The sequence below is a fragment of the Tursiops truncatus genome, chromosome 6 (assembly GCF_011762595.2).
Source record: "Tursiops truncatus isolate mTurTru1 chromosome 6, mTurTru1.mat.Y, whole genome shotgun sequence".
Lineage (NCBI taxonomy): Eukaryota > Metazoa > Chordata > Mammalia > Artiodactyla > Delphinidae > Tursiops > Tursiops truncatus.
The window spans coordinates 32,561,960-33,123,754 of record NC_047039.1 but is presented as its reverse complement, the minus strand read 5'-3'; the positions used below and the strand labels follow the sequence as shown (position 1 = coordinate 33,123,754).

Here is a 561,795-nt window from a genome sequence, read left to right as displayed (position 1 = left end):
AAAAACTGACCTAGCTAGTCAAATTATTTGTTCACTAATTAATCCATATTTGCTTTGGAAATGTTTAGTATTTTTAGTGGGGAGAGAAAAACCAAGACATTATACTTGTTGGGTGAAACTGAAGTCCAGCTCCATAAGAACCACAAGCTGTCTTCCTGGTAGCAGTGCTTAATTCTTGGACTGTCCATCAGTGGCCTTATCAGCTTTGTCATGAATGCCACCTTTATCTAAGATCTGAATAAGTTTTCTTCTTTGATCAAAGCCTTGGGAAGGGCTTCTCTGGTGGCACAGTGGTTGAGAGTCCACCTGCCGATGCAGGGGACACGGGTTCGTGCCCCAATCCGGGAAGATCCCACATGCTGCGGAGCGGCTGGGTCCGTGAGCCATGGCCTCTGAGCCTGCGCGTCCGGAGCCTGCGCTCCGCAACGGGAGAGGCCACAACAGTGAGAGGCCCGCGTACCGCAAAAAAAAAAAAAAAAAAAAAAAAGCCTTGGGAATATCATGCTCCATCTAACAAGTAAATCGACAAGTTCTTGGCACCAGTGAAAAAATGAAGGGAGCAGAAAAGCTTTCTTCTGAAAGAAAGCAGCAACCAAACAAATAACTGGCCCAACACAAGTTGAAAAGCCTTCTAGGAGCGACAGCCAATGTGAGGATTAGAGTGATGGGAGCGTCTCTGTGTCACATCACTGCACCCACCTCATTAACTGACGTGGCCGCTAGGTGGGTGGATCTCAGCTTGCCTCACAGCCTGTACTAAGTTCAGGACATCTGGAAACATCAAACATGGAAGGAGATCACACAAACCCCTGCCTGATGTGATGGAGTGGTAGCCCTTTTTGTCAGGAAACTCTCTCTTATATCTAGCTGACTTAGGCTCTTTGAATTTAGTTGGGTTCCCTCTGAAAACTGGTGCCCACGGCTTGCTTTTCTCTGCATCGTGAGCTGTAAGCTATCAGACGTTGTCCTCCAAGCTTCTCTTCTTTCACAAGCAAAGCCGTTTTTTATTTGGATGAAGTGACCTCATGATCTGAACCAATTAGAAAAATGAACATGAGAGGGAAAAACAGGATACAGCATCAGATTTTCCAGAGGTCCTGACAAAAATCTTTTCTTTCTTTTCAAATCGGAGGATAATTAAAAACATAGAATGTGCCATATTTTTTCTTGTCTCTGTTTAAAAGAGGACCTTGTTGATTAATTAAATTTTATTCTAAATTCCACTTGCAAAAGAATGTGTATTTATCTCTACTTGGTATTTATTTATGCAGCTATTAATTCAATCCATTTTTATTGAACACATACTATGTGAAAGGACTAAAACTAGTATTTGAGTTTCTGCCAGGTACTGTGCTAGGTGATTTTAAGATACTTCCTCATTTAAGCTGCACAAGAATTTTGTGAGAGAGGTATTATTATACCCATATGACATGTGCAGAAACCAAGGCCCAGAGAGGTTGTGCCTTATTTCAAGGACAGTCAGCAGGCACGTGTTGAACCTGGGATTAAATGCACATCTCTCTGGGTTCTTGGTCCATTTGTTCTTCCTATTCTAGAAGTGTTTCTTCTCCTTTTGAAAAGGATCTTTTTATTTCTCTCTAATTTATTTGCTTTACTGTTGGAGAACATGGCCTACGTGATACTTATTCTTTGGATTTGTTGAGGCCTCCTTTGTGGCCTAGCACATGGTCTGTTTCTATAAATATTCCATGTTTACTTGAAGAGATTGTATATTCTCTGCTGGTGCTGGGTTACATATATTAATTAGATCAAGCTTGTTAACTTGGCCGTTTAAATCTTCTATATCTTTACTAAACTTTGGTCCGCTTGGTCTATCAGTTTCTGTTAGAAGATGTTCAAATCACCCACAGTGATGATATATTTGCCAAATTCTTTTTGCCATTCTCTTAGTTTTGGCTCTGCTGTTAGTTGTATAGAAACTCATGACTTTTGTATTTTCCTGATAGATTGTTCTAGTCACTATTATATGGGGTTCCAAATGATCTCTCTTAATGATTTTTCCTTTAGCTTCTATTTATCTAATCCAAATACTGATATACCAGCTTTGTTTTGGCTAGATATTTGCCTGATTATCTATCTATCACTTAACTGTCATTATAGATAGATATAAAAAGAGGTGATAGAAAGAAAAAACATATACCTATATTATAAAATATATGTTTAGGTATTACATTTATATTATACGATATATATTTTTTTCTATCACCTCATTTTATGCCTTTCTGTGTAATTTTGTTTCAGGTATGCTTTTCGTAACCAGCACAGAAGTGTTTTTAATGCATTCAGACAAATGTTGTCTTTTAATAGTGAGTTGCATTGTGAGCACTGCTGAACTGGAGTTACTTTTTGCTGCCTTATTTCACGTCCTTTCACATTCTCTTACTTTGTTCCTTCCCTTTGTCTGACAGACTGATAAACGTTCCTGTATTCCCTTTTCATTCATCTGCTGGTTTGGAAGCTGAAGATTGTACTTCCCTCCTTTCAGTGGTTACCCTTAACATTTTAACATACATATTTAACAATATAGCTTCTCACATTATGGCAAGTCTTGTGATGTTTCTACCCTCTGCCAGAGATCATAGAACCTCCATGTGCTGGGCCAACTCGGTGACTGTTGGCCCATCTTGTTATTTTCTCTAGAGTTTTGGTTTTACCTTTTGCACCATCTCCATCCCCACATCCATCCAGATGTCCAACCCTCGGTTCACCTCTCTCTCCGTTAATCTTTTGACTTCTCTCTCCCCATCTTGCCTACTGTTTTGCCAAGGCTCCATCTCTGCTCATCAGTTTGTACTTGTCTTCTGTTTCTTGTCCACAGACACGTTTGTCTTGTGTTGGAGTCTGGCGGTGACTTCTTTGTCCTACTTAAAAAACAAATCTATCGCTGTTATATACTTGGAGTAGCAGGGGTGGGTCAGAACTTGAAGTTGCAGAGTTGTCCTGGCTGGAATACTCTAGCATAATTTTTAAAGTATCCTAAATAGGCCCTGGTCTTAGGAGGAGCCCTCTGATTGAAAAGTGCAAATCTCGTTGTTTGTTTTTCTTGTCTTTGAAAGACTCCCAATTCTCCAGTTCTTTATTTTTACCTATGACCAATGGTTATTTACTGTCAGTGTAGTCCTTAGCACATACTACACCTTTGTAAAAATTACAAGGTGCCCAGGTGGCTGCAGCCCCGCAGCAGCCTGAGGGTGGAGGGCAGACTGCACTTCAGACCCTGCTCAACCCTACAAAGATTCCTTTGTGCAGTGTAGAACCCAAAACTCCCCATACAATGGCTCTGTTTACAGTAAACTTGCTAAGTGAATTATTAAGGGTTACTAATAGCTGGTGCTTATAAACTACAATTAGCACGTTGAAAGAACTTACTGATGGTACTTTCAGAATTCTTACCAAGAAGCCTGGTTGCTATACATTAATGCAGAGTTTTTCCTGTTCCTGTGTGAGTACTGATAGAATTCCCCTGGCATTTGGGCTCTGGTCAGATTAGTTTGGTATTTCTTGCAGTAGATTATACTCTGTGTTTTAGGCAAGACTCTGGAGGGAGCCCAGATCTTTTTTTTTTTTTTTTGAATTTTATTTTATTTTATTTATTTATTTTTATACAGCAGATTCTTATTAGTTATCTATTTTATACATGTTAGAGTATATATTGCCAATCCCAATCTCCCAGTTCATACCGCCTCCCCACGCTTTCCCTCCTTGGTGTCCATATGTTTATTCTCTATCTCAGTGTCTCTATTTCTGCCTTGCAAACCGGTTGGGGGGGAGCCCAGATCGTTTATCATAACTTTTTCCCCACTTTTTATACCCTAAATGTGAATCTAGGTAAAAGCATCAGAACAGCCTCATCTTTTAATGAAGGCTAATAGTAACAATCAATAATCAAGAGAACTGCAGAACACTAATAGGCATTAACAGAGGTGTACTGGCAAGTGTCAAACCATTGGCTTTCTGAAAAGAAAAAGCCATGATATGTAGTATTTGCGAATGTCTATAGTGTCGATACTTCCACTACAGCAGGTTTCAAGCTATCGCTGTATTGATATCACTGAACATGAAGTTGGGAAGAAAGACATATAAAATTGTCTCCAGCACACCACTGGGTCACAAAGTATGCATAGCACATAAAATAGGACATCAATATTCGTATTCCAATTATTAGTGACAATTTTGAAACTGGATTTTCAAAGTTCAAAGAATAATCAGTCCAAAAAAGTTTCCAGCAGGCAACGGCCACAAACTTGGAAGTCCTGTGCTGAGCATTGCCTTGTCCCAGACAGCCAACAGCTGCAGCAGAGGGCAGATCTGAGGGGCAGAAGACAAAGCCTGACTGCAAATTCTTTTATCTGCAGCCTAAAACCATAAGTGGTTCCTATTCTATCTAGGGATATTATCTTGAAGAGGATATCTAACTTGAATTTAGAAAATTGTAAGTGCTTTTCAAAGATCTTACCGTGGGTATTTGCGTATTTTCCGTCTTTCCTATGTGCGGCACTCCTTTTCCATGGGAATTTTGCTTATCTTACCTTCACCTGGTATTCATCTGCCTTTCCAGAACTGCTCTGTCAACCACGTATGTGCCATTCTTATGGTTCATGTCTTTGGTGTCACAGTCTTGTAATTTGGTGTAATGCTTTGTTGTCAACAGTATTTTGTGTTACTTAAAGTGGCAGACTTGGAATACATCATTTACTTCATTGAATTTTACATTTCTAGCAAAAACTTGGAGAAAGGTAAATGTGAAATCCTTTTTCCCACCCGTGCTTTCCTTTAGAATGTTTCGCTTTTACTTGAAAGAGGTGGGTAACTGGTAGACACGCATTTAACTGAATACATTTGTGAACTCACGTTTTACAATTTTATCTTGGATATTTTAATAATTCTTTTGCACAATCTCTCTCCTTCTCCCTCCTCCCACTTTTTAAAAAAACAGGTTTCCATAGTGACTATACTGGGGCTGGGTGATTGCAATGTTCCAGATTGAATTATGCTAAAATATAGCATATTTCCCTATGTTGCAATGTTCCAGATTGAATTATGCTAAAAATATAAATATGGAATTTGCCTTCAAGCAAAGGTAAACCACTTCCCCAGTAGCAATGTTTTTGTTTAGTTTTCAGTGTTGACAGATGACTCTCATTTTCATTGATTCCATATATCACACTTCATAGGACACACATATTGGAACAAACATTAGAACCCAAGTCAACATTTTCCCAAATAATCGGTCTCAAAATGTTCATCTAGTGACTTCAATAGCTCAAGAAAGAAAAATGTGCTCCATGATCAAAAAAGTTTTGGAAAATGCAGCATACTCTATTTTCTCTTGACAATTTATAATACTTATTACCCATTAAGGTCAGTAGGATGGTAGTTAAAAGCAACAACTAACAAAGTCACACACACACACACACACACACACACACACACACACACACACACACACACACACACACACACACACACACACAGCATTTGCTTAACCCAATGTTACCAAATATTTTGAGAAGAGTCATTTTTCATCCCATATCTTTAAATACCCTTTGAAAGGATATTCTGTGGAATTCCAGTTTGGAAAATTTGCCCTAAATTCATCAACAAATTGTGACCATATACAGACCCTTCTAGGTTTTTTATTGTACTCATGATGGGAATGTGCAGCATTTTTACACTGTTTAAGCAACAGGCCTTCCTTAAATGGAAAACACACAAGGAAATTCATTCTAAGATTGAATAAAATTATTCTTGGATTTATCCATGAACACTTCGGCAAATGTAGTTTAACATGAATATGACTATGTTTCACTAAATAAAAATTGAGAGCACTTTTGCCTCTTATAAAACGTTTTGCTTATATGCCAGAGGAGAAAGTTTTGCCTACATGTTTGTTTCATAATCTGTAAGAATTATGGCTATCTGCCAGCTAAGTCTTTCCTTTGTTATCAATGAAGTTGTTAGCATTGCAACTTTATATATGCATCTACATAGTGTTTTAAAGAAGATTTGGTTGAGAAGTTATAACTTGTGAATAAACAATTCACAAGCCTAGAAACATCAAAGGGCTGGATAGAAAGTTAATCAAAAGATTGCAGCCTGTAGAACAGTTAAAGCCAGAGGAAATATCACTTAAACTAATATAATGCTAAAGCAAAAGAAGGTTATTTAAAGAAAATTTTGATAGTACAGAAAAGTAGATAGAAAAAAATAAAATCTACCCGTAGTTATGACACCTAAACACATTGTCAATATTTTCAGGGTATTTCCTTTCAGTCTTTTTCTATGCATTTGTTTCTTTTTGTTTTGTTTTTAAACAGAATACAGAGGTATATTTACCATGAAGGTAATAAAGCTTTAAGTTCAGAGTCCCTCATTTGAAAAAAAAACGAATAAAAAACCTTCCAAGACCTGAAGGGCACTAGACCATTGATGTTTAAAGTGATTATTGATATATATATGGATTGATATCTTCAAGTTTTATAACTTTTGATTTATTGTATATGTTCTTTCTTTCTAAATATTTTACTCTTTTTCTGCCTTCCCTGATATTAATTGAACATTTTATATGATTCCAGTTTCTCTCCTCTCTAGCATATGAATTATACTTAAAAATTTTTTTATTGGTTTTTCAAGAATTTTACTATACATTTTCAACTAATCTTAGTCTACTTTCAAAGAGCACTATATCACTTTATGGGTGGTATAGATATAACAGAGTATTTCCAATTATCCTCTTTCATCCCTTATAACATTTCTGTCATTCATTTCACTTACCCATAAGCTATAATCAACCAATACACTATTGCTATTATTATTTTGAACAAATTGTCATCTATTAGATCAATTAAGAGTATGAAAAATATAACGTTTTATTATTTTCATTTATTTTTTTTTGACACTTCTCCTTTCTTTATGTAGAACTGAGTTTCTGACCTATATAATTTTCCTTTTCCCTTAAGAACTTTGAACTTTTCTTGTAGACCAGGTTTGCTGGTGATGGAGTCCCTGTTTTTGTTTGACTGAAAAACTCTTTATTTTCTTTTACTTTTGAAGGATACTTTCACTGTATATAGAATTCATGTTGGTGGGATTTTTTTCAACACTAAATATTTTATTCCATTATTTTCTTGCTTGCATGGTTTTTGAAGAGAAGTCTGATATAATTTTTATTCTTGTTCCTCTATAGGTACAGTGTGTTTTTTTCTGGTTTGCTTTCAAGATTTTCTCTTTGATTTTCTGAAGTTCGAATATAATATACCCAGGAGTAGATTTTTTTTTTGGTATTTATCTTGTTTGGTGTTTTTTTGAGTTTCTCTTATCTATGGTTTTGTGTCTCATTAATTTTGGAAAATTCTCAGCCATTATTATTTCAAATATTTTTTTCTGTTCTGTCACCTCTTTTTTCTCCTTCTGATGTTTCACCATCACATATGTTTCTCCTTTTGAAATTGTCCCACAGTTCTTGGATAGTTTGTTCTATTTTTTTGCTCTCCTTTTTCTTTGCATTTCAGTTTGGGAATTTTCTATTGACATGTCTTCAGACTCACTGATTCTGTCCTTGGGCTGTGTCCTGTCTACAAATGAGCCCATCGAAGACTTCCTTCATTTCTGTTTCAGTGCTTTGATTTCTAGCATTTCTTTAAAATTATTTCTTAGAGTTTTCATCTCTCTGCTTACATTACCTGTTTTTGCATATTGTCAACTTTTTCCATTAGAGCCCTTAACATATTAAACATAGGTTAAAAAAATTCCTAGTTTGATAATTCCAAAATCTCTGCCATATCTAAATCTCGTTCTGATGTTTTATTTGCTTCTTCAGGCTGTGTTTTTTCTTGCCTTTTAGCATTCCTTGTAAATTTTGGTTGAAAGCTGGATATCATGAACTGAGTAATAGAAACAGAGGTAAATAGGCCTTTAGTGTGAGGTTTTATGTAAATCTGGCTAGAAGTTGTCCTGGATTTAATATTTGCTGTAGCTGTAGGTTTTAGGAGCCTTCAATTTCCCTTGGTGTCTTTGTTTTTATCTCCTCTGTTGGCTTTGGGTTTCCTTGAAAGTTCCTTCTTAAATAGAGCTTGTATCTTGCTGCTCTTTCAGCTGTAACCCACTGTTATTATACTGGAGCCCTGTTGATGTGGTGGTCAGATGTGGGATGAAGGGAAGGGTTCTACAGTCTTATGACTATATCTCAGTGTTTTAGTGGGCCTGTGTCCCTGTGTTAAGACCTTCACAAGTGTTTCTCAACATTTTTTTTTTTTTTCCTTTTTAGGAGAGACAGGAAGACTAGAAGAGGTAGAGTTGAATAATTTCCCTTCTATCACATCTGATTAGGCTCTTTGTATTTATTGAATAAGGCCTTTGTAATGGAGAATGCTTTGAGCATATTTCAAAATGCTGTCCTCTGTACTCTCCCCCTGCCAGAAAGGAGGGTTTTTCTTGTCTGTTCACTATGAAACCCTGGTAGGGTTTCTGGAGGTAAAACCCATGCAGGCGTGGTACCCTCTCTGGCTGCAGCCCCTGGGAGTTTCTCATTCTCACGCTATTCTGTACTGTGCCTCCAGCAATTTGTCAAAGTTACTGTTTCAGTGTCCCTATCAATTTAGGGCTCTAGCTGCTTCTGCTTCGGGTAAACTAATCTCAGTTGTGATGTTCTGTGTTCATCAGCCGCTCCTGATTTCAGGTGGTGGTTTTACCTGTGATCTCAATTCTTTAATGGCTCCAAGAAAAGTTGTTGATTTTCACTTTGTTCAGCTTTTTTCTTGTTGTAAGGATACGAATGGTGGCTTTTAAGCTCTTGACACATCAGAGCTGAAATCAAAGTCCTTTACTAACTTTTAAAAGTTTGAAAATTTTGCTTTTCACATTTACTCATCGGGGATTGATAGTTGGAAATTATGTGAGGTAGGCCTCCATTTTTAACTTTTTTCATATGAATAAAAAGTTGTCCCCAAACCATTTATTGAATAGTCTCTGCTCTCCCATTGATATGGCTTACCCATTTGTCATATATCGAGTTTCTATATATACTTGATTTGTTTATGGCTTCTTTTTTCTGCTTCATTAGCTATTTTTCTATCTCAGTGTCAATAATATACTTAAAAAAATTACTATATCTAGCAAGGCCAACACCCCAGATTAATTTTTCTTTAATAGTGTCTTGGCTATTCTTGCCCTTTTGCTGTAAGGACTACTTTATGTTTATTTATCCTCTTTGAGGTTCAGAGGGCCTTTCAATTTTGGGAGAATGTTTTTCTTTAATCCTGGAAAATTTTCTACCATTATTTCTTTGAATACTTCCTTTTGCCATTTTTTTAACTTTTCTCCCTGTTTTGTTAATTAGATTATTATTTCTACATTGTCATTCTTGTTAATTTATTATGTTAAATATTGTGAAATGTAACAATAATTTTCAAGTATATTTAGACTTACTTTTATATTTAAATTGATTCAGTAGTCCCCACCATTCCTAATGATATTCTTTGTTCTTTTTTTTTTTTTTTTTTTTGTGGTACGTGGGCCTCTCACTGTTGTGGCCTCTCCCGTTGCGGAGCAACAGGCTCCGGATGCGCAGGCTCAGCGGCCACGGCTCACGGGCGCAGCCGCTCCGCAGCATGTGGGATCTTCCCAGACCAGGACACGAACCCGTGTCCCCTGCATCAGCAGGCGGACTCTCAATCACTGCGCCACCACGGAAGCCCTCTTTGTTCTTTTTTTAGAAGGTTGAAGTTATATACTTTTTTTCTAGAAAGGTTTATCAGAACTGATTTGTATCAAATCATTTTCCTGGGACTTAGTATGGTCCTTCATTCTGTTTAATTAATTTAAATTATAGGAGTCTTCTATTTTATGTTTGAATTTTTTTCTGCTAGTTTTTGGTTATCTTCTTCAAGATACAGAGGCTGCTCTCCTTTAACTGTCTTACATAATTAACGTTTACCCTTAAGTCATTTTTTAAAAAAACGATTTATTTTCCTTTTCAATATGCTCAAATTTTCTAAAGCATTTCCTATATGTTTCTAACTTCTTTCCAGTAATTTCTGTTTCTAATAGGACTTTCACTATGTTTACATTTTCTTTCATTTCATGTCCTTTAAAAAGCAAATCACTTTCTCTTATGTTTTTCTCTTATGAGCCCTGATTTTTTTTCCTTTCTGTTTTTTTCTCCCTCTGAAGTCATATCACATTTGCTTTCTTTAATTTTCATGAAGATGTTTGATCATAATCTCAAACTGATTTGTGTATAATTTTCTGATGTGTATTCTTCACTTGTTTTGTTTCTTTCTTCCTTGTTTCTTGCAGTATGTGTATAAATTCCATGTTGGTGTCCATCATTGAATGGTGGAAGTTTTCCTGGACTAGCTGTTTGGAGAACAAAAGTGTAGGGATAAGCAGAGATAAACTGGGATAACAGAAACAATTGCTATGTTGCCTCTGACTACTTTGTCACAGCACTCTGCCTGGTTGGTATGATTCTGCCTTCAGATGGGGGAAATCACTCTGGCTCCTTGGACACAGGTCCTTCTTTGGCAATTTAAATTTTACTTATCTTCATGTAACCAAAGCTGTACCCAGGTTTATTCGAGCTCCAGTCTCACTGACAGACTATTTCTTGCAAAAGTAAGTCCTCTGCCTCTCTGTGGGAAGCTCGCCTGGCTAGCCCACACACCCTGACCTTGCTGCTCCAGTCAAAGCAGCTGGGTTGACCCCTCTGGTGGGCCATATGGTCTGGAGAACATGTTATCTCAAGGTCTGCAGAGCTCAGACTTTTTCTTTTGGAGTCTTCCTTTCCTTGGGCACAGTTTCCAGTACATTCAGTAACCCTTCGTCATAAATTTTGGTTCAGGGTTATGGTGTTTCCTATTTTTCCTTGTTTTTTGTTTTTGTTTTTTGGGTTTTTTTGTTAGTAGGGGTCAAAGGGGAATAGGGACTTCTTTTCCGTAATATCTCAAATAAGAAATTAACATAATACTATGGATACTATTGTTGATGAAAAAAGATAGTCAAGTTTGCCAACCATCATGTCAACATTACTACAGAGGTTAACTGATCGTAGTACTTAGGTAACTAGATGCACCTTTCTCTCTCTTTTTTTAAAACATTTTAGAGCTTAGATTCTTTTTCTCTTCTAATTAATCTAGCAAGCCAAAAACTAATATTAAAGGTGATTGGCAAAGCTAATGCTTTAAGGCATGTCTAATGCCTAAATCAGAGCCCCCAGACAGTAGACGTAAATGTTTCTTTGCCATCTTATCCATTCCCTTGCTTTTTTTTCCCTTTTTTTCAGGATTTTTTTTTTTACTCCAAAAATTAACTGTAAATATTTAAAAATATTTTTTTCTTGGATTTACCCATATAGAAATAAATTGTTAGACTAAGACCTGAGTTTTGTTTAAACAATAAAAGCTACTTGATATGGAGCAGTTGCCTTTGATACTACTTACCAGTCTATTTAAACCATTGACATGAAAATAAGTGACTCTAAATGTATATCTCTTTACCAATCATCTGAACCATCCAGGCTCTAGGGAATTAAATAATCTAAAAGTGGCACATTATGTAATAGTTACAGGGATTTTTATTGACACTCTAACATGATCAATTCATAGTTGTCACCTTGCATAAGTTGATCAACCTACTATGTACGTGTAATATTGTAATTACATTTCTTTTTGACAAGGATGCATTAAGTGTTTCTGTAATATGGGAACCCCTTTCAGCTTTCATTAATTCAATATAAATCCAAAGCTTGCAGATTCAGCAGGATTGTCTATAGTGGTCTAATTGGAATTGCTGGTCAAGTGCATTGATTCTGCTTCACTTAGGTAAAGATGAAAGTTACTGCAACAATAGATATTGCATTTGAAGGTCATTGAGTTGTAGTCAGGCAAGGGGAGCAAGACAGTAAGACACACATGCAAAGCAATGGAATTTTTATTTGGTATCTGGGAAGCCTTGAGTGACACAGTATCAACTGACCTTGAAATTGCATACTTTTGTGACTCATAGCATGTTGCTTTTGTGTTCCAGAGAAATATAATGATGCTTTAAAGAAAGATTAATACAGTCAATTTTAATCTCTGGGAAGCTTAAACCTGACATAATCTATTTATAGACTTTATGATAATATGTAAAATTAAGAGCCTAGTTAATTTTGGTTGATTCTGACATAGAGAGTAAAATCATTCTTTCATTAGCTTTCTCTTGATCTCAGGGTTATACCTAAAGGACTGTTAACTGCAAATTCTTCATTTCCAAGCACTGCCCTGAGTTGTCCTCCCCTGCACAGCCTCAGGAAATGGCTCATCTTGCACCCAATCCTGCTGTTCCCCCCCGCCCACCCAACCATTCAATTCCTACCCCTTTGCACAGTTCAAGTATGCCCATTTGAGCACACTCTTGGTAGAACACCAAGGTAAACTACCAAATCTGTGTTTTAGTTATTTAAGGAAGAGAATATCAGCTGTTTCAAATTTTAGATTCCAGCCCGGGCAAAGAAAGAATTGTCATTTCATGTCTACCGTGTATTTATTCTTCTGCAAAAATAGCATTGGTCTGGGAGGAACATAGTGAGTGTCCAGCAATCTAAAATCAGTCTGTAAATGAGAAGATTAAGACCAAAAGCATCGGATTACAAACATTTCACCAAAACCCTTAGCTGGCAGAGAGCTCTCTATGGAATGAATCTTTTCTCTCCTTTCTGCCGCATACATTAATGCAGATCTCAGAAACTCATTGTTGCGGCAGACAACTGTGTAACCAGAGGGTTCCTATTGCTACAGCATTGGAAAAGACCAGAAGAAATTAGCTTTAGCATATTGAACTAATTTCTGCCCCTCCTTCTGACCTCAAGGGCAACATGAGCAGTCCATGATTCATCCTCTAGGGGTTGGCTCATGCTTGCTCCCTTCTCTTTGGCAGTGACTTTAAATAACCAAGTTCTTATTACAATCTTTAGATTTAAAATTAAGTTCTGATCGTTTCTTCTCAGGGCACACTTAGGAGGCACTGTTTATCCCCAGCTAAATCAACTGCTTCCCCAAGTGACCCATTCCTGGAAATGTTATCGTTCCTAATAACCAGCTCAAATATGTATTTTCATTTACTTTTTCCTTTTACCTCCATTTCACATGTGTTGCTGTGTGTCACACAGTTTCCACAAGGATCTGCCATTACATCATTGTGTGAAATATGAAATTGGGTTTGTTTAATTAAAAAGTGACTCTTACTCAGATGGTGGTTGGGCTTGGAAACGTACTCTATTGCCCTGGGAGTTTTAGGGCAAGGCTAGGGCAAGGCTAAACGTACTCTATTGCCCTGGGAGTTTTAGGGCAAGGCTAGAGTATGTGTGTGTGTGTGTGTGTGTGTGAGTGTGTGTGTGTGCTGGAAGGGTCTCCTATTTTGTTTAAGAATTCATTGCCTGTTTCTCTTCATGGAACACAAACTGGTTTAGGCAAGTAGAGTCAGAATGGGAAGAAGAAATTTCCAAAGATGTTCTCTGTGTGCAAAGGTAAACACAGGCTATCCATCTGGGTTGAAAGGGAAAGATGCTGCAAAGTGACCTCTCCTTGTCCCTCTGATTAACATGCAAGAGTTTAGGAGCTGCATCTGGAGTCAAAAAAACACAAAGGGCAAAACTACAGCTTCCACTGGGGAGCTTCTATAAACTCTAAGAACCAACAGGGGTATTTTGTAGTATTTTATAACAATGGGTCCTTTGGTGCTGAACACAGCTTTTATTACTCCTGTTTTATGTCCTACAAATAGTAGCAGACATTTTCCTTTTCTGTCTGACATAGTAAGCCACTGACCAGACAAGAAGCAACTCTGCCCTGCTTTTCAGACATCATCTGTCTCTCAACTACAGGAACTCTTTGGTTTCTATTATATTTCTGGCCTTTCATATTCCTGATGGTGCATCTGATGAAACCCAGTAGCCAGGTGTGTGAACGTGGTTGAAAAGTCCCACGTAGGACTAGCAACACCTCCCAACAGCATGGGATGGTTCCCTCCCGAGATGCCCCGCTGTCAGTGGGACTGTTAGTGAATTGTTTTCCCAACCAAGAGAATGGGTCATATGACCCTTTAGTACTTTTTGTCCTGGTCCCTTTTGAACTAACCACACACATTTCATGCTCTCTGGCCAGGGTCCATGACTGAGGACAGAGTTCTCCTGTGTAGACTTTTCCACAGTCGACATTTGCACTCAGCTGTAGAAATAGACCAAGCATGGCCACCATTTTTCCTATTACAGTGGGATTATCCAGGGATGAACTTCAGAAAACATGTGTGGGATTCTTGAGTAGGCTGAGCAGCCTCATAACACATTCTCTGTCCTGTACCAGATGCCAAACACTACATCCTGTCTGCTCCCATAACAGCCTTTTCACTATTTTTTTTTAACATCTTTATTGGAGTATAATTGCTTTACAATGGTGTGTCAGTTTCTGCTTTACAACAAAATGAATCAGTTATATATATACATATGTTCCCATTTCTCTTCCCTCTTACGTCTACCTCCCTCCCACCCTCCCTATCCCACCCCACAAGCGGTCACAAAGTACCTAGCTGATCTCCCTGTGCTATGCGGCTGCTTCCCACTAGCTATCTACCTTACGTTTGGTAGTGTATATATGTCCATGCCTCTCTCTCGCTTTGTCACAGCTTACCCTTCCCCCTCCGCATAGCCTCAAGTCCATTCTCTAGTAGGTCTGTGTCTTTATTCCTGTCTTACCCCTAGATTCTTCATGACATTTTTTTTCTTAAATTCCATATATATGTGTTAGCATACGGTATTTGTCTTTCTCTTTCTGACTTACTTCACTCTGTATGACAGACTCTAGGTCTATCCACCTCATTAAAAATAGCTCAATTTCGTTTCCTTTTATGGCTGAGAAATATTCCATTGTATATATGTGCCACATCTTCTTTATCCATTCATCCGATGATGGACACTTAGGTTGTTTCCATCTCTGGGCTATTGTAAATAGAACTGCAATGAACATTTTGGTACGTGACTCTTTTTGAATTATGGTTTTCTCAGGGTATATGCCCAGTAGTGGGATTGCTGGGTCATATGGTAGTTCTATTTGTAGTTTTTTAAGGAACCTCCATACTGTTCTCCACAGTGGCTGTATCAGTTTACATTCCCACCAACAGTGCAAGAGGGTTCCCCTTTCTCCACATCCTCTCCAGCATTTATGGTTTCTAGAGTTTTTGATGATGGCCATTCTGACTGGTGTGAGATGATATCTCATTGTAGTTTTGATTTGCATTTCTCTAATGATTAGTGATGTTGAGCATTCTTTCATGTGTTTCTTGGCAGTCTGTATATCTTTGGAGAAATGTCTATTTAGGTCTTCTGCCCATTTTTGGATTGGGTTGTTGGTTTTTTTGTTATTGAGCTGCATGAACTGCTTGTAAATTTTGGAGATTGATCCTTTGTCAGTTGCTTCATTTGCAAATATTTTCTCCCATTCTGAGGGTTTTCTTTTGGTCTTGTTTATGGTTTCCTTTGCTGTGCAAAAGGTTTGAAGTTTCATTAGGTCCCATTTGTTTATTTTTGTTTCTATTTCCATTTCTCTAGGAGGTGGGTCAAAAAGGATATTGCTGTGATTTATGTCGTAGAGTGTCCTGCCTATGTTTTCCTCTAAGAGTTTGATAGTTTCTGGCCTTACATTTAGGTCTTTAATCCATTTTGAGCTTATTTTTGTGTATGGTGTTAGGGAGTGATCTAATTTCATACTTCTACATGTACCTGTCTGGTTTTCCCAGCACCACTTATTGAAGAGGCTGTCCTTTCTCCACTGTACATTCCTGCCTCCTTTATCAAAGATAAGGTGACCATATGTGCGTGGGTTTATCTCTGTGCTTTCTATCCTGTTCCATTGATCTATCTTTCTGTTTTTGTGCCAGTACCATACTGTCTTGATTACTGTAGCTTTGTAGTATAGTCTGAAGTCAGGGAGCCTGATTCCTCCAGCTCCGTTTTTCATTCTCAAGATTGCTTTGGCTATTCAGGGGTCTTTTGTGTTTCCATACAAATTGTGAGATTTTTTGTTCTAGTTCTGTGAAAAATGCCAGTGGTAGTTTGATAGGAATTGCATTGAATCTATAGATTGCTTTGGGTAGTAGAGTCATTTTCACAATGTTGATTCTTCCAATCCAAGAACATGGTATATGTCTCCATCTATTTGTATCATCTTTAATTTCTTTCATCAGTGTCTTATAATTTTCTGCATACAGGTCTTTTGTCTCCTTAGGTAGGTTTATTCCTAGATATTTTATTCTTTTTGTTGCAGTGGTAAATGGGAGTGTTTTCTTGATTTCACTTTCAGATGTTTTTTCATTAGTGTATAGGAATGCCAGAGATTTCTGTGCATTAATTTTGTATCCTGCTACTTTACCAAATTCACTGATTAGCTCTAGCAGTTTTCTGGTAGCATCTTTAGGATTCTCTATGTATAGTATCATGTCATCTGCAAACAGTGACAGCTTTACTTCTTCTTTTCCGATTTGGATTCCTTTTATTTCCTTTTCTTCTCTGATTGCTGTGGCTAAAACTTCCAAAACTATGTTGAATAAGAGTGGTGAGAGTGGGCAACCTTGTCTTGTTTCTGATCTTAGTGGAAATGGTTTCAGTTTTTCACCATTGAGGACGATATTGGCTGTGGGTTTGTCATATATGGCCTTTATTATGTTGAGGGAAGTTCCCTCTATGCTTACTTTCTGCAGGTTTTTTATCATAAATGCGTGTTGAATTTTGTCGAAAGCTTTCTCTGCATCTATTGAGATGATCGTATGGTTTTTCTCCTTCCATTTGTAAATATGGTGTATCACGATGATTGATTTGTGTATACTGAAGAATCCTTGCATTCCTGGAATAAACCCCACTTGATCATGGTGTATGATCCGTTTAATGTGCTGTTGGATTCTGTTTGCTAGTATTTTGTTGAGGATTTTTGCATCTATGTTCATCAGTGATATTGGCCTATAGTTTTCTTTCTTTGTGACATCCTTGTCTGGTTTTGGTATCAGGGTGATGGTGGCCTCGTAGAATGAGTTTGGGAGTGTTCCTCCCTCTGCTATATTTTGGAAGAGTTTGAGAAGGATAGGTGTTAGCTCTTCTCTAAATGTTTGATAGAATTCGCCTGTGAAGCCATCTGGTCCTGGGCTTTTGTTTGTTGGAAGATTTTTAATCACAGTTTCAGTTTCAGTGCTTGTGATTGGTCTGTTCATATTTTCTATTTCTTCCTGATTCAATCTTGGCAGGTGGTGCATTTCTAAGAATTTGTCCATTTCTTCCAGGTTGTCCATTTTATTGGCATAGAGTTGCTTGTGGTAATCCCTCATGATCTTTTGTATTTCTGCAGTGTCAGTTGTTATTTCTCCTTTTTCATTTCTAATTCTATTGATTTGAGTCTTCTCCCTTTTTTTCTTGATGAGTCTGGCTAATGGTTTATCAATTTTGTTTATCTTCTCAAAGAACCAGCTTTTAGTTTTATTGATCTTTGCTATCGTTTCCTTCATTTCTTTTTCATTTCTTTCTGATCTGGTTTTTATGATTTCTTTCCTTCTGCTAACTTTGGGTTTTTTTTGTTCTTCTTTCTCTAATTTCTTTAGGTGCAAGGATAGGTTGTTTATTCGAGATGTTTCCTGTTTCTTAAGGTAGGATTATATTGCTATAAACTTCCCTCTTAGAACTGCTTTTGCTGCATCCAATAGATTTTGGGTCATCGTGTCTCCATTGTCATTTGTTTCTAAGTATTTTTTAATTTCCTCTTTGATTTCTTCAGTGATCATTTCGTTATTAAGTAGTGTATTATTTAGCCTCCATGTGTTTGTATTTTTTACAGATCTTTTCCTGTAATTGATATCTAGTCTCATAGCATTGTGGTCGGAAAAGATACTTGATAGAATTTTGATTTTCTTAAATTTACTAAGGCTTGATTTGTGCCCCAGGATATGACCTATCCTGGAGAATGTTCCTTGAGCACTTGAGAAGAATGTGTATTCTGTTGTTTTTGGATGGAATGTCCTATAAATATCAATTAAGTCCATCTTGTTTAATGTATCCTTGAAAGCTTGTGTTTCCTTATTTATTTTCATTTTGGATGTTGTGTCCATTGGTGAAAGTGGAATGTTAAAGTCCCCTACTATGAATGTGTTACTGTCGATTTCCGCTTTTATGGCTGTTAATATTTGCCTTATGTATTGAGGTGCTCCTATGTTGGGTGCATAAATATTTCCAATTGTTATATCTTCTTCTTGGATCGATCCCTTGATCATTATGTAGTGTCCTTCTTTGACTCTTCTAATAGTCTTTATTTTAAAGTCTATTTTGTCTGATATGAGAATTGCTACTCCAGCTTTCTTTTGGTTTCCATTTGCATGAAATATCTGTTTCCATCCCCTTACTTTCAGTCTGTATGTGTCTCTAGGTCTGAAGTGGGTCTCTTGTAGACAGCAAATATATGGGTCTTGTTTTTGTATCCATTCAGCCAATCTGTGTCTTTTGGTGGGAGCATTTAGTCCATTTACATTTAAGGTAATTATTGATATGTATGTTCCTATTCCCATTTTCTTAATTGTTTTGGGTTCGTTATTGTAGGTCTTTTCCTCCTCTTGTGTTTGTTCCCTAGAGAAGTTCCTTTAGCAATTGTTGTAGAGCTGGTTTGGTAGTGCTGGATTCTCTCAGCTTTTGCTTGTCTGTAAAGGCTTTAATTTCTCCATCAAATCTGAATGAGATCCTTGCTGGGTAGAGTAATGTTGGTTGCAGGTTTTTCTCCTTCATCACTTTAAATATGTCCTGTCAGTCCCTTCTGGCTAGCAGAGTTTCTGCTGAAAGATCAGCTGTTAACCTTATGGGCATTCCCTTGTGTGTTATTTGTTGTTTTTCCCTTGCTGCTTTTAATATGTTTTCTTTGTATTTAATTTTTGACAGTTTGATTAATATGTGTCTTGGTGTATTTCTCCTTGGATTTATCCTGTATGGGACTCTCTGTGATTCCTGGAATTGATTAACTATTTCGTTTCCCATATTAGGGAAGTTTTCAACTACAATCTCTTCAAACATTTTCTTAGTTCCTTTCTTTTTCTCTTCTTCGTCTTGAACCCCTATAATTCGAATGTTGGTGTGTTTAATGTTGTCCCAGAGGTCTCTGAGACTGTCCTCAGTTGTTTTCATTCTTTTTTCTTTATTCTGCTCTTCAGTAGTTATTTCTATTATTTTATCTTCCAGGTCACTTATCCGTTCTTCTGCCTCAGTTATTCTGCTATTGATCCCATCTAGAGTATTTTTCATTTTATTTATTGTGTTGTTCATCAGTGTTTGTTTCATGTTTAGTTCTTCTAGGTCCTTGTTAAATGTTTCTTGCATTTTGTCTATTCTATTTCCAAGATTTTCGATCATCTTTACTATCACTATTCTGAATTCTTTTTCAGGTAGACTGCTCATTTCCTCTTCATTAATGTCTGGTGGGTTTTTATCTTGCTCCTTCATCTGCTGTGTGTTTTTCTGTCTTCTCATTTTGCTTATCTTACTGTGTTTGGGGTCTCCTTTTTGCTGGCTGCAGGTTCGTAGTTTCCGTTGTTTTTGGTGTCTGTCCCCAGTGGCTAAGGTTGGTTCAGTGGGTTGTGTAGGCTTCCTGGTGGATGGGACTAGTGGCTGTGTTCTGGTGGATGAGGCTGGATCTTGTCTTTCTGGTGGGCAGGTCCACGTCTGGTGTTGTGTTTTGGGGTGTCTGTGGACTTATTATGATCTTAGGCAGCCTCTCTGCTAATGGGTGGGGTTGTGTTCCTGTCTTGCTAGTTGTTTGGCATAGGATGTCCAGCACTGTAGCTTGCTGGTCGTTGAGTGAAGCTGGGTGCTGGTGTTGAGATGGAGATCTCTGGGAGATTTTCGCCGTTTGATATTTTGTGGAGCTGGGAGGTCTTCTTTGGTAGTTGGCTCTCCCACCTCAGAGGCACAGCACTGACTCCTGGCTGTAGCACCAAGAGTCTTTCATCCACATGGCTGCTAGTGTTGGAGGATCTCCTGCAGAGTTTGGGGGTGGCTGTGGCTCACCGCGGGGACAAGGACACTGGCAGCACAAGTTCTGAGAAGTACTCCTTGGTGTGAGCCGTCCCGGAGACCCTTTTCACTGTTTTCTCAGGTATCCCACTGTACCTGTGGATTGCCTTGTCTGAGAAGCAGCCCTGAGAAGCTGAGGATGGTGGCATCCTCAGAGAAACATGTAAGTCAGTGTAGAGGCAGATGACTGTGAGACCTTTTAGTTTGCTTAAAAAGCAAAGAAACATCAAACTGCAATGATCGGGATTCAGCTGTAAAAAAGAAACCCAAACTTGTTACAAGTTCAAAGTACTGTATAAACTATACCCATGTATCTGTTCTTTTAGGGGCAGTAGAGTTTTAACTGAATCTGCTTGGAAAAACGTATATTTGGTGAAGAAAAAGATAATCTGAGTTTTAGGAGCAGTGATATTCATTCACATAAGACATGGAAAGTCAAGAATATTGATCTGGACGTGTATCATGCTCTTGGTCGAGACCAGAGACATGTTATCTCAGGGTCTTCACAGCTCTCTGATCTATGCAAAAATGAATATGATTTTTAGATCAAGTGAGGCACCAGATCGAGATGAACACGTTCAAAGCAGGGAGCTGAGAACCATTTCAAATGCCCCCTCTCCCACCTGGAGTGGTGATGAAGGAGGAATATTTGGGGGGAGTGCTACAAGTCCTAGTCCCACCCCCACCCAAGACAAGGGGTAAAGATGGCTCTCCTTCACCCTAAAGCAAGTGGAGGGCCTTTGAGTCCACTCAGTGAGCTTGACGTCAGTCCCAGCAGCTGGGTGGACAAGGGGATAATCCACACCTGAAGAAACATAAAGCTTGCTTTCTGATCTGGCGGTGGGAGTGAAGGAGGGGCTGCTATGGCCGTGGGCACGTCCTCCCTGAATTTGTGGAGGCAAAGGGTGCATGAGCATCCCCAGGACCTGATGCAGCCACACCACAGAAAGGGTTGACCTTGTCTACAGGAGCCATTAGAAAAGTGAAGACTGTCGATTCAGGTGATGGTCACACACATTTGCTCACCAAGAGACATTTCACATGGTCCACTTATACATACATTGTACTCGATAAAAACTAAAAGAAAAGAGTAAAGAAGCCTCATCAGAGAGAATTGCAAAGCATTGCTGGAGTCCTCCAGGCTGTGGAAACAGTAAGCAAAATGTTGGAGAACACATCCACCACACCAAGGGAATTTCGAGTGAGTGGTCCTCAGCAACGAGAGAGGTTTCAAAAGACCTCATGGAATCTGAGAGGAAGAGCCAGTTTGGAACAGCAGCAGGGCCTGGAAAGCCCACAGCCTGCTCTCAGCAGAACCACACCTCCCTGCCTGCCTGCTCTCCACCGCTGGAGGAATCGGAAGCCTGGTTTAGCAAGCTGGGGGAGAGTGACTGGGAGAGAAAGAGGAATATGACAGCCCTGCCTCTTTCACTGACTGCAGCTTTTTTTTTCCCCACAGCAGATGTAGCTAAGGAAGGGTGAGTCCTCCAAACTTTAAATGAAGCTGGATGCTAGTAGTGAGTTTAGAATTCTAAGTATGAATTGAATGTGTTTCGTGACTCAAATGACTCTGAGATTTTCTAATACTTAAGAGTGATCAGAAGTCAGATTTTCATGGAGGGGCAGGGGAAAACCAGCCTAGCCCTCCTGAGAGAGTTAAAAGACAATGGAAGAAGAAAATAAGCCACTTTATTCTTACACCCAAAATGTCCATTTGTTCCATTTACTGATTGCAGTCCAGTAGTTTACAAGGAAGGCTCTGTGTTATTACTCCAGAGTAGTAAGCAGTAGAAGCTGATCATTGTACATGCAGCACTAACTAGCCAATAGAAATATAATGCAAATCGTTCATGTGACTTAAAATCTTCTGGTAGCCGTATTAAAGAAGTCAAATAAACAGGTGAAATTAATTTTCTTAATATATTTTTACCTAACCTAATATATCTAAAATGTTATCAGTTCAATGTGTAATCAATATAAAAAAGTTTTTAATTCCTTTTTTATTTTTGCACTCACTCTTCAAAATCTGGGGATATTTTAAACTTTCAGCACATCTTAATTTGGAGTAGCCACACTTCAAATGCTCAATAGTCATGTGTGCAGTTATAGGGTCTCTGATGAGGTGAAAAACCATCTCAAACAATGATAGGACTCCAAGCTTGAGGGAGGAAGAAGTTGAGATAGTGTCTCCAAAGTGAGCAAGAGGATGATTTAAGATTCTGTTTTCTCTTATGTTGGATCTGATGCGAAAACATCTGGATGGATATTGGACAGAGAAGTAATGGGAGATGGAGGAGAGTTGAAAAGAGTCGTGCATGGGCTATGATTCCACTATCCACGTTGCTGCTGGAAACTGATCTGAACCAGCCAGGAAGAGAGGAAATTGAGAGGAGGCCCGATCCAAGGAAGTAAAAATAAATTCAGCACACTTTTCTGAAGTAATAACTACCAAGTGTAAGTATACACTAAAATGAGCATAATACGCTCCCCAACGGGCTGTTACCGGTCTTTGCACAAACAAGCATGCTCGTCTGAAATAATAAGTATCCAGCACTGTGCTTCACAGAGGAGGAATCTGTGCTGCCAGGAGGAGAAGCAGGTTGCTCAGAGGCACAAGCATAACCAGCGAGAGGCCTTTGGGTTCTAAATCCAGTGCTTCTTCAGTATATCACATCATGACATCATGGCATCAGACTCACCATGATGGTTGCCCTGTCTCTTCAAAGAACCTGCTGTAGAGCAGAAATAATGATGAGGTGTTTTGTTTTAAAATGTATAGCCTTAAAAAAAGGCTTGGGAACATATGTATATGTATAACTGATTCACTTTGTTATAAAGCAGAAACTAACACACCATTGTAAAGCAATTATACGCCAATAAAGATGTTAAAAAAAAAAGGTGGGGGTGGGTAAAATGGGTGAAGTGGGTTAAAAGTACAAACTTCAGCTGTAAGAGCCCTGGGGATGTATCTACAGTTAATAATACTGTATTGTACATTTGCAAGTTGCTAAGAGAGTATATCTTCAAAGCTTTCATCACAAGAAAAAAATGTGGTGATGGATGTTAACTCGACTTATAGTAGTGATCATTTCACAACATATATAAATATCGAATTGTTGCATCATACACCTGAAACGAATATAATGTTATATGTCAATTATATACATAAAAAGAGATGTAAAGCCTTTTAGTTTTAGGAGATAGGAAGGTCTTCTTGCAATGGTGATGTGGCTGTGATGATCAGTCACATGTAAGCCAAAGCTAAGGGATGTCTTGGATGAGAGGATGGGGTGAGGGTGGGGAGGGAGGACCCAAGTGTAGGAATGAAGGGCCGGTGTGGGTAGGAGAAAGAAGGGGAGGTTAAAGGAACTGGAGGATGACAGCACTGACTGACCACTTGTCGGGGCGTGGAGAAACTGGCACAATGCTCATTTTGGTTGGTGGGTGGAAGACCTGCAGGAGAGAAAGGCAAGGGGTGCGGGAGGAGCTTTGTACTGTAAGGAGTTAGACTAAGAAGCAGTCAAAAAGAAAACAAAGCAACAACAACAACAACAAAATGAGTGGCTTGGGATAGATGTCCAGTAGGCACCAAAAACTGTTTAGAACTGTTGTTTTGTGGGAATTTTGAATGTCAGGAATTCAGAGAGCTTGTAGACCAGTGCCATCCAATAGAAATCTAATGCAAGTCACGTGTGTAATTTAAAGTTTTCTGGTAGCTACATTTAAAAAATAAAGAGAAACAAGTAAACTTAATTTTGATAATATATTTTATTTAAAACAAGGTGTTGGAAATACTAACATTTCAATAAGTAATCAATATAAAAGTATTAATGAGATATTTCACATTCCTTTTCTCATACTAAAGTATGTCTTCAAAATCTGGTGTGCATTTGTCACTTGCTGTTCATATCAATTTGGACTGGTCTCATTTCAAGTACTCAACAGTCACATGTGGTTGGTAGCTATTATATTGGATAGTATAGTTCTAGACAGCTTCCTTCTGCATCATCACATTTTTGTCCTTTATTGGATAAACTCTTACAAATGTAAAAAATGTAGGATTCTTTTTATATGAAATTTCAGAACAATTGAAACTAAAAGATTTATTACTTAAAGATGTTTGCAGGGGGATGATTATCACAGAAGTAAAGATAATATTCCTTTATTCCATGGGACATACAGGAAAAAATAGGCAAAGGAGAAGAAAATTCAAATCTCCCCAAATCCTACCAATTAGACATGACCACTGCTAATATTTTTGCACCTTTTTAAGAAGGGAAGAATCTGGAATTGAATGATGAACCTTGATGCATCCAGAGCAGAGCAGGGTACCTGCTGCACTGTGGGCCTTGGTCATTGCTCCTGAATGAAATTTTCAAGGTCAGGCTGGAGACTACAGAAAGGAAGAGGGAAAGCTTGGAACATTAGAGGAAGGCAGACCATGTTGGACCCTCAGCCAAGTCTGAAGAAGCCCATTCCCATGGGAAGACACCCTAAGAGAAGAGAGAACAATTAAGGACATTGACCTTTTTTTCTTCTTTAAGACATGAAGTTAACCAATTTACTGGAAGCTTTTTAAAGAATTTACTTGAAAAAAAAAAAACCAATAACCTCACAAACCATTAGGTGCTCAGGCTTTCTGGAAGGGCGGGTCTAAGTGCACACTCTGTGTCCAATTTGCATTGTCATCTTGGAATGGGAAGAACATTGGAATGACAAGTTAGATTGAAAAGCTGTTAAAAGGCAGAAAGAATGAGTATCTAATCCATAAATGGAAAACTGTCAGTCCCATATGTCTTTGTAAGACTTGGTTTGATGGTAAATCAAGCAAAACTTCTGAGTTTTCAACCAGACCTTAATGGTAAAGAAAATAAACCATTCAGAGAAAAGGTTTGGTTCTGCAGAGAGTGCATTTGGGTAATATAGTCTATTTAGAAGGAGAGGAAATCTGAACAGTTGATATGTAGCTGCAGATGTGTAACCCGGCCAGTGACTTTGGAGGTGAAAACACCTTGGTTAATGACAATGATCTTCAGTGACCTTGCTCTGGCCATTGGGCTGGAACGTGTATGGCAGATAACAAAAACTCCGGGGCAGTAGGGACCCGGTCTGCCACCCTGATTCCTCTATCCAGCCTGCCCTGCTCAGTCATCAAGGATTTGTCTCTGGGTCATTGGTCTCTAAAGCTAAGCGAGCTGTCTCAAAGCTGGGGTTTCCAGGGCTATCCTTTCTCGCTGCTGAGAACTGGGACCCCCCATGAAGTCTAAACGGCAGCTGGAGGTTGTTGGCTATATCAGGGAAAGACTCAGAGAAACAGATCATGTGCAAAAGCCACTGCAGCATGGAAACCCGCGGGTCCTCTCTGATTCCGGGCTCCAGCGCTGCAGCAGACCCGCTGTTATGCCATAAAAACAACTGCGGAACAGCAAGCCTGGGGCTGCAGATGCGCATCTCCAGCTCACAGCAGTCCCAGCAGTTCGGGCTTTTGATATCTTGGGAAACGCTTCTTCCTGAGCGGTTTCGAGTGCCCCCCACAAGTAGATCAAAGAGCTGTTTTCTTCTCCATTTGGCTCAGTACAGCCTTGACCGTGTAGCCAGGGATAGTTAGAGCCTCAGAAATTAGCCCTGCTCTGAGGCTTTGCTCGTTTATCCTCCCCCTGCTGGCCGTTCCGGCTTCTATTATTGCTGCCCACGTGGATGAGCTCAAAAGTCACAGACACATTTGCCTGCTGCAAAGATACTGACGGTTCCCAGAAAGCAAGACAAAAGAGCATATAGTGGTGAAGTTGAAAAGAGCATTGGTGAGGGACTCAGAGCCTGGGCTCTGATCTTGACTGTGCCGGGACTACCCCAGATAATTTTGGGGAAGTCCCCTCACTACTCAGGGGTTTAGAGAGACTGAGGTGAACTGGACCTGATTGGTTTAAAACTGGGCTCCGAGGAGTCTGCTCAGGGGCTGTGGAAAATGGAGACAGAGGCAAGGAGAGGAAACTTCTAGCATCTTCCACCCATCCCGACTGGGGCAGGTCCACTTTTACGGGGTTAATTTTTTTTTTTAACATCTTTATTGGAGTATAATTGCTTTACAATGGTGTGTTAGTTTCTGCTTTACAACAAAATGAATCAGTTATATATATATACATATGTTCCCATATCTCTTCCCCTTGCGTCTCCCACCCTCCCACCCTCCCACCCACCCCTCCAGGCGGTCACACAGCACCGAGCTGATCTCTCTGTGCTATGCGGCTGCTTCCCACTAGCTATCTACCTTACGTTTGGTAGTGTCCATGCCTCTCTCTCGCTTTGTCACAGCTCACCCTTCCCCCTCCTCATATCCTCAAGTCCGTTCTCCAGTAGGTCTGTGTCTTTATTCCTGTCTTACTCCTAGGTTCTTCATGACATTTTTTTCCCTTAAATTCCATATATATGTGTTAGCATATGGTATTTGTCTTTCTCTTTCTGACTTACTTCACTCTGTATGACAGTCTCTAGGTCTATCCACCTCATTACAAATAGCTCAATTTCGTTTCTTTTTATGGCTGAGTAATATTCCATTGTATATATGTGCCACATCTTCTTTATCCATTCATCTGATGATGGGCACTTAGGTTGTTTCCATCTCCGGGCTTTGTAAATAGAGCTGCAATGAACATTTTGGTACATGACTCTTTTTGAATTATGGTTTTCTCAGGGTATATGCCCAGTAGTGGGATTGCTGGGTCATATGGTAGTTCTATTTGTAGTTTTTTAAGGCACCTCCATACTCTTCTCCATAGTGGCTGTACCAATTCACATTCCCACCAGCAGTGCAAGAGTGTTCCCTTTTCTCCACACCCTCTCCAGCATTTATTGTTTCTAGAGTTTTTGATGATGGCCATTCTGACTGGTGTGAGATGATATCTCATTGTAGTTTTGATTTGTATTTCTCTAATGATTAATGATGTTGAGCATTCTTTCATGTGTTTCTTGGCAGTCTGTATATCTTCTTTGGAAAAATGTCTATTTAGGTCTTCTGCCCATTTTTGGATTGGGTTGTTTGTATTTTTGTTATTGAGCTGCCTGAGCTGCTTATAAATTTTGGAGATTAATCCTTTGTCAGTTGCTTCATTTGCAAATATTTTCTCCCATTCTGAAGGTTGTCTTTTGGTCTTGTTTATGGTTTCCTTTGCTGTGCAGAAGCTTTGAAGTTTCATTAGGTCCCATTTGTTTATTTTTGTTTCTATTTCCATTTCTCTAGGAGGTGGGTCAAAAAGGATCTTGCTGTGATTTATGTCATAGAGTGTCCTGCCTATGTTTTCCTCTAAGAGTTTGATAGTTTCTGGCCTTACACTTAGGTCTTTAATCCATTTTGAGCTTATTTTTGTGTATGGTGTTAGGGAGTGATCTAATCTCATACTTTTACATGTACCTGTCCAGTTTTCCCAGCACCACTTATTGAAGAGGCTGTCCTTTCTCCACTGTACATTCCTGCCTCCTTTATCAAAGATAAGGTGACCATATGTGCGTGGGTTTATCTCTGTGCTTTCTATCCTGTTCCATTGATCTATCTTTCTGTTTTTGTGCCAGTACCATACTGTCTTGATTACTGTAGCTTTGTAGTATAGTCTGAAGTCAGGGAGCCTGATTCCTCCAGCTCTGTTTTTCGTTCTCAAGATTGTTTGTCTGTTTGGGGTCTTTTGTGTTTCCATAAAAATTGTGAAATTTTTTGTTCTAGTTCTGTGAAAAATGCCAGTGGTAGTTTGATAGGAATTGCATTGAATCTGCTTTGGGTAGTAGAGTCATTTTCACAATGTTGATTCTTCCAATCCAAGAACATGGTATATGTCTCCATCTATTTGTATCATCTTTAATTTCTTTCATCAGTGTCTTATAATTTTCTGCATACAGGCCTTTTGTCTCCTTAGGTAGGTTTATTCCTAGATATCTTATTCTTTTTGTTGCAATGGTAAATGGGAGTGTTTTCTCAATTTCACTTTCAGAGTTTTCCACATTAGTGTATAGGAATGCCAGAGATTTCTGTGCATTAATTTTGTATCCTGCTACTTTACCAAATTCATTGATTAGCTCTAGCAGTTTTCTGGTAGCATCTTTAGGATTCTCTATGTATAGTATCATGTCATCTGCAAACAGTGACAGCTTTACTTCTTCTTTTCCGATTTGGATTCCTTTTATTTCCTTTACTTCTCTGATTGCTGTGGCTAAAACTTCCAAAACTATGTTGAATAAGAGTGGTCAGAGTGGGCAACCTTGTCTTGTTCCTGATCTTAGTGGAAATGCTTTCCGTTTTTCACCATTAAGGACGATGTTGTCTGTGGATTTGTCATATATGGCCTTTATTATGTTGAGGAAAGTTCCCTCTATGCCTACTTTCTGCAGGGTTTTTATCATAAATGGGTGTTGAATTTTGTCGAAAGCTTTCTCTGCATCTATTGAGATGATCATATGGTTTTTCTCCTTCAATTTGTTAATATGGTGTATCACGTTGATTGATTTGCGTATATTGAAGAATTCATGCATTCCTGGAATAAACCCCACATGATCATGGTGTATGATCCTTTTAATGTGCTGTTGGATTCTGTTTGCTAGTATTTTGTTGAGGATTTTTGCATCTATGTTCATCAGTGATATTGGCCTGTAGTTTTCTTTCTTTGTGACATCCTTGTCTGGTTTTGGTATCAGGGTGATGGTGGCCTCGTAGAATGAGTTTGGGAGTGTTCCTCCCTCTGCTGTAGTTTGGAAGAGTTTGAGAAGGATAGGTGTTAGCTCTTCTCTAAATGTTTGATAGAATTCGCCTGTGAAGCCATCTGGTCCTGGGCTTTTGTTTGTTGGAAGAGTTTTAATCACAGTTTCAATTTCAGTGCTTGTTATTGGTCTGTTCACATTTTCTATTTCTTCCAGGTTGTCCATTTTATTGGCATAGAGTTGCTAGTAGTAATCTCTCATGATCTTTTATATTTCTGCAGTGTCATTTGTTACTTCTCCTTTTTCATTTCTAATTCTATTGATTTGAGTCTTCTCCCTTTTTTTCTTGATGAGTCTGCCTAATGGTTTGTCAATTTCATTTATCTTCTCAAAGAACCAGCTTTTCGTTTTATTGATCTTTGCTATCTTTTCTTTCATTTCTTTTTCATTTATTTCTGATCTGATTTTTATGGTTTCTTTCCTTCTGCTAACTTCGGGGTTTTTTTGTGCTTCTTTCTCTAATTGTTTTAGGTGCAAGGTTAGGTTGTTTATTCGAGATGTTTCTTGTTTCTTAAGGTAGGATTATATTGCTATAAACTTCCCTCTTAGAACTGCTTTTGTTGCTTCCCATAGATTTTGGGTCGTCATGTCTCCAATTGTCATTTGTTTCTAGATATTTTTTTTATTTCCTCTTTGATTTCTTCAATGATCACTTCGTTATTAAGTAGTGTATTTTTTAGCTTCCATGTGTTTTTACAGATGTTTTCCTGTAATTGATATCTAGTCTCATAGCACTGTGGTCGGAAAAGATACTTGATACAATTTCGATTTTCTTAAATTTACCAAGGCTTGATTTGTGACCCAGGATACGATCTATCCTGAAGAATGTTCCATGAGCACTAGAGAAAAATGTGTATTCTGTTGTTTTTGGATGGAATGTCCTATAAATATCAATTAAGTCCATCTTGTTTAATGTAGCCTTTAAAGCTTGTGTTTCCTTATTTATTTTCATTTTGGATGATGTGTCCATTGCTGAAAGTGGGGTGTTAAAGTCCCCTACTATGAATGTGTTACTGTCGATTTCCCCATTTATGGCTGTTAGTATTTGCCTTATGTATTGAGGTGCTCCTATGTTGGGTGCATAAATATTTACAATTGTTATATCTTCTTCTTGGATCGATCCCTTGATCATTATGTAGTGTCCTTCTTTGACTCTTCTAATAGTCTTTATTTTAAAGTCTATTTTGTCTGATATGAGAATTGCTACTCCAGCTTTCTTTTGGTTTCCATTTGCATGAAATCTTTTTCCATCCCCTTACTTTCAGTCTGTGTGTGTCTCTAGGTCTGAAGTGGGTCTCTTGTAGACAGCAAATATATGGGTCTTGTTTTTGTATCCATTCAGCCAATCTGTGTCTTTTGGTGGGAGCATTTAGTCCATTTATATTTAAGGTAATTATCGATATGTATGTTCCTATTCCCATTTTCTTAATTGTTTTGGGTTCGTTATTGTAGGTCTTTTCCTTCTCTTGTGTTTCTTGCCTAGAGAAGTTCCTTTAGCATTTGCTGTAGAGCTGGTTTGGTGGTGCCGAACTCTCTCAGCTTTTGCTTGTCTGTAAATGTTTTAATTTCTCCATCAAAACTGAATGAGATCTTTGCTGGGTAGAGTAATCTTGGTTGCAGTTTTTTCTCTTGCATCACTTTAAATATGTCCTGCCAGTCCCTTCTGGCTTGCAGAGTTTCTGCTGAAAGATCAGTTGTTAACCTTATGGGGATCCCCTTGTGTGTTATTTGTTGTTTTTCCCTTGCTACTTTTAATATGTTTTCTTTGTATTTAATTTTTGACTGTTTAATATGTGTCTTGGTGTATTTCTCCTTGGATTTATCCTGTATGGGACTCTCTGTGCTTCTTGGACTTGATTAACTATTTCCTTTCCCATATTAGGGAAGTTTTCAACTGTAATCTCTTCAAATATTTTCTCAATCCCTTTCTTTTTCTCTTCTTCTTCTGGAACCCCCATAATTCAAATGTTGGTGTTTTTAATATTGTCCCAGAGGTCTCTGAGACTGTCCTCAGTTGTTTTCATTCTTTTTTCTTTATTCTGCTCTGCAGTAGTTATTTCCACTATTTTATCTTCCAGGTCACTTATCCGTTCTTCTGCCTCAGTTATTCTGCTATTGATCCCATCTAGAGTATTTTTCATTTCATTTATTGTGTTGTTCATCAGTGTTTGTTTCATCTTTAATTCTTCTAGGTCCTTGTTAAATGTTTCTTGCATTTTGTCTATTGTATTTCCAAGATTTTGGATCATCTTTACTATCATTATTCTGAATTCTTTTTCAGGTAGACTGCCTATTTCCTCTTCATTTGTTAGGTCTGGTGGGTTTTTATCTTGCTCCTTCATCTGCTGTGTGTTTTTCTGTCTTCTCATTTTGCTTATCCTACTGTGTTTGCGGTCTCCTTTTTGCAGGCTGCAGGTTCGTAGTTCCCATTGTTTTTGGTGTCTGTCCCCAGTGGATAAGGTTGGTTCAGTGGGTTGTGTAGGCTTCGTGGTGGAGGGGACTAGTGCCTGTGTTCTGGTGGATGAGGCTGGATCTTGTCTTTCTGGTGGGCAGGTCCATGTCTGGTGTTGTGTTTTGGGGTGTCTGTGGACTTATTATGATCTTAGGCAGCCTCTCTGCTAATGGGTGGGGTTGTGTTCCTGTGTTGCTAGTTGTTTGGCATAGGATGTCCAGCACTGTAGCTTGCTGGTCGTTGAGTGAAGCTGGGTGCTGGTGTTGAGATGGAGATCTCTGGGAGATTTTTACCGTTTGATATTATGTGGAGCTGGGAGGTCTCTTGTAGACCAGTGTCGTGAAGTTGGCTCTCCCACCTCAGAGGCACAGCACTGACTCCTGGCTGCAGCACCAAGAGCCTTTCATCCACACGGCTGGTACTCCCGAGCCCATCCTCAGCCGGGTTGCCGGCGTCCCCAGGTCGGACCCTCTTCCCTGCTCTGCCAAACCCGGTTAATTGTTTTCCATACTGGAATCCCCTAGAAGCTTTGACTTAAAGAAAGGCTTACAAGGTTTAAACAGTTTCAAAACCACTTAACTAGATGATGTCTTACATAGAAATTTCTGATTTCATGATTTTTCCAATGTTTGTTATATTTTGGATGTTTTGTAAAGTGCTTATTGATGGCCGGTGCAGCAGATTCCTTATGGACTTCTGTATTCTTTTACAGAGTATATTAAAGACTATAAAGAGACATACAGTGATTTTTTGTTATTTCTTCTAGAGGGATGGCTGTTGCCTTAATGATTGCAGCAGTGGCTGCCAATTCATTAATGGTTGGAACATATACTTAGAAATTAAGTACCTGGTTCTAGTCTGACTACGCCACTAACCATAGCCTTGAACACATCCTTCACTCTCTTGGGAGGGAGGCAGTCTACTATATGATTAGGAGCTTGAGATGTGCAGCCAGACTGCCTGGGTTCAAACCGCAGCTCCATCACTTGCTAGCTACGTGCTTTTGGATAAATTATTTTACCTCTCTGTGCATCGCTAAAAGGGGAATAACAATACTGCCTAAGTCACTGGGCTGTCATGAGTGTTAAGTAAGTTAATTCAGGCAAAGTGCTTAGATGAAAGCCTTCCACAAATTACATTCCCAATACACATTAGCTGTGATTATTTTGGGGGTCTTTTTTTCCTTGTGTGCAATATGAAGTAGTTGGATTGAGTGACAGATAAAGTCATCAACTAGTTTATTAGGCTGTATACCCTTGGGTTTACTGTTATATTTCCAGGGCCTAGAACCATGCCTGCCACACAGTTCCTTGTTGATTGAATGACAAAAATTCTGTTTCTCCTTATAGGAACTATGTAAGAATCTATTTACAGAAATTTATTCTGCAGAAATGTTGCCTCGTGAAATTAAAAATATCCAATATTAAGATGAATAAATTAAGAACATCAACTATTTGTGGAGAACTAACTCTTTTAGTCAGAGTCCAGTCAGGAAAACGAATGAGTTCAAGCCAGATAGTTCAGTAGAAGTCACTGAACTAATTACAAGAAGATCAGGAGAGCTAGAAAGCCAGCAGGGGATGGTGAGGCAGCCCAGAGATCAGCTATGACCATGCCAAGGTGGGTGGAAGAGAAATCCAGGAGATGGCACTGCTGCCCAGATGCTGAGGAACTGGAAGCCAGGGCTGTGGTGGGACGAGCTGTCTAGTGGGACAGATGCTGCCGGACTCACAGGCCAAATAGAGAGTAACCCGTCTCCAAACTCCCACCCACTCCTCCCATTGGCCAAATCCATCCAGGAGCTAGCTGGCAAAGGAGGATAAGAATTATAGTTTGCAGAGGTCACTCCCCAGAGTGGTCCAAAGAGGTGCACACAAGGATGGCGAATGGATTTGAGAGCAAACAGGCCCAGGAACAGCACCCCAACCAGGCTGTGCACCAGGCACATTCTAGATGAGAGGCTGGCGCACCAGGGTCCACAGGTCAAATCCAGCCCACTTCCCATTTTTATAAATAAAGTTTTACTGGAACACAGTCACAACCTACATTATGTATTGTCTATGCTTGTTTTCACGCTACTTGGGCACAGTTGATTTGCTGGGACAGAGACCATATGGCCTGCAAAGCTGAAAACATTCACTATGTGGCCTTTTCAGGTTATGTCTGACTTTCACAACCAACTGCCAGGTAAGTATTACTATCTTTTTACAAACGGGGAAACAGGTTCAGAAATTGTACCTGACTTGCCTGAGGATGAGCACGCCAGGCCTGAATGAAACCTACACTTGACCTCTATCCAGTCTGTTACCAGAGTCCAAGAGCTTTCATTGTACGCCCTCTGCCTTCCTAACCTAACCAGGTCACCTCCACGGCTGCCCTTCCTGCCCCACTGAGCCACCCCCAGCTCCTGCACCTCTGCTGAAGCAAAAATGTGCCTTGATTTGGCATCTCTCTGTGATATGTCTCTGCCCCCTTTTGCCTCTCCATCAAATTCATGGTAGCTGAGGAACTGGAGGTTGTGGGAGTTGGAACGGGCTTTGGGTCTTTCCACCGGAGAGATTCAGGAATATTCTGCAGCTTGAGGCTCCCTGTTTGTTAGACCATCCTTTCCAGGTAGACAGCTGGCCCTTAAGAAGCTCACTCCTCCCCTCTCTCCTTGTCTGCACAGTCATCACAACTAAGCAGTAAGAGCAAAAGATTTGGGAGAACGTCTCTGACATAATGGAAATCAATGTTAAAATGAGATTTGTTTTACAAAATTTACAGTATAGCCAGTTCTTTAGGAATATTAAAGTACACCTGTCTGATGAAAAAAAAAAATCCCTCAGAGTGGAATCTTACTGCCAACATTTCTCTGCTTGGCTGGGAGAGTCATCTTAGGTGATGGCATTCATGAGTCCAGCTGTGTTGCTTTTGTGCACAACCACTACAGCAGGGAGAAGCTGCTGAAATACACGTAAATTTATCTTTGCTGAGAGCTGATTGTGAGGGAGATGTCACTTGCATTTGCTTTGTTCACACAGATGGTGAGAGATTGCATCTCTGGGAAGAATTTAAAGGGGTAAATGGAATGCATGTGAGATTAATGAAATTAGGATTTACATGTGATGACATACAAAAGGGGCATAGCCATGGCTACGGTGTTATTTGGTATTATTTGACTTAGCATTTAGCCAACACAGGTATTTTTATAATATAATGAGTATGCTCTCTTGCCTCCATAAAAACTATACTCTTGACCAACTCCTCGTAGGATAACTGACACCAGTGGTGTTTTTTAAAACCATGAGAAAACTCTGCTGGCCACGCAAACCCTCCTTCCGCCCTACTTCACTCCCTGACCGTCTGAGGTTTGGAAGGACTTAGCTTGCTTCACAGGAGCTGGCAGAGGGCTGCGGCCACAGGAAGGATTGCAGTGGCACTGTCCCCTTAGTTCAGGCCGCAGACACTTGCTTCTAAGTGGCTCGGGAGCTCAGCGATCTATTTCTGTCTGGGGGATCCAGGGTAAATTTGTAAACTCCTAGATCCAGAAGTTCACAGGTATTCCATGAGAGCAATATGATGGCATGGGGAAAGTTGGGCTTCAGAGGCTAAAAGATCCCGATTTACATCCTTTTCTTTACTAGCCAGTCCTCTCATGAGTCTGATTCTTTCCAGGCCTGAGGAGGAGGTTGGGATGTCCCTGTGGTAGGCTGAGTAAAGCCCCCAAAGATATCCAGATCCTAAGCCTTGGAATCCTGGGGATGTTACCTTATGTGGAAAAAGGGTCTGTGCAGATACGATTAAGTTAAGGATCCTGAGGTGGGGAGCTGATCCTGGATTATCTGGGTGGGCTTCATATAAGAAGGAGGCAGAGGGCTATCTGACACAGAAGAGGAAGTGGGCAGTGTGATAAGGACAGAAGCAGAGGAAGATTTGAGGATGTTACATACTGGCTTTGAAGATGGAGGAAGGGACCACAAGCCAAGGAACACAAGGACTGCCGGCAGCCACCAGAAGTTAGAAAAGGCAGAAAAATGGGTTCTCCCCTAGAGCCTCTGGGGGGAGCATGACCCTGCTGACACCTTGACTCTTGCCCAGTGAAACTGGCTTTGGACTTTTGTCCTCCAGAGCTATGAGAATAAACGTGCTATTTTTTTTTTTTTTTTGCAGTACTCGGGCCTCTCACTGTTGTGGCCTCTCCCGTTGCGGAGCGCAGGCTCCGGACGCGCAGGCTCAGCGGCCATGGCTCACGGGCCCAGCCGCTCCGTGGCATGTGGGATCTTCGCTGACCGGGGCACGAACCCGTGTCCCCTGCATTGGCAGGCGGACTCTCAACCACTGTGCCACCAGGGAAGCCCCCAAACATGTGCTGTTTTAAGCCACCAAGTTCGTGGTATTTTTTATAGCAGCCCCAGGAAACCAATATAGTCTTCCGCTGTGGCAGTGGTGTATAAGAATCGTGACGAGGACAGATGCCAAATAAAGCCAGAAAATCATGTCCAAAGCTAGGGCGCAGGATCTGAGGTGACAATGGGGGCCGAGTCCAGTAACTGTGAGAATAAACCCACCCACTCTCCCAAGCTTAGGCTGGAGTGTAAGAAGTTGCTCCTGGTATTGGCACTTAGTGTCTGGCACAGCTTCTGCCCACCATCCCCTGTTATTCTACCACCATCCTGGTCTCCATCCTGCCCACCTGATTCACAGCCATGGTACTCATGTCAACTGGACCTCAGGTTCTGAGATGGTGGTGAGGGGCACACCTTTCTGGATCCCATGTCCCTGATCAGGAACTGACTTTCACCCAGTTTGCCCCTTCCCTGCTGGGGAGTACAGATCAGAGTGAGTGGGAGATGGTTGGGTAATTTTCAGGGAGGAAGCCCTTCAGGAGAGCCTGAGGACCCAGGGAGAGGAAGAAGCTATGGTGGAGGAAAAGGCTATGTAGTCAACTCATGTGGCCTCAAGCTCAGGCTATTGCCTGTAAGCTAAAGAGATCTACTGCCCACCTCCTCACCCTAAGAGCTCTGAAGTTGTTTCCACAGAACTTGAGGGAGCCTTGTCTAGGACAACAGCTTCTCTGTCTGCAGGAGCAAGCTTGGCAGGTGAGAGGCCTGAAGGGGCTTCAGATCCCCATTTGGGCAGTCTAGACGAACGGTCAATGCTAAGACTGATTCACAGAGTTCTTGGGGCTTTGGAGGAAGGTCACACACAAACATACACTCACACCCCTCAGGGCTGCTTAGTGTATGAACTTCAGTCTCCCCGGGGAACAAAGCCCCAAAGAACCATCAGCACAGTTAAACAGAACAGCCACCAAAGCAGCAATAATCATAACAAAAGGTCCATTTTTCTACCTTCCAAGAAGTGTCAAAGACCTTTGCAAGAAACTTTGGATACTTACTCATATGCTCAAGGCTTCTGGTCATCTCTTTGCATAAGGAGATAAGGAGCATCCCTAGAGAGAAGGCAGCCCCAAGTCAGGGAGAATCAGGCAGACAAGTTAGGCCCAGAACTTTGGGCCTAAGAGCGGCATGGCATCTGCAGCCCAATTGTCTCCTGGCCCAGCCTGGAAGTGGAAGCTGGAGGATGGAAGAGTTAGGATGAGTGGTAAAACCTCCTTCCTACAGCCCACCTGCCCGTTTCATATAGAATCAAAGCCAGTGTTGCTTCACCAGGCTGTCCAAGGGAGATCCAAGACAGCTGAGCCGGGAGATCCAGGACAGCTGGGCTGGTGGTACTAAGTCTGACCTGAGACAGCGAGATGGTCCTCAGCCAAGGACAAAAGGGTCATTCATTCACAAGTAGTCACAGCCCTGTTGTTAGGACAAGGAGCTCTCCTCATACTGGGCTAGATGGTGTTGAATCTGAGAACAATTCTGCTCCCCTTGTTGAGCTGAGTGAGGATATCAGGTACAGCCTTTACTGGTGGGGAGACTGCACTGAAAGTCAGCATCCGCTACTTTTGTCCTCAACCCGTAGCCTGAGGTCACAGATGTCCTCTCCAGATTGAGCGACAGAGCAGAGAAACACCCCATCAACACGCAGTTTGCAAGATGATAGCAAGAAGAAATGAGGAGGGGCAGAGAATCCCAAGGAAGTGGGACCCTCGACTTGGGGGTACTTGGAAAAGGGGACTTCACAGAAGAATGTGGGGCTGGCACAAGTCAGGAAAGAAGGTGCCAGCATTGGGCATGTTCCTTTAGAAGGTCTCAGGCTACCAGACCTTCCCCTGAGGGATCCAAAATAATGGCAAATTCAATAAAGCTTCAGTGTTTGTTTTCCTACACTGAGATCCATTAGACTCCTTAGTAAAGACCCCCACATACTTGCACATGATTGGTCAAGATCAGGCGGGTGAGGCTAAGGCCAGGGACAGCAGTGGCAGCCCAGTTTTCTTTAGAGGGTTCTGGCTGGACAGGTTTAGAAACGGAACATTCTCAGGCCAGGAGGAGCAGAGAAAGACTGAATTCCCCAATTATTACCCTGTCTTGGTAAGGCATATCCTTTGAGACTGCAAAGGAGTGGCCCTGTCATTCTCTAGCTACTACCATTTCACTGAAAATGCTGCAAAACACTGAGCACAATGCCATGCATGGCCAGGAGGCCATGCTGCAAATTGGTTAAGTGCACTGACTCTGAATTAAGATGGCCTTGGTGTGGAGCCTGGTTCTGCTACTCAGTCGCTGTGAGACTGTGGGCAATTAACCCAACTACCCATGACTCAGTTTCCTCACTTACTGAGTGGTACTAATCGTGCTATTTCCTCATCGAGTTCTTGGGAGGATTGAGACAATGCATGCAAAGTACTTGGCCCAGAACTTGGCGGTATTAGATTCCTATGGCTGCTGTAACAAACACCCGCAAACTTAATGGCTTAAAACAACACAAAGTTAGTGTCTTACAATTCTGGAGGTCAGAAGTCTGAACTGGCTCTCACTGATCTAAAATCAAGGTATCAGCAGGGCTGCATTCCTTCTGGAGACAGAGGGAGAATCCGTTCCCCTGCCTTTTCCAGCTTCTTAAAGCAGGCTTCATTCCTTGGTTTGTGGTCCCTCCCTCTATCCTCGGAGCTAGTAATGCAGTATCTTCAGATCTATTTATGATTCTGATGCTCCTGCCTCCATCTTTCACTCTTTTGATTACATTGGGCCCACCCACAGAATCCTGGAGAATCTCTCCATCTCAAGATCTTAATTTAATCAAATCTGCAAAGTCTCTTTTGCTACGTAAGGTAATATGGTCACAGGTTCTGGAGATCATGACTTTTGAGGGACCATTATTGTGTGGCCAGCACATTGGCTTAAGTTGAAAGCGTCATATATATTGGCCACTCCTGTTTTTCTTATACCTCAACTGAATGTAAAAATAATAAATGGAGGTAGGAGTGCTTTCTCCTTTGATCTGAACACCGCTGGGCTCTGGTGCCTTGAGGATGACAACCCCCCACAGGGGCCGTGGAAATGGCAGCAGTGCTGTGTTGTAGGGGCTTGTCTCTAGCAGAGGTGTCCCTGGTGTTCCCAAGGGTTGTGTTACTACCCACGGAGGAGGCAGAAGTAGTTTCTGGTAGAAACTGTGATACCTAGCAGGCATGCGAGAGATGGCAATGCTAGACAGAAGCACTGATTCCCAGCAGGACCAGCCACGGTGTCTGGTGGGAGGCAGCTTGATGACAGACTCCAGAAGCAATGGCCAAGTGTGGTGCCCTTGCTTTCCTGTAGCTTTACAGACTTTTATTGTCTCAGAGTAAGAGAAGAAGGAAATAATTGCTATGTAGTGAATGCCCAGACTTCTTGCCAAGCACAGGATTATCCTCACTGGTCGTGCCAAAAATAATGGGAACGGCTTTGTAGAGGCTGGAACTCCTGCAGTAGCAGGTAGGGGCAAGAGCAGATTAGAAATGCAGATTCTTACTCTTGATATGTGTATTGAGCATATCATTTTATTTTGATGCTTTGACATCTTGGGGCTTGCTGACACTGGAAGAGACTGTCCCTCCTGGGATTATCTAATTCCCAGAGACAGCAAACAACTCACTGGAAAAGTGCCTTTCATATGCAAAGTAGCCAATTTGAAGCCCATCCCCCAAGCACCTCCTTCATCAGGTTCTCACAGGGCTGTCACACTCAGGCAGCTAGCTCCCTGCCCCAATCATTCCTAATCATACCAGACAACTTGGGATGGACTCTCCATACCAGAGCTCACTGAAACTTTTCAGATTAGCTAACCTAAATCTGCTTACCCTGCCTCTCCCTTTCCTTTCCATGGAAAGCGCAATAAGGTCTCTTGCCCACCATCTCCTCTCCCTCCTTCTCCCTCCTGACTGATCCTGGTGCTTCTCCATGTGGCCCTGCATGGCATGGCCTGCTCCCTCCTCTTGGGAACTGTGAGTAGCAAGGTCTCTTTTCAGTGGCAGTTGTCTCCTAATATTTTGGCCTCCTCATACCTGAATAATGATAAAACCTACATTTTGAAACAACATGTGCCCATATCTAATTCTGGACTGGTGTGGCCAAGGAAACCCCAGTTATATAAGTCTAGCTCTTAGCCCGGTGCCGAGCACCTTAGAGGAGCGCTGGAAATGCCTGACCTCATTGCTCCTTTCTCTCCCTTTCCTTGACTGTGACCTCATTGACTTGCTCTAGATGCTCTAATCTTTCCCAGCAGCCTCATTCTTTATACCTTTCGGGTTATGCTGGCTTCGTTCCTCTTCCCAGAGAGCTGTCTAAGCACTCCTCTCCCCTTGCTGTCCCACTTTGAGAGGCTGAGGATGAGGTCACAGTGTGGCTGGTGCATCAGCATTTGCATCGCTTAAGCAGTCAGAGCCTGAGCTAGCGCTCTTTCCATCCACCTATGAGCAGCGACCTGTCAGTACCCCGATCCTGGAAACAGCATGCTCCTCCTCTTGAACTCGGTCCAAACCTTGCACACATGAAACTTTGGAGGCCAGTTTCAGCTCCTTCATTTGGGGCAGCTCTGTAGGTGATCATCCAATTTTCTTATTTTGTTCATCTATTCCTACCCCACCTCCCCATTCTGCTCAGTCTAGAATTTACCTCTTGGGTTTATCACTCCTCATTAGAACCTTCTCCAGAAAAGGTGCAGTGGGTTGTCTGAGTTTCCCCTGAAAGCTGAGCCTGAGAATGGTAGTTAATTTGGGAGTGATTTCTAGAAGCCAAAGTGTGGGAGTGAGGAGTGAGATGGAGAAGGAGGAAAAGCCAACAGAGAATGTGAAATCAACTTGGTCACCACTGTGGGCAACGAGGCTCAGTCCCCTGTGGGCCTCTGGGGAACTGTGTACAATGCACCTTGGAATTGTCCTTCTGAATGTCAGGAGCCTGGGACACTTATCCACCAACTCCTGTGACCCATTGGCAGAGGGTTTCCGAGGGGGGTGTTAACTCCTCCCTACTTCTGGGGTGAGCCTGAGCCTAGGCTTAGTGGTCCTCCAGGGCTTAGGAGAAAGGCTGGAGGCAGAAAAGCAGGGAGGCCCTTGAGATGAGACTCAAGATGCAAAGCTGGCAGCACGCATAGAGCTGTCCACCTTAGGTGTTCTAAAATCAAGAGGGCTTATAAAAGGTGTCCCACAGAGGGTGGAAGTTAAACCAGTCAGCATTAGCTTTAGAAAAGGAAAAAGAAAAAAAAGAAACTGTAGACAGAGACAATGAATATCTTAGCAGCAACCAGGGTGGACAGATGATGGAGACTCCTACCCATAATACTTTGGCACAGGGTAAGATCTTGGATTTTTAGACGACTTTCAGGAAGGGGGAAGGAAAACTAAAGAAGGACTAAGGGTAAGTTTCCTGCCAGCCTGGTGAAGAGCGGGCTTGAGGCTGACAATTTCGCTGACATACAAAACAAGGAGTTTTGGGACTTAGGTGCATACCCACTACACAAACATTTATTGAGTGTTTACTATGTGGCAGGCATCATGCTTGACAGTGAGAATATAAAAATGATGAAGACATGCCCCTTTGCTTCAAAGGTGCACACATCCAGTCAAAGGGGCAGATGTATAAGATGAGGAAGCTTCAAATATACATGTAATATAAATGTGTAATCATAGGTATCTGTGGGTATTACGGAGCCTAAGAACAGGGGTGGAGGGGTGAGTGAAGAGAAGGGTTCTTGAAAGAGAGGATGTTCAAATTGAGCCTGAAAAGATGAGTAGGAATTATCTGTCTGGAGGATGGATGGGAGAGGTGGGAAGCTGTATAGGCAGTGAGAAGAGCATGAGGAGAGAGTCAGAGGGGTGTGTATTAATTTTCTATTGCTGCATAACAAATTGCCACAAATTTAGTAGCTTAAACTGACCCATATATTTATTATCTCACAGTTTCTGTGGGTCAGGACTCCAGGCACCATTTAGCTGGATTCTCTGCTTCAGGTTGTCAGCCACCCTGCTGCGAAAAACAATCACGCAACTTTCATGGTTCAATGGTGAGACTATAGGTAAAAAAAACAAAACAAAACAAAAAACCCCTGTAATATATAATATATAATCTCTGCAGCCCATTTTGATAAAATACTGGTTAATTTACTCCTTTCCTGGCCTCTGCCTCCCACCAGAAACTGTGGTTCAATATCACTTTTTGTGTTTTGGAAGGAGGTAAACTTTAACTGAAATGCATGACTCTGACCTTGGAGACTGCATTCTCATTAATTTCTCCTTTTCATAAGTTTTAAAATGTTTCCATCTGAGAAGTAATCATATGAACATGATGTTGACACTTTCCCAAGAAATGGCCAATACCAACAATAGCTCAGGCATGCAGATTTTGACACAGCTGAATTTGACGATTTGCATGTCTTGAGAAATGGTTGGAATTTTCTGCTGAGGCATTGGAACCAAGAGGGCACAGCTTCATGGATTTGCCTGAAATTTATTTATAGCCTGTCCAACATACTGATTCCAAAGGGACTCAACATCCTCGTAGGTTGTTATCTTCTCAGCATCTTTCATTGAACCTGTCCGCAAGCTAGCTCTGGAATCCAGGGCTCCCAATAAGATTCAATGATGTTGTAATCTTAGGCCCGATTATCCTAATATTGGATTTACACAGTGTTTAGGGGGAGAGTGTTGGGGTCACGACTTTTCTGGAGCTGGCTACTTTGGAATTGCCCAGAAGACTCTGTGCATTCTTCAGCCCTAGAAGTTGCTGTGCTTTCCTGTGTTGAAAGTTGCATTCTGAAAGAAGACCTTTAATCACATGCTCCAGCTCCTCTATTGTAATTGCTCTAAGCAAGTTTTTTATTGGAATTTTGCTAGGAAATTATCCATTTTATCTAACTTTTCAAACTCATTGCCATCAATTTTCACAGAATATTCTCTTATGATTATTTTGGTCTTTTCTGTATCTGTGATTATGTCTCATTTCTCAACCCTAATTTTAAATAATTTTTCTCTTTTTCCCTAATCGGGCTGAGAAAGGTTTACCGTTTTTATTGGTCTTTTCAGAAAATGAGATTTTGTTTTTATTTCTCTTTTCTCTTTACTTTCGTATTTTCTATCTCTTTTTCTTTCTACATCCAGTTAATTGTATTGCTTTTTTAAAAAAATTTATTAAGATGAATGCTAAGTATCTTTAATTTTAGTCTCTGAAACTATTTAAGGCTATAATCTTTTTCTAAGAACAGCTTTTGCTGCATCCCCAAAATCTTTGTTCTAAGGTAGTCTCATTTTAATGGCTTCCTAGATAGCTTTAAATATCAGTTTTAATTCATCTTTGATACAAGGATTGGATATAAGTGTTTCTCAATTTACAATAGTTGAAATTATTATTATTATTATCAAGCTTACAGTTGTGCATGTGACCTCAACAACTTTTACCTTTTAAAATTTATGAAGATTTTCTTTATGGCCAAGTATTTGATTTATTTTGGGCATACAAATAAGCATATTTTTTCTATTCAGGGATGTGAGTTCTTATATATGTGCTAATTACTCTATATACTCACTTATTTTTGCTTTCAAGGTGTGCCCTGAAAAGGTACATTAAAGTACCCTACTATTTGCATTTCTGATAGTTTTTGACATATAATTAGCAACAATTTTGTATTCAGTCTGAAAAACTTCAAACAAATAAATTATATAAGCAAGGCCATGAATTTATTGTAATCCAAGATGCCTGGCAGAAGCAAATGTAAATCTCTGGGCTACCATAGCTTCAAAGCAGGTCTCGAAGAATTCACATATATAAATTCAAGGAACTTGAGTTCAAGGAAACAAAACATCATAAATAAAAGCAGGAACCAAGATTATTAGACACAACAGAAAAAGTAAGTGTATTTAATATTTATTCACAAATACTTATTGTGTCCACTAAGTGTCAGGTACTATTTTAGGTACTGGAGATATAATAATGAAAAAACCAAAATATATCTCTGCTTTTAATCCTATACATTCAAGTTAAATGTCTCAACTATATAGTCTTTGAAGGTAAGAGGTGCTGTAGAGGAAGATAAAGCAGGGAGTGGGTATAAGGAAGATGACATTTAAATAAAAACGCGAAGGAAGTGAGGAGGTAAGGCATGCATATTTCTTGTAGTCAAGTGAAAACATTCTACAGAGAGATCAGTCAGAGCAAAAATTTGGATATGGGGGTATACTTGGAATAGAAGGGAGTTAGGATGGCTGAGGTAGAGTCAAGTGGGAGAAGTAAAATATAAGGTCAGAGCGAATGAAAAGAAATTTAAAAAAGAGAAAGAAATATTATGGAAAAAGAGACTATTAAGATCAGTAAACAGGTATAAAATGAGCCAATTGAAACTTCTAAGACTGGAAAAAAAAATCACAGTTAATATGTAAGAGGCATTGGCTGGTTTAAACATCAGTTAAGACACAGCTGAAGAGAAAATAAGTGAACAGAAATAGAGCTGAAGGAATTCTATAGAATGCAGCAAAAAAAAAGACAAAGGAATGGAAAACATGAAACAGGTCTAAGCTATGTTTAAAGAGAATTCAAGAAGGAGAGAAGAGAGGGAATAAGATAGATTTAACATTCAAAAGCAAAAAGCCATACTCAGTACTTTGAGAATTGAAAGCACCAATTGTCAGTTTCAGGAAGCCCAATAAATCTGAATTCAGTTAAAGAAAGAAAAATCCATATCTAGAACCAACAGAAAGGACACCAGAAACAAGTAAAAAAATCAAAAGAAGACAATGAAAAGAAAAGAAAAATCATCTACAAAAGAATGACAATTCAACTTACAGCTGACTTCCATAAACAGAAGTCATAGACTATAAAATAATATTTGTGAGTGCTGAATCTATATCTAGTATATCTAGTGATATTCTATTCTCTATATTCTATATAGAGAATATTCTATTCTCTGTATTCTATATCTAATGAAACTGTTTTTCAAAGTTAAGGAAAGCTAGTTTCAGATAAACAAAAATTGTGTTTCTACCCACAGATGTCTGTCTGTAAAGAAAATTTGGAAATGTCTATTTTAGGGAAAATGAAAATGATCCCAGGTAGAAGATCTGAGATGCAGGAAGGACGGAAAAACATATAAACTGGTAAATATAAAAGTCAATATAAACACATATTGATTGGGTAACACTCATGATGATTTGTGGATTAAAATAATAGAACATAAACACTGATTAAGAGTGGCATATAAGTCAATTGTAAAGGTGATTAAAGTTAAGATATTCTGGAGTTCTTGGATTCTTTGTGACAAAGGTGAACATAGTGATCAGTTTTGGATTTTTTAGGTTAAATTTTCATGTTAAAATTTTAGGAAAATCACCTCCCCTCAAAAAAGAAAGAAAAAAAAAACTTTTATAATTTTCAAATTACTAGAGGGAAAAATTGAAATGAGATAAAAATGGAGTCAATATAAAAAGGGTCAAGACAGAAAACAGAAAAAAAGAGAAAAATTAGAATAGGCAGTACAAAACCAAATGATAGAAATAAATCCAAATACTAGTAATCCAGTTAATGTCAATGGAAAATCAATCTGATAAAAGACAAAGATTATCAGATTGAATTAAATATCTTTATGCTATTAATAAAAACATAAAATTAGGGACAAAGAATGTTGAAAATAAAAAGATGGAAAAAACATGTACCAATAAAAAGATGGAAAAAACATGTACCAATAAAAAGATGGAAAAAACAAGTAGCAATGAAAAAAGCTGGCATAATTATGTTAATAACAATATTTAGCAGAATAAAATGAGTCACTACATAAATATAAAAGATTCAATGCACAGGAGATTTAAAATTCAAAACTTGTATACTTTTAGTAAAATAACCACAAATCTAAAGCGAAAGCTGTTAAAAGTACAAGGAGTAAAACACAAATTCATCATCATGGTGGGTGATTTTCACTCACCAATGTTAGTAATAAAATGGATCTTTTAAAAGTCAATAAACATATAGAATGTTTGAATATTACAATTAAACTTGATCAGATTTTATAATTAACTCCAAAACACACATTTTTAAATGCATATAAGAATAATCTGTGAAAAACAATCACCTAATAGACCACAAAACACATCTTAACAAATTTCAAAAGACTGACAACATATAGAGCATGCTATCTGACCACAAAATAAATGTTTTTGTTATCTGTTTATACACAAAAAAGATGGGTAGGAAAACTCATAAGTGTGGAATTTTTAAAAAATTACTAATTAACCCATGAGTGAAAAAGGAATCATAATATGAGTAAGAATGTATATGGAACAAAACATTAGTAAAAACACTGAAGCTTATAAGATGAAACTAAACTAGGATATGGAGGTAAATTTAAAGCCATATATTTGCATTTAAGAAAAAATGACTAAAAATTAATGAGGTAAGCATTCAGCTTAAGAAATTAGGACAAGAATAATAGAATAAACCCAAAGACAGTAGAAATATAAATTGAAAACACAGACAGACAGGCAGAATCAAGAAGGACAAAACAGGATTTTTTGTAAATGCTAATAAGATTGACAAAACTTCAGCAAGAGGAACAAGAAAGAAAGGAATAAGCTAAATAAACAAAATATGAAAAAAAAGATATTACAGATGTGTCAGAGATTAAAAAAATAATGAGAAACTATTACGAGCCAATTTTATGACAAAAGAAGTTAAAAAGTTAGGTGAAGTGAACAAATTCTTAAAAATATATGTGTAACATTGCAAAAGTTTCAAGAAGGAATGGAAAATGGGCATAGTCCTATAACTATTAACTGATAGTTTTAAAGTCTTCACTTTAAAGAAAGCAGCATGCCTAGATGATTATACTGGGAAGTTCTCCCTAACACTCAAGGAATGGAAAATTTCTATCTTACGTGAACTTTTCCAAAGAATGTAGAAATGAGAGCGCTCCTCGACTCATTTAAAGAGTCTAGCATAATTTTGATCCCACATCAGAAAAGGAATTAAAAGAAAGGAAAAGCACAGGCTGTTCTCACTCCTGAATAAAGATTCTGAAATTCTTTTGCAAAATACTAGCAAACTGAATTCAACATACATAAAAACACAATATCTCATGACCAAGTGTAGTCTATGATAGGCATGAAAGTTTGATTTAATGTTAAAAATTTATTAATGTAATTCACTACATTAATAGCAGAAAGGGCAAAACTATTTGATCATCTCTGTGGATGTAGAAGAAAACACTTGATAAAATTTAACATCCATTCATGATAGAAACCTTTAGCAAGCTAAAGAATGAAACTTTTCTACCTCATAATAGGTAACTACAAAAAGCTTTTAACAGATCTCACACTCAACAGTGAAGAAGGGAAGAAGAAAGGGTGTAAGCAATTGTTACTTTTTTCTCTAATGTGCTCTGTAACCTAGCCAGAGTATTATGACAATATAAATAAATTAATGTATAATAAATAGAAAGGAAGGAAAAAATTGTAGGATTGCCTATACCTTGCGACCAAAAATAAGCCAAAATTAAGCGTACTCCAAAATCTGTTGGAGTGAGAAATGTAATCTGATTGGTTTTTCTTCTGTGTTTACTTATGACTTTAAACCGTAGAGCAGGGTTTCTTAACCTTGACACCATGGACATTGTAAGCTGGATAATTCTTTGTCGTGCATAATTCTCTGTCTTGTGCGTTGTAGGATGTTTAGTGGCATTCCTGGCTTTTACGCACTAGATGTCTGTAATACCCCCAGCCCCAGTTGTGAGAACCATAAATGTATCCAGACATTGCCAAATGTCCCCCAACAAATTGCCCCCCAATTGGGAACCACTTCCCTGGAGAAACATCCACTATGACATCCAAGTAGACCCTGTCTCTAGACATTTTATTCACGTGATGTCATCGGTTATCACCTGCCTATATCTCTCACACTCAATGAAACACTGTCGTTTAAGCCATCTATCCAAATAAAATTTTCTTGCAGCTATTTTCTGTTTATTTCTCAAGTTTATGCTCTTGAAGGCTGCCACTGAGCCCTCTACCTATGATTGTGAAAATCGAGGCAAATGAGTTTCTGTTATGGGAAAGCTTCTGCCTACAACTTCCGGCTGTGGCTAATTTATTCTTGGCACCCTTCAGCGTGCCTGACTCACAGGAAGGATGCCACAAGAGGAGATTCATGGGTGAGCCTAATCTTTTTAACCCAGAAAGGCTGTGATTTACGACTTCTCCCTTGTCACCAGGAGAAACAGTTAACAATTAGACGCTCAGAACCCTTTGAACAAAGAAGGTGAGTGGAGGCTTCAGATCCTTCAGGTGGCAGGGAGGGGGCATGGTGTGGCAATCTGGGGCCGTTGGAAGCTAGGAAATGCACCTGCAGTGGAGAGGACTGGTGGGATGTGCGCCCTGTGTTGGAGACAGGTTTAGTGCAGGTCATAAATATGGGGAATCCCATGTAAGACGATGTCATGCAGGGAGAGCCAGACCACCGTCACCCCAGTTCCCAGGGAGCTTGGTGTATGATCCTCAATAGCTATATAAGAAAACAACAGCAAGCACCGGTTTATTCGCATCTACCATGTGCCAAACCTTTGAAGAAGCGACTGTTTCCCTATCTCAGTCAGGACTCTTGTTATAAGCAACAGAAGACTCAAATGGTTTAAACCGTAAGAGAATTTGTTGTCTCTCGTCGCTGTAAAGTTCTGAGGCGGGGTAGCTGCCTCGTCCTCAGGCTGGTAGCCAAGTGTCCGACATTGGTTGGTTCCTGGAGCCACATGCGTCCTCATCCATAGCTTTTCTTTCCTCCATTTGCAAAATAAATGTCCACTTAGGACACCAGTTCATTCTGAATCAGTCCCTGTGATGAGGGTGATGCCTTGCTCTGACCTGCTTGGGCCCATCTCTGAACCAGTCGCTGTGATGGAGCTGGGGGTGGAGATAACCCCTCTCAGCCCTCACGTCTACTCCACAGAGTGTGGGCTAGTTGCTGGCGAGTGGACTGGGATGCCCACCACCCCACAGACTGGGTTGAAGGGACTGTTGCACATGGAGGTCTGGTCATTTAAGGTTGATTAAAACAACTACGACACTGCAGGGCAAAGCCCTCCTCAGACTTCTGTAGCTCTCAGTAGGGGTCTGTGGTGGGGTTTGAGGCAGGGGTTGGAAGAGCCCAGCCTGGGGAGGCAGACCTCAAAAACTAATATAGTTGTAACCTCTGCCAGCTCTGGGCCTGTTTGTCCTCCCACTCTTTCCTCATCCTTCTATTGCTCTGCATCGCAAGAGGACAGATGTCCAGAGGCTGCCTTTCCCAGGCTCCGAGGTCACTTGTCTTCTAGCTGGGTTTGCCGATGGGAGGTACCAGCAGGAGATGGGAGGGTAGAAAAAAGGGAGAAGCCAACGTATCTCCCCCCACTGTGTGCCTCAGGCAGCATCCAGCAGCAGTGATGTCTCCTCTGAGTCCGTGGCTCTAAATCCCACTGTGTCGTTCTAGGCCTGCTGTGGGTCCAGAATCCTCTCAACATCCCTGCCCCATGGGTCCTGGTACCACTTCAGCTGGTCCCTCCAGCCAAGGTGTGGCAACATCTCCCTGTGGTTCCCAATCTCTGGGTCGCACCACCATCTCCCTTTGGCTTTTCAGCTCTTCCATTCTCTTCTATCCCCTGTGTCACCAATACACTTTGCTTTGAAAACTTAAGAGAGTTTCCTCTTTTCCTGGTTGTTCCTAACCCAAGCCTTGAATTTTTTGCCAGCCTAGTGTGGTCTGGGGAAGCAAGGATTACCAGATTCAGCTGAGACATCCAGGATGTTACTGACCCAACTTCTACACTTCAGGAAGCAGCTTCCTGTTCGAAATTAAAATACATCTCCTTTATTCTTTCCCTACCCCATCTTTGGAGTCAGGGGTTGAGGGGATGGTGTCCTTGGGGATGAAGTATTGAGATTGTCAGTAGCAATAATGACAACTGATGAAACGTTTAGGTCTGATTTACAGGTAATGCTGGATTTGCATTAGTGTAGTAGGTTTAAAATAACATGCATGCATTAGATGATATTCAGATTTAATGGAAAAATAATGACTGCATTAAATCAGGTTTTATTGTTATGGAGGGTTTTAATTTGGCAGGACCATTTTCCTTTTGTGATCTAGAAAGTGCTCAGTTGAGGAAGCTGGGGCTTTCATTCTGCTTCTTGACCTATATCCATCCTGCGCTCACCCAGAAATGATTGTACCTTTTAAACAAGTTAAACTTTTTCTTTGCTTTAAATTTTTTTTTCCTCAGAAGGTGGTTTTCACTTATTAAACCCTTACAGATTCATTTAAAAGTAATAAAAATTAAACAAGTCATTGTTCTTCCTTGCTTTATGAAATGGAGTTTCCATTGTGGGTTCTTTTCTTTTTAAAGAGGAAATGCATCATTAAAGTCACTGCATTATTTATCAGAGAAGCTAATGAAATCATAACTGCAGTAACTGTAGGCATGCTGCCCAGCGCTGGTTTGAAACACTGCCTATAAAACCCCAGTTAATCACCGTGGGACCAATGCCTTTTATACTTCAGCTCGTGAAACCAAAATCATTGCAGTGTTTGTGTAAAGGCCTCAAAATTCTTAACTCTTATCAAGGTAAGAAAGTCACAGTTATGGGATGATGGTGAGATTGGGTCAGAATTTGCTAGCCAGAGGCAGGAGCAGAGTAGATTTTAATGGGGCTTCACAAGATGTTGAAAAGATTGCCTGCCAGCTTGCTTGTCTCTTGTTGCAATGTTACCTGTTAATTTATTGATCTTTCCCTCTGCCTAGGTCGGCTGTCATCACAGGGATAAAAGCACTAGCTGCGGAGAGAGAAGATACCACGGCAAACACATGGACCAGTCCACAATTTTACAAAGCGGGCAGCTGATGCTAAGGATGGAAGTGACTTGCTGAGAGCCGGGTGAAAAGCCAGGTCCTTCCTGCTTATCTCACTGCCTCCCTCCTGGCGGGGTGGCCTGCCTTGGGACCAGGGCTTCAACATTCCGAGAAGGTCTGAGAGCCACAGGACTAAAAGGAACCCAAAGAGGTGATCTTTCCTGGGCCCGCAGCAAGTTGACCTGAACCTCTCTGTCTTCCATGCCAACACCCCCCCTCCCCGCTGTCCTCCCATCCATGTCCCTGTATCTGTCCTTTCTTCTCTCCTTCACTCCTCATCTCACACTGAGAAGGATGAGGCCTGGCAGATGGATTTTCCAGGCATAAGCACAAACCCAAGCATCTGGGAAGGCCCTTAGGCGAGCACTGGAGGTCCTCCAGCATCCCACACAGGCTGCTGTTGGCTGTGGCTGGGGAGTGGGCTGGGGTCTCAGTACTCCCCATCTAGCATTAGGGCTGGCTTTCTAGAGGGGACAGAGACAAGGTCAGACCATTGACATTTCTTTATTCCATCTGACATGACCGGATATTTAGTCTAGAATGCAGGCAATTCTACACAGTCTTATAGCCTCTGTTTAGTCCATTATTAGCTCTTTGCTTGACCTTTGGGGTTGCACACCCCGGAGCACCCCTGGCCTATTTCCCCACTTCATACTCTCCTGATGATGACATCCTAGGGTCCTGGGGTGGACACCTGACCCTAGCCAGACCAAGGAGGGCCTTCCTAGGTCATTTGGACTTGGGACTCATTTTAGGATCTGTCTCTCTCCAGGCCGTGAGTGAACTGTAGGTGTAACATCTGGGAGCTCTTAGAGACCTTGTTTAGAGAGTCAACAAAAGAAAAAAAAATGTTCTGTGGAGGCAAATAGAGTTGAAAGATGGCCCGAGTGTGCTTGGTTCCCTTGGCTCCCGAGGCCCAGCTGCAAGCACCTGCCCTGAGTGCAGCCTGGGGGTATGACTTTCCCTAGATTCTGAACTGAGACCCAACGCATTTTCTCCTATGCTCTTGATCTAACTGAGTATCTGTCACTGCAACAACAAAGGGCCCTAAGTTTAAACTTCAATCGATCGATTGATTGCTTCATTCATTCTTGGGTGCAAATGCCCATTCAGGCATGTTTATAAGCACCTACTAAGTGGCACCTTTTATGGGCTCTCCCGTCCATATCTTGCTCACCTTACCCACCTTTCCATATTTGCCTCTTTACCATATAGGTTTTTTTCATGTCAGATAGGCAGGGAAAATGATTTTTAACAGCTATTTTAGTTTAGATGAGTTGTAAAGCAGACTTGGTGAGGGGGGTTCTGGAGTACGAGTTTCTGACAGGCCTTAAGAGGACTCGGCTGCAGCTTTGTGATCGAGTGATTAAGTAATCTGTCACCAAGCTCCGTGGTATATTTATAATTTTCCGGAAGCTGCCAAAGAATGAGAAGACCTACTCCTTTTTCTCAAGATGCTTATAGTTAAGGAAGTGGGAAAGGGTCAAGATAAATGTGAGGGACTTGCAAATAAGGAGGAGAGATATATGTAAGGGGAAATGAATCGGACTGCTTGAGGAATGCTGGCCTGCTCTGGCTAAAGAAGATCAGTTTGCACTTTTACAGCACTTCTCATTCAGAGATCTCAAGGTATATGACAAATACTTCTTACCATGGCTCACCATCCCTTGGGTACCAGAGATTTGGAATAAGGAATAACCAGGGGCCAGAAAGGACGGGAAACATACTTAATAGATGTTCCAGGAGGAGTTAGGTAAGAGAGTATAATTACCTGTACTGGAATTGGGCTACAATACCAGAAGTGAATGAGCTATCAGACTTCTGATGCAAGGAGGTGATACGAACACTCTGTCAGCTCAAATATAAAGGAGTATGGAGGTTGGTTTCATTGCCCATTTCACCGCATATATTTCTTATACTATTATGCATGAAAGTTTTATTTTTGAATTTCTCAAAAATCACTATTTCCAAGCTAGATGTCTCCTGCCAAGCCTGCATCCGATCCATCTTTTCGACATCATCTGCAGACATCTTCCCACTTGCCCCAAACTCCTGACCTTTCCCTCTTGCGCTGCCCCGAGCCTGCATAAGTGATGAGTAAGGGAATCTGTCCCCGCCGGGACTTCAGAGAAGACAGACGATGAAGTATTCTTCTTTGCGTCCTTCCCCTTTCCCTCCTTCCCTCATTTCCGACTTGGACTTCTCATAACCTTTCCAGGTGCTGCCTCCTTCCACATCTTTCCCCATCTCCCTTCTCTTCCCAGTTCAACCATCTCTGAAGACTTGGAGAAATTCAGGTTGATCAGAAAGCCCAGTTCCTATTGGATTGCACTCAGACCTGAGTCCTTTAAGCAAATCTAAGTGGACACAAACTTCACAATTCTCAAGTTCGGCAGTATATAATGGAGTCTTTTCTTGGTAATAAAATTTTAATTTCTGTTCTTGAGCTTCCATTTTTTCTGATACAGAAAAATGGATTCTCATTACTTGAAGGTAAACTGTCAACTTTTGTAATTTCTCAATCACTTCAGGTTAAAAAAAATTAGCTACTTTGGGGATTCCCTCCCCCCCCTTTTTAAAAATAAACTTTACTGCTCCTCAGGTTGGTGTCAAGGTTTAGGAAGGGGACTGTTTACTCAAATGTCATTAGGTCACTCCCTGGCCTCTATCTGGTAAAGTTCTCTGCTGCCAGCCCCTGACGTGTACCTTGTGTTACCTGGTCTTTAGAACTGGCCACTTCTGCCCAGTGGCCTGCTGAGCTGTTGCCTTGGGCTTTTCACACCCTTAGTGGTTAGTTGCAAGGGAGAAGACTCCAGTTCTCACTCATACCACATTTTTAGTTCTCTTCTTTTATACCTGAACCCCTAGATTTTGAGCTTTATACTTAAGAATTAGATGCCTCTGATCTATTTTCTTTCTGACCCTCTAAACTCTCCTCCCACGCTCCCTGGGAAAAGGATAGGTATAGGTTTGTAGCCCAAGGGATGGATGATGGGAAAAGGGAAAAACCATCCTAGTTAATGTCTCAATGTATCATCTCTCCAAATAAGCCAAATTCTTTGACTGGATATATTTTGAGTGCAAGGTAAAAAATGAAGAACTTATTAGAAATCATTTGCATTAGTCAAAGCTTTTAAAAAGGCATAGTATAGAACTTCTTATTTTCTTATAAGAACCAGTAGGATGTGTGTGTAGGGGTATAAGTAGAATCAGCTGAAGTTACCAGTGTGTTCCGACGAGAGAGGCTACACTCGGAAATCAAGGTTTTCCCTAGTTACAAGCAGAAAATCCCGTTTCATCAATTATCAGCCCATTATCACAGGTGAAATGCTAGACCAAGGTGACAAAATCGACAATAACATAACATCAGATTTGGTGATGGTGTATTTCAAGCAGAGGTCCCGAGGTCACCCACACTAAGAAGAAATATGTCATATCCACCCTCATGATATGACATTATTAGGTAGAAACATATGAGATTGTTTTTGCCAACCAGGAAAGGAGAAAAAATACCCCTCTGGTGCTAACACTTGTAGCTATCTGCATGCTTATAACCCTCAGCCCCTTGCCAGAGACACTGGAGATGTCAACTCCTATTGCTACTCAGGTGGCCCATTTGCACTTGATTCTTGCTCCTAGAAAACTTTGACATATTTTCTTTTGAATTTCAGCATTTTTAAGATTTAACAGCTTAAAATCTTATGTTGGCTGAAACATCTCTGTCTTGCACAATTATCATTTTTTTTTAGCTTTGCAACCCACATAATCAGAACAAAACTTACACTGCTTACCACCAAGATAGAGGGGGTAGACTATGTTTAAGGACAAAGGGAATGTCAATACCAGATAACTGAGTTGTGGAGGAGGGTCAGGGAGGAGGGGTCATGGTCAAATCAGAGGAAGTTAGGTGGTGCCTATTAAAGACCTCTTAAATTATCTGGGAGTGAGCTCAGACATGAACTCATTTCTGAGACCTTTTTTTTTTTCATAAACTGCATACCTAGTAGTAAATTGCTTTTGGAAGCTGTATTAGTGTGTCTGGTCACCAAAGCAGTAAAGGCCCACTGATTAACTATACTTTCATCTTAGCATCCAACTCACGTATGAATGCAGCATGTTCTAAAGTAGTTCTGCTAAATACTTGCTCTGCCAGATGTTAAAAGACTAGTAATAACAAAATCCTCATTTACAGGTCACAGAAGCTAACCCTGGACGACTTAAATAAGAAAAGAAGGGTGAATTGAAGGACTGCATGAATTCACAGTCATGATGGGAATACTGACGAGCAGGTAGAGAAAACGATCAGGAGCTAAGGGAGGGGTAGGTGGCCAGAATCACAATCAAAATCATGCCACCGGTTCAGCCTGGTGGGGACAACACTGCCGCCACCTGCAGGCGCAACACTTTGCTTGCCTCACCAATGGCTCTGAACTTTGAACCTTGTGCCTCTCAGAGCCACCAGAATGAGTCATTACTGCTCCTGCTTCTCTGTCACTTACTCCGAGTCAGAGTCCCAGGGGAAGCAGCCAGCTGGCCCTGGTTTCCTCGAAGTAAGGCAGGGTGAGAGTGTTTGCCTTTTCACCTTCTGTAGTGAGAGACGGGCCTTGCCTCCCAGTAAGATTCACACAGTTGGGAATTCCCGAAACATAGGAAGGTGCTTCAGATGCCTGGCAGCCAAAAAAAAGATAAATGATAACAGGATGTTACATAGGAAAAGGCTCCATATCCAATTAATTTTGAGAAATGCCAGGTCTAACAGATTTCTTTACTACAGGGCCTTTAATGTGATTGCATGCATGGTGAATCTCCAAGAGAGATTATAGGACACCCTTCCTCTTTATCATCCTATGTGAGTGTTGCAGGGAATACATTTCATGAATCACTACTTTAAAGCAACAGGCAACAAGACTTTTTTTTTTTTTTTCACACTTAACTTTAGCAAACCAGTCTCTTTATCAACACATGTTGTATTGCTAAGCATGCAAATTAGAACTGCAGTTTTGGAAACTTTCAGTCTGTACTGCTGCCTCACAGTTGGTTTGTTTCACAAGGAAAGTAGCATTACTACGTTAGCAGTACCCACCAGAGCTTTCCCCCCTTGAGGGGTGCAGGCTTGAGTTTAGTCTTGGAGGTTTATCACCGCCACAGGCTGTTCCTTAGCGACGCATCTCCATTTGTTCTTGGCGCATTTTCTGACTCGCCTGAAGCAGTTAATGCGGCTTTAGAAAATGTCTAAGAGAGTAGCTTATGTCTGAGAGACCCTGGTCCTGCCTACAGCAGAGGTGGAAGCTGCCAAGATTCGAATTCTCTGATAACTCAAAACAAATGTCCTGCTTGTTTTTATAAATGCAACAATGTAAGAACGCATAATTCAACAACCAAACAATGAATGACCTTTAAGCCATGCTCAGCATAGGAAATTGCTCCTATCTGTATTCATAGATGATGTCTAAACTTTAGGTCAGAGTCATATTTTATTTGAAGATTGGTAAATTGGAGATCATAGCTTCGCATGCAAATCCAGGCCTTAGCTCCCTAGGCAGTATATGTAAATATGCGTTATGTGCTTGACCTAAATCAGCACTGAAAGTCAATTTTTAAAAAAATTCCATCATTTAAGTTTCTCTTTTCAAACCTCTGTACTTACCACTCTCTCCGTATCGTTCAACTTTTGTAAAATACAAAGCTAACACTATGAGTTAGAGCCACTTATTCAAAAAATATGTATTTGGGGTCTGTGATGTGAAAGACCTTATGCTAGGTGTAGGGGATAAAATAGTAAATAAGACATGTTTCATGCCTGTTAGAGCTTACACTTAAACTGTGGATTTGTTTGTTCATTTAGAAGAATTTCTTAAGTTTTACTATAATCCAGGCACTGAGCTAGGAGCTCAGGATAAAAGAGTGAACAAGAAAATAAAAGTTTCTGTTCTTGGGAACATAGATGTAGTCAGGGAGACTGACATGAAGTCACACATTGCATAATTATTTATAGACTCATGCTTGCAGTCAGAGGCACAAAGGATAAGACCACAAGCGATGAGGATATGATGGAACACATTCTCTGAGGAAGGACTTGTGAGCTGTGCTCTGAGCAGGAATAAACGTGATGGAGACATGATGGGGCATGTGCAGGTCAAAATTAGTGTTTTGCAGCAGAAGAGACTTTTGCTGGTATCAGGAGAAGAGTGGCCCAAAGTGGGAGAAGCGGGCAGGGCCTTGGAGACCAGGAGATAATTTTGGTCTTAATGCTAAGTGCAATGGACGGGCACAGAGGAGGTTTCATCAGGGAAGTGACACAATCAAATATGCAGTTTCGAAAGACCACTTTGGCCCTACATGTTGAGTGGTGTGTAGGGGTAATAATGGAGGCCGAAATACCAGTTGGGATTTTATTCCACTAATCGAAGTGGGAAATAATGCTCGGTTGGACTAAAGTAGGGGTGGAAGAGATGATGGTAAGAGATGTATAGATAAAAGAGATATAAAGAAATCTGACACAGTAGGACTTCATGCTTAATTGGATGCAAGAGGTATTTAGGAGAAAGTCAAGTAGATTGCCAAAGGCAATGTGGTGGACCAAATGTTGTAAGAGACTATGGAGGCCCTTGGCTAGTCACTGGGTGTCAGCAAAGTCATATACAAAGAAGCTCATGACCTCAAGTTGTACATGGCTTATTTGAATAGATATAAATACTGAAAAGTTAGCTCACAGTCAAGGCCGTATACACTAGGCATCAAGTGAGTGATGCATGCACTGTGGGTTGCAGGTGTTCACAGGTCACTTGTAGATAGAGCTAGCCAGGGAAAATGTCATCAACAGATGACACCAGCTGGACTTGGGCAAAGAAAGGGAGAAGAGCAATCCCGGTGGAGAGAACACATGGGAGAAGGCGAGGAGGAAGTAAGGATAGATGTCACATGCATAGGGAGTACCAACTAGACCAGTTGTATCAAAATAGGAGATTTGGAGGAAAAGTGGTAAGTTTTGAAGAGTAGGTGGGGGACAGTGATGGGGCTTCAGAATTTCTATAAAAAATTCACAAACATTGTTTTACCTGGATCATCATGAGTAGGCTCTAAATCTGGTGCAATAGGAAAAGCTCAAGTTCTAGGTCTTCTCTGACTTTCTCTACAATGGAATCCTTTTTCTCTCGGCTTTATTGAGATGTAATTGACATATAGCACTGCGTAAGTTTAAGGTGTAGAATGTGTCGATTTGATGCACTTACTTATTGAGAAACGACTACCACCATAGTGTTAGCTGATACCCCCATCTCTTCACATACCGTTTCTTTCTTGTGGTGAGAACATTTAAGATCTATTTTCTTAGCAACTTTCAAATACATAATACAGTATTATTAACTATAGTCACGATGCTGTACATTAGATCTCAGAACTTATTCGTTTTATAACTGTCAGTTTGTACCCTTTGACCAATGTCTCCTCATTTACCCCACCTCCCAACCCTGGCAACCACCGTTCTACTTTCCGTTTCTATATGTTTGGTTTTGTTTTAGATTCCACATGTAAGTGATATCATGCAGCATTTGTCTTTCTCTGACTTATTGCACTTAGCATTATGTCTTCCAGGCCCATCCATGTCACAAATGGCAGGATTTCTCAAGGCTGAATAGTATTTCACTGATGTGTACCACATCTTCTTTATCCATTCATCTGCTGACAGACACTTGGGTTGTTTCCATATCTTGGCTATTATGACTAATGCTGCAATGAACGTGGTGATGCAGATATCTCTTCAAGATCTTGTTTTCATTTCCTTTGGATACATACCAAGAAGTGGGATTGCTGGATCCTCTGGTAGTTCTATTTTTAATTTTTTGAGGAACTTTTATGCTGTTTTCCATAATGGCTGTACAAATTTACATGCACAAGGGTTCCCTTTTCTTCACATCCTCACCAACACTTGTTATTTCTTGTCTTTTTGATCCTAGCCAGCCTAACAAGTGTGAGATGATATCTCAATATGGTTTTGATTTTCATTTCCCTGATGTCCCTGATAATTAGTGATGTTGAATACATTTTCATGTGCCTGTTGGCCATTTGTATATCATCTTTGGAAAAATATCTATTTAGGTTCTTTGCCCATTTTTAAATTAGATTATTTAATGTTTTGCTATTGAGTTGTGATTCCTTATATGTTTTAAAAATTAATCCCTTACCAGGTATATGATTTGCAAATATTTTCTCCCATTCTGTAGGTTGCCTTTTCATTTTGTTGATCACTTCTTTTGCTGTGCAGAAGGTTTTTAGTTTGATGTAGTCCTACTTGTTGATTTTTGCTTTTGTGGCTTGTGCTTTTGGTGTCAAATCCAAAAAAATCATTGCCAAAGTCTATGTCAAGGAGCTTTTTCCCTATGTTTTCTTCTAGGAGTTTTATGGTTTCAGTTCTTATGTTTAAGTTTTTAATCAATTTCCAGGTAACTTTTTGAGTGTTGTAAGATAGGGGTCCAGTTTTATTCTTCTGCATGTGAATCCAGTTTTTCCAACACCATTTATTGAGGAGACTATGATTTTCCCATTGAGTACTCTTGGCTCCCTTGTCAAATATTAGTTGACCACATATGCAAGGGCTTATTTCTGGGCTCTCAGTTCTGTTCCATGGGTCTGTGTGTCTTATTATTATGCCAGTGCCATACTCTTTTGATTACTATAGCTGTGCTGTTGAATTCAATTTGCATATCTTTTGTTGAGAATTTTTGCATCTATATTCATCAGCGATATTAGTCAGTAGTTTTTTTAACCTTATAGTGTCCTTATCTGGTTTTGGTATTGGGGTTATACTGGCCTTGTAAAATGAATTTGGGAGTGTTCCCCTTTTCAGTTTTTTGGAAGAGTTTGAGAAGGATTGCTGTTAATTATTCTTTAAATGTTTGGTAGTATTCACCAGTAAAACAACCGTCTGGTCCTGAGCTTTTTTGTTGTTGAGAGGTTTTTGATTACTGATCCAGTTTCCTTACTTGTTATTGGTCTGTTCAGATTTTCTGTTTCTTCCTGATTCAGTCTTGATTGGTTGTATATTTCTAGGGCTTTATATATTTCTCCTATGTTATCCAATTTAACATATAACTGGTTCATATTAGTTTCTTATGATCCTTTGTATTTCTGTGGTATCAGTTGTAATGCTTCCTCTTTCATTTCTGATTTTATTTATTTAAGTACTCTTTTTTCTTGGTTAGTCTAGCTAAAGTTTTGTCAATTTTGATTATCTTAAAAAAACCCAGGTCTTAGTTTTGTTTGAAATATCACACCCTCAGAGAAGTTGTCCTTGTCATCCATCCTCAAGCAGGCTTTCCTTGTTATTGTTCATCATATGCTCCTGTGTATTTCCCTCACACTGTTAAGCACAACCTGCAAATGTTCCAAATGTTCACTTGTTTAATATCCGCCTTGTCCACTAGAATGCAAACTCCAGGACTGGAGGGTTTTGTGTGATGCCCTTTGTATCCTTGATGCTTAAAGCAGTGCCCACTTGGGGCTCAGTACACACTGGGATGAAAAGGAGATAATGAGTATGATAAAAAAGCAGGAGTAGGGAATTTCCAGAAATGAGGGCAGATCCTGATACATTTACTGAGGGAAAATATGGCTCATTTTGGGTTTGCCAGGCAATTCCTGAGCTCTGCTCAAAAACAAGCACATGGAAAACAATATCCAAGTCTTTTCATAGCCTCTGAAAATTTGAAAACCCTTGTTAAGGCTCCTCTTGGAATAAAGTTATGCAAATATTTGGGACGTTCAAAGTGTAAATATTCACAGTGTTTAAAATACTTTTTTTGGGGGATAAATTTATTTATTAACTTACTTATTTTTGGCTGTGTTGGGTCTTCGTTGTTGCACACAGGCTTTCTCTAGTTGTGGTGAGCAGGGCTTACTCTTCGTTGCGGTGCAGGGCCTTCTCATTCTGCTGGCTTCTCTTGTTGTGGAGCACGGGCTCTAGGCACGCAGGCTTCAGTAGTTGCAGCATGCGGGCTCAGTAGTTGTAGCTTGCGGGCTCTGGAGCACCGAGCTCAGTAGTTGCGACTCATGGGCTTAGTTACTCCGCAAGCATGTGGGATCTTCCTGGACCAGGGCTCGAACCCCTGTCCCCTGCATTGGCAGGCAGATTCTTAACCACTGAACCATCAGGGAAGCCCCTAAAATACTTTTCTAATTAACCATTTTATGAGATGTCTTTACTTTCATGCTCAACTTTTCCACTTATCTTTTAATGCGTTAAATAACTCTTCCATTCAACTTTCCTCTGAAAGCATTGCTAGTTAATACTGACTGTAAAATTGGGTTTTACTAAACATTGTGAGTATGAGGAGATTACATCCTGGTCCACAGGGCCCAAGAGGGAACATGGTGTTCCTTCCACCCATGGTTGCAGCTTCCTATTCTTCCAGGATAGAAACTTCCTTGTGACTCTCTTCCTGGGCACGGCTTGTCTCTTGGGCTCTGGGGTCTACTGTGCTGGAGAGAGGGTGAGTTCTGCTGTCAAGATTGAATGTTACCCCACCTCTAAAGTAATCCTGCTGTGCATGGGAGTATTGTCTGAGCCTCAGAATATCTAGTGAGTTCTGGATACAGACTCTTGCTGGGGAGTAGACCCTAAAGACCCCACCAGCTTGTTTATTACAGCTCACAGACAGTGAAGCCAAACTGTCTGGGTTTGAATCTCAGTTTTTCTACTTGCTTGCAGGGTGACTTAGCAAATTACTCAACCCCTCTGTGCCTTGATTTCCTCACTAAAAAAGGAGGATGATGATTATTGTACCTACTTCAGGGAGATATGCTGTGAGGATGAAATGAGATAATATACATAAATCCCTTAGAAAAGTGTCTGGCACACAGTAAATGCTTAATTAATGTTACCAATTATAGTTGTAGGCTGAGTATACGGGCATCTTTGTTCCTACACAGCTCTTTTAACTAAGCCCGTTTCATCCATTAATACCCATGTTTTTATAAACAGCATTCAGATTATAACCTGTCCCTGTTGGTCTGCCCACTTGTCTCTCATCTGAACAGGTTGTTTACCCTACTTTCATTTGGGTTCCACACCCTGCTATACACTGACAACTTTGCTTGACTCGCTTTCTTGCCCACGACCTTGAAAGGTCTTCCTGGGATACAACTGTTTATATCACAGCTTACCTGCCCTCCACGCTCACTGCCCTTCCACACACTCCCTCATCCTCTGGGGCCACCAGGACATGAGACCTTCCCTGATTAGTGAGGAGTGATGATGTAGGACCCTGGTCCTTTGCCCTACGAGCGAGCTTTTCATCAATTCCTAAATCTTTAGTACTGAGCTGAAATAAAATGAGTGGCACTACGTGTCATGGTGGGAAATGACATGGCCTTACCCTGAAGAGGACACCTAGCCATCCAGGTGGTTATCCAGAGGAGGAAAGGGGACTAGGTTTGTTTTTCAACATGGCCCCTTATGGTCTTAGCTTCCTTCTCTCTCTCCGTATCTCCATCTGCCTCACCTTTGACAGTGTTTTGGGGGGTGGCCTTGTCTGAGGCTGACCCATTGGATTCTACACCAAATTGGAATCAGACACTGGCGTGGATTCTTCGCCCTTGGTTGAGCATATCGCAAATGGCCTCATATTCATGGGAGCGATGTTGCCATAATCCAGAAAATAATCAGGAATTTCCTGGTGCACTGTCGAGGAATGTGTCTGGTCTTCTCCCCGAAAGTTATTCAGTCCTTTGCTGTTGAGATGGTTTTCACTGTTGTTCAATTTTCTGTCAGCATACTCATTCTGCTCTGTGTTTCCATTTAAAACTTCACATTTTTCCGGGAGAATAATGCTCGACCCATCATTTTGGTTGTCAGTGACTGGGAAGCATTGCTGGTGAGTAACACAGCTGAAGCTCCCGCAAAATTTTTCTTGTGGCATTTACTGCACGTTGGGGTTTACAGAACAGTGGGCTGCTCTTTAACAAACGTGATACACTGTGCTGTGGACTCACCATGAATCAAGGATTGCTGAGGCTTCTGAGTTTTCTCCGAAATGTCACTGCTTCATCTATGCTGGTGGTAAGAATGTATGAGGATAAGGAGAGGAGTTTCATCCACCTCAGGCTGCACACAACATATTGAGATGATAAATTCCTGGTTAATTTTCTTACCCTGGCTCTGTGAAAACTCTTAGCTCGAACCTGCTGCAGTTCTTTTAAAAATTCCCTGGCAGTCCTGGAAGCCAGGAAAGATTTATTTTCAAGCAAGAATTTTGGTATCTGAATTGTTGAGTCCCTTATTTAATTATAATAACACATTGTTTAAATTAAATTTCCTTTGAAAATAAAATAAGCATTTAAATGAAGGGGAAAATACTATGTCATAGTAGACAAAGTTTGAGAGACTGAAAACCCTATTTAAGAAAAAATTCTAAAGCCTTTGTGAAACCCTCCTCCCACTGGTCAACCTGCTCACACCATGGCTTTCATCTGAGAGCATTTCTCTACTCTCCACCAGAGCTAAGGCTAGGAGAGATGTATTTTTATAAAGCCAAGCCAGGCCTCATATAAGGGTCCTACAGGACTGTAATGAGGCCATTTAGACATGTTAGAGTTCAGTGTTTAACTTGATAACCAGAGGGTGTCAGTTTCCCTACTTAAAAAATGCCATATTTTGGGGGAAGAAGACCTTTCTCCAAAGAAGACATACGGATGACCAACAGGCACATGAAAAGATGCTCAACATCACTAATTATCAGAGAAATGCAAATCAAAACTACAATGAGGTACCACCTCACGTGACTCTGAATGGCCACCATCAAAAAAAATGTTTACAAATAATAAATGCTGGAGAGGGTGTGGAGAAAATGGAACCCTCCTGCACTGTTGGTGGGAATGTAAATTGGTGCAGCCACTACGGAAAACAGTATGGAGGTTCCTCAAAAAACCAAAAATGGAGTTGCCATACGATCCTGCAATCCCACTCCTGGGCATATATCTGGAGAGAACCATAATTCAAAAAGATACATGCACCCTAATGTTCATTGCAGCAATATTTATAATATCCAAGACATGGAAACAACCTAAGTGTCCATTGACAAATGAATGGATAAAGAAGACGTCATATATGTATATATACATATATATATGTTATATAACATATACACTTACACACAGTGGAATACCACTCAGTCATAAAAAAGAATAAAATAATGCCATTTGCAGCAACATGGATGGACCTAGAGATTATCATACTAAGTGAAGTAAGAAAGGGAAAGGCAAATACCTTATGATATCATTTATCTGTGGAATCTAAAATATGACACAAATGAACCTATCTACAAAACAGAAACAGATTTGCAGACATAAAGAACAGACCTGTGGTTGCTGGAGGGTGGGGTGGTAGGGGACGAGTGAATTGGGAGTTTGGGATTAGCAGATGCAAACTAGTATATATATAGGATGGAAAAACAATAAAATCCTACTGTATAGCACAGGGAACTATATTCAATATACTGTGATAAACCATAATGGAAAAGAATATGAAAAAGAACGTATATATGTGTAGAACTGAATCACAGTAGAAATTAACACAACATTGTAAATCAACTATACTTCAGTAAAATAAATGTTAAAAAATGCCATTTTGGGCTGCATACATTAAGCATATTGCAGTCCAGGTGAGAATCTGTAGCAGTTAGCTGTAGCCCATCAAATGGTGGACAAAACAGATTGCAATTCGAGCAGCGGTGGTTATAAGTACACACTGTTAGCTAAATTCCTTCCTCCCTATTCCCTCTTTTGTTTTTCCCTCCCTGTTACTCTCCCTCCCTCCCTTCCTTTCATCCTTCCATGTTAGACATTTTCCTCAGGATGGGAGGGGTTGGTAACCTTGCAAGTAGATTTGGGGGGTAAAAGATAAAAAAAACACTTTCTATTACTCTCTGAATACTCCTGACACCAAATGTGTGGGTTTTTCTACACCAAGTAACTCTCTGGTTCTCTGTGGATTCTGACTGGGTGTCCTACAGTTTAACTCAATTCTGACACTAACTGCCCAGAGTTAGTGCAGACCCTACAAGACTGCCCCCACTCCAGATGCCAATGGCAAGTCCCAGGTTGTCACTTGTACTTTTGACCAACCAGTTTGAAAGCGGGGGTTCCCACGACCCTCCCCTCAGGTACAATAATTTGCTAGAACTGCTCACAAAACTCAGGGGAACCTTTATTTAACTGTATCATAGTGGATGTTTTGAAGGATACAGGAGAACATCCAGATGAAACAGTACATAGGGCAATTTATGGGGAAGGGACACAGAGCTTCCATACTCTCTCAGCACCTCCATGTGTTCGCCAACCCGGAAGCTCTCTGAACCCTATAGTTTAGAGATTTTTTAATGGAGGCATCATCACATAAGCACGATTGATTATTAACTCAATCTCCAGCCCTTCTCCCCTCCCAAAAGGATGTGAAGGGTGTGGCCAAAAGTTCCAAGCTTCTGATCATGCCCGGTCTCTCTGGTGATCAGCCCCTATCCAGGAGCCACCGAGAGTCACCTCACTAGTACAAAAGATGGTCCTATCACCCAGGAAACTACACGGGCTCTGTGTCAAAAACCAGGGTCAAAGACTAACTATTAGAACAAAAGATGCTCCTAGTACCCTTGTCACTCAGGAAGTTACAAGAGATTTGGGAGCTCTGTTTCTGGAACTGGGGGCAGAGACCAAGTATACATATTTCTTATTATGTCACAGGGAGTCTGAGGGCTAAACTTTATTTTAATGATTCTCTTTGCCCCAAGCAGTCCAAGGCAGGGCAATAGACATGTGTCACAGTCACCCTTGAAGTTTGGGTCAGTCCAAGGCTTGACTGATTCATGCCCTGCAGTGGCCACTTGAGCCTGTGGCTCATGCCAAGCCCAGGAGCTCTGAGACTAGCTTCAGAGAGAGAGGTGAAACTCCCCGACTGAGTCCTCCAGCTGTGTGACTCCCCATGGCTCAGCCTTGTTTCTGTTAGTGAGGCCCTGCTGCCAGGAAGCCTGCACAGCTGAACGGAAGAGTTGCCACAAAATTCGTCTTTATTATCGCTTTCCCTGTAGTGTAGATATTTGGAGTTTACTGAGTGATCACATCAGATTTTACAGTTTACATGCGTGCCAGCTGTCCTGGATGATCTTTCTAGTATAAAACATTCAACAAAATGCCTGTGTGGGAAATGCTGCCCTGGAGCTTTGGATGGCAAAGAGATGAGGTTGGAAATGAAGTGTACCCACAAGAAGCTTCTAATGTAGTGCAGGGGTAAAATATACCTCTAAGACCAAGGGGAAAATGGTGTGTACTTTACGAGAAGCAAAGAGAAAAGGGAGTAAGATATGAAAGTAGAGAGCAAGGCAAAATTGATTTCATTTGGAAGAGCCAGGGGAAACTTCCTTTAAAATGTGGTGATATGGGGAGGGTGGGAAAGAGACGCAAGAGGGAGGAGATATGGGGATATATATATATATATATATATATATATATATATATATATATATATATATCTGATTCACTTTGTTATAAAGCAGAAAATAACACACAATTGTAAAGCAATTATACTCCAATAAAGATGTTAACACCCCCCCCCCCCAAAATGTGGTGATTAAATCTGGTCTAGCAGACTAGGTAGAATTTGAACACATATAAGTGGGTGGTACATGGGATTATAAGTTAAGGGGGGCATTCCCAGGCACACAGAGGAAACAGGGGAGTGAGAGGATGGGAGCAACTGTCTGGCTTGACTGCAGTGGTGGTGCAGAGATGAAAACTTGGTTGGAGAGGTCATTTGGGGAGAGATTGTTACCTAGTAAGTGCTCACTGCCCAATGCGCATAGGAGCTAACACTATGGCACTGGCTTTTGAGAAAAGAAAGAGCTTTATTGCAAGGTCAACTGGTCAACTGGAGAGAGGAAGCAAGGCTCTCAAATCTGTCCCCCTGATCCAGGGTTTCAGGCATAATTTAAGAGGTTAGGGGAATTTCAAACTTGGAAGATGATTGGCTAGTCTTGAATCAGCCCACAGAAGCTACTTGTGCTGCTGGAAACCGGATTCTCCTTATTGAAGGACATCTCGCCTCATAAAGGGCTCTGGTGGCAACATTTCTGTTCTTTGAATTCCATAGACTGAAGATTCTTGGTTCTGGGGTCATGCTAGAGATGTGGGTTCCCGTCTTGCACATGCACAGCTCAGTCTCTGTAAAATGAGTCCAGGTTAAATTAATCAACTACCTGTTTCAGGAAAGCAAAACCAGTTAAGCTGGTCAATGTTTTACACACTGTTTTAAGATGCTGCTGGACTTTGGCTGTAAGTGAAGGAGTTGAAGCAACATGAGTGCCAGGATAATAATTTGGGTAAATTTCAGGCAGGCTGGAAAAGTAGATTCGGCTTGAGTTGGCTGGGTTTGTGTTCTTCAACAAACTTTTCATCTCCATCTTGTGAGGAACCTAAAATGCCCCCTCAGGTAGTGTCTTGCTGTAGCCATCTTCTTCTTATATTCAGCCAGACTCCTTTCCTTGCCCAGGACAAACACTTTGCATCTTGTTCTGTAACTGCCGTGTTCACCATTGTATTTCTGTCACCTGCCAGGCACTTTGAGGAGTAAGAGGTATAAACTATTAGGTATAAAATAAACTATTGTACCAGGATATATTGAACAACATGGGGAATGTAGCCAGAATTTTATAATAACTCTAAATGGAATATAACCTTTAAAAATTGTGAATCACTATATTGTACACCTATAACTTATATAATATTGTACATCAACTATACTTCAATTAAAAAAAACTACTTCACTTTGGGGTTTTAACATTTTCTCCATATCTGTTAAACATGAAATGATTACAAATTTCAGGAAAGCCAGCGATCTTGGATAAACAAAAAGCACTAAGGTATTTTCAAAATGGCAACAATTGTTATTGCTCTTTGGGAGGGCACATGGAGCAAATTTGTTCTGGAGTTTGTCTCACTGAATTTTATTTTGTTTATTTTATTTATTTCTTATTTTGGGTGTGTGTCTGTCTGTACTTTTAGGCAACAGCTCTCCTGTAAGACAAGATAGCAGCAGACTGTTTATTGTAGATCTCAGCTTAAGGTGCAGATGTTTTGGCTCAGTTAATAATAAACCATAACCTATTTTTAATTTTAGTTCACCAAGTAATAGGAAAATATAGCAATTTTTTGAATGTGCTCTTGGGGAGAGAGAGAGACTGAGAGACAGAGAGAGAGAGACTCACTAGATAATGGATGGTTCTGGTTAGGTCCTAGGCCAGCTTTAAGACATTGCCAGGAAAATGTCCTTGTTTCCCTTTCCATCATCACGCCCTGTCAGGACTTTCACCATTTCCTCTCTCATTCCCTTGATTCCTTTCCCTGGTGTGGACCCTGCCTGAGTCTGGGATGTGTTTTTCTGTTGGAGTCAACATCTTTGCCTTGAATGTCAGGCCTCAGGGTGAGCGGTGCCCCACACCTCCTCCTGCCTGGCTAGCCTGCTGGAGCCCTGAGAACTTTGAGTGCAGCATTAGTCCAACCTTCAGGTCAAGAGATTTCTACCTTCCAAAGTGAAAATCACTTGCTCTGATTCCTAGAAATGCACAGTAACAGACACCCTGTGCTAGGAATGGGCCTGTGAGTAGGTGACATGCCACCCGGACCCCGGGCCCAACAAGAGCAGCGCCTCTGCTGGCACATGTGTCTGAGTGGGTAGGAGGGGGGACAGCCCAGGGCAGGGGCTTGGGGGCAGCAGCGTGTTTCTGCCCCCAGTGGGCTAGTGTACCCTTACCTACTGCTGGTGAGCCACGTACAGCCCTTTGAACAAGGTAACCACATGCACTGCCTCAAGTCTGGCTCCTGATTATTATGTATGCTTGCCTAGATGTGATTCAGAGAATGATGATGATGATGATAGAAAAACCCAAATGTTCAGTACTTAAGTGACGGGGATTGTGCTGAACATTTATAAACATCGTCTCTCTTAATTCCTACAACAATTCCATCAGAGAGGGACTTCTGTTATTCTCATTTTATGTTAGAGAACTAAGGTGCAGAGAAGTTAAGTAACTCATCCAACATCATACAGTTAGAAAGAGTTGGGGCTAGGTTTCAAACCAGTTTGGTCTCAGTTTTGAGCCACTCTTAATCAACTCTGCTAAGTTAAGTTAAACCAAAGAAATCTAATGTCCAGGTGCTGAGGGTTGGTAGTATGGGCACGTATTTGTGTTGTGTGTGTACGTGTGCATGCCTGTGTCTTTGTGTTCATGTCTATGTATAGATCTATAAGTGTATTGCTTGTATATGCAAGTGTGTCTTTGCCTATGTGTGCATGTTTGTGTGTGCTGTGTGCCTGCATACATACATGATTTGTGTGCATGTGTTTATTTGTCAACATATGGGTTTTCGTGTGTACATATGTATGAATGTGTACGCATGAGCGCATATGTGTGTGATTTTATAGCCCAGCAAAAATGCAGCTGAGAAAGAACCTTGCTAAAAATGAAAGCTTGTTGTTTAAGTCATGTGCACCCATTTTCTATAGAAAATGGCTGTAGGCCATGCTAAATCATAGTCCGTCTTGATTAAATGGTTTGGGGTCCCGGAGCAGAGCCAGAGGGCGTGAGGTGTGCTGTGTAGGGGCCGTGTCCTCTCCAGCAGCCCATGCATCCCCACTTCTGATAGTTCTGAATCTGGGGTGCTTTGGCTATATTTTTTCTAGGTTGGGCTAATTTTCTTATTTGGGGACATTGAGCATTTCTTGAGTAAATTCAAGCGAGTTATTTGGATTCTTCCCTTTTATCCTTCAATCAAATGCACCCTTTTCCAGGACAGTCCTTATAAACACAGACAGGCCTCGAGAGGTGATTATAAAGCTATGTGAGGCCATCATAGGATGGGGGCCTCATAATTCCACTGTGGGTTTAAGAAATGTCAAGTGGCAGAAACCTGGGAATACTCTTCTTTTCTTAAGCCAGTAGAATGCAATTATAACATGACTCACATATGAACGCATGGGTTCATATGTGTCCTCACGTGCATGTGTACGGATCATGGGTTCTTCAACATTTTGGCAGAATGTTTAAAGTCAAGACACTGTGCTGGGTGCTGGGGCCTGCACACTAGTTAGGAAACACTTGGTGGCAGGTTACAAAATATCAGTTGGGTACCAAGATTGGGGAGCCATGGGAGCAGTGGGCCTGCACAAGGGTGAGTATTTTATCACTGGCGTGGTTTAGAATTGCTGGTGCATAGTGATGCTAAAAAGCAGATGGACTTTTAGTTGGTTTTATTACTGTTTTTAAATTTTCTGTGGACTACACACTCCCCTACAGCCTAAATCTGGGACAGATTGGCCCTACTGCTCCCTCTACTTGGTACACCACTGCAAAACACCACCTAAACAATGAGGGATTCATCTTCTCATGAAATAAAGTCTGGTGTCACATGGTTTCAGGGTTGCTTTGGCAATTAAATAATATCAACAAAAGTTCGGGATCTTTCATTCCTCTCAACATCCTGGCAACATCATCAGTCTTGCTTCTCAGGACGCAAGAGGCCATTAGGTAGAGATAAGACAACGTCTGGCCCGAGAAGAGGTGTGCTTCCTCCCAATTTCTCTTAAAACAAGGAGGACAATTTTCCAGGGGGCCACTCCCTGAGGTCCCATTGGCCAGGGTTGGGTCACACAAACATGAACTAGTTCATGGGTTGACAAACTACTATAGACCATAGGTCGAATCTAGCCAGCCACCTGTTTTGGTTCAGTGTCCATAAATAAAGTGTTATTGGAATACAACCATGCTCAATTAATTATGCATTGACTAAGGCTGCTTTCACTCTACAGTGGCTGATGCCACTGTGTAGAGAATACTTACTATTTACTGAAAATGCTTACTATCTGGCCCTTTATAGAAAGAGTTTGCTGACCTCTGAACTAGCTGAATAGATGGCTGGGGGCACCTGGCACTTTCAGCCTCTCTGATGGGCTGCTTAGAGAGGTTTAGGTGACTTGGCTAAGGCCACTCAACAAGTGTCATAGACTCTGAGGGAAGATCTATTTGTTTTGTCAATTTAATAACATGATAGCCAGGTATTTTACCAGCAAAAGTGAGTTTATTTGGGAATAGCAGAGGAATTGCAATTTGAGATGTGCAAACTATGGTGGATCAGAGGCAAATCCAGAGAACCAGGAAGGAGAACTTGCTTTTATAGGGAAAAGGGAGGAGTTGGGAGGGGCTGTGATAACCAAAGGATCCATTGGAGGAAGCCTGGCCTCCAAAGTATAAAGACTTCTCATTGGTTGGGCTGCTACAGTCTCTGATTGGCTGGGCTGTCCTGAGGCAGAGAGTTTTCTTCTTCCTGTTGGATAGTAAAGTAAGGGCACCTTATTGAGATGTAGGAGATGTAGGCGTTTGTCTCTTCCTGTTTGGAGTAATTGACAGATGCATAGTGGGGTGTGAGAGCCGCCCCTACAGGCCTGGCCTGACTGATTTTAGCTGAAGTTTCTTTAATTTCACAACTTTCTTACTCCTTCCTATGTTGTCCAGTAGCTGAACCTTGAGCAATGAGGCGGAATTGTTCTATGGAACAGCATGAGCAAACCACAGAGTTCGGAAGTTACAGGTGAAGGCAAAGAGTATGAAAATGGTGCAGCTGGAAAAAGATACTGCAGGAGATTAGGCTAGAGCCAGAGTGTGGAGGGCCTTGAATGCTGAACTAAAAAAAACTTTATTCTGTTGAAATGGAAGGCTTTTTTGAAGAAGAGATGAGCTGTTCTGAGATTGTAACTGATGAAGATGTGACATATCAGCTAAATGTCTGATGACACGGTTTCAATAGAGGTTAGCCCATTCATCTAATACCAACATTATAAAGGGATCCCACCAATCTTGGTATAAAGCTCAGAGAGGTACAATGTCATGAAATGGGCTTCAAGGTGTGTTTTGCTTGGCTTCACTGAGTTTTTTTTTAAAGGAAATAGACCATTAAAAATTAGAATATTACATGTAAATAATATGCCTTCTAGCTTCCCTCAAATAGATAGGAATATCTGGCAACAGATTCACATTTCCACATGACAGAAATTGGCTGGGGTTGAGTTGGGGCTGATGTTTGCAGATTCAATAGTTATTACCAATGCTTATCAGTCTCTTGACATGCAGGTCACGAATGAGTTGTGGTAAAAGTTTACAAGTAACTTCTGGGAAGATGGCGGAAGAGTAAGATGCGGAGATCACCTTCCTCCCCACAGATACACCAGAAATACATCTACACGTGGAACAGCTCCTACAGAACACCTACTGAACGCTGGCAGAAGACCTCAGACCTGCCAAAAGGCAAGAAACGCCCCCATGTACCTGGGTAGGGCAAAAGAAAAAAGAATAAACACAGGGCTTCCCTGGTGGCGCAGTGGTTGAGTCCGCCTGCCGATGCAGGGGACACGGGTTCGTGCCCCGGTCGGGGAAGATCCCACGTGCCGCGGAGTGGCTGGGCCCGTGAGCCATGGCTGCTGAGCCTGCGCGTCCGGAGCCTGTGCTCCGCCACGGGAGAGGCCACAGCAGTGAGAGGCCCGCGTACCGGAAAAAAAAAAAAAAAAAAAGAATAAACACAGACAAAAGGATAGGGACGGGACCTGCACCAGTGGAAGGGAGCTGTGAAGGAGGAAAGTTTTCCACACACTAGGAAGCCCCTTCGCAGGCGGAGACTGGGGGTGGCGGAGGGGTAAGCTTCGGAGCCAAGGAGGAGAGCGCAGCCACAGGAGTGCGGGGGGCAAAGCGGGGAGATTCCCGCACAGAGGATCAGTGCCGACCGGCAGTCACCAGCCCGAGAGGCTTGTCTGCTCCCCCGCCGGGGCGGGCGGGGCTGGGAGCTGAGGCTCGGGCTTAGGTCGGAGCGCAGGGAGAGGACTGGGGTTGGCGGCGTGAACACAGCCTGCAGGGGGTTAGTGCGCCACGGCTGACTGGAAGGGAGTCCGGGGGAAAAGTCTGGACCTGCCGAAGAGGCAAGAGACTTTTTCTTCCCTCTTTGTTTCCTGGTGCGTGAGGAGAGGGGATTAAGAGCGCTGCTTAAAGGGGCTGCAGAGACGGGCGGGAGCCGCGGCTAAAATCGCGGACCCCAGAGACAGGCATGAGACGCTAAGGCTGCTGCTGCCGCCACCAAGAAGCCTGTGTGCGAGCACAGGTCACTCTCCACACCCCCCTTCCGGGGAGCCTGTGCAGCCCACCACTGCCAGGGTCCCGTGATCCAGGGACAACTGCCCCGGGAGAATGCACGGCGCGCCTCAGGCTGGTGCAACATCATGCTGGTGTCTGCTGCCACAGGCTTGCCCCGCATTCCGTGCACCTCCCTCCCCCCACCCCGGCCTGAGTGAGCCAGAGCCCCCGAATCAGTGGCTCCTTTAACCCCGTCCTGTCTGAGCGAAGAACAGACGCCCTCCGGCGACCTACACGCAGAGGCGGGGCCAAATCCAAAGCTGAGCCCCTGGGAGCTGTGAGAACAAAGAAGAGAAAGGGAAATCTCTCCCAGCAGCCTCAGGAGCAGCGGATTAAAGCTCCACAATCAACTTGATGTACCCTGCATCTGTGGAATATATGAATAGACAACGAATCATCCCAAATTAAGGAGGTGGACTTTGAGAGCAAGATTATTTGTTCCCCTTTTCCTCTTTTTGTGAGTGTGTATGTGTATGCTTCTGTGTGAGATTTTGTCTGTATAGCTTTGCTTCCACCATTTGTCCTAGGGTTCCATCCGTCCGTTTTTGTTTTTCTCATAATATTTTTTTATTTTAATAACTTTATTATATTTTGTCTTATTTTATTTTACTTTATATTCTTCTTTCTGTTTTTCCTTCCTTCCCTCCTCCCTTTGTTCTTCCTCCCTCCCACCCTCCTTTCTTTCTTTCTACTTCTACTAATTCTTTCTTTCTACTTTTTCTCCCTTTTATTCTGAGCCGTGTGGATGAAAGGCTCTTGGTGCTGCAGCCAGGAGTCAGTGCTATGCCTCTGAGGTGGGAGAGCCAACTTCAGGACACGAGTCCATAAGAGACCTCCCAGCTCCACATAATATCAAATGGCGAAAATCTCCCAGAGATCTCCATATCAACACCAGCACCCAGCTTCACTCAACGACCAGCAAGCTACAGTGCTGGACATCCTATGCCAAACAACTAGCAAGACAGGAACACAACCCCACCCATTAGCAGAGAGGCTGCCCAAAATCATAATAAGTCCAAAGACACCCCAAAACACACCACCACACGTGGAACTGCCCACCAGAAAGACAAGATCCAGCCTCATCCACCAGAACACAGGCACTAGTCCCCTCCACCAGGAAGCCTACACAACCCACTGAACCAACCTTAGCTACTGGGGACAGTCACCAAAAACAACGGGAACTACAAACCTGCAGCCGGCAAAAAGGAGACCCCAAACACAGTAAGATAAGCAAAATGAGAAGACAGAAAAACACACAGCAGATGACGAAGCAAGATAAAAACCCACCAGACCTAACAAATGAAGAGGAAATAGGCAGTCTACCTGAAAAAGAATTCATAATAATGATAGTAAAGATGATCCAAAATCTTGGAAATAGAATAGACAAAATGCAAGAAACATTTAACAAGGACCTAGAAGAACTAAAGATGAAACAAACACTGATGAACAACACAATAAATGAAATGAAAAATACTCTAGATGGGATCAATAACAGAATAACTGAGGCAGAAGAACGGATAAGTGACCTGGAAGATAAAATAGTGGAAATAACTACTGCAGAGCAGAATAAAGAAAAAAGAATGAAAAGAACTGAGGACAGTCTCAGAGACCTCTGGGACAACATTAAACGCACCAACATTCAAATTATAGGGTTTTCAGAAGAAGAAGAGAAAAAGAAAGGGACTGAGAAAATATTTGAAGAGATTATAGTTGAAAACTTCCCTAATATGGGAAAGGAAATAGTTAATCAAGTCCAGGAAGCACAGAGAGTCCCATACGGGAAAAATCCAAGGAGTAACACACCAAGACACATATTAATCAAACTGTCAAAAATTAAATACAAAGAAAACATATTAAAAGCAGCAAGGGAAAAACAACAAATAACACACAAGGGGATCCCCATAAGGTTAACAGCTGATCTTTCGGCAGAATCTCTGCAAGCCAGAAGGGACTGACAGGACATATTTAAGGTGGTGAAGGAGAAAAACCTGCAACCAAGATTACTCTGCCCAGCAAGGATCTCATTCAGATTTGATGGAGAAACTAAAACCTTTACAGACAAGCAAAAGCTGAGAGAGTTCAGCACCACCACACCAGCTCTACAACAACTGCTAAAGGAACTTCTCTAGGGAAGAAAGAGAAGGAAAAGACCTACAATAACGAACCCAAAACAATTAAGAAAATGGGAATAGGAACATACATATCGATAATTACCTTAAATGTAAATGGACTAAATGCTCCCACCAAAAGACACAGATTGGCTGATTGGATACAAAAGCAAGACCCATATATTTGCTGTCTACAAGAGACCCACTTCAGACCTAGAGACACACACAGACTGAAAGTAAGGGGATGGAAAAAGATATTTCATGCAAATGGAAACCAAAAGAAAGCTGGAGTAGCAATTCTCATATCAGACAAAATAGACTTTAAAATAAGGACTATTAGAAGAGACAAAGAAGGACACTACATAATGATCAAGGGATCGATCCAAGAAGAAGATATAACAATTGGAAATATTTATGTACCCAACATAGGAGCACCTCAATACATAAGGCAAATACTAACAGCCATAAAAGGGGAAATCGACAGTAACACATTCATAGTAGGGGACTTTAACACCCCACTTTCACCAATGGACTGATCATCCAAAATGAAAATAAATAAGGAAACACAAGCTTTAAATGATACATTAAACAAGATGGACTTAATTGATATTTATAGGACATTCCATCCAAAAACAACAGAATACACATTTTTCTCTAGTGCTCATGGAACATTCTCCAGGATAGATCATATCTTGGGTCACAAGTCAAGCCTTGCTAAATTTAAGAAAATTGAAATTGTATCAAGTATCTATTCCAACCACAACGCTATGAGACTAGATATCAGTTACAGGAAAAGATCTGTAAAAAATACAAACACATGGAGGCTAAACAATACACTACTTAATAACGAAGTGATCACTGAAGAAATCAAAGAGGAAATTAAAAAATACTTAGAAACAAATGACAATGGAGACACGACAACCCAAAATCTATGGGAGGCAGCAAAAGTAGTTCTAAGAGGGAAGTTTATAGCAATACAATCCTACCTTAAGAAACAGGAAACATCTGGAATAAACAACCTAACCTTGCACCTAAAGCAATTAGAGAAAGAAGAACAAAAACCCCCCAAAGTTAGCAGTAGGAAAGAAATCATAAAGATCAGATCAGAAATAAATGAAAAAGAAATGAAGGAAACGATAGCAAAGATCAATAAAACTAAAAGCTGGTTCATTGAGAAGATAAACAAAATTGATAAACCATTAGGCAGACTCATCAAGAAAAAAAGGGAGAAGACTCAAATCAATAGAACTAAAAATGAAAAAGGGGAAGTAACAACTGACACTGCAGAAATACAAATATGTAGCGATAACTACAGCAACTCTATGCCAATAAAATGGACAACCTGGAAGAGATGGACAAATTCTTAGAAATGCACCACCTGCCAAGACAATCGGGAAGATATAGAAAATATGAACAGACCAATCACAAGCACTGTAATTGAAACTGTGATTAAAAATCTTCCAACAAACAAAAGCCCAGGACCAGATGGCTTCACAGGCGAATTCTATCAAACATTTAGAGAAGAGCTAACACCTATCCTTCTCAAGCTCTTCCGAAATATATCAGAGGGAGGAACACTCCCAAACTCATTTTACGAGGCCACCATCACCCTGATACCAAAACCAGACAAGGATGTCACAAAGAAAGAAAACTATAGGCCAATATTACTGATGAACATAGATACAAAAATCCTCAACAAAATACTAGCAAACAGAATCCAACAGCATATTAAAAGGATCATACACCATGATCAAGTGGGGTTTATTCCAGGAATGCAAGAATTCTTCAATATACGCAAATCAATCAACGTGATACACCATATTAACAAATTGAAGGAGAAAAACCATATGATCATCTCAATAGATGCAGAGAAAGCTTTTGACAAAATTCAACACCCGTTTATGATAAAAACCCTGCAGAAAGTAGGCATAGAGGGAACTTTCCTCAACATAATAAAGGCCATATATGACAAACCCACAGCCAACATCATCCTCAATGATGAAAAACTGAAACCATTTCCACTAAGATCAGGAACAAGACAAGGTTGCCCACTCTCGCCACGCTTATTCAACATAGTTATGGAAGTTTTAGCCACAGCAATCAGAGAAGAAAAGGAAATAAAAGGAATCCAAATCGGAAAAGAAGAAGTAATGCTGTCACTGTTTGCAGATGACATGATACTATACGTAGAGAAACCTAAAGATGCTACCAGAAAACTACTAGAGCTAATTAATGAATTTGGTAAAGTAGCAGGATACAAAATTAATGCCCAAAAATCTCTGGCATTCCTATACACTAGTGATGAAAAATCTGAAAGTGATATCAGGAAAAGACTCCCATTTACCATTGCAACAAAAAGAATAAGATATCTAGGAATAAACCTACCTAAGGAGACAAAAGACCTGTATGCAGAAAATTATAAGACACTGATGAAAGAAATTAAAGATGATACAAATAGATGGAGAGATATACCATGTTCTTGGATTGGAAGAATCAACATTGTGAAAATGACTCTACTACCCAAAGCAATCTACAGATTCAATGCAATCCCTATCAAACTACCACTGGCATTTTTTACAGAACTAGAGCAAAAAATTTCACAATTTGTATGGAAACACAAAAGACCCCGAATAGCCAAAGCAATCTTGAGAACGAAAAACAGAGCTGGAGGAATCAGGCTCCCTGACTTCAGACTGTACTACAAAGCTACAGTAATCAAGACAGTATGGTACTGGCTCAAAAACAGAAAGATAGATCAATGGAACAGGATAGAAAGCCCAGAGATAAACCCACACACATATGGTCACCTTATCTTTGATAAAGGAGGCAGGAATGTACAGTGGAGAAAGGACAGCCTCTTCAGTAAGTGATGCTGGGAAAACTGGACAAGTACATGTATAAGTATGAGATTAGATCACTCCCTAACACCATACACAAAAATAAGCTCAAAATGGATTAAAGACCTAAATGTAAGGCCAGAAACTATCAAACTTTTAGAGGAAAACATAGGCAGAACACTCTATGACATAAATCACAGCAAGATCCTTTTTGACCCACCTCCTAGAGAAATGGAAATAAAAACAAAAATAAACAAATGGGACCTAATGAAACTTCAAAGCTTTTGCACAGCAAAGGAAACCATAAACAAGACCAAAAGAAAACCCTCAGAATGGGAGAAAATATTTGCAAATGAAGCAACTGACAAAGGATTAATCTCCAATATTTACAAGCAGCTCATGCAGCTTAATAACAAAAATCAAACAACCCAAGCCAAAAATGGGCAGAAGACCTAAATAGACATTTCTCCAAAGAAGATATACAGACTGCCAACAAACACATGAAAGAATGCTCAACATCACTAATCATTAGAGAAATGCAAATCAAATCTACAATGAGATATCATCTCACACCAGTCAGAATGGCCATCATCAAAAAATCTAGAAACAATAAATGTTGGAGAGGGTTTGGAGAAAAGGGAACCCTCTTGCACTGTTGGTTGGAATGTAAATTGATACAGCCACTGTGGAGAACAGTATGGAGGTTCCTTAAAAAACTACAAATAAAACTACCATATGACCAAGGAATCCCTCTACTGGGCATATACCCTGAGAAAACCATAATTCAAAAAGAGTCATGTACCAAAATGTTCATTGCAGCTCTATTTACAATAGCCCGGAGATGGAAACAACCTAAGTGTCCATCATCGGATGAATGGTTACAGAAGATGTGGCACATATATACAATGGAATATTACTTAGCTATAAAAAGAAACGAAACTGAGCTGTTTGTAATGAGGTGGATAGACCTAGAGTCTGTCATACAGAGTAAAGTAAGTCAGAAAGAGAGAGATAAATGCTGTATGCTAAGACATATGTATGGAATTTAAGAAAAAAAAATGTCATGAAGAACCTAGGGGTAAAACAGGAATAAAGACACAGACCTACTAGAGAATGGACTTGAGGATATGGGGAGGGGGAAGGGTAAGCTGTGAGAAAGAGAGAGAGAGGCATGGACATATATACACTACCAAACGTAAAGTAGATAGCTAGTGGGAAGCAGCCACGTAGCACAGGGAGATCAGCTCGGTGCTTTGTGATCGCCTCGAGGGGAGGGATAGGGAGGGTGGGAGGGAGGGAGACGCAAGAGGGAAGATATATGGGAACATATGTATATATATAACTGATTCATTTTATTGTAAATCAGAAACTAACACATCATTGTAAAGCAATTTTACTCCAATAAAGATTTAAAAAAAAATGAGTTGCTATTTATCATTACTGTATCAGTTAGGGAAATGCTAGATGCTGTAACAAATGAACCTGACATTCCAGTGCTGCAATGATATATAGAAATATATCAGTTTACCCATGTAACAATCCAATGTGAGTGTCTCTGGGAGTGGATAGCCTTCCTCCACACAATCATTCAGGGATTCAGACTCCACCCATCTCATGGCTCAGCCATCTAAGCCTTGGAATCCTATGTGTGCAACTGGTGGGTGAAAAAAAAAAAGGTGGAGAAGGGTCAGCTTTTTCACTGCCTTAGCTCAGAAGTAACATACGATAATAAGTGCTTGTGCCAATTGGTTTTTTTACCCTTGGCCTGTGGCTAATGCATTGCTTTAGAACAACAATTTAATGAATATAAAGGGCTGGTTTGGGGAGGCTCTTCTGAATTTCTATTTGTATCTGGTCACTCTATCTGTATATTGACCACTTAAGCTTTTCCACCAGCTTCCTCTTGGTTAGATACTGCACTTTATTTTTTGTTGTCTTTGATTGTGCAACAGAATTCTTCGAAGCCTCATGACATAAAAACACCTAATTATTTTATCGATATTATGCTCATGGGTTCTATGGGTCAGGAATTTAGGCAAGCGAAGTAGGGATGACTTGGTTCTGCTTCTCTGTGACTGGGGACTCAGCTGGGAAGGCTTGAACACCTGGGGACCTACTCAGATAGCTGGGAGATGGAATCATCTCATGGTTCCTTCACTCACATATGTGAAGCCTAGGCTATTTGGGACTGTCAACTGAGGTGCTACACAGAGCCTCCATATGTGGTTTTTTTCTTTTTAAGATTTTTTTGATGGGGACCAATTTTTAAAGTCTTTATTGAATTTGTTACAATACTGCTTCTGTTTTAGGTTTTGTGTTTTTGGCCACGAGGCATGTGGGATCTTAGCTCCCTGATCAGGGATCGAACCCACACCCCCTGCGTTGGAAGGCGAAGTCCTAACCACTGGACCACCAGGAAAGTCTCCTCCTTATGTGGTTTGAGCTTCCACACAGCATGGCAGCCTCAGGATATTCAGTCTTCTTACGTGGTGGGTCAAGACTCCAAGAGTGAGTATTTTTAGCAAACAAGGCAGAAGCTCCATAACTTTTTATGATTTAGCCTTGAAAGCCACATGACATCACTTCTATAGTACACTATTGGTCAAAACAGTCACAAGCCAATTCCGATTCAAGGGAAGGGGACATAGAACCCCACTTGATGGTGTTCTTGATGGAAAGAATGTCAGAAAGCATAAGGCCGTGTTTTAAAACTGATATACACTGGCACATTAATTGACATTCCTGTGCACATAACATAAAGCAGGCCATTCAGCTAAAGGAGTAAAGTTTCATTAAAAGCACAAAATATCTCTAACTTGTGATTTCTGTAATTATCTCTTACCAGCCTGCGTAAGTAAAGTGAATGAGGACAATTATATTTGCCCCAAACTGTGAGATATGCTACACATCCCCGGTAATCCATTTAAAAGTCTAGGTTTCTTCTATTGGATTTTAACATATTTGACTGTGAGTCAATGTGGAATTCTCTCTAGACCAACATGTGGATTCTGTTTGCTCTCAAAATGTGTCTAAATCTTCAAGCCTTACTGCAGACCAACCAGTCCATCTTAAACAGGATTCATAATTCTGAGTATGCATGGGTCTAGATCAGGGTCTTCATCTCAGGTCCACAGATGAAATTCAAGGTGATCTTAGATGGGACCAATTACATATTTACTTTCACTAACCTCTAACTGAAGCACAGCATTTTTTCAATTATGAATGTAAACAACCAACCCCATTAATATTAGCAGAACCTATGACTCTGGGACTTTGCCATCAAAAAAATAAACCAATGATACTTCCAAATATTATTATATTTGTTACAGTTATCTTGAAATACTATTTATGCTCATTATTACTTGGTAATTATCGTTGTCATTAATCGTGCTAGATTGCATGTGACTGCAGTCTTCCTGTCTACAGACACATGTTCGACAAAGCTGGAGAGTTATCCATGCAACTCTGGCCCCAGACATGGTTCAGCCCCCACCCCACAAAATCCTGCTTTCTCACCTTGTCACCAGTCACATACATTGCTTTGCATTATTCTCTACCATCCACAGTTGTTGAATGGCCAAAACATGGTAGGAGGTGAGTTATTTTTTGTGACTTTTTGCAAAACTAGACAGTCTAAAGGTGAATTCACAGCCCTCCATAGGGTGGTACACCTTTTCTTCCTGGAATTCTGGAGGTGGCTGTGAGTGAGGATTCAGGTGAGGCTGATGGAGAAGGAGCAGTGAGTATGAGCACAGGAACTTGGGAGAGTGGTACAAGCCTTGGTAATACTTTTATGTGGAAGTTTAGGGTTGGACAGGGCCATGCTGTGGAAAGGCAGAGGCTTTACAATATTATTGTTTTGGGGGTAGGTGATACATGCACATGGCACAAAATTTAAAAGCTACAAAAGGAATTCAGTGAAAGGTACTCATCTTACTCCTGTCCCTCAGCCATCACTTTCCTTCCCTAGTGACAACAACTGCCATCCGATTTTTGGGTATTGCTCTCATCTATTAAATCTCTATGCAATCAACACACATACCATGCCTTCATTATGGAAGAGCCTCCAATTGTTTGAATATCATGAAAACAATGCATTACATTATAAAATTCTAATTGCATGAGAAGACATCAATTTCAAAATAAAAGGCCCTCTGATGCTTCTCCTTGAAGAAAATTCTTAGAACCATTTATTTTTTTTTAGTGCTTCTGATATCTAGCTTCGTACTTTGAATAAAATGCATATACCTCTATTTCTTCACTTACCAACTTTAGATAGGATCTAGTATTCTCTATTTTGAAATACTTTAACTAAATCAACCGAAACTAACAAATGTTAAGTCCTCCCTTTCCAGTTTTTAAAATAAGCTATTCTTACCTTTTTTTTTTTTTTTTTTCTTTGCGGTACGCGGGCCTCTCACTGTTGTGGCCTCTCCCGCTGCGGAGCACAGGCTCCGGACGCGCAGGCTTAGCGGCCATGGCTCACGGGCCCAGCCGCTCCGCGGCATGTGGGATCTTCCCGGACCGGGGCACAAACCCGCGTCCCCTGCATGGGCAGGCGGACTCTGAACTACTGCACCACCAGGGAAGCCCTATTCTTACCTTTTAATTCTTTTTGTTATTTATACAACTTTAAGAGCTATTACTTTCATAGTGTTAATGTTAAAAACATTTGTTTTCTGCTCCACAAATGTGATTCATTGTTCTATGCATTGTCCACATGTTCATTCTTAACATTAAAAATAATCAAAATTTATGATATTTTATTATGTAAATGTTATTTATTGCCTGATTATTGTGATTGGACACTGAAAGAACAAAATATAACCTAACCTGCTGTCACTAGAAGCAATATTAATAATAACACTAGTACATATGGAACACTACCAATCTCACTTTTTAAATTTAATAAATAAATATTATTTTAAATAAATTATTTTAAATAAATTTAAAAATAAATTTTAAAATTTATTTAAATTGAGATAGTGACATATAACACTGTGCAAGTTTAAGATGTATGATGTGTTGATTTGATACATTTATATATTGCAATATGATTTCCATTGTAGCTTTAGCTAACATCTCTATCACATCACACAATTATCATTTCTTTTTTGCAGTGGGAACAATTAAGATCTAGTCTTTTAGCAACTGTGAACTTTATAATACAGTATTGTTGACTATAATCACTATGCTGTGCGTTAGATCTCCAGGACTTATTTATCTACTAGTTGCAAGTTTGTACCTTTAAACAACATCTCCTCAATTCCCCACCCCTACCTAGCCTCTGGTAACCACCATTCTACTCTGTTTTTACAAGTTCAACTTTTTAGATTCCACATAGAAGTGATATCCTACAGTATTTGTGAGATGTCAGACAGAAGGACAAATACTGTATGGTATCACTTCTGTGTGAAATCTACCAATCTCACTTTAAAGATGAGGATGCAGAGGTCCAGGGGATTAAGAACTGTGCCCAAAGTTTACATAGTATTAAGTAGAGCAGGGTGGACAGGATTTGAAACTGGGCAGTAAGATTCTAGAGCCCATGATCTTAACTACTGTACTGCTCTGCCTAAGCAACAAAATCAAATGGATTATCTTGCCTTATACTCCATCAATTTCCTGTCTCCTAAAATTCCTTTGTGATAAAGAATACATGGAAATGGTTGAAGTAAAATGTAAAAGTAACCCCTCCACCTTTCCCATAACCATCACCCGCCCCAAAGGAAACGAACATGAACAGTGTGGTGGATATATTTCCAGTCCTCTTTCCATGTAATTTAATGGACTCATGTGTTCTATACTTTACCAATTGACTTGCTTTTTGATTTGGAGATCTTCCCATATCAGCATATAAAAATCTACTACCTTCTTTTTAAAACAGCAGTATGAAATTTCTTTAAATGGCTATATCATAATATATGCAATTACTCCACTGCTGATGGATGTTTGGATTGTTTCCAGTTTTCAATATTGTAAACAAAGCAGCGAAGAACATCTTAGTTCATGCTCTTTGGCACATGTGCATTTTCTCTAGGATAGGTTGATAGCAATGAATTTGCTAAAAGTGTAGACATATTTAAAATTGTGGTAACCCTTGCCAAATTGCTTCCCATGGCACACAAAAGACTTTAAAATGTATACTTCTACATTGAATGAGAAGCTTGTTTCTTTATAGCATCTTCAACACTTGAAATCATCGATGTTTTCTTTCTTTTTCTTTTTTTTTTGCCAAACTGAATGGCAAAAATTGAAATCTCGTTGTTCATATGCATTTGTTTTATTATTAATGCAGTTCACTATCTTTTTATTGACATTTCACCATCTGTATATTGACATTTGTAATTCTGCAAATTGCCTGTTCATAGCCTTCACTCATTTAACTATTGAGATATGGGCCTTTTGTAGACTTTTTTAGGAAATACATATATTTTGGATAGTATCTTTTATTTAGTACGTGTACATACTTTCCTCCAATGTGTTGCTTGTCTTCCAATTTTATTTGTGGTGGCCTTTGTCATACAGAATTTAAAACTTTTAAGTAGTCAAATCTGTCAGTCTAGCATACATATTTCAATTAGCATCCTAAACCCAACATGTCTAAAACTGCATTTCCCACTGTTCCCACAGTTAACCTTCTCCTCTTGACCATTCACCCACTCATTTATTCAACAAATGTTGCAATGCCTAGGGGACAATTGAGTTTTATTTTGTTTTGTTTTTGTCACAAGGATGACTGGCAAAAATCATGACCCATGGTTTTGTAATTTTTTTGAAAGCAAGAGAGAAGTTCAAAGACATTTTAAAAAATGCAATTATTATGTACTCTGCTTAGAAGTGGAAAACAACAGATTGTTAAGATTGCGTCTTTGCAAGTTCCTGCACTGAAATATCATTGCAAATTACTAAGTGTGTTGCCTCAGGATAGCTTTCTCAACCCTGATGTTGTCAAAGTTTATTTGGTTCTCTTTGGCTCACTAATCTCCAAACCAGACCTCTTTGCAGCCCACAGAGACCATGTTTTTTATTCTAAGCATAACAAGAGTAGAATGAGTGTGGAGAGAATGGTGCAAACTTCTGCACGAACCCTGGGCAGGTGTTCCCTCACTGTGGTGGAGATGGTTCCTTAATCCTTCTCATGCTGGAGTAGGAGTTGGGAAGCAAACTTGGGGGAAGGTATCCGTTTGAAAAATGGGGTTTCTTTCCTTTCTTCTTGAGATTTCCTCTCCATGCTTCCTCCTCCTGCTATCCATCCCACTGGTCCTGTCAAGGAAGGGAGCAGGTTGCTTTATGTTCATTCTTGCCCTCCCCCAGCATCCTTGGCTGTCCTTTGGGAAACTCACAGCAACTTCCCATCACAGAGCCCTTGACAACACTGGAACCTGGATTGACTCACACCCGTGAATTTCCCTTCCTGAAACCTTAGGATGCCATGGGGTCCCCCAGCTGATCTCATAAATGTGGTGTCACATTGTAAATCAAGCAGCTGCAGAGTGGCCAGAACATCTGCTTGGTTCTGCTATTCTCTTTACACTAAAAGGAAACTAGCTCTAAAGAGGTCAGTAAAGTGTGAGCATTGCCAGTTATTACTCTTCCCAGGCATGGACCAGAAATATCAGTATCTTTTGTTTCCTAAAAACAATACCTTAACACACACACACACACACACTCACACACACACACTCACACACACACACACACACACACACACACACACACACACACACACACAGCATAGCTCCATGGAACTCTGCCTAAAGGATTAGATAGTAGGAAAAGAAAATGAACAAGCAGTTTCCTGGAGTTTATTCGGATCTTTATTCATCTTAACAATTTAAAGATGTTGGGAGCAGTGATAGAAAGTAAATAGAAAAACAGAGTGCAAGACAAGAACTGTATCTATAACTACTAGGTTGGGCGTTTCTCATTAGGCTAGACTTTGCTGTGGTAACAAGCACACCCTCCCTTCAATTTCAGCAAACTGAACACCAAAAGGTTTATTTATGTCTCACACAAGCTTGATTGGGTTCAGGCAACCCTCCCTGGGCCGTCGACCTCTACGCTTGTGGGAGAGGAACGGAGCGGCAGAGAGCCGCACACAGCTCTTAATGGTTTATTCTGCACGTGACATACGCCGCTGTTGCTCACTGCCACAAATAGCCACATGGCCACACCCCCTGCAGGGAGGTTTGGAAATGTGGAAGAGCACAGGGATATCTGGCAAGTAGTAAATGTCTCTGACACCCCAGGCTATATTTGAGGCAGACAGAGATAACAATTCCTCCTTGTTATTACTTAAATCTTAGCTTTGGACTTAGCAGCTCTCCCTTCCTCTCTTCTTCCTTCTTCTTCACTTCTACTACCAATATCCGTGACCATATGCTAAAATCCAATCTTAAAAGAAAGGTATAAAGTCAATATGACTTAAAAGATGTGTATGTAGAAGAATATCTATGGACTATATATTGCTCCGTATACATAAAGTTATTCTAATTCAAAATACAGATTTCTTAACTAGAAGTTCTCAACCAAGCTGATTCCCAGCCCCTAAACAGTTTTTACAGTAGACCACTTGGTCAGGAGTTCAAAGCCATCCTCACCGTACCCTGGCAATCACTTGGGACACTAGTTAAATATCCAGATTCCTGGGTCCCATGCTAAGTTCACTTAAACCAGAATTTCACTGGGTAGGGCTCATTTTGGAAGAACTCCACAGATGATTCCAATAAACACTGAAATTTGAGAAAGCTAACTTGTATTAATTTTCCCAGGAGTATTTGCATCTTTTAAAAGGAAGGCTGAAAGAAGAAAATATTTCATATGAAGGAATGATTTACTAAAAGTTGAAATTCAAACGCTAAAGGGGGAGTAGTCCTTGGGTGAGGGGCTTTCTAGATTTGGTCATATTAAATACGTTTGCTTATTCAGCCATGTAAACTTAGCGTGTACAGTTTTGTTTGTATTGTTTTGTCGGTTTTTAAAATCTCTTTCAGATATTTTATTGTATTCTTGTGTTGTGCCTATGGGGTCTCTCTCATGGGAGATAGTTTCCTATTATAAGCTTTTCATTTCTGGTTGTGAGCGCATCTTCAGTGGGGGCTATTTTTTTTCCTACAGGGGTCTCTGATTTCTGGAATGTGGAAGCATCCCTACAGAGTGGATTTTGTTTGTTTCTACCAGGTGTCCGATGGGTTTTACCTGCTTAGGACCATTTATGTGCAGCTGGCATCATGGCACCATGAAGGTGCCCATACAGGAAAGGGTATATACATGGGATCCCTAACCCACACATGGCACAGGCGTGTAATTTTTAGTTCCATTCATCCAAAGCCATGGGTGGAGATAACACTTCCCTGCTACAATTGTAATGGTTTTTTCTAGACCCTTCTTCTCAAAGAAAGTAGCCCTTCCAGGGCTCAAGGCCATATATCTTATCCCCTCAGAACTCCTGGATTTTCCCTAGTGCCCGCAACCCCCTTCTTTGGGCATCCATGGCATCAACTGTAGGATCTAGCTCTGTAGCTTTTGATTTCTCCTTTATTTCCTGGTTCCTGATTTGAAATCAGAATAGAATTTTTTAATGGTTCTATTTTATCCACTATGTGTTTGGAGCCAGACCAAGGAAAGGGAATATACTCTATAGAGCCTCACTCTGCCATTTTCCTGAAGTTTTACAAGACTTTTTAGGAAGCACATTCCTTTGTGGTTAGTTGTATTCATTTGTTTTGTATCATCATTGCTGTTTTGTTTGGTGAACTTCCTTTGCTCTTGAACAGTATTTGATGGTAAAAGGTCCCATTTTAGGCAGAAAACAGACCATTAATCACATTCTCTCATGGGGCTTAGTTCATTTTCCTCATATACCTGTCATCACGTTACATTGTGGTTGGTTCCAGACAGCGTTGCCTTCCATTCTGTAGGCTTCTGGGTCCAGAGAGCAGATCTTTCATCTTTTAATCTCCAGTGCTGGACAGGAAATGTTTGTGTTGGTAATAAGACAGGAAAACTTGATGATGATGATGTTGATGGTTGTGGTGATGATGGTGATGATGGTGGTGTTGATGGTGATGATGATGGTGATGTTGATGGTGATGATGATGGTGATGATGGTGATGGTGATGGTGATGATGATGTGTGCTACCACACAAGAAGAGCCTCACTCAGAATTCTGGTTCTGGTATGAATGGTTAGAACATCCTTCTTGGATTTTTGGATTTTAAAGTGCTATTAATGGCTATTAATTAGTCTGTGTAAATTAACACCTTCTCCCTGCCTGGATGCTCACACAGCCTTTAGTTTCAGAGAATAACCTACCTGAGGGAGTGGGAATACATAGAAATTCGGGAAGAGGCTTGTCTCCTTGTTCTCAGTGATGGTCTCGGTCCCCAAGTACATGCTCAGAGGACTTCTGTTAGATGTTCTGCTTGCCCAACTCCCTCCCTTCTTCTTTCTTCCTCTTTCCTTTCCTCCCTTTCTCTATTCTTCTCTCTCCTTTTTACCACTATAGGTGAAAGTGCTTAACCGAGATAAACTACAGTGTTTTATCAATAAATATTTGATGAGTGAATTCTTTTAATTATCCTTAAAAGGGAAAAGTATTGTCTACCTTACTTTTTAATACAGAGGCAGCCTCTGAAGTGTAAACTAATCATTTACTAAGAGCATCATTATCCATTTGGTACTTGTTGCTAAGCATTTGACACCTATGGAATCATCTCAGAAACCACCTGTGAGGTGGGGGATATGAAACACATGTTGAATCCTACTCACCTGAGGCAGACAGTAATTTATCCCAGATCACACACCCCATAAATTGTAGAGCTGAGCTTGGAGTCCAGGCTGTCTGGCTAGAAAGCCTGTTCTCCTAGTCATTGCACCACACTGCAAACAGTACTCATCTGCTGAAGAGCCACTTCACACTGGAGTGCCCACCAGGCCCAACCACATAGTTGGGATCCTTATATTTTTATTCAAGAGTGATATAGAGAGATAGAAAGTGCTGGACCCCTCATCACCTTCCAGGTTGGCAAATTTAGGAAGGAGACAGGGAACCAAAGCAGTTAGGTTATCTATGGTAAGTCTGAGTCTGAAAGCTTAGGTCTGTGTCATGGATTTATGGTCTAAATATCTTGGACTCTGCTCCTGGTTTCTTGATGATAGTGTTATATTTTAAGAACGTAATGACAGCAATGTTAAAATATTAATATTAGAAAGATAAGGTAATAGTCTCAAAAGAATACTCAAAGTAAGTTTTTTCAATGATCCAAAATCAATTTTGAGGTGAAAGCAAGTCTATTTTACAGTAAAAAGAGATAGAAATAGAGAGAGAGATGGAGATAGAGAGGGAGGGAGGGAGGGAGAGAGGGGAGGGGGGAGAGAGAGAGAAACAGAAAATACTGACCTTAATACAGGCTCTAGAGAAACTGGTGGTCTGTGTGTGAGACGTCTGGCACTGCAGACAGGAAGTCTGGCTAAGGCAGCACTCTCAGTAAGAGATGATGCTCACTGGTTCTACCTGCTCTGGGGACCAGGATGTAGACTGTAATAATGCGTGTGTTTGTGTGTAGGGTCCACTGGACCTGATATCTATTCATTACAGTATCTGGTAACTCTACATTATTAAGGAAGATTAGGTAGAGGATATGCACAGGCTCCAGGAAATTGGTTTGTGAAAATGCTAGCATGCAATCTTTGTCCCTTCTTCTGGCTTATCTCCTTTCAGGTCACTGAAATTTAAATAATGATTAGAAATCCAGGAGCCATCTTGGACCATGAGGTGGACCATGATGGAGCAAAGAAAGTGAGCCTGGATCCTTGACCTCATGGAGAGCAGTACTGGCTCTGGACTGCTTTGGTTTAGACAAGAAAAATGTACTTTTAGCTAATTCAAACTATTGTCAATGTGGGTTTTATATCACTTGCAGCTAACCCTAATTGTAGTTGATCCGTCCCATACCAAATAACTCTCAATGGACTTTACACAGTGTGAGTGGAGAAAAGCAAAGCCTACTTCATGATTCGATCATTTGGGGGCTAGCAGACCAAACCAGAGAAATCCTGTCTGGACAATGGTGGAAGCACTCACCCTGCTTGGATACTTTCCCCAGTGTTCTTTGCCTGGTTGACTCCTTCCCATTGTGATAGATGCAGAGGGGAAGACTTTGCACTTTTCTAAGGTACTTCCACTTCTCACTGTCTGCCTTTTACCAGGTGCCTTTGCTGTTTCCATCAGAGAATAGTAGGTTCCTGCTTATTCCATCCCATGTAGTGTAAATTAAGAGTTTGGCGGGGCCTATCCCTTGCATAACAGCAGAATACTACAAGAGTCTAGGTGATGCTGGCAAGCCTGATTCCATTTCTTTTTCTCTGGAGGGAGAGTGAGTGAAGGTAACGAGATGGTAGGGGCAAGATAGATGCTCTGGGACAAAGCCCACTTTGCTTTTTGAAAACACACAGGTCTCCTCTCTGGACCAGCCAGCTCTGCTAAGTGTATCTAGGATAGAAACTAAGGGGGCTTCTAAGAGTTAATGGAATTGAAGTCCATGAACATGTCGAACAGGAAAACTGCAAAATACAATGAGATGGCAATTACACTGAAGGTTTTGCAATTACTTGTGCTGTTAGTGAGGGATCTTAACTGCTGCTTAACCCCTCTGGACCAGGAAGTGGCTACTTCCTCCTCATGAATGAAATGGTATCTCTTGTGACTTGGCTCTGAAACAACTCCTGCTTAGAAGCTGATATTGCACTTGTAAAAATGTTACTAATTTTTGAATAATGCAATACACTCTGCCAGTCTTTCCTAACTTGGGCCACTTTTTGCTGCTCTGGCCTTGCTGTATTTGCTGTATGAGGGTTTTATTGAAAGACTGTGCTTGGGAAGATATGATTGTCTTTAATATATTTTTTTAGGGAAGCATAAACAGCATAAACAAACAGGAAATAAAAGTAATTTATATTTTTATAATTTGGGATATATGGGTAACCTCACATATAATTATACCCATAGTAATAGCAGCACTGACTATATGCTGGATACTTTGGGCTCAGGACAGGCCACCCCAAAATATGCCAAAGTGGCATATTGATTACTTTGAATTAAAGTTACTTGAGAAATGGCCAGTGGAATAAAAATTATATTAAAAAAAACTCATTCTGGCACCCTCTTCTTTCCCCTGAAAGCAGGAAATAAATCTCCCATGTGAAGGTATCCTCCTTATATCAGGAAGACAGAAAGTATCTTTTTCACCAGAGTTAGGGAATTCAAGGCTAAGAAAGCTGAAGAGACAAATCTAGTTACTTCTTCCTTAGTTTGCTACCCCAAGCACTAACCCTTTTGTTTTGTTAAGTATTCATGAAAAATTGTTTCTTTGTCTAAAAATGATATATAAACAGCCTGCTTTGGTCACTTTGGGGGTTCCACTTCTATGAGACCTCTGTATGTGTGAATTAATTTTTTTCTCCTGTTAATTTCTCTGTGTCAATTTAATGATTACATCAGCCAAAGGAACCCAGAAGGGTGGGGGAAATTTCCTCCTTCCTGACACCTTCTAAGCACTTCTTATATGTTAACTCACCTCATACAACAATCCCATAAGGCAATTGCTATCATTATCCTCATTCCAATTTTCAAATGAGGAAACTGAGGCACAGAGAGATTAATCTGTCCAAGGTCACACAGTTAGTATAGGAAGAGCTGAAATTTGAACTGGGGAGTTTTATCTCCAGAATCCAAGCTCTTAACTGTTGTGCAGACCATCTCTTGACATTGAATAAAAACACATGCTTGCTCGCTAGTGTGCGTGTGCACGCACATGATGTTGAAGAAACCTAAAAGGCAAATTATCTATCCTCAGATTCTCAACAGATTATTCTTTTTAATAGTTATTTTTTTCTTTTTTTTTTTAACATCTTTATTGGAGTATAATTGCTTTACAATGGTGTGTTAGTTTCCGCTGTATAACAAAGTGAATCAGCTATACATATACATATATCCCCATATCTCTTCCCTCTTGCGTCTCCCTCCTTCCCACCCTCCCTATCCCACACCTCTAGGTGGTCACAAAGCACCGAGCTGATCTCCCTGTGCTACGCAGCTGCTTCCCACTGGCTATCTATTTTACATTTGGTAGTATATATAAGTCCATGCCACTCTCTCACTTTGTCCCAGTTTACCCTTCCCCCTCCCCGTGTACCCAAGTCCATTCTCTACGTCTGCGTCTTTATTCCTGTCCTGCCCCTAGGTTCTTCAGAACCTTTTTTTTTTTTTTTTTAGATTCCATATATATGTGTTAGCATATAGTATTTGTTCTTTTCTGACTTACTTCACTACGTATGACAGACTCTAGGTTATGAGTCTGACTTACTTCACTTTCTGGCTTACTTTCTGACTTACTTCACTATGTATGACAGACTCTAGGTTATGACAGCAACTTGTGCATGATTTTAAATAGTCACAGAGATTAAAAATGATCCTCATTCTCCAAAATTACAGTTGACACTCTCTGTGTGTCTTTGGACAAGTAATTCATCTTTCTAAGCCTTTTTTTTTTTTCTTATTTTGAATTCAGGATAATAATTCCTTCTTTACTGAGTTGTTAAGGACATCAAGTAAGAAGAGTATATAAAATGCCTGTACCAGTTGGGACTTTTTCAGTTGTCAGTGACTGCAAACCCAACTTAAATTGGATTTAAGCAAGAGAGCTTTTGTAACTGAAAAGCCACAGGATAAACCACAGGCTGAATTCATAGCTAAAAGGAGTGATCAATATTGTTTGTTTTGTTGTTGCTTCCCCACTTTTCAGTTCCGTTTTGCTCTCTTCTTTTCATTCTCACTTTCATGTGCAGTCAAGATGGTTCCCACCCCAGAACTTTTCAAATTCAAACCCAACTGGAAAGCAATGGCTTTGGGATTAACGGGAATTAGTTATGATTAGCTCTGATTGGCTTGGGCTGAGTCACATGCCCCTGCTCCAACCAATCACCATGGCTGGAGAAATGCTTGCTCTTATTGGCCAGGCATAAGTCGTGTGCTGGAGTCAGGGGTGGAGTCTCCCTGGAAGCAAAATCAGGTTGCTTACCCTTTCGGAGATAATAGTAAGTGGATGCAGAGCGCAAGCAACTACTCTCCACTATAGTGCCTGGCCCACGTGAGGAACTCAACAAATGCTAGGTTCAGGCCTGTTCTTTTGTTTGTTGGTTTGGTTTTGTCTTTTAGCTTTTTGAAGACAGTTTTATTGAGGGATAGTTGACATACAGTAAACTGCACACGTTTAGAGTGTATGATATCAAAAGTTTTCACATATGTATATAGCCAAGGAACCATCACCATGATTAAGATAATAAACATATCCACCACCCGCAAGAGTTTCTCCTGCCTTTCATAATCTTTCTCACTCAACTTTCCCCACACAACACACCCCCAGCCCCTTCCGGTCCCATCTCCAGGTAATCACTGATCTGTATTCTGTTGTTACGGATTAGACACATTTTCTGTAATATTATATAAATGGAATCATACACTATGTACTCTTCTTTTTTGGTCTGGCTTTCTCTTACTCAGAATGATTATTTTGAGATCCATCCTTGTTGTAGTGTATTTTAATAGGTCATTTCATGTATTGCTAAGTAATGTTTCAGTTTATGGATATACCACAACTAGTGTATTCATTCACCTGTTTAGTAGATATTTGGATTACTTCTACTTTTATTGCTATCTTTCTATACATTACTGATATTTCAAATAAAGCTGCTATGGGCCTTGTGCTGGAATCCTGGGGAAGAGAAGCTCTATTTCTGTTGGGCCCGGAGGGGACCTGAAGTCAGCCTGTGGCAGTTGGTGGCCATCTTGCTGTCATAAAGCAGGCCTGTTCTTGTATTCGAACATACACGATGCCATTCTGAAGCATCTTTTTCGGGGTTATATAAACTTGAATAGCATTCGAGAACTTTCTTTTAACAGGGTAATAGATGACATCATTAGAATTGCAAGAAAGTACATTCTTAACTTGATTTTTTTTTTTTTTTTTTTTTTTCAGTACACGGGCCTCTCACTGTTATGGCCTCTCCCGTTGCGGAGCACAGGCTCCGGACGCGCAGGCTCAGCGGCCATGGCTCACGGGCCCAGCCGCTCCGCGGCATGTGGGATCTTCCCGGACCGGAGCCTGTGCTCCGCAACGGGAGAGGCCACAACAGTGAGAGGCTCACGTACCGCAAAAAAAAAAAAAAAGATGGGAAAGAAATGGTTCCATAGATAAAGCTAGGGGCTGGCACCACAAGAAGGAGTTAAACTAGGCAGAAAACAACGGTCATTTACTCTAGGCTCGGTACCTTTATGCCTTTTCTTATAAAATATTAAGACTTTACAAATAAAGGCCATGTTACAACCTAGAAAATAGGTACAAGATCTTTTTAGGCCCAGGAAAAATCTAATGATTAGCCTATTTGCCCTATCAAGCTACACAGTAATAAAAAGAATTAATTGAAGGCAAGTTTTTTACTTCATCAGTGCAATTATTAAGTTCTAGGGATAGAACTTATTTCCATCCCAATAAATTCCTTAACTGGCAATCCTTGAAAAATACCATGAAACTGTGTGTGTTGGCTAGTTTTATGTGTCAGCTTGGCTAGACTGTAGCACTTAATTATATTCAATCAAACTCCAATGTATGTGTAAATAAACATATGTATCTGTATATACATATGCTGTATATACATATACAAATACATGTTACACATATAGGTATATACGAATATGTATACATGTATTTGTATATATAGATCTGGATGCCTCTTCTACTGGTTCTGTTTCTCTGGTAGAACCGTGACTGATACACCATGCAATGTCAAATTATGGTTTGTAGTTGAAAAATGACATCGACCATGATGTTAGTGAGTTTTTAAGTCAAAGTTGAGGCAGAAACCCATTCCCCTTCAGTGTACAAATTATGTAATTTGACTGAACCTGTAGTGTAGTAGTCTTATTAACATATTTTAACAGGAATGGTACCACTTTTTGTAGGTCCCTAAAAAATAAAGTGTCACTGTAATACTAGAAATAAATACTTGATAATACGTGAAATATAGCGCCTTTCTACTGAGGAATTTAAATGACTTCACAGGCATCATCTCATGAATTTACATGTGATGGTAATGAGGTAGGTGGCAAATATGACTAGCCCCACTTCATAGACTGAAATTGGGACCCGATGAATGTGACTTGGTCCAAAGCTATGTTGAAACTCACTAACAGACTATGAATAGAAAAAAAAGTCTTGCAGGCTTTGGGCCAGTGTTCAGCCAGTTCAAAGAGTCGTGTCCCTGTCGCCTGTATGGGAATCACCTGGAGTTATTAAAATGCAGATTCCTGGGCCTCGCTTTCAATATACTGAATCAGAATTCTGGCAAGTGGATCAAAGAGTTTGCCATTTTGGTGAGCTCCTTAGACAGCCCTTAGCACATTAAAGGCTGAGAGCTAATCCTTAGGTGTAGTTTTTCACCTCATCTATACCTTCACTGTTTGGCTTCATGGGTGTATAAATTGAAAAATTTAGGAACTCAATCCTTGTTTTCCTGGTTCAAGTAGGAAAAAGAAACGAAAAGAAAAAAATTCTGGTTTATTTTATTTTTTAAAAGCAGACATTTAAATAATTCTCATTATTTTCAAGGAAATTTAGGCTATCTATGAGTCGCTGACGCGTATGTTCTGTCAACATCCTGATCTCCATTTATTGGCAATTGTATGATGTGTTTTGCCTTTTTAGCCCTTCTTGCTCACCGGGGAGACCTCTTCTGCTGCCTCCAAGAGGTTATATGGGTCCTTTAACCAAACAAATGCACAGACATTTGTAAGCCAAGGACATTTTTGCTAGGGTAGCACTGGCAGAAATTGCAGAGCAGCTCGTAAGCTGTCTCAAAGACGGGGGAATGTCTGATGGGGTGAATTCACTTTGGCACAATCATTTGATCCACCGGCCAAACAGACTCAGCTGGCAGTGGTGCAAACATTGATTGGGCTGATAGCTTTAATGTCCTTATCTTTTGTCATTGTTTTCTTTTTTAACAGTTTGACAAAAAGAGGTTTCTATACAACAGAAATTCTTAAAGGCAAGAAAAGGGTACTTTTCTAGAAAAAGAGTATAGGCTATGTTTGGACCTATTGTACATTTTAGAATGTTACAATAGACACTGTATAGAATGTTACAGTATCTGGAACCTAGATTAGAATCTAGAATGTTACTGCACGCTGGTATTTGTAGGATCTCTTTGTAAGCACAAAGCTCTCAAGATCTAAAAGGGTGGAGCCATGGACATGGCTAATGGCTGGGTCTGTTCTACTAGTTACCACCCCTTGCCCTCCCACCAGCTCTCGTTTTCCTGCTCTTAAGGTCACAAGGCAAGTGAGAGAAATATGACAGTTAGGAGTGAGAACCTCTCATCACTATGGGCAAAATCCCACTTAGTGGAAAATGATTCACAAATCTTTACTACATAAAGGTCCAAAATTATAAATGTGCATTCAGTCCCTCAAATCCCATTTTATACTACCCCCCACCCAAGATTCCAAAATAGATGATAAAAATAAATGAAGATGAAACTCATATATATGCTTTCACAGACATTTCAATATGTAAACTCAAATTAAACAGTGCAAAAGCTCTGTTGCAATCATGAAAAACTGGACACAACACAAATGCCTATTTGTGTTGAAATGCTTAAAAATATAGAATATTCATATAGTGGAATTTCAGGTAGATGGTAATCAAGTGAGGTATCTCTATATGTATAGACATAGATGTATCTAGCATGTATTTTTCAAGCAAACTACAAAAGAGTAGAGTCTGATTCTATTTTGCAATATAATAACAACCAGACATATATGCATGTGCATATGAAGAAAGCCTGGAGGTAAAAATACAGGGTGGTTAAGAGATTTGGGGCTACAGGAGATATTTGCTTTGTACATTATAAATTTCTGTCATATTCAAGTTTCTTATAAAGAACACAATTACTTTCCTAGAGCACATTTTATTTTGTTTTTTAATACAGCAGGTTCTTATTAGTTAGCTATTTCATACAAATCAGAGTATATGTGTCAATCTTAGAGCACATTTTAAATGTCTAAAAAGTGAAACACTAAAAAATTCCTTTGGGGAGATTTTTCTGCATGGCACTAGCTTGGTTGAGGTTCCTATACCATTGGTCTAATGAAGTTTAGAAAAAATACCGTGGGAGTTTGGGTCTCAGGGAAGCAGATGCCAGGACAGAGTTGGGACTGCAGCCGGTCTGTGGGGTGTAACATCTGTGAAAGGAAAAGAGGGGAAGCAGGGTTGGGTGGAAGAAGACATCGGACCCCGATGAAAACACCCTGGGAAGAACTGGATGCCCTTTAGACAAGTCCCTCACTGGGGCCTTGTACTGAGCCCTTGTACCACTGTTCAGCATGGTCATTGTCGGGGGTTGCCCCGGAGGAGGCTGACCTGGGCAGGAAAGCTGAGATGAGCCCTGCGAGAGTTATCACTTGGAGGCTCGGGCTCCTGGAAGCCTCAGGGCCAGTCCTTTCTTGAATGGGGGTCTGAGCTCTGCATTCCTGCACTTACACAGAGCCTCCTTCACTTCGTCATGTGCAAGCTTAGGCATTTATGGTAAAAGTGGTTTGGATGAAATCTTCAACTTTCTCTGGACTACAATACTTTTCCATCTACAATACTTACCTTTTCCATTTAACCATCTTGTCTCTGGTTCAGCTACATTTTGAAAATTTAGTTTAAGAAGCGGCTTATTGTATGTGAAAGTCATAAAGAATAAAGTTTTTTATATTAGAATATATAGATATTGTTAAAAAGCAAAATTCAGCTGAGTAAATTTTTTTTTTTTTTTCTTGAGGTACGTGGGCCTCTCACTGTTGTGGCCTCTCCCGTTGAGGAGCACAGGCTCCAGACGCTCAGGCTCAGCGGCCATGGCTCACGGGCCCAGCCGCTCCGCGGCATGTGGGATCTTCGCGGACCGGGGCACGAACCCGTGTCTCCTGCATCGGCAGGCGGACTCTCAACCACTGTGCCACCAGGGAAGCCCGATTTTAAAGATCTTATTGTCTCTATACAATGATTCATGAATCAGGCAGCATCTGATCTAGCATATGGAATGAGCTCTGAAGGGCTGTACAAGGCAAGAAATTTCATAAGCAGGGGGAGAAGAAGCAAGGAAGTTGTACTAGGCAAAAAAAATCGGATCAGTTACTGCAAGATTACTTCCCTTTTAGGGGATGGCAGGGGTTTATCAGGCATATTTCAACAAACTAATGCTTATCAGGTGATTCCCAATTGACTGGTTTAAGATTCTGTTTCTGGGGGAACTGAAACTGTAGTCAAGTCTTCGTTTGGTGATGTGGGGCTTAGCCTAAGCGACTCCATTTTGGGCCTGCTGACTTATTTTTAACAATATATACACGTTTACTTTTGTGCACTTCTCCAAATGACTTCAGAGAAGGTATTGGGAAATATCAATCGCAAACACTTAAATACATAAACGCTTTACATTCATTCACTTTGCATCCTTACAACAGTCCTCTGAGGATGTTATTATTATTATCCTTGTTTTATAGATAAGAAAACTAAGGCACAGAGTGGCTAAGCCACCTTCCCCATGTCACTCAGTAAGAAGTAGAGTCAGAATTTGAACCCAGGGAGTCTGGTTTCAGAGTCCATATTTGTAAATAGAACAATAAACTGCCTCTTCAGTGAACTAGGTTTGTTTACTGCTGGTTGGAGATGTAACATGTGCACAGGAAAAGAAGTATCTGTGGTATTAGGTAAGAACTACCCACCAAGACAGGGGTCCCAGAGGCTATGCAAGGAAGCCTCAACTGCTGATGAGGACAGGACAGATCAGTGTAGGCGAGGCTGTCACTGGGACCAATGCTTTAGCCTCTATTAGCCTTTGGTGTGTTAGTATGAAGAGAAGCTTGAATTGGCCACCTCCAAATGGAGCAGCCTCACCTTGGACTATAAATGGATGGCATTCACCTTGGAATGTAGTGAGAAACACCTCTTTCTGACTGCTCACGTGTCCTGAGAAGTCCCTTGGACCTACCACGAAATCTGTGAGATCCTATACAGTTTCCACCCCTCTCCCCATTTCCCTTTGCTGTTCTTCCCTGGGCAAATGAGAATTAGGCTGATAAACAAGCTTTTTCAAAGACTTGCCTTTTGTTTCTATCCCTAAGTAGTCTTGGGGCAAAACTTCTATTTCAAAGAAAAAAATTATTGAGAGTAGTAATTACAGGTATTGAAATTCAGACTCCACACAGCACTCTTTGTTGCTCCAATTATGAACAGTGTTAAAGTAGGGTCACTTATCTGGGAAATTATTAAAAAGAATTCAGTGTACATGAAAGCCTCAAAAGTCCTTAAAGGCGGATGTTAGGTAAGGGCTGGTTCCACGATGCTATCTCTTCTTCCTCACTGACCCCTTGCTCCCTGTCTTCTAGCAGATAAATACCTGTTTTGAACAGCAACCTTCTTCTTTAATAATTTCAGCAAAATGTTCAGGAAAATATGTTGCTCATTCTTGACCAGTGATTGGAATTTTCCCCTGAATCCTGATGCTATGCTAACCAGTCTTTTCCTGAGCCAATCAACTACTTTGCCGGAGTAGAAAACATTTTCCTGACTCTACCTTTTCTAGAAGATTTAAAGAGTGAGGGTGTCTTTGCAGCAATGCTTACTTGGTTCAGAGACAGGTAGATTCGCAGTGTCTGACTATGCCCCTAGCAATAAAATATTTTTCCTTCTCGTAGTTTAGTCTATCGACTTACAACCAAGACCATCAATTAAAAGTTAATTCTTGTGGATTTCATTGACTTAGTGAACCTGTTTGTCAACACGATCTGTTGGTTCGCTGGTCAAATCATTAGGGAGTTATAAATTCATGTTTGGAGTTTTATTTATTTATTTTTTATTTTTATTTTTTTTGCGGTACGCGGGCCTCTCACTGCTGTGCCCCTCCCGTTGTGGAGCACAGGCTCCGGACGCCAGCGGCCATGGCTCACGGGCCCAGCTGCTCCTCCGGCATGTGGGATCTTCCCGGACCAGGGCACGAACCCGTGTCCCCTGCATCGGCAGGCGGACTCTCAAGCACTGCGCCATCAGGGAAGCCCTGGAGTTTTATTTTTAATAAGAAAGAGAAGACAGGGAAGAAAGCATGTCATAAGCACAAGTCTGAAAGATTGACTCTGTTAGAAAAGTAATTTCAGCAGTAAGTCTGTATCATCTTTGTGCTTGAATAGCAGCATGTGATTTAACCCCAAACAATTAACACGTGTGGTAATAATAATAGTAATAAAAACATGGAAAGGCAGAAACAAAGATATTCATTTCTCTAAGAAAAATAATTTTATAATCACAGAATTCAAGTTCTATAGTATGAACTCCAGGGAGGAGAATGCCTTGAGGATTGGTTTGATATGCTCTCCAACAGGTATCTCAAATAGGAAGATGTACCCAAAAGAAAAATTTGGAACTCAAACAGTGAAGACTTTCTCTTTAGTCTGGAAAAACCGAAAAATGGCCATTTATACCTTGTGCTGAACTCGGAAAAAACTCTAGGTGCTTCGAGGTTTATTTTTGAAAGAGAGTAAGAAAAAGGAGGGACAGAATAACAGAGAGAAAGAGGAAGAATCTGAGATTTTTTTTTGGCCAAAAAATGTTAAAAAACAACGAATGTTGCTTTAAGATAGGTGGTGATAGTAAGGTAGTTCTTTTGGTAATCTTAGGTTTGAGGTAATAAATCTTGGCTCGTCCTATGGAAGCGGCAGGATACTAACAGCAGAGGTTGCTGGCTCCTTCCACACCCTTTGACAAACATCCTTTCTCTGACAGAGCAGCTATGAATCATTTCAAATAAGGCTGACTCAGCTCGCTACGTTCAGACATCTTTGATATGATCCTGAGGGGAGAGGTGGAGGGAATAATTTAGGGAAAATTTTTTTTTTTTTTTTGCGGTACGCGGGCCTCTCACTGTTGTGGCCTATCCCGTTGAGGAGCACAGGCTCCAGACGCGCAGGCTCAGCGGCCATGGCTCACGGGCACAGCCGCTCCGCGGCACGTGGGATCTTCCCGGACCGGGGCACGAACCCGTGTCCCCTGCATCGGCAGGCGGACTCTCAACCACTGGCCACCAGGGAAGCCCCTAGGGAAAACTTTTATACCAAAACCTGAAATATAAAAATTTAACCTGAAGTACAAAAATTTAAACAAAAAACTATGAAGTATTAGAAATGATAGTTTATAAAGGCTTTAAGAATATACTGTCTTTTTAGATTAAAAAGAAATATGTATTCATTACAGAAGACAAGGAAAAAAGGAAGAGTAGAAGGAGGGGAAAACATTGTGTTACTTATACACAGTTATTTGTATTTTGAGATATTTTATTTTTTTCCTTGAGAATAGCTCATATGTTTGTTTGACGTAATTTTTTGGCATAATATATGTATTTGTATTCTACATTTTAAACTTTGGGTTAACAGTAAAGATTTGCTGACCGACCAACACAACATTAGAATTTTCTGTGTTATTTCAGACTTTCATAAATGTAATTTTAAAAGGCTGTATTCGATGTATCATGTAGTTATGGCATAGTCTGTTTACCCAACCTCAGATTTGGACCTTTCCATTGTTGCCAGTTTTTTACTATGATTCCAGGTGGACCCTATCTGACTATTAGACTACTCGCAGTCAAACCAGGTTAATAGGCCAACTTGCAGCAATCTGTCCTAATACAGCTAAACCTACTACAGCTTCTGGGTATTACATGTCACGCAAGCCCTGTGGTAAGCTTGAAACACATAAAGATCAAAAAGAATGAATAAGACATGGTTGTCCTTACATTCCTGTAGGATAAAACCTATGTAAGCAAAAAATGATAATGTAGGGAATCAGAGTCACAAGTGAGACATGAAAATTGTGCGGGAAGTAACTCTTTGGGGAGTCAAGAAAGGCATCTAGGAGAAGGTGACATTTGAGGTAGGACTTGAAGGCTAAGTGGGCATTTGCTCATCAAGGAAGCGAGTTCCTCCATACTGGGGGAAGGGTTGCGGAGGATCAGAAGACGAATAGGAATTGGAGATTTAAAACTGAGTAGGTTAAAACCTGCAGTGGTTCCTAATGCAGAAACATCACTGAGTTGAATCTTTAAGGAGCAAAGTTTCATAACTGATAGAAGAGGGAGGAGAGGAGATGAAGGAGAAGAAAGGGTACTCCAAATGGTCAGGATTGGCATGAGCAAAGCTGAGGAGGAAGGACCTTGGAGGCTCTTTTTGGGAAATAAGAAAGGTACTTTGGCTGGAGGTACGTGAGGGTGTTCGAAGAGGAAGGGTGGAAACAGCTGTAGAAGGATGCTAGCATCAGATCATGGAGAATCTTGAGGCTAGGTTGAGTTTGGGAATGAGAAGCCAAGAAACGTTTTTAAATAGGTGAGTGACAGATGAGAACAGAGTCAGTAGACGGGTGAGAAGGTGATGATAGTAAGGTAGTTCTTTTGGTAATCTTAGGTTTGAGGTAATAAATACTTGAACTGGAGTAATGACAGTGACCCCAAAGAAAGAGGCAGATCTCAAGGGCTACTTCAAAGAAATAATCAGTAGGAATTGGCAACTATTTAGATGTGGTGGGAGAAGAGAAAAAAGTGTCAAAAATGACTTAAAAGTTTTGAGCTTGGGTGGCTTGAGTGATACAATTGGGCAGAGTGAGTTTTGTGGAGAAGATGAGTTCAGTTTTTTTTTTTTTTGCGGTACGCGGGCCTCTCACTGTTGTGGCCTCTCCCGTTGCGGAGCACAGGCTCCGGACGCGCAGGCTCAACGGCCATGGCTCACGGGCCCAGCCGCCCTGCGGCATGTGGGATCTTCCCAGACCGGGGCACGAACCCGTGTCCCCTGCATCGGCAGGCGGACTCTCAACCACTGCGCCACCAGGGAAGCCCAGGCTGCTTGATTTAAAGAAGTGACTGGCATCTTTTCCCAAGTAGCTTGTTGATCTTCTCATTATGCTAGTGAGAGAGAAAGAGGGATGTAAGAATGACTCAGATTTCTACCTCAGACAGTCAGATTCATGGTGACACCATTAGCAGAAGAGACCACTCCAGAAGCCTGTGCCAGGAGCAGGTGGGAGCAGTATTTGCACTGTGGGTGCGTGCAAAGATTTTGTGGGGCATTCAGAACCAGAGGGGCATTTCCATGGGGTATTTAGTGGGGATGTTGGGTAGAAATAAACCATGTTGGGCTAGAAATGGGTCTTTCATAAATATTTAGAGGGTTTGCTTCACATTCAGAGCATTGTATGATAACTAAGTCTTTTTATAACCCACCTGTACCATTGAGAGGCCAAATTTAGTCCTGTTGAGGGGTGTGGCCAAGGAAGAGATGTGTTACTGGGTCTACTCTCCTCATGATGCAACTGAATTTCTTATTTGTAAGTTCTGGCAGTTTCCTGTACAGCAAAGAAAGATGTCTAGAAAATTGCATTTTCTTGAAGCTATGGGCATTCCGTGCTCTAACTCAGCTTTAGCTTCTTATAAGGGAGGAGTTTAGTGGGAGAGTTTTCCTCTTTTTGTGACTCTATTTGGTGAATTATTTCACCTTTAAGAAATGGGAGGGGAGAATTGAGGTCTGAATAATTTATAATGCATAACTATTACATGCAGTGAATAATTTTTAGCACACTATCAGTGTAAGTAACAAGAAAAATAACTGGCAAAACATATGGAATCACACCACCGCAGCTGTGAGAGCAATTTTCAATCGTGTAGAAATTTCAGGATCCCTCCGAATGCTGACAAGTTATAGTTTTCTGGTAGTTTCTGCAAATAGATCCTCCATATAGAACCTTCTGTGTCCCACACTCCAGCTACTTCAGTCCCATGTTGCCTCCTATATGTCATCTCCTCTTTAGTCCTTCAACAGCTAACTTTCACTTTCAGGAAAAGGACCTCTACAAAGGTTTGTGTAGCAGAGACTTGCTATGTGCTCACCAAACCCATTTCCTCTTCCTGGGCACCCAGCTGAACTGCATCCCCCAGCCCACCTGCTTGTAGATGGAGTCATGTGAGTAGCACTGGAGGAAGTGATGCCTGCTACTCCAGGGTGACACAGAAAGCATCCTGGTCCATTTAGTATATTCCCTCTTCCCTGCTCTCTGCAGTTGGGTGATGCCGGAGCAAGTGGGTATTGAAGATGGTGTAGATGAGCATGAAGGAGCCTGGATCCCCTGAGTCACTGTGGGAGGAGACTCGTCCAATCAGGAATATCTGCTTTGGACTTGGCATAGTGAGAAATAAACTTCCATTGTGTTAGACCACTTGGAATTGGGGGTTGTTTCTTAAAGCATTTAGCTTGTCCTGGCTAATACACTGAGCCACTCACTCCACTGTCTTTGTGAACATTTATTATTCATCAGCTAATCTCTAAGGCAGGTGACTCACAGTTCACTTAACATGAAGGAAAGTCCTGAATCGATGGGATTTTGGGGAATGACAAAGACACTTTTGTTCCTGGGATGTTTGATTTAGTTTCTTCTGAGGCCATTGGATTAGTCAGTAATTGTGAAAGCCACTGTATGAGGTCATTTAAGTGCAATCCATTTTGGAGGGAAGGAGAAGGGCCTGCGTTTTCAGTTCAGGTGCAGTGATGCACAGTGTGCTATGTTCTGTTGCAGAGTGTAGCATAAATGATATATTATTGTTTATAGTTGAAGTGCTAGAATTTGTGAATTTTAAAAACTTTTTATTTTGAAATAATTACAGACTCAGAGGAAATTGAAAAGAAATGTACAAGGAGGTTCCATGAGCCTCCTTACCTCCTCTCGGCCCAGTGTTTATATCTTGTATAACTATAGAACTATATCAAAACCAGGACACTGACATTGGCACAATCTACAGAGCTGATCCAGGTTTCACCAGTTATACCTGTACTCAGTTGTGTGTGTGTGTGTGTTGTTGCATGCATTATATCACACACGTAGCTCTGTGTAACTGCCATTCATAATCAAGATGCAGAACTGTACCATTACCACATGGACCCTTCATGCTCACTCCTATAGTCACACCCACCCTCCAATCCTTAGCATTCTCCCCTCTGCCAATCTTTAACACTTGGCAACCACTAATCTGTTCTCCATCTCTACAATTTTGTTATTTTGAGAATATTATACAAATGGAATCATATAGTATTTGACTTTTTGTCACTCAGCGAAATTCCCTTGAGGTTCTTCCAAGCTGTCGTGTGTATCCATAGTTTATTCTTTTTTATTGCTGAGTAGTATTCCATGGTGTACATACACCACAGTTTGTTCAACAATTAACCCACTGAAGGGATTTTCGACTATTATGAATAAAGCTGCTATTATTGTTCATGTAAAAGTTTTTGTGTGAACATAGGTTTTAATTTCTCTAGGATAAATGCCCAAAAGTGCAATTGCTGGGTCATGTGGTAAGTACACTTTTAGTTTTAGAAGAAGCTGCCAAACTATATTACAGAATGGTTGTACCATTTTATATTCCCACTAAAAATTAATGAGTGAACCTTGTCAGTATTTAATGTTATCGCTATTTTTTATTTTAGCAATTCAGATAGGTGTGTAATGATATTTCCATTGTGGTTTTAATTTGCATTTTCCTAATAGTTAATGATTTTGAACTTTTTCTGAATATTTATTTACTATCTGTATTTCCTCTTTGGTGAAATATCTGTTTATGTCTTGACCCATTTTCTGATTGGATTCTATACTTTTTTCATGCTGAGCTTTGAGAGTTCTTTGTGTAATCTAGATATAAGTCCTTTTGTTAGCTATGTGGTTTGCAAATGTAATCTGTTATCTGTCTTTTCACCCTGTTAACAGGATCTTTGACAGAACAGATAATTTTAATTTTGATGAGGTCCAATTTATCAATTTTTTCTTATGGATTACATTTTTCATGTCAAATCTAAGAACTCTTCACCTAGGCCTAGATCCCAACCATTTTCTCCTATGCTTTTTAAAATAACAGTTTTACAATTTTATGTTTTACATTTAAGTCCATGATCCATTTTGAATAAACTTTTGTATAAGGAATGACGTTAAGGTCAAGGTACTTTTTTTTTTTATAGATGTCTAATTGTGTGAGTATTTTTTGAAAAGAAATGAGGTAAGTCATATCATCAATGATATTACCTTACTTCTGTTTTCACAAACTTTCTTGAATGAGAGACAGGGGGACAGGATGGAGGTACAGCTATCGTATCTATTTATGCACCCATGTTTCAATAAAAATTTTTTGTCAGGCATAGAGGAAGGTCTTAAACTAGCAGCCACAGGTCAATTCTGGCCTCCATACATATTTGTCCCACACAGTGTTTTTTAAAAAAATTTGAGCCAACTTTAAAAAATTGTGAAGATTTCACGTGCAAATGTAGGTTTATGGATTCTCCTTAAACATCAGAAGATTCAGTATTGTAGAGCCATATTACTCCCTGACAACTGTGTCCTTGAGTTGAGTTCTTTGGTTGGGACATGGCCTTTCCATTTTATGACAATCCCTGTGGACTCCCTGGCACTGTGAGCTCTTGTCAGTGTCACCTCCCCTAGTTATTTTTTTCTTGGCATTATTGTTTTAACTGTCCAGTGCTTGTTCCTGTAGGGAGCTCTCTTCGCTTACTTCAGCCCATTGTATGTGTGATCACTTTAGGTTTCTCTTCTTGGCCTGCGGTTCTTTCCTTTCACTCTATTTCCCCTACCTTTCTCCTTTTCTCTGTCTTTCCCAGTTTATTGATTTAAGCCCACTTTCTACTGTGATTGGCACTAAAATGTCACCTGAGAGTGGCCTATCTGGGTGTTCCTAGATCCTGTGGGATCTTGGCCCCGCAGGACCTCCCGCCAGGGTCAAGACATGTAGTACACCGTCTGTGTGTGGTCAGTTTCCAAAGTGGAGATGGTGGTAGGGTATGGAGAATACCCACTAGGTCTTTGGTTTTAAACTACCTGTCATGCCAAGTTATTTAATGCCCCCTGAGCATTTAGTGGCCCATAACTTGAGCCACTGAGCTCAGTCATAAAAGCATAGGTCGTGGCATATCAACTATAATTATTCTAAGGCACACTTGGTGTCATTTGGGAAAAAAAGGCTTTCAACCAAGGGATGACTCATGGCATCCTGGAGAGAGAAAGCCAAGAAAGAGTAATGCCAAAGGATGGGAAATTTCAAAAGCTTCTGGGAAAACTTAGGTCAGAGAACGTCAGACCTGGACTCCAAAGCTTTCTCTCAAATCCCACAAATCACTTTTGATTTCAAAAGAAACAATGATAACTGTCTTGAGCACAAGATGGCAGTCTTAGGTCTGCTTCACTCCTTGCGGCTGTCTGGAGAAAAGTGATAGGAAACAGAGCAGAAACAAAACTGCTCGTGTTGCTGAGAAATACTGAAAAATAAATAGTAATCAGGAAGGATGATGAGGGAAGGAAAGACACGAAAATAAATGCAAGGTTTTTTGTTCTGTGTTTTGCTTTGTTTTAAAATTTGGCTCCATTGCTTGTCTTGGGTCTCTGCTAAATACGTGTGGGCGTGGGTCCCACGTGCATGTTTTGGCCGTTCTAGAGCAAAGGTCTTAAGAAAGTCAAGGGATGTAGGGGAAGCAGAGACCATATGTGCTGGGGAGGTGGCAGGCAAAGAGCCCTAGATCTGGGATGGAGGGGGCCTTGAGCTAGACTATGATGACCTCTTTTCAGTGTTCTTGTGAAAATAAGAAAATGAGAAATATCTTCTTTATACAAAGAGCTATGCCAAACTCTAGCAAGCAAACATTTAGCAAACTCATAGGCAAATAATAAAAAGAAGAGTAAAAGACCCTCTTTTTCTCCTGTAGCCACTGAAATCCAAAATGAAGGAGGAAACTAACTACTCTGGGGCACCCTCTTTTCTGCAAAGAAAATCATATCCCAGGATGAAAAGATGAACAAGGAAGAAAGGCTAACTTAGCAAGAAGCTCTTTGACATTCTCTAATGAGACACCCAAGATAGCCCAGGTGGTATGGTAGCCCAGTCCTTACAGCCAACCCAGAACCGTGTCAAAACCCCCAAAGCAAAGGAAGCTGACAGGCTGCTGCTGCTGGGATGAGGCGAGATCATTCTGTGCCTTGCCACTTCTCATGATGGCCATCTGCAGGGCAGTCCCTCTTAGAGGCACGGAGGTAACTTCTCTGATGACTGTTGTTTCTTCCATCCTGCAAAGGGTGGGCTACCTCGACACTTTCAATCCCTCAGTAACTTTCAATGAAGTGATGTGATGCCTCCATTGTATGACTTTCTTCACTTACAAAATGAGATTAATAAAAGCAATACCATCACTTTTGGAGGTGATATCCATCACATAAAGAAAGTTTCAGAGCTAAAGTTTCAGACACTCAAATACAATATCTAATTACTCATCCAAGAGTCCTGTGAGATAGGAGATGTGCGAAAACATTATCCTTGTTTGTTAAATGTGGAGTTACAGGTGCAGAAAGGCAAGTTGAGAATTTAAAACTGCACATCCTTTTGCTTCATAAATAATCTTGTGATCTTTCTTTGAATATTCTTTTTCAGTTATTTAGAGAACAAAGAATTCAAAGGACACTGTAGAAACAACAAAAGGCAGTGGCCGATAACATCTTTGGGGTTGTAAGATTACTGGGGACGGCTCTCAGGATGTCGCCTCTTAATCTAAAAGTACCAAGTGACAGAATGTTTCAAGTTGAAGTTAAAAAATATTGCTTTTTTGGGTTGTGTTTTATGGATCTGATAACACTATGTGAAGATCATTAGAAATACCCTGGAGTACGGAAAACCCAGAAATAGCTTTATCTACCTTGAGAAATTGAAATAGCCTTTGGGGACAGAATCTTCTCTTCTGCTCAGCTCACTTGTGAGGGTAAGAAGAGCTGGTGGTAGGAGAGCATCTCCCATCTCCAGGACCCTCTCTCTTAATCCACAAGAAACCTTACCCTGTGCACAGGAGAAGTCTTCCAACAGTAGAGAAGGTATACTGAAACTTTAAAAGGGCAATAGAGGAAAGGCAAAAGCTGTGGTTTCTATAAAGGGCCTTGCAGAATCTCCAAGACCTCTGACAGAAAAGAGGTAATTATAAGGCATGGGGTCAGTCAATATGAAAGTCCTTTTACCACATAGGTGAAAAACAGACTCTCAAGAAGAGGTAGATTTTGTTCTACAGATTTTTTTTTTTTCTGGGATGACTTCAGAAGTGCAATTATGATACGGACTTTGTGTCTGTAAGGGTTTCTATTCATCAGACTTAGCATTGAATAGTTCTAAGGTCATATAAAGCCAAGGGCTAGGGTCTTTCCGTAGAAGGAAAGAAGAAGAACAAAAGTTTCAGGGTCTGTCCGATGCAGGTCTTGGCAGGAGCTGCCAGTCACCCTTCAGAGATGCTGCTGCTTTGCTGAAGGTAGACCGGTCATAGGGCAGACTCTGATTAGAGCAAAAGGAAGTGGTAAGAAAGCAGTCACCAAGTTTTCTTAGAGTTTAGTTTTGGGGCAAGAGGCCAGCATAGACAGTTGGTGCTAATTTTGTGAGTAGAGTAGAGGAAAAGTGTAGGCAGTGACCACCACTCAAGTAGTTCCACACACAGGCCATGCTGCTTCTGGCCTCCTTGCACTTACTCACATCATCCTCCTGGTCATTTCTGCTGGAGAATTCAAGTGCATCCTTTAAGACTCAGTTCAAGGGTCATTTTTCCATTGCCTCCTTGAAACCTTAGCTGCATCTCTGATGGAGATCTCTGTTCCTCTTTTGTTTCCTATAGCTCCCAGCACATGCCTTCAGTCTTACATCTTGTAAATTGAAAAGATCTACTTTGTACATCTTCCTATAGGGCTAAAAGTGCTTAGAAGACAGAGATTATGTCTTATTTCTCTTTATATTTCCAGTGCTAAGCAGTGTCTGTCAATTCAGAGAATCGAAGTTCTGATGGCTAAGGAACCACCATTCCCAAATATCTCCCTCGAAGTCAGGGTATGAGAACTGATGTGGGTAGCTCTCCACTGGCTTGTAGATGTTGCTGGTTGTAAGGAAGTCTCAGAGTGCCTTCAAAAGTTCCAGGTTATAGGAAATATCACTTTCACAAGCAAAAACCAAATATTATTATTTGTATCATTACAGAAATTATCTGTTTGCTGGAGACCAGTTACTTTACAGATGGACGGCTAATTAATTAATTATGTAATAGTGGTAAGGATCTGCAAAGAGAAGTATAAGAGACATGGAGAAGATTTAGTGCCCAGTGAAAATAAGGTAGCTATACCTCCATTTCTTTCTCATAAAATCCTAGAGTATCAGTGCAGAAAGGGACTATTGAGGGTATCTACTTCCTTATGATTTCGGCTATCCATTGCTGTGTAGCAAAACTACCCAAAACTTAGTAGTTTAAAACAACAACATTTTACTCTGCTTCACAGTTCTGTGGGGCAGGAATTCAGGCAGGGTCAGCTAATTCTTCTGTTCCTAGTGGCACCAACATAATTCACTCAGTGGTATTCAGTTGGTGGACAGATTGGTCTGGAGGGTCCAAGAGGGTTCATTTTATGATTTTATGAATGGGGTCTGGATGGGGTCTAGGTACGTCTGGAAGGCTGAGTGTAGCTGGGACTGTCGACAGAGATGTTTTCCATCACGGTAGCCTCGGGGTAGTTGGGCTTCTTACATGGTGATTCGGAATTCCAAGAACACGTCTTATATAGCAAGAAGCAGAAGTTGCATCTCCTTTGGTTACCTAGCCTCAGAAATCACATAGTGATTCCTTTCCTACTTTATATTAGTTGAGGCAGTCACAAGCCTGCCCAGATTCAGGGGAGGGGCTATGGAGTCTACTTCTCAGCAGGAGTGGTGTCAAAGAATCCACAGTCCAGCTTCCAAACTGCCATACTCATTTTACAGACAGGTAAACTTGAGGCTTAGGATAGGTAAATTATTTTCCCAAGAGCACCATGCAAACTACTAAGTGGCGTAGTTGAGAAACAAAACTCAAGCCTAATGATTTCTATAGCAAAGATGAGAATATTGTGAGACGCTGTGGATAGACTTCTTCTATGTCAGCTCACTCTTTTTTGTTTTTTTGATAAGGAGAAAAACCTTTAGTTAAAGCTACTGGAAAGAACAGACACAAACAAGTTATTTTCCCTATAGATTTTTTTTTTTTTAGAATAATGGTCAAAATTTAGAGCTATCCTCCGAAATGAAAATTAAGACAGTAGTGCTTGCCACTCACAGTATTATGCTTATATTTATTAAGAAGTCCTGTGTAAAATGCTGACTTTTAGAGCTGACTTGAGGGAGCAATGTGGTAGAAAGATGGTTTTTCTTCAGGGACCAAAAGGGAATGTGTCAAGGTGTCACCTGAAGTTCAAGTTATCCATTTAATTCTGCTTTAAGTTAAAGATTATGTAGTCAGGAAAAATCTAGACAATATCTTACTGAAGTTCTGTTTAGGAAATGAAGGTAAATGCTGTTAATTGGTCTCCAGTGTCCATTCTGCTTTTCTTCTCCTGAGTAATAGAACCCTCTGCTTCAAATTTCTCAGAACATTTGGTCAGATGCAGTTAAATGGCTATATTTCCCAACCTCTTTTGCAGTAAAAGAATGGCCACTGGGCTAAGTTCTTACCAGAGAAATCTAAGTGGAAGTGATGTACAACTTCCACATCATTTCCTCAGAAGGAAGTTATTTGCCCTCCATTTCTTGTCCTCTTTCCTTCTTACAGGCTGGTGAATCAGTATATGAGGACACACCCTGGGAAAATGACCGAGGAACAAGATAGAAGGAGTCTGAGTCTGTGGATAAGCCCATGGAACAGGTACATGAATCCTTCTTGGAATGTGCATTCTTTCTGAACTGTGACATGAGAAAGAAATAAATTTCCTACTTGTTTGAGCTACTGTATTCAGGGATCTCTTTATCAAAGCAGGTTAACTTCCACCCTACCTATTACAGAAATGGAAAACCTTAGGGATATAAGCTTCCAACACAGGTGTTTCCCATCTCTGTTAGTTGAAATTACAACTTTGGAAGAGAAGACATGGGCACAGGAATGAGGGGCCTCTCATTAAGACAAAGCACAGCACAAAGTTTGAGCCTCTCAAAGAGCATCTCTAATTGGAAAGGAGTGTCAGACAACCCTGCTTCAGCCTGATTCTGCCCCGTTGTTCCTCTTTTCTGTTAGGATGCTTCCACTTCAGTCATGGATAATACCATTGTCCTGGTCCTGAGGAAATGTTGCTTGGTTATTATAGGGGTTCCTAGGACTCAGTGGATGGGGAGGGAAGGTCACTCATGACAAGCCCATGGAAACCCACAAGATTGCCCTGGTTGCAGCACTAGAGATCATACTGGCTAAGTATGGGCTGTTGAGAAGACTGTTATGTATCCTAGACTTCAGAGAATACTTTTTTCTTTTCTTTTCTTTTTCTGAGGAAAAAGAGATAAAATTCTTCGACTAGCTGACTCCATAAGAGAATATTAATTTGAGAGAGAAGGGAAGCTCTAAAATATAAAATTCTGACCACATAGGCATGAATGATCCCCATGAGGAAGAAATGAGACCTTAGGTAACTAGGCTGTGGGTTTTGGTGTGAAACAAGTTGGAAGGTGAGGTATATAGCCAATTTTTGAACACAATAGAGCTTCACAAATCTGTGAGAACAGTAGCAGAAGGACTTGAAGCCCAGAATGCATTAAGGTTGTAAAAAAATACAGAGAGCAACAAAATAGAGCTATTGGAACCAGGCTTAGAGTACGAAGAGGAAGAATGAAGAGACAAGCTCAGAGCTGGGGCGGATGGTGAGACAGATCATAGAAACAACACAGTATCATTCACCTCTTATTCTGTGTTCTCTGGTGAGAAAAAGGATCTGTACATTGGAAATGGTAGAGGTAATATGGTTAACAAGAATTTGACGTCTTAGCTAAGTGAGACCTGAAAGAGATATAACATTTTTTAATGTAACATTTTAAACAGCTGCAAAGATGATAAAGGTCATTACTGGGCTTATTTATGTCATCAAGGAACAACAGATGATAATACTTGGGGAGAGATGGTACATTGAAGAAAAGAATAGAAAATGCCTCAGTTATCCAAAAAGGACCAAAAGTGGGTTCCAGAATGTACCTAAATTACTGTTCATTCTGTTTCTCAGACCAATCCTCCCTTGTCTACTCTACTCTTCTTCTCTTGAAGAAATGTGTCTTTCCACATCAGGGGAAGGGGAATGATTGTAAAACTGGCCAGGTGCCGTAGCTGGGTTTCACAAGCCTAAGCTATGAAGGAGGAATTACTATCCAAGACAACCCAGTGCCACAAGGACTGAAAGGGCAGTCAAGACAAATTTATTTGAAGAAGCTGATATTTTAATATTGGAGAAACAGGGTATAAGGATGAAAAGGGACCAAAGGAAGAAATGGGGGTATAGGTCACAAAGCCATATGAGTACTTGTTTGACATCAGGTTAGAATGAGGACAGATCTGGAGTTGGCATGAGAGATGAGTTCAAGGGGATTGAAAAAAAAGAAAAAGAAAAAAACCCCATACCACAAACAAAACAACAACACCCTCTTCCCCCAAACAAAGAACTAGTAGTAGACTAGTGGGCAATACTAGCTTGGTCTTTATGCAGTTGAGTGTGTGGCACATAGGTGGCTCAGGCCAAGGGTCAAGGGAGACATCAGATGGAATTCAGTTTGGTGAATTCTTAGCTGGTTAAATAGACACACTCAATGTAAAGATGAATTAACTAGTTAAGGAATGAATGTCAGCCTAGATAATGTCTCTAGTTGAATGTCTGGACCTGTCATGTTGAATAATTTTTATCAGTGATTTAAATGGATGCATGAGAAGCATATATATTAAAACTGCAGGTGAAAAAATATAGGAAGAACAATGGGGTTGTTGGATGGAAGATTCGAGATTTTGTAAGCCTCAAAAAAACTCAATGATCTGGGTCATTGATTCAAAGATAACAGCAATGGGGTTTTTAGGAAGGATAAATGTTGAGCTGATAACTTAAAAACAAAAGTAAATAAAATTTTCCACACCAAAAGAGTAAAAAGAAACAGATAAAAGATGTATTGATATATTTTATGTAACCTAATAAATTCAAAATATTATTTCAATATAAAATCAATCAATATAAAATTTTTTGAGATATTTTTCCTTCTTTTCTTTCTTTCTTTGTTTTTTTTTTCTTTTTCTTTTTCTTTAACTAAATCTTTACTCTTAAGTGTGTATTTTACACTTACAGCACATTTCATTTTGGACTGGCCACATTTCAAGTACTCAGCCACTCAGGCTACTGGCTACCATATTGGACAGCATGGGTCTAGAATGATATTGGTCATAAACTATGGACGTTGAAGATCACAACCATGATGTTGAAACCTTTGGAAACAGGTAATAATAAATGGATAAAGAACCTGGAGATGTTTAAAAAGGACATGAACACTACATTTGAATACTGAAAGGGGTGTGACATGGAGAAAGGGTTTCATCGTTTTTTCTTTTGCAGCTAAGAGGTTAAAACTAAGGAGCAATGGATGAGAATTATTAGGGATGCAGATACAGACTTCCATAAAAATGGAACTTTCTAGTAATTAGAGGTGTGCAAAATGGGATTAACTTTAATTCGACCAACATATATTGAGCTCCATTCAAGGTATTCTGTTAGATGTCAAGGTTACCATGACAAATAAGAGAATTACTTCCCTCAAAGAGTTGGTGACAATTTAATGACTAACTTTAATATAATCTGTAAAGTTCTTATTACTAACGTGCTGATAAGGGAGGGTTGCTAGAAGTGTTCAGGCCGACTTAGAATTGTATCCCCTTGTAGAGAGGATTTCTGCAAATGACTGAGACATTGTACTTTGCCAGTGGATCTCAAACTTGTTTGTGAATCACAGTAAGAAATGCCTTCATAACACAATCCAGTGCACCGCATAATGAAAGAGAGCTTGTGTGATATACCTGTGTGATATACCTTGATGTTTTGTATTCTAGTATAGCCTAGTCTATTTCATTAGAAATGTCCTCGTCACAGCCCACTAAGTTGACTTATTAATGGGTTGCTACTTCAGTTAGAGGAACTTTTAGTTAAGTATCTGTAGAGGTCTGTTATAATTGAATGCTTGTACCTTTTTACCTTTAAGGGTTTTATGGCTCTAAACACTGTTCTTTGCATGGATTGTAATTGCCAGTTGAATTGGAGCCAGGAACTTGACTGCCCTAATAAATCTAGGCTGGGTGGCACAGAAAAGACATACCATAACTGTTTATTGAGGAATAAGTAAACTCCTTTGTAAAAAACAGAGTTCTTTGATGGTGTGATAAGATAGCTCTTGATCAAATAGGACAACACAGGGGCAGGTATGGGTATTGATACAGGACTATTGACATAGACTAGGAAAACAACTTAGAGTTTACCATGAGACCTAGTCAGACTGATGGTTCAAACTTATATTTCAGGGTCACCCAGTTATCCGTGACTTCAATTTCCTGGAGCTCTGTCAAATATTCTCCATATGCTCTTACCTTTAGGTGTTCATAAAATCTCCATAAGTCTGTTGACTTAGCATGTGTTAAGTGTATGACTAAGAGTTAAAAGTGGAAGGTTTGGACACAGGGAAGGAAGGAAGTGGGATGAGATCATGGGTGTGGCTATGGTTCAGGGTGACAGGGCAGCGTGGAGTTCACCAACTATGTGGGGAGAGATGGGAAAATGTGAGACCCTAACTCAGAGCTGGAGGGTATGAGGTTGAAAACAGTTTGGAAACTTTCTGAACAGCAAAAGAGGGGATTGGGGTGAGAGGGAGAGTGGAGCTAGTCATGAATATCAGCCTCTGGCTCCAGTGTTGAAGGTGCTACATCCCCAAACACTTTCCATTTATGGATGCTGTGGTACCTGAAATTCCTTTGGATTATGTCTTCTCCCCAGTGTCCTCTACTAACATACAGATATTCCCGGGAAAGTGAAACATCCAGTGGTGAACATTATTTAGGCTGTAAACATGCTTTAGATTCAGTTCTTTCCACCAAAGGGAGGGACTCTAGAAATAGGATAACACTGGATCTGAGGGGAAAAGAGGCAGCAAAAAGAGGAAAAGGTGAAAAAAACAAAAGGCATGTGATGGGTAAGGAGGTTACTAATGCCAAAGAAACATTTCACAGGTTTTCTGATCTGTCCTCCTCTTCCTTCAAACAGCCTCTCTGATCTTTCTAGGTTACCAATGTTACATTTGGTGTCAGTAATTCTCTGCCTTTCTCCATATGCACACACCCACAAAACACATCATCGGCTTTCTTTGTAGGGTCAGACTATATATTACCATGTGACTTGCCTTATTCACTTAATATACTATGGACAAGCCTCCAGGTCAATGCATATAGTTTTAACTCATTTTAATTAGGTGTGTAATGTTAAAAAAATGGAAGCATTGTAATTTACTGAGTTTCTCTACTATTAATGGCCATTTGGGCTCTTCTAGGTGTGAGCCACTATCTTTTGAATGATGGTTTCCGCAAACATTTTTCAAAATGTGAAAACTATTACATTGTAGGTCCCTCTAAAATTAGAACATCACTGAATCTGAGTTTATTAAAAAGTTTCCAGACTTTGTAATTGCTTCCTTAAATTGGAGGTGCTAATAGCATTTCAATGGGAACAAGAAGCTGATGATAGGAGGATCTAGGACAGTGTTTCTTTCTTGCTTTTTTTTTTTTTCCAAATTTTTATTAAATATTTTTATGCAGTTTTAAGATCACAGTTAAAGTACTTTAGCATGTTATAGCTTTACAGAGGTATAATTGAAGTATAATAAACTAAACATATTTAAACATACAATTTGATAATATTGAAACCATCACCACAATAAAGATAATGAATACATTCATCATCCTCTAAACTTCCTTGTGTCCCTATTTCATTTCTCCTTCGGGCTCTTCCCTGCCCACTCCTTGCACCTCACTAGCAATCTCTGATTTGTTTTATGTCATGATAGTTTACATTTTCTATAGATTTATAAAAATGGGATCATACTGGGTATACTCATTTTGTCTGGTTTCTTTCACTTAGCATAATTATTCTGAGATTCATCCATATGGTTGCAGGTATCAATAGTTGATTGCTTTTCATTGTTGAGTGGCATTTCATTGTATGGATATGCCACAATTTGTTTATCCATTTACCTATTGATGAATATTCGAATTGTTTCAGTTTTTGGCTATACAAAAAAAGCTGCATGAATACTCATGTTAAGTTGCTGTGTGGACATATCTCCTCGGTAAATTCATAAAAGTGGAATGGCTGGGTCACATGGTAGGTGTATGCTTCAATTTTTAAGAAACTGTTCTACTTTTCCAAAGTGGTTGTGTCATTTTACTCTCCTACCAGCAGTGTATGAGAGTTCCAGTTGCTCCATATTCTCGCCAACACTTGATGTGGTGAGTCTTTTTAATTTTAGCCATTCTAAAATTACAATGAGATGTAGGTATCTCATTGTAATTTTAATTTGCATTTCCCCAATGACTAATGATGTTGAGCATCTTCTCATGTGCTTATTTGCCACCTGTATACCTTCTTTGGTAAAGTGTAGGTTGAAATTATTTGCACACTTTTAAAATTGTTTATTATTATTAAGTTTTGAGAGTTCTTTATAAACTCTCCACAAGCCCTTTATTAGATATATGATTTGCAAATATGTCTCCCAGTTTTGGGCTTTTATTTTCATTCTCTTAAAAGCATGTTTTGAAGAGCAGAAATTATTAATTTTTATAAAATCCAATTTATCCATTTTTCCTTTTATATATTGTGCTTTATTTCTAAGTATTTTATATTTTATACTATTGTAATTAGTATTATTTAAAAAAATTAATTCCTTATTTTTTTGTTGCTAGTATGTGATACAATTAATTTGTAAACATTTAACTTGTATCCTGCCAACTTGATAATTCACTTATTAACATGAATAGCTTTTTTTGTAGATTCTATTGGATTTTCTATGTAGGAGATCATGTTGTTTGTTTATAAAGGTAGTTCTATTCTTCTTTTCCAATATGGATGTTTTTTATTTATATTTCTTGACTTATTGCACCCACTAGAATCTCTAGCAGAATGTTGAATAGAAATGGTGAAAGTGGATATCCTTGTCTCCTTCTTGATATTTGGGAAAGAGCATTCTGTCTTCCACTTTAAGCATTATGTTAGCTGTAGAGTTCTTTTGTAGATTCTATTTATCAATTGAGGATATTACCTTTTATTTCTAGTTTGCCAAGAGTTTTCAGGAATAGATGTTGGACTTGGTCAAATACTTTTTCTGTGTCTTTTGAAATGGTGATATAATTTTAGCTTTTTAGTCTGCAAATATGGTAAATTTCATTGATTGATTTTTAAATATTAAACTAAAATTCATTTGCTTGATCATGATGTTTTTGGATGTATGGTGTTTTGCTGGATTCAATTTGATGAAATTTTGTTTAGAATTTTAGCAGTTATATTCATGAGGGATATTGCTTTGTTGTTTTCTTTTCCTGTAATGTCTTTGTCTGATTTTGGTATCAAGGCAATTCTGGGCTCACGGAATGAGTTGGAAAGTGTTCCTTCCTCTTCATTTTCCTGATATATTTTGGTACTATTCATTTTCTGGTCTTATTTTTCCTTAATTATTTTGTGGAATTCACCAGTGAAGCCATCTGGGCCTGGAGTTTTCTTATAGGAAGATTTTAAATTATAAATTTAACTTCTGAAATAGATACAGGACTATTCAGGTAACCTATTGCTTCTATAGTGAGCTTTGTTAGCTTTTATCTCTCATTTCATTTAAATTGCCAGCTTTATCTGCATAGCGTTGTTCACAATATTTTCTTATTATTCCTTTAATATCCATAGACTCTCCAGTGTTGTCATTTCTTTCATTCCTGTTATTGATAATTTGTGTCTTCTCTCTTTCATTTCTGGTCAGTCTGGCTAGAGGTTTATCAATTTTACCCATCTTCTCAAAGAATCAGCTTTTGGTTTCATAGATTTTCTCTCTTGTTTTTCTGTTTTTTGTTTTTTTGCATTGTTTTCCATTCCTCTCTCCTGTTTACTTTGTGTTTAATTTGTTCTCCTTTTTCTGGTTTCTTAAGGTGGAAATTGAGGTCATTTGTTAGAAACCTTTCTTCTTTTCGGGTATTTAGTGCTATAGAATTCCTCCTAAATACCTGAAGATGCTTTAGTGGCATCCCACAAATTCTTTTTCTAAAAATTTGTTTAACTTCTGCCTTTTTTTCCAGCTTTATTGAGCACAAATTCTGATATGTGGTATTTTCAGTTTCCCTTCTGAATGTTTCTTTGACCCTGTTCCCTTTTATCTTTTCTTCCCCTGCCCTCAGGTAGTTTCATTACCTGCATGTGCTAATCAGTACTTTGCTGAATATTTAGGAGGGACCCTCTGCAGACCTCTGGGGTGCTCTCTCACTACATCACTCTCTTCCATGCTACTCTGTCCTTGTGAACTCTGCCCTCCTTGATTTCCCTGGACTCTCAGCTATATCTCGTTAACTCAGGGAGTTGGACTCTGCCTGGGTTCCCTCACCCTGAGCCACAGCCTTCATTGTCTTGTGTCCACTGTCCTGAAAATTGTTGTTTCAGGTGTTTTGTTCAGTGTGTTGTTGGTTTGACTGGGAGGTTAAATGTTCCCTATTACTCCGTCTTAGTCAGAAGCAGAAACTGGCAGTATTTCTGTTTCTGTTTTAATAACCCAGTATTGAATGTTAAAATCAATTTATTGTGTTATTACAAGCATTAGAAAATGAAATCGTATAAAATAGAAAACAAAATATCATTGTAGTCTATGCATTAAGAGAAAATAAGTTTTGTTTAGTGCATATGTGTATGTGTGCCTTGGATTGATATAAAAGGCATTTCTTTCTGTAGGCCACGGTGAAAATAGTTTGAGAAACATTGTTCTAGGTACATCATGGTCCAGTACAGGCAAGAGTCTGCAATACTTAGTCTCCATCTCTGCCTTGAAGAGTTCATATGATCTAGGGAAAATTATCTCTGTTTTATTTTGTCCACCTGAAAAATGTTCACTATGACCTACAAAGCCATGGTCTGAGAATCCGTGATATCTCTGTGAAATACCTTGTAGGTCTTAAACTGAGATAGATTCATAATTCTATGGGTTGAGAAACAGTTACTGATTGCCCAGTGTGTTTCAGGCACCGTGCATGAAAATGTTGAGGTACCAGCCTTAACCAGAGGGAAGCCTTCCCTGACCTAGCGCCAGAACATACCTGGCCACTAGAGAAGGCAGAAAGTCAGGCTTCAAGAAATGCTGTGAGTTTTCACAGCACAGGGAAGATTGTGGAGACAGGAAGGAAGGTGTCCAGGGATAATCATTCAGGTAGACTTGCAGGGTTAGAGGTTAAGAAAGTGAGAATGTGGGGACTTCCCTAGTGGTCCAGGGGTTAAGAATCTGCCTTCTTAGTTCCCCGACGCGGGCTCCATCCCTGGTCAGGGAACTAAGATCCCACATGTCCTGGGGCAACTAAGCCCACGTGCCACAACCAGAGAGCAGCCCAGCGAGCTGCAAGCAAGAGCTTGCTTCATTGCATGCAGCAATGAAGATCTGGCAGGTGCCAACTAAGACCCGACGCAGACAAATAAACAAATAAATATTTTTTAAAAAAGAAAAGAAAAGAAAAACAAAGAAAGTGAGAATGTGGATGGCCTATTTGAGGAATCTCAACTTCAGTTTATTTCATTAAACACACACATATATTTTAATACCCACTACATCCTTGAGATGTGTTAATGAAAAAATAAAGATCCTTGCTTTCATGCAGTTTACATTCTACTGGGAGAGATACAATAACTAGTAAATATAATAAGTAAATGATCTGTTAAAAGATGGTAAGTACTATAGAAGAAACAGGGCAGGAAGGGAAGGGTGATTAGAAGTGAGGCCGCCAGTTTTAATTTTAAGTGAGAGAAATTCAGTGGGGGCATATTTAGAATCTAAATATAATAGTATTATATATCTATTATAATACAAATTCTAAAGATATCCCAACATAATTAGAATCTTCTGGTCTGCACACCACTCTAAAACTGTCCTTTGGATGTTGCACTGACAGTTTGCAGCCACTAGGGTGCAAATGGGCCATTTCTGGGAAAAATGGGATGAGAGTGGAGGTGTGAGAGAGATGTGGATATTTCTGTATACACTCTTCCCCTAGGTGTTCCGCAGGGGCAGCTCCATTAAGGACATCGGCAAGGCAGGAGGAGGAGTGTTATTGTATGACCTGGACCAAGACATTTTTGCCCTTGGCTTCCCTACTTTGGCACATCCTCACCCAGCAGGGGCCGAGCTAGAAATGAACTTCAGTCTGGCCATTCAGCAACCAATGCGTGTCACAGCCGAGTGATGATGGAGAGAGGAAGGCCTACTGGCCTTGTCCTCCCGCCCTGCAACGAGATTTTTGGATGCTGCGCAAGGATTCCCGCTTACACTCAGCGCCCAGGGTCTGTACGAAAAGCCCCACTGAATGCTCTCAGTTCCCTTGTAATATTTAAGGCGTTGCCGAGATCTGAGCATTCACTTTGACGTTCGGGGTTCTCGATCCTTCCCACCCCAAGCATCTTCGGACAGATTGGTGACCGTTCTTATCTTTTGGATGAGATCCCATCCCGTCGCCCTTTTTCGCGCGGAGGGCAGCCCGCCTTTTCCCGGGGCGGAAGCTAGGCGAGGACTGGATAGCCGAGCTCGAGTCGGGCAGGGGCGCGCACGCGTCGGGCGCCGCCGGTTGCGCATCTGGAGCCAGAGCGCGCCCCCCGCGCAGTGCCCGGCGCGGCCGCGGCAGTGGGTTGGTGCTCCCAAGCGTGCCGGGAGCTCTCTTCCCGCGCGGGGGCACCAGAGCCCTCGAAAGTGTGAGGCACTGCGGTGCATTTTCCCAGTTCCCTTTTAAATGACTGCGGAAAAACAGACTCTCCGAGCCGCAAATGGGAAGACGGATTCTCAGACAAGGCTTGCGAATGCCCCGCAGCCATCATTTAACTGCACCCGCAGAGCAGTTACGGTTTGTCACCCGACCCTCCCGGATCGCCTCATTTGTCCCTAGTGAGATCCCGAGGCTCTGCCCGCGCCGGGCTTCTCAGTAGCTGGATGTATGACGTGCTCCGGGCAGCGCGGGCGCAGGGCACGCGTTCGCGCACACCCGCGCACACACGAAAAGGCGCAAGGTACGGCAGGGGAGCAAGGGCTCTGGGTGCCCCGCGTGGGGGTGGGCATCGCGGGGAATGAAGCTAAGATCTGGGAATGGCTTCATCCTGACAGGTTGAAGGATGAGAAAAAATGACGCGGCGCCACACATCGGACAGGCCAGGGTTGCTGCCGCGCGTTTAGGGAACCCAGTACGCGTCAGGCGCGCGCCCTTTCCCTCACATGTCTCTGTTTCCCGGGCGTGTGATGCCAGAAAACAGCAGGAAAAAGACCCACTTAGAGAGCTAGAGTTGCGTTTGGAGACTCCCCTTCCTCTGCCAAAGCACAAACAGGAAGACCCTCCAAAAACACCGATCCCCAAATAGATGGCCCGGAATGGGGGCGGTTATCCTTGGTTACCAATGCTGGACACGTTTTGGTGTTTACAATATTTATTTATTTTTAGGATAGCTCGTCCTCCCTTTTAGGCAGGATGGGAAAGGAGAATGCAGCCTGGAGGGAGAAGGGAGGGAGGATTCCTATAATAAGAATCAGCGCATTTTTCAGAGCTGAACCGAGACCGGTTTACATTTCAAAAAAGGAGACGGCCTCTTCTGCGTTATTAGAAGAGACCGTGGTGTGTAGGGACTGGGAGGCGTCAGAGCGGAGCAACGGTTCATCTCAGAGGTACCTGGATCTAAATGCACGCACACACAAGCACACACAGGCGCGCGCGTCTATGCGGCCGGGCTGTGTGCGGGTGTGCGCGTGTGTGAACTCCCACATGCTGCTGCTGTCTGCTTCTGGCCAGTGGCACCGATGCTTCCCTCCTCTCTGCTCGCCCCCAGATTCCCCTCCTCTCCCTGTTGCTTTTGTCTGGAGGGTGTTATGGGTTTGTGTGTGTATGAGCGTGTGTGTTTTTGGATTTCAGACTAATTTTCTGGAGTTTCTGCCCCTGCTCTGCGTCAGCCCTCACGTCACTTCACCAGCAGTAGCAGAGGCGGCGGCGGCGGCGGCGGCGGCGGCGGCGGCGGCGGCGGCGGCGGTTCCCGGAATTGGGTTGGAGCAGGAGCCTCGCTCGCTCCTTCGCTCGCGCTCTCCGAGCTCCGTGCCCAGCGGCAGGAGGAGCCTGGACCCAGGCGCCGCCGGCGGGCGGTAGGTGCCAGAGCCCGGGTGAGCAGCGCGGACAGTGCCTTCCGTCGTCTCGGCCCTCACTGTCCCCCGCTGGGGCGGCCGCGGCGGCTCCCCAGGTGGGACGCGCCGCGCCACCTGCCCGCGCCCCCTGCGCCCAGGGGCCGTGGCGGATTCTGCAGCATCATTCGGGAGCCCCGTCGCGGAACCATCGTCCCTGGCAGTCTCCGCGTCTCCCTTTAAAGGGTCCTCCCCCTGGTCCGTGTCATGGAATCCTGTCGCGGGGACCCTTGCCCTATTTCCCCTCCCTCAACCTCAGGCTCAGGGAAAGAGTGAGCACACCGGAGGCCCCGCGGCGTCAGTGCCATCGAGGAGCCAGTTTATTCCTGGGGCCGGAGCTGGGCACTCATGCATCCACAGTCCCCGGCGGGGCTCGGGGTGGGGGTGACGCGAGCGCGGAGGGAGAGTACCCCAATTCGTGGTGTATGGGGTCTTCAGCTCAGTCTTACGCGTGTCTGTTTGTCCTCAGCCCCGAGGTGCGTCCCGGATCTCAGCGCGAGTCTAGCCAGGAGCCTGCGCCCCAGAGCGTCCCGGGAGCGCCGCGGGCCGGTGCTCGGCTCGCTGGGCCATGCAGCGGCGGCCGCGGCGGAGCCCCGAGCGGCGGTAGCGCCCCCTGTGAGGAGGCCCGGGATGCCCCTGCCACTGTGAACGGTGCCGTCCGCCAGGACACGCTCAGCCCCGGACACGCTCGGCTCTGCACCCCTGAGACGAGCACCAAGAGGAGACAGCGGCGAGCGGGGCAAAGGCCACCCAGCACCGGCAGGGGAGACCGACCGGTGCCGCGCAGGGACACGTACTCAGTCTGACTCGGGCTGAAACTGGTGGCTAGGAATGTCGTCCTGGACGAGGTGGCATGGGCCCGCCATGGCGCAGCTCTGGGGCTTCTGCTGGCTGATCGTGGGCTTCTGGAGGGCCGCTCTTGCCTGTCCCACATCCTGCAAATGCAGCGCCTCTCGGATCTGGTGCAGCGACCCTTTTCCTGGCATCGTGGCATTTCCGAGGCTGGAGTCTACCAGTGCAGACCCCGAGAACATCACCGAAATGTGAGTTGCTGGTGCTTTCCCTCCTTCCTCCTCTCCTGGCCTCTAGGGCCGGGGCTGGCCAGGCGGGTCCGTCCTGGGCATGAGTGTTGTTTCAAGTCTGGGGAGAAGTCAGAGGTGAGAGGTGCAGGGCTGGACCATCTGTCAGTTACCTGTTTCACTGCCTTGGGGCTGCTGACACGAGAAGTGTGACAATTTAAAATGTTCCAAATGTCTACTATATTATATTCCTATGCACTTTATATTTCAAAGCCCTGCTGGGTGTACTTTAGGCTTTCCATATGCAATAACTTAGTTTTGGATATTTTTGTTTCATAAGGTGCTCTGTGTATATTGTGTTAGGAGAAGTTCCAGTCATATTTATGAGAAAGGAGGTTAAAATAATTAACTTTAGAAAAATCTGTTGAAGGAAGTTAGAGTCCCCCCACTTAGCTTCGTTCTTTGAGGTTTGGAGTTCACCAATTTCCCTTTTCATTTTATATATCAGATTTTGCTTAGGAGATTGCATCCAGAGATGGCCTTGAAAATGATCTGTAAGAGGAGAAGTTCTGAGAGTTGAAATGCACTGGCTCAAAAGAGAAAATGTGATCGTTGGAAGCCTAAAAGCCTGGTCTGATTTAATTTGGACTTGACTTCCCAGAGATATAATTTTGAGACCATTTGGATTATAAATCTTAATCGCCCATTGAATAGTTCCCCAGGACGAAGTTGAATGATAAAGCAGTGTGTAATAATCTGATGAATGCTACCTTTAGCCTGGGACCCCTAGGTCCCTGGAAATGCTTGAGCTTGTCCTGGTCGAATGGAGAAGCAGAATTATGTATTTCTGTCCTCCTATTCTGATGCCTTGTGACAAATCCATTACCAAGTAGGAATTCACCAGTCCTTTCTCCAGCATGCCCCTGTCCCCTCTATTAGAGATTCCCTGCCCCCCCCACCTCCCAGGGACTTTGCCATTTTATGTGTTTCATTGACATGAGATTTTATTCATCCATATAGAGGCTTATAAGGCCAAGTTTCTCCTGGTTTTCTTGAGGCTGTTTGACACCACGATAGGCAGCCCTGAAAGTAGGGCTTGGGCTGTGGCCTTCCGGTTGGCGAGTGCGCATGCATTTCCTCCCCGCCACGGATAACGCCCACCCTGGTTGTGCCAACGTAGTTGACCGAGACAACCTGTTTTTTAATGTAAGTAAGAGACCTTCCCAGTCTCTGTTGTTTGTTCTGCTGGTGATGCTCCTGTTAGAAGGCTCAGGCAGAAGGCAATGACAACAGAACAGAGCAGAAACGTGCCGGCGCAGCAGTGCTGAGATGTGCCGGGAGCAGCCAACTGTCAGGCTGGCTCTGGGATGCTCGGATGGCAATCGTTTTGGCAAGGAGGGCAGAGGCAGGGCTGGAGAGGAAGGGTGGGTAGGGCCCCGACTGCGCTGGCCCTGGCTTGGGCTGGTGGAAGCGTGCCAGGCTGGTCAAAGTGTCCGTGGCCCTCTGTCAGGATCTGTGTCTTTTTCATGAGATGGGGTGTCAGTAGTCAGATGGAGGAAGCCATATGGAATTCAGAGCTCTTTAGACTATTCTGAGGCCATGGGGAGTGTCTGTATACAGTTCGATGTTGTTTTCTTTTGTGATTGTTTATAAATTCTGTATTAGGTGATAGATACGTAATGAAGGAGGAAAACTAGGGCCTATTTTTTTCATTTTAGTACTTTTTAAGGCCATAATTGGAGGAAAAATAAAACTCTTTAAATTTCAAAAGTATTACTTTACGCCTTAGTGGTCTTAGCTGCCTGATATATATGAAATTAACAGACTTGAGTAGAGCTTTCATGTATTAGTTCTCACAATTGTTGTTGCTTTTTTATCTGATGGCAGGTTCCTATTTTCAGGCTTAATTTTTTTTTTTTTTTACATTTACCAAAGCATTTGTCACAGTTATTCATTTAATAATGGCTAATCATAACTCCTAATTTCTACTCATTTTCTTCTTTTGATTTGAAAATCCACTGAGACTGATAGAACGGAGAGGTGTGTAGGCTAAGTGTTCATGATGGAGAATTAGGTTAGAAACATGAGTCAGGCTGATAGGGGTGAACTCTGAGAAAAAGTACTTTTGTCTGCTCATCCCCTCAGCTTTATTTGAGCCTGGGCAGTTTGTGTCCCAGTGTCTTTGTCTGTAGAATGTATTGAAATCTTTGTTTGGAAAGCACTTTGTATAATTATTTTGAATTTTGCTGCTTTGATATCAAAGTGACATCAGTGGTAGGGCTTGTTTCACTCTCATCCTTATATGACACCATCTGTGCTGTCTTTCTTACATATTAATATTTGCTTAAACAGCTTTTAAATTCTCGGCCAGTGGATACCAGCTGCAGTTGAAACCAAATTACACTTTTTTTTTTAACTTTGTTATTAGACCCAATGGTATTCCTAAAATAACCTGTTTTAAAGTTCTAGTTTAATGGAGTTTAGCTGAAATTATATGTTTCTATCTTTTAAAAATAGGACCAATGTAACTAAATAAACCATGATTAGAACTTGCTGAAACAACAGTTTACCCTATCATTTAAAAATAGTAAATCTTTTAATATCTATATCTTGGGGGGAAAGCACAACCATTGTGCCTTTTAAGGTGCAGAGAGAGCCCCTGGTAGAACATTTTACAAATGTACGTATAGACTAATTAAGGGAGAGGATTTTATTTTTTGATGCTATATGCATATTTTAAGCCACATTGACATTTCGTTTTCAGTCACTGTTTGAACCTATTTTATTAAAAATCTCCCCTTCACAGTATCTGTCTCATACTCTTTACCCACTAACGTGACCCCTGTCTAGATCTACTTCTGTCTATAGATACACATCACAGCTGCCTAACATCACACTGCCAGTATGTGCCAGCTTCTGTTATTTGGAGATGGTTACACCAAAACAGTGCTAAGTTAAATTTACGAACAATACTATTGTCACATATAAATGGGATTCAAGAGTAAAGTCTGTGGTCGGAGTTATGTAACCAGACCTTTAAGTCTCAGAATGTGGCAAAATGCTTTGCAAAGGACAAGTTCTGTCTCACCTAGTGGTAAAAGGTATGGTTGAAATATAAAATAGATCATGGATTTGTAAAAATTGTGGTCAGAAACACATGACATAAAGTCTGCCGTATCAGAAGTGTTAAGTATATTCACATGGTTGTGAAAGGGCATTTTTATATTGCCCATATTTTATGAAGACCAGCACTGACCTTTTATTTCTAATTTTCCTTGGTGACATTTGCTGATTTTGGATTAATATTTGGAGACCAGTCTAATATTTTTCCTCTTAGGACAACATAAATAGAATTTGTAGCTTCTGCTGCCAGAGCCTCTGCATGCAATTTATTGTTGGCTTGGTTAAGCAGCTGTAATGTTATGTCATTAACCCATTGATTTTGGCTCTCTCACCTTAGTAAGCTTTTCCATGGCAATTAATTGTACTAAAAAAAATTCTGGATCCATTATAAGGATTCAGTGAAAGGCATCGGATTTTATTACTCTGATATTACTTCTCAGCCCCTCCATTGGGGCTTCTAGAACCTTGAATTGTGCTTTACATGCATTTAAGAACCACAGACTAAGTTTTGAGTGTGGTTGCATAAGCCACACTGGACTTATTAATAAATAAGGTGGTCTTATTTACATCATTCATTATTCAATACAACTTGCAAGCTGGAGTTGAAAGCATGTTGTCTTCCTGGTGAAGGTATTTACAGAATTCAGCTCAGCACAACCATTTGAAATCTTCTTAGTTTCATATCTTCTATCTCTACATCGAGGAGGTTTTTATTACATTGGGTAAAACAACTGAGAGATCCCCTGACCTTCTGACCCTACTTTCTTCCACCTCCCCCTTTCCATCACCTCTCATTGACTATAAAGGAAAATGTGTTTGATTTTTTTTTCTTCTCCGAAAAGTGATATTTCCTTATGGGAATTCGGAGCACTAGAGTTAAGAGAAGAGCCTGGGTTATATGCTATTAGAAGCAAGTAATGGGAAGTTGAGATGATGTGGTCATAGCTCTCCAGCACTGTGTTTAGTTCTGTTTAAGATCTTTCAGTGTTTCTATCCCATAAACCTCTGTTTGTGTTTTTTCAATATTCCCTTGTAAAGACATTTTCTAAGCCGAAAAGTTGGCTGAGCAGCTGAGAGTTGAGGTCTCTTTCTCCTCAGGAACATTCTGTATGATTTCTTTGACTATCTCTAGGTCATAGGGCTATAAAACCTAGAGTTTTTATTTAGCTGGGGAAAGGGAATTGAATTTCTTTTCTTTTTCTGTTTTAGGTTTCTTTTTCTTCTTTTCTTTCTTTCTCTTTCTCTCTCTCTCTCTCTCTCTTTCTTTCTTTTTTCTCCCTTGCTCCCTTCTTTCCTTTCCTTTTTTTTTTTTTTTTTAACCTTTGGTACCAAGCAAGTGCCTCCTGTTTTAACTCATTGCTCATCTTGCCTGTTAGGAGGAGAAACATTGTCAAGCCATTACTGAATATCATACCCTGACATTATCCCTCCAACTAACTTTACCACTTTTCTAGAGACCTTCTTATAGGTTCAAAAGCTGTGGGGTAGAATGCGACATTGAACCTGCTGTTCCTTAGAGCAATACCAAGTTTTGGTTCTTCTTAGTGTTTACAAATCAATTGGGTGATTTGGGGGAGTGGTTATTTAGACAGGGCGATGTTTTTCTTGTTTGATGTGTGTGAGAGAAAGAAAGGGATAGAAAAAACCTGAGCCTTGCGTTATTAATAGTTGATTGACCATTGTCATAATTTATTTGGTCTAAGTCTTTAAAACACAAATCTCACTACCCAGGTGGCAGAGATCTGAGCTCTGCATTGGCCTGATAATTTTAGCTCCATATTTGATTTCTTTATTTTTATTTTTTAACATCTTTATTGGAGTATAATTGCTTTACAACAGTGTGTTAGTTTCTGCTGTATAACAAAGTGAATCAGCTATACATATACGTATATGCCCATATCTCCTCCCTCTTGCATCTCCCTCCCACCCTCCCTATCCCACCCCTCTAGGTGGTCACAAAGCACCGAGCTGACCTCCCTGTGCTATGTGGCTGCTTCCCACTAGCTACCTATTTTACATTTGGTAGTGTATATATGTCCATGCCACTCTCTCACTTCATCCCAGCTTACCCTTCCCCCTCCCCGTGTCCAGATCCCACATAATCAGGATGCCTTCTCACCACTCACTTTGCTCTCTGGGCTGTCCAAAGGACTGGGAAGTCATAAGTATTCATCTCAGAGATGAAGGAGTGAATGAATGGATGTGTTTGTTCTAAAACTGGGAAGAAAAATAATGCATAGGTACTAAGCTTACATATTTCCAAAGAACCCCATATGTTACAGAAAGCTGGAGTCAGGAGTTACCTGATCTTGAAACAGCTCCTTAATGTCTCTGGGCCTGAGCTTGTCAGATGTAAACCTAGGGCTTTGGATTCCATGCTCTGATTCTGAAGCTCCGCAAAGCTTTCGTTCAGGAGAAAGTGCAGTTTATACATCAGCTATCAAGTAATAGTGGTGCTGTGTGCTCAGAGCCCAGCAGTGAGAGAATCTGAGGACTTTTAGTGTCATCATGTCCTATGTGCATGTTTTCAGTGTCTGCTCTGAATTCTCCAAGCCATCCATGTCTTTTTAAAAATTTTTATTTTTAAAGACGCAGACGTAAAGAATGGACTTGAGGACACGGGGAGGGGGAAGTTGTAAGCTGGGGTGAAGTGAGAGAGTAGCATGGACATATATATACTACCAAATGTAAAATAGATAGCTAGTGGGAAGCAGCCACATAGCACAGGGAGATCAGCTCGGTGCTTTGTGACCACCTAGAGGGGTGGTATAGGGAGGGTGGGAGGGAGACGCAAGAGGGAGGGGATATGGGCATATATGTATACATATAGCTGATTCAGTTTGTTATAAAGCAGAAACTGACACAACATGATAAAGCAATTATACTCCAATAAATATGTTAAAAATTTTATTTTTGATTATTTTTATTAGAATATAGTTGATTTACAATGTTGTGTTAGTTTCAGGTGTACAGAAAAGTGAATCTGTTATACATATACATATATCCACTTTTTTTTTAAGATTCTTTTCCCATATAGGTTATTTCAGAGTACATCCATGTCTCTTTAAATGTGAGCTGCTCAGAAGACTCGTGGCATGTTAGTGCTGGGCTGATGAGACCAAGGCCACAGGGTCACTTAAAATCAGGATCACGGGAAAAAAGGGGCTTTAGAAATGCTTTGCTCCAACCTCCTCTGCATGAACAAGGGGCAGTGAAGAGAGTCGCTTTTAAGGACACGGTGCATTAAAGACATCGTGGGGCCTAGAAGCTTCCTCCTGGCATCCCGAAGTGCCAAGGTCCTCACTTTAGGATGCCTCCCCTCTGTTCTGTGTCCTTGGACTGGTCCTGACTCCAGCTCACCATCTGAGAAGCATCAGAGATGTGCAGACAAGCTTGGTCTGGCTAAGTCCACGTGAACCCGTCTCCACTGGAGACAAAGCAGTTAAAAAGTTCATGAGCTCCTGATCCCAAAGCAATGACTTGATCTTTACATGGGAAGAAATACAGTTTTTTTGTTTACTTTACTGTGAGTGTGTTTGTTTGTTTTAATTTTAAGTCTTCCTCTTCTGTAAGTAATGCATACACAAAAGTCAGACTACAGAGAAAAGCCTTCATGAGTTGGCTGCAGTGAGGGACGCTGACCTTGCACCTGCTGGACCATCTTGGTAGGTTGGGATAGGAGGGAGGGCAGAGCAGACAGAGCAGAATGGAGGCTGCTGCCCTGGAGTCCTTGCCACAGTCAGGGGTGGTTATGTACGTGGAGGAACCCACAGCCCTGTGTACAAAGTCTGTCTTAGCTCCCATGAAAGCCCTGTGGCCAGAGAGTACTATTCTTTCCAGCCTTCTCTTTTCCCCTGACTTCTCACTGCCCCAAGATTGATGGCTGAGCCAGTGAACAAGCTTAAGGGGTATGGACTCACGTTCAGAATTCATTCTGCTACCATTTACGCAGCCTGCACTAAGGCTTTTCCAGTTATGAGCACACTTCTGAGACATACACAATACCTCTGGTTTCACGCAGGGCTTCTCCCCAAGGGGCCTGGAAAGCACTTTACAGACATCTGCTTATTTAGTTCTGAAGTAGGTGGGAAGGTCCTGACAGCCTCGGAGGGACTGTCAGGTTGATTGGCTTGCCCAGGGCTCTCTGGTCAAGCAGAGAATAATTCAGGAGAGAATTTTATCTAGCGTCTGGCTTAGGGCTTTGTCTGCTCAGCCCCACCTGCCCAGATTTCGCCTTGAGAGTACAAGCAATTTTAGGAGGAGTAGATATTCAAATGTTCACAAGTTAAACAGCATGGCAGCGGGAAGGAGGTGGACTGAGGCTTCATCCATGTCTTTTCCCTTCTACCATCATCTCCTCCTTTGTAACCTGTTATACTATTAAAAGATAAATGATTTGTATGTCCTTGGGAATATGGCATCTTCTAGTATAGGGTAAAAATTTTAATAATCACACATCATTTACAGTTCCCTTTTTTACTGCAGAGAATGACCTATTGCTATCTAGTACCCCACCCTTTCCTGTAATCTTCATATCCCAATAATTTCTTGGGCAGACAGACACCCCCCCCACCAGAATTCTATTTATGTGTGTACCATGTGTCTATGAATATATACATATACGTATAAAACTCTACTAGATGTGGTCCTTTCAGACTTAATTATCTTGAATTGTACAATTTTTCTAACAATTTAGGATTTACTTCCTTAAACCATCCAGACTTTAAAAAAAATTGAGATATAATAGACTTACAACACTACATTAGTTTCAGGCATGCAACATAATGATTCAATATTTGCGTATTTTGCAAAATGATCACCACAGTAAATCTAGTTAACATCCATCAGCACACATAGTTAGCACATTGTTTTCGTGTGATGAGAATTTTGAAGATCTACTCTCTTAGCAAGTTTCAAATATATAATACGGTCTTGTTGATTATAATCACCATGCTGTACATTACATCCCCACCCAGACTTTTAAAAAATTTGTTTTAATCATTCTGCATTTCTCTCGATGAGGACCTGACAGGAGGTCTTCTCTGGGTGACATATGTGAGCTTTATAGCAGCGAGTCCGTTAGCCGACCTGGCTACTCAGAAACCCATGTGTCTGTGCTCTTTGATCAGTCCTCCACAGAAACAAAAATTTTATTTCAGTGAAGTATTTTTGAACAGTTCTACAATAGCGTCATTTAAACCAAAAGACATTAAAATTTTGGTTTTTGACCTCTGAAATATGGTGCACTTTAAAAGGTGGGTTCTTCTAAACTCTAATCTTTGTCATAAGAGTTGTTTCTGCTTCATGTGCCCTGGAGTTCCCTGCTGGGAGGTGGTAGAGGGGTCTGGGCCCAAATTCTCTGACTGTGGCGCGCCGTGGGGACAGCTCGCTTCCCTTCTTGAGCCTGGGCTTACTTACCATTCACTCCCGGGGCCGGGGAGTGGTGGGCCAGAGAGCTTGACACGGTGGCCGCTAAGTTCTCTGGCAAGGCATGGTAGAAAAACAAGCACCTCTCTCCAAACAAGCCAACCAACCAACCAACCACCCACATACCCTTTTTGGTCTGCTTTCAGCTTTACTTCACAGCCCCTCTGCTGTCACCCTGAACTCAGAGTGTCACGGGGGATTTTGCTTCTGGCGTGTTGTCCTTGCACTCTAGGTTTGGCCTTCTCCCTCTGTGACCCTTCAGTCTCCTTCCTCTGTTTTCTGGTGATGTTTCTTATCCCCCTCCCCGCTGCCCCCAACGCGCACACACAGACACAGACACACACACACACGCGCTCAGGCAGGTGCTTGGCTGCAAAGCCCCTTTCGTGGATTGTGAAGAAATCTTGGGTTACAGGACCTGTGGGTCATCACCATGGTTCCACCTGAACCTGGCCTGCTAAGGTTAATGTAGTCAGAGAGGCAGCAGCCTAAAGGAACCTGGTGTAACTGAAGGGGACCTGGATGGGGAGATGGGAGTGGGGGTTCATATCCACACTCTCACAGCATCAGAACCTGGGATCCTGTGTGAGCCGTTTAATCTCACCAGCCAGTCCCCCAATCCTGAAACAGAAGGTTGGGATTCAGATGGACTCTAATTTCTGAAAGGTTCTGTGGTTCTGAATCAGTCAGCCATGGGCACCAGTGTTTCCTTTTCTGTCCTGGAATTCGCCCTTGCCTCCTCCCCTGGGCCAGCCCAGAGCTTGCTCTAGTCCTCCTGGTGGCTTAAACAACAGAGTCCTCTCAGTGAGTTTCTCTAAGTCCACCTCTGTAGCTCAGGTCAGATGGCTTTGCAGGTTACCTGCTCCCTGCCAACCTGGGTGGCAGTGCTCCTAAGGTTTCCCACTCATTGAAACAAACATTTTTTTGATCGTTTTCTTAACGTCTACTCTCTACCTGCACTTTTAGGTAATTGCATCAGCTAATCCATATGTTCACATGTGATCGGAACACCCGCCACTCTGGTGTGTCCTGACCTTTTCAGCCCACTCTCGGTGCATTCCTGTGGGTGGTGCTCCGGAGGGATCTCTTACTGGCTTGCCTCTTTGCCAGTCTCCATCTTCTATGACTCCCAAAGCAGGAATGTGCACTGAAATCAAATCTCATCTTCCTGCCCCCATCAACTTTTCCTTTCCTTCTTGCTGGAATATGTTTCCCGATTGTCATTTGGGCTGCCTGCCATCTAATTCAAACTTCATGCAAACATTAGTTCAGTTCAACTAGTGTTTATTGAGGACATTAGTGATGCTACAGACAAATAAAGTACTTTACGGAAGCAAGAAGCCCCTGAGTAGTTTATATCTAGTGGGAGAGACAGATCTAATTTTAATATGATGTGATAAGGACAGTCAATGCACATGAGGCTAAAACCCACATTTATATGGTGATTGTTTCAGCTTCAGCCAGACGTGGGGCCAATCACAAAGGGTGCTCCCTTTCAAATGTGCATACATTACACTGTTAATAGTGGGAGCCGTAGACATGTAGACTGGATGTGAGCAATCCCCATTTCTACTTCCTATGATGGCAGTAACCCAGCTGAGTTTGGTTATTTTTTCTCTGTCAATATTTGTGATGTTCTTGTGGCCTCATCCACTTATATTCCATTTGAACAAACTGCCTGTATCTGAAACGAACCTTTTTCTTCCAGTAGACGGGAAGGGCTGGAACGCCTTTGGCTGAAACTAGTCACTCCACCTCTATTACAGATCCCATCCCCTCAGACTTTTCACTGTTGATGACTATCCTTCTCTCATCTGTATTTTCAGTCTCTTTCTCTTGTCAACATCAGAATTTAAGCAGGACCAGGTCCCTTCCGTCTTAGAAAAGTTTTCCTTTAGCTCTGTCCCCTCTCCTTCCATTTCCCTTTAGTCTCGGCCCTTTCCTCTCTCCCTTCCAATCCCGATCTTAGAAGACTGGGCTGTATTCGTTGTGTCTGTTTCCTCCCCTCCCAAACCAGTCTCAGCCCACTGCTTCATCAAACTTGCTCTGCCTTCCCCAAAGACCTTCACAGGACTAAATCCAAGGTGTATTTCTTTGTCCTTCTCTTATTTGCTTCTTAGCAGAACTTGGCCTCATTTCTCACTCTCCCTGAAGCATCCTTTTTCTTTGGCCTTGGTGTCAATGAACTTTCCTTGTTTTCTTCCTATCCCTCTGGCCAGGGAGAGTCTTCTTACTTAAGGGCTTCCTTTTCCCTGCTTCTCTCCTAAAAGTTGATGCCTCTTTGGCTTCGTTCCTAGGGCTGCTTCTTTTCCTGGGATATGTCATCCTCACCTATGACCTCCGTTGCCTTCTGCATGCTGTTTATGTCCTAATAATCGTCCCCATCAACTATCAGGGATGACCTTTGGGTCGTCTGCCTACTGAACATCGCTCCTGGATATGTCATAGTGCATCACGCTCGACATTTCCAAATTAAATCATCATGGTCACCCCAAACCATCTTCAGTGTTCCCTATGTTAATGGATGGTGCCACTGCCCACTTGGTCAAAAGGTTTTGCATGTCCAGAACCTTGGCTTCTTCCTCTCTTTAACCCCTGTATTCACTCAATTATCAAGTCTTGCCAATTCACTTCTCTAAATATTTCTTAAATTTGTCCAATTCTTTTTATCTCTACTACCCGCATTCATTCTCTCGTTTATTCTTCCTTCCAACAGATATTAACGCATCTGCTCTGTGTCATGCTAAGTACTTGGGATCTGGTCGAAAGAAAGACTGACCTGGTTTCTTCTCCTTACCAAGCTTGCAGTCTGGGAGGGGAAATGAACATCAAACAAGTACTTACATAACCAAAAAGTTAATTCATTCCACCGTCATTTTTGCCTACAATGCTGCAACGGCTTCCTACATGGCATCCTGGTCTCCAGTCTTGCCCCCTCTCTACCCATATACCACACTGCGCTAGAGTGTTCTTTCCAAAATGCTATCTTATGTCACTGCTTCTAATTGCCCCATGGCTCCCCATGTCTCTTAAAATAAAGTCCAAAGGTATTTTTTTTTCAGGTTAAAACAAAACCAAATCAAACCAGATTGTCAGTATATCGCTATATAGCAAAGCATGTAACTATCACATAGATCCGAATAAACAGATCAACGTAACAGTTGCTTTCTACACTAGCAGATCTATAATGGAGAACAAATTATAACTGGAAGCTTGCTTGGTGATCTTGGAATTAGAGCAAGGGCACTTAATTCTGCATTTAAAATGTTAAATGGCATTAAGCTAAGCTTGCCTGAGGCATCTATCTCCATAATGGGAGAGCCTTCACAAAAGGGAATGCAGAACTTGAAGTACTTTGGCCCAGACCTGTGTCCCCTGGATCGACACTCCTTTCTCTCTCCTTCATTCATTGCCAGGCACCAATTCTGATTGACACATTCTTTCTTTAGAAAGGTTAGTGCCTTTAGCCAAGACTTCCTCAAGCCTGGGAGCCTTTCTGAGTCTTTAAAGTGATTTTGCACATTTTTTCTTTGAAATGCATTAACTTTATTGTATGGAATGTTATTAGTAATTAGTTTTTTTTAAAAAGTAATATTTGAATGTGATAAGACATATGATCAGTATAAAGAAGTGTATCATGAGAAGTTAGTCTCCAACCTGCTAATCCCTCAGCCTCTCTCTCCAGTAGAAACTTTGATTTTAGTTTGTGTGTCTGCTTCTAGAAATAGTCTACTCATAACATGAGTATGTGAGTATGTGTGTGTATATATATATATATATATATATATATATATATACACACACAATTTTTATGCAAATGAGGGGCATGCTATAGTGTTCTACATCTTGGTGTTTTTTTTACTTAACAGCATATCTTAAAAATGTTTCTGTATCCGCATATGTACTCAAACCTTTTTTTTTTTCCACAGCCACACATTACCCATTGAATGAATAGTTTTTATTTAACTCACCTCCAGTTGAACAACCTTGTGCTCAAGTTCTTGCACACGTGCATGATTTTCCTAGAATTTGAATTGCAGGGACATTTGCAAGACATTTGTGATTTGATAGATATTGCCAAGTTGTCTGGCAAAAAGATCACACCATTTTATTCTCCCACCCAAACTGGAAGCACCTCTTTTTCTACAGCCAAGCCAATACTGTTTGTCATCAAACCTCTTGACCTTTGTCAATCATATTCTTGGGAAATAGCATCTCATCATTGTTTTATTTCACAGTTCTGTAATTATGATCTAGGTTAAAAATCCTTTTATATACATGTAAGCCATTTGTATTTCTTTTCCTGTGAACTATGTATCCCTTAACCATTTTCTTTTTTTTTTTTTTTTTTGGCGTTACGCGGGCCCCTCACTTCTGTGGCCCCTCCCGTTGCGGAGCACAGGCTCCGGACACACAGGCTCAGCGGCCATGGCTCACGGGCCCAGCCGCTGCGCGGCATATGGGATCTTCCCGGACCGGGGCACGAACCCGTGTCCCCTGCATCGGCAGGCGGACTCTCAACCACTGCGCCACCAGGGAAGCCCCCATTTTCTTTTTCTATTGGTTTGGTGACCTTTTCAAAAAATGGATTCCTAAAATCTGTTTAACAATAAGAAAAATTTATGCTTTGTCTAATGTTTTGCTTGTCTTCTGATGTTGATTATAGTTCTTTTTTTGGTAATGCAGAATTAAATGTTTTTGTAGTAAAATTTATTATTTCCTTATGGCTTCTGTATTGTAACTGTAGCTAAAAAGAGTCTTCCCTTCTATAAGAGATTAAAATAAGTCTCCTATATTTTTTTCTGTTACCTTTACTATTTCATGCTTCTGTATTTAAAGCTTTGCTCTATCTGGAGTTTTAAAATATAAGAAGTGAAGTAGCAAAAAAAATTGTTTTATATTTTTTCAAGAGCTAATCAGCCCATCAGGTCTCTTGACACCATTGATTATATAATTTGAACTTCCCCTCACTAATTTAAAATAACAATTTGATTAAGTATGAAGATCATCTTTGTATTTTGGCCTATTTTGACATCTGTCCTCTTCTGTTAATCAGTTTGTCTGTTTACATGCTAGCACTAAACTTTTTATCTCCTAAAGTTTCGTATACATATATATAAATTTTTCTACCTGAAGTATTAGTCTTACTCATCAATTACCTTCAGAATTTTCAAGAGTATTCTTGCATGATAATTTTTTCCATATGAATTTTAGGAACTGCTTGCCTAGCTCCCCCTGCATGATACTGATGTTCTAAATTAGGGTAACATTATATTTATATATTAAAAACTCACAATTTCTTAACAAGTCTTAAAAGCCTTGCATCCTCAAATTCACACCCATTTCTCTAGCCTCATTTTTTGCCTCTCCCTTTCTTTATTACGATGATGCAGCCTCCTTGAGCTTTAAATTCCCCTATGGAGCTCTAGTCTCCCAGGCTTCACACTGGCTGTTCTCTCTGCCAGGAACACCATTTTCATGGCTTCTGCCTCCGGCTAACTTCCTCTGCCTCTCCACCTCTGGGCTATGTGTCTCTTCTGTGTGTTCTTATAGCCCCCTACCCAGTGTTTCCCAATCCCACCATAGGTCACCTAGTATTGTAAATGTGCACCTGAGTACCTGTCTCTACACCCCCTTAGAATATAAACTGCATGAATTTAGGCAGGGACCATGTGGATCTTGTTTATTGCTGTTCCCCAGCACAATGTTCTAGATCTCCATGTTATACACAGACTCAAGGATATATGCATGTGTATTCCCCTCCCCTACAAATCTATCATTTAGAATTCCAAATTAGAGTATTTATAGGTTGTTCTTTGGGCTGTCAAAGTGTAAATTTCTAGACATGACTTTTATAAAGTCATCAGGTTAAGATGTTTGTTTAAATAAATAACCTTTATGGAATTAAGTAGCGCTATGTTGGTTCATGCACAATAAGAAATCAATTCATCGTAGAGACAGTATAGCTGGAAAGGAAGAAAGGCAAAGCTTTGATGAGGCAGGCTGATTGTGTATCCAACAGGAAGGAGAGACAGGGAAGAGATGGAGGGTGAATGTAAGCAGACGAAGAGAGATGCAGAACAGGCCAGCTCAAAAACAAGGTAAATCCAGGGAAGAAGAATCATTCCAGGAACACCCGATCTCCAACAAACAAATGGGTCTAATGGGGAAGATTTGTGCCTTTTCTGTTGTGTAATAGCTAATAATGCATATCCCAGTGGATCAATTCCAGTTTTCCCTGTGACTGCATTTATGGTGCTTCACTTAAAAAGCGATTCTGGAGGGAGGAGATATGGGGATGTATGTTTATGTATAGCTGATTCATTTTGTTATACAGCAGAAACTAACACATCATTGTAAAGCAATAATACTCTGATAAAGATGTTAAAAAAATAAAAAAATAAAGTGCAGGCGAGCAGGACAGGGTAAAAAAAAAAGCAATTCTGGTGGTGAGATTTCAGATGTGATTTATCCTTCTTGTAGTATGGATGGTAGAGGCTGTTCATTTTTCTTAAAGAACTGCAGACATCAGGAGTATAAACAATGTGTCAAGTCCAATTTAATGAAGCATCTGATGCACATACTGTTGCACCTTTACAATCAAGCTGCGTTGGACTGATCCTATAATGTTTCATGGGACTTCCTTTATATTTATAATAATTGACATTATCAGGCATCCTAGAAATTTCAATAGTTGTTTGTGAAACTGATCATTAAACAACTGATAGACGTATGAGATTGGAAGGCTTTTAAAAATAGAGTGGGGAAGTATATAGGTGAACAGATTGTGTTGAATAATCCAAAAAGATAATTTTCCTTTGAGATAAATAACATCCATTTATTTATGTTTACACGATGCAGTATGTTCATAATATGCATACAAATGAAAATAGTTTAGACTCCATGTGTATTTTGAAATTTAAACTTAAAAAGGAACGGGTATTATGGAACCAGCATATAATGTTTAATTCTTATGAGAAAAGTCTTATTTTTGGTTGAGTTGTTGGCTCTCATGGTAAGCCTAGGTGGCCCTCTGGGGTTTAACTTCTTTGCCATCTCATTTATTTTTTCAGGGAATTGCTCTCTCACCAAAATAAAAAAGTGTTTTCTGGAGCTTAATTGCCTGGAGCCTTGAAGGCACTACTGAGCCTTTTATTTACCCCAGCCTACCCTAGAGTCCACTCTGTCATGACTCTCCTTTCATTGTAGTTTATATCTATACATGTACAGTTCAGAGTGCCATAGACATTCTCTTGACGAAGTCATCTTTTCCCTCAGATAGCTGAAATGGAGGACAGGAATTGACTGTTTATACATGCATGGATTGATTGCTTGATTGATCTATTCATTCATTCATCTAGTCAATTAGTTAACCAACAAATATACTGTGAATATGTCCTCCCACCAGGTGGTTTTCTGGGTCCTGGGTAATAAGACTTAGGCCAGCTTCTCTCATCTATATGGTCTGTTGTAGGGTCTCCAGTCAGATCATTGTCCTGCACATTTGAACTCCATCAACAGCCCTCCAGACAGCAGCCTTGGACCCCCCGACGCCAAACACACCCACCCACACCCCCCCCCCCCCACACACATGCAAAGTTGTGCCTAGGAGCATGTATATCTATAACAGGAGGACATACCCACAGAAAAGGCCTGTGTGGGCCCTGGGAATGGGCTTAGGGTCTTTGGGTAGGAAATTCTGAGATCCTACTAGGTCAAGAAGGGAAAGAGTGATTTCCAGGTGGGGGCATCCCATTGCCTCATGTGGAGGAACTTGGCTGGAGGAATACCAGAGTGAGGGCCTCTGACATGCCTGGGTCCATTGTCCAGAGTTAAGGGCACCAGGGACAATGCTGTCTGGGCCTCTGCCTTGTGGATCTGACCTCTGCATCGTGGTGGTTTTGAGCCATGATGATGCTCTGGAATAGAGGAAGTGCAGGGCTTCTGCACAGGAGCATGCCGGGGGGTGGCCAGGCTACCCAGACTGCTCCTCCCATTGCAGCACCCTCACCTTCTTCAGGGGAATTCTCAAGCATGGGGGTCCGTGTTTCCAAGAAGAGCTGTGCAGGATTCCTTCCCTGACTTGTGTTACAGCGAGCTTTGTGATATCACAGACACAGACCAGCAAAGCATAGATCCGTCCCCAGAAGTTAATGGGGCTTGTTAAACATCAGTAGCTACCTGTTTCTACCTTTCTCTCTTCCCTGTACAGATTCTATCATTGACCCTGAAAGCTCTAGATCTGAATGTACTGTTTTAAGAATTATTCAGCTCATTATGGCTGAATAATTTTTTTACTGGCACCCTAGGAGGATCCTAGGATTGTGGAAACTGTGCCTAAAAAGTTCCTTTTCTCGTTATATACTTTTATCCAAATTGAAAAATCACTGAATATGTCCATTGCCACGCATAGGTGGATCAACAAATTAAGTTTTCATTTTCTTTGGGAGTTCGTGTCTGGGAATCACACAGGTTATGAGGCTGGGTGGCTTGGAGGTTTAAGAGCCCTACTCTGAAGCTGGTCTGCCCCTGCTACTCTGGACTAGTTTATAAAGCCCTCCGTGTCTCCATCTGTAAAAGTGGACAGTAATAGAACCTTTCTCATGGGGTTTCTGTGAGGTTAAAATGAGCCGATGCATGTAAAATAATTGTACCAGTGCATAACGCATAGTTAGAGTTCGACTGTTCATTTTTATTTTTATTGTCTGGTTATCCTCAACTATGTTTTGAAGGAGAGTAGACTCTGTAGGTCTTGGGGAGGACAGAAAAGCAAAAGAATCTGTCTTGAGTGTGGCACTGGACAGGCGCTGGGGTTAAAGAGGATAGATGTAAGAGGGTGTTGGTTCTCCTTAGGTGCCTTTTCCCTGGTTTGCATGTTACTTTCATCTTGGCATGCTCAGCTGATTGGAATATTGACCGGAGCAGTGATGGGTCAGATTTAGCCACGGGGACTCAGGTCATGATCTTTGTTCTGCAACTGTTTTCTTCAACAGTCCTGGTCCATTTCATTTATTAGGTTGTTTACAACAGCTCCCCTGCACTCTGGAGGTTATCAATTTGTATTCCGTTTTCTCTTTTCATCGTCTTTCTCTCTTTTTAATTGCAAGGCCTTTACAAAATATGTATCTTCCTTTTTTCTTTGTCTTAAAACTCTGGTAAAATGTACATAACAGAATTTACCATCTTAACCATTAAAAATGTACAGTTTGTGTCATTAAGTACGTTCACATTATTGTGCAACCAGCACAGCTATCCAAATAATCCACAACTCTTTTCATCTGCAAAACTGAAACTCTGTACCCATTAAATGACAACTCCCCACTCCCCTCCCCCTAGCTGCTAGCAACCACCATTCTACTTTCCATCTCCATGAATTTGACTCCTCTAGGTACCTCCAAAATATACGTCTTTTCTAGCAACGATATATCCCTTGAATTAAAAGTTTTTATAAGAGATTTGTTTAGGACTTTTTGATGCACTCACACTTCCTTTCTGTAAAATAGCTTCCCTTTATTGTGGCCTTACATGACCACTTATGACTGGGATCCCTTTCCACCAATATCTTTGTAGTTTAACTCCAAAGAAAATAATCTCTAACCTTCTATAAAAGCGACTAAAGGTTAACACGTGAAGGGAAACCAGTGAAGATGAACTTGGAATTGTTCCTCACATGCTATCACTCTCCTTAGTCCCACAGCCTATACATGTGGGCCGAGAAATTGTGTCAAAATCAAAACAGACCTTCGAAGAGATCCTAACATTTTACTGCTTGAATCATTCTCTTTTCTTGACATTATGCCTGATGCTCATTTTTCCCTGTGCCATGCTTGATCTATCCTGAAGTTGGAGCAGAAATATTAGTTCCAAAAATTCTCTTGCTATGGAATGATTTGGCCCGATTGGAGGCCAAGAGCTTTCAAAAGTGTGTTCTGCTATGATTTGTGCTGACTTGAATGCTTCTTAGAATTCTTAAGTCCTGGGCTAATCATTGGAAGTTTTTCTTCGCTTTTCATCAACGAAACGTTGACTGACCTGAAATAATGGGAAAAGAGGAAAAAACTTTTTTGGAAAAAAGATAATTTTGTATTCAATTGGAGTTGCAAGATTTCACTTTTTATAAACACTTTGAAACACACAAAAATAGTGGATAATATGGTTTTCCAATTCATTTCTTGAAAACAACTGTAAGATGATGCTATCATACCAGTATATTGATCGTAATGGCCATATAATTTGTATTGGACGAGTATAGAAATGTCGCAGTTCATCAATTTATCATTAGTATTTGAATAACTGCTGATAATTATTTTACACAATAAGGTTAATAAGGTAAAAATGAGAGGGAGGAGTGAGAAAAAAAAAAGAGACAAGAACTCCAACTAACTCTAACGGTTGACATAGTTGCTGTAATTGAGCACACCATTTGTCCTCAACTTCCTGGCAGTGAAAAGAGAAGCTCATTATTAAGGAGGAGAATGCCTACTAATTCCACAGGAACATAGCTTTGTTTGGCACTCTGTTCTGAAAAGAGTTTCTTTTGCAGAGAATATGAGTGATGTAATTCACAGCTTTTATGAAAAATGCAGAAAGTAGATTTCATTTTCTTCTTACTGAGAAAGTCAGTGAAAGTTGGGGGAAGTGACAAGGATGACAATTCTGCAAGGACGCTAACGTGGTCCAAGAATTTCATCTCCCGATGCTGTAATTATAAAACTCATACAATGCAGGATCTTAGTTGCCCATCCCCTCATACCCTTTGCTGAGCCAGGCTTTGCTAGAAGCTGGACTGCAGATGATATGAAGTTGTCCCCTCTGACCAGAGCTGGAATATGTTAATTTCTGTTCCTGGTTAAAGCCAGATCCATTCTCTTTGGAAGCCAGACAAGCAGATGGTGGGGCTGACATCCTTTTACAAAGACCAAGCAGCCTGGCTTGTGTGCCCATCCAGGTGGAAGCCACCCTGTCTGCGGACGAGATGAGATGTGGGGGTACCAGCAGGCTGCAGATCCAGGCTTGCCTGGGGAAGTAGCGCTATGACTGCCTCGGAATGTGGACAGATGCTTGATTGAGACGGCAGAGATCCACCCACAGAGCACAGCAGAGATGGTTTTAGCCTAGAAGCTGTTAGGAGCAGGTGTGACCAGACGGCTTCCCAGCCAGAGGAAAAGCCCTCTCAGGCTCCCGGGGTGCCCCCAGCCTTGAGAGGGATGGCCCCTTGTGGGCCTGCCAGGATAAATTAGCTGCAGAGTGTACCCCGAGGGACCCAGTGAGCTGACTCATATTTCTGGTGGTTTCATATTGACTGACGTTAGAGTACACCTGTCCAAAATAAAATTTTGGCTCAAACATCACTTAAGCCTCTTTCTTGATGGCAGTGCTATATTAGGACCATTTCTATCCTGGGTTCTTCATCTGATACGGCGAAACCATGCCATGGTACACGGTTAGTTAATTGTCTTTCCATTTGCTATGGCAAGTTACTATGATCTATCGAAAGATCTGAAACCTAATGTAAAATATTAAATAAATTAGTGGGAAGGAAAACAATTTTTTGTCAGGAAAAACACATCCCTTGCTCCTCTTGGGGATTCTGTACCATTGTACCAAGTATAAAATTATACTTGGCTATGTCTGTGTCAGTTTTAGTTTGTTTCTAAACAGAGGAAGCTTCTAAAGGTTCTGGAACAGGTAGAAGTAACTGCTTTAAGAAAAGGAGGTATTTTTATTGTGGTCTTTGTGTCATTTTATCTGAGCAAACTCATTTAGGGATCTCTGTTAGGGATCTCTGTGCATGGAGATGACATACCAATGTAGGAGAAGGGTCGGAGCATTGAAGTCTCAGAGGAAATTACAAGCAAGAATTAGATCAGGTGTCATGAAAATCTTTCTATGAGCCAGCGAAATAGCTGAGGTCAGAATGTGACCAACTGGAAATGTGCTGCAGACCCCCAGGAGCAATGTTACTCAGCTCGCCCTGACTATTGCCAGGAAGAAATGCTAGTCCAGTTTGGAGGACCTTCTGGCTTCTTAAGAGAATGTGGAAATTCAGATTTTTAAAACGGGAAATCTTCCCATTTTGAAAAGTTAGCAGCTAAAAAGAAAATTTATTTATTTTAAATATATTGACACCCTGCTCACCCTCCAGTATCAGGTTTACACGTCACATTATTTGTAGGCTGGGGTCAAATCCTAAATTTTCATGGAGGCTATTATTTAGTTAAGTCAAATTAAACTTACATTTTTTCTGCTGGAGACTGATACGTTTTAGGTAGAAAGCCAACTCTAAGGGTTTTTTCATAGTTAGTTTTTCTGGTCACAAATTGCAGTGTTTCTTTTTGGGCACCACCTCATTGAGAGAGGTGGATGAGAAAGATGCTATATAAATACTCAGAGAGAAACTCAGTGTGTAATTTTTTCTTCATAATATGTTGCAGAAATTTTCTTATAATTTGAGTGCTGATGGGAACTGAGACATTCTCCAGGCCAGGTTTCCTGTTCCATGCCTATGGGCCCTGGAGGCAGGCTGAGATTCAGTTCACCAGCTAGTTAGTGACCAAGCCAGTCCCTGAACCCCAGTCTGCTGCTTGCTGTTAATAATCAGCGGTGACTGTGGTCCTCATATGGGCTAGGGCAGTTCTCTTATTGTTCCAGCAACTCCCTGAGGCAGGTACTGTTACTACCCCATTTTAAGACGAGGAAACTGAGGTGTAGGGACTTGCCCAAGGTCACATAACTGGGAAGAGGTGAAGCTAGCGGAGTGTGTTTATCCCTCACTTTACACCACTTATTATTTTCCAGGCACTTGAATTCCTTTTTTTTAATTGAAGTATAGTTGATTTACAATATTTTGTTAGTTTCAGATGTACAGCAAAGTGATTTGGTTATATATATATATATATATATATATATATGTATGTATATACGTGTATTCTTTTTTTCTAATTCTTTTCCATTATAGTTTCTTACAAGATATTGAGTATAGTTCCCTGTGCTATACAGCAAATTCCTGTTGTTTATCTATTTTATATATGGTAGTGTGCATCTGTTAATCCCCTACTCCCAATTTATCCCTCCCCCCATTCCCTTTTGGTAACCATAAGTTTGTCTTCTATGTCTATGAGTCTGTTTCTGTTTTATATGTACAATACATCATTTGTATTATAAAACATCTTCTTTATCCATTCATCTGTCGATGGACACTTAGGTTGTTTCCATGTCTTGGCTGTTGTAAATAGTGCCACTATGAACATTGGGGTGCATGTATCTTTTGGAATTAGATCTTTTGTCTTTTCTGGATGTATGCCCAGAAGTGGGATTGCAGGATCATATGGGAGCTGTATTTTTAGTTTTTTAAGGAACCTCCATACTCTTTTCCATAGTGGCTGCACCAATTTACATTTTCCCCAACAGTGTAGGAGGGTTCCGTTTTGTCCACACCCTCTCCACAGGCACTTGAATTCTTAAGTTCCCAAGGAATTTAGGCTATTCTAGGAAGCTGCGGTTCTCAGAGCTTGGCATTGTGGGGAGCTGCAGTTCTCAGAGCTTGGCATTGTGTAAGGATCTGAGAAGATATTTTATTTATTTCCTGTTACCTCTGTAGGTATAACACATGAGAGCAGCCTGTAAAATGTCCTCATTCCTTTTCATTGACTATTGTTTTCAGGCTGTGATTATTTGTCAAGATGCATTTTGCAGAAATGTTAGAAAGTATTCTTCATTGTAGGTGCAGGACTCCTAAGTCCATGGTCCTGGTGGGGCGGTAGAGTGGGTATGAGCTCAGAATTCAGAGGCAGGTAGATTTGGGTTCAAATCCTGTTTTGGCAGTTATGTAATCCTGGGGATATGACCTAGCAAGGTTGGGCCTCAGTTACCTCTTCCAAAAAGTGGAAGCAATCATAGTGCTCTCCTGGTAGCTTTGTTGGGTTAAGGGAGACACCCCCTGGGTACCTCAGTGCCTGGCACACAGCACTCTCTAAAAGGAAATTACTGGAGCTGCTTCTATTCCCGTGGCCAAAAAGAAGATGGAAGTGCTGCAGCTAATCAGCCTGTGCTCGTAGGCTGGTGCTGGAATTCAGGTTCTGAGCCCACTTATTTGGTGTTCTCTGCATTCACGTCGTCACAGGTGGGGTGGCGGACCCTCTCTTAGGAATGGAGGGACAGATTGAGAGATTCTTCTTTTGAATCCTGCTTCGGCCCATCAGGGACTGCTTTTCAAAACTCTTTCTTAGCATTTTGCTGAGCAGCTGAAGCTACCTGGTTACGGACTCAGGGAACAAGGGCACATTTTAAAAAATGGATTATTCTCTTCCCCGTGATGGAAATCTTATGGCAGAGAGGATCCTGTCGGAGCCGAAATGCCTCACTCCATGGCTGTAAGCCTGAGCACGTATCACAATCTCTTGTGACATTTGAGTTCTATCTACTTTTATTAGCTTAATTATTTATTTATGTGGTGGGGGTGAGGTGAGGGTAGCCAGGGTAGTGGGAAGCAATTCCATTTTGAAGAGCAACCATTAGAAATACTCACAGCTCTTTCCATTTCTTTTTGATATATCGTCAACCTACAGGTCAGGTAATAAAGCCTAAGGTAAAGGGAAATTTTACTTTGGAGCAAGCCTGCTGTTAAGCTAATACACAGGAAGAAAAGATGCATTAGAAACCACTCTTCGTTACTTGGAAAGATTGCCCGGAGGAATTATTTGATAGGTTGTTCAAGCCAATGTGAAATCTTTTCAAATGAGATGAGTATCCTTTCTAGGAACCTGTAATTCAAAAATGTTTCCGTGAATTTTTCCTAAAATTATCTGTTCTTTTTTTTCCCAAAAAAGCCACCTACGGGCTTTTTGGTAAGCCTAAGGAATGGAAATTCTTTACCCCCAAGAAAATGTCATAATGAAGGCCCTGGATGTCATGTTGAGAATGGAAAAGCTTTGGTGACAACACAAAAGAAAATGGCAAATAGTGTGGACTTTGCTTATGTTCACATTTTTTTTTATCTGTTGACTTTCTGGGCACCCTTCAAAGCCTGACCTCATGGAAGCCTTCACTGCCCAGTGATATCTTGTAATTCCTTCCACTGTACCCTCGCAGTGCACGTACTTGACCTCTGCTTGGAAACTTCTCTCTTTTGCTCATCAAATACCGTGGCAGTGAGCACAGACCTTCAGGAGCATCAACCCCTCAAGGTCAAGAAGAGCTGGATCTGAAGATTCTTTCTAGCCTTAACATTTCTGAAACTGAGATGGCAAATGAATGCTCATATTCCGAGGGCGATTAGTTTTCATCATTTACGAAAAATAAATGAGTGTTTGGTTTGACTGTGTTGTATGCTTGTGATCTAAGTTTGCTTTCTAGATTGGACAAATTTTGCTTTCAGAATTGGCTGTCTTCCTCTGTTATGGTCGTTACTTTTTTTCCTTGTTTTCTATGTGACAAATGAAGTTATGTTCTATTACCACAATCTTCATTTAGTGTCTATAGTGTGTATATGTCTGGTCTCTCCAGTGAGACAACAAAAACTCCAGTGGAGGATCTGTGGGTCAAATCGATTGCTTTAAGTCAGCCAGTGTTCTATGAGCATCAGCTCTGTGTTCGGAAACGGACGTGCGGTTTGATGAATAACACTCTTCCATCTGAGGAGTTAACAGTTCAGCAGGAGAGTTAGGTATATTAGTACAAAAATACAATGATGGGTACAAAGAGTACCTCCATCCCCTCTGATTCTTAATTATAAAGTTAAGAAGGAGAATAAATGCTAAAGAAATGCTTGCCAACTGATGGAATAAAAATGTTTTGATTGGAAAAAGGCTTTTTGATGTTGCCTGTGAATCAAGCAGCATCTCAGATATTGTAGGGACCCGGAAGAGTTTTAGGTGAATTCATTGAGAAGTTCCAACTTTAAGGGCAGAAGACAGTAGTCTTGGGATGTAGTAAAAGTAAATAACAACAATAAAAAAAACAACCCTCATAATGTGAGGCCCAAGAAAGAGTACTATAGATGGCTTTTAGAAAGGAAGAAGGCATATTTGGGCAAAACAGGATGGTCGAAGGCCGAGAATGATTCCACACAGATTGCGGATGGAGGGGTGGGCCTGAGGGACCTGGAGGCCAAGGAGGTAAGGGAGAGAAACTCTTAAGGTTGGAAGGGCAGAAGCTCGAAAGTTTGGCTGAACTCGTGTGAGCACTGGGGCATGGGCTCTAGGGGGAGGGCTTGTGCCTTAAAGCCCCTGGGGCCTAAGCTTTCCAGATCGGTGGGCTTGGGTCAGAGGAGTTAGGGGCTGTCATGGAGAGAGAGCTCTGTACCAAAATGCTTGTCCTTTCCACTGCTTCAGTGGGAGTGGGACCCTTCTTGGGGATTCTATTAAGCAAAGCTTGACTTAGTAAAGAGCCCTCAGAGTTGGCCAGCACTTTGACTGGAGTGACAGGGAACAGTTTTCTGGGGGAGAGCCTACCGCATTGCCTGTCCACACATCTTTCAGCTGTCTGTCCTGGCCTGGCCTTTCCTCTCTCCTTCCTAACCCTGGGTTGGTCTCTGCAGCTGCTGCTTTTCTGATTACTGGCAGTGATGAGATGGCAGAGCTCGAAAGACCTGGTGTTGCCAAGGTCCTTCTGGAGGCACGTGGAAGTCACCAGTAGGGGGCGGCCCAGCATGTTTCTTAGTCTTCTTGGTCCCGTGCAGGGGCTCTGGGGCAGGGATCAGAAGGCTTTTAGACTGTTTGCTTTTGGGTGGTCCAAGGAACCAAGGACTTGAGCCCTGGTGTATTTGGTCACCTAGTAACTGAGAAGCCCTGGGGTCCAGCTTCCCTGCGGTCTTTTCCTTTGCGGCTTTTTTTGGCTCTCCCTCTTTCTTTCCCCCCTTCCTCCCTCCCCTCCCTCCTTCCTTCCCTTCCTTCCTTCCTTCTCTCTTTTTTCTTCATACATTTAAAAAATTCATAAAAATGTAATGATATAACAATAACTTCAGGTGCATATATTCAGAACTGACACTTTAACATTTTTGTCTTTTTTGTTACAATGGCTTTTCTCTTTTAAGAAAAGAAATAGTTTAGTAGTTTAATAAAACAGTTTAACAGTTTCAGTTTCTTTATCCCTGATGCAGATCCGTCTCCTTTCCCAAGGTGACTTTCCTTGCAATCTTCCTTTTGTACTTTACAACTATCCTTGACTATGAACACTATGTGGTATTGTTTTCTGTCTTTTTAAAAGTTCACATCAGTTGTTTTATATGATATGTACATATCAGCTTGAAATTTTGCTTATTTTTCTTTCTCACTTAGCATGAGTATTTCTTTCTGCTCAGATATAAAGATCTGGTTCAATCTACCGTAGTTATTTAACACGCCTCATTTTGTTCTCTTTCTTAACTGATGGACACTCTCCGTGCAGCCAGATTTTTATTCTGACTGTGTTACCATGAATGTTCTTGTATATGTCTCCTCGTGTGCAGGAGTGAGCATTTCTCTCAGGTGAAAACCTAGAAATGGAATTGCTGGACTCCGTAAAGCATGTGATGTATAATTTTCCAAGATGCTGGCAAATTACTCTTCAAAGTGCTTGTGCCAATTTAGACTCCCTCCAACAATATAAGAGAAATACCCCACATCCTTAGCAACGCTTTAATATTGTCAGATTTTAAACATTTTGTCCAGCTAGTGGCAGAGGAATGGTAAGTCCATGTGACTTTGGTTTGCATTTCATATTCCTTGAGGGGTGAGCAGATTTTCATATGTTCCTGGGTCGTTGAGGTTTCTCCTTTGTGAATTGTTTGTTATTAACTTTACTGGCTCCCATTCTAACCCTATGATTCCTCACTTAATGGTGTCTAAGGAGCGTTTCTTAAGGGGTAGATTTCATGAGCAATTTATAGCCCACGGCTATGTTGTGGGCCTTTCTGCAGATGGTAACTTATGAAAGGGAATTCTTGGCATCTAGAGGGGCAATTGCTGACCTTTTAATCCAGCTCTTCTGTTGCTTTTTTCCATTTTGAGCAGGAGAAAAATTCATTCTTTATCCAGGGCATCCCTGCCTTCACAGTGGAAGAACATTCTTTAATGACCATTTTTAATACTTTCACATGGTTCTTTTGATGGTTTTCAACAAAATCTTTTGTCTGGTCTTAGATTCAAGAACAGGTACGCTTTGCTTAATATCTGACTTATTTTCACCTCATGAACACTGTGAAGTTACCACTGGCTAAATGTATCCCCCTTTCCTTCTTTTCAGGGGCAGTGGTCACTGGAAAGCTTACAATGATGCTTGTGGCCCTTTCCCAGCATTTTAAACCCAATTCCTAGCTCCACTGATGTCTCTGCCCTGGCTCTTCTTTCTATCATGCCTTTCATTTTTATTTATGTTAGCTTGCTGTATTTTATTGAATACAATAGGAGAGTTTATAAATTAAAAATCTGACAAAAATGAAATACCAATAAAATAAAGGGCATAAATAACTAAATAAAAAGTTAAAAATAAATGCCTTGTGCCACAGACATTGACTAAATACCTCCTGAGTGTCAGGCCCCTGTCATAAGCATGGAGGATGCAGTGATGAGCCAGCAAAGAGAGCTGGAGAATCTCTCAGACAGTTTCAGAACAGTGACAGCCACCATGCTAGCGCAGCTGTAAGCAGTGAACAAGCTTCTCGGGAATTCTGGTTGTGACCCCAGAGGAAACCTTGCCCATGTTATTTGTCCTTTTTTCTGCCAGTTGCATGAAAAAAAGCATTAAAATGTAGGGCCCTCTTGAATGCAGCTCTTATTGGGAGACAATTTAGAAGAGGGAGATCACTGTGGTTTCTACTGAAAATGTTAGTGGATTGAAAATCTTGGAAAAATGTGTGATAATTTTGAAACATTTCGTAAAAACTCTTAACGTTGAAAATTGTTGTTTGAGAACCAAGATCTTTGAGCAGAAGATGCCCTTCTATCTTGGGCGTTTTTTTTTTATGTAACAGGGGCAATGTTTATGTGGGTCCTTTTAAAATTATTTATCTTTGGTGCAATTTTGTTCCCTCAGAGCATTTACTTATTTTGCTTTATTTCTAAAATATAGTTTCTAAAAATGGGTGCCCCAATACTTACCATGTATTTTGACATCTATTTTTTTTCCTTCTTTTGGATTGGGTAGAAGGAATCTGTAGATGCTGTATCTCCTCCCTCATTGGTTACTATTGTTTTCATTTTAATTCATGTTGTTAACAGTAGAGCTACATATTTGTTTTCAGTGTCTTAATTGGAATGTTATGTATCTTAAATTTTTTGAAGAAGAAAGGGGAAAATCCATCCTCATACAACTTCCTCGAGTGCCTTTGGAACTCCAGGTGTTGCCCATCCATCCATCCATCCATCCATCCATCCATCCATCCATCATCCTTGAAGACCTACATTGTGCAGGGTTCTTTGCTAGATGCTGTGGTGCATGTTAAGAATTATAAAGCAGGATCCAGCTGTCTTCAAAAAGAGATCGTGATCAAGAAAAGTGAATAGACAGATACTCAGATAACTGTAGCACAGGGAAATTCCACGGTAGTAGGTTCGATAGCTTTGTGTTTGTGTTACTAGAGATTTTATTGGTTGCAAGTGACAGAAATTCAGATCAAACTTCTGTTAGTGACAGCTAACCTCAGAGATGATTGGATCCAAAAGCTCAAGTAACATTTTCAGGGTTCTGTCTCTCTTTATATCTCTTAGCTCTCTTTCCTCCTGTGTGCTGACTGCATACTTGGACATTCTCTTTCCTTGTGCCGGAAATATTTCTCATAGAAGCCCCAGGCCTATGTAATCTTTCAGCTATAATCCCAGAGAAAGAGAGACTCTGTCATGGCATTCATGTTTTAATTTAAGGGAAGCTTCTCATTAATCTAGTTGAGGTCACAGGCACATTTCTAAGCCAGTCCTCATGATCCAGGGGATAGAACTCTTCACGCAGCCAGAGTTACCAGTTTACTCCTGTATTTGAGGGTTTGGTGAACGGGGAAGAGGAGATTTCTGTAGAGAGCGCACTAGGGCAATGTGGGGTTTGTGAGCTGTGGTTCCTGAAAGGAAAAATTGGTTTTATTACTGACAAAAGCAGAACGAGGGGATCCTGGGCCAGGAAAAGAGAGAGTTGGAAGGAAGGGAGGGAGGGAGAGAGAGAAAGGGGGAGGGGAATCTTCTTCAGTGTTTCAGGAGGTAAAAGGAAGGAGTGACTGCTTCTCTTGGAATGTGAGGAAAGATGTGTTTTGTCCTCTGTGGTGATGCCAGCTTCCCTGTGGCTGTCACCATAAGGGTGAAATGCTTTTGAGAGGTAGTAGATGCATTTCCAAGTTATTTTCACCTCTATACACAGGAGATACCTTGAGTGGAGGGGCAAACTGAACTTGTTAGTTGAAAGAGTAATAAAAGTTTAAGAAAAGAAAATGAAACCTGGTGATCCTGTCATTGACAATGAAACCTGCTCAACCATGGTTTCTCCTCAGTCTCATTTGGTTTTGCTGCCCTTGCTGTATTTAAAATAAATGGTGGGGCTAGGTGGGTGGGGAGGGATTGCCTTGAGCAGCCTGGTGAGGTTGGATGGAAATTACCCATTTTTTTATGGACTGCCTGAATTCTGAGTTACTAGTTTGCACTCTGCTTTTTTTTGCAGTTACATTGCAAATCAGAAAAGATTAGAAATCATCAACGAAGATGATATTGAAGCTTATGTGGGACTGAAAAACCTGTGAGTACTCAGGGCTTGTATACCTTATCTCAGAACTTTTTCTTATGCTCTGTTACCGTCAGAGGGACAGTCGTCTGTTAGCTCTAACATACATGCAATTATGTGTTTTCTTAGGACCATTGTGGATTCCGGATTGAAATTTGTAGCTCATAAAGCATTTCTGAAAAACAGCAACTTACAGCACATGTAAGTAAAGGTTGATTCTTTCGCTTCCCAGGACCCAACTTATTCAATATTTTCCCCCTCTGTTTATTTTTCCTTCTTCTCCAGCTCTAAACCTCCTTTTAAAAGGTTAGTGTAGCTTTGACAATAGCTTAGAAGCATTAGCTTTGATTTCTGAATAGCTTTAGAGGGGTACTTAGAACAGCCTGCTTATTCCCTTTCATGAATTTCTGGGCCATTTCCATCTTGGACAGAGCAATAGGCCAACAGCAAGGAGTCTGATGTGAAAACTATGTCCTGGTACAGCGTCCTCGATTCTTTTCCTTGGAATCATGACATGTTCCCTGGAAGACATCAAACTAGTGGAATTGAAAGAAACTGACTTGGCCTTGGCCTTTTTAGGGAACTAAAAATTGCTAATGCTCTTCCTCCCCCAACAGATCCTTTTTTGAACCTTCTTTTCCCAAAAGCTATGTGTCATGATTGATGGAAGTGGAGAAAACTCAATCATGGAACATGCCAGAGGTTCAGGCAACTGTAACAATAGCAAATCCTTCCACCGAAGTCAGGGTGATATCAACTGAAGTCAAATGGAAATACGGACAGTGGGAGCTCTTAGGTTGTTTGCTGCTAAATCTTCTTAGATCATGGCAGTTGGTCAGTAAGCTGTGGCCTTCCTGAGACGTTTCTTCATGAAACAGAGGATCACCCTTAAGCTCTGATGGGCGCCTTCCACCCCGAGTTTTCAGTAGGAACTTCTGTGGCAGGAAGGTTGCCTGCATTCGTGGGCCCTTTTGTGCTTTGCAGATGCTCTGCAACAATACCTTATGTGTTTCATAGACTACGATCTACATACAGAACTCTCACGTGGTTGATCTCACTTGATTTTTCTGACAGTTGGTAGGGAGGATCTTCTTGATTCTCATTTCATAAGTGCAAAACCAGACTCAGGTCCACAGATGGAAAGTGGCAGACTCAGGGCTCACTCCTGGCTATGTTCTTTTAGTAAGAGGACAGAAAATAAAGTGTGTTTTCCATATAATGAGAGAATCAGCCCTTCTTGTAACATTTGTCCTCTTTCTTTGGGAGAACTGTTCCCTGACTGATTTCCAGACCAGTTTGTAAAAGAAATCGTTCTTTTCGAGCAGATTGCCTGGACACTCTATGGAGATCTGTGGATCTTACGAAAAACCTTAATTTCATCAAGCCAGTACAATGACTTCATATTTCATAGGTGGCATTAATGAGGAAGTCAATTGAAAAATAAAGTCAGTAGAATTAAGATATAAAACTTTTGGCAAAAAGGTGACAAAACTCCAAGGAACTTTATTAACACATTTCATGTAGAGGCTTTTTGGCAACATCTCCGTAGTTGGTTTGCCTGCACAAATTCTGATGTCTCGCGTAGGCCTTGCTAGCATAAACAAGAGAGAAGTTGGACACAAGAAAAAGGCAAAATGCTCTAATGCAATCACTTAAGTGTAATTAATGACCTCAGTGGTTACTTTCTGGTATTTTCATTACTGCTGACTGCAGCCCTGAATTACTCAACGACCACGTTTTACTTGTTGTTTTACTACATCACTTCCCCTAACGTAGTGATCTATATAGTGGGCTATGGTTAATTGTTTTAGAAATAGACCTTTTTATGACTTTGCTATGCCTCTTATATTTTCCCTACTTCCCTTGTTCCAAGTTATTTATATGAAAACCAAAGCCACCTTTTATATTTTTTTCAGGCTGATTTACGGTAGAATAATTTTAATGGTATTCTGTGTGCTGTACATACGTACATAAAGCCAAATATTAGTCCCAGTCTCCCAAAGAGGTGTCATTTGAAAATAGGAAAGCAAGGAGATGGACGTATCTTATACAGCTTCTTTAAAAGCCAATAGTTGGGAAGCCCAGTTACTGATCAGACCGCAAAAATTACTGGTATTTGTAGCCATTGTCAAATGGTAAGGCAGTAGGAAGTCAGGCTAATATTCAGACAGTTAGAAAGAAGTTACAATGTCAGTAAGCTTCAGATATTCACGTGATGAAAGAGGCTCCTAATCGCCAAAATAGAAATTAAATTAAGTAGTTGGCTCTAGGGAATGGCAAGGAGGAGGAAATTAAGTCAGTTGTCTGCCTTTCCAGACCTGGGTCTCAACTTCTGCTTATGACTGAAGGTGCTGGCATGTTCTCCCTGATTTCCGCACGTAGTAAACGGCATCTTTAGTTGAACATCAGCACCATGGCTGCAAGGGAGCTGATAAAGAAATGTGTATGAGAGGCTGTTTCTCTGTACCCTTGGGATATAATGATTATCTCTCTGAGTTTCTCCAATAAAATAAAAATGTACACAAGAGCATCTATTTCACTTTGGGTTTTAGCGGAATTCAGGCTGGACCCTGTCTGTCACTTTCATCATTCCTCCCCTAACCTGTGCATATTTGGCATCCCATGCTGACTGTCCAGAGCCCCTAGGACTGGTCCCTGAGTTTATTTCTTGGTGCCTTTAATTCCTGCCCGGCCCCTGAGAACCCAGAAACTGTGAGAAAAGCCAGTATTTGTGTTTTCCAGGGACTTTGCAGAGGTGCTAATTAGCTCCTTTGCAAAAGTTCTATAATCAAACAGTAAGAGGATTGTTGATTTTTTTTCCTTCCCTCCTCCTCCCATTTGGCTTTTGGACCCAATAATAAGTATGGTTCATACAACTCATCTTGTTCTTTGGCGTGTAACCCTGCTCTGGGCTGTGCTGCTAGCAGCCTGACAGGGCAGCTGCCCCGGTGCCGGCCTTGCTAGCCGACCCGGAACCTTGACAATGAGTGTGTCCTCTTTCTTTGCCTCCTCGCTCCTCTTTCTTCTTGGGAGGAAGAATAGGGTTTTTGTTTCTGTTTTTGTTTTTTTTTTCCTTCAGAAGGATGGGGATTTCTGATGGAGATGAAAACATTTGTGCCTCACAGGCTCTGGTGAAGACAGGCAGAGTGACTTGTCAGTGTATTATACTGCAGTGAAACCCATTCTTAATTCACGTTCCAAAAGAAAAGATTTATGTGGGCACATTTTACAACTTCCCGCTGGATTATTTTTTCACGTGGGTGAGCACTTAACACTCAGTGTGAGGAGAGAAGATGCCAGCGTAGAAGGAAGAGGGCACCCTCTTGTAGATGGGGGTTTGGATGAGAGGAAATCTCAATATAGAATTAAGCTGGGAGTGGCCGTGTGCCTTCTTCATTTATGAGATGCTAAAGTGGCATTTTCTTTATCCATCAGCTGACTAGTCTTAGTTCATGTATTAGCTCCCCCTGGTCTTTAACCCTTCTGTGAAAGAGACTGGCCAGACAGACCAGCAGACTTCAGCCCACGATTTGGTGAGACAGACGCAATAGACTAGCCTCAGTGAGGCCAGGATTGCTGTCGCCGCAGATTTCCCGTATTTACCTGACTCTCAGACCGGTGCTCACCTTCCTGAACAGGAATCAGATACTGAAAGGCTCATGGCAAACTGTTGAGGGCTCAGCTGTTTTGTAAAATTTGATGTTTGTTTTACATTCATGTGACTCATGAAACACACGTCTAGAGGACCAAGCACTGCACACGCTTTAAATAAATTTGACCGGTAAACAAATTCACAGAGCGAGTCAGCTGCCAGGATTAAGGGTCTGAATTTCCCAGCTCAAGGTCTCATGGCACTGATCATTGGAAACCGAAACTCCCATTCCCTTGAATAAAACTACATATTTGGAACACATCAGTAAATTCATTATTATTTTTCAGTCACAAATAGGACATCTTTTCATTGTCTGGTTGGTCCACATCTTAAAATGATATGTTGCTAGAATATTTCCAGATAAAATTTGACATATTTTTATCTGATATTTTGTTGTTATTCTCATCACGAATTTATCTAGTTATTTGGAAGTCATATATAAACAATCTCAGCAGAGTTTATCAATCAATAGGTGTTATCTTTCCTATTAGGATGTGTTCAATTCAGTTAATATTCAGAGTTTTGTGTGTCGTGTAATTTCAAAATATTCATGATGCTTTTTAGTTTTAAAGTATCTTTTCCCCTAGTGAGTTTATGGTTTAAATTTAACTTAGTTTAATTTAATTTCCCTATTAATTGTTCAGTAGATCAGATATCTCTAGGAGGTATATAACTTGGCTCTGAATATGAAAAAGAAAATTTTGGGTAAAAAAGAGATTCAAAATAGCCATTACGAAAATTAGGCCCCCTCAACCCCACTCTCAAGCAAGAATTATAGGAGAGGCAGGGAAAACTAAGGTATTACTCTAGGTGAAAGGAAGAGATTACTGGATCTAAAGTACGGCATGAACCATGATCACATAAAATTACATTTTGAAAAAAACTCTATTTGAATACTTTATTCCTGAAATGTACACTTGTAATTCACATTTAATGTTTTTGATTCCTTTCAGCAATTTTACCAGAAATAAACTGACGGTATTGTCTAGGAAACATTTTCGTCACCTTGACTTGTCTGAGCTGTAAGTAATGATTTTGTATGGCATTTGGGGAAAAAATTTCCAAAGGAAAGTGTAATCACGTATTTTTTAAAATAAGTGATGCTGCAGGTCTATTTTTATATCAAAACTCATGAAAAATGACTTCTTAAATTTTGGTCATTTGTTCTTTTATTCCTCCATGAAAACATGATTCAGCAGTAAAAAAAAAAAAAAAAGAAAGAAAAGAAATCTCAGTAGTAATATATCATTTATAATGAGTTTAAATGTTGTTTTTACATAAAAGACTTGTTTTCTAAAGGAGGGAAAATGAGAAAAAGATGAGGGTTTTGTGTGAAAAAGGCGGCAACATGTCTCATAGCATCTGTTTGGTCCTTGTTCTGTCCAGGCACTAATGGAAAGCAAACTCATTCAAGGAGAAACAGCAATGGGCAAAACTCGTCGGTTTATACCCCGACGACAGTGCCTGCACTCCCTTAGTGAACATTTGGGGAGAGGCAGTCCTCTCCCTACCCGACCATCCTTGTGAGATTTCCTTCTAGGTCTGCCACTGCATTCAGGATTTATCCTTATCCCCAAATCCCCTTTGCTGAAAAATGATAGGGAAGATATTGAAATGTATCGATTACTAATAGCCAGCATTTCCAAGTGTGCTTAATTCTTGTGTTATCACCGTGAAGCAAATATAAACTGTTGACATTCCTATGGGTCAGGTACCCAAAGAACCTTAAAGCACAGGCTCTGTGTGTCAGAGGTGGGCCCAGATGGACAAGGCCTTTGAATACCAGGCAATAGCTTTTGCTAAAACTATCTGTTGCCTGAGTTGTAGGGTCCACCCCTATTCACAAGGAAATCGTGCGGATTAGAAGATGCCACTAGTAGTGCGATAACAAGTTAATAGGTAGTCATGAGAGTTACATGGTGGCAATTCTTTTGGGAGAGACTTAATTCAGGGAGTTGAAGCGCTGGCTTTCTAACCCAGGGATACGCATAAAAAACTTAAGGAAGTTATGTGCAATAAAGTAGGCTACTCAGTGTAAAAATTTTGAGCATCATTGCAGAGAATTTTCTTGATGGGTTAAAAATTAGAGTTCTGATTTCAAATTCACATGTCTCAATACCACCCCTGCAGCATATTTAATTAATTCATTCAACAAATGTTAATTGTGTACCTGTTGCAAATCAAACTAACATGGCACTAGGCCATAGGGATATAAGGAGAACGGTATCTGTACTCCAGGACTCTGCTATCCAGGGGGAGCGGTAGAAGCCTGAACAAATTAAGTACAACACGCTCTAACAGTCGCTGCAAAAGGAGTTTGTACAGTGTGTGCGAGGAAGAAGCCAGCTGTCTGCCCGTGCCGTGTGGTCAGACGAACGTTGCTGTCTTTGTAGCTCAAGATCCCTTTGCTTCTTTATCTCTTCTGTGGATTCAGTCGTACCTGCTTTCAAAAAAGATTTCTTAGTTTTTCATGGACTCAGAACACCAGGAATCCTCTTGGATTAGTTGAGGTTTAAACATTGTGGATATCATCTGCATTATATTCCATACCTAGTAGTCTCAACTCTTATTTTGGTCTTGGAGGGATATTTGGAGGCAATCAAGCAGACACAAATTAAACGAGTCTGCCAGGACCACATTTTCTCCAAGGAAACTCCTGGAAAAGTCTCTAGGGATTCCCTGAGATTGTTAGAACCCAACCAGAAAACCACAGGAGTAAATGATGTTGCAAAGCCCAGGTCCTGTCCTCATGGAAATCTTAAGTATTGTGGTTAATGCCAGGCAGAGCCTATGTAATGATTTTAAATGGCCTCATTTAAAGGCTCATTGCCATAAATGGAAGTCATTTTAAACAGGCCACTGAGTGTTATAAATAAGCATTTAAAGATTTTTTTTTTTCTTGTGGTTTTTATTTTCCTCTTGACTACTTCCTCCTTGACCAATCACAGGCCACAGGAGTCCAGGCAGCATGGCTGAATAGTGACTTTCTCTTTGCAGACCCTCCCACAATGGGCTAAGTAGCTCAGTCTGGACCTTGGTTGCACTTGCTCTCGGAAACCCTGAGCTTGGCGTGCGTGCGTGCGTGCGTGCGTGTGTGTGTGTGTGTGTGTGTGTGTGTGTGTGAAGGAGGTCTAAGAGCTCCCTTCCAGGTTCTGTCTCTCACATTCACTCCAGCTTTCTTGCATCAGTCAAACTGAACTGTGGTTGCATCATTTGGAAAGCTGGGAGTGCACCCTCCTGGCTCTCACACTTTAGTCTTAGCCTTGTATTCACAGTCTCGTTTTCAATTCAGATGAAATTGCTCTGCACTCTACTGAAGTTCGAACTTATTAAGTGATAACACTTGAATCTCTAGCCTGGTTAGACATAAGTATGTTAGTGTTCCCGAAAACTTAACGTTGGCTTCTTCACTTAAGATCTTCATAACTGTATAATATCTGTGATAAATTTGTTACGGTATCTTATTTTCCCCCATCTTTTGAGACATCTTTTTCTATCCTATATTATAGTTATTTCTGTTCCTACCTTGTTTCCCTATGGGTCCGAAAGGTCTCACATCACTTTGCATCCTTTAGCCTCTAAGGGGTGTTTGCACATAGCAGAAGATCAGTAAGTATCAGGTAAATGAATGAATAATAAGTACCGTTATGCTATAAAGATGAGTATGACTTCCAAAGATAGCCGGCTAGAAGAAATTCATAATGCTGTTAGTGCTTCATAAACACTTCTGTAGCTAAAACTGAAAAAGAGAAGGCTGACTGGATTTCATTTTTGTTCCATGTAGGATCCTGGTGGGCAATCCATTTACATGCTCCTGCGACATTATGTGGATTAAGACTCTTCAGGAGACTAAACCCAGTCCAGAAACTCAGGACTTGTACTGCCTCGATGAAAACAGCAAGAATATTTCCCTGGCAAACCTGCAGATATCCCATTGTGGTAATTTACTTTTAAATCAATAAGTTCTACTTGCTATTAATTATTCTAATTCCCTGGGTGTGGTAGAGAGTCTGGGAAGGTTACCACTACCTGGATTTTATATGTATGCTGTTGATATCTCCACTGAGTTGGGCCACTTTCGTGTGCAGTGTAGAGAAATCAGCTGGGAGAAACTTTGCTGAGTGTTCTTTGCCAGTAGAATATTAATTCTGAATGGTTGACTTTAAAGTGCACAGAGAAAAAAATACACTGTTTATTCCTTTGTTTCTTTGTTCGTTTGTTCATCCATCCAACTATTCATCCAAAAAGTACTGGCTGAGAGTGTGGTACTTCACTGGCCACAGATATACTTGGTTGGCACCTAGGCCATGCAGAGGAAGGATCTCAGGGGGATCAAGTGTCCTGGCAGCACAAGAACATGCAGTTCAATCCAGAACATTCCCTTATACTTGTCTTGTTGCCGGATGTCAGTGTATCTTGATGGGGCACCATAAATCCGCCCTTTGACTTGCTTTCCCCCATTTTTGGGTTTACAATCTCCAGAATTTAAAAGGGCATCATATGATAAAATTACAGCTCTGTGAATGCCAGTGTGTTTACAAGAAGGGAAAATCCAAGTGTTCTGGTTAGGATTTTACTGCTAAGGGCTCTTGGGACATGCCTCTGCAGTACCCACATATGCATATTATTCCTGAGTTGAAATTTTAATCAGTTAATCAGTTAACAATTAAATGTGATCTTCTCGCCTAGTGGCTGGTGACACAGCAGAAAGCCACATAGCACCTGGTTCTTGCCCGAGAGGAATCTGTATATTAACCGTAAACTTCCAGGTCTTTGTTTTCAGAGGATCCTGTTGTTTGGAGTCAATTTTTATTTAAGGAAAATATAGCTGCTGCTCTTTTTTTTTTTTTTTTTTTGCGGTACGTGGATCTCTCACTGTTGTGGCCTCTCCCGTTGCGGAGCACAGGCTCCGGACGCGCAGGCTCAACGGCCATGGCTCACGGGCCTAGCCGCTCCGCGGCATGTGGGATCTTCCCGGACCGGGGCACAAACCCGTGTCCCCTGCATCAGCAGGCGGACTCTCAACCACTGCGCCACCAGGGAAGCCCCCCTAGCTGCTGCTCATTTTTAATGAGAGTGTAATAAAGGAGTGATAAGTGTTTGTTTCTTCCCCTGCAGGGTCTTAGAAGACAGCAGTTACTCTTCCCACAGATTTTTGTTGTAACGAGAACCCTTTGGTTTCATAATGGGGGAATTAAGCTTTGTTCCCTTGTCAGCTTCCCTTGACTTTCATTATTAGCCAGTATTAAAAAAATTTTTTTAATATCTATCTTTTCCTGATTGATAAGAGGATAACTGTTCTCTGTTCTGGTATAAATTTGTACTGCTGAGAGAAATTGCCCAGAGGGACAAGAAATTCAATGTTGAGTCACCTGGCTGCTTGGCCAGCTCCCAGATCCCCATGGCTGTGTGGCCACATTGTTTCAGCAACCACTGAGAGGAAAAAAGAGAAAGCATCTGACTCCTGCTCTGATTTCACAAAAGGCCTCTTAATAGACGTCTGCTTTGCCCTTGCCTGAAACCAATTCTCTTTTTTTTTTAATTTTAATTTTTGGCCATATTGTCTTGACAGCATTCCTGTAATGTACCCACCTAATGTGCTGTTGATAGACTGCTGTGACTGGAGCAGGGGAGGGGTAGGAGTGAGCTGGTTCTAACTTTTCCTGACCACTTTGTCAATTTTCAGTGTTTTAAAATTTGTTTCCTACGAATTTGTCAATGAATTGTGTGTATGAGAGTGAGGCTTTGAATCCACTGTCAGAGGGCATGTGTTTGATTGATTAGGATTGAATGATTACATTTATGGTAATTTCAGGGTCAGCAATGCTTTTCAGAAAGCAACATTAGAAAAGGTGAACTGATAGACTTACTTTTTTGTGTTCTTAAACTGTCTTGTTCTTTCTCTGCTAATTTTTATTTTCTTTCCCAGTGTTTTTTACTTATTTATAATTGCACACATACTATTGATACATTTTGTTGCAAAAGTAATTTCTACATTTACACATAAAGCTTATCTTTACTTGTTTGTGACCATTTCAGGTCAGAAGCCATCGATCTATCCTATCTTTTTAATCATTGTGTGTTATTCACGGTAGAATATATCTTGATTATGTTAAATCTTCCATATTGATGGGCATTTCCCATTTTACTACAAAAGTGTTTCAACCAACCTCCTTATACATGATCTTTGTACATGCATACAGATGCAAAGATTTTTCTAGAGTACATAGCGGGAAGCAGAATTTTTGGTTAATATGGTTTGCACATTAAAAAGTGGTTGTACCAATTTATAGCCACCCCAGCAAAGTATACCTTGATATTAGCAAACTTCTTATTTTTTGTATCTCTAAAACACGGTATGTCATTGCTTTTTAGTTTGCACTTTCCTGGTTGCTATTGAGTATCTTCTATGTTTATTAGACATTGTGATTATTCTTCCTTGAATGGCCTATTTATACCTTTTGTCTATTTTTCTACAAGGTTATTCCTTTTCCTTCCTTTTCTTCCACTGACAGTGTTCTTTGTTTTATTTTTTCTTAATTGTTCGAAAGTTATAAATTATGTTTCTTTGTTTGTAAATATACAGTGCCAAAATTTTTTTTTTTAAGAAGATGTTGGGGGTAGGATTTTATTATTTTTATTTTTGCTGTGTTGGGTCTTCGTTTCTGTGCGAGGGCTATCTCTAGTTGTGGCAAGCAGGGGCCACTCTTCATCGCAGTGCACGGGCCTCTCACTATCGCGGCCTCTCGTTGTGGAGCACAGGCTCCAGACGCGCAGGCTCAGTAGTTGTGGCTCACGGGACTAGTTGCTCCGCAGCATGTGGGATCCTCCCAGACCAGGGCTCGAACCCGTGTCCCCTGCATTAGCAGGCAGATTCTCAACCACTGTGCCACCAGGGAAGCCCAGTGCCAAAATATTTACCACACATATTTAAACATATTTTCTGTAAGTATCTAGAAAGAACCCCCAACAAGATTAGAAAAGATACTTTTACTTCCCTTTACTTTCTCCTCCCTTCTCTGATTGTTATCCTCTGAGATTTTATTTTTTATTTATTTACTTTTTAAAATTAATTAATTAAATTTATTTAACACACATAGAGCTAATTCAAGTAATGAGATTTTATTTTTAGACTGTTACTTGATGTTTTTGAGGATTTACTGTTTCTTTTTATATCATTGATTTTTGTATTCCACTACTTCCTCTTGGAGTGGTTTTTCTTTTTGCTGGAGTATATCTTCTAGTATTTCTTTCAGAGAAATTAAAAAAATAAAATTCACGTTCTTGCCCAGTGCAAAAGCAGCCTGTATTTTTTCTTCTCATTGGAATTGGCTGAGTGTAAAATTCTAGACTCCAGATAACTTCCTCTTAGAATTTTGCAGATATTATGCCACGTTCTCTGTGTGTTCATTGTTGCTGATGAGAAGCCCGAGGCCAGTCTGATGCTTATTTCTTGATAGGTAACCTATGCTTTTCTTTTTCTCTAGAAGCTTTTAGGATTTTCTTCTTATCCATGTTATTCTTAAATTTTACTACACTGTAACTAGGCATGTGTGCATGCTTAAAATTTTATTTTGTTTGACATGCAGTGAACCTTTTCAATATGAGTGTTCACATCTTCAGTTCTGGAAGAATTTTCTAATTTATTTAGATGGTTATTTACACTTCAGGCTCCTCTCTCCATACCTCTCACCCTTCCTGTAATACTTTCCATCTGCTTGTCCTTTTGTGCTGCATAATGGGAGAATTGTTTACTCACTACTTTGCCCTTCAGCTATTTCTCCAGCTACTGAATTTTCCCTTCTGCCAGTTGATTTTTAATTTCTGAAATCTCTAGTGACTTTTTTTTTTTAGTGACTGAAATACGCTTTTCCATACTGGGGTTCACCATATCTCTAGGGTACCTAGCATGACTGACTTTCTCCTGTAAACTTCCCGCACTCATTGCTTCTACTTGGGGGCAGCTGCAGCAGTTGTTGGATGCTGTGCCTGAGGTGGGAGGGCAAAGGTAGGATGTGGAAAGTTTATTCCTCTGTGCTTCTACTTGTTTTCTTAACCAGTGACCCGGTGGCTTAGTGGAGGGGAGGCCCCACTCTGCCCTGCCGTCCACCCCTAGTCTCAGGTCAGCCCAGCAGCTTCCCTGTTTTGTGTGGCACATACTCATGTGTCTGTTGGGAACTGTGCTGTTTTTCTTTCATTTAATTTCCCCACTTTCTCTTGTTCAGGAGTTTCTCATTGTTCTTATCCACCAACAGTTATACCTTCTGATTTTCCAACGTGGTTCTGGATTTTTTAAAAAATGAACCTAATTTCTAGAGATTTGAGATGAGAGGGGGAGCCTTCAGTTTGGGTCTTAGTCATGTATTAATTTTCCTCTTGATGGTTTCCCAACTTTTGTTCTTTAAGAGAAGTTAGGCAGATTGAGCAGTAAATTATGCTACATTGTTGAATTTAAATTCTGTCTCTGAAATTCCATGTTGGAGAAGTTGGATAATATCCCCAAGTCTTCAAGTTAGATGTCTTGTTTAAAACATGGATTCACGGTCAGTTGGCTTTTCTTTTAGGTCTCACCCTCAGCAAACTTTTAAAATATACCTGTTGTGTTTAAGTCACAGATTCACGGAGTTCATTGTACTTCCACTTTTTTTTTTTTTTTCTTTATAAAGCTTGTTAGCTAACTCAAAAAGTAACTCATAAGAGTATGGTCTTGTGTATTTCATCACTGTAAACCCAACAATTTGCCAGTAACTACGGCCATTGTATTTGGTTTGCAACTGGTAATATTTTAATTTCCATAAAAAAGAGCTATTGGGATTTCATTCCTTTATGAGGTGGGCTTTCTTTAAAAAATTCCTCTTTTAGTATTTCATCATGTAAGCATTATATGATGAACAAATTCTCTACATTTTATAAGCAAAAATATCTCCTCCATGGTGCCTGATGTATCCCCTGAACATAACAGTCATTTGATTAATGTTTGCTGAATTGATCAATTAATAAATGCATGATCCACATTATATTAATGATCAGATTGAAACAGATTTTTGATATAATGGTGCAGATATTTCAGTTAAGTAAAAATAACTGAAACATTTATATTATTCTAGCCAAATTATTCCGTATTTTAGCACTTCGTAGTTCCCTTTGAAATGTCTGTCATCATTGCATTTTGAAAGAATCTCCTTGCTTCTTTTTCCTCTGCCGTTAGCGATTGAGCGAGCATGGTAGGCAGGGCTGGGAAGTTTAACTGTGCCATTCCCGATCCCATTAACAGCACAGTCAAAATGTCTCACAATATTTTTCTAACAGCCCCTCCTGCTGTGAATTACTGTAAATTTATTCATGCTGTGAAACATGTTGTGGTCTGTTTCTCCACCAGGTCCTTTTTAACCTTAGAAAAACTTTGTTAATTACCAGGCAACAAAACATATTCATGTAAAATTTCCACATTAATCAGAAAAAAAGGGGTGCTATGAGCAGTGGTTCTGAAGACAGAAACTGAATTACACAAGTGTTAGTGAAGAATAGTTATTTTTCCAGATTGTGCTGATTTATCACTCCAGATAAAAGTGTTCCTGCTACTTCTTTTAGTGTTTTTCAATGACATTATTTATAACATTGTATATTCTAAATTCTTGTACTTAATTCCTGTACATTTGGTTGATCTTCAGTAGTTAGGTTTGCAGTACAAACCTTTCAATCTTTTCCCCTGGCTGGATGGCATTATTAAAGAACAGTGTACTTTATACTTTAATTTTTTTGTACTATAATTATGATTTAAATCTCTGGAAGAGAGTTTCTTCAGGAAGTGTTAATAGTGGATGATATGCTCTGTTCTAAGCAGACAACAAATATATTTAAAAGGCAGTATTCTTTTGGGTCAAATCAAAACAATCCCTCAACCCATTTTACTGGTAACTAGCTACCGTAGAACATGCTAGCCCCACAGTGAAGATGAGATGGTAATTCAGTTGAGGGTTGAGTGTAGTTACTATATAAAACACTCTTAATGGTCCCATGGATTGAAATCAGCTTTGCCCTTGGTTTCTTTATTGATAATGGCAATTTCAATTTTCCATTTTTCCAACCTTCAAACTTTTAGTGTAGAGCCTCCTTACAACACATTGACAAAATATTATTTATGTTGGGAAAGGTTGGTTCACAGGTGCCCAGGAGGAGAGGCCTGTTTCCTTGAGGTAAACTGATTTGAATGATTTATTTTTAAGATTTACTTTTGGTTTCCACTATAATTTGTAGTATGCATGTCTGTTTAGCATATTTGTACATACTCCTTCTTTTGTTTTAAACTAGGAAAATAGGATAGTAATTCTATTTTGTTAGCATTCACAGAAGATTAAAATGAAATGCTGTATTAATACTCCATGTATAAATTAGATTGGTAAAAAACATTGTTTTCCTAGCATCTTAGCTGGATTGATTTTTTTTTTTTTTCTGAAAAGCAAATACAAAGTCTAGTTTACTGCTTTGCTTCCTTTTATTAGAGATCAGGTTTTACCCACTAAAACACAACAAGCCACACAGTGGACCAGTGCTTTTCTTTGTCTTTTTAGAAAGGCAAATAAAGCAGGTTTTCTAACCTGTCAGCGGCTATTCAGATTTTTGTGTTTAGAAGTTTTGTGGTTGCTGTCACTGTCATGACATGGCTCACACAAGCCTAGAAGCACAGTTTCCCATTTGAGCTGGGAAAGTCACTTTGCTAATTTTCTGTCATTTTTGCAACCAGGTGTAAGGCAGCCACTTCTAAATAGGTCAGGCTCATTCTGGCTTCATTCCTGGTAGTGAAATATGTATGTTTAGGGGACACAAAAATGGGAAGATATTTCTTCCCAAGAAGAGAGAAAGTGAGTGGAGAGAAGACAGAGAGCTGACAAAAATCATAATTTACTTGAATATTTTTATACCCATGGAGTGATGATCCAATAAGAAATGAACAGAGCTTAGGCTTACTAAAATGAGGTGAAAAAGAACACAACTCAGGCCTACAGGTGGATATTGAAAAATAAAACCCAAACTTGACCCATCTCATTTATTGCAAAGCCAAGTTAATATTTCAAAAAGTTTAGAGGTTAGTTTTCCTCAATTATTAGGAAGTGAGAACGTGCATACTTTGAATTAGTGATCAAAGGGCCTAGTCAATATGGTCAACTTTCAAGAAGTGTGCACCAGTGGATGGAGCAGTGTCAGTGGCTGTTGACCTGAGTATGGTTGGAAAGGACATACCAGCCAGTAGACCTCAGCAGAAAATCATCAATCATTCAGTGAAAAGGCTGACTGTCTTTAGACCAGGGCTTCCCAAACTTTAACATGCATATGAATCACCAGCAGATCTTGTTAAAAAATATTGATTCTTTTCCAGCAGGTCTGGGTTGGGGCCTGAGAGTCCACATTCTAACAACCCCCTTGTTCCATAGATCACACTTTGAGTAGCAAGGGTTTAGACAATGGGTGTTGGACTATTCGTTGGGTTTTTGCTTGCACAACTATTATTCTTATACCTGACAGGAGCCTGAGCAATCATCTAGTCCACCAAACTTTCCCCACTCTATGTTCTGTGCAACTCTAATTCCTTGAGATGCTCTGTGTAGGAAAAAGAAAAACCCAAGGTTAAAGAAAAAAATATAGAAAATTCTATAACTCTGGATGTTCACTGTGCACATTACTATGTTAAAAGCTCTAAGAATTCCTGCTCGAAAAGAACCATTTAACTTCCATTGATCTTATGGTCCTCAAGGTTGTTTGAGTACATACCATTTCTTTGTGATATCATGTTATGGCTTTGCTATTTTTACTTGAAGTCATTTGACAGAATATCAGATATACACATGTATAAATTCAGATGTAAAATATATTTAAAGCTAAATATCCATATTGATATTGGTAATAACATTAATAGCTAACGTTTATTAAGGACTTAATATGCACTAGACCTCATCTGAAATATTTTCCATATTATCTTATTAGGCATCCTAAAAGCTCTAGAAAGTAGATGTCATTAGTATCCTTATTTCCAGTTGAAGAAATGAAAGCTTACCAAGCATCATGAGTAAACATCTAATGAGTAGGGGTTGGCTTTAACCCACATCTGTCTGTCTAGGGCTTTAACCAATACACTGATCAGCTGCATCCTTTACTGGGCTCTTCCATGCCTCAGAGGTGTCTGTCTGTCCGGGCAGCTGGTCTTCTCTGATCTCCAGCGAGGTTTCCCGGCGTGTAAAGGAGGACAGCCCTGACACTTAAGTCAGGATCCCATTACCATAGTGCTAGAAGCTCTTGGAGACATTGCTGAGCTTTGCTGTGTACTTGTGCTGATTTCAAATCTTATTAAGCCAGGAAGTAGTGCCTGGCACATGGTTTATCCTGCCTTGGCTATTCATGCTTCCCAATTCATTTTTATTGTGCTAATTAAACCTCAAGTGGTATTTCAAGTACAGATTGTTTTTTCCATTATTGAATCTTTGGCCAGCCTATTAATGCTGTAGAATTAACGTGAGTCAGATGCTTACTCATTTGTGGAAGACTTTACATTTAAAAGATCTAGACTTGGCCAATTTTGCACAGATTCCTTTGGAAACCGCTATGACAGGGTGATACTATTTCTCTATAAATAAAGGAGACTCACTCTTCTCTCAGAGATAGACACGTAATTATTTTTTTAATGAACCAAATTCCTAGATTATGGATATGTATTGGTATTTATAGTCTGTGCTAAAATGGATATTACAGTCTGGGAAAGGTAGTCTATTGTAGTGGTGAACATCTTGATCTTTGAGTTCAGTTCCTAGGTAGTTGGGCAACTTTGGAAGATGTACTGGACTTTTCCAAAACTCACATTCTTTATTAATTAAATGAAGATAAATACTTAACTTCAAGCTTGGTTGTAAGGATTAAATTAAATGAAACAAAAATGTAAAGTACTAGACAGGAGTTTCTGGTTCAGTGAATGCCCCATAGATGTTATTGCTAGTACTATAATTAAGCAGACGTTTTTAGAGATATTAATCATGTAAATTTAGGCTTGCAGGAAAAAATAAACGACATTAGATTTTACAGGGGAGATGAAGATTACAGCATAGCATTCTCTGCTGAGACTCTCTTTATTTTAACTTCTTTTCTGCTTAGAATTTCCACACTTTTAGATACATTTATAAAAGGTGGACGTTTACACCATCGGTTTATATTCGAGGTGCCAGGAAGGGTGTCACCAAGATCCATTGGTGGAGCCTGCTGGTGGGGGAGCTCATACCTCAAGAGCAAGCACCATGGCAAGCCCTGGCTCCATGGTTTCTCCAGATTCAGCCAGATAAATCTATAAATACAAGAGAACGGGAGAGGAGTCAACACAGCTTTGTGTTTCTGCAGTTGCCATTGGAAAGTAGATGGATGAGTAGTGACTGACTTAAAGGCTGAGAATGCTGGTTACCAAGTGGGCAAGGGGGAAAGCCAAGAGGAAAGCTTGGTGTATATTGCAGAACTACTGCAAGGCTCAGGAAGTGAGAGAACAGGTAACACCAAACACAGGAGAGTGGTTGAAAGATTTTTGTTCCATACATCTCAGGTGTAAAAACTGGAAGTTTGTTCTCTAAAGAGGATAAAACAAAGGCCCAGAGGAATTCCAGGTAGAGCTGAGGCTGTGAGAGCCGTAGAGAGGATGATGGATCTACAGACAACTGAGTTTTGACACAGGTATCCTCCAATTTTTGGAAGTTTTCTTTACACCACTTCGCTTTTCTGAAAGCAATCGGAAGAGGATTTTTGCTTCTCCTAAAAAAGGTGAAAAGCAAAAATAGCGTTCAGCATTTGTTTTACGTGGAGCTCTTTAGAGGCAGCGCACATCCCAAGCAGGGAGGGGGCACCACTAAGCTCCTTCCTGGGAGCTACACTCAGCATCTCATCGTCACGCCACCATAGCTTTGACTGTGTCTGTGAGAATCTGTGCTTTATTTTGATTTATTCTGTGCATCTGTTAGAAGGAGGTGTCCTGAGGTAATTACTTCTTTACTTTATGTCATTTCGTCAAAAAGTTTCATAGGAGCGTTCTGCGTTCTGATAGCCAGGAAAACCTGTGTTTCCAGCCTCTTCCTCTTCCAAACAGTACACTGGAAGAGAATTATCTGAATAATTTGATCAATTCCATCCCCAGAAGGATTTAATGATACTGACACCAGGTGGTACCCATTACAGAGGCCAGTAATACTGCCCTAGTGATGCTGACAGTTAATAAATGTGCAATGCTTCTATTACCCATTCTTAAAGATGAAAGAACAGGGACTTCCCTGGTGGCGGAGTGGTTAACACTCTGCGCTCCCAATGCAGGGAGCCTGGGTTCGATCCCTGGTCAGGGAACTAGATCCCACAGGCATGCCGCAACTAAGAGTTTGCATGCCACAACTAAGGATCCAGCGACCCCCAAATAAGGAGCCCACCTGCTGCAACGAAGACCCAGAGCAACCACATAAATAAATAAATAAAATAAAATCTACATTAAAAAAAAATTAACGAACAGTCAAGGATCACCAACTGTTTGAGAAAAGTTTATAATATGAAAGAAAACCACAAAACAGAGAGAAAGAAAAAAATGCAGATACAAAGTTGATATAGACAGAAGAAAAATTCACAAGAAATTATAATTAATATTTCATAGATATTAGAGATCAGCAGAGATATTGCATCCATGAAACAAACACATGGTGTTAAAAAAATAGAAGACCATTCAGGAACAACAACAAAAAGCCTTGGAAAAACTAAAAGTATGACAGAAATAGAGCAAATAGACAAAAAGATGGAAAATAGGAGAGAAAAGATTGAAAAAGATAGGCCACCCAGAAGGTCCAGCCTCCAAATAATAGGAGAGCTAAGTGATGAGAGAAAGCATTACAGCGTAGTTGAATTGGCATCATTTTTTTTTCCCCTTTCATAGTGGTACATATCACAGTGTTGTGTCCTATAATTAAAGCTGTCTTAAATTTGATAAAATATGATAACTATTACACACAATGGTTCAGCTGTCTGTAGAGTTTATGTATTTATAGTAAACTTTATTGTACATTTAGACAACAAAACTTCATAGCGGGCTTCCCTGGTGGCGCAGTGGTTGAGAGTCTGCCTGCCGATGCAGGGGACACAGGTCCGTGCCCCGGTCCGGAAAGATCACACATGCTGCGGAGCGGCTGGGCCTGTGAGCCATGGCCGCTGAGCCTGCGCGTCCGGAGCCTGTGCTCCGCAACGAGAGAGGCCACAACAGGGAGAGGCCCGCGTACCACAAAAAAAAACAAAAAAACAAAAAACTTCTTAGCAGATGGTAAGCTATGAAGACAGAAAAGTGTGAGTGTGGTATGGGCATGTGGGGAGAGCTGGCTTTCTGTGTGAACATGAGCCTAGTTCTCACCTTCCAGGGTGAGAGGTCAGTAGATAATGTTAAAACAGAAAAAACAAGAAGTAGCAATATAAACATGATATTTAGTGATATAGAGATCAATACCCAAAGAAGTTAAAAGAGGTGAAATGAGTGCTTCTGGGAATAGGAAATAGTGCCACATGGGTACTATTTCTCACATAGTAGTTTGAATATTTTTGTTTCTTTTTTTCCCCTGGGTTTGTAGTTGTTTTTATATTTTCTCAGTTTTATTGATATATAACTGACATACAGCACTGTATAAGTTTAAGGTGTACAGCATAATGATTTGACTTACATACATCATGAAATTATCACAATAGGTTTAGTGAATAGCCATCATCTCATATTGATACAAAATTAAAGAAACGGAAAAAAGTTTTCCCTGTGTCCTACATTATATCTCTAATATTTACTTATAACTGGAAGTCTGAACCTTTTGACTACCTTCATCTAACTTCCTCTCCTTCCACCCACCCCCCAACCTCTGGTAGCAACAAATCTGATCTCTTTTTCTATGAGTTTGCTTGTTTGTTTGTTTGTTTTTGAAGTATAACTGACCTACAACACTCAGTTTCAGGTACACAACATAGTGATTCAGTATTCTGTACATTTCAAAATAATTACCATGCTAAGCCTAGTTATGATATGTCACCGTACAAAGATATTACATAGTTATTGACTGTATTCCTCACTGTACATTTCATACCTGTGTGTATTTTGCAACTGGAAGTTTGTATCTCTTAATCTCCCTCACTCATTTCTTTCCTCCCTCCACCCCTCTCCCCTCTGGCAACTACCTGATTGATCTCTGTACCTGTAACTCTGTTTCTGTTTTGTTATGTTTGTTAATTTGTTTTGGTTTTTAGATTCCACCTATAAGTGAAATATGGTATTTGTCTTTCTCTGTCTGCTTATTTCATTTAGCATAATACTCTCTAGGTCCATCCATGCTGTTGCAAATGGCAAGATTTCATTCTTTTTTATGGCTAATATTCCACTGAATATATACACCACATCTTCTTTATCCATTCATCCACTGATGGGAACTTAGGTTGCTTCCATATCTTGGCTATTGTAAATAAGGCTGAAATGAACATGGGAGTGCAGGTATTTTTTCTGATTAGTGTTTTTGTTTTCTTTGGATAAATACCCAGGAGTGGAGTTGCTGGATAATATGTAGTTCTATTTTTAATTTTTTGAGGAATCTCCATACTGTTTTCCATAATGACTGCACCAATTTACATTCCCACCACCAGTGCATGAGGGTTCCCTTTTCTCCACATCCTTGCCAACACTTGTCATTTGTTGTCTTTTTGATAATAGCCATTTTGAAAGGTGTGAGGTGATATCTCAGGGTGTTTTGGTTTTTACCCTGATGATTAGTGATGTTGAGCCACTTTTCACATGCCTGCTGGCTATCTGTATGTCTTCTTTGGAAAAATGTTTATTTAGATCCTCTGCCCATTTTTTAATTGATTTTTTTTAATGTGGAGTTGAATGAGTTCTTTGTATACTTTGCATACTAACTCCTTATCAGATATATAGTTTGCAAATATTTATCCTGTTCAGTAGGCAGCCTTTTCATTTTGTTGATAGTTTCCTTTGCTGTGCAAAAGTTTTTTAAGTTGGTTGCAGTTACATTTGTTTATTTTTGCTTTTTCCCCACTTTTCTGAGGAGACATATCCAAAAAACCATTACTAAGACCAATGTCAAAGAGTATACTGCCTTTGCTTCCTTCTGGAATTTTTATGGTTTCAGGTCCTACATTTAACTATTTAATCCATTTTGAACTTATTTTTGTTCGTGGTATGAGAAAGTAGTCCAGCTTTGATTCTTTTGCATGTAGCTGTCCAGTTCTCTGAATACCATTTTTTGAAGTGGCTGTCTTTACTGCATTATATATTCTTGCCTCCTTTGTAGTAGATGAACTGCTCATATAAGTGTGGCTTCATTCCTGGGCTCTCTATTCAGTTCCATTGATCTATGTTTCTATTTTGGTGCCAGTACCATACTCTTTTGATTACTGTAACCTTGTAGTATAGTTTGAAATCAGGCGGCATGATACCTCCAGCTTTGTTCTTCTTTCTCAAGATTATTTTGGCTATTTGGAGTCCCTTGTATTTCCATACAGATTTTAAAATTATATGTTCTAGTTCTGTGAAAAAAAATTTGTAATTTGATAGGGATTGCACTGAATCTGTAGATTACCTTGGGTAGTATGTCATTTTAGCAATATTAATTCTTCAAATTCATGAGCACAATATATCTTTCCATCTTTGCTGATGCCTTCAATTTCTTTCACCAGTGTCTTATGGTTTTCCAAGTACAGGTTTTTTACCTCCTTAGTTAGATTTATTTTTAGGTATTTTATTATTTTGATGCAATTGTAAATGGAATCTTATCTTAATTTCTTTTTCTGATAGTTCATTGATAATGTATAGAAATGCAACAGATTTCTGTATAGTAATTTTGTATCCTGCAACTTTATCAGATTCATTGATGAGCTCTAGTAGTTTTTTGGTGGTATCTTTAGGATTTTCTACATATAGTATCATGCATCTTCAAACAGTGACAGTTCTACTTCTTCTTTTTCAATTTGGATATATTTTATTTATTTTCCTTGACGGATTGCTGTGGCTAGGACTTCCAATACTATGTTGAATAAAAGTGGTGAGAGTGGGCGTCATTCTCTTGTTCCTGAACTTAGAGGTAGTTTGAGTGTTTTATATAACACTTTTTGTAGAATTATAGACTTTTTAAACTATGCGACTATGTATTTTGATTAAAAAAATGCATATTTTGAAAAAGTCACCTAGATCATACCACTGGCTTCAAGGAGATTAAAAAAAAAATAAACCCATTTCTTATATCTTGCCATGGCATGCTTCTTACATTGGGAAGCTTAATTGTCATGGAAGTTGTCATCAGATATTAGAGCTAAAAAATTTTCGAGCTAGATCTTCTAATTGAACAGTGTAATTTTACAGAGAAGAAAACACATTGAGAGAGGAGAAATGACTCACCCAAAGTCACACAGTACGTTCCAGATTTAGGGTCTAGGGTTCCTGACTCCTGACCCAGTGTTCATTCCGGTTAACTGCAGTGCCTCTTGATCATTTGTATACACTTCATTGCCCTGTTCAACTCAGAGTATTAGGGGGCTGTTTGAAACCCCGTGAAATATATAACATTGCTCTCTATTGGATGCTGGCAGGAAGGAAGAGCTCTGAAGAAGTCACACCAGCCACTGAAAGCCAGATCTTATTGGGAAGTCCTCTATCAATGGTGGGAATACCATGAGACATATACTGTATAAGTCTTGCTATGGTGTAGTTTCAGTAATAAATAATAATGGCTTTGTCAGTAAGGACTGCATTGTAAGAGAAGGATTTGTGCATAGTATGGTGAAGATGACGGGTCAGCTACCACTAGGTGGGCAGATTAATTGCAGTTTAATGGCCGTTGAAGATCAATTGCCTTTTCTGACCTCTGGGTTCCTCCTGAGGGTCATAGTTCCATGGAACACAGCTGTTGGGGTGAATATAGTCCTAAGCAGAGTTTCTGATACCAAGGGAGGGGCTTGCTTGACTGGCAGGACGTGATGTATTCTGAGACCCACCTTCATGTTAAAAATACTATGATTAAAAGCAGTATAGGGCTTCCCTGGTGGTGCAGTGGTTGGGAGTCCGCCTGCTGATGCAGGGGACACGGGTTTGTGCCCCGGTCCAGGAGGATCCCATGTGCCGCGGAGCGACTGGGCCCGTGAGCCATGGCCACTGAGCCTGCGCGTCCGGAGCCTTGCTCCGCAACGGGAGAGGCCGCAGCAGTGAGAGGCCCGCGTACCGCAAAAACAAACAAACAAAACAGTATAAACCTCCAAATGGTGTAATAGTTTAATGAAGTGATAACATTAATAAAGAAGAGCCAGCTTTTGAAATATCAAAGTATAAAAATGATGCTGTCCTGAAATATTAAATGTTTATAAGCATCAGAATTTCATCCTATAACAAATACTTTCTCAAGGTTTTTCCAAAAAAGAACTTTTCATTGGAATAACGATCCATAAAACTTTTTTCATCATATCATAGATAGGGTGACCAATTTTACCTATAATATTTAACTATGATTTATATAGCTTTGAAACATTCTAATGCTGTTATGGTTCAAGCTTCATGTCTTTGAAAAATGCTTTGAAACTGACTTCCACAGTTGGACTCTTTCAAAATGTAGGTCTGATTTTTAAACTTATATTTCAAAATCATAGTTTGTCTCTTTCAAAATCTAGTTCTGGTAGTAAGTTAGATTTATGAGTTACTTAATGCAAAAAGTGGATTTATGCAAAAATTGTAGATGCCTCCCACACTTTTGTCCTTGACTATAAAGAATGGAAGAGAGGAAACTGAGGGAAAAGTAAGATGATCTACAGATCAAATGACTATTTATGTGCAACAACTGGATTGATAACAGTAAAACAGAACGAGAGCTAGAAGACATAGCTCTATAAACTAGTGGGGTTTTTAAAAATAAAGGGTTACTCTGCAATGATATTTTTAAGAAATGTGCAAAATTTATTTTCAGATCTCATCACATATCTTTTAGTTCACATCAAATCTGTAAAGCTCATCAATCTGGCAACTTTTCAGATCAACATAAATCAGTCTCAGAAAGTAAATAATTATTGAGTTTAAAGCAGAAAGAGTTTTCAGCTTGTTGCTGTTACTTTGATAATGCATCTAACTATCTGTATATGTCTTCCTTTACTTTCCTTGTTGCACAGGTTTGCCATCAGCAAATTTGGCTGCACCTAACCTCACTGTGGAGGAGGGAAAGTCTATCACATTAACTTGTAGTGTTGCAGGCGATCCAGTTCCGAATTTGTACTGGGATGTTGGTAATCTGGTTTCCAAGCATATGGTAAGGCTTGTGTTTGACTGTGCGTTCATAGAGATGAGAGTGTCTCAGAACTTGAGATTGTATTAACCTAGTGAAAATCACTTAATAGAGAGATTTACAATGAGTTTTTGCTGTGCATTTACTTTCTATCTATTCTTATTTAACAAAGACTAATGCAGGTTGCATTTTAGTTATTTATACCCCGTAGATTGGAAAGTCTGTAGGTCTCTAGTAAGCTTTTTATGTCACTGTGAGCAAGGTGAGTGACTCTCCTTGTGGTCTTTTCCCTTGGAGGAAAGTAGGTAGGAATTCAAGGATTAGATCAACTTTCACACATTAAATAATTGAAATCTAGAGAAATAGAAGAGCTTCTGATTAACTCCTTTGCCTAAGCCCGATTAGGCTAGAAACTTTTTCCTAATGTTATAGATGATTTTCTGCAGTTAGGGGAAGAAACCCCAAATCTTGTTACTTTGGGTTCAGTCCTAACCAAGATTATGTTTGTCTGTTAATTCATTTGTAGAATGAAACAAGCCACACACAGGGCTCCTTAAGGATAACTAACATTTCATCTGATGACAGTGGAAAGCAAATCTCTTGTGTGGCAGAAAATCTTGTAGGAGAAGATCAAGATTCTGTCAACCTCACTGTACATTGTACGTAATCAGATCGGCATGTGTTTTTAATAGCAGATGATTGTGGCTACACCTACATTTGTGGTTGGGGCACTCTGGGTGCTGCTTTAGTGCATTAAAAAAGTATATGCAGTGTTTTGTGTATCCTTAATTAAGAAATATTATCAGCCCCTTTCACTTGTCCTATTTCTTCTAATCTCTCTTGTTCACGCGTTATCTTTAAGCTTCTTTTCCGATTTTAAGCGTGTCCTCTTGTGCCTTCCCCGTCTTGTCTTGATAGAACGTATTTTGAGCTGGTTATCCTCTTTTTGTTAATAAGTTATAGTTTAAATTCTGATAAACCAGTTTCTAAATTTTTTTCTCTGTAAAAACAATATGAACCTTTAAAGTTGTGATACCTAAAGTACTGAGCTGGCTGTTCACAAACACCTAATTATACTGTTGATACAAAAAAAAAAAAATTACCCCATTTATTTGACATCAAGCTTCTGTGGGGAATTGGAGGAGTCCTACTTAAATGACTGAAAATTATTATCACCTGCAAAAAAACTTTTATAACTGTTTTAAATTTCTCTCTACTGAAGACATACGATATTAAAGTTTCTTAAGCATATGTGCATTATTTTCCAGTATCATAAGCAACACAACATGTAACTTAACATTCCAGATGTTGCATTCAGTGTGAACGGTGTATGTATTCAGTAAAAAATACATAATCTTCACATGAGTGGAAATTCTGAGCTGCCATGGTATAAAGTAACGAGGTTTTACTCTGTTTGGATTAGGATTTGGATGAGAAAAACACGAGTGTGCATGTGTGTAAGTATGAATATGCATTACACACATGTAGGCACAAGGTTTGATACACTGGTTGACATTCACTTATAACACACATTCCGTATGTGATTGTTGGAGTGAATGATTGAAATCACCAACCTTTTGTCACTGTCAATACTACCCCGACGCCCAGAAGGTCCTGGACTCATAATTTCTCATCATTTTGACCCACATGGAAGCTTGAAGTCAATGTCATCCCCAAACACATACAACCAGTTTCCAACTTTATGTCCTTAAGTCAACACCTCACATAAAGCTAATTTGAGCGTGGTGACAGGAAAAAGTGAGGCCTAGGCATGGGCACCTGGGCTGGTAGGAGGAAGGTAAGTATTGTCCCTGCCCCATCATGGTCCTTGTGTTTGTGACACAGACCTATAAGTAAGGGCACTCCAATTCAAATTTTTCTCAGTTTAGGTTAATATCTATGTAGTCTCCATGGTCTTGAGAATTGGCCTTGTCTATCAAAGTTTAGATAACAAGTAGAAGGAATAAGAATATTAGCAACTGAGACATCCTTTGCAGTGATCCCACTCAGAGTGTATTTGTTAGCAGGCTATGATTTCCCCCGCTTTGTGTGATGAACATATACAACCAGGAAGCAGTGCATGAGGGGAAGGGCTACTGGATTAGGTATTAGGAGATCTGGATTCCTGTTCCAGATTTTCCTCACTCAGTAACCTTGACCAAGTCACTTAACCTTATTGCACTTGGGTTTCTTCATCTGAAAAATGATGCTATTAGGTCTCAAAGGTCTCTTCCAGTCCTTGATTTTATAATTATCAAAGTCAGATCACATAAAAATAAACAATTATGAGGGATTTTAAATAGCTTCACTCAGGATAAGTACTCTGTTTAAAGATGCTACTTGATAATGTTTGTTTCCCCTAAGAATAAAGTGCTTTATACTTCAGGTTAAAATAATCTTTAGTTTGTTTGTTCAGGTTTAGATAGGATCTCAGACATTTAAAGGATCAAAACTTTGGTATCTCCAATTCCAGCAAAAATGGGTGTACTGTAATGAAAAGTAGTGCTTTTAAAGAGAGTTTCCTATTGACCATTGGTGAAAAATACTATCAGTTTATCAGACTTTATAATAGTCAATCAACATCGATAGCAACATTCATTGCATTGACCAGTTTTACTTGTTTTAGAAAAGTTATGCAAGATCAGGGCTTCAGGCAAGATTTGCAAAGTCAGTTTTGTCGTTATTTGTATTATTTAGTGAAGTCCTGTAAAAATAGTAGTCCTCAATGTTTTGGTGATTAATCTCCCTAGTATCAAAGGCATATATATTAGAAACCAAAGTCAACTTCAAATGAACGCTTTCCACTGTCAGAAATCTCAGGGATCTGTTTGGAGTTGGTTCTCACACTGAATAGATGTGAAAATGACTACAATGCATGGGCTTTAAGCAGAGCAGGGAAAGGAGTCTCTCTGAAGCTCTCTGTAGAAGTTAAATCAACCTTGATGATGATACAAAATATTGATGGATTCCAGAGTTGTGGGTCATGTGTTTTCTTAAACCAAACAATGGTTGAATAAAAATCCCCTGTTGATGACACAGAGATCTGGAGATGGGGAGAATTCTGAGCTTTCTGATGCTATTAACTCTCTCTTTTTCAATTTAGTTGCTCCAACTATCACATTTCTCGAATCTCCAACCTCAGACCACCACTGGTGCATTCCATTCACTGTGAAAGGCAACCCCAAACCAGCGCTTCAGTGGTTCTATAATGGGGCAATTTTGAATGAATCCAAATACATCTGTACTAAAATCCATGTTACCAATCACACGGAGTACCACGGCTGCCTCCAGCTGGATAATCCCACTCACATGAATAATGGGGACTACAAGTTAGTAGCCAAGAATGAGTATGGGAAGGATGAGAAACAGATTTCTGCTCACTTCATGGGCTGGCCTGGAATCGATGATGGTGAGTACCTGTTTTTGCATCTGGGGAGAAGATAGGGTATATCACTCAATTACTGACAACATCATGCCAAAGCCAAGTCCAGGGGCAAGGATTCATACTCTTTCCATGGAGGTGATGGGGATGAATAACTTTGAACAATATTCTGATAAACACACATTATTTTTCTCTCGAGTGTTACATGAGATTTTGTATCCACAATGGCAAAACCCAAACAAATCTGTGAGTGGGTGAACTGTATTTGGTTGGCTCATGAACTATTTAAGATATATTTTCTAGTCCCTTATCCATTTGGGACTCAGAATCCTGCTCTGTCATCCATGGATGAGAAACTAGTGTTGTGGAATGTTTTGCTTACCTGGGCTGACTGAGTTGTGGCATCCTTTGATGGGATCCTGAATTGTTTTTCTAGGAGTGGTAAAAGTTCCAATCTGACCAATGGTTTGGGTTGGGAAAAGGATGGCTGGCATCAGGAGTCCGGTACATGGTCAGCAGAAGAATTTCAGTGGGAGCCTCAGTAAAAGCAGGGATGATGTCATGCATTTACCTGCTCCAGTTACTCTTGCTCAGTGAAGTATTCTTACTTGATTGATTGTGTTGCCCAAATACCTGGTACTATTGTAGAGACTGAGCCCTCTGGATACTGGGACCTGTACATGATTAGAATTCCTCACCATAATAGTCCCGAGTTAATCAAAGCCACACAAAAACAGCCTTGCAGAGGGGAAGGGAAAACAGAAACTTGGAGGCCCATGGGGTAGGGGCTGCTTGGGCAGCATGTACTAGTGTGGCTCGCAGGGCAGCCACATGGACAAAGGTGATGGCTGCAAGCCACCTTCACCAAACGAGAATGCAATAATTCTCATTACACAATACATCTTCCTGTTATCCTGGTATTTATTTAACAGCATTTTAATTAATTAATTAATTATTTTGATTTTAAACTCTTTATTTATTTTTTTACATCTCTATTGGAGTATAATTGCTTTACAATGGTGTGTTAGTTTCTGCTTTATAACAAAGTGAATCAGTTATACATATACATATGTTCCCATATCTCTTCCCTCTTGCGTCTCCCTCCCTCCCACCCTCCCTATCCCACCCCTCTAGGTGGTCACAAAGCACCGAGTTGATCTCCCTATGCTATGCGGCTGCTTCCCACTAGCTATCTATTTTACGTTTGGTAGTGTATATATGTCCATGCCACTCTCTCAATTTGTCGCAGCTTACCCTTCCCCCTCCCCATATCCTCAAGTCCATTCTCTAGTAGGTCTGTGTCTTTATTCCTGTCTTACTCCTAGGTTCTTCATGACATTTTTTTTTCTTAGATTCCATATATGTGTTAGCATACGATATTTGTCTTTCTCTTTCTGACTTACTTCACTGTGTATGACAGACTCTAGGTCCTTCCACCTCACTAGCAATAACTCAATTTCATTTGTTTTTATGGCTGAGTAATATTCCATTGTATATATGTGCCACATCTTCTTTATCCATTCATCCAATGAAGGACACTTAGGTTGTTTCCATCTCCTGGCTATTGTAAATAAAGGTGCGATGAACATTTTGGTACATGACTTTCTGAATTATGGTTTTCTCAGGGTATATGCCCTGTAGTGGGATTGCTGGGTCATATGGTAGTTCTTTTTGTAGTTTTTTAAGGCACCTCCATACTGTTCTCCATAGTGGCTGTACCAATTCACATTCCCACCAGCAGTGCAAGAGTGTTCCCTTTTCTCCACACCCTCTCCAGCATTTATTGTTTCTAGATTTTTTGATGATAGCCATTCTGACTGGTGTGAGATGATATCTCATTGTAGTTTTGATTTGCATTTCTCTCATGATTAATGATGTTGAGCATTCTTTCATGTGTTTGTTGGCAATCTGTATATCTTCTTTGGAGAAATGTCTATATAGATCTTCTGCCCATTTTTGGATTGGGTTGTTTGTTTTTATGTTTGAGCTGCATGAGCTGCTTGTAAATTTTGGAGATTAATCCTTTGTCAGTTGCTTCATTTGCAAATATTTTCTCCCATTCTGAGGGTTGTGTTTTGGTCTTGTTTATGGTTTCCTTTGCTGTGCAAAAGCTTTGAAGTTTCATTAGGTCCCATTTGTTTATTTTTGTTTTTATGTCCATTTCTCTAGAAGGTGGGTCAAAAAGGATCTTGCTGTGATTTATGTCATAGAGTGTTCTGCCTATGTTTTCCTCTAAAAGTTTGATAGTTTCTGGCCTTACATTTAGGTCTTTAATCCATTTTGAGCTTATTTTTGTGTATGGTGTTAGGGAGTGTTCTAATCTCATACTTTTACATGTACCTGTCCAGTTTTCCCAGCACCACTTATTGAAGAGGCTGTCCTTTCTCCACTGTACATTCCTGCCTCCTTTATCAAAGATAAGGTGACCATATGTGTGTGGGTTTATCTCTGGGCTTTCTATCCTGTTCCATTGATCTATATTTCTGTTTTTGTGCCAGTACAATACTGTCTTGATTACTGTAGCTTTGTAGTATAGTCTGAAGTCAGGGAGCCTGATTCCTCCAGCTCTGTTTTTCTTTCTCTAGATTGCTTTGGCTATTAGGGGTCTTTTGTGGTTCCATACAAATTGTGAAATTTTTTGTTCTAGTTCTGTGAAAAATGCCAGTGGTAGTTTGATAGGGTTTGCATTGAATCTGTAGATTGCTTCGGGTAGTAGAGTCATTTTCACAATGTTGATTCTTCCAATCCAAGAACATGGTATATCTCTCCATCTATTTGTATCATCTTTAATTTCTTTCATCAGTGTCTTATAATTTTCTGCATACAGGTCTTTTGTCTCCTTAGGTAGGTTTATTCCTAGATATTTTATTCTTTTTGTTGCAATGGTAAATTGGGAGTGTTTTCTTGATTTCACTTTCAGATTTTTCATCATTAGTGTATACGAATGCCAGATTTTCTGTGCATTAATTTTGTATCCTGCTACTTTACCAAATTCATTGATTAGCTCTAGTAGTTTTCTGGTAGCATCTTTAGGATTCTCTATGGTTAGTATCATGTCATCTGCAAACAGTGACAGCTTTATTTCTTCTTTTCTGATTTGGATTCCTTTTATTTCCTTTTCTTCTCTGATTGCTGTGGCTAAAACTTCCAAAACTATGTTGAATAAGAGTGGTGAGAGTGGGCAACCTGGTATTGTTCCTGATCTAAGTGGAAATGCTTTCCGTTTTTCACCATTGAGGACGATGTTGGCTGTGGGTTTGTCATATATGGCCTTTTTATGTTGAGGAAAGTTCCCTCTATGCCTACTTTCTGGAGGGTTTTTTATCATAAATTGGTGTTGAATTTTGTTGAAAGCTTTCTCTGCATCTATTGAGATGACCATGTGGTTTTTCTCCTTCAATTTGTTAATATGGTGTATCACGTTGATTGATTTGCGTATATTGAAGAATCCTTGCATTCCTGGAATAAACCCCACTTGATCATGGTGTATGATCCTCTTAATGTGCTGTTGGATTCTGTTTGCTAGTATTTTGTTGAGGATTTTTGCATCTATGTTCATCAGTGATATTGGCCTGTAGTTTTACTTCTTTGTGACTTCCTTGTTTTGGTATCAGGGTGATGGTGGCCTCGTAGAATGAGTTTGGAAGTGTTCCTCCCTCTGCTATATTTTGGAAGAGTTTGAGAAGGATAGGTGTTAACTCTTCTCTAAATGTTTGTTAGAATTTGCCTGTGAAGCCATCTGGTCCTGGGCTTTTGTTTGTTGGAAGATTTTTAATCACAGTTTCAATTTCAGTGCGTGTGATTGGTCTGTTCATATTTTCAATTTCTTCCTGATTCAGTCTTGGCAGGTTGTGCATTTCTAAGAATTTGTCCATTTCTTCCAGGCTGTCCATTTTATTGGCATGGAGTTGCTTGTAGTAATCGCTCATGATTATTTTTTTCTTTTTTTTTTTTTTTTTGGTATGCGGGCTTCTCACTGTTGTGGCCTCTCCCGTTGTGGAGCACAGGCTCTGGACGTGCAGGCTCAGCAGCCATGGTTTACGGGCCCAGCTGCTCCACGGCACTTGGGATCTTCCCGGACCAGGGCACAAACCCGTGTCCCCTCCATCGGCAGGCGGACTCTCAACCAATGTGCCACCAGGGAAGCCCTCTCATGATCTTTTGTATTTCTACAGTGTCAGTTTTTACTTATCCTTTTTCATTTCTAATCTATTGATTTGAGTCTTCTCCCTTTTTTTCCTGATAAGTCTGGCTAGTGGTTGATCAATTTTGTCTATGTTCTCAAAGAATCAGCTTTTCGTTTTATTGATCTTTGCTATCGTTTCCTTCATTTCTTTTTCATTTATTTCTGATCTGATCTTTATGATTTCTTTCCTTCTGCTTTGAGTTTTATTTGTTCTTCTTGCTCTAATTGCTTCAGGTGCAAGGTTAGGTTGTTTATTCGAGATGTTTCCTGTTTCTTAAGGTAGGATTGTATTGCTATAAACTTCCCTCTAGAACTACTTTTGCTGCATCCCATAGGTTTTGGGTCGTCGTGTCTCCATTGTCATTTGTTTCTAGGTATTTTTTTATTTCCTCTTGGATTTCTTGAGTGATCACTTCGTTATTAAGTAGTGTATTGTTTAGCCTCCATGTGTTTGTATTTTTTACAGAACTTTTCCTGTAATTGATATCTAGTCTCATAGTGTTGTGGTCGGAAAAGATATTTGAAACAATTTCAATTTTCTTAATTTTACCAAGGCTTGACTTGTGACCCAAGATATGATCTATCCTAGAGAATGTTCCATGAGCACTTGAGAAAAATGTGTATTCTGTTGTTTTTGGATGGAATGTTCTATAAATATTAATTAAGTCCATCTTGTTTAATGTATCTTTTAAAGCTTGTGTTTCCTTATTTACTTTCATTTTGGATGATCTGTCCATTGGTGAAAGTAGGGTGTTAAAGTCCCCTACTATGAATGTGTTACTGTCGATTTCCCCTTTTATGGCTGTTAGTATTTGCCTTATGTATTGTTGGGTGAATAAATATTTACAATTGTTATATCTTCTTCTTGGATTGATCCTTTGATCATTATGTAGTATCCTTCTTTGTCTCTTGTAATAGTCTTTATTTTAAAGTCTATTTTGTCTGATATGAGAATTGCTACTCCAGCTTTTTTTTGATTTCCATTTGCATGGAATATCTATTTCCATTCCCTCACTTTCAGTCTGTGTGTGTCTCTGGGTGTGAAGTGGTCTGTTGTAGACAGCATATATATGGGTCTTGTTTTTGTATCCATTCAGCCAGTCTGTGTCTTTTGGTGGGAGTATTTAATCCATTTATATAAGGTAATTATCGATATGTATGTTCCTATTCCCGTTTTCTTAATTGTTTTGGGTTATTGTAGGTCTTTCCCTTCTCTTGTGTTTCTTGCCTAGAGAAGATCCATTAGCATTTGTTGTAAAGCTGGTTTGGTGATGCTGAACTCTCTCAGCTTTTGCTTGTCTGTAAAGGTTTTAATTTCTCCATGAAATCTGAATGAGATCCTTGCTGGGTAGAGTCATCTTGGTTGTAGGTTTTTCTCCTTCATCACTTTAAATATGTCCTTCCAGTCCCTTCTGGCTTGCAGAGTTTCTGCTGAAAGATCAGCTGTTAACCTTATGGGGATTCCCTTGTGTGTTATTTGTTGTTTTTCCCTTGCTGCTTTTAATATGTTTTCTTTTTATTTAATTTTTGACAGCTTGATTAATATGTGTCTTGGAGTATTTCTCCTTGGATTTTTCCTGTATGGGACTCTCTGTGCTTCCTGGAGTTGATTAACTATTTCCTTTCCCATATTAGGGAAGTTTTCAACTATAATCTCTTCAAATATCTTCTCAGTCCCTTTTTTTTTTCTCTTCTTCTTCTGGAACCCCTATAATTCGAATGTTGGTGCGTTTAATGTTGTCCCAGAGGTCTCTGAGACTGTCCTCAGTTGTTTTTATTCTTTTCTCTTTATTCTGCTCTGCAGTAGTTATTTCCACTATTTTGTCTTCCAGGTCACTTATCCATTCTTCTGCCTCAGTTATTCTGCTATTGAACCAGTCTAGAGTATTTTTAATTTCATTTATTGTGTTGTTCATCGTTGCTTGTTTCATCTTTCGTTCTTCTAGGTCCTTGTTAAATGTTTCTTGCATTTTCTCTATGCTATTTCCAAGATTTTGGATCATCTTTACTATCATTTACTATTATTCTGAATTCTTTTTCAGGTAGACTGCCTATTTCCTCCTCATTTGTTAGGTCTGGTGGGTTTTTATCTTGCTCCTTCATCTGCTGTGTGTTTTTCTGTCTCCTCATTTTGCTTATCTTACTGTGTTTGGGGTCTCCGTTTCGCAGGCTGCAGGATCGTAGTTTCCATTGTTTTTGATGTCTGTGCCCAGTGGCTAATGTTGGTTCAGTGGGTTGTGTAGGCTTCCTGGTGGAGGGGACTAGTGCCTGTGTTCTGGTGGATGAGCCTGGATCTTGTCTTTCTGGTGGTTAGGTCCACGTGTGGTGGTGTGTTTTGGGGTGCCTGTGGACTTATCATTTTAGGCAGCCTCTCTGCTAATGGATGGGGTTGTGTTCCTGTCTTGCTAGTGTTTGGCGTAGGGTGTCTAGCAGTGTAGCTTGCTGGTCGTTGAGTCAAGCTGGGTGTTGGTGTAGAGATGGAGATATCTGGGAGATTTTCACCATTTGATATTGCATGGAGCTGGGAGGTCTGTTGTGGACCAGTGTCCTGAAGTTAGCTCTCCCAGCTCAGAGGCACAGCACTGACTCCTGGCTGGAGCACCAAGAGCCTTTCATCCACACGGCTCAGAATAAAAGGGAGAAAAAGTAGAAAGGAAGAAAGAAAGGGGATAAAATAAAATAAAGTAAGATAAAATAAATTTATTAAAATAAAAAATAATTTTTAAGAAAAAATTTTTTAAGTAAAAGAAAAAAACAACAACAAAAAAACGGATGGATATAACCCTAGGATAAATGGTGAAAGCAAAGCTGTACAGACAAAATTTCACACAGGAGCATACACATACACACTCACAAAAAGAGGAAAGGGGGAAAAAATCATAAATCTTGCTCTCAAAGTCCATCTCCTCAATTTGGGATGATTCGTTGTCTATTCAGGTATTCCACAGATGCAGGGTACATCAAGTTGATTGTGGAGATGAAATCCGCTGCTTCTGAGGCTGCTGGGAGAGATTTCCCTTTCTCTTCTTTGTTCGCACAGTTCCCGGGGCTCAGCTTTGGATTTGGCCCCGCCTCTAAGTGTGGGTCGCTGGAGGGCATCTGTTCTTCGCTCAGACAGGACGGGGTTAAAGGAGCCACTGATTCAGGGGCTCTGGCTCACTCAGGCCGGGGGGGGGGGGGGAGGGAGGGGCTCGGAGTGCGGGTGGAGCCTGCGGCGCAGAGGCTGGCGTGACGTTGCACCGGCTCGACGTCGCACCAGACTGAGGCGTGCCGTGCGTTCTCCTGGGGAAGTTGTCCCTGGATCACGGGATCCTGGCAGTGGCGGGCTGCACAGCCTCCCCGGAAGGGAGGTTTGGATAGTGACCTGTGCTCGCACACAGGCTTTTTGGTGTCGGCAGCAGCAGCCTTAGCGTCTCATGCCCGTCTCTGGGGTCCGCGCTGTTAGCCGCGGCTCACTCTCGTCTCTGGAGCTCCTTTAAGCAGCGCTCTTAATCCCCTCTCCTCGCGCACCAGGAAACCAAGAGGGAAGAAAAAGTCTCTTGCCTCTTCGGCAGGTCCAGACTTTTCCCCGGACTCCCTCCTGGCTGGCCGTGGTGCACTAACCCCTTCAAGCTGTGTTCACGCTGCCAGTCCTCTCCCTGCGCTGTGACCAAAGCCCGAGCTTCAGCTCCCAGCCCCGCCTGCCCCGGCGGGTAAGCAGACAAGCCTCTGGGGCTGGTGAGTGCCGGTCGGCCCTGATCCTCTGTGAGGGAATCTCTGCGCTTTGCCCTCTGCACCCCTGTTCCTGTGCTCTCCTCTGCAGCTCCGAAGCTTTCCCCCTCCGCCACCCGCAGTCTCCACCCGCGAAGGGGCTCCTAGTGTGTGGAAACCTGTTCTCCTTCACAGCTCCCTCCCACTGGTGCAGGTCCTGTCCCTATTCTTTTGTCTGTGTTTATTCTTTTTTCTTTTGCCCTACCCAGGTACGTGGGGAGTTTCTTGCCTTTTGGGAGGTCTGAGGTCTTCTGCCAGTGTTCAGTAGGTGTTCTGTAGGAGTTGTTCCACGTGTAGATGTATTTCTGATGTATCTGTGGGGAGGAAGGTGATCTCCACGTCTTACTCTTCTGCCATCTTCCAAAAAGCCCCTCAACAGCTTTTTAAATGCACAGGCTTCCTTAGTGTGCTCAAAATGTGATTTGAATTATATAAGTTTGATTTACAAACAGCGTTTCAGGAGCACATAAAAGAAGCTATGTTTGGATGACTTACCCAGACACCTTGACAGTTGTCTGTTTCATTAAATCTTCCTCTTAACTGAGAGTTTAGTTGTTTGGCTACATTTGCTGTAGTAAATAGCTAGATTGCTATGTTCCTTTTCCTGCATGTTTGGAGGGATAACAGCTTTATAGTTAAATTCAGAGACTGCTTTTGGGACAACTGCTTTTTGTCTGTTTTTAAATAAACTTTTGATTTGTGAATAATTTTAAATATACAGAAAAGTTGCAAAGATGGTATCCAGAGTTCCCAGATACGCCTCACCTTGTTTCCCTGATGCTAACTAACATCTTGCATTACTTACATTTGTCAAAACTAAGAAACTGACATTGGTATGTTACTCTTAACTAAACTTCAGACTTTATGTGAATTTGGCCAACAACTGACTTTTGAAACAGTTGGAGGTGAACTTGATTCCAGGGTGAAGGTCTAGTGTTTAAAAGTTTTAGAAGTGGTCTGTGTGCTTTGATATGAGCACTGTTCTGTCAGTGTAAAGCCAGTAGCTTCTATTTTAGATAGGATTTTGATGTATTTTCTTTTGAACATTTCTGTATGGTACCAATATTTGGTAGAGCTTAACTCCTCTTATCTCTGTGGCCTCATTTTTATCGATCACTTTTGTTAGTTTTAACTTAGCTAGTGATAGGAAAGAATGGTTTTCTGGCATAAGAATATTTTGGAGTCTCTCAAATATTCCCTTAAAAGGAAATATGTATTTATCTAAAACAAAAATTAAGCCACATTTTATAAAGATGTTCTCTTCTCTCCTTTTTTTTCCCATTTTCTTGTTCATTTATTCCTTTTTATCAGATCTTCAATGTAAATACGGCTTTTAGAAAAGTCTGATTTTTTTTTTCTTTTTAAGTATTTACTCAAGGACCAGCTATCAAGGAGTAATAAATGAAAGTGGAAATGAAAGAGACTTGGCCCGGGTTGATAGTGGATATAAATGGCCCTTATGGGCCATAAACCACTTTGACCAATTAGAGTGTGATCTTACTTGGCTTTGTGTGATAGAATCTTTGTGGGTATTTATGAGATTTGTAGCCGTAGCCCACAGATAATGGCTTTTCTTAGAATTGCTTTCTTTCCCTCTTAACCCTCTTTAAAACTAAAGAAAAATAGACAAATAGCATATATGTATGTAATTTCCCTTCTGGTCTAAGTGTACATTTCATGTTAAGGACATCAGGTCACATTTGGATTTATAGCCCTTCAGTATTTCTGCTGTCATCTTATAGTAATTGCGCAAGAAGTTTAGCTCCCACAAATCTTTATGATAAGAAGTTTCAGCTACTTTTTTTTCCTAGTTGTTTTGATGAGATCCCCTTCTTTCACACTGGGAGTTTCTGGACTTACCAGGAAGCAAGCAGCTTGGGATCCCTGTGAAGCTGGTTGCATCACCGTATGAAGCCAGAAGAATTAAAATGGCAGCTCTTTCGTCCTTGCATGTGTATTCCTCATTCAGCTCAGAACCGAGATTTCTGTGAAATGGTCCCTTTGCTTAGGAATTCACCCGCTATTTGGAGATAGAGAGTGAAGCGTGTTGAAAGAAATTAAAACAGAAATAAAAACAAATAAACAAAAAGTCCCTGATAAAAGAAAAATGGGTGAGCATGGAAGATGATGGCTGACTGAACCTAGTGACAGTCCCGATTGCCTCTCGCACAGCATGGTGTGGAAACGCGGGATGTGGTGGCAGACACTCTGCTTTCCACTTGGAGCAAGGATGGGGCAGAGAGACCCCGAGCCAGCATCAGCCAGGCCAGGAGGGTGCCATCGATGGCGTGTGAGGTTGGGAGGAAGGCAGTAAAGATCCCCATATAACGTCTCTCCGGGGTGCTGGGACCTTGCAGAGTCCGACACCAGACACCAGCCCTAGCCAGGGTGCTGTGAGGAGGGACAGATGTTATCAGGTCTTCGGATGTCAGCAGGGCCCGGGTACCAGGCCAGTGCTTTTTCTATCTGATCATCATTGGCAGCCTGGCTAGCAACTGAGAAAGGGAGGAAAGACTTTCCCAAACTTCAAACACTAGATCGATTGTTTTGGATCCCATGCTTAGAACTGAACTCTGCTCTGGTCAGTTTTGAGTTATGTCTAAAGCACGACATGCAGTGCAATCTAGAGAACGGTGGTGTTTATCTTTCTAACACATGGAAGAGCACAACTGGTGACAGTCAAATTAATTTCATTTTGTTTTGGTTTTCCATCGGCCCTTTACAATTTAGTCAGTAAGAGTAATCTTCTTGGGTTCCTAGAACAGTAGCATCGCACTCTATATTGCACGTTAGAATCAACTGTTGAGTTTTAATTGTTGTTTTATCTTATTTCATTGTTTAAGACACATTCCTGGGGCCGATCTCTGGCAATTCTGATTCAGTGGCTCCGGCTTTGGCATTTTTCACTTTTGAGATTCCCAGTGACTCCAATGTACAGCCAAGTGTGAGAGTCACTGGTCTAGATGGGAGCTCTGGCCCAGGTAAGATTTTTCTGCTCATTGTTGAGTAACAGACAATCCTTTGGTCACTTGAGGTTGCAGACAAAATCTCAACTGAGAAACAGGATGTCTCTTCTGAGTTAGAAACCAACTCTGGACTTGCTTTGAGGGTCAGTGTCCTCTCCCCTCCCAGTTCGGGCTGGCAGCATGGGGGCGGGGGCTGGAGCTCGCTAATGAGGCGGAGGGGTTGGGCTTGGGGTACAGAGGGCGGGGAAGTGTGCTGGCTGGTGGCTCTGTGCTCTTGGGACCTGGCGGTGTTCAATGCCAATTCACCGATCTTATTTCCTGGAGACCTTTGTGGAGGTTCCTCTCTCTGCAGCACCCTCTCCTGCAGTTCCCACGACATAAATGCATTTCTGTTCTGGCTGCTGGAAGCACCTCCTTCCTCAGCACCCAGGAATGCAGCTTTGTGCTTTTGAGGTCCCTCTGGCCCTCTGGACTCCCCGTGCAGACTTCCTCCATCTGGTCCACGGGGAACCCTAGTGATCCCTTGTCCTGCCTGACATTTCTGGGTGTACAGGTGGAACCCAAACGTTCCACCACAGGTGGCCTGAGCCTTCTCTGGCAGAGCCAGACACTTGTCCTCTGAGCCTTTCGCCTGCAGAGAACACAGGACACGTCCTCAAGCGCAGCCGGTGGAAGCCCCATGGTGGGGTGGTGACGTTGGCAACACTTCTCCCCAAAGAAACTTCTTTATAAGTCCTTCCTTTTTCTCTTCTCTCTGGGACCTTTTGAAGTCTCAGCGTGAATCAGATGTTTCAAAGGACAGTGGATTCAGTTCTCAGCCATTTCCTTTGTGAATTCCGCCTGTGAGTGTCTCATGTTCACTTTGGTGTCGGTTACTAAGGCAGGAGAGTCTTGCTTAACATCCTGTTGTACTAGAATCCTAGGATTTTGAACAATTTGTCAGATCTGTCTGGAGGTTTAACAAACAGAGGGCGCTGAGCTACCCACCAACAGGCAATAAAACAAAGCCCTTTCTCCCAATAATAGAAAACACTGCAACCACCCATAAAATGATGAAAGATGAAGAAACACTTGGGCTTTCATTTCTGTCCCCTGCTTCTGTTTGTGGTGGTCTTTACCCTGGCTTCTAATTCCCAGGAATGTCCCCGTCCCGCTATTAGGCAGGATCTACTCATGGAAGGCAGGAAGGAAAGCTGTTCAGCTGAAGGTGTGCAGAAATTGCAGGCAATAAAGAATTAAGCACCCCTTCGAATGTTCTCTTTTTGTGGAAGCCGTTGAACAGAAAAACTAAGTGGAATAGGTAGAACATCAAAAATTTTACTTTTAATGAGATAACTCCTGTCTTTTGCTGTGGATCCAAATGACTCATTCATATCTGGTGTTTGAGCTTGGAATTTAAACATAGTTTTCCCCCTTTCCTCATTATTCCAAAGGAAGCTTGGCACAGGGGGAAGGGTTTGGGTTTGGAACTCAGATCTGATTCACATAAGAGTTCTGTCTCTCACGACCTGTGTGGCTTTGAGTGATTTTCTTACCACCTCTAAACCTAGCTTTGCTTCTCTGTAAAATGTAGGGTTCTAGCACCTCCTTAGAAGGTGGTTGTGAAGATGAGCGTCTGGGAGTGCCCTCAGGGTACCTGACCCGGAGCAGGGAGGAGCTCAGTGTGGTCCTCTCCTGAGGGAGGTGTGAGAGCATAATGACACGGTACCCATCCTCACGTCCCTTTGTGCTTATGCTCTGTAGCCTTTAGGAAGAAACTTGCTGACCAGAAACGCTTTTCTCTCAGCTTTGTCCTCCCTCATCTAGAGGCTTGGGCTTGCCCAGAGAAGAGGACCTCCAGACTCTGCCCCCTGACTACCTGAGCTTTCTAGACTAGGCCCTTTCAGGAGAAAACTAAGTCAGCGTTGGGCTCCTAGAGAGGGTGGGTGAATGAGAGCTCTCTCAGGTGTCTAAGCTGTCTCCTCCCCCTCTCCATTTGGAGTGGGGTCCAGACATGTGCCACTGGGGACAAAACACACCTCTTGCCCTTACCCCTAATATTTTCTGCAGTCGCTGCCCTCCCCCCTCAATATTTAGGTATGCTATTTTCAGGTTTGCTCTACGCTTCACTTGGGGCCTTTTGACTTTGGTCAAACTTGCCATGGAGTTGTAAACCAGGGTTTCTCAAACTTTGTTGAGCAATTAGATCTCCTGGGAATCCTGTTAAATGCAGATTCTGATGCTATGAGTCTGGAGAAGGGCTTAGAGTCTGCATTTCTAACAAGCTCCCAGATGGTGCTCAAAATCCATGGACCACACTTTGAGTAGTAAGGATAGTTCGCTTCTGCCCTGCAGAACCTAGCCAGGGTCAGTGGTGGTGGTGGGGGTGTGTGTGAGCACTGAAAGAACTGGTCAGGCATCCATCGAGGTTACCTCACTGACTCTCCAAGGGTATTAACCAGCAATAATGATAAAAATATGGAATAGTTGGTGCACAGAGATGCACTCTAATTGGGCTTGGCAAAAGGTAGGATGGCTTAAGGAGGCTTGGGAGAGTGAATAAGTAGAGACAGCAGTGCAGGCACAAACACAGAAAGCATGGGGTTATCTGAGGATTCTCTAAAGATTCTGCTGTATCCTATTTAGCTTACAGGTCAAAAATAAGACTTGTCTAAGATGAAATTGATCCATTATGTGGATGTCACTGGAATTCAATCCCACCTATAGAGAAGTCCCTTCATGAGCACGAATGGGTGGGTGGAGACTGAGTGGAGATTAGGAGTGGTGAGGGCACCTTTTAAGCACAATTCTAAGCAGAAATTCATGGCAGAGAGATTGCTTGTGAGTGCCATGAGGAAGAAACCTGGAGCCTTTGTTAGCATCTTTTGATTAGATAGCACAAGTTCTAAGAATTTTCAAGGTCAGATATTACTGTAAACGTGAACACGTTGATTGCTTAAGAGTGGCTTCTCCTATTGAAATCATTAATCAAATGATTAATACTTCAGGCTTGGAACAAGCCTAGCCAGAGCACTAGATGATAAAACACCCGGGTTTTAAAGCTTTCCATTCTTTAGGCTGTACATAAAGAGTGCCTTTAAGGCCCACTCATTCAGGAAGAATGTCACAGCTCAAGAATGCTCATTCACATAAGCAGTGGGAGTCAGTGACTTATGCTGCCTAATTTGGGAGCAGTTGCCTCCTATGCAAAATGCGCGTCAGGAGCAAACTATAAATATTGGAAGAGTTTTCCCCGCAGCTTTTCATTTGTGCCGTTTTATCCAAAGACTCATGACGTCTGGATGAACTAGAGCTCTCTACAGCACTTAGAATTGCCCTCGAACTGGCCTGTTTAGGTTTGGTGTACTTAGGCCAAAGAATGTACGGTGGGGAAGTTTCTCCAAATGTTACACATTAAGAAAATATAAAGCCCCCCACTACTTGTTCTTAAGGCCATTTGTCAGGACCCATGTCTTGTTCTGGGAGTGAAAGGACAGAAAGTTTTACTTGCTTTTCTGCCTTAAAAACGGAGAAGGGTATGGTTCAGCTATAGACTCATAATAATCATGATAATTAAGATTTATACTTAAATAGCTCTTTTTGTCTCAAGAGTACTAATGTTAATTAATTATGCCTCCTGAAGCTCCTGAGGAGTTGCCAAGCCAATGCTATTATCCTCTTCTGTCGGATGAAGACTCCTTTGTTACAGAAAATGGGAAGAGGCTCCCAGTGCTTCATGGCACAGTAATGGTTCATCCAGAAAGAAAACCCAGACATCCGAACCCCCGACGTTTTCAGGCCCCGAGTTCAGCCTACCATTTAGACAGGGAAGAGGAGAAGGATCTGGAAATCAAAAGGCAGACTGCCATGAGTTAGAAAACACTGTTGACAAAGCAAGGGCAGTTTATTTGAAAAGAACAAATCTTTTGCTATGCCTTTATCATATGGAATTCTTTGAAATATTTTTTAAGATCACACTAAAAAGAGTCTGCAAAAAGAATTGCAAGAAAAGTCTTAAAAAAATCTTTTTTGAGCATTAGAGACTAAAAGCTTAAAGGAAAGAAACAGATGTGTCTCTTGGCCTCCACTATTATTTTTATCTTTAGAGCAGAATGGAAAGTGAACCCTCTGGTCAGGCTACCTATCTTCCCACAGTTTTTTTTTTAATCCTACAAATGTGCTTTTCCTTTTACTGTAGAGTTTTACAGTTAAAAAGTCATAAAGATTTTCTCATGAAGATTTATATAAAGTCGTAAGATTTACTCACCAGCTATAAATGAGATTAGAAAATGGAAGTAAACAGGTCCTTACATGAAGTCATTTAGCATGGAATTAAGAGGATGGCGGAGTGCTTTGGTTTGATATTGTTGAGGGGAGAAAAATGATTTTATCATCCATGTTTAGAAGCCTAAATGCCCAAAGGGTCTGTGTCTTGGAGGTGCAGACGTTGCACGTTGAATACAAAGCTTTGTCAGGAGTGTGTGTGTGGTTATAATACAGTTTCCATTGCTCTTTTCACTTGGGGTGTTTCAGATTTCAGGCTGCACTCTGGACCTCAGCCCTCTTCCCATAATTCCTGACAACATGCCTTGGGTCAAGAATGAGGTACTGACAGAAATGGAAGAATTTGTTGCACCCATCTTCTCAGACCATAAAGAGATGCAGTCCTTTTTCCCTTCCCTTGAGTTTTGGTTGACCTTTTGACTTTTTTTTGGCCAATAGCAAATGGGAGAAATAACACTGTGTCAGTTCTGAGTCTAGACTTTAGGTTGGCTGGAGATAAACACCAACCTTGGGAAAGAGGTTGTGGAGGATTACAAAGATATGGAGAGAAGCCCAGCCAGCCCCAAGCTGTCCCGGTCATACCAGCCGAGGGGCATGGAGGGAAGGGAAGCCAACTTGGATCTTGCAGTCCCAGCTGGACTGCCCCAGTCAACATCACGTGGAGCCCACTAAGCACTGCCCAAATTGAAGAAGTAGGGCAAATAAATGGTTGTTATTCTTATTGTTTTAATAAAAAAAAAAAAGCACGAGATACTAGTGAGTGTAGCACCTGGAGATGCTCAGCAGACTCTTGGGAAGACAGTACTTGAACATCAGACAAGCAGACATTGGCACTCGTCTGGTTTTGGTTGGTGTAGCTTCTGCTCTTGGGTGAGCTGCGGAGGTAGAGATGGTCTGCTGCTTGTTCAGAATGCCAGTGGGTTAAGGGAGTTCCAGGATGTCCATATTTTATTCTGGAGATTCCCAACATGAAGCGTTAGGTCTTGAGGCCACCTCTGCTACCTCTGTCTAAGATTTCTTACTTAAACAGAGCTACTCGGATAGTCTTCAAGGAAACATAACCCTTCTCAAATCTCCACGACAAGTGCATTACTCAAGTGCATTTATCTTTCATTCATTCTCTTTTCACTGGCTTTTTCCCTTCTAGCTCATGTTTGTCTTTTCTCACTCACCTTTTAATCCTGATTATCTCCCAACAGCGGTTCCTACCTTTAGCATATAACGGTACATAATGAATGAATTTAAACTAAGTAAATTAGACTTTAAAATGGCAGGGTATCTTCAAAATTTGACCATTGCCAAAAGTCTAAAAAGGAAATGGTGATTTTTTTTCCTGTGGCTGCATTTAAAATGATGTTAATAACTACTGTGCTATTGGTGTGTAAACCTCACTGGAGGTTAGCTTGACTGAGAAGTTGCTAGAAGCAAAATAATCTGCTTGATAAGCTGGGGTCAGCTGGAGTAATGTGACCCTGGCTTTTCATAAAGTCCAGGTCTGTGCATCCGTCCACACGGCAGGCCTCCTAAACCTTCGTACAGAAAGAGGCGTTTCTTTCTTTTGATGAGTAGGTCCTCGTCAGAAATAGTACAGTATGGTAGGGAAGGAAAAAAAAACCCATTATTGTTCCTCCTACGTTGTCTTTCTGTGAGTTTCATAATCTTGCACTAAATTTGGCTAATCCTGACAATGAAAGTGAAATGACAATATTTCTCATGCATCTGGGACAATGAAACTAGGAAAATATAGTGCTTCTCAGAAAGTGTAGACATGACCTAATGGTTTTGATGGTGAATTTGGTAGAAAAGGCATGCACTGATATGAATCGGAAGTCTGGAAAAGGACCTGTTTTCCAGATTCTGAGCTAACCTATTTTCTTTTGATCCCACCCCAAACCCCAGTTTTCAGTACCTGACATTTGCTAAATTGAATTGATTCGACATTTTGGATCTTCCTGGGGCTTTGTGTGAGTAATGTGTTTGGGTGTTCCCTGTCTGCGATGAACCTGAATACACCTGTATGTCAGTCATATTCACTGAAGCCCTTTCACGTGTGTGGTGTAGATACATCTGGCTCTGAATCCTGAGTCTTTTTACTTTCTTATGGAATCAGGTGGTGGCTACATGTGGAGTTGCTGAGAGCATGAGAATAAATCAGGGTGACTGACTGGTCCCAATTTTAGCACTACAAGTCCTATGTCCAGGGAAAGTGCTCATCCTGGACAAATTGCAAGGATTTGTTCGGAACTATCCCAGTTTTAAAACTTAAACTCCTTGGCCTCAGGTAATCTTGGTTGGTTGGTTGGTTAATCTAGTACAAATGAGGATCCACATACTTATATCCAAATACTTAAAAAATATACATCCAGTTAAGGAATTGTTAAATAGGTTCTATCCTCCTACCTTGGCAAATGTATGTTCATAATGACCTGAAAGCCTGGGTCTGAAGATCAAATTCTCAGACTCTTGGAGTTCCAAGCCAGAACATAGTGGTTTTGGTAGAGCTGGTCCCGGCCATGTCCCCTGCCCCGTGCCTCCGGCTACATGGTGAGAGGTATAATGAGAGGGGATGGGTGTGCATGTGGACACCTCAACCCACCCGTTCTCGCTCAGTCATCACCCCACCCTTGGGGTCTTGAGTCAGAGGGAGGGAGCTCACACTGATGGTGAGGCCGCCTGGAGCTGACCAATGTAGGGGAGAGGCTGCCTAGTCCCAGCAAGTGTGTGGGGGGCCTGTGTTGAGGTCTAGAAGTGAAGAGTAGACTCTAGTGGGCGGATGCCTTGCAAATTCAGATGGTAGGTTGAGGGCACAGTGAGAAGGGGATCTGAGTGGGTTCTTCTAAAGTAACAGATTACTGAGCAGTTCAAAGAATGACTTGCTCTCTTGGGATTATAGAACCTTTCCTTCAGCAGGGGTGGGAAATCCTCACCTTGAGGGGACACCATTAGGTCCAGGGACTTTGCAAAGAGAAAGGACTTCAGGGGATGAGTGGGTGTCCTGCAAATGATATTCCCAGGGCTGCTCCTGGGATATTCTCCTGCTTTATTCACTGAATTACCCCTCAACCTGCAGGGCAACTTTCAAGATCCTTCTCAGGAATGTCATATCAGCTACAAATAATTCTGACAATGCATATTAGCATTTTGTAACGCAAAGCTACTTTGAAGTGGTGTTTGAGATTATAAAACTCAAAATACAATTGAAAATGACTGGAATCGATAACTTAGCATGAATTCATCAGAAGTGGCTGCACAGGTTGTGCACTGCACAATTCCAGATGGTTCCATTAACATAGATGATAGTCTTAATGGTGCCCCCAGGAGTTGTACAAAGCATGGACTGCATGGCAGTATGTAGCATTCCTGAATCGAAGTGCCCAACAATCTACTTAATTTTTCCCCTGCTAAAATAGATATTCTTCTAAGTTGAACTGGGTTGAAATTCTAATTTAGCATTAGGACTACTTTTATTTGGTTCTTCATTTAGACTAACCTTGATTCTTTACTGGGGAACACATGAACAGAAACTTGGCTCAAGTTTCAGTTATTTTAAGTATTTTTCTGCTAAGAGTTCAGAAATGAAATGAGAACCAAGTAAACTTTATGGTTTACAAATTTTACTTTTTCACATGGTAAGGAAAGACTAAAAGCATAGAAAGTGGCTTTGGAAATTCATTGTGTAATCACTTAAATATTACATCAAAATTTAATTTTAATTCCAAGCAGGCTTTCATATAGACACCCAGTTACTTCTCAGTGCAGAGTAAGTAGCAAATGTTTTTTGGCACCGTTTTTTTTTTACATCGTTTTTGGAGTATAATTGCTTTACAATGGTGTGTTAGTTTCTGCTTCATAACAAAGTGAATCAGTTATACATATACATATGTTCCCATATCTCTTCCCTCTTGCGTCTCCCTCCCTCCCATCCTCCCTATCCCACCCCTCCAGGCGGTCACATAGCATCGAGCTGATCTCCCTGCGCTATGCAGCTGCTTCCCAGTAGCTATCTATTTTATATTTGGTAGTGTATATATGTCCATGCCTTTCTCTCGCTTTGTCAAAGCTTACCCTTCCCCCTCCCCATATCCTCAAGTCCATTCTCTAGTAGGTCTGTGTCTTTATTCCTGTCTTACCCCTAGGTTCTTCATGACATTTTATTTTCTTAAATTCCATGTATATGTGTTAGCATATGGTATTTGTCTTTCTCTTCCTGACTTACTTCACTCTGTATGACACACTCTAGGTCTATCCACCTCATTACAAATAGCTCAATTTCGTTTCCTTTTATGGCTGAGTAATATTCCATTGTATATATGTGCCACATTCTTCTTTATCCATTCATCCGAAGATGGACGCTTAGGTTGTTTCCATCTCTTGGCTATTGTAAATAGAGCTGCAATGAACATTTTGGTACATGACTCTTTCTGAATTATGGTTTTCTCAGGGTATATGCCCAGTAATGGGATTGCTGGGTCATATGGTAGTTCTATTTGTAGTTTTTTAAGGAACCTCCATACTGTTCTCCACAGTGGCTGTATCAATTTATATTCCCAGCCAACAGTGCAAGAGGGTTCCCTTTTCTCCACACCCTCTCCAGCATTTATTGTTTCTAGATTTTTTGATGATGGCCATTCTGACTGGTGTGAGATGATATCTCATTGTAGTTTTGATTTGCATTTCTCTAATGATTAATGAAGTTGAGCATTCTTTCATGTGTTTCTTGGCAGTCTGTATATCTTCTTTGGAAAAATGTCTATTTAGGTCTTCTGCCCATTTTTGGATTGGGTTGTTTGTTTTTTTGTTATTGAGCTGCATGAGCTGCTTATAAATTTTGGAGATTAATCCTTTGTCAGTTGCTTCATTTGCAAATATTTTCTCCCATTCTGAGGGTTGTCTTTTGGTCTTGTTTATGGTTTCCTTTCTGTGCAAAAGCTTTGAAGTTATTAGGTCCCATTTGTTTATTTTTGTTTTTATTTCCATTTCTCTAGGAGGTGGGTCAAAAAGGATCTTGCTGTGATTTATGTCATAGAGTGTTCTGCCTATGTTTTCCTCTAAGAGTTTGATAGTTTCTGCCCTTACATTTAGGTCTTAATCCATTTTGAGCTTATTTTTGTGTATGGTGTTAGGGAGTGATCTAATCTCATACTGTTACATGTACCTGTCCAGTTTTCCCAGCACCACTTATTGAAGAGGCTGTCCTTTCTCCACTGTACATTCCTGCCTCCTTTATCAAAGATGAGGTGACCATATGTTTGTGGGTTTATCTCTGGGCTTTCTATCCTGTTCCATTGATCAATCTTTCTGTTTTTGTGCCAGTACAATACTGTCTTGATTACTGTAGCTTTGTAGTATAGTCTGAAGTCAGGGAGCCTGATTCCTCCAGCTCCGTTTTTCGTTCTCAAGATTGCTTTGGCTATTCGGGGTCTTTTGTGTTTCCATACAAATTGTGAAATTTTTTGTTCTACTTCTTTGAAAACTACCAGTGGTAATTTGATAGGGATTGCATTGAATCTCTGGATTGCTTTGGGTAGTATAGTCATTTTCACAATGTTGATTCTTCCAATCCAAGAACATGGTATATCTCTCCACCTATTTGTATCATCTTTAATTTCTTTCATCAGTGTCTCATAATTTTCTGCATACAGGTCTTTTGTCTCCATAGGTAGGACTATTCCTAGATATTTTATTCTTTTTGTTGTAATGGCAAATGGGAGTGTTCTCTTGATTTCACTTTCAGATGTTTCATCATTAGTGTATAGGAATGCCAGAGATTTCTGTGCATTAGTTTTGTATCCTGCTACTTTACCAAATTCATTGATTAGCTCTAGCAGTTTTCTGGTAGCATCTTTAGGATTCTCTATGTATAGTATCATGTCATCTGCAAACAGTGACAGCTTTACTTCTTCTTTTCTGATTTGGATTCCTTTTATTTCCTTTTCTTCTCTGATTGCTGTGGCTAAAACGTCCAAAACTATGTTGAATAAGAGTGCTGAGAGTGGGCAACCTTGTCTTGTTCCTGATCTTAGTGGAAATGCTTTCCATTTTTCACCATTAAGGACGATGTTGTGTGTGGATCTGTCATATATGGCCTTTATTATGTTGAGGAAAGTTCTCTCTATGCCTACTTTCTGCAGGGTTTTTATCATAAATGGGTGTTGAATTTTGTCGAAAGCTTTCTCTGCATCTATTGAGATGATCATATGGTTTTTCTCCTTCAATTTGTTAATATGGTGTATCACGTTGACTGATTTGCGTATATTGAAGAATTCTTGCATTCCTGGAATAAACCCCACTTGATCATGGTGTATGATCCGCTTAATGTGCCATTGGATTCTGTTTGCTAGTATTTTGTTGAGGATTTTTGCATCTATGTTCATCAGTGATATTGGCCTATAGTTTTCTTTCTTTGTGACATCCTTTTCTGGTTTTGGTATCAGGGTGATGGTGGCCTCGTACAATGAGTTTGGAAGTGTTCCTCCCTCTGCTATATTTTGGAAGAGTTTGAGAAGGATAGGTGTTAGCTCTTCTCTAAATGTTTGATAGAATTTGCCTGTGAAGCCATCTGGTCCTGGGCTTTTGTTTGTTGGAAGATTTTAAATCACAGTTTCGATTTCAGTGCTTGTGATTGGTCTGTTCATATTTTCTGTTTCTTCCTGATTCAGTCTTGGCAGGTTGTGCATTTCTAAGAATTTGTCCATTTCTTCCAAGTTGTCCATGTTATTGGCATAGAGTTGCTTGTAGTAATCTCTCATGATCTTTTGTATTTCTACAGTGTCAGTTGTTACTTCTCCTTTTTCATTTCTAATTCTGTTGATTTGAGTCTTCTCCCTTTTTTTCTTGATGAGTCTGCCTAATGGTTGATCAATTTTGTCTATGTTCTCAAAGAATCAGCTTTTCGTTTTATTGATCTTTGCTATCGTTTCCTTCATTTCTTTTTCATTTATTTCTGATCTGATCTTTATGATTTCTTTCCTTCTGCTTTGAGTTTTATTTGTTCTTCTTGCTCTAATTGCTTCAGGTGCAAGGTTAGGTTGTTTATTCGAGATGTTTCCTGTTTCTTAAGGTAGGATTGTATTGCTATAAACTTCCCTCTAGAACTACTTTTGCTGCATCCCATAGGTTTTGGGTCGTCGTGTCTCCATTGTCATTTGTTTCTAGGTATTTTTTTATTTCCTCTTGGATTTCTTGAGTGATCACTTCGTTATTAAGTAGTGTATTGTTTAGCCTCCATGTGTTTGTATTTTTTACAGAACTTTTCCTGTAATTGATATCTAGTCTCATAGTGTTGTGGTCGGAAAAGATATTTGAAACAATTTCAATTTTCTTAATTTTACCAAGGCTTGACTTGTGACCCAAGATATGATCTATCCTGGAGAATGTTCCATGAGCACTTGAGAAAAATGTGTATTCTGTTGTTTTTGGATGGAATGTTCTATAAATATTAATTAAGTCCATCTTGTTTAATGTATCTTTTAAAGCTTGTGTTTCCTTATTTACTTTCATTTTGGATGATCTGTCCATTGGTGAAAGTAGGGTGTTAAAGTCCCCTACTATGAATGTGTTACTGTCGATTTCCCCTTTTATGGCTGTTAGTATTTGCCTTATGTATTGAGGTGCTCCTATGTTGGGTGCATAAATATTTACAATTGTTATATCTTCTTCTTGGATTGATCCCTTGATCATTATGTAGTATCCTTCTTTGTCTCTTCTAATGGTCTTTATGTTAAAGTCTATTTTTTCTGATATGAGAATTGCTACTCCAGCTTTTTTGGTTTCCATTTACATGAAATACCTTTTCCCATCCCCTTACTTTCAGTCTGTATGTGTCTCTAGGTCTGAAGTGGGTCTCTTGTAGACAGCAAGTATATGGGTCTTGTTTTTGTATCCATTCAGCCAATCTGTGTCTTTTGGTGGGAGCATTTAGTCCATTTACATTTAAGGTAATTATCGATATGTATGTTCCTATTCCCATTTTCTTAATTGTTTTGGGTTCGTTATTGTAGGTCTTTTCCTTCTGTTGTGCTTCTTGCCTAGAGAAGTTCCTTTAGCAGTTGTTGTAGAGCTCGTTTGGTGGTGCTGAACTCTCTCAGCTTTTGCTTGTCTTAAGGGTTTTAATTTCTCCATCAAATCTGAATGAGATCCTTGCTGGGTAGAGTAATCTTGGTTGCAGGTTTTTCTCCTTCATCACTTTAAATATGTCCTGCCAGTCCCTTCTGGCTTGCAGAGTTTCTGCTGAAAGTTCAGCTGTTAACCTTATGGGGATTCCCTTGTGTGTTATTTGTTGGTTTTCCCTTGCTGCTTTTAATGTGTTTTCTTTGTATTTAATTTTTGACAGTTTGATTAATATGTGTCTGGGAGTATTTCTCCCTGGATTTATCCTGTATGGGACTCTCTGTGATTCCTGGACTTGATTAACTATTTTCTTTCCCATATTAGGGAAGTTTTCAACTACAATCTCTTCAAATATCTTCTCAGTCCCTTTTTTTTTTCTCTTCTTCTTCTGGAACCCTTATAATTCGAATGTTGGTGCGTTTAATGTTGTCCCAGAGTTCTCTGAGACTGTCCTCAGTTCTTTTCATCCTTTTTTCTTTATTCTGCTCTGCAGTAGTTATTTCCATTATTTTGTCTTCCAGGTCACTTATCTGTTCTTCTACCTCAGTTATTCTGCTATTGATCACATCTAGAGTATTTTTACTTTCATTTATTGTGTTGTTCATCAGTGTTTGTTTCATCTTTAGTTCTTCTAGGTCCTTGTTAAATGTTTCTTGCATTTTGTCTATTCTATTTCCAAGATTTTGCATCATCTTTACTATCATTATTCTGAATTCTTTTTCAGGTAGACTGCCTATTTCCTCTTCATTTGTTAGGTCTGGTGGGTTTTTATCTTGCTCCTTCATCTGCTGTGTGTTTTTCTGTCTTCTCATTTTGCTTATCTTACTGTGTTTGGCGTCTCCTTTTTGCCGGCTGCAGGTTTGTAGTTCCCATTGTTTTTGGTGTCCGTCCCCAGTGGCTAAGGTTGGTTCAGTGGGTTGTGTAGGCTTCCTGGTGGAGGGGGCTAGTGCCTGTGTTCTGGTGGATGAGCCTGGATCTTGTCTTTCTGGTGGGCAGGTCCACATCTGGTGGTGTGTTTTGGGGTGTCTGTGGACTTATTATGATTTTAGGCAGCCTCTCTGCTAATGGGTGGGGTTGTGTTCCTGTCTTGCTAGTTGTTTGGCATAGGATGTCCAGCACTGTAGCTTGCTGGTCGTTGAGTGTAGCTGGGAGCTGTCGTTGAGATGGAGATCTCTGGGAGATTTTCTCTGTTTGATATTATGTGGAGTTGGGAGGTCTCTTGTGGACCAGTGTCCTGAAGTTGGCTCTCCCACCTCAGAGGCAGAGCACTGACTCCTGGCTGCAGCACCAAGAGCCTTTCATGCACAAGGCTCAGAATAAAAGGGAGAAAAGGTAGAAAGAAAGAATTAGTAGAAGGAGAAAGAAAGAAAGAAGGAAAGGAAGAACGGAGGGAGGGAGGAAGGAGGGAAGGAAAGAAAGAAAGATGATGAAGTAAAATAAAATAAAGTAAGATAAAATATAATAAATTTATTAAAATAAAAAAATAATTAAGAAAAAATAGGAAAAAATAAAAACAAAACAAAACAACAACAACAAAAAAACGGATGGATAGAACCCTAGGACAAATGGTGGAAGCAAAGCTGTACAGCATAAATATTGCTCTCAAAGTCCACCTCCTCAACTTGGGATGATTCATTGTCTATTCATGTATTCCACAGACATCAAGTTGATTGTGGAGCTCTAATCCGCTGCTTCTGAGGCTGCTGGGAGAGATTTCCCTTTCTCTTCTTTGTTCTCACAGCTCCCAGGGGCTCAGCTTTTGATTTGACCCCGCCTCTTCGTGTAGGTCGCCGGAGGGCATCTGTTCTTCTCTCAGACAGGACGGTGTTAAAGGAGCCGCTGATTCGGGGGCTCTGGTTCACTCAGGCCGGGGAGAGGGAGGGGCTCGAAGTGCGGGTCGAGCCTGCGGCGGCAGAGGCCGGCATGACGTTGCACCAGCCTGAGGCGCGCCGTGAGTTCTCCTGGGGAAGTTGTCCCTGGATGCCGGGACCCTGGCAGTGGCGGGCTGCTCAGGCTCCGCGGAAGAGGGGTGTGGAGAGTGACCTGTGCTCGCACACAGGCTTCTTGGTGGCGGCAGCAGCAGCCTTAGCGTCTCATGCCCGTCTCTGGGGTCCGCGCTTTTAGCCGAGACTCGCGCCCGTCTCTGGAGCTCCTTTAAGCAGAGCTCTTAATCCCCTCTCCTCGCGCACCAGGAAACAAAGAGGGAAGAAAAAGTCTCTTGCCTCTTCGGCAGGTCCAGACTTTTTCCCGGACTCCCTCCCGGTTAGCCGTGGCGCACTAACCCCCTGCAGGCTGTGCTCACGCCGTCAACCCCAGTCCTCTTCAGGTGCTCCGACCGAAGCCCGAGCCTCAGCTCCGAGCCCCGCCCGCCCCGGCGGGGGAGCAGACAAGCCTCTCGGCCTGGTGAGTGCCGGTCGGCCCTGATCCTCTGTGCGGGAATCTCTCCGCTTTGCCGGCCGCAGCGCTGTTGCTGTGCTCTCCTCCGCGGCCCCGAAGCTTTCCCCCTCCGCCACCCGCAGTCTCCACCTGCGAAGGGGCTTCCTAGTGTGTGGAAAACTTTCCTCCTTCACAGCTCTCTCCCACTGGTGCAGGTCCCGTCCCTATCCTTTTGTCTGTGTTTATTCTTTTTTCTTTTGCCCTACCCAGGTACGTGGGGAGTTTCTTGCCTTTTGGGAGGTCTGAGGTCTTCTGCCAGTGTTGAGTAGGTGTTCTGTAGCAGTTGTTCCACGTGTAGATGTATTTCTGATGTATCTGTGGGGAGGAAGGTGATCTCCGCGTCTTACTCTTCCGCCATCTTCCCGGAAGCCTTCACCTGCTCTTTTTGACAGTGATTTTAAAAAGTTAAAAAATTTTTCGTTTTTTGCAGATTCTCTTAGTAATATTTTTAAATGAATATTCTGACCATCTTGGAGACTAACGACACATCCAAAATAATTAAATGATATACTCTTGAATTTCTCTGTGATATAACATTTATTTATAATCTCAGTAGAGAAAGTACATTTGTTTTTCTATGCTGTATTAGGGTAAAAAAAAAAGAGTTTATTCTGTCATAGAAATGTCCCTGAAGACCAAGTGGAGAGCAAAATTGTGCTTTAGGTATTATTATCTAGGCTGGTTAATAACGTGTTTGTGAATACAAATGGACCTGCCACAACATAGTTTGAAAGTAACCCCCAAATCATCAGAGAATAACAAAAGTGGTATAGAAATGATCTGTTTCTGGAATAGAAATACCAAAGTTACAGTTAAAATGACCAAGTGTTTAATATAAACAGTTTTAAAAAAAGGAAATGGTCATAATTCATTGATTGTTGAATATTTTCTTGCTAAAGTGATTTGTAAATTCTGTTTATCCTTTTCTTTCCTTTTTTGGAAGAGGGATGGAGGTTGTGGGCTTGGAGAGAGCAACAAGGTTAACATGAAGCAAACCTAGAATTTCAGATTTTATTCCCCTGTCCTATAAAATAGTCTATTCAATTAGAAAACTTTCAATGTATATTTAGCTGATTTTAGTGAGTATAAGTTAGTAATTTTTTAACTTCAAATGCATACTTAACAAGATATCTTTGTTTTGTTTTCTTTTTAGGTGCAAACCCAAATTATCCTGATGTAATTTATGAAGGTAGCTATCCTGTGGTCTGTATTTTGTATTTTTTTCAAAATGTTTGTCTAAAATGAAATAAAACAATTAAAAGAAGAACTAACTTTAAGCTCAGTTAAATATATACTTCAAGCATGACATAGGCCAAAATAATATTTCAAAAATCATTCAGTATTGATGGCTGTTTTCCCTTGATATTTACAATGCCTGTAAATAACGTTTTCTCTCTCCTGCTTGTTCTTGGAAGTAGTAAATCCATTGCGCTGCAACAGACATTTTGTTTCCATAATTGGGAACTAATTACCTGTTTAAAAGCCATGACTACCAAGAAAAGGGAGGTGTATCAGTTTCTGGCCGTGACAGTAAAGCCAATTCAAAATTATGTTTCTTACAAAATGAGGAAGGCTGGCTCATACACAGGAGCCTCAGAGGCAGGGCATGTTTTTTTTTTGTTTTTTGTTTTTAAATTAAATTTATTTATTTATGGCTGTGTTGGGTCTTCGTTTCTGTGCGAGGGCTTGCTCTAGTTGCGGCCAGCAGGGGCCACTCTTCATCGCGGTGCGCAGGCCTCTTACTATCACGGCCTCTCTTGCTGCGGAGCACAGGCTCCAGATGCTCAGGCCCAGTAGCTGCGGCTCATGGGCCTAGTTGGTCCGCGGCGTGTGGGATCTTCCCAGACCAGGGCTCGAACCCGTGTCCCCTACATTGGCAGGCGGATTCTCAACCACTGCGCCACCAGGGAAGCCCCAGGGCACGTTTTAAGGTTGGTGAAACCAGCAGCTCAACCATGTCATCAGGGGTCCAGGTTTTTTTTTTATCTCTGCACTCTCCTGCCCATTGTACTGGCTTCACTGAAGGCTGGTTTCTCTTACGGTTTTAAGATGAGTCATTCACATTGATGAGAGAAAGGGAAGAGCTTTTGAAAGTGTTCCAGAAGAAAGAGAACTTTCCCAGAGACCTCCACCAAGCCCTCCTGTATCTGATTCAAGACTCAGTTGGGTCATGGTCCATTTTTGCCTCCAGTACTGAGAAGAGGGCTGGATTACCCTTGACTAGCTAGACCCACGCCTAGAGTTTCGATCAGCTCCCCAGAGGATGTGCTTGATCCCCTTGAATAAAATGGGGTTCTTCTAGGAATGTGGAAAGGGAGAAACCCAAAGATTCACTATATTAGCTTACCAAATATCTTATATTTACTTTGCTATTTTAATTGAATCCCAGGGCTGTTTTACTAGGTATGAAAATCCATCTTTAACAGTTTTCAAACCACCTTCATCACCAGGAGGCTTCCGTTTGGGGAAGTGGCAGGCTAAATTTCAAGACTTGGCTTGAAATTTAAGATTGATTAAAACTTACATTGATTAAAAAGATACATTTATATATTTATTCTATAAAATCTATTCTTTAATTTTATATACACGCCTTGACAAATGTGTATATTTATATTTTTAATATAAATATAGTTTATAATTTTAATATAAAACAATTCTCTGTATGTTTATTGTACGTGTGTATATTTAACTTGAGCTAATTTTAACTAGGGAATTACATTGTCTTTACCTGCTTTATGCATGTTAAGCCATCTTTCCTCCAAACTGTGGTTTGGATAATTTTGTGCATGTGATTTGTGTATTTTTATTTTTATTTGTTCTGATATGGCTTAAAGAAAGTATGTCAAATTGTGTCACAGAGAAATATGTTTGAATTGTGATTTTCAGTTTTAAAATTATGTTTTGGACTCCTTTCCAATAACTTTTAAGACTCTAAAAATGTCATCTTTCCATTGGTCTCAGGTCACACTTTGGATCTTTGGGCTACAATGTCATGATATTAAACTATAGATATTTTAGTGGTTTAATTTTGCATGAGTAGCTGGATATAATATGAAAAGGGAAAATAAGCAAATAAATGATATCTCCTACTGTTTGATTGAAATATTAATAAGTTCTAATATATTCAAAATGAAAATGGTGAGAATGTAGTTTTGCAGTTAAAAAGAAAACAGCTACAGATAGAAAATACATGCTTTTTCTGTTAATTTTCATTCACATTCAAAGGAACACTCTGCTAGTAAAATTATAATTTAAATTGGTGGCCCTAAGGCCAGCTTGATAATTCTACCAAGGGAAGATTAGCTAGGGCTGCCTTAATGAGTTTGTTTGTTCAGGATGGAAATTGAAGGCACCATACCTATTTAGAATAAAAATACAAAAATTTATAAACAACATGGTCTGCAATAAGCTTACCAAAAACTTTTTATGACTTTTATATGTAATATGTTAATAAAAACTTTGTCTACAAAAAAATCATTTACTTATATCCTGATCCCTGTAGACTAAAATTGATTCAGAAGAGCAACTGCATTTGAGAACTGAGAACATACCCTCACAATTCTAAATGTTGTATCGGTGAAGTTCCCTACACATTAATTCTGAAACTGATATATTGGCAATTCAGAGCTCTTCAAAAAAGTTCAGATGTGGACCCAAGTTCCCTATTGGTGCCGATTCCACATTCTACCTTGAGTGCTTCTGCCTCGGAAATCAGAGCTGCTGATTTCAAGCCTGGTTCATGTCTAGGCTCTGTTGCCTTCTTGCCAGTTGACTTTAGACTAGTCATTTAACATCCCTTAGCTCTCATTCTGCAGCTGTAAAACTTGTGGTTAGACTCGATTTCCAAAGACCCTTCGAGGTCTGTAAATCTGACTCTTACATGATCGATTCTTTTTTGTATTTTCATTAAATACTTTATCAAAAAAGGAATATATTCTTATGTGCAAAGAAAAATCCTAGACCTGGCTTGGAATTTGACCAAACAAAACAATGATGTAAAGATCTGGGCTGAATATAATTTTCGCATCGCACAGTCCTAACGCTGCAATGGATTTAACCCAACGGCGGGTCACGCTTCTCCCCAGCCACGCTGTCAGTGGTTTGGAATCTTGTAATTTGTCTTGCTTCATTCTGGGTTGTACTGTGGCCTCATGTTTGTTGGCAGCCTAATGACAACTTCATACTTCCTTCTTTTTCCCCTTTCTCCAATTTAAGATTATGGGACTGCGGCAAATGACATTGGGGACACCACGAACAGAAGTAATGAAATCCCTTCCACAGATGTTGCTGACAAAACCGGTCGGGAACATCTCTCGGTGAGTGGGATACTTAAGTGTTTCGTGGAATGGTTCTGAGCATTTTGGATGCTTGAATGTTGAAGGAATGGAGCTGCTTCAGTGCGAGTCTTTCAACAAAACATTTTTATTGTGCAGCTATAAATAGAGTGTTGAAGTGTGGAGAAACTAATGGAAGGGTTTAAGAGAGTGATAAAGGTACCATATAGCCTGTGACCTACTGCTGGTGATTCCTGTTTTAAATATCTGTCCTTTAAAAAATTATTGCTAGAAGAGCAAGAAACCAGCTTTCTCATTCAGGGACATGTAGAGTTCTTTCTGTCTCCACACCTGTCTCCTTAAATATTTTAATAAAAATTTCAGTGCCCACCAAATGTAAGGAATCCAGTAGGTTCTGGAAGGGACAGGCCGTGGGGGGATATAAACATACGAATGAAACACGTATCTGTCCCTTTGGAGCTTACACTTAAATTAAGTCAGAGACCTGAGACGTGAATATTAGCACCTAAATTACAAACAGAGGCTGAGCAAGGCAATGCGAGAGAGCGAAGGAGAGGGGCAGGCGCCCTGTTCCTTCCTGCTGGGAGAGCCAGAGGAGTCTTTGCGGGACAGGTGGCCTTTTCCATGGCCTGTGCGGAATGCCTGGGATTTGGACATAGCGGAAACGAACGGCAGGGCATTTTGGGTGTGTGAGCCTGAGCCTGCAGTCTGGAAGCATTCTTGCTTGGAAGGTAAGGCATATGAGGGAGGGTGGTCCGAGGCAGGGCCATGAGGTCTTGAACCACAGTGCCAGGTAGTTAGCTTTATGGCGCAGGGAGGAGCATTGAAGGGAGCGTGAGTGAGCAGCAGGGCTGCATCTCCCTAGGACTGTGTGGCAGGGCTGGTCTGTCAGCTGCTCAGGTCAAAACCCAGCAGATTCCTCCATTCTTTTCTTTTCCTCCCTGTCTTGTGCGCCCAGTCTAACATCCTGTGAGTTCTGCCTCCTTGTAAACCACCAACCCATCCATATCTCCCCACCTCCCCAGCCTCAGCCACAGGCTAACCCAGGGGCTGGCAAACTATGGCCCTCGGGCCAAGTCTGGCTTATGCCTGTTTGGGGGCAGTCTACAGGCTAAGAATAGTTTTTACATTTTTAAGTGGTTTGAAAAAAAATCAAAAGAAGCGTGACATTTTGTGACAAATGAAAATTTTATGAAATTCACATGTCAGTGTCCATAAATAAAGTTTTATTGGAACACAGTCATGCCTATTTACATATCATCTGTGGCTACTTTTGCGCTACAGGGGCATGTGGAGTAGTTGCAGCAAAGTCTGTATGGCCTGCAGTGCTGGAAATATTTATCATCTGGCCCTTTGCCGAGAAAGTTTGCCACAATTGCTTGTTCCTGGATGACTGCCACAGCCTCCTACCCTGTACCCCCTCCCACTCTTGTGATCTTCTGGCCATTCTCCATATAGCAGCCTGAGTGACTTTTTTAAATAAGTTTTTTATTTTATAAGTTTCATCTGTACTACCTTGTGATCCAACATCTGAATACACTAAAAAGTGATCAGCCCCAGAAGTCTAGTTGGTATCCGTCTCCATACAGTTGACCTCATTTACCCATTTTGCCCACCCCCAGCTCCCTTCCTTTCTGGTAACCACTAATCTGATCTCTGTATCTATGAGTCTGTTTCTATTTTGTTTTCTTTGTTTGCTTGTTTTTTTTTTTTTTTTTGATTCTACAAATGAGTGAAATCATATGGTATTTGTCTTTCTCTGTATGACTTATTTCAGTTAACATAATACCTTTAAGGTCCATCCATGTTGTCACAAATGGCAGGATTTCATTGCTTTTAATGGCTGAGTTATATTCCATTGTGTATATATACCACATCTTCTTTATCCATTTGTCTATTGATGAACACTTAGGTTGTTACCACATCTTGGCTATTGTAAATAGTGCTGCATTGAACATACAGGTGCATATATCCTTTTGAATTAGTGTTTTCGTGTTCTTGTATAAATAGCCAGAAGTGGAATAGCTGGGTCATGTGCTGGTTCTATTTTGAAGTTTTTCAGGAATCTCCATACTGTTTTACATAGTGACTGCACTAATTTACAGCCGCACCAACAGTGTATGAGGATTCCCTTTTCTCAGCATCCTTGACAACATTTGTTATTTCTTGCTTTTCAATAATAGCCATACAAACAGGTGTGAGGTGATATCTCACTGCAGTTCTGATTTGCATTTCCCTAATAATTAGTGATGTTGAACATCTTTTCATGTGCTTATTGGCCATCTGTATGTCTTTGGAAAAATGTCTATTCAGATCTCCTGTACATTTTTACAAACAAATTGGTTGTTTGTTTTTCTGTTGTTGAGTTGTATGAGTTCTTTATATATTTTGGATCTTAACCCCTTATCAGATATGTGACTTGCAAATATCTTCTTCCACTCAGGAGGTTGAATTTTTATTTTGATAATGGTTTCCTTCACTGTGCAGAGCTTTTTAGTTTGATGTAGTACCATTTGTTTATTTTTGCTTTTGTTTCCCTTGCCTTTGGATTCAGATCCACAAAAACATTAAAACTAATGTCAGTGAGGTTACTGCCTATGTTTTCCTGTAAGAATTTTATGGTTTCAGGTCTTACATTCAAATCTTTAATCCATTTTGAGTTAATTTTTGTGTGTGGCATGAGATAGTGGTCTAGTTTCATTCTTTTGCTTGTGGCTGTCCAGTTTTCCCTGCACCATTTATTGAAGAGACTATCCTTTTTCCATTGTATGTTCTTTGCTCCTTTGTTGTAAATTAATTGTCCATATACGTATGGGTTTATTTCTGGGTTCTCACTGCTGTTCTCTTGATCTGTGTGTCTGTTTTTGTGCCAGTACTATATTGTTTTGATTACTATAGTTTTGTAGTACAGTTTGAAATCAGGGAGTGAGATACCTCCAGCTTTGTTCTTCTTTCTCATGATAGTTTTGGCTATTCGGGTTCTTTAGTGGTACTATTCAAATTTTAGGATTATTTGTCCTAGGTCTATGAGATATGCCATTGGAATTTTGATAGGGATTACACTGAATCTGTAGGTTACTTTGGGTACTATGGACATTTTACAATATTAATTCTTCCAGTTCTTGAATATGGAATATCTTTCCACTTATTTGTGTCTTTTTCAATTTCTTTCGTCAGGGTCTTATAGTTTTCCGTGTGTTGGTCTTTCACTTTTGGTTAAATTTATTCCTAGTTATTTTATTCTTTTGGTGCAATTGTAAATGGGATTATTTTCTTAATTTCTCTTTCTGATAGATCATTATTAGTGTATAGAAATGCCATACATTTTATCATGTCATCTGAAAATCATGACAGTTTTTACTTCCTCCTTTCTGATTTGGATGCCTTGTATTTCTTTTTCTTGCCTAATTTCTATGACTAGGACTTCCAACCCTGTGTTGAATGAAAGTGGCAAGAGTGGGCATCCTTGTCTTGATCCTGATCTTAGATGAAAAGCTTTCTGCTTTTCACTACTGAGTATGATGTTAGCTGTGGGTTTGTCATATATGGCCTTTATTATGTTGAAGTATGTTCCCTCTGTACCCACTTTGTTGAGTTGTTATCATAAGTGGATGTTGAATTTTGTCAGGTGCTTTTTTCTTCATTTATTGAGATGATCATGTGATTGTTTACCCTTCATTTTGTTAATGTTCTGTATCACATTGATTGATTTGCAGATATTGAACCATCCTTGAATCCCTGGAATAAATTATATTTCATTGTGGTGTATGATCCTTTTAATGCATTATTGGATATGTTTTGCTAATATTCGTTGAGGATTTTTGCATCTGTGTTCATCAGGAATATTGGCTGGTAATTCTCTCTTTTTTTGTGGTGTCCTTGTCTGGTTTTGGTATCAGGAAAATGCTAGCTTTGTAGAATGTGTTTGGAAGGCTTCCTTCCTCTTCAATTTTCTGGAAGAATTTGAGAAGGATAGGTCTTAAATATTCTTGGAATGTTTTGTAGAATTTGCCATTGAAGCCCTTTTGTCCTGGGCTTTTGTTTGTTGAGAGAATTTTGATTGCTGTTTCAATTCCTTTACTAGTAATTTGTCTATTCAGATTTTCTTTTTCTTCATAATTCATTCTTGGAAAATTGTGTTTCTAGGAGTGTATCCATTTGTTCTAGGTTGTCCAATTTTTTGGCAAATAATTGTTTATGATAATCTCTTATGATCCTTTGTTTTTCTATGGTGTCATTGTTATTTCTCCTCTTTCATTTCTGATTTTATATATGAGTCCTCTCTCCTTTTTATTAGTCTAGCTAAAGTTCTATTGATTTTGTTTATTTTTTTAAAGAACCAGTTCTTAGTTTTATTGATCTTTTCTACTTTTCAGTCTTTATTTATTTCTGCTCTGATTTTTATTATTTCCTTCCTTGTACTAATAATGGGCTTCATTTGTTATTCCTTTTCTAGTTCCTTTAGGTGTAAAGTTAGACTGCTTATTTGGGATTTTTCTAGTGTCTTGAAGTTGGCCTGTATTGCTATGAACTTCCCTCTTGTAACCACTTTTGCTGCATTCCAAAGATTTTGGTATGTTGTATTTCTGTTTTTATTCGTTGCTATGTATTTTTTTTTAATTTCTCCTTTTATTTCTTCAAAGACCCATTGGTTGTTTAGTAGCATGTTGCTTAATCTTCACGTTTTTCCCATTTTTTTCTTGTGATTGATTTCCAGTTTCATACAATTGTCAGTGGAGAAGATGCTTGATATGATTTTAATCCTCTTGTATTTATTAAGACTTGTTTAGTGACCTAACATGTGATCTATCTTGGAGAATCTTCCATGTGCACTTGAGAAGAATGTATATCTACTGCTTTTGGGTGGAATGTTCTTTGTATGTCCAGTAAGGTCATCTGGTATGTGTCAAAGTCTGATGTTTCCTTATTAATTTTCTGTTTGGATAATCTATCCATTGGTGTAAGTGGGGTGTTAAAGTCCCCTACTATTATTGCATTACTCTCAATTTCTCCCTTTAAGTACATTAATATTTGCTCTATGTATCTTGGTGCTCCTGTGTTGGGTGCATATACATTTGTAAATGTTGTATCTTCTTGCTGGATTGACCCCTTTATCATTATGTAATGCCCTTTGTCTTTTATTACTGTGTTTGTTTTGTCTGTTATTCCAGCTTTCTTTTTTTTCCATTTGCCTGGAATATCTTTTTCAATCTCTTCATTTTCAGTCTTTGTGTATTCTTTCTTCTGAAGTGAGTATCTTAGAGGCAACATATAGATAGACCATGCTTTTTTATCTGTTCAGTTGCTCTTTTAATTGGTGAATTTAGTCCTTTTACATTTAAAGTAATTATTGACCAGTATGTATTGCTGTCATTTTGGTAGTTGTTTTATGGCTGTCTTTGTAGTTCCTTTCTGTTCTTTTCTTATTCTCTTTCTCTCTTACCTTGTGTTTTGGTGGTTTTCTTTAGTGTTATGTTTAGATTCCCTTATCATTTTTTTCCTGGATTTACTATAAGTTTTTCCCTTGTGGTTACTATGAGGTTCACATATAACATCCTATGTAAGTAGTAGCCTATTTTAAGTTGGTAGCAACTTAAATTTGAACACATTCCAAAGCTTTATCTTTTTTACTCCCCATTCCCCCATTTTATACTTGTGATGGCACAAGTGGAGGCTTTGTTCATCTAGTTTTCAGGTCCCTTTCTGAGGGAATTATTTCATATTTAGTTGAAAGATTTGCTGTGTCCATGGTAGGAGATGAGTTTAGGATCTTCTTACACCACCCTTGAGCCTTCTCCCTTGAGTGATCACTCTTTTATTATCATTCTCAGAGTCTTCCCAATGCATTGTAATAAAACTTTTGTTACAGAAACCAACTCCTCACGGTGGTTAACAGGGCCCTACATATCTTGACCTTGTCTGTCTCTCTGACTTCATCTCCATACTCTCTTCACTGTTTACCAACTATCTTTTTAAAATACTCTCTTGCATGTTCCAGGCTTACTCTTGTCTCACAGCCTTCACATTTGCCGTTCCCTCTAGAAGGTATGCACTTCCCAATAGTCATCACATAGCTTTAGCTAGAGTGACCAGCAGCAGCCATTACCCTGTTTCATTTTCTTCTGAGCAGTTATTATTGTGTGTAATTACCTTGATTATTTGTTTACATGTTCAATATCTTTTTCCCTTCCCTGATTCTTTAGTAAGATTCTTAGTATAGGCAACTCAGTGTTTTTCATGGCTGTATCCCTAGTCCTTAGAATAGTGCCTGGCACCTAGGAGGTGATTAGACTAATGATGAACACTATAGAATGGGTTGCAGAAGAGAGGGATTAGAAGTGGGGTGATGATGATTTAGGTGTCTGGTGCAATGATAAAGAGATGTGATGGATATTTAAAACAGGGCCATGCAGTGGGACCAGGAGGCTCATAAATAGATACAACTTAACTGCAACTCAAAATATGCACATCCAGTATTTGGAGACACACACCACACACACATTTCCACAGGTGACTATATGCATTGCATTGAAATAACAAGGAAAACTGTTGTGTTAAATCAACTGAAGAATGTTTTCTAATTCCTGCCTTACGCATTTATTTCAGTTTTTACTCTCATACCAAACCACTTAATGTTTCTTGGTTTGAGAACGTTGTTTGCATATGTAAGGAATCCAAGGAACATGTGTTAAGCCCACAGATGTGTATGTGTTCCAATTACTAAAAATTATATACCAACTTCAGTTTTCTCTTTTGAACCCAAATGATAAATTTAAGCCCCCAATTGGCATATCTTGATGTTTGAACTATCTATAGTAGTGTCATTGGAAGGCAAGATGAGTGAAAATAATCTTCATTGAAAGTCTGTATGTTTCGACTTCACCTGTGGCTCTTAGAAATCTCATGAGAGACACAAGGCAATGTCTTGTAGAATTTAAAGAAAACTTTTAAATTATGTGTGGATCAAATATTTGATACATAACAGTCCCTGATCACAGGAAAGATCATTAGATTAGAAAAAGAGTTTCAGAGTCAGGGAGCTGATACAAAATTCAAAGGTGTTTTCAGAGCATTTGCAAGACAGCCTTAAGCATTCACCTTTCTGGTCTAGCAGATGCTCCTCATGAACACTGCTGGATTTTCAGAGGAGAGCAGCTCTTTGTTCTGTGCTGAGAGGTAGCCTCAGATAAAAGCCAACTAACCAACCAACCAAACAAACAAACAAACTCACTCCTGCTTTTCTCCCATGTGAAGACCACCCCCACCCCAGCACACATGCACAGAGTACATGAAATTCTGTATTTATCAAATAACTTGTTTTTGAGGAAACGATTCTTCTCATTGTCACAGGAGTTTTTGTTTATTAAAGGATTCTTTACATTTAGAACTGCTTCAATAGGTTTAAATATTTGTTAGCAGATCATCAGCTGCTTTTCTGGAGAAGAACACCTTTCCATTTTCTAAGATGACTTACATATTCTTTAATGAAGTAGATCATGCAGGGCAGGTATTACTATCCCCACGTACAAGTGAGGAAACAGAGGCTGGGAGAAGTGAAGCACCTGTGAGGTCTCACAGCTGGTAAAGGCAAGGTATCCTGGGTTCATTAGGACATAGGTCTCTTGAATGCCAGTTGAGTACTTTCCAAAGTGGGTAAGACTGTGGTTCTGCAGAGTGATCCTGGGACTCAGGGCAAGTCCTCCAAATGTCTCTCTGTCCCAGGTTCCTTATCTATAAAATAGTGTTTGAACTCATTTATTAATGAATTCTTCTTTCATCTGTAGAATTTTGGAATTTAATAATAGGGTAGAGAAACTTATAGCTAAAATATTATGATCTCTTTCCCTTGCAAATGTTAGTTAGAACTAAAGATTGAGAAAGAAACATCCGAAATCATTAGGTAAGTTTGAGGGAAATGATCTTGGTTAGAACAAGTTGATTTATAACTAGCCTTTTAGGAATCACTACCACTCTATTTATATATAGGCCACAGAGACAGAGTTAAGTTTGTACTCAGACATCTGCAGAAGCGTTCTGTGGGACAGCCACTCACAGCTGAAGCACCAGAGGAGAGAATGATTACACCTTTGCTCCATCCTAGCCAACTGTTTGGCATGTGCTCTTTTCTGTGCTTCGTAGCTTATTTAATGCTGTCCCCATCTGACCCCATCTGAAGGTGCTGTGGAGGGATTAGCCATATGTTTTTATTATCCTGCCTTCGCTCTCAGCCACATGCTTTGGAGAGGCAATGTAGTGGGTAAATCACACATAAATCACAGGTTTTATACTTGAGCAGACTTTGATTCCAATCCCAAGTTTGAGAGGTATGATCTTGGGCTGCTTATTTATTTATTTATTTTATAAATCTCAGTTTTATCATCATCATCATAGCCAACATAATTAATTACTTATTATAGTAAGCACTATGTCAAGCCCATTATCTGCATTGACTAATTGAGGATTTATAACAACCTGCAAGGTAGTGTTATTATATTTTCTATTTTATACATGAGGTTTATGAGATGCTGAGAGGTTAAGTAATTTGGAAACCATGTAGTTAGTAAGTGGTAAATCTAAATTTCAAACTCAGGAACAATCCATATTCTTAATCTCCACTTGACACTGCCTCTCACTGTGGGCTGAGTATATCAGTCAGGATAAGCTATGCTGCAGTAACAAAACCCCTCAAATGTCAGTGGCTTAAAACAACGAACGTTTATTTATTGCTTCATTACACGTATTGGCTGGGAGCTCTATCAGCATCATCCTCATTCCAAGATGAGGCTGACAAGGCAGCCGCCTTTTGAAAAGTTAGCATTTATTATGGCACAGAGAAAGAGAGCACTACCCTTGCACTGTTAACGCTGCTATTATTGATGAATAATTTTTTTTGTGCGGGGCTCTCCTGGGCACTGCAGGATCTTTAGCAGCATCCCTGGCCTTGACCCACTAGATGCTAGTAGCACCTTTCTCCCAGTTGTGACAACTCCAAATTGCCAAATGTACCCTGGGTGCAACATTATCCTCGGTTGAGAACCACTGCTTTAGTCTAAGATCTTGCGGTAAGCAGTGAAATCCTCCTCCTGGCAGTGATACAAGTCTCAACTCATTGGCCAGAACTAGTCACCTGAACCCATCTCACCACAAGGAAGCCAGGAAGTGAATCCTACAAAGGGAAACACAGGGGAAAACAGAAATGTTTGGGAAACAGCACTAATGATTACCACAGATGGGGACAATAATAATATGTCATATGGACTGTTATGTGGATTAAATGAAACTTAGACATTTAAGTCAGTATGGACATCTAGGACAGTTTAGGCAAACTATATCCAAATCCAGCTGTCCATCTGTTGTGGTAAATAAAGTTTTATTGGAACACAGACATGCCCATTTGTTTGCATATTGTCTGTGGCTGTTTTCACACTACAGCAGGGGAGTTGTCTAGTTGCAACACAGACTGTAGGTCCCCAGAGCCTAAAATATTTAATATATGACCCTTTACAGGAAAAGTTTGCCAACTCCTGGTTTATAGAAACAAATTTATTTTGGAAGCAGGACTTTGGGGTAAACAGCCAAAATGGAAGATGATGCATAGTCCTGTGTCGATCTTTGTTTCTAAATTGTTAGTGTGTACTTAGCATTATGCACTTGTGCCCTGTGATCCCCAGCTTGGGGCTGTGACAGGATTCACAAAGATCTACATCTACTCTCTCTCCTTGTATGATTCACAACTTGCAGCTACACCTTTAAGTTAAAAAAACAACTTTGTATTGATCTTTCTCATACATACAGAAAAGTTCACATGTCATAAGTCTACAGCCTCATGAGCTTTCACAGGCTGTGCTCACCCACAAGTGCCTTCCTGCTCCCTTGCAGACCTACTCACTGCTCTAGGGCACCCTGACTTCTAAGAGCAACAGTAGTCAACTTAAAAAAAAAAAATTTATCATGGACAGTTTTCAAACATGTACAGTGGTAGAGAAAATCATGAATGAACCCCATTATATCTTTCAGCAGCTTCAAAAATTATTAGTATTTTGTCATTCATGTTTTATATACTCTCTCTCTCACTTCTCTCTCCAGATAGGTAGGTAGGTAGGTACATAGGTAGATAGATGGATGGGGAGAGATAAAATATCTATTATCTATACATTATATAATAATATAGGATGTATTAGTATATGTTAATCTGTATAATATCAATTGGGTCCCCATTTTTATAAGCTTTAACTTATCTTTTCTCATTTGTAGAGATAGGGATAATAATAGGACCTGCATAAATCTTCCTAGGGTTGTTAAAGATTAATTGATATCCATAAAGCTCTTAGAAAAGCAGGTAGTAAGTATTCAATAAATATTAACCATCTCCATCAAAATCAGCATCACCTGGATTTAAGAAACTAATTATCAAGACCATAACTGCCCTCCCTTCCTTTCTCTAGGTCTATGCTGTGGTGGTAATTGCATCTGTAGTAGGATTTTGTCTGCTGGTAATGCTGTTTCTGCTGAAGTTGGCAAGACACTCCAAGTTTGGCATGAAAGGTAAGAAGGGTTGTGTTTATTTTACTTCTTATGTGGAATCATTTTTGGCTTGTGACTAATGCTAATTACCACTAAAGAAGGAAGCAGCTAGATTTACGATGACTAGGGGTGAAGGCTGAAAAAATAGGAAGAAGGCTATGATACTACAAATCAAGACAGAGCAAAATCATGTTGATTATTCAGCACTACTCATTTTCCAATGAGGACAGTTATCCCAGAAGACACAGAACTGGTTTCTTGAGTTTCAAGTGCCTAATAATGATATAAAAAAATAGTACCCGAGTTTTACTTTTGTTTCAGAAAGGCAGGCCAGGCTGGGTGGCAGTAGCCTAGTTATGGACACATGTATTTTGTGTAGAAAGGTCCTTTCTGTTGTACATTTGACTTCTAGAATTTCCATGGTGTGCTTTTTGTGTTGCTGCTGCTTTTTCAGAGTCTCATTTTGAAATTTAAAGTGTTGGGAAGCAAAATAACAGCCTTTGGAGGTACATTGATGCTTTGTGAATGAGTGGCTTTTTATTTTAGTGGAAAAGTTCCTAGTGCTCGATTAAAAATTAGGGTCTCTGTTGCCTCTCAGTAGAACATTGGTCTCTTTTAGAGGATTGAAAATTCATTTTGGGGGACAGGGGAAACGTATTTAAATGTTCTTGTGATATAAGTAGCCAAGAGTTTCAGTGATTAAAAAGCATTTGCTCTGAAATTTAAGCGTATGTATTGACTCATATGTTATCGTTAAATTCTGCGTGGTCTCTTATGAATAGCCACTCGCTTGGGAAATCTGTGAGGAAGGTTTAGTGGTGTCTTTCTTAATTGTGTTGGGGAGACAGTCAGGTGGGCTTTCTTGATCTGTACGGTTCATTACAATTACCATTAATGTCACTTGCTTACTTGAAAGTGATCTTTAAGTAGCAGTAAATTGTCCAATGTACACTGGGCTCTGGGGTGAATCAGATCCATTTCTGATGCTTTTTCCTCTGCCTTTGTTGGTGCCCATGACCAAGATTCCCAAACCTGAAATGAATGAGGAGGAGCCGTGGTAAATTAAGCCTTAAAAAAACACCTAAACCTTCTCCTGACTCCCTGTTTGGCCTGTTGATCCTTGACATTTCTTTTGAAGGAGGGAAGACCTCTCATTCTCCAATTATGAATAAGGCTTGGGAGAGGGACTGTACTGCAGTGATTTTAATTAATCCTATGGTGGTGGTTTGCAAACTTGACTTTGCCTCAGAAACTCATGGAGAGCTTGTGAAAACACAGATTTCTGGGCTACCCTGAGAGTTTCTGATTTAATAGGTCTGCGGTGGGCCTGGAAATGGGCATTTCTGATGGTTTCCAAGGGATGCTGCTTTTTCCCAAGCATTCTCAGAGAATCACCTTTCTGTGGGATACACATGGGTTCCCAGGTCTCTTTCCAAGCATGACAAGATGTGGGAGAGGCATTTCAAACCAAACCCACCCGTGGCTTCAAAGACCTTTCTGGGTCCCCGTGTTCGGCTGGCGCCCAGGTCTGGCCTAGGCTTCTCCTCTCTATATGTAAGCCGCCTCCCATGGGATTTTGTTCTCTTCATCCTGATCAGATGCTTTCTTTCCTTAGAGGCACTTGGGGTGGATGTCCCCAAGCAGAGTGTTTACTGGACAGAGCCAGATTCTAGCTCTGTCACTTTCGTGTCTTGAGGGTTGACTTGGAAACTTTCATCTTGTGGGCTCTTCAGAGAAAGGGTATGTTCAGGTCCTACTGGGAGCTCAGAAAGGCTTTGGGAACCCTAGGAGCAATATTTGGGAGTCACTCCCCACCCCCACTTTGTGTTAAGAAAACAACAGAAGAATGATCTGTAAATGTGAACTCACTCTCTGTAGTGCAGTGCTGGAGGAGAATAAAAGGCAGACGTTTTGTTTCAGAGAAGATTGTATTTCATATAGTGACTCTGTCACTAAGGCTGACAAAGTATTTTATTTAGATAATTTGGGATGACCACTGATGAAGCACCTATATTTTCCGGGTATAACCTAAGGGTACCGTTAATGATTGGCAAGAAAGATTTTACTTAACATTGTCACAGATCCAGTAAATGACTTTCTTCAGACAGTAACTACTAGAGCATATGTTTTACTCCCTTATTTTTAGACATAAATAAAATTATTTTTAAAATTTTGTTGCAGAGACTCAGGTTCTTGTTTAGAATAGCTTTTTTCTCTATTTTTAGCTACACATCTAACTGTGCCATGGTTTGGACAAAATGGGCCTGAGTTGAGGTTCTTGTTTTATTGGTCAAATGCTGAGCTGTAATTTAGGGGACCTAGAAGAGAAGACGAGGCTCATGCAATGAAACTGCCTAAAAAGTGGTGTTTAACAATTAATGTAAGTTAAAAGTACCTCTTGTATAGCATAGGGGACTATATTCAGTATCCTGTAATAACCTATAATGGAAAAGAATCTGAAAAAGATATATATATATATATATATATATATATATCACACACATATATACATATATAGATGTAAAACTGAATCACTTTGCTGTACACTTGAAACATCAACTATTCTTCAATCAACTATACTTCAATCAGCAAATTAATGTAACTTAATGTACTTTAAATGCTATTAGAGCTGTTGAAAAAACATACATTTTTAAAAGGGGAGAATGTGTAAAAACACTATTATACTTCCTGAAATAACCAGAAAACATGTCACTTGTGATTTCTGAGTAACAACGGTATGAAATGTGCATATCCTTGGCCAGAACCAGTGCCTTGGTTCTGTGTAGAGGCCAATGGCTGACGTGCAAATGAGCTATTCCAAATGTAATTCTTGCCCTCCTAAGCACCTTTGGGGAGATTCTACCGCCATGCGTATTCCCTTGTGCTGGGGACAGATTGAGACTGAAGGACGGCAGCCAGCCCACTCATAGGTGTTTCCAGCTTTTTGCATCCCCAGCATTGCGCACTTCAGCCTCCACTGTTTCAATCCATGGTAGCAGCGTTGGGATTATAGATTACGGTTTAATACTATTGATTCAACTGATTCCCAGGGTAACACAAACCAGAAATCTCTTAAAATCACACTGCAGCTGCATGCAGGGCAACTCAAGATTTATGGATCAACCCTAGAATCCAAACATCATTGGTGGCATTGCTTTCCATGGGAAGGTGATCCCTAAATTCCAAATCAGGGAGTTAAACCTAGATCTTAGAATACAGCAGTGAGCTGTGCTGTGTTCTTTGGAGATGGGTCTATGTGACTGTAAGCTTCATAGGATTTTTTTCATCTGTTCTGTCAGTTCACTATAACCAAATCCTGATGGTGCAATCTAGAACATAGAGGCCAGACTGTGAACTCCAGAGTTCATATTGGTCTTGTTCATCATTACTAACCCAGTGCCAAGGCCAAAGTTGGCAGTTGATAAATATTAATTGATGGAATGAATGATCACAGAGAGTTTTCAACTCCATCCACTTTAGGTTGTTAATTGGAAAACAGTTAATGTTTGGAGGGCAGCTTGTATATGAATGGTTAAAGAGAGATATTGGAGCTTTTCTAAGCTTCTAAACTTAAAAGAAATTATTCCAGATAAGTAATGGTCATAGACAGGAGGTCATTTTGTCCAGGTTTTGTCTTAGGATGTGTGGGTTTTCACACACTGTTTTAAACTGTTATTGTTGTTGAAGTTTGGAGGATTCATTTTGACTTTCCATTTTGCACGTGAGCCTCTTCAATTTCTGCCTCTCCCTCCAAATGTGTGGCCTCGTAATATGTGTCTTTGTCCAGCTTTGAGGCTGGCAGAAGTGCCAGATGGTGGCTCTCATCTTGGTGTTAACCTAGAAATTATGTTTCATTATCGTTTGATATGTTTTAAGCCTCTTGTTGCGAGTGTCCAATAGACTACCAGCCCTGTTTCAATAAAGATGTCAAGAGGTAGAATTTATCCTATTCCATTTCTCCATGCTCATTTCTGTGCCTTAACACCATCCTTTTGGCTTTTGGTTGAATATCTAGTTATCATAATTGCAGAGTCCTGAATAAAGCTCCTCTGTTAGCGTTTGGCCATCTGTATAGGGATTATTCATATGCGTGTTTAGTATGGGTGCATGAACTGTATAGCACATCTATCTAAATCTATGCCTGTATCGATACCCTGTAGGTAAATGTATAATTTTATCCCTTTTCTTTGAAGAATGCCTGTGATTTATTTTAATTTTCACTGAAGTAGGGCTCAAGGACCTTTCCAGAGCAGCTCTATTGCCAAAGGAACAGGCAATCAAGCCTTTGAATGCTCTCATTTTTGTTGTAACCAAGTCTTATGTTTAGTTCTCACATTGCTTCCTGGCTCCCTTTCTTCGTTGAAAATGTAGAAGTGCACATAAAGAGGAAATGGAAGCATCTAGGGGCACAGGGGCTGCCAAGTCTTCTGAAAGTGATCCACATTGGGAGCCCCGCCTGATGGCATTGATAATGAACAGGGTTGGAAAAAAAAAATAAGGGAATCAAAAGGGCGGAGGGGGATTGGCAGTCATCACACTGGTGAAGAATAGCTGTGACCATCAGCTTTCTGTTACTTGCGTTTCCTGATGGAAGTCCACATACGATATTTATTCTCTAAGTACCGATGCATCCTTTGTCCTTCTGGAGTAAATATAAAAGTGACCTGAAGAGGTCCCGCAGGAGGAACTGGAATAGGAAGCCTTTTCCCTTATTCAGGTTTGATGGCCTGCAGATTTCCTCTGCAGCCTCCTGTCCTTGACATAAACCGCTCATATGTCTTCATTCCTGCTAATTGAGCAGTAGGCATCTCCAACTCATAATTGACCAAAAAACTACACTGCCTGAGAACACAGAGCCAGGTTTTAACTCCAGATTCAATGTCCCCAGTTTAAGTTTCTCCTCTTATATAAATGATCTTCTAAATGTCTTTCAACAGCAACCAAAAATTTGGTTCTTTAAAAATAGTCATAAACATAGTGGGACCAAAGCTAAAGAGGTTGAAGGTTAAAGCCTTTTATGTGAGCTGAAAATAATTCTGGAAAATTTAGGAGTTTGACTTTAGCAGATATTTGGATCAACTTTTAAAAGAGGGAAAAATGTGACTGAAAGCCAGAAACACAGTTATAGAAACTTCTGTAAGGACAGACTGTTTTCCGTATGATCCTTCCCCCCCAACCATTTTTTTAAAAAGACAAATAACATTTAAGTATTATAACAGTAACACATGAATGCGTTCTCATTTTTCAAAATTTCAAGCACTTTAGAAATACATAGAGCTAAAAGGGAAAGTTCCCCTTCATCTTCCTTTCCCACTACCATTTCCACTCCTAGGGGTAACCTTCTTTAACCATCCCCAGTGCATATATTGTGTCAATAATAAGATATATAGCTCCATTCATTATGTAGATAATCAAATATATTCATTTTTGTTTGCATAAAGACATTATAATACCAATCTTGTTCTGCATCTTTTTAAAGGTAACTGTTTGCCTTGTAAATCTTTCTGAATCAATTCTTTTCTGAATTCTATTCCATAGTATTTCTGAGTACTCTGGTGTCAGGCTACCTCGGTCTGAATCCTGGCTCCGCCCATTACAAGTATGTGACTTTGAGCAAATTTCTCATCCTCTCTTGCCCCAGTATTTCCATCTGTAATGGGGCAGTAACTGTACCCACCTCAGAAGCTTGTTATAAGATAAACAGAGTTCATGTATGTGAAGCACTTTGGAAAGTTACTGGCATTTAGTAAATAAAAATAATACCTTACTTATAAAGACAGACATTTGGAAATGAATTGCTGAGAGAAAAGGTTTGTATATTTTAAATGTTGATTTTAAATGTTGGTAGATTACCTTGCAGGAATGCTTTATCAATTTACACTCCCACCAACAGTAGATGAGGGCATCGTTTTATGCTTTCACCCATGTCAGATATTATCAAACTTTTTTAGTTTTGCCAATTCACTTACAGTGTTATTCTGATTACTAATAAGGTTAAGCATTTTTGTCATGTGAAGAATAGAAAGAAATGTTTATTTTTGACTTACCTTATAAATTATATGTACTAATCTTTTATTGGTTATATACATTGCTCATATTTTCTTCTAATCTTTTGACTTTTTAAAATAGTGTCTTTCGGCAAACAGGAAGATTTACTTTTTTTATAGAAGGAAACCCGTCCATCTTTTCTAAGTTTTGCATTTTGCTGAGGAAGTCTTTCCATCCCTGAGGTTGTAAACATACATTTTAATATTTTTTTCACTAGTTTTACTTTGTTTGTGTTTTTTTTTACATGCTCTTTAATCTCTTTGAAATTCTTTTTTATTTTTAACTTGATGTGAAATACTCTCTCTTTCAGATATATATGTAATAAAGATATTTGCGTGACATTTTCAGAGAGACCAACAGTACTATTTTAACTTTCTGGAATCAGAAAGTCATTAATAAAAAGAAATTTTGAAGAGTTTAGTGATTAACTTTTTTTAAAAGTAAGTAATAGGCTTTTTTGTTCTCTTATTTTATTCTTACAAAAGAGTATCAGAGAATATAGGGTTTTTGTTTTGTTTTTTTAACTGCCCTCCCCGGCTTCAGTATATTTTAGCATTCTCTTAATAGAGAACAAAATTTGTCAATAACAATCAAGTCCTTGGAAATTTCATAAAAGACATTCAGTTGAAAGAGTTATTGAGTAATTTGACAAAGTGGAAATTAATCAAAAGAAGAGTTAACCCAAGTGTGCTTTTCTTGTCCTTTGGAGATGTTATATAAACCTTTACCCTTATATTCGTGAGGTGAAGATCTACTTTCTGAAGTCTCTTCTTGTAGGGTCACCATTTGGGTTATGCCTCTGTAAGGGCAGAACGTGCATATTCTTTGCAGCATATTGAAAATGGGCCCAGAACTTTCAGGAACTGGCTCGATCAGGCAAAACAGGAAGCAGAAGTAGCAGCGTTTTTCCCATTAGCTTTCGGAGTACACTGACCTTGAACTTTTAAAATTCCCTCTCTTACGTGGGTATCCCATAAGCCCAGTGTGATTCATGGGAGAACCCAGGTTTGCCTGTAATGTAGAAAGTGCAGCTGTATTGTTTAGGGACTTCCCACGCTACTAGTTTCACAAAAAGGTAAAGGGTCCCTTAAGAAATTAGATTTTGTATTTAAAAGTCAGAACTTGCTACCCTCTCTTTGGTCCTCCATAAATCCTGTGGTGAACTCACTTTGACCTCCTTACACAGATCATCACGCACTTTAAAAAAGACTTCCCAAGCTGTAAAGTCTGCTACTTTTCTTCTTCTTTTCACCCTTCATTTCTCTTTTTTTACCTTTCACTTTTTTCCCTGCCATTTTGTCTTTCCGCATCTCTGTGCATCCTAATTTTACATTCTTCCCTCCCTATTTTGGTTTTCTTCCTCCTCATTCCTAGCATCTGATTTTGGTGGACCAGCTTTTCAGAATTTGTGAAGACGACAGATAATAACTTGGCTTAAATTGTAACATATGCTCTGACTTTATCCTACTTTATTTTGAGCAAGAATACTGAATGACTCGGGGAATAAATTTAGCTCTAAATCAGTGGAACTGTCACGTGGTAATTCAGAAGACAGCCTGTTTGAACACTGCACATCCTTCATGTTTGTAAGTTGTTAACTCTTAAGTCTTCAAACCTACGAGTGTATAGAAATGTAATATTGGAGACTTATGAATCAGACAAGTTTGGGTTCAAATCTCATGTCTCCCACCTGCTAACTATAATTTTAGGCAAAATTTTAAACTCTGTAAACCGTAGGTTCCTCTCTGGTAGATGCAATAATACCCATCTCTTAAGTGATTATAAGAATTAAATCAGTGCTTAGTTTCATGCCTGGCTCGTTGAACTAATTCTCTGAGGCAGTTATTGTTCAGATTTATGTTTTAGTAATATATCACTAAGGAAAAGAGTATGGGGAGAGTCCTGTCTGAATTTATACTGATTCAGAATTGCAGAAAAATGTCCCAAATGCATACAGTGTATATTTAAGGTTTATTAGTTGAATTTATAGAAAAAAATTGTAATTTTAATGTGTTATATTTTATGGGTATGTATTATGAATATAAAGTTGCTGAATCATATGCTTATTTTAAGCCTTTGAGTCCTTAAAGATACTATGTGCGAATAATTGCAAATTCTTAACTTTACTGTCCTTTGAACAATTCATCTGTTTGAATTGTTTTGGGGTTTATGAAGACTCTGTTTTATCTGTTGATTGATTTGGTATGTAGACTTTTGTAGGGAAGGGGCAGAAAGAGCAGGCAGGGGTGGGATGGGGAAGAGAGCCCCTCCCTCTTCCCTCAATAACATCAGCTTAAGTCTAGAAATATGAGCTCGTGGAGCCTTCTGTTCTGATGTGCTTCCTTTTTTCAAGGGGGGATTGCAAATGCTAAAATAATTTAACAAAAATAGGCTTTAATTTTTGATACACAGTAAGTCCCCTGCATACGAATGAGTTCCTTTCCAAGAGCACGTTCGTAAGTCCATTTTGTTCGTAAGTCCAACAAAGTTAACCTAGGGACCCAACAAACACAATCAGCTATATAGTACTGTACTGTAATAGGTTTATAATACTTTTCACACAAATAATACATACAAAACAAACAAACAAAAAATAAAGAAAACATTTTTAATCGTACAGTAACTGAAAAGTACAGTACAACAGCTGGCATACAGGGACTGGAATCGAGTGAACAGGCAAGAAGGGTTACTGATTGGAGGAGGGAGAGGAGGTGGGAGATGGTAGAGCTGAAGGATCGTCAGCAATAAGAGACGGAGGGCAAGCTGCAGTTTCACTCACGCCTGACGTTGATGGAATGCACGTTTGCATCTTTGAGAGTTTGCAACTTGAAGGTTTGTGTGTAGGGGACTTATTGTATTTACAGCTTCCTTGAATGGGTCATCCAGGACATCCACCTTACACAGAAACAATGTTAGCTCTTTGTATATAAAATAAAAAGTTAAAAACTTCCAAAAGAAAAAGATGAAAAGAGCATTCTGGAGAAAATAAATTCTTCCTTATGCAATTGATTGTCACTTGTGTTATTATAATCACAGACCAAGATGCTGCATTCCCAGAGAAGCCAAGGCTTTTGGCAGGCAAGTGGTGGTGGAAGATCTTTGTTTTTATCAAGACATCAACACAAATAGAATTACATTGGCTTGTTCTGTGATCACCTAGGAGCTTTAGTGGTCTGAGGACAGACAGAATGAGAGAGAGAGAGAGAGAATGAGAGAGATTAATATCCTGAGTTGAAGGCAGAGATGTCATCTCAGCCCTAACTGTATCAGTGGAAGGAAGGAAGGGGACTCAAGTTCAGGGCGGGAGTGGAGTGGGAGGGGAGAATGTTGGGAATGAGGTGGTATTCCTACTTACAATCATGGTTGTCATCTTTAGTAGTTCCGGCAAGACTTGAGTAGAGTAAGCCGTGATTTTCCCGCACTTACTTCCTGGATCATCTGTAAAAGAAAATTGTGTAAAGACCAGAATTAGCAGTATGGGACCAAAAGACATCTGAGGGTCTCCTCGAGCTTTAATATCTACCATCCTGTAACATAGCCATTTTTCAAAACAATGACACACTCGCTAAAAGAGTCTGCCATGCATTTCTGATGATGTCCTTTATTATTATGGCGTGTAATGATAGTCTTTTTTTTCTTCACTGTGAAACCACAATCTATTATTAACATATGAAATATTGTGTCTATATGGTCAATGCTAAATAATCCTGGATATGTTTTCAAATTTATGGTCATCTTAAGAAAATATTGCCTCTCAGTTATAAACAGAAGATATTTCTTATTTAGTTACATTCCCAATAATTCTGTTTACTATTAATTTGCATGTAGCATATGCCCTGGCAGGGGTACCTTTGACATCCCAGCTCCAGAAAAGAGAGGCAGCCCTGCCTAGCTCTCTTTTCCTGGAATGGTGTACGTTTTTCGAGAAGCAGATCAACAGCTGATCTGCTTCCCAACTCTTTTGAGTCAGACTTCACAGCATGGCTTTTTAATTTTATTTGAATAAATTTTTATTTATTCATATTTAAAAGCCACACACATTCCATAGGCTGTAAATAATTTCTGTGTTACATTCCATGTAGCTCTGAGTGTGGACAACTGCAAGGTCATTTCAGATGTATATTTATATGTATAATGTATCCCTCACCCTATATCTTGGTTCTCCTGTGATGCTATGGCAGTGGGTGAAGGAATATTAAAATGTCTAGGATAGGATGGAGAATGGGGCAGGCACTTATCTCAGACACAGACTGTAAGATATGTGACTTTATTTTTCTATATATGAATTAAATGTCTATTTTTTGCCCTTTTTGCACTATGTAGTGGAAATCTAACCTCCTACCATTCTGTGTAATCTTAAAAATTGTGGGCAATCACAGAACGTTTCATGTTTGTCCCATCAGGTCCGGTTCTCTCACTCTCATCTTCATTTCCTCAGGTGGAGTGTGGGCTTAGGGATGCTGAAGTGCCACTGCACGGAAGGGGACATTCTGTGGCCACTGGTGGTCATTTCTCCATGTTGGTAGCTGCTGTGTTGTCCCACTTGTCCTCGGCTATCAGTTGGTGTAGTTCTCAGCTGTACATCCTGTGCTCCTAGCCAGGGTCCGCCACTTTCACACACCTCTCTGTAAGGGTGTCAATGAAGCTTTGGGGACACTGGAAATGCTGGAATACTGGCCCGAGCTCTCTCTGGATAGAGAGACCAGAAATGGTCTCTCATTTCTTCCATTATAGGCTTGAGATTGTCTTCTTGGCCGCCTTTTCAGGTCCACCCCCACCAAAAGGGGTTCCTCTTTCCTTGAATCTCCAAACTTGACTAGAGGTTCTCCGGTTCCCCAGCCCCCATATTTCACTAGGGGGCAGGTTACACACTTCCTCCTTCCTGTCTCTAACTTATTTATCTCCCCTCTGCCTCGTGCTGCTTCCCATGGGGACAGAGGAATATGACAAGCAGTTTTTCTTGATTTCTTCTTCCAAATAATTTTTTCATACATGTGAATCTTGTGTTTTTTGTCCAACTTTTTATTACGAGATTTTCAACATGGAGGAAAATTGAAAGACTATTCCATCTGTATACTCAATACCTGCATTCAACCTCTGATTAACATTTTGCTGTCTGATTATGAGTTGCCCATATCATGTCACTTCACTCCTAAACTCTCTGGCACGTTTCTCCTAAAAGCACAACGCCAACACCATTATCACTGTACTCGAGAAAGTTAAAACAACTCTGTAATAGCAGATAATACTTAGTCCAGCTTCAAATTTCCCCAGTTGTTCAACTTGCCTTTAATAGCTATTTATATTTCAAACCGAGATCTACTCAAAGTTCACCACACTGTATTTGCTCATTGTCTTTCCTTGGCCTTTTTCAGTCTGGATTTCTACCTCCATTTTCTCCCCCACTGGACATTGACTTTTTGAAGTGACCCGTCAGTTGTTCTGTAGAATGTCCTTCATTCTGGTGGTGTTCGATAGTTTCCTTGTGGGATTCTTGAACTTGTCATTTATTCCCATATTTCCTGTGAACTGGAACTTACTTCTAAAGGCTTGATTAGATGCCAGTGAAATGTTTTTGGGAAGAAGACTATAGCAGAGGTGCTGAGCGCTTCACAGTGGACCACAGTTAGAAACACATGTCACCTTGATACACTGTTACTGTAAGTTTGACCACTTTTAAAAAATGGTGGCCACCAAAAATGTCAATAGTGACCTTTCTTTGAAAATACAAGTTTCCCTTTGCAGTTGGTAGGTAATTTGTAGAATGATAATTTGACATCTAGCAGATATCTTCGTTCCCCAAAACTTGAACATAATGGGCTTAGTACCCAGTTCTGATCCTTTCCTGAAAAAATTATTTTATTTCGGAGGATTGCAGAGGGTTGTTTTTCTAATTCAATCATTCCTTCTACATACTAGCTTCTGCTTAAGAAAAAAGGAAAAAACAAAAAAAGAGCATCCTGGTCTTGACCAAGAATTTCCACTTCTTAATTTTAGTTCTGCCTGGATCCTGGATAACCCTTTCTTGAGGCCATGGAGGTTTGGTATCCAGCTGCCTACACTAGGAGGGTCATGGGGTTACAGAAAAGATTTATGGCCACAGTATTACTGTATCCAAAATATTATTTTATTTTATAAAATATTTACTTTGTGCTTCTCAAAGTCATCGAGCTTTGTGGAAATTCTTCTATTTTTCCTTTTCATGATGATTAAACATTAAGTAGGTATAATAAACCTAATTGCTTTAGGATTCTTTCCTGCAACTTTGTGGTTGTTGGTAGAGTCAAAGACAGTGAGAGCTGCCAGTGAGTTTAGGAATCATCCCAAGTCCTTATTACAGAGATGAGGACATTAGGGCCCAGAGAGCTTAAGTGTCTTGCCTAAGGTTACACAGCTGGTATGTGGCAGATATAGGGCTGGGAGCCAGGCCTCATGACTCCAGTTTTACTGTTTTATGCTGTGAGACTAAGAAACATTATAAGAATAAACAAATTTTATTTCCATGTCAAATTCACTGCTTTTTATGTACTGCCATTGGATGTCACTAGTATGTGTTGCCACTGGTATGTGTTGCTGTTGGATGATACTGTATTTCTCAAAGCTGGGGATGTATATCCTTAGTGGTAGCAAGATGATTTGAAAGGATATTTGGGGCTAACACCTTTAATATTGATAGTTCTATATTTAGTATTTATTAGAAAAAATATACCTGGCACATCATACCCTTGGTTTCACGATATTATTGTTTAGGATAAAGCTTAAGCTTAAAAAATATGAAATAAAGAAAAATATTAAATAAATAATTCTGATTTCAATTTTAAAATGATTATTTGAGTAGGACTGTTCTAAGGCACTGGAAATTTAATACTGAACAGAACAAAGTTTCTGCCTCATGGAGCTTAAACTCTAGTTGAGGGGAGAGACAGAAAAACGGAGAAATATATCTAGATGTAATCTATAGGTAATCTCAAATGCTATGAATAAAGTGAAACAAGGTAAGAGGAGGATAGTGAGAGTTTTGTTATTTGTAAATAGTTAAAAATGGCCTTTGGTAGTTTGATAGGGATTGCATTGAATCTGTAGATTGCTTTGGGTAGTAGAGTCATTTCCACACTGTTCATTCTTCCAATCCAAGAACATGGTATATCTCTCCATCTGTTTGTATCATCTTTAATTTCTTTCATCAGTGTCTTATAGTTTTCTGCATACAGGTCTTTTGTTTCCTTAGGTAGGTTTATTCCTCGGTATTTTATTCTTTTTGTTGCAATGGTAAATGGGAGTGTTTCCTTAATTTCTCTTTCAGATTTTTCATCATTAGTGTATAGGAATGCCAGAGATTTCTGTGCATTAATTTTGTATCCTGCTACTTTACCACATTCATTGATTAGCTCTAGTAGTTTTCTGGTAGCATCTTTAGGATCCTCTGTGTATAGTATCATGTCATCTGCAAACAGTGACAGTTTTACTTCTTCTTTTCCGATTTGTATTCCTTTTATTTCTTTTTCTTCTCTGATTGCTGTGGCTAAAACTTCCAAAACTATATTGAATAATAGTGGTGAGAGTGGGCAGCCTTGTCTTGTTCCTGATCTTAGTGGAAATGGTTTCAGTTTTTCACCCTTGAGAATAATGTTGGCTGTATAAAATAGATAGCTAGTGGGAAGCAGCTGCATAGCACAGGGAGATCAGCTCGGTGCTTTGTGACCACCTAGAGGGGTGGGATAGGGAGGGTGGAGGGAGACGCAAGAGGGAGGAGATATGGGAATATATGTATACGTATAGCTGATTCACTTTGTTATACAGCAGAAACTAACACACCTTTATAAAGCAATTATACTCCAATAAACATGTTAAAAAAAAAAAAGACCTGTCTGATCAGATGACATTTGAGCCAAGAGTCCAAGGCAGTGAGGGAGTGAGCACGCTGATACCTGAGGGAACAGCATTCTAGGCAGAGGAAACAGCACAAGCAAGGGGTGGAGGCTGGGGGGAGCTCTGTGTGTTGAAAGAACTGCACAGCCCAGCGTGGCTGGAGCAGAGTGGGGTTGGGGTGGGGGGAGCAGTAATTGGGACCAGAGAGGAGACGGAAATGCACAGGGACTTGCAGGCCTTCAAGAAGACTTTTCCCTGAGTGAGAGCTAATGTACAGAAGGTACTTGGATGAGGCCTAAGTTGTGAAAGTGTTTGTGAAGAATTTAAACGTGGATGACACTGAGGTATTAATGTACTGAGTTAGAGTCTAATAACAAGATGACTGGGGGAAAGGGTATTTCTTGGAGGTAGGAGTGAGAAGTTCATGATACAAGGGTGTGGAGAAAATTCCTTGTCAGGCTCAAGATCACGACCATGATTCCCACCTGTTCCCAATCCCCAACATTCATACACATATACCCACACATACACACATTCAACACACTCTGAAATGATGGTTTGTAGAGTTTTTTGTCATCAGCATTACCCAGCATTATATACGCATAGGGTACTGTGATTGTTAGTTTTCACAAGACCATGGCCACTTGAGAGCAGAAAGGGGTAGGACCCAGGCTTTGAGTTATCTTATAATTTTTCTTATCTTCACTCTGATTCCTTTTATGCAGCCCAGTTCACTCCAAGGGCTGGGTCATTATACTGTAGTTAATTTCATGGCTGATATAATTTGAGTAAATTCTCTCTTTTTGAGATCTCAGTTGCCATTGGGAGAAAAGCACCAACTGTTCGAAAACTCAAATGATGCATTTTCACAGTGAGCAAAGACATTGTGGAGATTCTTCTGTTTTTTCTTATCATGATGATTAAACGTTAAGTAGAACCCATGTTCTCTGCGTGGTGTTTCTTATTTTTGGCTTGAAACCCAGGGCTAGAACTTAAGGTCGGGCTGCATTTTTTGAAGCTGTGCATTTCCAGAGAGGAGGAAGCACTTGATTTTCCTGCTTCTTATCCTCCCAGCAAGTTACTGATAACACTTTGCCATCTTGTGGTGTCGATGTCTTCTTTCTTGAATCACCAAGGGAGGTGGGCTTGGTACAGTGTAATTATTCTATGGCCAGTTCTCCAGATCTCCTTAAATATATTTTTCTATCTCTATGCTTCACCCTCTTCTTATTCTCTTTCTTTGGGAAGTATCTGACCATCACCTTTGGGGACATTCTTTCCTCTTCTTTTCTCCAAACCACTGTCCCTCTCTGGCTGGGGTGGTCTAGAGCAGAATCCTCTGCATCCTTCCCCCATAAGATCTGTGCATTGGGTTCTTCCCAAGTCTTCATAATTATCATGTAGATCTTCCTCCTTATCAAGTGCCTAGTGATATGTATTTATTCTAGTCTATTTTCTCACCCATCACCTAATATGCTAATGGATTAGCAAATTCAAAGAAACAAACTCAGATATTACCAGCAAAAAAGCATATTTGAAAAGACACATCTGCCATGTACAGACTTGCATAATGAGAACCTAAAATGGAAAACAATGGCCACGGTTTTGGATAATCCCATTCTTTGGTACAGATTCTTGGACAGCATTAATTTTGGTTGGACTTCTGAGTTTTCCCACTGTTCAGCATCTTATACTACACATCATATTCTTATCAATTCCAAACCTTTTCCATTACAAAGCAATACATGGGAAAGCAGAGAGCTATAATCAGACTCTGAATTCTCAGAATTCAAATATGCCGCAAGTCTTAGTAGATTCATCCTATTGTTTTAGCACCAACTTTAGCAAATGTTTCACCTTGAAAGGATAGCTCATTGCAGATATTTTGTAACAGTAGTAAAGGTTGACAGTTTTGTTTGAAGAAGACAGTCATTTTTAGGCTCTATCCTTTCCCCTCCTCCCACCCTCCCCACACCCATAGGTGTGTCTGCTGAGCTCCTGAGGTGTTCTGAGAGTCCAGAAGTAGAACACAGCCCCTGCCCTTTGGTGGAAGCCATTGTGGTTACTGGCTATTTATTTATAATTGGAACTTATTAGGTGCAAACACTTGAAGTGCCCATTAATCATCAGCGTTATCTGTCTGTTGGGCTCCTCAGAAATTCTCTATGAATTTTATTTTAATGTATCTGTTGACATAATTGCCTTAAATTATGAATTGCTAAATTATAAAGCCTATTGGAAATTTTTGAAAAGGGGGTGTATGGAACCATTTATGACCCTAAAAAATTAATTACATGTGTTATTTAAAAAATATTGTAATATTTCATGTTTTTGTAGTCATTTATAATAAGGTATTAGTTAATCCTCAGGTGACCTTGTGATCCAGTCTACCTATCCAATTGGCTGTCTCCATTGAGTCCTTATTACCTGAAGTCTTAAAGTCCCCTTACCCTTTCTACAGATAAGGACGTGAAGGTATAAGAAATTATATTTTTACATTATAAGAACTTATTTGAATAAAGCAGTCTTGAATCTGTGTAATATAGATCTTTCTTAACCAGATGCATAGGTTACACAGCTCAATTTAAATAGCATCCCAGGATCTCTAGCTACATGAATGGTTAAATGAGTATGCATGTGTGAAAGAGCCCAGGAGTTGCTGCTGCCAGTTTTTTCTTGGTAGTTGAGGAGTTGCCCACTGCCCTTTCTCAATCGTTTCTGTCTGAACAGCGTCTGTGCCCTCTATTAGTGACTGGCACAACTTTCTTCAGTAGAAATCCATAACCGTATAGGTTGAAGAGCTCATTTTTTGATGCCTCAGGGCAAACCTTCAAAATTGAATTTCATACTCCTAGGAAATATTTACTTCAAACTTAGCTTTGTACATTACCAAAGAAAAATGAATGTATTTGCAGTGAACTGTACATTATTTGGTGATCACCCAACTCCAATGAGCAGAAGGCAGAGTCAGCACAGATGTGGGTCCATGAAATTCTCTTGATTAATGTTGCACACGTTGTCTATGCTCTGTCCAGCTGCCCTCAAACTCCTCTCACCGGTCCTGTGCACTTTCCCTGGTTTCTGTGTACAATTGCTCCTATGGGCTAGCACCTGAGACCTTCTTCAAAGGGCTAGCCTTGAACTAGTGGGCCTCCTACCCCAGCCCAGGGCACACACATGCACGCGCGCGCGCACACACACACACACACACGCACAGCTGGAAGTGGCTGGGAGTTCAGTACCCTCCTCTCTCTTCCCTCAACCCCTCCTTTGCTGATGACCTGGTTTAGGAGCAGAAAGCTCACTCCCTTGCCTTTAGGCTGGGCCAACTCCACTGGGTAATTTACAAGTTCTCTGTAGGATCTGTGGTGTAATTTACACTCCAGAGCTTCCAGCAGAATCCAGCTGGAGGCTGAGACTTCACCTGAAATTGCAGCCTTGCTTGGATTCCCTTCGTCTGTCTCCTGCTTCCCCCTCTCTTGGGAACCCTCCTTTAATAAATCACTTGCCATGAACACTGCTCTCTCGGCATACTTCTGAGCAACTGACCTAAGACAGCATTTTTTGTAGGAGCTCTAAGAAATTGAATATGTTATGTGATGCTTTTTATCAACATATTTAAATCTATTTAAAATCTCTTGTTTGCTAATTTGGGCTACAGTCTGCAAGTGGGTGATCTTAAAATTTAATTAAAATTTTAAGTGAGGTATAGATTATAGTTACCATTTATTGAGGGGAACCACTGTGTGCCACTTTACTGACACATTTTCTTTGATTTTCATAGTAATCTTGCATTTTAAGGATGAGTTAATTGAAGTCCAGAGACGTTTATTAACGTGGCCAAGCCACAGAGCTAATAATTGGCAGAACCACAATTCAAACCCAAATCTTTCTGCTTTTAATGATTTAGCTTTTTCAACTGCTGCCCTGCTGACTCTCTTACCTTGTTGGAGTATTAAAATGTCTATTTCTATATGCTATCAAAGAGGCATTCCAGCATCAAAGTTCATGACTTACTAAAATTGGAGGAGACTGTCTCTTTATTAAGTGATAACAAAATGCATTACCAAACACCAAACTTAATTTCCCAGAATGAGAGTGATTGAAAATTATATCTAATAAGTGTTTGAATCAATTCACATCAATTTGTTGTGTACAGAAAGTTCTCTGTCCAGTTTATGACAGAATCTGGGGTGGTTCATAGAAAAATAAAATTACAGAGAAGGTGGAAAACAGGACAGGGCACCAGGAATGCACTTCGGGGGCAGAGGATGGAGGTTTCTCTTTTGGCTCTCCTTCTGGGGTGGCCACGCTCAGTCCTGTGACTGTATTGTACCAGAATGCTGTTTAGAAAATGACTTCCCCAGGCCTCTAAGTGGAGCATAGTGTTCTGAAAGCCCTAACTCATCTCACAGGAGTTATCAGTCTGTTCCACTGATAAGGAAAGGATCTTTAAGAAAGATCCTTAAAGAAAACAATGAAGAGATAATGGCAATGATGTCATGGTCATCGAGATGGGCATCCGTCAAGCATCTGTGTTGGGTTCTGTTTGAATTATTCATTGCTGACACAAACCCTACACATGTAAAAGTTTCAGCAAGAATACACAAAAACCATATCAGAAACTTTTAAATCTTCTGTAAGGTGATGTCAGCACTTGTTACAAACTGTAGCTGCTCTCTCTTTCTCAAGGGCCCTCCTCTACCCCTTTGCCTGATTATTTCTTACTTATCTTTTAAAGATGAAGCTTAGGCATGACCTCCTCCAGGAAGCTTTCTCTGATACCTCACGATGGACAAAATCCTTTTTTTGTGGATTTGTATTTGTACCATGAGCAATCATCCAGAAGAATGCTTATCCCATCATATTGAAAGAATATGCTTGTTAGTCCTCCCATTAACCTAAAAGCTCTCAAGGTCACCAATTTTGTTTTATTATCCCCCTGTCCCTAGTACTTGGTATGGTGCAAGTCAGAGTTAACAGTCAGTAAATGTGTTTTGAATTGAACTATAAGGAAAGCAGAAAGCTCCATGTCTTTTTGGTATACATGATATGTTCTTGCAAGTTGTTTTAAAGCCATCCGAGTGACTTGGGCAGAGAGATATTGAAGAATTAGAAGGCAGTGGAAACACTAGGTCAGGCTTTTAGGGCAAGAGGATCCGGGAGAGAGAGGAATGTGGGTTGTGTCCAGTAGGCTGGGAGAAGTTTGGTAGGCAGATGCCATCTGAGGGCTACTTGGGGTCTTGATTTAAGAGGTGAGAATTATGATAGAGGACAATGAGGAAGAGAACATCCTTTGAAATGGTAAAGGATGAAATGAAATTTGCATTTGAGGCCAGATAGGGTAGCAGAAGGAGCATGGACTCAGGTTTGACGCTAAGTCCTGCTGGGTTCTTTTCTGGTGGCTTAACCTCTCTGAATTTCTTTTTCTTTCTTTTTAATCTGTAAAATGAACATACCAGCACCAATTTCATAGAGGAATCTTGATTTATTCTAAAGATTAATAAGATAGTGCTCAGCAGATATTAAGTGTTCCCTGAAGTTCCATAAAGTTCAGATCCTTCCCAGTGGTTTCCTGTCAACGGTTGAAAGGCGATTAGTTGGGAGGGATAGTGATGGGAGAATAGAAAGTGTGTAGCAGTGGACATGCATCCATTTGTTTGTTCTTCCATTAAACATCTTACTGAGGGTGTACAATGTACCAGGCACAGGGAATAAATATATGTACATCACTGTTTGTCTTCAAGAAGTTTGTAGTCTAGAGGAAGAGTGACATCTAAGAAGGTGACATGGCAGTAGGTACTCTAAATAGCCCCACACAGGAGGGGACTGATTTATTCTGTTTAGAGAAATCAGAGAGCACTTCACAAGGTTGTCAGCTCTCAAGTGGAGTCCGAAAGGATGAGTAGGAGGTCACACGTGGATGAATTGGAGCAGGCATCTGTCAGGCATGGAGGTCTGTATCGGGGTAGTTTGGCTGTTGCTGGAGTGGAAGATACAAGAGGGCAATGGCAGGAGATGAGGATGGAAAGATGGACAAGGACCAAAATGCAAAAGGCCTCCCTGCATGCCGTGGAGTTTAGATTTAGTCCTGAGGTTACAGCGGAGCCACTGAATTTAGGGATTGATGAGGAAGTCGTTGAGAGGCAGGGTTAGAAAATCTCAGTGTGAAGAATGATCTTGTTTATGTTGATTTCTTGGCTCCTGCCACGACTTTTTACTTTTTTCCTTGATTTGCTATTAAATTTGGAAGTGATTAATAAAGCTGTTCATTTGAGTTATAACAACATTACTAATTTAAAAAAATTTCGGTTTTCATGGTCTTCATATTGTTTTGATGGACTAAAGTGGTCATGATTATTAAATAAATAATGTGGGATTTGTTCATTTCTTCAGCAAGTACTTAAGGAGAGCCTGCTCTGGGCAGCCTGTGATAGACCCTGAGGACATAGAGAGAGGGAGATGGCATTAGAGTCATAAATGTATAGGGCGTGGGAAAAACACAGTTGTGAGTGGAGGAGGTGAGGAGAGTCCTGTCTTAAGGAAGTGATCTCTCTACCTGACTGCTGTGGGATGGGGGAGTCAGGGGGTCCTTATTCAGCAAATTTGAAATGTTGTTTTTCCATTGCTGACCTTAAGTTTTTTGGAATCCAGTAGATAATAGAGACTGTCTCTCAATCAATCACGCACTCAAAATGGCAGCATTAAAACTACATCTACCACCACTCATTGGGTGTATCTGAAGTCAGTTGTAGGGAATGATGCCCTGTGTGTGTTCGTTTTTCTGGCATTTCCTCAGAAGGATTATGATATTCAGTTTCCAATCTAGAAATCAGAGAATTGGATTTGAGAATAACTGCATCTGTTTTTTCCCCTTAGCCCCCCAAAGAACATTTAGCTTTGTTTTTATTTTTCTTATTGAGTTCCTACTCTGCGCTAAGTGGTTAACAGATCTGATCTCTCTTAATTCTTCCGCGGAAGCTCTGTGAGATAAGGCATCATTATCTTTATCTTTTAAATGGAGACCCTGAGACCCAGGGAGGTTGTTTCACTTGCCTGAGGCCACGTTCCACCTAAGAGGTAAAGTTGAGGCTGCCTCAGGACAGTCATGCCTGGTGCTCTCTGACCTGGCCTCATTTCTGCCTCTCTTTATTTTCTGTGACCTTTTCTGTCTCAATATTTTCTTTCTCTCCCTCATTCATTTGGTAAATGTCCTCTGTTGGGACTGACCACAAACAAACACAGCCGGGTGGGCAGCCCTTAGAAGGGAATATTCAGGTTTGAGTAGATGGGACTAGACAATGCCAAGTCAGGAGAGGCCAGTGGCCTCATCTCAAAGAGTAATTTTGAGTAGCATGGATGCTTTTCCCGCCAAGCCCTCGAGGGACATGGGTTAACCTCACCTGTGAATCTGAAAGCCCTGGCTGGTGAGGGGGCTCTGTGTCTGGCACTTTTTGTACTTTGTCTCATCAATGGCACCATCTGTTAGATGTCACTGACCCCCTTCTACACGTGAAGAAACCAGAGGCTTAGAGAGGTTATGTGACTTGCCCAAGGCCACGAGGTTTATTCAAGGTAAAACTAATTAAAACATGATAGCTTGACTCTGGTATCCAAAATCTTCATGCCAGAACTCTCTCAGTGCGAATTCCTTAAGACACTAGCAGGGGGAGGGCTAGTTTCTGTGGTCCTGTGGTCAAAGATAGAAGACCCAGCACCCCCCAGCCCCTTCTCAGAGAGTCAGGTTATACATTGCCTATTAAAGACCATCTCTATTGAGACTGTCCTCAGTAAAGAAACCTTTGAACTCTGTTTAACCCAGGATTTCCTAAGCATATTCAACCACAAAAATCTCTTCAAAAGTAAGTCACTAAGCTCATGAGAAATTAGTGTGTGGAATACTGAAATCCACCTTGCTGCCTCCCCAGCTGTCTTTTTGTAGAGAGACAGTGAAGAGGGAGAGGGTAGAAAGGAGAAGACCAAAGAAAGGAAAGAAGGAGACAGTGGAAGAAGGAAAAGGAATAAAGTAAAAGTGTGACCAAGTATTTCCCGATAAAATTGTAAAATAAATTTCCACCTTTCTTTTATTTCTAGGCCCTCTCCCGTGCTTTTCAAATTGGCTCACTAACTTTTCCCCAAGTGAATAAGATGAGACAGAAAGATTGATTTCTTCGGGCTGTTGACAGTATTAAAAAATGGTCCATGAGGCTGAGAGGCAGCCTGTGCAGGTGAAACCTATGGCCAAGAAGCAAGAGTTAGGAAGTGGCCCAGTGGGGACCAACTCTGCTTCCCTGAGCTCCCATAGCAAGGGAGTAACAGGGTGGGGACCACAACCCAGGCCCCTGACTCTCTGCCCGCTAGGCTTTCTCTCACAGCACGTTTGCTTTCTCAGAGTCAGTCTTATGTCCACATATTATTTTCTCTTTCCCTGTTATGCTTAACCCATCAGCATTAACTTCGCCAGAGATATACTTATCAGCGACATAAACTGTAAGATCGTAATTGGCCCTGTTTCTTTTACTCTTGCTACAGTTAAAAGACTGTATTGCCTAGGAAGGTCTTTTCCTGCATGTTCCCTTTGCTCCTGGTTCTTTGAATAGAATGTGTTTATAATAATAATAATTCATAACCAATATTGATATTTCCCACATATAAGTATACAGGCACCCATAATTGTGTACTCAGGAATGTTTTCATTATTCTTTCCTAAACCAGTGTAATAGTTCTGTGATTCACATGGACTTCCTGGGTTGGTGGAGATATTTGTATGACAAATGTTAGAGTTTATGCAAATATCAGTGTTAATATGTATAGAATTTATATTAGTTGCTGTTAGAGCCTTGCTGTCAAAGTGTGGTCCTTGGACCAGCATCATCCGCATCACTTGGGAAATTGTTAAAAACATAGCATCTTGGGCTTCTTCCCAGACCTACTGAATTCAAATCTGCATTTTAATGAGATTCCCAGGTGTTTTATATGTTCATTAAAGTTTGAGAAGCCCTGCCTTAGAGTACACACAGGGCATTAAGGTCAGTCATCGTTTTGTTTATGCCCACTTTACCTAGTTTCACATGGCTACCTTTAATAGAGTGCAGTGGCTCTGCAAGTTCCATCCCAGTAACTTCATTGTGGGCTGTCTTATACATGATTGCCCAAGAGAGCTATAAAGAATCTCTGAGGCACACAATTCATCCTCATTAGATAGGTAGGTGGGTAGACAGATAGATAGAGATATAAATATAGGTGTAAATTGCTTCTTAAAAGCTTTATAGGTAGCAGGTATTGAAAACTGTGAAGGGGCTGAGATGTTATTCTGCTTGCAAGCCAACAAGCTGGTGTGCCACAGTTTCACAGATGACAGCAGAAGACATGAGACTCATGGGTCAGAGTCCGGGGGCTGTATTACTCTTTCCACAGGAAGCAGCATGAACAGTGTATTTACGTCAGCTTTCTCTGCCCCACGTCTCACGGTGGTGATACAGGTGGGCCCTGATGGAAGCCTGCACATATTCTGATGGCGTTAGAGAAAAGGACCCCTGAATTTAGGGAATCTGAATCTCTTTAAGTGGGCAGTAAACACAATTTCCCTTTGCTCCAGAGATTACTATCTCTGTCTCCTAAGACTGTTCACCATACAAACATCCTTAAAATGCTAATCCAGAGAAAATGGCAGTGAGTGCCTCTCTTTGTAAGATGTATGGAAATGCAAGGAACCCGTGGAGTACCATCTCCCAACACTAGACAGTAGAACATCTTTATTATTAGGTTTTAGGGCCAATAAATATTTTTTTGGAGGCCATGGAAGAAACACTTCCAGATCCCTGGATTGTGCTGAGGGTTGGTTCTATCAGAAAGACTCTAGGAGGTAAATAACTTCCAGTCTGGGCATTCAGCTAAGCGCCTTACAGGAGGGGAGAAGTTCTATTAAGAAAACAGAGGGTTTGTGCATTATAAACAGTGGGGTCGCCTGTGGCTCTTTACGGTGTCACTTGCACCATTTAAATGCTGAACCTGTTCTTATCTTCAAGTTTGAGAGATAGGACATAATTCAGAGAGCTCTGAAGAGACTCTGAGGGATGTTTACAAGATTGGCAAATAGTAGTAGGGAGAACAGCAGACATAAATTTGGGCTAATGGTAACTTTCTGATACAGCAGTTTTCTTGCCTGTAAGTGGATTGTCTTGCAAAGTAGATTTCCTTTTGCTTTGAATGTTTAAGTGGAGGCTAAACCTTCCAGAAAATTGTAGAAGAGATTTCTTCTTTGACTTCTGGAGTTTTTCACTGCTCTCAAAGAATTTAAGAGCTGGAGAAGAGAAAACTGGAGAAGTTTTACAAAGCATATGACTATGATATATTGATAAATGTTTAACAGATGAAAGGGGCGGTGTGGGATTGGGGCCACTTTGTAGCGTTTGCTGTTTTCCATGGTGTGAATATTCCCACTGTGGCTGATTTCAAGCTGTCAGCATGAAGTCAGTGGCTCACAAAATTCCTAAAAAGTTAACGAAGCAGTGTGAGCTAGTTCCAACAATCCATTGCAAAGCAGTCATAATTAGTAATTTTTTGACAGTGAAGGCAGTCTGACCATGCAAGTTTGCTGATAGAAGCTTCTCAAGATCTTTCACAATAATGTATGTCCTGTTTGCCCCTGGAGATTCATAGATGGACTTACCTTAAGGCAGGATGACAGCCTAAATGATTTTTTGAAGTTCATTTCAACAGTACGATTTCATTTTTTGTAAAAAGTCTTCCTTTACGTGGTGGGTATCACCAGCCTGGCTATTCGCTTCCTTTAAATAAACCAACTGCCAACTCAGCATATTTCTCTTCTATGGAAAGGCCCGTAGGTGTAGTTTGATTGCCACTGATATTTCTGGAAGATCAGGAGGCTATTCGGGCGCCAGCCAGTGATGAGTCCTTATAACTGGGTGGTCTGTAGAATCATAAAGACTCATAAATCTGGGAACCAGGCACCTGCATCTGTGGTTGGACCGGGAGCAGGATGAATCCTCTTTGCACTAATGAGGCTTTGTGCCTCTTTAAGAGACTTACCGTGGAATTCCCCTTGGGCTCAGTTTGGCTGCAGAGTTTTGTGAAGTCCCTCTCTGGAGTGCTTTACTGTTGTGTTGACAGAAACATTTTCTCAGGGAGTTTAAGTGTGAGCCCAGACACTGCAGTTCCAATGAAGCTCATGATGTGCAAGTCGCCCTCCTGAGTGAACTGCCCAGCTCACGCTGGGGGACTGGGTTTCATGGGCACCCTTGTGATGTTTCCATCTTCTGGCCTATCTGTGCCCATCGTGTGGAGCCTGACATGATGGACTGACTGCTCTCCACTGCGCCCTCTCCCCCAAGCCATGGCGGGGCAAGTAGAAGTAGCCAGTTCTCTGCACTCAGCTCACCCCAGTGAGATGAGCTTTTCCTGGCCTCTGGCTTTCCCCAGGCCTGTCTCTTCTTCCCCCAGCATTTACCAGAATGGAGGACCTTGACTTTAATGCAGACTTGAGTGCCTCCTTCCCTCTCCCTTGGGTGGTATTGATTGGGAGGCTTCAATTATTTATCAGGTTTATAAAATGTTCATCTTGCCAAGGTCTCCGGGCACATGGACAAGAGTAAAAATATTAATGAGTAATAATAATAAAAAGGCCCACCAAACATAGATGCACATTCTGAAGGGTCTACATCAACTCCGTTGGAAACCTGGTAACATTGATTCAGAGCTTGCATTACAACTTGATTCTTTTCTAATAATATGATGCACCCATTTCCAAGGGGGCTTGCTTTCCAGCGTAAAACAAATGCATTAACAAGCAAATGCATTAACAAGCAAAGAGGTGGAACACGTAGATTTGCTGTTTAGGCTAAGGCCAAATTGAAATGACATCTCATCTGCCATGTTCCAGATGTCAATTTCTCCCCATCCCCCACACTCCCATCTTCCCTTTCTTGGGGAAGGCAAAAATAGAAGTACATTTTTAAAAAGAGGGTTTTGCATTATCTGTCCCAGATTTTTGTCTAGACACACTGAGACAAATTATCTTCAGGAGTTTTCTTGCTCTGCAAGAGGGGAAGATTCTCTGAGAAGGGTGTGTGCTATGCCAACCCATATGTCTGCTGCACATTCTTTTGCCCCTGTCTGGGGAATGGCACAGTAGTGATGAGTTGTTTTGAGCTAGGTGCCCATGACTTACTTGCTCCTCAAATTTTCAGGAATAGGAAGGTGAGGCATTTAGTTAGATAGGAGAAGAGTGTGTAAGTTTGAGGAAATTTTCTCAGTGTGTTGGACCTGAAATTCCAATGCCACAGTGGACTTTTTCTTTGGAGAAGCCTCCTGCTCTATTTCTATCCACTGCTGAGAAAAGCAAACAGCAGAGGTACCAAGAAGAAATCAGGACACTTCTGATCACGACCACCAGCATTAACAACCTACACCACTGATGGGTAAGAGAAGCATCCTTAGCAGCTAGATTTTGCAAATAGAAAATAAGTCACTGTAGTTGGGACTGTACATTATTTTTTTCCCTTAAAAATCTAGTTATGGTTAATATGTTTGCCCTTAAGGACCCTTTGGGCTGTGGTACATGTCAGAGTTCCACCAGTACAGGAGAAGGGAAAATACTTGAGCTACCCCCTTAAGACAGAAATTGTTGAACTAAGGCCCACAGGTCAATTCTGGCCCATTGTTTGTTTTTGTAAATAAAGTTTCATTGGCACACAGCCCCACCCATTCCTGTAGAAATTGTCAATGGCTGCTTTCATGCTACAGAGTCAGGGTCGAGTAGTTGTGACTAAGACTGTGTAGCCCAAAAAGCCTAAAATATTTGCTATCTGGTCCTTTACAGAAAAAGTTTGCTGACCCCTGCCTTACAAGAGCAAATAGAATAGCTGATAAAATAACAGCCCACCATTCAGCACTCTACAAATCTTGTAACAGGTCGCTGCTTTGACTTCTTTTAGGCAGGTGCATAAGCAGTGAGATGGGGGCGGAAGGCAGTTCTAGCTGAAAGGAATACCAAGGCCCAACTCCCTGTTGCAACTTTACCTTAAGTGTCTGTGATCCCCACTGCGGATGCTTTTGCTTTATATACAAAATTGGAGACAGTTTAGAAAGAGAATGAGATTTGTTCATAGCTACCGTCAGGGTCAGGACTGGTGCTAGACCTCACTGATTAATAGTCTTTATTGATCAATTGATTTATAGTTAAGAGTTAACATATCAGATGATTATAGGTAGAAATATAAACTATTATACTGGTTTGTTTTTTTTTTCTATCTGTTTTGTAAAGAAAAAAATGAGAAGTTTTCTGCCTTGGATGGGTTGTGGTAATTTCAGGGTTATGGCTGACGTTGTGTGCTATGTTCTTGGGAGGTAAACAAAAAAAAAAGGAATGATGTTGATACAGATTCTCTTAGGAATTCAGTATTTGAGTCCTTTTGGACAGTTTGTTATAGCGTTACGCTGATTTTATTTTTTATAAAAGACTGTTGGATTCACAGTATAAAATGGTAGATGTGTGATATTTGTATATGCCATTGTTTTTTTTCTTCCTCTTTTCATAGCTTTTCCAAAGAAGGACAGCCCTGTTTCTTCTGTCTTCTAGTGTCCAGACCTACATGTGCAAAGTAACTGTGTAGTCCGGTCAGAAGAAAGATGATACAATGTTTGAGAAGCAGGCATTTTTTTTTAAAAAAAGGATAATCCTTGCTTTTGTGGAGTCTTCTAATACTTTTAGGATGTGGAAGAATTTTAAGAGAGTACCAGTTATAGCTCCTCAGATTAATCTAAAATTAATGATATGCCCTAAAATTAAGAGCTGGGTGCTCTTGACATATACGTTTTGTTGACACTTGACACTTGTTTGTTGAGTTCATAACATTCTCCAGCATATATTACCTCTTAGAACATAAGAATAAATTTCCCATAGTCATATAACATCTTTCCGTATATACAGAGCATCTGATTCAAGAACAACCCACTAAAAGAATTAGTCTTTATGCTTCCTGTTGAAAGTGTCAATGTCCAGATTCATATACAAATTATGTGCTTTAGTCATTCCAGTATAACTAGCACTCTTTCTCTTGTACCCTGAATTTAGCCCAAGTTTAAAAATATTTATTTTCAATGAGATGAATGCCCTCTGGTGGCAACATTACCAAATATTTGCACTTGGCTATATTTTGGGGGCCCATGTAGGACTAGTACAAATATATCAAGTATAGTCATGGGGCGGTCTAGGGATATAATTGACATAGCTTAGAGTTATTTATTTTTTTAAGCATATGCCCCATTTAAGTGCAGTAAATAGAAGATATAACATCAAGTTGTAGGGGTCTTTTTTATATTGACTGAAATCAAAAGATTCAACAAGGAGCTAAACTAATCCCTTATTATGATAATTCCTTTAATGCCATTTACTTTAACTTGGGAATCTCTTAGCTGGTAAAGTCATTTATAGCAGGGTCATTTGTAATGATTTTTTAATGGAGGACTTTTAGATAATACCTTGGAGGGTGTTTTAAAACTAAATAGTTGTATAAGAGAGAATTGCTTAAAGGAGGTAAGATACCCTGCTAGGAAGAAAGCCAGTGGGAGGGAGGAGTACGGTTTGACACTGAAGTTTCACCAAATGGCAACTTTATGTCATTTGTTTCATTAACTGCTAGACAATTCATCTTCAGTTCAACAGCGAATGCTTACCGAGCCAGGGATGCAGGCCTGCCAAGACTCAAGTTTTTATAGAAAGCTTTATTTTGGAAATTTCTAATCTGAACACACTTGAAATCTAGCTCTCAGAAGACTTTGTGAAATCATTTATAAGAAAGTAGGGAAAAGAGAAAGCAAGAGTTAAGTATGAGGTGTGGCCCCTCTTTAGGGGACAGAATTGTGAAGAAAGAAGAGGTTGTTTACTTATGCTGTTGAGTACCCCTCTGCCCAATAATACCTAGTTTTAATGTGACCGTAGCTCCAGCAGAAAAGCTGTAGCTTGTTCCGCTTCTCCATTTTTCCCATTTGGATTGGATGGAACCTTTGGATATGAAAAAGAAAATCATCAAGGACCATCTTGTGTTGAAAGATGATGTTCTGCATACTAAATAAGCTGAATCACCCTTTCCCTTTTCAGATATGGCTCATGTCCATTAAGCCGTGGATGCGGATGATAAATACTATTGTACTTTTCATATCACCAAGTGCCACATTTTCCGAGGCAGTGACGTCTCTTTGCCTCAGCATTTGTAGGGGACTGCACTCTGGAGTCTTAACAGCCTAGCCTGACGCTGTCTGTTAACTTGCAAGTACTTACAGATATGTTAATGGCTTGGTGAGAATTGACTTCTGTAGAAATTATGTTTCTTAAACCAGTGCCTTTGATCAAGCTTTGATGCTTAATCTTATGTTATCCACTGGCTTGTATCCTGCAGTGGGTGGGAATTTGGGATTTGACTTCCCTAGTGTGAAAAGGCAGATCGTATATGAGAGTCCAAGAGAGGCTTGCTGAAGCTTCTTCTGGGGGACCTGCAAGAATTTCTCAGATAAGAAATCCATGGCTGTTGTCATCCTATGGACACCCTCTCACTGCCCTCTACACCCCAGTATCAGAGACCAACAAAGTGTAATGTAACAAGCACTCCTGATGACATTTCCACTCGTAGGTATATATTTAGGAAATGCTGAGCAGCCTGTGAAGGGACATTTTGTCTGAACAGGGATTGACTTTCTTTTCTTGACAATAATAGTCTTTCCCTTAATGTATTTTGTTGAAATGGTTTTGAGCCCTAAACAGTGTTACCCAACTTGATCAATCCCATTATTTACACAATTTGGCTCTGAATAACTCTCAGCTATTTCTATGAGTCAGATTCACCCCCAAAGGTTGAGTGTTTACTGTCATCTCTTCTTACTTACCTTTATTCATTTACAAACATGTGTCCGTATTAAGCATTGGATCAGATGGTCCCATCTCCAAGGAGCATACACTTTACTGGGAAAGTAGAGAGTCAGTGGATACTTTAAATATATCAATAATTTGAAAGGTGCTTTGAGAGAAGGTAAGTGCAGGTTGCTGTGGGAGCCCTGAAGAGGAATATCTAAACTGGCCTAGAAATTAGTCCTAGAGAGGAACACTGGAGCGGCTTTTGGAGCTGGCAGTGTGAGTGTTGGGAGAGGGGCAGAGAGAAGGAGTATGGGAGGATGCTGGGTAGGAGTTTCCTGTCTTAAGACATGAACGTATCAGAAAGCTTGTGGCATTCATACATTTGCAAGGACTTTGGTTTGGCTGAGCGGAGTGGGTGTAGAGAATTGGGCAGAGAGACTGGAGGAAAGTTGGGGAGACTACCTTGGAGGCCTTTGGGTACCCCATGGATAGGATTTGTCCCAGAGGATTTTGCGTGAGGGAAGCATCTTAATGATGTACATGTGGTAGGAAGATCTTGGGGGCAGTGAGAAGAGTAGGTGGGAGGGCTGGGGACCGGGACTGGAGGTGGGGCCCTCAGCAGGGTTTACCGAGTTCAAGTGATTCAAACTAATATTAGCGGGTTTCCAGGGTAAGATTTTAAAAATGAGTTCCAAAAATGCTGTGGCAAAGGCAGCATGGTTGAAGGAAGCAGCGTGGCCCGATGGAAAGGCATGGGCAGAGTATGGCAGATCTGGGTTCAAATTCCCGTGTGGCCGTTGCTAGCTGTGTGGCTTTGGGTGGTCTTCTCATCTCTCTTAGCTGCTTTCTTCCTCTTCTGGACAATCGGGGTGGTGCTTCTTCTTCAGAGTGTGTTGTGAGATGAAACGAGTTTGTATCTGTTTGATACAAACAAACGTGCAGAGTTTGATAGCTGCTCTTGAAGGTGTGTGAGTGTGTGTGTTGGGGCGTGCGCAGGAAGAGAGAAGGAGAGGGCCTTCACCCAGATACGTATTTTCTGGGTGCTGATTCAACACTGTTTGTTTCCAAACAGTGTCACACACTCAACCAGTCCTCCTTTAGTGGTTGCCACGTGCAAGGTCCCAGGCCAGGACTCTGTTCCTCTCAGTGACATCTCCTGAGGGGTGGGGGCAGAGAGTGTTTGAGAATTAATGTTCGTCAACGAATTGTTTGTCAACAAGTGTCCAATGTCCAGTATGAATCAAAATACTAGAACACCACTCATCTGAGTTATTACCATTTTAATTCAGATCAGTTGGGAAAAATAACCCTTTGGGGGTTTTATTCATATCTTATTATTTTTTCCTTCTCACATTTTAGTTACCTTGGGGACTGAACACTTATAAAATGTTTTAGGTGAACCCAGTAAGAATTCGTTTTCTCTAGGAGGTTGGATAAATGGAGAGAGGAACCAGAGAGTCATAAATCCTATTTAATGCGAGTTCATGCATTTCATGAGAGAAGGCCCCTTCTTTATCTTCTCATTGTATTCCTCCTCAGGTCTATAACCAAGATGGTGTTAGCAGCGATTTAAAAATGCAGATAGCACCAAAGAAGTTTTAGAAAGGAATATCTCCACTTCTTTTCCCCCATTTAAACAACAGGAATGGTAAACCCCAACCAAAACCATGCTCCACAGGTCAAAACCATTTATTTCCTGGAATAGCTTGGCTGCCCTAGTCCAGCTGTCTTTATCATCCACACTGGTTAAAAAACAGGAACTGTTCTGAATCTAAAGAAACTGTTCTGAATCTAAAGAGTGTATTCACTGACTCATTGAATGTTTGTGAAGGGCCTGCTATGTGTATACATGGAGAACGGAGTGTGATTATGAGGCTAAATAAGCAGTAGCCCTTGCAGTCAAGTGGCTTCTGTATGACTCAAGGCCAAGCTAACTAATTTTTAAGAAGAGGGACAGAGGTATTGCCTTGGACCTTCAGAGAGAAAGATTACTTCTTGCTCATGCTAACAAAATGCTTTCATAGAAAAATTGGCTTCTAACTGTGCCTCCAAAATACTGGCCTAAAGAACCTTTGAGTTTGAGAAATCCCTAATTACACAGTGTTAATGGTACATGCTTTTTAATTGTGTACTGTGCCTTATTTTTTCCTATGAGATTTTTGTTTGTTCTTTAGTAACTTAAATTACGTGAGAAAAATGTCCTTGGAAGGCATCCATTGTTGGACTAACTGTTCTTAGAACATCAATTTGGAGAGCCAGGGAAAGCTCATCATTGCAGACAAAGGATGAACTGAAGTTACTTTCATTCCCAGCCAAGTCGGTGACTTACACCACAAGCACCATGCTCTTGGAGCCTCTCCCCTGGCAGCGTGCACCAGAATTTAGTGCAGCTTTGGTCTGAAAGGAACTGAGAAGTCTCTTAGAAACATGACCTGAGAATTCCAAAAGTCATGCATGCTTCTGTACAAAACCAGAGAAACCAGAGCATGTTGTGTCCCAGTGTGAACCCTTAGTCTTTACATTGTTCGCTGCCAACCCCAATCCTCTAAGGGTCTCACATTCCCATAGTGCCCTGGGAATGATCAAGATGGTGAAATTTATGTCTTCCTTAAAATAATCACCACCACAAATAGCTATCAATTTTTGAGCATGTGCTTTGTTCCAGACACGACTCCGTACTTTACATGTGTTATCTCATTTGATACCATCAACAACCTCATGAGTTAGATGCGGAAGGTACAGGTCAGGAAACTGAGATACAGGAGATGAAGTAACTTGCCTGATAAGTGGTGATACTGGGATCCAGATCTGGGCAGATATCAGTTACAAATTGTCCGTGATGTTCAGTATTAGTATTAATTCTTTTAGTTATTCTTTTCTGTTTTTTTCCCCCCTTTTGGTTTTTTGATCCATCTGTCTCTACTTCTGGTTCCTTTTTCTGTTTTTCTCCAAAATAGGATGTGTTGTTTTCTTTATCTTTATAGGCTAACCTTTTAATCTTTTTAGCCGAATAATATCTAACCAGAAAAATGTAAACTTTGTGAAAAGAAAGGTGCTACCTCAAAACTAAAGAAAGGGACAATGGGAGAGAAGGTTATTTTTAAGAAAGATTTTATGTTGCATATGTTTGAATTACAGGCTTCCAGGTCCCAGAGATCATCACACATCTGTGATTGCAAATGCCTTGTCTGCTCTAAGGAGCTGTGGATTTGCTGGGGGTGGGGGTAGGGATTCTCTAACAAGGAATCATAGGCTTCTTGAAAAACATGTTTAAAATCCACTCTCAATTTTAATCCCTTTTTTGGAAACGTCATTGTTCCTGAACTGAGGGAGAAGCAATTCTATTTCCACACTAGTCAGATTTCCGGAAGCTCGAAATGATGCTACTGAAAACAACGCATATTCAAATGACCAGGTGCAAAATGATCTCATATATAATGACAGAGACGACTGAAAAGGGCCAACTCGGGAGTCTCAGGACCCCGGGGACATGGTTCCTAGACTGAGCTAGGCACTGGCTCCTTACCCATCTGTGAAATTAGGATGATGTGAACAGATCTCTCAGGTATTTGGGGTGCTGGGGCATGGTGAAATGCGGCTGCCTAAACAGTAATGACTGTACGGATGGGACTTAATGAACTCTGTATGTTCTTTCCTCACCTTATCTTTTCAAATGTGAAAAGTTAGGCAAAACACTGGGTTTTCAATTCCAATGTCCACCCCTTCTTAGCCGTGTGACTTTCGGGGAATTTCTTAACCTCTCAAAAACCTCTGTTTTCTTCATTGCAAAACATAGTGATGATTATTACCCTACTTTACAGAGTTGCTGTCAAGACTGAATAGGAGAATTTCTATAAAAGCCTTTTATGGTGGGTGGGATAGTGTGCAGAGAGGTGGTTGGTCTAGCTCACTAGTCAGTTTCTTGGGTTTGAACTTGGGCTCCAGCACTGACTAACTTTGTGAGTTTGGCCATGTTACTCCACCTTTCTGTGCCTCAATTTTCTCACCTCTAAAAGGCAATAATGATAATACTACATATAGGGCTGTTATGAAGATTGAATGAATTGATACATGTGAAGCACTCAGAAGAAAGTGTAGCATATGGTTAATGTCACTTATTAGCTATATGACTGTACATAGTAAGTGTAAAAATAACATGCAGTAAGTTGATTATTATTACTGATTTTAATGATTAGGATCACAATTGTAATGTTTTATTATAATATATATAATTTCCTAATATAATATTACCTTTGGGAATTAAAATATTTTATAGAGACCAGGAGTAGTATACTTGATAAGAAAGTGAAAGTGAAATTTTTAAAGAAATGGGAAAATGGGAGGAAAATAAAAATGAACAAGAATGTACATTTGGCTGATACTGATCAGATTTATTGAGTCCCTCTGCCATTTTTCAGGCATTTGGTTGAGTGTCTGTCTGTTCTATATGCTGGGCTATAGAGAGGAGAAGTTCACCCTGGAGAAGTATTTGCTGAATGAATTTGCTGAAGAGCCAGTCAGAGAGAGCCATGTGATACGCTCTGTCATCTGTGTCTGTTCTGGGGGCTTGGATGGGGGCTCTTCCACCCCAGCCTCAGAGACCCAGGGCTGGTTTTATGTAGAAGAGGGCACTTGAGCTTGGCTGTTGAAGGTAAGAGTCCCCCAGGCAGGGAATTAGCAAAGGGAAATCTGTGCAGAGGTTTGAACTTGAGGGATGAGGGCAGGGTGGGGTGCTCTGGGGGAATGGTGTCATGTGTGACTGAGACAGATGCATGAGGACAGAAAAGTGTCCAGTACTATCCAGGTAGACTGACCAAGGGCAGCTGACAGAGCGGGAGAGGGTGCTTGGGTGGCCTGGGATGGACTTGTACCTATAGGGAGCCTGGAGATGACTTAGGTAGGAGAGGGGCTTCATCAGCCTTGGGAGCTACCATGAGTTGAGGGTAGGGCTCAGGTCCTTCCAGAACAGGTGTCTGTTTCTCAGCAGGGAGAAACAGACCAGAGAACACAGACCAGACACCTGGATTGGGAAGGCATAGCTGTAGGAGAGCTGCCAGATAATGAGGAACAGGGAGCCTTGGGGACCATAAAACTGTGGAGGGGGAGGGGAAGAGATGGCCAGATGGAGGCTAGAGAGGCCTGAAAATGATGTTAGAGGAATCAAGGGAGTAGAGGCATTTAGAAGTAGGCTGTGCTCACCAACACCAAAGGCCTCAGCTTGGTCAACTGGAAGAGGCTGGAGAAAAGGCCATTGAGAAATTGTTGCCAAGGCCTTTGTGGTGGCTGTGAGGGGATGGCCAGGAGCGGCAGGGCCCAGAGGCCCAGCTCCAAGCGAGTTGAAGAACGTTTCGGTTCTGACATGGCCGGAGCTGAGGTGTCTGCCTCTCCTTTGCGACGAGAAGGGGAGAGAAGAAGCAGAGAGGCTCTCGGGGACCTGCCCGAGAGAAGCTGCTGCCTGTCCTCAGGTGTGGCCTGAAGAAGTGACCACTAGGCGAACGAGCTTCCACCGAGCAGATTGTGAAATTGCTGAGCTCTTGGGGAGTAGCCAGAGGCCCGGGTGAGGTGAACTGAATTAACTGTATCCATGCCAGATCTTGAGAGCCCAGAGCTGACACTCAGCGTTTGGTCTAGGGATACCAAAGAAAGACAAGTTTGCATCATAGAACCTCTGGGTGTTTGACCTGGAAATGCGGGTCCGAGGCCGCTAGTTCAGCTTCCTTGGGGAAACTGAGGCCCTCAGTGACCCTTGAACTTGCCAAGGTCAGCTTGGAGTTAGTGGCAGTCTTAAATCCAGGAGGGCTTTCTTGCACCTGCAGACGCTCCACTACACACCCCTCCAAAGCCTCTGTCTTCTCTCTTCACCCCCTGCTTTGTGCCCTTTCTTGCCCTCTGGCTACAGAGATTATCAGTCAAGCTCATCTTAACCCTAAACATTCTGACCCCTTTTCTATCTTCCTACCCATAACAGCTCTTGCTACTCTCTTCCCAGGGTCTTGATAGGTGGTTGGTTAACAAAATAGCTTGTATATTAGGGATACGTAATAAATAGCTTGTGTACTAGGGTGGCAGTGGATGTAGTGGATGTGACATTCTATTTCTTCCAGGTAATACAGTTGCATTGCATTTTAAATATGGGTTTCTCCCCAGTGCATAGACATACTCTCAGTCTGTGATCTAAATGGTCTATATGCCGATCTCAATATTCCATCAGAGAAAACTTTTAGCTAGAAAAATGAAGTCAAGCAAACTTTTACTTAAAAATCATTCTCTTCTTTGCTGTTACCTTCTTAATAAATTTCTTAGGGAGGCTTAACCATCAGTCCCACAAAAGGAGCAAAAAATAATACATCTTTCCAAGGCAGTTGATTGTGGATCAATTTTTCCTTGGCTGTTTTAAGTAGTGGTGAAAGAAAATTGAACTTTCTTCTCGAACATGTTGACAAGAGAAATTTTACTGTTTCCCACCAAGATGTAAGGATGAAGATTCCTGGCTTGGGTGAGGGACAGGGGACTTGAATAGAAGAACAGAAAAGGAATCCATTAATGATTTAGAAGACTGTTTCACTTCCCTACCTTGAAACAGAGAAACAGGGCTTGATCAATATTCTCAAGGTCACTCAAGGATGGTATTTGCTATGTCAGCTAGTCTTTTTTAGAGTTTTGAAAACCATCCCGTGCATCCATCCTGAAAGGTTGGGGTGGATATGGTGCAGGGAGATGGGGTTTTGAGTGTGGAGCCAATGCGGGTGTTGGAGGCAGTGTGGGTATGTGTGGTGGATATATGAAGGGGAATCTACAGTACAGTTTCAGGGGGTTGAAAGACTAATTTAGTTCAAGATAGAAACTAGGGAATTCAGAGAGAAACCCCTCTTATGATTGCCGATCTGCACCGATGAGGCAATTACTATTACTAAAATGAACCCTGGCTGTAATGTGGTTTTATTAATCGATGTGTCTCCTCTTCAGTTATTTCTGTGTCATATTTTCATTGGCTCTTTCCTTTCAAATGTAACATTGCCCCCTAGGGATTTGCCTAGTAGAGTCATACATTCTGTTTATTTACTTTAGTATTCATTGGCTTAGTTGAGCTTTTTAGAACAGAGGCTCTGTGACTGACTACTGTTAGAGAAATGTGAGCACCTTACCTCTTCTGCTGAGTGGAGCAAGTGTGACGCTCTCTTGGTACTTACGAAGGGGACGCTGATGGTTGCACAACCCAACATCAAAATGGTGACCGGGAGATGAAAGGGGGCCTGGCCTATGACCCCTCTCCCTCCAGGAGATGTGTTCCCTTTGATCATCTCATTATTTGAGGACTCTGACCAGAATATCTAGATTAATACTTAGAGTTAACTGCTTTTGCCCTAATATTTACTTATAGTTGCTTATGTCTCCATCAGCCAAAAACCAAACAAACGAAAAGAGCCAAATAACTGACCATTCTCTCTGCAACATTCCAGAGCAATCCTTGGTTCCATGCAGACTCAAAGGTGCGCAGAACCAACAGTGATAACCGTTATTTTTAAACGTTTCTCTCCAGAGAGTTTTTCTGACTGTGGACACCTCAGGGGTAGACACCCTGAAAACTTCTGGAGAACACATGTGGTTTCCAGTCAAAATACTATGCAAATACTTTCAAATGTTTTCTTGACTGTGGTATTTCCTCTCTATTCATTACCCGAAGAATGATGTTTTGTCATTTATTTAGAAAAAAAGCAAGTGGAGAAATTCCTCTTTCTGATTGGATTTTACAGTCTTATGAGGCAACACCCTGGAGATCAGAATCTCATATTTTAGGGAAAAAGGTTTTTTATAGTTATCTCTGGGTTTGAAAGATGTTGTCTAAAAAAGCAGCTCAAGCTTGAAAAATGTCTGGACTCTTTCAACATATGTAGCCACTGGGAACATGGTAAAACAACAAGAAATGGTTTAGTTTCAGATGGGACGTTATTTCTTTGAAGCCTGTCCATGAGCAGACAGGCATTTGAGGGGAAGTCTCTTTACCCTAAGATTCCACATCCTGGGAAGAGAAAGTGGTTTTTTTTGTTTGTTTGTTTGTTTGTTTTTGCGGTACACGGGCCTCTCACTGTTGTGGCCTCTCCCGTTGCAGAGCACAGGCTCCCGATGCGCAGGCTTAGCGGCCATGGCTCACGGGCCCAGCCGCTCCACAGCATGTGGGATCTTCCCGGACCGGGGCACAAACCCGTGTCCCCTGCATAGGCAGGTGGACTCTCAACCACTGCGCCACCAGGGAAGCCCGAGAAAGTTATTTTTAATCCCAGTTGCCATCATGGAATATGAAAGAGAAAACCTGATTGTTCTTTCATCGAATGCTGCTGAATTATCCTCCTAGTTTTAATCAACTACAGCAGCAATTCCACTGTGGAATATTATGAGCAGAGTTAATTATAACTGTTTAATGAGGCAGATCCCAATTTTCAGTAGATCATGACCCTTCATACATTAAAGGAGAGAGATAGTTCACATTTTTATTCAACTGACATTTGGTTAATATACTTCAAACAAGTTTTGGATATACCAAGCTGATTATGAAATGGACTTTGTCCTGTTCATAAAATGCTGTTAGTAAAATAAAAAAATACTCATGTTGTTCTTGTCATTTACCAGCTCCCTGATGTCAGTTTCCGTTTATCAAGAGAATCCTCCTTAAGAAATATCATTGTATTTCTGTAAAGGTCACTAAGTTAGCAAAAAAGGACTGGCCTTTACCATCAGTCACATTCAGATTAAAATCCCTTCTTGGCTACCTGCTATCGTTCTGGAACAATAATAACAATACTACCCTTTGCTGAGCCATCATCAGTTTGAGCCATATGAAATTATCACTTTCCTCCGCTAAGACAGTGGTTAAACAGAGGCCTTTTCATCTGGTTCAGACTAATGCATGTGCTAAGGCATCCATCTAGGAGCTTATAGATATCATCTCATCTGGTTCTTTCAACACAGTCTTAAGGAAGATGTAATTATCACCATTTACAAATGAGAACACCTAGCCTTGCCCAAGGTTAAGAAAGTTGCTCAACGTCACACATTAGTAAGGTGGAGATTTAAACTGTGAGCTATCTTTTGACCTCAGTGTTTCATAGCCTCCCTGTAGAATAGACGTTATATAAGTCCCCTAAGCCTCGATTTCCTCTTCTGTAAACAGGGAGAGCAGAGCTGTCATGAGGATTTGAGATGACACGTGGGAAGTGGTTCCCACTGTGTCCATTATGTAGCGATGCTTAATAAAGTGCATCTGTCATCACCGTCAGCACCACCATCAGGGTCTAACATGCCACTCACTCAAGGGTGTGTACAGAACACACACAATGAGACAGTAAAGGAAGGCAACTGTGTGTGTGTGTGTGTGTGTGTGTGTGTGTGTGAGATTATTGAGGTCTCTTCTCTATTTTCAGTCACTCCTTGCACACATTGTAGTGGTTTGAGCCTAACACTGGCACATGCATTTCACCCACTTTGCTATTTTCAAAACAAAAGAGAAATTTGGGTTGAAAATGCCCTATCGAGAACAGAGGTGTCTGTGACAAATTGGCTTAATTGAAAACAACTAAAAAAAAAAAAAATCTCCTGGTTTAGGGCGGGTGGAGGGGGGATCAAATTAGCCGTGGAGAATCTAAGTGGAGGGTTTTATTGATTGCCGTAGGCATGACCTAAATTGCAAAGCGTGAGTCATAATGAAAGTACTACTATTTCTGCGCTACTAATTGAGAGGCAGCATTTTTCATATGGTGAAGTTGGGGATGGTGAGTGCGGCCAGGAATCTTCTCCCAGCTGTGTCCCACTGGCGCCGCACTGCTTCAGGACCATTTGCCTGCCCTGAGGCATTCGTTTCTCCAGTCACAAACACAGATGATAATTTTATGAAACGAGATTTTGAATTTTTCCAGAAGACACTTGGGGTGCAGCGTATAGGTAAGCTTATATTACACAGGTTGAGATATTTTAACGTGAAAGAATTTCCATGCTCTTCTATTTCAGAGGGAGGGAGGACAGCTAACCCTCCTACTGTGTGGATTACAGAAACAGCTACAGAACACCTGTGGGCCAAATCTGTTTCTGTGAATAAAGTTTGACTGGAGTATGGCCACGTCCGTGTGTCATTGTCAATGGCTACTTTTGCACTAAAACAGCAGAGTGGAGTGGTTGCCTCAGAGGGAGACCATGTAGACAGTGCAGCTGGGAATCTTTGCTACCTGGCCCTTTTCAGAAAATCCATGCCAGTCCCTGATGTGGAACACAGAGGGGGTGGTTTCAGATAACCTGTTCGACTCCACACAAGCTCAACCTGCCTTCTTTTCATGTCCAGAGATGCAAGTTTGGCAAGGAGGGAGGCTTGGTGGTCTCAGGTGTTAATGTTTGCATCTGCCTGGGGCTACCTCCAGGAATATTTTAACCCTCACCTTCAGCATTTGACAGTATTACCAGGGGACATTGTATCTATGAAAACACCCAACTACAAGAAAGAAGATTTGGGAGAAATTGACTAGTAATGAGAATGAGGCATCACCTCAAAATGGGGGCTTCCGTGTCCTTTGCCATTGGTACATTTATTTATGGGACGAGGGCAAAGGCTCTTGAGGACTCTTTACTTTCCTGTTTGGGAGAGAGAGTTAACAGGTTACAAAGGCAATTCAGATGGGCTAACAAAACGGCACAGTGAAAACGAAAACCAAACCGAAACAGTACAATGCAGTATGCGTTGAGGTTGGATATAGCTGTGTTATATTGTTTGTTGGAGATTGGGAAAATTACTTATCTTCTGTTTCCTGGACCCCCCTCCCCTGCCCCACATTTCTTTGTCTCCTTGATCATGTAACTGAGGGCAGCATTCTTCTCTCGGGGTCTCTTCTGTGACCCTTTCAGAGGCATGGGGGAGGTTTTGCTCCCCCACTCCCTGGCTCTCTGGGGCCCCAGGGTGGCTGTCCCTAGGGCATTTCTGTCCTGTCTCCCCACTCAGCCCCGCATTATTGTAACATGGGTCATTGAGGAGAGTTCCAGGTGTCACACAGATGCCACAGTGTCACTTGAAAGCTGATTACTTCTCTCTGGTTGTAGGTAGGGCTCTTTAGTTTAGAGTCATTCTTTCCCTCCACCTTTCCCTCTTTCCCTCTCCCTACCCCTGAGAATAATGAAAAAAGCCCAAAGCTTCCTTGAATTGTGTCATTTAGAATTGCAAGCAAAAACAAGCAACCACTTAGACAGAAGTTTATTTGTTTCACACAGCCAGAATTCCTGGATCCAAAGCTTGTATGGTGGCTTAATGGTGTCTTCAGGGACCCTGGCTCTTTCTGCCTTTCCTTTCTCCTATCCTTAGCAGGTAGACCTTTTCCTCCTGTTCATGACCTTGTGGTCTCAAGATGGCTGTGTTGCCTCCAGGTTTCAAATCTACACCCCAAGTAGAAAGAAGGAAGAGGGCAGTGAGATTTGGCCTTTTAATTCCAGAAGAGAGGACCCCCGCCCCTGGACTTCTAGCTGTACCTCAATGACCAGGATCGTGGCCCATGCCCACCCTTAGCTTCAAGGGAGACTGGGAAATCAATTATATTGGCTTTTCTCCCTCAAAAAGTAGAGGGAGACAAGGGAAAAGGGGTTTGTGGATGGATTTTGCATAGCCAACCCACGATATCTGCCAAAGGTCAGATAGAAGCACTCGGAGAAAGAGCAGTAAAGCTGTTTCAAAGGACGGTATGAGTCTATGATGTCATAGGATTACAATTTGTGCAGTTTTTCTGATAGTTCAAAAACTCTGGCTGACTCAGATCATGAATTTAGTGAGACATTGGCTTGGTGGAGTATTTGGGCATCTTCTGTGAACAAAGGAATCACCAAATCAATTCATAGTTTAATAGTGGAAATAAGATGGGGTGGTAGGAATCAAATTCCACTGTCTTAGGGAACAAACCTTTAGAGCCTTTTAGAAGAAATCTCATGAAAACAGTTGATGAATTATGTAATTTTAAGTTCTTCGTTACTTTTGGGTAAGGCTGAATTACCCCCTACTTGCCAAAACATGCTGGAAATGCTTTATTGGCTTAATTTCGATTCCTATATGTATACGAAAGTAATAAAGCTGCATTTCTTTAAACATATTTCATAATTTAGAGCTTTCATAAATTCATGCTGGCTTTTCTTTCTAGTATGCCATAAATTAGATTCTACTGCATATCGATCATATCGTGGTAAGAATATTGAAACAGTATGAACATTCATTTAAGGAGGAAGCTTAAGGTAGCAAAGAGTAGAGGAAATAAGGTAAAAACACTATCAGGCAGGTGGTTGCATTAATCAAAGATCGGCAGACTATGGCCCATGGGCTAAATGCAACCTGCCCTCTGTTTTTATAAATAAAGTTTTATTGGAACAAAGCCAACTCATTCCCTCACATATTGTGTGGCTGCCTTTACGCTACAGTGGTAGAATGACACGCTAGCTGTGACAGAGACTATATATCCCACAGAGTTGAAAATATTTACTATTTGGCTCTTCCCAGAAAACATTTGATAACCCCTGTATAACCAGTCATGGGTGATTCTGTGATAGCTGAACACAGTGACCGGGTTCCACTTCCCCTCCACGTGGAAATCAATTTAATGTTTCAGTAAAAATAAAGTAAATAGGTAATTTAGCAGAAATGCATTCAGAACTCCCAGACCAGATCCACTGGGACATTTATTTTCAAATAAAAATCAACTGGTTCCATTTCTGTCTGGCTTCCACCAAAAGAGAGAGGCTCTCACCATGTTGACATTTTGTTCCAGCTCTGAGTCTGTAGCCAGCACCACAGGGCCCTGGGTTTGCCCTTTGCCAGCTCTGTGTCCTTGAGATGAAAGGGGTAGACTGTCTGGGGTGCGTGGGCTGCAGGGTCTCTTAGTTTCCTTTCTTCACTAAGTTCTCTGATTCTGTGACAACATAGATCATTTCTTATCTAAAACACGAGGATTCTTTTTATTCACAATATCAACCCTGAATTGTCTTCTCCGTTTGGTGCATGTATTGACCAGAATGTCCAACAAATTAGGTCTGTATTAGTAAACATTCGCAACTCTTTTTGAACATACAACATTAGCTGTTTCGAAGGGACAAAAGCTAAGAGCTACAGGGCAGAAATAGCTAATACTTATTGAACGTGTATTAGGTGCCAGACCCTGTTTTAAGCACTTGCTATGTATGTATTAGCTTATTTAATCTGCAGGAGCCCCAAATTAAATACTATCATTAGCTCCATTTCACAGATGAGGACACTGAGACAGCCTTCCCAAGGTCGCACCTTCATTGTGTGTTCTAGCTTCAGACCCTTACTCTCAACCACTCTTTCTCCTACCTTCCCGTGGGTCAGATTTTGCATAGCAGCTATTCTCCATCTTCACTGCAATCAAGGGGGAAAAACAAGTATGAGAGATGCAGGCTGGAGTGCCTAGAAATTACGGCCACTTTTGAAATTAGAACAAGACTTTTTTCACTTACCAGAAACTTACTCTGCACCATCAAGATCATCCTCAAGGGTCCTCTTCTCAGCCTCTTCCTCTCCTAAGTCAGATAAAAAAAAAAATTTAGGACAATAGTTCAGGCAATACAGGTTGGAAACTGGGTCATTTTTGTGAAATCATCTTTCTTTGCCAAAACGATTTTTGAATTCTTTCTCGGAATTAAAAAACAAACAAGCAAACAAACCATGTGGAACAATCTGTGGCAGATGGTTATTTTGGCTCTAGGTGAGTTTTTGTCATTGTACTTTGGGACAGAGAACTCTTGCTTTGTATAATCATCTGTTATTTCAGCAAACTGCCAGCTAGGAATTATTGGAGCTATGATGGTTTAGGATGGGAATTCTTCCTTTTCCTAGAGATTAGCACAGAAACTCTCTCCATGTGAAATCTGTAGGATTTTAGATGCTGCGCTACTGAGTATAAACCAGAAATCTAAACAGTTCAGTTGAGGGTGGGAGAGGTGAGATGGAATTAGTTAAAGCACAAGTTAGCCCTCTTCTCCAGGTTTAGCTTCCCCTGGAAAATACAGCACTAAGCAGCTAAACCTCAGTGCTTTGTGACCACCTAGAGGGGTGGGATAGGGAGGGTGGGAGGGAGATGCAAGAGGGAGGAGATACGGGAATATATGTATTCGTATAGCTAATTCGCTTTGTTATACAGCGGAAACTAACACAACATTGTAAAGCAATTATACTCCAATAAAGATGTTTTAAAAAAAAAGAAAAAACAAAACAAAAAAATAAACAGCTAAACTGTGGTGTTCATTATGAGCACACGTCCCTAATTATTTTATGTTAATTAAGTTTATAATTATATAGTAAAACATTTACTTTCTCCCTCAAGAAATTGACTGAATCTTCTGAAGGGACTTTGTGACTGTAATTTAGGTGCAGTTAGCCAGTTAAATTTAGTTAGGGTTTGGTTCATTTAGCTACTGCTGGAAGGTGTTAGATGGGAGGAAACGAGCGACGTCTCAGAGGCAAACCTGGATCTAGAGGACGTGTGTCTGGAGGCTGTCTCCTGGCCTTGGAGCAGCTGGTGCAGGTGTCTAGGACAAGGGCAAGCTGAAAACCTATCAAGGTGAGGTCTCATATTTTTTATCTATGTGTATTCCTCAGTTGTGGAACTGTAGACTCCTAGAACTGTGGATGAAGGCAAAATCCTTTTGCAAATTTGATTTGTGGTTCTGGAAGTGAACTGAAGCCATGGAATGGTTCTCAGATGTCTTCCACCATGGATGTGAAATCCCTGAATCCCTGGCACTGGCCAGTCTTCAGACTCAGTGATATCACCAACCAGTGGCCACCATTTTGGCATCAAAAAGCATCTTACCTCCTGAGAGTGGTGGGAGAGGACCCTTGGCCAGCCCGTTGGCTCTGGTAGCTATGGTTCGGCACAGCCCTCCTCCAGCAATCCCAGGGCTTCTAACTGTGAGGACCACCCTTTTGCAGGAGTGTGAAGATGGAAGTTTTGGGCAAAGTTCTCTTCTGGGAGTTTTTACTTTATAGCTCATAACAAAGAATTTATCTGGACCTGTGACTGAAAATGCGGTTGAAAGCAGTTGTTTGCAGTGGCTGTTGAATTGACTGTATGCAGGGTTAGAGTGTCCTACTCGTGACTGTGACTGGAAATCTGGAAAGCACTGAGGCAGGATTATTCTAGTGAGTAGCACAAGGGCATCCCAGCAACACCCCAGTGGTGGGTGGAGCAAGGGTTCATCTACTTTAAAGTCCCCTTGGTTCCTGAGGCATTTGTTTCTTGGTGGATGACAGAGGTCCTTACTTTGGATAGGAAGCTGGAGAATTTTTTGTCCTAAAGTGCTAGGCTGAATTACACAAGATAATTTAAAAAAACATTTTGGTATCCTGTTATCACAATGGAAGGTGGCTTATTACTGTGTGACTAGTGAATGAAACATATACTTACAGTAAGGATTTACTGTATAGCACGGGGAACCATATTTAATACCTTATAATAACCTATAATGGAAAAGAATTTAAAAAGAATATATATATATGTATACACACACATATGTAGAACTGAATCACTTTGCTGTACACCTGAAACTAATACAATATTGTAAATCAACTGTAATCCATTAAAAATCATATACTTAAACGACATATGATCACTTAGCCCCCTTCTGCCTTTGTTTTCATCCGTAAAATGGAAGTGCTAACCTTCCTTTTCATTTCACAGTAAGCAAATGATAGCCCCCTTCCCAAAAGAAGTGTGTTAAATGTGACTCATATATACTTGAAAAGGTGTAGGGAAACCAGATTTTTATAAATTGCCATATTTATCTTGCTTACATTATTTAGTAATATTTTCAGAAATGGTGTATCTTCATTTCTGATTGGTACTTAGCTTTAATGTTCTTTGCCCCCAGTGTTTTATCAGAGTAAAACAAAACAAAACAACCACAGCAGCACAATGGCAAGAGAACTTCCAATAAAGTAGAATCTATATTAGGATTTTTAAAGAGGAAACCATATCATATTGAAATTTAGAACATAAGTTCCACTCGAGAAACAAATATAGCGATGTCAACATATGCCGCAGTTCTTCCCAGTCCACAGGAGAAAATGAGAGAAGGACCCAGAGATGCAGAGACAGTAAGACATGAGAGAAGGAGAGAGAAAAAGAGAGAGAGAATATATATCCCCAAAAAGTCATTTTGACAGCCCAGAAAAACGAATCAGGAAGATGGGAAATTGGGAGATGAAAGTGAAAGACACTTGGTTACACAGCCTGGAATCAGGCAAGCATTTGTGAAGGTATCTTCCAATCTTGAGAGCTTTAAGGATATAGTCATTAATTGGTTCAAAGTCATAGTGAGCATTTACTACAAAGTCCTAAATGGGCTCAATGAAGGTGGACCAAGGTCAGGAGAGAGATTATTCCAACTGTGTTTTGTTAATCAGTGGGACAGTTTGGAATTTCTAAGGCTTGGCACTTTGTCTAAATGTCGTAATTCTAGCAACTGTCTTGAGCTGAGGAAACTGTAAATGGCATGGAGAGTATTAGGTACTCATATCAACTCTAGTCATCACAATATATTAGATTTATTTCATCTCTGTTCTAGAATGGGCAGTTGAGGCAATTAATATTCTAATTCCAGTGGTAGCTTGTGAGTAAAGTTCTAGGGTCTTGAATAGTTAAACGATGGATGGTAAAGGGCCATAATTATGAAGAATGAAAGAAAAAACTTATACTCCAATCATTCCTGCTATGCCCATGTAATTATACTCTGTCCTTTCGTCTATGTGACATTTTAAAATTGTTACAGCTTTCACATAAGGCGATGTGTTTGTCCCTCACATGTCTTTCTTTGAATGCCTCTTGTGCTTACGTAGACGGTGATTTCTGTTTTGAACTAAGAATATGTGTAGAGTTACAAGGTAAATAGCCTTTCCCTTTTAGTCACTTTGACTCAGCAAAGAACTTCCTTAAGGTATGGAAAACATTCCTTAAAATAATGTCAGATGTTTGGCTATACTAAATTTTCATTAAAAGAAAAAAAACCAAGAATACATTGTTTTTCCAGTGTCTTGGTTCTAGTTGCTTCTTGGCATGGTTGCTATAATTCTTAACCAGGCTATTATATTTGGTATGCCATGTATGCCATGCATACTTTATTTAAAAAGGAAAATAAACTGAAATCTGGTGTGTGTAAAAATGCACTCTCTTGAAAATTCAGAGTTTTCTCCATGTGTGAGTTGTACCTGAACCAAAGAAATATGAAGGGACTTTCTGTGTTACCACATGAAAGAATCAAAGCATCGAGAGGATCTCTCCATCTCTCATATAGGGGTGTTGCCATGCCAACTCTGAGGTTGGCATATGTCCAGCTGCCGTAAGGCATTGCTGCAGGGTTAGTCAGGGTAGTGAGGTGGGATGGACTTTTTCCAAAATGAACTCTTTGAGCAAATAAAAATGTCACAACAGTGGAGACTTCCAGAACTTCGGGGTTAATTTAAGTATGTCAGGGGTTCTGCTGGCTGCCTAAGTCTGAATGCATATAAGGCTGTGACTCTGGGATTGACTTTGCACTTTTCAAGTTTCCTATCGAGAATAGAGTGTGACCTTAATTTTATTGAGGCTTTTTGAAATGGGTCACCTACTATTCATAAGGAGCGTGCAGACCATTGGCTGTGGCACCAGAATCCTGTGGGTTCTACCTGATGGAGAAACACTTTTGGAGCATAGATCCTGTTCTTGGTGGCGGGAATGGGCTGGTACTCTTTTAGACTGATGAGCAGTTCTGGGATATTACCTTATAAACCTTGCTAGGGTAAGAGATGACCACTGGAATTTGAGTTGGATTCACTTCTGAAGGGTCTGATCTGGGACTTTTAACTTTTACCTACAAGAGAAGTGTCAGGTAATGTCCCACATAGGCTCACCAAGGGCAGGTGAACCACCTTCCAGACCCAAAATTCCCCATCACATCTCAGATGCTGTGGAGCAGAGGCACGTTTTATTTCTCATTCTAGTGAGATAACATCTGAGATGATGGAAGTCCTTCTGCTAATGGTGTCCTGGAGAAAAGGTACCAGAGAAAAAGGGCACGTTTGGGTGGAGGACCTCCTTCCCGCCCCGTGATCATCTCCTGTTTCTGAATTTGGGCACATCCACTTCTCTGGATAAAAGGCGGAGGGCAGAGAAGGATCTCTGAAGCCAGGCAGCATGCTGTGTGTGCCTGCAGCAGCCATGGAGGCAGAGCTGTGGTCTGGGGGCAGGAACCAGGGCAGCTGGAGGTAATGTCATTGCCTGCGGGGCTGGGCAGTGAGGAGGGAGTGATGCAGCAGCAACACATGAGAGAGGGAACCGTTGCAGCGTGGGGGAGCGGCCGCACAAACTAGACTCCTTGAAGAGCCACAGGTAAATCCTCAGGACGTGGCCTCTGGCAGTTTCACCTTGTCTGCACCAGATCATCGGACGGCACCCCACCTCCCAAGATGTCCACTGCCAGACAGCACAAAGGCCTTTGTTTCCGAGCCCGTTCTCAGGCAAATTTGGATAATTCATGTTTATTGTTGTCAGTTCATGGGGATTATCAACTCCACTTCTCTTTGTTTTGCCTCCTGGAATACTTGGTGCTTAGCTGAGGTTTCATTATCTTGTGCACTTTGCTAATTTAAATGGAGATGAGATTTATGAGGTACCTCTATTCAGGTGAAGGTAATTTGTTAGACCTTCCTCTGCTTTACTGGAACCGTTAGTGGGTCTGACTTTTCAGCTTTGCAATAATAAGCAGAGACACTGGGCACTCCAAAGACACCCCAATAGTTGCTTCCTTAGCAAGCATCCTAAGTATTAATAATCTTCAAACTCTGTTTCTGAAGTGTGGCTTGGAGTGCCTAATGAAAAAGCGGAGCTCCAGGACAAATTTTATTTTTACCTACTCTCTTCTTTGAAGGATCAGCTTAAACTTGGACATGGATTTGTGGTACTGCTCTGAGACCTTATTATCTCCATGTTCACTTTCCAATAACTGGGGTTACCCTCTTTACATGCTCCCAAGTGTATCAATAGCAATGCTTTTCCTTTAAGTCCTCCTCTTCCTCCTCCTGCTCTTCCTTCTTCCATCTCCTACTTTCATCTTCATTATTGTCACTATCTTCATCACCACCCTCATCATCATTACCACTGTCATCATCATCACCACCACCATCACCACCTACATTATCATCATCACCACCATCATCACCACCACCATCACTACCACACCACCACCACCTCCATCATCATTACCACCATCTTTATCACCACCTCCATCATCATTACCACCATCATCACCACCATCACCACCATCACCACCACCACCTCCATCATCATTACCACCATCTTTATCACCACCTCCATCATCATTACCACCGTCATCACCACCACCATCACCACCATCACCACCACCACCTCCATCATCATTACCACCATCTTTATCACCACCTCCATCATCATTACCACTGTCATTATCACCACCTCCATCATCATTACCACCATCATTATCACCACCTCCATCACCATTACCACCATCTTTGTCACCACCTCCATCATCATTACCACCATCACTATCACCACCTCCATCGTCATCACCATCATCATCATCACCACCATCACCACCATCATCACCACCTCCATTATCATCATCACTACCATCATCACCACCACCACCACCTCCATCATCATTACCACCATCATTATCACCACCTCCCTCATCACCACCATCATTATCACCACCTCCATCATCATTACCACCACCATCATCATCATCACCACCACCACCATCATCACCATCAGACAGGCTCTGGCTGACCCATGTCCACTTCTTTTCTCTTGCTTCTGTTATGCATTATTTACTTTTCTAGAAATTTATTTCCAGATCCATTTTGGTCTGTGGGCAGTGGTTTCACCCACAACTGAGCAGAGCTGAGCAACTTCCTTTGTGTGTGTTTGAGGTTCTTGCTGGTTTCTGTAGTTATAGGTTAATTGAGCAATAGGTTTTATGTCATTTGTTTCCTGTTTGGACACTAGACTGTAGTACTCTGGCTTCAGGTACTAAGAAGAATCACTGTCTGGAGTATTTTGGCAAAAACAAATCTAGACACAAATTTATATTTGTGACAGCAGCAAGTACATGGTCTTCTATAATGAAATTGATAATGCCATGCTTATGCACTGAATGTTTGAGTCATTGGTGAGTGTCTGGTCTGAGAATCATGAAGCAGTGTCTTTAAGAAGATATCATTTCACCTTACAAAGAGCTACCCTATAGATTTTGCAATATATGTTTAGTGTCATAAGCCAGAAAGCAAGACACACCCCACAGGAGAACAATAGATTGATTCAGGTTTCTCACTGTGGTTGTAGTGAAAGCCTTCTGAGTATTTTAATGCCCCTGAAACCACAAGCTCTATCTTTTTTTTTCCTATTCTGCCTACAGCACTTTTAGGTGATTCCCCAGATAACGGCAATGGCCTGGGTCTTTGGATAAACTCCCCATCCTATGTGAAGTCCCTGACATGGTAGTGCTTGTGGCCTTGGACACTTTTCACCAGGCCACTTTTCATAAGGCCCTGCTGATCAGATCACATCCTCCTTAGAATCATTGAATTGTAATTGTGCAGTGGCTTTTGCTTTCCTTACATATTCGAGCTTTGCCAAGAACTTTGTGTTTCCTGCTTTAATTTTCAGCTCATAACTAAACTTCATTTTGCAAAGTCAAACCAGAGCTTTAAGAGCTATGCTGACTACCCTCAGCCATTTGCTTTAGTTTTTTGCCTCCAGCTAACAAGTGGACAACAGCTTCCTTTTTTCCATTCCCACACCCCATAATTTTGATCATCATGAGAATTAGAATGAACTAAGTCTAGCCCTTTTTCCCCAGGAGCTTAAAATGCTTCAGGAGGAACTCACTGGGTGTTCTTGTGTCTAACTCTGCAAGCTTCAGTACACTTCTGACCAAATGTGTGATTTTGTACAGGAAGTTTGAAGTGATTTGATTAACCCAGTTACCAATGACAAGCAGTGGACCCTACATTGTATTGTCTCCTCTCCTCTCTTCCATTTTGGTTCTGTTACCAAGTCCATCAAAATTCTCCAATAAAACTCAGAGTTTAGATATTACTATACTAAAACTTAAAATGCATTCTGTCCTTGGTAGCATGCGAGGCAGCATAGGGCATAGAAGATGTGGAGACGTGCTCTCTCTGCCCTCCTGTGCTTAAAGTCTGGGATGCAGGAAAGTAAACAGAAAAGAAATATGAGTTTAGCAAAAGTACAAAAGAAGAACATGTGAATGAATGGAAGAGAATGCCAGAGAAGTTAAGAGGGGGTGAACTAAATTCTCCTAGGAGACGGCTTTTACAATGGATCCTCAAGAATGGTGAAGGCTTGCTTGGTGGAAGGAGATCTTAGGAGGCGTGATGGTGTGTAGACAAAAGGAACATCCTTAGGAAGCAAAAGGGGTGTTTGAAGAATGGTCAAGCAACTTTTGGAATGAGTGCAGAGAAGAAAGTACCAGGACCTAAACTTACCTATTGGGAAATTTCCGCCACAGGTGTAGGTGATACCATTTTAAAAGATGGACTGACCATCCAGAGGTTTAGATATCAGCTCTCACTGTGTTCCTGGGTGACCTTGGACATATCACAACAGCCATTCGGGCTGAGTCACCTATAAAATAAAATTGAAAAAGCATGACAGCAAGGGCTAGTTGATGCAACAACCAACAGATATTAAATGTTCCACAGATGTCAAGTTAGGACAATCGGGGTTTAAGCCCAGGTGCTGAAATAAAACGGAATTGCACCTGGCTCAAGTCTAACATTGTGAAGGAAACCTTTTGCCCCCACCATTTCCTAGGTACCTAATACTATGAGAACACAGGAGTATATTCTCTGATTTTTACCTGGTAAACATTTTCCAGAAGGCTCTGGGGACATTTGCTTTGCTTTGCTTTCCAATGAAGGTGAGCTGCTATCCTGGCACCCTAGCCGCCATCCTGTCTCCAAAGTGGCACCATGCCCTGCAGACACCAAGCTGGCCGTTTTCTACTTCTCCAAAGACAAATGTGATAAGATTTGCTTTTTTAGATTGCAGCTGCATCTTTCTTCCGCTCCCTTCGCATCCTTTCGACTCAGCAGTTTTCCTTTTTGCTCCAGATAAATTGCTGTTAATTTAAATGTACTGCAGATCCTTGCCATTTTATGGCTGATTGCTTCTGAGTAATAGGAGGAAAATGTGTGCACGTTTGAATGTAAAGAAATCTAAATGAGCCGGAAGCCAATGGCAAAGAAAGCACAGTGCTTCACTGACCTTCAGCCCCCACCCCAGTCCTTCCCTTTGGAGAGGTCAATGAGCAGATCCGGAATCAGCAAATAGCAGAGACACATCCGGGTTTTTCTTCTCTGCTTTCAACTTTACATCACATTTCTCATTCAGCACCTGCTTTATCCTTGTTCTTATTTAGCTCAACTAAGTGTAAGCAGTGGTGGCAGAGTTTCTCTAGAGTTGTTTTTGATAAAGGAGCTGTTGTCACGATAACTACCGTACACCATCGGAATTCTGCAAACGCTTCATAATGTCACATTGTCAAAATATCTATATTTCAGGCTCAGAAGCTAGACAGCTCATTTGGCTGCTAAACCCACAAGATGTTCAGCCATTTGTTGTGGTCTAAAAACTTTCCCCCTCACTAGGAGAAAATAATTATCTATTGTTTTATATCATTTTGTGGCCCCTTTTGTGAGTTTCTTATAACATGAGAGGGCATAAGTCATAAGATCCCGGTAGGTAAATTGGGGCCCTAATTGAATTTTACTGTCAACCCCTTGGAAACATGAAGCATTGGATGCATTTCCTTATAAATAGTCAAGTCTTTAAATCAAACTAATTTTTCATGAGATGGTGGCATATCTTAAGTGTATCAACAGTATGTGAAAATCAAGGGTATGGAGAGGAGGTTGACGTGCCTTCCTTGAGGTGAGGGGTGGTATAAGTGATGCTTTGAACAGAGACACTGCATGTTGCTTATCATTGTAACAAGTTGGCTTTTCCTCAAGAAAGTCATCGAGTGTGTTTTTAGGGTGGCTTCACTTGCTTTTCTTGCATGGGTGTGTGGAGCTGAGATGTGTGTCTCTGAGAAGGGTACAAAGGCAAAGCAGAAGAAGGTTAAAGAGCGACACGACATCAGCCTAGATGGGGAAGATGCTGTTGCAGCCTGAGTGGATGGCAGTCCGAGAGAGCTTGCATTTAGCCAAGCAAATTGTGTCTCCCAACTGGAATAATTAAAGAGCCTGTAGTGGAGGTTGGGGAAGTTCATGACAGAAGAAAGTGGCAAATAGAAGTAAAGGAAGAGCGGCCTGGCTCTGATTAAACACTCTGACATCAGTACACTTTTCAAGTTCCTGTACCATAACCCCAGTGGAAATAAGATTTTCATTAGCAGTTTAATCTGTTCTGTTATTTTCATCAAATAAACCCTTCAGAATTGCATGTGCAGAGAAACTGGTATATTGAATCAACAAATCATTTCGTTTGGGGGTGATGTCTTCTATTTGTATCACCAAGTGTTTCCTGTTTTGGCAAACTTGGCATCCTCAAATTAATCCACTTGTTTCAGTGGGAAGGAATTTGAGATCCACCCTCTTAAAACCTGAAAGGATAGCTCAGGTGTTTGGTTAGTTCATTTGGTATGCTCGAGCTATGTGCCCACTGTGTACTTCCTAAATTCTCAGTGCTTTGTGGGAGATTAAATCCATAAACGATGTTTGGCCTCTGTCCCCAGTTATTTTCCTGAGACTTGGAGGGGCGGGAGAGAGAAATGCGATGGAAATTAAGCTCCGTGGACTCTTTTAGTGTTGTAGTAAATGATGATACAGATTAGTGATGGTAATGACAGCTCTGGAGGCAGATGACACCAGCACTTGGCAGACCAAACACCAGGTTGAGGAAGATCGAGAGTCTGGAGGGTAGGGTTTAGAAGCGTCTTCCAAAGCTGAACTTTAAAACGTCTTGGAAATATCTTGGGGGTCTCTACTATGATGTCATCTATTTTGTCACTTAGGAATCTGATGAAGATTCATGCACATTACCCACAGAATTCTATGTGATAGACCCTTCCCTGTTCCTGCTGGGTTTTCATAGGCAAGCTCACAGAGAGTTTGTCCCTCCACATAAGGTCATGGCAGGATAGCTATAGCAGCCGAGCGCCTGGGTCAGAACCTGAGCTCCCTCACACACTAGCTGTCTAACCTTGAGCAAGCTGCTTCACTCTCTGGGCCTCAGTTTTCTCACCAGTAAAGAGAGTGCAATAATAGAACCTATCTCCTAGGGTTATAGTGACATTAAAAGGGCTGATTTGGCAAAGAGCTTAGAAGACAGCCCCACAGAAAGTAGATTAGCTTTTACCTGTTGTGTAAGTTATTCCCTCATCTTTCTCCATCTGTGGCCAATGAAGTATCTGAAGTCAAGGAATCCATTTTCTTTATTTTGGCACCATGCCTTACAGTGTCTACTATTTGGTCAGTTCTCAGTAAATGTTTGTAGAATGAATTGATGTTAAGTATTATATATGTTTTATATATTATATGTACTAGACACTATATGTCTTATATTGTGTAAGTAACGTATATACATACAATATACTTCATGCTGTATACCATATGCTATGTAATAGATTATATATATGTGCCATAGGTATGGTATGGTACTTAAATATAGGCGGTTAATTATTTAATAGTAGGATTTCTGAAAAAGAATCTAAATCTTCATGTGGGCTCAATATTGTACTGGTTAAAGCCAGCCAGTTCTCTGATATGGCTGAGTAATTAATCAGTTATTTTAGAAATAACTTGGTTTTATAGGCGGGAAAAGAAAATGAGAATTTGGGTAGATATTTGTTGTTGAATTTTATTTTTTTCCCTATATATAAAAATTATTCAGGAGTCATCTTATGTTGTGCACAGATTTCTCCTCCTTAAATTAAGATGTTAACATCTGATACAGTTGTGGGTGGAAACGTGTGCAGAAATCCTTTGCATTTCTTTCCTGTGTTTCATGTGCCACGTAAAATCAGTCTTAAGTTTAAAACTAAGTTGCTCGGTAACGAGACTGCCATTTTCTCCTGATTTCTGTTTTGTAATTATATTGTATTTATGTTTTCAAGCATATTCCATGTTGTGTCTTAATTTTGATTTTTATTTATTATGTTCTTTTAATAGTGACTGTACTTGCTTGTTAATTTCCATTGATTTTTCTTTTGAGCATGACTTATGTTTTATTTTGTGTTTCTTTTAGGTTTTGTTTTGTTTCATAAGATCCCACTGGATGGGTAGCTGAAATAAAGGAAAAGACAGAGAAGGGGGCTGTGGTGCTTGTTGGTTGATGCTGCCTTGTAAGCTGGACTCTTGGGGCTGGCATTGGCTTCTCCCGGGAAGTGCCACTGATCTGGGGTTTTCTGGTAGATGTGGGTGGTGTTTGCAGGAGATACTGCACGAAGCCTGCAGGTGCTGTGAGCTGTGAATGGGGGACACCAATGCAGAGACAGCTCACAGGCAGCTAAGAAAGTCAAGATAACATCTTAAATTAATGCTTCTCTTTTGTTCTCACAATCGTTCAAATACAAAATGGAAATGAAATGCCATTGGATTGTGCTTCTCTTTGGAAAGGTGTGCTGTTTGACCATACTGGAAATGTATTGATTTTCAATGTTTCTGTTTATTAAAGGTGAACTGTAAAGTTTAAAAAAAATCTAAATTTAGGGACAGGTGTAAGTACACACTAAACAGTCTAATCTCCATTTAACATGAATTTTAGCATTGTTTTCTGCTGTTGTTTAATCAGTACTGAATTCAAAAAGTTTCACTTTCCCACCTAGAATGCAGTGACTAAAAGAGTTAAGGGCATATCCACCATCGCTGTGGGGACTCGGGGGTATCCCTGAGAGGTTCTTTCCTTCACTGGTCATGAAGGTCCAGAGCCACGCAGTCAACAGTAACGATTTCCTTAAAGTTTATCACCAGGCAAAAAAAAAAAAAAAAGAAAAGAAAAAGCTATTTGGTCAGGGGCTGTGGATTTCAGTTAGTCATAGTCAGTTCCAGAAAAAGAGTGAAATATATGCATATGGTGCATATGTCCTTTTATTTGACCTCTGTGATCCACCTGCTTTTTAGAAGTTTGCCGAGTAAGAAGGCCGCAGCATCTCATGCTGTTCCCATGACAGAAGTGCAGCTTTTCTACTCTGAAAAGGCCTGTGAGCAGAATGGCTGGCCTGCTGTGAGCAGGAGACTATATTCTAAGAAGCCTAGTCCCCCTACAACGTACTACACTCTGCTGGGTTTTCCTGGGCTGGACGGTTCTTCCTGACCCCAGCAGCACAGAGGTGGCAGGTCGCTAATGAATATGTGCTTTATAATGTCCAGCTTCAATGCTGCAAGGGCAGCCTTAGAGCTACAGAATCCTGCATCTCTGCCTTAGTCTTATGTGGACAACTGTCTCACGCACTTGGCCTTCACGGTGGCCTTTGTACGCTTTGCTTAGTGTGCAGCAGGCAGGATCCCTGTCCTGAAGTGAGGTTTGGCTGCCCCTGCCCCGCTTCACACCTTTCTTGTTAGGGGAACTTCAGAGCCAGGCCTGGAGCATTTTGTTTGAAAACACAATTGGCTCTGACTGTGAGCGTCTGCATATAGATGCCACAGCTGAACTGGAAACTTACTGACGTTTTCAAAAAGCCTTTTCTGGAGGGGAGATGGTTACTAAAGTTTTGCAGTTCAGCTTTAAGGTTTTATAGTTTTTTTAACTAGTCCAACATATTTGGAAACATTGTTTTGAATCCTGTGTAACCAAGGCATTAATCTCAATAAACCAGGATCCATTTAGGCACCGCTTGATATAAAAAGGTTATGCGTGATGAATATTTTATACTCTGTCTTTTACATTAGCCACTAAGTATGTTATTGCTTGATGCAGACATTTCACGGAGTCCTATGGATTACAGCATTTGACTTGGCTATTCTATACCCACTCCTGAAAGAAGGGAGGTTTCTCCAAAGCATAAACAGGCTGCTGTTCTCAGAAGTTGTCTTTCCAAAAAGATATTTGAGTGTGAGGGCAGCTGACCCTGCGTATGGGGAGGTCTCAATATTCTCTGAATTCCCATTTTCTTGCTCACTGTTGAATGACTGTTCCTGTCACTACTTAGATTTTGATCTTTCCCCAAAGTGTTGATTTACAAAAAGGCCAGCTAATTGTAGAAATCCTGCCCCCTGAAAGAAAAATGAAATTCAAACTGAGAGCCAAGCAGAGGCTGTCAGGACAGCAAGGGTTCTTAAATATCGGCCATTTGGTACAATTTTTTTTAAAGCTTTTATGTTATTCCGTGGAGCTATAAAAAGGCAGTGAACAGTTTAAGGACTATTTTAGAAGTATCCCAGACCCTAAAAAAAAAAAGAATATTTGCCCTCAGCAGCTAAAAGAATTGCAGGGTAGATTTTTGTTTTAAAATGGAGAAAAGTGGACAGATAAGGCAATTGAATCTATCAACAAGCAGTTGACATCTCCTAGGGAATGATGAAACCATCAGGCTATTGGAAAATGGTTTCATATGGTCTTGTGTTCTTTTCATTTTTTTTTAATCCCTGAAGACCTCAATCAGCAACCCAGCTTCTCATTTCTATACTCCAGACCACCTCTGTCATCCTTTGCTTTTGATGTCCCCTATAAGGAATCTTTTTCGAGCTTCCTAAAGGCACGTATTGTGCATTTTTTCAGCATTACAGAAGGAAAGGCGGCAGTTTTGCTGAAATCAAGTCTGTCACCCTCCAACAAGGCTGTGGCATTTCAGTTCGAGGCAGGTACCCTAAATGAACAACGTGAGCCGGATAAGCGAACACCCTCCGCTCCAGTGGGGCAGCTGTCACCTAGACTCAGCCAACTCGTGCCTCCCAAGGATAGGCCCAAATTTCCAAACCTTCTGACTCTTTAAGAGAAACTTGAAACCTGGACATTTTATCTGAAATGTCCCTATTTTTAAAAAGTTGGCTCAGTTATTTTTAAAACATTATGTAGGCCAACAAAACATGTCTGTGGGCTGCCAGTTTGTTACTTTGGTCTTAAAGCAAGATCATTGTTCTCTTAACGTATCCCACTATCTTGCCTTTGCTAACACACTTCCTGGCACCGCCGTCGAGCGCTTTAGTACCCTTGAGTTTAGCAACCCAGGGATCTGCAGCATGTCACTTAATTTGGGGCTGTCTTATAGCTTCGCTAGCTGGAACCTTGGCTCTCTCACCCTGCCTGGAACTCTCTTGTAGCAATGCTTTCCCCCAATCCCGCAGTGGGCCCCACTTCCACGTGGCCAGAAGCACCTAGTGAGTCCTACTTCCTGTTTTGTCTGACACGACTTTCTTTTCACCGGTGTTCATGTCGCTTGGCCCTCTCAGGGGCAGCCAGGTTCAGATGGGAAAGCACATGGCCCCATTTCATGGATGTCCTTAACATACCGATAGGGCCATTGGTAAAAGAAAAACAGGTGTGTCATCTTCAAGAGGCGTGGTTCAGGTCCTGTATCTTGAATCGGGTCCCACTGAGACCCTCGGAGGCAACTGAGAAAGATGAAGAAACTTCCACTGTCATCATGTGATACATCAGTCTGAGGCCAAAGGAGGGCCATCTCTCAACAGGCGAAGTGAATCCCCACGTACTTTAGAGACAGTCGGATTCAAGGATTTTCCCTCCTGGTCTCCAGCAAGGACTGGTTTCATTTTGACCCACGGAGTCTTCTTTCCAAGAGTAAGGAGCAGAGATGAGACGTGAACAATCCCAGCTCCAAGCCCGCAATGCAGAACCCAGAGCTTTGCTTTTACCTCCAAGTCCTTCAGGTAATCCTGAATCACACCCAGAGTGGTTGAGGCTTGCAGCTCCCCCTCAGACAGAGCAGAGGCCATCAGGATTCAGCAGCTGTAGGAGTAAACAGCTCAAGGAGTACAGGCAGGAATTCAGGTCACTGCCAGGAGTGAGGGCCAGCATGATGGAGGCGCTCCTGCTTTTCCTCTTCTCTTTATTTTTTTCTTGATTGTCTTAAAAACCTTGGCTCTTTTCTCTCTCTCTAACACTCCAAATTGACTCCATGACAAACTGAGAGTTTATTTTTATTTGCTTTATTGGTTGCTTTGCACACACCAATTTTTTTTTTTTTTTTTCCCATTGCAAAATGGAATCAAAGCAGTAACCGGGACTGATACTAACTCTTCTCTCCCTCCACCCGAGAGTGGATGATTTCCGCTTTCACCTGCTCTATTGTTTTCTGTCTAGAACTCCTCCCTTTGTTTTCATCTAATTTCCTCCCACTACAATAGAAGCTCATTTTATCTTCTTTTGTCCAGACTCTAGGTAACAGACAGATTCCATAAAATCCAGGGTCTTCACAGGGTGGCTGCATGCAGCCACGTGTGCTGTGCCGTTCCTGTGTGGTCAAGGTCGGCGGACCCCTTGGGGTTCTGCCACTCAGCAGACTGGACTCCCAGGAAACTAGGACAGAGGTAGCCGTTCTATTAAGTGTGTTCTGTTGTGTTCACACACCTACAGCACCTGCAAACCATGTCAGGTTTATTCAAGGGCACCTGGGAAGGTTAAGGACCCTGCTGGACAGGGCAAGGATGTAATTTCCTGCAGGGTGCTGCCAGGCTGAGTTAAGTTAACAGAGTTCCCAATCCAGAAAGTGACATGAAAACGGTTGTTACAGAAGGCAGTTTTCATCTCAAGTTAGCCCATTTCCTTGTTTTGGTCTTCAGGAACAAAGGGACCTTCCAGCCATCTGATTTTGACAGAGAAATCACCCTGAGTTTAATTCAGGCTAGTGTGGCTTGGAGCCTTGGGCTGGTCATTAGTGAGCACCGAAGATGGGTTGACATTGGCTATGTCAGGAGTCTTAGTTTTCACAGAAAAATAAGTGTGTGAAAGGCAAAGAAAAGAACAGAGATTTTCACCACCTTTATTTTAAGACAGTCTATTTATGAATGGAGCTTCTGTAAACAAATATAAAATAGCAAGAGATTCTATTCACAGTGTATACATATGTCAGATCATCACACTGTACACTTTCAATATCTTACAGTTTTCTTTGTTGATTATACCTCAGTGAAGCTGAAAAGACAAAAAGGAAAAAAATAGCAAGAGACTCCAGAGAACGGCAAATCCTCATGTCGTGTTCAGATCCATTTGCTGTAATCCATATAGGCAGCTTGTGAATCATTCTCATGCCCTGTTTTTTTTCCCCATAATGTTCCAGGTCTTAAAGTCATTTTTTTCATGTTTCCTGTAAATAATGGATAATCATTTTTATTTTATTTTTAAGTGCTGTTTTAACAATGTGGATAGACCATAAATGTACTTGCTGAATTCATTCATTTTTTTTTAACAAACCAATAAAATTTTATAATTTATCTCCATGTGTCTTGCATTCTGTGTAGGGACTTGTATGTTTCCCCCCTTCTTCAAGTACATACCATCACCCCTTGTGTCGTTGGTGGTGTCCAAGACTAAAGGTGTTAGAAGCAAGTGTGAGAAATGTCACTGGGAGTTTGGGGGGAGTCCCAAATCCACTGTAGATTCTGAAATAAATCTCTTCTAAAAATACGACTTTTAAGATTTTCATCAATGTGAGTAATACATTTATGGTTTACTGATTCCTGCATCGGATCTATTTTCATTGGCTAAAAGGCAATCCTGAAAAACAACAGAAAAGTTTAAGGGAATTAAAAAAATAAAACTTATATCCAGTGAGAAATTCTTCGGTATTTTCAAAACTTGGAATGACTCGGCTTCCTGAAGGAGGTATACTTGGTGCTCTGCCCCTCCATTCTAAGTAACTTTGTGGTCAAATGGACATGATGACCTGTGCTTCATGGGAGGGGGAGAGAGAGGAAGACAAGTGGGCATGGAGATAAGGTACCATCTTGAACCTTGACTGTTAACCTGGTGCCCGTACTTCACACTCCTTTGGTCTCCATTTCCTGCCTGGCCACACTGTCTCTTCCTCGTTTTCCCCTTTTCGGATAGGAGCTAAAAGCAAGGTTCCCAGCTCTGATTCATTTGAGACTGCTTTCACCTTCTCGTAACCTTGCAAAGGTTTTTGCTCCAAATCGAAGACTTAGGGATTAGAAAAACGTGACCTGATGTTGTACTGAGCCGAGTATGCTGACTGTCTTCAAAGAGCCTGGTTAGTGCTGGTGACTTGTGCTTTCTCTAAAGGCCCTTTTAAATTTGCTGAGCTGAGAACAGGTTTTTTTGGCCATTGGAAAGTTGTATGGTAATTTGAGGTGGTAGGCATTGGATCCCAGCTTTGCTCACAAACTGAATGACCTTGGGAAAGCTATTTCATGACTCCATTCCTCAGATGAGGATGATAGTAGTAGTGCCTCCGCACTGGGCTCCTATGAGAGTTGAATGAGGTGGTCCACGTGGGGGGGCACTTGGTATCACTAATAAAAATACTAGGAAGGACGTGGGTTTGCACTGCACTTGGGTGTGCCTCCGTGAATGCCCTGGAATCACAGACTCATTTGCCTGTATTGGTCATACGACGATTGCCTGGGTACAAATAACGGAGTGTAAGTGAAGGGGAACTTCCCTCCCTGGGTCATTCTGGATGTGATCCAAGCAGTGAAGACCACTTTGGAACGTTCTCAGGAGATATCCTAATTCTGTTCCTAGATTCCCTCCAGGTGATTCTTGCACATTGATCATAACCAGATTTGGTTTTGATAAAAGAGGAGGACATGGTCTGTTCGGGCCTATATTATGATTATTCAGTGAGTTCGAATGATGATCTGTAGTTTGAGGATTCTGGAAGAAAAGCATTGAAGGTCATATCCCAAATATGGTCTTCCTCTTTTGTTCTCATTTCATTAATTCAGAATTTTTCATCATTTGGATGGGGGTCTCCATTAACTGACTTTTGAATTATCCATTTGAAAATCTTTGCCTAAGAATAAAAATAACAAACAAATTGGCTGAGAGATTGTTGGAAAGGAAAGACTTGCTTCAAGTTCCCTTAGAAACAAGTATTTACAGGCAGTGGGTTACAAATAACTTTTCTGCTTCCTGAGGTAGTTTTTCGTGATAGCTCTAGCAGGTAACATGTGATTGGTCACGTTTGAAATAATAAAATTTCATTTATTTAGGAAACATTTGGTAATTTGGGCTTTTTTCTTGTTAAATCATTTTAAGTAAGTGGCACTGAAGTTTTTACCAGCACCTAATTTAAGGTACTTTTACTGTTGTTACCACCTTTTCTAGCACATTTTAAAGCAATATTTACCATAGGATCTAAAAGGTAGCCATAGTTAATAGGTGTTGATTTCCAACTGTGTGCCAAGCCCTGTTTTAAGTGCTTCACGGTTCTCCCAACAACCCTGTGAGGCACAAGCTAATATTGCTCCTATTTGAAAGGTTAGGAAACTGAGGAACCGAATGACTGAGGGGCTTGCCCCAGGTTACCTAGCTAACAAGTGGTAACACCAGGATTTGAATTCAGGTAGTCTGGCTCTGAGAGCCGGTGCTTGAAACACCTAGCAGGCATGGGGGGGACCCTTGAGCAGGGCCAGGACTGGGGTGAGGCCAGAGAGGTGGCTACGGCACCCTCAGGACGATGCAAATGCCCAGTGGTCACTCCTACCAGCACTAGCAGTTGAGCAGAGATTATTGTTGTCAAAATGCAGGATTGGGGCTTCCCTGGTGGCACAGTGGTTAAGAATCCGCCTGCCAATGCAGGGGACACGGGTTCGAGCCCTGGTCTGGGAAGATCCCACAGGCCGTGGAGCAACTAAGCCCATGCGCCACAACTGCTGAGCCTGCGCTCTAGAGCCCATGAGCCAGAACTACTGAGGCTGCCCACCACAACTACTGAAGCCTGCGCGCCTAGAGCCCGTGCTCCGCAACAAGAGAAGCCACTGCAGTGAGAAGCCCGCGCACTGCCACGAAGAGTAGCCCTCGCTCGCTGCAACTAGAGAAAGCCCACGCACAGCAAGGAAGACCCAACACAGCCAAAAATAAATAAATGAATACATAAATTTATATTAAAAAAAGATGCAGGATTGTAAGGCTAATTGAAGTCACTGGAGAGGCTCTTCTATCCCAGTAAACACCTCCCCATTACCCCCAGTAATTCGTGCCTCTCACAAAGCCCTTGCCAATCTTGACTCGCCAGTCTGTGGCACCATAGTGAACTTGGCACGTGCTTTCTAAATTTTACCTTATGAAACAGAGAAGTTGCATCCAGTATGTGTTTGTTGCTAATTAGCTATTGAAAACCCAGAGCATGTTTGCTTTGTCCGTTGTACCTGAAGAAGGATTTGTTGGTTTTCATGGTTGTAAAGCGAATTTTCTCTTCTCTCTTGAGCTGGAGTACTTCTCATTCAAAAGGAGCAATCACTGCTCTTCAGTGAGTGTATGTGATGGCAGGGAAACCACCTTGGGGAGGGTGTGGGTCTGGGACGTGGTGGGAAGCTTCGCTTGAGGACACATCCTGCCACCTCCTTGGAGAGGATCTGCACTTTGGAACAAGGTGTTGGGAGATGCCTGAGCGGCTCCTTGCCTCGGAAACACAACGAGACAGGCCAGCATCTGAGCAGTGTGGTCACATCGTCGCTCCTGTCCCCTCATGTCTTGTCTGCAGCCAGTGACTGAGAGAGACTGCCAAGGGCACATGCTAATTTTCCAGTCATTTGGTCAAGTCACATCTCACATACCGCGAGACCCCGGTGCCTGTGTTTACTGAATTAAAATTTCTGCTCAGCCATAAACTAATGAACAGACAGTTCTCTCTCTCTCTCTTCTTTTAAAGAATTTATTGTATTCTCAAGGAGGAAAGGCAAAGCCTCTTTTGTGTTGATTTGCCACCCTTCCATCCCTTTCTACTAATTCTCATCATACAGTAATTAGTCATGCTGAATCGCTAAATGAAACTGTAGATTAGATTGCTTTAAGAATTGGCATTCAGCTTCAGATAAAGCTCATGCAATTTCACTAAAGACCCTTGAGCCGGGTGGGAAGTATAGAGACGCCAGCACTGTTTGGCCTTTTGGGGGAGTTCTAGGTTTTTAACATGAACTAAGACAGTCTATTAGGGTGCTTCAGGCTTTTCAGAGATTACTCCCTGGACAACGTTTTCTCTCTGCATTTACCCAGGCACCTGGATTTAGGGGAGGCCAGCTACCTCTCCATGGCCCTCCTGCTCTAAATACTGTTGAGTTGAATGCCGATGGGCTCCTCTGTCCCTTCAACCCTAGAGGTGGGAAAGCTTCCCACTATGGTCCGTCTCCATGCCTCACTGCCTCTTGTGCGTCCCTTTAACCTGCCCGTATGTCTCTACATCATCCCATGAATTCTTTTTACTTGACACGACTCCAACTGAGACATAAGTATACTAAATTCTTTAATACATGATCTTGTTTTATCTTAGATCAAGTCTATACAAAATTCAATAAGTATTAATTGTTAATTATAGGTCAGACATGAGCCAGGCATTGGGGGGATTACCACAGTTATCAAAACAGACACCATCTTTGACCTCCTGGGCTACGGTTATACAGTTACGGTGTCTGTAATGTTGACACTGTTATCATGCATACTTTACACACGAGGAAAAAAAGGCTTGGAAAGTTAAGTAACTTGTGCAAGGTCACACAAATAAGATCTCTCTGCCTAGGAAATCCATGCTTTTGGCCCTGACTCTCTAAGGACAGTGCTTTTTTTGTCTCTTGTGGGAGCCTCGGCTGCCTGCTCCGAGATAGTCATCAGACCTCTGCTCTTCACCTTGGTGGCGCTAATTCTTTTTGACCCAGTGTAAACTGGTGAAAGCTATCCCAGGCCTTGGTACCTTGGTACCTATTTTCTCTTTTCCTTTTATTATTTTTCCCCTCTACTTTTCCTCTGGTTCCCTTTCCACCCAACACAAACACACACAAATATGCTTTATCCTTTCTTTAATTTTCACAATTAAACTTTAAATTTACAATTGGTTGGGTGGAATATGTTCATTGAAGTGGGATGGTGTGTGTGTCTGAATGAGAGAGAGAGAGAGAGAGAGAGAAAGCAAGAGAGAGACACCATCAAGGAAAGACTTAATTCACACACACACACACATACACACACATACACATATATACACATACACTTGTGGAATAGGAATATTGCATATGTTAAGCCTTGTTTGAATAAATGGGAAGTTAATCCCAGTACATATACCATTTTTACCATTATCCCCTCCCCATTAATGCTCACTTGGCATTAATGCTCCTTTAAAGAAAGACTTTCCATATTGTATTTTTTTGCTTTTTGTTTTTACTCCCTTATAAATAGCAAAAAGTTTTGCTGAGAAAAAGTTATTACAAATCCCAAAAGGTTGGTGTTCCATTCTGAGCTCCAAGATAGAAGGATTGAGTGGATTTCAAACTTGGCAAAATTTCTGACTTGGCAAATGCTTCCATCCTTATTTATGACAGCTTGGAGACTTCCATTTTCCAGGGCTTATAAACGATGCTGCTGATTTTGTCTCCCTTTTCTGTTTTGCTGTGAATTATGAAGTAACCAGCCTGAAGCCTTCCTTTTAACGTTAACCCTCTTAGCATCATAAGTGTGTGTGTGTGTGTGTGTCTTACTGTGTTCTTTCTTTTCTTGGTTGTAAGGCACATTTTGCATTTTCACACAGGCAGTGAACTTCCCTTTTTCTGCCTTTCCACAAAACGACAGTCGGAAAGGTTGAGGTCTGGGGTGTGGACAGCAATTTTCTAAAGGACTGTACATCTCGTCCCCAAATGGCAATTTAACAGCTGGGACTCTAGAGCAAGACAGGTAATCTGGAAAGTCTCAGGAAGTTTTTCCCAGAGGTGTGAACTCATCTTTTGGGGATCTCCCTGCCCATTTTCTCAGTAGAAAAGTGTCAAAACGGAGGAACTACTGAGAAGCTGTCTCCTCCTCCTTTTTCTTTTTCTCTCGACTCCATACCCAGTTCCTTGAAGCCCACTCATCTTAAGCTCATTTTGTAAGTACTTCCTTCTTTGGATTCCTGTTACCTCACAGAACTCGGGAGCCTCTTATTATTAGGTAGAGCTGACAGATTTTTCGGAATACAGGCAGGAGGAATTTTCAAATGCAGAATGTGTCCTTAGAGAAGCGGGCGCCAAGAGGGGATTAAAGCTGCAAGGATTTTTAATCAGGAGAAACTCTTGCATGAGAAAATGGAGAAGGAACTGGAGAAGACAGCAGAGCATCAGAGTGCAGTGCAAGCATGGCCACGGGGGACGGGGGGAGAGAAGAAAGGCTGGGTCAAGCATCCCAGACTGCCATTCAATCTGAGGAAGTGTGGGCAGAGCTATTAGGGGTAGATCTGGGTGATTTGGGGCTTCTGGGAGTCTGTGAGCCAGAGTGGGCCATCAGAGGTGTCCCTGGTCTCCTGGGATGCGTCTGCCTTAGAATTTCTGACCACACTCAGTCATTGGTGCTGGAGCAGCCCATGGGGGCACGGACTCTGCAAACGAGGGGGTGGATTTCAGAGCACAGATGGATTTCAGGGTGTGGCTTGATCAATCATGCTCCCTGAAGTTGAGGGTCCACAGAGTGCTCTCATACAATAGGACCAGTATTATCTGAGCTCCACTTAAGCAATGTACTGGATAATTTCTGCTCCCCCACTCTCTGTAAATCATACTGCCCATCTGACAGTGCCCTGAACACTCCTGCTTGGACCATTGGGTTCCAGTATTCAAGGGAACCGTTACTTCCTTAAATGACCTCCTACCAGTTACACTGGTTTAAAGGGCTTCAGCTATAATCAGTTTTTTTTTTTTTTTTTTAACTACACAGACTGGGCAAGTCAACATTTTGAAATTTTTGAAAAGTTTAAAATGCAGCCATCCTTTTATTTATGGCAACATGAAGCAACATCTGAAACTAAGACCTGCTTTTGTTTTTCTCGTCTATCTCCCCAAACCACCAGTGATTCGATTTCATTTCAATTTGTGTTCCCTGTCAAACAAATGTTCTGTTGTGGCAGCTCTCCTCATCGATTCAGCTTCTTTCGGAAGAGTGTTTATGGAAGTGTACATCAGTACCTTGCCAGGCATGAGGAAAGAGCTGGAGAGGAAAAGACAGAGGCGTCCTCTTACACAATTCTTCACCCCTGCTCTCCGGCAGCCTGGAGTTGAATCATTTTCAAGAAAAATCCTTATTCGGATTCAGCAGACTTTACTGAGTGCTTTCTATGGGGCTGCACCATAGGTTGCCAACTCCACTGACTCCGGAGACCAGAAGGGTCATGGGAATGAGTAGGTGGGCCAGCGGGGATTGGCCCCGTGCATGGGCACAGCTGCCCTCCGCCCCAGCCAATGTTGCTGTGCAGCAATGCAGGCTCAGGGTAGCCAGATCTTCTGATCTTTCAAGGCAAGGGGAGATCTGGGGTTTTGTGTGAAATCTCCCAGTTTTTAAATGTTGGCAAGGCCCTTCACATTTTTTACAGTCTCCGCGAGCCAAACAAAACACGTCTTTTTGCCAGATTTTGCCTCTTGTGACCCTTGTACTGGATGTTCAGCGTGCTGCCTTTAGGGTACGTTCCTCCGTAATGGCCTAGAGCAGACACTGGTCTTTTGGTCGAGCTTCCTGGAGGCTGACTCTGCCCTGAGGATGCCCTTGGGAGTGACGGGTGAAGGGGGTGTCCCAGGGATGCCTGGGGGAGGAGTGGGGAAGGCAGGACAGGGCAGGGGCCTCACAGGAGAATGGTTTCAGACAAAGCCCGGTGGAGGGGGAAACCCTGAGTGTAAGTTGCCCCCCAGAGATTTGGTACTTGGGTTTTCGTATTCGTGTACCCACAGATCATTGGCTGAGGGTCCCAACAGGCAAAAGTGGGCTTCAGTAGCTCAAGGGCAGTCCTCCAGCAAAGAGATGCAGGCGCTGGCTGCTGCCCGGGCTGGGTGCACAAGAGCAGGGGCCCCAGGGGCCCCAGCACATCCCACCACCGAGAGCTGTGACCTTGCCAAGCCCATAGGTAATAAGAATCACAGGTCAAGTCAGAATTTGAACCTCGATCTTCTGACACCAGTCCAGTCCCCTGCTTATTGACACTTTTTCCAGAAAGAGATCAGGGTGCAGAGTTTGGATTATCTTAGATCCTGACTACTTGGTGTGTTGACTCCAGACTCCTAGCTGGTCTCATCCTCTTGGGTTGCCTGGAGGGAGGACAGCGTGGCTCTTTGGAGAAGGCGGGGGGCAGGTCGATAGAAACTAGGAAGGTGCTGTAAGCCAGCAACTTCCTAGTCAGAACTGAGAGGGCTCCTGCGAGCCGGAAGCTTGGAGCTCCCAGCTCCAAGTTTTCCTCACTGAGTTTGGTGGTTCATATCTGAGATGCCGACAGTGTTTGGGGTGCTCTGTGCCCCAGTGCTGAGCTCTGGGCTTACAAGACACATCTTGCCTGATTCAAACCTAGAGTGTCCTATTTCCTTTGGAGAGCTGAAAATTCTTCATGTGTTTAATTTAAAGATATACCCTCTAAACTCCAACCAGTTCGCCTTGCAGGGAATCCATTGGAGGCAGGCAAAAAGGTAGAAGCTACAGCACCATCTGCTAACCAGACATCTCTGGAGTGTGAGGGACCCAGAGGCAAAAAAATCAGATTTTTTTTTTTTTTTGCCGTACGCGGGCCTCTCACTGTAGTGGCCTCTCCCATTGCGGAGCACAGGCTCCGGACGCGCAGGCTCAGCGGCCATGGCTCACGGGCCCAGCCGCTCTGCGGCATGTGGGATCTTCCCGGACCGGGGCACGAACCCGTGTCCCCTGCATCGGCAGGCGGACTCTCAACAACTGCGCCACCAGGGAAGCCCCAGATTTTTTTTTTTTTAACGGAATTCACCATGTTGGCCCCTGCAGCCCTTGCCCTGTGTCCTCTGCTGTGGTTAACGGCTCACTCCTCCCTCCAAACCTCCGGGTGAGCCAGGATGGCTTCCTCGCCCTCACCTCTTGAAGGCCGTCCTGAAGTCAAGTCAGGTCTTGCTCCCCAATCTTTCACACCTGCCCTGTGTTTCCCACTCCCATCCCCCCTGCCTTCCCTCAGGCCCTTCATATTTGAGAGGAGCAAACGGGTGTTCTTGTCCCCTTGCTTCTATCCCCAAGTCCGAAATTTTCCTCCCAAGATACAGACTTGCGTTGGTTGGGCCTGTACTCATATACCTCTGGCAACTGACACAGCTAAGCGGATCATGTCCAAGCTCCTCAAAAGGGCATTTTCCGTCCCGCCTGTCTTTGTAGCCACGTCATCCCCATCTATCACCTCTATTCCTCTTTCCCAAGGCACTCACGCCACCTGGTTTGACCCTCCTCCTCTCACCACCTGTACATTCAGCTGTCAGAGTCCTGCCACTTACTGACTGGGTGACCTTGAACTTGGCATGCCCTTCTCAGTCTCAGATTTCCCCTCAAGAAAATGATGGGGGCAGAGGTTGAGCTTGTGGGGTAACTTGGATAATTACATGGGAAACTTATGGCAGGTCAGTAAGACAGCATGTGACATGTTGTAGGTGCTCAGTAGATAATAGCATTGTCACGATGATTATCCTTACTTTTGTCCTTTTTCAAGACCCAGCTCAATCCTCGCCTTTCTCCCAGAAGCTTCCCCAGAATGGCTCACACAGAATTCACACCTTCTTTCCTATCCTCCCGTAGTAGCATTGCTCCATATTTGATCCTCTGGTGAGGAGAGCCTCGGTCCTCTCTTGCTGCTTTATATTGAATTTGAGATTCTTGACAGAGGTACTCACTGTACTTGCAAAGAAGCAAAGGAAGTATATATAATTCTCAGTTGAGTTCACTTTTGTAGAGATTCGAGCTGGTTTTTGGATACAGCTGCGTAAGGCCTCAGGCTGAAAGGCTTGTTCAGAAATAGGGAGATTCTGAAGTAAAGAAGATCAGTAAATTTTTAGGATCTGGAATGCAGCCTAATCCTCACCGTGAACAGTACAGACACAGTTTTCTGGGGAGCGTCTCCATTCCGTGGACCAGGAATATTTTATTTTAATGTATTAGTTTCCTAGGGCTGCTGTAACAAATGACCACACGCTCGGTGGCTTCCAACAACAGTATTCTGTCATCATTGTGGAGGCCAGAAGTCTGAAGTTGAGGTGTTGGCAGGGTTGGTTCGTCCTAGCAGATCTGACAGAAGGGTGGTCCCATGCCTCTTTGCCAGCTTCTGGTGGCTGCTGATACTTCCGGGAGCTCCTTGGCTTGTAGACACATCACTCCAGTCTCTGCCTCTGTCTTTACATCGCCGTCTTCTCCCTGCATCTCTGTCTTCTCTTCCTCTTAAAGGATAATGGTCACTGGATTAAGAGCCCACCCTCAATCCAGGATGATGGCATCTTGAGCTCCTTAATTACATCTGCAAAGACTTTTTTCCACATAAGATCACCTTCCCAGGTTCTAGGGATTAGAATTGAAAATATCTTTTTGGAGGCCACTATTGAACCCACTCCCCTTGAGAACAGAGTTTAGCTCAGAGGTTGGTAGCATACTGGATTGCACACAGTGGGGCTGCCAAGCAGATCTAAGCTCAAATCCCTGTTCTGCCCGTGCTGCGGACCCAAGTCTCAGCTTCCTTTTCTACAAAATAGGGACAATAATTTCTAACACACAGGTCGAGGTTTAGTTAAGTATGTATATACCTGGCACATAACAGATTCACAATGTATTTCTTGTCTGTAGTGGTTCCCACTACTTATTCATTCATTTAATAAAAATTTAAATCTCTGCCTATCAAGGCGAAAGAGACATATCACATGGCCACTAGCACTTAGAAATGGTTCAGTGTTTGTTGAATGAATAAGTGAATGCTCAGATCTGAAGCCTGTCAGTGATGCTTGCTCTGTTCCAAGCACTGGAAGAGGTTCTGGCAAGTCTCTTAGGCCTGCTTTCTGCCTGCAGGATGAACGTTGATGCCAACTCTCTAAGGGAAGCTTGTTTTTGGATGATTTAAGTCCTTAAAGAATATTATTTGCATTGTCATTTTGCTTCAGTGGCCCGCACATGAGGCCATGAGAATGGGTTCCATGGGGAATTCATGTCATGAGGCAACATGGAGTGTCCCAACTAAACAAAATCTTACAGTGCAAAGTGGAAAACTCAAATGCCTTTAGGGGCCAGGCAGGTAACAGTGTGGGTGGGGAATCACCCGGAGAGTACATGTCTTATATAAAGAGGGCAGCTGCTGCTCTTATCCATTCAAACATAGTTGTGTACCTTCTACATCTACTACATGCCCTGCACTGTTCTTGGTGCTCAGGCCACAGGACTGGACAAGGCGAAGCTCTGTCCTCATGGAGTTTATGCTCTCTGAACCCATCTCCTCTCACCAGCCACACAGGAATCCAGGCCTGTTGCTGCCAGATAATCTGCTTTTTAAAGAGAAGAAGCCAGAATGTTATGTCAAATCTCCTGATTTTTAAATGTTGGCAAACACTGTACATTTTTAAAAGAACACTGTGCAGGCCAGAAAGAACTTCTCTCTGCACTCAATTTGGCCTCAGGCTGCCAACTTGTGACCCTTGGAGTGGAATCTCCTGACCTTTAAGTTAAGAAGCATTTTTCTAGTGTCTGATTTTAAGCTAACTCTCATTTTTCCTGACCTCAGTGGAAGTTGCTAATGCTTTATTGCTTGTTGTCTGTGTCCTCCTGGATTGAATGATTCTTCGGTGCTTCATCCCTGTATTTCCAGGTGAGCTAACCTCCGTCTATCAGCTTTTCCTTTCTAATGACATCTCCAAATCTTTGCTTTTTTGAGTTCTCTCAAGCTCGTAGAAAGCTCTGAGCACTGTCATCTGCCCTGAGCATTTCTTCTCTGGAGGGTCAGAATCTACCCCAAACTCTTCACTAAAATGCTTATGGATTAGTCTGCGTCTAAGCCTCTCTTTCTGACTCTGCCATCCCAATTTTCACAGCCTCTGAGTTGCACTGACTCCCAACCTTAGGTGTGATATTAATTTCTCTCAGAGGGACATGGGTTTAATAGATTTTTTAAATTAACATTTTGTAAAATTGGAGCTGTCATGCTTTATGGCAGACTGATACAAATGTCTGTAATTACATTTTTGGCACTACATCTTGGGAATAGTCTAGAAATGTTTGTTTTAACCCCTTCCTAAAGTGTTCTGATTTATGGGCAGGCCTCTATGTACACCTCTAACAGGCCCAGTTGTCATGACAACCCAGAACATCATTTGTCAAAAAGCTATAACTTCAGTCTATGTTGAAGCGAAAAATTTATCTTTTAGGATTTATTCTCATGACAGGGAAATTTTGCATTTCCATAGATCTGCTTCTTCTCCTTAATTCTGCTTGTCGTTAGAGACATTCAGGCTGCAGACGACTTTCTAGAGAATAAGACAAATTTCTCACCTTCCATCCTCCCCTCCAAACAGATGAATTCTCTTATCCATTCCAAAGAGGACTCAAATGGACTCATTAGTAACCCCAACAATAAAAGGAGAATTATCCCTCTTTTATCTCTCACTCAATATGTTTTTGTTTCTTTAAAAAAAATGAAATTTTTTTATTGTTGACTTTTGTTTTTGCCTAGTAAAGTTCAAAGAAAGGGGAGGAAGAAAATGTCAGTCTCTTCTACAAGCTGCAGTAGGGTGAGATGTTGTTACATTTACTTGTATCACCTGTGATTCAGGGAGTGTGGACTCATTGCCCATTATAGGGTCCTGGCAAATACATAAATCAGTGCAGTGGGCTCCTGGCCACATTGCATGCCCTGTCTACAGGGTGTCACTTCTTCATTTCTGCTGACAGAATATAGATCATTCTGCAGCGTTGTCCATTTCATTTTTTTTTTTAAAGAGAAGCCAGGAATCAGTATTTTTGCATGAAATTTCCTGATTTTAAAACGTTGGCAGATCATGTATAGATTTTTCTGAACAATGTAATAGTCAAACAAAGCACATCTGAGGGCAAGTTTACTCCACGGGCTCCTGGATGCCATTTCTACCGTACACCATGCTCCTCAATAGTTTAGGATGGCTTTGCTTCTTCCAAATTGAACAATTAAAATAATTTTGCTCTCTTATTCTTCTTGGGATCTGATTTGTTAAATCATCTTCTTGTTGGCCTCACTGGATTGGGTAGCTGTCAGGCTCCAGATCAAGTGTGAGAGGAGGCTGTGATGGGGGCGCATCTCAAAGACCCACACTCGCTCCTCTCTGACGTTCCAAGGTGGATGGTGGGGTCCATCCGACGCCTTCTGGGACTGCTCATGGATTTTTGACTCTGTTTTTGCCTCTGATGGATGAGGCAGTTTAATCCTCTTCACTAAGCTCCATGTTTTTCTTTTGTACTGGGAACTCCTGGATGGCCATTACCTTTCCACAAGAGATAGCAAGGATTTTTTTCCCCCTCACTGAATTTGAAGGTGTGTTGTTTCTCATCTATCAGTGCATGAGAACACTAGTCATTCTTGGGAATATGCCATCAAAAACATCTCGGGGCAGAGCTGCTCTGGGCTACTCCAGAATAGGAGTGGTTTCGATCCCTCCACCACCCCAACTGTAGACACTCCTCACCAAGCCTGCTTGCAGTTGGATTTAAGGCATTATGAGATTCATGTAAGTTATGCTGAATATGGAAACACTCAGTGGCTCTGGCAGTAGGAGCGGGTTAGGAGATGTTTTTTCATTCAGACCCCACGGTTGTCTGCTTTTCCCACCTTTCCCAGCCCCCTCCTGGGGTCACACTCTCTTGGATCAAGCCTTCCTGAGAGAGAGCCCCTGCCAGTTGTGGTGACCATCGCGTCTGTGTAGTGTTCTACACCTGGAAGGCTCTCCACCACCTCATCTCATCTAAACCAGGCAGGGTTTATGAGTCTTCATGAATGGTTGGTTAGAAAGGTGGTGGAGACGATCTGCAAATAAGTAGCTCTTAGAAGCTGGAACAAGCTACGCTCCTTATTACTCCCTTTTCTCCCTCTCATGCTTTACTGAGTGGCCTGAGGGTGTGTGTGTGTGTTGGGGTGTGTATGTGTGTTGTTTTGTTTTCATCTTTCTTTGAACTGTTCTTAGCCTATGAGAGAGAAAGATCATGTGATAAATAAGGTAGGTTATTGCGCAAATATGCTTTACCCCATTTCAGGTAGGAGCAGTTTAATCTCTAAAGCTTTTCTCAACATCACATAAAATGTTTTGAAATTTCTATACAATGAATGAACTAATTCTGGTGTCCATATTCTATGTTATGTCCTTTCCCAAGTGATTTTTAAAATTATAATGGTACTGTGTTTTTATTTATTTTTTGGAAAATTTATTTTATTTATTTATTTATTGGCTGTGTTGGGTCTTCGTTGCTGCACGTGGGCTTTCTCTAGTTGCAGTGAGCGGGGGCTGCACTTCGTTGTGGTGCACAGGCTTCCCATTGCGGTGGCTTCTCTTGTTGCAGAGTATGGGCTCTAGGCGCGCGGGCTTCAGTAGTTGTGGCACACGGGCTCACTGGTTGTGGCGCACGGGCTTAGTTGCTTTGGGGCATGTGGGATCTTCCTGGACCAGGCCTCGAACCCATGTCCCCTGCATTGGCAGGCGGATTCTTAACCACTGTGCTACCAGGGAAGCCCACGGTACTGTGTTTTTTTAAAAATTTATAAATTACAAAGAAAGAAGTTCAAGTAGAGCCCTGCCATCCAGAAATATTTTACTTTTTTCCTCAGTACTTTTCTCTCTCTATAATTGTTACAGTATTGAAATAATGCTGTACAGCTGACCTTTGAACAATGTGGGGATCAGGGGCACTGACCCTCTGTGCCAATGAAAATTACCCTCCATATAGTCAGCCTTCCATATTCATGATTCCACATCCCCGGGTTCAGCCAACCGCGAATGTGTAGTACTGTAGTATTTACTATCGTAAAAACTTCGAGTATAAGTGGACTCACGCAGCTCAACTGCATGTTGTTCAAAGGTCAAGCGTATGTAAATATTTTTAAATTTCCTATTATATATACTGAACAGTGTATTATAACGATTTCTTCTTGAAATTAACATTTCTCATAAATAAAACTTTTCATGGATGCATAATATTTCATCCTGTGGGTAAACCATAGTGTATTAATCATTTCCTAGTATTGGGCATTTAAATAATTTCCAATTTCTTTATTAAAAATAACACTTTCATGGGCTTCGTTGTGCCTAAACCATGTCTTTGGGGTTTTTTCCCCTTTCAGATTGATTTCCAGACATAATGTTTCTAAGTCATGACGTTTTAATATTTTTAAGATCCTCATAATATTTTCTTTCTGGAAATATTGGCTAATTTGTAGTCACACCAAAGGTGTACAGGATGCTCACTTCTTACACTATTGTTAGCAATGAGTTTTTCTTTTAATCTTTTCTTTTTTTTAACGTCCTTATTGGAGTATAATTGCTTTACAATGGTGTGTTAGTTTCTGCTTTATAACAAAGTGAATCGGCTATACATATACATATATCCCCATATCTCCTCCCTCTTGCGTCTCCCTCCCACCCTCCCTATCCCACCCCTTTAGGGGGGGACACAAAGCACCGAGTGGATCTCCCTGTGCTATGCGCCTGCTTCCCACTAGCTATATATTTTACATTTGGTAGTGTATATATGTCCATGCCACTCTCTCACTTCGTCCCAGCTTACCCTTCCCTCTCCCCGTGTCCTCAAGTCCATTCTCTACCTCTGTGTCTTTATTCCTGTTCTGCCCCTAGGTTCCTCAGAATCTATTTTTTTTAGATTCCATATATATGAGTTAGCATACGGTATTCATTTTCCTCTTTCTGACTTACATCACTCTGTATGACAGTCTGTATGTCGATCCACCTCACTACAAATAACTCAATTATTTCTTTTTATGGCTGAGTAATATTCCATTGTATATATGTACCACATCTTCTTTATCCATTCATCTGTCGATAGACACTTAGGTTGCTTCCATGGCCTGGTTATTGTAAATGGTGTTGCAATGAACGTTGTGGTACATGACTCTTTTTGAATTATGGTTCCTCAGGGTATATGCCCAGTAGTGGGATTGCTGGGTCGTATGGTAGTTCTATTTTTAGTTTTTTAAGGAACCACCATACTGTCCTCCATAGTGGTTGTATCAATTTACATTCCCACCAACAGTGCAGGAGGGTTCCCTTTTCTCCACACCCTCTCCAGCATTTATTGTTTCTTGATTTTTTGACAACGGCCATTCTGACTGGTGTGAGGTGATACCTCATTGTAGCTTTGATTTGCATTTCTCTAATAATTAGTGATGTTGAGCATCTTTTCATGTGCCGCTTGGCCATCTGTATGTCTTCATTGGTGAAATGTCTATTTAGGTCTTCCACCCATTTTTTAATTGAATTGTTTGTTTGATTGATATTGAGCTCCATGAGCTGTTTGTATATTTTGGAGATTAATCCTTTGTCAGTTGCTTCGTTTGCAAATATTTTCTCCCATTCTGAAGGTTGTCTTTTCATCTTGTTCATGGTTTCATTTGCTGTGCAAAATCTTTTAAGTTTCATTAGGTCCCATTTGTTTATTTTAGTTTTTATTTCCATTTCTCTAGGAGGTGGGTCAAAAAGGATCTTGCTGTGATTTATGTCATAGAGTGTTCTGCCTATGTTTTCCTCTAAGAATTTTATAGTGTCTGGCCTCACATTTAGGTCTTTAATCCATTTTGAGTTTATTTTTGTGTATGGTGTTAGGGAGTGTTCGAATTTCATTCTTTTACGTGTAGCTGTCCAGTTTTCCCAGCACCACTTAATGAAGAGGCAGTATTTTCTCCATTGTATATTCTTGCTTCCTTTATCAAAGATAAGGTAACCATATGTGCGTGGGTTTATCTCTGGGCTTTCTATCCTGTTCCATTGATCTATATTTCTATTTTTATGCTAGTACCATACTGTCTTGATTACTATAGCTTTGTAGTATAGTCTGAAGTCAGGGAGCCTAATTCCTCCAGCTCGTTTTCTTTCTCAAGATTGCTTTGACTATTTGTGGTCTTTTGTGTTTCCATACAAATTGTGAATTTTTTTGTTCTAGTTCTGTGAAAAATGCCATTGGTAGTTTGATAGGGATTGCACTGAATCTGTAGATTACTTTGGGTAGTATAGTCATTTTCACAATGTTGATTCTTCCAATCCAAGAACATGGTATATCTCTCCATCTGTTTGTATCATCTTTAATTTCTATCATCAGTGTCTTATAATTTCTTGCACACATGTCTTTTGTCTCCTTAGGTAAATTTATTCCTAGGTATTTTATTCTTTTTGTTGCAGTGGTAAATGGGAATGTTTCCTTAATTTCTCTTTCAGATTTTTCATCATTAATGTATAGGAATGCAAGAGATTTCTGTGCATTAATTTTGTATCTTGCTACCTTACCAAATTCATTGATTAGCTCTAGTAGTTTTCTGGTAGCATCTTTAGGATTCTCTATGTATAGTATTATGTCATCTGCAAACATTGAGTTTTACTTCTTCTTTTCTGATTTGGATTCCTTTTATTTCTTTTTCTTCTCTGATTGCCATGGCTAAAACTTCCAAAACTATGTTGAATAATAGTGGTGAGAGTGGGCAACCTTGTCTTGTTCCTGATCTTAGTGGAAATGGTTTCAGTTTTTCACCATTGAAGATGATGTTGGCTGTGGGTTTGTCATATATGGCCTTTATTATGTTGAGGTAAGTTCACTCTATGCCTACTTTCTGCAGGGTTTTTATCATAAATGGGTGTTGAATTTTGTCAAAAGCTTTCTCTGCATCTATTGAGATGATCATATGATTTTTCTCCTTCAATTTGTTAATATGGTGTATCACATTGATTGATTTGCATATATTGAAGAATCCTTGCATTCCTGGAATAAACCCCACTTGATCATGGTGTATGATCCTTTTAATGTGCTGTTGGATTCTGTTTGCTAGTATTTTGTTGAGGATTTTTGTGTCTATGTTTATCAGTGATATTGGCATGTAGTTTCCTTTTTTTGTGACATCTTTGTCTGGTTCTGGTATCAGGTTGATGGTGGCCTCATAGAATGATTTTGGGAGTGTTCCTCCTTCTGCTATATTTTGGAAGAGCTTGAGAAGGATAGGTGTTAGCTCTTCTCTAGATGTTTGATAGAATTCGCCTGTGAAGCCATGTGGTCCTGGGCTTTTGTTTGTTGGAAGATTTTTAATCACAGTTTCAATTTCAGTGCTTGCGATTGGGCTGTTTATATTTTCTATTTCTTCCTGGTTCAGTCTCGGAAGGTTGTGCTTTTCTAAGAATTTGTCTGTTTCTTCCAGATTGTCCATTTTATTGGCATATAGTTGCTTGTAGTAATCTCTCATGATCCTTTGTATTTCTGCAGTGTCAGTTGTTACTTCTCCCTTTTCATTTCTAATTCTGTTGATTTGAGTCCTCTCCCTTTTTTTTCTTGATGAGTCTGGCTAATGGTTTATCAATTTTGTTTATCTTCTCAAAGAACCAGCTGTTAGTTTTATTGATCTTTGCTATTGTTTCCTTCATTTCTTTTTCATTTATTTCTGATCTGATCTTTATGATTTCTTTCCTTCTGGTAACTTGGGGTCTTTTTGTCCTTCTTTCTCTAATTGCTTTAGGTGTAAGGTTAGGTTGTTTATTTGAGATGTTTCTTGTTTCTTGAGGTAGGATTGTATTGCTATAAACTTCCCTCTTAGAACTGCTTTTGCTGCATCCCATAGGTTTTGGGTTGTCGTGTTTTCATTGTCATTTGTTTCTAGACATTTTTTGGTTTCCTCTTTGGTTTCTTCATTGATCTCTTGGTTATTTAGTAGTGTATTGTTTAGTCTCCATGTCTTTGTGCTTTTTACAGTTTTTTCCTGTAATTCATTTCTAATCTTATAGCATTGTGGTTGGAAAAGATGCTTGATATGATTTTAATTTTCTTAAATTTACTGAGGCTTTATTTGTGACCCAAGAAGTGATGTATCCTGGAGAATGTTCCATGTGCACTTGAGAAAAGAGTGTATTCTGACACTTTCACATGGAATGTCCTATAAATATCAATTAAATCTATCTGGTCTGTTGTGTCATTTAAAGCTTGTGTTTCTTTATTAGTTTTCTGTCTGGATGATCTAGCCACTGGTGTAAGTGGAGTGTTAAAGTCCCCCACTATTATTGTATTACTGTCGATTTCCCCGTTTATGGCTGTTAGCATTTGCCTTATGTATTGAGGTGGTCCTATGTTGGGTGCATAAATATTTACAATTGTTATATCTTCTTCTTGGATTGATCCCTTGACCATTATGTAGTGTCCTTTTTTGTCTCTTGTAATAGTCTTTATTTTAAAGTCTATTTTGTCTGTTATGAAAATTGCTACTCCAGCTTTCTTTTGATTTCCATTTGCATGGAATATCTTTTTGCATCCCCTCACTTTCAGTCTGTATGTGTCCCTAGGTCTGAAGTGGGTCTCTTGTAGACAGCATATATACGGGTCTTGTTTTTGTATCCATTCAGCCAGTCTGTGTCCTTTGGTTGGAGCATTTAATCCATTTACATTTAAGGTAGTTATCAATATGTATGTTTCTATTACCATTTTCTTAATCGTTTTGGGTTTGTTATTGTAGGTCTTTTCCTTCTCTTGTGTTTCCTGCCTAGAGAAGTTCCTTTAGCATTTGTTTTTTGTTGTTGTTTTTTTTGGGGGGTTAGTGGGCCTCTCACTGTTGTGGCCTCTCCCGTTGCGGAGCACAGGTTCCGGACGCACAGGCTCAGCGGCCATGGCTCACGGGTCCAGCTGCTCCGTGGCATGTGGGATCCTCCTGGACCGGGCACAAACCCATGTCCCCTGCATCGGCAGGCGGACTCTCAACCACTTCGCCACCAGGGACTCTCTAGCATTTGTTTTAAAGCTGATTTGGTGGTACTGAATTCTCTTAGCTTTTGCTTGTCTGAAAAGCTTTTGATTTCTCCATCGAATCTGAATGAGATCCTTGCTGGGTAGAGTAATCTTGGTTGTAGGTTTTTCCCTTTCATCACTTTAAATATGTCCTGCCACTTTCTTCTGCCTTGCAGAGTTTCTGCTGAACTTTGAACTGTTAACCTTATGGGGATTCCCTTGTATGTTTTTTGTTGCTTTTCCCTTGCTGCTTTTAATATTTTTCTTTGTATTTAATTTTTGATAGTTTGATTAATATGTGTTGGCATGTTTCTCCTTGGATCTATCCTGTATGGGACTCTGTGCTGCCTGGACTTGTTTGACTATTTCCTTTCCCATATTAGGGAAGTTTTCAACTAAAATCTCTTCAAATATTTTCTCAGTCCCTTTCTTTCTCTCTTCTTCTTCTGGGACCCCTATAATTCAAATGTTGGTGCATTTAATGTTTTCCCAGAGGTCTCTGAGACTGTCCTCAATTCTTTTCATTCTTTTTTCTTTTTTATGCTATGCAGTAGTTATTTCCACTATCTTATCTTCCAGGTCACTTATCCGTTCTTCTGCCTCAATTATTCTGCTATTGATTCCTTCTAGAGAACTTTTAATTTCATTTATTGTGTTGTTTATCATAATTTGTTTGATGTTTAGTTCTTCTAGGTCCTTGTTAAACGTTTCTTGTATTTTCTCTATTCTATTTCCAAGATTTTGGATCATCTTTACTATGATTACTCTGAATTCTTTTTCAGGTAGACTGCCTATTTCCTTGTCATTTGTTTGGTTTGGTGGGTTTTTACCTTCTTCATCTGCTGTGTATTTCTCTGTCTTCTCATTTTGCTTAACTTACTGTGTTTGGGGTCTCCTTTGCACAGGCTGCAGGTTCGTAGTTCCTGTTGTTTTTGGTGTCTGCCCCCAGTAGGTAAGGTTGGTTCAGTGAGTTGTGTAGACTTCCTGGTGGAGGGGACTGGTGCCTGTGTTCTGGTGGATGACGCTGGATCTTTTCTTTCTGGTGGGCAGGACCGCATCTGGTGGTGTGTTTTGGGGTGTCTGTGAAGTTATTGTGATTTTAGGCAGCCTCTCCGCTAATGGGTGGGGTGGTGTTCCTATCTTGCTAGTTGTTTGGCATAGAGCATCCAGCACTGTAACTTGCTGGTCTTTGAGTGGAGCTGCATCTTAGCATTGACATGGAGATCTCTGGGAGAGCTTTTGCCATTTGATATTACGTGGGGCCAGGAGGTCTCTGGTGGACCAATGTCCTGAACTCAGCTCTCCCACCTCAGAGACTCTGACCTGACAACTGGCCGGAGCACCAAGACCCTGTCAGCCACATGGCTGCACAGGCACAGGGATTTAGGTCATCAAGGCCTTGCTTCTTGACCCCAGAAATGAGGACACTGTCTGATCAGGAAGCTCACTGCTCTGCTAGTGTTGGAGGGTCTCCTGAAGAGGCGGGGCGTGGCTATGGCTCACCACAGGACAAGGACACACTGGCAGCAGTAGTTCTGGGAAGTACTTCTTCTGCCTTGAGTTTTGGTAGTTTTTTTCCCTTATCTTTGCTTTAATGTTTATATGCTGTTTTGTATACATGTCTACCTGTGGTTGAGTGTGTGTGTGTGTGTGTGTGTGTGTGTGTACTCACTGCCAGTAAGAAAGAACAATGTGTCTAGTCTCCCAGAGCCAAGAGAGGTAAACTACCAAGTACTAGGTAATTTAAGTGTTCTGTGTGTGCCAACGCCTGTAATCCTCATAATACTCCTATTAGATAGGATGCTAGTGGTTGATACTATTCATAGTAGATGCTACTACTATCCCCATTTTTCAGAGGTGGAAACTGAGGCCCAAGGCGGCTGCATTGAGTTACCTGAGGTCATAGAGCTATTAAGTGTCACAGCCAGAATTCAATCAGGCTCTCCTGTCTCCAGTCTCCATGCAAACATTCCTGGAGAGCTTTCAACAACTGTAAGGGGAAAAAGGAGGCTTCGGGGCTTAGGCCAGGTGACAGAATGGGTGGTAAGCACAGGCACTCACAGGATGGAAGTAAACTTAGATTCTCACAGGTCTCTGTGAATGGGAGAGTAGGTGTAGGTTCCAGGCTTAAAGGAAGATAAATCTGTAAGAAAGAAAAATATTTGAGTTCAAACAAGAAGGTCTTTTATAGTCTCAGAAAACAAAATTTGTAAATTATTCTTCATGGTAAGATCCAAATCAACTCCAAAATATTCAGAAGTTACATTTGTGGTTGTGTCCAGAAAACATAATTGTTTTAAAAACAGAAAGAGGAGTAAGCATTTTCCTTTCACGCTGATCTTGAGAACATGAATTCAGTGAACATGATCCTCCTGTATTCTCTTGCCACCTCTGCTGCTCTCCCTTTAACTTGAAACGCAGTGGGTTTCCTGGATTCTTAGCTATAGGCTTGAAATGCTATATCAACAATCATGATTTAATTCAGTACACAGTTCATGTGGTGATGCTGGGCATTTTAAAAGGGACACAGAGATATGAGGCATAGCTTCAAGAGGTTTATAATCTCACAGGGAATTTTAAGTTTGCAAAACACATAGAGCAAGGTAGAATAAGATAGATACCATTCAAGAGGTTTAAAGCATGATGGGGATACAGTGAACAGACAGACAGTTTCTTGCTTCATGGAGATCAAGAGAAGGATTCACAGGGAAGCTGGCGTTTCTGCCGGCTCTGGAAAGATGGGTAAGATGTGTAAGAGATGGAGGTGAGGGGGACCTGGGGACACATATCAGGATGGGGGAGATGTGGAAGCAGTGAAAGGCCCAGCTGTGTCATGTGATGAGACACTGTTCTTCAACGTGTTAAAAATATCACATTGTTGTCCACGGCTCCGGCTTCATGGAAGGATGCAGGCGAATTGGCCCCAACCCTTGCTTTTCTTGTTGGGACCATGAAGTGATATGAGTGACTGTTCCAGCCCCCAATAGAGTGCATGCAGACCCCTCACCTCTCTTGGGTCCTGTGAAGGCGAGGCTGGGTGGAGGAGGATTCCTGCAACTGAGGAGCCCACCACCCGCCCGAGATGCAACGAATCAGCTTGTTAAAGTGCCTACACATCGTGGGATGTTGGTTTGGGGCAAGGAGGAATCTTCATGTTTAAAACGTTCCCCGAGGGGTTCTGATACACACTGAAGCTTGAGACCCCTTGTTAGGATCCCTGGAGGGCTTCTAAAAATACTTCTGACCCCCACCAGATGAAGTAAACGCAAGTATCTGGGGATGTGGTCCAGGTACTGGCTGGTCCTAATATGAAGCTTGTGCGTTTAGTGCTTTACGTGAAAAAATGAAAGAGAGGAATTATCACTTCTGTAGATATTAAAGTGAATGTCCAATCCATTTCTTACCCTTGGATTTGGGGGATATATATACTTGTGGTTTTAATAGTGACTTCCATTGATAAACCAAACCCGGTAACCCACTGGGGTTTTAGTGCAATAATTCTCACCTGAGGAACTTTTAAAACTCCATCTGCCCTGGCTACCTCCCAGACCAATTAAATAAGGATTTCTGGGGTACAGAACCTTGGTGTCAATGTCTTTAATATTCCCCAGGTGATCCCAGGGTACAGGGAGTGTTGAGAACCGCATGCAGGTGAAGATGGGCACAGAGGTGTCTCCACTGCTTAGTTCATTTGAGTTTCCCTTCCACTCAGGCAGCTTGGCTACAGTCTGCAGGGCCACTTCTGCCCGTATTATACTGTCATCTCCCTCAAATTCTAGCTTAGGTGTGAGAAGTTGACATTTTCTTATAGAACCTTACAAAATATGGAGGCAGAACCCATCAAGAACCTATCAATAAGGTTGCCAGATTTAGTAAGGAAACACAAGATGCCCAGTTAAATCTGAATTTCAGGTAAATGACAGACGACTTGTTAATTATAATTATGTCCCATGCAATATTTGGGAAATGCTTACACAAGATATTATTTCCTGATTGTCCGAAATGCAAATTTAGCTGGGCATCCTGTATTTATCCAACCTATAGAGGAAATGAAATCAAGTCAAAATAAAATTTTAAATGGCAGGTTTCTGACTTTCCAGTTGATAACAGAACTCCAGGCTAGCAGGCCCTATGGTGCCCTAGTGCTTGCCTCCAGGATAATTAGACTTGAGCCCCAAAGGGTTAGCACTTCCTCACTGAGTGCTAACTTCTGAGCCTCTGTTCACTGAGCATCTTTTCACAGGGTGGGAATGACTTTATATCCCACCTCATGAAGTTAACTCCTAATCACATTTTCCCTTGATTATCAAGGTCAGCCCTTAGCCTGGAGCTTCTAGGAACCCTCGGGTGGCCTATTCATTTTCCGTTTCTTATTTGAGGGAAGTGTTTCATGTGGAGCCAAGATAACACTTGACCTAATCATTCCCGACTCAGGTTACTGGGTCTGTCCACCTGTCAAGCCATCTGGGACTCCAAAAGCCCACCGATTACAGGTAATAAGAAGGATAACTGTAACATTACGTACAAACCATTACTCACGCTCAGCACCAGCTTCACGGGTGTCGGTCTGTGCCTTCACACAAGGCCCCCTGTAGAAGCACTGCATTCTTGGTTTAATACTCTGCTGCCAACATGTTTGAAATTCTTAATAACCTATGAGCAAGGGGTCCCCGTTTCATTTACTATTGGTCACTGCAAATTATGTCACAGGTCCAGCTCATACTACAAAACATAGGCAAAATAGACTAAAGTTAGTGGCCTTCTTGCCCAGGCACTAATTTATATTCCTTGTAGCAGATGTGGACTTAGTTTTCTCTCTTGGGTGAGCACTATTCCTTTGGCAGGGGAAACCTATAACAACTACTTACGCATTTCTTCCCACTGCTCCAGGCATGCCTGTGTTAAGAAAGACTTGCACAATTCAATCCCAGGCATTTTATCTGGGAGCTTGAATTAACCTACATATCTTTTCAAGAGTAGATATCTTTTAGGATGGCATTTAGTAGCTGTCACCATTCATCAATCAGCGATTATTGAGTACCTTGCCCTGTGCAAGGCACCTTTCCTCGCTTGCCCCATCATCATTATCAATCATCACAGCACACGTATTCAGTGTTCATCTGTGCATGACCTGGCACTGCCAGATGGAGTGTGCTAAGCTATTTTCTGTCAGTGAAACTATCCTGGCTTTGAAAGACAGCCATTGTTGCCTTTGGAACAGTGAGTTTCTCCACATCAAAAAAGAGTGTGTCTTTCAGGTGCCAGAACCATGGGATAACTTTGCTGGCGTTTGCCACTGTGAGATTCAGATAGAGATAACAATTAACCTACAAAAATCCGAAGATGATGCATTAGGTTGGCTACACATCAAAGCTGTCCTCCCCCCACATCCGTTGTGATCATCCTGTTGTAAAATCCTACAAAATCATTCCTCTTTCCATCAGTGCTGAAGATAGCCGTGTGGGAATGGCACATAAGGTTGACCTGGGGAAGCCAGCTGGTGGGAAGCGATTCAGAAATCATGTATGTGAAAGTACTTTGAAAAATATAATGTGCGAAAGTAATGTAAGTCATTGTTCTTCCTATTCATGGCTTATAGAACCTGTTTGGGGCAGTTTCGGAATCTCCCCTGCAGTGCTAGCAAATCCTAATCTAACATACAACTCAAAACAATTGACAAGATGAAACAGCTCCAGAAACATAAGAGGCCCTTGTGGTTGAAGTGTAAGACAAGATTTAATGTCTCATGCCGTGTGCCAAGGCAGAACGCTGGATCCCATCACATCTTGGGGCCATCCTTGAGCAGAAAGCTCAGAGAAACAGAGCTCCTTACCAACTGAGCAAACACCATAGTTCTGTTCTTTGCCAGAACGTTTTGAGTTAGCCTTACGGTGGAAGTAAATTTATTAAAATGTGCCGACAGCTTTTGAGCATTTTATTAATAAAACAGCTACTTTGCAGATATGTAAGGCCAAACATGTTGATATGAGGCAGAAAAGCATCTCTAGGTATACAGAAATGTACAAGTCAAGGGCAGCCCTTGCTATGGTCTGTCCTGCCCATTTTTCCCACAGTTGGTTAGAAAACGATGGCTCTGTTGATATTTTTATCCAAGGGAAGGAGCCCTTCAGGGAACTGAAATATCTTGGATCAAGGAACATGCTCTTGGATTGAATTAATTTGAGCAGAATGATTATCAGGAACCCACCAGGGACTTGGAAGCATGTGAATTACTGTGGGAAACAGTGTGATGGGCAAGACAAGTCAGTGCCTTCAAGGGACCTGCGTTCTTTTTTTTTTTTTTTTTCTGAGAAAGCCATTATTTTATTTTTTAAATTTTTATTGAAATATAGTTGATTTATAATGTTGTGTTCGTTTCCGGTGTACAGCAAACTGATTCAGTTATACGCATATATATAAAAATATGTATATTCTTTTTCAGATTCTTTTCCATTATAGATTATTACAAGGTATCGAGACTAGTTCCCTGTGTTATACAGTAGGCCCTTGTTGGTTATCTATTTTATGGATAGTAGTGTGTATATGTTAATCCCAACAAACTCCTAATTGATCCCTCCCCTCACTTCCCGGGATTTGCATTATAATTGAGAGAAGAAATTGATGACACTGTTGTATTCTCCTCGAATGTAATGTGATTCTTTTCTGACATAATGTGATATTATCTCAGGTTGTACAGGACCACACTTTTTTACCCTTGGAACCAGGTGCTTTGGATTCGGGGATTTATTAAATTTTAGAAACACAGTATGGTTCCTCCAGTGAATATCACTACCACCTCCAGTGCGACCTGGGGGAGCTCTTTGTAGTCACAATCTGTGATATTTCTTCAGTGAAACTGAGGACTCGTCACACCTACAGGAATAAGTCAAGTCTACAAATAGCCTCATGGCAGTTCAGGTCCGGTTTTAGCACCAAATGAGTTTAACTTTGGGTTTTGGGAACATTTCAGGTTTCAGAAGTGCAGATAATAAATTGGGATCTGTGGTAGAGTGTCCTATAGAATAATGTAATCTCAAATAATTTTGGAATATACAGTGACAGAAGTTCCATGAGGGCAGTGTTATTTCCCAAATACCCTGAATAATGTCTGGCACTGAGTAGGCATTCAGTCAATATTTGTTAAGAACATAAAAGCAATAATAAGAAATGTTAACTGTTATTTCATTGAATGTCTATTCCATGGCAGACATAGAGAGCTTCACATCAATGCTGCTAGGTACTCCTACTATTATCCTTACTTTAGAGATGAGGAAACTGTTTCTAGGAGAAGTCAAGTGACCCGCCGAAGGCAACCTGGTGGCAGGTGATACAGCTGTGATCCCAACTAGGGGGTATGGCCGTGGCAGCTGTGAGCACACATTGGTGTCAGGCTGTCTGGGGTCCAAGTCCTCATTCTATCACTCACTGTCTGTGTGAACTCAAAGGAAAGGTTTGAAGTCTCTGTGCCTACATTTCCTCATCGTAAAATGGGAATAACAATAATATCTACCTCATAGGGTCATTTAGAGATGTATGTAAAGTGCTCAGAAACTGCCTGGAACTAATAGATTCTCAATGAATGTTAGTGAAATCTGAGACATTGGAGGGAGATTTTGTCACCTGGCATTTTGTCCAATGGAATAAAGAGGGCTTTTAGCTATAAATAGATAAAACTTCAGATAGTTTTCATACAAGCTAATAGTAAAAGAATAACCCTAATGCTACTATCATAAGCTAAGAATCCAGTGACTAAGTCACAAAAGAAAATCTGGTGATCCCCATTTGGTTTCGGTGTTGACAAAATTAAATAACTTGTAAAAATTACGAGACTGAGAAGGAATACCCTCTTTGTGTGATAAAGGGGCTACATCTGATACGATCACCATCAGACTTAATGGTGAAATTTCAGTAGCTTTTCCCATTAAAATCTGAAGCAACACAAGAATCTGTACATCATCTCTATGATTTTATCATGTTTGGGAAGTGCTAGCTAACGGATTGAGACAGCAAATATAAGAGATTTATTTAAGGAAAAGGGAAAGATATGATATTTATAGATATTGTGAGTGCTTAGAAAATGGTGGAGAACCAATTTATAAACCTAGTACTGAATCTAAAGTTTCCATAATCTGGCAGGATACCAAACAGATTATTTAGTAGCTCATCCATAAGTTAGCAATAATGTGAGACAATAGAATGGTAAAAAAAAAGGTCCCTCAGAGTAGGAAAACAACAACAGCAATCACGACAGCACATCCAGAACAAAACAGGGACAGAGATGGGGAGGAAGCTGTGTGTATAACGTTGATACTCCCCACAGAATTTATAATAGAAAAGAAAAAGGAAAAGAAAAGAAAAACTCTAAATGTTCCATAATATGAGAATGATTAATTAAATGATGGTGAAATTCCAAAGATAGTAAGATAAATTATGTGCTCCCAATGTAAAGTCAAAAGTTTAGAATATTAAACTGTATTCTATATGGATCCTGATTTCAAACTTTTTTTTTTTTTTGCGGTACACGGGCCTCTCACTGTTCTGGCCTCTCCCGTTGCGGAGCACGGGCTCCGGACGCACAGGCTCAGCGGCCATGGCTCGCGGGCCCAGCCGCTCCGCGGCATGTGGGATCTTCCGGGACCGGGGCACGAACTCACGCCTCCTGCATCGGCAGGCAGACTCTCAACCACTGCGCCACCAGGGAAGCCCTCAAACTTATTTTTCACACGGAAAAAATGAGATAAAAGCATCAGAATGTTAATCATTATGAGCTGTGGGATTATAGGTGATTTCTATTCTCTTTTTTATACTTTCTTCACTTTTCAATGTTTCAACAAAAGGCAAGCACATGTTTTATAATGCAAAAAGTTACTCAAAAGCTTTTAAGGAAAAAAACTATTCCCACAGGAGTGAGTTCACCTACCTAGTGTTACTTTTCTTCCCATAACATATACTATTTTGTGAACTTTCATTGCTGATATATAATTTAAAGGAAAATAAATAATGGCTTATTTACTGAAAATAGCCAGATCTTGTGTTTAAAATATAGACCAATACTATTTACCTTGTGCTTCATTGTAAAAATAATTGAAATTCTGCACAGAAGCTTTAATGATTTTTTTTTCATAATGTCTTCCTACAAGACTTGGATTCAATTTCTGGAACAAAGAAAGCACCAAGATGTACAAGATGGCCCTGGAAGGTGAAACATCTATTTCATTAACTCTTAGAAAAAATAAATTACCTCACTTCCTTTATTACTGTAGTAATTAACCCACATTTGTGCTGATTCTGACGAATGCTATGCATTATTCATTACTCTCCATTTGTGGTTTGGTGGTCAACTTAATGGGTATTTTTTATTTTTGTGTGTGAAATATTGAGGTAGTTCTCATCTTCTCTTCTGACAACTTCTCACCAGAAGAGTCAAAATATACTTTTAAAAAAACCTGAAACAATATAGACCACAGGTGAGCACAAATTTTAATTTAACTTCCTTTGGCCTCTATTTTCTCTTATCCGCTTTAGTAAATATGTAATATGGACGGATTACATGAGACCCCCAGTTCTTTGCACAGTGGTTAGTACGTGATCGTTGTTCACTATAGGTTTGTGGGTTGGAGGGAAATGAGAATAAAATCTGGGACTTCAAACTACTGTCCCCACAATCTCCTTTCACTGGGACACGTCCCTCCCCCAGCAGGGTCTCAGCAGAGTTTGGCCCTCATCTGAAGGGCCAGAAAGAAAGATCCGGAGCAGAGGTGGTCTCCTTCATCTGGACAACACCAAACATTTTTGGAGTGCTCGCGCCATGCCTGGCTCTGTGCTGAACTTGGCCAAGCGTGAGATTTTCTGATGTGGAGCTGATTTCTTTCGGAACCCAGAGCCAGCACAGGATAGGCTGCTCCCTCTCCAGGCCAGGCCCCAGCATGCCTGTGGCTTTTCTCAGTTTTGCTGCCCGGGAGTCCTGCCGCCGCCTTCCCCCTAATCCCTACAAACCGGCAGTGTGTGAGGAGGCTGCCAGCACGTCAAGCGGGTCTGCAAGATGCAGACAAATTGCTGCCCTTTATTAGAGGTCCGGACGAAGGAGTCGGGGAAGCTCTGAACTACATACAGGGTGTTGGGTTTCTCGGTTCCTTTTTCTCAAGCTCAACTTTCATAAATTCCGTGTTTTGAGTGCTGTGTTTTGCCACCAACGTCCCTCCTTCTCTCCCTCCCTTCTCCCCTCCCTTCCTGAAGACTTTAGAAATAAAATCAGATCTCTTTATGGATTATTCTCACTGATTAGGAAAAATACACAGCCTGTTTGGTCCTTTGTGAGAAACGTGCCGTCTGTCCTGCTCTCCTGGGGACATTTTCTTGACCTTGTCATTACCAGCCTCTCCGTAATCTCAAGAACCCCCATCCCCGATCCCGTTTCCAGCTCACTCTCTGCCATGGGCCAACAGTCCTTCAATCTCCCCAGACCACAAACACTGATGCCCACTCTGTCTCTGTCTCCGTCTCTCTCTTCCCTGATCTCCCTCCTATACTACCTGGCCTCCCAAATCTTCTTGCTCTTCAGAGCCCGCCCTGGGCACACTCTTTCCCCACGACCTTGTATCTGTGGTTTCCTCTTTCTGGAATGCTCTCCTTATCTCCTTCAGATCTTTGCTCAGATATCACCCCTGGGAGGCCTTCCCTAACCATTTATCAAATTGCGGTACTTATTCCTGCTCGATGGTCGCCGTCCCTCTTCCCTCCCTTACTTGCCTCTGGGGCACTAATCACTAGCAGACATGCTACACATTCAGATATGTTGCATCTTATAGACAAAACATTAAAGCAACAGGCAGAATTATTAATCCTTTTCCCCCAAATATGATGACCCAGCCAATGTGGGTGACTTTGGAATCCCACCTCTCCTCCTGTTTCCATTTCCATCCACCCTTGCATGCCACTGCAGCTCTTAAGCACAGTAAGGGACTAAGTAATCTTAGTCTGGGTGTTGACATACTTGGGGATGGAGTTCTGTTCCATGTGAAGAGGTCCTGGGCTTCTTTGATTAACAGCAGTGACCTCGTAGCCCATCACCCTCCTGATTCAAGTCTTGCCCTCTTGTAAATCGCTTTTCCCATGACTGCCAGGGTTATCTTCATAAACATATGTTTACATTCTCTGAGGGTAAGCACTATTTTTCAGGCACTGTGTGTGAATGCCATCCTCATCCTGGATGAATTAATAAAACCAGCTCTGAGCTCAAAGGAAGACCCTTGGCCAAAGTTGTCGATTTGCGTCTGGACTTTCCCTCCACTCCAGGACTGCTGGTATCTGACTGAGCTCCCGGGGCTAGGTCTCCAACTCGTCCTCTCCTTGTCATCCACTCAGTGCTGCTTCGCTTGTCACACTGTGTGTCAGGAAGTGACCTGCATGCCTGTGGGAACCTGCGCTCTCCCTGGGCCCCTGATTTCAGCGAAGGATTGGGGTTTTCCTCTGTATGAGAATTGGAACCTCACTTTGTCCACAGTCTGGCAGCACTGATGAGAATCTTCCATTCTTTAGGTTAAATTTGGGGAGAGCTAGACTTTTTTGAACATCTGGGAAAACAGCTGGACAGACAAGTTCTAGACCCACTACTAGAGCCAACTTGAAGGCCTTAGGAGACCTTAGACTGTGAACACCCAGTTTTCCAGAAGTTTACGAAAGACCATGAGTGTTTGTGTGCGGAGAAGTATGAGAGAGGGTACTTACTTAGATGACCCCACAAATTATCACTGTGACCCAGCCTTTCTGACTAATTATATTTTTAATGTTTATTTATTTATTTATTTATGGCTGCATTGGGTCTTCATTGCTGTGCACAGGCTTTCTCTAGTTGTGGCGAGAGGGGGCTACTCTTCCTTATGTTGCACTGTCTTCTCATCGCGGTAGCTTCTCGTTGCACAGCACGGGCTCTAGGCACACAGGCTTCCGTAGTTGTGGCTTGAGGGCTCTAGAGCGCAGGCTCAGTAGTTGTGGCGCACGGGCTTAGTTGCTCCATGACATGTGGGATCTTCCTGGACCAGGGCTCGGACCCATGTCCCCTGCATTGGCAGGCGGATTCTTAACCTCTGTGCCACCAGGGAAGCCCCTGACTAATTCTTGACTGTACATTTCCTCTGCTCCATTTCCCATCTGTATGATCCAAAGATTACTGAATTCCTCTGCATCTTAGGAATGGGGATAATAATACCTACTTGATGGTGTAATGGTGAGGGTCCAATAATAAGACGCCTAGTACCTAGGAAGAACTCAGTAAATGCTAGTCCTTCCCATAATCACACTTTTAGTTGATGGGTTGATTCCCTGGGTCTACAATAACTGAGCAGTTCTTATACCTGAAGATGTTCAGAAAGGCTTGTGAAGCAGATAAACCTTGATTCCTGTAGCCCTCACCCCCTTCTCAGAGCCTCCTTTCCCAGTACAGGATTCTACCAGCCCCCAGGAAGTCTCCAAAGCTCCAGGATTTTCTTATTTATATTGAAGTATAGTTGATTTAAATATTGTACTAGTTTCAGGTGTACAGCAAAGTGATTCAGTTATACATATATATATATTTTTTCAGATTATTTTCCATTATAGGTTATTACAAGATATCAAATATTGTTCCCTGTGTTATACAGTAAATCCTCGTTGCTTCTCTATTGTATGTATAGTAGTTTGTTAATCCCATGCTCCTAATTTATCCCTCTCCCCTTTGCCCTTTGGTAAACATAAGTTTGTTTTCTGTGTCTGCAAGTCTGTTTCTGTTTTGTATATAGATTCATTTGTATTATTTTTAGATTTCACATATAAGTGATATCATATAATATTTGTCTTTCTCTGTCTGACTTACTTCACTTAGTACGATAATCTCTAGGTCTATCCATGTCGCTGCAAATGGTATTATTTCATTCTTTTTTATGGCTGAGTAATATTCCATTGTATATATACATCTTCTTAAGCCAGTCATCTGTTGATGGGCATTTGGGATGTTTCCTTGTCTTGGCTATTGTACATAGTTGTTTTTCACTTTCCTTCATGTAAGGTGGCTGCCCACTGTCCTTCTTTCCTCAGGGCCCTACTGACAGGTTGGCCAACACCTCAGTCAAACAGTGCTTGGTCTTCATGGCTATGCTGGTTTGATGTGTTCTCATTGCCAGGGATGGTTGCATTTTCCACAGTGGTTTTTGAAGGCTGAGAGCTAGAGCTCAAAGGTGTGGACCTCTACTGAGGACCACATGCAGCCTGGCCCTGCCCTGAGTTGAACAACTCCAGGGGCACCAGTGAGGGGGTGTGCAATGCATCAGCCCTGTGTGTGCCTGTTGTGGGGCAGGGGGAGCTGTACGCCATGCACTGTGTATCAATAAACCCTTGAAAGACTAGAGGCTTCTCAAAGCTGTATAATCTAGTTGAGGACTTGGTTAGATATGTGAAAAGATTGTTATAATGCATGGTTTTAATCAAGATCTGCAAAGGGTATCATGTGAGCAGAGAAGAGACACGTTTAGCCCAGTCTGAAGTGGTCAGGAAGGCATCCTGAAGGAGGTGAACCTCGAGTAGTAAAGGATGCATAGGAAAAAACTAGGGAAAGGACTGGAGTTAGCAAAGACATAGAGCAAAGACACAGACAAGACACAGCACAATTTAAGCATAGAGCTACCAATCGCTACCTCAGTTGCTAGGCCTTAAGATGAGAGAAAGGGACTGGAAGAGAGAAGCCTGGAAAGGAACTTGAAGCCAAGACCCAGATTAGGACTTTGGGTTGTAAGGCAGTGACGTGGAGCCCTCGATTATGTTGACGAAAAGAAGAGGATCTGCACATTTTGGCAAGTTCTGTCCAGCTGTAGCATGGAGGATGTACCTAAGGAGGGCAAAAGAAAGGCAGGAGGCTGCAATAGGCCAAGGTAGCAGCTGTCATGAAAGCTGGAGAGGCCTGGACCAGAGCAGCAGCCATTGCCTTTTCAGCTAGCATTAGTCTGGCCATAGATGGTCCACTATTCGGAAGAAAAGCAATAGGCTCTATGTTTATATGTGTAGCCTGTCATAGAATGTCAGAGAACTTTCATAAAGGAGGTAAAATGAAGAAGCAGACAATGGACCCCCTGATATTCTTCTCTTATTACATTTCCTGATGGTTCTGGGTAACATGTACATTTCCTAGGTCTTTGGTCTTTGCCTGTTTGCTAGAAACACCTGACATTTCTGAAGGGGAACTAAGACAAACAGTTGCTGTTAGAAGCTATAAAGTGTTACAGAATGCTGAGGGATGTGCTCTTATTTGTTTCTGCCCATGACAGAAAGGGGAACCTTCCTGAAAAAGGTTTTTACAATTTCCTGGGTTGAAAAAACCCAAGGAAGACTTCCATGTAATTTTCAACCTAGCTGCTAGACTTTCCTCTTGCTAACTTCCATATTTGAGAATGCTTAGTTGTGTAGAACCAAGCTTCCAAGCTCAAGGATTCAATGTTAATGGCAATTTAATCAGCTGGCTTAACAGTTAAGCCTACCGTGGACACTTACTCTTGGAAAGTACATTGTCTCATATTTTAATAATTTTAAAAGCGATCTGAGAAATGGACCCTCACAGACAGACCTCTCATCTTCCTCTCCATCTGATCAATAGAATGCAGTTTTTCCAAGCAAAAGCTGTATCTATAAATCATTTTAAAAGAAAAGAGTGTAAATTTAATTTTAAGCCAAACAGTTTTTTCTTTTATAGGCAGTTCATGCTTCTTTATTTTCCTCACCAGCATGTTTCACTTCAGTGCTTTAGAAAAGGAGTATTTTATTGCACACGTCTTCACCAACATGGAGGCCTACAAGCAGTGATAAAGAGTGGGTTTAGATCATATATATTAAAAATGATAAATCATTTTCCAGCCTTCCATGACATTTTATTTTCTCTGCATCTTTACCTCTTTCTGACTCATGTACCTGGGCTGATTAATGCCCCATCTCCCCTGTTACACTTTAATCCAGGGCCTGTGTTTCATTCACCTGCCAATAGTGATCGCCAATAAATTCATCATGCAGGCTGCTGCCAGCATAAAAATGCCCATCAAAAAGCAGGCAATTCGGAGTCTCCATTTATCTGGTACCCTCAGGACTCACATGGTTCCACAATTGGAGCTGCAGTTGCTCATTTCTTCCTAAGCATGGGCTGGGAAAATGAGAGAAGGCTAATGAATGCATTCAAGGGATCCCACTGAATCAGCAAGCCCCTTAAAGGCACAACAGACACAAATAGGCAGCTGCAGCTCGCTGGAATTCAAAACAACAACAAAAGAGCTAGTTAAATATTTGAATAGCTGAAGTATATGTCTATTCATTCCCATGGAAATTGCTAAAATAGGCCGTCCCCCCATCTCCTGAGGAGTCAAAGTCATTGAAATCCCAAAGCGTTTCATCCTGTCAAGCATGCCTTTGAAGAGCAGGACATTTACATCTCCATAACAGGCCAGCTCAACATTAGTGGTAATAAAACTTGGGGGCATGGAAGGACTCTAGAATATGGTACCCATTTACTCCAGCCTCTGGGGACACAGGAGTGACTTACTGACAATTGGACTACTCTTTTGCCCCATCCCTGTATAAGTTTGGCATCTTAGAGTTGCAAATGTCTCGAACAATAAATATACCATCCAGGAGTCAATACCAAGCTCTGGATATGGCTTGATCCAAGGCCCAAACACTTTGGCGCTCTTCTGTTGGATTGGCTTGACTTGGAGACAAACTTTTCTCTCATGGTTGCAGCAAAGATGAGTTCCATTCGGTCCTGGTGCTAATCCTCCCAGATGTCCATCCAGCAGGAAAGAAAACATAACTTACGTCAACCTTTGTACACACATCCCAGGCTTGGTTTTGATCAGACTAACTTTAGTCACATGCCGATTCTTAAGCCACGCTGTGGGCAGGGAATGGAATTATGCTGAATTTTTATGCCTAAGCCATTGGTTCCATCTTGAATCACATTGGCTGTCTGGGGGTAGGTGGATAACCAAATGAAAATCATGATCAGTGAGCAGGAGGAAGTGGTTACAGGGTGGCAATCCAAACAGTGATGACAACAACAAATAAACTAAATAAACAAATAAACAAACTAGAATATTCTGCTCAGGATACCGTAACACAATATCACTGATTGGGTGGCTTAACAACAACTTTCTCACAATTCTGGAGCCTAGAAATCTAAGGTCAGGTGCAGCCGGTAAGGTTCCTGGTGAGGGCCCTCTTCCTGGCTTGCAGACAGCCACCTTCTCACTGTGTCCTCCCATGGTCTTTTCTCTGTGGCTCGTGGAGAAAGAAAGAGAGGACACCAGTCCTGTGAGATTAAACCCCCACCCTTATGGCCTCATTTAACCTTAATTACCTCCTTAAAGACCCAAATACAGCTATATTGGGAACTAGGTCTTCAGCATATGAATTTTGGGGATATAAAATTCAGTGTGGAACACAAGCAACAATGATAACCCCCAGCCGTGCATCTCTAATTAATCCTGTTTTAGGTGGGCTTTTATCCACCAGGAGTCAATTGTTTTTATGATCTTATAGTCTGAGAGTAAATGTGCTTAGGTAGCTTCTAATGGATACTGTGAGGAACACCCAGCCATGCATTCAATCGGGTTGCATCTACTTAACGGCCATGAATTAAGGGACCGAGGAAGTTCCTGGAGACTGACATTTAGTTATGATTCTAGGACTATGAAAAAGTTTGAGAATCACCGGAAAAGAGACCTTGTGCCTTTTTGGAACTCATCTTTCAGAAGTGCCTTTAGTGAAAAGTTATGAGCTCCCCAGTAAAGGTGGAGACTTGAGACTACAGAATAAGACCCCCTGACATTTTGAATAATAGTGATGTGGTCCAGCTTAATCGCCCACACGTTCTATAAGATCTGACTGCAAATGATCTTTGGATGTTAAAATTTCCTCTCAAATTTCCTCTCAAATAATGAAGATTTCCATAGTTTGAAGACTCTGCTACATTAATTAAAGATAATTCCCCAAGACGAGCTCTGAAAACGTGATAAACAGGAACAGTATCTTTGCAAAGAAGGCATGGCCTTGCAGGAAGGCCAATGAAGGAATTGCTTGCAGGGTTACAACTCTGATTTCTTAATGTGAGTTACAACGAGCTTTTAAAAACTTCTTGTATTACTTTATCATGAATATTTATACATTATGTATTTATACACACACCTGCATATGCTTTAGAGAGTACATATGTGAGCATATATTCTCTTAACCGTACATGTCAGTCTTTTTATAAAATAAAAGTCTGGTATTTTTATAGATAAGATTACCTTTTAGTAAGGTTCACTTGGAACTTCACTATTGTATCAGTCAGAATAGGCTAGGTTACGTTGCAGAAACAAATAACCCTTAAGACAGAGAAGATTATTTCTCCTCCTGCTCCATGTACAACACAGTTTGTCCAAACATGAGACTTCATGGTTCACGATGATAGGATGAAGAGGAAGTGGAAAACCTACTACTAACTATTAAGTCTTCTGCCCAGGAGTAACACATGTCATTTCTGCTCCTTTTTCACTGGCAAATGCAAGCAATGTGGATTGGTGATGGTAGTGGTGGAGGGTGGTTTCCAATCCTCTGCTGGGCCAGGAAGGAGAGGGGGCAGTGTGGTGTCTAACACAATCGGGATCCCATGTCACACCAAGTTGGGCTCGTGATCGAAAAATTCAAAGGTGAAAAGTTGGAATTTATGGGGCTTCCCTGGTGGTACAGTGGTTGAGAGTCCGCCTGCCGATGCAGGGGACGCAGGTTCGTGCCCCGGTCCAGGAGGATCCCACATGCCGCGGAGCAGCTGGGCCCGTGAGCCATGGCCGCTGAGCCTGCACGTCCGGAGCCTGTGCTCCGCAATGGGAGAGGCCACAACAGTGAGAGGCCCGCGTACCGCAAAAAAAAAAAAAAAGTTGGAATTTGTTCACCTATTCATTCAATACATCTTTACTGAGCACCTAAAATGTACCAGGCACTGTGCTCAATGCTAGAAGTACAATGGGGAGACAAGATAGAAATATTTTTGTTATTCGTAGAGACCTTCCAGTGGGGAGAGGTTACAACAAGTAAGTAGATAATTAAAATTCAGAGTGAGATGAGCTATGGCGGGCAAAGAACAGTGTGCCTTGGAAATACAGAAAACAATAGTCGGCATAATGAAGGCTCCTACTGTTGTCTATCTCTCGCTTTCCAACTCAGTCCCTACTATTTTTGTGGGCATCTCGTGCCCTGTTTTCAAATCATTCTACTTGGACCAAATCAGCAATTGAAGTATTTGCTAAGTAGCTACCACATGTAAAGTATCCTGCTTGACACTGTTGTAACTGTTAGGAAGCTTATGGAAGAGGGTGAATGAGAAGATTTCTGTTTAACTCAGAGTGCTTAAAATCTAATAGGAGCAGTAAGACTATATAAATATGAATACAGAAGAGAATGTGGTATTTATCGTGAGACAGACCACCTAAATGTCAATGGGGGTATTTCCGATTTGGGGAATGGAGAAATGCTCATGATGAAGTGAATTTTAAGGTGGATTTTGTTGAATAAAGAGGATTTAATGGTAAAAAAATTGAGATTGAAGGTTATATTTCAGTAGGAAAAATCAGCTGGTGCAAAGAAACAACATTTGGAAGCTCCACATGTGCAGGGACTGTGATTACTTTATTCTTTATTACATTCCCAGCACTGTCTTGTGTCTTGTATCTATCAGTTTTTCAATGAATTAATGAAGAAATAGGAAAATAAGGCATGCTCATTTAAGGAATGCAAACTAACAGTTTAACTGAAAGCTGGGTTTTTGTTTTTTTTTTTTTTTGCGGTACGTGGGCCTTCCACCGTTGTGGCCTCTCTCGTCGCGGAGCACAGGCTCTGGACGCGCAGGCCCAGCGGCCATGGCCCACGGGCCCAGCCACTCCACGGCATGCGGGATCCTCCTGGACTGGGGCACGAACCCGTGTCCCCTGCATCGGCAGGCGGACTCCCAACCACTGCGCCACCAGGGAAGCCCAAAGCTGGGGTATTTTAAGGCAAGTCATAAGTGATAAAGCTGGGGCCGAGTCAAGGTTTTGAATGCCATTGAAAATTTTCCTTACTCTTATGTTTATATAATACCAGAGTTTATGGAGGTGTCACAGACACATCGGTCCGTTGATCCTAAAACAGCCCCTTCAGGTGGGCAGGGTGGTAATTATTGCTCTGAGGAAGGACTCTTAGAGAGACCAAGTCACCGTGGGGTGTCTGTCAGGAAGTGGAGGACCCAAGACTCGAACCCAAGACTTGGGATCCACATGCAATTCCCATCCCTTCATACTGCATTGCCTATCTGTTCCGGATCAGAGCAGCACTTTTTGGTGTTTGGAAGCAGCAGAAATGACAATATCATAGATGTTTCTTGCAAAATATGGGAAACTGAGAGAGAGGGACCAGTGATAAGAACATTGGAATAACATGAGAGAAGACTAAACTCCTGTGGTAGCAGTGAGCTCAGACAGGCTAGGATTTCTTTTTAACAGAGCTACAAGATTTGGGGACAAATTCCACCTCTGCTGGGCTACGGCTTAGGCCAGTGTTTCTTAGTGTCGGCACGGTTAATGTTTCGGGACTTAAGTTCTTTGTTGTGTGGGGACTGGCCTGTGTACTGGTGGCTGTTTATCAGCATCTCTGGCCTTTACCCATCACACGCTGGGAGCACAGCCTCTCCACCTCACCCCTCCCATGGTGACAACCCCAAATATCTCCAGACGTTGCCAAACTTCCCCTGGGAGGCAAAAGTCATCCCCATTCAAGACCACTGACCTAGCCAGTCAATTCTGATTTGTTTCCAGAAAGGCAGTGGATATTAAAGAGCACATTGGGCATTTAGTGGGAAAACATGAAGGAAGGAAATGCGGTTTCATCTTATGGATTTGGGTTTCCTCCACTGACAGTGTGTAAACCACCTCCAGTGATATTAAGTAGGAAGTGGGTGGCCGATAGTTAATTCATATGACTGGTGCTGCATTTTCGACAATGAGTTTTCATTTTGTTCTGTTTATGGTCATTTTATTCAACTATTTGTATTCAGCACCCAGCTTTATAAGTGTATATAATCCTATTATGTTCTATTCCATTATGGGAGCTTCCTAATAGAAGAGCACAAAGTAATAAAATTAAATGAACATCTTAGCTATTGTGTCAGCCTCACACATTTCCTGACCTTGGCTGGATTTAAGAGTGTTGGTCGGGGATGGTGGGGAGGGGAAGGTTGACATTGGGTCACTGGAAAGAAAGACAAAGGTGCGGGCTTCCCTGGTGGCACAGTGGTTGAGAGTCCGCCTGCCGATGCAGGGGACACGGGTTCGTGCCCCGGTCCGGGAAGATCCCACATGCCGCAGAGCAGCTGGGCCCGTGAGCCATGGCCACTGAGCCTGCGCGTTCAGAGCCTGTGCTCTGCAATGGGAGAGGCCACAACAGTGAGAGGCCCGCGTACCGCAAAAAAAAAAAAAAAAAAAAAAAAGACAAAGGTGCATGAAGCAGGTCTTTCCAAGATTGGAGAGAAGAATTTGGATACAACTGAAAATATTTTAAAGTGAGATGGCTAGAAATGCTGCCATCCTCCTACTCTTTCCAAAATTCCATAATAGAACCACAGAAAAAAATTCCTACATGGTGCTTTGCATTAGCTGCAGCAAATGTTGGTTTAGAGGAACTGAAAAAAGAATTTGCATGTTATATATATATATATATGCATAAATATGAATATAACTATGACTTTATAGCAGCAATTACAAAAGCATTTTCAAATGCATGTCATGTGGCGACAGTCCTTGTGCAAGGAAGAGCAGAGAGCACATTTTGACCTCACTCGGTGACTGGGCACGAGAGACAGGTCTGAGCAAGTCAGTTCAGGTCTCTGAGTCATTGTTTAGGTTTTCCATGGAAATGAAAGCTCAGGGGAATTTGACATAAAGTGTTTGCCAGCCTCTCTGGGTTTGTTACTCTCTTTGAGGGCCACTAATATCACTTCTCAGATGATGAGTATCAGCCAGTTTCCCTCCCAAAAGACTTGCTCTGAGTGCTTACCAGTGTTGCTTTGCAGAGAGATGGGGGTTTGGGGATGGGTCTCAGGCAGTCATTCCCTCAATGTGAAGACAGTATTAGGGAAATTTTGTGTGTGTACAACCAGACATCGCCTGTCTTCCCTGCAGGGAGCTTGTGACAGCTGAAAAAAATTGTTTATAGAGTGTTTTGAGCTCTCACTGGGGTGGTACCACAGAGACAAAGCTTTGATATGCCTCTTTCATCTCTTTCAACTATTACTAGTAAACAGAGGCTGCCTCTACCTTTCTCAAAGTCCCAAGTTTAAAACGAACCATTAGGGGTCCCAGGTTCCATTTTTTACCCACTCAGAGAAGATCGTGTGACCTCCTTTATTAAAGAAAAAGCCTTCAGAATTTACAATAGATTTAAAAAAATCCAACACGTTGTAATGTTTAACTGTGAATGACTAAGATGTAGACCAAATGAATTTTCTTTGAAATATTCCACACGTTCAAATGAAAGAGGGAAGTAGTTGGCAACATTTTGTGCTCAAAATTAAATGTTTGAAATATGGGAAGGGGACAGTTTTCCACATTCCGAGCAAGTCTATTTCATCTACTCCCACTTGAGGCTTCTGAACTTTGTAGCGTTTAAAAATCATTTGAGTCTGATTTTATTTTTTTAATGCTGCAATAGAAGCTGACCAATTTTCCCTGATTAAAGTAATATCTAATCTCTAGTAAGTGTCCTAGCATCTAGCAAGTAATCAATAAGTACTGTTTTTCAAAAATTGCTTTTGCAGAGCACAGGCCCTTCTCACAAGATGAGGAAATAGTGACCCCAAAGCATCTGAGTAGGAGCAAATCTAGGCCAGTTGACTGAATGCTCTTCTTTAAATTGCACATGATCTCACATTCCCAAAATACCCATGCTCAGGAAAGCTATATAAGGCCATGTGGCAATTTACTCCCAGTCATATGTGCCTGATGGTTAGTACTATAGACTGCTAGGGCTCAAACGGACCTTTGATGCCACTTCTCAACCTCTGTCTTCATGGAGTAGGAAGCAGAGCCTATGAGGGAGGGAAGTGACTCACCCAAGGTCATGCAGTTCATTTCTTACAGCATCTAGAGAGACCCCGCGCCTGACATCTGATCCAGCATCTTTATTCCACATTCCTGCCCAGAATGCTGGGTTCTGGGTATTGCTCACTTTTAAATACTGTCTACCATGAGATTCCATGGGAGGGCCATAAATGATTCAAGAGGGCAGCAAATATGCTTGCAAAATATTGTGGTTTTTACGTTGAGTGTATAATTTGCATGTTGGTATTTTCATTACACTTGCTGTACTTCATATTGTTATGCTTTTAAAAATGGTTGTTCTCATGCATTCATTCAGCAAGTATTTATTGAGGGTCTGTACTAGGCACTGAAGGTGGTGGTGAGCTACATAGACAAGATCCCTGTAGCAAATCCTGTTGATGCCCCACCAGGTCCTCCCAAGTCCCACCATCCCCATGCTGGCCTCCGTGCTGGCCCCCAGTGTCCTACTGCAAACACCCGGGAATCTACCCCAGTGCTCTCTCTTAGCAGAATGACAGATGGTAGTTGGAAGGTAAATGACCCAACTTCCTCATGTTTTGGATGGGAAAACTCTGAGATGCATTCTACACCCTCTCCCCAAGCACCCCAGGGATTTGAACTCTAGTTGTCCACAGTGTAACCCGCTGGATAACGCATCCACTGCAGGCTTCCCTCACTCCCTGTGTCACCGGCTCACTCTCCCTCTAGTTTTCCTGGATCCCTTCCTACTAAACTGCCTTCACTTGAATCCTTGTGTCAGAGTCTGTTTCCAGTGGGGGTGCGGGGGCTGAGCCTCTTCTAAGACAGTCACGGACTTTGTGAAGCTCCAGTCCTAGTAAAGGACACAGACAAGAAATAATACCTGAAGTGAGTCAGGTCCTTTCTTGGTACATACTGAGAAGGAGGAGATGATAGTTAGTGAGAGGGGCTGAGAGAGGCTTGGGTTAGTGGTGAGGTCGGGGCTCCTCTGGGGTGTGATAGTTGCCCTGAAACCCGAAGGATGAGAGGTGGTGGTTAGGCATGAGAAGAGCCCAAACAGAGGATTCTGGAAGGAGGCAAGGAAACGTGCAGAGTGAGCAGGAACAGGAAAGAGACTGCTGTGGTCGTTTCACAGGAGATGGTGTGGGGGGGGCGGGGGAGGCTGGGGGAGGCCACGTCGTACGGGACTCTAGTCATCATCAGGAGTTTATTCTAGATGCAAGGAGAAACCTTTAAATGATGTTAAGCAGGGGAATGCAATAATCTGACTGATACCTGAAAATAATTATCCCAGCAGCTCTGCAGAGGAGAGATTCCGGGGAGGCAAGAACAGAGCAGGAGATGAATGAGAAGGTTGCTATAGAAGTTTAGGTGAGAGATGATAGATGGTTGTCAGCACCCAGGTTCAAGTGTTGATAGGGAATATAATCAAATAGAATTGAAATGCAGAGTACCTATGCATTGATATCTTTGTCTCTGAAACCATTTGTATGTATTTCAGGGGTTCTTAGCATTTTGCAATGAAGTAGCTTTGGAAAACCTAATGAAATCTGTGGATTTTCACACTGTGGATTTAAAAATGTAGATATACATGGAACACAATTATGAATTCGTGATGGAGGGTTTAGAGGTTATGGAGTCAGTTAATTTCTATGTGTACATGTGTGTATATCTTTCCCTTTGTACTGGTTAGGATAGGCTCTCTACCATAGTAAAAAAAGTCCTGAAGTGGAAAATGGTTCAAACACAATAGTTTATTTCTTGCATATGGATGAAAGTTGGAGGATACATAGCTCAGCTTCATTGGACCTCAGGTAGAAGAACTCGGTTTCTACACTGTCTGCATTCACCAAACAATACTGGGAGAATGAGCAGAGAATTTCTTTGCTATCTTCAAGTCATAACTTCCAAGTTTACCGTAATCATTGTCTTCAGTCTTCCTTCTGGACAAGTAGAAGGGGAAAGAGCGTGGGGTAGCATACATTTATAAGTCATCCAGCCCAGAAGTGGTGCTCAGTGCTCTGCACACCTTCCATTGGCTGGAATTTAATAGTATGGCCACGACTAACTGCAGGAAGGGCTGGAAAATGTAGTCTAGCTGTGGGCCCAGGGAAAAAGAGGGAAATACAGACTTCAGAGAGCAGCTAGCAGTTTCAGCCACAAAACACATATTTTTCTTTAAATTTGTCACATTGGAGGTCTTCAGTGTTCCTTTTCTTAAGAACAGTGGACATAACTCACATTGGAAGTTTGAGGGAAGGGAAAGGATGGAGCCAATGAAGGCTGGTCAGGAGAAATCCAGGGACCCCTTTTTTTTTTTTTTTGTGGTACGGGGGCCTCTCACTGTTGTGGCCTCTCCCATTGCGGAGCACAGGCTCCGGACGCGCAGTCTCAGCGGCCATGGCTCACGCGCCCAGCCGCTCCGCGGCATGTGGGATCTTCCCGGACCGGGGCACGAACCCGTGTCCCCTGCATCGGCAGGCGGACCCTCAACCACTGCGCCACCAGGGAAGCCCTCCAGGACCCTTTTGAACTGTGATTTCGGGAACTAGTTTAACTCAAAGTGAGCCCTCTTCTTGGTCTGTGGAGATGGGACTTATATATAAAGGTTGTGTCCTTAAGTAAAAGATTAAGTTTAAATTGAAGTGGAAACTTGGCCCCAAACGACACTATTCTGTGCCCTGAGGAACTGGAATTAATTTGAAGCAAACTATTACTCACTCCGATTATGTGTCAGTTGGAAAGAGAGATGATTGTATTGTCCACAAAGCGGTCCTTTGCATTCATTTCCTTTCCACTGCAATGACCAGTCATCCTACTTTGTGTGAGGTAACAGGCAGTCGGCTGCTCACCCAAGCACTTATGGAGTCTACTCTGGGCTCAACACTTTCCCGGCAGCAAGGAGCCCATAGCTCCTCTCTTATGTGTCCTTCGGGGAGTGGGTGTGGCCCACTCTCCGAAGGAGAGGAAGAAGAAGTTGGAAGTGAAGTGCATTTCTGTCAGTGAATCATATTCTCCCATTAGCTTCCATCATTAGAGATGCTTTTCTTGGGGGCAGAGGGTGATGAGTTTTGCCTTAAAATATAAAGAAATTTCAATAATTAAAAAAAAATATATATATATATATAAAGAAATTTCAATTGAGAACACAGCAAATTTTAATTCCTCCAGAGTTAGAAGAGCTGCTTTTCCTTCTAATATACAAAATCAATTTTTTCTGAAACTTACAAAAAAAATCCAGAAATGGCATTCTCTTGAGATCAGAGCCCTTCTAAAAATCACATTTAGTGTTTGTACCATTTAGCACCACAGGGAAGATTAAATTTCTTCCATGTTGCCTGTTTCTCGCTCTTTCCTCTGATTCTCTCCTTTGCATCATAAATATTCCTTTTCAACCCCCTAAATTTTAGTGATTTCCTCTGAGAGACATTTGAAAAGGAATCTTTATTGCTATTTATTTTATTTAGAGTTCCATTTTAGAGCTGTTAATGTGTTAATACGCTATTTTCTTTTCTACATTCCTCTTCTCTGGATAGGGAAGATTGAACTTTCTTCAAGAAGAGATGGATTTAATTGGTTAATTTCATAATTTAGACTCTTTGTTGGTCTTGATTCCAAAAGAAGGAGTTCCTTTAAGCTCGCTGCAATTACATTTGCTTTTGAAGGAGCCCTTTATGTTGCAGTGAATAAAGTGTCTCTTATTAAGTAGAAAATAAATGAATCTTTGGCAGGACTCTGCTCCCAATGGGTGAAACATCACAGGAAATTGAGAAATTGTTTCTTTTTGGCCTTATGGGAAATTTTTGCGGGTGAAATTTAGTACCACGGTTTTAAGACTACTGCTTAAATTCATCAAGAAAAAGTCAAACAAAGGACAGTTCTTGGAAGGGAGACGTATCAATGTGATGGTGCTCTGCCTAATTTGTTAAATTTTCCAAGAACTCTGGCGTATGGTCAAGAAGATTATAGTCTCTCTTATGTAATAATTGTGTGACTGTTAAAAAGAACTTAGAAGTATTTTAGCAATTTAGGAATAAGTTTGTCAAAAGTTAGCCTCGTTGGATATCCTTTTATTTGTACCTACAAAAAGGGGTGTTTTTTTATGTGTCCAAGAAGAAATGTGTCCCAGCTGCAGCATCCAGCTTCTGTTCTCAGTTGGACTCTGGACTCCGCTTAAACTTGAGCAGATCCACTTGGGACACTAGACCTGGGTTCTGAGCTCCAGACCTGAGCCCCAGACACTGGATGCCTCCCTCTGAGGCTTTCTGCACGTAGTCACCTTATTTGGGAATTATGCCCCACACGCATGCTGTGAGTTGAACCCCTTGCCTATTTTCCTGCCAGGTTCCTTGGAGACACTGAGCAGCATCACCATGTGTCTTGTAGTCTAAACCCAAGAACGTCCCTGTTCATTTCCGATATTCCCCTCAACTTGCAATCGATCGCCAGGTCCTCTTGATTACCCTAAAGAGGCCGGACAGCCATCCCCTCCTCATCCCTGCCCCACCTCCCCACTACCTGGCTCAGGTAACAATTCTCTCAGGCCCTGATTTCTCCAGCAGCCTCTTCAACCAGTCTCTTGCCCTCAGTCTTTCCATTACATCATCCTGTTTCCATCCTGCAACCACTTTCTAAAATTAACTGTGATTATGTCCCTTCCTGGCCTGAAGTTGGTTGGTTGGTTGGTTTCTAGGGCCTACCTGCAATTTTCACCATAGATTCCAAACTCTTAACCTGGCCCTTGCTTATGTGTTTCAGCTTCTTTCCGCTTTCCAGCTTCATCAGCCCCTTGACAAATGAATGCTTCCCTCTCTAACCAGAACTGGACTATTTACAGTGAGAATGTCCTCCTCTGCTTTTTCCCATTCTTGGCAAATTTTAATCTATTAAAATTTGCCAAGAAGCCAAAGAACTCTCCCCCCTTACCTGCTCCCCCCTTACCTGCTTCCCAGATTCAGCTAGATACTCCTTGTTTGAGTTCCCATACACCCCGGTTGTACTTCCACGAGAGTTGATCCTTGATTGTAAACTCCTTGAGCGCAGGCCATACAGCTCTTTGTATTTGAATCTTCTGCTATGCCTGCTGAATAAATAAACGAGGAATGAATAACTACTTCTAGTGCTTTTCTATATATAAGATTGAATCCTAATTGTAGCGTTGTAAACGCTACAACATTTACATCAGCTTTGGCTAATTTTGGCTAAGTATTTTGGAGGATTGGAAAGGCAACTAAGAAAGAATGGAAAAACTGGATTTGGCATCGAAAGGCTGTGGCCTTTGCTAAGTCTGTCGGCCTCTCTGAATCTCAATCCCTTGTTAAGGAACTGGGATATATTACAGGGTTTGACTGAGGACTAAGGGAGAAATGTCTGAGGTGGGGGAGGCATTTTATGAATTATGATGATTGCACAAGTGTTACCTGCTTTATTCTTATGCTTTTCATACCTGTAGTTCTCCCTACTGCACCTGTGTCAAACACCAGCCTAGGACACATGGGGGGTGAGTGGCATCATGCGGCACAGATGGGAGGAGAGTACTTACCAGGTCTCTGTTCAGTTAGGTGGAGACCTACTAATGGCAGGATAGACGTCGGAAATGGTTCACCCTTAGCTTTCCCATTGGAAATACACTCCACCCTCTCGTACGCTGTTGGTGAAAGTAATACCTCATGTAGTGGGAAAACAATTAGGTAACGTGCATCGAGAACCTTAACAATATTTCCCCCTTTTGACACAGTAATTCCATTTCTGGGATTTATCTTGAGGGAATGATTTCTGAAAATGGGGATGGGAGCACCTAAGACGTGCAAAGATGTTCATTGCAGTTGTGGTTATGATAGTGGATGGTGGATAATAATCTGAATCAGGTAACCAGTGAGGAGTGCTATGGCCTTGCCCTTCAGTGGGCTCTCTGTAAGACAGAAACATGATTTTGAAAAAATACTCAAGTGAAAAAAGGAGTCCAGATATTCAATCCACGATTTAATTAAAACTATGTAAATCAAACAAGTATAGAAAAACAAAAAGTGACCAGTAGGAAAATACACTCCATTTTGAAAGAGATAAGTCGTAACTAAGAAATCCACAGGCACAGCCTGGCCTCGCTACACTGAGGACCCAGTGAATGAGGTCACTTTCTTCTGTGCAAACGAATCTTTCTTTGGCATTGGATAGAGGCCAGAGGCCTGCCTTTTAAAATCTGGAAGAAAGCATTCAGAGGAATAACAATCAGAAGTAAAAACTGGCTTAGAGCTGAAGTTGTAGAATACTAAGAAAGGAAAGGCTAAATGTACTTGAAAAAGATAGTATTCATGACAACTTTGTAAGGCATTTTTGAGTGTGCAGAGTGTTTTCGTATGTATTTTTCATTTTGATGGGCTCTTCTCTTATGTAGCTTTTTATCCTGCCTGTAAAAATCACTACAGATGTAAGGAGCTGAGAAACACAGTTACTACTTATTTGGGCTCCATTCCCTTTATTGGCCTCTTATCCAGGGATTTCCCCACTGTGCAGAGTTTACTTTGAACCCAGCGGAAATTACCTAGAAGGGAACAGTCGGGCCCAGGAAATAAATAGGCATTTCATTGTGGCATTATTCACTGGAGGACCTCCAAACATTTGGCACACTTTTTCCCACACGTGCCTCATGGAACCTTGTGTTATAAAGAGGCGCAGAGCTGCTGGGAGCTGCCCACCGTCACACAGCAAGTCAGTTGTGGAACTGTGGTCCCCTTTTTTCCTCTTGAATTCCCATCTAGTCCAAGTGTCAGTTCTCCCAGAGGATTTCACGTTCCTTTTTTGTACTGTCTGTCTTAGCTCCAGAAAAGATCTGTTTTCTTTGATTATTTTCCCATATGTCTGTGGTTGAGAGCCATGGTGCACTTGTTGAATGCACTGTGTTGTTTTCATCCCTGCAGTTCCCTGTTTGATGATTCGATACTTAAGGGAGAAGAGAGACAGTGAGAAGGAAAATCTGCTCAGTGCCTTTAACCCTAGGTTTGGGCCATTTTTCTCAAAGACAAGCTCTTGCTGTCTCTTATCTTATTCCAACCTCCATGTTCTCAGGATGAGAAATAAATCTTTACACAAAAATCCAAGGGTTAGTTTCCAGGTGTTTGAGGGGAAGCTTTGGTCCCCAGTGGAGCTTTTTGGGGCAGTTTGTTATTTCTCTAGGGACAGTGCTGAATGCTTCTGGTTTACGCTTCTGTTTCGAAGTTTATTTTATGTTTTGTTGTGGTTTTCAGATTTCTCATGGTTTGGATTTGGGAAAGTAAAAGCAAGACAAGGTGTTGGTAAGTAGTTCCTCATTCTTTGGATAAGTAATGAGTTTGTGTTGTTTAATTAGGATGAAACTGCTTTGACTCTCTTTATACTTGTTGGTCCTTGATTCTTTTTCTGTGTTCCCGGTTTCTGATTTGCTGAAGAAAGATGCCTAGAATTTTCCAGAAAAGGAACATTGACTTTAGTAAATGGTTTTGTATTTTTGACATCACCTTGTTTTTATCCTATGGGGGAGTGTTAACCGTCATCCAGATCTAGCTTGTTGCTGCATTTTTAAGAAGGTTAAGGAAATAAAATGCAACTACACTCCAACTCCATGTACAGCAAACATTTGGCTGAATATTCAAGTCTGGGCAAGTTCGGATCTTAACTTTCTTCCATTGGCCAACATGTAATAAATTTCTGAATTGGGAAATCAGCTGTTCGTTTATGACCACTTCTCTTTCAAAGCAAGACTCTAACGTCCAGACGCTATGATTTGTGCTTGATTGCATTCTGTTCCTTGCATTCAGACTATGTGCTGGAAATTGAAAAGCAGAGTTTGTAGCTATGAAATGAATGCAGATAATGTAACTCATCACTGGGACTGGAATCAGGTGTGATCTCCCGGGACCTCCGATTTGTTCAGTATTTTCTATGGGTACAGAGACAATGAACAGGAATTGCTTAGAAGGCATGAAAACACAAACTGTCTTTACATCTTGCCTGTGTGTTTCCAAGATCTGGCCCCATCTTTAGTATCTGTTGGTTAGTATTTATTTCGGTAGCAAGGTTGGCTATAGGGAAACTTGTAAAATAGGGGAAGTGTACCAGGGTCATGGAGCCTTCCAGTTCTGAGACATCCGCCCCGTACGTGTTCATCCCATCCATACAAGGAAGCCTGTTTCCTTTCTCTTTCTGAGTCCGATAGCAGACCTTTCCTGTTGGACAGCCTTTCTCAGTGTCAGTCCAGTGATCCAAAACCACTGAACCCAGAGGTGGCAGACACTGAGCCAGAGAGGGCCTGAAGGGGGAAAGTCACCCTCACCCTTAGCTAGCCCCAGGAATTCCAAGACTAAAGCTCTTAACCAGCAAAGAGAAAGTGGAGTGTGGCACAGTTGGGACATTAAGCTCCACCAGCTCAGGACTTGTCTGTGACTCCCCAGGGACAAATTTCAGATCCAGCTGATCATAGGCACTTTGCCAAGATAGCAGAGAGATTGTCCATACCGTCTTGAAGGTACCCTGTTCCAAGGCTTTGTGCTCACTCTGTGTGTGGAGGTGAAGAGGGGAGTTGAGTGACAAACTCTCTCACAGCAGCGCCATGAAATGGGGTCTTCCTTCCACTAAACAGCAGATCGGTGCAACCATGTAAATGTTTTGCTTTGGTTTTGTTTTAAATTTTTTTGAAGTAGTGTTTATTTTTTCAAAACAGAAAAGGATAAAGAATAAAACAAACAAACGAAAACACCATGTATCCCTGTACCCAGAGAGTGTTTGTTAACATAGAGAAAAATTATACATCCATAAGATTTTTTCAAAAATTAACAGTACAGAAATGTAAATATTAAACAATGTCTCTCTTACCCACCTCCATGGTTCCTCCCCACCAGCTCTCTCCCAAGAGATGTACCTATCACATATTTCTTATGTCCTTACAAAGAAAATAAATTTTACGGCATATATAGATCCTTTGAAAATGTATACACCATACTCTTACTCTTTATCTCCCCTTTAAAAATAAAATTAATAGTTAACTATGCTTATTGGCATTTTACGTGGTGCAACCACGTACATGTTTTCCAGGCCGGTTTGCTCTGCAGAGAGGCACTTGTTCCTGGAAAGCTTCAAAAACTGGGCTTCACCCTTTTAGGCTACAGCAGAGGGAATTCTTCTCCAGAATTGTTATTTCAGCTACAGTTCATCAGAAGTGCCGCTGCTTTAAAATGTAGGTTTTATGATTTTTCAGCTGTGGGGAGGCCACAGGTCTGGAGACGACTGCCACTGAAAATATCGTTCGTTACTCACAGATCCCAAGAGAAGAGGGCAGGCCATGACACAGTGGGGACCGTGGTGCTGAAGGGGGCACAGGGTCCATCAGGAGGCAGAGGGAGTAAGGGGAAAACATAGACAAGAGCCTCTATTGTGGTTTCTGCAGAAAGGAATGGGCGAGGCAGGGTAAGCAGGTTTAGGACTGGCTGGGTTGAGTAAGGTCAGTGGGCTCTGGGATGTAGGGACAGTCCCCAGTTGTCTTATACCTGGCTCTGGGATGATGGGGCAGGTGGATAGTGGACTGGAGTGTGAGAGCCTGGTAAGTGATGCGGTTGGGGGCGTCGACTGTGGATTGGTCAGTTTGTATATGAAACGTTCTCTCGTAGGCAGGTACTTTATTATCTCTAGGAATTGGCAGTCCCTCCTCTGTCACCAAAGCCTCAGATGTTGAAGCATCAGAATACAGAAAATAAAAGACATGGTTAATACAGCTATTTAAGAACAATAATCTGTCTCTCTCCTTGAAGACATGTTGGTCTTGAGAGAAGGAATCTCTTTCTCCAGATGACTTACATCAATTCTTATCAGGGAAAAAAGTCTCAGTCAGGTTTAAAAATGTCTGTAAAGTCATTTATGCAGGATACGTTACTGAGCAGCTCTGGTAAAAGAAAAATGCCTCTTTGCATGTGAGACATATTAAAATAAAAATGGGCTAAAAATGTTTCCAGGCATAGCTCCTACTTGTCAGCTCAGTAATTAGAACTATGTACCCCAAGCTCAGCAAGCCGCACATACCCAGCAATTTAAAACTTTGTTAACATTGTAAGACATTTTTTCAAGTCCTCCTATGAATTTCTCACCTGCTGTGATGTGCCCCTGACTCTTCTTCTGTCTGTCTTTTTGGGGTGTTTTCCCCACGTGCACAGACACATAACGAGACATCCATGATATGCGCAGACAGGCTGCTGTCAAATTATATAGACATTCATCTTCTCCCCTGAGAGCTTTCCCCCTTTGCAGCTTTGCTGTGCTCCATTCGATCAAAATGTTCATAGAAAAATGGCTGAATCTCTGCAACCTTGCCAGCCGTATCAATCTTCCAGGATTTGGAACATCAATAATGAAGAAAACAGCACTTGAATTAACATTCCACTTGATAAACTGTTGAGGTTTATGTGTCGCTCAGATTTGTCAACAGTGACCTTCTGGCAAAGTGAAAAAGCTTTTGAAAGATTACCTCTGGTGCTTTATACCGCTTCTGTGCTTAAAAATTTTCCCCCAAACAGAGAACCTCTCCCCTTGGAATCTGTTACCTCAGAGTTGGGGGTTTTACTCAGCGAGGCCACAGGAAGGAAAGGGTGTCCTCTGATGATGGAGAAGCGAAGAGCAAGTCCCTTGGTTGAACTCTTTAAGTAAGGCTCCACTGTGTGCATGGCAGATGCTTCAGAGCCCGAATTCCTGGAGGAATTTCAACATTGTCTTCTCAGTATCATCCTCCTCCAAAATGATTGAATGCTGTGGGAATGTGGATAGCCTGTCCTGGGCCAAAAGGGAATCAGAGGAAAAGCAACTGGGATCAGTGCGTTTCTAATTGTTGCAGGGAGTCCAGAAGCAGATATCGCTGGCCTTCTGACAGCATGTGGAGTGTTTGAACATGACAACTCTTGCATTTCTGGGGGTAAATGTGAAGCCTGGAATCTGTTGAGAAATGTGTGGCCTCTACTGCACCCTTCCCGGGGAGCTCGGACAGTAGCGTGCTTTGGTAACGTCGAAGGAGGGGACAGCTGCACCGGGACTGGAGCAAGGGAGCCCATGATGGGAAGGTTTTATTGACAAGATGCAGAAAGCTTAGCATAACACATGTCCATTTTCCACCTCTGGGTTTAAGCTCTGGGTGATCGGGGCCTGTCAAGAATCATAAAACAGGGATGGTTAAGGATATTAGAAAGGACTTGTCTGTGTAGCTATTCTTGGCAGAATTTCCACTGTTTACTAACACTGGTGAGCTAGGCTCAAGATGAATACAACTGGTAAGCTTGCCTTTGCTTTGAGTGTTCTGTGGCTTCTAAATTGGCTGTGTGAGGACTTGCTTGCAGAATTAAGCCAGAGTGTATCATTAAAAGCAACTTAAATACACATCCCCTTGAGAGAATGTTTTTAAAAATTACCTATAGGGCTTCCCTGGTGGCGCAGTGGTTGAGAGTCCGCCTGCCGATGCAGGGGACACGGGTTCGTGCCCCGGTCCGGGAGGATCCCACATGCCGCGGAGCGGCTGGGCCCGTGAGCCATGGCCGCTGAGCCTGCGCGTCCTGAGCCTGTGCTCCGCAACGGGAGAGGCCGCAGTAGTGAGAGGCCCGCGTACCAGAAAAAAAAAAAAAAAAAAAAAATTACCTATAATAGCAGTTGGCTGCCTCCTGCCTAGTTTAAGATTCAGCTAGCTGGGGAATGTCGTTATCCCTACAAACTGTGATAATCCCCATATAAGAGGGAAAATGGATCTTGGAGGTTGGGGGATGGATTACCGTGATATTTCGTAGGGAATTCAAAAAAGTATAATACAACAACTTTTGTTTCTATTGCTGTGCTTCTTACAGAAAAAGTAAAATGTGAGGAAGAGGGAGAGATTTGCTGGAGGTGCTGAAACGTCCTGGGGGGCTGGGCAAACGCACGTGGTCTTGCTCAGGAAATAGCGATTAAGGCTTTCGTTTAACCAGTACACATTTGTCTTCTCCGCACATTGGATTTTGCCTTCTCATTGCCCTCCCTTTGTCTTTCCTCCATATCCTTTTCTTCCTGTCTTCCTCTTAGCTTATTATAGTAACCCTGGCCATTGGGAGCCTTCTGGAAGACCCTGCACCTATTCAGGATACTGTAGAATCCTGTGTACTATACTAGGGGGCTTTGTCTACTTTCCCTGTAGGGCGTGTCTGTCAAAAGCCACTGAGATCTTAATTGTTTGCACGTTTTCAATGAATGTAGACCTTTATCTTTGTGAATGTATTTTTGGTTGCAAACATTATAGGTCAATGGTTGAATTGTTTAGACAAGATACAGTAGACTGTATTTATGGGTATATACGTTCTGAGACTCTGGACTGGAAAGTTTAAATCTGGTATGAAAAATGTTATGGTTATTGCTTTAGTATAAAGACATCCATGTAATGACACTACAAATAATGTTATGGCTAAAGGCAAAACAGGGAACTTTGCTATGGGATTGGACCATTATTTTGCGCGCAAAAGTGGTGCCGCTGCTGAGAGAATATACAGAAAGTGGAGCATAGTAATAGGACAGGCCGATGCAATTCTAGTCGACCAGTTATTTGTAAGTTTATTTAGTAATACTTAGTAGTAATTCATACTCATGAAGCACATTTTCATGTCAGTAGTTTCATTCCAGTCTCAGAAAGTAACAAGCAGATACTATTTTGCATATTTTACACATGTAAGCAGATGTAGAGGTACAAAAAAGTTAAGTGATTTGTCCAGAGAGTGGTGAAAGGATCAGATCTTTGAACTTCTAGGACGTCTTTCAGTACACTGTACAACAGGAATCCTAGATTCATGCTGGGAGTTTCAATGAGAGCGTGCTCTAAAGATGTTCAGAGAACAGAGAGGAAAGCTGCATATTGAATTACAGGAGAAGGAAGTAAAGAAATTGGAACTCTCACACATTGCTGTTGCGGATATAAGATATGTAGTGCAGCCACTTTGGAAAACAGTTAGGCAGCTCCTGAAAAGGTTAACCGTAAAACTACTATATGACCCAGCACTTCCACCCAAGAGAAATGAAAACATATATCCACACAAAAACTTGTACACGAGTGCACATAGCTATATTATTCATAATAGCCAAAAATTTTAAACAACCCAGATTTCTATCAATTGATGAATGGGTCAACAAAATGGGGTGTATCCATGCCATGGAATATCACTTGGCAATAAAAAGGAATAAAGTAATGATGCATGCTACAACGTGAATCAACGTTAAAAACGTCAGGCTAAGTGAAAGAAGCCCCAAAGATCACATATTATATGATCCCATTGATGTGAAATGTCCAAAATAGGTAAATCCATAGAGGTAAAAAGTAAATTTGTGGATGCCCAGGGCTGGAAGCGGGGAGAATGGGAAGTGACTGCTAATTGAGATGATAAAAATCTCCTAAAATTAGATTGTAGTCATGGTTTCACAACTCTTTGAATATGCTAAAACCCACTGAATTGTACACTTTAAATGGGTGAATTTTAGGTATGTGAATTATAGCTCAACAAAGCCATGAAAAATTACAGGAGAATATGTATTTTTCCAACTCCAGGCCCAGCCTCAGTTATCAGCAATGATGATGACTCTGCCAGCCCACTCCATCACATCTCCAATGGGAGTAACACTCCGTCGTCTTCAGAGGGTGGCCCTGATGCTGTCATTATTGGAATGACCAAGATTCCTGTCATTGAAAATCCCCAGTACTTTGGCATCACCAATAGTCAGCTCAAGCCAGACACATGTAAGTACAGCTGTTTATACTTATTGGCCCATTTGCTGCATAGCTGTATCAAGCAGTATGCTTATCAGAGTCCCTGACGAGGATGACTGAGGGGAGGGTACAGTGTGAAATGTCTGAGTATCCTTGGGGCTTTGAGCCCAAGGAATAGATCATTTAGTTTGTTGATTATGGAGTTCTCAGGGTGTGTCTCCTGCTGGGATTGGAACTGTGGGCAGATACTGACTTCTCTTGAGATCCATTTTCCAAAACCATTTGTCAACATGAAGTTGGAATCAAGGCATGCTTATCTTGAAAAAGATAGACAGAAACCAGAAGTGTCATTAGAATGCACATACATCAGTTACAGAAGACAAGCAATTGGTGGGATTTAAATTTGGTCTATTGAAAGTCCTTAAAATATACACTAATGGTAGTCAGGAATGCTCTGTGTTACACACAGGTGGTATCAATTTAGGTAGTTCTGTTTTCTTTGTTCAGTCCTAGTTCCCAGTATGAGGCTTGTTGTGATGTCACAATAGCAAAGGGACATCACAACAGATGGGCTGCCTGTTAAGTACACTGAGTTATATTTCTTAGAACCAAATTAACCCACTAGCCTCTGTTGGGAAACTTGGAATCTTTATCTTATCCTATCTTCTGAGCCAGTGCTCAAATATAGAGGCTGGAACACAGCCTGAAGGACAAGAAATAAAGTCACAGTAGACAAACAGGCTTATGCCAGTGGAACTCCAGGCCTTCCCTTACACATGAATAAGGGGCCATGAGGGCTAGAATATCAGGTGGCTAAGGTCCCAGGGGTTCTCTGGCACTGACAAGTGGGTACCTTTTGTCTATCTGCATGTTCTTGCCCCATCTTAAATACTGTTCTCCTGCCCTGTCTCAGGTAAGGTAGGACTATTTCAAGGTTAGATATTGGGGACTGACTTTCCATTGAGAATGCTCATGGATAAGGGGACTTAGCAGTGAGTATCTTTTCAAATATAAAGGAACATCTGTAATTTCCTCCTATTCATTCAAATTTATCCTGAGGTATGTTTAACAATGGATTTGAATTTAATCATTAGGGTGAACAGTATTACAGTCTTGTAATGTGTGAGACTGAACCTCAACATAGCTTTCAGTTGAATATGTAATATGATAAGATAAATAGAATAGCATATGTGAAGAATATTGAGCTCCTTGAAATAAAAGGTATTCTTTGAAATCAAAGTATTATTAATTCTAATATTGTTATTATGGTGTGAACATGATGTGTGGAGGTTTGCTTAAAATGTGCATTCTTTGTTGAGATAAGCATCCTCCAATGGTTCCTGAAATGCCCTGCATGTGTAACAAATACTGAACAAAGCAAAGCAAGATAGTGTAATGAGAGATTCTGTCATCATTTTGATTGTTCTCCCTAGGAACAGAGTACTTTGACACCCCTGACACCACCAGCAGCACCAGTCTGTATGATGTACTTAGTTAACCTGAGACTGCATTAAAATTGAAGTTGACTAAAATCAACCTGTACTCAAAAATTTGCTTTTCTTTGTCAATGGAAGAAAGATAAAGCTGAATAATCAAGTAGATAGCATTAGCCTAGCAAGTCCAATAAGAGAAAATGAACCAATGAGCAAGAAAGCAAACAAATGAGAGCTTATAGAATCAAGTGAGCTAGATGGCTTCTGAGTCTGTGGTTCTTTCTAGAAGTGCTTTCTTCCCTTAGAAGTTCCACAGGAAAATTTCCAAAGGTCATTTCCTTAATCTAGAGTTCATAGAAGTTTTTACAAAGGTTTTGGATTAGACATTTTGGTAATTTTGGAGGAGTCTTGGTTTTGTGGCTCAGCCACTCCCACTTAGAAAGAGTTGGAAGAGTTGAGGAGACCTGCAGCTTCCCCTCAGCTTCTGCCCTCTACCAGAGGGCACCAGACCATTGATTGTTTAGTTGTTCCTTATAAAGTCTTGTTGGGTCCTTCACTCAGCAGTCCTTACTGGCTCAGTGTTCTCAATCACTTAGTATCTTATATCAGAAGAAGTTTTATTTCTTCCAAGCATCAAGCCATATGCTCTTTCATGATTTTAAGAACACTTAAAATAACACATCTTCCATAAATCCTTTTTCAAAGAAATGGGAATGAAGAAGCAATTTACTTCTCTCATTCCCTCTACCCTCTCTTAAATGCCATCCTTTACCCCATACTTTTTATCTTTATCTTCAATGTATCTGTTGCCTTTTGTGAAGTCCTGAGTATGACCACTCTGGTGTATGTTTCTCTAGTCTTGATTAGGTTAGATTGTAAGCTCCTAGAGAGCAGAAACTATACTTGTTGAACTACATCTTCGTAGCATGGGACATGATGTGCCTTTGATGTTGGCCAGATGTTGACCAGATATGGCTATATATTGCTGAAATATTAATTACTAACAGACTGGTAACAAGTATAGAGGACCTTTTACATTGACCCTTTTACATTGGGTCCTTTCCTATTAAATTTGCCTGTGTAGACTTTGTTAGATGTATTTTTAACAACATGTTAGCCAGTTTAAATAGATTTAGATAGCAAATTTAGCAGAAATAAGCCTTTAACAAAAAATCCTTTCTTTGAAGATCCTAATTGTAGTCGTTCAGAAATTTAAATATTTCAAAATGCATAGATCTGATGTGCAGAGGGATCTGTTGCTATAGACCCATGATATTTTGGGAGCTTAGCTTTCAGTTAAGTTATTCCCATGAAGTATTTTTACAACCAATCTCTAAAGAAGGGCTCTTCCAAGAAGTTGGATAGGTTACATCTGAAAAACAAATTTAAGAAGCTCTCAGAAAAAGTATGGAATTTTTCCCATGTGCTTAAAGCAAAATATCACATAGACAGTACACCACCAAGCCCTGGATCCATCAGAGGCTTGGGTCACAAACCAGCACTTTTACTTCTCTTTCCTAAAGCTGCCTGCTATTCAAAGATGTTGGCTTTATATGTGTGCTCTTATAAACAGTGATCCCAGCTTATTTCACTGAACTGTAAGAATCTAATGCAGAAGGTGAAGTTCAATTCATTACATATTTATTGGCTACCCACAATATTCCTACAATACTAAGAATTGGAAATTCGGTCATAATGATGGCATGTTCCTTGCCCTCAGGGAGTCTCCTTGGGGAGGCCAGTGGTGAAAGACTTCATCGTATAATCACAATGCACTATGATAGCATAGCTTAGAGCAAGGATCCTAAACCCTGACAAGGATTGGGCAGGTCAATATGAGAGAAACAGGCTAGATCAGAAAGATGATATGGTATAGTGAAGGTCATGATGGCATGTGGGCTTGGTATTACCAGATACTCCAAGTTCTCCAGAGAGAGCAGACATTTTATATTTTATGTGAATTCTCCAAGATTTAAAACGCTGGGTGGAACCAACAAAATACATCAGCAGAGTCAGATTTGGTCCACAATCCACCAACTGTTTGTGACCTTAAAGATCAATGAATACATACACCTTGTTTTACAGACAATGCTCAGAAATGGCTTGTCCAAAAGGAATACAGCCTCCCTGCTCATGTAGCTTTGCTCTAAAAACAGAACAACAAACAAACAAAAAATCATGATTAAACCATATTTCTTTAAATGATGTGTAAGATCATTTGAGTGAAGGATGATGATAAATTTTATCCCCCTAAGTAATTTTTCACTCTCAGGAGCTATGTGAGGTTTTCATTTACAAAGTCCAGAGGTTGTTTGCAGGATTTTAGAACAATCTGAACAGGGCTGAATTGCTCCTGAGCACTTTCCAATAGCAAGTCTGTCTACTTTATTGCAGGGCCCAGAGGTTCCCCCAAGACCGCCTGATAATAATTTGGTATTTGGAGGCTCCTGTGTCACTGCAGGAACTAAAGGAGGCTAAATCCATGCCTGATGGAGGAGAAGAGTTCTATGGTTATCTGCAAATTCTGGCCAGAGAACAACTTGACGTCACTCCTTAGCTTCCAAAACCTAGCCAAGCAAGAAGTTGCCTTCCCAAGAGAAAGCAGTGTGCTCTAATGACTAAACCCTCAAAGTGCTATGCCACTCTAACTATAGACCCATCTCCTCGATCAATCAGGATGGCAAGATGGAGCTGAGGAGCTCAGCAACATCAAGGCTGGAGTTGGTCTTTAATTCAACTAGTCTGTGTAGACGTGTCTGAAAACCACATCATCTGTCCGCACGGGGTGTTTTCCCAGTAGGACTGACCAACCCGGCTCAAGGGCAGCTGTGCTGCTATCCTCTCCTTGACTGCTAAGAACATTTTTGACAGGGTACAATGGAAACACACCTTCTGAGCTGGAAAAAAAAGAAAGAAAGAAATAAAGAAATAAAAAGAAAGAAAGAAAAAGAAAGAAAGAAAGAAAGAGAAAAAAAACCACTCTAACCAGCAAAACCCCCGAATCATCAATCTTGGGTTCTCTTGAAGGGTGGGAACGCGTTATAGCTTCCCCTGCAGGAAAAGCAAATGCCATAGACTCATTGTCATCCCTAGAATTGTGTCTTTCCTAGAGCAGCCTTGTAAATTAGCTAGGGTCCTAGGCGGAGGGCCTAAATTAAATGAGAATTGTCCTGAAATACATACTGTATGTGTTTGTTCTTACAGCGCATGCCCTCTGTGTATATCTAGGGCTAGTAACTCTGTGGCAGATGCAGATAAGGAATTCTGACTTTTCTCCACTTTAATTCCATTTCCAATGAAATGGATGTTTATTGACTTCCTGCAGCGTGTGCCATACTTCAAGTATTATCGTTCACGTGTGTATATATGTTCATGTGTGTGTTTTCCCATTGGTTACATGCTTATTAGGCAACTATGTAGATAAGCACAGATTCATAGACCAGCTAAGACTAAGGAGATTAAATATAATAAAGGGAGGGAGTGTTTTAACAGTAGTTGAAAAGATCACACAGGACACTCCTCTTGCGCCCCTTAACTGCCATACGCACCCCGTCATTGTGTTACCAACCAGGGGAGGGAATGGAAGTGGTATTTTTCACAGAACTGCAGAGGTTTTGAAAATGTTTGTAACATTACTTTGGGTACACATGAGCAAAAATTCTGAATCATATCCAAGACCTCAGGAGCTCGTTATATCAAGGGATGAGAGTTATCAGAGGTTATCTTTGAACTTCAGTGCAATCTGTGCCCATGGTCCATTTTGATGGTCCATTTGACGGAAGTAAAAACAGGCAGAAACAATTGCTATAGCACTTTCCTAGGTCCTTTGCCTACTAATTTTGTCTTTCAAAAGTATGTTTTCTTCTAAGTATTTAATTGGCCAAACAGTAACTGATTTGGGAACTGTTTATATCCCTTTGAAGGCCATGGCCTGCACTTTAAAAATAACCTAAGTCTGTTTTGCCCAGCATGAGTGTTAGGGGCGAGAGAACGCAGTTATTTTAGGATCCTTAGAAATTGCTTCGTTTATGGCACAGTGGGCTGACGACTCGTTTCATGGGGGTCTTCATGGCACGTTGCCCAGCCTCTGTAGGTCCCAGTCCAATTCTGTCTCTTGATGCCATAGTCCCCCATTGCCAGCTATAACAGCTTGATACTATATTCTCCTTTCAACTCCAGAGGACATGGTAAGAAGCTATCAAATAATGCTGAAAAAAAAGCAACTTGAGTTCCCTCGAAGAAAGGAAACGAATACATGCTGCACAATTACATGTAAAACGTAAGCCATGTTACAAACTCTATTGAGAAGGAGATTTGTTAGGAAACCAGTTTCAAGTACATTTACAACTAAGTGAAATAAGAGACATCATTCTATTAGCATTTGACCGCTGGGTGATATTATTTGTTATCAAAAAGGAAATACCACCCAGTTACAGGGTACCTAGACCTCTTAGAGAAAACAGTCCACCTTACATTTAATGACTAAAAGGGAAAAACAATTATAGATTTAGATCAGGGAGACACTCACAATGGTATTCTGATTTTACTTCCACATTATCGGCCAACCAAGAGGGAATTATGCACCCCTCACACATCAGACAGTTCAGTCCACTTTCACCAAATCATCAGTGATGTACTGGAAGCATGCAGGCAGATGCAGGATGCTACTGCATTTCTTCTGGGTATTTTCCAACGCCCAGCCCAGCTGGAGAGTGGATACCAGCATGATGAATTTACCAAATGCACCCCCATTTTGGTATCTGGTTGGTCACTCTTGCACGTGCCAGCAGATTGGGGACCAGGACCAGCTCAGCAAACACATATGCAGAGGAACCTCTTATGTTGCTAAGCAGCTCCTGCTACCCAGATGCTTTGAACACTGAATGCTCCCTGTCGTTAAGGAGAAATGAAAGAACGGGAGTTTTTCTTGGATGCGATGCTCGCTCACAGTTCAATTCTTCATGGCAGCTAATGTAACAGAGTGCAGGTTTTCTCCTTGTGAAGTTTTCTCTGCCTTTGCTAATTCTGCCAGCCAGAGAGGGTAAGCCACCATGGTTGGGATCTTCTCAGATTAGTCATTATGCCAGCTCTCCTTATGAAGTGCAGCCATGCTGCCTTTCATTCACGATGTTGTACTTGTTTATTTGTTTGCTGTTTTTCTTGGTAGTTGTTACTTCTCTTGAAAGGCATGTAAGATGAATTTGCTCCACACCATGGACAGGAAAGAATTGGAGAGAGATCTACTTAGTTCAACCTGATAACCAAGCACAAAGGCAGTCTCACTCCTTGAGCTCAGCCTCTAGGAGGAAAGCTGCTTCCTGAGATGGAGACAGCAGCCCAAAGGGTTCCTGAGTCCACGCTGCCCTCTGTCTGAGCCGGCTCCCTTTGGCTGAGAAGATGCTGTGTGTTTCTGAATGCTTGGGCTCCCTCAGGGAGGGAAAAATTAAAAGGCGGCATTTGTGGCTCAAAGGAAAAGGACATGTCAGTATCACAGTGACCTCCCCTCCACCCGCAGGGCTGAGGAGGTTCTTAGGCTGCAAAACTTTCAGTTTTAAAACTGGGACAGTCCTGGGCAAATGATAATGGATTGGTCACCCTAGTTGGTATAGCTCTGATGATTTCTGCTACTAAGACAGAATTAAGTCCTCCTTACCCAAAATGCCTGCAGATACCCTAAAATATGATTCTTTAAAATAAATAATATAGGTTGTAGTTGGAAATTTGGAAAACATAAGAAACAAAGATGAAATAAAAACTCATCTATAATTCCAACAGAGATAATTGTTGATAATATCCTTTGGATATCCAACTTCCTCATCTTATGAGTGTCCTTTTAACCTCCTGTGATATAAAGTCTAACCACTTGTACCCTGGCCTTTATTTGTACTGGGCTTTGTTCATATTTCTATAGTAAAGGCTTGTCTTGGGTGAATTGTGTTGGAAGGTCCATAGGAGGCTTGCTGGGTATATTATTGTCAGTGTCAGATTTTCTATTTGCTTGGTGATGCATAGGGATTAAGACAGAGCTGGGCTGGACTGGCCATGGCAGGTCGGGTTTCGAGGGACCGTGAATCCAGAGGAGCTTAGCTTTTCCAGGGTGAGTGTCACAGAGGAGACGAGCCTTGTGTTATGGGCCTGGAGGACTCAGGGAGCAAAAGGGTCCCGGATCTGCCAAGGCAGGCTGAGCACTCCAGTTTAGGGTCAGCTCTCTGGATGACTCCAAATGTAGTTGTCTGCTCCGCTGGAGCAGATGATCAGTTTTTGCCCCCAGTTCTTCACCCCAGCTGGGTAGCTCCTTTCAGAGAGCCAAGCGTGCTGGATCTGAAAGGGCCAGTCTGGTTACATCTGATATGATTCTCACTATTTAGAGATGCCTTTTCTTCCACCCAGGATTCCTCGGCTGTGCAAGGACCTCTGATGAATTGGAATCTCCCCTTAATCATTCAGCCTCACCTAAACTTGATGGAGTCAGTAGCCTAATATTCTCCAGTCTTCCCCTCATGAAATGCTTCCTCTTCTCATGTCTCAGGCATCAAGGCCCGAGCTGGGGCTCTGGCCAGGGGACTTCTATCAATAGTATGACATACAGGAGTATTTCAGAGTTGGCATTTTGCACAGTAATATTAAAGTTGATAGGTTCTAAAAATGAGTTCAGAACACATATATTCCTATGATTTGTAAGAGATTAGATTTGTGCGACTTTGAACCAAAGGGATTGGGAAGAATTCTAGGAAGGAAACAATAATCTAATGCCTAGTTTCTCTATTCTGCTTATCAGTTACTATATACGTTATGAGTATGGGTAGACATCAACATGCTTTTTACCCTGTTGCTATTATTTAGCACATTTATTTAACCATGCCATTGACCTTCTGGGTGCATTAAAGTAGAACCCAGGTCATTATGAGATAATGATGGCATTTAGACTAAGTGCAATATTCCTAATGTTCCAATAAGTGGTTGGTATAGAGGGGACAGGATACCATCCCACACTATCTAATTATATCAAAAGAGCTAGTCTCCATATTATGGAATGCTTTCCTTAGAGGAGATTACATGATATATCTGCTTATAAAATAAGCAGAGGTGACACCACTGAGTTGCCATCTCACATGTTTTCCTGAAAGAATGATGGATTTTCAGATCTGTTTATACTCTCATACCCACTACCGATCCCCACCCTTGCTCCTGAAAGGAGTTTGCTTTTTACAAGTGAGTTTGTTTTTATGAATGAGTTGCTAATGAACAGAGAGAAGCTAACTGGTTACCCAGGGACCTAGTCTTACTTTCTATTAATAGAGTACTCCGGCTAGCTGGACTAATTGGCCTCACATTGTCTCTATCCTGGCTTTACTTCCTCTGACCCATGAACATCAAGTCCTTTTTTGCCCATCTCATTCTGTCATCTTCCCTCCTTTTCTCTATATATTAGGGTTCAGGAACCATGATGCTAATGATGACATTGCATCCAAGTTCCTAGTTCCATTGATGCCATTTCCTGATATCCAGAGAAGCAGTTATGATTCTGTCTCACTGCTTAAGCCTTATTTTGAGAGGACCATTTTCTTCTTTTCCAAGTGCCGTTCACTTTTAGGATATTTCTCTCCCTCTTCAGAGCCTTAGTTTTGACTAACATACCTTTGTGTACATATAAGGTTTTAGTTTTCCTTGAGCCCTACCTAGACCTTTATCAACATTGGTTTTGGAAGAGGAAAACTCTCATTTTCTTAGTAACATTTTGATGATGGGGAGCTCTGCCTTAGATTCCTGAACTCCTGAGCTTTGAGGAAGAAGACAACGGCCAAGTAGCAAAGGGAATGACCTTATCACTCACTTCCTGAGTCATGCGTCTCCTCTGGGCTTGTGTATACTCTCTGCTGTTTCCTGCACATTGCATCCCAAGTTTTAAATTAAAGTGGATCTTAGCCGGAATGGGGTCTAATGACTGATGCATGGGTACAGTCCTTGGTGTTAACAACCCAGGGCCTTCTTTTGTTCTTGTAGAATAGATCTGTGTTTTCGAGGGCCAAGCTTCTGCATGGGGGCCAAGCTATGGGAGGGGGTTGTGAGGTTGGGGGTGAATCCATATGGTCTTCACACCTTCTGCCCACTTTTGGAAAGAGGGGGCTTGTGTGGATTGGTATGGATGACATTCCCCAAGCAGATCCTTCTGCTAACGGGCACCCAGTGTGGGTGTTAGTGTGGTCCTCTCTCGGAGGTCTCCCTGCTTCCCCATGACAAGCAATGAACCCCTTACCGCTTGCTGGGCACCTGCCTGCTGCTTTGCCGTGCTGGTCTCAGCACGGCATCTCCCTCTGATGCTGCACCACGATCTGCAGAGGTGGGAGACGGAGGGATCTCTGTTGACTGCTGCGTGTTGCTTAACTTTATTTCCCTCTCTTATGTTTGAAGAGAGTGGACCTGAAACATGACCTGCATTCTTTTACTATGTTCAGAACCTCCAGGGCTTGTCCACACATATGTATAAATGATAATAGAGCTTGGAAATCTTTATTATACAGACACGCTGATGGAAATGAGATCTGTTGTATTGGAATTTGTGATGTAGTTGATCAGTCAGAACCAAACTCGTACACCAATAAAGACAAGAGTGTCAGATTAATGGTCTCCATTGCCTACTTTTTATCACCTACTAATAATTATTTTTTACATAAACTGGAGAATATAATTCAGTGTTGGGATTCCTAAAGGCACTACAGACAGCCTCGTAGAAGTTGTCCCGCTGATTCCCATTTAGCTCCCAAGCAGCCCCCTCTGCACCCAGCAGGGCCAGGATTAGGGTAATGTGGGGAGGCCCTCAATTAAAGTGCAGAATTTAAAGGGGCACCAACAAACTCAGCCATCAAGGTAAATCATATTTCAATGCAATATTTTAAAAGCCAAAAATTAATGAAAGAAATCTATGAAGAAAATTTTAAAATTTTTAATTAAGACAGGATTGAGAGGGTGGGGATTAGGGTGAGGTGAGTGCTACAAATTCAAGGTCAAATACTGTCGTTATTTGAAATTTCAAGTTTTTTTCTTCATAGATGTTTTTGTTAAATTTTTTAATATTACATTAAAACATTATTCATAATGTTTTGATATTTTATATTAACTATAAATGGAATATAATCTTTAAAAATTGTGAGTCACTATATTGTACACCTGAAACATATGATATTGTACATCAACTATACCTCAATAAAAAAATAATTTAAATAAAGGGAAAAAATAAAACATTATTCATGTCGATTACTGAATTTGTGGTGCTCCCTTAAATTTTGTGCACAAGGCAAGAATCTCACTCCCCTCACCCTAGCTTGGCCCTGGACTCAGGCTCCTTCTGGCCAGGATCTTGTGTAAACCTCTGGCCTTTGCAAAGCTCTGTTTTGTATACATTAGCTGCTGGGTTGATTAGCTTTCGGTCTTCTCTCCTTTCCTGCATTCCTGGCCTAATTGTCCTTCCTCCCTCCATCCCATCTGCCCCTGGAGATACATTTCTCTGACTCCCTTTTGCTCAGCCAGCCTCAGCATCCCTGGCACTAACCATCCTGTGATATCTGCTGAAATATCTGCATAGATGGGCACTCTCATCTTCTGATGGCCTTTTTTCTGTATGTGACTCTCCAGAATGAGGAAATGAATCAAGACTGCCACAAAAAAAAAGAAAAAAAAAAAAAAGAAAAGAAAGAAGAAAAGAAAGAAAGACAAGAAAAGAGAGAGTCTTTTAAAAAGGCAGAAAGGATAGGAGGGTCCAGGGATCTTCTTAGCAAATTTGAGAATTAATCTAGGGAAAAATTGGATAAAATTTTTAAATATAAGTGAAATTAAAATATATATTAGATATTGCTTCATTTCCCCACATTTGGAGTTGTAGTGTTAGATTTGCTAAGTTAGAGATACATACTCTTTGAGATTTAAAATACTCCATTTTCACTTAGCCTATTCCTTAATGTCATGAGCCCCTTTTGTAATGTGTGCATTTTTGATTATTTTAAACAACCAATATCAAATGCCTTTTATGTGCCAGGCCTTATGAGTTGCATTTTCACATTAAAAAAAAAAAAAAAAAAAGAGGAAGCCCTGTCAGCACTGCAGGATAGATATTATTACTCTGTTTTATAGATGAGAAAATTAAGGCTCGGAGAGCTTGAGAGGAAAAATAATGAACCCAAATTACAGCCCCAATGTGGGGGAGTTTCTGTTCAGTCCCCAGTCGGCCTCCCTGAAGTCTGGGGCTCTTTCCAGCTGAGTGCGCTGCTGATCTTTTCCAAAAATAGCATGGAGCAATTTTGAAACTCTGCAAGAGGAATTGTAATGTTGGTGTTGTACCTTTCATGTGGGCTTATCAAGGTAGGCTGAGGGTATTAACCTTCAAACATGCAGCAGGGTCGAGCCAGACAGCGGGGAGTGGGTTTATTGCTGGGGAGAAAGGAGCCAGTAGTAGGCTGACCCCGGGCCCAGTCTCTAATGTAAGGGTTGACACAGGGGTCACTAGGGAGGTCTTCTCAATGGAGTCGTTACCAGAAGTACTAAGTAATCATGAATAATAAACTCTTATTTTTATTTTTTCTGGTTAAAATCATGTAAAATCCCTCTTCCCCCACCCCAACCCACTCTAAAATGTTGGCCTTTTTTGTTTTATTTCAGAAAACCCTAGGAAAAGAATCCTATATCATAGATCTCTGACTCTTTCTTGGACACCTTCACTCCTCTGAGATAAGCACATCACTTTTCCTAGGTGAACTTGATGTCTATCTCTCCAAAGACAGAGTTCAAAGAATACCAAGAGTTTTAGGAGCCAGATGAAGTGCACACATTTACTGAGGTTTGTAAACCAGTGTTGCGAGGGTTAAAGCACCCACAGCATCTGCCTGGGTCACCCTGTTCCAGGGAGACCAAGAGGACACAGGCTAATACTGCCTTCTCGATAACCATTCTACAGACAACCAATTTCAATGCCAGCCATGTGTGAACATCTTGTAGGACAGACAAGTCACTTTTCTGGCTTACCCTCTATGACTCATTGTTTTCATTTTCCATGCAAAGGTCCATGTTTCCAAATTGCCTACTCGAAAGGGGTCAAGATTCTTATAGATATTTAGCCTTTAAGGAGTCTTTTTAAAAAACAAGAATCACCTTTGGTAAGTGGCATTTCTTCCACGGGAAGAGCATGCATCAGGAGCTTCATAAGGTCAGGGAGCTGATATTCTAAGGTGTCTACTTTGTTACAGGGGCACGTACACCCACAGATTTGTAAGTGTGACTTCATGGTAATCTTGTAGTAAGTAGAGTAACACGTGCTCCCCCAAAACATCACATAGCAATGCCTCACTGCGCATGACGAGTGCAGATGAATTAGAAATGGGGAGGTTAGCCAAAATGAATAAATTCTTTTCTGACCCAATGTTTTACTCTCTTAATTATCTTAATAACTTAGAAAAGACCAGAGTTCGGGGTATGAATTATTCAGTTGCCGTTCAAAGGCCATCATAACAAATAAGGTTACAATCAAACTATTGTTTGTTGGAGACTTCTAGGCCCCCTAGACACCCATGCCTGTAACAGTACAAAGCTGTAAAGCTTGGGCAGCCCTTTAGTGTTTGTTAAGATGCAGCCCGAGAGCGGCTTGGAGAGACTACAGAGGATCAGACTTCACACAAGCAGAGTTGAAATATTTCCAAAGAGAATTTGATGAGTCTTTTGCTTACCCTGGAATAAGTATTGTGTGTGTTTTGCTTGTACCTACCATTTGCCAATATGGAAAAGTTTCCTAATGAAATGAAATCAAACAAATCTCTGACTAATGATACTGTGTGAAATCTTTAACAAAGAAACTCCCGGATAGGGCGGCATAGAGGGGATGAGGATGAAAGTTCAGATTTGGTTCAGCCTGTATAATCATATGTCTTTGTCGGATGATGAATGTGTATAATCAGGAAGTCACGTCTTACCCGGGAATTGAGTGGCAGTAGTCATCGAATGATATTGAAAATCGCAGATGGAAAGACTTATTAACAATTGTGTAAGTTTCTAACCACAAACTGTTCAATGGACAAACAAGTGCTTTGGCATCTCCAGCTCTTAGAACGGTACCCAGGACATTGCATAATTAACATGTGGTGAATAACTGAAGGAACACATGAATGGATAAGTGTATTTGCTGTGCTTGTAACTATACTGTAGCTTTGGGAGAAAAATACGTCTCTACTTCACCAGGCATCTGACATGGCTAATAAGTTAAATTCTCCTCTGATTCTGTTAGGAGCAGAAGTTAGGCAACCTTTCCATTTGAATTGCTGAATTTGGTTATCCTCTCTGGTCTGCAAAGAGCTCTTAGAGGTCTCTAAACATGGAAATATTTAACTCATGATGGGTTAAGGCATACGAATTGTGATTTGGAAGGTATGGTAGCACAGGGGTTTAAAAGGCCTTTAGGGGATAATCATGTCATTCTAAGTATAACTGCAATGTCTCCATGAGAAAATGACTCCCATTTCTAAATAATCAACGTGGAAATGGACTTTGGTAACTAGATTCATTTATGACTTGAGGAGTCCCTACGTATGAACAATATACCTGACACAATGAAATAGGTAAAATAAATATTTTTTCACAAACACTTTTTACAAAGTTACCAAAATTTGAGAATTCCTAAACTCCACAATTTGAAGAGGAAAGTCAGTAGGAATTTGGCAAATTTTGCAATCCATTTAATAAACAAAATGTCAAGGTGCCCAAATGGGGTCAGATTAGACTCAGCGCTTCTGATGATTCTGTATCAAGACAATTAGAAACTACGATTACTTCAAAAGTTTACTTAAGAAAGTCAAGTTCGCTAACTCAGTTAATTTTCTTCAGAGAAAATATGCTACTAGAATGCAAAGTGATAAGAATGCTAACTGTGGTATAACTTAGTATTCATAGTATAAGAAATTATTCGGATATTATTTCATTCCCGCCCGCAAGTTCTTAAGTTTCTTTTGGAATTTCATCTTATGTGATTTGATCTGTACCAAATAATATGCGAAGAGATAATGGGATTTAAGGAGAGGAATGATTGAATCACCATGTCCCAATAAAAAGTGTTCAAATTGGATTTCACTACATAATGAATTCTGCTTCAACTTACTTTGACATAAATAAGATTGGGTAAGGGAAACCAGAGTAAATCAAATAAATTAATAAAAGCTATCAGAGCTGCTTCAAATTTGTCCCCCAGACAGTGTCTGCTTATTTGTATAATAAAACCTGCTCTCATAAATTAAAACCTAGGCATGCCACTTGGTTGAAAGCAAAAATTTAAGGAAAAGTTAGCACATTTTTGGGGCCTGATTAAGGTGCCTTCTGGTTTCATCAATATCAATAGTCCCTTTGAAAACTGAAACCTGAAACCCAGAAGAACAAGGCTCAACTTTCAACTAGAATTTTTTTACAAAATAAGATTGGAGATACAGGCATGCATGCAATATTGATGATTAGCTGTCCTTCATATTTTCTTAATTACACACATTTACTGAACACGAGGAAATTTTTTCATTTTGTCTAGATGGAGGCCGTGTCTCTATCAGCATAATATATCACGGTATTTGTGAGTCTCGTGCAAAATTGAATTTGCATCTCTCCTGCCACTCACAGGGAGTTCATTATCTTACAGTACAACCACTGGGAAAAATGCAATTTCCAGTGTTTAATAAAACTGTGGTCTTTTCACAAGGCTTATGATGCTTGAGCAATTTGTTAGTCACAATTGATCACAGATGCTTAACACTAATTATATGGTGGATAGTGCCAGTAAGGGTGATTTTAAATATTTATTTACTATATTTCAATGCAAACAGGGTATTTTGCAACTGCACTGTTACTTGTATTTCTCAGAGTTGAAGTGTCTTCTCAAAATGTTAAACTTAAAAGATATGTCACAAAGCGAAACATACAATATATAAAATATGTGCTGGATGTGGTTAAGAGGCAAGGAAACTGATGGGAAAAGCCTCTACTCTTGCTTCCTAGTTTAGCCATGGACAGTGGAAAGAAATAGGGCATTGACGGTCCTGAAATGTGTCCCTCGGACTAACTAGTACTTTTTAACTCTCTGGGGTAGAGATGATCACTGCGGCCCCTTTAAGCTAGTCAGTTTGGAAATCTGTGATCTAATTAAGCCTCACTGATCAAAAATTATTAAGCATTTAAAATATGACCTCACTAATTGGAAAACTGAAAGGCCAGAAGCCTGTTTTCTGATGATCCCTTAAAAATGAGGTTCAAGTGACAAATCACTGAAAAAGAACTGAGTTGTAAGTAGTGAGGTCGAGCCCTCAAAACGTGGTCTTCAGCTAATTAAACAGCCTTTTGAAGGATGGCTATCATATGTGCATGATTTCAGTGGCCCTAGATCTTTATATTAAAGATGCAATTTAAATTTGAACCACATCTGGTGTTCTTTGTGCTGTAATAAACCAAGTGTGTGAAATTAACTTGTAGTAGAAGTCATCCTTTATTTTTTTTGCTTGGAATAATCTAGAGAAGCATTATGTCATGCACTTATGAAAGCCCTAAGCTGAAAGCATAAACAAGAGTTAGCTTGGGCAACTTCAGAAGAAAAAGGTGTCAGGAGGACCTATTTCCCATGAGGTTTTTTAAACCCAGTATTCAAAATGGCTTTCCAACAGCAATTTTGAAGATGCTGTGCTTTCGTACATTGTTTCTACCAACAGATTACTTAGCCAGAAAGACGAGATCTTCAAAGAACTCATAACACACAGATGGGAAATGGGATTTATACTCGTTAGGGCAGCACTGTATGATTTTGTAGATGTTCCTGACTACTATGAAGAATTTGATGTGGACTCAGCTAACGCAGTTCACGGGCAAAGAACTTTCCACAGAGAGAAAGTTAAGGTTACCGTACTTTATGAGGTTGAAGATTGTATCCCCATATTTTCTTTTAAAGGTAAAATTTCAGTTTGGACCGTGGATCCATGGGAAGTTGCTTCCCAAGCTTGTGGAGCTGTTGGGCCCCTAATCTCCAAATTGTCCCACATTTGATGGTTTGGAGAAAGGTAATTGCTACCTGAACACTATCTAGGCTTGGCGTTCAAGTTCAGCCTTAGTTATCATCACCCAAACCTCGTGCTACTGCCACCCCTGGAGCACCCACTCCAGCTTGGTGCCTCAGTGTTTCAGACCAACTTTGCCTCAGTAACGTGCACACATTTCTGTTTCTTCTGTCGCCATGCAGAGGTATCTGAGACTGGTCACTGGAGTCTGGAGGCCAGATGCCTTTCCCTGAATGAGTTGATTGAGAAGATTCCATCCTGTCTTTTCATCTCACTATCTCCCATGACCTTTATCTCAACACCTTCTCCTTGACCTGACCCTTCACCAGCTTGAAACCAGTTCTAGCTTCCAGGTTTTGCTTAACAGGCATTTTCTGGGCCACTGAGTATTTTTCACTGGGTAATATAAAAAGGAGACAGAGTGAGCCAGGAAGCAGATGTCTCTTGGGTGGTGCGAGTCTTTGAGAGTTGGAATTTGAAATCTCTGTCTGAAAGAAACAGTGAATGGGTGTAATTAGTCAGGCTGATGAAGGAGTAAAACCTGGTAAGCAATTTTTTTGACTGGCTTAATGAAAAGCATTAGCTATCAGTTTCTGCCTAAACTCGCTGCGGGTAAAACAAGTGTGGGGTTTGAACAAAAGATAAAGATTCCACGTGGGTTTGGACTCTGTTCCTGAGAATAAGTTTTGCTTGGGCGGTGGTTCATCCAAAACAAAAAAAAACAAAAAAAATCAATGACTTGTGTCACTTCTTCACACATTTTATTTTAAGAGAATGGATCATATTTCAGGAAATGGAAGAGGTTCTTGCAAAGGCCACAACTGGTATTTTGTAACCCAGTGTGTGTTGCTCATTTTCTTCTCATCCCCTTAAGCCAGGCGTTTTCCCTAAGTTAGTTTTCAAGGCAAAGGAATTTTTAAGGATTGACTTGAGGTTATCTCCCATCGCCGTGCATCCTCCCCTGATGGCGTGAATCTGGCCAACAGCTGCCAGAGGCCTTGAGACCTATTCATCATCAAGTGACTAGCAAGAAATTAAGTGCCCCATGGAGGGGATGTTTTACTGCTGTCAAAGGAATTAAAAAATGATCCTCTAGCATCATTAATGACAGCTGGTAAAGCCGTGGAGCCAAAAGATGTGACATTCAAGAAGAAGATGGTTTGATATCCAAAAACAAAATGGCAGCCTCTCTGAATCTTGACTGTAAGCTGTACTGAGCATCCTTCACAAGGCCAGACCAAATATATCAGCGATGTGTAAGCTCGAGTCCAGAGTGCGGTCCCAGATGCTGTTTCTCTTTCTGGCCATCAACAGTCACTGCCTCTTGAGATGTTAGGTAACCATCTCCAGCAAGATGGCAGTATCCATTCTCAGATTCGCTTTGTTATATAAATTTCAGCTTTCTGGCTTGGATCCCAGTAGAAAAATCTCTTAACTTGGGATTGGACAGAAGGGCTGAATATACACTTTTTTTTTCCTTAGGGGAAAGATTATTTATTAGTGTTACTTGAGGTCACAAATTATTTTCTTGATAAAGTGGGGGAAAAGAGGGACACATGATCTTGTTTCATGTCCTATTTGCTTAAGATTCAGATTAATTTTACAAGAAGTGACAAAACCCATTTTTTAAGGTACGTGGCTTCTTGACAAACCACAGAGTAGAACAGAAAACAAAATAAATTCTGCCTCATTACTTTCCAAGTAGTTAATAAGGCAAACAAAAGTCAGCCAGGACAAAGAAAGCAGAAGAAAATGTTATTCTTGGGTTCAGATGTTAGAGAGGAACTTAACCAGTTCTAGAAAGGGATGAGGAAAGGAAACTTTTTTGAGACTTACCATGAGCTGTTTCCATGTACATTATCTCAGCTAAAGTTCAGGCAATTTCTTATGAATGAGGAGAGTGAGACTTGGAGAGTCTGAGTAAGACTCATGGTCTAGGTAGAAAGTGGAAGAGAAAAGACAAAAACCCAGCTTCTCCCACCTCAAAGCTACCTGAACACTTCTGTCTCCGCCACTCATCTCCAAGCACCTGGCCGCCAACCCTACGGAAATCCCTAAGGGATGGGGCCCCATCCTTAGAGAGCCACACACTATGAAACTGACCTGACCCCAGACATTCCAGCCATAGTAGTGGAAGGTTGAGTCCATTATCAGGACAAATCATGGGTTACAAAATTTGCTTTGGTTGAAATCCTTGAGAAGCTCAGCCTTTATCTGCAGGCCGATTGCCTCATGGATGAACTTTCTCCATTTGTTACCACCGATAGCAATTAATTTTTCTTTTTTTTATTTTTGCGGTACGCGGGCCTCTCACTGTTGTGGCCTCTCCTGTTGCGGAGCACAGGCTTCGGACGCGCATGCTCAGCGGCCGTGGCTCATGGGCCCAGCCGCTCCGCGGCATGTGGGATCTTCCCGGACCGGGGCACGAACCCGTGTCCCCTGCATCGGCAGGCGGACTCTCAACCACTGCACCACCAGGGAAGCCCAGCAATTACTTTTTTAAATGGCTCTTTTAAAACATTTTTCCCTTCCTTTAATTCCAAAACACCCCTGATGCTTTAAGCAGGACCCCAAATATTTTTGTATTTTGAATTTGTATATAACTTTAACATATCATTGGGGCATAGTCTAAGGGTATAACTTTTTCAGCCCATTGCCAGGAGGAAACAGCTGTCCTTATAACACCATCATTATTGCTCGTATGGAGACAGTGGCATCAGGAAGATTTGGACTTTAATCCTGGCCTCCCACTGTTGCTCTTGTGTGACCTCGGGCAAGTCACATACCCTCAATCAGCCTCAGTTTCCAGTCTGTAAAATGATATTAACATGATAAAAAATACTCATGGCTACTCTCTTGGGGTACTCATTAAGAGCCAGCTGCTGTGCTAAGTAGTGTGCCAACATCATCGCAGTATGCGCAAAATGAGGATAATAGTGCCCAGCAGGTCTGCTTCTCGTGCATCTTCACGGATTTGGAATGCATATAACGCATCTAGTATATTATGCACAGCTCACTGTGGTCAATACATGTCAATCGTGGTCAATAGACGTTCTCCTGTGTCTCCCTTTCCTTCTCTACCTCAGCTTTGGGTCACATTAGTTCCCCATCGCTCAGGCTCCCGTGCTGGGAAATAATGGGTCCATGGATGTGACTGATTCGTACTAATGATTGTGACCCTTATTGTCCTCATGTGACAAGTCCTGACCCAGGCCGGGGCTTCTTCATTATGTTAATTCAGAGATTTAACCCTACTGGGAAGAGCTAAGGGTCTTGCTATGCAGGGGCCATTTGATGAACTACTGGAGTGAGGGTCCAGTCCTTAGCCTTAGCTTTAGGTTCTTCGTGCTGTGTAGAACAGCTGTAGACCAGACTTTCCTGATGTTTTCTCACCGTCTAGGATTAGTTGCAACTGGCCATATGGCTAGAGGCTCTTAGTAACAACAGCAGTAATTTGAGAGAAGAAAATACACTTGATATAAATGAGGTTCCTACTTCCATAATGTCTTGAAATGATCCCTTGGTACGAACAGGCATGATTAAAAAATGCTTATGTCTGATTATCTACCAAAGGCTTAGGATATGAGGCTCCTCTTGATCATGTAACAACTAGAAAATACACTTGAATCTGGGGGATTATCTTCTCGTGAATTATATTCTAAGGAAATGCCTCTTGATCATCTTCACTGAAGTACCTTGACTGGTAGATAGAGGTCTCAGGGAGTAACTCTAAGTAAGATGCCTTTTTCGATTATAAAATTTCTTTGAGGGGCTTCACTGGTGGCGCAGTGGTTAAGAATCCGCCTGCCAATGCAGGGGATACAGGTTTGAGCCCTGGTCCAGTAAGATTCCGCATGCCACAGAGAAACTAAGCCCGTGCGCCACAACTACTGAGCCTGCGCTCTAGAGCCTGTGAGCCACAACTACTGAGCCCGTGTGCCTAGAGCCCGTGCTCTGCAACAAGAGAAGCCACCGCAATGAGACGCCCGCTGCACCACAACGAAGAGTAGCCCCCGCTTGCTGCCACTAGAGAAAGCCCTCACAGCAACGAAGACCCAAAGCAGCCAAAAATAAATAAATTAAATAAATTTAAAAAAAAATTTTTTTAAGTTAAAAACTAAAATAAAATTTCTTTGAAATCACAAATTTTATTTTAAACATAAGTTTTGGTTATCTAATTCTGTGTAGCAAACTGCCCCCAAACTTAGCAGCTTAAAACAAGAACAATTGATTATTTCTCAGAGTTCTGTGGGTTGACCAGAAGGTTTTCTACTTCATACGGTGTTGGCTTAGACTTTTGGAAGGTCTAAAATTGTCTCTTGCACATGGCAGGAAGTTGGTGATTGCTGGCTGGGAATTCAGCGGGATTATGTCAAGGCACTCAGTTCTCCTCTACATGGACTTCTGCACATGGACACTTGTACTTTCTCACAGCCTGAAAGACTCAGGTAGTCAAACATTTTAAAAAGCGTAACCGTGAAAGCTGAAAGGCCTTCTTAAGTCTTAAGGTCTAGAACCAGCACAGTTTCACTTTCAGTTATTGGTTAAAGCAGACTGTAGGGCCAGCCTGGATTCAAAGCCAGAAGCTCACACAAGAACATGAAAATAGGGAGTCATAGTTTATTGAGACCACCAACGTAGCAGTCTACTACAACATGGGAATTTTGCACACTGTCCCAGAATATATGTGTTATATTTTAGTATGAAAATGTATTCCCCCAGATAGTCAAGTAAAATGAACTCTTATGGAAGTTCCACAGTCTTACTTAACCTTGGCATACTACCATGGACATGCCACTTGGGAAAGCAAGTTCCAGGTTTTTCTTCTTTTCTCAGCTGTCTGGTTGGGTCTTGGGACTTAGCAGGAGGGATGATCTGGGAGGAAAGTGGGATACACCCTAGATAGTTAGTTCATGTATTTACCTCACTTAGTAAGCATCTAAGACTGAATCCCAAAGCAAAGACCAGTAATTTTTATTGATATTCATGTCTTTGTTCTCATCCTTTAGCCCTTAGACTTGAGAGTTATAAATTAGAACCTAAAGAAATTTAGAAAGGACCCTGTGTTGTTAAGGTGTCCAGGGATGTAACTTAACTTGTTTGGTCAGCCAATATATTCTGCTTTTTTTTAAAAAATAATTCTTTACCAGCATGTATCACACTAAAAGAATTTTTTTAAAGAGGTGAACTTAGGTCAATATGATAGTAAGATGGATATAGGCAGGAGAGCTGTAGGGTAAGGTTTTAGTAACTCAGTCTGATTCATTTCCCTGATGGTGGAGGAGTTTTCCATCACAAGCAGTAACAAAGATACTTTGAAATAGCACAGCAGCCAGAAAACAAATCATATATCTAAATGTATCTGCCCTTATTTCAGGTCAAAGTCTGCAAATTATCCAAAGGAAATTTTTCTTGCTTAAGTTATCTGAGCTCTGCTGCCAAGCAGAATTGTGTATTACAGTCCAGCAGAGCTGAGAGAGAGAGAGAGAGAGAGGCCCCAAGCAGTAGAATCCATGCAGAGCACAGGAAGAACTGTGTGTACTGCTGTTGTTTGCGACAGCCCTGGGTCTTACATCTTAGACTGCTCTCTGGGTGAGAGATTCCATCTGGCACATCCCCCAAATCACCAACTCTGAAACCTGACTTCTGAAACATAGAATTGAATTTCTTCCTTCCATTCCCTTTATTTTATTAACAAAAAGTTTCAAACATACAGAAAAGTTGAAAGAACGGTTCAGTGAACATCCATACACCCATCTGGATTCTCCAGTGGAGACCTCTTTATCATCATCCATCTCTTCATTTTTAGAAGCATTGCAAAGTAAGCTGCAGACAATAGGACACTTCAACCCTAAACACTTCAACAAGCACAAGCTAGAGTTCAGTATTTGTTTATGGTCTCTCTCTCCCTCCCTCCCTTCCTCCCTCCGTTCCTTCCTTCCCTTTCTTCCTTCCCTTTCTCTCTCTCCTTTTTTTCTCTCTTTATTTCTTTGAGATGAAACTTACATGCAATGAGATACACTAGTCCTAAATGTCTTATTCCCTGAGCTTTGACAAATACATACTCCCGTGTAATCAAACCCCCATCAAGACCCAGAGCATTACTGTCACCCCATAAAGTTTCCTCCTGTGCCTTGCCAGTCAATCCCTTCCACCCACCCTCCATCAACAACAATCACTGTTGTGATTTTTTTAAGGCTTAGATTCATTTTGCCTATACTAGAGCTTTATATTAATTATACAGTATGTATTCTGGGTTAGAACTGGGCTTCTTTATCCAATACTGAAAAAAAATCTTAAACCTGGAAAGTGTACCTCTCCTTTGTGCTCTCAGAGCCATGGCTCCTTTCGCTGCCTCATGGAGAAGCAAGAATTTTTCCGCAGGGAGTCATCCTTGACTGCTCAGCAATTTGGGGGCAGTTGACCCTGAGTCTTGATTTCGGTCCCTGCAAGCCTGCAGCAACAACAGCTTCTCAATGACAAGGAGGATGAGAATGTTCAGGTGGGCACATGGCAGTGATCAGAGAGCCAGGGACACCCACGCAGACCCCATACATCCCCTGGCGTGGCTGTGTTTATTAGCGGGTCTGCCTTTGTGTCTGTGAACTGGACTCTGTATTATTGGTTTGATTCTGGTTGTTCCATGGGACAAAGGAGGAAATAGCTTGCCTCAAAGCATGCAGCGCAATCCAGGGACAGAACTGTGTTTATCTCCTGAGCAGGGTGAAGATTCTCAGCTAACCAAGCAGATGCTGCCCTCTCTGCCTCCAGTGTAGAAAAAGGAGCTGCATGGGGAGCTGACGTTATATTTGAGGCTTTTCCAAACCCACAGGGCTCTTTCGAGGACAAGAAACAGGTCACCCTACTTTCCGAGATAGATGTGGTACATTCAGTAACAAAGAGAGGGCAACCCAGATGAAATGCACCCCAGGAGGCCTCTCCAACCAAGTGCTGCAAGGAGCTATCATTAGGCTGTGAAATCCAGAGGGCCAGGCTGTGCAGCAAGTGTGTTCCCAAATGAGTATATTCAGTGTTATTTGGATAAATGAAAAGTCTTGCAGGTACCCGGCGATCTCACGCACGCTCGGAGGGGTTTTAATAGTCTGCCTCGTACACCCACATTAATCTAAGAGAGCTGCTGCTCCAGCGCCTTGAACACATGCCAACTGTGAGCTCGTTCTCTTTGTTTTACATCTCACGTGCTTAATTTAATGGGACACAGTTTGTATAACCAGACCAGCAGCAATCACGCTTATCTCCACTAGCAGATGACTTGATTTAGCTTTGTGCTTTAATGGGTCATGGGCTACTAAGCTAAGGCAAAGGTGAGCAGTTTTGGGGGGATTACTGCCGTTTAGTCGTCCCGACTTTCCTTTCTATCTCATTACATGGATCAGTCAGCAAATAACAGGAAGATTCCCTGTCTTCCCCCACCTCCACCAAAATATCCTATCTGAACTTCAGCACACCTTGCTTAAGGCTGGCTGAGAGCGAGAAGCTTCCTTGAGTTTCCCAGTATGGAAATATTGTGTTCATGTAAAATTATCATCCAAGCAATAGTTGCTCTACAAAAATCTTACCCTGAAGTGTAATTTACAAATACATGGAACCATGAGTGATGACAGACATCAAATCAATGAAGCGCTGTATGCATCTCAAGACAACAGATACTATCAATCACCTCTAATATTATCTATGATGACTTCAAAAAACAATACAGGATTGGGTGCACAATGCATAAACCTTTCCTCTAATTAGCTGCAGACAAAGCTTAATAGGTAGAGGGGAATTGGACAGGCATCGGAGAAGATAAGGCATTTGCTACTTGGCTCGGCTGGAATAAAATTGCAGGAAGATATAGAGATCTATGATTTAAGCTTATCCAAGAATAATGGGGAAAATATAATGCTTAGATAATAAGGCAACCTGAGACAATAACGTGCACAACTTACAAAACTCGGGACAGAGGAGGAAGTGAAGGGTGAGGAGACAGCAGGATATTGGCTGTCAGACAAACAGACAAGAGGCTCCGTGGACTTTATACTCTTTTTGTTAATGTCTTTTAAATTTTAAAGACATGCTTTGTAACTTTCCAGCTCTAACATTTAAGCAGTGATTTTGGCGCAGAGACTTCCACTTTCTCTGAATCCAGGGATGCTGCCTGGATGCGAGTTTAGAAGTGGATAGGTTGGGAAGTTCCTGGCACCGTCTGATCCAATACCTGTCTCGTTCACTGCAGCAGTTTTTGATGAAAGGCTTTTTTAATTGCTTTTCCCTGGAAATGATTCTCCCCAAGCAGTTCTCCTTCCCTTTTCCTGCCTGTCATCCTGTCCTGGCAGCCAGTTCATCAAATCCTAGAGGAGGGACGGGGAATTTTCTCCATGTGTCTCTGGAGCCGGTGGCCAGGCATCCGTGGCCACAGTTAAGAAAGCAGAGGTCAGGAAGGTAGGGGCCGTCTGTGGCGCTGCCTTGGCTTCTTGGTAAGGTTTATGGCTTTTAAACTGATGCTTATTGCCTCTTTAAATGTTAAAGAGGGAAGTCCCCATGAACCCCTGCTGGCATTCAATTATGGTCGTGGTTATAAAATGTCTCAGATCTTTGGGGAGTGTGAGCCAGTCAATTGAGTATTGCAGAGAAGGAGCATAGAGCTGCAGAGGCTGGTCTTTGCCAGGTTTCCTTTTGCTCCCTTCTTTTATTTCGCTGCTGGAGAAGCTTGTTTATAAGGGGCTTGTTTACTGGCTGGAGGGCATTTGGGGAATTATTATCTAACAATAAAGGATGAATGGTGCCGGAAGACGAGGTGTGATACGTTGTTCTCTTTCAGAGCCTATGTTAATTTCTTTAAAAAAATTTTTTTTAAATGAAGTATAGTTGATTTACAATGTTGTGTTAGTTTCAGGTGTAAAGCAAAGTGATTGAGTTATACATACCTATGTATCTATGTTTTCCAGATTCTTTTCCTTTATAGGTTATTATAAAATATTGAGTGCTATACTCAAAATATTGAGTGCTGTACTCAATATACTCAATACTTCCTTCTCACAGCTAGATACCTGTGCTATACAGTACGTCCTTATTGGTTACCTATTTTATATATACTAGTGTGTATCTGTTAGTCCCAACCTCCTAATTTATCCCTCCCCCCCTTCCCCTTTCATAATCATAAATTTGTTTTCTATGTCTATGTTAATTTCTAAACAGCATTTTCCTAAGATTCTTAGGCTGCTCACATTTGAGTAAGCCTCTCTGTCTTTTGTTTTGTTGTTGTTCTGTTGAAATAGGGTCTCTGTGAAATGAATCAAAGTTTGTTGGTTTGTTTAAAAATTTTTTTCTGAACATGGCAACTTTGGTTATGCACGTGACTATGCTTGTTGAAGAACTTACAGAGCTACTTTAGATCTAGCGGCATGGTCTGGTCATTAGGGTGAAAGTGCGTGCACGTGTCCATGCAGCAGGCACTGTACAAGAACGTAAGCCCCACGAGGGTAGGGATTTTGTCTCCTTTACCCACTGCTGTATCCTCAGTGCCTGAAACGCTGCCTGGCACCATGGAAGTGCTCAGTAACACGTTGCATGGATGGAGCCTGTGGTGATGGGAATTGAAAGCACATATTTTCCTCCGCAAAACTAACCTAATTCTAATGACTTGTGTAATCCCCCAAAATTGGAAAGAAAGAAGTAATTTCATGTTAGGCCTCTGTGGTGTGTCTCTAACGTGATTTAGCATCCTGCAGGATTCTGGGCCATCTCGCTCTTTTAACACATCTCTGAAGGGAAACTGGCAAAGTATAAGTGCATTTGAAGGGTCTGCTTGTTTAAAAGAAACTGATTTTTTTAAAACACCTTTTTTTAAAATCCCGTTACTTTTGACTATACTTTTACATAAATGACCTCATACCATACATCTTAAAATTTAATAATGAGACATTTCAAAGCCCCAACTTCAGAATGGCTCAGGTAGCAAAATTCTTATTCTGCCTCCCTCTAGGAGCGGCTTCTGGTAAGGATGGGGAGAATGACGACTAGGAAAGGGGAGAGGAAATGGGTTGGTGAAGAGTCAGATAGCCCTTGGGAAGTCCATGACAGTAGCTGGAAATTAAGAGCAGGAGAGATGGATGTCATGTGGGGGGTGAGTGGGCCACCTTCTTTCCCAGAGCTGCTCATCTGACTCTTCCCGGAATCATAGTCACAGACCTAAGAGAGAGATGCTGTTATTAATGCTGTTATCTGCATTCCACACACGAGGCAAGCAAGCCCCGGTGGGGTGTTGTGCATTCCTTCTCACAGCTAGGTGCCTGGCCAATGGAAGAGCTAGACTAGCCCTCTGGAGGTCCCCTTCTGAGCCCAAGCTCTTAACCACTATGCTCTACATCCCTCGGGACCCCGTGCTCTGGGTATTGCTGTGGTTCTGACTTCTGCTCCGGGACCTCTAACACCAGCCACCATGGTCACTTGCCTGTTCTGGCACAAGGGTCCCTTGGGTGCTGGCACCTCTTGTCCTGTCCTTGGACGAAAACAGCGGGAGGCTGAGAATGATGCCTGCACCCATGTGTGATCAGTGCCTTAGGACCCAGAAGGATGGGGCGCAGAAGCAAGCCCTCTGTCCACACCCTCCCAAACCACTTCCTCGGGACGCTTCTCTTCCATCACTCGCTTCTGTTCCATCACTCGCTTCTGTTCCATCACTCATAGGTTGGTCATCACCCACGTTAGGCGGGGCAGTCGTGAATTCCATCTGATTCCTGACACACGGGGATCTGAAGAAGATACATGAAATGCCAACTGAAAAGGCTCCTGAGGGGAAGCCCAAGGGATGTTCTTGCCTTTGTAGCCATGGCAACTACAGCCTAGCCCCGGGGTGGGTAGAAGGCGAGACCCACTGTCTTGTGTGAGGTGATCCCTTTGACTTGCAAAGAAACCCAGAGGCAGAAAAGCCTACAGATCAGACAAAGGTGAGGGGTTCTATCTGCTACCATTTGTTCTTTCCGTGACATCTATAACTGGTTTTGAAAACCCCTTTTACAAGACAGATTCAACTCTGATGGAAATGCTACAGCCTCTGATGCCTTAGTGGGAAATGACTTTAGCTGATGCGATTTGCTAAAGTCCCATAAGAGTAGCTTGGAAATCTTACTCCTGGGCTTGAGGAGCCTGCTTCTTTCACAGCTGGCATCCATGGTGCCGTCGTTTTCTCAGAAGAATATCTATATTTCACAAGAGACACACCTCATTTTGTTGCACTTCACTTTATTGTGCTTCGAAGATACTGTGGTTTTTTTGACAAATTGAAGGTCTGGGGCAATGCTGCATATTACATGCGTTATGGTGATCTGTGATCAGTCATCTTTGATGTTACTACTATGAGTCGCTGAAGGTTCAGAGGATGATTTATCATTTTTCAGCAATAAAGTATTTTTAATGAAGGCATGTACATTGTTTTTTAGACATAATGCTATTGCACACTTAATAGACTTCAGTAGAGTATAAGCATAACTTTGATTTGCACTGGGAAACCAAAAAGTTTTGTGTGACTCACTTTATTGTGATATTTGCTTTGTTACGATGGTCTGGACCTGAACCCACAGTATCCCTGAGGTGTGCCTGTAGTTGTTTGTGGTTTTCCAAGTAATGCTGTGATATAAAAAATTGGGTTTGCCTGTGGCCGGGAACAATCTGTTTAGGTGAAGTAGATTTTTCTGATTGGACAAATGGACCTGGTTCTTACTATAGACACACTCAGACTTGAAGAATTACACGGTGGTTTTAAAGTTACTGAGGAAAGAGCTTTTTTAGTGTTTTCAGTTTATTTCTGAACGAAGGCTCGCTTTACTGAGATACTTGTCTTCAGTGCCGGCAAAGGCTACTGTAGCACAAATGTGCCCTGTTTTGAGTGATCTGAGCACTGAAATCTGGGGGCAGGAGGATGATGATTCTCAAAACTGATGCATTACTACTTCCTTTGGAAGGATGCCATCATGGATGTTTAGCTCACTGCATTGAGAAACACTAAATACGTTTCTAGTAAAGACAATCAGAGTATTGATTTTTCAGAAAATTCTAATGACCTAGAGATTTTATTCTTTCTCTTATCTAATTCTACAGTAACTCTCCATCAAAAGCTGAATATGTATTTCAAGATATAACAGGAGAGTGTGCCTAAAATATCCAAAGGGATGTGCAGAAGACTCTAGGCATGGTAGCAATGTTTTTGTTTTGGTTTGTTTTATCGTAGGTCCTTGATGGTTGTCTCTTTTATATATACAGCAGTGTGTATATGTTAACCCCGTCCTCCTAATTTATCCCTTCCCCCACCACCTTCCCCTTTGGTAACCATAAGTTTGTTTTCTATGTGGGTTTCAAATATGTACCTTCAATCCAAAAAGAATGTTTAACAGTTCTATCAGTCATTATCATCTGATTATTTTTTCTGTCTCTGGAAAGTTGGGAGGTCACATGCCCTTCCAACTGTCAGGCCTCACTCCTGTGTCTGGTGTTCCCATCCCTGGGACTATATCTTTGAGAACGAAAAGGGCATTGTTTTCTTTTTATTGAAGTATAGTTGATTTACCATACTGTGTTAGTTTCAGGTGTACAGCAAAGTGATTCAGTTATATACATATATATTTTTCAGATAATTTTCCGTTATAGGTTATTACATGATATTGAATATAGTTCCCTGTGCTATACAGTAGGAACTTGTTGCTTATCTATTTTATATAATAGTAGTTTGTATCTGTTAATACTATATTCCCAAATTATTATCCCTCCCCTCCTCTCTTTCCCCTTTGGTAACTGTAAGTTTGTTTTCTATGTTTGTCAGCCTGTTTCTGTTTTGTATATAGATTCATTTGTATTATTTTTTAATTCCACATATAAGTGATATCATATAATATTTGTCTTTCTCTATGTGACTTACTCCACTTAGTATGATATTCTCTAGGTCCATCTGTGTTGTTGTAAATGACATTATTTCATTCTTTCTTAGGGCTGAATAATATTCCATTGTATATATATATACCACATCTTCTTAAACCAACCACGTCTGTTTTTGGCCACTTGAGTTGTCTTCATGTCTTGGCTATTGTAAATAGTCTTTCCTTGAACATTGGGGTGTATATATCTTTTCAAATTAGAGCTCTCATCTTTTCAGAATATATGCCCAGGAGTGGGATTGCTGGGCCATATGGTAATCCAATTTTTAGTTTTTTAAGGAGCCTCCACACTGTTCTCCACAGTGGCTGTATCAATTTACATTCCCACCAACAGTGCAAGAGGGTTCCCTATCTCCACACCCTCTCCAGCATTTATTGTCTGTAGACTTTTTAATGACCAGTGTGAGGTGTTACCTCATTGTGGTTTTGATTTGCATTTCTCTAATGATTAGCAGTGTTAAACGTCTTTTCATGTTCTTGTTAGCCATCTATAGGTCTTCTCTGGAGAGATGTCTATTTAGGTCTTCCAAAAGGGCATTGCTTGAGTAACATATGTGAATGTGGGTCAGAAATTTGAACCAGCTCTTAAGGTAACATGCCACACTACCCTATACTCTTTACGTGGGTATTTCTATTTCTATTTCTACTGCTTATATTTGAGTCATAGAGAAAGAGAGAGAATCGGGGACAGAGAGGACTATGAAGACTGAGAATGTGTCTGGACAAAGAACAGAGCAACATAATAGCGTGTGCAAGCTAGGAACCCCCCAGAACAGGAGTCTAGTCCCCTATCGTGTGGACAGTCAGCTCCTCAAATTCTTAGTTCCTTGGTCTATGGAAAGAAACATTCCTGCACTGCCTATATTTTAGGGCCAGGCAGAAAATCTAAGGAAAGAGTAGATTTAACAATACCCATCAGTGTGGATATAAAGGAAGGAGGCCATGTTAAGGAAACAACTTACTTTTGGGACATCTCAAGCAAAACAAATATTTCATAACTCCATGTTTTCCCATGAGACACAGCGCCAAATGCTTCTCTTGTTGGAAATCAGATGTTTCATTCATATCAAGGAAAGGAAGTGATGCCATCTCTATAGCCATAATCACATTCAGAATGTTAGTGTTGGCTGGGGCTTTAGAGGTCATCTAGTTCTACCTCTTTAGTTAAGAGATAAGAAAACTATCTGAAGGGTAAGGGACTGATCCAACGTCTCATAGCTAATGAGTAGCAGAGATGAGATGAGAAGTCTATTAACCTGTTTCTGTCTGGGGCTCTGTTACTGCCCTTCTCTCCCCTGCCCTCCTGGGGTTCAGGGTGTGTGAAAGATTCTGTGTGTTTCTGGGTGTGTTCATCGGGTTGAGGACTGTGAAGAGAGGATATTCTTGAAGTTTTCACCCTTAAATCTGGAACCTCCACACAGTCCTAAGAATACCATGGGCACAGTGAGGGCTTGGCTTCCATGGTTTCCTTTTTACTTTGTACATCATCTGTGTCTCTGAGCCTCGACAATTCTAGATGGAGCAATTCGAAAGTCAACCGCAGCAGCTGCATTTCAGAGGCATGCTTTGGGGAGATCAAACAGTGCTATTTAAAAAAAAAAAATTGCACTTGTGAGTCTAAATGTAAATTGTCAACTTTTCCAGTGACTGAATCATTAATATCATCTTCTCCAATCATTGAATTGGAAAGGAAGCCTCCCCAGCTCTTCTGAGATGACAGAGGGCAGCCTTGATAAAACCGTAATGAAAAGGCCTCATTTTATTGATTCACTTAAAATGTGTTTCCCCAAATCTTCCGTTAAAAAGTTTTTTTAACAGCCAAAAACGTCTATCAATTTAAGTACAAAAACTTTTTTTTCAAGTATAAGGAAGCAGCACATTGATCAAAAGATGAGTGAGTAGGTAACAGGAGGGCGGAGCCACCTGTGCCAGTGAACTGCATACAGTTGGTTCACATTTTAACTTAGAAATAAAATCACTAAGGGAAACATTGTAAATAGAATGATATTTTCTAAAAGAAAATGTGCAATTACAGGTTACGTGTTTGCTTAAGCAATTAACTTGCAGATAGGACCCCCCAAATGAAGAGATAAATATAAATTACTCTAAGCTCTTTTATAATTTTAAAAATTGAAACAATTCTGAGTCCTGTAAAATAAGCATGAATGCACCATATTAATAATTATATAAGAAAGCCCAAATTATTATGAAGAGCATATGTATTTTCATCTGTCTCTTTATTTATAACCCTGCTTTATCCAAAATATTATGGTTGTGCCCAAAATGCAATAATGATGGTGGTTGCAGAGAAGGTGACTCACCCCTGGGTCTTGGCTCCGCTTTCCCTCTGCTACCTCTCCCGCGTACACCTTTGGGTGCTTTCTTCTCAAAAGCCCCAGCTCCACCCATATCTAAACCATAACTCCACAGCTCACAATGCCCAGAAATTCACCTTTCCTTTGAAGTATATATGCATGTTACTTCATACCATTGCCTAGTAAGAGTTTACTCTAAAGAGTACCATCAATCTTATCAGTGCTTTAGACTTTAAGGAACGTTGTCTTTTTCCTACCAGTGAGAAGGCAAGAAACATAAAAAAATTCTTTTGTGTTCTTTGAACAGCTTGAAGGATCCATGTGCATCCTTTAGAGATGTGGGGATTAGGGTGAATCTGTGAATCTGTATTCTATTTCACAGCAGTTCAAGACAAAGAGAGGTGAGGTGAAAAGCTTTAGGACTGGGGTGGGATTTGGAGTACTTTTTTGTTTTCTGTTTTTAGCACTTTTAGAAGAAATCTGAATTTTTGCAAACAGTGAGTGTACATTGGCTTAAATTTCTTAAACATTTTAAAATTTCAGATTATTGTAGGGAGAAGGGAAGTAGGCAGACTAATACACAGGGCTAGTAGTAGAAAGGTAAGGATGGCAGAAGGGCACTCCAGTTAAAAAGCACCTGCTACCTCTCCCGCCTCCACCTTTGGGTGCCTTGTCTAAGAATCCTGCTTCCTCCTTGCTGGTCCCTGTGACTTCTCTGTGGTGGTGAAAACAACATGGGCTCTGCTGTCAGAGAGCCCCAGGTTCAAAACTCAACACCACTGCTGTTAACTCTACGGTTTCAGCCAAGTTATTCAAACTGAGCCTTAGTTCTTTCTTCTGTAAAATGGGTACAGCAAAGCCTGCATTAGCTTTTGTAGCTCTAACTGCAAAAATAATTATCAAGTCCCTAGCATGGTTTCACATGTTTACAAACAAGCTATCTCAATGATTCTTCATCTCTTTCCTCACCCCAGCTCATCTCATCGCAGTCACCATGTAACTTGGAGATTAGGGAATTTTCTGATTCTATTGGACTTCCTAGCTGAAAATCTACACATATAGTTATTTAAAGTTGAGTTAATTAAAAGGAAATAAAATTAGAATTTCAGTTCCTTATTTCAAATGGCTATGACATAGAACAGCACAGATAGAATGTTTCCATTATTGCTAAAAGGTTTAGTGTTCGGCTCTCTTGACTGTCTTGCAGCTATAGGTGTGATGCAGTTCTGGCCAATAAATATAAGCAAAAGCCCCTGGGTAGAGCTTTCTTGGAGAGCAGCTATAGCTGCAGGGTCAATGTTGTGATCAGAGGTGACTTTGAGGATGGAAGCTATGGGGATGGGCTGGAGGCAGAGCTGATCATTTAGAGATAGACTATAACTAATCATATTCCTACAACTTCATCTTCTTTCCCAATTCCCATGTTACAATCATTCCAGCACTGAAACACTTACTAACTCTGTCTTAAATTGGACAAAGTCTTTGATCTCAATGTATCATGTTTTGTTTTCGTTTTTGATGGGAAAAGAGGCCAGTTAGAAAAAGCAATGTACTCTTAGTAGGCAGGAAAATCTTTCCTTCTCTGTCCTGACCTCCATTTGTTCATTCATCCTTTTCTTCTCCTTCTTCCCTCCCTCCCTCCCTCCCTCCCTCCCTCCCTCCCTTCCTCCCTCCCTCCCTTCCTTCCTTCCTTCCTTCCTCCCTCCCTCCCTTCCTTCCTTCCTACCTTCCTTCCTTCCTTCCTTCCTTCCTTCCTTCCTTCCTCCCTCCCTCCCTTCCTCCCTTCCTCCCTCCCTCCCTCCCTCCCTCCTTCCCTCCCTTCCTTCCTTCCTTCCTTCCTTCTGGCTTTACCTCCTTCCAGAATAGAGTAAAGACATGACCTGACCTGGGAGCCGTGATCTTTTTATTGAATCAGGTGGATGCTTCATCAAGTGAATCTGCAGAGCTCCCTGCCTAGAGTATTACTAAGCAGATGCTTCAACTATTACCAAGAAGCTGCTTCAGGCTGTTCAAAAATTAGTGAATCTAAGCAAACGGTGCCTACAATTTCAAAGAGAAGGAATGAGACCAAAATCTGATAGGTGCTGCAAAACAGCTTACCTATGGAAATGCCCTTACTTCAATACCTTCTTCTCTGGCCTCCCTTTCTTAATCAGAAGTTATTATAGGTTATTTTCTTCTACTGTGTATGCTAGGCACATGGTGTTCTGAACTGAGAATTCATGAATTCTTATCCTCATCATTGAATTGGCTTCTTGCCTAACCTTGGGCAGAGGACACACCGTGTCTTTAATGCATTCCTCTAGGAATCACATGGAATGCTATAAAAGTTTTAATTATTAATGGAATTTGCAGAGAACTTGCCTAGCTGCGTAACTGCAGCCAACCTTAATTTTTAATCTTTATAAATACCTTTGAATTTTAATAAGCTCTCAGCAAGGCAGCCATTTATTCTTTAAGCATGATTTCTACCTTATGGCTTGTTCACGTGCGTTGCTTTATCTCCTCTTCATACCTCCACTATGGATGGCATTTTCTGCTATCATCCACTGCCCTCATATTTTATCTTCTCCTAACAACCCTAGTTTAAGAAAATGTAGTTAAGAAAGTGCAAGCTAATTGCTAAAAAGGGCATCTGAATTTTCTGTGAATGTTTGCATTCAAACTCTGTTTCCCTTTTGATATCAGAGATGAAAATTCAGGGATATCACTTTAAATAACAAGATATTCTGTGAAGAGAGAGGAGAGATTTTTCTCATATTACATATGCTTGCTGAATATAAAGCCAGGTTTTTGAATGCAGTACTCTCACAGGAACAATTTCATACACGGTGGTTAGACTGTGAGGCTATAGCTCACACAAGTCTGTTTCACTCACAGTCAAATCTCTAGTTTTGCCATGAAAAATAGTGGAAAGTAATGCTGTTTTAATCCAAGTATTTAAGTGAAATAGAAAACATCTCCATTTTAGTTTATAAATTGCTGTCTTTTCTTCTCCTTTATACCAGTATTTTCCTAGCCTTACTTAGACTTGTCAACCTTAAAGAGCATTAGAGATTTATTTTTTTTTCCTTTAATAAAAAGGAGAAAAGAAAGGTGGATAGAGAGATGGTGCTGTTGTGACTGTGTAGGCTTAGGTGAAAGGAGGCACACAGGGCTTGAGGTGTGCCCTCAAGGTATACACGTTCATGAGAAAGGATTTGCTAGTGTAGTTATCTTTATTGTGGAAGGTACCATCCAAGTGGAGAATAGAGGAGGATAGCATGTCAGACAGTCCCTCTGAAAGGGAAGAGGGGAGATGTTGGAGATGTGGAGGGAAGGGAAGTTTCCTCAAGTGAAACACCAGGTGGTACTATTGTCCCCATATGTACTCCGTGGTGGAGGTTTGGAAGGTGTGTGTGTTTGTGGACGCGTGTGTGTGTGTGTGTGTGTGTGTGTGTGTGTGTAATAGAAACTAGGAATGTGCAGGGAAATGATATGGACACAGAAGCAGGGCTTTAAAAGTACAAGGTAAAGTGTCCATCGATGGATGAATGGGCAAACAAAATGTGGTGTGTACATACAATGTACACAGTAGTCAGCCTTAAAAAAGAAGGGAAATCTGACATATGCTACAACATGGATAAATTTTAAAGACATTATGCTGAGTGGAATAAGCCAGCCACAAAAGGACAAATGCTGTATGATTCCACTTATATGGGGTACAGTAGTCAAATTCGTAGAGACAAGATGTAGAATAGTTGTCAAGGGCCGGGGGTGAGGGGAATGGGAAGTTTTTGTTTAATGGCTACACAGTTTCAGTTTTTCAAGAAATGAGATTGGAGATGGATGGTGGTGACGGTTGCACAACAGCGTGAATGTACTTAAGGCCACTGAACTGTACGCTTAGAAATGGTTAAGATGCTAAACTTTATGTTATGTGAAATCTATCACAGTAAAAAATGTGCTGGGCATAATTATAGAATGATGAAATTTTCTGCTTCCCCTGAATGGTAGAAGATAGAATATGAGAGGGGATAAGAGGACAATGTTTCTACTAAGTTGTCTTATAAACCTATGCTTTTTAAACTGCGTGTTTCAGTGCATTAGTAAGTCATACTGTAACCGTAAGTGGGGTCTGGCTGCTCACCACTCAAAAGCCACTAAAGAGGCAAGGCTGGCGGAAAGGAAAGCTTGCTTTATTTCGGATGCTGGCAACCGGGGTTGGGGGCTTGGGGAGGTAGGACTCCTGTCCAAAGGCCGACTGCCCCCCACTGACTATCAGTGGAGAAGCGCATTTAGAGATGGAGAAAGGGGGTTACATGCAGAAGCAGCACGGTCAGCTCTGACAGTCATCCTTGAAATTGGTCATGCGGTGGTCTGACCAGCATCATCTTGATTGTTTTAAGTACAGTTAATCTTCAGTGCCAGGGTCAGTTTGTTCCCATTTCCTTGAGGCCAGTTGGAATTGTGGCAGCTTATGTCATGGCTACAGTCTGGTCATCATGTAGTTAACTTCTTCCACCTGGTGGCGGTTTCAGCATCTATAAGACAGCGCACAGGGTATGGCTCTGAATATTATCTGTAGCCCTTGAGGAGGAACCTAAAGGTCCTTGACTTTGTTTCATGACTAAACTATTATTATTTGGTCTCCTTTGACTGTTTTCCTTTGTTTCTGCATTTTCTCACTTCTCTGATTAAAGTCATTCTTTGGCTGAAGTTGTTCCACAGACAAAAGGCAGGCTGAGGACATGGGGGGAAGGACTATAGGGTCCTGCTCTGTTTCAATACCAGTCATTCTTTTAAAGAAATTAAAATGAAGTCAAATTGAATTAAATTGACTTTCAAAAAGTGACCTTATTGAAAGTAGATATATGTGCTTTATGAAATTTTAGGTAAACAGTGGCTTATGTGTACTAGGTTACAATGTAAAAAATATTTCTTCATTTGAATTGCAGTCAAAATCAGGGAAGGATCCTGTCTGTCTCGTGCCTTATGGTAGTTAACTGGGAGTGTCAGGTAGGTGGGTTCTACATAGGTGACTATTATATTAACACAGATTAAAGGACGAAGGGCCTTTCTTGTGATGGCAGTGAATGGAATGAAGACAGGCAGACGTGGGAGAAATGATAGAGGCAGGATAGATGAGATTTGGCTACTGATTGGATGTATATTGTGAAGACGGGGAGAAACTTAAAAGTTGATTTGTTTCCATCTGGGTGTGTGCGAGAAAAGATATCAGGGACATACAGGGAGGATCAGACTGGGGAAGCCAAAGATGCATTCAGTTTTTAATGCTTGCATTCAAAGAGCAGGAAAGACATCCAGGGGAAAGTGTCCTAAAGGAAGCAAGAAATGGAAAACGAGCTCAGAAGACTATGGGACTAGAGATGTTGATGAAAAGAGATCAGTACAGAAAGAAGATTTGAGGCTTGGAAAAAAATGGGTAGTGGTAGTTGGAGAGAATGTGTAAAGAGGAAGAAAAAGAGGATATCAATTCCAGAATTCAAGGTGTGGGAATGCCTAGAATTCAGGAGCAGAAAAAAAGAGGGAAAAGAGGAAACAAGAGAACTAGTGTCATGGAAGAGAAAACAAAAGAGAGGACAAAGAAGATAAAGGCGGAGAGTAAAACTGGGTCCAAGAGATGGAGCCAATCAGTGGCCTTGGAGGGCAGTTTCACCAGACCACCAGTGGGTGGAGGGACCACCATGGGTGGGGATAGTGGCTCTGTGATCTGGTGGTGAGGCCCCAAGGCAATGAGAGTGGCAGAGACAGGGAGAGTGAATGAGATTTGATTTGGCGCTTCCAGTTGACTGGTTTTTCACACTTCTGCCACCCTTACATCAATGACCTTTGCTGAACTTAGTGTATTTTCCGTCAAAATGGACCCATCAGAGCCCTAGGATTGGTGGATGGTAATGAGCCCTCTCCAGTCACATGACATCTGGTCTGTGAAGACTGTAGCTCACTCTGGGACTGACAGAGCTGCTGAGGGCTAGTTAGAGAGGTTTTCAGGCAGAAGAGTCCTTGGTGTTCTTGATCGCATGTGGGCAGTTGCCCATTGCACCTGTGGACAGACTGCTTTGTTTTCACTGCTTCTGTTTATTCCTTTGTAAACTGTACTTATCAGTATACAACAGCACCCCACCGTTTCTGACCTGCAGCCTGGAATTATTCCTTACTTTTTCCCTTTTGTAAAAGTAATGTGTAAATGGGTGCTCTTTTTTTTTAAAAAAGGAAAACTTTAATAAATTATGTGGCTCAGAAATTTCCAGTATGCTTTTGGGGAAATTCAAAGCATTTCTATAAACACAGTGGGTGTTGGGGCACTTGCAACAATTCTGGAGCAAGTGTGGAATCAATCTTTGTTGAAGTGAAACATGTGAATCTCCTTCAAACCACACAAAAAATATATTTAGCATCACCTACCACTAATAATAAGTGGTGGTGAATGTGAACTCGACACCTACCACTCTGTTCATAGCTGGCAGGACTGCTTCTAATGCAGGTTTTGACTAGATCATTACATATGAGAGGTGAGGAAATATGGTGAACCCAGTTAGAAGGTCCTCACCTGGGAAGAATGGTTTTCATTTGGATAAGTTCAAAGCCATTTCCATAGCAACAGAACTTTTTCAGGAAATGAACTGAAAAGCATGTTGCTTTTGGCATCCCACTTAGTATTTTGGTAAAAGTCTGGGTTCTTTGGTTCCCCACTATCGTTAACGGGCAATAAACAAACAGAAACACACTCTGAATTAGTTTACTTCTCTTTCAAAATGTGGAACAAAACAAGAGCACACATAATTTTTGTACCTGCCTGGCAAAAATTCCCAAAGCTTTGCTTAATTCTTCTCAGGCTGGTAGATAAAATCTATACCAGCAACAAATATCAGGGGAGGAAAATAATGCATTTCTCTTAATAAAGTAACAGATTTTGCCTGGTTGTCTTTGGAGGTATTACTTTTTTCCCTTTAAAGGTTAATGCTTGTTTTGCTTTTCCTAGTTTTTCCAAGAATATGGATTTGCTGTAAATGTAATGTGGTTACGGACCCTAGCATCTTGTCCTGTGTTGCTTTCTGCTATCTTCTGTTTCTGATGCATTTGAATACATTCAGAATCTTGCCCAAGTTTACAGTTTCTGAACTCCCAACCTCTTATTTAAGACTAGTCGATAACCTTTCGCTATTTCTTGCCTTCTCTGTTGATTGTGGTGCCTGGCCGGGACATGTGCCCTGGAGATGTCCTCTGGAAACCTTTACTGCTGGGGAAATACTCAGCTGTGTTTATCATTAACCAGGGAGGACTATCCTTCTAAGATATCAAAATACAGGAAGCAGGTTATTCTGATAACAGAAAAGAGAAACAGGCTTCCTCTGGCTGAACCCTTCGAACAAGTGTGTTCATTTTATTTGTAGGAGAATGCAGGGGGCCACGTTTACTTCTGGGTCTGCATGACTGCCTTTGGTAGGTCCTCAGCGTAAGTCTGATGAATGGATGACTCAATGAACAAGAAAATGGAGGTCAAGCACTTTGGAAACATACCATGTCAAATTAGAAGTGACTCATCTGGTCATTAAAATAGTACAATGAAAGCCCTTTTCACCTTTCTAGACTTTAAAACTTTCCTACAATGAACATTGATTACATCTGCAATCCAACAAAAACAAAGAAAAGTAAATAAATAGAACACTAGTGAAAAAGCAAAGAAAGAGATCTAATTGCTTTTTTAAGGATGGCATTCATTTACTCCATGACACATTTATTTAATGTCTTCTTCATTTGCAGCAAGCAATGTTTTAACTGTGCAGCATACATGTACTCACATACTCAAGGCATTACTGATAAAAACATTAAGTCAACAAACATTTATTGAGCACTTATTACATAGCAGGGTGCTTTCTATGCACTACGGATATTTATGGATAAATAATACATGAGTCAGGCCCTCAAGGAGCTCACTTATGATGCAGGTGGGCCCAAAGCCAGAATTGTTCATAATGAATGGTAGCTTTTAGTGGCAAACTGTTCCTTACAAGCAAGTAATGTGCTTTGTCCATATTAAAAACTTAACCGGTGGCACAAGGCATGTCTCTGACATTTTCAAACTTTTTACTTTGAGATAATTGTAGATTCACAGGCAGTTGTAAGAAATAATACAGAGTGAGCCCATGTATTTTTTACTCAGTTTCCCCCACTGGTAATATCTTGTAAAACTATTGTAATATAGTAATGGTAATATCTTGTAAAACAATATTACAACAGGGATATGGACATGGGTACAGTCAAAATGCAGAGCATTTCCATCACTACTGGGATCCCTCATGTTGCCCTTTTATAGCTACACTCTCTTCCCTCCCTAGACTCCTCTCTCCTATCCGTAACACCTTGGCAACCACTAATCTTCTATTTCTATAAATTTTTCATTTCAAAAATGCTATGCATATAGAGTCATAAAGGATATAACCTTTCGAGGGTTTTTTTCTTTCTCAATCAGCCTAATTCTCCAAAAGTTCATCCAGGTTTTTGTGTGTATCTATAAATTGCTGAGTTGTATTCCATGGTATAGATGTATCACAGTTTGTTTAGCCATCACCTATTGAAAGACATCTGGGTTGTTTCCATTTGGAGGCTATGATGGATAAAGCTGTTATAAATATTTGTGTATACTGTGTGCATATAAGTTTTCATTCCTCTAAGATGAATGCCCAGAAGGGCAATCGCTGGGTGGTATGGTAGTTGCATATTTAGTTTTTTTTTAAGAAACTGACAAAATGTTTTCCAGAATAGCTGTACCATTTTACATGACCATTAGCAATTTATGAGTGACCCACTTTTTCACCCTCATCAGCATTTGGCATTGGGTCACGATTTTTATTTTAGCTATTCTGATAGGTGTGTAGTGATATCTCATTGTGGTTTTTCTTTGCATTTCCCTAATGACTAATTATTTTGAACATCTTTTCATGTCCTTTTCTGCCATGCCATCTGTATATACTTTTCAATGAAACGTCTCTTCATGTCCATCTCATAACTGGACTTTTTTGTTGTTTTTTAACAATTGAGTTTTGAGAATTATTTATGTATTCTAGATACTTTGTCACATATGTGGTTGCAAATATTTTCTTCCAGTGTTTTGCATGTCTTCTCATCCCCTTAACAGAATATTTAGTAAAAATTTTTGCTTTTGATTAAGTCCAGTTTATTAATTTTTCCTTTTATGTATCATGCTTTTGGAATCAAATCTAGGAGTGCTTTGCCTAGCCCTAAATCCTGAAGATTGTTTTCTGTTTGTTTTTCTAAAATGTTCTATAATTTTATGTTTTACATTTAAGCTTAATTTATTTTTTAGTTAGTTTGTGTATAAGGTGTGAAACTTAGGCCACAGGTCAGTTTTTTGCCCAAGGATGTGTAATTGTGGGAGCACCATTTGTTGAAAGGCTATTGTATTAGTTTCCTACAGCTGCCATGAAAAATTACCACAAATGTGGTGGTTTAAAACAACAGAAGTAGGGCTTCCCTGGTGGCGCAGTGGTTGAGGGTCTGCCTGCCGATGCAGGGGACACGGGTTCATGCCCCGGTCCGGGAGGATCCCACATGCCGCGGAGCGGCTGGGCCTGTGAGCCATGGCCGCTGAACCTGCGCGTCCTGAGCCTGTGCTCCGCAACGGGAGAGGCCACAACAGTGAGAGGCCCGCATACCGAAGAAAAAAAAAAAAAACAGAAATATATTCTCTCACATTTCTGGAGGCCAGAAATCCGAAATCAGTGTCTATAGGGCCTTGCTGCCTCCAGAGGCCCTTGAACATGGTATGTTTCTCTATTTATTTAGACGTTTGATTTCTTTCATCAGCATTGTAGTTTTCAACATGTAAGTCCTGAACACATTGTTAGATTTCATCTAAGTATTTCATATTTTTGGAGCAATTTTAAATGGTATTGCATTTTTAATTTTGGTGTCTACATGTTCATTGTTAGCTTATAGAAACAAAATTGATTTCATGTTTACTTTGTATCCTGCAACCTTGCTGAACTCATTTATTTTAGAAAGAATTTTTTAAATAGATTTTTTGGAATGGTCTGTATAGACTGTCATGGCCTTTCACTTCTTCCTTTTCCACCTGTATGCTTGTTATTTCCTTTACTGCTTTATTGCACTGACTAGAACTTCCACTACTATGTTGAATAAGAAGGGTGAGAGCTGACAACCTCGCCCTGTTCTAATCTTGAAGGGAATGCGTTGTCTGTAGGTTTTTCGTGTATACTTGTATCAAGTTGAGGAAGTTTCCCTCTATTCTCAATGTTTTGAGAGTATTTGCCAAAAACAGGTATTGAAGATTATCAGATGCATTTTCTTCATCAGTTGATAAGATCATGTGATTTTTCTTCTTGAGCCTGTTTATATGGTGGATTGCATTGATTGGCTTTTGATTATTGAACCAACTTTCCATCTCAGAAATAAATCCCACTTGGTCATGGTGTATAATTCTTTTTATATATTGCAGAATTCTATTTGCTAATACATTGTTAAGAATTTTAATATCTATATTTAAGAGGGATATTTGTAGTTTTGTTTTTTGTGCTATCTTCATCTGGTATTGATATCAAGGTAACACTAGCTTTAAAATGAATTTAGAAATACTCCCGCCTCATTTATTTTTTGGAAGAAATTGTATGGAATTGGCATTAAATCTTTAAATGTTTGGTAGAATTCTCCAGTGAAACCATTGGGAATTAGAAATTTCCTTTTGGGGAGTTTTCAAATTTCCTTAAAAGTTAGAGGACTATTCAAATTATCTCATTTTAGGTGAGTTGTGGTAGTTTCTACTTTTCAAAGAATTGTTTCATTTCATCCAATTTGTTGATCTTACGTGTGCAGAGTTGCTCATAGTAGTCCCTTATTATCCTTTCAATGTCTATAACATCGATAAGGTTTCATTCCTGATTTTGTTAATGTGAGTCTTCTCTTTTATTTTCTTTGTCAGTCTTGCCAGCGACGTGCCAATTTTATTGATCTTTTCGAAGAACCAACTTTTTGGTGCAGTGTTTTTCTCTATTGTTTATGTTTTCTTCATTGATTTCTGTTCTTATCTTTTTAAATTTCTTTACTTGTTTTGTGTTTACTTTGTGCTTCTGGTTTCTTGTGGCAGGAGCTTAGATTATTGGTTTGAGGTTCTTTTTCTTCCTAATGTAAGAATTTCGTGCTACAAATTTTCCTCTCGGCATTGCTTTATCTGTGCTCTACAAATTTTAATATGTTGTGTTTTCATTTTCATTCAGTTCAAAGTATCTTAAAAAATTTCCCTTGAAACTTCCTTTTTGATCCATGGATTATTTAGACATGTTTTGTTTAAGTTGCAAGTGTTTAGTATTTTCCTGTTATCATTCTGTTATGATTTCTATTTTGACTCTATGGTGGTCAGCGAACACACACTACATGATTTCAATTCATTTACGTTTTTTGTTGTTTGTTTGATATGGTCTACCTTGGTACGTGTTCTATAGGTACTTGGACAGTTGAGTTGAATGTCTTATCAATGTCATTCAGATTCTGTTGGTTAATGGTGTTTTCAGGTCTTGTTCATCCTAGCTAACTGTTCTGTCTAGTAGTTTTATCAATTACTGAAAGAAAGATATTGAAGTCTCCAATTACAATTGTGGATTTGTCTATTTCTCCTTTCAGTTATCTCACTTTTTTCTTACATATTTTTCATCTCTCTTGGTGCATTTACATTTAGGACTGCTATGCCTTTTTGGTGGATTGACTGTTTTATCAATTATGTAATGTCTCCTTCTGTCCCTGGTAATTCTCATTGCTCTGAAGTTTACTTTATCTGATATTAATATAGTCATTTCTGCTTTCTTTTGACTAATGTTTTCATGATCATCTTCCATTCATCCTTTTATTTTCAACTTACCTATATTGTTATATTTGAAGTGACTTTCTTGTAGATGTCATGCAGTTGAGTCATGCATATATCATCATATATCAATTTCTATCTTTAATTGGCCTATTTAGATCCTTCCATTTAATGTAATTATTGACATCCTAGGGCTTAAGTCTTTCATTTTTTGTTTTCTGTTTGCTCTTTTTTGTTGCTGCTTTTGTTTCTCTTTTTCTTTTTCCTGCTTTCCTCTGGGTTATTTGAACATTTTTTATAATTGCATTTTGATGTATCTATAGTATTTTTGAGTGTGTCCCTTTGTATACCTTTTTTAGTGCTTGCTCTTGGTATTATATTAACATAGCTTATCATAGTCTACTGGTTTTGCCATTTTACCAGTTCAAACGAAATGCAGAAAAGTTACCCCCCTTATTACTCTCTCTTTTCAATTATAATTATATATAATTATAATCTTCAATATTTTTTCTACATATATCTACAATGAAACAATGTTATAATTTTTGCTTCATCCCCCAAACACAAGTTAGAAAACTCAAAAAGAGAAGGAAAAAATATTCTATTTGCCAATGATATTTTTTCTTTCCTTGTTCTTTTTCTTTTTTCATTTTTTTAATTGGAGTATAATTGCTTTACAATGTTGTGTTAGTTTCTGCTGTACAATGAAGTGAATCAGCTGTATGTATACATATATCCCCTCCCTCTTGGACCTCCCTCCCACCACCCCCATCCCACCCATCTAGGTCATCACAGAGCACCAAGCTGAGCTTCCTGTGCTTTATAGCATGTTCGCACTAGTTATCTATTTTACACATGGTAGTGTACATATGCCAATCCTAATCTCCCAGTTCGTCCCATCACCCCTTCCCCCTCATGTCCACATATTCATCCTCTATGCCTGCATCTCTATTCCAGCCCTGGAAATAGGTTCATCTGTACCATTTTTCTAGATTCAGCCTACATGCATTAATATACAATATTTGTTTTTCTCTTTCTGACGTACTTCACTCTGAATGACAGACTCTAGGTCCATCCACATCTCTACAAACAACTCAATTTCGTTCCTTTTTATAGCTGAGTAATATTCCATTGTATATATGTGCCACATCTTCTTTATCCATTCATCTGTCGTTGGACATTTAGTTGTTTCCATGTCCTGGCTATTGTAAATAGTGCTGTAGTGAACATTAGGGTACATGTGTCCTTTTGAATTATGGTTTTGTCAGTGTATATGCCCAGTAGTGGGATTGCTGGGTCATACGGTACTTCTATTTTTAGTTTTTTAAGTAACCTCCATACTGTTCTCCACAGTGGCTGTATCAATTTACATTCCCACCAACAGTGCAAGAGAGTTCCCTTTTCTCCACACACTCTCCAGAATTTATTGTTTGTAGATTTTTTGATGATGGCCATTCTGACTGGTGAGGTGATACCTCAATGTAGTTTTGATTTGCATTTCTCTAACAATTAGTGATGTTGAGCATCCTTTCATGGGCCCCTTGGCCATCCGTATGTCCTTGGAGAGATGTCTATTTAGGTCTTCCATCCATTTTTTGATTGGGTTGTTTGTTTTCTTGATATTGAGCTCCATAAGCTGTTTGTATATTTTGGAGATTAATCCTTTGTCTGTTGCTTCATTTGCCAATATTTTCTCCCATTCTGAGGGTTGTCTTTTTGTCTTTTTTGTGGTTTCCTTTGCTGTGCAAAAGCTTTTAAGTTTCGTTAGGACCCATCTGTTTATTTTTGTTTTTATTTTCATTACCTGGGAGGTGGGTCAAGAAAGATCTTGCTGTGATATATGTCAAAGAATGTTCTTCCTATGTTTTCCTCTAAGAGTTTTATACTGTCCCGCCATTTGGAGTTTATTTTTGTGTATGATGTTAGGTAGTGTTCTAATTTGATTCTTTCACATGTAGTTGTCCAGTTTTCACAGCACCACTTATGGAAGAGGCTGTCTTTTCTCCGTTGTATGTTCTTGCCTCCTTTGTCATAAATTAGGTAACCATATGTGCATGGGCTTATCTCTGGGCTTTCTATCCTGTTCCACTGATCTATGTTTCTGTTTTTGTGCCAGTACCATACTGTCTTGATTACTGTGGCTTTGTAGTATAGTTTGAAGTCAGGGAAGCCTGATTCCTCCAGCTCTGTTTTTCTTTCTTAAGATTGCTTTGGCTATTTGGGGTCTTTTTTGTTTCCATACAATTGTAAATTTTTTGTTCTAATTCTGTGAAGAATGTCATTGGTAATTTAATAGGGATTGCATTGAATCTGTAGATTGCTTTGGGTGGTAGAGTCATTTTCACAGTATTGATTCTTCCCAATCCAAGAACATGGTATATTTCTCCACCTGTTTGTGTCACCTTTGATTTCTTTCATCAGTGTTTTATAGTTTTCTGCATACAGGTCTTTTGCCTCCTTAGGTAGGTTTATTCCTAGGTATTTTATTCTTTTTTTGCAATGGTAAATGGGATTGTTTCCTTAATTTCTCTTTCTGATCTTTCATTGTTAGTGTATAGGAATGCAAGATGTTTCTGTGCATTAATTTTGTATCCTGCAACTTTACCAAATTCATTGATTAGCTCTACTAGTTTTCTTGTGTCATCTTTAGGCTTTTCTATGTATAGTAACATGTCATCTGCAAACAGTGAGAGTTTTACTTTTTCTTTTCCAATTTGGATTCCTTCTATTTCTTTTTCGTCTCTGATTGCCGTGGCTGGGTCTTCCAAAACTATGTTGGATAAGAGTGGCAAGAGTGGGCATCCTTGTCTTGTTCCTGATCTTAAAGGAAATGCTTTCAGTTTTTCACCATTGAGAATGAGGTTTGCTGTGGGTGTTTCATATATATGGCCTTTATTATGTTGAGGTAGTTTCCCTCTATGCCCATTTTCTGGAGAGTTTTTATCATAAACGGGTATTGAATTTCGTCAACAGATTTTTCTGCATCTATTGAGATGATCATATGTTTTTTTATTCGTTAATTTGTTAATATGGTGTATCACATTGATTTGCATATATCGAAGAATGCTTGCATTCCTGGGACAAATCCCACTTGATCATGGTGGATGATCCTTTTAATATGTTGTTGGAATCTGTTTGCTAGTATTTTGTTGAGGATTTTTTTGTCTGTGTTCATCCGTGTTATTGGTCTGTAATTTTCTTTGTTTTGTGATATCTTTGGTTTTGGTATCAGCGTGATGGTGGCCTTGTAGAATGAATTCGGGAATGTTCCTCCCTCTGCAATTTTTTGGAAGAGTTTGAGCAAGATAGGTGTTAGCTCTTCTCTAAATGTTTTGATAGAATTCACCTGTGAAACCATCTGGTCCTGGACATTTGATGGAAGATTTTTAATTACAGTTTCAATTTCATTACTTGTGATAGGAAAGAGAAAAAAAAAAAGGCCAGAAAAGCCTTGGCTGTGGGGACAGAGCTTAGGCGGGCACAGGTGGTGGGATTTAGGTGGGGGCGGGTCTAGGCTTAGGACCTGCCAGAAAAGGCCCTGGGGGGTAGGGGTGGGGCTGCAGGGCTTAGGCTTAGGGTGGCCAGAAGGCCCCTGGAGTGCCTCCAGCCTCAGAGTGTGGATGATCAGGCCTGGGGCCTCAGTAGGCTCACTGGGGCCTGAGTGGGAGGGGGAAACTCTAGCCACATTCCTCCCCATCCTCCGATCCCGGAGGGTCACTCCCCATTGGCCTCTACTCTTCTTCCCCCCACGCTCCCTCCCATACCTCTAGGACCCATGTGGCTGGAGGGGGCCCTGGAGGGCAGAGGACCAGGCCCAGGACCCCAGCAGGCTTCCTGGGGCCTGAGTGGTTGGGGGAAATGCTAGCCATGTTCCCCCGGATCCTCCAGATGTGGGAACCCCTCCTATCCCCCAGCCACTCCTCAGGGTCACCAGTCCCATCTGGCTTCCACTTCTCCTCCCCCCTCGCTCCCCACCATGTCCTACCCAGTCCCTCTGGGGTTCCTCCTGTCCCCTTGGGTGTTGAGGTCCCCCACCAGCATCTGGTAGGTGCCCTAGTACTCTTTCCTTGTTCTTGATGGATATTTTCACTGGACATAGGATTCTGAGTTGACAATACTTAACTTTTTTTGATCACTTGAATAATGTCAGGCTACTTTTCTTCTGGTCTCCATGGTTTCATATGAGAAATCCACTGCCATTCAAATAGTTTTTCCCTTACAGATAAGGTGGCATTTCTCTCTCACTACACTTAAGAATTTTTTCTTTGTCTTTAGTTTTCAGAAGTTTGACTAAAATCTTCATAGTGTATATTTCTTTGGGTTTATCCTGTTTGGGGTTAACTTCTTGAATCTTTAAGTTTATGTCTTTTGCTAGATTTGGGAAATTTCAATCATCATTCCTTCTTTTCTCCACCTTTTAGAGTATTCTTATGTTTGCTTAATGTACATTGTTAAGGGTCCTTAATGGTACTTAGTGGGAAACATTGAGAAAATGTTTCTCAATGGTACTTAGTGGGAAACATTGAGAAATATTTCACTGAGAAAAGTATACCTACTTTGTCTTCCTAGAAGCAGAGGTCACATCTCTCACATTTTAATTTACCACTCTATATCCCACATTTTCTGTTTAGCTTTCTGAAAAATTAATAAAACTGCTCCAATATAGATTCAGGACTGGGGGAATTCACCTGGCTAAAGTCTGGCATTTGAAATCTATCAGTCTTGAGAAAGCAATGTACAGTGCCCTGAAGAATGGGTCAGGTCTGCCTCCATTCCAAGGGAGTCCAGTCTGGTTGCTGGATCATGGCATCAAGAGCCATGTAACAAACAACAGAGTCCCAGTTTCAGTTACTTTGCCCTCTCAGAATAGAGTTCCACCAGGGGCCTGGGAGGATGAAAAATAAAGTGCAAGCATTTGACAAAGAGGCCTAGAAAGACTTGGCTGGGGTTCAACGTGGGTTCATGACTCAGATGAGAACTGAGATGCTGTTTAGGAAACTGAAGAAGAGAACTCACCAAAGACAGGACTTTGGTGATCAAAGGTCAAGGTGATCAAAACAAGAGTGCTGATACCTACTACAACACGAACCTTGAAAACATTAAGTGAAAAGATGCCAGACACAAAGGACACATATTGTATGATTCTATCCATATGAAATTTCCAGAATAAGCAAATCCATAAAGACAGAAAACAGATTAGTAGTTTCCAGGGGCTGAGGGGAGGGGGAAATGGGAAGTGAGTGCTTAATAGGTTCAGGGTTTCCACTTGGGGTGATGGGAAAATTCTGGAACTAGATAATAATGATGCTACTATGTATAAAATAGATAACTAATGAGAACCTACTGTATAGCACAGGGAACTCTACTCAGTGCTCTGTGGTGACCTAAATGGGAAGGAAATCTAAAAAAGAGTGGATATATGTATATGTATGACTGATTCACTTTGCTGTACAGCAAGAAACTAGCACAACATTGTAAAGCAACTATACTCCAATAAAATTTTTAAAAAATGATAGTAGTGATGGTTGTACAGAATTATGAATGCAGTTAATGCCACTAAATTGTACACTTTAAAATGATACATTTTATCTTATACGTATTTTACCACAATTTTTAAAAATGGTGGAAAATTAAAACAAAACAGAACAAACAAAACCACAGTGCTTCTAATCCTAGTGCCTAGCAGACATTACTAGTTGCTCCTGGCACTCTTTCCCACTAAGCCCCAATCCTTTCAACATAATGTTCCACGCAGGTACTTCCAATCGATAGGAGACATAAATGAAGAAATCTGTTCTCTGTCTCAGGCATGAAGCTCCTTTTGGGAACACTGGACATCCAACTAGGGTAGCACTATGGATCCCAGATCCTACCAGGAACTCGGGCTGATCATTTCTTGCCTTCCTTAATCAGAATTGGTTCAGGGCTGGGGTACAGTGGAGCCTACTGATGCCAACCTCAGTTACAACAGCTGAGATTTGTCAAGGGCCAAGTAGCAGAGCAAAAGCTGTCTTGCTTTCATATTAAGATCCAAGAGATAGAAGGTAGCTCTATATTGTTCATTCCTGAAGATTTCAAGGCAGCCTACTTGCAAGTTCAGTTTCAGGGAAGAGATGAGAGTGATTTATGGTGACATCTATTAAGCTTTTATAGAACATAATACATGTGTTCTTGCTCCTACTGTAAAATTAATTGTTGCTAATTAGTTAGGGTTGCCAGCTCACTTGTGTGTCAGACTCTGTCACACTCCCTTCCCTGGTCCTGTTAATTAGCCATCCAGGGTCTCATCCTATCCCAGTGTCCTGGAGATTTCTCCCACCGTACACTTCTTATTTGAACAATGAAGCCTGCTTGTTGGCTTTGATTGGTTTTAGATAGAGGTTTAACTCTGGGGGCAGGGAAGTCCTTGTAGGTAGTCTAACAATGTCGGGTGAGACAAACCATTATTTGCACACCATCAAGCATTATGTAAGTGTGTTTGACCCAAAATAAACATCTGTCTTTCATACGTTCTTGCCATGGAGTACAAAATCCCTATGGAATAATAGAATTAAGCTCTCAGGTACTGGGTTTAAGTCATCCATGTCTGGGTTGCTGGAGTCTGGGATGGAGGTTCTTCTGCTGGAATGAGCCATGAATATGCGTGCAGCCAGGGGAGCGCCGGGGCTGACAGATCCTTGGCAGCAGTGACAACTGCCTGGCATGGAGCACTGTGATCCTCAGCACTAAGGGAGATGCTTTGAGGTGCTGAAGCTACCATGGCGGTGACGGAGCTTGTCCACAGCCTTGGGGCCATTGGAGGGGCTCTGGTATGCCTGCCTAGGGAGTGAGGGTTGTATATTGCTGTCGACATTTTCATGGGAAAAAGAGGTCAATTCTGTTGGATTTTTCTGAAAGCAGGGAGCCTGTTTCATCCAACCAGTGTGAATCTAAAGGTGACAGTCTCCTGAAGTCATTATCACATATAATGGCAATAAAAAGAAAAGGTTTTTCCTAAATACAGTTCTGCACCCAGTGAAGCTTGTTCACTTCTCTGCTCAATGAGCCAACAAAACAGGCGCAGGAGACAGAAAAATCCTGTTTACATTGATTGCATCGTGCATGCCTCTGCCCACCTCCCGGGAGGCGGCTGATTTCACACGTCCTCATGACAGAGTAACGTGACTTCATTGACTGGCAAGCAGCTGTCGGTGCAGCGTGCGAGGTGTCTGTGTGTGTGCGTGCGTGTGTGTGTGTGTGTGTGTGTGTGTGTGTGTGATGCCCACACGCTGAAATGAAGAGGGAATGGAAAACACAGCAGAGCTGTTGAGATTTAAAGGGAAAGTATGTCTTTATTAAAATTCACTTAGGAAAATGGAGGCTGTTCAAATCAGACCATGTTTATGAACCCACCTGCCAACCAAAGAAAGGGGACCAATTTCAATCCTTAACCTCTTTGCTTTGGGGCAGGGCTCAGGTAAGTGTTGAAAAGGCAGACTCAGGCACTGAGTTCAGGCTGGACCAAGCAGCCAAGTTACTAGGATCCAGGCTCTCCATCCACGATACCATACTGGTCCACATCTTCCTGCCCTTCTCCTCCTCCTTCTCTGCTCCACACTTGGCACTTGGGGCTTCTTTGCCTCTGTTTCTTCTCCCCATCTTCACGTCACCTCTTCGGAGATGGTATGGATCCAATGAAAGGTGACACGACAACATCTTCTGACATTAGATGCAGGGATTCATATGATATGAGTACATAGTTAAGAGCATTGGGAAGGTCTGAAGATGACTCTAGTGGTGTTTATGTGTGTATATAATCGTTTCACTTCTGAGAAGTCTTCTTGGAAGGAAGACCAAGGGGTGAATTAAAGAACATTTTAGACAAATTCCAGAGATTTTTAATGAACTCTTTGCTTTGGCGACTCTGGGTCACTTAATTTGGCAGCATGGTTAAGGGAAAATATGATTAAGAAAACTATTGATGTTTCTGAGAGTCATTTGGAGTGTGGTAGCTGAGCGAGTAATTCTCTTGCTCTGATTATCCAGTGACTTGGCTCTTAGGATTTGTAGCTTTCCTTTTCTTTTCATTGCCACCACTGTGACACAGGGACTCCATGACTATGCTGTTATTAATGCAACAATCTTCTAGTTACTCTCTGTGCTTCTGGGTGCATTTAATACACTGTGTGTATTCCTGCCAGACAGTATACTAGATATATAATGCCACTCCCTTGTTCAGGAACCTACAATAACTCCATTCTGCTTACAGGATCAAAGCTAGACCCCTTCATCTAACCTTCAGGCTCTCTATGATCTTGTCCCATTTAACTTATCAAAACTTCTCTTAAAACTTCTATCCCACCACCTCTTACTATACCCCTGGTTAAACAGAGCAATCTTATTCCCACCATCCTGACTTCATGCTTTCGCTTCTTCTCCTTTAACTCCAACTATTCAAAGAAATCCATTTTTCACATGAAAACCCAGACCTTTTTTAATATGTGAAGCCTTTCCTGTGATTACCCATCCGCATTAATTTCTCCTTTCTTGAGTTCATATCTGTCTAGTAGACAAATGCCTGGCACTATTTTTGCACTAGTATCTTGCATTGATCTTAGCATCATATCTACAAGTCTTATCCAGAATGAATTTTTTTACTTCTGTCATTCTTAGTCTCCAGAATCCCTGCTATGCCACTTTGGTGTAAAGAATATTGAACTTGGAATCAAAAGGCCGAGCTTGGTGTCTAGTTCTATAACTGTCCAGCTGTGCAAACTTGGATGAGCCCCTCAGCCTCTCTGAGCCTCTGCTTTCTCAACTGTGAAATGGAACTTGGGAAATGTTCATAGCCCATTTCACAGAGCTATTTTCATGCTCAAATAAAGTAATATGTGAGAGTACTTTATAAGCTTTAAAGTGTACCGAGAGCAGAAGGCCCCATTAGTATTGTAGTTTGTTTATAATATTTAATGTTAAATTGAACCAATAAAATGTATCTGTAAGGCACTGTATAATGTTGAGCACCAAATTGCTCTATAGCAGTGGTCACACCATGTAACATTTATAGTACATTTTACTTTTCAGAGTGCTTTTTATTTAGAATACCATGTTGTTCTCTCTAGGATGCAGGGGTCAGGTATTTCTATTCCCATTTTACAGCGAGAGAAGAGGAATCAACAGATACATTAAGTGAATTGTTGTGACTTATGTAGTTAGTTATTAGCAACAATTGGACTGAGACTTCCTTTCTGCCTCTTAATCCCTGCCTGCAAATTGTGGTCATTTTCACTCACTGCTTCCCCCGTCATCACCCTGGGCCCTGCCCATGGGACACTTTCCTCCTCGTTTTTCACTTTTCTTCCTCAATGGACATTTTCCTCCTGGGCCTTCATTGATTCTTGCATGGTTATAGTGTTTTCATCTGGGCTTGTACTGATCTCACTCCTGTTCAGTTCATTATAATCATGTGCAAATTCATAAGGGGTAGGGGACAAAATTTAAGAACATTTTATGGTTCCTTCCGAATACGTTTGGTTCACTCAGGTATCTTACGGTGGAGGAGCCTGGATCAGATAAGTGACCTGAGTCCCATGTTGGATCCTAACTATCAGTTCAACCCCATGCAGATATCAACCCTCCTGAGGAATCAGGTTCTCCCTGGAGGCTTGTCCACTCAGGCCCCAGGTGGAGTTACAAGGCAGGGCTGGACATTGTTTAGCCACACCCATAGAGACAAATTGTCATCAGCTGATTATTGCCTCAACTTCAGCATACCATATGATTTAACACTGGCTTATTCTTTTTACTGTATTGGGTTGGCCCAAAAGTTCGTTTGGGTTTTTCCCTAAGATGGAATGGAAAAACTCGAACCAACTTTTTGGCCAATCCAATATTTTTCTTATTTATTTTTTTAATTGAAATATAGCTGATTTACAATGTTGTGTTAGTTTCAGGTGTACAGCAAAGTGATTCAGTTATATACATATATATATTCTTTTCCAGATTCTTTTCCATTATAGGTATTATTGTAAGATATTGAGTATAGTTCCCTCTGCTGTACAGTAGGCCCTTATTGTTTATCTATTTTATATATTGTAGCATGTATCTGTTAATCCCAAACTCCCAATTTATCTCCCACCCCTTTCCCCCTTGGTAACCATAAGTTTGTTCTCTGTGAGTCTGTTTCTGTTTTGTAAATATGTTCATTTGTATCATTTTCTTTTAGATTCCACATGTAAGTGGTATCATATGATACTTTTCTTTCTCAGTCTGACTGACTTCACTTAACATGATAATCTCTAGGTCCATCCAGATTGCTTCAAATGGCATTATTTCATTCTTTTTTTTACGGCTGAGTACTATTCCACTGTGTCTATATACCACATCTTTACCCATTCATCTTCCATGTCTTGGCTATTGTAAGTAGTGCTGCTATGAAAAATGGGTTGTGTGTACCTTTTTGAGTTAGAGTTTTCCTCTTTTCCAGATATATGCCCAGGAGTGGTATTGCTGGATCATGTGGTAACTCTGTTTTTAGTTTTTTAAGGAAACTTCATGCTGTTTTCCGTAGTGGCTCCACCAATTTACATTCCCATCAACAGTGTGGGAGCGTTCCCTTTTCTCCACATCCTCACCAGAATTTAATATTTGTAGATTTTTTGATGATGGCCATTCTCACTGGTGTGAGGTGATACCTCATTGTGGTTTTGATATGCATTTCTCTAATAATTAACGTTGTTGAGCATCTTTTCACGTGCCTGTTGGCCATCTGTATGTCTCCTTTGGAGAAATGTCATTTTAGGTCTTCTGCCCATTTTTGATTAGGTTTTGGTTTTTTTGACATTGAATTGTATGAACTGTTTGTGTATTTTAGAAATTAATCCCTTGTTGGTCCCATTGTTTTCTCGAATGAATTTGATATAATCTACTCTGAATATTTGATGCCATTTTAATAATTTAGACTAAACTAATCCCAGCTGTAAATGGTTCATATTAACATATAACAACATGATTTTTAATCACCCGGCATAAGTAGTTCCCTTTGTAATAGTTGCATTGAAACTCTCTCAGGAGAAGGCAATTTCTAGAAAGGACTTCATTATAAAATTTGGGGAACCATAGCAGGAGCCAGATTTGTGTGACCCTCTACAGCAGTACCCCAAGCCCGATGGATAGGAATGGCCCTTTCCTCTCTAAAGCAGTGTGATTAGGTACCGTAGCATAACTGTGCACTTTTTATAACTGTTCTCCAAAAACCGAGTTTGTAGCATCGACTGTAAAGTTTGGAAGTGTTCCAGTTGACAGAATCACAAAAAACACATCCTTATCCCAAGACAGAAAGGAAGGAAACCCAAGCACCACGAGTCTCACGTTATAAATCTGCCCTCAGCTCATAAACTGCCTTCAACACCATGCTTCTTGACGTGAGTTCACACCCAAGGTTTTGCAGCTCATCGAAGATGGAGCGTGTGAATAGGCAGAGGACAAGAGAGATAAATCTGGTAGCTGCAGAGGAAGGGTGATGTGACTTCTGAGGACAGGCTATAGCAATATTCTGCTGACTTCATACAGCCTTTATCTTCCCTGCCTTCCCCTCTTCTTACACGTTTGAACTATGTGTTGTGTTTGGTTGATAAATATCTATAATGAGAAATATCATGGTATAATGAAAATGGCACTGGATTTGAGGGCAAGCAAATGGTGGGTCCTGGCTCAGCTCTGGGAAATTAGCACTTTTACTGTGCCTTGTTGTTCTCATTTGTGAAATGAATAGGTTATTCAAAGTCCTCAGGCACCCTGGTTGAGCTCTTGGAGAACATTCCATCTGCGTGGAGACTCCAAGGAACACTTCCCTAGTAAGGTATTGAAGACATTCCATCCAGATTGCTGAGCAGAACATATCTGTTGCCTCTTATTCATAACAGTGAAGCAGAGGCTGAGGCTTTAATGGCTAAGATTTTTCAGTAGATTTCTGGAAAAGAGATGGTGCCTGGTTGCCATGTTGATGCATGAAACATAGTGGAAGAATCTTCAGCTCGGAATATGCTATGGGGGTCTGCAGTGGAGGCAGGAGTGCCCTGTTTGGTGGAACCTGGAATGGTTGCAGGCTTGGGGCCATCATGTGCATGCAACAGTTTCAACAGAAGGAAGCAGTGGGAAAGGGCTTAAAACAAGGGAGGCACTGCATTAGTGGTATGCATTCCCACCTCCAACTGAGCAGAGAAGCAGATAGCCCATTATTTTTCCTCATACCCCCAAAAAAAAAAAATCTAAACCACTTCTGTGCAGAAATTGCCAGATTGTCCTAGAGGATGAGGGCTAATATTAGTATGGGTATGGGAGAACAGAGTACTGTTCTCTTTACTCTGGCATGTTTATACTCCAGCTGAATGGTCCATTCTCTGCCTATTCACCCTAAAGCAAGCCCTTCCAATCTATGTGTTCTACCAATGACCCAATTCCTAACCAAACTTCCCATCTGAAATCAGAAATACTGACATAAGAGCCCAGGAAACCCTTATTAGCGATCCAGTCTTTCTTTCTTCAATACAAATAGAATTCAAGATCCACTCTACATGTAAGGACAATAAGCACCTGAAAGAGAAGATACAAAGAGAATAAATGACTTGGGGGGAAAAAATTTTTTAGGAGTGTAAGAAAATTTAAAAGAAAAAAGTGTTCTCTGATCTGAGATTTTATGCACATAAATCAAAGTTAAGTAGCTAGGAAAAAGGAATTGTAAGATAAGGAACTCATAAAAATTAAATATATGGTGGTGGAAGTAAAAGTTTCAATCACAGGTCTGAAAGATAGGCAAGAACGTTTTCCAAAATAAAGAGCAAAAAGGCAGAAATAGTGCTGGAGAAGAAGAGAAATAGATAACCAATTCATGAGAGAGAATTCATACAATTCAATTGTATCATGAGAGGCGACATATGATTATTAAGATTTCCAGATAATGATGAGAACTGAGAAAAATGGCAGGGAGAAAATTATCAAAGAAAAAAACAAAGATGACTCCTCAGTGTTGAAGAAGCACCGTGGACCTCAAATTGAGAGGTCCACTGAGTGCCAGCAGGAGAAATGAAAAATCTGTCTGCCTGAATTTGATGCTGTAACAATCTTGACGCTTAAGAGACAGAAGTCTTTTGATCTTGATGCTATGAACATCGTCCTTCAAGTGGCTCAGAAGTTCTCTGCATGACCATTAGGCATGAAAAGCGAATGCAGTCCTGGCACCCACTTAGCCTTGTAGTATACAGTATTAAGCTGGTCATATTAACATAAATTCTGTTTATTGCTGTTCAATTTTTAGAAGCATAAGACACTTAATTGTATCATATTGGGAATGGAATGTATATAACAATAATATTGACACAGTTGTAGGTCAAGCTCAAAGAATATACCTCAATATGTGAGTGGGGTAGAGGGAAGATAGGGGTGCTAATATGCTCATCATATACAGAAAAGTGTCAGGATACTGGCTGAAATAGAGGTATAGCATAATAGATAATCAATGGAAGAACTAAAAACTAATACAGCACCCAGTTATTGGGTGGAGGTGGGAGACAGTGCAAGCAAAATCCTCCTCTTATATAGTGGAGAATCAATAAGTGTCTTAAATTGAGAAAACAGGAACAAGAGGTATACCATATTAATTAGAGTTATGGAGCTCACCACTTGAAAACCAAAATCTAAATTGTATTGTATTGGTTGCCCAGGAGAGTAGGACCAAGGACAGGGATGAGTATGGAAGGGTACAACTTCTTTCTGTCTTAAGGCTCGTGGTTTGTTACCATGTGCATGTATTGCTTTCCTTTATGTTTTCTTGTACATTAAAAGATATGTATTTTCTAACATTCAGAGTTTCTGTTTGTAAAGATACAACCTAATGTTAAGCCACATGAAATAGCTGATATTTGTCTCATTTGGGCCTGCACAAATGGAAATTTCATTTGGTTCAACCTAAATAGGGTTCAGATTTTGGACTTTAATGCAGGTATGTCTTAACATGAAGGTCCAGTACATGATCAAGTCAGTGACATCTTGACAATTTGAAAATGTCATAATTCATTACATTCAACAATGCCCTTCTTTTCCAACCAACATTCAAGCCCTGCTCAACTTACAAGGGAAAATTCAAATGGCACACCCTCCAACCCCAAACCCTGTATTCAAAGAATGTTTTTCTTCTGAACACCCACAACCCTGTATTTCTAACATCTGTCATGGTGGGTTTTACATTCTTCTTTTTACAACTGTTATTTGTGTACTTTGTGTCACATCTCCCTATTAGACTACAGTTCCCTTAGGGGAAAGATTTGTGTTCTACTGTGAGAGACTGCTTGGTTTTGAAGCCATTTCTAGCTTGCCTTGGCCACTTTCCAGCTGTGTGGCTTTGGGCAAATTACTTAACATCTCCAAGACTTACTTATTCCATTCCCCAAATGGAGTCAGTGATGTCTCTTCTTAGGTGCAGAAGGATGTCTGAATAAAAGATTGTATGTACAATGCTTGACATGATACCTCTCGCGCAGCAGATGTGCAATTAATGAACACTGGCTTCCTGTGGCCCTTATTCACCCTTGAACCTTCCACAGCATCAAACACAATTCTTTACACATAGGTGCTTAAATGGTGAAATGAAGAGGGAAAAAAAAAGGTATGTTGGGTTGAAAGATGCTGAAAATATTGCAAAATCCTTTAAGGAAAACAAACATTAGTCCTACCTTTGAAAATATGAGTTCTCAAATAATCATATTGAAGAGGAAATAGCATAGTACTCTGCTTGACATATCAATTGGACAGAAATCCATCCAGAGATGGAAAACTCTTGGGATGCAACCAAAATTCTTGTCTGTGATCCTGTCTCTTTCATTCACCACATATCATTGGTTGTGAGCTCTACTGAACATTGCCTTTCTGTGGAATTGGGGCAGAGTCTACAGCCATGTGAGGCAGCCTGGGAAGCTGGCACAGAACTCCGGACCTCATGAAGTGCCCACTGGCTCCCCACTGCTTCTTAGGCTAAGCACTTGCCCCATTCTCTTGTGTTCAGAGCTTTCTTCATAAAGACTCTAACTTGCTTTTCTAGAATTGGCTCAATGACTCCACAGAGCCTTTCCTGAATGGCCTCACTTACAGAGCACTTGGCTGGCCCCTCTCATTACCGTTTGTCGCATTCTGATCCCGTTTTCATTATATCTGCATTTCTCTAACCCTCACTAGAGTGTGTGCACAGAAAAGAGACTCGATATATTTATGCTGGGGTAAACTATTCACAATTAAGACACAGGCTAGGAAAGCCCCTGAATGCACACTGTGTGTGTGTGTGTGTGTGTGTGTGTGTGTGTGTGTGTGTGTGTGTGTGTGTGTGTGTGTGTGTGTGTGTGTGTGTTATGTGAATTATCTCCACCAAAGACAAAACATGTCTTTCACGATGGAGCATTCATTCAGATGTACGTTGGTTAAGGCCAGCTGACTTGAAGAAGTCAATTAGGAAGACATAGTGGCTACCAGCTGAAATTATTGAAGGAAGGAAGGTTTCTGTTTGGAGGGCATGGGAGTGGAGGATCCCAAATGATAAAACAGACATCAGCATAGAACTCTCAAATGGAGGTTGATGCACACAGCTTGGGAGGGGGGAAGCAGGATGTTAAAGGGGTGTTTTCCATCCTCGGGCTCAGGGACACAGCGTCGGAGAGGTAGACAGCTAAGCCTGTCTGGCCCACCTGCCAGGATCTTGTACAATCACTCTGCATAATTATTCTTGAAAATACAAACATTGCCGGGGCTGACTGACAAGTATTGTTCCAGCAGGGAGGGCTGTCAGGGCAAATCAATCCAATTCTACCACATGCCAGTGTGTAGAACAGATATAATTTTGTCTGTTAGGGGCTGTCAAAGCGAAGGATGTGCCGTATGTGTATTTTGAAGTGTGGTGTTCCCTTCAGTCTAACAGCTTGAAAGATTTCTGGGGCTTTCCCCCTCCCTGGCTGTTTTCTACAAGAACTTTTGGGAATTTTAACTTCAAATAACTCAAGTCTTTTATCTGATGTGATGTTCAGGTTAGATTAAGCCCAATCCTGCCTTTCTCTCCATAGCTGCTCTGTTCTCATTCAACATAGGGTATTAAAATTTGGTTTAAGAGGAAAGGGTCCTTTGCTGCTGTTGGATGTTGTATGGGGCATCCAAGTAAGTACCTGGTGCCCTTCCTTCAATGCCAAGTCACCTTGCAAGAGTCTTATCTTGTCCATCACTGGACCCAATGCAAGGTTTAGTCCAAAGGTTCCGACTGGGCCCCTTGGGAATCCCTGAAAGTCTACTTCCTCTTTCTGTGGCCCAGTGCTGTGTCCTCTGCCCCCAGAAGTCTGCCTTCTGCTCTCCTCATGCCCATCCCTGGCCCTTTCTCCTGCCTCTCTCATTTGTCCATTTGGGTCTTGTTCTACTGCACCTTGTTCTCTGTCTTTCCCTGAAAACATCAGGATTAGTCCTTGGTGACATCCTCTGTTCCCTTCAGGGTCACGGACTTGAACTCAGCTTCCCTGGAGTCTGTCACCTTGAGCTGTGTGCATTCGATGGGCAAGGGGCTGGAGAGGAAAGATGGATGAGTGACTGCTGGAGCCCGCTCTCTGTTCAGCACAGGCCTCTGTGAGAGCGAGGTCTAAGTTATATCAGAACTGGCTTCTCTGCCTCCAGTTTGATCACTGCCAGAATAATGTAATTTGTCCTCGTCACTTTTCTTCCATGCTCAAAAGTCTTCTACATAAGACTTACATACAGAACCAAGCTACGGGCTCACCTATTATGGAACTGCGTGTGTGCTAGAGCAGATCTGAAATGCTGTTTAGTCTAAACTCCTTCATTTAAAGATGATGAAATGAAGGCAAAATAGCAGTGAGGCATTTGTCTGAGTCCATACTTACTAGTGCCCGAGATTGTTTAAACTACTTAGTGAGGTGTTCAGGGCCCTCTATGGTCCAACCTTGTCCTCCTTTTACTGAGTATTGCCTGCTTTTTCTCTTTAGGAGAAAACAATATAAATCAAAGTTTCTTTTTTTTTTAATTTTTATTGAAGTATAGTTGATTTACAATGTTGTGTGAGTTTCAGGTGTACAGCAAAGTGATTCAGTTATATACATATACATATTCTTTTTCAGATTATTTTCCATTATAGGTTATTACAGGATATTGAATATGGTTCCCTGTGCTGTACAGTAGGTCCTTGCTGTTTATTGTTTATCTATTTTATATATAGTAATGTGTATATGTTAATCCCAAACTCCTAATTTATCCCTCTCCCCACCCCCCTATTCTCCTTTGGTAACCATAAGTTTGTTTTCTGTGCCTGTGAGTCTGTTTCTGTTTTGTAAATAAGTTCCTTTGTATCATATTTTTTTGGATTCCACATATAAGTGATATCATATGATATTTGTCTTTCTCTAACTAAACTTGGTATGATAATCTGGACTTTTCCTCCTCTTCATCCTTGCTTTTTCTCTTCCCCCACTTTAAATGCCCTCCTTCCCACCATTCTCATCTCTTGTTCAACCACTCATCTATTTTTTCATGTTTATGTTATTATTTATTCATAAAATACTATTGATTGCCTAATATGTTCTAGACCCAGTAGTGGGTGTGGGAAATTACATCTATTCTTTAACCCCATCCGTAAAGCATTCTTTTTTTTCTTTTTAATTTTTGCATTTTATTTTATTTACTTTTTTATACAGCAGGTTCTTATTAGTTATCCATTTTATATATATTAGTGTATATATGTCAATACCAATCTCCCAATTCATCACACACCCCCGCCACTTTCCCCCCTTGATGTCCATACGTTTGTTCTCTATATCTGTGTCTCTATTTCTGCCTTGCAAACCAGTTCATCTGTACCATTTTTCTAGGTTTCACATATATGCATTAATACATGATATTTGTTTTTTTTCTGACTTACTTCACTCTGTATGACAGTCTCTAGGTCCATCCACGTCTCTACAAATGACCCAACTGCATTCCTTTTATGGCTGAATAATATTCCATTGTATATATGTACCACATCTTTATCCATTCATCTGTCGATGAGGATTTAGGTTGCTTCCATGACCTGACTATTGTAAATAGTGCTGCAATGAACATTGGGGTGCATGTGTCTTTTTGAATTATGGTTTTCTCTGGGTATGTGCCCAGTAGTGGGATTGCTGTGTCATATGGTAGTTCTGTTTTTAGTTTTTTAAGGAACGTCCATACTGTTCTCCATAGTGGCTGTATCAATTTACATTACCACCAACAGTACAAGAGGGTTCCCTTTTCTCCACACTCTCTCCAGCATTTGTTGTTTGTAGATTTACTGATGATGCCCATTCTAACTGGTGTGAGGTGATACCTCACTGTAGTTTTGATTTGCATTTCTCTAATAATTAGTGATGTTGAGCAGCTTTTTATGGGCTTCTTGACCATCCATATGTCTTCTTTGGAGAAATGTCTATTTAGCTCTTCTGCCCATTTTTGGATTGGGTTGTTTGTTTTTTAATATTGAGCTGCATGAGCTGTTTATATATTTTGGAGATTAATCCTTTGTTTGCTGGTTCATTTGCAAATATATTCTCCCATTATGAGGGTTGTCTTTTCGTCTTGCTTATGGTTTCCTTTGCTGTGCAAAAGTTTTGAAGTTTCATTAGGTCCCATTTGTTTATTTTTGTTTTTATTTCCATTACTCTAGGAGATGGATCAAAAAAGATCTTGCTGTGATTTATGTCAAAGAGTGTTCTCCCTGTGTTTTCCTCTAAGAGTTTTATAGCGTCCAGTCTTACATTTAGGTCTCTAATCCATTTTGAGTTTATTTTTGTGTATGGTGTTAAGGAGTGTTCTAATTTCATTCTTTTATATATAGCCGTCCAGTTTTCCCAGCACCACTTATTGAAGAGACTGTCTTTTCTCCATTTTATATCCTTGCCTCCTTTGTCATAGATTAGTTGACTATAGGTGTGTGGGTTTATCTCTGGGCTTTCTATCCTGTTCCATTGGTCTATATTTCTGTTTTGGTGCCAGTACCATATTGTCTTGACTACAGTAGCTTTGTAGTATAGTCTGAAGTCAGGGGGTCTGATTCCTCCAGCGCCTTTTTCTTCCCTCAAGACCACTTTCGCTCTTCAGGGTCTTTGGTGTCTCCATAGAAATTTTAAGATATTTTGTTCTAGTTCTGTAAAAAATGCCATTGGTAATTTGATAGGGGTTGCATTGAATCTGTAGATTGCTTTGGGTAGTAGAGTCATTTTCACAATATTAAGTCTCCCAATCCGAAAACATGGTGTATCTCTCCATCTGTTTGTACCATCTTTAATTTCTTTCATCAGTGTCTTATAGTTTTCTGCATACAAGTCGTTTGTCTCCGTAGGTAGGTTTATTCCTAGGTATTTTATTCTTTTTGTTGCAGTGGTAAATGGGAATGTTTCCTTAATTTCTCTTTCAGATTTTTCATCATTAATGTATAGGAATGCAAGAGATTTCTGTGCATTAATTTTGTATCCCGCAACTTTACCAAATTCATTGATTAGCTTTTGTAGTTTTTCTGGTGGCATCTTTAGGATTCTCTATGTATAGTATCATGTCATCTGCAAACATTGACAGCTTTACTTCTCTTTTCCAATTTGAATTCTTTTTATTTCTTTTTCTGCTCTGATTGCTGTGGCTAGGACTTCCAAAACTATGTTGAATGATAGTGGCGAGAGTGGACATACTTGTTTTGTTCCTGATGTTAGAGGAAATGCTTTCAGTTTTTCACAATTGAGAATGATGTTTGCTGTGGCTTTTTCGTATATGGCCTTTATTATGTTGAGGTAGGTTCCCTCTATGCCCACTTTCTGGAGAGTTTTTATCATAAATTGGTGTTGAATTTTGTCAAAAGCTTTCTCTGCATCTATTGAGATGACCATATGGTTTTTCTCCTTCAGTTTGTTAATATGGTTTATCACATTGATTGATTTGCATATATTGAAGAATCCTTGCATCCCTGGGATAAATATTGATCATGGTGTATGATCCTTTTAATGTGTTGTTGGATTCTGATTGCTAGTATTTTGTTGAGGATTTTTGCATCTATATTCAACAGTGATATTGGCCTGTAATTTTCTTTTTTTGTAGTATCTTTGTCTGGTTTTGGTATCAGGGTGGTGGTGGCCTCGTAGAATGAGTTTAGGAGTGTTCCTTCCTCTGCAATTTCTTGGAAGAGCTTGAGAAGGATGGGTGTTGGCTCTTCTCTAAATGTTTGATAGAATTCCCCTTGAAGCCAGCTGGTCCTGGACTTTTGTTTGTTGGAGGATTTTAAATCACAGTTTCAATTTCATTACTTGTGATTGGTCTGTTCATATTTTCTATTTCCTCTCGGTTCAGTCTTGGAAGGTTATAGCTTTCTAAGAATTTGTCCATTTCTACCAGGTTGTCTATTTTATTGGCATAGAATTGCTTGTAGTAGTCTCTTAGGATGGTTTGTATTTCTGTGGTGTCTCTTGTAACTTCTACTTTTTCATTTCTAATTTTATTGATTTGAGTTGTCTCCCTCTTTTTCTTGATGAGTCTGGCTAAAGCTTTATTAATTTTGTTTATCTTCTGAAAGAACTGTCTTTTAGTTTTATTGATCTTTGCTATTGTTTTCTTTGTTTCTTTTTCATTTATTTCTGCTGTGATCTTTATGATTTCTTTCCTTCTACTAACTTTGGGTTTTGCTTGTTCTTCTTTCTCTAGTTCCTTTGGGTGTAAGTTTAGATTGTTTATTTGAGATGTTTCTTGTTTCTTGAGGTAGGCTTGTATTGCTATAAACTTCCCACTTAGAACTGCTTTTGCTGCATCCCATAGGTTTTGGATCATCGTGTTTTCGTTGTCATTTGTCTCTAGGTAATTTTTGATTTCCTCTTTGATTTCTCCAGTGATCTCTGGTTATTTAGTAATGTATTGTTTAGCCTCCATGTGTTTGTGTTTTTTACGGTTTTTTCCCTGTAATTTATTTCTAATCTCATAGCGCTGTGGTCAGAAAAGGTGCTTGATGTGATTTCAATTTTCTTAAATTACTGAGGCTTGATTTGTGATCCAAGATGTGATCTATCCTGGAAAATGTTCCTTGTGCACTTGAGAAGAAAGTGTAATCTGCTGTTTGGGGATGGAATGTCCTATAAATATCAATTAAATCTATCTGGTCTATTGTGTTGTTTAAAGCTTGTGTTTCCTTATTAATTTTCTGTTTGGATGATCTTTCCTTTGGTATAAGTGAGGTGTTAAAGTCCTCCACTATTATTTTGTTACTGTTGATTTCCTCTTTTATAGCTGTTAGCAGTTGCCTTATGTATTGAGTTGTTCCTATGTTTGGTGCATATATATTTATAATTTTTTTATCTTCTTCTTGGATTGATCCCTTGATCATTATGTAGTGTCCTTCCTTGTCTCCTGTAACATTCTTTATTTTAAATTCTATTTTATCTGATATGAGTATTGCTACTCCAGCTTTCTTTTGATTTCCATTTGCATGGAATATCTTTCTCCATCCTCTCACTTTCAGTCTGTATGTGTCCCTAGGTCTGAAGTGGGTCTCTTGTAGACAGCATATATATGGGTCTTGTTTTTGTATCCATTCAGTGAGCCTGTGTCTTTTTGTTGGAGCATTTAATCCATTCACATTTAAGGTAATTATCAATATATATGTTCCTATTACCATTCTCTTAATTGTTATGGGTTTGGTTTTTGTAGGTCCTTTTCTTCTTTTGTGTTTCCCACTTAGAGAAGTTCCTTTAGCATTTGTTGTAGAGCTGGTTTGGTGGTGCTGAATTCTTTTAGCTTTTGCTTGTCTGTAAAGCTTTTCATTTCTTCGTCGAATCTGAATGAGATCCTTGCCGGGTAGAGTAATCTTGGTTGTACGTTCTTCCCTTTCATCACTTTAAATATGTCATGCTACTCCCTTCTGGCTTGTAGAGTTTCTGCTGAGAAATCAGCTGTTAACCTTATCAGAGTTCCCTTGTATGTTTTTTGTCATTTTTCCCTTGCTGCTTTCAATAACTTTTCTTTGTCTTTAATTTTTGTCAGTTTGATTACTATGTGTCTCAGCATGTTTCTCCTTGGGTTTATCCAGCCTTGGACTCTCTGTGCTCCCTGGACATGGGTGGCTATTTCCTTTCCCATGTTAGGGAAGTTTTTGACTATAATCTCTTCAAATATTTTCTTGGGTCCTTTCTCTCTCTCTTCTCCTTCTGGGACTCCTATAATGCAAATGTTGTTGCATTTAATGTTGTCCCAGAGGTCTCTTAGGCTGTCTTCATTTCTTTTCATTCTTTTTTCTCTATTCTGTTCCGTGGCAGTGAATTCCACCAGTCTGTCTTCCAGGTCACTTATCCATTCTTCTGCCTCAGTTATTCTGCTATTGATTCCTTCTAGTGTATTTTTAATTTCAGTTTTTGTATTGTTCATCTCTGTTTGTTTGTTCTTTAATTCTTCTAGGTGTTTATTCTTTAATTCTTCTAGGTCTTTGTTAAACATTTCTTGCATCTTCTCGATCTTTGCCTCCATTCTTTTTCTGAGGTCTTGAATCATCCTCACTATCATTATTTTGAATTCTTTTCCTGGAAGGTTGCCTATCTCCACTCATTTAGTTGTTTTTCTGGGGTTTTACCTTGGTCCTTCATCTGGTACATAGTCCTCTGCCTTTTCATCTTGTCTATCTTTCTGTGAATGTGGTTTTTGTTCCACAGGCTGCAAGATTGTAGTCTTCTTGCTTTTGCTGTCTGCCCTCTGGTGGGTGAGGTTATCTAAGAGGCTTGTGCAAGTTTCCTGATGGGAGGGATTGGTGGTGGGTAGAGCTGGCTGTTGCTCTGGAGGGCAGAGCTCAGTAAAACTTTAATCTGTTTGTCTGTTGATGGGTGGGACTGGGTTTTCTCCCTGTTCGTTGTTTGGCCCGAGGTGACCCAACACTGGAACATACCCGGCTCTTTGGTAGGGCTAATGGCAGACTCTGGGAGGGCTCTCGCCAAGCAGTACTTCCCAGAACTTCTGCTGCCAGTGTCCTTGTCCTCACAGTGAGACACAGCCACCCCACACCTCTGCAGGAGAGCCTCCAACACTAGCAGGTAGGTCTGGTTCAGTCTCCTATGGGGCCACTGCTCCTTCCCCTGGGTCCTGATGCGCACACTACTTTGTGTGTGCCCTCCAAGAGTAGAGTCTCTGTTTCCCCCAGTCTTGTCGAAGTCCTGCAATCAAATCCCGCTAGCCTTCAAAGTCTGATTCTCTAGGAATTCCTCCTCCCATTGCCGGAGCCCCAGTTTGGGAAGCCTGACGTGGGGCTCAGAACCTTCACTCCAGTGGGTGGACTTCTGTGGTATAAGTGTTCTCCACTTTGTGAGTCACCCACCCAGTAGTTATGGGATTTGATTTTATTGTGATTGTGCCCCTCCTACTGCCTCACTGTGGCTTCTCCTTTGTCTTTGGATGTGGGGTATCTTTTTTGGTGAGTTCCAGTGTCTTCCTGTCCATGATTGTTCAGCAGTTAGTTGTGATTCCAGTGCTCTCACAAGAGAGAGTGCCCGAAGCATTCTTGAATAAGCCCATAGACATTGCTTTTTATGCCATTACGATGATAAGCGCTGTGCATATTTGACTGAGGGTGGCTTTTGTGTCATACGTTTATTTCTCATTGAGCTCTGCCATGAGAAATATTCTTAGGAAACTCACTATTTACTTTACAGACATTGTTAAGGACATTGATCTCCTGTGTAAAATCCATTCCATAAATTCCTTTCAAAACTAAATGCTGTGAAGAATCTTACTTACCATAAGACATATCTGTGTTCTTACTTATGGGTAGTCAAAATTTTATAAATTATTTCGTTTCCTCCTGCCTTCGTCTGCCAGGAAACTCAGAATCAATTTATGACTTAATTTTAATAAGCATGAGGAACCTTAGAATCTGCATGTTTGCATTTCTACTTAACATCTTGTTTTAGCCTTCTTTTCCATTTTCTCTGACTTCAGTTCTTGTTTAAGTTTTTGCTTTCTCTTGCATGATCACATAAAGTGCCTGAAATCTTTTGTGAATGAAGCAGAGGTACAAGTAAAAGTTACGATAGGTATAAGCATGTGTTTTTCTGCCCTTTTATGTTGTGAGTTCCTTGAGAAAAGGGATTATTTTGTGCATCCTTTATACTAGGCCACAGAAAAATGCCCAGGCTATAGTAGGTGTTTAATAAAGGTTTGTTGAACTAAGTTGATAAAAGTCGACCCATGACTCCCTAGGTGGGCAAAGTCAAGCTCACTTTCTCTTACACTTTGTCTGTTGTAAGAAGTCCAAGGAAAGGTGGAGTGTTGTAGTGGAAAGAACTTAAACTCTGCCTGTTACCAATTGTTCAAACTTGGGTGACTTATTTAGCTCATATGATCCTCTTCTTTTTACTTTAATCTGAAAATGGAAATAAGGATACCCTACTGGATAGCTATGAAGACTGATATTGCTTGTAAACCTCTCAGCACATTTTCAGGCCCATAATAGCAATCAGCACATGTTAGGGCTCCTCTCTTCCCTCCGTATTTCCTCATTTCATTGGAAATTGCACTTGGAAAAGGATAAGTGGCTTGCTCACAAGGTAGTCAATTAATTGAGGTGTCATATGTAAAATAAATGTGACTATTGACCTCATGCAGAGGGATATAAAAATTAATCGATGGTAATGCACACTGAGATTTTTTGCTGAAAAGTGCTTAAGAATGGCTCAGTATTATTACGTTTTATTTCATCATTAATATTATTTATGAATATTTGGCTTTGTCTTGTCCTGGTGTGGTTATATCTCTCGTCTTAATTGCTTTTATTTTCAATTTAGTCCCAATTTATATCTTAATAAAAATACAGATGAAATCAAAAAGCATAGTTTCTGTCTTTCATACAAATCTATTTTTACAAGGTGGATGATTTAACCTGTTTCAATATGCTCCCTATGAAATAGACATTAAGATATTTAGTAAATAATTTTTGTTAATTGCATTTAATATCAAGCTCAAGCATTTCTCATAGTTTTGACATCACGCTTTTTGCACTCATATTTTATGTTTATTGGCCATTTTCTAATGAAATTCTTCATTATGAGATACTTGATCCATTTCAGATGATAAACGTCAATGTTTCAAGTATTTCTAGTTGAAGAGATAATTAACTAAATGAAATACCTGTTATCACTTTACTGTCAGGGAATGCTCACTGCCTGCAGTCTCAAATGGGGTTTGTGTTACAGAGTGCAAGGTCATTCTTCTGAGAGTCAGGGGATCTGAGTTCTAGCTTGGTCTCCTTCTAGCTGTGTGGTCCTGGGGAAGTTACTTCATCTCTCTGAGACTCACTGGCTTACTGTCAAACACGAGGGAGTCAGCCTCAATGATCTTTAGCTTCTGTTCCCATCATAGCATCTGGTCCTTTGCATTGGAACTATTGAGGCAGGCCCTACATTTAGGTCTGTAGGGCAACAGAAAGATTGATCCTAATACACAACATTATCTTCTGGGGTATATTGCTTTTTACCATCCTACTCACAACTTTCCTTTTAACTGCAGGTCACTTAGTACTTGACATATATTAGAGACTCAATAAATGTCCCAAATGTCCAGGTTCTGAGCAGGATGCGTCCAGGAGGCCAAGGATCTCTGTGAAACCCCATTACTGAGGAAGTGGGAGGATATATTTCCGATTTCAACCTTAAGTGGGTAGAGTTGTATTTGTTTATTTGTTTTGTTAGTTTTAGATTTAGTAATAATGAATATAGAGATGGGTTGATACTATAGCCTATGTGTAAATATGGACTATTTACTTCTGGGAGATATTGATACCAGGAATTTGATTTAAACCATCTGAAACTGCAAGCATCTCTATAAACTACTGAAGCTACTTTGTGACAAAATACATTTTTCAGTGGCTGTAATGTGATACTAATACAAAACCAGAAATCTACTCAGCTCTGGTACTTAGGAAGCAAATGACTAAGGGCACCAAATTTTCACTCTGGAAAATTCCATTAGTGATAAAGACATCCAGACAGTTTTTAGCCCCTCATCACGATTATTATTGCTGGTCATCAATTTCTCCCCAATTACACAGAGCAGATTTCTTTGCACAATAATCTAATCACACCCTTTGTTTTGACTATGTGAACATACATAGATCAGTCTGCAGACCACATGAGTTTGTTGGTATAGCTCCTACACCACCTACACCTCTTCAAGATACTCCTTTTTTTTTTTTTTGGCAAGGTGAATTTCAAAGAGATACTTTTTTGATAAAACTTTTTTTAAAAAAATCAATTATTGTTTTGAGTTTTCCTCCAAAACTAAGGAGCCATTTATGGTAGAGTCTGGGCTTTCATTTATTTTTTTATTCGTTATTCATGTTGGGTTTGAGGTTTTTTTACTGGGGTCTCCAAAGTTAAAAGCAGAGAATTGACTGACCTCAGAGAAATGAAGCGTGTAAAAATTTTAACATGCTTACCTGTTAGCTTATTTATCATGGAATCTTTAGACTCACTTCACTGAGGATATTTTGTGTACAATGAACCCAGGGTTCCTAGGACCCTTTAAGGCAGTGTTATTCAAAGTGCTTGTCCACAGTGAGACTGTCTAGAATAGGAACCAGTGCATTGCTTCCTTCATTAAGAAAGTCTTGGGACTTCCCTAGTGGTCCAGTGGTTAGGACTCCACACTTCCACTGCAGGGGAGCACAGGTTTGATCCCTGGTCAAGGAACTAAGATCCTGCAGGCCACATGGTGAGCCCTACCCCCCTGCCAAAAAAAAAATAATAAAATAAATTTTAAAAAAGGAAGTCTTGCTCCCAGAAAAAGTCAGCTAAATGCCATGCAAACAGCCAAACCAGACTTCCCAATGCCTCGCCTCTCAGCCACACTATTGAAAGACACAAGACAAATGGCAGCCGAGTGTTTGTACAGCTTGGGCAAGCTCCTTCAGCCCTCTGTGCCTCGGGCCCTGAGAATGATGGCATCGGGAGGATGGAGAGGGAAAGCTTGAGTGGGTGAGCTCAAGTGGGTGAGCTCAGTGGGTGAGAGGAGTAGCCAGGATGTCAGAGTGAGGGGGCAGACATGGTCAGGCTGACGGTTCCGTAAGATAGATGCTTTCAGCTGGCTGGGGCTCTAGCAGGAGTGGGGTGGGTAATGGTCAGACATCAGGCACACAGGCCTTGAAGAACCTGGGGGTGAGGAGTGGGGATGGCTTTCATCTGAGAGGGCTGCAGGGGGAAGGCATGAGTTTCCTCAGACATAGCCAAGGTTTTATTTGAGTCGAGGAGGTGAAGGGAAGTTTATGGAGAGATTGAGGATACAGGGAGCTTGTGGATGACAGGGGAGCGAGCCCAGAGGGACCGATGGAAGGGGTTGTGAGGAAGGTGAAGACGTGAGCATTGGCTCAGCCTTGGGCACTTATGAGCAATTTGGGGGTTTGAGGCTGGATAAAGAGGGAGGCCCTGAGAGGGTACCAGGGACTTCCCTTGATTGAGGGAAGCAGACAATGAGGCAGGTTGGGATAAGCCCTGATGCTCTCCTGGAATGGGAAGAAATTCTTAGCTCAAGGATGTGATAGCTCCAGACTAGTTGTTCTCCCTACTCCTGATATCTTGGAGAACTGGGCTGCCTTATTGCCTACATACTCAATAGGGTTATTGTCAGTTAACTGAAATAATATAACTAAACAGTATTTGTCTGTTGTTTTTATTATCATTCGGCACATTTTTCAACAAATGTTTGGATAGCACCAGCTGTGAGACCCTGGCAGGAATGCAAATACAAACACAAAATTGTTACCTGTGCCCTTTGGTGGCTTCCAGTCTTAGAAAAGAGAAATTCATTCTGTTTAGAGGGAGTACATTTGCAAAAGGCCAGCATTCTTGTAATCTATTATATCTCAAACATAGCAAAACAAATTAATGCAAAATAGCCCATTTCTTAAAGAAAAGATGCATTTACTGCCTTCAAGGTCAACATGGGAAAACTGGTCTCATCAATTTTAGCTTTGAAGATGACCAAGTTGTGGCTTTATCCATAGCTTTATGAACTTATTTGCCACCAACTTTTTTTTACTGCTTGGAATGAAAGAAAGAAAGAAAGAGAGAAGGAGGGAGGAAGGAAGGAAAGGAAAGGGAGAAAGAAACAAAGAAAAGAAAGAAAGAGAGAGAGAAAGAAAGGAGGGAGGGAGGAAGGAATGGAAAGAGGGAGAGAGAGAGAGAGAGGGAGGGAGGAAGGAAGGAAAGAAAGGAGGGAGGGAGGGAGGAAAAGTATAAATCAAATGCAAAAAAAAGAAGAGTTAAATACTTGCCTTGATCTGGTTGGAGTGTAAAGTAAATCAAGTGGCAATTTAATTCCCAATGAACATGTGACAACCATGGAGTTAAATATTAGATTTAAATAGGGCAGCTAATTCTCTGCAAGAATTACATTCGTCTCTTCATATGGGCACTCTCCCTAATGAACACATTTCTCCCTCTTAAATTCAATCATTGCTACTGGAGCATGAGAAATTAATATACATTCTTAGATTCATTAATAATGTTGCTCATAAAAGACCTTTTGGTTTTTCTCACCCTGAGTTCCCAGAGGCCCATGGAAGCAGCCGTAGCTCCAAACCACATGAATTATAAGGGGAAAAAATCCTATTAAAACAGAACCTTAATCACCAGTTGCATTTTATATCGAGCTGTATCTAAAAAGAAACTGTATAACATATCCATCAACATAGAATGGATAAATAAATGGTGTTACAGTCCTTCCACAGAATATTATAAAGTAGTAAAAGCAAAAGAGTTACTACTACACACACAATGTAATTCAATCTCAAGGACATTGTTGAGTGACAGGTGTAAGACATGGAAGGATGCTTGTAGTACGATTCCATTTATATAAGTTCAACACAGGCAAAGCCCAACACTCTCTGGTTTAGGACACGTCATTGATAGCAAACCAATAAGGCAAAGGATTAACACAAAATACAGGATAGTGGTTACCCCTGGGAGGTGAGTAGGAAGTGGGTACAATCAAGAAAGAACACAGTGGTGCTTTAAAAGTACTAGTGATATTCTGTTTCTTACAATGGAATGGTGGGTTCCTGGGTATTCACTTTATTATTATTAAAACTACGGAGATATGCCTTGTATTTCCTTTTGAACTTTTGAGAGTTTGAACTGGCTTTTGAAGAGTGAACTAAGCAGAGAGGAAGCGGGAAGACTATTTTTACTTTTTAGTCTATTATATATTTCTATTTCTCTTGTTATACTTAACACAATTTACAATTGGAAAGGAACTTCGTGGTGTCAAAGAAAAATCACGGACTCTGGATTCAGGCAGACCTAAGTTCAAATGCTAACTCCTCCATTCCCATGCTGTGCATCGTTGAATTTCTCACAGACTTAGTTTCTCCAAGTATAAAATGTAGGAAGGAATGCTTCCCAGTGTGGTGAGAGTCAAATGAGAGAATATTGTCGGCTGCACATTCCAAGCTCTAGAGGGAGTCACAGTCCTTTTAAACTCTGCCATTCAGGGATGAGTTGTCCAGAAAAGCATGGTGCCATTGACCTGGTGGAAACCCTGGTCTAAGGGATCCAACACTTGATGTGCTGGGTGAAGAGGCCCAAGCTCACACTGCAGCTCCGTCCTCTGTACAGTCTCTTTTTGGGCTTCTCCACTGGCTCTGTCCTGAGAATCACTCACTCCCCTCCCACCTTGCACTACTGGGCTCTAAAGGACCCCGGACCACCTCCTGCCTCTTTCCCCAGTAAGGCGCATGGATGAGTGACATGGGCCAGCTCTGCTCTGAACGAGAGGGAGGAATATTCTCCCTTCCCCAGATACTTCTATTCTTGTCTCCTCTTAGCTTTGGAGAGCCAAGACTGGGACACAATCTTAGAAAGGAGCTAAGGAAGCCAGCCTTTTCTAGACATTTCTGGTCTAAACAAAAGGAGTCACTACGGCTCAACCATGGAGCCTACCTCAGCAGGAGGTGAAAAGTGAGGTGAGGACACAGCCTCAATCAGCAATGCACAGATCTTGCATTTTCCCTTTGTATCCTCTGAGCCTCTCTCCCCCAGGAGTCTGAGGGGGCTTAACAAAGACTTAAGGCTTCCTGGCTAGCTCTCTGCCTTTCCCACCAGACACATAACTGACAAATACATGCAAAACATCTGGCTCGTGAGAGGCCTGCCATTAATATCCATTCCCTTCTCATTTCTCCCCTTTCCTAGTCTGTAAAGCTCATTAATGACATTCTGCAGCCAACGGCTCGGTGGTTCCTTTAGTTCTATCAGAAACAATAATTCCACTCCGGAGAGCAGGCCAACGCCGCCACCTTCCAACCCTTTGGGGTGGACCTTGCGGCTGGACACGGAGCTTCCCGTCTGGTTATCCTTGTGCGGAGGAGAGAACCGGGGGCCTGCAAGCTCAGGGTGCAGCCACTGACTCCCCATCCTCTGCCTGCAGCTCCACATGCCTCTATTCCAATGTCCATTCTGTCTTTGTTTTACAGTTGTTCAGCACATCAAGCGACATAACATTGTTCTGAAAAGGGAGCTAGGCGAAGGAGCCTTTGGAAAAGTTTTCCTAGCTGAATGCTATAACCTCTGTCCTGAGCAGGACAAGATCTTGGTGGCAGTGAAGGTAAGCGAACACCCCAGAACGTCTCATTATCCGTGGTCACACCCAGGTGTGGAGGTGATGCTTTATTTTATGTTATTGTAGTGGCCAATTCAGGAGCAAATTACATCTGCTATGGTGGATGTGTTCAAATTCCTTTAGAGGAATGGACAGTGGGAAGGATATTTGGGGCACAACCAACTGTCAGAGGTTCTGCTCAGGGACAGCCTTCCAGTCTACAGGCTGTGAATGGCTCTGAGCTACTCTTCCCGGTCAATGTGAACTAAATTCTGGATAGAGGTCAGTGAGGTCAAACAGAATCCAACCGGCTGAGTCTTGGAGACTCCACTGTCTCCTCAGGTTGCTTGGTGCTCGTCCAAGCTCAGTGGGAGTTTGTCTCCTGTTCGAAGGTTCTGGAAAGGAGACTGTGGCCTTCACTTCCCCTCTCAGCCTCAGTTCTGCTGAGAACTTCCGTTATACTTACTTTGTCCCTCCCAAATGTCTCCAAGGCCCTAGGCATGATTCCATCTGGGATGGGTGACATCTCTGGTAGATCCCACCTCCCTAGGAGACACAAGATTTTACACAGAAGTCTGAAAGTCCTTCATCATAGCCATGTCTTCGTAAACTCAAAACAGGAGACCTGTTCTTCGATAAGATAAACATTATTGAAAGGGCTGAAATTTCCACTGAGCTCTCTAAACCACAAGAATCAACGTAAATAGCACAAAAGACTTCAGCATATCATTTACACATGGCATTGTCAAAATTACAAACGGAACAACTCACCCAAGTATAATATATATAAAACACTTAAAAGAGGCATATGTTTATAAAGCGAATTAAATGCCGAATGCATACGGATGTGGCTAATGTAATAAAATGTAACTTCTTGGCCTCACATGATAGAGTTTGGGTTTTTATTTGTTTGTTTGTTTGGCCAAACACAGAATATTTGTACAAATGACATTTATTTACTCATTATAACCAGGACAGCTTTGTAAAAATGAGACATGTATTCCATTACTGTTGTACTTAGCCTTAAAATACTTTAATATATGTGTAATGGGTAACAGAGGAGAGAAATTAAATGATTCTTGAACTTCCCCAGCCTGCAGACTAAACACAGTTTCTGTTAAAGTTCATCCAGATGAAACACTGTGTATTTGCTTTCCTTGTCATCAAAAGTAACTAAGCCGACTGGCACGGATACTCTTAGACTCTCAGCAAAGGCTCCTAAAAAGCTGCACTCTGGGGCGAATAAAGGACAGACCTTTCTAGGGATGAGCAATGTAATATCAATCAAATAAACATCATCTCTAAGATAGGTAAATGGAGGAGGGGAGTGAGACAGAGGAGACAAGAGGGGAAGGGAGATGCCAGAGAGATGCGAGGTTAAGTGCGGTGAGTGGTGTAAAGTGAGAATCCTGAGGGGACGCTGAGGATGCTTAATTCCTGCTGCTGCAATTGCTTCCTCTTTTCTTTCATTTACTCAAAAAGTTTGTTATTTTTTAAAGCACAAAATGTTCAGAACATTTGGCAGTGCTATATCTGCAGTCTTTGCTTTCTTCTGCTGCTATCTTTTTTCCCCCCTTTGGAAAAATGGGACCGAAAGGTGCCTCTGTTTTTGTACATTCATAGCCTGATGCAAGGTTAGAGCTGGAAGACGCTTAGGGAACATATAAGCCTAGTCTAGCATGTGTCATAGGCAGGGAGACTGAAGGCCCTGGGGCCATGTTTCCCACTGATATCTGGAGGCCATCCAGGGAGCTAAGTCAGGCCTTCAGAAATTCACTTCATGGGGTCACAAGGTGAAATCTTTGAACGTGAGGAAATCCTGGGAGATTAGGGAAACCTAGAGGACAGTGTAGGAATAGCTGAAAGACCTCAGCCTGATAAAGAGATAGACTCACAGAATTTCTCAGTGGGTATTGCCTTTCATTTCCGTATCACTCCTAATTCTGCTCCTGCTTTGGCGTACTTCTTGCGGTGTCCTTAAGGAGACTAACTCCATGGCGCCCTCAACTCAGACATTACATTTCCTTCCAAACTAGTGCTAAAACAGGATTTCAGGGCTTGGGCTCGTCATGATGAAGGATCAGCCAGCATCAGCAGTGTGTAGCCAGCTGTTCTGTCCACAGCATGCTTCCCATCACTACTGCCGGTGAGGCTTCTTTCTGGTTTAAATCCCAGTCATAGCCCTAATCCCACCCCTGACTCCGACCCAGGCCCTAGTCCCCATAAACCTCCTGGCTTTGCCAAATAAATGTTTATAAATTAACGACCCGCGATGAGCGTTTGCTCTTTAATCAACACTGCTGAAAAACAAAACAAAAACAAAACCAGGGCTTCGCTGGTGGCGCAGTGGTTGAGAGTCCGCCTGCCGATGCAGGGGACGCGGGTTCGTGCCCCGGTCTGGGAAGATCCCACATGCCGCGGAGCGGCTGGGCCCGTGAGCCATGGCCACTGAGCCTGCACGTCTGGAGCCTGTGCTCCGCAACGGGAGAGGCCGCAACAGTGAGAGGCCCGCGTGCCGCAGCAGTGAGAGGCCCGCGTACCGCAAAACAAAAAAACCAAAAAAAAGCAAATTTGTCCCCTTATCTCAAGTAGAGAGAGCAAAATATCTACAGCTTAAAAATTCATTTCAACTTCAAGGTCACACAGCTAAGAAATCTCATCTCGATGACCTTGAATGTGAACTTTTGTTGAAATCGGAGGCTTTGCTTACATTGGCCAGAATGATTTCAAGCTTCAGAGAGGAGGCCCATTTTAACTTTCTGGGATCCAGAGGCTACAGCCACGGAAGAAACAAGTCTGATTTTTCATGGGCTCCGGGATGAATTGGGTCAGAAAAACACATGAACCTTTCATAGAGCTGCCTCTCACCAGCCTGATCTGCTCATTTTTAAGCGTGTGGGCCAATTGAAAGTGTGTTCAAAGACTATCTAATAAGCCTGGGAGGAAAATGTCTGTGGTTCCGTCCTGACCACAATAAAGGGATTTTTTTAAAGGAAGGAGACAAACTGAACGTGGCCTCCAGGGCCTGCATAGCCCTTCACCTCTGAGGAATGGCTGCCAGGGCTGCTTCTCCTCCATTGGAGGCACCCAGGGATGTTTGACGGTCTTCCTGCCTGTTGCCTAGCAACCCCTGCAGCATTGATTATGCATGCTAAGAAATAGCAGCTATTGTCCTTTTTCCTTCTCTAGAAGGAACTGACGGGTTTGAAATCCGAGGTTTTGCTTTCAGACTGACAGATGTCAGGTTCCTGTACATTCTGGCATCGCCTGCCCCGAATGACTTAAGGTTTGAGGGACCCACAGATGCCAGTTTAAGGTGGGAGCGATCCTAAGGCATGCGCAAGCCCCTCAAGGGCGCGTGGGAGGCTGCGCACGCCTCTCCCATTAGAGTAGCTGCTTGTTTGGATCCAGCCGGATTGCCCTTTTCTTGATTTTTTGGATGACCTTTGTTTTGTAGTGAAATGGATTTATCCCTTTCCACTGAATGACAACCGAAGAACCCACAGAGAGGATGAGAAGCAGAGAAACCGGTCTTTGATCAAAATGAGTTCCTTTACCTTTAAGTAACTCAATTGCCAAGGAAACACTGCATCACCATTTCCCTGCATTAGCTGTGGATGCGTTAACTAATTTTGGCTCCATCCAACCTGCATTTCAATAGCTACAATTCCTACAGCCTTTCCTTGTGCTGTGAATGTGCGCTAATTTTCATTTTTTAAATACAGCCAGAAGTGGGCTTTGTAGGATTCATGGCCTCTCTTCCCCCTCTCCACTAACTCAGGTGTACTTCTAGAAACAGAAAAATGGTGAACACAAGAGAGGGCTTAGGAATCATATCTATAATCCAAGTCCCATGTTTTATAAATGGCAAATCCAAGACCCAGAGAAGTTGAGTGGCTTCCTCAAGGTGTAAGTTAAAGCGAGTCAGAGATTCTGCACAGGAAGACTTGGCGAGATGCGAAATGGTGACATCTGAGTTCAGCAGGCACTTTCTTTAGCACCTAATGAAGGCTTTTTGTTTTTCACGTTTCTGAATATTTGCTTGTCAGCAACAGAGGAAATGATGCAAGCGTTCTGGCAGAGTTGACTGATACACCCCGTGGCACGTTACCATGGGCCAGCCCAAAGTAGCATCCAACACGCCGTGGCCACGCCCGTGCCTGGAGGGCCCCAGCGCAGCCTCGGGGCCACACAGCTCCCACTCACCCATCAGCTCTCAGCTAGAGTTGCTCCCTCAAGGAGACTTCCCCTTGCTGCTCCCCCGTTGAGGTCAGAACTCCCAGTTCCACGTATTAAGGCATCTGTACTTGTCCTTTACAGCATATGTCAAGGTTGTTAATTATACATGTATTCCTGGGTATATTTAATCAATGACATGAGTGTCTATCTTCTCCATTAGAGTGGCATATTCTTGAGGGTAGGAACCATGCCTTTTAGCACATTGCCTAATATGTAGTAGCAGGCAATAAATGCTTGTTGAATGGATGGATGGATGGATGGGCTATTGAAATAATAGCCTTTTGAAAAAGTAAATAATTGGCAGTTGGCATTTCTAGGTAAGAAATAATTTCATGAGATTATATATATATATGATATAATCTAATGAGAAATCATTTTAGAAATGATCGAATCACTGTGCAGATATATAGAGCTATTATTGAAATTCTTTAGCTTAACTGATACATTTTGCCAACGAGGTCCAGGGAAGATAAATGACCTATCCAAAATTACATGGCTTGAATGAGATCACTTCATGTCAGACCTAGGACTAAAACTCCGACCTCCTCACCAGCCCCGTGCCCACTGTGCACCACGTTTTCACTCCTGAATTCTACACATGCCCTAATAAACCAAACTGAGGAAATTCAACGTAATACCACTTATCAAGTAATACAAAGGAGTGTGTAGTTGTGCTTACTTGTGTGTAATGACGAGAGAGATTTTCATGTTTTCCTGGGTAGCAATGTAATTCAAGGCAATAGGTGGAAATAAGGAAAATGATTCTGGATGAGTGCTTGGCCTCAGGAGGATACAAGCAAAATACCTTAATCAGCTTTGATAATAAGAGCAGTATAAGATTCATTGAAAACCCAGCTCCAGCTGGTTTAAGTAGAAAAGGGAATGTATTTGCCCAAGCTCCTGGAAGACCTTGCTGCTGGTGCTCTAGCTTCAGGCACTGAAAGAGCTAGGGCATCAGCAATTCTCTCTCTCTCTCTCTCCATCTCCTGGCTCTGCTTTCTTCTCTGCTGACTGTATTCTCTGGCAGGCTCTCCCCACACTATGCTAAAGACTCGTCAGCAGTGGCTCTGGGCTTAGATGCGGCCATCCTAGCAACCCAAAAGAGAGCTCTTCTTTCCCAACAATTATGCAGAAGTCGAAGGGCCAACTCGTATTGGCTTGTCTTGAGTTGTTTCACCAGGCCCTCCAGCCAAGGGAATAGAATGTTCTGGTTATCTAGGCCTGGGTCACATGCATATCCTTGCAAATAGAAGATGAGGTCAGCTCTAACCACACACATGGACCAAATGTAAGGAGGCATTGGTTCTCTGAAACAATATTAGAGATGCTAAACAAAAAGACAGGGGAAAGAGACCTGACAGGACAAACTGAAAGATGAATGACTCAACTAGGACCTGCAGGACCACTGGGCCTCACTGTGAATGAAGCAGCTGGGATCCAGAAGCCCACCAGGATCTGAGCTGGCCCTTAGGACGGGCCCTTTGTTATCCTCGCAGGAGGCACCAGGGCTCTCCTCCAGGCCTCCCTGCTGGTGTGGCGCAGCTGTCTCTCCCCTCCGCTGTTCCCTAGCATTGGGCTGCTGCCTCCTGCCCGCTGCTGCTCCCACGGTCTCTATTACTCACCTTCAGATTCCTTAAGAAGGAAATGCCATGTGACCAGTTACTCCGGTCAGTATTCCTGCCAGGCAGCTGCCTGAGGTCCAAGCATCCAAGGTGGGCATGTGACACAGGCGAGGCCACCTATGGGCCAGAAGCAACTAGAGCCAGTTGTCTCAGAATACGTGTAAGGGCAGTAGAAGAGCTCGAAAAAGACAGCTTATCCTTCAGTTCTGGAACAGGGAAACAATTTGTAAATGAGAAAGAGCGTCAAGAGTTCATCCATTCAAGTGCTTTCCCCAGGCAAGTTTATTTTTAAGGCAGATGGCTGTTTTCTTTCTCCTCTCCTCCCTCCCTTCCTTCCCTCCTCCCTTCCTTCCTTCCCCCCTCCCTCCCTTCCTTCCCGCCTCCCTTCCTTCCTCCCTCCCTCCCTCCCTTCCTTCCTTCCTCCCTCCCTCTCTTCCTTCCCCCCTTCCTTCCTCCCTCCCTCCCTCCCTCCCTTCCTTCCTCCCTCCCTCCCTCGCTCCCTCCCTCCCTCCTTCCTTCCTTCCTTCCTTCCTTCCTCCCTCCCTTCCTTCCTCCCTCCCTTCCTTCCTTCCTTCCTCCCTTCCTTCCCCCTCCCTCCCTCCCTTCCTTCCTTTCCTTCCTTCTTTTTATTTTCTACTGATAGTTGTCACATCAGTCCTCACATCTTGATTAACTGTGAAGCCTCTCAACCATTCCTTCCTCCTCCCGTGTCCCCCTCCATTTCTCCATTTAAATTGGTGTGTGAAATCCCTGTTCCCACAAAATAGAAATTGATGATGACAAGGTTAGTGTATTTAAGGGAACATTGGTCAGTGTTGCCCTAAAAAAATTGATTGTATTCCTTAACAGAATATAATGTTGCAGAAAGTACTATCAATTCCATCTTTACAAGTTTCTGGGAACAGAAATGGTAGAACTTTTAACAGTGGCTTGTTAAAAGGCTTAATCATCTTTATGGTCCGGGCATTGCTTAATAGATTTCTATGTCCTTTAGTGGAAGTTCATTCTTCCCTGGTGCATGTATGAGTGCATGTGCTTGTGTGTGTGTGTGTGTGTGTGTGTGTGTGTGTGTGTGTGTGTGTGTACGTACACACCCACATGTGCTGTAGGATGGTCAGTAACATTTTCCGTGTCAGAATCCCTCTTGTACTTGTCATGGCGGGCCCCCATTATTAAGTTTCTCCATCAATGTCCCTTTCCCAGTAACTTCAACTTTTAACCTTTGATGGGAGATCTGTTTTTTGTCTTGTTAATTTGTCCTGTTAACCCTTTTTTTCTGGCTTTTCTCCAATTTATCCACATCTTTTCAGAAATGCTGAAAACAAGCAGTGCGTTTCACTCTAATGAGGTCTCATCTGATACAAAACATAGCTGGAGTATTCATTTCACTCCTCTGTATCTCTAGAACATGTACATTGTGATAGATGGGCTGCTTTTTAATTGACTTTAACGTGACAGCAGAACTCGTAATCGAGTCATGGTCTATTGTGACCTACCAGCTCCTTTCTCTCTAGTGGAATTGTCTCAGTCAATTGTATGCTAGCATATTTAAAGCCTGTAAATATCTTGCAGTTGTCCATGTCGGAGGTCAACTTCTGATTCACTCTTTTGAGTCCATATTTCTCTAATATGACAGTTGCTATGAATTAGTTTCCCATCTTTCAAAGATTTAGCATTTGTACTATGCAACTTGATGTCATATACACGCACAAGCCATCCATTTTATCCCCCAAATTATTGCAAGTATTTTAAAGTATATGAATTAGAAATTAACCTCATGTTTCCCATTGGATGGTTGGCTTGTTAGATTTGGAACCATGAGAGCACCATTGTGAAAATAAACATGGCAGCGGTCAGCACCCTGGCTATGAATCTTGTATTTGATAAGAGTCCTTGCAAAGGCCAGTTACATATGATTGGCTGGCCTTTGCCGTCAATCATATGTAACTGCACAGTTACACAGAGTGTTGGTTTCTAGTACAGCGAGCACTATCTGAGTGTGTGTGTGATCCTTACTGTTTTTACACAGTCATCTAATTAGCTTTTACATTTGTAGGAATGTTGGGGAGACAGCTACTACACTCTTCCTAGTTTCTAAGATTTTGTTTCTATCAAGCTCTTTCTATCTCTGAATTTATTACAATATACTCCTCAAAAGTTCACTTTTGTAAGCATTGGTGAGAAGCTTCCTCCACTTTTCTTTAGAGAAGACCCTGTAAGTTAGAAGAATCACATAGCCTCGTGACTGTGGCTTACCCTAAGTACTTGAATAATCATTGCCTCTAAGGACCTCATAGGGAGGGTGTCTGCCTTAACTCTATTTCAGTTTAGCATTGTTTTCCAACATTCCCAAGAAGTAGGTTGACCCATTAACAGCTTACTAAGGTGACTTTTATAGAACAGGTCTGTCCAATAGAAGTATAACGTGGACCACAAAAGCAAGCCACATTTCTGTTTTAAAATTTCCTAGTCTACCTGTTAAAAAGTAAAAAGAAACAGATGAAACTCACTGTATTGATGTGTTTTATTTAATTCAACCTATCTAAAATACCATCACTTCAATACACTATTAATCTAAAAATATTAATGAGGTATTTCATGCACACCAAGTTTTCAGAATCTGAAATCTGTATTTTACACACATCTCAATTTGGACCGTATTTCAGATGATCACTAACCACACATGGCTATTGGCTACCATATTGGACAGTGCAGGTCTAGAAGATATCAGAAGAGTAAACAGTCTCCGTTAGCAACAGATCTTGACCCAGAAGAGCTTAGGCATGTGGACAAACATTCTAATGCATCTTGGTTGCCTCGTGGGAGGGTTTACTCATTTCTGTCTCTGCTTTAAGCCCAGTGGTGTGCATTGGGCATTGTGAGGTTTTGCTATAATAATCTCTTCTTTTTTTTCTCTTTCACCTTAACTCTGTGGCTATGCTCTCTAAAAAGTATAGGAGAAGAATATGACATCAGTATTTTAAAAAGGACACAGTCTTCGTGTTACCTTGTGCCTCCAAAACCGCCTATACTTTGAAATGCACAATCATTTGTCATGACTCACAACATCCAATCACACCAATGGTTTCAAATAAGTGATCTTGCCTCCCCTACCAGCTTCCCATTAGCCTTAATATTCTGCAGAAGCATTTCAGACGAATGTTCAGCTTCCTTTTGTTTTTATTTTCTTACTTCTATTTTACTTTCACTAGTTTCTCAGTTCTGTGCTTGACTTTATGTCATGCTAATCCGCTCTTCCAACTCTGACTCAGTGTGTACTCCAGACAGCAGCTCGCTGCAGCTCAGGATAAGACCTCTCCCTTGAGAATGTCTTCAGACAGGATGGCATCTTTAGAGTGTCATCTTTAGGAAATTCACCAGGAATAAGAAGAAATGAAGCTACAAAGCAGACACTAGGAATAAGAAAATAGCAATGCTCAGTGATGGGGCAAATATGCCTGTCAAAATGAAACTTCAGTGGAGGGAGTTGTCAGTGAGGGAAGCTGCTGCCTCATGTCCATTGCCAAGGGACACAATCAGCCATGGTGCTAAAACAGAGATGAATTCTATAAATAGGGTTGATAGCAGGATTTTTCCAGCTTCTGATTGCTGTCTGGCTATGGTTCCACCCTTAGAAAAATTCTGTCCTTCGAGTGCCAAATTCAGAAGATGATTTTGCCCAACTCGTTACCGCCATATTTTCTGAATCTCTTAAAATAGAATTGGATTATAATTTAGAAAAAGAACTTGACATGTAAAAATGGATGGGCACATAGGATGAGGCCAGGTTTGTGAAATGCATTTGTCCCATGAATAGTGAAATCTCCTCTCTTAAATTCAAAAATGTTACTGAAGCACAGTTTTTAGCATTGCACTAAGAGCGGAGTCTCTTCCCGTAGGATTTTGCTTTGAGGAAATGGAAATATGAAATGCTTGTTAAGTCTTTCAGTTTGGTGCCTCCCCAGTGAAAATCCTATCTTCTTTCCCACTCTACCCCACTGTCTGACATCCCCCCACCTCTTTCTCTAACACGCACACACACACACACACACACACACAGACACACACAAAATTTAGCATTCTTGAATCAACACTACATAGCTGAAACTTGAGAAGAAAATTTACATGCAGAATTTGTCCATGCTTTGTGAAAATGACCTGAAAGTTTCATTTGCCTTCTCCAGCACACTGTGAAAGATGGACCAAGGCCATAGAAATAAGCTATCTCAGCGACTCAGAGAAGCCCCTGCATAAAAGACTGGATCTCTGAGAAAACTCTGCAGGCTTCAAGGGATTTCAGGAGGGAACCAGTGGCAGACTCAGGGGCACTTCCATGCCCTGGGCTGGCCCCCTGCCTTATCCATGCACCTTCTGGCCTTCTTGGATCCTAGCGTGAGCAAATTGAATGCAACTAGGTTGGAGTTTCAAATTCAAATCTCCCAAATCTCTGCCTGTACCAGGGAGCCTGGGAGGCATCTCAACTTAGTCTATCTCGTCCAATCCTCCCAGGGACCCTGTGAAGTAGATGATATTGTTACCCTCACCCTACAGAAGAGAAAACCAGGGTTCAGAGAGGTCCAGAGCAGAGCCAAAGTCTGTGTTCTCCTTTCAGTCAAAGGCAGATCCTCACACTATGGTACCCAAAGGGGAGGAGTTCTAGCTTCTCATCAAAAGGTCCAGGTTTAAACCCTGGCTCATTGCACCAATAAATCTTGAATACCTGCCATGTGCCTGGTGCCGTGCCCAATGCCGGCAGTGTAGAGGTGGAAGGCACAGTCCCTGGGTCAAGAAGCTCACCATATACACCAGAGATAAGCAAATAAACATGCAGTGAGAATGTACTGTGGCTGGCAATAGGGTAGAGGTGGGTACGAGGTGTACCTAGAAGGGTCATCCAACCTAGCCTGGGAGGCCAGGCCGTGGGGATGTGACAATGATGAGGGGGTCAGCGAATGTTTCTCAAAAAGGTGATGGCCAAGCCCAGTCTTGGAGGACTGCTAGATGTTAGCCAGGTGTATTAGTTCTTATGACTGCTGTAACAAACTACTACAAACTCAGTGGCCTAAACAACGCAAATTGTTTCTCTCACAGTTCTGGAGGCAGAAGTCTGAAATCAGTTTACTTAGTTAAAGTCAAGATGTCCTGGCTCCTTCTGGAGGACCTAGGGTAGAATTTGTTTTCTTGCCTTTTCCAGCCTTTAGAGATGCCCACATTCCTTGGCTCATGGCCTCTTCTTCCTTCTTCAAAGCCAGCAGCACAGCATCTTCTCTCCTCTCTGACCTCTGCTTCTATCCTAATAGCTTCTCTCTCTTCCCCCTCCTGCCGGTCTCTCAGAAGGACCCTTGTTTATGATGACACTGGGGCCCACTCGAATAATCCAGGCTCATTTCCCCATATCAAGATCCTTAATCATATCTGCAAAGCCCGTTTTGCTCCCTGGTGGCGCAGTGGTTAAGAATCTGCCTGCCAACGCAGGGGATGCGGGTTCGAGCCCTGGTCTGGGAAGATCCCACATGCCGAGGAACAATTAAGCCCGTGTGCCACAACTACTGATCCTGCGCTCTAGAGCCTGTGAGCCACAACTACTGAAGCCTGTGTGCCTAGAACCCGTGCTCCACAACAAGAGAAGCCACCGCAGTGAGAAGCCCGCGCACTGCAACGAAGAGTAGCCCCCGCTCTCCACAACTGGAGAAAGCCCGTACGCAGCAACAAAGACCCAATGCAGCCAAAAAATAAATAAATAAATTTATTAAAAAGTCCCTTTTGGGGCTTCCCTGGTGGCGCAGTGGTTGAGAGTCCGCCTGCCGATGCAGGGGACACGGGTTCGTGCCCCGGTCTGGGAAGATCCCACATGCCGCGGAGTGGCTGGGCCCGTGAGCCATGGCCGCTGAGCCTGCGCGTCTGCAGCCTGTACTCCGCAACGGGAGAGGCCACACAGTGAGAGACCCGCGTACCGCAAAAAAAAAAAAAAAAAAAGTCCCTTTTGCCATGTAAGGTAACATATTCATAAGTTACAGGGATTAGGATGTGGATACCTTTGGGGCAGGGCATTATTCAACCTCCAACACCAGTGACCCTGACCAAGTCAGCATCCCAGGCAGAGGGATGAACACGGGCAGGGGCAGGGGGGCATGGCCCGTGTCATTTGGGCAGCTGCAGACATTTCATAAGGTGGAAGCATAAGTTTCAAGACAGGCATGTCAAGAGATCAAGCTGTACAGAGACGCAGCGGAGCCGGTTCATTCAGGCATTGTGTTTGGAGCTTGAATTATCATTGTGATGTATCACCCTATTTGCTCATGAATGTCTGAGGCCCCTGTTTGGGTCATTGTCTTCTTGATGCCACCGCAGCTCTGGTCAGTGACTGACACAGGACAGGAGCTCCGCATGTGTGCGTGGCACCAACAAATGCCAGCTGTGTCCTGCTGTGACACCGTGGTGGCTGAGCAGAGAACTAGAGGCACCAGAGGCCAGCTGGCATGCTCCTGGGCATTGTCTTTGTGGCAGCATGACTGGCCTTCTTGAGCTCACTGGCAAGGGTGTTTCCTGAGCCAGCAGTGTGTGTGGGCACACGTTGGGGAAGGCTTTTTGGAGACCTCACTTAATAAAGACTGGCAAAGTGATCATTGTTGAAGCTGGAAGATGGGTACATGAGGGGTCATTATGATCTTCTCTCTACTGAATATTTCCATAATATAAAGCTTTACAAAGGTTATATGAGCAGGGGCGAGGTGTGCAGAGCAGCCTAGAAAGTACAACCAGCCCCCAAATGGGAGAGATGTCCGAGGTAGTAATTGGGACCAGGGTTAAAAAGGATGAAGGTGATAAAAAGTTAATGTCTGCACCTTGCACCCATCAGAATGGCCGTCATCAGGAAGTCTACAAATAATAAATGCTGGAGAGGATGTGGAGAAAAGGGAACCCTTCACATTGTTGGTGGGAATGTAAACTGGTACAGCCGTTATGGAGAACAGTATGGAGGTTCCTTAAAAAACGAAAAATAGATTTACCGTATGATCCTGCAATCCCACTCCTAGGCATATATCTGGAAAAGAAGAAAACTCTAATTCTAAAAGACACATGCACTCCAGTGTTCACAGCAGCACTATTTACAATAACCAAGACATGGAAGCAACCTAAATGTCCATTGACAGATGAATGGGTAAAGAAGATGTGGTACATATGTACAATGGAATATTACTCAGCCCTTTAAAAGGACGAAATAATGCCATTCGCAGCAATATGGATGGACCTAGAGATTATCATACTAAGTGAAGTCAGACAGAGAAAGACAAATATTTGTGGAATCTAAAAAATGATACAAATGAACTTATTTACAAAACAGAAATAGACTCACAGACATAGAAAACAAACTTATGGTTACCAAACGGGAAAGGAGTGGGGGGGATGAATAAATTGGGAACTTGGGTTTAACAGATAACAGATACACACTACTATATATAAAATAGATAAACAAGGACCTACTGTATAGCACAGGGAACTATATTCAATATCTTGTAAAAAGTTCATGTCTGTCACTTAATGAAAGAACATCTATGTAAATCCTTCATAAACTAAACCTTTGCATACCCAGAAGGAACTTTTCCTCAGTTATTCATACAAACCTTATTTCCTCAGGAATTAGGCTAGTTTTTCAATCTTTTGGGTGATACATGAGAGGAATGTCCTTCCCATCCAGGAACCTCAAAGCCCCCTAAAGGAATCCCTCTCAACGCAGCTTCCCTCTCACGCCCTCAGTCTAAGCTGTGTTGGTTTTCTCCCCTCTGCCTCTGGTCCCCAGACGCTGAAGGATGCCAGCGACAATGCACGCAAGGACTTCCACCGCGAGGCTGAGCTGCTGACCAACCTCCAGCACGAACACATCGTCAAGTTCTATGGCGTCTGCGTGGAGGGTGACCCGCTCATCATGGTCTTTGAGTACATGAAGCACGGGGACCTCAACAAGTTCCTCAGGTACGGGGGGCACCGGGGGCCACGTGGGAGGTGGGCTCCAGACAGCCTGGGGGTGAGGAGAGGGGGCTTCCTGGGAAGGACCAAGGGGCCCTTGGACCTTTCTCTGGAACAGCCTGTCCTGGTGACAACATCAATGCCTACTACAGAGAAAGAACCTGAGGCCACTGCATGGCTCCTTTTCCTGAATCAACAAACTCTACATAATGTGATACTAATGATTCCACTCCATTTCACCTGTGTTTATTGAGTGTTGCTTCATTAAATGGTACATGACCTGTGCGTTTGAGATGGGCCCTAGGCTCTGTAGGAGTTTACCAGGTGGATAAGGGAAGAATGTTATTCGGGCGAAGGGAACAGCAAGAGTTCAGGCACCCAGGTGTCACAGGGAAAGGTCTGGTCTGGTGAAGAGTGGAGAGTCTGGAGATGCCAAACAACACAATAAACCAGGGCAAGGGGAGGTGGAAAACAGGGTAGGAGAGGGTCACGGCTGGAAAGGCGAGCATTTGGACTTTACTCTGAGGACAGAATGAAGAACCAGGAAGTCAGTCGGTCAGAGGATAGAGTGCAAAGAACAGCATCGAAAGAGCAAAACGTCTAAGAGGAAGGAGGTAAAACGACACTGGACAGGACCATTGAAGACTGAGGACTGGGGCCCTTACTGAGTCCCGGAGGTCAGAAAAAGATGGTCAGCTTCGACACGAGGGGTTTTGTGACCAGCGGGGAAAACTGGAAGGCAGCAAAGTGAGGAAAGGGAAAATGTCGAGGATAAAAGGGAGTCGTTGGGTTGTTAAATAGCGTTGTAACTTGGATTTCTAGCATGGGCCTAATTGGGTTTTGGTTCAGCAGTGGGTTCTCAGGAAGTCCCTTCCTTGCGGTGATGGGTGCGGGGGCCCGCGAGGGGCCGCGGGATAGAGCAAGTGAGAGACGGTTTCGAGTGTGCATAACCGGGGGTGGGGTGCGCCGGTGGGCGGTGCTGCTTTGAAACAGTGAGGACAACGGTGCAAAGTAAAAGGGATCGCAGGGCAGCGTCTCTCGAGGAGATAGCAATGATCCGGGCAGCACGTTGAGCTGGAGTTGAATCTCAGCTCTAGCATTTATTAGCTGAATGACCTTGGGCAAGTCTCTTAGCTGTTGTGATGATAATATTGAGCCAGCAGGGTAGGCAGGAGGGCTGAATTAGAATAAATAGAAAGCTCGTAGCATAGGAGCAAGTAGGAAGTTTTCAACAAGCAGAAGCTTGAATTCTGCTAGTAATGATTTCTACTCGGACACCAGCTGAGAGAAATCGAAGGGAGAGCTGAGTTTGATGAGAGAGACAGAGGAAGCTGGTGGTCACCCTGCTGGAGCCCATAGTGAGTGTTCTCATCCTGTATCTACCAGGGGAGAGAAGAAACGTGCTGATCCAGGCCCTCCTCGGTGAAGGAGAACAAGCGATGCTTTCATTTGCATTAAGCAGAGGCACGATGGAAGCCGCACATTTATGATCTCGAACAATGGAAAGAGTAAGAGGTCCCAGTAGTGAGGGCTGGGAGACCCGGGTTCTCCCTCCTATTCAGCATCAGATGCTTGGGTCCCTTGGGTGGGTCCCCAGCCACACCACCTCAGCCGCCAGAACTCTCAGGTGGGTCTGAGTTAGATACTCTTAAAGTCACATCTGGCTCTCGCACACTGTTTTCTTTAAAATATAACTAATCTTTGAAAGCTTAGTATAATTTAGGAGAAATAAGAAAGATGTTCCTCACTGGCCTCAGTTTCCTCACCTGTAAAATGGGTGTGATAACACCCATTTCAAGGCCTAGTGTCAGGACTCTTGTGATGGCAGGTAATCAATAGATGTTGTCCCCACAACCCTTCTTCTCTGACACATTTTCCTCTTTATTTTGGCTGAGGCATCCGTAATCCCGGGGAAGTGACGCCTTTTGCGTTACAGCAGCACCTAGACTGCCCTGTCCTCCTCTAGTTTCTACGGGCACTGAAGAGAGCTTTCCACAGAAATCGGCACCAGTAGCTTCATGCAGCCCCTGGAAGGTTCAGGAACTGTACAGTTTAAGGAATAAGTCAATTGCTGAGACAACAGTGGAAGGGTAAGAGAGTACTGCTGTGTTTAGAAATGTCATCCCGTGATTTGTACAGTCTGGATCATTTTGACCATCCCTAGCCTCGTGAATACATGTGCACGGGTGATAGGGGAGAGGATGATGGGAGCTTTTGCACATTATCTTGACAAATCTAATGTGAAAGGAAGAAAAGAAGCTGAATTTGGTTGAGGTCTGCTGCTTATAGAGCTAATTTCCTTTGTTCCCATGTTTTAGGATATGTCCCTAACTTAAAATGGTACTTTCCCAAAACTGTAGCATAATAAATTCAAATGTACTCACCTGGATGCAATTAAATGCCTCTGTGAGCTCAGACTCGTGTGTGTGTGTGTGTGTGTGTGTGTGTGTGTGTGTGTGTGTGTGTGTGTGTGTGTGTGTGTGTGTGTGTGTGTGTGTGTTGATTCTTTCAGTTCCATCCCTTGCTCTCCTTCCTGCCTTCCAGAAGGAGCAGGCACCTAATTCTCCCTTGGCAGCTTGCACAGGGCATGGAGCTGCTGAAAACCTCCTGTGCTCCATTTCAGAATCTGCTGAACTCTGGGAACAAGAGCTTTTCCATGCCAAGAATCAGGTTCTCAGGTCCAAGGATGTGCTGTGAACTAGTCTGTCCTCTCCTTCTGGAAGGGAACCCAGCCCTTACACTGCCATGAATGTGTCCCCAAGTGTCATTGGAACTGCCCTACAAAGACAGCTGTCTACAATTACCCTCCCACCCTTTTTATTCATCCAAAAGCCATACATTGAGGACCAACATGACCAGGCCCTATGCTAGGTTGGCTGGGAGATGAGCAGTCAAACATTGTCCTTGCTTTCAAGGAGATGACAATTTTTCCCCTTAGAATTCTCCTGAATCCCCTTCCAATGAGGGGAAGATAGACACAGCTTTTTTTTTTTTTCAAGCAATAACAGCTATTTATCAGGAATTCCCTGGTGGTCCAGTAGTTAGGTAGGACTCAGTGCTTTCACTGCCGGGGCCAGGTTTGATCCCTGGTCAGGGAACTAAGGTCCCGCAAGCTGCGTGGCAAGGCCAAAAAGAAAAGCTATTTATTTGTTGAGCCTTTCTAAGCATTGTAAATGTTTTAAATGTATCAACATAGTAAGCTATTATTACCATCATTTCCATATTACAGTTGAAGAAAGTGAGTCAAGCAGCTAGTGAGTGACAGAGTTGAGATTCAAACCCATAGCCAGGGCTGCAAAACCCATAGTCTTAACCATGTCACTACTTCCTCTTGAAGTGGCCATTAAAAAACCAGAAGGAAAGCAGTGTCCTGTAGAATTCTGGAACCAGAGGAGTGTGGCTAAGGGCTGCCGTCCCCCTCATTGGGAGGCAACAGGCCGAACAAGGCAGGGTGGGCAGCCTCCCTTGTCAGAATCCCGCTGAAGCTACTACCTGCTCCCCGAGCCAGGGCGCCGGCGGTGCTTTCCCCTCTTAAGGTGTGTTCTCCTGGAAGAGGTGAAATACGTTTTTATTTCCAAGAGCTGAGGGGTAACCTGTGGAGTGAAGCAAAGTGAAGCAAAGCAACATTGTTTATACTCCTCTTAAGAACTTGTTTAGAAGACTTGCCTGCCCTGGTTTTATAGCAGGACTTTCTGCCCAAGCAAAGCATTCAAAGGCTTCTTCTATTAAAATGAGCCTTGTTCAAATACCCAGAACCAAGCAGGAGCAACAGCTGGTTAAAAATGCAGGAGCCTGCCCCAACTCCAGGAGGTGGAGTGCAGAGGGCCCTGGAGGGCGCCAGCTCTCCGGTGCCGCAGAATGGAAAGCTGGCAGATGGGGGCTTTGCACAGAGGTGGCCTTTTGTGCTTGGCCTCTAACGTTTCCTCTTTCCTGGAGTCTTTGCAATAGACAGATTCTTAGAGGAGTCTGGATTTCTGGAGCTGAAATAAGGCTGTGAAAAATCAACAACTTATTTCACTCTTTGAACTAAATCTATGAAGATTTCATCCTGGCCTATATTCTCTGGGTGTTTCAGGATTTCCCATAATTCACGTGCATCCCTAGATCCTTTTCCTGGTGTCTCCTATGATGAGTGAAAACACTGTCACTTTCCCCTGCCCCTTCAGTGCTAGGAAGGGTTGGGCTTCAGTGACCTTTAGTGAGGTGGGCGGGGCTGACCCTGAGAGCCCCATCACAGGCCAACCACAAAAAGAAATGCACGGATGATGACTTGTGTTTTCGTATCACCGTCCATTTCTTTTTTTAAAGAAAACTTTGTTTGCAAAGGCTTTCTCTCCAGCTTTCCAATGAAAGTCTACAAAGCACCATACAAGCAGGGTCTCACGTATCCCCTGTCAGTGTCATATTATTAGGAAGGTGTAGTCAGTATCTCCACTTTACAGAATGAGGAAACAGGCCCAGAGACGTTCTGTAGCCTACCTCAGCTCACAGCTAGCGTGTTAGAAGGAGATCACGTCCAGTTCTGATACCCCAGAGCCTTGGCCGCTGCACTGTAAGACTTCTTACTCCAGAGGGAGAGTCTGAGCTGGAGAGAGCCCGAAGCTTTTCCCGTATTCTCCTCCGTGTGACCACTGGCAGTCGGGGCTGCAGTTTGAATGGAGGTGAAATAAATGTGTCAGGACTTGCCTTGTACAAAAACAGGAATGGCTAAATCCAGATATTCAGAGATAAAAGGAACCTAAATGATCACCCAACATAATACCCCTATGGATTTTTGCCTAATGGGGAAATTACAGACTGGACAAGTTAAAAGTCTTCCCCAGATCATGGGGCTGGACACCGCGAGGACTGGGAAACTCCTCACCTCCTTGTCCAGTACTTGCTCTCTGAAAATGCAAGAATGACTGATCTGGTGACAGCGTGTTTTGGGAACCACTGTGGCTGGAGCCATGACGGGAGGGTCTATGGGGCTGGTGGGTCGGAGGCGGGGCAAAACGAGCTGGATGTTCTTGGGTAATTCTGGCTCTCTTATTTTCAAATACTCATATAGCTCTGGACGCCCATAGGTGGGGTCACCCACTTTAAATTCTAACATTTAGAATCCTCTATGTTTGTTTTAAGTGCTTCCAACTGTCCTGAAGGAGATCTCCTCCCTTGCTTCCCTTTGGGAGACAGAAGCCCTTTGACTCCCACCCTGGCACGTCCAGCAGCAAAGGACACATTTACTCCCTGCCCTGCAGCACCCCTCAGGGGCAGTGACTCCAGTCAGCTCAGCAGGGTTCCGGGGTGGGGAATGCGGAAAGGGGGGTGGGAGCGGTTCATGATAGCATCCTAAGACTGGGACCCTCCCCTCCCTGAAGCACATGCCAGTGTTAAGATGCCTTAAGTCGGGCTTCCCTGGTGGCGCAGTGGTTGGGAGTCTGCCTGCTGATGCAGGGGACACGGGTTCGTGCCCCGGTCCGGGAAGATCCCACATGCCGCGGAGCGGCTGGGCCCGTGAGCCATGGCCGCTGAGCCTGCGCGTCCGGAGCCTGTGCTTCACAACGGGAGAGGCCACAGCAGTGAGAGGCCCGCGTACCACAAAAAAAAAAAAAAAAAAAGTTGCCTTAAGTTGTCACATAGCTGGGAAAAGGCTGGGTATGTAAGACAGAAGATAAAGAAGGTATAAGACACTGTACTTCACCGCTCCCCCCGGCCCCCACCATAGTGTGGGGAATAAGACTTGCCCCAGTAAAAGAATAAATGTGTTGTGATTCAAAAGGCTCTCCTGTGTGGTGCCCAGGACATGTGTTGAGCTGGAGGTCAGGGGTAGGGGTGGGCCGAAGGAGATGGTATTTTTCACTGGGAATGAATGTCCGGGATGAGGATGCCCTGGGATTCTGCTGAGTTGGGCTTGGGGATAACATGGGCAGCTTGAAGCCATGTTGGGCCACCGGGCAGGTGGAGTAGGGGAGAGCAGAGCTGCACTCTGGAGGGAGTGAGGGCCCTCTGCTGCAGCATGTGGCTGGGAGGACAGAGTTGGGGCTCCTGCTAGGGTGCAGTGACCCCTCACTCCAGGAGAGCCAAACTCTTCCCCCAGTGTTTTATTTTGATTTGGGTTTTTTTGTTTGCTTGTTTTTTGCTTCTTCCACCCACTGCTTTTCAGGGTCTTGGGATCTAGCCAGTGCCTGATCCCAGCATAGTTCCAGAACCCTAAAATGTGAACCTGTCTGTGTGTCGAGGGGGGCACTATTCAGGCCCACATGGCCCAGGAAATGCTAGACTTTCTGGGAAATAAAGCCTAGGTGCTCTGGAGGCTTTAGAGATAAAACTGTGGGTGAAGCATCCTTCCCTCCTCTTTTGCTAAGTCAGGCAGCATCTTTCCATACCAGCAGCTGATGTGGGGCAAAGGGCCCCTCAGGGCAAAGAGCTGAGGCTCCAGCAAGGCCCTCTGTGTTCTCCCCAGGGCGCACGGACCTGATGCCGTGCTGATGGCCGAGGGCAACCCGCCGACGGAGCTGACGCAGTCGCAGATGCTGCACATCGCCCAGCAGATCGCCGCGGGCATGGTCTACCTGGCGTCCCAGCACTTCGTGCACCGAGACCTGGCCACCCGGAACTGCCTGGTGGGCGAGAACCTCTTAGTGAAGATCGGGGACTTCGGCATGTCCCGGGACGTGTACAGCACTGACTACTACAGGGTGAGTGGCTGTACCGAAAAAGAGACCCCAGGGCCATCCTTCCCTGGGGCTCCCTCGTTGTATTAGTTTGCTAGGGCTGCCACAACAAAATACCACAAAGTGGCTTACACAACAGAAATTGATTTTCTCACAGTTCTAGAGGCTAGAAGTCCAAGATCAAGGTGACGGCAGCATTGGTTTCTTCTAAGGCTTCTCTTCTTGGCTTACAGACAGTGCCTTCTCACTATGTACACCCTCACATGGCCTTTTCTCTGTGCACGGGCATCCCTGGGGTCTCTCTGTGTGTCTAAATTTCCTCTTCTTATAAGGACACCAGTCAGACTGGATTACAGCCCACCCTAACGGCCTCATTTTAGCTTAATCACCTCCTTAAAGGCCCTATCTCCAAATATAGCTGTGTTCTGGGATTCTAGGGGCTAAGCCTTCTACATATAAATTGGGGGGAGACACAGCTCAGCCCACAACACCGTCCTGCTCTTTCCATGGCTCTCCAGAGCTGTCTGTGAGATCTCCAAGAGGAAAGAGTTCTCAACATGAGAGTTCTGCCAGGGGAACCCTTGGAAAACTTCCAGGAGGCCATGAGGTTAAAGGATTTTGAGGTTTGGATTTGATTCTGTGAAACTATGCCAGGAGCCTTTGTTTGAGGCTTGATCTAGGGTGAACTGGTTCACATAAATGAAAGTACACTAAGACCCTGGAAGTTGCCACTCAGAACCATCTTGGCTGGTGGCCATCTTGGTAAGAGGTTCTGTCCTACCGAGTCCGCCTGGGGTTCCCCCATTTGAAACACTAACAGCTAGAGTTATAGACAATAATTCAAATCCACTGATTACCTGGAGTCGGCATCCTTGGCGTGTTAGATTTAACTGACATCTCAGAACTTGGGTATGAAAGGAAAGGGTTATTTCTGGAAACCGGGAAGTCGTGATATTGAAGATTTCGGTTGTGTTCTAACACCTCAAACCACCAATTTTGTTTTCTTGTTGTTTTGCTTGATTTTTAAAGGGAGAGGGATGTAGGAAGAAAAAGAAATAAATGTTCTAGAAATATATTACCTAAGAGGGTACAACTTAGAACTCCACTAACTTTCATACTAGGTTAGGGCTGGTGAAGAAATGCCTGCGCTCGCCTTTGCTCTGCCCTTGATGATTATGCTTGAGGAGGAGCCTTCTCAGTTCGTCTCCTGTGCTCCTCCCTGCAGCCTCCCTCACCTCCAGTGCCTCTGCCCTTTAGCCGAGCTGACTCTCCTACAGTTAGTCTAAGACAATGAATCCGTTGCCTTGCTGCGTATTCTTCTAGAGATTGATACGTGGGGTTTCTTCCTTTGTCACCTTGATGAGCACTGTCCACGTTTTATACAGCAAGAAAGGATGGAGACCAAATCGTAAAGGATTTTCTTGGGTGTGTTTGCAGGAAACATGGGCAGTCTTAACTTCAGGTGTTCAAAACAGAGTTGCAAAGCACCTGTCCTGAGTCTAGCAATGACTGACTAGTTTATTCCAGAGAGCTAAAACATGGCGGGAGGTTACCTGCCAATGGATGCATCTTCTCCGTTAGCTCTGCTCCCTTGGCAGGAAGTGGGGATAGGGGCGTTTCCCGGTCTCAGGAGACAAAGGAATACGTGAGTTCTTCCTTAAGTGCTGATCTTGATGAGCATCCAAGGAAGAAACATGTGGCCAAAGCAATAGCTCTCCCTTTCGCAGTAAGTTAATAAAGGTTTCAGAGCGCCTGGCACAAAATAAGTGCTCGATAAATATTTTCAACCTTATCATTATCCAAATCGATAAAGTTATGCTTCATTCTCAAAACCGGGACTGAACTAAGTAGAACTCAGTGTCCTTTTCTACAATCTCTAGAAAAATAATTCAGAGGAAGAAGACTGAAAAGCTCAATGATATGAAGATAAATTACCCAATCAGAAAATAGGCAAAGGGTTTAAGTTTCTTTTGGTGTCCCCAAAGAAAATGTACAAATGGCCAATAAGTACATAAAATGATGCTCAACATCATTAGTCATTAGGGAAATGTAAATCAAAACCACAGTGAGGTACCATTTCACATCCACTTGGCAAAACAGACAATAAGAAGTGTTAACGGGGATGTGGAGAAATTGGAACCCTCATAAAGTGCTGGCGGGAATGTAAAATGGTGCAGCTGTTTTGGAAATAGTTTGGCATTTCTTCAAAATGTTCAACACAGAGTCACCATATAACCCAGCAATTCTACCCCTAGGTATATACCCAAGAAAATTGAAATCATATGTTCACACACACACACATACACACACACACACACATACATACACACATGCACACAAACTTGTACACAAACGAAATAGCGGCATTATTCATTATAGCTCCAAAGTGGAAACAATTTCAGTGTCCATTAGCTGGTGAACAGATAGAATGTGGTCACCCATACGATGGGCTATTATTCATTAATTAAAAGGGATGAGGTACTTACTCATGCTACAACGTGGATGAACCTTGAAAACACTATGGTGAGTGCAGAAAGCCAAGCGCAAAAGGTCACATACGACACGCTTCCATTTATATGGACTGTCCAGAAGAGGCAAATCCATACAGACAGAAAACAGATTAGTGGTTTTGCCAGGAGCTGAGGGGCAATGGGGAACGAGGAGTGACTGGATATGGAGTTTCTTTTTGGGGCGATGAAAATGTTCTAGAATTCTATAGTGTGAGGACTGTTTAGTATATGTGTAAATATACTTAAAACCATTGAGTGTATACTTTAAAAGGGTAAATATTATGGTATATGCATTGTATCTCAATAAAAAAGCCTAAAAAATACTAACAAAACAGTGACCATTGTTATAGACCTGAGAAGTTAGCCTTGGTCATTTATGCATTATAAAAACACTGTCATTTGTCATCTACCATATATTCTGATTTGTTGAAAAGAAAATCCTCCACTTAAGTGACATTTTCCTGAAGTATTTCCTTCTGAACTGATTGGAGGAAACAATGATTCCCAGTTCCTTTATTTATTAAATGGTCTTCATGGACCTATCCCAGTCATTAAGAAATGTTCTTCAGATGCCGCATTGATTTAATCCCCCCACCATGGTCATTACTCAGTGGCAGCTGCAGGGTTTGTATGTTTGCTTGGTTGTTTGTTGTTCCCATTGAGAAGGAGGAGAAAAAAACGGCCTTTTGTTGGCCTCTATGATAGGTGGGCCTGGGTGGGAGCCGGTAGGAAAGTGGATGATGGGTGTGAGAACCTGACAACTTGATGGTAGCTTAGGACAACTAAGAAATTATGCATTCTATTTTGCCTTCTCTAAAATTTCAAAATGGTGGTACACTTTTTGGTTCCATGAAAGTATTTATTGTCATAGAACTCATTTGTAGAATATTATTGCTTATTTAAATATCAAAAGTCTGTCAGTAGAGTCCATTCTCTTGAGTTTGTCAAATCGACAAGTAGAAGCTGGTGCTCTGTTTCTGCAGGTGAGTTGAGTACATCATGCAATGGCTATTCCCCAGGACACTCTTGCTTTCACATGTTACCCACCTGTTGGATCATCCATAAGCTTAGCATTGAGCCTGTCCCCATCATAGTGTCTCTTCATCTTCTCTGCCACGTCAGCTGGGGAATGTGTTCTCCTTACAGCTCTGGTTTCTCATTTGTGGGCACGTTTTCTTCATTGCTTTGTTCCTAGCTTCTCCCAAAGCCTGCACACTCCAAGGTGGGGAGCTGCTGTGGCCAATGTGGGCCATCATCACCAGTGTTAAGTATCCTTCCTGCCACAGTAACGAAGGAGTATTTTTGAGTTCACCAAGGCTATCTTATATGGAAGGATGGCGATTGGGCCTAGAGTCAACTGGATTATTAAGGAGCAACATGTCCCTTATCTTTAAGCAAGAACCAGTCCCAATGGCAGCCTGAGCCTCTGTTCATGGTGGCTTGTGAGCAGCCTTGCAGGGTGGCCCCAGCTCTGTGCGATCCATGGCAGGAGGGGCGGGTGGCAGCTGCTTCTCCATCATGGGGGAGCTGGCAGCACCAGGAAACGGCTGCCTCGAGGCTTCCACCCTGTTGCAGCTGAGCTAATTATATCTTCCCAAAGAAGGAAGAAATCGGAACACTACATTTGCATTGAAACCAGCCTGATATGGCAGGTCCAAAATTACTCTAGCATTTATGTTCTCTGAATTATTTTAATTAGCAGCTCTGCAGTACCAGTCTTTCATTTCATTTTTATTCCTTCCCTCCACTGGCAAAGCCTGGCATTTAGGAAGCATCTGAACCAGATTCCTGTCAGAGACCTAGGATCTCACTCTACTTGGTCATTACTATGCCACAGTGTATCCACTGAATTTTTTTTAATGTGCACTTTGGTATTTTCCACAATTTGGCTTCAACATGCATTTAAAATGAATGTGACCGTTGGCAAGTAGAGAGCCCCAAACATCTGAAATCCTCGCTTTTAAGTCTTATACCCCTTTGGGCTTTAGTTTTATGGTGGCAAGAGGTAAGAAATCCTATCCTTTAATCCATCTTTCACTTAAGAAGAAAAGAGAAGGACGCAGAATCGGCAAATTGACTAATGGTGGAGATTAAAAGAAGCAAATAAATATAGCTTGGCTAAGCAAGGCCATGGTCAGAATCCTAAAGTGTTAAAATGATATAAACAACAAGTCTAGAAATCATCTTCAAGTGCTTAATACAGTTTATGAACAGCAGAGAGAAAAGACGATGGTTTTTCTTAAAATAAGCTGATATAACAAGTAGGAAAAGAACTGTTTTGAACTTCAGTACGTTGTCCCTTAATCTGCCCACCCTGAAGGAAGAGGGGTAATAAACTGGAAAATAAAGTCCTGAACCATAGAGGAGAGAAGAAGGCTTAGGTAATTTAAGAACTGTACAAGCACATAGGAAATAATCAAGGATGAACTTTCATACCTTGGTCTTTGAAAAGTTGTATTTATTTTAAAAGAAATATTTGTATGTAATGTGAACATTTCTAGATAGGTAGGTAGGCGGACAGATGGATGGATGGATGGTTAGATAGATAGATAGATGATAGATAGATAGATAGATAGATCTCAGCTCATTCCACAGATGTTTTTAGTGTGTTGTGTAAAATGCCCAGGTCATTCCCGCTATGAGGACCAGCATGGCATCTACCAATTCCAGTTCCACCTCCTCCCTGACATTCTCCACACAGAGTAATGGCTCACAAATCTGTGATCCCTCAATACTTCATATAAATAAGCATTACAGCATAGAGCACGTTGCATCATGGAAACCTGTTCATGTGCATGTCTTCTCATTGATATGAGAGCAGGGAGAGGACAAGTCTAATATATCTTTGTATCTGTGCAAACTGTAAGAGTGCAGGGCACACACTATGTATGCTGAACAGGACACACATAAGGAAAAGCCTTGATGAGCATATCTTTTTAGCCCTGTTGATGAATACAGAAGATACTCAGATTTGCAGATACCCTGTCTGTGAGTCTAAGAGTGCTGTCTTCAGGAAGTAAAGCCAGAGATATAGGGACATCCTTATCTCAGACAATTTATTTTCAGTAGAAAGCTCAGAGCTTAAACTTATTTACATTAATACTATAATAGAAAAACTTCTGATATACTTTGCCTAGAACCCATAAAGCCAGGCATGGCATTCATTTTAAGAGGCAACACAATCCCTTCCTGAAAGAAGAATGCCTCTATGTCATTAACTCTCTTTTGCAGATACCATTTCCTTATTTTCCTCCATAATAGATACTCACACAATGACTCTTAACTTTCACATGAACAATTATAGACCTTTCTGGTTGGGTTCTTTTGATTAAAGTGGCCCCAGAAATGTAAGAGTTTGTTTATTCTTTGAAATCATCTTCAATTTATGCCTTGTACAACAGTTAGAGAGAGCACAGTTCAGAGGAACCTGTCTGTTGGAGAGAAATCAGAACACTGAGTTCAGACTAATTCTATATAAAAGCTGATTGGCATAAATTGTTTCAAGATTCTAAATTGGCTTAATTTGTATTCAAGCCGCCCTGTGAACCTTTCACATATGCTTTGGAGTTGCAACAGGGTGGGTGAGTATTCATTCATTCATTCATTCATTCAACACACATTAATGAAGCAGCTGCTATGTGTTGGATACTGTACTAAATAATAAAGGAGGATGTTTTAGACACGTGATAATGTGATGAATGCTGTAATAGAAATATGTACTGGGAACCCTAAAGAGAAAGCCACCAGCCTACACTGGGAAACCAGAGTAGGGTTCACAGAGACATGACATTTGAGCTGGTATTTAAGATATGAACCCAAAATTGCTCTAGAGGCAAGAAGGCTGTGGGCCAGGAGGGGAGGGGCGGAATTCTTGGCATAGGAGGTAGCATAGGACAAGAGATGGCAATGTAAACATTGCGAAGCGTGGCCAGGGAATGGGACTCCTTTGCATGCCTCTGAGGCTAAAAAAGTAGGCTATTTAGGCTATTATCAGATTTCACGGGGGCCTGTTTGCCATGCCAAAGACTTTGGACTTGGTCCTTTTGTCAGTGGGAAGCCACTGCGAATTTTTATGCCAGAAAGTGACATGTCAGATTGCATTCTGGAAGCTTATGAAAATAGATCCGCCCAACAGATCCCCACATCTCCACTGCTGTATATATTTGCTTGGCCTAGAGCAGCCTCTCTCAAACTGGAACCATGAGCTGTCAGAGGCTGTTCACCAGTAAAAGAGATCCATGGTCACTAAGGTAAGAATAATTTCCTTTCTACAGAACGCCTCAGAGCCTTTAATCTATTACTGGGACTTGTGGCCTTTTAAGAAGGGCTATGGAAAGCGGCCAAAGCCTGCACAAGAGAGCTGGCCTGGAGATCCTTTGTCCAGGGGCCTGGTTTCATCCATTTCCTAACTAGTAAAGTCTGTTAGCGGGAGATGGCATAAATCCTCTTGTTTTTTCAGTCTTCTTAGTCTCTTCTTCTTGAAATCAAAAGTCCATCCACTTTGTACATGGAAGTACTACATACAGAAATTAAGTGTGCTTTCAGGTATGCTGGAAAGGAAGGTAGGCCATAGCCTATTGACTTGGTTGGGCCAGAAGGATTCTTATTCCTCAGAGTACTGAGAGGTATCCTCAGCAGGTACTTTCTCCCATTTTTACCCATTTTTGAAGCAGTCAGGCCTCAGCTATCTCATGTCTGTGACATTCCATATCTTTGCATCACTGAGACCGGAGCTCCTTAAAAAAGGAAGCTGGCAACAAAGAGTTAGCTGGAGTATAGAGGAAAGAGCATCAGACTGGGGTCCTAAGGGCAAAGGTTTGAATCTCCAATTTCTCTCTTCTAACTTTATGATTCTATCCATTAGGAATGAATTTAACACTTAGCTACTAGCAATGCCCTAAGCAGATAGGGAGTTGCTTTTGTTTGCATGACAAGAAGTTCACAGGTAGGCAGTTTCTAATTGGTTCAGAAGCTTTTCAATGTCAGAGCAATTTTTTGGCACTTGGCATTTTCTTGGTCTTTTCCTCATGGCTGAAAGATGGGTGCAGCAACTCCAAACATGTCAAACATGCAATTGGAGGAGGAAGGGGGCAAGATGGCTGCAGAGAAAAGATAGTTTCTACCTGCATGCCTTCCTTTCATCAGGAAGTAAATCTTTCCCAGAACATCTCCTCTGCAAAGACTCCTTCTTATATTTCACTGGCCACACGTGGGCCAAGACTAAGGACTGAATACACTTGCAGAGATCAGTGGCTTTCTGAAGACCTAGATAAACTATGGTTCTACTATAGGTAAAAAGGAACTGAAAGTGAATGGGTGAATGGGTTTGGGAAGAGCAATGAAAACCATGCCATACTCACCTGATGCGCCCTCATGGTCTCTCTTTCTTTATTCTCAATGAGCTCCTGCCTTTAAAGCTTGTTGAGGACAATAAATTGAAGTGGCACATAATCAGTGCTAAAAATACAAAAGTGCTGGCGTTTTTCAGTAGGAGAGTTTTACTCCTCTGTATGTAATGCTTCTTTTTTCTCAAGCCGCTTTTAAGATTTTCTCTTGGGTTCATTGGCTTTCTTGGATTTGTGGGCTTATAGTTTTCATCAATTTGAAATTTTCTGGCCATTATTTGTTCAAATATTTCTTCTGTTCTCCCTACGTACTGGCTAGGGACTCCAATTTCACTTTTATTAAACTACTTAAAATTGTCTCATTGCCCACTGAGCTCTTTTCATATTTTCAGATTCTCTTCTCTTTGTGTTTCATTTTGGATAGTTTCTATTACTCTGTCTTCAACTTCCATAACTTTTTTTCTTCTGCCGTGTCTAATTTTCCATTATTCCCATCCAATATATTTTTCATCTCACATATTCAAGTTTTCATTCCTACAAGTTCAATATGGGCCTTTTCTTATACTTTCTAGTCTTCTAGTTAACTTCTTAAACATGTGGAATGCAGTTATATTAAATGTTTTCAGTATATTTGTCTGTAGTTCCATCATGTGTGTCAGTCCTGGATCAATTTCCATGGATTGATTTTTCTCATCATGGATCTTATTTTCCTGCTGCTTTTTATGCCTGGTAACTTTAGACTGGATGCCAGACATTGTGAATTTTATTTTGTTGGATGCTAGATATTTTGCCTTCCTAAAAATATTTTTGGGCTTTGTTCTGGAATGTGGTTATATTGCCTCAAAGCTGTTTGATCCCTTTGTGTGTTGCTGTTAAGATTTATTAGGCAGTATCAGACCAGTGCCTACTTTAGAGCTAATAATTCCCCACCACTGAGGCAAGATCTACTAGGTACTCTATCTAATTCCCCATGAATCATGAGGTTTTCACTCTGCTTCATCGGGAACTGGCAGTATTACTGGTCCTGTGTGAGCACTGGGCACTGATCCTTTTGGACAGTCTTCCCCAGCCATTGATAGTGTCCTCACATGTGTGCAGTGATCAATACTCAGCTGAATACGTGAGGGGCGCACTCTATAAATCTTCAGAGTTTTCTCTGTGTGCAGCTCTCTCTTCTTTGGTATTCTGTCTTTTCCATTCTAGTCACCTTGATCTTTCCGGGCTCTCTGCTCCATCTCCTTAATCCAGGGAGCATGCTGGGCTCCACTCGGAGCCCTCTGTCTCTTTCAATGAATTAAGCTTGGTAACCATAGAACTCACTATGTTTGTTTCTCATCTCTCAAGAATCATTATCCCTCATTGCCTGTTAACTAGTGTCTTGAAAATAATTGTTTCATATACATATATTTAAGCCGGTTTTTGGTTGTTTCAGATAAGAAGGTATATTTTTTCCCTGGTACTCCACCTTGCCTAAAGGTAGAAGACAGTCGCCATTTCTCATGATTAATATGTCATTACAAAGAATCTATCAGTGAACCACTTACAAACTGCAGTAAAGAAAACAAGTTCTCCCACATCTTTAGAACATCTACTTCCTGTGAAGGATTTTTTTCTTTTTAATTAAATAACTTACATTTACATAATACTTCTTCTACAGTCAAAGTTTTCCTGCCTACACAAGATTATTACTTTAGTAAAACAGTAGATTGTCTCCATCTTCAGTGAGTATTGAGCAAAAGGAAATTATCTAAGCTTCCCTATTACCTCTGAGAGATTCCCCAGGCTCAAAGTGTGAACTGGTTCAAGAAGGCTTTGGAAAAAGATGTGTGGGCAGAATATTAATAATGCTCCACACTTTTTACATTTTCCCACAGTCATTGTCCTGTGGTCAGAGACAGAGCACCTTGGATGGATAAATGACTGAATTAGTCCAAGATGGTACTGCATATATAATTTTTAGCCATACTTCTTCAATATGTAGATTCTGAATGAGACATGTTCTGTTCCCTAAAGAAAACCACAAATCTCTTGGGGAGAAGAAACATAGTGAATCACTCTGATGCTAGGCAGTATGATACAAGTTGTGAAGCGTAGAGATAAATTGACTTTTATTGGCATGTGGGATGAAATCTGGAAAATTCTCTGGAAGAATTAAGATTTGACCTGGGTCTTAAAGGAAGAATAGCAGATGAAGGTGTTATTGAACTTAAAGACTATTGCAGATGACTGAAGTTATAATCAAGACTAGGTGACCTGATTACAAGTGCTTCTTGGGCAAAATGTGCATCTTCTAATCTTGACCTCCACAATGCCTCACACAGTGCTGAGCATTTTCTAGGTTCTTAGTGATAATGATAATTGCCTAAAAGGAAGGTCTGAGAAAGATTATATACCATTCCCCCGGGAGTCTTTAAAAGTAAAGATGTTATCCACCATAGTGGGTCTTCAGGATGGAAATAGCTCCAAGTGCAAGTATGATTTGACTCCATCTCTCAACTCTCCATAAAACTTTCTTAGAATTCTGTCCTCAAGCAGTTAGTTCACATTCCTGTTTGGTCTATTTGTCCAGATTTGAAAAAAATTATAAAACTACAAAAGATTGTTACGACAACCTCACCTAATGCTGTGTACATGCAAAGACATTAAAAACTTCAGGATTGGACATCCCTGGTGGCGCTGTGGTTAAGAATCTGCCTACCAATGCAGGGGACATGGGTTAGATCCCTGGCCCAGGAAGATCCATATGCCGTGGAGCAACTAAGCCCGCAAGCCACAATTACTGAGCCCATGTGCCGCAACTACTGAAGCCCGCCTGCCTAGAGCCCGTGCTCCACAACAAGAGAAGCCACCCCAATGAGAAGCCCGTGCACTGCAACAAAGAATAGCCCCCGCTCACCGCAACTAGAGAAAGCCCACACCCAGCAACAAAGACCCAATACGGCCAAAAAATAAATAAAATTTAAAACAAACAAAAAAACTTCAGGATTGATTCCTCTGCAGAGTTGCAGCAGCTTCTCTTGGTGGTCATTCCATTTGTGGTCATGAGAACTTAGTACAGGCATAAAACCTGAAAAATTCTACTGACCAGATAAAAACGAATTCCAAATTGGACTCCACTAAGAGCATTTTCAAACATAAAGTTGCTTTATGATATCCAACTGTGAGACAACTTCTCAAATTCTCTTCATGCTAATGGAAGCATAGCAGGGTTACCTTGCCTGGTACTATCGTGCTCCCCACTCTATAGGCTCCCAAGCTTGACCATACCTCTGAATAGCTCAAAGTGCTTTCTTCAAAATATTGATTACTAGGCCTCACCTTAGATATACTGATCCAGCATCACTGAAGATGGGAATTGGGAATTTATATTTTTAACAAGCTTCTTAGGTGAGTCTGATGGACAGCCAGGTACAAGTATCGCATGGGTCCTGCTCAGCAGCGTTTATAGAAAATAGCTAACATGGTCTCATCTATGCTAAGATTCATATAGTAACTTTATAAAAGATCTTAATTATCAAGCTTCAAAAATAGAATAGGTGCTGTTAAAAATTCTTTCAAACTTGACCCATTGTTTTCCTGATGGAGATAGTGCTATAGTAATTAATGGATTTTTTAGGACTTCCAGTGGGAAAAACTCTTTGGATTTTAATCACTATCGTACAGTCATATCCTACTCTCCTTATCTTCAGAGCCTAGATTCATTGAACCATGGCATTTCTGAATTGGTAAATGAAATATTATTTGATACTCTCCCCTCTCATCCTAGGAGGTAAACTTAACTCATTGTCTGGGTAAGTATTGTCAAAGACAACAGGAGGATAGAGAGAGAGACAGAATAAGTAGCAGGTTCAAACTGCTGTGACAGGTGCCTGGACAAGCCAACATCAGATCAGCGATGGCTCCCTCCAGGAAGGAACCCGGGCTCCCTGGCTGGCGCCGCAGACTAGGCAGACCCCTGCTGGCCTTCTCCGTCACTGCATGGTTGTATAGCCGTGTGGGCGATGGTTCGGGCCCTGTGCAGGAAAAGCAAGAAAAGACTTGTGAGGAGTCAAACAGCTTGTCAAGGTATCCTTGTGGGTGTCTGTATTGAAGTGTCACAGTATGAAGGCTTTTTATTAGCAGCTATTTTAGAATTCTCACACTGAAATGGAACAGTTTCTTCCCTACATGGCATTTCCAGGCTGGCTTCCTCCCTCACAGCCCTATGACAGCATCAGCCATCTCCTAAGGGGGTGGAACATGACGCTGGGCTCCTTTGACGGCAGAGCCCGGCGATGTGGCCCACACCCTCAGCCCTGGAGATAATTTGGTTCATTCACATGTTGCTGATGACAGGGATACGGCCGTGGAGGGTGAGGAAGATTTGAGGCTCATTCCTCAGAATTTGTTTGAACACAGAAACCTTTTGCGAGGGTATAGAGGGATTGATGCCCCAATTTTCAGGGCACAGAGGGAAAATTTACTCCAAGGTGAAGCTGCACAGGGAGTTAAATCCAATATCAGCATTTGTGTGTGTGTGTGTGTGTGTGTGTGTGTGTGTGTATGTATGTGTGTGTGCAGCTACCTCAGGTGTCTGCATGCTTCCCAGCTCTTTTAAGGCAAGTAGTGAATTTCTTCTGGAAAACTCATTAGGCTTCATTGTAGGAAACAATTGTGACCTTAAAAGATTCCTGTTAATGTGTTAGAGGGTTGATGTTGGGTCTTGTAAGGAAGACTAACATTTACTGGCCTTCTTTAATATCTCAGCTTGACATGTAACCTTCTCAACCATCTTTAGCATACTGATGAAGAGAGTAATATTCAGAGAGGTGAAGTCAGTTTCCTGAGATGCCATAGCTCATCCAGGTGGCAGAGCTGACATTTGAACCCCTGTTCTGGAAGGAGAAAACCGTGTTCTTCCCACTCTGAACCTCCCTGGTGCCTTCAGCACAACCACAGCTGCCTGGTGAATTCTCAGAGTTCTGCCCTTAGTGGTCATAACAGGTCCATCTAGGACACTGGCTCACTGGGTAGGACCGTGTCCTAAAGCTTTATTGGCTGCAGGAGAAAAAGGGATACTTTAAATTTCAGAACAACAATGTCGTGGCCCAAGTGCGGTTTGGAAGAAGAATTTCCAAACACAAAGTATTTTAGAAAAGAGTGAGTTTATTGAGAACAAAGAGCAGAGTTAGTGAGGGGCGCTGCAAATACAGTGGGCCGACTTCCTGATAGACCAGGGAGAGCCGACCTGCTTTGTGGGCTAGTAGCCAACTTTTATAGCCTCAAGACAAAGAAAATTCCTGCTGGCAGGCTGACATTAGGTGATTGGTCAGGATGCTACAAGTTTACTACATGGAGATTATTTTACCGAATAGGGAGTCAGGGGGCTGTCTGGTTTAGATTAGGAGAGCCCCTGACAATAGTTGCTATGGGGGCTCAGTTAATTCCGGAGTTTTGGTCCTGTGTCCTTGACGTAGGGCTCCACACACAACCTTAAAGGGCTTCAGATATAGCCAGTCTGACTTCTCAAGGAGGGAATCTGGATTCTTTCCAGATGCCAAATCTGGTTACTACGCCAAGGAACATGGAACCAGCAGACCTGGCTCCATTCTCACCTGCAGTATGTATGCAGCGTGCAGCTTTGAGCAACTCACTTCACTTCTCTGACCTTACTTTCCATCTTAGTGAAATGGTGAAGAAGTCTGTTCTGCCTGCTACTTAGCGCTGTCATGAAGCCACCATGGAAGGTGTAGAGAATATGTATGTAAGTTCTTCTTCTTGTTGTTATCAGTGAACAGGGACAACGTGGAATCCTGTGGTATATGTTGGGCTCCGCCTCCCTTGTTTGGAGGAGTGCTCTCTTAGATAAACATCCCTGAAACTGGGATGGGTTCCTAAGAATGTGGGCATAGTCTCACATCTTTATGGAATAGTCTCAGGGTGCTACCTTCGGGGCACATACACTGGCCATCACTCTTTCCTTCAATTCTTACCTCCTGGATTTATGACATACATCCCACAAGTGTTTTACAGCCACTCTTTATACACTGTTGGGCACCCCCCCCCCAGGCTAGAGTGATGTGTATGAGGTCTGATAATGGCAAAGGGCTTCCCTGATCCTTTCTGGCTGTTGATTTTTACTCTGTATTTCTTCTACTATATCCATAAGGACAACTTTAGCTGCTACCACAGGAAGCACGTTTTAATATTCTGTGTGATATACTTCCTTTGTCTCTTTGTGGTTGGTTCAGAACTATCCCTTGCTTATCTTTGGCAGCCATGATGAGTCATAACTATTTGCTTGAGCATGAAACACGTGTCATAAAAGGGAAATCATCATGGCCTAAACTACACACACTGCACTGCAAACTTGACTTAGACAACGTAGGACGGCCTCTGCCCTTTAGCAATCTGATGAAGCCTAGGGACTCCTTCCCCAAATAAGACTTTAAATGCATAAAATAAAGTACACGGGGGCTTCCCTGGTGGTGCAGTGGTTGAGAGTCCGCCTGCCGATGCAGGGGACGCGGATTCGTGTCCCGGTCTGGGAGGATCCCACATGCCGCGGAGCAGCTGGGCCCGTGAGCCATGGCCGCTAAGCCTGCGTGTCCGGAGCCTGTGCTCCGCAACGGGAGAGGCCACAACAGTGAGAGGCCCGCGTACCGCCCAAAAAAAAAAAAAAAAAAAAACACACGGGGCTGAAAAGGAACACAGTTACATTGTAGTACATTTACGTGTTTAAAATGTGATATAATAATGCAAGTGTTTTTGTTAAAACATTCAATAATGAGAGCTGGTGGCAGGTCTAATAACCACTGTAATTTCAAAGTGATGAGCATAAATGATGTTTTGAGATATCTGCAGCAACAATAATGTAATATGAAAATATCTGATCTATGTGTGACAACTTCACACATGCTGCTGATACTACTGTGGTTTGTGGCCAATGTTAAAAATTGGAAATGCTAACTTTTTGATAGGTTAGTGAAAATTAGATGGAATCCAGTCCAAACCAATCCAATCCAATCCAAAGAATCCACACATTCTTTTAAAAACAACTTTGAGGGGCTTCCCTGGTGGCGCAGTGCTTAAGAATCCGCCTGCCAATGCAGGGGACATGGGTTCAATCCCTGGCCCGGGAAGATCCCACATGCTGCGGAGCAACTAAGCCCGTGCGCCACAACCACTGAGCCTGCGCTCTAGAGCCCGTGCTCTGAAACAAGAGAAGCCATGACAATGAGAAACCCGTGCACCGCATGAAGAGTAGCCACTGCTTGCCTCAACTAGAGAAAGCCCATGCACAGCAATGAAGATCCAACACAGCCAAAAAAAAAGAATAAATAAATTTATAAAAAAAAAACAACAAAAAAAAAACTTTGAGCTCTCCATGTATTCATCTCCTTAGGGTTTCAAATTGCTCGTGATAATATTTGTGCCATTTTTTCTAGATTTAAGGTCAATTTCCTTGATGGAACCAGAGAATATCAAAATAGGAATTGCACAGTTAACTCACTCAATAAATACTTCGGAGCACCTTATGTGCACTAAGAGGAAAAAAAGTGAGCAAAAATCGACACATCTCAGCCTAGTGGAGCTAATGATCCAGCTGGGGAGCCAGGCATTAGTCAGATAAACATATGTAAATAAGAGCTGTGATAAGTGTCATGAAGCAGATGTCCTGAGGGCTGCAAGAATCTGTAACAAGGGATCTGACCTGGTATAGGAACTTTGGGAAGACTGAGGTAGGAATCTTCGAGCTTCATCCTGCAGGTTGGGTTAACTAGGCTGAAAGAGGAGAAAAGTACCCTCCACGCAGAGAAAACAACAGGTAGGAAGGCCGTGTGGCAGAAGAAGCAGAGCAGAGTGAAGGAAACAAAAGATGGCCAGTGTGCTAAGCACAGAGCAGGGGGTGCAAAATTCAGATGGAGAAGCAGAAAGGAATTACATCACATAGGACATTGTCAGCCATGCTAAGGATTTTTCATTATCATCAAACAGTGAGATGCTGCTAAGAATTTTAAGTAAGATGTGGGATGGTGCAACTCTGGAGAGCCAGAGCAGCTGTAGGCAAATGGGCTAAGAGGTTCTTACAGAAGTTCAGGAAAGACACGATGGTATGGCGGTCACAGGTGATGACAGTGGAGGCAAAGCCAAGTGAAGAGGCTTATAAGCTATTTAGAAGGCAAAATTGCAGGACTTAGTGGTGGATTGGGTGTGGAAAGTACAAAGCACAGGAAGTCAAGGATGTGAAATAGATTTCTGACCTGCATAGCTGGACAGACAGTGGTGCTATTCCCTGTCCTGGTTTTGGAATGGGCTGGCAGACAAGAACTCAGTTGGCACATGCTGAGTTTGATGTAATTTTAAGCCATCTGTATTTCTAGGGTGTATATTTCTTGCTCTAACAAGCAAGAGGACACTCAGAGGAGGGTGGTCAAGAAGTCTAGGACCATGCCATAGGAGGGATGATTGAAGGAATGGGGAACGTTGGGACGAGAGAAAGGAAGACCTAGATGTAGACTCAGTAGCTGTCTTCTGCCCCGCAGATGAGGACAGTAGTTCTAGAGGCCAGAACTTGGACTGCTGGGTAAAAGTTTCAGGAAGAAGATTTGGCACCATGTAAAGAGGCTGTGAGGGAGAACTGTGACAGGGGTTGCCTTGACAAGAGATGAGTTTCTTGTCACTGGAGGGAAGCGTCCAAGCATAGGCTTTCCATCTTCCATGATGCTGTAGAAAGGGCTCAGTGTTTTGTAAATTGTGTTCTGTGGAACACAGGGATTTTTGTGGAGGGTTTCAGTGATTAGCTCTATAAACAGTTTATTTAAATGTCATCTGCTTATGTGTACTATAACCATTAATATAACTATTATTACTAAGTGCATTATAACCATTAATAAAAACTAATGGAAACCAACATGCTCAGATGGGTTGCACATACAGTTTTAGTACACTGGGCAACAGCAAACCTTTAATGTGTTTTTGTGGTTTGATTTATAATCCATAAATGTTACCAAGGTAAAATTTTATAAATAAATTCAGACTGATATGATGCATTTTTATTTGACTTAGCTTGGTGGATTCTGTTTTAAGATTGTATGTGAGGTAGATAACTTCTAAAGCCGTTTATCACTCAAAGATTTCAAGGTTTTCATCCTGACAATCAAAATCAGCTACCATATTCTCATTTACGTAAATTATTTTAGCCCAAACAAAAAGGATATGACCAGATATAGTTCTTCTATGTACAGGGAGAAATTCATGAAACAATCTGCTTCCAGAATCAACTGTGTTTCCAATTCACCCAACACTCTCCAGTAAGCCCTCTCCTTACTTCTTTCAAACTTGCCAAACTTCATCTGAGCTTTCAAGCCATTGATGATATGTGCATGGACTATTCTAACAAGTCTGAGGCTTAGTATCTCATTATACTTATGACATAATTATTTAACTGGTTTAAGGACCGTGCCCAACAGTTTCTCCATGTCACAGAGAGGAGAATGTTCACAGCTTTGAAGCTGTGAATAATGAAGTGGCAGTAGTTAAAGAGGAAAGAGAGAAAATAGCAAGCAGATCAGAGAAACCCAGAGAATGTTTGATTCAACTTTTTACCAGATGACTGCTTCACTATTCTCTAGATTCTCAGCAAAACTCACCAACTTTGCAGTAGAGAGAACATTCACCCAAGGACACACTTGGCTATAACCATATTCTCTTCTTGCCCGTTCAGTGGTAGAACACCCAGTGTGTCCTTAAATACTCCCACTGAAATGAATGAGAAATGAATAGAAATATGGCAGCCTACTTCAGCCCCTTGCATAGCATTCTAGGTTCTTCATTTCCAAACGCCTATACCTCAAAACCCTTTCAAGTGACAAACAAAGTTGGCCTGCTAACAAGCATAGTACTCCCATTATTAATAAAGTCAGCTGCCTGTGGTTACATGAACACAAAGTGTCATAAGTAATGATTTCTGTGCATTAAGTACCACCCATATGATTTGCCTGTCATCTGGGCAAACCCAAACTTCCTTGGGCTTCAGTGTATGGGCCTCAATTGTGAAATGAGGGCAGTGCTTGGGTCAGATGACGTCTATAGTCCTTCTAGCCTTAAAATTCTAAGCTCAATTCCCAATTCCACTGAATTAAATATTTTCTGCCCAGAGAAGACTTAAGATCAATTTTTAGAGAATTTACAAATCTGGCAAAAATAACAAAAGCAGAGCCACACTTATGTCCTTCCACAGGAGGTAAAATTTTGGTTAGTGATATTTTTTTAAATGTGTTTCTTTGTTCTCTTCTCATACCCCAACTTCCATGAATCTTTCAGAATTTTCTTGGGGATGCATTTATCTCCTGGCCTAACAGATAAGAGGATTAGGTGGTATTATCTCCTTCTACCTTTTCTCCCTTGGAGGAGTATCCCTATAGCAGTTAAAGAAATTTGTTTATTAGTTTTATGCAGGTTTCTTTGTCTTGGATTGTATGTGTACAAGGAAATACATAAAATGGCAGAGGAATGCAAAGTTCTATAAAACCTGATAACATCTTAAGGCAGCTGTATCTGCTATCATGTTGTAGATCAACATCATCTGTGGAAAACCAGGGCCTCTCCTCAAGACGAATATCTTAGAGAGGCAGAAGAACCAACGTAAACACAGTCATGAGATGGTTTTCATTAAATAGTACACCCCAGGGTACATGCCTTGTGCTACTTGGCTATGTTCAAATAAATTAAACATTGTCAACAGTTGTCAGTGTAATTCTTAAAGATCTCAGTTTTATAGATGGCAATTCAGAGCTTCAGAAGATTAAAGGCCTTGCCCAACTTGAAGCCACATAGCCCAAGAGTCTTCTTTATCTCTTTAAGGCATAAAAGAAGGAGGGCTCCAATCTCATCACTCTTCACACATCACTTATAAGAGGACCGTCCTTTATTCCTTCAGCATGGAGACTGAGCAGGACAGAGAATGAGATGTTTTTGGCAGGAGGTCTCCGGTTTGGAATAGTGATTTTTCCATATATAAACCCAGTTCAGTTTCTCAAATGATGGGAAGAACAATCTTTTTTCTTCTCTTGGTTCCCACCTCCTGTAGGTCAGCTAAGTGCTTCCGAGTGAGGGTTATAGCTCCTCCTCTTTCCCTGTCCCTGTTGGCTTCAGCTTTCCCTAAGCAAGTTCAAGGAACTCACCGGCAGTTTGGAGGTTAAGAACAGCAGGCCTGGACATCCCCTTGGTGTGGCAGGTTTCCAGGAAAGAAAGCTACAAAAGGAAAGAGTAGTGTGGGAAAGCAATGTCCACTTGAATGAGATCAGGATGTTCTGAGCCCTGTCCTGGTGCTGCCTGCCTGGGGCTGCAGCTTGGCGCTGCCAGAAGGCACTTGTTGCCCTCGGCAGCCCTGGGTGCACCTTGGAAGGCGGCACCCACCCCCAGGGGAGTACACACAGTGGCAGCAGGCAGAGACAGGCCACCCAGGGGGAGTTCTCAGAGGAAGGAAGGTTCCTGTGAGGAGTGGTCAGCAAGACATTCTTACCCCGGGACTCATGAGAAGGGGAGCATTTTTCCTTCTTTCCCAAAATGCAAATAGCCTCTGTCCTTGGAATAAGAAAGATGGGTTGCTAGGCAATCAGTTCACAACAAGCACCCACCCTGCCTGTGTTTCCTGACCCCTAGAACAATGGAGACTTTTCAGTGAATGGAACCAAGATGCGGGAAAAGACATGGCAAAAATAAAAATGGAACCAGAGATTATGGACAATCTGGCTCATAGACTATGGGAAGAAAAATGTAATATGAATAAGTTTTGCTCTAGGCAGATCAGAGAAGATTTCGTTTCTTACCATCACATTGGCATTGTCATCACACGCCAAGCAGTATAGGCCATGCAACAGCCGCTGTCCCATGGTGACCCCATTTGAGGATGTGACATTGTTACCAGTTAATTAGGAGTTCTTGGGTCTCAGTCTCTTTATCAGAGAGATAATGTTTGGAATTATGTTTTTATAAAAATAATGTTTTTAGCAATTCCCATGTTTTGTTGGATCCTGTCGGAGTTTTGGTAGGAAAAAAGTGCCACACTGAGTAATAGAAGCATATTTGAATTAAAGGACTATTTACAAAAATGTACGTAGGTTTTAGGGAAACCACAGGGATAGTGTTGGACCCCATCACCTGTTGGTCTGAAGTGACAGGGGAAGGAGTGAATCCAAGAAGGGTAGCACCTGGACAGGGCCATCTGACAGGAGCTGTGACTTTTGGTAAAAGCATGTAGCCAGCCTGTGATGATTCCACACCCAACGCTCTGTCCTCTGAACCCAAGTGCATGAGTCAGCTCGGGATGCCGTAACAAAATGCCATAGACCAGATGGCTTAAAAAACAGAAATTTATTTCTCACAGTCTGAAGGTCAGGGTGCCAGCATGGTCAGCTTGTTGGTGTGGGCCTTCTTCCTGGTTATGTCCTCACATGGCCTTCCTTGGCATGTGAACACAGAGAGGAAGCAAAAAGAAAAAGAGAGAGAAAGAGAGGTTCCTCGTTGCCTCCTTTTATTATAAGGGCATTAATCCCATCATGAGGGCCTAATGGCTGCATCTAATTCTAACTGCCTCCCAAAGGTCCCACCTCTTAATAGCATCTCATTTGGGGTTAGGGTTTCAACTTGTGAATTTTGGAAGAGAAAACTCAGTCAATTGTTACCAAGGAACAATTTAGAATAGATACTCTGAAGACATTGATAGAGGCCTAAGATAATCAGAATATCTCCCTGGGAAACTTACTGCAAGATTTTAATGTATACATTCATACTAGGCCCGATATTATTCTTACCTCTTAGTAGAGCCAACTTAAACATTGCAAGATCAGGTGACGTGTCCAGGAAAGCAGCATGAAGGACACATGCTGGCCAACCTGCTTTGTTTGATGGAGGTTGTAAGGCACTGATTCTAAGAGACCTATACATATGACTAGAGAGCTCTGTTATTAGTCAACAGGGGTTCTTTGGCTTTTGTCCATTTTAAATGTTTTCATGGTAAAAGCCATGCTATAAAAACATTTTAAAAATTTTAAGAGAGAAGCTAAACCATTCTTAAACTCACATAATTACATATATGTGTATTTGTACACACTAATCTCTTATATTGTGTGTGTATATGTGTGTATATATATGTATCTACGTCTAGGTATATATGTACATATGTCTATGTATGTATATACAGTCATTTCTTATTATTAGCGGTAGTTGTGTTCTACAAACACTGAGATAGTAAATACTGAACCATTGCTCCTAGGGGAAATACACGGTTAGGTTTTTGTGAGCCTCTGGTCGTGATATTTTTGTCAGCTGATCAATACATAGCCTTGTTTTATGTGTGTTTCTGTTTTAAGACACTTTCTTTAATATATATTTTTGATCCATTAACACTGAACTCACGGCCAACTGTATAACTATGCTTGAGTGCAGCTTATCCTGCACACATATTTTTTTCTGTAAGGTACATCATGTCCTTCTTGCCCTTAGGAATACTAGACAGCCCTTCAGCATTACCCTTGCAGACCACTTTAAACAGTGAATTCACCAGCAAAAAACATACAAATGCAAAAAACATGGCACTAAATAGACCATGAAAAAGGTGCTTATTTACAGTGTCAGAGCTAAAACAAGAAGGCAGAGTGTTGCCTTGTTCCAGCTTAACTGGGAATGTGAAGATGACCCCAAATTTTCACTGTGAATAACTAGGAAAACACTGTGAGTATTGATTACAAATACATATTAGGGAGTAGGCGAATCTGCAAATACAGACTTTATGATTAATGAGGATCTGTAGCATATACACTGTGTACATATACACACATTATGTAGTTGTAATCATGTTGAACTTAGAATTCTTATTTAGTTTTTGTGCATAGTCTTCTATGATAGACATTTCTCTTGTTACAGTGAATGATCACTGTGTAATGATCATTTTTGATGACTAAGTAATGTTCCATCAAGTTGAGTTACCGTAATTAGCCTAATTGTTCCCTATCGTTGGATTTCCAGATTTTTCCTTTTCTTACTATTTTAAATAACTGTGCAAAGCGCATGATTGCATGTAGGACATTTTTCTTCTTTTGAATGATTTACATAGGATAAGCTCCAATAGAGGACTCATAGGCTCACAGAATATGAACATCATTATGACTCTCAATCTGTATTGTCATCCCGTTTTTAAAACAGCTGCACAGGATACACCACGATATAAATGTTGCTGACCACCAATCCCTGGGTGTTTCAATTGCATCCAAGCCTGAGATGATTGGTGATTAAATGAAAAGTTTGGCAAATTCTTAAATAAAACACTGTCCCCTGGGTGTGAATCTGGATTCCTCTGATTATGGATGCATGATTTCTGTCCCTCTGACTGTTGATGAGTTCCTCTGGGGCAAGGCAGGAGGTCAACAGCCAAGAAGGTCCCTCCCGCATCATCCCAATACAAGGGCAGAGGCTGAATGTGAATCTGAAGGAGGGCATGCCAGGTCCCACTTGGGTAGTGTGTCCAAGATGGGACATCAAAGCATGTAATGCTGAACATGTACCTTAGAGTAGATGTAATGAAGAAACTGGGACGATAGAAGCAAGAGTTAGTGGGTCAAACTGTGAGAGAGCAAGTAGTCTGAAATAAATTCTTCCGATACCCATGCCAGGTTTTTACATGAATTTAGGTGATGCCTTCACAGGTAGAGAAGATCTTTCCAAAGGAGCTGGAAAGGGCAAATGACTAAATCAATCACTCCCCAATTTTTGTAACCCATTCTTGTTTTTTCTTATGTAGATTTTCTGCCTATGTGCCTTTTACACATTGAGGACTTAATTTATTTTTAACTGAGTAATTCCTTAAAATATGTGGGATGTGAGTGTGTGTGTGCATGTGTGTGTGTGTGTATGTAATTACTCATCTATATGTAATTAAGCAAATATTTTTCCTAATCCGTTGTTTTCCATTTTATTTTGGAAACAAAACATAGTTTATCTAACCTATAGTTCAAGTTGTATAATCATTGGAACTTGTTGATTTTTTCATTGTTTTCTTCAGTCCGTTGAGGAAGCATGATACTCCAATGTCCTTTTTCTCCATAAGCGGAAGAATTGTATTTTTTAAAAAATACCATTTCACTTCAGTCATTGCGTCCACAGGATAAAAAGGAAAGCGTTTTGATGAGAGAAATCATTTTGAAATGCCTGTGTTTTGAATCATTTAACCGTTTAACCTTTAAAATGATAGTTTCTGGATGTTTATTGATTAGCCTGAAGAGGAATCTATGCAGCTAGAATTAAATTGGCTTAGTCAAGGAATCAGCTAACTCAGTGGGCAAGGGGAATAACAATCCAGTTGATGGACGGGCATCATGTGGCATAACTAACCAAGAGATTTAATTTCTGAATTTCTACCCAGTGCCTTTGTTATTGGGTAAACATTCTGATTAACGCAAATGTAAATGTACCTTCTTAATGTACTTAAGAATGTTTTGCATTTTCTTAGTGCTTCCATGCAATAACACGTTTCCTTTTGATTAGGTTGAATCATGAATTATACACCTCCATGGTACAAAGTTTTAATAGGAGATGTCAGTATTAGAGGTTTAGGAAAGGGAGCAGAGTTTGGTGGCCTTTAACCAAGGTGGCTTTTAGGAAAACCCACCCATGGCCACACTGCGAGGAGGGACCCAGTTTCCCTGGGTAGCTCTTACTGACTGAGGACTAGCAAAGCGCAATTGATCAGGATTCTTTCTCAGCAGGACCTTAACCTTAAATTATATGAAAGGAGGCATCTACTCTAAATCCACATGGTAGCCAAGGGCCTCTCCCTTTACATGCAAACACTGTCCTCACAAAAATCCTATGCTTTTCGCAGATCCACCTTATTCTCTTTGTCCCAAGCTCTCTACCTATTTTACCTCTTAGCTACAAACCAATGTGCTAATGATAAAATTACACTTTTGTGCACATGCCACAGAATAGACAAATGGAGGGTAACACATCTCCAGTACATGGCATAGCTACTGTTTGATGTTCATATGACCATTAGGTTTAAAGGAAGTAATTTATATGCTTTGACTTAAAAATAATTTCAAAGATAGCACATATCCGCAGTTAATTTCCATTTCACAAAGATTTGTAAACAAAATATAATAATGCATGACTATTTATCCAAGGGGACGGACAGCATGCAGTTAAGGACATTGTATAGATTTTCTTTCTCAGAGCTGTGGTGGATTCCTTCTTCTGTCTCATTCTTTCCCCACCCAACTTTTGTTGGGTAAAGCAAGGATAGGGAGGTGGGAAAGGGCACATACTATTATTCTGACCCTTCTGAATCAGTTCTTGGTAGCGAGGTCATTTTGCAGATGCATGAGCTAAGGACAAAAAGGCCCCTTAAGTGTTCCCAATTCTAGTCTTAAAAACTACTACCCTTTTGCCCTTTGACAGCATCTTAATACCAAATTGCTGTCCTTTAAGTTTATCATCAGTTCTGTTCCCATGGCTCCCTGAAAACTTAATGACCCCAAGGTAAGACTGATGGAGTGAGAAGCAACATTAAATGAAATATGCAACCTCTTAAGCACAGGCCCTGTCCTGAGATTAGCATCAATAGATTCCAGGACATAGCCACAGAGCACCTGCTGTTCTCTGAAAAGTATTTCAAGACTTCCACTGGGGGCTTCCTCTGCTAACTCAGGCCTTCACCATTATTTTAAGTCTTTACCTGACTATAAACAACTCTCTTTGCATCCTTGAGCTAGTTCTAGTTATGGAAATGGAAGTCAATTACATTTTTATTCCCTTAGAAAATAAATGCCAACCGTTTGAGGAGCTCAGCGACCAGAAGTGTTCTTCAGGGCTTCCCTGGTGGCACAGTGGTTAGGAGTCTGCCTGCCGATGCAGGGCACACGGGTTCGTGCCCCGGTCCGGGAAGATCCCACATGCCGCGGAGCGGCTGGGCCCGTGAGCCACGGCCTCTGAGCCTGCGTGTTCGGAGCCCGTGCTCCGCAACGGGAGAGGCCACAACAGTGAGAGGCCCGCGTACTGCAAAAAGAAAAAAAAAGTGTTCTTCAATTCCAAATTTGGAGTAGTATAAAAAGTGACTTAAGCTATATGAGCCTGGATCCCACTGGAGTTGGGTATTTGTGTGATCATTTTGTAGAAAAGCTCAGATCTCCACTGTCAAACTGATTATTTTAATACTTCATTCCCTAAGTTATATGATGGGAGTAGGGGGACATGATAGCCATCATTTTAAATGGGAAGGTCTTTTGTGAAGAAAAAGAATAGCCTTGTTTGGATAGAAATTATAGATAAACAGATTTGAATACTTTCTAGTAAAATTCTTTCTGACAATTACACTTGTTGAGAGGCAATGAGGCAGTGGGTGTAGGAGCTGGACTTCTGGAGTCAGGCAGACATAGGTGTGAGCTTCAGTTTTCTCTTATTGATCACATGATGTTAGAAAGATTGACTGTTCTTTTAGAGCCTTGGTTTCTTCTATCTGAGATTGTGATGATGATATTACATATCTTGGAGCTGTTGTAAAGACTAAATGAGATAATTTAGTTATTACTAGCCTCCTTGTTCTAGGGGAGTGGCTCTCAAACTTTGGTGTGCATGGGAATCACACAGAGGGCTTGGTTAAATAGACTGTGGGCCCCACCCCCAGAGCTTCTGATTCGGGAGGTCTAGGGTAGCCCCAAGAATTTACACAGCTACCGAGTTCTCAGGTAAAGCAGATGTTGCTTGTCTAGGCTTACTTGCTGAGAACCACCACTACATGGTATGACAGAATGTTGACTGCATGTACTCAGATTTTTAGAAATTAACTGTAGCTCATAAGGGAGTATTTCATGGTAAACTAAAAAGAGCTGGGTGTTTAGAGTCAAGGTACCTAGGTTCCAGTCTCACTGTTGCCACTAATTCATTGTATTGCCAAAGTAAAACTTCTTAACCTTCTCTGTTTCACTTTGATTCTCTCTCTCCTGTATCTTTGGCAGATGGTGATCACATGAATGAACATACGTTATGAACCCTTGAAACAGTATCAGTATGTTAACCAGTAGGACAGTAGAGTTGCTGCTATCATTATGGGCTGTGAGCATGACTTTGTTCTCCTATCATAGAAATGCCTTTGACTAAGCTACCAGTACAAGACTGTGTCTTTTTAGGAAAAAGAGACAAAAAATCTCTTATCTGTCCTTGCAAGGTTGTTTGTAGAAACAGCCATGCCCTTTGTCAATATATTATTTTTACTTAGACAAATCACGCACATAGGGAACTAGTAATCAGGTATGAATCAATCTCTTGATGTTATTTTCATGTCCCTTTCCCATGATGGAAACAAAGTGAGGTTGCCCTTTCTGAAACCCCATAATTTGTATCTCTGCTTGAGAGAGTAGTACTGTGATCAGCTGGCTGATGACTAAGGTTTCTTGAGCCTTACTAAGGACAAACCTCTTGGAGCACATGATAGGTGCTACTCATAAATTCAGCCAACAACTCCATGAGTATCCTGGGCCCTGCTGTAAAGGTCAAGAAACTCGGCCTACATCCACACCGTCAACAAAGGTTGAAAGCCAGGATTTGAACCTGCAGAGTGTTCCCTCCACAGCCAGAGATCTTAACTATCCCTCTGCCAAAAAGCTAAGCGCTAGTAGCCTGCCCTTTCAGTATGCGATTGACTTGTTAAGAGTGATACCTACCCGCGAATTAATATTTATGTTCATTGTTTGGTACAAATATGGATAAATATTATTGTGGTATCTTCTTGAAGAATAAAATCTACCCTCCTTGAATGGGTTAAGCACAATTTGAGAGAGGATTGACGATTTTAAGGTGCATGATTCATTTGCACGCAAGTATTGTTTTTGCCAGCATCATCATGGGCAAGGGGAACTTCCATTAATTCCCCCAAACATTTATTAAGGCTCTGTGTTAAGATAAATAGGACATGACTTCAAGGAGCACCCAATTTAGTTAGGAAGTGAGACTATTAGTTTCTTTGCAGTTTGTCTGCCACAGTTTCAGAGATGAATTATAAAGCCAGAAAGGGCGGGAAAAAGGAGGAAACAAGAGAGAATGTGGGAGGGGACAGGGGAAGCCTCTGAGACACGGGTCTCCGGGACTCTGAGTTTCTAGTGAGCAGATCCATGCAGCTGGAACTTTAATTACACAGAGATGCTCTCTGTGTTCTTTGCAGAACCACCCCCAGAGTTGAAAAGGTGGCTGCTAGACAGTAAGGCATGAATAGGTTAAATTACAGTTCTTATCTGGCTGCTATATGAAGGCCAGAGATGACTAGCCTTGGACAAACAGCCCTCAAGCCAAATGATAAAGTTCTCAAGCCCTCCCCAATTCAGACTGACTGATGGTAACTCTTTAAAAGGAATGCTCCAGTCACCACTGAAAGGGTGGTGAAAATTTTGCCACCCTCAAAACTTCTTCCACTTACGATAGTAACAACTTTCATGGTCATTTATGCATCTCATTTGTTGGTAGACGTCATTCCTTTAGATCTGCTGAAACGATTTAATAAATTATTGACGAGAAGGAGCAAAAGAGTTAGAGTGAGGGGGGAGACAGAAACTTGTGCCCATAATTGGGGACCCACTTTCGTACTCACTGTGTTTCAGTCCAGAAAGGTGATTTTAATTTAACTGTCCCACTCAGGACATTCTAAGATATATCTAAACACCCTGTAAAAGTATCCTTTCAATCAGAGGAGATCATCTGATAAGTGGGCCTTGAAACACAGGTGATGTCACCAAGGAAATGTGAAGGCAGTTAGCTGGGGCTGTTTCTGATGAGACTGAGGGAGAAAAGTCACACTTTCTCTTGTAAATGAGACCGTAGATTTGATATCTTTTGATTTAAAAACGTGAGAATTTGAGACCCAAAATGGTCCAATTTTGCATTTCAAGGTGAAAGGAAATTGTTAGGAAATTCAGCCTTGTAGCCTAATACTCTACTGAAAGGGCATTATTGCAGATTTATGTTAACTGAGCACCCAGCTTTAAATGGGTTGGGCTGTCATCAATATCTGGTCATAACTGATTTGGGTGGAAGAAGAAATGATCCGGTAACTACATTTAGGTGACTCAGCACATGGATTGTGATGGAGTTTTATAAAACACATGGATAAGAAACCCCACCCCCATTTTCTTTTTTAAGTTAGGAAAATGCAAGTAGTATTGTTTACTCACTTCAGAGAGGGGAACACCAGTCTTTGAAGAAAGCAGAGAATAAAATTTTCTTTCTTCCATCATTTAAACTCCCTCCTTTTGCTTTTCTTTAGATCCCTCCTCGTAGCCTCACAAACATTCAAAGCTCATGATTCATTTTTGAGGAATCAAAGGGTAGCACACCATTAAGAATGAAAAATTAGTAACACCAAATTGAACAACTGAAGTATTTTTCTGAGCAGAAGCATTAACTAAGCAATGGTGCACATGAGGAGATAATTCTGTTCCTGCTTTTCTGTTTAAATAATTTCTTCTTTTTTTTTTTAACATCTTTTTTGGAGTATAATTGCTTTACAATGGTGTGTTAGTTTCTGCTTTATAATAAAGTGAATCAGCTATACATATACACATATACCCATATCTCCTCCCTCTTGCATCTCCCTCCCACCCTCCCTATCCCACCCCTCTAGGTGGTCACAAAGCACCTAGCTGATCTCCCTGTGTTATGCAGCTGCTTCCCACTAGCTATCTATTTTACATTTGTTAGTATGTATAAGTCCATGCCACTCTCTCACTTCGTCCCAGCTTACCCTTCCCCCTCCCTGTGTCCTCAAGTCCATTCTCTATGTCTGCATCTTTATTACTGTCCTGCCCCTAGGTTTTTCATAACCATTTTTTTTTTCAGATTCCATATATATGTGTTAACATACGGTATTTGTTTTTCTCTTTCTGACTTTCTTCACTCTGTATGACAGACTCTAGGTCCATCCACCTCATGACAAATAACTCAATTTCGTTTCTTTTTATGGCTGAGTAATATTCCATTGTATATATGTGCCACATCTTTATCCATTCATCTGTTGATGGACACTGAGGTTGCTTCCATGTCCTGGCTATTGTAAATAGAGCTGCAATGAACATTGTGGTACATGACTCTTTTTGAATTATGGTTTTCTCAGGGTATATGCCCAGTAAATAATTTCTTCTTCATTGTTAAACTTACCACTACTAAAGTATACTTATGATGCAGAAAATACAAATTTTAATTTATTTTTACAATAAGAATTTTAATGATGGAACTTCTGAACTTTTATTGTACTTAAAATTTTTTTTTACAATTTTGGTCCACATATAATTAATGCTCTATATTTACCTATGCTTAAAAGTTGTAAATTTCTAATTTGACACTTTTTAAATGCTGCAGTTACTTCCTTAATGTATTTATTATGCATACCATTATGTATTTATTATCCATTGTTAACCAAAATTTTAGAGGCAGAAACCTGATTGAAATAAAAAGGTGTTCATTTGGGTTTGTTAGGACTACAGCCCAGGAGACACAAGATTTAAGAAGCACCTGAATTATGTTCCACTAGACTGCAAAATGGGGAGGCTTTGCTATAAAGGCAAACACAGCAAAGTTATAGTTAGTTATATGAGTTGTTTATTAAGAATTATAATTGGAGCTGGCAAGAAGTTACGGTGCTTGTTAAGTAAGGATTGGTTGGAGCCCGAAATGATTGCATGATTATAAAGGGAGACCTTGAGACTGTAAGGTTGCAGCTGGCAGGTGTTGTTCTGAATATGGCTGGTGATGTCCTTGGACCTGGTACAGCTCAAAGAAAGTCCAAGTATTCAGGGATGCAGAGACGTGTCTGAGACCAGATGGTCAATGGCCGCCCAAGTCCATTTTTGTATGCCCAAACTGTGATTACGCCATGAAAATTTCAGTTTGTCATCACCATCAATCAACAAATGCTTATTTAACACCTCCTGGGCACTCTGGGGACACAGATATGCACCAAATACTGTTTCCACTCTACACATTTTAATGTTATTGGAAGGACAAAGATTATGCATAAAATGATAATCCCATAAGTAGTTTTATCAGAAAAAGTAAATGCTAGATGCTCTCGTGTATTGGGCGGGGGGTTCATAGAGTGATACTAAGAAGACTGTGCTGTATTTTGAAGGGAGTTGACAAGATCCAGAAGAATGAGCACATTTCCCCGGGAGACACAGTCTAGAGGTGTCAAGTCCTTCAGGGTTCACCTACACAGCAGACAGGGCGGACATAAGCTTGGGGGCACTGTCAATGTGACAGCCCACAAGCCAAAATGCCAAGGAGCAGAAGGGACCATGAGTGACTTATCTGATGGCAGGAGGTGACATCAAATGACAAATGTCTTTGCTATAAGCTGGGACTCTGGACTTAAAACTGATGCTTGGATCTGCACAGAATTGTGTTGGCTTGGGGCTGGTTGCGTTTTCCAAATGCAAATATCTAGCATCAGAGAACACAAGCAACTCAGCTACTTAACAGTAAATCACCAGACTAACCTTGAGGAAACAATAGTAGGACTAAAGGAGCAAAACTAAAACTTCTTGTACACATGTACCCACCCACCCCACTTCCCTGCAAGGGACTATTTTGTTTCCTGGTTGCGTGGCTTTTGTTTTTGGCGGAAGATACTTTGATACACTTCTCAGAACCATATCCTTTTGCATTCTCCAGGTTGTCGTCAGGACAAAATTCTGTTCTTTGCTCCCTAAGGTCATGTGTCCCTCATTTATTCATTCATTCATCTGTGTCTTCATGTGTTTATGAAGCAAATACTGATGGAATGTCTATTTTGTTCCAGGCATTATGCTTCCCATCCTTATCCTTCCTATAGTACATGTGACAGGAGACCTCAAAATAAGACCTAGAAAATGCTATTTATTTAGCCCTTGACATTGGACCAGTCTTGGCAATTATATAAATACACATATAAGTAACAATAATTGCATAATTTCTAAAACTGCATTTGCTCAAACCTTTTTCAGAAACTGCTAAACAACATTTAAAATGGCAAACCTGTCTGGTCAATCATGCAGAATTTTTGACCTACAGTTTAGAAATAATCTGGCCCAATTTCCTCATTTGCCAAAAGCCGCAGCGTAGGACCAGACCATCAACCTCCCAACTCCTTGTTCAGTATTCTTTCTACCTCATTAAGCCAGCTCTTTGAAACTATCTTCTTTGCAGTCTTCTTTGGGAGTAAAGCCAATTTTCTTTCTGAATAAAGTGTCCTCACTTTCAAAGATTTCTTTGAAGGATAACATACTTAATCTCCCGAGAGGCTCTGCATACTCAGCCTTGCACTTCGGTACCCAGAGAACACGTACTTTTAGCACCTAAATTTCCTAGGTGCAAAGTGAGTTGCTAATATCAAGGATAAGACCCGCCAACCCTGGTGGCATCTTTTGTCAAGGGTTTCCTGCCTCTCATTCCTTGCTCAGGCAGCCCAGGCTTTATCTACACTCTGCCGGGCAGGCTGGTCCCCAGAATTAAATGAGATGATGTGTGTGAAGTGCTTTGGAAACTAGAAGTAGTCTGCAAATGTAAGAGATTACTATCATCTCCACTACTCTCTAAAAGGAGGCCAGGCGGGTATTTGTCTTTGTGTTTCTGGCATATAGCAGAGTTTGCTCAATAAGTATCTGTTGAAAAGAAATGAATGAAAGATTTATCAAATGTCACATTGAAAACCAGGGCTTGGGAGTCAAGCATGTCACAAAGTCTTTGTGTCAAAAATGACATCAGAGGAACAAAGGTAAATGTGACATTGTTGTGTATCTTACACAACCAAAGAAGGCTTTTCTCTGTTCCATCTGAAAAACAAGTGCTTCCTGTTTTTGTGTGGTTTCCAGTGCTTCATTCTCCAAGCGCAGGCCATCTCCTGCTCTCAGGCTTTTCTGGCTTGGATCTGAAGGGAGCTCCCAGCCCTGGCTCGGTTCTGGGAGTTGTCAGGCACATAGAAAGGCGTGGGGGAATTTGCCCGTTCCTTTGAGAGAAGGGGACTGTCAGAAACACAATCAGCTTGTGGTCGGCCTTTAGAAACTCTCTCCCACGTTGGTCCCGGAGAGAACATTTGTGTGTGTGTTTGCTTTGGTTTTGAGAACTAAACACCCCTTTTGACATTATGTGCGCCAGCTTCTGAACACTGGGGTGTTTCAGAAATGATGCCACGGGCTCGTGACGCAAAAGACACTGCCTTGCTTTAGAAACAGGAAGAAAAGGGATCTGAAGGGGAGCTTGAAGGAACAGAGGGGAATGAATTAAAGTATTTCAGGAAGGATAGAGCTTCAGACAATGCTGAGGGGGACCCCAGAATTAGAGGGGATAACCAAACACCCCTGTCTGTTGCTTTTTTGTCCTATTTAAGAGGCTCCAGATGCCGTTGGCCTGGCATCTTTCCCCACAGCAACATCACAAAGTCTTGGGTCATGGTGGATGGGAGCAGGCTGCCTCCAAACAAATGCACCAAGCAAACAATACACACGTCATGTAGAATATATTTCCTCTCTTTTCAAAGAAGATATAATTTCAAATATGCTCCAAATATGATTTTCTTTTTTTTTTTTTTTTTAGTTTTTTTTTTTTTTTTTTTTTGCAGTACGTGGGCCTCTCACTGTTGTGGCCTCTCCCGTTGCGGAGCACAGGCTCCGGACGCGCAGGCTCAGCGGCCATGGGTCACGGGCCCAGCCGCTCCGCGGCATGTGGGATCTTCCCGGAATGGGGCACGAACCCGTGTCCCCTGCATCGGCAGGCGGACTCTCAACCACTGCACCACCAGGGAAGCCCAAAATATGATTTTCTAGTAGAGCAAAAACAATAACAAAAGCTCTCAGTGACAAAGTCCGCATTTTGATCAGAGTACATTCGAACTTCTCTGTATTTTACAGAGGATGGAGGGAGCATTTTATTAAGGAGACAGGCCATTGCAGACGTGTTCCTGTCTTCACTCTTCTGTACTGGCCACCCTGTGGGTGAGGTGATGTGAACATAAGCGTATGTAGATGGTGTCTCAGAGAGCCAGGCCCCCTCTGATCTTATCTCTGTGGGTTTATGTGTCTGGACGCACATTTGTATGGGGCACCCACAGCCCTCAGCCGGGAAAGCTCCCTGACTCCAGTCACATCCTCTCCCAAATCTTTGTTCTCCTTCTCCCTCCCCTTTGAGCCCTTCTTCTTTGGAAATCCAACAGTGGAATTTTTCTCCCCACATCTCTATGGTGAGTTTTCTCAGCATTGGAAGGCTTGGTTGCCATGGTAGCAGCCTCCTCCGCTAGGAGCAGGCGATTTCGGAAGAGGGGATTGTTGCAGTTGCAGGGAGGGTATGAAAAGTCATTTAAATGGGCCAATTAGTATGCAGGACCAGAGCCTCCTGTTACAGCTTCTCTCACACAGCAGCCAGCACTCTTTAAGTCCCAGCAGCTGAGATGGAATGAGGCAGGCGAGGGGAACCTCCCAGCACACCTGTCTAAATGAGGCTGACTGCAGCCCCAGTCCCGTGGGGATCCAGGTCTTGCTGCCACGTTCCATCTGTGTCTCTTCCTTTGACTTCCTCTTCTTTGCCTCCTTCCATCTTGAGAACACAGCTTCACGGAATGAGCCCAGTGGGGTAGGAGTTGGAATGAGGAACAGCAGTAATATCTATCCTCACGGTTTCATCTACTTAATTATTTTTCTGGTTGTTGACCATCCATCAGCCGTAACAACAGACAAATATAAAACATGTCCTATGATACTGTTGGCTATTTGATACCTGGGGGTAGCCAACTTGGGTGGTATTAGAGAAAAGAAAATCTTCAAACTTTCATAGGAGGCAATGACTACTTATACTTACTTATACTACTTATACAGCTCAGTAGAATCTGTTTCTTGAGATCCAGGGCAAAGCAGGAAGAAGGGACCTCCCCGGCAGTGGCTAGAGAAAGTACACATACAGAGACAGAAGCATCAAGCCTCTTCCTTCAGGACAGATTTTCTGGGGATTTTGTCAACCCGATGCCTCTCAGATTTTAGAGACTTTTAAGAGCAGGGCACCTTTCTGCAGTGGAGCCCAAAACATTTTACATCTCTTACGTTTTCTACTTGAATTTTAGAGGGTAATTTAGCTAGTGGGTAGGAGTAACACATTCATAACAAGCCCAGTTTATAGATGAATGCACTGAACCCCAAGACACAAGGGAACTCATGTCGCCCAACCCCATAGCAAGGGCCTTCCTAGATCTTGGAATTCAGACTTGATGACATTTCCTTTCTCCAGCCACTGCCGGGGTTCAGAGCCTGTTCTCAATGACTCACCACTAGTGCCCCTGATCCCTGACCCGCTGTGGCCTCTGACGTTGGCAGCCACTGCCACAGGTAGATTTTTACCCTCAGCTTTCTCTTCCCCTGAATCCCTGTCCAGATCCTGGGAACGTGAAGGATGTCAAGGTTTCCGCAGGGCTCCACACTGTGCCCAGGGCCTGGCCTCATGCTTAGCACAGAGTGGAATACAATAAATATTTACTCTGTACCATGTCTCTCTTCCCTCCTTTTACTCCCTGCCCCACCCACTACTGGCCTCATCGTTCCATCAGAGCAGCTCTTACTGTAATATGATTAAGGTCTGTGGTTGAATTCATTGTATTGTGCCAATGTCCGTTTCCTGGTTTTGATGTTGTAGCTGTGTGAGACGTTACATCTGGGGAGCTGGATGATGGTTCAGGGGACCTCTCTGCACTATCCTGGCAATTATTTGTGAGTCTTTAATCAGTTCAAAGTGAAAAGTTAAAAGAAATTATAGCAGCTCTCACTAAATCTTCAGTGAAATCTCTCGCGAGCTCAAGCCGATGGGCCTTTCCATCCTCATCCCATTTGACAATTGTCATCCATGCCCTCTTGGAATTTTTTCTCTCCTTGGCTTCCTTGATACTGGACCACTTTATTTTTCCCCGTCCACTCTAGTTACTCTTTCTTAGATAGAGGGCCGGCCATTAACTTTTGGAATTTCTCAAGCCCCCTCCTCGGCCCACTGCTCTTCCCTAGGCTTCTCCTGCACCATCTGGCCATCAGTGACCCCTGCTGCAAAGATGACTCACAAATGCCCACCTCCAGTCCAGACTATTTGCCAGCACCCAGGTTTCCCCTTGGATACTGCAGTGGCCCCTCCACTGCAACATGATCAGCCCCTTCCCTTCCAACAGTCTCTCTCTGGCTCCCAACTCCAGCATGGTCCCAGGCCTACTTGAGTGTTTCCTAGCTCAGTGGATCGCTGTCATCTACCAACTTAGCAAACAAGAAACTATAGACTTTTTCCACTCTTATCACCAGTATCCTAGTCTGAGCCGCCAACCTCTCCCCTGGATGATCACAGCAGCCTTTTCAGCTGCTCCTAGGGCCATCCCTGCTCTACACAGCAGCTTAAGTGTTCTGTGTAAAATGCAAATCTGGCCATGCCCTTTTCAGCTTAAAATCTTTAATGATTTCCCATTGCTCAGAGGGAAAAAAATGAAATCCTTTCACTGACCTTCAAGATCCTGCAAGTTCTGGATCTTATCCAAATCTGCTGCCTCATCCCCTGTTTGCCTCCCATTGCTTCCTGCACTCCTGCCCTTCTGGACTTTTTTAAGCTCCTCAAACAAGTTTTGTTCCCTTCTGCCACAGGGCTTTGGAACATGCTCCACTCACTATGCCTAGAATAATCTTCCTCCTCTCTTCCCCTAGTTAGTTCTTACTTATTCTTCATGTCTTGGCCCAAATGTCTCCCTCATATGAAGCCTCTTACCAGTCTTCCAGCCCAAAGCAAATCCTTCTCTTAGAAGCTATTGGACAATGCCAGTATTCAGCCAGAGCGCTAGTTGCAAAATCTGAAATACTTCTGCGCAAGTTAGTAAACAGCCACCACCCCAAGTCTACTTCCTTCGGCCACCGGAGGGTTGTCTCCAGACACAACATGGAACCTTCAGACCCCAAGCTTTATGTAGGTTACCTTTAGTCCGCGCTTATTAGATATTTTGACTCTCTCTCCTATTTTTATGTAGCATGTACCTCTCCTCTACATCAGGTATTACACTTGAATTTCACACCTATTTTGAGATTATTTGATGAATATCTCTAAGTTCTGTTAGGGGGAGGACCATGTTCACCAATATTTTCCCCATATTGAATACAGAGTAGACACTGAATAAATATGTGCTCAACGAATGACTCATTTAAGTGAATGAGCAGACCTTTCTTGGGTATCATCCAATTTGACCCCCGAGTCCCACAAAGATGAAGCTGCCGGCTAATTCTGCCCTGGCTCAGCTGCAAGTCCCCATCCAGCGCTCTTTCCATTCTCCCACCCTGTCTCCTTCAAGATGTCTTGCAGAAGACACTTTTTATTATTCCCATCCCCAGATAATTTCAGTGCTTCCAGGCCCTTCAGCATCCCATATCCTCCATCCTGTTACCATGACCCAGTTTCAGACTTCGAAACTCAAGCATTGCTGACAAATCTGTGTGTGGCTTTTTTTTTTTTTTCCTGTTCTCTAAATAAAAGATTAAATCAGAATGGTCATGCATATGCTGTCTCAAAATAGTGCTTTATTTAGAGAGAGAAAGTGTTAGTTATTACTGGCATTTAACATTTGTTGAGTGAACAAAATCTGCTGAACATTGAAGAGAACATGGGATTGAAGAGTTCCTGCCCGGTGTGTGTTGGGGCCTAAATTAGACCCAGATGAATCACTAACGTGCAGAAGGACGGATGTACAGAGAGCCCAGTTGCAGTGCACACAACATGCTCCAACCGGGGGTGGCGGGGTGGGGGGGGGAGGGATTGTCCCTGAGAAAAGGCGACACTGTTCAGGGCTTAGACGCAGCCTTAGACCGTTTTAAAAATAGCAAAGTGAATGATAAGCTCCACGTGAGTCCTTAGAAACAGAAAAGTCTTGGAAATTGTATATATTTTTTTCCTTGCAGAGCCTTCCCTAAGGGAAATGTAGTCCATAGATTCCTACTGAGATGCAGGCAGCCCCTGGCCCCCTGTCAGCAGGAACTGCTGTAGAAAGCCTGCTGGGCTTCAGAAAGAATCACACTGCACTGGACTGCGTGTCCAAGGATGACTACATGCTGTTGCTGTTCTCCACCTCTACCCCGAAAAATTACAAAGTTGGTAGAATTTAAGGAAAGATCACTCCTTATCCCCGGCATTTTTTCTTGTTTTTTTTTTGCATCGGGGTGGACTCTTGAGTCTCACTCTGCCCCATCAGGGCCCATGGCATCCCAGATGCTCAAGCAAAGAACAGGTATGACTTCTGTAGGTTCTGAACTGAATCCAAGGCACCATGAGAATTCCAGCAAATTAGATTTTGGCCTGGAAGTCAAGGCGCTGCTGGAGTGATTCTGTCACACACTCGGGCAAATCGTTTAGCCTCTCTGAGCCCCTGTTTCTTTTTCTGAGAATTGGACATCATAATGCCTAGCTTGCTGGGCTGTTGCAAGAATTAAATAAATGAACGTATGTGAAGAACCAGCATATGGCCTGGAACGGGCATTGGTGATGTTTCCAGCACTGGAACATGCCACCTGTATCTAGCCAACTAAACAGAAACTCGAGATCAGGTCCAAATTAAGCTAACAATTACAGACTCATAAAGTTTTTAACTCCGTAGATCACATTCATTTGTCTAAAGGTCATTAGCCTTTAAGAGGGGACAAGAAACACATGGACACCTGAGATCCCCAGGGAAGTCAGCATTCTCTTCTTAGCCTTTCAATATTGTTAACAGTCCTGGGAAAATACAGGAGGCAGAGCTTTAAAAGGAAGATATCTGATTGGATGCAAGTCTCAAATATAACAAGATGCTTAAAATTGACTTAACAAAGTATTTTTTGTATTGTGAAGTGATCATCATGCTCTTTCAATTTGAACATTATTGTGAACATATGAGACTGCTGTACACAGGTCACAAAAATGTCAAAAGAGTGAATAGACTTAGCATGAAATATTAACCTTGGGAAAAAGCATTTCTAAAGATGTAACCCCCTTCCCATTAATGTGAGTGATTAAGCACTCAGCATGAAAGTCATAGCTGTGATAAGACCATGACCTCCCTCATGGTTTTTACTCCACCAAGCTTACCAAAGAAGCTTTAAGGCGTCTTGTCAGAGGGACAAGCTACAGCAAGACAGTGATTCTGCCCCAGGTGACTCTGGGCTAGTGGACAGAGCACAGATGCCCAGAGGCAAGTCATTTAAAGCTCAGTTTTGCAGGTGGAAAAATGGAGCTGTTTCTTGCTCTGCCTATCTCCCGATCACATCTTATTGGAGGAGAGAGATCCTACATTGGAGTCTCAGAGTCTGCCCTCCCTGTGTGGTTCCCAGGAGAGGACACAGATTGGTGTCCCAGGACACCATGCCCACTACCCTCCACCATGCAGTGGAGGGTAGTGGGCCCTGGATTCAGAGTCAGAGAGCTAGGGCTCTATTCTAGGTCTGCACCTGGGAAGCTGCTAGCCTTGGGCAGGCCTTTAAGTACCAGATCTGCCATCTGTATCGTGGTATTACATGAAAAATAAAATTAAAAGAAAGTCAGAGGAAGAAGAAGTACAGAGAGATGGAGAGAGAAAGAGATGGAGAGATAGATAACAGCCTGCCCCTTACCTCAGGTATGTGCTGCATCGCAGCATGTGCTCTGGGAAGAGGCTGATTTTCTTGCGCTCTCCCAGTTGACCTTCTTCCTCTCCGTGGCTGTTTCCAGGCTGGTGAACCCAGTTTCACCCACATGCAGAATCACCTGGGGCTCTGTCCACATTAAGCCACGTGATAAGTAACATGTGTCTGCATCCCTGTCTCTACCTGGCCATGGAGGTGAGCATGTGCACCTTTTTACCCAGAACTGTGCCAGAAGGCAGCTAAGGATGAAGTCTCCATCAGCTCCTGATTAGCTGTTGTCACCGTAGTGTCGAATTCACAGAGATGACATAGCAGCGAGACAGGGCAGGTGTAGGGCCAGGAAGCTGCTGGGACTTAGACCTGGGCACAATGATGATGAGCAGGTCCAACAAGTGGTAGGGAATTAGCCCAGGGGCAAAGTTTGTGTCTGAGATTAAAATCAGTCTCCAGTGGTTGAGAGTCCGCCTGCCGATGCAGGGGACACGGGTTCGTGCCCCGGTCCGGGAAGATCCCACATGCCGCGGAGCGGCTGGGCCTGTGAGCCATGGCCGCTGAGCCTGCACGTCTGGAGCCTGTGCTCCGCAACGGGAGAGGCCACTAGAGTGAGAGGCCCGTGTACCGCAAAAAAAAAAAAAAAAAAAAACAGTCTCCAGTCGACTCAAAGATCTGACAAGCCGGAACTGGTTTTAAGGAATCTGTCTTGAGGGACAGAGATAGTCACTGAGCTTGTGTTTAGAGGCACAGGTCCAGGTATTCCTGGGAGCCTGAGGGACAGGTAACGTTACTGGAGTGATAACTAGAATGAGATCAAGCCGAATCCCTGTACCAGGAAAGAGCCTGCCTGGAAAAACTCCAGCACTGCGAGCTTTGAGCTGGGAGCTTGTCAACACAGACACTCGCCACCCCTTGGGGCAGGAGAACAAGAATGAATCCAGGCATAAGGTGGGAGAGTTGCCAAGTCAGCCTGACATGGAGGCAGATTTTGTATTCAGCAAAAAAAAATTTAGGAAGGGGTTGGGGTAAGCGTAGGCTGCTTAAGCAATGATGGGTCTGTAAACCTGGGTGGGGAAAGGTGGGTCCAGCCATGGTGGAACCGGCAGAAGAAAGAGCTAGTGGGGTCTTACTGCCGAGCACCCTTCCCGTAGCAGATACCGCTCACGCTTCAGGTCCTCTTGGCTTTGCCTGTCTTTGGGACCGTTGACCACTTTGTTCTGCTCCAGCTCCTGTTGCGATGACCAGCTCTGTGCAGGTTCCCCGGTGGACGGCACAGCACCTTGCACCTTGCCCACAGTACGTACCTCTCACCTCATGGCTGGGTGTCTCTCTGTTGATGCCAAGTATCAAACTCTGTTGGACTCACTCTGATGCCAATGCAAGCTCAACATGGAAGTGCAGGGAGGTCGAGACCCAGTGTTGGAACTTTTGAGCAATGGGAGACGGGAGCCTGTAGATAAATTATTACCCGATCTTCCCTTCGCTCAGACTCTCTTGAGACCCAGTATTCCCTGTAGCCTCCCAGAAGCCCGCGGGCAAGCAGTCAGTCACATGGACCCCACATAGGGGCTAGCTCGCTAACTCTTCCTACCGCCTCTGCCTCCTTTCTTACCTCGCTCTCCTTACCCCTCACTCTTGCTTCCCTGGCATTGCACTCCCTGAGAAAGTAGGAGCAGAGAAGCCTTAGCCTCGGGCTCTGCTTCATGGAGAAACTCTCCTTCCTGCTACCATTTTCATTTCTTAGCATTTGACATAAGGTGAATTCATCCAGGAAAGAAAAGGAATTTGCTACAGGAAGGACCTCATTTATACATGATACAGTGTCACCCCTGATGTGGTTCTGCAATACAGACTCAGATCTTCATTTTAGTGAAGCCCCAGGGTGTGAAAGTTTGCCCCAAATGGACCCTCATCTGTAGTTGAGGTTTGTCAGTCTCTTTTTTTGAACCCCCGGAGCAGCTTTTCTTTTCTCTCAGCCAGAGAAACTCTTCCCTGTTGTCCTCTGTCCTTGGGGGTTCTTGGTCCATTTTTCGAACAATTTTTCTCGAGTGCCTCCTGGGCTCCCCCCCACTCTTTGGTTCACATAAGAGAACCCGGTCACTTATTCATATGTCACTTATTCCTATGAATACCCAGCCAGCTCATTTTAGCCATTTGTCTTTTTTTTTTTTTTATAAATTTATTTATTTATTATTTTTGGCTGTGTTGTGTCTTCGTTGCTGTGTGCTGGCTTTCTCTAGTTGCACTGAGCGGGGGCTACTCTTCCTTGTGGTGTGCGGGCTTCTCATTGCAGTGGCCTCTCTTGTTGCGGAGCACGGGCTCTAGGCACGCGGGCTTCAGTAGTTGTGGCGCACAGGCGTAGCTGCTCCACGGCATGTGGGATCTTCCCGGACCAGGGCTCGAACCCGTGTCCCCTGCATTGGCAGGCGGATTCTTAACCACTGCGCCACCAGGGAAGCCCTAGCCATTTGTCTTATCCCTCTCCCACTGAACACCCACCCTTCGGTCACCCGATATGAAAGTTTTCCCTTTTATGACTGCCCAAGCCAGTCGAAGCTTTTTACGCGGGCCTCTCACTGCTGCGGCCTCTCCTGTTGCGGAGCATAGGCTCCGGACGTGCAGGCTCAGCGGCCATGGCTCACGGGCCCAGCCGCTCCACGGCATGTGGGATCTTCCCGGACTGGGGCACGAACCCATGTCCCCTGCATCGGCAGGCGGACTCTCAACCACTGCGCCACCAGGGAAGCCCCCAGTCGAAGCTTTTAAGAACAGTCATAAGACATTCACTGTTCTCAGTTGATACTTCTCCCCATCAGTAAGCTATGAAAGCTCATTTTTTACTGTCTGTTAAGACTCCAAGATCCTTAAGAGAGAACTATCATGATGAAAATCATATTCTAGTATCTTTCGCTACGGCACTAACAACATATCAGGCCGTTAAGGCATAACTCATTACGATTAAAGATGCTTCTCACTAATATCCTTCAGTTCTTCCTCATCTTAATTTTACACCAGCTCAGCATCGTTGCTCTACTGATATGCCCGACATCCTTGTAATTGTCTTTAGCGAGTTTAGCTATCAAGTTCTCAGAATTAAACAAAAAAGTGGTTTTTGCTCCAAGTCATATGTGGGGAAAACAGCGTGTACCTTCCACAGGAAACTTAATTTCATCTTGGTAGGAATGGTCCTGCCCCAAATTCTCGTGGCCTCTTTCCCCAACCCTCACCGCACGCCCATTTCAGAGATTCCTGAGCATCTCAGCTTCCTGCTTCCTGTTGAGGGTGGACTTCCAGCCTCACTGACTTCCGCGCCAGGGCTGGGCAGGTGGATGGCTCCGTGCCAGCCTCCCCCCTGCTGTGTTCTCTGTTGCTTTCCTCCAGCCATGCTTCTGTGTTCACTGCTTGGGTTCTCAGTCCCTGTGGGGCAGCCTTCACAGCCCAGTGAACGACAGCAAGATAGAACCAGGCGGGCTGGCAACCTCTTCTTCACAAATTGTAGACGGCATGGGTGCTAAGTGAGCAACAGAGCCTCCCTCAGTCACTGCCACAGCCTGCTCACTGTAACACTTAAAAAAAAAATGCTTTCTTTTTTAGAGTAGTTTTAGGTTTATAGACAATTGAGCAGAAAGTAGAGTTCCCATACACCCTCTAACCCCACACATGCACAGCCGCCTCTACTATCAGCTCTCCCACCAGAGTGTACATCTGTTACCATCGTGAACCTAACTGACACATCATTATCACCCAAAGTCCATAGTTTCAATAACAGTTCACTCTTGGTGCTGTACATCCTATGGGTTTTGATGAATTTATACTGACATGTAGCCACCATTATAGTATCATACAGAATAGTTTTACTGCCCTAAATATCCTCTGTGCTCCACCTGTTCGACCCTCCCTCCTGCTAGCCCCAGTCAGCCACTGATCTCTTTACTGTGTCCATAGTTTTGCCTTTTCCAGAATGTCCCATGGTTGAAATCATACGCCCTGTAACCTTTTCAGATTGGCTTCTTTCACTTAGTAGTGTGCGTTTAAGATTCCTGTCTTTTCACGGCTTGGTGGCTCATTACTTTTCAGTGCTGCATAGTATTCCAGTCTGGATATACTACCGTTTATCCATTCACCTACTGAAGGACATCTTGGTTTCTTCCAAGTTCGGGAAATTATGAATAAAGCTGCTGTTAACATCCATGTGCAGATCTTTGTGTGGACATAAGTTTTCAACTAATTTGAGGTAAATACCGAGAAGCATAATGGCTGGATTATGTGACAAGAATAAGTTAGTTTTGTCAGAAGCTGCCAAACTCTCTTCCCAAATAGCTGAATCTTCCATTCCCACTAGCAATGAATGAGAGTTCCTGTTGCTTCACATCCTCATCAGCATTTGGTGTTGTCAGTGTTTTGGATTTTCATCAGTCTAGTAGGTGTGGAATGGTATGCATTGCAGCACTTTGAAGCCAATATTTCCTACCACTCAAGAGCATCTTGGATAGATTCTAAGGTTTTTTGTTCACTTTCAGTTATGAAACCAGTCGTATCCAGTTTACATCTCCATTCTTCTATCAGATGCAAATCTTCCCCTCTGTCATCCCTGGGTGGACGTCTCCCTTTTCGTCTTCTGTCTCTAGTTCCCATAAGGTTAGGAGCTGGGAGGAGAGCCTGAGGATAAACAGCAAACATCTCTTTATTCTCAGTTGTGATCTTCTTTTTCATTACTGTTTCTCTGCAGGTACAGACAGGAAGGCTCAAACAGCGTTCACTCATTCATGAGAATCTCACACACCTCTGTCCTTCCAAACGATGGGAGAGCAGGCTCTTCTGCCACCCATGGTCAGTTCCCCCATCTTCCTCCATCCTCTTCCCTTTTCCTGCGCAGGGCACACCGTCTGCCGCCTACACAGAAGTCCAAATGCAAAATCAGGTCCCAGTCTCCCCTTCTTAAGGCACCCCAGTCTTCATGAGGAATTCTCTTGAAGCCTTCTACTGGATTTCAGGTTGAGGATGGGCTGGTGCAGAGAGAAGGAGAAGGGAAGGAAATGACCTCTGTTCAGGAACATTCCACCAGTGGCTCCCAGACCAGTGGCCCCATTACTCTTGCTCACTCCCCTCCCCAGTTCTCTCCCCACACAGACTGAGAGATGGTGGGGGGATCTAGGGTGGGGGTGGTTACTGAAGGGCTTTTTCTATTATGGGGCAGGAGTCTGGTTCAGCTTTCAGATGCTGGACCCTGATTGATATAGAGACTTTCTCTAGAATAGGGGGTACCCAGAGCTCCTTCTCCTTCAGCTAAAGCCTGGAATTTTTAAATCAGGGGACAACTGGGAAAGCCCCACTGAGTATCTCAATACAGGACATCAGAGGGGTACTTCACAGCCACCCTCATCCGAGCAGTCAAGCAGTTAATGACCTATTGGTATTCATGTCAAAAAGTTGACTATGTCAAACATGAGATGCTCATGCTAAGTCCACCCTCACCTTTACCTGACCTGCCCTTGGGGACGAGCAGGCAGGCGTTATTCGCCTGATGATCCTGCTTCCTCACTGGAAGATGACGTTTGGTTACACCTTAGCCTGCTTCCCTCCAGCTGAATAAACTCCTACCCCCCCACACCCATTGCCCAGCTCCTAGTTTTCCTGACCAGGACTGTGGGTGATATAAATGCAAAGCAAGCCTGGTCCTAATTTCTGGAGACCCCAAGAGGATAACTCTCAGAATGAGACCAGTTCTGATTGGCTGAGTTTTCATTAGCGGAGATCGTTGAGAGCCTGACCCGTGAGGCTTGTGGTTCACGGCTGGTGTGAGCCTCAGACGTGTGGGTGTGCAGGGCTTCCCAGGTGCTATTAGTTGCCGTTGTCTCCCCAAGGTGTTCTACTTTATAAAGGTCACTTTGGGTTCCTTTTCTGCTGAACCTAATTTTTCCCTCCAGGGGTAACTACTTTTCCCACTTTAAAATAATGGTGCAACTTTAGTGATTTAATTTAGAGAGGCGATGAAGTGACCATTAACGTGTTTAGCAAATGGATAAAAAGTCTTTCACAAATTCCTCAAAAAATAAACATTCCTATCTTCGAAAGTTTTACTAAGTACAGCCCTTAGAGAACTAACCACCTGAGCCTATACTTTTTGTCATTTGACTGCTCCAGGATTCAGTTTTATTCAAATCTGGTTATGGTGATGGGCAAAGGTTAAAATATGACCCCAGGGCAAAGCGAGAGGCCATTCAGTGAGTCATTCCTATGGGGCAGAGGTGGCAGGCAGCAAGACCAGGAAGGAGTTTCTGGGAGCAGGGTAAGGTTGTCTTCAAAGAATGCCCTCAACATCAGGCCAGGCTAGGACAAGAGGAACTCGGGTCACTTGCCCTCCGCGTTGGGACAGCCCTTGGAGGGTAGGGCTAGAAGAGCTTGGAGGGGACTCCTGCAACAGTCCGGGTACACGCACATGATGGCTTGGATTAAGCGGTAACAGTGGAAATGAGAAAGTGGGCACATTCAGGGCATGCTCTGCAGGTCGAGCTGAAAGGACCTGATGATGACTTGGACATGGCAGATGAGGGAGGCTCAGTGGTGACTCCTAGGTGTTTAGCTTTGAACAAAAATAGTGGTGGTCGGTGGGTATAGTGGTGCTGTTTAGGGGAAAAGGGAAAACGGAGGGACGGACAGGGATTCCAATGGGGGAAGAATTTGAGGACGTTTAACCTTGAGGTAAGCAGAAGACACACCACTGTTGGAAAGGGGGACAGATTGTTTTAAAGTTCAGTGTTCTTCAGCTGGGAATCATTTCTGCCTTTTCCTACAGTGTTCAGTTAATTTGCAGTAGCTTGTTTGCTCTGTATAAACCTTGCCCTTCTCTGGAGTGTTCTTGTCTTCATCTCTGAAGACAAATTCAGGGCTGAAGAGAATTGTTACTGCCAGAGTCTGTGCTCACAGAGTAGACGGTAGTGCTTGAAGACCTTTATGTGTTTCATGCAAGCTATTTCCGTAAATGAAGTCGAGTAGATATTAACCAGTAAATATAGTCTCCTAAATGCCAATGATCTGTACATAAATGGATGATTTGGTATAAACAAAATATTATTGCCAGGGATAGTGACCTTGGGAGGGAATTTGCAGGAAAATAAAATGCCATAGGGTTTGACTAAGGGGTTGAGAGGCAGGAAGGAAGATACACAAAGAAAGGACACTAACAGACCAGCATTAAGGACCCCAAGGCTATGGAATCATTCCTCTTCTCCCCTGGGCTAACACAAGGAGAGCTTTCTTCCTCAAAGGAAACTCAAAGTGTTTTAGGAGTCAAAGGGTGACCTCAGCAGTGATGTGATTGTATAACTGTTGGAATATTGGGGGAATAATCAGGAAAAAAAAGGTAATGTGGAGGGAGCTTCCTAATTCTCTGCTGACAGAGAGAAGTATGCTGGGGCCATTAGCATAAGTCCTAAAGTGGAACACCAAGGGGCCTATAACTCATCGTTCTGCGAAACTCAGGAATGCATCTGTGCTACTTAAGGGACTAGAAGTAATAGGATCCCTCTCCTGCTCACTCCTTGTTCCACTGAAAGAAAGGGTGGGGGACCCACACAGTCAGACTCACTTTGTTTCCTAAATCCATCACTTCGTATAAAAAAAAAGCATTGGTTATTGCTGCATGCAATGATGTCATTGTTGACTTGTCTGGACCAGGGAAGAAGGGGTTTCCTCCTGAACAGGACTCAGAGAATGTGGCTGATAACTGCTTTAGCTGGCTTGCATGGCTGGTCATGCACCAGGTGGGTTTGGGGAAGTGGTACAAAATAAGGGGCAAAAATCAAAGAGAAAGAGGCAAGGCTCGTGGATTTGGGGTCTTGCATTGTCACCTCAGACCCTGATTCTGATTGTGGCCTTGGGTTTCTATGTCATAGTTTCTCTACTTAGAAAATGGTAATGATGGTTAGGTCACAGATTATGTATTTGCTTTAAAACAATATTAAGTGGCTTGCCTTAAAATACTATCCGGACACAGCAAATTATTTAGATATCGAACTTAAGGCATACATAAAGATACAGATACACAGCTGTAGACACACACACACCCAGTGCAGCTGTGCCATTACATGAAACCCCACCAATGATGGCCCCAGTAACATTGCACCCCCTGTCCTACCTGTCACCACCTTGCTACAGTCACTGCAGCCACACTGGTCCCCTTACTGTCCAAACACATCAAGATTGTTCCTACCTCAGGGCCTGTGCACCTGCTGACCGCAATGCCTGAAATGCCCTTCTTCCTGATGTTTGCATGTCTTGTTCTTCCACTTTATTCAGAACTCTGCTTAGATTTCACCTGCTTAGAAAAGCCTGTGCTGACCTACCCATCTAAAATATCGCTGCCCCTCTCACCTTTCCATCTCTTTACCTCCTTTTCCTCACAGTATTTCTCACCTCCTGGCATTATCAAGCACAGATATCTGTTTACTGATGTGTGGTCTGCGCCTCTCACTAAAATGAGAGCTTCGTGAGAGCATGGAGAGGACGCACGTCCACACCCCAGTGCCCACGACGTTGCTCAGCACCCAGCCCAGGTAGCTCAGTAAGTTTTTGCTGAATGAGTGAATGATACCGAAACAAACAAATGATTGTCAATTCAGTGCTGAAAAAGATCAATCTTTACCCTGTGCAATGAGGGTCTGAGAATCCAAAACATGTTGTAACAGCTTTTTAAAATATCATCTGCTGAGATGGCAGTGGATAGTCCTTTGAAGTTGGGGGTTTGGCTTTTAGCTGAACTTCTCCAGACTTTGGCTACTCCAAGCACTCTGCTCAGGATTTAAGACTCTGGAGCTATGGTGGAGGTGAGAGTCACAGGGTAGCTGATACAGGAGGCAGGGGTGATGCTGAGTGGAGGTTTGGGGGCTTCAGACCTCCCCTCGTGAATCTCTATCTGCCCCCTTTACGTCTCCAGCCATGGAGACCAAGCCTTGGCGGTGCCATCCAAGGCGTCTTCAGGACGTGCCTCTCCCACCTCCACGCGTCTACGCCCCGCCCACAACCCTCAAGCCCCTCCCTCGGGGAGGTTCTGATGAGACCACACGGGGGCGCTGTAAGCGGGAATGGCTTCATCAAAGGAAGTCGGGACGGCCAACAGGACGCATTACAGGACAGGACGAGCAAAGGGACGGGAACCCCCAGGACAGGACGCCCAGCCTTTCCTCTCTGACTCCACCCTCCCCCGCGCCCTCACCCTCTTCTCCAAGGTGTCACCTCAGCTCAGTAATCTTCAGCTTCCACGGCTTTTCTTGGTAACTGATCCCATATGTTCATTATTCTGTGTACAGCACACGTCTGTTTCCATTCCTTATTTACAGTTTAAATTAGAAACGAGTGTTGCTCTCTAAAGCAAATTGGCTACTGTCCGTTTATTCCTTCCCGCCCCCCCACTCCGTCCCGGCACCCATCCAGGCTCCAAGGGCTCTGTGCTGACAGCCCTGAGGAAGGCTGACGGGAAGCTGCCTTTGGGGCTTTAGCCCGTTCTTCTTCTTCCATATTTATTTTATAATGTATTGTCTATCCACCAAGACCATGCTCCCGGGCAGCCAGATGCAACTGTTTTATTTGACAGATATCTGTTGGGCCTCCAAGCGCTGGCTAATGCTTCCTTCATGAAGTTTGTAGTCAGACACAGAGGAAGAGAGCAAGCATGTAACCACACAAATAAGCACATCATTGCTACTGATCGGTGCTGTGAGGGGAAGGTAAGTAGTGCTACCTGAGAGTCTAACTTGCTTCTGGTGGCTAAGCATATGGTATTGAAGTTTATTCCTAGTAGACAAGTAGAAGTTAACCAGGTAAAAATTGAGGAGCTGCATGTGTGAAGAACCAGCGGTGAGAGAGCGCTAAGGACATTTAAGACCCGGATGGATAGGTTACCGCAAGGAAAGGGGGAAAGAGGAGACTGCGGAAGGAAGCACTGAGATCAACCAGGGTGCTATCAGCCATTCCAGTGACTTTTAATTTTATCCTAAAGGCAACGGGAAGTCATTGGAAAGTTTATAGCAGAAAAACAAAAGATTTGATACAATTAATTATTTTAAGACAATTGCTCTTGCTATTGTAAGGACAGTGGTTTGGAAAAAGGTGAGAAGGGAAATGACAGACCAGTTAGGAGGATGTTACAGTGGCTGAGGGAGGGAAATGACCCAACCGGGAGATCAAAATAAGGGTGGAAAGAAGTAAACAGAGTTGTCTTTTGAAGGATGTCCTCAGAAGGACTTCTTAGAGTCCCACCAGTCCTTGACTGCATGCTTCAGGACTTCTAGTAAGGGAGAAAAGGGACCCCTTCCCCCGCTCCGTGGTTAAGCCACTGTCTCTGTCCCATGGAGCTGACAGTGATCCCTAACTGTTGTGTCCTCTGCATCCCTGCATTGGCTCAGCTTGTGGTTCATTGCAGCTCAGTGGGGTAGCATGTGTAAAGTTCTTGGTTGTGCCTGCAGTACGTGGTATCTGGATGTGGAACATGAGCCACAAAGCTAAACACACCCCAGCCATCGCAGCCTCTTTGGGGCAGTTCCTTCTTCTCAGGGAACTTCAGTGGGGAATCAGGACCTTCATCTTCATTGACAGCTTTCTCTCCAGCTCTTTCCCAACAGTCTCCTTTCCTGTGACCCTCTGGACACGGTGGCAAATGTTCAGGCATCCTGATATCAACTTCTTAGTGGAAGGGGGCTGAAAGCATCACTAGATTAAGGAATGGGCCAAACTGTGCCGGTATCATGAGCCCCAGCAGTTGGTCACATTTCCACTATGGCATCAACTCCCCACCTTGCGTTATGGTTATAGAACAAGCTCCCAAGGGCAAGGACTTAACCTCATCCAACACTGTCTCCCCATAGTGCACGTAGCACTAAATGCAAATGGATTGAAATGTACTAACATAAAGCCACGTGGATTAGGTGTTACCGTGTAAGCCATATTTTATCTCAGCTTCCTCACTTGAGCCTCACAGATAATGACACGGTCTCCATTCTATACGTGCAAAATCTATGGCTTAGAGGGAGGCAATGACATTGCCAATGTCACATGGAGAGTCTGGTAAGCACCAGAGTAGACCCCCGGGCTTCTGATGCAGGACACCGTGTTGGGCAAAAAGAGGGAGCATCTGCATGGACCGCAGTGGGAAAAGGGCCCCTCAGGACTGTGCAGGATCCTGGTCCAGGCGTGTTGCTGTTATCCCAAGGCGACTGCCTGAATATTTCTTTCTGCTTAATTCTGGCCATCGGGCTGTTTACCACCGTTTCTAGAACTCAGCCTGTTGAGGAAGGATATAGGCTTGATTTAGGCTTATAAGGTTTTATTCCTATTTATAGACAATGAAAGACATTAAGATATGAAGTAATTTATTTATATTCACTTAGTAAGTGGCCAAGCTAGAATAGGAAACCAGGTCTGTTGACTCCAAAACCCTTTTACTTTCTGCCACCAGTGCCTCTCAAATAGGAATCTGGGTAGACTTTGGACACAGGTTGATGTGTCCAGACCAGAGACTCACGAAGCCACAAAATCAACATGGCCCAAGTTTCTAAAGCATCACTTTAGAAAGCGTCACCTATCACACCGTGGAATCGAACGCCACAATTATATCAGATGTTAAAGATGAAATACAAGACTTTAAAGAAATTCCACACCTGCCATAAGCACCTTGGTCTAGGCCTATAGATGTGGTCCCAATTCCTCCCCACTGCTCTGGTCCTTTACTTCTCTCTGCAGTTGTGGGTGCTTTGGTGGAATGGTTTGAGAGGCCCCCAGCGCCAGCACACTGGTTTCCCATAACACTGTTATTAACTCTTTTCTGTCCACCCTGCAGAGGAAAGCTGCTCGTCAGAAACTGAGTTCCAGTTTCACAATCACAAAATAACTGCCTCTTAGAATATGTGCACTTTCTAGGGGTATATTTTATCTGTAATTGTGTCGGGAGAGGTATGAAAAAAGGAGCTTTAAGTGTAAGTGATGTCTTTAGCACACAACATCTCACACAGCGTAAGAGCTCAGTAATTGAGAGTTACTTGTATTACATGATTTCTTAGCTCTCCCAATCATCATAAGAAATCACAGTGTCTTTTATAACCAAGGTCACAATCTCTATGCATTCCTTGTATCACAGACATAACAGGGGGACCATAATGATGCCAGGTAGGCATTCAGAACTCCCTGGAGAAAGCAACTTTCCCATTAATGTTACACTCACAAGGACACAGACATCAGTTTCTGTATCAGAATGAACTGGGAAGAAAGACAACTTATTCATTTTTAACTGGCTCTGGCGTATTAAGTTCTCATCTCAGGTTAATGGTGGAATTACATTCTGGCAGGTCCTCCGTGTTAACTAACAAGCTGGGGTTAATGGTGGCACAGATACGCGCCGTCCAACCAGAAACCTGATCTGTCCACGTACTAGACATGATGCCTTGAGAGCAGAAGAATCACGGTAATTACAGCTGGTGTGGAGAGTGCTGTCTCTAGTACAGAGAAGCTTTTTCCCCCTACCCTGTTGGCAAATCGCTGATTTCTTCCTTTACTTAAAGCTAGCTGGAATACCAGCCTTTCTGAGTTATTTCCATAGAAACAATTTCACATTGGAATTTTGGTACTAAACCAACGTAATGTGATCATTACGTTGACATAGACAGTGACATGAATCTATACAACTCCTGCTTTCCTGGTTGTCTTTGCTCATCACGTGTCAGTCTCTGTTGGCTTTTCATCCTTTCATAAAAGGATGCGATGCTTTGGTCTCAAGTACTAAGGAGTCAGATGATCTCCTGCGTTAAAAACCATAATGCTCAGGAGGCCATAGAAAGCTCAGTAATACTGAACGTTAAAATAATGACAGCTTGATGAGATGTGGATCGTTGGAACGTACAAGTTCCCATTGCTGAGTGATGTGACATTGCTGAGTACAGTGACCACACGGCAGCCTGCATGCTGTCTTCGTTCTTTCCAAAGGCTTCATCCAGCCACCGAGCCACTTGGGAAACTCCCCATTAAAATGGGTAAGACTTAGTGGGGCGAGGAGGGGGGAGGCAGTCAGAGGAAGGGGGATGCCGTTACTGTTTAATTTCACTGTATTGTTAAAATGAAGAATCCTCGTTTCTAGATCTCAGTGTGATTCTTAAACATGAGTGTGATGGCAGTTTTAAGCTGTACTGAGAGATGACGTTTTGCTCCTGATTAGAGCGAATGTGAAATAAGGTGAAAGTATAATCACTTCTAAGACTGGGGCTCTTGGCTCCTGAAAGTATATATAGTGCACAAGCAGGGGACAATAGGGCCCACGAGGGATGTCACTTGAGGTGACATGGAGTCCAGGAAGCCCTTCTGCCTTTATCTGTACATGACCGGGGAGTTCCAGGGTCTGCTCCCTCTCCCTTAGCTACCCCCAGGGTAGTTGGGGTGGACTGGGGGCGACAGCGTGAGGACTAAGATTGCCCTAAGGTTTGCCATGGAAATAAGCTGAATCTGGGGGCTGCTGTGGAACAACAGCACCTGCTAAGCTCTGGAATCAGTTGATGACAGGGAAACTGTCAAGAGTAACCCAAGAAGGGAAAAGAGAAGTGACGTTGAGTCTTAACTTGGGGCCATACAAATGCTGAGAGAGGACTACAGATCTGCATTATGGACCAGAATTGCACAGCTCCTAGTATTTGAAGCTGTTCTTGCCCCTCCTTGGAGTATGCTAGAATCAGAAGGGGGAGCATTGACAAGGAGAGTATTGTGGCCTGAATGTTTGTGTTCCCCCAAAACTCAGATCTAACCCTAACCCCCAGTGTGGCTGCATTTAAAAATGGGGTCTCTGAGGAAGTAATTAAGGTTAAGTGAGGTCATAAGGTGGAGCCCCCATCCAATAGGATTAGTGTCCTTGTAAAAGGAGACAGCAGAAGTTCACGCACTCTCTGCACACACACAAGCTACACACAGTCATCTGTAAGCCAGGAACAGAGCTCTCACCAGAAACTGAACTGTCTGGAACCTTGATCTTGGAGTTCTAGCCTCTAGAACTGTGAGAAAATAAATGTCTCGTTTTAGCCACCCAGTCTATGGTATTTTGTTATGGCAGACTGAGCAAACGAATGCAGAGAGCCTTTCCTAGCCCTGAGTCTGACTCCATGTCAGACTGGAGGCAGAATGCGTTTGGTTTGGAGATATGGGTCCTGATGTAGACGCTACCACGTCTAAGCTGTGTGGTCTTGGGTAGGTCACATTGTCTCTGGGCCTGGGGAATTCCTCATCACTTAAACTGAGATAAAAGAACATGCCTGGGGCTTCCCTGGTGGCGCAGTGGTTGAGAGTCTGCCTGCCGATGCAGGGGACACGGGTTCGTGCCCCGGTCCGGAAAGATCCCACATGCCGCGGAGCGGCTGGGCCCGTGAGCCATGGCCGCTGAGCCTGCGCGTCCGGAGCCTGTGCTCTGCAACAGGAGAGGCCACAACAGTGAGAGGCCCACGTACCGCAAAAACAAAAACAAACAAAAAAAAAGAACATGCCTGACTTACCCCAGAGGATTACTGGAGAATCAAATACTTAGCATAACAACAACAGCTAATATATTTTACACTTTTATTATGTAACAGGTGTTATTCTAAGAGCTTTATTACCTATAGTAAAATTCACCTTTTTTAGTGTACTGTTCTGAGTTTTGGCAAACACAGTCATTTAACTGCCACCACAATCAAGACTTAGAACATTGTCATCACCTCCCCCCAAATTCCCTCATGCCTCTGTAAGACAAGCCCCCACCCCCAGTTCCCAGGCCCTGACAACCATACGTTTTCTAGACCTACAGTTTGCCTTCTCAAGAATGTCATACAAATGGCATCACAGGATGGGACCACAGAGCTTTTCTAATATCAACTCATTTAATCTTCACAACCATATTCTGAGGTAGGTACCATTATTGAATGCATGGATGCGGAAATGCTATGGAAAAGCAAAACACGTATACAAACATAAGGTATTATTATTTTTCACTGTTTATATTATTATTTCATGGTAGAATAAAGACAAAATCAATTCTCAATGGAAAAAATATTCCCAAAATATTGTTAGCAATAAGGTCCAGATACCCTCTCGTGACTAATTCAAAAACCCTTGGCTTGTAGTTAGGAAGTCACAACCCTTGTATCTGTGACCAAATTGGTAATGGTAAAAGATAATGGAAGATGTTCCAGGTTTCAAGCAACAGCAACTTCAGGTATAGCGATAAACATTTCCCGCTGTAAGAGAGAGGGGCAACCAGGCTGTCCCTAGCACTCCTCCTGGCCCCATTCATTCATGACCGCCTTCACTGAGTTCCATTCATTCAGGACTTATAGGCAAGGCAGGAAGAGCTGAATCACTTCCCATGAAGTATCCCCTGGTTCCGTAGCCACATGCCACGGAAGCACCCCATCACTCTTTGTAACAGGAGAACCCTGATCTTCCTGGATGTGGTCATAAAGCACCCACAGTCTGACCACAATGGTCCCAGGTTCTCCAAGGAGAAGATTTTGCACAAATTGTTTCTCCTTTTTTTAAACTTCATATTACAGATGCAACACATAATAAATAATGTCCAGTTATTTCTTAAAGTTTACAGCTATCATGAATTTTTAAGGAACAGATCAGGAGAAACTGTTGAAACGAAGGAAGCGGGTGCAGGGTGTGACAAGAAGGTCTATGAGCCTCTTCAGTATTTAATGTGGCCAAAAGCCTCTGACAGCTAATCATCTCTTACTGGGGCTTGCCCTTTGGCCTGCACGTTTCTAAGGAAGTAAAACGTTTCGCTTCCAAACAAGTTATCACTCACTCACTTAGTAAAGACCACAAGCTGAAAGTGGCCTCCCAGGCATCACTGCTCTTTGCTACTTAAGTAGAGAAGGTCCCAGATTAGCTTTACTCACCTTTAAATCACCAGTGTTTTCAAAGCCAGCTAGGCATTTGCTTTGGGTCTATAGAAGGGCTCCAGCCTGCCACCGTGCCTCTCATATACACAGAAGGGAGACGAGGCATCCCCATGGATGGGGAACGACTTGTGGGGAAGACAGGCATGATCCTCTGGGGAGATAAAAGAATTGGGCAAGACAAAAGGCAACGTTGGAATCTGAAATGGGACTGGACAAGTGAGATTTGAGAGGAGATTCAAAGAAAGGGAATCGGGAATGGACTGGGAGGGCCCACACTGAGAGGGATGGATGCTGAAAGAGAAGAGAAGACAATGAGGGAGGAAGGAGGAGGGTGGATGCTTGTTACCTCCTCTCTCATCAACCGAGGTCCCTGGAAAATGGGTTGTGCATTCCTCATAAACTTGTACCAGGGATAAAGATGCTTCGTATGTTTGTAAAAATTAAGTAAGAACCTAGGGTCCCAGCGTGAATAATAGTGGGATAGAGAGCTGTCTTCAATACTGCTGGTCACCAATTCATATCTCCACTTGCTCAGCAAGTTTCTTGACCTTCCTAAATTCTAGTTTTCCAGTGTAGAAAAATAAATCATATTGTTTGTTAAGCCATGGGGAAATAGTCACCATTTACAACCTAGTCACCAAAGAGAATGTACCCAAAGAGTATTTCTTGGGTAAGAAATAAATATTGTAGTTGAACTGATTAGATGTTCCCAATTTGATTTAAAAATAATAAAATCATCCATTTCTGTTTTTGTTGTTGTTAGAGTATAGATGCTTTACAATGGTGTGTTAGTTTCCGCTGTACAACAAAGTGAATCAGCTATATGTATACATATATCCCCTCCCTCTTGGGCCTCCCTCCCCTGCCCATCCCACCCATTTAGGTCATCGCAGAGCACCGAGCTGAGTGAGCTCCCTGTGCTATACGGCATTTCGGACACAAGACAGTTTTACCAAAGGCCTTTTAGTATTCCTTCCAGGATTTATTGTCTTTACACCTTTCAAACAAGTAGATTTAAAGGATGCTCAGGCCTAGGTATTTTTCCTAGAACAGGTGGTTGTTTTTTTTAAAACCAGATCATTCTGTACATTTCACCATCAAAATTATGAAGTGTCATGGAAATAAACAGTAAGAGCTAAACAAACAGTTCTTTTTGCAGATGTTTTAAAAACAGAATCCATTATTTCCCATAACTTGATTTATTTTAGGCACTATGGAATTTCTTTTTGGCCATTGGCTCCAGACATTGTTCTGATTAACGTCACCGATTTAAGCCAGTCACGGTGATTAGCAGCCCTGATGGCCATTCATTCTTTCCTTTTTCATGGTTTAATGTTCTTCTTTAGTCTCTGTCCTTCCTCACGCGCCTCAGAGGATATGAGATGCTATCTTATAGAGCAATATTCTCTCATGTTATTCATTATGACGTCTTCCTAAACTTCATTCCCAGGTCGAATAGTACCAGGTCTGCACCACAGACTCCCCCATCTACTGTACAGACGATAAACTGAGGAACGAACGGGATTTCACACACAGCTTAGAGAGTTTTTATACTCCATGTGAATGCCAGTATTTTGGATTGCATTTTATTAAGAAGTTTTGAATTTCATCGAATGGTTCTTATTTGTAGCATCAATTAGGTGAGCCAGTTTCCATCCATTTAATCTAAGCTTGGTTCTATGAAGAGTTTAGAGAAGTTATTGGTGGGGGATGGGAAAGTAGTGAACACTGATCTCTTTGAAGGAGCACATTGAGAATTCCTCCCCAAATCTCAACAGAAGAAACTCGAAGACGTGGTCTGCTTACCAACCCACCCCCTCCATGCCTTGCCAGCCATAACTGCTCAGCGTCCTTCCTCTTGAGGCATGTGATCCGTTAGCAAAAATAGGGAATGCCTGCAGTGTTACCAGAGCTGTACTGAGGGGTGCTTAAAAACATTGCTGAGCTATAGCAGGGAGGGTACATTCCTTGAAGTGATGGAACTTGAACTTGCCTTTAGGAGACCTTCCAGAGTAGGTAGAAAAAAAGATCAAACTTTCCAAGAGGCATGAGTAGGTTCGGCCTGGGTGAGGAGCCACAACTAAGTTTGCTGGCAGAATATAGGGCATGAATTGGAGAATGCAGAAGCCAGAAACACAGAGTGACCCATCAGAGTGAGTACAAGATGTCCTGTGGGGAGGGGTTATGTGTGTGTGTTTTTAGCTAAGCTACTTAAACTCTCTGAATTTGGGGGGCATTACTTATAATGTGAAGGCAAGTTGACGTCCTCTCAAGAGGGTAATTATTGGGCTCAAGTGAGATCATCGAGTAGAAGTTCTTTGTAAAGATCAACTGCTCTGTGTTGACAGATGATTATGGTGGGAAGGTGGTGACAAGTGGTTAATTACAGAGCTAAAACCCCAGGCTCGTGGGTTGAGAAAAATAAAACCTGCAAGTCCGAGTCAACTCCCCAGCTAAGTGGATTTCCCATGTTGCATCAGCTCATTCTGGTGCGTTTCGTGAAGAGCATGCTCCTGACCCAAGTCGATCACTGAAAGGTCTCTCCTGGCACCACTGAGTACCTGGCAGTCAAAGCAACAGTTCTGACTCCCAGTGTCACCCTTGGGATCACATTCCATCTCACAAATATTTAAGCAAGAGTGTGAGGGCCGATGGCCAAGTTGAACATACAAGACAAATATCTCATTGTGTTTGTCACTGCACAGTATGTGGTTTTGTGGGTTCTAAAAACCATCCAGTGACTGTGACTGGAATGTGACAGTAATTTGTAACCACGGTGGCTCTTTTTTTCTATTTTTACTTTTTGGGCCCACTTTTGTGACATGCTCCAAAATCCTGAGAAAGGGCTGCGAAAGAAATATTCAGAAATGTTCTAAACGGGTTTAGAAAACTTGTGAACCCTGTCTGAACTTTTATTAGATGCTCCCACCACTCACCCATTTGACATCAGAACAAGGAAAGCATTATTTGTAATGGCATGTGTGAAATCCCAGAGGGGATTCTTGAAAGAATTAGAGTGAAAAATCTGTCCCAAAGAGACTGCAAGCATAAAATAAATGATCAGATGGGAAAACATGTAAATCAGAAATTGAATCTTTTTTTCCCCTTCTTTAAAGGACACAGGAGCCTCTTCTTTGGCCATTAGCAATACAGGACAGAGAATCCGGAAGAGTAGGTGTAATCAGAGGGGCCCCAGAGTACTTGTCATTGCAGAGTGAGGAGTGTGGGAGAGTTGTAGTGTTGACTCTTCTTAATGTCTCCCTGGCTGCTTCCCATTGAGAAAATAAAGGCTAGATAATACAGGCTACAGAGAAAGAGGCAACACCTAGAAAGCATTTAGTGCATTAAAATTCATAAAGGGCTTTCACAAATATTGTCTGCTTGAGTTAACCCTGGGAGGTATATATTGTTACCCACATTTTATAGTTGGAAAAATTAAGACACAGAGAGGTTTGGCAAGTAGTGAAATTAACTCTGGAGCCCAGGGTGTTTTTTGTTTTTTGTTTTAATTGAGGTATACTTGACATATAACATCATATTCGTTTCAGGTGTACAATATAAGGATTTGATATCTGTATATATTGCAAAATGATCACAGCCATAAGTCTAGTTAACATCTGTCTCCTCACATAGTTACAATTTTTTGTTGTTGTGATGAAAACTTTTAGGATTTACTTTCAATTATGCAATACAATATTATTAACTATAGTCACCTTGCTGTACCTTACATCCTCAGGACTTATTTATTTTACAACTGGAAATTTGTGCCTTTTGGCCCCCTTCTAAAGTCATGAATTGAGTGTTGTCCACTGCACCACAGCTGGGAACACAAAAAGAATATGGAAAGCCTGGCGTCTCCATAGGTTAACATGTCCCAAAGTGGGATATTTACCGTCTGGTTCTAGGAATGTATGTGAGTGGCTCTCCATCTCTCTCCCTCTCCCCCACAAACACACAGCCAAATTAGTTTAATTCACTAAGTTAAACAAAGTTAAATCTGTTCTTTCTGCCTGAGACACTTCAAGGGAATTCTGTGCATTATGAATCTCCAAGAAATGAAGAGGGTTACAGGTTATAGTATATTGGACACATCTGAACTAGGAACACATGTGGCAAGCTAGCTCTTAATACTTTGAGGGTCAGGTATGCAAAAGAACACCGAATTGGTCCATAATATCCCACTCTTCCCCTTACTACCACAGACCAACTGTACATTGGATGTATGGTCTAATTTCAATATTTTTCTAATTCTACTTTCAATATGTCAATTTCAATTGTTTCACTATTCCCATTCAAGAAAGAATTATGTCTTTTTCGCTAAAAACCTGGGCAGAGACCTCTCACTCCCCATAACTCTGCGCATATAGCTCCCTGCACTGCCACAAAGCCTCTCCTTGGTGCTGGGGTATAGGCTGCCAGCACCCGGGGGACCATTCCGCCTTGGTATCCTTCGTGTTCGTAAGTATCTGAAAACGTAGGAAACTCTTGTGTGTTGGCAGATTTCCTTTCCCAAAGTCCTGGGTACGTGGGGTTTCAGAGTTGCAGGGTCAGGCGGATAGCCATCAGCCAGAAACACGCCCATTTGGCTGTGCCACTATGAACACCAGCAACCATTCTGGTCAGTGCCTGTGTTGCACAGGTTGTGTTTTCGATATCGACCCTGGTGGTGAGTATTGTCATGTCCAGGCAGCTCCATGAGGGAAATCTGCGCTCGTTGAACAGTGACAACCTGTCCTGCGGAATGAGGAGAAAGCGAGGAAATTGAAAGCTGATGGAAGGCAACAAGCTTGCACTTAGCGCATGAACTTTTGGTGTATTCAAAGCTGAACAGTAAAAATACAGGGGCGCCTTAACCCTGAGCCATCAAGTCATGTTTCGACTTGTCAGACTTGGATTCCTCGTACAGAGAAGAATGGGGAAAAATCGTGCATGCTTTCTTTGATGCTAAGAGCATCATTTGAAATCACCAAGCAAATTAGACATCTCTGACACTCTCCACTCGGGCTACGGAGTTGAGCAGCATTTTTCAGGCACTGTTAGTCCATTTCCTTCCCTTAGTGAGTCAGAAATGGATATTGAGAATTATAATCGGGCAGAAACTCTGGGTGGCATTGGTCTCAGAGGTCAGGGGGTGGGAGTTGTCAGGGAAATCTAATTCCTGCTGTCCTGTGAGCTCACCCACTGCCCCGCTGTCAGCATGGCATTTGGGCAGGTAGCGCTGAGGTTCACCAGCGTGAAAAGTAGGACCTGCCACCCATTGGGCTACTGTGCAGAAATCTTATCTTGGTTTAAAAATCAGACAGCCTTGATGGGCTACAAACCTGTATGGAATACACTTAATTTTTCTCCAGAAAGTAGGAAATCGTAAACAAGTCTCTTTGGTCAAAGTTTTCTTTGCCTGTGCTAATGCTGTTGCTATCTAATGCCTCAGACTTGGTGCTTTTACTAAAATGGGCTTTTCAAAAACCATACTTATGTATTAACTTTTTTTTTAACATTTTAATTGGAGTATAATTGCTTTACGGTGGTGTGTTAGCTTCTGCTTTATAACAAAGTGAATCAGTTATTCATATACATATATCCCCATATCTCTTCCCACTTGCGTCTCCCTCCCTCCCACCCTCCCTATCCGACCCTTCTAGCTGATCACAAAGCACCGAGCTGATCTCCCTGTGCTATGCGACTGCTTCCCACTAGCTATCTATTTTACATTTGGTAGTGTATATACGTCCATATATACACTACCACTCTCTCACTTCGCCCCAGCTTACCCTTCCCCCTCCCGGTGTCCTCAAATCCATTCTAGGAGGTCTGCGTCTTTATTCCCGTTTTGCCCTAGGTTCTTCACGATCTTTTTTTTTTTCTTTTAGATTCCATATGTATGTGTTAACATACGGTATTTGTTTTTCTCTTTCTGACTTACTTCACTCTATATGACAGATTCTAGGTCCATCCACCTCACTACGAATAACTCAATTTTGTTTCTTTTTATGGCTGAGTAATATTCCATTGTATATATGTGGCACATCTTCTTTATCCATTCATCTGTCGATGGACACTTAGGTTGCTTCCACGTCCTGGATATTGTAAATAGTGCTGCAATGAAGATTGTGGAACATGACTCTTTTTGAGTTATGGTTTTCTCAGGGTATATGTCCAGTAGTTGGATTGCTGGGTCATATGGTAGTTCTACTCTTAGTTTTTTAAGGAACCTCCATACTGTTCTCCATAGTAGCTGTATCAATTTACATTCCCACCAACAGTGCAAGAGTGTTCCCTTTTCTCCACACCCTCTCCAGCATTTATTGTTTGTACATTTTTTGATGATGGCCATTCTGACCCGTGTGAGATGATATCGCATTGTAGTTTTGATTTGCATTTCTCTAATGAGTAATGATGTTGAGCAGTCTTTCATGTGTTTTTTTGGCAATCTGTATATCTTCTTTGGAGAAATATCTATTAAGGACTTCTGCCCATTTTTGGATTGGGTTGTTTGTTTTTTTGATATTGAGCTGCATGAGCTGCTTGCAAATTTTGGAGATTAATCCTTTGTCATTTGCTTCATTTGCAAATATCTTCTCCCTTTCTGAGAGTTGTCTTTTCTTCTTGTTTATGGTTTCCTTTGCTGTGCAAAAGCTTTGAAGTTTCATTAGGTCCCATTTGTTTATTTTTGTTTTTCTTTCCATTTCTCTAGGAGGTGGGTCAAAAAGGATCTTGCTGTGATTTATGTCATAAAGTGTTCTGCCTATGTTTTCCTCTAAGAGTTTGAAAGTGTCTGACCTTACATTTAGGTCTTGAATCCATTTTGAGTTTATTTTTGTGCATGCTGTTAGGGAGTGTTCTAATTTCATACTTTTACATGTAGCTGTCCAGATTTCCCAGCACCACTTATTGAAGAGGATGTCTTTTCTCCATTGTATATGCTTAACTCCTTTTTCAAAGATAAGGTGACCATATGTGCATGGGTCTATCTCTGGGCTTTCTATCCTGTTCCATTGATCTATATTTCTGGTTTTGTGCCAGTACCATACTGTCTTGATTACTGTAGCTTTGTAGTATAGTCCAAAGTCTGGGAGCCTGTTTCCTCCAGCTCTGTTTTACTTTCTCATCATTGCTTTGGCTATTCGGGGTCTTTTGTGTTTCCATACAAATTGTGAAATTTTTTGTCCTAGTTCTGTGAAAAATGCCAGTGGTAGTTTGATAGGGATTGCATTGAATCTGTAGATTGCTTTGGGTAGTATAGTCATTTACATAATGTTGATTCTTCCAATCCAAGAACATGGTATATCTCTCCATCTATTTGTAACATCTTTAATTTCTATCATCAGTGTCTTATAATTTCCTGCACACATGTCTTTTGTCTCCTTAGGTAGGTTTATTCCTAGGTATTTTATTCTTTTTGTTGCAATGGTAAATGGGCATGTTTTGTTAATTTCACTTTCAGATTTTTCATCATTAGTGTGTAGGAATGCAAGAGATTTCTGTGCATTAATTTTGTATGCTGTTACTTTACCAAATTCATTGATTAGCTCTAGTAGTTTTCTGGTAGCATCTTTAGGATTCTCTATGTATAGTATCATGTCATCTGTAAACAGTGACAGCTTTACTTCTTTTCTGATTTGGATTCCTTTTATTTCTTTTTCTTCTCTGATTGCTGTGGCTAAAACTTCCAAAACTATGTTGAACAATACTGGTGAGAGTGGGCAACCTTGTCTTGTTCCGGATCTTAGTGGAAATGGTTTCAGTTTTTCACCATTGAGGATGATGTTGGCTGTGGGTTTGTCATATATGGCCTTTGTTATGTCGAGGTAAGTTCCCTCTATGCCTACTTTCTGAAGGATTTTTATCATAAATGGGTGTTGAATTTTGTCAAAAGCTTTCTCTGCATCTATTGAGATGATCATATGGTTTTTCTCCTTCAATTTGTTAATATGGTGTATCACATTGATTGATTTGCGTATATTGAAGTATCCTTGCATTCCTGGGATAAACCCCACTTGATCATGGTGTATGATCCTTTTAATGTGCTGTTGGATTCTGTTTGCTAGTATTTTTTTTTTTTTTTTTTTAAAGAAGACGTTGGGGGTAGGAGTTTATTAATTAATTTATTTATTTTTGCTGTGTTGGGTCTTCGTTTCTGTGCGAGGGCTTTCTCTAGTTGTGGCAAGCGGGGGCCACTCTTCATCGCAGTGCGCGGGCCTCTCACTATCGTGGCCTCTCTTGTTGCGGAGCACAGGCTCCAGACGCGCAGGCTCAGTAGTTGTGGCTCATGGGCCTAGTTGCTCTGCGGCATGTGGGATCCTCCCAGACCAGGGCTCGAACCTGTGTCCCCTGCATTAGCAGGCAGATTCTCAACCACTGCGCCACCAGGGAAGCCCCTGTTTGCTAGTATTTTGTTGTAAAAGTTTGCATCTAGGGCTTCCCTGGTGGCGCAGTGGTTGAGAGTCCGCCTGCCAATGCAGGGGACGCGGGTTCGTGCCCCGGTCCGGAAAGATCCCACATGCCGCGGAGCGGCTGCGCCTGTGAGCCATGGCCGCTGAGCCTGCGCGTCCGGAGCTTGTGCTCTGCGACGGGAGAGGCCACGGCGGGGAGAGGCCCGCGTACCGCAAAAAAAAAAAAAAAAAAAAAAAAAAAAAGTTTGCATCTATATTCATCAGTGATATTCGTCTGTAGCTTTCTTTTTTTGTGACATCCTTGTCTGGTTTTGGTGTCAGGGTGATGGTGGTCTCATAGAATGAGTTTGGGAGTCTTCCTCCCTCTGCTATATTTTGGAAGAGTTTGAGAAAGATAGGTGTTAGCTCTTCTCTAAATGTTTGATAGAATTCGCCTGTGAAGCCATCTGGTCCTGGGCTTTTGTTTGTTGGTAGATTTTTAATCACGTTTTCTATTTTAGTGCTTGTGATTGGTCTGTTCATATTTTCTATTTCTTCCTGGTTCAGTCTTGGAAGGTTGTGCGTTTCTAAGTATTTATCCATTTCGTCCAGGTTGTCCATTTTATTGGCATATAGTTGTTTGTAGTAAGTGCTCATGATCCTTTGTATTTCTGCAGTGTCAGTTGTTACTTCTCCTTTTTCATTTCTAATTCTATTGATTTGAGTCTTCTCCCTTTTCTTCTTTTTGAGTCTGCCTAATGGCTTATCAATTTTGTTTATCTTCTCAAAGAACCAGCTTTTAGTTTTATTGATCTTTGCTATCATTTCACTTATTTCTTTTTCATTTATTTCTGATCTGATCTTTATGATTTCTTTCCTTCTGCTAACTTTGGGGTTTTTTTGTTCTTCTTTCTCTACTTGCTTTAGGTTTAAGGTTAGGTTGTCTTTTTGAGATGTTTCTTGTTTCTTAAGGTAGGATTGTATTGCTATAAACTTCCCTCTTAAAAGTGCTTTTGCTGCATCCCATAGGTTTGGGGTCGTTGTGTTTTCATTGTCATTTGTTTCTAGGTATTTTCTGATTTCCTTTTTGATTTCTTCAGTGATCTCTTGGTTATTAAGTAGTGTATTGTTTATCCTCCATGTGTTTGTATTTTTTACAGATTTTTTTCCTGTAATTGATATCTAGTCTCATAACGTTGTGGTCAGAAAAGTTTCTTGATACGATTTCAATTTTCTTAATTTTACCAAGGCTTGACTTGTGACCCAAGATATGATCTATCCTGGAGAATGTTCCATGAGCACTTGAGAAAAAAAGTGTATTCTGTTGTTTTTGCATAGAATGTCCTATAAATATCGGTTAAGTCCATCTTGTTTAATGTATCATTAAAACTTGCATTTCCTTATTTATTTTCATTTTGGATGATCTGTCCATTGGTGAAAGTGGGGTGTTAAAGTCCCCTACTATGATTGTATTACTGTCGATTTCCCCTTTTATGGCTGTTAGTATTTGCCTTATGTATTGAGGTGCTCCTATGTTGGGTGCAGAGATATTTACAATTGTTATATCCTCTTCTTGGGTTGATCCCTTGATCATTATGTAGTGTCCTTCCTTGTCTCTTGTAATAGTCTTTATTTTAAAGTCTATTTTGTCTGATATGAGAATTGCTACTCCAGCTTTCTTTTGATTTCCATTGGCATGGAATATCTTTTTCCATCTCCTCACTCTGGCTGTATGTGTCCCTACGTCTGAAGTGGGTCTCTTGTAGACAGCATATATACGGGTCTTGTTTTGTATCCATTCAGCCAGTCTATTTTTTTTGGTTGGAGCATTTAATCCATTTACATTTAAGGTAATTATCGATATGTATGTTCCTATTACCATTTTCTTAATTGTTTTGGGTTTGCTATTGTATGTCTTTTCCTTCTCTTGTGTTTCCTGCCTAGATGAGTTCCTTTAGCATTTGTTGTAAAGCTAGTTTGGTGGTGCTGAATTGTCTTAGCTTTTACTTGTCTGTAAAGGTTTTAATTTCTCTCTCTAATCTGAATGAGATCCTTGCTGGGTAGAGTAATCTTGGTTGTAGGTTTTCCCCTTTCATCACTTTAAATATGTCCTGCCACTCCCTTCTGGCTTGCAGAGTTTCTGCTGAAAGATCAGCTGTTAACCTTATGGGGATTCCCTTGTATGTTATTTGTTGTTTTTCCCTTGCTGCTTTTAATATTTTTTGTTTGTATTTAATTTTTGATAGTGTGATTAATATGTGTCTTGATGTGTTTCTCCTTGGATTTATCCTGTATGGGGCTCTCTGTGCTTCCTGGACTTGATTAAGTATTTCCTTTCCCATACTAGGGAAGTTTTCAACTATAATCTCTTCAAATATTTTCTCAGTCCCTTTCTTGTTCTCTTCTTCTTCTGGGACCCCTATAATTCAAATGTTGGTGTGTTTAATATTGTCCCAGAGATCTCTGAGACTGTTCTCAATTCTTTTCATTGTTTTTTCTTTATTCTGCTCTGCAGTAGTTATTTCCACTATTTTATCTTCCAGGTCACTTATCCATTCTTCTGCCTCAGTTATTCTGCTATTGATCCCTTCTAGAGAATTTTTAATTTCATTTATTGTGTTGTTCATGATTGTTTCTTTGCTCTTTAGTTCTTCTAGGTCCTCATTAAACATTTCTTGTATTTTGTCCATTCTATTTCCAAGATTTTGGATCATCTTTACTATCATTATTCTGAGTGCTTTTTCATGTAGACTGTCTATTTCCTCTTCATTTGTTACGTGTGGTGGGTTTTCACCTTGCTCCTTCATCTTTCTTTGTCTTCTCATTTTGCTTAACTTACTGGGTTTGGGATCTCCTTTTGCAGGTGGCAAGTTCGTAGTTCCCATTGTTTTTGGTGTCTGCCCCCAGTGTCAGGTGGTTCAGTGGGTTGTGTAGGCTTCCTGGTGGAAGGGACTGGTGCCTGTGTTCTGGTGGATGAGGCTGGATCTTGTCTTTCTGGTGGGCAGGTCCACCTCTGGTGGTGTGTTTTGGGGTGTCTGTGGACTTATTATGAGTTTAGGCAGCCTCTCTGCTAATGGATGGTGTTGTGTTCCTGTCTTGCTAGTTGTTTGGCATAGAGTGTCCAGCACTGTAGCTTGCTGGTCGTTGAGTGTAGCTGGGAGCTGTCGTTGAGATGAAGATCTCTGGGAGATTTTCACCGTTTGATATTACGTGGAGCTGGGAGGTCTCTTGTGGACCAATGTCTTGAACTTGGCTCTCCCACCTCAGAGGCACAGCCCTGACACCTGGCTGGAGCACCAAGATCCTGTCATCCACATGGCTCAGAATAAAAGGGAGAAAGAAAGAAAGAGAGAAAGAGAGAAAGAAAGAAAGAAAGAAAGAAAGAAAGAAGTAAAATTAAATTAAATTAAAAAGTTATTAAAATAAAAAACAAAAAATAATTATTATAAAAAAATTTTTAAGTAAAAAAAAAGAAAGAATAGCCAAACCAAAAAACAAATCCACCAATGATAACAAGCACTGAAAACTTCACTAAAAAGCAAAAAAAAAAAAAAAAAAAACGGACACACAGTACCCTAGGACAAATGGTAAAAGCAAAGCTATACAGACAAAATCACACACAGAAGCATGCATACACACTCACAAAAAGGAAAAAGGGAAAAAACTATATATATAATTGCTCCCACAGTCCACCTCCTCAATTTGGGATGATTCATTGTCTATTCAGGTATTCCACAGATGCGGTACATCAAGTTAACTGTGGTGATTTCATCCGCTGCTCCTGAGGCTGCTGGGAGAGATTTCCCTTTCTCTTCTCTGTTCACACAGCTCTCGGGGTTCAGCTTTGGATTTGGACCCGCCTCTGCATGTAGGTCGCCTGAGGGCGTCTGTTCTTCGCTCAGACAGGACTGGGTTAAAGGAGCAGATTCGGGGGCTCTGGCTCACTCAGGCCGGGGGGAGGGAGGGGTACGGATGCGGGGCGAGACTGCGGTGGCAAAGGCCGGCATGATGTTGCACCAGCCTGAGGTGCGCCCTGTGTTCTCCCGGGGAAGTTGTCCCTGGATCACGGGACCCTGGCAGTGGCGGGCTGCACAGGCTCCGGGGGGGCGGGGGTGTGTGTGGATAGTGACCTGTGTTTGCACACAGGCTTCTTGGTGGCGGCAGCAGCAGCCTTAGCGTCTCATGCCCGTCTCTGGGGTCCGCGCTGATAGCCGCGGCTCACGCCAGTCTCTGGAGCTCCTTTAAGCGGCACTCTTAATCCCCTCTCGTCGCGCATCAGGAAACAAAGAGGGAAGAAAAAGTCTCTTGCGTCTTCGGCAGCTCCAGACTTTTTCCCGGACTCCCTACCGGCTAGCCGTGGTGCACTAACCCCCTGCAGGCTGTGTTCACGCCGCCAGTCCTCTCCCTGGGATCCGACCGAAGCCCGAGCCTCAGCTCCCAGCCCCGCCCGCCCCAGCGGGTGAGCAGAGAAGCCTCTCGGGCTGGTGAGTGCTGGTCAGCACCGATCCTCTGTGCGGGAATCTCCCCGCTTTGCCCTCCGCACCCCTGTGGCCGCGCTCTCCTCCGCGGCTCCGAAGCTTACCCCTCCGCCACCTGCAGTCTCCGCCCACGAAGGGGCTTCCTAGTGTGTGGAAACTTTTCCTCCTTCACAGCTCCCTCCTACTGGTGCAGGTCCCGTCCCTATCCTTTTGTCTGTGTTTATTCTTTTTTCTTTTGCCCTACACAGGTACGTGGGGAGTTTCTTGCCTTTTGGGAGGTCTGAGGTCTTCTGCCAGCGTTCAGTAGGTGTTCTGTAGGAGTTGTTCTACATGAAGATGTATTTCTGATGTATCTGTGGGGAGGAAGGTGATCTCCGCGTCTTACTCTTCCACCATCTTGAAGCTCCTCCTGCTTCTTTACTTTTGTAAATAAGCTCAGTTGAAGTTTCCTGTAGTAGATGAAATTCCAAAGACTGGACTTCTTTGTATCCATAGCAACCTGAAACTCAGTTGCCCCTTCTGTAAAATGTGAATAATCATTTCTGCCCTGCCCATTGCTGGGTTGTGGTAAGCATGTTCAAGGCAGCTCTGTGTGCGCTCCTTACACTTTAAAGTGGAAGGAAGCTCCGGCCTTGCTAAGGAAGCAGAGTCCCTCGGTGGGTCATTTTGGATGCAAAACTCTCTACTTGTTATCCTGACCAAAGTTATCTTGTTAATTACAAGATCAAGTCATCCTCATACCAGAAAGTAGGTGTGTCTGGGTTTTTTTTTTTTTTTTTTTTTTCGGTTCGCGGGCCTCTCACTGTTGCGGCCTCTCCCGTTGCGGAGCACAGGCTCCGGACGCGCAGGCTCAGCGGCTATGGCTCACGGGCCCAGCCGCTCCGCAGCATGTGGGATCTTCCCGGACCGGGGCACGAACCCGTGTCCCCTGCACCGGCAGGCGGACTCTCCACCACTGCGCCACCAGGGAAGCCCTGTCTGTGTTTCATACAGGATGAATACCCACCCAATCACCATCTCTGCTCCTGTCTAGTTGTGAGAAAGAGAGAATTGCAAAAATGTGAGAAAAATCCTTTGACCACTCTTTGCCCTCTGTCTCTGTTGCTTGAGATTATAAACCAATCGTCTTTCCCTTCTGTTTTATAAACAATTAAAATTAATAAATACAAATAAAGGAAAGGGAAAAAAATGTCCCCCACATCTCCCTTCCAAACCTTTTCTCCTGATGGTGGGCACTGATGCCGCCTTGCTTACCCCTTTTCTGCCAGGTCGGTGGCCACACGATGCTGCCCATTCGCTGGATGCCTCCAGAGAGCATCATGTACAGGAAGTTCACCACCGAAAGTGACGTCTGGAGCCTGGGGGTCGTGTTGTGGGAGATCTTCACATATGGCAAACAGCCCTGGTACCAGCTGTCAAACAACGAGGTGAGAGGCGGGTGGCACCAAGAACCCTAGAGAGCTGACGCAGAGAGGCATCCCCGGGCTGGAAGTCAGGACACGCTCTCCTGTGGCTTTGTTGGGAGAGGCACCTCCCAAACGGCCTGCCATGTACCTAAATTTCATGGCCAAATTATAGTCACGCTCCAAACTTAAGAGTTCTAGAAAGAGAAAAGCATGGCATTTGCTGACGCGCCTGTGATCCTCTGGCATTGGGACCCAGGAGTCATTTCGTGCTGTTCATCTAGTAAATTGATAACAGATGTGGCATTCCGGTACCCTTCGAGTCCAGCTAGCTTTGGTATTATTCCATTAAGGTTTCAAGCTTCTCTCCTTTTTGCATATTTCATTAGAACATTCACTTCTAGTGAAAACTCAAACATTTTATTTTCCTTTTCTAATCTGTTTGCAAATATGTCTATATTTGAGGCATCACTTCTTGGTCAAGCACCTCACTTCTTCAGGCCCATGTCTGTCTTTTATCCAATTCCATTATCCAAAATGACCGCTCATTTCTGTACCCTGGGGTTCCCTGGCCAGTTAGCGCCCTGACACAAAAGTGACCCTGGTCCCATCTCAGGCCAGTAAAACATTGGAATTCCAGGGTGTGCTTTGGGAGCATTCCATATAGATGAATTATTTCTCTAGCAGTTTGGTGAAATCAGTGTGGCTTGAAAAATGAATATAAACCCATCAAATTAACCATGACATACCAACCTAGAACAGTCACTCTCTTGCCTCTGAAAAAAAGTAAACACTGAGTGTGTTTCTTTAAAGCAGCCCTCTCTTTGTACTGACATTTATTGTATCCACATTGTTTTTCCTCTGGTCTGACCCTATCTTTGCTCTCCGTCCCGTCCAGGTGATAGAATGCATCACTCAAGGCCGAGTCTTGCAGCGACCTCGAACGTGCCCCCAGGAAGTCTATGAGCTGATGCTGGGGTGCTGGCAGCGAGAGCCCCACATGAGGAAGAACATCAAGGGCATCCACACCCTCCTTCAGAACTTGGCCAAGGCATCTCCGGTCTACCTGGATATACTAGGCTAGGGCCCTTTCCCCCAGACCGATCCTTCCCAAAGCACCTCCTCAGTTGGGCCGAGAGGATGAACGTCTTTTGACTGCCGCTGGATGCCGTCAATCTGCTGTTCTTCGCTCTGACAGTATTAACTACAAAGACACCGAGAAGCTTTCCGAGGGAAGCAATGTGTACTTCTCCATCCGTAGACACAGTATGGACTTCTTTTTGGCATTATCTCTTTCTCTCTTTCCATCTCCCTTGGTTTATTCCCTAGTTTTTTTGGTTTGTTTGTTTTTCTTTCCTTTATTTTTTGTCTTCCCTGCTTCACAATCCTCACCCTTTCCTTTTTAATCAATCTGGCTTCTGCATTACTATTAACTCTGCATAGACAAAGGCCTTAACAAACCTAATTTGTTATATCAGCAGACACTCCGGTTTGCCCACCACAACTAACAATGCCTTGTTGTATTCCTGCCTTTGATGTGGATGAAAAAAAGGGAAAACAAATATTTGACTTAAACTTTGTCACTTCTGCTGTACAGACATCGAGAGTTTCTATGGATTCACTTCTATTTATTTATTATTATTACTGTTCTTATTGTTTGGGATGGCTTAAGCCTGTGTATGAAAAAGGAAAACTTGTGTTCAATCTGGGAAGCCTTTATCTTTGGGAGATTAAAACCAGAGAGAAAGAAGATTTATTATAAACCGCAGTATGGGAAGAACAAAGACAACCATTGAGATCGGCTGGCGTCAGTCCCAACTTAAGAAAACCCAGCGACTGTTAGCTGGGAACAGTGTATTCGGCACCTTCCCCCGAGGACATTTCTGAGGAGTAAAAAGACTGTTGAACTCTGTGCCATGGACTATTCTTTTCCCATCACCGGAAACACTAGAGTGTAGAACAGAGAAAAGATGGCTTCCGGGAGGTAAGATGGTGCATCACACGTTCCGACAGTCTTGTCTTCGTAGGCCACGGTGATGGCGCTGGTTTGTTTTTCCAAGTGTTATCCACTGAGCCTGTGTCAAGTTCAGTTGAAAGGAGGTGGATTCTTGTCCAGCGATCATTTCAGGGTCAGGTGGGAAAGCCAAGGACTTGGAAAAGATAGGACAAGCTCTAAATTTGGAGGCAAGTTTCTCTTACATTGAACTTTTCAGATAGCACTTCCTTCCAACCCCTAGCCTCCACCCCACCCGTCCTTTTAACTGTGCAAGCAAAATTGTGCATGGTCTTTGTCGATAAAAATATCTTGTGTGCAGAAACTACCGCTCCAGACGTCGTGCCCCAGATATGTAGAGCAGATCCATAAAAGGTATAACTTATATAATTAGGCGAAGCTAATGGAATTCATCAGCTGAGTATAAGTGTCTCTGGGTCGTATGGTGGCGATGGGTTTTAACAAATATGGTCCCTGAAACCTGGCTATCCTCCACCATGTCGCACCCACTGTGGCCCTGTGAGAAGGGCAAAATCAACCCCCAAGGGACAGGAGACCTCACCCACCCTGGGGGTATCACAGGCATTGATGTTCAGTGTACACAGGCCGAGACCTTGCTCTGGGCTCTGGTTGGGAGAGTGGTCTCATTCTAATTGTACTCCATTGTCAATATGCTGTTTTGTTTTTTTCACTGCATTTTAAAAGAAAGTAAAAACAAAACCTTAGGCACAGCATACCCATGGGACACTGTGCCCAGGCCAAGCTTTGGAGGTGTGCTTCTGGGCATAGCCACGGGTTTTGCGAAAAGAGGTTGTAAATTTAAATAGAAATTTACAGTTATCTGGGTGATCAGTTATACCAAGGAAGAAACATTTTTCTGTTCCTCAAGAAAACTTGCTACCCTCTGTGAGGGGAATTTTGCTAACTCGACATCTTTATAACACGAGCCAGATTGAAAGGGAGTGATTTGAATTCAACTTAGGTCATTTTATTTCATATTTGTTTCTGAAGGTGCAATTGCTCTGTTTAAGTTTTGCTTGTGCCCTTAGTTACTGAAGCACCTTATTTTCCATTCTAGACACTGAAAGCCAGTTCTCAAAAAATCAAAAGAGTCCATTAACAGAGAACAAAAGGAAATTGAGTAGCATCTGCTGTCAAGTGAAGGGGGTTGGACAAGGCGATGCCCATAGTCCTTTCAGGTTCTGCGCTGCCTGTGAGACATGGGAGTTGAATTGTTCTCTTTGTCGGTGACCAAAAACCCTCCAGAACACACATAATAACATAACGAAAGCCATATCTCCATGATATATACCTGCACGTATATATCCCATTAAGGGCCCATGGTACTGTTAAAACACTGTGGCACCCTGTGAAGCAGTAAGAAGAAGCAGATTTGTACAGAACTTTTCTAGATTCCATCAGTGATGACCTGAAAACCTACACAGGTTTGTTATTCTGTGCGACTGGCCAGCTGCTCTGGGGGAAGAAGCTGCAAGTTACTTGTTTTATTTTAACAGAGAGCAAAGGAGGTAATACTCTAAGGGGTCACATTCAAGGAGGGCTGTGCTGTTTTAGAGCAAGGATTTGTTTAAAGCAGATGAGAGGATGGGAGCATTCCCTTCCCCTTCCAGTGTTGTGTTTTCCTCTGAAGGAAAAAAGAAAAAAAAAATGTCTCTTTACCTTCTGACAAGTCCCTCAAGGTCTTGAAATGAAAGGTTCTATGCAAGTGCAAAGTTTTATAGTTATTTATATTGCTGATTATTATTCATTTTTTCCCTCTGTTGTCTCAAGAGTATGTACTGATCACAGAGACGTCTCGCATTGAAAGAATCCCAGATTGCTTTTAAAGTGACCGAAGGAACCACAGACTATCTTCAAGTCTCCATCCCTGTTCCTCCACAATCCCCTCTTCTCATGCTCTTGTAATATTTAGAAAAAGGGCATCCTCATTCTGCAGTGTAAAGATCACAGAATAGGGCCTGCCATCAAATTCATTAAACACTACGACAGGAGTGGTGACAAACCTAATTCTCTAGCCTGAACTCATCCTGACAGTTGCTTCCATTTATACATTGTTTAATAGTTTCCCAAACACTTTTCACATATGTTGGCAAATTATTCCCACTTTTTAACGGTGAGGAAATTGAGAGTTGGAGAAGTTAAATGGCATGCTAGTACTCTCCAGGCACCTCTGGGACTTCATCTAGGTACTCTGACTCTCATGTTCATGATTTGGTCCACTAGAGACCTTAATATATACACAAGCAGTCCAGGAGAGAAAGCACGCTAACCAATTCATGAAGCAGGATATGAAGTTAGAAGAGCAAAATGAAATATGTGAGATGCAAGCAGCTGAGATCTCATGACATATAATCATGCTCATAGCTTCAGCGAAATCCTTGTACAATGAACCAGTGTCATAATCAGGCTTATTTAGAAGACATTTTGAACTATGCTATAAAAGACTATATCAGAATTCATATTATATGTTCACATCGGCGCTCCCTGTGGTATTTCCATGTATTTATATGTGTGTTATAAATACTAGATTTATACATAGACAAACACACATGCATAGTGTGTTTGTGAGCTTATGTATAAATTTATAGGCACACAGTAATAGAGATAATTATAAGTAGGGTGCAGTATGAATAATTTGCTTAAAATCTGCTAAATAACCAAAACTTTTTTAAAGTCATGTTGCTGTTCATGCTTCCTTTCTCCATGTGGGTAGGACCCCATCACACCTTTCGACTCTCTGCGATACTGCATGGGTGGAAGACATATTTAAGATAATGTGCTTCCCAAACACATTATCACAAAACAACTAAATCAAAACCATCCCACTACGTTGAGTCCTTCCTCTGGCTCCCTGCAAAGGAAAATGCAGCCGGAAATATATCTCCTTATGTAAAGGTCCAGAAAAGGAAAACTGATTTTTTTTTAAATCCTTTTGCACATTTATTTGTATTACGCTCACCTGTCCCACTGTGACCCCTTTACACTTGTGTTCAGAGTCCAAGCATTCCAGAAGAGAACTGGACTGTTGGGAGCCCAGTGTCTTGAAGGCCAAAGGTGAGAATCCAAGACTCCACGGCGAGGCGAGTGACTCTTAGGAATTCCCACATCCTAGCGGAATGCAAGAGGCAGCAGTGTAAAATGCTGGCCTTTGCAAAGAGCCATGACAACAGGATCCCCTGTTGTCAGGGGATAGAAGTCAGGAATAGACTTCTTTTTTTTAAACTTACCCTTTTGTAAATTGGACCTTCTATAATGCCAATAAGTTTAAATTGTGTATCTAATTAAATAAATGACTGCAGACACACATAGTCTCAATTCCCTTGCTCTTTCTTTTCTTTTTTTTCCCATTTGAGGACTTTTGTTTCCAGTGTGGAGCTTCGGTTTGGCCCTATATCACTGCTACCGAAAATCTCACTAGGGGGATGGCCGGTGACCCACCTACTCAGGTGGCTAAGTGAGCAGTTAAAGCAGTTTCCTCACAATTCGTAATGGTGGGATGCTGAGACTCCAAGGTTGAGACAGCAAATGCTTTTCTAAAGAATTTGCGGTGGAAGGGATTTGTAGCAAAATATGACAGCATATGAAGGGGTATTTTCTCGTTTTTCAGGGCTGGAATGAATCACTGCTGCTATAAGTCAAAGGTTCTCGAATATCCTTAATTTTTGTATTTATTTCCTTTTTTTTCTTTTACCTTTATTTAAGTATTTATTTATTTATATATATATTTCTTTGCTCCATTCATCACAGACACAAAGCAAAGCAAAAAATATATATATATATATGTATATGTGTTGCAGGCAAAACACTGTGAATTTCACAAGAGCAACCAAGCAACTCTTTTGCCATCTTAACATACGTCTCAGGAGACACAATGGGAAAACATGGGATGTCATTTTTTTTAGTCTATGCATTCTAGGCCAGGTCTGTGTTTGTTTTATTTCTTTGGTCTGTACATTAATGAAAATGATCCTGAGTGAAGGTTGGCCGAATGTCCAACATGCTGGAGCAAGCATAACTAAAGCTGCTAATTGCCACAGGTTTGAACTGGAAAAAAAATTTGGAGAAAATGAAATGTAAAGGCCTACATTTTGCAAGTTGTATATCTTCCTATTGCTTTAAAAATGTAAAAAAAAACAAAAAAACACTGGAAATGTTTAAATACAAGGTCTTTGAATTAAATGTGGATTTTGAATATATAATCCCCTGATAAATGACCAAATTATGGTGAAATATTGCTCCCTGCGTTCATTAATCATTATCCATCACTAACAAATCTGCCTAGAGGTGTGGACAGTCTCTGCATTTGCTTCTGTACATGGAGAGATGTTTGTATATATCCGGGCCGTATCCACACACACATTTCAATACCTCTCTGAAGATATATTGCCCCTTTCATCGTGACCTGGTATTTGAAACTCCCTTTTCATTTGCTTTATTTTCCTTTTAATGTGACGTCTCTGTGCTGATAGTTACCGGTTCTTGTTTTGCAATCTGTTTGGAGGTCCATTGCTTTATTAAGACCCACTGCATCTTGGCTGATTTCAAAGTGACACCAGAATATCAGTGTTCAAAAAAAAAAAAAAAAAGTTTTGTTTGTAAATCATGTGACCAGCTTCTCTCAACCTGACATGGAAAGTCTCTTGTACTACAGTGTACTAATAAAAATGATGTCTTAAAATAAATAACATCCTCTAAAAGAGACACTAAAAGTGACATGATGATTACTAGAATTTTCACAAGGCATGGTGTGCTCTTTTGTCTGTCTGTACGTATGTATGTAAGGTCACTGCAGGTGACTGCCGTGTTCAGCAGTTGAAGCAACGAGAGTACAAGTTCCCTAGCTGAGCCCTCCATAACCTGACGTTTTCACCTTCTATCTTGGATAACTAGAACATCACTGCCCAGTAGAACTTTCTACAATGATAGAAATGTTTTATCTGCACTGTCCAATATGGCCAGTAGGCACTTGACCTGCGGCCAGTGAGACTAAGAGCTGAATTTTAAATGTGATTTCATTTCAATTAGTTTACATTTAAATAGCCACACGGGGCTCATGACTACCATGTGAGACAGCACAGGGTGAGCAGACAGAATCACCAGGATTTCTAACAGATCACACCTAAGAAACCTACCATAAAAGAAATGTTGTGAATCGTGGCCTAGGGTTGGGGCAGCTTTGAGAATCATAATGACCCAGGAGCAGAGGTAGCCAAATAGAAAATGCCACATCCTCTCGGTCTCTCTGTTAACCAGTGTTTCCTAAAAGGTGAAGGAGGACAAAAGAAGGGTGGTTTCACAGGGATCCGGCAGCCTGTCTCTTCCTGGCCATCAGAGCAGCCCACCCACATTTGTATTTCTCAGAGTCACAGTCGTGTTTCCCACTGTATGACCGTTTCCCCTCCATCTCCTCTGAGAGGCACAGAAGGCTTCTGGGCAGCATACCTGATGGAGGCTTCAGGAATGTAGAGTTCGCCAGCAGACTGTCCTCAAATCCAACTCCTCAGGAACTTTGCCCGTGAAAACCCCTCTTACTGGCTCAGGTATATTTTCCTTGAGTTAAAAAAATACAACCCAGGGCTTCCCTGGTGGCGCGGTGGTTGAGAGTCCGCCTGCCGATGCAGGGGACACGGGTTCGTGTCCCGGTCCGGGAAGATCCCACATGCCGCGGAGCGGCTGGGCCCATGAGCCATGGCCGCTGAGCCTGCGCGTCCGGAGCCTGTGCTCCGCAACGGGAGAGGCCACAACAGTGAGAGGCCCGCGTACCGCAGAAAAATACAACCCAGTTAAACTCAGCAGAGACTTGGGGAATTCAAAGCTGTGTAAGGGGGGAAAACAACTCGTCTAAAAATCCAAGTACGAACATGTAATTGTTGCTGTGGGATTGAAGTGTGTATCCCACTCAAAGAAACAGGATTAAAGAACAAAAGTTAAACCACTGATGCCTTGGCCAGTGGATTATTTGGATTATTAAAGATCTACACCTCTACCAGACAACGTTTTTATATTCTTATTATTTGTATGTTTATAATCAGTAATCAGTTAAATTCCAAACCTGAAGTCAAGTTTTCCAGAGCCCTGCCTGCTGTTCTGTAGACCCTGTCTCATTTTCTCCCTCAGATACACGTTTTTAGTTCACTCTTGAGGATGCCTAATTGCTTGGCTAGGAACAACACTTCTGAGGTATTGTGATTAACAACCTCATTCAAACAGGCATCCTTACCTTTAGAACAAATTGACTAATAGAACAAATGCTTACTGCATGCCAGGGTGTTATGTATGTTGTGTTCTTGCTGTAACAAATTACCACACACTGAGTGGCTTAAAACAACAGAAATGTGTTCTCTCACAGTTCTGAAGGCCAGAGGTCTGAAAGTGAAGTGTCGGCGGGGCTGCACTCCCTCTGGAGACCCTCAGGGAGAATCTGTTCTTTACCTGTTCCAGGCTCTGGGGGCTCTAGATGTTCCTTGGCTTGTGGCCGCATCACTCCGATCTCTGCCTCGGCGGCCACATTGCCTTCTCCTCTTCTTCCTGTGTCCTCTCCTCTCTGTGTGTGGCTTGGAAGTATACGTGTGGTTGCATTTAAGGCCCACCGGGGATAATCCAGGAAAAGCTCTCCCTCACTCTTTTGCCTTATCAGGTCACGTTCCCAGGTTCCAGGGATTACTACGTGGACATATCTTTTTGAAGGCCGCCATTTAAACCTCTACAGTATGTTAACTCACCCAGCTCTTACGTCAACACTGGGAGGTAGGTACTATTATTATCCGCAGTTTACAGATGAGAAAACTGAGGCACTGAGAGTTAAGGAACTTGCCAAAAAGTTAGGTCAAAAGAAATTGACCAGCAAATGTAGTGTTTACTACTTGCCAGAAAGGTAGTCATTGAATCCTGAAAACAAGGGAGGAACTCAGGGGTTTCCACTCCAGGCAATAGGCAGAAATGCAGGCACCTGGCTGGCCCACAGAAGCCTGCAGCTGGGGTTTGGGCTCACCACGTGGCATGGTGTTGAGAGTCTGGGCTCCAGGCCCCTCAGAGACTGGTAAAAACAATTCAACATCCCAGCCCTGTAGGAATGGGCTTATCAGTGGGATCTAATGCCAAGATTCAAGGTTCCAGGAGGCTAGAGCGTTTCCAGGAAGTTAAACCTGGAGTGTAGGGATTTCGGTCACTAGGGATGAGGTAAGAATTTGGCCCCAAATCTGGCAAGGTCTTTGGTGCTTTCCTAGACCCATTACTCCTTTTCCCTCTTCCCACCACTCATCAGCCTCGGGGAGGGGGAGCCTACAGTGGAAGCAGCTGCTTAGCAGCGGGTTCTGAGGCTTTCAGTGATGTGAGACTCTCTCTCTGCGAATCTGTGTTTCCCGAAAGTCAGGATCTTCATTAGGCTCCCGTGGTTAGAGCTGTATGAGAGCTAAACATCCCACCCCACCTGCCATCTACAGGTGGTGCTTCACAAGGATTGCCAGGTTCAGACCAAATTCATCCAACAAGCAATGATTTATTACAAGCCTGCCATGTAGGCCCAGAAACTTCCCTTGCCTGACCTTGCATGGAAGTCACAGATGCAAAGATGTACTGATGCCAGGACCAGCCTGGCCTCTGTTCAGGTGACAGGGAGGGAGCTCTGGTCACTGAGAGCTGCATTCCTGGCATTAGAGAGCTGGGGTTTGCCAGATTCTTCTGCCTCCTTCGTGCAGGAATGATGACACTTGTACAATAATTCTAATAAATATTCAATCTTCAGGATCAGTCACTTCACATACATACAAAAATCTATGTCCCTTATCCTAATTAGCAAACCATGTGATATTGATAACATTATTTTAAATACCAGTTAACTACCAAAGTCACTTCTCACATGGGCACTGCGTATGTCATCTATAGTACATCCGTGTCTCACTAGATACGTCATGATATCTAATCACTTCTAGTGTATAGGCTATATTGGTACATACACATCCCATTGTATACACTGATTTTAAAGTCACACAGGTGCTATAACAACCTCCCTATGGACAACTACAGCCTCTTCTCCTGTAGCAGGTACGTATGGATTTGTAGATACAAGCCTATGCGTGGGAAATGCCGCTTTCTTCATTTCCTTTAAATCAGGCCATATTTGACTCAAGTCCACATCCTGCAGGGGCAAAACCAATCTCAGCAATTACTGGGTGTGACTCCCCTTCCTAGGGTATCCTTTGGATCTCAAGGTTCATTGATACCCAGGAAATACGATAGGGCTTCGCATTTACTGTCCATCACAGTCCAGTGGCTCTGGTGCCAGAGCTGAGAGCCTCCCCTCTAGGACAGATGTCCTCTGACACACTGCAGCCTCCCCGCAAGGGCCACCAACCCCTCACACTCGATCCACTAGGTATGATGGCTGTCTGCTCCAAGATGAGTCACGAGGCCTTAATTTGGCTTTTAGTTTCCTCTGGCTTCTGGAGATTTTGTTATATTTCACCAAGCATGTGTGTGTGAACAAGATGGAAGCCTTGTGTGCTTGTTCCGTCTTCCATCTTCCCTGGAAATCTCAACGCTTTCTTCCTGCATTTAGATGAGGAGTCTCTTCACACAGTCCTAGTTTTCTGGCAAGAGCAGTTCTTGTTGTGGATCAGAATCACTTAGAGAACTTTGAAAAATGTAGACGCCAAAGCCTCACCGTGTTTCTATTCGTCTGCGTTGGACAAGACATAGGCTGGCTCGTGAGAGAGAGAGAGAGAGAGAGAGAGAGAGAGAGAGAGAGTGTGTGTGTGTGTGTGTGTGTGTGTGTGTGCAAATCCTCTGGATGTTTCTAATGTGTAGCTAAGGTAGAGAATTATTGTTCTTGAGGATGACAAGGCTTGGCCCCAGAATTTCAACCATCCAGATAGAAACACCTGGTGCTAGCCCTAGGCCTTGACTCAGCAGAGAATGGGCCAGACCGAAGAGGGCCTAGAACTTTCAAGAATGCTAGATGGAGTACTAGATAGATTTAAAAAGCAAATCATCAGTTTCCAAGGAGTTAAGTAGTGAGCTACAAGTTCTCTCAGAAAATAAGTTTTCTGCCAAGCTCCGTGAAAACCCATTATGGCCCAGTATTGAAAGCAATCAATCAATCAATCAATCAGTCCTGATCAACGGAAAGATTGGGGCTCCAGCTCCCCATTACGGCAGAAGAACATGGTAGTTCTCCAACCATGGATTCTGATGAAGAACATCCTGCAGCTAACTTGCTATAACAAGCAGAGCAACCACAAGTCTTGGACCCAGCCTGTGACCATGAAAACCGAGCTGGCTGGATACATTGGAGTTCGAGTTCTGCCACATTGCTATTAAATGCTGGCACGAGATCACTACAGGGGAGGGGCCGGTACCTCTTAATCATGCAACTTAAAAGTCCCACAGCCCCAGGGTCAGGATCCCTCTTCTGGAGCCTAAATTCAGTCCTACGGGATTGCCGTGTACAATCGCAGAGAGTGATGGGCAACTGGGGACACAGCTACAAGCTACTGTTTCTGTCCCCAAGAGTCTTCCCCCAAATCATGACACTCCAGCAGGTGTGTTATATGCAGTATTTGGCCATTTACCCTTGTTTGTGTGACAACATTATTATTTTTATTTATTAAAATTTTTGTTGGCCATTTCCTACAATTAGAATGTAAATTTTACACAGGCAGAGATTTCAGTGTCTTTGGTTCACTGTCTAGGATGACTCTTGACACATAGGTGGTGCTCAATCATTTTCAGATGAGTGAACAGAGGAATGAATGAATGACTGAATGAACAAATGTTAAGGAGCTTGAGATAAGAGGTCAGGAAACTAGGCAGGTAGTTACAGTAGACTGATGCTTAGACATAGATGGTGTGACCCTAGGCAAGTCATTTTAACCTTCCTAAGCCTTAGAACTATTGAAATATAAATATAAATGATAATTTATCTTATTTATAAACTGTCTAATATGGGCTTTTTCTCCAGCTTCAGGTGAGCTAATCCATGTTTTGAAACCATAAAGTTAGTTATTCGTGTAAATGACTTCAAATGTTCCCACGTGAAAGGAGAGTGATTTTTCTTCTTGACTTCGTTTGGGGACCCCAGACAAGCCTCCAGAAGAGGCAAGGCTACCATGAGTGAAAATAAAAAAGGCTAGGCTTTTATTTTCAGTTGGACAACTAAGCCATTTCCCTTTCAAATAGAATCCATATCTTCAGAAGTAAGAGATTAAGGGTCCCTCAGAGAGGACCTCCTTCCATGCTTGCTGGAAATCAGGCAATGAGGCCAAACGAAAAAGCATAAAAAGAATTGTGGCATCTTTAGGATGACAGTTATTTTTGTTCAATTCAGCTGGACCTGGGGACTTTTCTAGAGTGGACTTTAAACAGCACTTTGCAAAGTTACTCAGTGCTTTCTTAGTTTGGGGACAAAACTTTCTGGAGACCATCAGTGGCCTTTCTGGCTTTAGGGTAGAGGGCTGATTATAGATCAGAATGGTTCTCCTGGAGCTCCTATAGTATCACAGATTCACAGGGCTGGAGGGGCCACAGAGGGCAATCCTGTGGACACCCTTGCCAGGGAGTCCATTCCTAGTGAAAGGGAATTTATTTGAAGACCTCCTCCCCACCCCCCCGCCCCCAGCCTCCCCCCACCACCAGGCCATTTTGCATTTTACAAAGCTTCCTTAGCAAGCGCTTCCTGGTGCTGAAACGACATCTGCCTCCCATGGGCTCAGAGCTCCTGAGAGTACACAGAATAACTCTTATTCATTATTACTTGGCATCCCTTTACAACCTCCTTGTGCTCTTCCTCCCATGTTCATCCTACAGAAACCTCTGGAACGTTTGCCAAATACCCAGGACAAAAGAAGGAACCCAGCTCTGCCTGGTAAAGCTAATGTCCAGTCCACAAGTCCCATTTTCCCTCCCTTGTCCTTCAGGCTTCAGCTCATTCTTGGCACAAGGAGGAATTAACTTTTAATGGGATCAGAAAGATTAAAAGTAAGGTTTGTCTCCTCCTCTCCACTGATAAAATAAGTTATCAGTGATGTCAAGACAACTAATGGTCCTCACAGCCCTTATATCCGAGGTCCATCCAAAACCTCCAGGATGCTTTCAAAAACAAGGAAAATGAGGGGGCTTGGGGACAGAGAGCTTTGTCGTCTCTGATGAGAAAAAAAGGTGAAAAGCATTGCTTAATTGCCTGCTCAGCCCAGGGTGGGAGGTGTTTGCTAACCTAAAGACAGGCTTAATTTTATTTGTTTTTGCTGAGGAACATCTGCTTGTACAATGATTAGGCACTGGCACTCATTAACACAGGAAATAAAGTGTCTGAGGTTTGTGTCACTGGGAGTGTTCGAGAACACAGTAAGACAGACACTCGTGGGAGTGATTTAAGAGCATTTTTCATACTGGGCAGAGGTTCAGCCTGGGGGAAGGTCTAGTACTCAGACGGTGCAGTTGTTGAGAATTCAGTTATCTGTAGTAATCGAGGGTCCCTCTCCCCAGAACTGTGGGCCAGGGCAGACGATGGAAGACACTGACCATGGGTATATGCCATGTGAATCAATACCTAACAAGGGCCTGGTGGCAGCAGCATCTCAGAAAATGCCTGCTGAATAAATGAATAAATTTCCCAGGCACACAGTGAAAAGAATGCAGAACATTCTGTGCACCCTTTCTACGTTCCAAAGTGCATTTACATATATTATGGCATTTTGTTTCCTAACATTCCTATGAGGATTGGAGCACGGGCTTTTTCCTCATTTTACAGAGAAAGGTCTGGTCATGGTTCCAGAAGCTGAAGATAGAGTCAGAACTAGAAAGTGAGTTTCCTAATTCTGGATAGAATTTTAGAACACTTAATCATACAGCCAGTGAGTTTAAGGAAGACTCCCCAGATTCTTAGTTCTTATTTATAAGATCAGGATATAATGTCAATATATCCTGAACCCCCTGCCTCCTTCCATCCTCTGCCTTCGGTTAAAAAATAAGTGATACTATTAAAAGTGGATGTTTGAACACATTATGTATTGTATGAAAAGTGTAACAAAACGGAAAATAATAAAATTTAAAAGTAAGTTACTTCACTTGCAAATCTACTCTTCAGGACTTCCAGCAACAAGTAATTTGAATCGATATTGGAAAAAATAAAAAATGCAGAAATCAATCAGATAATTAATAGGAAAGAATTGAAAACCTCCACAAAGAAATGATATGACATTGTCCCCTGGCTCTGGGGAGAAGGTGGGACTAGATGTAGACTCCAATAAAGGTGGAGATTTGGAGTGTACTTTGGGGATGGACTAGCTCAACCCTGTCGGGTTACAGATAAGGAAACTGAGGCACAGAAGGGTCACAGACGGTCATGTAGCTGTTAGGAGCAGTGCTAAATCTCATCACTGGGTTTCCTAACCTCCAGAGACCCTCAGCCGTGGGCCTAATGTTCTATTTCTTTGGCTCCCTGCAGGTGAAGCAGGCATTTTCTTCACAGTGGCCCGTGTGCATGTATGCATGGGTGTGTGTCCACAGCATGCCTATTTCTTACTCCCCCCCCGCCCCCTGCCCCACAAACGAGGTTCAACAACTATAATCAAGCACGATGAAGGTTGTTCATTTATATTTTAAGTATCTACAAAATAAAATCTTTCTCCTAGCCTTGCTGTGTCAATAGTAAGAATGAAAAGCAAACCACATTACTCTCCAGATTTTAGCTGTCTCTACCAATTTCCAGATTCCGCTTAGGAGATCAGTCCTAAATAAGAAAGCTGATGATAGGAAAGAATCTGGGAAACCTGTAAACAGCTCCCCATTTCTATCCCCAAGGTGGGTCCTCCCCTCCCCCCACTCCGCTTCAGTCCTGACTTTGGGAAGCCGCTGCCCTCTGAGGACACAGTCCGCCCTCCACCATCCTACCGACTGGCTCCGCATCCTTCTCACGTCTTTTTAAAGAGATATTTTGGGAAGCAGCACACGCACATCCAGAGACCAATTACTCAATCTCCCAGCAAGTATGGAGATGATGGAAGTATAGCGCTTCGGTTTCCTAGCAACAGTGTTTGGGGGGAGGCTGGAAAGCGATCTGGTTGCCCAGCACCACCCTGCGTAGAAGGCATTTGCGTATTTGGCTTTTGTTGTCTTTGAAGGCCATTTCTAAAACGGGTTCTGTATTCTGGGGGGGATTTTAGGCACTTAAGTTATTCTTTTAAAAGATCTCTGCTGATATCCACAGGTCCTATAATTAACATCTCAAGCCATAACAGGCTGGACGTGTTCTGTAACCCCTAAAACTACAAAGCCCTAGCTTGGTCTTCTTCCTATGGTTTATTAGGGACTTCTCCAGTTCCCTACTTCCTCCCTGCCCTCTCTCACCTTTACACACATTCACCCCAGATGTGGATAATCAGTACTCCTTTCTCTTTGTCTTTCCCCCAAACTGTGAACTCTGCCCTGTAGGAAAAGTCAAAAGATTACCATCACTGGACATCTTAGTTAGTTTGCTTTTTATGTATTTATTTATTTATTTTTGCTGTGTTGGGTCTTCATTTCTGTGCGAGGGCTTTCTCTAGTTGTGGCAAGCGGGGGCCACTCTTCATCGCAGTGCACGGGCCTCTCACTATCGCGGCCTCTTGTTGTGGAGCACAGGCTCCAGACGCGCAGGCTCAGTAGTTGTGGCTCACGGGCCCAGTTGCTCCATGGCATGTGGGATCCTCCCAGACCAGGGCTCAAACCCATGTCCCCTGCATTAGCAGGCAGACTCTCAACCACTGTACCACCAGGGAATCCCTGTTAGTTTGCTCTTTAATCTAAAAGGATTTCCACACTTGTTGTCCCAATGCTTCCAGGATCCCCAACTCTGCTCCACCCTCCCCCATAGCAAAGGAAACATTTGACAAACTGGAGGAAGAATTGATTAAATGAGGGATGAAGGTGGGAGCTAGCATGATAGCTGACTCCCCTAACTGGAAATACCCAGGATCCCAAGAGAGAAGACTGTGGAGTGGAAAACAGTTGTTTCTGTTGTTTATGGGAGAGGAATGTTTGGGGGAAGAGAAATAGAGGTAGGATCGAGAGCAATGTGGCATTTCCATTATCAGTAAAAGAAAACTCAAAGGGTGAGATAGTTGAGGAGAGCTGGGTCTGCTCTAAATCCAGGCGCACATCTGTTAGTTCTGGCCCAAGGGTCTCTCAATCATGGAAACCCTCGAGAGGGTCCAGCCTTCTGGTTAAAGCTTGGGGATAAGGGAGGGCCAATGGGAGCGCCAAGGACTGAGATGCTTTGGGGGGCAGGGGTCACCAAGGATCAGGAGGTGGGACACCGAGTGCTTTGTTGCTGGAGCGCTGAGTGAAAGAACAGGACGGGGCCCTAAGCCTGCCTTTCAGTGCTAAGTGTACAACCACCTCTCAAATGCTGGAGTAGGAAATGATGGTTAATGTGAGAAGCTGGGATTCCTAGATAATCTTACAAATTTTATGTCAGCCAAGTAAGAGGCTGTTTCTCTAATAAACAGGGAAACGCTTCCATTTTCCCTCCTTTGCCCATCTGTGTCCTGATTCCCTCTCCCTGGGGTCAGGAAATTTGCACAGATGGTACTCTTTCCATTAGCCCTCCCTCTGGGACCTGTGGCTTCCCAGAGAGACTTGTCAGGCATCTACTTTCAGTCCTTCTGAGCAGCCTCCTGAAACATGGTGATCGTGCTTCTAGACTGAACTCAAGCCTGAATAATTTAGCTCATGAAACCATGCGCAGTGACTAAAACTAGTGGAAAAGAAGAAGAAAGACAATTCTCACACTAGCTTTGAACCCCAGGACGAGTTCTATGGAGTGGCCCAGAGCCAACCCTAGGCACATGAGCTCCTTTCTACTCCTGGGTCTGACTCAGGAGCTAAACAGAGCCTGAGCTGATAGGCTGAGGGGTTCTAAGAAAAGGAAGGAGTATGGGGGAGAGATGGGGAAGGAAGATCTGGACCTGGTCACTGCTTGTACTTTTTAGTGTCTCTCAGGAGCGAGAAATTGTGTGAAAGTGACAAGACTGCTATATCTATGCAAAATCCAAAGGAAAATCCTCCAGGGAAAGGAGTTTTGTTCATGTGGACTTCCTTCGGGTGTCCTTAGTCCCTACAGACCTGGGCTGTAGGAAGTCAGCATGGTTTAGGTGCCCACTCCCCGCAGGAACACTGAAATATTCTGGTTCTACAGAGAAGGGAGAATCAGGCAAATTCCTCCCCATCTCCCCCTGCACCAGATTCAGGAGGAACCTGACATTAGAGCTCCCGAGTCTTCCAAGGGCATCCAAGTGCATAAGTGGGAACAAAATCCTAGTCTGCGGAAGCCCCTAAGCTAGTTAAGGGCAGAGCCAGGGCCACATCTCAGGGCTGTGGAGTCAAGGCCAATCCTCTAAAGCCACCCTGGCTCTCTGAAGGCTGAACACCAGCTTGTACTTTCTGCCTAAAGCTGTGAGCCTGACCCAAAGGCAGAGCCACAGGTAGTGATGGGGGGGGCTAAGAGGCTGTGAAAATAGTCTTTCTTCCACCCTTTCACTCAGGACCAGTGGGATGTCCAGTAAATCCCATGATCTGCCTCTCAGAACTCCCCAACTTTATGGATAAAAACACCTAGGAGCAAAACACAGTCCTCCAAATTGTTATTTTTGAGCCATCTGAGGTTGATTCTTTATTTCACCACTTATCTGAAGTTCTGCATGTTCAAGTTCGGCTCTGACACGGGCCTTTGTCAGGAGCCCAGTTACCATGGCAGTGCCTCCTAAAATAGAACAAGTCCAACACACATCAATAGACGGCACAATAAATAGAAGAAGTACTACCTACAATACATGATTCTGTTTCTACTGGGTAGTAATTTGTGCAGAGAATTGAAAATAACTACACCTCCCCCCTTCACTTAATTAAAGGAAAACAATTCCACAAGTCGGAAACGCACAGTGTTTATATCAGAATGGAACTCCAGTGGCTGTGTGATTAAGAGGCCAGGATTGTGGTTGAATTTGCAGGGGAAAACAATGCATGAAAGGCAGGGCCATTCAGTGAGTCACTTTGAAGCACTCTCTCCTAAAACTCAACTTATAGTGTGATTTGATTTGAGACAATAAGTATGAACTAAGAATGACACATAAGAAACATAGAACATATTTTTTCCCCAGTAGTAGGGGGAGCATTCCTTTCTGTTTTCCCATGACCATCTGTTTTTCTCCTAGTGTCCCCTGATACTCTCAAGTATCATGCTTTGGATCAAAAATTATGTAAGTACCTTATTAGAGGTAACCACAGGGTTTAGAAGGCTGGTGGGAGATCCCTTTGGAAAAATTTCTAAAGCTCAGTCTGAGAAAGAAGATATACTTCTTTATGGCTGATAAGTCAATGAATACTGCATAGTTTGGGATGTTTCTAGGTAAATACGTGTTTCAGGGTTTCCAGTCTCTCGTGCTCTCTCTGGGTGGCTCTCCATCTTAGAGTAAGCAGCCTGACCTACAGAAGAATGTGCCACCTTTAAAACAGACTGGCTTGGGTTCCACAACCAACTTTGCCTCTTATCTAGTGAAAGTCCCTTAACCTTGGCTTTATCGATGTTTACAATGGGGACAACACTCTACTTTAATTGGGTTGCTGTGAAATTGAATGTTGGGTAGGTACAAGGGTCTAGCAAAATGTCTGGTCTATGGGAAGAAATGATCATTAGTGTCCTTTTCTTTTTTCTTACAATAGGTGTAGCTACCATGGTAGACTTCCCAGACGTGGCCTTTGGAGTGGCTCTTGACCTAAAAGTGATAGAACCCTGGGCAAGTTCATTAACCTCTGAGGCTCCCTGCCCAAACTCTTAAAGGTAGCCACCATTCAAAACATCTCACAGGGTGTTGTGAAGAATAGTGGAGATGACAAATGTAAGTCACCCAGCATAGATCTTGACACTGAGTGCACACTTGTCACAGGTTAGGTTCCTAGGGATGCAGCTGCCTGGCTGGAGATCAGCATGTAAGATGTTTATTAACGAGTGCCCTTGGGATGAATACTTGTGGACAAGAAGAAAAGGAAGCATTGAGAATGTGAAAGAGGTCCAGTGTAGTTGACTTGACAACTTGACACCAAGCGGCCATTTTGCCTTGTTGAGAGATGGTGCCAATATCAAGGTTCATCATTGGCCCCCATAACAGGCAGGTTGGACATTCAGCAATGGACATAGCTAGATCAGCCTTGGTATGTTGGAGTACATGCTGGTAACCCATGTGGGGCCTTCAGCCCTGGCCCCTGCATCCATTTCATGCATATACCTTTGTACCTTTACCGTGATGGCTGATGGCAGAGCCTGGCTGAAGTTAGTGGACCAAAGCATTTTGTCTATTTGGTAGATGAGTGCCTCTTTCAGGGGTGAATACTCTCTGCAGGACTTAACATGTTGTGCGCTTATCAAGTTTCAGTCTCTCAGCTTCAAATCTATTCTTTTTAAAATAAAGTTATTTTAGAGGAGTTTTAGTTTTACAGAAAAATTGTGAAGAGAGTACAGAGAATTCCTATATATCCCTCACCCAGTTCTCCCTATTACTAACATCCTGCATTTGTATAGTACATTTGTCACAATTAAGGAAACAAGATTGATACATTATTATTAACTAAAGTCCGTTCTTCATTCAGATTTCCCCAATGTTCTTTTCTTTGTCCCAGGATCCCATCTAGGAATCCATTTAACATTTAGTAGTCAAATCTCCTTAGGCTTCTCTTGGTTATGACAGTTTCTTGGATGTTCTTTGTGTTTGTTGATTTTGACAGTTTTGAGGTCAGTTATCGTGTAGAATGTTCCTCGGTTGGGATTTGTCTGAGGTTTTTATCATGGAGTAATGTGCTTTGGGCAAGAAGGTCACAGAACTATGGGCCATTCTGATCACATCACTGGAGAGTACATGCTATTAGTATGACCTGTCAGTGTTCACGCTAACTCTGGTCATCTGGCTTGTGGTGATGTTTGTCAGGGTCTCCATTGTAAAGTTACTCTTTTTTTTTTTTCTTTTTCCATGTTGTCACCGTGAGGGTGGAGGAGAAGCCACATTAATTATTCAGAATTCTTTGGCATGGAAGATTTGTCTATTTTCTCCCACTTATTAATTTATTTAATCATTTATTTATATCACTATGGACTCATAGACATTTAGTTTATACTTTGAGCCATAATTCAATACTCCATTATTTATTTTATTGCTCAAATCATTGCAGCTCTGGCCATTTGGAACTCTTTTAGTTGGCATCTGGATTCCTTTGCTTTACTGTGGGATTTCCCATTACTGTGTATTTTTCTGTTTTGTTTTTGTTTTTTAGCATTTTCTTATTTTTTGGCACCATGGATACTCCAGGCTCATTTTGTATATTTCCTGCCTCAGTCCTAGTATAAGCCATTTCTTCAATTAGCCCCGGTTCCTTTTATTGGAGAACAGTATTAGAAACCAAGATCTGGGTTCTAGGTATACTTGTTGCATACTACCAGTGTATACATTCGTATGTATAAATATTTCTATATGTAACCAGGTAAATCTATATTGAGCCAATCATGGGTTGATACTGATGTCTCCAACTCTAATCTATTACCACATGGAGCATTCTAGCCTCATTCCCTTGCTTATTCATAATCTCCCACTCCAGCCTGGCTCCCACCGTCTACTTAAATGCTCAACCCAAGTATACATGCATAATGGTTTCAGAATTGTTAACCCAAACCCTCATGAAACCAAACTATCAACTAGAACTCAGTGCTTACGTGCAGTTCTTTTTGCCTTTAGCCTTCCAAACTCCACTCTTTTTACATGCAGTTCTTTTTGCCTTTAGCCTTCCAAACTCCACTCTTTTTACGTGCAGTTCTTTTTGCCTTTAGCCTTTCAAACTCCGCTCTTTTCCAAAGTGACTTAGGTCAATTCTTTTTTCCTCTAAATCCATCCTCTGTCTTGCATTGTGATGCTGGAGCTGGACCCGATCTTCTCATTGCCATCTGGCATGGCATTAAGCTTTGTTAGTAGAGAGCACCAGAGGGACCCTGGTGGGACATGGAAAAGAGAAGGCACTTCTTTTCTTGGTTCTGTGTGTTCTCCCCTGCTTGCTCCTATGACACTTTTGCAGCCAGCAGCATGGAAGACATCCAGTGACACTCACTTTTTAAGCAAGTTCTGCCAGCAGGACATGGTCATGTAACCAGTGTAGTCGCACAGGACTCCACTCTCCTAAGGGGCTGCATGCTTGGTTTAACGCTCTGTGGATACCATCTTGAAATTTGTAATGGTTTTATCTTTGAACTTATGCCTTGTTGGTGAAGTCCAATGGAACAAGAGGGCATGGGTGTGCGCAGGGGAGATAACCAGGGAACAGCGCACACACACCTGGGCTCAGCTCCACAGGCACAGCGGACAGTGTTCAGCATGCATGCCCAGCAGTTGGCCTGGCTACCTGGTGCACACAAACATACTTGGGGCAGGTCAGGGCCCTGAAGACCCCAGAGGTATTCTGGACTGGGATGGTAGCAGCAGCAACAGAAGCAGCAGTGGTGGCAGCCACTGCCCTGGGAGAAAGGGGAGAAACCTCATGAGTTTAATGCTGGGACCTGTGGTGAGAGGCCAGCCTTCCCATCCATCCCTGGAGCCTGTGCCTGTGGCATCTGTACCAATATTAACTCTTCAGCCTGAGGACCAAGATAGGAACTACCTGGGCTCAGCCAGCAAACATTTCAGTGAATTATTACAAAAGGAAAGTGTGGACTGTGAATAATAATAAGAAATACCTATTTGGTCTTCATTCCCATTTCTGGCACAGAGCTCCTAAAACCCTTGGGATTTCCTAAGTGCTGAGAGCTACAAATGTGTCTTTTGTTATGTTAAACAGGTGACTTTTGGAAAGCAGCTAGTTGCCAGGAGAACCAATCCTATGATGAGAAAGTTGAAACTGTCTCTCCTGACCTCCCTGGAGGAGAGAGGGGCTAGAAGTTGAATCAATCGTTAATGGCCAATGGTTTAATTAATCATGCCTATGTAATGAAGTCTCCATACAGCCCCCAAAGGATGGGGTTTGGAGAGCTTCTTGGTTGGTGACCACCTGGAGATTTTGGGAGAGTGGCTTATCGGGAGAGGGCATGGAAGCTCAGTGCCCTTTCCCCATACCTAGACCTATGCATCTCTTCCATCTGACTGTTCCTGAGTTATATCCTTTTATAATAAACCAGTGATCCAGTAAGTAAAAGGTTTCTCTGAGTTAGATGAGCTGCTCTAGCAAATTAACCAAAACCAAGGAGGGGTCATTGGAACCTCTGATCTCTAGCCAGTGGGTCAGAAGCACAGGTGATGACCTGGACTTGGCATCTGAAGTGTGTGTGTGTGTGTGTGTGTGTGTGTGTGTGTGTGTCAAGAGGAGGGGGAGCAGTCTTGTAGAACTGAACCCTTAACCTGTGGAATCTGACACTGTTTTTGGATAGATAGTGTCAGAATTGAGTTGAATTGTGGGACACCCAGCTGGTGTCTGAGAATTGCTTGGATATGTGGGGGAACTGCCCTCTACTTCCATACACACATATCTATATTGGAACCAGAACCCTTTAGAAAGCATAAACAAGGACATAATGCATATCAGGGAATTGCTAGAATTCTTCAGAGAGTTTAGAATCTCTGGTTTTGAAATCTGTTGCAAGATTAGAAAGCAAAGATCCATATATCTAGAAATAGAAATCAAATTTCAAATTGTTGCTTCCAATGGAAAAGAGCTGTAGTTTCATATAAACTTTCCAATGAACCAGTTGCTAACAAGAAAGGCAATCTGAAAATCAATGTTTTCTTGCCATTGAAGATCCAGCGATAGATGACGTAACAGACATTTTGAATTGTATACAGATCACAGAGCCACTTGTAGTGTCTTGCACAAGCTCCATGAAATTTCAGAGGAAGCATTAAAATGTCATTGTATAAATTTATGTTTAAAATTGAACTCAGACTTAAACAAAAATGATTTGCATAAAGAGTTAAATCTTTTTAGAAAAGGATTTAGAATCATGCTCTAGAAGTACTGAAATCTCATTTTGAAATAATTTATCAGAAATTTGTCCCAATGTTATCACAGACTGTAATATACCCTTACCAGCTCCAGTAATGGTTGTATCAGCAGAAAGATCCTTCTAAAAATTAAAAATTATTTTTGATCTTACACTTTCCAAGAGCAACTGATATTGCTTTCAGTTATATCATTGAAAAGGAGGTCACTAAGTTTTGATGAATTTGTAGAAAAGTGAGCCAGAAAAATCACATGATCAATCAAGATATCACAGTAATAAAGTACTATTATTTATTGTGTTACGTGAAACTATGACACCCAAAGTATTAATACACTCCACGTGGCCTTTCTTCCCAGCACTCTTCCTCTAATACCATAGGGTATCTCAGGACCTATGGCCCAAAGAGCCGTGCTGTTTGCACTGCACTGTGGACCTTCCACAGAGCCCTTTCCTGTTTTGGGTACTTTAAGCTGGCAACCTTTTAGATCACCCAATGTGGGAGAAAGACGCTAGGGTGTTCCTATATTCTTATCCTGTAACGTGGGCAGGACCTGTGATGTGCTTTTAACCAAAAGATTATGGCAAATGTAATGGTATGTCACTTCTTATCATCCATCCTTGATGTGGTAATGGTACAAATTGATTAGTACCCTTGTTAGCCACCCAACTATTTTGCCCCAGGAGCATGTTGTGTTCCATAGAAAGAGGTGCAACTCTGGGCACTTGGGCTCTCTCCAGGTGAAGGAGACCTGAAAGTACTATCGAAGGCTATCTGCTGAAAGCACACCCAGAAGCTGGGGCAAAAAATCTTTCATTAAAGGGGCACTTGGACAATATATCACAATCTATCCATCAGAGTAATTAATTAATTAATTATCTTTCTTTTTCCTTTATATGTAGAAATCAGATACAGTATGAAAAAATACGTGCAACTCTTACTTGACAAATTCTGGGCATCTGGGGAAAAAACCTATTATCCTGCAAAAATGCAGAACTAGGGTCAGCCTTGTGTAGAGGTAAATTAGATAGTCTCTTCTATGTTTTGAATGGCCCAGAGAAGCTTTGTGCCTTAAAATGTCTACCCCAACTACAGTCCTAATTTCTTCCCATTGCCCTCTCTTCCCACACTCTAAGGAAAGGAGAAATTTGGGCAGCTATAAAACTTAATATGTGTAGTAATCAAACGTAAAAAGTTCCCACCCAAATTCCATATGCTAAGGGCCATTCAGGAAAGGAAGCCTAAGACCAAAATTAACAGCTCGATTAGGATTCTTAAAATCTGTTTTAAAAGCATCCTCTAGGGGCTTCCCTGGTGGCGCAGTGGTTGAGAGTCCGCCTGCCAATGCAGGGGACACGGGTTTGTGCCCTGGTCCGGGAAGATCCCACATGCCGCGGAGCGGCTAGGCCCGTGAGCCATGGCCACTGAGCCTGCGCGTCCGGAGCCTGTGCTCCGCAATGGGAAAGACCACAACAGTGAGAGGCCTGCGTACCGCAAAAACAAACAAACAAGCAAAAGCATCCTGTAAGACAACACAAAGGGATAAGACAATTAAGGTGGCCCCGCAACAGCAGGTGGGGAGTTGGAATTTGTTCCCTGAATCTGCTGCAGCCAGATGATGGTACACAGAATGTAGACTCTGAGGTGTCCCTCCTGCATGCATATTCACATCCAAAGTTACTGCGGCACCAGTTGATGACAGGTCACTTCTTACCTGATAGCCTACAGATAAGGTGTCCTTTGAAGATATGGACACTGCATGTACATCTTCAGAGGAAATGGGGAGATATTGGGAAGGAGTCATTTTACTCTAGCTCACTTCTATTGCAAAAATTTGCCCCAGTCCCCATGAACTCTTGCATTGGTTTTGTGTGTCTGCTCTAATTTGAGGAAGATATTTGGTTTTAATTAACCAGTTAGGTCTCCATGATGGGGAGTTGAGAGGGAGGGATAGAGTTTTAGGAGCCTGGCAGTATTTTGAATTCCAGGCTGTCTAAAATGCTATGATTCAGGGCAGATACACAGCCTCTGATTTTAGAGAGAGAGGGAACTCTCCGGGAATTTGATTCCCTCTGTCCCCCTTCCCCCAGAGTGGGGAGGTATGAAAACCACCTGTCAACATGAGGAGTCAAAATAAGAGCCAGGACTGCAGGAGAGATGGGTAAACACAAGCAGACTGAGGCGAGCGTGAGGTATGAGGAAGCTATGTTCCCTTTTTCCATTTCCTCCTTTTATAAATTTTAACCTTTTAACGCTTAAACTTTTCCCACGATTCTTATTCCTGCGGCTAGCTCTTTTCTTGTTATTACATAGATATGATAAATGAATTTAGTAAATGACTACTGAAGGTCAACCAGATGGCTTGATGACTTCATTTACTCTCTCTTTGGGAAAACAATTGAAAGAAATCCCAGCTATTCATTCTCCTGCAGGCAGAGGTGTGCAGTGATTGCTTCTGAAAATGAAAAGATAAACATTCTTATTGTGTGCCTGGAATCTCTGGGGATCCTGGAGACACTCTCTGCTCCACCATTTTATTCGAGAACATAAGGAATTAATTGTACATCTTGCTGAGGGAAAAAGGCACATTGTGTATTCCAAATATCAAGGTCTCTCTTTTAGGATTAGAATATGTAGTTGACACAGAGAAAATACTTTCAAGATGTTGTGGGGAAAAAACAACAACAACAAAGAAAACCCCTTAACACTGCAGCTCTTTAGAACTCGATATCATTCAGCACCTGCACAGTTTCATATCTCTGTGGGATACGAGTGTCTATTGTTTCTCAGAGACCATAACCCAGGCATCCATACTCAAACTTGAGTTCTCCGAAAAGATACAGAAAGAAAGCAGGGGAGAAGACATAAGAACTGTTCCCAAGAGTTTATAAATATTTTCAGATATGAGAACTTGAGAGACCAGTTTCCTTCTCAGGGATTTCCAGGCATCTGAGTCTGAAAGGTAGGCACTCTGCTTTGCAGTTCATCCATCCTGGATCCCAGCGTGAGCCAAGCACACGGACGGGCTTTCTCTGCCTGTGCAGACGCATTCAGACAACAAGCAGGGATGGAGCAAATAGGCGAATGGACGGGACATTTGCAGTCACATCAGGGTTCTGATCCATCTCCATCTCTTAGCTATGTGCTTTTTCTGTGCCTCAGTTCCTTCATTTGGAAAATGGGCTTGGCAATGTTTACTTCAAATGGCTATGGCAACAATTAAATGAGAAAAATGGGCCATAAGCTCCCTGCACAAAAGAGATATTTAATAAATGCATGCGTGGTTAGCTCTACGAGAACGGGACTCCCTTGATCCCCAGCACTTCTCAGGTATGTAGTAGATGCTCAAGAATATTTGTGGAATAAATGAATCATGCTAATTCTTTTCCACTTCCCATCACTGTCACCTCTAAACTAGACAAAATGCTTCACCTCCTACGAAGGGGAGATCACATTGCCTTACCAGGAGAAACCATAGCAGGGCCTCACTTTCCAGATTCACATACTCTAATATCCTGCTGGTGGGGATGCAAACAGACACAACTACTTTAGAGAACAATTTGGAAAAGTAGTTTACTGAAGTTGAACATGCACGCCCCTTGAGACCAGCAATCCCACACCTAGGTATATACCCTGAGAAGCGTATACAAGGCTACATATACCAAAACATGGATGTTTGTAATAGCAAACAACGGAAAACAACCTAAATGCTGAGCAGCTGGAGAATCAATACAAATATTCTGTATATTCTTAAGATGATATTTTACAACTAAGAAAATTAATACACAGAGACTAGACTACATTTACATACATCGAGTTGAAAAGATGCGTAATAGTACCATAGATTGCTTAGGAGCATAAATGTATGTAAAGTATAAAGAAATGCAAGGAATAATAAACACTATACTCAGAATAGCATTCCCTCTGAGGTGGGGGAAGGGGATTGAAATCAGAGAAGACAGTGCAAGGGAATTCGACACAGAGGAGTATTGGTGATTTTTGGTGTTTCAGAAAGGAGGTGGGCACAAAGGTGTTAGATGTGTGTTCTATTCATATATCTTAAAAAATAAAAATGCATGTCTAACAGGATCTTATCATGTAAAAGCTGAAGGAATCCTACGGCACTAGCCCCATCTCTCCATTCTAAAGATAAGAAACTTTAGGCCCTGAGGAGTGAAGTGATTTGCCTAAGGGTGAGCCAGCGGATGGTGGTGGCAGGGATGGGATGACAATCTAGATTTCCAGGTCCTGGGACAAAGGTTTTACACTGCTCTTTTTTATTTTTATTTATTTATTTAATTGAAGTATAGCTGATTTACAATGTTGTGGTAGTTTCAGGTGTACAGCAAAGTGATTCAGTTATACAAATATGTACATATTTTTTTCAGATTCTTTTCCCTTATAGGTTATTACAAAATATTGGTTATAGTTCCCTGTGCTGTACACAGGGTTATCCTTGTTGGTTATCTATTTTATATACAGTAGTTACACTGCTCTTTCTGATTACATTTGATCCTCTTCCCTTTCCCTTCCTGTAGGCAGGAAGCTGAACATATGTGTCAGCAGGGCCGTCATCAGAAGCTTCAGATGCACCACAGGTGAGTCACGCAAAGAAGGTGCAGAGAAAGAGCTCTTGAGTCCAGGCAGACAGGATGTTCTCCAAGAGCTGTTTAAGCAGTTTCTCAGAGGTTTTGAAAAAAAGGCTTTTGAAAAAAAAAAAAAAAAGGATCTCTGAACCTACAGAAAGACAGTAGTCTTTGGCAAGAGAGAAAACTTTTCCTACATTTTTAAGCAAGGGATGCTGTGTTATTTCTTATCAACGCAGCATCATCACTTTGCTCTTTTGAGTTTTTCTCTGAGCTACAGATGGGACTCAGAGAATACACTCTCCAGCATCCTTTTTTGTACATGTTTCTGGGCCCGAGTTTGCAGGAAGATGGAAAATTCTGTTTGGTTCCCCCAAGGTGACAGGAGATTCTGAGAGGCCTGAGTCCTGACACACACCTGGGAGTGGGCAGAGAGACCACCAAGGTCGGGGCCTCAGTGGTAACAATATAGTTCAGAGTCAGCAGGACAAGAGGAACCAATTACATTCCTGCGTTTATTCAAGAAATGATTCTCTTGCACCAATTATGTGCCTGATACAGCTCTTAAAAGGTGCCATGGAGGCAGAAATGAGCCAAACAGACCAAAATCCCTGTCCTTGTGGAGCTTCCCTTTGAGCAAGGACTTGAGCAGAGACCAAGCTTTTGTGTAGTAATAAGTGGGACAAAGCTCCTCTCCCAGAGCCCAGTGGAGGACAGCACTTGGATGGGCCACCCTACGGGTCAGCTTCAGCTCAAGCGGTTACTCCATCCCATCAGACTTCTGGATGGGCCACTATGGCCCATTTTCCTTTAATCAGTCAGATCCCCTAGAGGTAACCTCACCAGACACCATCTTGGAAGGAGGATGGGTAGGAGGAGCGTTGAACTAGTCCCCCTCCCATTCATCATTTGCAGCAGGTGGTGCAAAGGAAATCTGACATCACTTGTAGGAGGGGTCCTGGGTTCCTTTAAGGTGAATGAGAGAGGCTTCCAGCAGGTGGAAATCGCTCAAGATTTTGGTGATTATTGCAATCATCCCAGTGAATTCACGTTGCTTATATGGAAACACAGAATGAATATGGTCTGATTAGAAGGTGAGGAGAAGTCTCAGAGGGTCACTGCAAAGTAGTAAGAATCTGAATTATGCAGTATTTTAAAGGAATGAAGTTTTGTTACATTTAAGTTGGGAAATTCACTAGATATAAAATATTTACAAGAAGACGATGATACTCCTTATAGAGAGATTTTGAGTGAATAAATGAGTGAATGAGTGAGACTCATTTCCCTCATGGGTGACGGACACATACCACTCATGGTATAAAATATTATTGGGGGTTATAAAGGAATAATGTATTAACTAATATAAAATTGGATAGCAAAAATTATTTCATTTGCAAGTCGCTTCATACATTCTGATTCCCCAAAGGAGAAAGACTCAATGCAGGACTATGATTTGATCATCACTTTTTAACACTTGCCAGTCTCCATTGGAAAAGAGAGAGAGAGAGGGAGAGAGAAAATAAGTGACAGGCAGGGAGCCTTCAGCAGGCAGTATCTAGACAGAAGTTGATAATTTGTGCTTTTCCTTTGAATTAATATTTACTGGTAGCTTTTATTTATGGACTTAGTCTTATTTTCCACCTATCTGATGATATGAAGTTTTCCTTAGAGATACATTTATTTATGTAAAAATGAGAGGTAAATTAGGAGTTTGGGATTAATTGATACACACTACTATATATAAAATAGATAAACAACAATGACCTACAATATAGCACAGGGAATTACAATCAATATCTTGTAATAACCTATAATGGAAAAGAATCTGAAAAATAGTATATATATATATACATATATAAAAAATCTTTTTGCTATACTCCTGAAACCAACACAGCATTATAAATTAATTATACTTCGGAGTCTGGAGAAGATGGCGGAAGAGTAAGAAGCGGAGATCGCCTTCCTCCCCACAGATACATCAGAAATACATCTACACGTGGAACTGCTCCTATAGAACACCTCCTGAACACTGGCAGAAGACCTCAGACCTCCCAAAAGGCAAGAAACTCCCAACGTACCTGGGTAGGGCAAAAGAAAAAACACAGACAAAAGAATAGGGGGCTTCCCTGGTGGCGCAGTGGTTGAGAGTCCACCTGCCGATGCAGGGGACGCGGGTTTGTGCCCCAGTCCGGGAGGATCCCATGTGCCGCGGAGCGGCTGGGCCCGTGAGCCATGGCCGCTGAGCCTGCGCGTCCGGAGCCTGTGCTCCGCAACGGGAGAGGCCGCAACAGTGAGAGGCCCGCGTACCGGAAAAAAAAAAAAAGGGATGGGACCTGTACCAGTGGGCGGGAGCCATGAAGGAGGAAAGGTTTCCACACACTAGGAAGCCCCTTTGCGGGCGGAGACTGCGGGTGGCGGAGGGGGGAGGCTTCAGAGCTACAGAGGAGAGCACAGCCACCGCGGTGCGGAAGGCAAAGCGGAGAGATTCCCGCACAGAGGATCGGTGCCGACCGGCACTCACCAGCCCAAGAGGCTTGTCTGTTCACACGCTGGGGCGGGCGGGGGCTTCGGTCGGAGTGCAGAGAGAGGACTGGGGTTGGCTGCGTGAACACAGCCTGAAGGGGGCTAGTGCGCCACAGCTAGGCGGGAGGGAGTCCAGGAAGAAGTCTGTAGCTGCCGAAGAGGCAAGAGACTTTTTCTTGCCTCTTTGTTTCCTGGTGCATGAGGAGCGGAGATTAAGAGCGCTGCTTAAAGGAGCTCCAGAGACTGGCACGAGCTGCGGCTAAAAGCGCGGACCCCAGAGACGGGCGTGAGATGCTAAGGCTGCTGCTGCCGCCACCAAGAAGCCTGTGAACAAACACAGGTCACTATCCACACCTCCCTCCCGGGAGCCTGTACAGCCCGCCGCTGCCAGGGTCCCGTGATCCAGGGACAAGTTCCCCGGGAAAACACATGGCGCGCATCAGGCTGCTGCAACGTCCCGCTGGCCTCTGCTGCCGCAGGCTCGACCCGCATCCGTACCCCTCCCTCTCCCCGGCCTGAGTGAGCCAGAGCCCCTGAATCAGCTCCTCCTTTAACCCCGGCCTGCCTGAGCGAAGAACAGACGCCTTCAGGCAGCCTACATGCAGAGGTGGGGCCAAATCCAAAGCCGAACCCCGGGAGCTCTACGAACAAAGAAGAGAAAGGGAAATCTCTCCCAGCAGCCTCAGAAGCAGTGGATTAAAGCTCAACAATCAACGTGATGTACCCTGCAACTGTGGAATACCTGAATAGATAACGAATCAACCCAAATTGAGGAGGTGGATTTTGGGAGCAAGATATATTATTTTTTCCCCTTTTCCTCTTTTTGTTAACGTGTATGTGTATGCTTCTGTGTGAGATTTTGTCTGTATAGCTTTGCTTTCACCATTTGTCCTAGGATTCTGTTTAGTTTTTTTTTTTTTTTACTTTTTAAATTTTTTCCATAATAATTATTTTTTATTTTAATAACTTTATTTTATTTTATCCTACTTTATTTTATTTTATCCTCTTTCTTTCTTTCTATTTTAATCCCTTTTATTCGGAGCCGTGTGGATGAAAGGCTCTTGGTGCTGCAGCCAGGAGTCAGTTCTGTGCCTCTGAGGTGGGAGAGCCAACTTCAGGACACTGGTCCACAAGAGACCTCCCAGCTCCATGTAATATCAAACAGCGAAAGTCTCCCAGAAATCTCCATCTCAACACCAAGACCCAGCTTCACTCAACGATCAGCAAGCTACAGTGCTGGACACCCTATGCCAAACAACTAGCAAGATAGGAACACAACCCCACCCATTAGCAGAGAGGCTGCCTAAAATCATAATAAGTCCACAGACACCCCAAAACACACCACCAGACACGGACCTGCCCACCAGAAAGACAAATTCCAGCCTCATCCACCAGAACACAGGCACTAGTCCCCTCCACCAGGAAGCCTACACAACCCACTGAACCAACCTTAGCCACTGGGGACAGACACCAAAACCAACGGGAACTACGAACCTTCAGCCTGTGAAAAAGAGACCCCAAACACAGTAAGATAAGCAAAATGAGAAGACAAAAAAACACACAGCAGATGAAGGAGCAAGGTAAAAACCCACCAGACCTAAAACAATGAAGAGGAAATAGGCAGTCTACCTGAAAAAGAATTCAGAATAATGATAGTAAAGATGAACCAAAATCTTAGAAATAGAATAGAGAAAATGCAAGAAACATTTAACAAGGACCTAGAAGAACTAAAGAGGAAACAAGCAATGATGAAAAACACAATAAATGAAATTAAAAATACTCTAGAAGGGATCAATAGCAGAATAACTGAGGCAGAAGAATGGATAAGTGACCTGGAAGATAAAATAGTGGAAATAACTACTGCAGAGCAGAATAAATCTAAAAAACTGAAAAGAACTGAGGAAAGTCTGAGAGACCTCTGGGACAACATTCAATACACCAAGATTCCAATTATAGGGGTCCCAGAAGAAGAAGAGGAAAAGAAAGGGATGGAGAAATATTTGAAGTGATTATAGTTGAAAACTTCCCTAATATGCGAAAGGAAATAGTTAATCAAGTCCAGGAAGCACAGAGAGTCCAATACAGGATAAATCCAAGGAGAAACATGCCCAAACACATACTAATCAAACTATCAAAAATTAAACACAAAGAAAACAAATTAAAAGCAACAAGGGAAAAATAACACACAAGGGAATCCCCATAAAATTAACAGCTGATTTTTCAGCAGAAACTCTGCAAGCCAGAAGGGAGTGGCAGGACATATTTAAAGTGATGAAGGAGAAAAACCTACAACCAATATTACTCTACTCAGCAAGGATCTCATTCAGATTTGATGGAGAAATTAAAACGTTTACAGACAAGCGAAAGCTGAGAGAGTTCAGCACCACTGAAGCAGCTTTACAACAAATGCTAAGGAACTTCTCTAGGCAAGAAACATAAGAGAAGCAAAAGACCTATAATAACAAACTGAAAACAATTAAGAAAATGGGAATAGGAACATACATATTGATAATTACCTTAAATGTAAATGGATTAAATGCTCCAACCAAAAGACACAGACTGGCTGAATGGATGCAAAAACAAGACCCGTATATATGCTGGCTACAAGAGACCCACTTCAGACCTAGTGACACATAAAGACTGAAAGTGAGGGGATGGAAAAAGTTATTCCATGCAAATGGAAATCAAAAGAAAGCTGGAGTAGCAATACTCATATCAGACAAAATAGACTTTAAAATAAAGACTATTACAAGAGACAAAGAAGGACGCTACATAATGATCAAGGGATTGATCCATGAAGAAGATATAACAATTGTAAATATTTATGCACAAACATAGGAGCACCTCAATACATAAGGCAAATGCTAACAGCCATAAACGGGGAAATCGACAATAAAACAATCATAGGAGGGGACTTTAACAGCCCACTTTCACCAATGGACAGATCATCCAAATTGAAAATAAATAAGGAAACACAAGCTTTAAATGATACATTAAACAAGATGGATTTATGTGATATTTATAGGACATTGCATCCCAAAACAACAGAATACAAATTTTTTTCAAGTGCTCATGGAACATTCTCCAGGATAGATCATATCTTGGCTCACAAAACAAGCCTTGGTAAATTAAAGAAAATTGAAATCGTATCAAGTATCTTTTCCAACCACAACGCTATGAGACTAGATATCAATTACAGGAAAACATCTGTAAAAAATACAAACACATGGAGGCTAAACACCACACTGCTTAATAACCAAGAGGTCACAGAAGAAATCAACGAGGAAATCAAAAAATACCCAGAAACAAATGACAATGAAAACACGATGACCCAAAACCTATGCGATGCAGCAACAGCAGTTCTAAGAGGGAACTTTATAGCAATACAGTCCTACCTTAAGCAACAGGAAACATCTCAAATAAACAACCTAACCTTGCACCTAAAGCAATTAGAGAAAGAAGAACAAAAAACCGCAAAGTTAGCAGAAGGAAAGAAATCATAAAAATCAGATCAGAAATAAATGAAAAAGAAATGAAGGAAACAATAGCAAAGATCAATAAAATTAAAAGCTGGTTCTTTGAGAAGATAAACAAAATTGACAAAACATTAGCCAGACTCATCAAGAAAAACAGGGAGAAGACTTAAATCAGTAGAATTAGAAATGAAAAAGGAGAAGTAACAACTGACACTGCAGAAATACAAAAAATCATGAGAGATTACTACAAGCAACTGGACAGGTACATATAAAAGTATGAAATTAGAACACTCCCTAACACCATACACAAAAATAAACTCAAAATGAATTGAAGATCTAAATGTAAGGCCAGACACTATCAAACTCTTAGAGGAAAACATAGACAGAACACTCTATGACATAAATCACAGCAAGATGCTTTTTGACCCACCTCCTAGAGAAATGGAAAGAAAAACAGAAATAAACAAATGGGACCTAATGAAACTTCAAAGCTTTTGCACAGCAAAGGAAACCATAAACAAGACGAAAAGACAACCCTCAGAATGGGAGAAGATATTTGCAAATGAAGCAACTGACAAAAGATTAATATCCAAAGTTTACAAGCAGCTCATGCAGTTTAATAACAAAAACACAAACAACCAATCCAAAAATGGGCAGAAGACCTAAATAGACATTTCTCCAAAGAAGATATACAGATTGCCAACAAACACATGAAAGAATGCTCAACATCATTAATCATTAGAGAAATGCAAATGAAAACTACAATGAGATATGATCTCCCACCAGTCAGAATGGCCATCATCAAAAAATCTAGAAACAATAAATGCTGGAGAGGGTGTGGAGAAAAGGGAACCCTCTTTCACTGTTGGTGGGAATGCAAATTGATACAGCCACTATGGAGAACAGTATGGAGGTTCCTTAAAAAACTAAAAATAGAACTACCATACAACTCAGTAATCCCACTACCGGGCATATACCTTGAGAAAACCATAATTCAAAAAGAGTCATGTACCACAATGTTCATTGCAGCTCTATTTACAATAGTCAGGACATGGAAGCAACCTACGTGTCCATCAACAGAAGAATGGATAAAGAAGATGTGCCACATATATACAATGGAATATTACTCAGCCATAAAATGAAATGAAATTGAGTTATTTGTAGTGAGGTGGATGGACCTAGAGACTCATACGGATTGAAGTAAGTCAGAAAGAAAAAAAAAATACCGTATGCTAACACATATATATGGAATCTAAGAAAAAAAAATGGTCATGAAGAAGCTAGGGGTAAGAGGGGAATAAAGACACAGACCTACTAGAGAACGGACTTGAGGATATGGGAAGGGTAAGCTGTGAAAATGTGAGAGAGTGGCATGGACATATATACACTACCAAATGTAAAACAGATAGCTAGTGGGAAGAAGCTGCATAGCAGAAGGTGATCAGCTCGGTGGTTTGTGACCACCTAGAGGGGTGGGATAGGGAGGGTGTGAGGGAGGGAGATGCAAGAGGGAAGAGATATGGGAACATATGTATATGTATAACTGATTCACTTTGTTATAAAGCAGAAACTAACCTACCATTGTAAAGCAATTACACTCCAATAAAGATGTTAAAAAATTAATTATACTTCAATAAAAAATGGTTAAAGGGCTCCCCTGCTGGCACAGTGGTTGAGAGTTCGCCTGCCGATTCAGGGGACACGGGTTCGTGCCCCGGTACGGGAGGATCCCACATGCCGCGGAACGGCTAGGCCCGTGGGCCATGGCCGCTGGGCCTGCGCGTCCGGAGCCTGTGCTCTGCAACGGGAGAGGCCACAACAGTGAGAGGCCCTTGTACCACAAAAAAAAAAAAAAAAAAAAGAAAGAAAAAAAAAAGGTTAAAAATGGTTAAATTTTTTAAAAATGAGAGAGTAGATGTAAAGGAAAGCTGTATATGTAATTCAAGATATGCCAATATTTTGTGCATTTTATATGAATGATAGGTATTTTAGAAGAAGTTGTTAACATAAATAATGCAAATACCATGGTTCTTCAAATATTTGTTCCTTAAAGCAGGTCAAACATGTCCCTGGTTTGGACTATTACTTGCTTAACACATTATTTCTTTATAGATGCCCCCCTACACATGCAAAAAAACAATCATCTCTCCATTTTTCCCAGTGCAGGGGCTTTATGGGACTTTCCCAGTGACTTGAGGCAAATTTAATGAAGTTTTATTGTAAAAGAAACCTAACACGGCATATTAGTCCCCAAAAGAATAATATTCCCCTTAGGAAATTAGGAAATTGTTATATGATGAACAAATTTAGATGAGGGGACTTGTTTGGAAAGCTCATGGTATCCTTGGTTATCTAGTGCAATTGATGAAAAATAACACAATCATGTTTACATGCCAATCCTCTAATCAATTTCCTTTCACTGTGGCTCTTTCTGCCATTGCAAAGTAAGAATGGACGGAGACAAAAAAAAAAAAAGCTCTTAATGTGGCAGTGCTATTGGTAGGGGTTGGGAAGTAGGTGGATGCGCTGAAGTAAATGGAGAAGGAAAAAATAAAAATGGGTAAAATCTTGGTGAAGGAAGGGTTTTATAGATAATCTGTTCTAGGAGAATGCAAAACACGTATCCTTTGGAAATTGACAGATGTGAGTTCAACTGCCGGCTTCCCAGCTTAGCAGCCGCAAGCTTGAATTTCTCCATGCTGTAACGGGGTAATTCATCTGGATATAATACAGGAGTAGGGGAGGCGGGGGACCATGGCAGGGAATGGCTCTGGGTGGTTGACTGAGACAGTACTCCCCTCTCTAAGAGAATTCAGAAGTCATAATTCTCGATAATAGTAATTAGGGCCTATAGAAATTATTTTCATGAAGATCAATCAAATTATATCTGTTGTCAGACAAATATTTTCAAAGCACAGCTAGACAGCAACGCAATCGCTTTTTCAATAAAAAAGCACAGGTGTTATTTTTCAAGGGTCTATCAAATATTAAATTGAAGTTTAAAATCATACCCATCTTTGCCTATGAAGATTCAGGTTTCTCCTGCAGTTTGGAGAACCTGGGCCTCTTTCTAAGCATCTATGGATTTTAGAGCAGCAGGGATCAGGCACTGCTCTCAATCAGCTGTATTAAGGGGAGAAGATGTGGGCCAAATTGCCCACCCTAGAGCCATGAGTCATATTGGCAATACAAAATGTGTTTTCCTACAAGTGAATAGCTCTATTCGCCCTTTCTTTCTTACAGATCTTGAGCCTTTGGATCTAAGCTAATTCGCATGTCTGTCATAAGGGCTGGCCTTATGCTGAAAATCTGGCCCCAGTGTGTTAGGAAGTGCAGTCTAAACAATGTCATCTTTACTCAGTGGGGACAGTCCCTTAAGTCTGAAAGCCAGTGATTAAGAGTAAGTAGGAGAGGAGGAGAGCAGAGTAGTGACAGGTCTTGGTGGAGTACAGCAGGGTACACATGTGGCAGACAGTTTGTTGAAGGCAGGGTGGAGAAGTGAGCAGATGGAAAACAGAATTGGCAGAATGAGGCTCTCACACTCATTCCTCAGATGTAAGAGAGGACTAGAGATTTAAGATGAGACCAGTGTGTCTAATGCAAAAGCTAATCAAAGAAGACAGACAGACCTCCCCATCCAAAGTGGGAATTGGCTAAGTTAACCTTTTCTGACTGTCTGGCAGGTATGAGACAGGCCCATGGCCATGGAGAACCTTTCCTTATTTCATTGAAATACCAAAATCAGCTCATCACAGTGTGCTAAGGAAGCTGTTTGGGGGACCAGGAATTCCAGCTTTGGGCATCAAGAATATCCTTAAGACCCTTATAGCTTACAATTTTTTTAGCTCACAAATTTCAGACAGTCTTAAAACAGGATGCATTTTAAGGTTACTAATTTAGTGAGAATAATGTATGGGGAAGCATGTTGTAACTGGACAGCTTTGCACAACTGAAGAGCAGGTTTGTTAATAAATGATCCAGTCCTTTGGGTGATATTCCAAGGAGCCCAGTAGAGGATCCCTCAAGGAAGGAGCAGGGAAGTTAGGGGTCTACTGAGATGCTGAGGGCCAAATGCTTATGCCTGACTCAGCCAGAGCACCCTCATTTTTTACTAATGTTCACATTAGGATTCTAAGATTGTTACTTTAGGGGCACTTCTGAGGCTAAAGTCACCATAAGAATCATTTATATGGCCCAATCACCCCATTTGCCTGGGGAGGACTTCCACAAGAATTTTGTCTTGTTGCTGTCAGATATGGGTATAAAGCAGTGATCAGGAGACAGTCCCAGCACTCTTGGAAGTTGCATTCCACTGGGGTGGAAGTGGAAGACCTGTGCATATTAAATGTAGTGTTACCAGAAGATACAGTAAGATGTGGTCTAGATCAGAGTGGAATGCTCCAGAGCACTCAGCCTCTCTAGAAGTCTATAACCTTTCCTTATTCCCCATCAGGCTTCCAGAGATCCCCTTGGGTTCACAGATGCCCTGGGGCTCTCCTCACATAGGGGATGGAGAGTGGCTTAGGTACAGGTAACTTGGAATTGCCACTTGCATGAAGGCTGCCTGGTGGGCTTTGCCAGCAAATCCACTCACAGAGAACTAATCTGGATCAGGTCCCCCCATGGGGAGTTCCCAAGAAGTCCTCAGACACAGAAGGCTCTCCTTCTTATCACAAACCTCCCTCCGCCCGAGGTGTCCTCAGTTCTGCCCTTGGTCTCTTAATGTTTTAGCTCAAAACCCTTATGTCTTTTCTAACAGAATCTCACTCATCAGGAGAAGTTTGAGTCTCTGTGAGACGTGCTCTCAAGTCATTTTCAACAGAAAGCATGTTTCCCCTTTCTCAAGGGTGCAATGCCCTTGGTCTTGAGAAAGAATTCCCTGGTCTCCATGTGGTGGAAAGAGTAGACGGAAAGAGGTAGATTTTTACTCAGACCTAGAAAGAGTCACCCTTGCATCAAAGATGGGCAAAATGACTCTTTTTGCAACAAACACACAAAAAAGAGAAAGAAAGGAAAAGAATATATACATATGTATATATATATATTTTTTCACATATCAATGATACACTGAATATTCAAACATTAAGATGCTGCTACCATTCCCTTTGTGGCAAATGGTTTGATAGAGAAACATGGAATAAGGTGAGAACTTGTAACAAGGTCTGACCCACCTAAGGGTCAGGAAGTCACCTCTAAGGGGACAAGGAGAGAAGAGAGTGTTCTTAGCAGGGGTACAGCATGTAAAAATATCCTGGGGCAGTATGGGGGCCTGACATAGTCAAGAACTGAAGGAAGGCCAGTGCAGATGGAGGAGAGAGCATAAAGGGGAGAAGAATAGGATGAGCTTGGAAAGATACCTGGGCGCAAGTCATCAGGGGCCTTGTAGCCTGTGTCACAGGCTGGCTTCACTCTAAGGGAGCAGTGAACTGATGCACTGTTATTTATTTGTATTTACCAAAACTGGAGGAAGGTAAAGACCCACGTGAGTATGTCAGTTAGGAATCTACGGCAGTCATTCAGGGGAGAAATAATGTTGTCTCACATTAGCTGGAGGCAATGGACATGGGATATGTGGATGAATTCAAGAGATATTTTGGTGGTTGAATAGTGAGACTTGGTTGGGTTCCATCAGAAGAGAAAGATATTTTAAAATTGACTCCAAGGTTTGTCATCAGAAAATCTGACTCTTGACTAAGATGGGGAAGACGAGAAAGAGCACATCGTGAGTTCAGCTTTTGACATGCTAAATTTGTGATTCTCCTGAGCCCCCCAACCAGAGCTGCTGTACTATAGGTGATGCACTGCACAGATCCAGGGGGCTCCTTCCAAGAGCACACACATCAACATTATCCAGGCAGCCCTAGAAGGCAGTCTCTAATCTCTGTTCTCTACCTTCAGGTTCCCAAAATACCATAGCTGTAACTGGTCATTTTTAAAAAGTAATTTTCTCTAGAATTCCTCTGAGGAAGATCATGTTTCTGGCCTGTGACTTTGTTGTCAGGTGTTAGTGGTACCCAGACTGTGAAGGAGACGTTAAAAAAAAAAAAAAGAAAAGAAAATCAAAGGGAAAGGGGGAAAGGTTTCCTTCCCCTTGGGACATCTTTAAGTTCCTATTTCAGGAAGAAAAGAGGGGTATGTGTTAATGTTTCTCGATGTTCAATAAGTCTTTAAAATTCCATTGACAATTTAGCAACAGGGAGAGACTTTCTCACATTTTTCTAGCACATTTTAGAAGGTGGTGATAAACCAGGACTTCTCAGAAGTCAAGTGAGGCCTCTTTCATTTTTTGAAACTCCTGATATATCAAAAATAAATACCAAAACAGAGATACAAGAATTATGCCATAATTTAAACGTACATTAAAGAATTTAATGCTCTTAACAAACACATAATAGCATATGACCAAGCTATTCTCAAAGGGATTGACAGATTTATAAACGGTACTAGGTCATAGTTCAGTATAGGCATTGTGGGTTGGTAAAAGGTGTGAAAATACAATTTTGCACAATATATAGAGAACATGTGCCAAAGTTTTCACAATATATTATTTCACTCATTAATGGAGAAACAGAAGGATGACAACACCAGTTCAAAAGGAGAATATGGGAGGAGCTTCAAGATGGCAGAGAGTAAGACGTGGAGATCACCTTCCTCCCCACAAATACTTCAGAAATACATCTACATGTGGAACAGTTCCTACAGAACACGTACTGAATGCTGGCAGAAGACCTCAGACCTCCCAAAAGGCAAGAAACCCCCCACGTACCTGGGTAGGGCAAAAGAGAAAAAACAGAGACAAGAGAATAGGAACGGGACCTGCACTTCGGGGAGGGAGCTGTGAAGGAGGAAAGGTTTCCACACACGAGGAAGCCCCTTCCTGGGCAGAGACTGTGGGTGGCGGAGTGGGGGAAGCTTCAGAGCCGCGGAGGAGAGCTCAGCAACAGTGGTGCAGAGGGCAAAGCTGAGAGATTCCCACACAGAGGATCGGTGCCAACCGGCACTCACCAGCCTGAGAGGCCTGTCTGCTCACCGGCCGGGACAGCTGGGGGCTGGGAGCTGAGGCTCGGGCTTTGGGTCAGATCCCAGGGAGAGGACTGGGGTTGGACATAGCCTGAAGGGCGCTAGTGCACCACAGCTAGCCGGGAGGGACTCCGGGAAAAAGTCTGGAGCTGCCAAAGAGGCAAGAGACTTTTTCTTGCTTCTTTGTTTCCTGGTGCACAAGGAGAGGGGATTTAAGAGCGCTACTTAAAGGAGCTCCAGAGACGGGCGCGAGCCGCGGCTAAAAGCGCGGACCTCAGAGACGGGCATGAGACACTAAGGCTGATGCTGCATCCACCAAGAAGCCTGTGTGCGAGCACAGGTTACTATCCACACCGCCCCTCCCGGGAGCCTGTGCAGCCCGCCACTGCCAAGGTCCCGTGATCCAGAGACAACTTCCCTGGGAGAACACATGGCACACCTCAAGCTGGTGCAATGTCATGCTGTCCTCTGCCGCCACAGCCTCACCCCGCATCCGTAACCCTCCCTCCCCCCGGCCTGACTGAACCAGAGCCCCCGAATCAGCTGCTCCTTTAACCCCGTCCTATCTGAGTGAAGAACAGACGCCCTCAGGCGACCTACCCGCAGAGACAGGACCAAATCTAAAGCTGAACCCCAGGAGCTGTGCAAACAAAGAAGAGAAAGGGAAATCTTTCCCAGAAGCCTCAGGAGCAGTGGATTAAATCTTCACAATCAACTTGATGTACACTGCATCTCTGGAAAACCTGAATAGACAATGAATCATCCCAAATTGAAGTGGTGGACTTTCGAAGCAATGTTTATATATTTTTTTCCTTTTTCTCTTTTTGTGAGTGTGTATTTCTATGCATCTATGTGTGAGTTTGTCTGTATAGCTTTGCTTTTAACATTTGACCTGGGTTCTGTCTGTCCTATTGTTTTTGTTTTTTTTAGTATAGTTTTTAGTGCTTATTATCATCGCTGGATTTGTTTTTTGAGTTTGGTTGCTCTCTTCTTTCTTTCTTATTTTAATTACGTAAAAAATTTTTATTTTTAATAATTATTTTTTCCATTTTATTGTAATAACTTTTTTCTTTTCTTTCTTTCTTTCTTTCTTTCTTTTTCTCCCTTTTATTCTGAGCCATGTGGATGACAGGGTCTTGATGCTCCGGCCAGGCATCAGGCCTGTGCCTCTAATGTGGGAGAGCCGAGTTCAGGACATTGGTCCACAAGAGACCTCCGAGCTCCACACAATATCAAATGGTGAAAATCTCCAGGAGATCTCCCTCTCAATGCCAAGACCCAGCTCCACTCAACAACCAGCAAGCTACAGTGCTGGACACCCTATGCCAAACAACTAGCAAGACAGGAACAAAAATCCCACCCATTAGCACAGAGGCTGCCTAAAATCATAATAAGGTCACAGACACCCCAAAACACACCACCAGACACGGACCTGCCCACCAGAAAGACAAGATCCAGCCTCATCTACCAGAACACAGGCACTAGTCCCCTCCACCAGAAGCCTAAATAACCCACTGAACCAACCTTAGCCACTGGGGACAGACACCAAAAACAACGGGAACTACGAACCTGCAGCCTACAAAAAGGAGACCCTGAACACAATAACTTAAACAAAATGAGAAGACAGAGAAACACACAGCAGATGAAGGAGCAAGGTAAAAGCCACCAGAACAAACAAATGAAGAGGAAATAGGCAGTCAACCGGAAAAAAATTCAGAATAATGATAGTAAAGGTGATCCAAATCTTGGAAATAGAATGGAGAAACTGCAAGAAACGTTTAAAAAGGATCTAGAAGAACAAAAGAGCAAACAAACAATGATGAACAACAAAATAAATGAAATTTAAAATTCTCTAGAGGAATCAATAGCAGAATAATTGAGGCAGAAGAATGGATAATTGACCTGGAAGATAAAATAGTGGAAATTACTACTGCAGAGCAGAATAAAGAAAAAAGAATGAAAAGAATTGAGGACAGTCTCAGAGACCTCTGGGACAACATTAAACGCACCAACATGCGAATTATAGAGGTCCCAAAAGAAGAAGAGAAAAAGGGACTAAGAAAATATTTGAAGAGATTATAGTTGAAAACTTCCCTAATATGGGAAAGGAAATAGTTAATCAAGTCCAGGAAATGCAGAGAGTCCCATACAGGATAAATCCAAGGAGTAACACACCAAGACACATATTAAACAAACTATCAAAAATTAACTACAAAGAACAAATATTAAAAGCAGGAAGGGAAAAACAACAAATAACACACAAGGGAATCCCCATAAGGTTAACAGCTGATCTTTCAGCAGAAACTCTGCAAGCCAGAAGGGAGTGGCAGGACATATTTAAAGTGATGAAAGGGAAAAACCTACAACCAAGATTACTCTACCCAGCAAGGATCTCATTCAGATTTGACGGAGAAATTAAAACCTTTACAGACAAGTAAAAGCTGAGAGAGTTCAGCACCACTGAAGCAGCTTTACAACAAATGCTAAAGGAACTCCTCTAAGCATGAAACACAAGAGAAAGAAAAGACGGAAAATAACAAACGCAAAACAATTAAGAAAGTGGTAATAAGAGCATACATATTGATAATTACCTTAAATGTATATGGATTAAATACTCCAACAAAAACACATAGACTGGCTGAATGGATGCAAAAACAAGACCCATATATATGCTGTCTACAAGAGACCCACTTCAGACCTAGAGACACATACAGACTGAAAGTAGGGGATGGAAAAAGATATTCCATGCAAATGGAAATCAAAAGAAAGCTGGAGTAGCAATTCTCATATCAGACAAAATAGACTTTAAAACAAAGACTATTACAAGAGACAAAGAATGACACTACATAATAGTGTAGATGCTATTAGATAGATAATAGATGCTAATAGATGCTACATAATGATCAAGGGATCAATCCAAGAATAAGATATACCAATTGTAAATATTTATGCACCCAACATAGGAGCACCTCAATACATAAGGCAAATACTAACAGCCATAAAAGGGGAAATCGACAGTAACACATTCATAGTAGGGGACTTTAACACCCCACTTTCACCAATAGACAGATCATCCAAAATGAAAATAAATAAGAAAACACAAGTTTTAATGATACATTAAACAAGATGGACTTAACCGATATTTATAGGACATTCTATGCAAAAACAACAGAATACACTATTTTCTCAAGTGCTCATGGAACATTCTTCAGGGTAGATCATATCTTGGCTCACAAATTAAGCCTTGGTAAATTTAAGAAAATTGAAATCGTATCAAGTATCTTTTCTGACCACAACGCTATGAGACTAGATATCATTTACAGGAAAAAATCTGTAAAAAATACAGACACATGGAGGCTAAACAATATACTACTTAATAACCAAGAGATCACTGAAGAAATCAAAGAGGAAATCAAAAAACACCTAGAAACAAATGACAATGAAAACACGATGACCCAAAACCTATGGGATGCAGCAAAAGCAGTTCTAAGAGGGAAGTTTATACGAATGCAATCCTACCTTAAGAAACAAGAAACATCTGAAATAAAAAACCTAACCTTATACCTAAAGCTATTAGAGGAAGAAGAACAAAAAATGCTCAATGTTAGCAGAAGGAAAGAAATCATAAACATCAGATCAGAAAAAATGAATGAAACAATAGCAAAGATCAATAGACTAGAACCTTGTTCCTTGAGAAGATAAACGAAATTGATAAACCATTAGCCAGACTCATCAAGAAAAAAGGGGAGAAGACTCAAATCAATGGAATTAGAAATGAAAAAGAAGTAACAACTGACACTGCAGAAATACAAAGGATCATGAGAGATTACTACAAGCAACTATATGCCAATAAAATTAACAACCTGGAAGTAATGGACAAATTCTTAGAAAAGCACAACCTTCTGAGACTGAGCCAGGAAGAAATAGAAAATATAAACACACCAATCACAAGCACTGAAATCGAAACTGTGATTAAAAATCTTCCAACAGACAAAAGCCCAGGACCAGATGGCTTCACAGGCGAATTCTATCAAACAGTTAGAGAAGAGCTGACACCTATCTTTCTCAAACTCTTCCAAAATATACCAGAGGGAGTAACACTCCAAAGCTCATTCTATGAGGCCAACATCACCCTAATACTGAAACCAGACAAAGATGTCACAAAGAAAGAAAACTACAGGCCAATATCACTGATGAACATAGATGCAAAAATCCTCAACAAAATACGAGCAAACAGAATCCAACAGCACATTAAAAGGATCATACACCATGATCAAGTGGGGTTTATCCCAGGAATGCACGGATTCTTCAATATATACAAATCAATCAATGTGATACACCATATTAACAAATTGAAGGAGAAAAATCATATGATCATCTCAATAGATGCAGAACAAGCTTTTGACAAAATTCAACACCCATTTATGATAAAAACCCTCCAGAAAGTAGGCATAGAGGGAAAATACCTCAACATAATAAAGGCCATATAGGAGAAGCCCACAGCAAACATCTTCCTCACTGGTGAAAAACTAAAACCTTTTCCACTAAGATCAGGAGCAAGACAATGTTGCCCACTTTCACCACTATTACTCAACATTGTTTGGAAGTTGTAGCCATAGCAATCAGAGAACAAAAAGAAATAAAAGGAATCCAAATCAGAGAAGGAGAAATACAGCTGTCACTGTTTGCAGGTGACATGGTACTATACATAGAGAATCCTAAAGATGCTACCAGAAAACTACTAGAGCTAATCAATGAATTTGGTAAAGTAGCCAGATACAAAATTAATGCACAGAAATATCTTGCATTCCTATACACTAATGATGAAAACTCTGAAAGTTAAATTAAGGAAATACCCCCATTTGCCACTGAAAGAAAAAGAATAAAATACCTAGGAATAAACCCACCTAAGGAGACAAAAGACCTGTATACAGAAAACTATAAGACACTGATGAAAGTAATTAAAGATGATACAAATAGTTGGAGATATATATCATGTGTTTGGATTGGAAGAATTAACATTGTGTAAATGACTATACTACCCAAAGCAATCTACAGAGTCAGTGCCATCCCTATCAAAATACCACTGGCATTTTTCACAGAACTAGAACAAAAAGTTTCACAATTTGTATGGAAAGAGAAGAGACCCCATATAGCCAAAGAAATCTTGAGAAAGAAAAACAGAGCTGGGGGAATCAGGCTCCCTGACTTCAGACTATACTACAAAGCTACAGTAATCAAGATAATCAAGACAGTATGGTACTTGCACAAAAACAGAAATATAGATCAATGGAACAGGATAGAAAGCCCAGAGATAAACCCACACACATATGGTCACCTTATCTTTGATAAAGGAGGCAAGAATATACAATGGAGAAAAGACAGCCTCTTCAATATGTGGTGCTGGGAAAACTGAACAGCTACATGTAAAAGAATGAAATTAGAACACTCCCTAACACCATACACAAAAATAGACTCAAAATGGATTAAAGACCTAAATGTAAGGCCAGACACTATAAAACTCTTAGAGGAAAACATAGGCAGAACACTCTATGACATAAATCACAGTAAGATCCTTTTGACCCACCTCCTAGAGAAATGGAAATAAAAACAAAAACAAAAAATGGGACCTAATGAAACTTAAAAGCTTTTGCACAGCAAAGTAAACCATAAACAAGACGAAAAGACAACCATCAGAGTGGGAGAAAATATTTGCAAATGAAGCAACTGACAAAGGATTAATCTCCAAAATATACAAGCAGCTCACACATTTCAATATCAAAAAAACAAACCACCCAATCCAAAAATGGGCAGAAAACCTAAATAGACATTTCTCCAAAGAGGATGTACATATTGCCAACAAACGCATGAAAGAATGCTCAACATCATTAATCATTAGAGAAATGCAAATGAAAACTACGAGGTATCATCTCCCACCAGTCAGAATGGCCATCACCAAAAAATCTAGAAACAGTAAATGCTGGAGAGGGTGTGGAGAAAAGGGAACACTCTTGCACTGTTGGTAGGAAGGTAAATTGATACAGCCACTATGGAGAACAGTATGGAGGTTCCTTAAAAAACTAAAAATAGAACTACCATACAACTCAGCAATCCCACTACTGGGCATATACCCTGAGAAAACCATAATTCAAGAAGAGTCATGTACCAAAATGTTCATTGCAGCTCTATTTACAATGGCCAGGATGTGGAAGCAACCTAGGTGTCCATCGACAGATGAATGGATAAAGAAGATGTGGCACATATATACAATGGTATATTACTCAGCCCTAAAAAGAAATGAAACTGAATTATTTGTAGTGAGGTTGATGGACCTAGAGTCTGTAATACAGAGTGAAGTAAGTCAGAAAGACAAAAACAAATACCGTATGCTAACATATATATATATGGAATCTAAAAAAAGAACGAAAAAAATAGGTCCTGAAGAACATAGGAGCAGGACAGGAATAAAAACTCAGACCTACTAGAGAATGGACTTGAGGACACGGGGTGGGAGAAGCGTAAGCTGCGTCAAAGTGAGAGAGTGGCATAGACATATATACACTACCAGATGTAAAGCAGATAGCTAGTGGGAAGGAGCCACATAGCACAGAGAGATCATCTTGGTGCATTGTGACCACCTAGATGGGTGGGATAGAGAGTGTGGGAGGGAGCTAGATGCCAGAGGGAAGAGATATGGGATGTATGTATATGTATAGCTGATTCACTTTGTTATAAAGCAGAAACTAACACACCATTGTAAAGCAATCATACTCCAATTTAAAAGAAAAGGAGAATATGAAAACTTGGGATGTTTATGATCAATGGGAAATCCAGGAATGCCAACATATGATTAGTAAAGTAGATGCTCACTGGTGAGTATGCCATAGAGCCATGAAAGTATCATCTTTGGCTGTCCTGTCTCAGAATCAGTAAAGAAATTCAGCACAGCTTTACAGTTTCACAGAACTGTAAATGTCTGGACCTTAATCAGTTGTGCAAACCAAGTTACATTCCCCTAGAGAGTTAGCTGTCTTTTTAGCAGGCTTGTTAGGCAATGCTTTACCAGGGCACTAAAGGATGCATAGTCATCCTTTTGCCTTATTTCTATGTTGTGGATAATTTTTCTTGGCAGGATACAAGTTTAAAATCATACAATGAGCATCTTCTGCCTTTAGTCCTATCCCTGTGTCTCTGTGACCAGTTGTCCTTTGTGCCCTGGAGACCAGTGCAAGTAGCCCACTCTGCTCTCCCCAGCAGCATCCTAGCTTTTACATTGAAATCCACAAAGACCAGTCAGTTGCATCAAGCTCCAAATTGAAAAAATATTCTTGCACATTCAGGTTGTTTGATAGTGAACTGCAGATTCATCAGGCAGACTTCCCATGTTTAAAAGCACTGCTGTGCTCTCCTGCTTGGAGGTAGTGATTTATCAGAGAAAGCTGTCGAAGAGGTGAAAAGAGGCAGGATAAGCTGAAGGACAGCTTTTTTAGACAAGGTACTTAAGGAGGGAAATTGAGTAAGGAGAAGCAGGGAAAGTGAAATTTTTATATAATAGAAGATATTGTCTCATAAAGTTATTTTTAGAAATGCAAATTTTCTGATTATGACCAAAACATACCCATCCAAAGCTACATTCTCCTGCACAGTGAATACCATTAGGGGATGACTTGGGAGTACGTTTTATGTTTGAAATTTACATATAATATTCATCATTTTCTAGAGTTCTATTAAATCTGAAAAACTTCCACTAGCATGGTTTTAGTATGCATCCATTATTTTTAAAACCAATTCTAAATTCACTTCAAAAATAGATTACAGGAAAAATTACAGGGAAAGTTACAAGTTTGACATTGAAAAATTCTAAATACTCACTCCAAATCAATCACTAGTCTTTTCCAATTCAGCATCAATCCTGAAAAATATCCAGACAATCCAGAAACTGATGTGTCTCCAGAGTCCTATGCAGATTTAAAAAAAGTGCTGAGAACAAAGATCTCTCACCTGCATTTTCTGAGGAGGATTGCTAAAGGCAACTTTAACTGCCTTATCAACAGGGCCCACCAGCCTCACCTGGGAGGACTGGGACATTTGGGTGGTATCTGTAAGTGAACCTAAGTTTTATGTTTCAATCACATTCCTACTTGGTTGGACTTAAGGATGATCCTGGGATTTTAATCAAGTACCCGTTGAATAGTAACTATATGGGTGCCTCTGAGCTTTCTCTTCCCTTATACTTTTTCTCAAGATGCGTCCTCATCTTGTTTTATTCATCCGTATAGCTCCAGCACATATCCAGATGAATGTCACATGCATAGAACATATTCAATAAATACTTCTGACTTGACTGGCTGCAAATACTGGGTGCGGTTTCTGGTGTGATGCCTCATTATCCACAATGGCAAACTGTATAAACAGTGTATATTGAGTGCAGAAGTGAGGAGAGTGGCTATATGATGATTGCAACAAACATCCAGTAACTTCTCATGGAAAACCTCAGAAGATGTAAACCAGTCAGAGTGACAGAAAAGCCAGGAAAGTATGTGTACCATTTCCTAATGTTAGTGCTTTAATGGTGTAGGTGCTATAGACGGAATGTTTGTTCTCACCCCCCAAATTCATATGTTGAAGTGTGATGGTTTTTGGAGGTGGGGCCTTTGGGAGGCAATTAGGTCATGAGGATGGAGCCTTCATGAATAGAATTAGTGCCCTTATAAGAGATACCAGAGAGTTGATCTCTCTCTTCGTCATGTGAGAACACAGTGAGATGGCCATCTGCAAACTAGGAAGTGGGTCTTCACCAGTCACCAAATCTGCTGACACCTTGATCTTGGACTTCCCAGCTTCAGAACTGTAAGAAATAAATTTCTGTTGTTTAAGTCACCCAGTAAATGGTATTCTTGTTGTAACAATCTGAACAGACTAAGACAAGAGGAGACCACACTTATGGGGTTTGGACATTTGTCAATTAGGGCATAATCTACCTTCTCCTTTAAGAAAGAAAACTTGAGGGAAATGGCCAATGAAACCCTTCGCTACATGCTCAGCTGGGAGGCTAGAGAGAGTAGGTGCCTCTTGCTTAGCAGTTTTGGTGCCTTAGGTAGGATATGATATCCTTGTCAAGTTTTGATCCTAAGAATGAGGCCTTTATTTTACCTCTTTAGAAACTTTGGTGGTTGGGGAGGAGGGATGATCACTTAACACCAAGTTTCACGCAAGCCCAAGGTCTGAAAAGTCAGCTTCAGGCACTTAAGAACTGAAAGCTGAACATGACTAGCTGATTGCAATTCCTGTATTTTTTTAAAGTGAAGTATAGTTGACTTACAATGTTATGTTACTTTCAAGTGTACAGTAAAGTGATTCAGTTCTCTCTCTCTCTCTCTCTATATATATATATATGTATTATATATATATATATAGAGAGAGAGAGAGAGAGAGAGAGAGAGAACTGAATATATATATATATATATATATATATATATATATGTATGTATGTTTTTTCAGATTCTTTTCCTATATTCCTATATGGGTTATCAGTATAGGTTCCACTGGTTGCCATTCTTGTATTACTTTTTTCCTATCAGCTCATAATTAACAGTGAAAACAAGGAAGATCAATAAGGAAAGGAAAAGAAAACTGCAGTGAATTCAAAGCTTTCTTTGTTGAAGAAATACAATCAGTAGGTATCATTTTGTGCCCTCTGAGCAGAGCCAGCACAAAGGGACCTGATGAAGGGAGAAAATCATTAAGAAACTAAGCATAATTAACCATTAGAATTCTTTAGTGAAAACTATCAGAGTGCTTAGCTAATTCTGCAGATTTAAAATTAGGCTTAATTTCCAGAAATAGATACACAGTGGATGTTTCTGCTGGTAAAGCAGTTAGGGGCATCTGAGAACCTCCTTTTGTCTACAGGATGATCTTCATGTTCTGGGATGTTCTCTGTAAACCTTGCTCTCTCCACAGCTGAGAGGGACCCCATCCTAGTCCCCATGACCAGTCCTCCTCTTTGGAGAAAGGAGCTTAGGATGTAAGAGATTCCCAACACTCAGGGCTTTATTTGCTCATTCATTCATTTAACAAATACTGATTGAAAACCTAAGATGGGCCAGGCACGCTTGTAGATGCTGAAAATAGAGATGTAGACAAGATGGAAAAAACCCTCCGCTCTCAGAACTCATTCTAAAGCAGGGGTAGGCAATTTTTTTTTTTTCCCTGTGAAAGGGCCAGGTAGTAAATATTTTAGGCTCTGCAGGCCATATGATCGCTGTCTCAACAGCTCAGCTCTGCCGTTACAGCATGAAAGCAGACATAGACAATAGACAAATGAATGGTGTAGCTGTGTTTCAATATAACTTTATTTATAAAAATAGGTAGTGGGTGAGATTGGCCCATTAGGCCATAGCGTGCTGACCCCTCTTCCAGACATTCACGGTCAAGTTGACTTCCCTTTGGGTTTTTCCCCATTTTCAGTTTTAGTAGCCTGCGACACTTCCCACTCATTTTCTCACACCTTTACCTTGTTTCTGGGGCAACAGTTCTGTGCATTGAAATAGAGCAGGGGTCTGCTCCCTGCTGTGAGATTTCGCTGATGTTCCCCAAGTTCCTGCAATTGAGAACACCAAGCAAATTCACCCATGTGTGATTAGTCGCTGGGTTCTCCATTGTCAGTCCCTGCCCACCTGCTGGACATTGTGTCACTGAGTCTATGTAGACTCCCCTGGTGCCAGAGGAAGTATTAGACTATTCCCTTTTATCTGTTACCTTTTGTCTACCAGTCTGGACTTTGTCCTAGGACTTCAAATTGTTAGGGGACCACTAAGCCCACTAAGAGTCTGCAGTTCTAATTTCTGGATCTAGTCTAGACCCCATCTGTCTAATCTATTGCACTGCAATGAACCAGAAAAAAACTCAGCTGTGTCTGAACCAGAAAAAAACTCAGCTGTGTCTCAAAGGCTATCAATTATTTTAATTCACTTGGCTTTCATATTGGTTAAGTTGCTTTGTAATGCACAAAGAGAGGCCAGGGGAGAAGTATGTGCATGTGGATGGCTGTGTGTGGTGGTAGTCGGAGTGCGATGGGAGAAAGCAGTAATGGACCTGTTAAATGTAATGTAAATACAATGAGGTAGAGAACATTTTATGATTTCGACTGTTGGCACCAGATTTCCATTTGGGTACAAATCTGTCTTTGTTGGAAAAAGTCTATGTGGTCTCTCCCCTTCCTGCTGGGCAACATTTCAGGGGAGGGAAATAAGTCCTTAGACCAGCGCAGTGGGGAAGATGGTGACAAACAGAGGCAGAGGGTTAGGATGGGGAGAAAGATGGTGCCAGCGCGATGATAGAAAGTTTCACCCAAAAGTGTCTTCAGTAAACTCCACTCCACCCACAAAGATTTGGCACGAGGGATTTTCATTGGTGATTGGGTAGTGACAGTGGACGAGGATCTGTGTTTGCCTGGGGTTCACGTGCGGAGCTGGTGAACAAGCTGAAGATGAAGAGGCAGAGGAAGCAGGAAAACTTAAGACTTCCAGAAATTCTCAAAAACGCTTGAATGGGCTTCAGACCATCCAATGTCTCTCACATCTCAAGGGGCACGGAGGCTCAGAATTGACCTCTCTGTATTGCATGAGAAAACTCCAAAATAAAATTGCACATATCTCAAAAGCAAGGTATCCTAGTTAAGTTAGTCTTAGAATTATTGTGAAATAAGCAAAATTCACTCTTGGAATTTCCAATTTTCTCTTCCTATACACTTGCCTCTTTAGTGGAAACTTCTCTCTATACACCAACCAGCAATTTTCTTTGTCTCATCATTCCATCGAATAAAATCTACACTTCTCAGAAATGTGACCCAAAGCCTTGAGATGAAGGCATGATGTGCTTATGGTGGGATTTTGTGGACCAACCAGTATGCAGAGGGCTTTCTAGGCTCATTCAACTGTCCATAGCACAGGGAAATCAGCTCGATGCTTTGTGACAACCTAGAGGGGTGGGATGGGGGGGTGAGAGGGAGGCTCAAGAGGGAGGGGATATGGGGATATATGTATACATATAGCTGATTAACTTTTTTGTACAGCAGAAACTGACAACATTGTAAAGCAATTATACTCCAATGAAGACATTAAAAAAAAAACACACAAACACATTAAGGCAGAAAATTTTAAGTTAGATTACTTCCACACATCTTATAACAAAATATATTTTAAATGAATCAAAGAATGGTATTCTTAACCATGGAAATTTTCATGAACCTTTTACATTGTAAAAATAAATAAATAACCAAGGGAATCTAACAATGAAAAAAATTTTTGCAACACATATTGGGAGTCAGAGGGCCTAATTTTCTTACTGTATAATGATTTTTTAAATTGTTCACACATTTAACAAATACTATCTGCCTACTATGTGTCAGGCACAGTTCTGGGCATTCATCAGGGACTACAGTGGGCAAAAAAGACAGATAAAGTCCCTGTATTCTGGAAGGATGAGGTGTGGATGAGGTGTAGGAGGTATTAAAAAGAGAAACTCCAACACCTCAATGAGCAAAGCATGAACTGATGGATCCCATAAAAATAAACATGAAAGGTTATGGTTTATACAATGTTATACAATCATATACAGTGGACTTTGATTTTCACCTACCAAATTGGTAGTGATAAGGCTCAATGTTAAGGAAGATGTTGAGGAAAAGGAATTCTTTTCTCCTGTTGGTGAAGAGTTGATTCTGTGCAACTTTTCTGGAAGGCTATTTGTCATGATGTATCAAAATCTAAAACACTTACCCTTTACTCAGCAACACCTAGGAATTTATCCTCCAGTTACATTCACTCATTTGTACAAAGCTACCTGTATAAGGATTAGAAATTTTAAATAGTTTGTAACAGACAAACACTGGTGACTACTTAATTGTTATTAATAAGGGAATACGTCATTCAAATGTAGTACATTCAGTCAAAAGAATACTATGCTGTTATTCAAAAGGAGCCAGATTTGCATTTGCTGATGTGGAAAGATCTTCTCATTATATTGCTAAGTTAAAAAGAAGAAAAAAAAAAAAGAAGCAAGAAAGCAAGAGCCAGGACAGTAGGGCAACTTGTTCCCCATTGTATAAAGTAACACACATACATACGCACACACAGATTAAGGATACACAAGAAACTCTCAATAGCAGTTCTTTCAAATTTGGAGTCTAGGGTGGAAGGAAGACTCTTTCATTGTATAATTTCTCCTTTAAAAAAGTTATATTAGTCTTTTGTTGAAAAATACTTCTCAATTTAAAAAATACCCCGAGTATGTAGAATATTTATAAGACTAATCTTGAACACTAGAATAAGCCCTAAGTTCCCATGAGGGCAGTGCTGGGAAGGCGATTCCCATGGATTGGGGTGGCCCCTACAACTTTAGAGAAGAGGGTCTGGTCCCTCGTGGACCTTGAGGGAACCTGCCCCAGAGGCCATGAAGACAATTCCGGAAATGGAAATACCCCCAATGTAACACTTTTCTGAGCCATCTAGATAGCCCGATCTCCACCAGGGTCCACAAACCCCTTCCATAAAGGGTCAGAAAGCAAATGTTTTAGGCTTTGGGGGCCACATATCATCTTTGTTATATATATTAAATACATGTATATAGCCATGGGCATACAGAGAAAAGCAGGATAGGGGAGTTTCTTCTTTAATAGATACCGATTTCTTCATGTATTCCTGCTGCTGTGCCCTTGTTCATGCTGTTACAATGTTCCTCACACTCACTTCATGAAAATCCTACCCATTTACAAGACCCAGGCATTCATAGTACGATCAGCTTATCTTCTGCTCTACACAATTACAGACTTACCCACTTTATTAATCTCTAAAGATTAGCTGTGCTTTTATGCCATCTTTCTCCTACCAGGTTGGACACTCCTTCAGGGCAAAGACTGGGCCATGCAATTTTCAATGTTACCCACTGTGCTGGGACACAGCAGATGCTCTAAAAAGACTTTTTGATTCACTGGATTAGAATTGAAAAAATGTTGACATTCGGCAAGACCTCACTCAACCTAACCTCTTAGAATACGGAATGGAGAATGCAAACGTCAACTCACATCAGGTAGTATAGAGAGGGAGTATATCAGGAGCTTTGGAGACAGAGGATGGAGTTAAAAGGCTTGACTCTGACATTTATTAGCCGTTTAGTGCTGGGCAAATTACTTAACAATTCTGCGTCTCCATTTCCTCTTCTCTGATCCAGAGTTAATATCATTTACCTGACTGGGGTAAAAAATATTACGTATCCTTGTCGCTTAAAACATGTTAAGTAAGGATTTATGTCTTGCAACCAAAAACATCCTAACGTGGAATTCCAGGGTAGGAAATTTACGCTTAATATAGAAGGATAGGCAATGACTTTTAAGATTGTTGATGGGTTGCAGTTTTTACATATGATACGATTATGTGATAGTGTGTGCTGTGTGACAAACGCAGTAACACGTGATGTAATTGTATATTAGTGTGTACTATGAGAAGAGTGATGTAGGAGAGGACAGAATTTGATTGTGTGACGGTTTGTATCTTGTGACATGATATGTGATAGCATGTGATATGACTTGTAGTAGTGTGTACTATGTGACATACAATATATGATGACAGTGTGTGATATGATTGTGTGACAGTGTGTACTGTGTGACAGGCAGCATGTGATGAAGTATGGGATATGATTGTATGGTAGCATACACTGTGCCTTGTGTGAATAGGATAGAGTGGCATACAATTGTGGTCTCGCTCTGGGATGATTAACCCAGCAGCACAGGGGAATTTGGGACAGGAAGTAGAAACCAGGAGACAGAGACCCCATTCAGCTGGCCTGTTCAGGCTGTTCAGTTGGCCCAGGTGAGCAGTGATCAGGGCACTGGCAGAGGATTGGAATGGGGGGAGATGTGAGAGATAGGACAGCAGCATATGCCACCTGGATGTCTTGCAGGCAGCTCAACCTAATGTGTCTAAAACTGAAGTCCTTATCTTCCTCCTGCTTTCCCTCACAGGTGGTGGCAACTTCCCTCACAAGCTGCCCAAGGAGGAACCTCCGAATCATCTCAGCCCTGGCTTTTCCCACTCCCTCAGCCACACCATGTACTTGGCCACTGAGAGCTGCATCAATGTCAAAAGGCTTCTGACTCCTGGCCTCCACTCTTCTTTCCTAGGGTTCTCTGAGCACTGCAGGCTACAATGTGACATCTCGGGAACAAGAGGAGGAAGAGACATGATCACAGAAGTAGAAAAGAAAATAGGAATGGAAACCAAGGAACAACAAAGTGTAAAGGAGGCTGGTCAGCAGGATCCAGTCCAACAAAGATGTCAAGGAAGAGGTGGACGGCTAGAAGAAAAAGCAATGTCCCCAGTCAGAGCTGCAGCCAACTTCACCCATGAGAAGGCAAGGAAAGGCTGTTTCCGTAATGCTGAGACACAGGATGCAAAGGAAAAATCCATGCAAATCATCTTTTTTTGGCACTCTGCAGATGACAAAAAATAAGGGGGAAGTTACTGAATTCAAACCTCAGGAGGTAGAAAGCAGAATCCTTAATTCAGATGAGCACAGCAGGTATACATTTCTTCAGTTAACAAACACAGGTGTGGAAAAGAAATTTAATTTTCTTTGTTTTCCTACAACTGAACTTAGCTTCTGTCTTAAGTTTCCTTTTCATTTAAAAACTTAATATAAAATATCCCATGGAAATGGGTACAGCTGCTATGGAAAACAATAAGGTGGTTCCTCAAAACATTAAAGATAGAATCACCATATGTCCAGCAATTCCACTGTTGGGTAGGTACCCAAAGGAATGGAAAGCAAGAACTCAAAGGAGATATTTGTACACCCAGGTGTATGGTAGCATTTGTTCACAATAACCAAAATGTGGAAGAAATTCAAGTTGTCATGGAGGAATGAATAAACAAAATGTGGTATATCCATACAGAACAATATTATTCAGCATTTAAAAAGAAGGAAATCTTGACTCCCTCTTGCAAGAGCACAAGAATCACAACTAACTGCTGAACAGTCATTGAAAAGAAAACACTGGAACTCACCAAAAAAGACCCCACATCCAAAGACAAAGGAGAAGCCGCAGTGAGATGGTATGAGGGGCACAATCACAATAAAATCAAATTCCATAACCTCTAGGTGGGTGACTCACAAACTGGAGAACAATTATACCACAGAAATCCACCCACTGGAGTGAAGGTTCTGAGTCCCACATCAGGCTTCCCAACCTGGGGGTGTGGCAATGGGAGGAGGAATTCCCAGAGAATCAGACTTTAAAGGTTAGTGGGATTTGATTGCAAGACTGTGACAGGTCTACAGGAAACAGAGACTCCACTCTTGGAGGGCACACACAAAGTAGTGTGCACATCAGGACCCAGTGGGGAAGGAGCAGTGACCCCATAGGAGACTGAAACAGACCTACCTGCCAGTGTTGGAGGGTCTCTTGCAGAGGTTGGGGGAAAGCTGTGGCTCACCACAGGGACAAGGATACTGGCAGCAGAAGTACTGGGAAGTACTCCTTGGTGTAAGCCCTCCCGGAGTCTGCCACTAACCCCACCAAAAGGCCTGTAGGCTCCAGTGCTGGGTTGCCTCAGACCAAACAACCAACAGGGAGGGAGCTCAGCCCCACCTGTCAGCAGACAGGTGGATTAAAGTTTTACTGAGCTCTGCCCACCAGAGCAACACCCAGCTCTACCCACCACCAGTCCATCCCATCAGGAAGCTTCCACAAGCCTCTTAGATAGCCTCATCCACCAGAAGGCAGACAGCAGAAGCCACAAGAACTACAATCCTGCAGTCTGTGGAATGAAAACCACATTCACAGAAAGATAGACAAAATGAAAAATCAGAGGACTAGGTACCAGATGAAGGAACAAGATAAAACCCTGAATAACAACTAAATGAAGTGGAGATAGGCAACATTTCAGAAAAAGAATTCAGAATGAGAGTGAAGATGATCCAGGACCTCGGGAAAAAATGGAGGCAAAGATCAAGAAGATGCAAGAAATGTTTAACAAAGACCTAGAAGAATTAAAGAACAAACACCTAAAATAATTAAAGAACAAACAAACAGAGATGAACAATACAATAACTGAAATGAAAAATACACTAGAAGGAATCAATAGCAGAATAACTGAGGCAGAAGAACGGATAAGTGACCTGGAAGACAGAATGGTGGAATTCACTGCCATGGAACACAATAAAGAAAAAAGAATGAAAAGAAATTAAGACAGTCTAAGAGACCTCTGGGACAACATTAAACTCACCAACATTCGCATTATAGGGGTCCCAGAAGGAGAAGAGAGAGAGAAACGACCCAAGAACATATTTGAAGAGATTATAGTTGACAACTTTCCTAATATGGGAAAGGAAGTAGCTACCCAAGTCCAGGAGGCACAGAGAGATCCAGGCAGGAGAAACCCAAATAGAAACCCACCGAGACACATAGTAATCAAATTGACAAAAATTAAAGACAAAGCAAAATTTTTCAAAGCAACAAGGGAAAAATGACAAATAACATAAAAGGGAACTCCCATAAGGTTAACAGCTGATTTCTCAGCAGAAACTCTACAGGCCAGAAGGGAGTAGCAAGATATATTTAAACTGATGAAAGGGAACAAAGTACAACAAAGATTACTCTACCCAGCAAGGATCACATTCAGATTCGAAGGAGAAATCAAAAGCCTTACAGACAAGCAAAAGCAAAGAGAGTTCAGCACAATGAAACAAGCTCTAAAACAAATGCTAAAGGAACTTCTCTAAGTGGGAAACACAAAAGAATAAAAAGACCTACAAAAACAAACCCAAAACAATTAGGAAAATTGTCATAGGAACATACATATCGATAATTACCTTAAACGTGAATGGATTAAATGCTCCAACCAAAAGACACAGGCTTGCTAGAATAAAAATCATATTCTATGCAAATGGAAATATATAGAAAGATGGAGTAGCAATACTCATATCAGATAAAATAGAATTTAAAATAAAGAATGTTACAAGAGACAAGGAAGGACACTACACAATGATCGAGGGATCAAACCAAGAAGAAGATATAACAATTATAAATATATATGCACCCAACATAGGAGCACCTCAATACATAAGGCAACTGCTAACAGCTATAAAAGAGGAAATTGACAGTAACACAATAATAGTGGGGGACTTTAACACCTCACTTACATCAATGGACAGATTATCCAGACCGAAAATTAATAAGGAAACACAAGCTTTAAATGACACAATAGACCAGAGAGATTTAATTCATATTTATAGGACATTCCATCTGAAAACAACAGATTACATTTTCTTCTCAAGTGCAAACAGAACTTTCTCCAGGATACATCACATCTTGGGTCACAAATCAAGCCTCAGTAAATTTTAGGAAATTGAAATTGGATCAAGCATCTTTTCCGACCACAACACTATTAGATTAGAAATAAATTACAGGGGAAAAAAAGTAAAAAACACAAACACATGGAGGCTAAACAATATGTTCCTAAATAACCCAGAGAACACTGAAGAAATCAAAGAGGAAATAAAAAAATACCCAGAGACAAATGACAACAAAAACACAATGATCCAAAACCTAGGGGTTGCAGCAAAAGCAGTTCTAAGAGGGAAATTTATAGCAATACAAGCCTACCTCAAGAAACGAGAAAAATCTCAAATAAACAACCTAAACTTACACCTAAAGGAACTAGAGAAAGAAAAACAAACAAAACCCCAAGTTAGTAGAAGGAAAGAAATCATAAAAATCAGAGCAGAAATAAATTTAAAAGAAACAAAGAAAACAATAGCAAAGATCAATAAAACTAAAAGCTGGTTCATTGAGAAGATAAAAAAAATTGATAAACCTTTAGCCAGACTCATCAAGAAAAAGAGGGAGAGGATTCAAATCAATAAAATTAAAAAGAAAAAGGAGAAGCTACAACTGACACCACAGAAATACAAAGCACCTTAAGAGACTACTACAAGCAACCCTATGCCAACAAAATGGACAACCTGGGAGAAATGGACAAATTCTTAGGAATGTATAACATTCCAAGAGTGAACCGGGAAGAAATAGAAAATATGAACAGACCAATCACAAGTAATGAAATTAAAACTGTGGTTAAAAATCTTCCAACAAAGTCCCAGGACCAGATGGCTTCACAGGTGAATTCTATCAAACAATTGGAGAAGAGCTAACATCTATCCTTCTCAAGCTCTTCTAAAAATATAGCAGAGGGAGGAACACTCCCAAACTCATTCACCATCATCCTGATACCAAAACCAGACAAAGATACTACAAAAAAAGAAAATTACAGACCAATATCACTGATGAATATGGATGCAAAAATCCTCAACAAAATACGAGCAAACAGAATCCAACAACACATTAAAAGGATCATACACCATGATCAAGTGGGGTTTATCCCAGGAATGCAAGGATTCTTCAATATATGCAAATTAATCAATGTGATACACCATATTAACAAATTGAAGGAGAAAAACCATATGATCATCTCAATAGATGCAGAAAAAGCTTTTGACAAAGTTCAACTCCCATTTATGATAAAAACCCTCCAGAAAGTAGGCATAGAGGGAACTTACCTCAACACAATAAAGGCCATATATGACAAACCCACAGTCAACATCATCCTCAATGGTGAAAAACTAAAACCATTTCTCCCAAGATCAGGAACAAGACAAGGTTGCCCACTCTCACCACTATTATTTAACATAGTTTTGGAAGTTTTAGCCACAGCAATCAGAGAAGAAAAAGAAATAAAAGGAATCCAAATTGGAAAAGAAGAAGTAAAGCTGTCACTGTTTGCAGATGACATGATACTATACATAGAGAATCCTAAAGATGCCACCAGGAAACTCCTAGAGCTAATCAAGGGATTTGGTAAAGCTGCAGAATACAAAATTAATGCACAGAAATCTCTTGCATTCCTATACACTAACAATGAAAGATCAGAAAGAAAAATTAAGGAAACAATCCCATTCACCATTGCAACAAAAAGAATAAAATACCTAGGAATAAACCTACATAAGGAGGTAAAAGACCTGTACTCGGAAAACTATAAGACACTGATGAAAGAGATCAAAGATGGCACAAACAGATAGAGAGATAGATCATGTTCTTGGATTGAAGAATCAACATTGTGAAAATGACTATACTACCCAATGTGATCTAGAGATTCAATGCAATCCCTATCAAATTACCAGTGGCTTTTTTTTCAGAACTGGAACAAAAAAATCTTAAAATTTGTATGGAGACAGAAAAGCCAAAGCAATCTTGAGGGAAAAAATGGCACTGGAGGAATCAGACTCCAACTTCAGACCATACTACAAAGCTACAGTAATCAAGACAATATGGTACTGGAGCAAAAATAGAAATATAGATCAATGGAACTGGATAGACAGCCCAGAGATAAACTCACGCACCTATGGTCAACTAGTTTATGACAAAGGAGGTAAGGATATACAATGGAGAAAAGACAGTCTCTTCAATAATTGGTGCTGGGAAAACTGGACAGCTATATGTAAAAGAATGAAATTAGAACACTCCCTAATACCATACACAAAAATAAACTCAAAGTGGATTAAAGACCTAAATGTAAGATTGGACAGTATGAAAGTCTTAGAGGAAAACATAGGAAGAACACTCTTTGACATAAGGTTCAGCAAGATCTTTTTTGACCCACCTCTTAGAGTAATGGATATAAAAACAAAAATGAACAAATGGGACCTAATGAAACTTAATAGCTTTTGCACAGCGAAGGCAACTGCAAACAAGACATAAAGACAATCCTTAGAATGGGAGAAAATATTTGCAAATGAATCAATGGACAAATGATTAATCTCCAAATTATATAAACAGCTGATGCAGCTCAATATTAAAAAAAAAAAACCCAATCAAAAAATGGGCAGAAGACCTAAATAGACATTTCTCCATAGAAGACATATGGATGGCCAAGGGGCACATGAAAATCTGCTCAATATCACTAATTATTAGAGAAATGAAAATCAA

The 561,795-nt window shown here is 41.5% G+C and overlaps 1 protein-coding gene and 1 long non-coding RNA gene across 9 annotated transcripts; both read left to right on the top strand.

The window, feature by feature from the left end:
• The first annotated feature begins 107,878 nt into the window (after positions 1-107,878).
• Positions 107,879-111,561, top strand: LOC141278866 (uncharacterized). Its single transcript, XR_012332261.1, has 3 exons — positions 107,879-107,920; positions 109,887-110,018; positions 111,484-111,561. It is a non-coding gene; the product is annotated as an uncharacterized lncRNA (long non-coding RNA).
• Positions 111,562-121,711: 10,150 nt separating this feature from the next.
• On the top strand, positions 121,712-506,846 carry NTRK2 (neurotrophic receptor tyrosine kinase 2). Of its 8 annotated transcripts, none has more exons than XM_073806010.1 (20): positions 121,712-121,993; positions 122,884-123,125; positions 123,613-124,186; positions 153,332-153,406; positions 153,521-153,592; positions 157,997-158,065; positions 160,828-160,982; positions 177,237-177,373; positions 177,876-178,008; positions 180,453-180,758; positions 207,595-207,630; positions 210,657-210,757; positions 221,182-221,281; positions 330,294-330,341; positions 336,617-336,805; positions 410,871-411,001; positions 424,658-424,830; positions 431,270-431,504; positions 500,003-500,161; positions 501,036-506,846. In XM_073806010.1, exons 3-20 carry the CDS (start codon positions 123,975-123,977, stop codon positions 501,219-501,221), a joined length of 2,517 nt encoding a protein of 838 aa, XP_073662111.1. In that variant the 5' UTR covers positions 121,712-121,993; positions 122,884-123,125; positions 123,613-123,974; the 3' UTR covers positions 501,222-506,846. The 8 variants fall into 8 exon arrangements, with proteins under 8 accessions (XP_073662111.1, XP_073662115.1, XP_073662116.1 ...); XM_073806011.1 differs by lacking the exon at positions 121,712-121,993 and adding an exon at positions 122,439-122,639; XM_073806012.1 differs by lacking the exons at positions 121,712-121,993; positions 122,884-123,125 and adding an exon at positions 123,210-123,341.
• Positions 506,847-561,795: the final 54,949 nt, after the last annotated feature.

Coding starts and splice junctions, on each gene's coding strand:
- NTRK2 (XM_073806010.1), top strand. CDS start 123,975: ATGTCGTCCTGGACGAGGTGGCATGGGCCCGCCATGGCGCAGCTCTGG. Junction 124,187..153,331: donor CCCGAGAACATCACCGAAAT/GTGAGTTGCTGG, acceptor TTTTTTTTGCAG/TTACATTGCAAATCAGAAAA. Junction 153,407..153,520: donor TATGTGGGACTGAAAAACCT/GTGAGTACTCAG, acceptor GTGTTTTCTTAG/GACCATTGTGGATTCCGGAT.